At 44.6% G+C, this 576716-nt stretch overlaps 3 protein-coding genes and 1 long non-coding RNA gene across 6 annotated transcripts; 2 read left to right on the top strand and 2 right to left on the bottom strand.

Moving 5' to 3' along the window:
• Positions 1-169480: 169480 nt before the first annotated feature.
• On the bottom strand, positions 169481-199268 carry cops8 (COP9 signalosome subunit 8). Its single transcript, XM_080198359.1, has 7 exons — positions 199159-199268; positions 193520-193590; positions 186454-186502; positions 183513-183645; positions 178141-178248; positions 170447-170509; positions 169481-169753 (listed from the first exon to the last, which is right to left on the bottom strand). The coding sequence occupies exons 1-7, from the start codon at positions 199234-199236 to the stop codon at positions 169674-169676; spliced, it is 582 nt and encodes a 193-aa protein (XP_080054485.1). The 5' UTR covers positions 199237-199268; the 3' UTR covers positions 169481-169673.
• A 59194-nt stretch (positions 199269-258462) lies between these two features.
• LOC145349812 (atypical chemokine receptor 3-like) lies at positions 258463-304471 on the bottom strand. Its single transcript, XM_080198358.1, has 3 exons — positions 304272-304471; positions 273915-274144; positions 258463-262392 (listed from the first exon to the last, which is right to left on the bottom strand). The coding sequence occupies exon 3, from the start codon at positions 262364-262366 to the stop codon at positions 261269-261271; it is 1098 nt and encodes a 365-aa protein (XP_080054484.1). The 5' UTR covers positions 262367-262392; positions 273915-274144; positions 304272-304471; the 3' UTR covers positions 258463-261268.
• A 577-nt stretch (positions 304472-305048) lies between these two features.
• On the top strand, positions 305049-512514 carry LOC145349811 (dynein regulatory complex subunit 11-like). Of its 3 annotated transcripts, none has more exons than XM_080198355.1 (19): positions 305049-305346; positions 309113-309440; positions 321887-322003; positions 326842-327030; positions 337252-337323; positions 348614-348819; positions 356685-356769; positions 363005-363124; positions 371815-371890; positions 389739-389845; positions 398596-398682; positions 410913-410971; positions 421785-421867; positions 443302-443409; positions 464716-464915; positions 471700-471786; positions 472512-472689; positions 499829-500067; positions 511994-512514. In XM_080198355.1, the coding sequence occupies exons 1-19, from the start codon at positions 305336-305338 to the stop codon at positions 512138-512140; spliced, it is 2499 nt and encodes an 832-aa protein (XP_080054481.1). In that variant the 5' UTR covers positions 305049-305335; the 3' UTR covers positions 512141-512514. The 3 variants fall into 3 exon arrangements, with proteins under 3 accessions (XP_080054481.1, XP_080054483.1, XP_080054482.1); XM_080198357.1 differs by lacking the exon at positions 511994-512514 and adding an exon at positions 509403-509901; XM_080198356.1 differs by lacking the exon at positions 321887-322003.
• Positions 512515-527215: 14701 nt separating this feature from the next.
• Positions 527216-543926, top strand: LOC145349810 (uncharacterized). Its single transcript, XR_013888145.1, has 6 exons — positions 527216-527302; positions 527406-527530; positions 529386-529486; positions 529736-529774; positions 543520-543637; positions 543767-543926. It is a non-coding gene; the product is annotated as an uncharacterized LOC145349810 (long non-coding RNA).
• Positions 543927-576716: the final 32790 nt, after the last annotated feature.

Genomic DNA, 576716 nt, shown 5'->3' with positions numbered 1-576716 from the left:
GCTGAGGGGGACCTGATTAAGGTATACAAAATTATAATAGACATAGGTAGGGTAGATAGGAAGAAACTTTTTCCCTTAGTAAAGGCGTTAATAACCAGGGGGCACAGGTTTAAGGTAAGGGATAGGAGATTTAGAGAAAATCTTTTTGCCCTGAGGGTGGTGGGGATCTGGAACTCATTGTCTGAAGCCGTGGTCGAGGTAGAAACCCACAACACATTTAAAAATCTCCTTAGCATGCAGGGCTATAGACTAGGAGTTGGGAAATGGGATTAGAATAGTCAGGTGCTTGATACCAGCACAGGCATGATGGGCCAAAAGGCCTCTTTCCGCACTATAAAACAACGTGCGGGATTTTCCAGCTGCGCTTGACCCAAGATCAGAAAATCCCGTCAAAGTCGATGGACCTTTTCATAGTCCGTGTCCCGCCCGCTACAATTCCCATGGTGGGCAGGACAGGAAAATTCCACCCTACGACTCTATGGCATAATATTTGCAGTTCTCCAGTCCTCTGGCACCTCCTGAGTCTGAAATTGGTACAGGAAAGATCATACAGAAATAAACAATTTACTGCAGCTCAGAAGCCTCATTGTTCTGACTTGGAACATTCAAAAAAATGTTTTGACTACAAAAGATGTTGGATGTGTAATCTGATAACAGTGCAACCAAACTGCACAAACAAACCCAAAATCATCATGCTAGTTGTACGTAAGTCAGTCCCGTTGAATAAATGTGTGCATGTGTAGCTGCTCAGAAACACTTAAGGGGCCACAAACTTAAAAAGAAATCACCCCTGCACTCAAAAAAATTGCAGGAAACAGTGTGAAGGTCACGATTGAAATAGATACAGAAAATTCTTTAAATAATCAACAGCTTAGGGCACAGAATTTCAATGTTTCTGGTCGATGACAGAACTGGTGAGAGTTAGAAAGGCATGTGAAAACGGCAGGTGAAGAAAAGAATAGGAAAAGGGTCTGTGATAGGTCGGAAGACGGGAAACTTTAAATTACAAAAGAATTTCATGCTGTAACGCCAAAGGGAGTAGCAATGGACAAGTAAAGAAATAAAACATGTATCTAGAACAGATCTGATTGACAGAATAGTAAATTAGAAAATATGTAAAGGAGAAAAACAGGAGAGTGAAACCAAAACCAGCCAAGAAAAATGGTTTAATTAAAAGATGAGGTGCTTTCCCTCGAGTTTAAATTGAGTTTCATTGGAACAGTTGAGGATAGAGAGGTCAGCATGAGAGAGTGTGAATTTAAATGACCGGCAACCAAAGCTCAGGGTCACATCCGCACCCTGACAGAATGTGTTCTGTAAAACTGTTACCCAATTTGTTTGTCTTCCCAGTGTAAGTAAGACTGCATTGTAGGCACAATGTATTACATAACAAACTGGAAAAAATACACCTAACAAAGAACAAAGAAAATTACAGCACGGGAACAGTCCCTTCAGCCCTCCAAGTCTGCACCGACCATGCTGCCCGACTGAACTAAAACCCCCTACCTTTCCGGGGACAGTATCCCTCTATTCCCATCTTATTCATGTACTTGTCAAGACGCACCAGCAGGAACAGTGAATCACAGTAGGGGTTTTTGGAGGGGAGTAGATAGCAAGGCATGTAGAGTGACTTTCAGCACTCCCACCCATTTCCAGACCCCACATCCCTCAATCAGGATTTGAGTGTTTGACATAGAGAAACCCTCTTGAGGTCCTGAAAGCAAACACAACAGGGTTTGCTTTTTGGGTTCTCCCCTCAGTGACTGTCCTACCCACCATTGGGTGAGATTCTAAATGAATATTTCTCATCAGTACTAACTGTTTGAGAAAAGCATGGGTGTTAGGGAACTTGGGGAAATAAATAGTGATGTTTTGAGGAATGTAAATATTACAGACAAGGAGGTGCTGGAAGTCTTAAAGTGCATCAAGGTAGATAAATCCCCGGGATCTGATGAAGTGTATCCCAGGACACTGTGGGAGGCTAGGGAGGAAATTGCGTGTCCCCTAGCCGAGATATTTGAATCATCGATAGTCACGGGTGAGGTGCCTGAAGATTGGAGAGTGGCAAATGTTGTACCTTTGTTTAAAAAGGGAAAAGCCTGGGAACTACAGGCCAGTGAGCCTCACATCTGTGGTGGGTAAATTGTTGGAAGGTATCCTGAGAGACAGGGTCTACAGGCATTTAGAGACACGAGGACTGACTAGGGACAGTCAGCATGGCTTTGTGAGTGGAAAATCATGCCTCACAAATTTGATTGAGTTTTTTGAAGGGATAACCAAGAAGGTAGATGAGGGCAGTGCAGTTGGTGTTGTCTACATGGACTTTAGCAAGGCCTTTGACAAGGCACTGCATGGTAGGTTGTTGCATAAGGTTAAATCTCACGGGATCCAGGGTGAGGTATCTAAATGGATACAAAATTGGCTTCTTGACAGAGGGTGGTTGTAGAGGATTGTTTTTCAAACTGGAGGCCTGTGACCAGTGGCGTGCCTCAGGGATCAGTGCTGGGCCCACTGTTATTTGTCATTTACATGAATGATTTGGATGAGAATGTAGGAGGCATGGTTAGTTTTCAGATGACACAAAGGTTGGTGGAAGTGAAGAAGGTTATCTCAGATTGTAACAGGATCCTGATCAATTGGGCCAGTGGGCTGATGAATAGCAGATGGAATTTAATTTAGATAAATGTGAGATGCATTTTGGTAGATTGAACCAGGGCAGGACTTACTCAGTTAATGGTTCAGCTAGCATATGTTTCTCATCTCTAATTTGCTTTGAGAAGGTGCTGGTGAGCTGCCTCTTGAACCATTGCAGTCCATTTGGTGTAGGCACATTCTCAGTACTGTTAGGAAGGGAGCACTGGGATTTTGATCCAGTGATAGTGAAAGAATTGTGATGCAGTCCTAAGTCAGGATAGTATCTAGTTTTGCAGTGGTGTTCCCATGCGTCTGCTGCCCTTATCCATTTAGGCAGTAGAGGTTACGGGTTTGTGAGCTGCTGTCAAAGGGACATTGGTCAGATAGAAAACACAGAATGATTACAGCAAACCACACAGCCCATCTTATCTGTGCTATTCTCTGCAAAAGCAACTTGGTGCATTCCATTCCCCTGCCTTTTCCTTACAGTCCATAAATATTTGTCTTCTGACAATTAGCCAATTCCCTTTTTAAAACCTAATTTGAATGTGCCTCTTATCACACTCTCAGGCATTCCAGTGTCGGCATTAAAATATTTTCCTTGTCATCTTTGGTTCTCTTGCCAATCTCCCCTTAAATCTGTGTCCTCTGGTTCTTGATTCTTCCACTAATGGGAACAGTTTCTCCCTATCTACTCTGTCAAGACTTGTCATGGTATTTAACCTAGGGCGGCACGGTAGCACAGTGGTTAGCACTGCTGCTTCACAGCTCCAGGGTCCTGGGTTCGATTCCCGGCTGGGGTCACTGTCTGTGTGGAGTTTGCACATTCTCCTCATGTCTGCATGGGTTTCCTCCAGGTACTTCGGTTTCCTCCCACAGTTCAAAGATGTGCAGGTTAGGTTGATTGACCATGCTGAGAAATTGCCCTTTAGTGTCTAGACTCGTGGAGGTTAGAGGGATTAGTGAGTATAATATGTAGGGATATGGGGGGTAGGGCCTGGGTGGGATTGTGTTCGGTGCAGACTCGATGGGCTGAAGGGCCTCTTTCTGCACTGTAGGGTTCGATGTAGTCACAGAGATTTACAGCATGGAAACAGGGTCTTCAGCCCAACTTGTCCACGTCGCCCTTTTTTTTAAAACTCCTAAACTAATGCCAATTGCCCACATTTGGCCCATATCCCTCTATACCCATCTTACCCATGTAACTGTCAAAATGCTTTTTAAAAAACAAAATTGTACCCACCTCTACTACTACCTCTGGCAGCTCGTTCCAACATCTCTATCAAATCTCCTCTCACCATTCCCTTTTCTAAGGAGAATATCTTCAGCTTCTCCAATCTGTCTACACTAGTGAAGTCACTGAAATGATTCTCACCGATCTTTTCTGCACCCTGATGTGTTCACATACCTATGGCATCACAGTATCACCAGCCTTATCCATTCCTTCAGATTTTTCAGTTGGATATCACACTAGTAAAAACCCAGGTGCCCGTGTACTTTTGAACTTTGTTTCTCCCTCTGTTCTGATGGTGCTGACTCCTGCTCCTGACTATCCAGTGGCTCAGCTTCATTCCAGAGGATTGCATCTGAACTTTGTTGGTGAGGGTTAGCATGCTATCCAGCTGTGAGGGAAGTTGCAGCTGAATCAGGTCTTAAGAGAAATCATCCGGGGGCGAGAAAGATGATGTATCAGAACTTTGAGTAGGTCCTTGCCGGAACTGACCGATCTGGGAATCCCCTGGTGCAGGATCCCAGCAGCATCGTCCATCATCTCTTTGGATTCCAGGAGATGAAGATAATTCCAGTTAGGATGTTGGTATTTAGGAAATGATCCTGTGATTTGGTTTTGAGAGTGTTATTAATTAAAACAATAAAAGATAGTAAACAAAAGTGACTGGTGACCATGATTGTGACATGTTTGAATTTATTCCAAGCCAATTAGTTAGGCAAGGATTTATGAATGTTTGTAAATTAAAGTGAAAGAACAGGCTACTGTGAAATGTTAAAACTTTACCCTTATCTTTTCGGAATGTCATTATGAAAAATATCCAGATTGAGTACAGCGCCTCCACAACTGTACATTCTCAACACTCTCAAATCATATACAGCAGAGACTAGATGCAAGATAAGACTGCGCCGCATAACCACTTAACATGATTTCCAATTTCCTCTTCATGCTCTCTTCGGCTTTCATTTCCAAACTAATGTTTTGGTGACTTTTCACAAGATCAATTTAATGTTCGTCAGGAGCAGTACAAGTTCAGGAACGTTCATTTTCTTTTCATCTTTGTTCGTGAATCCTGAGCTATTTTCTGTTCAATATTCCACAACTGAAGAGAATATGTTTGCAAATAATTCCCAAAGTATCTGCCATCATTGCTTTTGATCAGACTAACAGGAGGGTTACAGTTGTAACATTGTCTCTGATTTTTCCTGCAGTTTCTAGATGAATCACTCCTTCCCCACTCATTGCCTCTCTTTGGAAGTATGCCTGGCATTCAGATACCCAGTACAGTGTAATGCCACAAACACTGAAATTCCACTGCCTTGTCTCAATCTTCCATTGTGATTCTGGCAAAAAGAATTGTAAAACCAAATCCCTCAGAAATGGCAGCATAAGTGGATTTCCTTTGTCTCCCACATGGAGTCACAGAGGTTTACAGCAGGGAAACAGGCCCTTCGGCCCAACTCATCCATGCCACCCTTTTTTTTAAAATCCCCAAATCTAATCCCAATTGCCCGGAGTTGGCCCATATCCCTCTATCGCCATCGTACCCATGTAACTATCTAAATGCTTTTTAAAAGATAAAATTGCACCCACTTCTACTACTACCTGTTCCAGACACTCACCACCCTCTGTGTGAAAAATTTGCCCCTCTGGACACTTTTGTATCTCTCCCCTCTCACCTTAAACCTCTGCCCTCTAGTTTTAGACTCCCCTACGTTTTGGAAAAGATATTGAATATCTAGTTGATCTGTGCCCCTCATTATTTTATAAGGGTTTTTAATGCACGTTCTCTCCTCCAACTCTGGTCTTAACCCTAACTAATGAGTGCACAAACAAAATCTTCCTACACCTGATCTGGGAGTACCTCATAAATTGTAGGGAGAATTTTACCCTGTATTTAGTGAGTGTTGTCCCTGATATTAGCATGCATATTGGAACATTGTAAAAGGACTTGTCCATCTGGCAGAATGATCATACTGAACTTTGTATATAACATAGTTTAGTTTGAACTTCCTCTGTACTGTGCTATCATGTAGTCCAAGATCATAAATGGTAAAACTCTTGGAACAGCTAGTTGGAGGGGAAAAAGTGATTCAGCTGGGATAGAGAAATCAGAATGTTCAAATCACTACACGGCAAACAACAGTGTTACAAAACTGGGCTGCTTACCATCTGTTCCTTATTCTCCTCAAGACAGAAGGTCCAATTTCTGTGTGACTGTCAGAGATAACAAAGTTTATTGTAGCCATTAGAATCAGATTCACAGACAGACTGCTCTGAGACTCAACTCTGCCACCATCTGGTTTTAAACTATATATAGCCAATGAATAACTGACTCATTCACCCATAGGACCCGTTTTTGGCCAATTAAAATTACATTTCCAGCACTGTTGGTAGAAGGTAATGCTTGTATTAAATCCACTGGACTGCTCTTGCAATTTGAATATTTAAATTGTAAATATTTATATTATGAAAGTCTTACCACAGACTTCCTGCTCATAAACAGGACAAATGTGGGATAATTTTGGAAGGTCTCATACAGATAGGAAATATACAGTAAATGGTAGAACCCTTAAGAGTATTGATAGGCAGAGGGATCTGGGTGTACAGGTACACAGGTCACTGAAAGTGGCAATGCAGGTAGAGAAGGTAGTCAAGAAGGCATACGGCATGCTTGCCTTCATCGGCCGGGGCATTGAGTTTAAAAATTGGCAAATCGTGTTGCAGCTTTTTAGAACCTTAGTTAGGCTGCACTTGGAATATAGTGTTCAATTCTGGTCGCCACACTACCAGAAGGATGTGGAGGCTTTGGAGAGGGTACAGAAAAGATTTACCAGGATACTGCCTGGTATGGAGGGCATTAGCTATGAGGAGAGGTTGGAGAAACTTGGTTTGTTCTCAATGGACCGACGAAGGTTGAGGGGAGACCTGATAGAAGTCTACAAGATTATGAGGGGCATGGACAGAGTGGATAGTCAGAAGCTTTTTCCCAGGGTGGAAGAGTCAATTACTAGGGAGCACAGGTTTAAGGTGCGAGGGGCAAGGTTTAAAGGAGATGTACGAGGGAGATTTTTTACTCGGAGAATAGTGGGTGCCTGGAACTCATTGCCGGGGAAGGAAATGGAAGTGGATATGGTAGTGACTTTTAAGGGTGTCTGGACAAATACATGAATAGGTTGGGAATAGAGGGATGTGGTCCCGGAAGGGTGGGAAGTTTTAGTTCAGATGGGCAGTATGGTTGGTGCAGGCTTGGCGAGCTGTGGGCCCTGTTCCTGTGCTGTAATTTTCTTTGTTCTTTGTAAACCTGCCCTCCATATTTTTGCTCACATTTCTATATTAACGTTTTTTAATTCTTTGTTCCTGGAATGTGAGAATCACTGACAAGGTCAACATTTATTGTCCATCCCTAATTGTCTCTTTATTGTAAATGACTAAAAGCTCCTAAATCTTGGTGTAAACTGTCTAAATGCAGTCAGGGCCCTCTGACTATTGGTGGTGCTGGATCTCCTAGTATCGCTTGTCGTAGCCCCTCTCATTCACAACCTCTTGCCATTTAGTGCCTTTCGGATCTCTGTCTGCTTCTTCTGTTTTTGTGCTTTTGCCACATACCCCTGAGGCAGTTTTAGTGACCTTATCCATCTACACGCTTCTTCCACCAGTTCAACAGAGCATAGAAGAAACACAGAATCCCTGCAGTACGGAAAGAGGCCTTTTGGCCCATCAGGTCTGTACTGACTCTCTGAAAGTGATTCTCCCCTCCACCCTATCTGAATTCACCATGGCCAATCCATCTAACCTGCAGGCCTTTGGACTATGGGAGGACCTCCCCCCACCACACCCATGCCGTACTCCCCACCTCGGCATTTCACTCTTTAACTTTGCTTCCACTCCTGGCCTGCTGTTTCCACCTTGCTCTGCAAGTAGCTTCCAGTTCCTCTCACCAACATATTCCCCTCTCAGTTACTAGATCCAGCTCCGTCTGCTACCCGACCTATAGGGAATATTTACTGTGCGTACATTCTTCTCTCATTCTTTTTTCTATGGTCACCTGTCTTCCTCACAGATGCTGCCTTGAAAATACTCAACATTCTTCATTAGCACAGTGGTTAGCATTGCTGCCTCACAGCATCAGGAACCCGGGTTCAGTTTCGGCCTCGGGTGATTGCCTGTGTGGAGTTTGCACATTCTCCTCGTGTCGGCATGGGTTTTCTCCAGGTGCTCTCATTTCCTCCCATAGTCCAAAGATGTGTGGGTTAGGTTGATTGGCCATGCTAAAATTGCCTCTTCCTGTTGGGGGAGTAGCAGGATAAATACCTGGGGTTATGAGAATATGTAGGGCCCTGGGTGGGATTGTTATCAATGTGCCAAATGGCCTCCTTCTATAATTCTACGATCTATGTCTAACCTAGTCCTGCACCAGTTCCCAAACAATCACATAAACAACATCCTCCATTCACTCCATTAAACCACAACATTTTCAATTCCTTACAAAACACAATAATTCTCTGACTTCCTTTCCCCACTGTAACTAGAAGTACATGTATTTATTTAGTTGATATTGTGGTAGAATTGAAGCAATGTCAACTTAAGAACGTAAGAACATAAGAAATAGGAGCAGGAGTAGGCCATCTAGCCCTTCGAGCCTGCCCCGCCATTCAATAAGATCATGGCTGATCTGTTGTGGCTCAGTTCCACTTTCCCGCCCTCTCCCCATAACCCTTAATCCCCTCGCTTATCAAAAACCCATCAACCCGCGTCTTAAATATATTTAGTGAAGCAGCCTCCACCACTTCAACGGGCAGAGAATTCCAGAGATTCACCTCCCTTTGAGTGAAGAAGTTCCTCCTCAACTCCATTCTAAACCGCCCCCCCTTTATCTTGAGGCTGTGCCCCCTAGTCCTACTGTCCTTTCTGAGTGGGAAGAGTCTCTCCACCTCTATCCTATCCATCCCATTCATCATCTTATATGTCTCAATGAGATCTCCCCTCATTCTTCTAAACTCTAACGAGTACAAGCCTAGTTTATTCAGCCTCTCCTCATAGCTCAACCCCCTCAACTCCGGTATCAGCCTAGTAAACCTCCTCTGCACTCCCTCCAAGGCCAAAATATCCTTGCGTAAGTACGGCACCCAAAACTGCACACAGTACTCCAGCTGCGGCCTCACCAATGCCCTATACAGCCGCAGCAAGACCTCCCTACTTTTATATTCAATCCCCCTCGCTATGAAGGCCAGCATCCCATTCGCCTTCCTGACCACCTGCTGCACCTGCAAGCTGGGTTTTTGCGACTTATGCACAAGGACCCCAAGGTCCCTCTGCACCGTAGCATGCTGCAGCTTTTCGCCACGTAAGTAATAGTCCTTCCTACCATTATTCCTACCAAAGTGGACAACCTCACACTTGCCAACATTAAATTCCATTTGCCATTTCCTGGCCCATTCGCCCAGCCTATCTAGATCCTTCTGCAGACTCTCCACACCCTCCGCGTAATTTGCCGTTCCACCAATCTTGGTGTCATCAGCAAATTTCGACACCCTGCACTCGGTTCCCTCCTCCAGATCATCTATATAAATGGTAAATAGCTGAGGCCCCAGCACCAACCCCTGGGGCACTCCACTAGTCACCAACCGCCAATCCGAATAGCACCCATTGACCCCCACTCTCTGCCTCCTATTTGACAACCAATCCTCTATCCACGCTAACACCCTACCCCCAACTCCATGCCCCCTGACCTTCTGCAATAACCTATTGTGAGGTACCTTGTCAAACGCCTTCTGAAAATCAAGAAAGACCACATCCACCGGCTCTCCTCTATCCACCGCCCTAGACACATCCTCATAGAACTCCAGTAAATTTGTCAGACATGACTTCCCCTTAACGAAACCGTGCTGCGTCTGCCCTATCAAGCAATTCCCTTCAAGATGCCTCGCTATTTCCTCCTTGATGACGGATTCTAACATTTTACCTACAACAGACGTTAAACTAACCGGCCTATAATTCCCTGCCTTTTGCCTGGCACCCTTCTTAAACAACGGCGTAACATTAGCCGTTTTCCAATCTTCCGGCACTTCCCCGGAATCCAGCGACATCTGGAAAATAACCACCAAGGCATCCACTATCACCTCCGCCATTTCTCTCAGAACCCTCGGATGCATTCCATCCGGTCCATCCGGAACTTTGAATTCAGGATTTCCAGCAGACTATGACTGTTGACCTTTAATTATTTTAATTCTATGTATAGTCTTCACTGGCCAGGCCAGTATTCATTGCCCATCCCTAATTGAAACAGTGGTGCTAAGCTGTCCCCTTGAACCCCTACAGTCCATGTGGTGTAGGTACACCCATAGTGATGTTAGGGAAGGAGTTCCTAGATTTTGATCCAGCGACAGTGAAGAAATATTATTCAACGCAACATATTCCAGAGTGCTTAAAGATGAAAACCACTGCCGAGTAATGCTTCTTGCAGTAATTTTAAACACCCAGTGCAGCCTTAACCAAGTGTGTTGATGTAATATAGATGGACTTAAAGGATCCCATGGCACTGTTTTGAAGAAAATTAGGAGAGTTTTCCTCGTGGCCTAGTTAATATGTTCCTCGTTGCACATTTTAAAACAAATTTTCTCATTGTTATCATGTGACTGTTTGAGGGACCTTTCTCTACACAAATTGGTAGCTGTGTTTTTGCTACAACTCAAATGTATTTCAGTTGCTGCAAAGTGCCTTGGGACACCCTACAGATGTGAAAGGCACTTTATAAATGCAACTTCTTTGAAAAAAATGTTTTCAGTTGGAAAGGTTGGACACTTTTCATAGAACCGACATAAATGTTCATAGAAAATATATTTTCTGTGATGGGATAGGGTCTTGGGGCACAGTGGTAGTGCCTCTACCCCAGGGCCAGAGTTTCCAAGTTCAAGTCCCATTCTCGGATTTGATAACTGTGGAAAGTGTATTCATAACAAGGTTATCAGCCTGTGAATCTTTCCGATACTCCTGATGGTCAGCAGTAAGAGTTGGAGTGTCTCCTGGTCAGCCTTATTACAGAAGACAAAGGCCAACCACTGCACTACTTTATAAGAATAATCCAATCCAATCAATCCCATGGTTGCTAATCTGTTTTTGGAGTTTTGTTGATTTTTTTTCACTTATGTGCAAAACTCTCTACTCTGCAAATGTTCTTACTTGCATAGTTTGGAATCAAAATATCTTTGTTTTTAGTTAATGTTGATTGAATTTGTTGATGCTTTGATATAATGGAATTATTCAGCTGGAAACTCTCGGGTACTTCTGCTCCTTGGATCAGGTCTCTTGAATTTAATCTTGCTTTTCACATCCTCCAAATGTCTCAACTCCTTCACAGTCAATTAACTTTGAGGTATTACAGATCTGGAGGTCAATACAGGCCAGTGAGGGCAAGAGTGATGAGTGAGCAGGACTTGATATTGTTTTGTATGCACCTATTGGCTTATGTTGTCTAAAGAACCACAAAGTAGACTTGGTAAGTTGAACACTGGGAGCTCTTTATTGTTGGTGTGCACAGTTCCAGAGTCAGATCTAAGACTACACAACTGGGTCCCACACTGGAAGGAGCTCATCACCCAGGGGCCACCTGACCCATCCTCTTAAAGGGACAGTCCACACCCCAATATAAATTATATACACACATATTAGGAAGATTTACAACATAAAAAGAGTCCATTATGTTCACATCAGAACGTGTGTGTTGGAGTTTTTGTATGAATAGACATTTGTAAGAGGTGAAGGATAGAAGCAAGTGGAGCATTGGAATAATTATGTTGAGAGTAATAAAGTTATCTCTCAACGTATCTCAAAGTTAGTGAGGATTGAAGCAGCAGATTGGTAGAAGTCAAGATTTCAATGCTACAGCGAATGCAATACCTGGTGTGTGATTTAAAACTCAGCTCAGGGTCAAACATTCTTTATGTTAATGATTTCCTGGTTCAGCTTGAGACATTAACCTGTCAGTGAGATAGAATCAGTGTCAAGAGTAAGGGGATAACATAAGGGGAAGTGTGGGGGTTTCAATGTTAATGGAATCAGTCTTACTAATGCTTAACTGGATGAAATAGCCAGTCACCCAGAATTGGATGTTACACAAGCATTCTGTCAATACTGAGACAATGGTGGGGTAAAGCATAATGGTATAACCCAACATACCTCACCAGAAATCTCGTTTAGAAGTTCTCTGAATATTTTCACAGTAATGTTAAAGACAACTTTCTAATGTTACATATTGGTGAGTGAAACCAATATTTTTGATGCTGATTACAAGCTAAAGAAAATTATATTGATGCCATCAAACAGATTGATCTACAAACATTGATAACATGGACAAGTTCCAGTGGAATCTTCTTGACTAACATCACACTATTGATTCTGCCCTTAACTCTCAGCATCAGATAAAGCAATCAACAATTCATGAAAGAAGCTGAAAATGTGATTATTTTCAAACGAACATTCTTTAAAGCACAAGGGTTAGTTCAAAATAAAATACTCTCTATATTTCTCAATTAAATTTCCCAGATCAGATGACACATGAATTAGATATAAGGTCATTTTCCAGCAAATGATCAAACTTTCTGGAAATTTCCAACAGCAGTTACAGCACAGAAGTTCAACCTTGGAGAATTCGCCCTCTCACATCCCTCATTGCGAGGACAATACAATTAACAAAGCAGGGGCCATTAGACAATCTGTCTCCACAGCCTTGATCTATAGCACAGAGAGTGCCGTCAAACTCCATATGCCTTCAGATGCACTAATAGCCACCATTCATCTCCAAAGGTGAAAACTGACTTTCAAAGACATAGAAACTTTTTGTCAGCCCGCAACTAACTCATGAATAGGCAGCATAACATGATCTAAACTTTGGAAAATTTTAATATTACATTTCTAGACTCACAACTCAGTCTGTGCACAAAATCACGGAATAGTGCAATGTAGAACAGGCCCTTTGACCTGGTGAATCTGCACCAATGCATGAAAGGCCCTGACTTGCCCACCTAATCCCTCTTGCCAGCCCATAGCCTTAGTGTTATGGTGTGCCAAGTACTCATCTAGGGACTTTTTAAAGGATGTGAGGCATCCTGCCTCCACCACCCTCCCAGACAGTGCATTCCAGACCCTCACCACCCTCAAGGTAAAAATGTATTTCCTCAAATCCCTCCTAAACCTCTCACCCCTCACTTTTAATTTGTGTCCCAATGTAACTGACCCTTCAACTAAGGGGAACAGCTGCTCCCTATCCACTCTATCCATGCTCCTCATAATCTTAAACACCTCAATCAGGTCATCCCTCAGTCTTCTCTGCTCCAGAGGAAATGCCCCAAATCTATCCAACTTCTCTTAATAACTTAAACTCTCCATCCCAGGCAGCATCCTGGTGAATCCCCTCTGCACCCCCTCCAGTGCAATCACATCCTTCCTATAATGTGGTGACCGGAACGGCACACAGTATTCAAGCTGTGACCCTATCAAAGTTCTATACAATTCCATCATGACCTCTCTGCTTTCATAATTTATATCCGAGTTGATAAGGGCGAGTCTGCCATAAGCATTTTTTCACCAGCCTATTAACCTGCCTTTCTGCCTTCAGAGATTTATGAACAAACATGCCAAGGTCCCTTTGTTCTTCAGAACTTCCCAGACCTTTCATAGCATACTTCCTTGTCAAAATACTCCTTCAGAAGTGCTGTTTTATCTCCAGACTGTAAGTCACCACAGCAGAACTTCAGTTTGATGAATAGCCAGCATTACGTCCTCATAGCCTGTTTCCATCACCTCAACAAGTCTCTGTATCTCTGATCTCCTGCTTCAGCTGAACCCACCTGAACTGTGACTCCTCCCTGAAGAAACCCTCACTGGACTCTGACTTTCTGGACTCTGACAATCCATGAACTGATATCCATTTCTACGGTTCTTTTTCTTTTGAGTTATTCATAATTGTAAAAACTCATCTCTATCTTCTTATTGTGTGCTTGTGTGTCTGAGTTGCAACCATTCCTTGGGTCTGAATGTATGAATAAACAATATTCCTGATTTAACTCTAAAGTGAATTTGCTGTGAGTCATTTTAAAAATTGACCTCACAAACTGAGGGTTATTGGAACCACGCCCAGCGTATTTCAAAAATTAAAATACCTTTGTTCATGGACAGACAGTGAGAAAGTTTGAGTTCAGGTTTGCCTCTCTCCCCTGTCCGTAACAAGGTAGAATCATGAAAGCTACAGAATTATTTGGAGCAACATTTTTAATCTATCATACATTTCCTTGGTACTTCTTTATAGAAGTGAGAAAATATATTTAAACCAACAGCTATGTGTCTGGCTTGGATTCTGAAGAGAAGAGATGTGCTCAGACAAACATGAACTCAATTGACAGAGCAAAGGTCAGCTTTCATTGTTAATAGATGGGGTTTTAAAAAAATAACCATCTGGAACAAAGTAACACAAACCACAGCTGCTTTCTATCCTGGCTGTCTGAGGTATGAGAAGAAATTTCAAGTCAGTATTGTCAGACACTCAAGAATAAACACTGGGAAAGTATAAGATAGAAGAGGATTTAATAAAATGGCAAATGATAGCTTTGATACAAAAGTGACACCAACTATCATAGAACCCTTCAGTGCAGAAAGAGGCCCTTCAGCCCATCGAGTCTGCACCAAACACAATCCCACCCAGACCCTACCCCCATATCCCTACATATTAACCCCTCTAACCTACACATCCCAGGACACTAAGGGGCAATTTTAGCACGGCCAATCAACCTAACCTGCACATCTTTGGACTGTGGGAGGAAACCGGAGCACCCGGAGGAAACCCACGCAGACACGAGGGGAATGTGCAAACTCCACACAAACAGTGACCTGAGTCAGGGATCGAACCCAGGCCCCTGGAGCTGTGAAGCAGCAGTGCTAACCACTGTGCTACCGTGCCGCCCAAACAGAGCATTCTAGATAACATAATATTCAGATGATAAATTATCTTGCCTCTTCCAATACTCTCCCCTTCTTCTGTGTGAGTTTGCACATTCTCCTCATGTCTGCATGGGTCTCCTCCAGGTGCTCCGGTTTCCTCCCACAGTCCAAAGGTGTGCAGGTTAGGTTGATTGGCCATGCTAAGAAATTGCCCCTTAGTCTCCAGGGATGTGTAGGTTAGAGTGATTAATGGATAAAATATGTAGGGATTTGGGGGTAGAGCCTGGGTGGGATTGTGGTCAGTGCAGACTCGATGGGCCAAATGGCCTCTTTCTGTACTGTAGGGATTCTATGATTGCTCGAACTCACTGACTCATTGTTGGAGCATGGTTTTATGTATTCCTTGCCCAACAGACCAGTCTTCATTTGTGAGCTGCTTTAGGGTTTGATTTATGGCGCATTTCAATTTCTTCTTTCACAAACATGCAGCAAAGCTTCAGATAAAATCTGCCTGCCCTTCGGTCTTGAAAATGGCATCTTCTTCATGAGTGCAGCCTCATGGGGCAAATCATGCCAAACACCATATTGGTGAGACATTAGTGCTTGTGCAAGTGAGTGGCCACTGGGCGTGTACAGAGCAGACATGTCATGATGTCAATCAATGTGCAATACTGATGAGTGCAAGTTGAAAAGCTTTGACAGCATGTCTTTATTCAGCAATACTCAAGTCCTGTACTATCAAGTGACGAACCAACATTGAACTATCCTTTTAATTTCAAACTGGTGAAATACTGTGTAGAATAAGTACAAGTTTTTTGGTCTCTCCATTGTGTTTGAAATAAGTATTTTTATTCAGACATCTTGGTTTTGAAAATGTGTTTTTTCCTCAAAACTTAAAAATAGCCCTGTTTAGATTACAACATGTGGAACACATTAACGCTGAGTGTGTTCCACAACAGAAGTAAAAATCCTAATTTGAGCCAAAAGGGTCTTTGTGACTTTTCTGGCAATTTTATTATTCTTAAAATTGTATTGCCAGTTTAGGGTCTTTTTTGAGCTGCAAGAAAGAAAATGTGAATTGTTCCAATTTTATATTAAATCCTGATGGAGATTATATCTGATTATAAGCAGAGCTTCCATTTTTCCTCTATTAATAAAACTGTCTCGGAGTAGCTCAGTTTATTTTGTCTCCAAGTGCTTTTTTTCCAGTTATTAATTGTTAACACTTCATAAAGTCTAACTTATTCAATGACTTTCACACTAGTCCCATATATATGTCTGTAAATCTTTCAAACACTTTCTTCTCTTACTCTTAAACACAATAAAAGAAAAAGTTAATTACATTGTTTTCCCCCAGTCTTCAACTTCTCGACTCCACATATTTATATTATGTTTCATAATATTTTCCCATATTAAGCATCCCATAGTCATTCCTTCTCTCCACATTTTTCCTCATGGCTCCAAATAAACTTCCTCACTTGTTTTTGCTCCTTATTGCATCCTCCTGTTGATACTGTGACTCACTGCACCATCTCCTACACTTCCACATATCAAAGTGATGAAACTCTTTACATTTCTACTTTCCATTTCCTCCTACAATCTACAGACTATGAAACCCCAAACTTGGCAGCATCTATACACTAAGTCCTGATGAATTTCTTCCAAACATCTACTCTTGATTATATGTCGCCTTAGCATTTCACCTCAATTTATTTTGAAAAGCAAATAAGTCATAGCAGCTACAAACTGAATACAATGCCAGCATGGTTAATAAGAACATGACTTTCTCAGAAAAATGTGGAAGGTCTTTTGAACTAGTAATATTTCCCACTTCCAGCCCATTCACCTCCACTGCCAACCTCACCCCACCCTTCAAACTTTCCAGTTAGTAATTTGAAGCTTAGGGAGGCGAGCAGATGACAGGTCAGAGCTTCAATGGGATACTACACAGGGCCATCAGTCATCATCAGACATTCTATATAAATGAGATCTGCTGACAACTGAGTAATGTTATTCCAGCTATCTACAAACTAAAATCTTTTTAGTAAAATAATCTTTTTCCATGCAGTATAAAAGATTGTTGATAAACCAGCAGCTTAGCATGACAGCTAATAGCTGCCAGGTTGTATGCATATAACACATTCTGAGCCCTACCATGCAATTGTGTAACTGACTCTGCTGCTCGTTTTGCTTTGCTTCCCTGCCTTCTCTCAGTCAAAGGATGAGGTGGTTTTATTAATACTTTATGAGCCAGCAGAACTTCTACATCAGGATTCTCAGGGGTGATCTTGCTTATTTTTCCTTTACCCCTATTCAGTGCTGGACATTAGGTTACCTTCTCATTGCATCATGTAACCTATAGTCCAGTAAATATTTAATTAAATCTACCCGCTGAGGTGGGATCTTATTCCAGTGAGTAGAGCAAAGAACAAAACAGCCCGGGAAACAGGCCCTTTGGCCCAACGAGCCTGCGCTGCCATTTTAACGTTGAGTCCCCCACTCTACCCATGACCCTTATCTATGTTTATGGCATTCCACATTGAGGAAAGACTAATTTAGGGACAGTTTGTTACACCAATCAGCCTAATAGCACATCTTTGGGGTGTGGGAGGAAACCGGAGCACCCGGAGAAAACCCACGCAAGCACGGGGAGAATGCCCAAATTCCCACAGACACCGGCTCAAATCCATGTGTCTGCACAGCAATCAGCGATAGTCACTGAGCTGTCGTGGTGCCCAGTATCTGGTCCAGTTTAAGCACACACTAACGACATGAAGCACTAGGCTACTCTCGAACATCCAAGAGCAGCCCTCATACGACCCACTGCGTGTATGCCCCTCGTTGGGGTATACACGCGATGGGTGGGTTATATACGCAGAGTGGGTTATGCATTATAGTCTTGCAGTAGGCAGGTTATTTGTGATTCATGAATTTGGATCAGTTTAACAGTGTAGGCGGGGGCCATTTAATAGATTGTGCTCCACAGACGGTTCATTTTGTAAATTCACACACGTGTAACTGAACCATGTTGCAAAAATACTCTTGTTCTGTCTCCATGTTGAACATGCTCATTTCATCCAAAGAGATAGTTAAAGACATTAAAGTTGACTTTAGTTCCTGAACTATAGTTCCCACATACAGGGTTACCAACAACTTATTCCTGAATGTTTCACATGACTACGATTCTCCTGAATTGGGACTAATTGGATTCCCCACTGACTCTCACAGCATCTACCAGCTGGGATTCCCTCTGTGTCACCCTCGGGTGTCACACTCCTCCTCCCAGAGTGTCCTTCAATCACTCTGAGGCATCCTTGACTAACACCAGGGAGACAACACACCATCTGTGATGACAGAAATGTCTATCTACTCTCCTCCCAATTGAATCTCATATGAATATTGCATTTCTATGCCTTTTGCTCCTCCCCTGTGCAACAAGGCCAACTGTGGTGCCAGGAATTTGACTGCTGCTGTTAATTCTCCTGAACTGTATCCAAAACGGTATGTCTGTTTTGCAGGGGAATGGCCACAGGGGATTCCTACACTGCCTGCCTAGCTCTCTTGTTCTGCTTGGTGGTCACCCATTGCCTTCCTGCCTGTGGAGTCTGAGTCTGTACTGTGACCACCTCTCTATACGTGTTATCCACAATATTCGCCACCCCGCCGATTCTCCACAGTGCCCCTACATGCCGCTCCAGTTCCAAAACTTGGGGTTCCAGGAACTGCAGCTGGAGACACTTCCTGCACACATGCTGGTCCTGGGAACTGAAAACGTTCCTGGTTTTCCACATGGAGGAAGAGCAGACTACTATAAAAACAAATTACTGCAGATACTGGAACCTGAAACAAAAACAGAAAACGCTGGAAAATCTCAGCAGGTCTGACAGCATCTGTGGAAAGAGAATAGAGCCAATATTTTGAGTAAGGACATCCTGAACCTTGTGCTCCCAGAAGGGTCTCCCTCATAGGTCCAGTGCTCCCCGAAGGTAAGTGAGGTCCCCGAGCATCATTCCCCCTTTAAACTCCACTCTCAGAAGAGTATCTCTCGCAGTTTGACTAGGCCCGTATTTATCAGAGTTTAGAAGGAGATGAGATCTAATTGAAACATACAAAATCATAAAAGGGTTGAACAGATTAGATGCAGGGAAGATGTTTTCCCTGTCTGGGGAATCTCGAACCATGGTCACAGTCTCAGGATGTGAGGTAGGCCATTCAGGGTTGGGATGAGGAAACATTTCTTTACTCAAAGGGCAGTGAACCTGTATGAAATTCCACGACAGAAGGCTAAGTCACTGATAGATAATATTTTTGATTTTAATGATATCAAGAAGTATGGGGGGAAAGTGGGAATATGGCATTGAGATTGAGGATCAGCCATGATCATATTGAATAGCAGAGGGGTAGGATTGAAGGGCCAAATGGTCTACTGCTCCTGTAGTGGCTTCCTGTACACCCTTTCCCTATCAAAGCCCATTTCCAGGTCAACATGAAGCACATTGGCCTTTCATCCAGGTAGAAATGTTTTATCCTTTAGATCCCAACTCTGTTCTGGAACTAAATAGCCAGCTTAAAGTAAAATCGCTTACAAACTAACATTCTCATGACTTTCCTGGGAATTGGAAACTAACTTTACTGCTGTTAAAAAATATTACAAAATTCACGCCTTTGATCGTGAATTTAAACTGTGATCCTCTTTGAGAGATAATTATTGGCCAACACACCAGGGATAATCCCACTGCTCTTCTTCAAATTAGAGAACCTCTACGATCATCTGAGAGGCAGACAGAGCCTCTGTATTTCACCCAAGCAATCGCACTTCCAACAGTCCAGTACTCCCTCAGTATTGCACTGGATTTCAGCCTGGACTTTTGTGCTTAAGAACATAAGAACTCGGAGCAGGAGTCGGCCATCTGGCCCCTTGAGCCTGCTCCGCCATTCAATAAGATCATGGCTGATCTTCTCGTGGACTCAGCTCCACTTACCCGCCCGCTCACCATAACCCTTAATTCTTTTACTTAATACAAAAAGTTATCTATCCTTGCTTTAGAAACATTCAATGAGGCTGCCTCAACTGGGCAGGGAATTCCACAGATTCACAACCCTTTGTGTGAAGAAGTTCCTCCTCAACTCAGTCCTAAATCTGTTCTGCCTTATTTTGAGGCCATGCCCCCTAGTTCTAGTTTCACCTACCAGTGGAAACAACTTCCCTGCTTCTATCTTACCTATTCCCTTCATGATCTCAAATGTTTCTATAAGATCTCCCCTCATTCTCCTGAATTCCAGTGAGTATAGCCCCAGTCTACTCAGTCTCTCCTCATAAACCAACCCTCTCAACTCCGGAATCAACCTAGTGAATCTCCTCTGCACCCCCTCCAGTGCCAGTATATCCTTTCTCAAGTAAGTTCTGGGATGTCATTTAACCAGAGCTAGCAATTCACCCACTCTTCAAACAAGTTAAAGAAGTGGTTCACAAATTGATACACATTTCACCAGAATGGCAATGTGCTAATTGTCTTCTTCCTCTTGATGTTTCTGACAGAAAACAGGTTCTTGGTGATTATCATTTTTCTAGTGTAAGAATGCAGACTGAGTCTACCTCAACCTAAACAGAGATTGAACCCTGTGCTATTGCCATTGATTTGATACTAGAGTTAGCTAGATGACTGCCATGGTAGGCTTCTGCAGAAAATGCAGATGTATGGGATTGGGGGTGATCTAGGGAATTGGATCAGGAATTGGCTGGCAGATAGGAGACAGAGGGTGGTGGTTGATGGTAAATATTCATCATGGAGTTCAGTTACGAGTGGTGTGCCTCAGGGATCTGTTTTGGGGCCACTGCTGTTTGTAATTTTTATTAATGATCTGGATGAGGGTATAGTTGGGTGGATTAGTAAATTTGCTGATGACACCAAAGTCGGAGGTGTGGTAGATAGTGAGGAAGGGTGTCATAGTTTGCAGGGAGACTTGGACAGGTTGCAGAGCTGGGCCGAGAGGTGGCGGATGGAGTTTAATGCGGAGAAGTGTAAGGTAATTCACTTTGGTAGGAATAACAGATGTGTTGAGTATAGGGCTAACGGGAGGACTTTGAATAGTGTGGATGAACAGAGGGATCTAGGTGTATGTGTACATAGATCCCTGAAAGTTGGGAATCAAGTAGATAAGGTTGTTAAGAAGGCATACGGTGTCTTGGCGTTTATTGGTAGGGGGATTGAATTTAGGAGCCGCAGCGTCATGTTGCAACTGTACACAACTCTGGTGCGGCCGCACTTGGAGTACTGTGTGCAGTTCTGGTCCCCACATTATAGGAAGGATGTGGAGGCTTTGGAGAGGGTGCAGAGGAGGTTTACCAGAATGTTGCCTGGTATGGAGGGGAGGTCCTATGAGGAGAGACTGAGGGACTTGGGGTTGTTTTCGTTAGAAAGAAGGCAGCTAAGAGGGGATCTTATTGAAACATATAAGATGATTAGAGGTTTAGATAGGGTGGACAGTGATAGCCTTTTTCCTCGGATGGAGAAAGCTAGCACGAGGGGGCATGGCTTTAAATTAAGGGGGGGTAGTTATAGGACGGATGTCAGGGGTAGGTTCTTTACCCAGAGGGTGGTGAGGGATTGGAATGCCCTGCCTGCTGCAGTTGTAAATGCGCCTAGTTTGGGGGCGTTTAAGAGATCCGTGGATAGGTTTATGGATGGAAAGGGATTGGTTTAGGTTAGAGGGTCATTGTTTTTTAACTGGTCGGTGCAACATCGTGGGCCGAAGGGCCTGTTCTGCGCTGTAATGTTCTATGTGTAAGTGTGGGGGGTGGGAGTACATTGAATTCCATCTGACATGCTTCTGCCCATTTCACCATCCTGTATATATTATCCAGAAACCTATCCTGATCTCTTGTGATTACTTTGTTAAGGTTTGCATCATCTGCAAACTCTATGATGCTTCTGACACACCCTAGATTCGATTGTTTATAAACTTGAAAAGAGCAATGGACCCAAAAATTGATTCTTGGCGAACATTACGGTGAATCCTCTCCTATTCTGAAAATTGTTCATCCATCTTTCCTTCTTGTCACTGAACTCATTTTATACAATCATACTACCATTTCCTCTTAATTCCATGGCCTTCCATCTTCTTAATAAGCCTCCTGTGACAAATCTCATTGAATGCTGTCCAGAAGTAGTTCTATATAACATCTACTGAACTCCTTTTGCTAACATTCCCTGAGTTGTGCCTGCTACACCGTCTGTTTTAACTGTTATACGGTGGACAAATGACTGCGAGTAGACGTCTTGTTAGTACAACCGATATTTATCTAAGAGACACAATCAATAATCACACACCCAACCAACAATAAGTTATCTTACAGGAAATACTACAGTTCAAGTCCAATGCAAGACCTTGACTTCAGTTTGTGTGACTGGCAGGTACCCAGGCAGATATTGGCCTTTATCTTTGTGCTGGTCTCGGTCGTCCTCTGCGTGGTCTGGTCCTTTGGCCCTGGTCTGACACTCTGGCTCTGGTCTTCCTTCCTTCTGGGTGTGGTGACTCTCCTCGTGCCGGTTATTGCTGGCGATGGCCACCATTGTTGTAGCCGGTTCGTGGGGTTCAGGAGAGAGAGAGATTCCTGGTTGCACAGCACCCTTTATACCCCATTGAATTTTGTGCCCTTTTGGCCATTGCCAATCAATCAATCAGGACTTGATCACCCTGATCGATAAAGTCCAATCAGGTGCTGCCACACCGATCTCTGGGTGTGTCCCCAACAGCCATGTCTGTAGGTGCTGGAGGCATGTAGAATACACACCTTTCACCCAAATGAGGGGTTATGGTGCCCCCATCTCTGGTAAACAACCCAGTTTGACCAGAAAGTCTCTTTTGTCCTGGAGATGATCCATATCCTGTCTATTCACCTGTCTGGATTGCAGCCTGTTTATCTCTGTCTTTTAGGCTGCAGCCTGTCATTTTAGTTCTTGCCCAATTGTCCCAAAGTGCTTTACAGATCGCCATTTTAGATGGCCTGTTTGGCCGCAGTCCCCCCTTTGATCCTGAACGCGAAAAGTGATGGATCGCAAACTCAGGACCAGTATCTGTCAGGAATTCCCCAGCCACTCAACAGTCAAGAAAGGCCCAGTTATTGGCATGTGCAGTAATAATACATCCCTACAACATATTCCAGAAGCTACAGACACAACCTTCTACAAATACAAACAGCCACATGTTCTGAACACTATTATTACAATAAGCTAATTACCCACAAATGCAGACAATCGGATAATTCCAAAAACCACGATTACAATAAACTAATTATAAACCAACAGTCAAATAAACATTAGAATAAAGTGTTCACAGATCTGAGGCACATTTCAATAGTAGGATTTCCAATAGTTCATTAGTACAAATCGAGAAATGGCAGACTTCCTGTAAACATTGCTCTACTGAATTAAACAGGACCTTGGTTCAAGGGCGGACTCCACATTCTGTCTACAGGTGATCCTCTTTCTCCAGTGGCTGAATTGGACTGTGAGGGTGATTAGATATCCCAGGGTGAACAAATCAGTATTACCTCATATTGTGTGAACAAGCGGATGGATTTGGATGTTTGAGCCCCAGTTCCAAAGGTCATCCCACCAGAAGGTGACTTTAATTTCTTTAATTCTCCTTTTTACCTCTTGGGTCTGCTGTATTACTTTGGTGAAGGTCTGTGGGTTGTAGCCAATTTTGCCCGAATCTGGTTCAATTCCTCCAGCAGGAGGTTTAAGCTTGTGTCATATTTCTCATGGTTCTCCCCTAGAGTCCGTCGGAGCTCGTCAGTGACAATCAAATCTACCCTCTCCCTCTTATGGATGTCTATTAGTTGAATGAGACCCACCCTGGCTGCTATGTCTGATTTGATGCAGAATGTAGTGTTAGTAATGTTACGATGGGTTGTGCCCAGACTGATATTGTTTCAGGGAGATGGTGAGACAGTATCTCCCTGATCCTTTGTCGCATCTGGCAACCAGATAACCCAGGGTGTTTCTTACCAATAAATAAGTGTTCCATCTGTTCATCACTAATCCACGATGGAACCTGTCCACTGCGTACCTGCTCCAGGTTTTCCCTTAGCTGTTCCATCATCCACTGTCCATACGCACTGCATAAAGTCCAGTTCTGTTGTCGGTCACCATCCTCTAATTTTTCCCTGATAACTTGATTGATAGTCTCTGAATTTGAAGAACATGTCAAGACAATGTGGCTGCTGGCTGTGTTTCCGGTCACTTCCCCTTCAGCTGCTGATTGTCCTCAGTATCTGTTAACCTGTTGGGTCAGAACTCTCACTTTATTGTCCCGGTCGGCTAAATCAAGGGTGTTGCTGGTTGCTACCCCTGTCCCGTACGCAGTGGCCATGTCATTGACTGACTCCCTCCTGGATCTTTCCTGTCCTTTGTCCATTCCTATCTTCCGTCCTAACAGTCTGCGAGTTAAGTGGAGGTATAATCTCTTAAATTGGGGAGAGCACCGCTCTGGCAGTTGGGTCCCAGCAATGTTCACACATACCAATTCATGGTGGATGTTGTCATACAGGGGTTTCCCTGTGTGTTTTAGTATTCATCCATTCTGTGGTCCGGAGGTGGCTTCAGGACAAATCGAGCAGGATGGGTCTGGGATTGGCTTTGGCCCAGTTCTTATTTCCTACAACGCAAAGTTCCCCTCTCTGAGCATCCCGGGGACACCGCTGTCCGAACTCCAATCCCGTTTCTCTGAGTGTTCCGGGGACACCGCTGTCCGAACTCCAATCCTGTTTCTATGAGTGTTCCGGGGACACCGCTGTCCGAACTCCAATCCTGTTTCTATGAGTGTTCCGGGGACACCGCTGTCCGAACTCCAATCCCGTTTCTCTGAGTGTTCCCGGGGACACCGCTGTCCGAACTCCAATCCCGTTTCTCTGAGTGTTCCGGGGACACCGCTGTCCGAAATCCAATCCCGTTTCCCTGAGTGTTCCGGGGACACCGCTGTCCGAACTCCAATCCCGTTTCCCTGAGTGTTCCGGGGACACCGCTGTCCGAACTCCAATCCTGTTTCTCTGAGTGTTCCGGGGACACCGCTGTCCGAACTCCAATCCCGTTTCCCTGAGTGTTCCGGGGACACCGCTGTCCGAACTCCAATCCTGTTTCTCTGAGTGTTCCGGGGACACCGCTGTCCGAACTCCAATCCTGTTTCTATGAGTGTTCCCGGGACACCGCTGTCCGAAATCCAATCCCGTTTCTCTGAGTGTTCCCGGGACACCGCTGTCCGAGCTCCAATCCCGTTTCTCTGAGTGTTCCGGGGACACCGCTGTCCGAACTCCAATCCCGTTTCTCTGAGTGTTCCGGGGACACCGCTGTCCGAACTCCAATCCTGTTTCCCTGAGTGTTCCGGGGACACCGCTGTCCGAACTCCAATCCTGTTTCTCTGAGTGTTCCGGGGACACCGCTGTCCGAAATCCAATCCTGTTTCTCTGAGTGTTCCGGGGACACCGCTGTCCGAACTCCAATCCCGTTTCCCTGAGTGTTCCGGGGGACACCGCTGTCCGAACTCCAATCCCGTTTCTCTGAGTGTTCCGGGGGACACCGCTGTCCGAACTCCAATCCCGTTTCCCTGAGTGTTCCGGGGACACCGCTGTCCGAACTCCAATCCTGTTTCTCTGAGTGTTCCCGGGGACACCGCTGTCCGAACTCCAATCCTGTTTCTCTGAGTGTTCCCGGGGACACCGCTGTCCGAACTCCAATCCTGTTTCTATGAGTGTTCCGGGGACACCGCTGTCCGAACTCCAATCCTGTTTCTATGAGTGTTCCGGGGACACCGCTGTCCGAAATCCAATCCTGTTTCCCTGAGTGTTCCGGGGACACCGCTGTCCGAAATCCAATCCTGTTTCCCTGAGTGTTCCGGGGACACCGCTGTCCGAAATCCAATCCTGTTTCTCTGAGTGTTCCGGGGACACCGCTGTCCGAACTCCAATCCTGTTTCCCTGAGTGTTCCGGGGACACCGCTGTCCGAACTCCAATCCTGTTTCCCTGAGTGTTCCGGGGACACCGCTGTCCGAACTCCAATCCTGTTTCCCTGAGTGTTCCCGGGGACACCGCTGTCCGAACTCCAATCCTGTTTCTATGAGTGTTCCGGGGACACCGCTGTCCGAGCTCCAATCCTGTTTCTGGGTTGTTTGCCGGACATCCAATTTCAGGGCACCCGTTATTTGAAAATCCCCACCAATCCCCTGCTGCGGTGACACTCAGATAACATTCAGTTAAACGGCCATTTGGTTTTTTGTATACCAGCCTCTGGTTGTTACACTCAAACATTATCCTCTTCTCTGGGTGCACCCATAACACACCCTCCTCACATTCCCCCACGTCAGGTGGGGCAATCCATAAATTCCCGGGATAGCACAGGTTCATCTTGCTATAATGTCCCACGTGTTTACCCCGATGATGAGTCGATGAGGTCGATCGTAGGCTGCATCTCTGTCATCGTCCATCGCTGTCCTGAGGAGGTCAATGTCATTCCTGCTGTTATCACATCTAGTATTTGATGTATATACATATATTTAAACTGTCCATGCCCCCCTCCCTTTGTTTTTGAACACTTATTTGATCGTGGTATTGTCAGGAGGACCCGGGTATTTCAAGTGTCACTTACATGTTGTGGTATCTTTAAATTCTAATTGTGGAGCACAATGGGGCAATTTTTGTTCCGATTGATGAATAGACAAATTGTGGGGTTGTCGAAAAAGAGCTTATTTAACTGGGCAGCAAAATCAAGGTGGCCGGTTTTAGTCTAGCAGCAGTTACCGTTAACTGTAGGGATTTGAACAGCACTGAGTCAGTCTGTAATGACCTGAGAGAGGTGTCTATTCCATAAATGTGTTGGCGTTTGAAGGCGGGACACCTGTAAAATTTAGCAGGAGTGCCTCTAGGAGTCGAAAATGTGTCCCTTCAATATTAGGGGTAAAGAGATGGCCCATCCATCATCAAAACACTGGAAATAAAATTCTCAGTGTCACTTGGAGCGCTAAGGAGCTGAGTTAAGAGCAGCTGCATGTTGCATCAGGCTTTTACACTGCAAGAGTTTTGTTTGTTTCATTTCCTGTTGAAAATGTAGCTCAGTTGTCTTGAAGATTTTAAAATTTAGCACAGCTGCCTCAATGATTCTAAAATTTAGCCTAGTTGCCTCAAAGATCTTAAAATTTAACATAGCTGCTTCAAAGATTTGTGCAATTGACTTAATGCTGTCTTAACTAGAGAAAAATGGTGAAAGAGCTGGTGATAAGTAACCTGGTTAATTGTACTAGCAGTATATAAGTTCTTGTAGACTGGTGTTTCCGTCAGAGGTTCTTGTACCCTGTATTGGTCTGTACTGTCCACTGAATGTCATCATCTGCAGCACCTTCAATTCCTTCATTCAGCATTCCCATTAACCAATTACCCAACAGAGACTCACCTTCTGAATCATTTGTCTCATGAAGCTCCATCATTATCTCCTCACCTGGTTTCCATGCCCGTGTCTGTTCATTGGACTGCACTGTGGGGTCTGCGTTTGAATCAGGGTTCAGGGGTCCTTCATTCTCATGTCCCAGTCTAATTAATCTAGTGTCTGGTCCCTTATCCACGTGGGGGATGCAGCATCGGGTATCACAATAACCCGGTGCTGTTTAGTCAGGGCCTCGCTGTTGGGTTTGGGGCTGTTAAGGTTTATGTTTATAGGGAAATCCATAATGCTGAGAGGGCCAATAGCTGGAGAGTTGTGCCAGTCCTCTAGGATGCACGAGTCTCCTGTTATGTCTGGGTCTATCAGTACCCCCAGGGGCACTTCAGGTGTGGGCAAGGCTCTGGGCTGTAGTGTGGTAGGGGTGAGGGTCTGGTCTGAACCTGAGAGTGGATGAGGTGTCCGGGGTGAGGCCATTCCGGTCGCTGAGTGTCACCCTCCCCTATGTCCAGTCTGAGATGGTGGAAGTGATTATTCTGAGTCCCGTAAGCTTTCAGTTGATTGATGTGGAACCAACCAGTTTCCCACTGGCGATCAGCCCGTTATCCACTGAGGGCCTTGTTTTGTCGGTGATGGTGCGCGGACCTGCATATCTCGGGGACAAGAAGGAACTGGGGTTGTAGAGGGAAAACTTTACCTGCTGGCCAACTGTATATTCTACCGGCTGTACCCTTTCATTGAAATATGCCTCGCGCTGTTTCTTTTTAACTCCTAATCGGACAGTCGTGTCTAACTGGGCTGCTTTAATGTTTTTGGTTATCTGCTGGATGGCTTTCTCGTGGGTGAGCGCCCTGATAGGCTCAGTTAAATCAAACCCGATAAATATTCAGCTCCCCTCATAGGTCAGCCTGTCATTGATGTGGGGGAAGGGAGGTGAATCCAGTAGAACTGGAAATGGTGTTAGGTACCATCCTGAGGGCAGAGGGAAGCACTGTGTCCCATATTGTGTTGTTTTGCTGCACTGTCTTCCTAATGACCCCCTTTAGTGTTCAGTTCATGCGCTCTACAATGCCACTGGATTGTAGATGGTCGGCGATGTGGAATTTCTGCTTGATGCTAAACAAAGCCATAACATTCTGCATCACCCACCCGGTGAAATGTGTCCCTTGGTCGGACTCTCTACTGTGGGGAAGTATAAACACCTGCTGGGCTAATATCATTGCAGTGGCCTTAGCTGTGTTAGATCTTGTGGTGAATGTCTCGACCCATTTGGGGAAAGTATCTATTGTTACCAGGATGTATTTAAATCCGTTCCTACATGGCAGCAGTGGGCTGATATAATAATGGGCAGCATTGCCAACATCACACAGTACGTCACTACATCAAGGAGACACCAGGAGAGAGGATTTCATAATTATCTCCCTTTCCAGAGAGACACAGGAAGAATTGTCAGACGAGTTGGTCAGTGTTGCAGGATTCCCAGTGATGCAGACAGCCATCAAACACACACATGTCTCAAGCCTCATATATTAGGCCTGTTAATATATATTAACAGTGGAATATACCACAACTGCAAGGCCTCCCATTCTCTGAATGTGCAGTTGGTATGTAAACTTACAGTTTGTTACACCAGTGAATATTCACTATCTTGATTAGCTTGTATCTTGCAGCATTCAGCCATTTTCCAGTCACCGTGATGAATCAGAGGTTCCAGCTTGGTGACCACTTTATACTGGGCTTCCCACACAACCCAGCCACATGTAGACGGAAACGTAACAATGGGAGCTGTGTTGTCACCGGGGATATCATAAAACAAACCACCAGTGTGGAAACAATGGTTCTACTGTCTAGACTGCCTGAGAGAACCTTTCAATATTCACAGGTAGATGACTCCAAATTTGTGGTAGTACGCTGCATCTTTACTATCATGAAATCAGGTCCTTCTGACCACGCACGCTCTTTAAATCATGCTCTATTTAGTCTGCATTGCTTCTCCCCGTCCCACCTGCCATAATGCAACAGCTCACACACCCTGCATTAGATTACATCTGCCGCTTGTCTGCCCATTCTGCCAGCTTATCAGTGTCCTGATATAGGCGATTAATATCATCTGCACTGTCAACCATACCTCCGAGTTTGGTAATAATTGGCAAAGATTGAAAATTTAATCTGTGTTCTCAAGATCAAAGTCCTTTACATGTAGCACAAAAAAAATTATCGGAACACTAATCGTAGAGCCATCGAGGTTTCCAGCATGGAAACAGGCCCTTTGGCCCAACTTCTCCATGCCACCCTTTTTTCTTTAAACCCCTAAACTAATCCCAATTGCCCACATTTGGCCCATATCCCTCTGTACCCATAGAACTCTGTAAATGTTTTTTAAAAGACAAAATTGTACCAGCTTCTACTGCCACACCTGGCAGCTTGTTCCAGACACTCACCACTCACTGTGTGAAATACTTACCCCTGTGGCCACTTTTGTATCTCTCCCCTCTCACCTTAAACCTATGCCCTCTAGTTTTAGACTCCCCTACTTTTGGGAAAAGATATTGACAGACTAGCTGATCTGTGCCCCTCATTATTTTATAGACCTCTAAAAGATCATCCCTCAGCCTCCTACGCTCCAGAGAAAAAAGTCCCAGACCATCCAACCTCCCCTTATAACTCAATCCATCAAGTCTGGGTGGCATCCTAGTAAATTTTTTCTGCACTCTTCCTAATTTAATAATATCCTTTCTATAATAAGAAGGTGACCAGAACTGTACACAGTATTCTAATGTCTTGTACAACTTCAAAAAGATGTCCCAAATCCTGAAAAAGTTCTAACCAATGAAACCAAGCATGCTGAATACCTTCTTCACCACTCTGTCCACCCGTGTTTCCACTTTCAAGGAACTACGAACCTGCACCCCTCTTTGTTCTGTAACTGTCCCCAACACCCTACCATTAACTGAGTAAGTCCTGCCGTGGTTCAATCTACCAAAATGCATCACCTCATATTTATCTAAATGAAACTCCATCTGCCATTCGTCAGCCCACTGGCCCAATTGATCAAGATCCCGTTGCAATCTGAGATAGCTTTCTTCACTGTCCACTGTCCAATCTTGATGTCATCAGCAAACTTACTAACCATGCCTCCAATATTCTCATCCAAATCATTAACATAAATGACAAACAACAGTGGACCCAGCACCGAGCCCTGATACACACCACTGGTCACAGGTCTCACAAGGTAGTTTGAAAAACAACCCTTTGGCTTCTGTTAAGAAGCCAATTTTTGTGTTCATTTAGGCACCTCACCCTGTATCCCGTGAGATTTAATCTTCTGCATGGGAACACTACTGCCTCCCACTCTGCAGTCCAAAACAACGCTCTACCATGACTCACTGCTTTCTGTTCCTAATAACCATTTTTTTTTATCCAGTTGGACACTGACTCTCTTTTTCCATGAGCCTCAATTTGGTTATGCGGTACTTTGTCAAACGAACTCTGAAAATCCAATTGGACAATATCCACCACATTCCATTCCTCCAACTTCTCGGTTACTTCTGTTAACCAAAAAATTCCATCCAATTAGTCAAGCACATTCTGCCTTTTACAAATTTCTGCTGGTTATCCTGAATTAATCTCTCCAAAATCCGTTATTCCTTTCCCTGATTATGGATTTCAAAACTTACTCATGACTGATATTAAACAATCTGCTGTTCCTGTCTGTATGTTACCCTTTACATCACACATGGCCAGTACCCAGGCTCTGTGGGTCAAACAAGTAATGGTGTTTATTCATTAAATGTCTACTGCTGTTTTCATCCTTCATGGTGAGACTGCAGACGTGGGCCAGTGAACCATGAGGACCTTCTTCTCCACTGGCCTCGGGCAATGCCTGGGTACAGTCCCCTGCTGGCTTTGCTCTTTCCTGTGTGACCTTGTCCTGCAAGGGAGAATGGAGAATGCTAGGAGTGTGTTACATTGTACTTGGGTGATGTCTGCGTTACTGAATAGCTGCCAGTATGTGGAAGCTACAGGAGATGGATATGGAGTTGGCAGCTTTGGTAAGTGTGGGAGATCGAGCAGCTGAACATTTGACATGGGGTTGGGTGAATGATGGCCTGCACTGCATTGAGCAGCATGAGAAATCGTTGTTGTATGCGGGTACAGGGGGTCATTTGAAGACACAAACCCCCCCTGCCTGCCACAGAATCCGAGGGGGGGTATGGACAATGGAAATTCCCGTTGACCTTGAGAAGGAGTTTCCAGTTACACTCGAGCGAGGCCATGGAATCCCATCCATTCACAGGCCTTGATTAGTCATTTGAAACAACTGATTTTTTTCTGGTAATGTGGACAGATCCTGGGGCCAGAGTCTGGGAAGTCACATCCTTGGCAGCTTACTCACATTCCCTATGGAAGGAATGTCTTGAGGCCCTGACTCTGGGACCTGCTGGACTAAGGTGCTCTCAGGCCTATTGCTCAATTTGCTGTTTCCTTATTTCCTTCAAAGAGCTGTCATAAGTTTATAAAGACATTGAAGGAAGAATGAGATTCAGGCCAGTTTCAGACCCTCTGTCAGTATTATAGTTGAAGCAGGAGGCCTGAAGCTTATCCCATTTGGGTTTCAGGGTCTTGTTTTAATATTACTGGTGAGCCATACATACTTGCACAATCCCCAAAAGTACTGGCTCTCTGGTAGTTCCAGAGAGATGGGTCAAGCATAGGTCAGCAGCAGACTGCATTCTTGCTCCACATTGATGTGATTCTTTTCTAAAAAGACTAACCTCCTGGTGGGGGTCTCCAATAGTTCCTTCGAGGATCATTGCTAAGTTTGCACCTGAATGTGTTCCAATCAGTACTGACCAATGGCAATTGGTGTCTTTCCACAAAATCCTTATTTTAACATACAATACACATGCTTAAAGGGTCAGCTGGGGTTACTCATAATTGTCTAATCTAAACTGTCACTGCATTCTTTCAGGATATAATCTCACAAAACTGGACCTTATAGCCCTCATTTCACATCCAACAAATGGGCACAAGAGACCCGATTTCAGTCCCAATCTGTTTTAATTCAAATCTTCAGAATTGGTTCCAGGTGGTGATGATTATATGGGATTCCAGACCATATCCAATGACTCATTAACCTTGAGCAGATCCAGATATTTTTCCACGCTTTCTCAATTGAGAAGCAACCATTCGTAACCATAATCAAAAATAGATTATTGGCATCTTTAACAAATTGAATACACGTTTTCCATAAAATCCCTACATTGCAGGAGGGCATTCAACCTATCCAGTCTGCACCGACTCACTGAAACAGTATCCCATCCAGCCCCACCCCTCTGTCTTAGTCCCGTAACCCTCCAAACTCTCTCTATATTCATACAGAAAATGTGAGTCTTTGAAATGTCAGTCCTTCAAAAGTCAAAAATATCCATGGAGAGATGAATCTTTCCATGTAACTCCACGTCTCAGTGCTACCTAATCCTATCTTTCTGATTTTTGTCTATACCCTCCAATATTTTCTATTCTTCAATCTGCATTTTACAAGGTCCTGTCACTGTTTGGATCTGGGTGATAAGATTGGGTGCTCAGGTTAGTACAGTAATTCAGTTTTATGTTCAGATTGGAGCTCATGTTGTCTTCATTGGTGAGTTCCAGGATGTATTTTCACAAAGGAAGCCATTTTAAGCTGTGCTTGCCTTCTGAGGGAAAGGTAGAGCACACTCAAACATCAGAGACACAATTCACCCAGCGAGTTCCTGAGCTGCAATCCAGCCCCTCGATGGTGGAGTGGTGTGAAACATACTTTGGGACTGCACAAAGTTCATTTTAGTACATTAGCATGTCATTAGTGAGCACTCTCTCTGAAACTTACCCCCTCACCCAGATGTTCAACAGATGCCAGCGTGATGTCATGCCAGCACCATTTACAAGAAGCCCACATAAGGGTGAACCTGGTGCCTTCACCTCTGAGGGGGTTTTTGGAGATGAGTGTTCAGGCAGCCAGCACCCTCCACACAGCTCAAGGGGCAACTGGAGAGGATTTGGGTGATGCTGATCGGTTGACTTCAGGGCCAAGGGCAGGGGTCTCAGCATTACCATTTTGGGGAGAGGGGTCAGGAGGGGGTCACTTGCAGGCCTTCTCGACCCTTCAGATTATTATTTAAATGGGTATAAATTGAGAGATTTGATTTGATATGATTTATTATTATCACATGTATTAATATATAATGAAAAGTATTGTTTCTTGCACACTATACAAAGCCGTACATAGAGAAGGAGAATGTTGTGTTACAGTGACAGTGAAGCTGTAGAGAAAGATCAACTTAATGCAAGATAAGCCTAATGTCTGATGGCAGCAGGGAAGAAGCTATTTTTCAGTTAGTTGGTATGTGTCCTCGGACTTTTTTACCTTTTTCCAGATGGATGAGAGAATGTCCGGGATCTTATGCCGGCTGCTTTTCCAAGGCAACAGGAAGTGTAGACAGAGTCAATGGATGGGAGGCTGGTTTGCGTGATGGGATTGGGCTACATTCACCACCCTTTGTAGTTTCTTGCAGTCTTGGATAGAACAGTGATACAACCAGAAAAAAAGCTTTCTATGGTTCATCTGTAGAAACTGGTGGGAGTTGTAGCTGACATGCCAAATTCCCTTAGCCTCCTGAGAAAGTTGGTGGACTTTCTTAACTATAGTGTCGTCATGGAGGTGACCAGGACAGGTTGTTGGTGATCTGGACGCCTAAAAACGTGAAGCTCTCCACCATTTCTATTTTGTCTCCATTGATATAGACAGGGGCATGCCATACTCTTCCCGAAGTTGATGACTATCTCTTTTGTTTTGTTGACATTGAGGGAGAGATTATTGTTGTCTTACAAGCTCATCAGATTATCTCTTTCCTGTGCTGTATCTCTGTTTGAGGCCTGACCCATAACAGTGATATCATCAGCAAACCTGAAAATCATGTTGAAGGGAAATTTGGACATAGAGTTATAGGTGTATAAGGAGTATAGGAAAGGGCTGAGGTCACAGCCTTGTGGAGCACTGGTGTTTAGAGTGATTGCAGAGGAGCTGTTGCTGCTTATCGTGTGGGGTGGTTAGGAAGTCTAAGATCCAGTTGCCGAGGCAGGAACTGAGGTCTATGTCATGAAGTTTGGAGATGAGTTTCCTGGGAATATTAGTGTTAAAGGCTGAGCTGTAATCTATGAACAGGAGTCTGACATAGGTGTCTTTCTTATCTAGGTGTTCCAGGGTTGAGTGTAGGCCAGGGAGATGGCATCTGCTGTGGACCTGTTGTGGCAATAGGCTAACTGGAGAGGATCCAGGCAATCTAGCAAGCAGGAATTCGTTCATCCATGACAAACCTTTCGAAGCACTTCATAATGATGTGAGATGGAACCCACATAGACATGGGGAGAATGTGCAGACTCTGCACAGACAGTGCCAGAATTGAACCCAGATCCCTGACACAGAGGCAGCGGTGTTAACCACTGTGTCACCATGGCACCCTCATGCATCAGTCACTGAAAGTAAGTGCGCAGGTACAGCAGGAAATAAAGAAGGCAAATGGTATGTTGGCCTTCATAGCGAGAGGATTTGTATATACGGATAGAGATGTTTTGCTGCAAATGTATAGGGTGTTGATGAGGCCACACCTGGAATATTGTGTGTAGTTTTGGTGTCCTTATGAGGAAGGATGTCCTTGCTACAGAGAGAGTGAAGGTTTACCAAGCAGGTCCCTGGAATGACAGGTCTGTCATACGAAGAGAGAATAAGTCCCTTTCACTCTTCCAAACTTCAGTTAATATAATTGGATTACATTAACTGGAGTTTAGAAGAGCGAGGGGGGGGTCTCATAGAAACTTATAAAATTCTAACAGGGTTGGACAGATTCAGAAAGAATGTTCCCAATGGTGGGTGGGGGGGGGAGTCCAGAACTAGGGTCAAAGTTTAAAGATAAGGGGTAAACCTTTAAAAACTGAGGTGAGGAAGAATTTCTTCACCCAGAGGGTGGGGAATGTGTGGAATTCACTCCCACAGAAAGTAGCTGAGGCCAAAACATTGTCCAATTTCAAGAAGAAATGAGATATAGTTCTTGGAGCTAAAGGGATTGAGGGATATGGGGGATAGAGGGAATCAGGATATTGAATTTGATGATCAGCTATGATGAAAATGAACGGCAGAGCAAGCTCAAAGGGCTGAATGGCCTCTTCCTGCTTCTAATTTGGATGTTTCACCTCGGGGTGTTCCTTGCTCTAAAAGGGTTGTGCTGGCAGCAGGCAGCGCTCCCGTATTATCGCTGAGGGAACGCTCTTTCTTAGTGGGGGGCCGGCAAGAGGATGGGAGGGACATGGCATTGCCATTCTCACACTCTATCGGGCCGTGGTTCCCCAGGTTTGGTGGCACAGACAAGGTGAAATTTATTGACAAGCATTCAGAACAAAATGGGAACCTCTCTACATTAATGCCTATATTTACCCGTGCTCACTAAGTGCTGACAGTTTCTTAATTTTCCTCTTCCTCCTGCTAAGGCTAGGCATCTCCCCGTGATCCAGTGCTGAAGTAGATGTGGCCTGATGACTTCCACACACTTTTGCCTGAGATTTCCTGTAGGGAGCCAAGACCTTTAGGGTCCAGCCTGCTTTTGGGCAGCGTGCATATTTGACTGCTGCCTCCCTTGGTGTCTGGGGCTGGAAGCATGTCGCTCACAGGCTGGGGAATGTCTGATGGGCTGGAGACACCCACGGTCCCCTAGGTGGAAGGTTCCAGGCTGTACTCCTGCCGAACCCCTTCCCTTCGGATTCCCAGCAGCCCATGTGCTCAATCTCCAACTGGAGTGAGATCCAGAACCCTCTCTGTCCTCTGTCCCCCCCCCATCGTCCCCCTCTGTCCTCTCTGCTAACAGTTGTGGATTTCTACCAGTGCCTGCAACATGCAAAGCCCTGCACCATGGTACAGACACATGGTGGCACAGTGAGTTAGCACTGCTGTTTCACAACACCAGGGATCTGGGTTCAATTCTCAGCTTGGGTCACTGTCTGCATGGAATTTGCACGTTCTGCATGACTTTCTTCTGGTTTCCTCCCACAGTCCAAAAATGTGAGAGTTATGTTGATTGGTTAGGCTAAATTGCCCCTTAGTAGCGGGGGGGACTAGCTAAGGTAAATGCATGGGGTTATGGGGATCAGGCCCTGGGTGGGATTGTGTTTGGTGCAGACTCGATGGGCTGAATGGCCTCCTTCTGCACTGTAGGGATTCTATGATTCAATGACATCTCCTGCCATGGAGTTCACGCCCCGCATAATCTCTCTACTGGGAATCCCAATCTCTCAGTATTGGCCTCAGTGTGCTGCAGTGACGGTACCGTCTCCTCAGATAGATGATGGGACTCCTCCAATCAGACTTGCAGTCCCAGGAGAGCTGCTGTCATCCCTTCCCAATACATCCTTTTGCTGATATTTGCAGCCCAGCCTTTGCAGTTCCAGCAGCTGTGGGACGCCATCAGTGTAACACCAGGGGCACATCATTGGCCAGGAGTCCTGGGCTCCGCCGTCCCTCCGAGTCCTGGGCTCCGCCGTCCCTCCGAGTCCTGGGCTCCGAGTCCTGGGCTCCTGGGACGTCCGTGTCTCTGCCTGCTGTGGATCTTCAGCTGTGAGGTGCTCACCAGTGAGTGAGCCAGAAGCCTGTCTGTTTAGTGAACCCAGTGAGTTGTGCTGGGTGTGGGTGATAGCTCTTCAATAGTGGGCTTGGAGAAGTCCCCCCTCAAAGCTGCTGGAATCTGGTTGGTCCAGGAGACGTTGGAATGGTCCAGCTTATCCAGTCTGCAAGAGAAGGGGCGTGACATCAGGGACTATGGAGGGAAAATTGATTATTCACTTGAAGAATGACCACGTATGTGTTGAGGATTCTCATGTTTCTTTACTGTCCTCACTTCAGCAGCTACGCAGGCACGTTCTTCCTCCTCCCCGGCCAGTTCGAGGGCTCACTCCTCAAAACGTGCAAGAGTTCTCAGCTCGGGTATGAGTCCAGCTGGCTGTGGTTGAGTTTGTTCTGTAATGACACAGAGTGAAGGTGGGAGTGTTGATATTTAAGATGGTGAGGAGGTGTGGCTGGCACGGGCTTTGGTGGGAGCTGGAGCTGGTTAGGAGAATGGCAACTATTGGGAGAACAGGGTGATTGTGGGAAAGAGGTGCCTGGTATTGGCAAAGACCAAAGTGGCTGAATGAGAGAAAGAGTTGGGGGTGCAAGAGGTACGTGAGGGGGTCCAGTAGAAGACTGGGGGTGGTTAGTTTACCCTGAGCGAAGATCATTCATCATCTTCCAACACTGCTGCCCCATCTCTTCTGGAGTGCGATTGCACTGATCAAAGCTGCTATTATATCCCAGGTGGGAGTGGTGACCTTGCTGGAAGAGCAGCTCCTGAGTGGGGCCAGAGTGTGTCCCATCTCTGCTCCACTCCAGCCCGCTGTCCGGTGAGGGTCCCCTCTGGAAAGTACAATACTGCCCTATTGGCTGCCATCCTGTGCAGTTGTTGTGGGGCTGCTCAATGATTGCAGCAGTTAAGTTATTGCAGGGTGGGCAAATCAGAGGAGCAGCGTGAAACTCATGGTGAACATAAAAATTATCACTAATGAACCATAAGATGTGCCTGAAAACATGCAGGTGCGATGGACGGGAAACAGTCTGTTTTCTGCACCAAAACCAATATCTGTTAGTTTTGCCCAGTGTCTCCATTCCCCACACATTATAACCATTTGGTTAGCTCTGAATGTTTTGAAATGTGGTTTGAAGAAAGCATTGGTGAACATCAGGCCTGAGAGCCTTACTGAGTCTTTAGTGGTGGGTTCAAAAACTATGTGATGGATTTTGGGAAGTGTCAGTTGAATATAGTTTGTAAATAACATTTTCAGCAATTAGAAATACAGACTGTTTCTGTCTAGAACACTGGCCAGGTCCTCAGGGGAGAACTCAGCTTACAAGATGTCTATTTACTGCAATTGTGTTTGGGTCAGCAGTACACTGAACCCGTTAAAGGCTCACCTTCTACATTCGTACATCCCTGTCCGTGATGCAACTAAAATTACCTCAATGTTTGAAATTTTAAACAGTGCAAATGGTAGAAATTTCTTTAAACTCAGTGACAATCATTACTTATAGTACATAATGCATGAAAACTACAAAAGAGTTAATAACTACAGTAGTGTGCTCTGTAATTTACTATATTATAATTTAGTGATGTTCTTGGATCTGGATTCTCTTTGTCTTGTGGAAAATGGGATAAGAAGCTATATCAGATGACATGTTCCGACAAATTTATTAAAACATGATTAAAAATGTAAGCGAATATCAGTAGTGATCCCTCTCCAATAGTTCTGTACAACCATGACCGCTTATTTTCTATTCAGAATTGGTTACTGCAGAATACAGAGAGCAATTAAATCCACAGAACATCTCTAGCTTGCCAGATCCATGTTATACCAGATGCGCACGAATATCAGATTTCTGGTGTAATTACAGAACTCACTGCAGAAGTTCCTTGGGAACTGCCCTTGGTCAGCGATCTTCAGTTACTTCATCATAAGTTTAGCAGTCTGGATGCTCACAGATCAAATGGCATTCAGTTCCATTTGCAGCTCCTCGAGTAATGAAAGCAGTTCATGCTGCTGTTATAAGACCTGGACAACATTGAGATTTGGCATGATAAATGGCAAATAATATTCACACCACACAAATCTGCGATGAGTCCTCCAGCTCATGCCTGCCCACCAGTAAACAAGCCACATGGCAAGATTGTCCATTTGTCTCTACAGATGCAGCTCCAATGGCTTTCAAGAAGCTCAACATGACTGAGGCAAAACGGATAGCTTGAATTTCTCCTGTCACCAGATTCTGCCCAGATTAAGCATTCCCTGTACTATCTCTTCTATCCTCTGGGCAGACCCTGTCACATGTATTAACATACAGTGGAAATTATTGCTTCTTCCTTCTTAGTGAAGGAAATGAGAGAGTGCAGAATGTAGCGTTACAGTCATAGCTAGGGTGTAGAGAAAGATCAACTTAATGCAAGTCCCACATTAATCCTTGCTCTGCCAACAGCCTTACACTGGAACAACGCTGATCAGGGGTCGGTTTAGCTAAGTTGGCTAGACAGAGGGGATGCAGAGTGAGGTCAACAGTGCAGGTTCAGTTCCTGTACTGATTGAGGTTGTTCTTGAAGGCACTGCCTTCTCAACCTTGCCCCTCGCTTGGAGTGGGGTGATCCTCAGGATAAATCACCACCACTCACAGCCGATGGTCATTTGGGACTATGGCAACATTTTAATTTAAAGAAACAGCGTTGATCTGATGACCACAAGTAGCCTCTTTAGTATGGGTAATTTGTCCAGTATTCCTCAAGCCTGCGAGAATGAGGGAGATGTGAATCCATTTAATACCAGCTTATATAACATACTGCAATGAATTGATTTTGTCTGGTGGAATCAATAATAAATGTAATGCTGTAATTTGCTCATTCCCAGCTGGAGAATATAAATCAGGACTTCAAAGAATAAGATACTGAAAATAATTAGAAATAGAGATGGTTATCTTTCTCCTCGTCGCTTCAGAACCCAGTTCATATACAATGGGAAAAGTGAACATTATTAAATATGTAAAACATGACATTCTCATGACAAGTTCTGTACCAGCTCTATGTCAAATGCTGGTCTACTTCCTTAGTCTAATATGGGCTTAGGCTGAGTGAGCAAAACGTGATCTTTTATGGCTAAATCCCTGATTGGAAAGTGCTCTAAGTATATGTGGGCCTCCTGAATAGAACTTAAAGAGTTCACATGGGTAAGGAAATATTCCAGATCCAAGCCAAAGCAAACTTCACTTTTATTTAATGTTAGGGCTGTGAAATGTGCATATGGGGCGGCTTAAAAAATAGACATCTGTTTCATATGAGTTTACAGCAGTGTCCAAAGCAGTAGGAGAACTATACAACAGTAGGCAGTGAAACCTCAGCATCTCATTATGCCAGAATCTAATCTTCCCTTTCTACTCTGCTCGAAGCAACTGATCGACAAGGCGCGGCATTTCCCCCAAAAAGTGTCATTTTGGACGAGAAAACTGGTATGATTCATACCAGAATTTGCCACATTCATGCAATTTTCCTGCACTTGGTCATTTTTGGGGGAGGGCGAGTTTTCCAATGGTTCTGAGAAGGGAGGGACAAAGACATGCTATCAAGCCTGGCTACAAAGATCAGACATCTGTGTTAAATGGTGCCTTGATCTCAAAGTGAAACTGAAGATCCCTCTCCCACCCACCATAGATATTAAGAACCCTCCCCCACCCTCATTGAAGGCATGTTTCCCTACCCAACCCCTCAACATAGGTCACCACCATTCTGGTCCTCCCAATGGATTCCCCGTCATGTTCCACCTCTTCATGACTGTCCCCAGACCCCACTCTCTTTTCTCAACTGCAAAGGATATGAATCAATTGCGATATAATACAAACTAAGAGGAAATCTCCCAGTTTAAATGTTTGTGCTGCTGAAGTAAACAGCCAAGTTGGAATATGATCGAGGAGAACCTTAATAGATTTGTGATTTAATGCAATTTATACCTAAGAATCAGTCAAGACCTCATACCAGATGCAAGCTTTGACTGTGGAAGATCAATTTCATGTTAGAGAGAAGAATGGACATACCAGGATCTGCTGATGAATTTTTGAGGTCTGCATTTCGAGCGTCTGTTGGAATATTTCCCGATTATTTAAAGTAGGTGTCAGATAAAGAGTGAAGCTCTTAGGATTCTGAGGCCAGATATCATTGGATGGAATTTGAACCTGGCAATGGTAAAGGAACAGAATTCACATCCATTGAGGTATAGTCATTAATACGGAGGTCAGTAATTCTTGGTAGTTTCGTATAATAAGCCATCCAAGTTTCACTGATGATTTCTAATTGACAGGTTACTAAATCACCTATGAATTCTGATGATTTTGATCAATTAAGTGATTTTCATCATTACCGTTCTATACATTTACACTAAGACACAACACTTTGACAAGATTGACTGGGGATCCATCCTATTTCACCAGCTTTACTGGGCACCTGCTTCAGTTGCTCTTCTGCATTGGTCAGTAAATTTTGCTTTTGTCATCTTAAAGTCATTAAGGTATCCCTTGATTCCATGCTGGATTTTGATATCACTGACACTACCATATGTCAAAGCATGAAGGAAAAAATAAGTTAGAATTTAAACTGTATTCCTAAAAGCCAGTTTGGATATTTTTGGACAACGTCCTGTTAACTTTTTGTAGACAGCCACAGTATCCCGCTACGGTTCCCCAGGGTAAGCTATTGCAGCAGATACGGAGACATGGGATTGAGGGTGATTTAGCAGTTTGGATCAGAATTTGGCGAGCTGATAGAAGACAGAGGGTGGTGGTTGATGGGAAATGTTCATCCTGGAGTTCAGTTACTAGTGGTGTACCTCAAGGATCTGTTTTGGGGCCACTGCTGTTTGTCATTTTTATAAATGACCTAGATGAGGGCATAGAAGGATGGGTTAGTAAATTTGCAGATGACATTAAAGTCGGTGGAGTTGTGGACAGTGCGGAAGGATATTGCAGGTTACAGAGGGACACAGATAAGCTGCAGAGCTGGGCTGAGAGGTGGCAGATGGAGTTTAATGTGGAAAAGTGTGAAGTGATTCACTTTGAAAGGAGTAACAAGAATACAGAATATAGGGCTAATGGTAAGATACTTGGTAGTGTGGATGAGCAGAGAGATCTCGGGGTACGTGTGTATAGATCCCTGAAAGTTGGCACCCAGGTTGATAGGGTTGTTAAGAAGGCGTACGGTGTGTTAGCATTTATTGGTGGAGGGATTGAGTTTCGGAGCCATGAGGTCATGTTGCAACTATACAAAACCCTGGTGCGGCCGCACTTGGAATATTGTGTACGGTTCTGGTTGCCTCAGTACAAGAAGGATGTGGAAGCATTGGAAAGGGTGCAGAGGAGGTTTACCAGGATGTTGCCGGGTATGGTGGGAAGGTCTTATGAGGAAAGGCTGAGGGACTTGAGGTTGTCTTCATTAGAGAGAAGAACGTTAAGAGGTGATTTAATAGAGGCATACAAGATGATCAGAGGGTTAGATAGGATGGACAGTAGGTGCCTTTCTCCTCAGATGATGGCGGCTAACATGAGGGGACATAGCTTTAAATTGAGGGGTGATAACTATAGGACAGATGTCAGAAGTAGGTTCTTTACTCAGAGTAGTAAGGGCGTGGAATGTCCTACCTGCAACAGTAGTGGACTCACCAACATTACGGGTGTTTAAATGGTCATTGGATAAACATATGGATGATATTGGAATAGTATAGATTAGATGGACTTTAGATTGGTTTCACAAGTCAGTGCAACATCGAGGGCCGAAGGGCCTGTACTGTGTTCTATTTCATATACTCCCTTGAACCAGTTCACAACCAAGTTCCTGGTTTGTCTTGGAGTATGTAAGAGAAAGTTCAAACCTGTATGAAACATTCCCAGGTGCTGATATTCTCTACCACCAGACTCTTCAGTGGATCAGGCTTGATATTTCTTTCATTTTTCAGCTCAGTAGTTTCTTTTTCAAATCAGCGCTGTCACGCCTATTATGATGCTGAAAACACAGAATAAGTCCATCAAGTTGGTTCCTTGCAAGACCACAATGAGCTTGATCAAACCCATTCAGTCTTTAAGAATAGTTTTGATAAGTACTGCCTTCCTCAGCTGAAAAAAAAGGTAGGTAGTTCATTCAAAAATCTGATGGCAGCAGGGAAGGATCTGCCCTCGAGTCAGTTGGTACTTGATCTCAGACTTTTGTATCCTTTTCCTGATGGAAGGTGGTGGAAGAGAGAGCGTGTTGATGGTGGGGTCCTTGATTATACTGGCTCTGAGGCTCTTCAGCAGGAGTGAAAATCAAAGATTGTGTTCCAGTTGCCACCTTTAACTGACATAATTTTACCGGAAATATACTGTTATTCAAAAGCAGCAGTGGTATAATTATATAAGTGTTTAACTGCATGTGTGAGTGGCCTCTAATTGGTAGAACATAAAATTAGTGGATCTAATAATCATGTTAACCTAAAATAACTGAAAACAGGGCCTGAGCAATATCTAACAATGCTGAGTAGTAGCTGACAATGTTTGGGAACCCCTCATGATTCAGTTGCATTATTCAGCTCGAAGGGAGATACCTGATATCTGCTGAGGGATGAGGTTTGGCCGTGCTTCCTGTTGGTACAGTTAGAACAGAAATGAAAATAGTTCATGGAATTGTTTATACAAATGGATGCAATAAAATCATTCTGGTTGGGTCAGTTGTGTGTAATTTATTTTAATTTGTGTTACAGTCCCCAAGGAGTGACCATAAACCAAATTTACAAAATGACTCACAAATGAAGAATTTACTGACAGGATTTCAATTCAACACTTTTACTTTAAAATGAATCAGAACCAACGTGATGTTAACATAACTTAGCAATTGATGCTTCAGATGAGAAGATAGATTTCATCTTAAATACAACAGATATACAACCAGAAGGCCCACATCACTCTACACTTTCATAACATTCTGTTCTTTGTACGGGCAGGATAGATCATCGGTCCTTCCGGTTTTGATGGTATGATTATCATCACTTCAACAAACCCTCTGTCCTCCAGATCACAACAATCCTGATGGTTTAGCATTTCAGGTTTACTTTTCAACCAACCAACCAACAACGCCCTGATTCGTGGCTTGGCCGTTTTCAGGAAAATGTTTAGCTTTTTACTGTCTCTGAGCTATTCAAACAGCTTTCCAAGTTTTAAACCTTTTCATCCAGCTCACACATTGCACCTGTCTCTTTTCCTGCAAACGTAAATACTCTGTGTACTTGAGTAGTGAATGGGATCATATTCAAATGATGACAGGAAGATGAAAAGCCCCATGCAGAATGAAGAAACTGTAAAAATAGGCTGTACTCTAAAATCCTCCCAATCCTCAGGTTTACTGATAACTTTGCCAACTTTATAAGCCTTTTCTTTTAATCTTATACAATCCTTAACTTCCTTTATCAGCCATGCTTTGGGGATTTTGTGTGCTGAAGGGATGTATAGTGTTGTATGTTATAAGAACATAAGAAATAGGAGCAGACCCCCACCACCCTCTGTGTAAAATACATCCCCCTCGTATATCTGTATTGAACCTTGCCCCCCCAACCCTTACCTTAAACTTGTGACCCCTTGTATTTGTCATTTCCGACCTGGGAAAAAGCTTTCAACTGTTCACCCTATCTATGCCCTTCATAATTTTATAAACTTTATTAGGTCTCCCCTCATCCTCCATCTTTCCAGGAAGAACAACCCCAGTTTACCCAATCTCTCCTCACAGCTAAGACCCTCCAAACCAGGCAACATAACAAAGAACAAAGAACAACACAGCACGGGAAACAGGCCCTTCGGCCCAACGAGCCCGCGCCGCCGTCCCATTGTCTCAGTGACCTATTCATGATTTTAGTCTACGCCTAATGTGCGAGGATCAGGGAGGTCCAATATAGGGACAATTTGTTACCCAATCAATCAGCCTAAAAGCGCATCTTTGGGATGTGGGAGGAAACCGGAGTACCCGGAGGAAACCCACGCAACCACGGGGAGAACGTGCAAACTCCCACAGACACAGGCCCAAATCCATGTGTCCGCACAGTAACAGAGATAGTCTCTGGGCTGTCATGTTGCCCTCGAGATGGTCCAGTTTAAGCACACTAACGACATGAAGCAATAGGCAACTCCCGAAGCAACGTCCAAGAGCAGCCCACTACAACCTGCCGCATGCATGCCCCTTGCTGGACTTAAATGCCTGTGGAGACAAAAAATTCATTATTAAACAGGCAAAGACTGTAACATCCCTGAGGCAAAAACGGAATCCCAAGCCTACAATGTTTAGTAAGGCCTACTATATCCCCCTATATGTAGCCCGCTCATGTGGCTGTCTAAGTGACTCTTAAACAACCCTAGCGTGCCTGCTTCCACCACCTTACTCGGCAGTGCATTCCACACCCCCACTACCCTTTGCGTGAAAAACTGCCCTCTAATATTTGTCTTATACCTAGCCCCCCTCACCCTAAGCCCGTGACCCCTCGTTCTATCCATCTCTAATAGCGGAAAAAGCTTACCACCATTTACTCTATCTATCCCCTTCATAATCTTATAAACCTCTATTAGATCCCCCCTCAGCCGATGTCTCTCAAGGGAAAACAGCCCAAGTTCGTTCAATCTTTCCTCATAAGACAGCCCTTCCATACCAGGCAGCATCCTGGTAAATCTCCTCTGCACTCTCTCCAGGATCTCTACATCCTTCCGGTAGTACGGCGACCAGAACTGGACGCAGTACTCCAAGTGAGGCCTAACCAACGTTCTATACAACTGCAACATCAGACTCCTACTCTTATATTCTATACCCCTTCCTATGAAGGCTAACATACCATACGCTTTCCTCATCACATTCTGCACCTGCACCGACACCTTCAGGGACTTGTGCACTTGCACCCCCAGGTCTCTCTGCGTATCTATACTCCGGATAGTTCTACCTTTTATCGTATAACTCCCCTCCACATTATTCCGGCCAAAGTGCATCACCTTGCATTTCTCCGGATTAAATTCCATTTGCCATCTATCTGCCCAATCTACCAGCCTGTCTAACATCCTGGTAAACCTTTTCTGTACTCTTTCCAAAGCCTCCACGTCCTTCTGGTAATGTGGTGACCAGAACTGGATGCAGTATTCCAGATGTGGCCTAACCAACATTCTATATAGCTGCATCATCATACGCCAACTTTTATACTCTATGCCTCATCCTATAAAGGCATGCATGCCACATGCCTTCTTCACCACCTTTTTCACCTGTGCTGCCACCTTTAAGGATCTGTGGACTTGCACACCCAGGTCCCTCTGTGTGTCTATACTCCTGATGGTTCTGCCATTTATTGTATAGCTCCTCGTGCATTAAATCTCCCAAAATGCATCGCTTTGCATTTATCTGGATTAAATTCCATCTTCCATTTCTCCACCCAATTTTCCAGCCAATCTATATCCTGTTGTAATCTCTGACAATGTTCATCACTATCTGCAGCTCCAGCAATCTTTGTGTCATCCACAAACTTACTGATCACACCAGCTGTGTCTTCTTCCAAATCATTTATATAGATCACAAACAGCAGAGGTCTCAGTACAGAGTCCTGCAGAACACCACTAGTCACAGACCTCCAGCTGGCAAAAGACCCCTCTACTGCTACCCTCTGTCTTCTATGGCCAAGCCAGTTCTGTATCCATCTAGCTAGTTCACCTTTGATCCCGTGAGATTTAACCTTTTGTACCAGCCTGCCACGAGGGACCTTGTCAAATACTTTACTAAAATCCATATAGACGACATCCCCAGCCCTTCCCTCGTCAATCGTTCTTGTCACCTCCTCAAAAAACTCAACCAAATTTGTGAGGCATGACCTCCCTCGTGCAAAACCATGTTGTCTATCATTAATGAGACTATTCAGTTCTAAATGTGTGTAGATCCTGTCCCTAAGAATCTTCAACAATTTTCCTACCATGGACATCAAGCTCACTGGCCTATAATTACCTGGGTTATCCTTGCTACCCTTCTTAAATAATGGGACCACATTTGCTATCCACCAATCCTCTGGGACCTCACCTGTGTTCAATGAAGAAACAAAGATTTCTGTTAGAGGCCCAGCAATTTCATCTCTTGTCTCCCTCAGTAATCTAGGACAGATGCCATCTGGCCCTGGGGATTTGTCTACCTTAATGCTTCCTAAAACACCTAACACTTCCTCCCTTATAATTGTAATTTGTTCTAATGGGTTTACACATCCCTCTGAGACACCACCAATCAACATATCCCTCTCCTTTGTGAATACTGATACAAAGTATTCATTTAGGATCTCACCTACTTCCTTGGGATCTAAGAATAATTCCGCTCCTTCGTCCCTGAGAGGTCCGACTCTTCCTCTGACAACCCTCTTTGTTCCTAATGTATGTGTAAAATGCCTTGGGATTCTCTTTAATCCTGTCTGCCAAGGACATTTCATGACCCCTTTTTGCCCTTCTAAATCCCTGTTTGAGTTCTTTTCTACTCTCTTTGTATTCCTCCATTGCTTCACCTATTTTTAGCTGTCTGGACATTATGTATGCCTCTTTTTTTCTTTTTGATTAGACCCACAATTTCACTGGTTATCCACAGCTCTCGAATCCTATCTTTCCTACCCTTCCTTATTACAGGCACATGCCTGTCCTGCAGTTGTATCAACTGCTCCTTAAAAGACTCCCACGTGCCAGGTGTGGATTTACCCTCAAACAAACTCTCCCAGTCAACAGCCACCAATTCCTGCCTAATCTGGCTGTAGTTAGCCTTTTCCCAGTTCAGCACCTTATCCGTAGGACAACACTCATCCTTTTCCATGACAATTCGGAAGTTTACAGAATTGTGGTCACTATTCACCACATGTCCTCCCACTGAAACTTTGAGCTGACTGGGCTCATTCCCCAGTACTAGGTCCAGTATAGCTCCCTCTCTAGCTGGACTGTCAACATACTGTTCCAAAGAACCTTCCTGTACGCATTTTATAAATTCCTCCCCATCCGGACACCCAGCCCTAAGGGACTTCTATATGAGGGAAATTAAAGCCTCCCACTACAACAACCCTATTTTTTCTGCACCTGTTCAGAATCTCCTTACATATCCGTTCCTCAACTTCCCGTGGGCTGTTGGGAGGCCTGTAGTACACCCCCAGCGTAGTGACTGCGCCCTTCCTGTTTCTGAGCTCCACCCACAGTGACTTGTTACATGATTCTTCTAAATTGTCCACCCTCTGTACCTCCCACACTCTTCGCCACACATTTACTGATCCTTTCCCCTTTCAGAAGTTGGAAATAGATCCCATAACTCTCTTAAATATAGACAACATAAATGGCAGCTGTTTGTGGAAAAAAAATCACAGGTAGTCGACTGGAGTACAGCTTCAAGGAGCCCCAGGTAGTTAGCAGGCAGCAAGTGAAAATAATCCATAATGTTCAACACTGAAAACACGGCTAAAAAGGTAGTTACAACCAACAGAGCAGCTAGTCACAGCAAGAAGCAACACTTTTCCAATTTAACAAAAAGGAACAACAAAGTAGCAGTGATTTCACCATGCGGAGTGTGAGTGCTATTATTTCTCAATCATTAATTTCCAAATAGACCAAAATACCCATTGTCTTTGATCAATTCATAGAATCACACAGTCTATCGCACTGAAACCTGCCCTTCAGCTCAAACTGGGCCATATTAACCAACATACCCACCAAAGCTAACTTATTGCCTGCATTTGGCCTTCTAAACCTTTCCTTTCCATGTATCTGTTCAAATGCCTTTTAAATATTGTCAATGTCCCTGTCTCAACCATTTCCTCCAGCAGCTCATTCTCATACATACCAGCCTCTGTGTAAAACCATTGCTCCATTAATTCTATGCCCTCTAGTTCTCGACTCCCCCACCCTGGGAAAAAGATTGAGTGCATTCCCCTATCCACACCTATCAAGATCTTATACACCTCTTTTAGATCACCCTTCAGAGTTCAGCTTGAAAACAGAAATGCAAGAATTAAAACTTAAAGCTCTCCCAGGAATGTCTTGGAAGGGTTCCTGCCAATATAAGCACCTTACTTTCCCAAATCAAATTTGTCAACACAACCCCTTAAAACAGTAAAGAAAAATATTAGGAGGCAAAATAATAACATTCAGATGTTGGACAAATAATACAGCCCACACTTGTCAATTCATGTTTTTAGATAATCTGTAGGGGCTGAGGAATGTCAGTCCTTTGTTAATGAACAAGTCTCAAAGATTATGTCACTATCACATCGCTACACACCTCCAGACATCAATCTCAAAGCAGAAAAAAGGCAGAGCCTCGGAGCGAGACTCACGGATTTTAACCTTTGTGTGGGGCGATTCAATTGGATGTGAAAATGCTTTAAAAAAACAAAGAAAGCAAGACTCGGATTTGCCAAGAAAACACAGGATTATAAAATTGAGAGGGAAAATAAAACACTGAAAACTAAAATAAACTTGAAGGCTTCAGGATAATAATGTTGACTAAACCAATCATCTGTGTTTCCTCTGCCAGCATTCTCATTTTTCAATTCTCTGCACAGAACGTCAGTGTTCAGAACATCTGTTTAAATTAAGCTTGAGGGATGTTCTAATACGGCACATACCTTTCTGTGAAGGTTATCCTAGCCCCAGGGAGAAGCTGAGCTCCAGACTCCCATGGGAGCCAGAGCGAAGAATAGCTTTGAGTCTTTTAAACTCTCACTACTTTCGGAAAGAATATTAAGTGGCAGATCAACATTTTACAGAAGTTAAATGCGGATCTTGGGAAAATAACTAGGTTACATGTACCGTAAAATTAAATTTTCGTTTAACACGGGATTTTGCAGATTTATACAAACAACAGTCCAAGAGTAAATGTAAAATACTGCGGATGCTGGAAATTGGAATTTGAAACAACCAAAGAATAATTCACTTCCTGGAGTACCGGAGGGCCAAGGACTGGATTTACTTTCTCTGTTTTACTCAGAAAAGCTGTCCTTCTCACATCATGGATCAGCCGCAACACGAGGGGTTGTCTGAGGTTACTCAGGAATGGTCCAACATGCTGTCTTACTGTTCTGGGAACTTAATTTTATGTCCATATTTTCATATACCTTTCTGGGCAGAAATTTAGATGTAAAAAGTCGGGTTAGGGGTATGGGGATTGGGGGGGGGGGGGGGGGGGTGGGGGGTGGGGGGAAGAGGGCATTGGGGACAGGGATGTAAACTGCTAAACATAACCACAGTGAGAGAGAAAGTAGCCTCAATTTTATTCCAGGCATTCCTTGCTTCAGGGAAATTCCTCAATATTTTCAGTGATCTGTCCTGGAACTTTTCTTTTGTGTAACTGCGACTCAGTAGTGGTTTTACAGTGCAGCGCCCAGGAAATACTGCTCTGTAGCAGACTTTGACTTCAACTTCAATGTTAAATGAAAGCCTTATTGGCCCTCTTTAAGTGGACACCAAAGATTCAGTGGCAGCATTTGAAGATTTGCTTGGGTGTACTGCCTGGTGTCTTAACTAATATGTATCTCTTAGCTAATATTACTGACATTATCTGAAGATCATCTTGTTGATGTTATGGGAGCTTGGTATGTACAAGTTGGATACCGCTGGTCAACAGTACATACGTGACAACTTCAAAAGTATTTTCTTAGCTGTATAGCGCTTTGGCATGTGTCAGGGTCATGAAAGGTCATTTATAAATGTCAGTTCTTTGTTGTTTTCATGGCAGCAAAGAGGGTTGCAAAGTCCTTAATTATATCTCTCCCCAACAGGTCCTGAATGATGTTAAGCTTGGACAGGATGATATGTTGAGAATTTAATGCTTTTATGACAACTTTCAGAACAGCTACAATATACTCTTACTGTGTGTAATACCACTGCCATTTGTCCTAATGTAACCAGATGATTAATGATAGGCATCATTGATAATAAGAAACTTTCTGAATGGCTAAACATCCTCAAGGTAAACTCTTCAACCACAAAGTGTTCCTTGAAATTCCAAATCTTGGTTCTTGGAAAGTAGGTGAGGAAGTAGATTAAGTGTTAGCGGGGAAACATTAGGAGAAAGTGATCATTGTCTCCTATGAGTTATGGAATCCCTGCAGTGCAGAAGGAGGCCATTTGGCCCATTGAGCCTGCACCGACAGCAATCTCACCCAAGCCTGATCCCAAAACCCCACATACTTACCCTGCTGATCTCCCTGACACTAAAAGGCAATTTAACACAGCCAATCAACCTAATCTTTGGAGTGTGGAGGAAACCCACACAGACGTGGAGAACATACATGTCACCTGAGGCCAGAACTGAACCTGGGTCCCTGGCGCTGTGCTAACCACTGTGCCACTCCTAAGGTTTAGAATGATGGTAGGAAAAAGACACAAGGGAATCCAGATCAAGGATAATTAACTGGGGGAGAGCAGACTTCAATATGGCAAGAATGGAGCTGGGAGGATTGAGTGGAACCTATGACTAACGGAAAAAAACTATGAAAAATAGACTATGTTCAAAAAAAAATGGTCCATGCTCAGTCATGGATTAAAAACGGAGAAAGAAACTAAGATAAATAAGAAAAAGCGTGCCTGTGACAGGTGTCAGTTAGAAAATACAACTAAGAATCAAGAGGCGTACAGAAGTTTCAGAGGGAGGTGAAAAAACAGGTATGGGAAGAAAAGAGTGATTGCGGAAAATACTGACACCCATTATGGAGAGGAATCGCAAAGTCTTATAAAGCCATTTAAATAGTAGTAGTGTGGTAAAAGGAGTAGTGGGCTGATTAGGAACCAGAAAGAGGATTTATGCATGGATGCAGAGGGGGTAGCTGAAGAATTAAATGAATATTTTGTATCTGTCTTTATCTAGAAGGTAGATGCTATCTAGGTCATGGTGACAGAGGAGGAAACTCTTCCAATACAATAGAAGGATTCAAAACTGATAAGGAGAAAATATTGGTTGAAATTCAAGTTGACAAGGACCAGATGAGATGCATCGAAGGATAATGAGGGATGTGAGAGTGAAATTGCAGGATTACTGGCCATAATCTTTCAACCTTCTCCAGACTCAGGGGAGGTGCTTAAGGACTGGAGAATTACAAACATGATGCTCTTGTTCAAAAGAGCTTTAAAAGGTAAGCCCAGCAATTACAGACTAATGTTAGTCTAACTTCAATGGTGGGGAAGTTTCTGGAAACAGTTATTTGGGAGAGAATTAATGGTCACACAAAAAACAAGTGGGTTGATTAGGAAGTGCCAGCATAGGTTTCTTAAAGGGAAAATTGTGTTTATTCAACTTACTGGAGTTTTTGAAGAGGTAACAGAGAAAGTTGATGAGAGTGATGCAGTTAATGTGCTCTACATAGACTTTCAGGAGGCATTTGATACAAGGCCACACAACAGATTTGTGGGAAAGATTCTAACTCACGGAATAAAAGGAACAGCAGCCAGTGTAGATACAAAATTGGCTGAGGAATAGGGAATAGGAAGTAATGATTAATGGATATTTTTCAGGCTGGAGGAAGATTTGTAATGGTGTTCCCCAGGGATCAGTTTCGAGACCCTTGCTATTGCTGATATAAATTAATTATCCAGATCTTAAGGTGGGACAATTTCAAAGTTTTCCTCCTTAGTGTCATCCACAGTATAGAATTTCAAAAGGACACAGACATATTGGTGGAATGGACAGATAGGTGACAGATAAAGTTCAACACAAGTGTGAGGTAATGCATTTTGATAGGAAGAACATGGAAAGACAATACAAAATAAGGGGTAAAATTCTGAAGGGTTTGCAAGAGCAGAGGGAACTAGTTATATGGGTGGCATGGTGGCGCAGTTGTTAGCACTGCTGCCTCACAAGTTCGATTGTCACTGCGTGGAGTTTGCATATTCTCCCAGTGTCTGAGTGGGTTTTCTCTGGGTGCTCCAGTTTCCTCCCATAGTCCAAAGATGCACAGGATTGGCCGTTCTAAATTGCCCCAGTGTCAGGGTGACTAACAGGGTAAATAAGTGGGGTCATGAGGTTAAGGCCTGGATGGAATTGTTGTTGGTACAGGCTGGATGGGCTGAATGGCCTCCTTCCACATTTTAGCGATTCTATGATTTGGAGTCGGACACTTTAGGAACTTTCAAGCGGTTATTGGGTAGGCACCTGGAGCTCTCCAGAATTATAGGGAGGAGTTAGCTTGATCTTGTGATTGGGCATAGCTCGGCACAACATTGAGGGCCAAAGGGCCTGTAGTGTACTGTAACCTTCCATGTTTCTATGAGTGTCTTCTATTCTGTGTGTAGCTGGATCAGGCATGGTAAATGTTTGCGGTTTTGGGGATAAGGCAGGAAAGGAGGCCTGGAAAATACTATCAGCAACTACATGGACCAAATGGCCTCCTCTGCATTGTAGGGATTCTGTGCATATCAAAATATTCGACTGGTAATTAGATTATTATTTAAATAAAAACAAAGTGCAGGATTATGGGAAAAAGGTGGGGCAAAGCAGTAAGTCACAATGTTCATTGGGAGAGCTGGTGCTGATATAATGGGTCATATCGTCACCTCCTTCTGATCAAACAATTCTGTGACATCAGGACCATCTCCAGTTTCCAATTAATAACTCGTGAGATTTAATTCCTGTGACACTCCATCAATTACCCATAAAGGCTAGTCGGTGGATAAAAAGTATTTCAGTTATTTGCCTCCTATTGGTTCTTTTTAAATTGTTGTCATGGAACTTTGTCATTTCTCACAATCCCATCATCCTACTATAACATCACACTATCATTACAGTATACAGAGCACACACGACTGCCACTGTACATTCAAGGAATTGAAAGTTTTAGAAGGTGGATAAGGTACTAATTAAGCAGACAGCTTTGAGTTGGATGGTATTGCGTCTTCTGAGTTTTGCTCGCGCCACCCTCATCCAGTCAAGTGGGGAGTATTTCATCACCCTCCTGACTTCTGCCTTGTAGATGACTGTCAGGCTTTGGGAATTCAGGAGATGAATTACTCACTGCAGAATTCCCAGCCTCTGATCTGCTCTTGTAAACACAAATATTTATGTCTGGTCCAGCTAAATTACATCAATCTTGTTAGGACCCTTCAATGTCACTCTAGGTCAAAAGCTGCCTCGATGCCTAGAGCAGTCACTCTTGCTTCACGAGTTCAGTTCTTTCATCCATCTCTGGATCAAATCTGTAATGAGTTCAGGGATTGGGTGGCTCTGCTGGAGTACAAACTAAGCCACAGTGCTGATGATCGAGAGTAGATCGATGGTATAGTAACTGGGTGGATTGGAATGCTGTTTTTTGTGGGAAGGACATGGCTGGACAAGTTTCCACATTGTTAGATCATTGTCAGCACTGTAGTTGTTCAAAGGCATGGTGGCTAGTTGTGGAGCACAAGTTTTCAGTACCACTGCCATGATGTTGTCAATGCCCGTGGATTTTGTATTCAGTGACTTTAGCTGTTTCTTGGTATCACGTGGAGTGAATCAACTTGGCTGAAGATTGGCGTCTGTGATGCTGGGAACCACAAGGGGGTACCAGGATAATTCACTCAGCACTCTCAACTGTAGATGATTGCAAATGCTTCAACCTTGTCTTTTGCACTGATGGACTCCTACATCCTTGAAGATGGAGAAGTTGTAGAGTCTATTTAGTCAGCTGTTTAACTGTTTACCACCATTTACAACTAGATGTGGCAGGACTGCAGAGTTCAGGTCTGATCCGTTGGTTGTGGAATTACTTCTCCTTTGGCCTGCACGTATCCCTGCTTTGTGGTTTCATCAAGCTGCTCTTGGCATGTTCTCCTGCATTCCTAATTGAACCAGGTTGATCCCCTAGCTTGATGGCAATGGCAGAGTGGGGGATCCATGAGGTTACAGATTCTGGCTGTGTACAATTCTGCTCCTGCCTGAGGCACACAATGCCTCATGGATGCCCAGGTTTGAGCTGTTGCCTCTGTTCTGATTCTAGTTCATTGAGCACAGTGGTGGTACCACACAACCCAATGGTGGGTATCCTCAGAGTGAAAGAGGGACCCTGTCTCCACAAGGACAATGCATTGCTCACTACCAAATGGACAGATGCCTCAGCAGCAGTTAGGTTAGAGATGACCAGGCCAGGTAGACTTGTCCTTTATGTTGGCTCTCTCACCACCTACTGCAGGCCCATTCAGGCAGATATGTCCTTCAGAATTTGACCAGTCAATAGTGATGTTACCAATCTCGATGGTGGGCATTGAAGTCCCCCACCCAAAGTACACTGTGTGTCCTTGCCAGCCTCAGTGCTTCTTCCAAGTTCAACAGTATTGATTCATCAGCCAAGGGGGGGATGGTGGCAGTAATCAGCAGGTTTCCTTGCCCATGTTTTACCAGTTGCCATGATGGGATTTGAGCCAGTATCTCCCGAGGCTGGACCTTTGGATTGCCAGTTCAGTAACATAACCAGTAGGTCGCTGTCCCTGCAAATGCATCTCTAATTTTAATAACTCCATCTTTGGTGGCTGAACCTTCAATTTCTTCCACACCTGAGCTCTGAGCTACATTCCCAACATATCATATCTCTCGCTTTCCTCCATTCAGACTTTTCCCAAGAGACACCTCTTTGACCATGTTTTTGGTCATTTAATCTAATATTGTCCATTGTGGCTTGTTGTTATATTTTGATTTATTATGCTCCTTGAAGCACTAAGACAGTCTATGGCATTAAAAGGTGAGGATAATGTTGCTGTTACCTTAATCAGTAGGAGTATCTTCAGCCAATTCCAGCTAAGATTGAGCATGAACCCTGTGGTCACTGTCTAGCTTTCGACAGTCACCTCCTGTAACTCCCACTGGGAAAAAAACCATGCCAAGAATCTGGCTGGGTGTAACTTTGTCACTATCTTTTTCCCTTCTAAGGTACAGAGCCTCACCCAAATGAAAAATATCCACCTTAATGAGACATTGGGTGGAATTTTACTGTCCCACCCACCATGGAAATTGTAGCAGGCGGGACAAGGATCACATTAACCTCAGGCTTAGAGTGACCAGAAAATCCCACCCATTGGCTTATGTGATCCTTGAAACAAGAATGTAGAAAACATGTCACAGAAAGACACTCAATAAAGGAAATCAAACCATTTATTTTCTTGACGGAAAAGGAAAAGCAAAAATCCTAGAGAAATTGGTACAATATACCATCTGAGAATTTCTGATACATTCTTTTTAATATCCGTTGGAGACAAGCTTCTTGAAGCAATCCTGAGAATATTTACTGAAGTAAGACGCTTAAGCACTTATTCAACCACAACCATTTCCTGAAAACATGGTTCTAAAAGGATGGAAAAATACACTGTACATTGGACTGATTAATGTAATTTCACACGTGGTTGTGGAAACAGAATGGATCCACTTCCAGTAGGATGGCATCATTCTTCTGTAATTAGAATGTTGAAATGCACATTTACGTATCAATTCTCCTCTATATTAAATTGCTACTAATATACAAAGGATGTCATAGAATCCCCACACACCATAGGACGACCCCTATTCGGCCCGAGTCTGCAGCGACTCTCTCTACAGAGTACCTTACCGAGGTCCTTTCCCCCATCCATTTGTTTATTGTGGCCAATCCATCTAATCTACGCATCTTGAAACACTAAGGGGCAATTTAGCATGGCCAATCCACCGCATCTTTGAAAATTAACAGAAAATGTCTAAAACGTGCAATTTCTGTGAAGTTCAACTATGGTTTATTTTGATGGACTTGGGTTTGAATATATAAACTAACGGGGGCACACAGTGCTTTGGCACAGGGTATTGCGGTAAGATGGAGGCAGATAGCACGGTACAGTAATTACTACAAAAGATCTTCTTTCCAAGCAGTTCCTCAGAATCGCAAGGACTTCCTTCCACTTGAGTTGAACAGGTTCTGAGACAGCTGCTAAGCCTCACGTACAATTTGCAGACTTTGAACACAAGATGGGCAGATGTTGCTGCAAAGTTTGGGCAGGTGAACTGTTTGGGGGTTTGTGTGCTGTCCCTGATGCCTTGATTTCACCTCTCTGTGCTACTGATGAAGTTCAGTGTCCAGCGGGTGGCACAGTGATTAGCACTGCTGCCTCACAGCACTAGAAACCTGGGTTCAATTCCCAGCTTGGGTCACTGTCTGTGTGGAATGTGCACATTCTCCCTATGTCTGTGTGGGTTTCCTCTGGGTGCTCTGGTTTCCTCCCACAGTCCAAAGGTGTGTGGAGCAGGTGGATTGGCCATATTTTGACCCTTAACTGTCAGGCAGACTAACAGGGTTAATATGTGGGTTACAGGGATAGAGCCTTGGTGGGATTGTGGTCAGTGCAGACTTGATGAGCCAAACAGCCTTTTTTCGGCACTGTAGGGATTCTATGATTCTCGAATGAACCTTCTCAATTTGGTTCAGCGCTCCCAGGAAGTGGCATAAATGTACGTTTGATCTGTTCAGAGATGCTTTGAGGACATCACTAAATTATTTCTGTAGCCCTCCTGGAAGTTTCCTGTCCTGGCCAGATTCCAAGAACAATTGTTTTGTGATTCTGGTGTCAGGCTAAGAAATAACCTGTCACACTCTGCACAGCATGGTTTGAGTGATTAATACCCCATGCTGGCTTAGAAAAGGACACTGCTGTTTGACCACTCTTCTTGTCACCAGGTTTAGATGCTCTTGGCAACGCACTGTTGATAATACTTGTCCAGCACTCTAACATACCTGGCGTAGGTTGACTAATCTCCGAGTACAGGAACATGGGGATCAGTGCTGCCTGATGACCTTAATCTTGGGTTTGAGATCTTGGTCCTCAAACACTTTTTTTCACTTGGCTGAAGGCTGCATTGACACATTGGAGCTGATGACAAAATCTGTCACCTAATTTTGCCTTCGTCAAAAGGAGGCTGTAAAGATAAGGAAAATGATCCAGTGTTTTCAGGATGGGGGAGATGTGATGGTATGGGAGCTGGTTGGAAGAGGATACTAGTTTTCTAGGTTTTTAGTGAAAAGCCTTTTTTCTCATATGCATTGGAGGAATTGGCAAAGACCGAGAGCACAAATTCTGAGTGAACACACACACAGTGTTAGACCTGCATACTGAAGCACAATGTCTAAGGTGGAATTTTGCTTTTGGATTGAAGGTGTGGCAGAGATTGAACAGTTTCCTGTCTGTTCTGGAGGATATTGTAGACCTGTGGGTAATTATCTGGGGGTGAGCTGGCAATGCAGGTGAGATGAGTATTGCAGTGAGGAAAATGGAGAAGATCGTTGACGTAAGGACACAATCTCTTTTCAACCCAGTCTACAGAGATGGGTCTATGGTGACTCTGTTGATGAGAATCGTGTCCTTGTGCCATTGTGGAAAATAGTGACACATTTGAGGGTAGCCAAATTTGAGGCAAATACTCCAAAGGTCTCCAAGAAAGGTAAACATGCCAGTTCTGCCATTCATTAAGACAATCATTAGTGATTCACAAATACTGTCCTGTCAATGGTCCATCTGCACCGAGAACTATTTCCCACCAAAATAAATTCACTTGGTTGATGGAAATGCAAACGAGTGTCATCAGTTCAGGGCCAAATTTCCTGGAGATGTGACTGGGAGGTTAAGTTGGAGGCTGTTCTTGATCCTATCAGGGTTTATGAAGAACCACAGGAAGAGTTTCTAATTAGCAAGAAAATTGAGGAGGGGAGGGAGTGGGATGGAAATATTATAACTGAGACCCCCCCAGGGCCAGAATGATTCATGTCTCAGCCATTTGCAAAGGTGATTGGGTAGAACCTCAAAGAATTATGGCTCCCTTATATCCACCAATGCAATGCACATTTCAGTGAAAATACATGGTATGCAATCAAAGTATTTAACACTCCTGCTGTTGATGCTCAGATAGACCTGTACAATAGTAAAGGTGTCACACTGTGATAACCAATAGCTGCCGTTCTGTAAGGATTGTACATCATTCGGAGAATCACATACCAGATTGCACAGGGAGCTCAAAGTACTTACTGATATATTTTCATCCATTCTTTCCTTAGTCAATGAAATTTGTTATTTCCAGACGTAAGAAATTAAACAAAGTAAGAAATTAAAAAGGATGTGGAATTTTTTTAAAAACAGGATTTCTTTCATCCACTGAGTTATTTTTATGGGCTGGATTCTAAGCTTTGAAGGCAGGAATGTGTGTGTGTGAATGCATGGTGTGTGGTGAATAAAACTGGTGAATTTCAGATTAACATGTGGCTATAATTAAACATTCGATCAAAGAATAGCAAGACTATGACATCTTCCTGACTGCAGAGTATTCAGGAAAGAAAGCAATGGGAAGGCGAGGGGGAGGTGGTAAGTAATGGGATTAATTGAGAAAAGCTTTGCAGTTATAAAATCATAGAATCCCCACAGTGCAGAAATAGGCCATTTGGCCCAACAAGTCTGCACCAACCACAAACCCCCCCTGTAAGTCCACATATTTACTCTGCTCATCCCTCTGACACAAAGGGGCAATTTAGCATGGCCAATCACTTAACCCGCACATTTTTAAACTTTGGGAGGAAACCAGAATACCCAGAGGAAACCCACGCAGACATGGGGAGAACATGCAAACTCCACACAGTCACCCAAGGCCAGAATTGAACCTGGGTTCCTGGTGCTGTGAGGCAACAGTGCCAGCCACTGTGCCACCCAACTGTCCTGGAGAAAGACAATGTCACAGAGGGGTCAAGGAGAGAATCTTTGGTTTGATCTCTCACTTTTTGCAACGGCGAGTTGCTTTGGTTGTGTTTGTCCCACTGACCCGAATAGCAGGATCCCATGCCAGTTTCAGCATTTCAAATCTCATTTGTCCATCAGCTGGCACATTGAAGGTTCCAGTGCCATATTTAATTACCAGCTCAGCACACTCATATAACTCCCTCCAGCCCAGCTATCTTCACCAGGCTATACAGGATGTCCACTAGCCAGAGGGAAAAGGCTTTGAGAAGGCGTCAGCGCTGGCTTTCAGCATCAAGGCCCTTCAGGTCTTTATCACGAGCATGTCCTCTACCCCAGGGATGTCTCAAAGAAACATACCAACCTCACACCTTCGACCTACAGATAACTGTCCAGGAGGTCAGTGCAGCTGTCACCTGCCCAGAAGTACCATCGAGCACAGGAAGTGAATGAGTGACCTTATTCACCCCACCAGGATAAGTCCTCTCAGCTTCCTCCACGCTAAGTTTGGCATCATTGTCTCAAACAGCGATTCTCTTCATGGATCTGACACTTCCATTAATGGAGAACAGATTTGATTTGATTTATTATTGTCACATGTATTGGGCTATAGTGAAAAATATTGTTTCTTATGCGCTGTACAAACAAAACATTCCATTCACCGAGTACAAAAGGGTGAGGGAAAGGAGAGAGTGCAGAATGTAGTGTTACAGTCACAGCTAGGGTGTAGAGAAAGATTAATACAAGATAGATCCATTCAAAAGTCTGATGGCAGCAGGGAAGAAGCTGTTCTTGAGTCGGTTGGTACGTGTTTTCAGACTTTTGTATCTTTTTCCCAATGAAAGAAGGTAAGGTCAGTTCCCCCCCCCAAAAAAAACTAAGTGCCTAACAGGACTTTTTCCCACCCACTTTTTGGGCGATCTGAAGAGAATGAATCTCCGGCACTCTGTCCGTCTCGGAGCGGAAACTAATCCCGCCTGAACAGCCAGTATCAGTGCGCTGATCAGACCATTGCGCATTCTCTGATCTGTCAGCAGGGAGATTGGTGCGTGTGCACTGCCCCCCCGTCCCCTCCCCAATCCCCGGCCTCCCGTTTGCTGCCCAACCACCCCCATCGCAATCGCTGGCCTCCCCAACCCCTCCCACCCCCCCCCCCAGAGCTGGGCTAAATACAATCGCCAAATTGCCCACCACGTCACCCCCCTCCTCCTCATGGCCAGCCCAATTTCCACCCCCTACCCCTGTTTCCCATGTGTAGCCCTAATCATCTCTCCCACCCCCCAACCCCACTGTCTCTAATGCACAGTGGGTCCCACCCCACCAACTACCATCCGGTGACTCTGACATCCATCATTATGAAGTGTTTCGAAATGTTAGTCACGACACATATCAATTCCAGCCTCACAGATTGCCTGGATCCACTATTGTTTGCCTATCGCTGCAACAGATCCACAGCAGACACCTTCTCCCTGGCCTCACTCTCAACCCTGGAATAGCGAGATAACAGAATCACCAATGTCAGACTCCTATTTATTGATTACAGCACAGCCTTCAACACCATTATTCCCACAAAACTCATCTCCAAACTGTGGCTCCTCCCTCTGTGACTGGATCCTGAACTTCCTAATCACAGACCACAATCAGTAAGGATAGGCAACAACACCTCCTCCACCATCATCCTCAACACCAGTGCCCCACAAGGCTGTGTTCTCAGCCCCGACTATACTCCTTATACACCTCTGACTGTGCGGCCAAATTCCCCTCCAACTTGATTTTCAAGTTTGCTGATGACACCACCGTAATGGGTCAGATCTCAAACAGTGATGAGACAGAGTACAGGAATGAGATAGAGAATCTGGTGAACTGGTGCGGCAACAATAATCTCTCCCTCAATGTCAACAAAACGAAGGAGATTGTCATCGACTTCAGGAAGCGTAAAGGAGAACATGCCCCTGTCTACATCAATAGGAATGAAGTAGAAAGGGTTGAGAGCTTCAGGTTTTTAGATGTCCAGATCACCAACAACCTGCCTGGTCACCCATACCGACACGATAGTTAAGAAAGCCCCCACCAATGCCTTGGAAGATGAAGAAATTTGGATGTCCACTACGACTCTCACCAATATTCACAGATGCCCCATAGAAAGCATTCTTTCTGGTTGTATCACAGCTTGGTATGGGCTCCTGCTCTGCCCAAGACACAATAAACTACAAAGGGTCATGAACAAAGCCCAGTCCATCAGTCAAACAGGCCTCCCATCCATTGTCTACACCTCCCAGTGCCTCAGAAAAACAGCCAGCATAATTAAGGACCCCATTCACACAGTCAGGATTCAGGATCTTGCTGGTGAATTTTGCGATGTATGGTTTTCATTGAATCTTGAGTACCTGCTCCCCTTCCTGCTGAAGGCAAGGCATTGGCTCAAGATCATTAGATTCAAGGAAGAGACATAAAAATTGGGCAGAAAAAAACAGCAGACCTGAGGCTGCGAGCAGTTTAGCATTCAGCAAAGGAGGATAAAAAGCTTGATTAAAAAGAAGGAAATAGAATACGAGGGTAAGCTTGCAGGGAACAAAAAACTGACTGTAAAATATTCTGTAGGTATGTGAAGAGAACAAGGTTGGTGAAAATTGATATCGGTCCCTTACAGTCAGAATCAGGACAATTTATAATGCGGAACAAAGAAATGGCCTGAACAACTAAATACTTTACATCTGTCTTCACAAAGGAAGACAAATAATGTACTAGAAACATTGGAGAAAACAAGATTCAGTGATAGGGAGGAATTGAAGGAAATTAGTTTTATTAGAGAAACGGTGTTCAGGAAGCTGGTGGGATTGAAGGCTGATAAACCCCCAGGGCCTGATCATCTACATCCCAGAGCAGTTAGGGCAGTAACCCTAGAAAGAGTGAATGTGTTAGTGATCACCTCCCAAAATTCTACAGGCTCTGGGACAGTTCCCAGGGATTGGGAGATAGCTAATATACCCCATTATTTAAAAAACTAGATAGAGAGAAAACAGGGAATTATAGACCAATTAGACATCAGCAATGGGGAAAACTCAAGAATCCGAGATTTAATAGCAGAGCACTTGAAAAACAGTGGCAAGATTGGACAGAGTCAGCATGGATTTGTGAAAGGAAAATCATGCTTGACAAAGAACAAATAACAAAGAACAAAGAAAATTACAGCACAGGAAAAGGCCATTCAGCCCCTCCAAGCCTGCACCGACCATGATGCCCGACTGAACTAAAACCCCCTACCCTTCCGGGGACCATATCCCTCTCTTCCCAAACTATTCATGTATTTGTCAAGACACCCCTTAAAAGTCACTACCGTATCTGCTTCCACTACCTCCCCTGGCAGTGAGTTCCAGACATCCACTCTGTGTAAAAAAAAAAAATCTGCCTCGTACATCCCCTTTAAACCTTGCCCCTCACACCTTAAACCTGTACCCCCAGTAATTGACTCTTCCACCCTGGGAAAAAGCTTCTGACTATCCACTCTGTCCATGCCCCTCATAATCTTGTAGACTTCTATCAGGACTCCCCTCAACTTCTGTCACTCCAGTGAGAACAAACCAAGTTTCTCCAACCTCTCCTCATAGCTAATGCCCTCCATACCAGGCAACATCGTGGTAAATCTTTTCTGTACCCTCTCCAAAGCCTCCACATCCTTCTGGTAGTGTAGAGACCAGAATTGAACACTATATTCCAAGTGCAGCCTAACTAAGGTTCTATAAAGCTGCAACATGACTTGCCAATTTTTAAACTCAGTGCCCCGGCCGATGAAGGCAAGCATGCCGTATGCCTTCTTGATACCTTCTCCACTTTCAGTGACCTGTGTCCCTGTACACCCAGATCCCTCTGCCTATCAATACTCTTAAAGGTTCTGCCATTTACTGTACATTTCCTCTCTGTATTAGACCTTCCAAAGCGCATGACCTCACAATTGTTTGGATTAAACTCCATCTGCCACCTTTCCACCCAAGTTTCCAACCAATCTAAATCCTGCTGTATGGTCCTTATCGCTATCTGCAAATCCACCAACCTTTGTGTTATCCACAAACTTACTAATCAATCCAGTTACACTTTTCTCCAAATCATTTACATATATTACAAACAGCAAAGGTCCCAGCACTGATCCCTGAGGAACGCCACTTGTCACAACCCTCCATTCAGAAACGCGCCCTTCCACTGCTACCATCTGTCTCTGTGACCGAGCCAGTTTTGTGTCCACCTTGCCAGCTCACCTCTGATCCCATGCAACTTCACCTTCTGCACCAGTCTGCCATGAGGGACCTTATCAAAGGCCTTACTGAAGTCCATGTAGACAACATCCACTGCCCTACCCTCATCAATCATCTTCTTCACCTTGAAAAATTCTGTCAAGTTAGTGAGACACGACCTCCCCTTCACAAAACCATGTTGCCTCTCACTAATACGTCCACTTATTTCCAAGTGGGAGTCAATCCTGTCTTGAAGAATCCTCTCCAATAATTTCCCTATCACTGATGTGAGGCTCACCTCACCTGTAATTACCTGGATTATTCTTGCTACCCTTCTTAAACAAAGGAACAACATTGGCTATTCTCTAATCCTCTGGGACCTCCCCTGTAAGAAGTCTCACAACACCAGGTTAAAGTCCAACAGGTTTATTTGATAGCAAAATCCACTAGCTTTCAGAGCGCTGCCCCTTCATCAGATGAGTTGGAGTTCTGCCCCAAACTCAATTTACAAAATAATGATTGGAATGCAAGTCTTTACAGGTAATCAAGCATTAAAGGTACAGACAATGTGAGTGGACAGAGCGTTAAGCACAATTAAAGAGATGTGTATTGTCTCCAGACAGGACCGTAAGTGAGATTTTACAAGTCCAGGCAAGTTGTGGGGGTTACAGATAGAGTGACATGAACCCAAGATCCCAGTTGAGGCCGTCCTCATGTGTGTGGAACTTGGCTATCAGTCTCTGCTCAGCGACTCTGCTGACCTCCCCTGTAGCCAGTGAGGATAGAAAGATTCCTCTCAAGGCCCCAGGAATTTCCTCCCTTGCCTCTCTCAGTATTCTGGGGTATATCCCGTCAGGGCCCTGGGGACTTGTCTACCTTAATGTTTCTCAAGAACCCCAATACCTCCACCTTTTTGATCTCAACATGACCCAAACTATCTACACATCCTTCCCCAGACTCATCATCCAGCAAGTCCTTCTGTTTGATGAATACTGATGCAAAGTACTCATTTAAAACCTCGCCCATTTCCTCTGGCTCCACACATAGATTCCCGCCCTTGTCCTTGAGTAGCCCAACTCTCTCCCGGGCTACCATCTTGCTCTTTGTATATGTATAAAAAGCCTTCAGATTTTCCTTAATCCTGATGGCCGATACTTTTTTTGTGACCCCCTTTTAGCCCTTCCTACTTCTTGCTTAAGTTTCTTTCTATTTTCCTTGTACTCCACACTTTGCTTTGTGTGTTCCCAGCCTCCTACCCTGGACAAATGCTTCCTTTTTCTCTTTGACCAGGCTCACAATATCTCTCGTTATCCAAGGTTCCTAAAACTTGCCACACTTATCCTTCATCCTGACAGGAATGTGCTGGTCCTGAATCCCAATCAATTTACACTTGAAAGCCTCCCACATGCCAGATGTTGGTTTGTCCTCAAACATCTGCCCCCAAACTCCATTCTTCAATTCCTGCCGAATATTGTTCTAATTAGCCTTCCCCCAGTTTAGAACCTTCACTTGAGGACGACACTTATCTTTATCCATCAGTACCTTAAATCTTACTGAATTGTAGTCACTGTTCCCAAACTGCTCCCCTACTGAAACATTGACCACCTGGCCGGGCTCATTCCCCAATACCAGGTCCAGTACGGTCCTTTCCCTAGTTGGACTATCTACATACTGTTTCAAGAAGCCCTCCTGGATGCTCCTTACAAACTCTGCCCCATCCACGCCCCCTGGCACTAAGTGAGTCCCAGTCAATACAGGGGGAAGTTAAAAACTCCCACCACAACCACCCTGTTACTTTTACACCTTGCCAAAAATCTGCCTCTCTATCTCCCACTAGCAGTTAGTGGCCTATCGTAAACCCCCAACATTGTGACTACACCCTTCCTATTCCTGAGCTCTACTCATATATCCTCACTGTATGAACCCTCCGAGGTGTCCTCCCGGAGTACAGCTGTGATGTTCTCCTTAATCAGTAGTGCAACTCCCCCACCCCTTTTATATCCCCCCCTCTATCATAGAGTCATTGAGGTTTACAGCATGGAAAGGCCCTTCGGCCCAACTTGTCCTTGCCGCCCTTTCTTTTTAAAAGCCCCTAAGCAAATCCCAATTGCCTGCATTTGTCCCATGTCCCTCTATACCCATTGAAGCAAATATCTCTGCAAGGGCCACTGCAATTTCTTCCCTAGACTCCCACAAGATCTGAAGATACATTGTATTGGGCCCAGGGGATTTATCCACCTTGATGCGTTTTAAGGCTGCAAATACTTTCTCCCCAATAATATGAATGTTATCCAAGACATCACCCCTTCTTTCCCTTATTTCTTTAGCACCATAATTTTCTCCTCAGTAAACACCGAGGAGAAATACTCATTAAAACTCTCACCAATTTCCAGTGACTCCATATACAGATGGTCTTGCTGATCTTGCTTTCCATGCAAGAAACTACAAATGGCCATTAACAAAACCCAGTCCTTCACACAGATCAGCCTCCCATCCATTGACTCTGTCTACATTTACTGTTGCCTTGGAAAAGCAGCCGACGTAATCAAAGACTCCATGCACCGTAAACATACTCTCTTCTACCTTCTTCCATTGGGAAAAAGTCTGCAGTCACATACTAACCGACTCAAGAACAGCTTCTTCCCTGCTGCCACCAGACTTTTGAATGGACCTACCATATATTAACTTGATCTTTCTGTACAGCCTAGCTATGACACTAATGTTGCATTCTGCACCCTTTCCTTTCTTTCTCTATGTACGGTATGCTCTGTCTGTACAGCACACAAGAAACAATACTTTACACTATACTAATATGTGTGACAATATTAAAACAATTAACTTCAATCTTTAAGGGGATCCATTGTCTCCCTCGCCACCTTGTCACTTTTAACATAGCTATAGAACCTCTTGGGATATTCTTTAACCTTACCTATCAGATCCATCATATCCCCTCCTTTTGCCCTCCTGATTTCCCTCATAAATGTACTGACACTTTTTATAGTCATGAAGAATTGATTGGCTGCCTCAATCCAATGTACGCTTCCTTCTTTTTCCTGACGAGAGCTCCAATATCCCTCACCAGTCAGAGATCCCTAACCTTGCCAGCCTTTCTCTTCACCCTAATAGAATGCAGAAACGATGAATGAGAATTGTCCCAGAGATCAGAAACTTCAGCCGTGAAAATTGGAAAAATTTGGACTATTTTTCTTGGAGAAAAGGCGGCTGAGAAGGGATTTGATAACCAAATGATGAGGTATTTGGTGAGGAATATATAGGGAAAAATTGTTCCTAATAATGAAAGGATCGAGGAGGAGAATGCAAAGTTTTAAGATCATTTGTAAACGAAGGAAGAGCAACCTGAGGAAAGACATTTTCATTCAGGTCTGGAATGCACTGCCTGAGTGTGTGGTGGAGGCATCTTCCATCGATTTAATCCCCATTTGAATGAACTTACCTGAAATGGAACAACGGTGGGGGGGTGGGATCCTGAGTAGAGGGGGTGAAAGCGAGGGGGGCATAGATGGGGACTGCAATGCACGGCATCGTGGGGGTGGGGTGGAGCAGGGTTTGAAATGCGTATACTTTAATGCGAGGAGTATTCGCAATAAAGTGGATGAACTTGCAGCGTGGATCAGTACCTGGGACTTTGATGTTGTGGCCATTTCAGAGACATGGATAGAGCAGGGGCAGGAATGGATGTTGCAGGTCCCGGGGTACAAATGCTTCAGTCGGAGTAGAGAAGGAGGTAGAAGGGGGGGAGGGGTAGCATTATTGGTCAAGGACTGTATCACAGTGTCAGAGAGGAAGTTTGATGAGGACTTGTCTGTTGAGGTAATATGGGCGGAGATTAGAAATAGGAGAGGAGAGGTCACCCTGTTGGGAGTCTTTTATAGACCTCCAAAAAGTTTTAGAGAGGTTGAGGAAAGGATTGCGGAGACGATCCTGGTTAGGAGTGAAAGTAATAGGGTAATTGTTATGGGGGACTTTAACTTTACTAATATTGATTGGAATTGCTATAGCTCTAGCTCGTTAGAGGGGTCAGTTTTTGTACAAAGCATGCAGGAGGGTTTTTTGACTCAGTATGTAGATAGGCCAACTAGAGGTGAAGCTATATTGGATTTGGTGCTGGGAAATGAGCCAGACCAGGTGCTAGACTTGGAAGTTGGTGTGCATTTTGGTGATAGTGACCACAATTCGGTTACGTTCACCTTAGTGATGGAAAGGGATAGGCATGAACCTCGGGCCAGTAGTTTTAGCTGGGGGAAGGGTAATTATGAGGCCATTAGGAGAGAATTAGGAAGCATAGGTTGGACTAGGAGATTACAGGGACTGGGAACGTCCGAAATGTGGAGTTTTTTCAAGGAGCAGCTACTGCGAGTCTGTGATAGGTATGTCCCTGTCAGGCAAGGAGGAATTGGTAGGGCTAGGGAACCGTGGTGCACTAAAAAAGTTGATTCGTTGGTTAAAAAGAAAAAGGAGGCTTATGTTCGGATGAGACTTGAGGGCTCGGGTAGTGCACTAGAAAGCTTTAGATTGGCTAGGAGGGAGTTGAAGAGTGAGTTAAGAAGGGCTAAAAGAGGACATGAGAAGACTTTGGCTGATAGGATTAAGGAGAATCCTAAGGCGTTCTATAGGTATGTCAAGAACAGAAGGTTGGTTAGGGCAAGATTAGGGCCAGTTACAGACAGTAGAGGGAAGTTGTGTGTGGAACCGGAAGAGATTGGAGAGGCATTGAACCGATATTTCTCTTTGGTGTTCACGCAGGGGGACATGAATATAGCTGAGGAGGACACTGGGTTGCAGGGGAGTAGTTCAACAAATTTGTGCAAGAAGGAATAATCACTCGCTGACATAGGGATCGAACCTGCACCATTCTCTAACCATCTGAGATAACGATCTGCAGCAGAAAACCTGCAGTAAAAGTCTGTTTTAATGTAGAGTAGAATAGACAGTGTTACAGTTGATAAGGAGGATGTGCTGGATATTCTTGAGGGCTTGAAAATAGGTAAGTCCCCTGGTCCGGATGGGATTTACCCTAGGATTCTCTGGGAGGCTAGAGAGGTGATTGCAGAGCCTCTGGCTCTGATCTTCAGGTCATCGTTGGTCTCTGGTATAGTACCGGAAGATTGGAGGACAGCGAATGTTGTCCCATTGTTTAAGAAGGGGAACAGAGACTTTGCCGGGAATTATAGACCGGTGAGTCTTACTTCTGTTGTGGGCAAGGTTTAGAAAGAATTATTAGGGATAGGATTTATAGTTATTTGGAGAGTAATGAATTGATTAGAGACAGCCAGCATGGTTTTGTAGCGGGTAGGTCGTGCCTTACTAACCTTATTGAGTTCTTTGAGAAAGTGACCAAAGAGGTGGATAGTGGTAAGGCAGTTGACGTGGTATATATGGATTTTAGTAAGGCGTTTGATAAGGTTCACCATGGTAGGCTTCTGCAGAAAATGCAGATGTATGGGATTGGGGGTAATCTAGGAAATTGGATCAGGAATTGGCTGGCAGATAGGAGACAGAGTGTGGTGGTTGATGGCAAATATTCGTCATGGAGTTCGGTTACGAGTGGTGTGCCTCAGGGATCTGTTTTGGGGCCACTGCTGTTTGTAATTTTTATTAATGATCTGGGTAAGGGTATAGTTGGGTGGACTAGTAAATTTGCTGATGACACCAAAGTCGGAGGTGTGGTAGATTGTGAGGAAGGGTGTCATAGTTTGCAGGGTGACTTAGACAGGTTGCAGAGCTGGGCCGAGAGGTGGCGGATGGAGTTTAATGCGGAGAAGTGTGAGGTAATTCACTTTGGTAGGAATAACAGATGTGTTGAGTATAGGGCTAATGGGAGGACTTTGAATAGTGTGGATGAACAGAGGGATCTAGGTGTATGTGTACATAGATCCCTGAAAGTTGGGAATCAAGTAGATAAGGTTGTTAAGAAGGCATACGGTGTCTTGGCGTTTATTGGTAGGGGGATTGAATTTAGGAGTCGCAGCGTCATGTTGCAACCGTACACAACTCTGGTGCGGCCGCACTTGGAGTACTGTGTGCAGTTCTGGTCCCCACATTACAGGAAGGACGTGGAGGCTTTGGAGAGGGTGCAGAGGAGGTTTACCAGGATGTTGCCTGGTATGGAGGGGAGGTCCTATGAGGAGAGACTGAGGGATTTGGGGTTGTTTTCGCTGGAAAGAAGGCGGCTAAGAGGGGATCTTATTGAAACATATAAGATGATTAGAGGTTTAGATAGGGTGGACAGTGATAGCCTTTTTCCTCGGATGGAGAAAGCTAGCACGAGGGGGCACGGCTTTAAATTAAGGGGGGGTAGTTATAGGACGGATGTCAGGGGTAGGTTCTTTACCCAGAGGGTGGTGAGGGATTGGAATGCCCTGCCTGCTGCAGTTGTAAATGTGCCTAGTTTGGGGGCGTTTAAGAGATCTGTGGATAGGTTTATGGACGAAAAGGGATTGGTTTAGGTTAGTGGGTCATTGTTTTTTAACTGGTCGGCACAACATCGTGGGCCGAAGGGCCTGTTCTGCGCTGTAATGTTCTATGTTCTATGTGCAGGGCTATGGGGAGAAGGCAGGAGAATAGCACAAAGGAAGCTGTTCAAAGGACTGCTGCCGACACAATGGACCGAATGGCCTCTGATCGCACTGCAACAATTCATCAATTCTGTGAACATTCATCTGCGTGTTCTTTCAAGCAAGAATGATCTTTATACTCCACACTCCTGATATAGTAGTAAATAAGTGAACAAGTAAAACATCCCTGTTTATTGCCATTGCTGACCTCAGTTCAACACCAAACCATGTCTGTGCCTTGTGGTCTGCAAGGTCAGTATCACACCATCCAGTCTCACAGGATGAGTCACTAATAGATTGTAGTTTAAGGAATGTTATTTCACGTATATTTGTCATTAATATAGAACCATCGAATCTTCCACAGTGCGGAAGGGAGGCCATTTGACCCGCGCCTGCACCAACTCTCTGACAGAGTGTCTTACCCAGGCTGACCACTCCACCTGATCCCATGGTCAATCCACCTAATCTGCTCATCTTTGGACTGCAGCAGGAAATCGGGCCACCCAGAAGAAACCCATGCAGCCACGGGGAGAGTGTGCAAACGCCATGCAGGCAGTCGCCCAAGGCTGGGATTGAACCTGGGTCCCTGGAACTGTGAGGCAGGAGTGCTAACCATTGGCCAATTTGTACAGGTGTTTGACCACCTCAGTGTGATCTTTCTGAAGGTGGCAGCTACTCACCTGAAAATATTGGGCCATCATTAACCTCTTTAGGCAACCAATGGAGACATACTTTACCAGACGTGAGCAGTTTTGTTATTAACATACAGGAATGATGCTGTATCGGAAACTCGCCCGAGCAGTTGAGGGGGTTATACAGCAGGAGGCCTTTGATGTTAGGTGACAGGCTTCCCCACTGAAGAGGGATTACACCTGTCATTACAGGTGGACGTTAAAAAATATACTTCCAATTTTCCGACCAAACATCCCTCCTTTAACCATCACAAAGAAGTGATTGACTGCTCTACATATGTTGGAAATCATTGGCACACAGCGATTACTACGTATACCTGCTTAACACAAAAGTAAATTTACTGTACAACAGCCTGAGGGCTTGATAAACTTGAATTTATTAAAACTTTAAAAAAAAATCCAGGAGAGATCCATGTTTTCAGCAAAGGAGAAAAAGCTACTGCCAAGAACCCAGAGTGAAAATATTAAGGCACGTTATTTCGTTCTTGTGGGGAACGGTGCATTAAAGTTGATGTGGTTTTATTTAAAGTTTTCTTTTCTGCCAGGAAAAACAAATGATAAATTCAGATATTCCAAACTGTGTCTGTGGGAATGTTCCTTGAACTTTGATGCAATCGTGTTCTTGTATTTCAGAAACACTAGCAGTAGGATATCAAATGGAGTTGGATGCATCTGGAAATCAGCACAAATCAAAAACAGTTTGAAATACGTACATGTGGGACTGGGTGTTGCAAATACTTGAAGCTTTGTCTTTTCAACTCAGGAACCTGAATATAGATGAAGAGATCAGTTGTGTCAAAAAGCCATTAGAGGTAGACCGGACAAGCCAGAGTAAAGTTATGTCTAAACTGGCATATTAATGGTTTTTTGAGAATTCTTCCTTTGGGTGAGGCAGGGCACCGAGCAGAGATCTACTCAGTCATTGCCTGCTTCGAGATCCTCCTGCTCAGAAGTTCAAAGTCTCTTTAATACCCTCGAGGCTGACAGCTTGGTTTTGCTTGCCAGGCTCTGCCAGGCCTCAGAAGATCATTAAAGTGTTTCCAAGACGGCTCCGAAATCCTGCGAACCGCGCTGTGGTACTTCCCTCTCAAACAACCTCCAGACTTGCCTGCTTAGTTTCCCTGTCTGGCAACCTCCTGGAACAGTATCAGAAATAAAACATTTCTCTGAGCTCGCATCATCTTTAACATGACCACAGGGGAGCCAATGCTTAGTTGGAGGACTGCTCACTGCTTTGCAACGTGGACGTGATGACATTCTGCTCAATGATGAGGCTCTCAGCCACATTGATAATGGGACCATTACTCTACCTATGGTTTCCGAGTGTGCCTGCCTTCCCCAATCTAGGCAGATAATAATGGAGGCAAAATACTATTTTTCTAATCTTTCATGAGATGCGAACAGCTGTTGCTGTTTCCTTTTTCCCTTGAAAAAATTCAAATGGATGTAGCTGAACAACTTCTAGTCGGGTCAGAACTGTTACTAGCCCTCGCTGAACTGAGACTGGGGCAGCAGCAAAGGAGACGGCTCAAGACAGCACTATAATTTAGCACTGGTGGTTAAAGCAGCCAGTGAACTGATTGTAATGGGTGTGGTGGAACTGTCACCTTGGTGAAACAGGAGGTGCTGTTGAGACTAAGGCACATTGAGAAAGAGGGGAAACAGTGTTATCTGAATACCCAACATTGACAGAAGTCCATAAACAGGCTATTTATTTGCTCTAAGTATACGCAAAGGCTGAGGAACGCCTTCAGTACATACCGAGAATGTGTAAATGACCTATTGAAAGATCTCTGCCAATCCTGCACTTTAGCTAAATAGTTGAGTATCATTGCTTCCCTTTCTCACCCTGTCTTGAAAATAATATAAATAAGAAAGTTGGCAAAGAAATATGGAAAAACACACAAGAGAACACATACAGACCGCAGGAAAAGTCTGATCATAATATTCCGCAATCTGATGTCAAAATATTCTTGCACGTGGTGATCCAGTAACATGGTGAAAGAGTGGAAATAAACTGGAATATATTTCTTCTTCAGTGAGGTCTACACATGGAATATAAGAGTGAAATACTGTTACAGTTTTTGTCTCTTAATCAAAGCTTGAAGAGGATGCAACAAATGTCCATTGGATTGATTCCTAAGATCAGTCAGTTATCTCAAAAAGAAGCTTTGTGTAAAATAGGATAATATTCTCTGGAGTTTAGAAGAGTGAGAGAAAATCGAATTGAAACGTATAAAACTCTTGGCAGGCTCTTCAGAGTAGATACTCTGAGGTTGTTCCCCTGGTTGGAGTGTCAAGAGCATCGATGGGCACCGGCAGCCTGGGGTCCACATGCAGCCCCCCTGGGTCCACCCAAGGCTACGGGCCAAGTGCTGCTAAATGGGATTAGATGAGAGGTCAAGTGTTTCACACATATCAGTGCAAGCCCGATGGGCTGAAAGGCCTCTTTTGCACTATGTGATTCTATGGGTTCTGAGCGCAGCACACAAGATGGTTTGTTAACTAAAAGCAAAATACTGTGGATGCTGGAATCTGAAACAAAATCAAAAAATGCTGGAAAATCTCAGCAGATCTGACAGCATCTGCGGAGAGAGAATAGAGCCAACGCTTTGAGTCTGAATGACAGTTCGTCAGAGCTAAGAGCAAAGAAAATCAGAAGAGATTGATAGCACGAGGGTGGAGTGAGAGGCTGTCATAGGAGAACGGGAATATAAATGATAATGAAGGCGGCTGAGAAGGTGCTAAAAGCGTCCATTCAACGATCAGAATGTGTGAATGACAGAACAGAGTTACAGACTGGTCAGGGACTGGCCGAGGAATGTGGCAGGGGTGGGGGGTATGGGGAGGGTGCTGGGGGCATGAAGGAGAGCAAGAATGTGGAAAAATAGAAGTGAGAATGAAGGATGATAAAAATGGGATGAAAAGAAATGAAATGAAACAGAAAGGGGGTGAAGGTGATGGAAGAATTCATGCTCTGAAGTTGATGAACTCAAAGTCCAGAAGGATGTAAAGTGCCCAATCCGAAGATGAGGTGCTGTTCCCCCAGTTTGCGTTGGAGTTCACTAGAACATTGCAATAGGCCAAGGACAGACACGCGAGCAGGGTGATGTGGTGAAGTGACAGGAAGGCCTGGGTCCTGCTGGACTGGACAGACTGAAGGTCTTCAGCAAAGCGGTCACCCAGTCTGCATTCGGTCTCTCGGGCGAAGAGTAAACCACATTGGGAACAGCGAATGCAATAGGCCAGATCGAAGGAAGCGCGTGTGAAGCATTGCTTCACCTGAAAGGAGTGTTTAGGCCCTGGGGTAGTGAGCAGGAAAGAGATTTGCTTTGGAAGGTGCTGTGGGCCGGGTGGTGAGGTGTTGGGCGTGTCGGAGGAGTGGACCGAGTGTCTCAGAGAGGGAAACAACAGCTCCTGCAGAATACTGAGAGTGGGAGCGAGGGGGAGATGTGTTGAGTGGTGGCATCATGCTGGAGTTGGCAGAAATGGCGGAAGAAGACCCTTTGAATGCCAGGTTGATGGGGTGAAAAGTGAGGAGAAGGGGGAAACCTATCCTGGTTCTACAAGGGAGGGGAGGGAATGAGAGCAGCGGCCTGGGGGATGGATCAGGCATGGTTAAAAGCCCCATCAACCACAGTGGATGGAAAACCACAGCTGAGGAACAAGGAAGACATATCGGGGGCAGCGCTATTTTGGAAAGTTGCATCAGAACAAATACAGCAGAGGTGAAGGAACGGACAGAATGGGATGGGGTCCTTGCAGGATGTAGGGTGTAAAGATCTGTAGTTAAGGTAGTCATGGGAATCGGTGAGCTTGTAATGGGTACAGAGGACAGTTTATCACCAGAAATAGAGACAGAGAGATCAAGGAGCAGGAGAAAAGTGTCAGAGATGGACCGTGTGGGGATAATACAGGCGTGGAAATTAGAAGCAAAATAGATAAATTTTTCCAGGTCCAAACAAGGGAGACCTTCTTCATCATCATTGACACTCCCTTTATCCTATTACAGACCAACCGCTCCCCCTCCCTCACAGTATAAATCTCTTCCGATTTTCTTTGCTCTTAGCTCTGGAGAAGAGTAATCCAGTCCCGAAATGTTGGCTCTATTCTCTCTCCACAGATGTTGAGATTTTCCAGTATTTTCTGTTTGTGTTATGGTGACTGTTGCCCATGGGCACAGTTGTCACATGCCACTGATTTCTGTGACTATAGAATGTGTGTGTATAACAAGGGCAAGGGAAATGATGTTCATTCTGATTACATAAAACATTGACTGTGAGAGCTGTACACACCCCCTGTATCCCAAAGTGTAAATTTATTTTTCTTTTACCATTTGAAGTTGATATTTCATAATGAATTATTAATTGAAATATGTATTAAACGTATTTAATCTTATTCATGGGGTCACGGTTAGTGAACGAGCCTGATTTTCATCTTGCAGCCCACTGAGATGAAGGAGAGCCACTCATGCGACCCACTCACAAGCCGATTGCCCATCGCTGGTCTACAACAAAGGGGAATAGAATAAAGGAACAGTCATTTGGAAATGAGATGAGGAGACATTTCTTTATTCAGTGTGTTTTGAACTTTTAGAATTTACTACCCCAGAGACCGGTAACTGCTCAGTTGATAAGCTTATTCATGGCTGAGATTGTTAGATTACTGGGTATGGAGATAAGGTGGGCAAGTGAAATAGATACAAAGGATTGGTCATGAGTTTATTGTATGTCACAGCAGGCTCAAGAGGCCACCTGGTCTAATCTCCTATTTCCTATGTTTTTATTAAATGCAGATAACATACCAAATGAGTCTGAAAATTCAGGAGTTAATATAGCCTTCATAATTTTGTGTTACAACATCTTATTTTTCCAAAGCTTTCTGCCTTGATACCTTGCATCTGTTTACCTCTGGGTTAGTAACAACAGCTTGAATTTATCTAGTGCCTTTAATACACTAAAGCACTTGGATACTGTGTGCAGTTCTAGTTGCCTCATTACAGGAAGGATGAGGAAGCCATAGAAACGGTGCAGAGATTTACAAGGATGTTGCCTGGATTGGGGAGCATGTCTTATGAGGATAGGTTGAGAGAGCTCAGCCTTTTCTCCCTGGAGAGACGAAGGATGAGAGGTGGCCTGATAGAGGTGTATAAGATGATGAGAGGTATTGATCAGGTGGATTCTCAGAGGCTTTTTCCAAGGGCTGGAATAGTTGCTACAAGAGGACACAGGTTTGAGGTGCTGGGGAGTAGGTACAGAGGAGATGTCAAGGGTAAGTTTTTCACTCAGAGGGTGGTGGGTGCGTGAAATCGGTTGCCGTCAGTGGTGGTGGAGGATTCAATAGGGTCTTTTAAGAGACTTTTAAATAAGTACATGGAACTTAGTAAGATAAAGGGTTATAGGTAAGCCTAGTAATCTCTAAGGTAGGGACATGTTCGGCACAACTTTGTGGGCCGAAGGGCCTGTTTTGTGCTGTAGTTTTTCTATGTTTCTATATCATTTCTCTGTTGCTGTGCCTGAAGAAAAAGATCCCTTTTTGCTGACGAGAATGTAATCTGGCTCTGCTAAAAGCTAAATAATGTGAGAGAAAGGATTGGCCATTTTTTGAGGAGGAAGAATGAGGGGATGTATCAATACCTCCCTCGACAGTACTTGTGACTGGACAAAATATCTGAGCAAAAGCACAAAGCAAAAGATTTTAAAAAATCAGTCAGTCTGACAATCGTTTGAAAGTGGAAAAAAATCGGAATGTGGAATAGTTTTGCTGCTGCTCAGTAGAAGTTATTAGGGTGAGTTCAAGGCAGAACAACAGCACACATCCAGGAATCCAGATGGCTGACATCATTTACAAAACCAACTAATGTCCAGAAGGAGAAAATAAAGTATATTCAGGACACCTGCAATATTTACAAAAGAGACCTTGTGGTCCTAAGAGACCAAGATAAGCAACCCCACCCCCTAGAGTTTCTAACTGGTATCTTTCGAATTGATTTTAATTTTTGTTGTTTAGAAGTTGTCCGTGTGCCAATGGTTTGAGCTAATTAATTTTTTTTCACCTGTGCTTGCGGTTTGACAGTTTAACCTCAGCACACACTTATCCCTACCTACACTGAACTCCATTTACAGGCACTTTTTGGCAGTTACCCCAAATCAAACCACAAGCTCCATCAGAACAGAATGCTGTAAAACAGGCTGATCACAGATCAGAAAAGGCTGAGGCTGGGAGATGAAACCAAACATGAATCTTGTAAGGTCAGGAGAAAAAAAATGCAGTGTTTTTTTTAATTTTAAATATTGCCCACCCAGATATTAACTATGACAGTTCAAACTGAGGAAGAAATTGTGATCACTGTTTACAAACCCAGATATTATCAAAGAGTTATAGAATCATAACGTTGGCAAGTCTATATTGATTCTTTGCAACTCGGTTAGTCCCACTCACCCACTCTTTTCCACAGCCCTGCTTTTTTTTTTATCCTCAGATGCATAACCAATTCCTTCTTCAAAGCTACAATGACATCTACCTCCAACACACTCAGGCAGTTTATTGCAGATCTGACTACATTGTTATGGCAAAATTAAAGTGATGGACACAAAATGGTTACCTGGCGCTCAAAATACTCTCTGGGAAGGGGCATTAAAAAGGCAGTGACTTTGGACACAGACAGTTACACAGAGTTAAAGCCCGCAGCATCTGAATTGCTGCAGGAAGCTGGTCAGACCTGGGGCACTTCAATACTTGAGATAAAAGCAGACCCAGAACAATGAGGTTGATGATAAGATCAGCCACTGATGGTGATATAAATACATAAGTGTATATAATTGAAAGCAGTCATTGACAGAGGACATAACTGCATTAATGTATCCATTCTATGTACAATGATGTGTTAGCTGTTCATGTCCATATCTGCCTACTCAACTTGTAACAGCTAATGTCCGTACTATCTATTGTCTAAAAGGTATAAAGATGCTCAACTACCACTGTGTAGTTGAGAAGGTCACTGCCAAGTGCTGCAAAGTACCAGTGCTTTCTCCCAAAGCTTTATCCGAAATAAAACTGTTTTGTTAAACCTCCAAGTCTGACTCCAAAGTGGTAAATTTCCCAAAACAACATAAAAATATGTTCTCTCATGTTGCCTTTGACTCTTTTGCCAATCACCTTAAATCAGTTTCCTCTGGTTTTCAATCCCTCTGCAAAACGGAACAGTTTCTCCCCATTTATTCTATCTGGATCCTTTATGATTTTGAACAAAACCTCCTCTCAATATCTTTTTCTAAGAATAAGCCTAGCTTCTCCAATCTAACCTTGTAACAGGGGCTCCTCATACCTGAAATTATTCCCTGACATTTTTTTCTGCAACTTCTCCAAAATCTTCAAATTGATCATAAAATATCTTGCCTACAATTGGACACACTGCACCAATTTGAGATCAAAGTAGTATTTTATAAGGCTTCAGCAACTCTTCCTGGGTTTTGTTCTCTGTAGGTGGGATTTTACAGCCTCACTCATCCCAGAACTGTAAAATCCCACCTGCGGTTAACAAATCTTTCCATGGTCTATCCCTCTCCTGCTCCAGTTCCTGTAGCGGGCAGGGCTGTAAAATTCCTGCTTATGCCTCAATTTATAAAGCCCCAGATGTAGTGTACCTTATTAACCACTTTCTCAACCTATCCTGCCATCTTCAATGATCTCTCACACGTATCCTCCGTTCTCTCTGATATCGTATCCACTTTGGAATTGTATTCTTTGGTTCATGTTGTCTCTCTTCATTCTTAACACCATTATATATCAGTTCACATTTTTCTACATCAAATTTCATTGGCCACCCATTCCACCAGCTTGTCTAAGTCATCCTGAAGTCAATAACTATCCTCTAAGCTCATAATATTTCTAAGTTTACACATTATTCCCTGCATGCCCAAGTCTAGGTCATTAGGATAGATCAAGAAAAGCAGTGGTTTTAAGCACTGATCCCTGTAAATTCCACTGTATATGTTCCTCCAGTCTGAAAAACAAACTTTCACCACTATTCTGTTTCACTTGGCTAACTTTTGTATCTGTGCTGCCACTGTCACTCTCATTCTGTGGGCCCCAACTTGGCTGACAATCCTAGTGGCTCTTTTTCAAATGCCTTTTCGAAATCCCTATGCAACACACCAAGTGCATTGCCCTCTTAACCCGTTCTGTTCCCTCATCAGAAAACTTAATCAAGTACAGAAACACAATTTGCCTTTAAAAAGTCCTCACTGGATTTTAACATTAATCCACATTTGTCCAACTGTTGGTTTATTTTGTCTCAAATTATTATTTCAACAATCTTTCCAGATACTAAGGTTAACCTGATGGGCCAATAACCATTAAACCTTCTTTTGCTTCTTTAATCCTCTGACTTTATCTCTCAGTCTAATAAAGATTGCGTTGTTATGGTCACAGGCTCTGCAGTTTCCACCCTTAACTTTCACAACAGCCCGAGACGTATCCTATCTGATCGTGGCGTTTTACCAATTTTAAGTAGGACCAGCCTTTCTAATTCCCTTCTTTATCAATTTTTTTGCATATCTAGTCTCTTAGTTACCTTCTCCTTCACAATAACTTCTTCCTGGATAACTACAAGAGCAAAGTGTTCATTTAATACTTTAGCCGAGCTCTCTGCCTCTGTGCACAGGTCCCTATTTCTTGTTCTTTATCAGCCTTGTCCCTCCACTTACCGTGGTTTCCACAGGGTTGAAAAAATTCTACTTTGCTGAAACTTTATCAAATGCGTTTCTCGGATCACCCGACATGCCGCGGACCCAGACCAGTGAGTAGTAAATGTGTGGCACTCTGGATGTGTATGTATCCATACATGTGAACATATGGGGGGTGATTTTGAGACTGCACCAGCAATGTGAGATCAATGTGGGCACAAAATTCAGAGAGAATCAGAAAACGTGAAACTTGACAGAAAGAAAGATGGTCATTTCCAATTTTCAGCTCTTCTCTCTGTTGGAGTAACAGGATGAATATCGTGGGAGCCCGGGAGTTAAGTCATGTTATTAGTGAGTATTCATACCAGGACTTCCCCTCTCAATGAATATTCAGTGGACACTGGTGTGACATCACACCAGCTCCATTTACAATGCCTTTACATAAATTTCAACCTTACCTCTGAGGGAGAGTGCAGAGGTGAAAGCTCAGGTAGCCGGCATCCTCTAACATGGTGAATGCTCAGAGCAGCCAGAGAGAACAAGAGTGACCCCGATAAGTTCAGCTTGGGACTGGGGATGATTGTGAACTCGGTGGAGGGATCACTTTCACGTTGGGTCTCTTGCTCCAAAGGGACCTGAAAGCTAAGATGTCCTGTGTCCTCCTTGCTGGGATTATGTCCAAATCACCACCAAGGGAGTTTCCTCCCATGGTGGGAGCTGAGAAGTGGGTGGGAGGAGGTGAACACAGAGCTTCACCTCTGGGGGGGGTCACTGTGAGGTACCTGGGTCGGGTTCCATGAAAGGCCAAGCTCAGTGACAGAATGGGTGACTAAAGAATTGGGTGGTTCTCTGCCTCATGTGTCATGAAGACCCTCTCAGTCTGGGGGCAGGAGGATGACTGCTGAATGAATTGAACCCCACACTCAGGCAAAAGCATTGGACTGGGGAAGCACAATAAGAAATCTCACAGGTTAAAGTCCAACAGGTTTACTTGGCAGAACAAGCTTTCAGAGTCTCGCTCCTTCATCAGGTGAGTGAGGACTTGTGTTCACAAACAGAGTATATAAAGACACAAACTCAGTTTACATGATAATGGTTGGAATGCGAGTCTTTACAGGTAATCAAGACTTAAAGGTACAGACAATGTGAGTGGAGAGTGGGTGTCATCTGCAAACTTACTAACCATGCCTCCTATATTCTCATCCAAATCATTAATATAAATGACAAATAACAGTGGCCCAGCACTGATCTCGCTGGTCACAGGTCCCCAGTTTGAAAAACAACTCTCTACAACCACCCTCTGGCTTCTGTCAGAGGGTGGTTGTATCCAATTAGATACCTCACCCTGGATCCCGTGAGATTTAACCTTATGCAACCATGTGGTTGAGTTGTGACAGAGGGGAGGGTGTGGAGGATAGTGAGGGGGGCACTCATTAAGAGGGGACTGCTTCAATGGACGTCCATGAGGTGTGGAGGCAGGAGAGGCAGGGCACTTTCAGCAAACCTCATCACCCACTTTGGTGTTATCGTCCTTACAGTGAATGGTTCTGTAGGAGCTGGTGGTGTTGGCTATTCTACTCATTGCAACAGAGCAGCAGCAGAGACAGTGAGACGCTGGCCAGGACCAGCCTCTGGCAGAGGACGGGAAGCCTGGACCTGTAACTGCTCTGAGAGAAGCATCACAGATTGTGGAGTCTCATAGAAGGTGTTACCAGCAAGGAGTCTTTCAACTTCACAGACCCTACCTGAGATTTTGGAGTTTCGGTGCTAGAGGAGGCTGCATCTATCCCAAGAGACAGTGGACCACCTTTGCCAGGTTGGGTAAGAGCTGGCACCATGTGAAATGGGTGGACATCCACCTCCAGTGGGCCTAAACATTGCCACCACTCTGAACTTCTATACACATGGTTTATTTCTGGGCAGCACGGATGAGCAGTGTGGAATGTCCCAGTCAGCCACATCCAAATACATCTGGAAAGTTACAGATGCCCTTTATGCGAGGGCACGTGTGTACGTGAACTTGGACCAGGACCAGACCAGCCAGGATACCAGGGTCACGGGCTTTGTGATAAGAGAGGGGGAGGATGTGATCTGCTGCAGTCACGCGGTGTGGCCCCCTGTAGTCTCACTGGCAGCATGCACTACCATTCATGAACTGCAATGGATACTGATCCCTCAAAGTCCAACACATTTACAGCCACATTATTCACAGGTTAGTCCATTTCTCAGGAGTGTCGATAAAAGTTACATCTCAGAGAGCTCTCAGATCCCAGCCATCTTTGAAGGAGAGTCAGAGCTTTTTTCCAGAGTGGAAGATTCAATTACTCGGGGGCACAGGTTTCAGATGTGAGGGGTAAGGTTTAAAGGAGGTGTACGAGGCAAGTTTTTTTTCACACACAGAAGGTGCTGGGTGCCTGGAACTTACTGCCAGGGGAGATAGTGGAAGCAGATATTATCATCACTTTCAGGGGGTGTCTTGATGAATAGGATGGGAATGGAGGGATCTGGTCCAGGAAGGGTAGGGGGTTTTAGTTCAGTCGGGCAGCATGGTCGGTGCAGGCTTGGAGGGGCCGAATGGCCTGTTCCTGTGCTGGAATGCCCTTTGAGGCTGGCAGCTGGAGGGATGGCCCCTCAGGGTAAGGAGATGGCTGATGATGCCAGTGCGGAGAATATAAACACCCACTAAGACTCTCTATAATGAGGTTCATGCTTCAACACGTTGCTAGTTGAGCAGGCAATTGGCCATGTTAAATTAAAGCACACGGGATTGGGGTAGTGTATTGAAACGGATAGAAAACTTGTTAGGACACAGAAACAAAGGGTAGGAATCAACAGGTCTTTGTCCAAATGGGAGGCAGTGACTAGTGGGGTACCACAGGGATCAGTGCTGGGACCCCAGCTATTCACAAAGTGTATTAATAATTTAGATGAGGAAACTAATAGCCCCAAACTTTCAGATGAGACAAAGTTGGGTGGGAGGGTGAGCTGTGAGGAGGATGCAGAGATCCTTCAGTGTGATTTGGACAAGTTGAGTGAGTGGGCAAATGATTGGCAGATGCAATATAACTATGGACAGCACAGTAGCACAGTGGTTAGCACTGCTGCTTCACAGCTCCAGGGACCTGGGTTCGATTCCCGGCTTGGGTCACTGTCTGTGTGGAGGTTGCACATTCTCGTGTCTGTGTGGGTTTCGTCCGGGTACTCTGGTTTTCTCCCACGGTCCAAAGATGTGTGGGTTAGGTTGATTGGCCATGCTAAATTGCCTCTTAGTGTCCCTAGATGCTTAGGTTAGAGGGATTAGCGGATAATAATATGTAGGGATATGGGGGTAGGGCCTGGGTGGATTGTGGTTGGTACAGACTCGATGGGCTGAAGGGCCTCTTTCTGCACTGTAGGGTTCTATGGTTCTGTAACTCCTACAGATTGGAGGATAGATAAAGTCTATAGAATCCTGAAAGATGACCACCAATACATCACTATTTCTCAGGCCAGTTCCTGATGTGCTCTGGGGAAATAGATTATCTGGCCCTGGGGATTTATCAACCTTCAATTTCCCCCAACACCATTTTCGACTGATAATGATCTCCTTTCATTTCTCCCTCTCACTAAACCCTGTGTTCCCCAACATTTCTGGTGTATTATTTGTCCTCCTTTGTGAAACATAACCAAAGTATGTATTTAATTGGTCAGCCATTTCTCTGATCCCCATCATAAATTCCCCTATTTCTGACCGGAAGGGACCTACATCAGTCTTTGCCAGTCTTTTTCTCCTCCTACCTATAGAAAGTTTTACAGTCACTTAAGTTCCCCTGCCAGCTTACTTTCGTACTCTGTTTTCCTCTTCTTAATCAGTCCCTTGATGCTCCTTTGCTGAATTCTGAACAGCTCCTATTCCTCAGGTCTATTGTTTTCCTTGGCCAATTTGTACGCCGCTCCCTTGGACCTAATACTAACTTTCCTCCTTTCCAGTTTTACTTTTGCACCTGCCAGGAATAATAATAGTCTGCTTCCTTTGTTCTGCTTATGTTTTCCCAGTGACGGGGCTTTCCACACGCTTCGCAGTTTGATCATATGTGGGATGTTTTTATGAGCTTGTGGTTATCCACGGCTTTCACATCTTTCTCTGTGTTATTTTGTTGCTGTTTTACCGCATTTCCCTTGATTTAACTAACCATTCAGATAGTCAGTATCTTCATTGGTGTACTTGCTTCTTGCACTGTGTCGATGTTTATAACTTGAATATTCAAATGAGAGCTCTTTTTGTACACAGTGCATGCAGAGTTCCAAATTATCTGATCTACCAGCCCTTCTATTCATTCCCTTGAATTTACACTTGCTGAATACATTCTTCAATCTTGTTAAGAAATTATCAACAGGCTCACTTGGTTCTAGCCTCAAACTTTGAAATTTATATTGGTGAATCTTACGGTTTGGCTTTAGCTGGAAATTTGTGCTGGATTCCACAAAACTGTTACCTGGAATTTTAGTCATTCTCACTGATTTCCCTGCTATTGAACAGATCTAATGCTCCCACTCCCCTCCACAAAAGAACGTAGCTGACTGTTTCTTCTTTGTTAATGATTTTTGGAAGGTTATGTCAATCTGCATTTTAATTTTAAACTTCTCTGCTACTTCTGTGATATCATCAGCTTCCTAATTTTGTCCAGAGCTGGAGTTATGATTGCATTGCTGTGGCCACCTTGTTTTCACACAGTTTATTCAGCTTGTATTTTCTTTCTGGCACTAATTTGGTTGATTTTATTCAATCTAATTCAGTATTTATAATGTTTGGGTTTTAGAATAAAGAACAAAGGAAAGTAACAGCACAGGGAACAGGCCCTTCGACCCTCCAAGTCTGTGCTGATCATGATGCCCTAATTAAAAAAAAGCCTTCTGCCCTTACTCAGTCCGTATCCCTCCCTAATCTGTACTCATCCAAATGCCTCTTAAATGTTGCTAATGTGCCTGTTTCCACCACCTCCTCTGGCAGCGCGTTCCAGGCTCCCAACACTCTGTTTATTCAGCCATCTGCTGCCAATCAAATTATGTCTTGTGATTCCCCAAAACTCAAAGTAATCACACTTTTAAACTCAAATGTTGCTGCTTCATTGAATAAATTTCACAGATCTCTCTGCATGCTTTGTACAGATTGATTCATTGCCCAGACTGTAGTGCAGTAATTAATGATTGATATAGCACTCTGGACATTTATATATACATATGCATGAACATACAGTTACTAAATTGTATTGGATTAATCTTACAAGACAACATTGCCCTTCAGCTATTTATCTGCATTGGGAAAACATCTTATTTGTTGTTCATTTTCTCTCTCTCTCTATTTTGTCTGACCAACTGATCAGTGGTCATGTAGAACTCAGTTCTCTGCTGAGAAATCTTCCTCCTACAGTGTGCCATCAATAAACAGCACAGGGTTAGGTGAAAGATGAGCGTTCAGCTGTACTGCAAATAAATGCTACCCAGTAGGAAACGCTGAATAAGAGTGAGGAGGAGAAAGCTGAGCTGGTTTCTTAACCCAGAGCTCATGCAAATCCAACTGTGATCAAGTAAAGTGCAGCCAATCATAACTAGAACCACAGATGTCTCTTAACAAAATAACCAATTGTGCATTTTGCGATTCAACCAACAGCACAATTTTCTCCACCAGCACCATCAGGCTGACTGTTCTATAATTCCCCGTTTTCTTTCTTCCCCCCTTTTTAAATAGTGGGGTTACGTTAGTATCCTCCAATCCACAGAAACTGTTCCAGAGTTTTCCAGCCCTCGAGATTGAGACTGTGTGTTGTCAATCAGGGAACCATAAGAGATTCTGCAGCGTTCTGTTTTGACCCGCTAAGCTTCTTCACTGGAAAGAACTGGATAGAGATTGCAAACAAGATACTCAAACTCCATCTGGTGGCTGCATTCAGAGATGTATTCCTGACACCAGGAAGGTTAGTTTCAAAACATGATTAGTCAACTTTAATTAGATTTAAATTTTATTTATCACTGGTACAAGCTTACATTCACACTGTGATGAAGTTACTGTGAAAAGCCCCTACTCGCCACACTCAGGTACATTGAGGGAGAATTTAGCATAGCCAATATGTCTAACCAGCACATCTTTCAGACTGTGGAAGGAAAGCGGAGCACCCAGAGGAAACCCACACAGACACGGGAGGAATGTACAGACTCCACACACACACTGACCCAATCTGGGAATCAAACCTGGGTGTCTGGTGCTGTAAGGCAGCAGTGCAAACTACCGTGTCACAATGGTTAAGTGGATTGGCCATGCTAAACTGACCCGTGTTAGATGGATTAGCAGTGTAAATACGTGGGTTACAAGAATAGGTCCTGGATGGGATTGTGCTCGGTGCAGACTCAATGGGCCAAATGGCCTCCTTCTGCGCTGTAGAGATTCTGTGATTCATGCTGGACATTCCAACATGTCACTTATACGTAACTCTCACTGGTCACTGAGAATGACTGTCACCATGCCGTACCTTCCCAAGACAATTAAAAAACACATTTTTTCAGTACACCAGCTGGATTATTATTCAGCCATTTTACTGATCTCCAATATGTTTATTATAAACCAACATGAGTGTTCCAAGAAAATGGTTTTTTTTTTGTCCCAATGATTTTTCTCTCAGATCTCTCTAAACAAAATCCTGGAGACTCCTAGCCAATCCTGAAGGCTCGGTAGAGGCAAAAGTTAAGCCAGCCCAAGAGGATGATAGAATTTCTCAGTCGTGACAATATAATGAAGATACAACGTTCCAAATGATTGGAGGTGTGAGATGGACCTCCCCAATCTCTATCAGTAACTGCACTACTGAAGTTTTACAAGATACAAAAAAGATGCTGCCTTGTGCTTCTGTCACTTCTGGTGGCAATCCAGATAACACCCAAATTGGAAGGACAGTAGCACAGATGTGCCACATGTGTGGCGAGTAATTAATCGTGATCTTAAATAGACCTTTCTGCTGATTTGACATTAATCCTAGTCGTACAGCACGGGAAAGTGTACAGCCCACCGAGTCTGCACCAACAATATCTACCAGTAAAGGTGCATTATCCCATTTCCCTGCGCCAGTCCCAAATCCTTCAATGTTTTGATATTTAAAGTTCCCTCTCAAACACTTTAAATTTGTAAGATTTCCGGCCTCCACGACCTTCCAAGCAAAGCATTCCAGATAAAACCATCCTCTGAGTGAAAAATCTCAAATCCCCTCTGAATTTCCAGTTCCCTCATCATTGAGCCCTCAACCCAAGGGAAACAGCCTTTTCCTATTCACCTTATCCGCTAATAATCTTATACATTTCAATCATGGCCCTCCTCTGCTCTAGAGGAAACAATCCAAGCCAATCTAGACTCTTCTTATAGCTCAAATACTCCATCCCAGGCAACATTCTATTGAACCTTCTCTGTACCCCCTCTAGTACAATCACATCCTTCCTATAGTGAGGTGGCTTATTAGTCTTGGGATCCTCATGCACGTCAAATAAATACCTGTAACTCATCACTCTCAGCACAAGAGCCATTTTTAAAGGGCAAGATAATTTTCTGCAGTTGAGATGTTTTTATATTTAAACTGACTTTGGGGAGGTGCTGCCCTGTGTAACACACTGTATTTGTGGATTGCAAATTCCCACCTCTTTAACTGAAAAGGCTTTCCCTCAATCTCCTGCCCATTACCTTAAATCTATGCCCCTGGCTATTGACCCCCACCTGACTAAGGGGTTACTCCTATTAGCAAAAATATAAAATAGGTTATACTAGAACTAATTAGAGCTAAGATTGAGTGTGGTGTAGATAACTGGTCACTCACAGGGAGGATGAGACTGCAGAGAAAATAGAGGAGATTTATGAAGATGTTGCCAAGGATAGAGAGTTTAAGCTGAGAGGAAAGATTGAATAGACCTAAACTGGATAATATTGCCAAATTAGGAAATTTCTTCCATTTTAGGTATACAGTATTTCAGAGTCAGGGTACAGCATGGAAACAGGCCCTTCCGCCCAACCAGTCTACGCTGACCATACTGCCCTCCCAGCTGGTCCCAATTGCCCGCCTTTAGCCTATCCATATCCCTCTAATCTTTTCCCATCCATGTACTTATCCAAATGCTTTATAAATGTTGTTGTTCTACCTGCGGCAGCTCATTCCATACACAAATCAGCAGCTGCATGAAGTTACCCCTGACGTTCCTTTTAAATCTTTTCCCCCTCACCTTAAACTATGCTCTCCAGTTTTCAATTCTCCGACACTGGGAAAAAGTCAATGGCTGGAATTTTACTGTCCTATCACAACAGGTATCAGAGCAGGCGAGGGGTGGGCTGTGGAGAAGTCTGTGTACCTCGGGTGGGATTCTTCTGGTTTCAGACAAATGAGGCCTTAAATCCTGCCCCGAGTGTGTTCATCCTATCTGTGTCCCCGCTGAGTTTATACATTTCAATAATGTTGCCCCTCATTCTCCTACATTCCAAAGAACAAAACCCTAACCTGGCCAACCGTGTAACTCAGGCTCACTTGTCCTGGCAACATCCTCGTAAATCATAGAACAAAGAACAGCACAGCACGGGATACAGGCCCTTCGGCCCTCCAAGCCTGCGCCACTCATGCTTCCAACTAGACCATTCGTTTGTATCCCTCTATTCCCAGTCTGTTCATGTGACTATCCAGGTAAGTCTTAAACGATCCCAGTGTGTCCGCCTCCACCACCCTGCTTGGCAGCGCATTCCAGGCCCCCACCACCCTCTGTGTAAAATACGTCCCTCTGATATCAGAGTTATCATCTTTGCATTCTTTCCAATTTATTAATGTCTTTCTTCCTAGATCTTTCTCACTTGTGTTCAAATTCCTCCACAGCCTTGACCCTCCCCTATATAACCTCCTCCAGCTCTACAACCTCTCGACAACAGACATTTCAAAGGTTAATAGAAACAAAGAAACTCGAAGCAGGAGGAGGCCATTTGGCCCTTTGAGGCTGCTGCACCATTCATTTTGATCATGGCTAATCATCAAATTCAATATCCTGATTCCCCCTTCCTCCCATATCCCTTAATCCCTTTAGCCCCAAGAGTTAATTAATCCCATTTAGAGTTATTGTTAATCTTTTTAAAATCAGACGATGTTTTGACCTCAGTGACATTCTGTGGGAGTGAATTCCACACATTCCCCACCCTCTGGGTGAAGAGATTTCTCCACACCTCAGTTCTAAAAGCTTTACCCCTTATCCTCAAACTATGACCCTTAGTTCTGGACTCCCGCAACACTGGGGACATTCTTTTTGAATGTTTCTTTCTATTTCTTACACTCATTCAAGTAATCCATCTTCCTATTATTGTCCCAAAGTGGATAACCTCATATTTATCCACATTATACTGCATCTGCCATGCAGATACCCACACACTCAGCCTGTCCAAATCACACTGAAGCATCTCTGTATCCTCCTCACAGCTCACCCTCCTACCCAACTTTGTATCATCTGCAAATTTGGAGATAATACATTCAGCTCCCTCTTCCAAATCATTAATATATAATGTGAACAGTTGGGGTCCCAGCACAGATCCCTGTGGAACCCACTAGTCACTGACTCCAATCAGAAAAAGACCCATTTATGCCAACTCTTTGCTTCGTATCTGTCTCGAGACATTACCTGCAATCAGTGAGCTTTAACTTTACACAGTAAACTGTTATGTGAGACCTGATCAAAATTCTTCTGAAAGTCTAAATAAACCACATCTACTGATTCAGCACAGGGTTACAGCAGATGGAAAATTGTGAAGTGTATTATATAGAGAGGAGCAACAGTAACAGAAGGAGACAGACAGATTGAGAAAATGTGAAGATACTTGAAAAATTAATTTTAATGCGGAGAAGTGGAAAGTAATATATTAGAGGGGGAACAAATGAGAAGGGATAATTAGAAGCCAAATTTAATAATGTTAAAGTGAGTGCGAGAAAGGCAGATCTGGGAATGGAGGTACACGTGTCTTTGAAGATGGCAAGAGGTGTTCAGAAGACTTAAAAATACACTTGGGATCATTTGCTTTTGAACTAGAAGCGTGAAGCCCAAGAACAAGGAAGTTATATTTATCTTTTATAAAAGTTGGTCAGGCCCCAGCTTTATTTTAAATTCATCCCTAAGATGTGAGCATCACCAGTAAGGCCAGCATTTATTCCCCAGCCCTCACTACCTTTGAGAAGGCAATGGTCAGCTGCATTCTCCAACGTCCATTTGGTGTAGGTTCACCTATAGCGCTGTTAGACAGAGTTTCAGATCTTGACCCAGTGACAGTGAAGGAACAGCAATAGTGTGTTAGCAAATCAGAATGGTGAGTGACTTGGAGGAGCACTTCTAGGTAGCGATGTTCCCATGTGTCTGGTGTCCTTTTCCTTCTAGACAGTGGAGGTCAAGGGTTTGGAAGGCTCTGTGGAAGGAATCTTAGTGAGTTCCAGCAATGTATCTTGTAGACGGTATGCGTTGCTACCACTAAGCGCGGACGGGGTGCCAATCAAACAAACTACTTTGTTCTGGATGCTTCTCATATGGTGTTGGAAGCATACTCATCCAGGCAAGAGGAGAGGAATCCATCACATCCCTGTCCTTGTAAAGGTTTTGGGCAGTCAGGAGGTGAGTTACTTGCCATATAATGTGCAAGCTCTACACAGACAGTCACCTGACCTCCTCCTGTAGCCAAAGTATAACTGGTTCAGTTTAGTTTCTGGTTAATGAAAACCCTTCATAAGAACATAAGAAATAGGAGCAGGAGTAGGCCATCTAGCCCTTCGAGCCTGCCCCGCCATTCAATAAGATCATGGCTGATCTGTCATGGCTCAGTTCCACATTCCCGCCCTCTCCCCATAACCCTTAATCCCCTCTCTTATCAAAAACCCATCAACCCGCGTCTTAAAAATATTTAGCGAGGTAGCCTCCACCACTTCAACGGGCAGCGAATTCCAGAGATTCACCACCCTTTGAGTGAAGAAGTTCCTCCTCAACTCCGTTCTAAACTGCCCCCCCTTTATCTTGAGGCTGTGCCCCCTAGTCCTACTGTCCTTTCTGAGCGGGAAGAGTCTCTCCACCTCTACCCTATCCATCCCTTTCATCATCTTATATGTCTCAATGAGATCTCCCCTCATCCTTCTAAACTCTAACGAGTACAAGCCTAGTTTATTCAGCCTCTCCTCATAGCTCAACCCCCTCAACTCCGGTATAGGCCTAGTAAACGTCCTCTGCACTCCCTCCAAGGCCAAAATATCCTTGTGTAAGTACAGCGCCCAAAACTGCACACAGTACTCCAGCTGCGGCCTCACCAATGCCCTATACAGCCGCAGCAAGACCTCCCTACTTTTATATTCAATCCCCCTCGCTATGAAGGCCAGCATCCCATTCGCCTTCCTGACCACCTGCTGCACCTGCAAGCTGGGTTTTTGCAACTCATGCACAAGGACCCCGAGGTCCCTCTGCACCGTCACCTGCTGCAGTTTTTCGCCACGTAAGTAATAGTCCTTCCTACCATTATTCCTACCAAAGTGGACCACCTCACACTTGCCAACATTAAATTCCATTTGCCATTTCCTGGCCCACTCACTCGGGTATCGATGGTGAAGAACTCAGCAATTCTGCTCCCAGTGATTTGATTTGATTTATTATTGTCACATGTATTGGGATATAGTCACTTATTTAAGACTAAAGTATGGAGAAGTTTTTTCTCTGAGGGTTGAGAGTCTCGGGAACTCTCTTCCACAAAAGACAGTGAAAGCAGAGTCCTTGAACATTTTTAAGTCTGAGCGAGATAGACTCCAGCTTAACAAGGAGATGAGAGGTTATCAAGGGTAGGCAGGAATGTGGAGTTAAGGTTGCAATGAGATCATATTGAATGGCAGAGAGAGGCCGAGTGATCCTTGTTCCTAATTCACATGTTTGTATTTGTGGATAGTTATTTTCTGCCTTTCCTTACCCACTACATGACAACTTGTGCCAGACTAAACTAATTAGAAATTCATATAGAGGACACTATCATTAAATCCATGTGGGTTTAATCGGAACGCTATTCCCATAGATTAAAGTTCACTGTAACTCACTGCTCTTCCCACTCCCTTTGTGGTGTTTTTTTTCTTTTAAAGTAATGTGGTGTAAAATACATTTTCCACTGCAATTTACGTGACTGTGATACAGAAGGAAAATTTACTGTGATTTTGCCAACATCCTCCTCCAATAGCTAGAACAGTTCACTCTTCGAATATCCTGTCTAGTCGGAGCCTTTGTATCGGGAGAGCGGAAGTGAAAGGCAGAGACAAAATGGGGAAAAAAGGAACAAAAATGTATAAATGGGCAACGGCCAGTTCAGCGTTTGGAGCAATACTGCGAGAATTGGAATTTTGTACTGGCAACCAAATTATAATTAAAACACCAGCATCTGTTTTTCATCAAGAGGCAGTTTTTCCAACAGAAAAATATCTCTGGTTCAACAAAAACTCCCCCTAACTGATGATATTCCAATCGGATCAGTAAATGGCATCCACCATGTTTAGCTGGAGAAAATAAATCCTGGCATATTTTAGTATCTGAGGAAGTCCCACAAATCACTATCTACAGATATATTGTGAAATAGAATTTATGGTTTTAAACTTTTTTGTTGACATAACATGGCATCTTCTGTGAATTTGCGAATTCTGTGAATTCGGCACTAACATTACAATCCTTCCACTCACCAAATCTCTTGTAAAAATATTGTAATGGACACCTGGGCACTGGAAAATACGGTGGCACAGTGCCTCACAGCATCAGGGACCCAGGATCAATTCCAGTCTTGGGTAACTGTCTGTGTGGAGTTTGCACATTCCCTGTGTCTGCTTGGGTTTCCCCTGGGTGCTCTGGTTTCCTCCCACAGTCCAGAGTTGTACAGTTTAGATGGATTGATCGTGCTAAATTGCCCCTAGTGTCCAAAGACGTGTAGGTCAGGTGGATTAACCATGGCAAATGCATGGGTTTACATGAATAGAGGCTGGATCTGGGTAAGAAACTTTCTCAGATAGTCTGCGCAGATCCGATGGGCTGAATGGCCTCTTGCACTATGGTAACAGAATCGTTAGCTTTAATGAGGATCCTTTGTGCAGTTATTAAATCATTTACAATAGCTGCTTTCCTTGGAGAGATTGATTTTTTTTAAAGATTTTATTCCATTCTTAACATTACCAAGACAATGTGCAGAGTAAACAGAGCAAACCCAAATCCATCCCCTTTCTTGCTCCAAAAACCAATTCCAACTCAAATTGAATCCAATTCATGGTTCCTGCAAGAATGACATACAAGATCTAAGCTGACAAGGAGATGCACGGCACCCAATGATACATTTTTAATGCTATAACACATTTAATTACTGCACGAGTTAATCTTCAATCTTTCTGTCCACAGGGTTGGAGCTCCAGAAAACCTTAAGCAGAAATTTCATGACCATCGCTGACCATCAGACACAAAGCTGCTGAAGACCAGCGGAATGACACTGAGTGAACTAATACTGACCACTCATAGCTTCGAACATTACCGAGGTGGAAAAGTAACATGTCGAAACTACTGCCCTCCAGGAGGACTCTCTTGTGCCTTTTGTAAAAACACAACCAGGCAGTGGAGCAAGTTCTTCCCAAATGGCCCCAGTTGGGATAGCAGAAATGGCAGAATTTTCCAGCTCACTGCAGCAGGTGGATGCAGCAAGTCAGCCAACAGATCATTTACTTCAGTGGGACTGGAAGATTCATACTATATCCTGGACTGGAACACCCCATCCAGTCACAAGCTGTTCAGGGAAGGATTGGGGGCTGATGTGCTCCAGAGGGAACGCCCGTGCTTCCATCATGTAACCTAGGTAACCACATTGTCACATGATCACTTAGTCTACACGTAGTGAGCTAACCACTCTAAAAAGTGAAACGTGCCCTTAATTATAACTAGGGTACTTCTTAAATTCTTTCTTGGGATGTAGACGTCACTGGCATTTATTACCCAAGCCACTCAACTCAAGGATATTTTGACTTGTTAGACCATTTCAGAAAGTAGTGAAGAGGCAAAAACCATTGCTGTGGGTCTGGTGTCATATGTAAGATAGACTGTGTGAGGGTGGCAGGTTCCTCCTCTCAAGGACATGGGTGAACCAGTTGAGTTTTTGTAACAAATCAATGGTAGATTTCATGGTCACCATTATTGAGAGCAACTTTATAGTTCTCATTTTATGAACGCAATTTAAATTCCACGTACTGCTCTGGTGAGATTTGATCCCATGTTCCCAGAGCATTAGCCTGGCCTTCTGGATTACCACAATGTCACATCTGTGCTAAGGGGTTCCAATCCACATCCATTAAAGCGTGGATGATCACGTGAGGTGCAATATCTCGGCAAAGTAAATCACTGCCACGTGAAGTATATATGAATGAATTTGATGGTCCAGAATTAACTTGTGTTCACACTTGTCCATTTCCTGACATGTTTGTCAGCACTCACTTTGAACGTAAGTATTGAGAGGAAAGAAACTTGAACTTGGCAAAATAAAACAAGAATGCTGGAGAGTGCTCAGAATATTGCAATTTTCTTTTAGAAGGGGCTACAGATGTGAGATAAATTACCTTGTGCCAGGCAGTTAAAATTTTCCTCTTGGAAGTAAGAGTGCGTTTAAAGGAATGTTTTTTAAAAATCCAATACAACTATGTGACTGTCAAAGCGATCAAAGGAGTTAGAGAGAATGAGAAAAAGCAGCTCTGAATCAGAAAGTAACCCTTTAACAAGGTGTCTGAAGTTGATAGCATTGAGTAACGGAGAATAGAGGGACTGAGATTCTCACGGCTTCATTAAACTCACCACTGTAGCATTTCCCCAAACTTCTCCAAAATAACCCTATTTTAACACTTCTAAATTTAATGTGATTGCAAAAACAAGATCAAAAAAGTTCATACTATAGATAATTTAAAGAAGAAAGTCTGTGCTTTAAGTATTTTGTAAAAAATATTTTATATAATCAGTTCATACTTCATCCGAATTGATCGAAGATGATGTTACACAAAAGGCTATCTAGATATTATTTGACTTGTCTGAGATTAAAATGGAAGTGTTAATCTTCTATTGAGGATTTGTTAATTAACTTACAGGATGTAGGTGTCTCAGGCCAGGTCTGCATGTATTGGCCATCCCTAACTGCCCTTGTGAAGATAACGCTAAGCTGCCTGCCTTCTTGAAAACAACCCCCCCCCACACCCACACACACCCCCCCCCCCCACACCCACACACACACACACCCCCCCCCACACACACAGACACCCCCCCCCCCACACCCACACACACAGACACCCCCCCCCCACACCCACACACACAGACACCCCCCCCCCACACCCACACACACAGACACCCCCCCCCCCACACCCACACACACAGACACCCCCCCCCCACACCCACACACACAGACACCCCCCCCCCACACCCACACACACAGACACCCCCCCCCCACACCCACACACACAGACACCCCCCCCCCCACACCCACACACACAGACACCCCCCCCCCACACCCACACACCCCCCCCACACACGCACACACACCCCCCACACACGCACACACACCCCCCACACACGCACACACACCCCCCACACACGCACACACACCCCCCACACACGCACACACACCCCCCACACACGCACACACACCCCCCACACACGCACACACACCCCCCACACACGCACACACACCCCCCACACACGCACACACACCCCCCACACACGCACACACACCCCCCACACACGCACACACACCCCCCACACACGCACACACACCCCCCACACACGCACACACCCCCCCCCACACACGCACACACCCCCCCCCCACACACGCACACACACCCCCCACACACACGCACACACACCCCCCACACACACACACACACACCCCCCACACACACACACACACACCCCCCACACACACACACACACACCCCCCACACACACACACACCCACCCCCCACACACACACACACCCACCCCCCACACACACACACACCCACCCCCCACACACACACACACACCCCCCACACACACACACACACCCCCACACACACACACACACACACACACACACACACACACACCCCCACACACACACACACACCCCCCACACACACACACACACACACCCCCACACACACACACACACACCCCCCACACACACACACACACACCCCCACACACACACACACACACCCCCCACACACACACACACACACCCCCCACACACACACACACACACCCCCCACACACACACACACACACACCCCCCACACACACACACACACACACCCCCCACACACACACACACACACACACACCCCCCACACACACACACACACACACACACCCCCCACACACACACACACACACCCCCCACACACACACACACACCCCCCACACACACACACACACCCCCCACACACACACACACACACACACCCCCACACACACACCCCCCACACACACACACACACACACACACCCCCCACACACACACACACACACCCCCCACACACACACACACACACCCCCACACCCCCCACACACACCCCCACACCCCCCACACACACCCCCACACCCCCCACACACACACACCCCCACACCCCCCACACACACACACACACACCCCCCCCACACACACACACACACCCCCCCCACACACACACACACACCCCCCCCACACACACACACACACCCCCCCCACACACACACACACACCCCCCCCACACACACACACACACACCCCCCCCACACACACACACACACCCCCCCCACACACACACACACACACCCCCCCCACACACACACACACACACACCCCCCACACACACACACACACACCCCCCCCACACACACACACACACCCCCCCCCACACACACACACACACCCCCCCCCACACACACACACACACCCCCCCCCACACACACACACACACCCCCCCCCACACACACACACACACACCCCCCCACACACACACACACACACACCCCCCCACACACACACACACACCCCCCCCCACACACACACACACACCCCCCCCCACACACACACACACACCCCCCCCCACACACACACACACACACCCCCCACACACACCCCCCACACACACACACACCCCCCCAGAGACAGGAACCAGCCCCCATCCTCCTTGTGTGTGCAGTGAGCACACTCCCTTCCTGTACTGTGGTCAGCAGCCCCATTTTCCAGCAGAACAGTAAACATTTAGTCTGTCGACTCGTAATCCAGGTGGTTTGAACTCAACTATGTTGATTAACAAAGTCATCAAGTTAAAGAGAGACTTCACCACATGTGGCGTTCCTCAGAGACTCACGACACACAATCCTCTCCAATTCATCTCCACTGAATTTTGGAACTTTGGAACATAGGATTTGAACATATCAGCAGTAACCCCCAATACCCACAAATGGTTTGGTGGAATTGGCAATAAATTCAGCTAAGCATCTTGTAGAGAAGTGTACCTGGGATGGCACAGATTACTATGATGCACTCCGCAGCCTGTGAAATCTACCTTGACAGAGTTTGCCCTCGTCAGCACAGCGACCATTCTTCAGGCACAACAACATCACGAGCACTACTGTCCAGGCTAATGTGCAGCTCAAACCCAAACCCAAAGTGAATGATGCCTTCATGGAACACTGGTCAAGAGGGAAATGCACTATGACCCCAATGCTCACTGGCTTGGCTCTGTAACACCTGGTCAAACGGTCAGGATCCAGACCACACTCAGCCATGACAAGTTGGGGGTGGTACGACGCCATGCTCTACAGCCAAACAGTTATGTGGTAGGCTGGCATTGGACGATGCCACCATCATCTACAGCAGGTATCGGGAACAGCACCAGTAAATGCCACACTATCCCAGTCATTCAGCCTATAACACAGGCCCCCCACCCCAGTGCAAATGGAGGCTTCTCCAGAGGCCTACACAACAAACCCTGCAGTCAGTAGACACATCGATGGAGCACCAGATTGTTCATACAGAGAACGCCAGCCTGAAAGCATCTCCGGCACAGCCAGACACTCGGGTACAGGACAAAAACAAAGGTTCCAGAAGTAGGTATGTCTAGGAATGGCCTCCGTCTTCCTTCTTTGCACAATAAAATGGCAAGGTGGGAGGGAAGGAGTAAGGGGCTATTTGCAGCAGCTTTATCCATGTTTCACCATATATAAAAAACTGTTATATTCAATCTGTATGTTATAAAATGATTTACACACAGTTCCTTTCCTCACACACACTTACATCTCTGTATCACCAGTTGCCTCAACTTAAATGGGAAAGATGTAAAACTGTGTGGTCACATGGTTACTTAAGAGGTCAGGAACACAGGAGGTTTGCCCAAAGTAAAGGCCTTTACCCAAGGCTGAGTCTCAGCAAGTAAAAACCCCTCAGACTGGCAAATTAACTATTTTTTATTACACGTCTTGGTCACCAGCTTTTGGAAACCAGCACTTCACTAACAAACCATATCCACCAGTACCATATTTTTATAAAGGTTTTGAAGGTCTGTACTCATTTAAAAACAGGCAAGGTACATTCACTGTCCAAAAATCACAGAATGTTACAGCAGAAAAGGAAATTATTTGCACATTGTGCCCTTTTTGTGAGAGCTATCAAATTAGTCCCAAGCCCTGCTTACTCATTTCCCAAAACCTTGCACATTTACTTCTCTCAAATATTTATCCAATAATTCATACCTTGCTGCAACTTATTGTTATTAAAGTAGGCTCCTGTTCAGCCAAAAGTAAATGTGTTTTACAATCAATTGGAATAAAACACAAAACAATGAATAGAAAAGCAATAAAATAATCAGGTTACAATTTACTGGCAGCATTTCAGCCAATGAGACCACTATCAATTGACAAATCATTGAGATTGTTACTGCTTGAACCACTGCCCTCTGTTTGATGTAGAACACCTTACAATCACCCTCTATTTTCCACTCCACCCTGCACACAGGGTACTAAAGATCTTAACACAGATGGAGAATGAAGGGCTACTGGCAAGTTCACACTCCCCCAGTTCTCCATCTCCTCACCCTGAACTGTTCTTGTAGTTATGCCTTCTCTCCCACTCTGGCATCCCTAATTCTGGCCCATTCAACCCTGGAACCTGATCTACTCCTGGCCCAACTCGAGCACCATGTTCACTGACCTTGAACGAGTATCCCTGAGTGAGTCCTCCTGCATCCTGAGTGTTCTCCCTCCCTGATCCAGCCTTGACCCAATCATGATGGTGTCATTAGCACCAACCTGACTAACTGCTCCACCAATCACAGCTTCCCTCTCCCCTGCTGCTCCACCAATCACAGCTTCCCTCTCTCCTGCTGCTCCACCAATCACAGATTCCCTCTCCCCTGCTGCTCCACCAATCACAGCTTCCCTCTCCCCTGCTGCTCCACCAATCACAGCTTCCCTCTCCCCTGATGATTGACCAATCACAGCTTCCCTCTCCCCTGCTGCTCCACCAATCACAGATTCCCTCTCTCCTGATGATCGACCAATCACAGATTCCCTCTCCTCTGCTGCTCCACCAATCACAGCTTCCCTTTCCCCTGATGATTGACCAATCACAGATTCCCTCTCCCCTGCTGCTCCACCAATCACAGATTCCCTCTCTCCTGATGATCGACCAATCACAGATTCCCTCTCCTCTGCTGCTCCACCAATCACAGCTTCCCTCTCCCCTGCTGCTCCACCAATCACAGCTTCCCTCTCCCCTGCTGCTCCACCAATCACAGATTCCCTCTCTCCTGATGATCGACCAATCACAGCTTCCCTCTCTGAAGGAACAGCAGGAAAAGGGGGAGTTTGATTGGAGGATCTGGTGCAGTGAGCACAGGAGAGACAGAAGCTGTGATTGGAGGACAAGGTCCTCTATCTCTCCTGTGATTGGAGGAGAAGCTGCTCTGTCTCTCCTATACAACATTTAATTTATTGTCACCCTGTCGCTGACTTTTTTTGTGAGTTTTCTGAGATTTTTGAGGATAAATTTAGCTGACACCCCTGGTATTTTGAATCTTATCTGGTAACATTTTGTAAATCTCTCCTGTACCTACTTCAAGAATTTGGCATCCTCTCAAAGGCAAATAGATCAACATAAAACTCCTGTTAATGTTCATTGAGTGAATCAGAAATAGGAACAAAGAAAATTACAGCATTGGAACACCCCTTCAGCCCTCCAAACCTGCACCAGCCACGCTGCCTGACTGAACTAAATCGCCCTATCCTCCCGAGATCCAGATCCCTCTATTCCCATCCCTATTCATGGATTTGTCAAGACACCCCTGAAAAGTCACTATTGTATCTGCTTCCACCATTTCCCTCGACAGTGAGTTCCAGGCATCCAGCACTCTGTGTTCAAAAAACTTGCCTCTTACATTTCCTTTAAACCTTGCCCCTTAAACCTGTGCCCCCTCATAATTGACTCTTCCACCCTGGGAAAAAGCTTCTGACTATCCACTCTGTCCATGCCTCTCATAATCTTGGAGACTTCTGTCAGGTCGCCCTTCAACCTCCGTCGCTCCAGTGAGAACAAACCAAGTTTCCCGTGTGACACTAGCAAACATTCCGGCCAGAATAATTATGCTCCTCCAGTTTAGATGCAACCAGTCCTTGTACAGGTCCCACCTGCCCCGGAAGAGACCCCAGTGATCCAGATATCTGAAACCCTCCCTCCTACACCAGTTGTTTAGCCACGTGTTGAGCTGTAGTATCTTCCTATTCCTAGCCTCACTGACACGTGGCACAGGGAGTAATCCTGAGATTACAACCCGAGAGATCCTACTTTTCAACTTTCTACCTAAACTGCTGCTGCAGGACCTCATCACTCTTCCTACCTATGTCATTAGTACCAATATGTACCACAACCACTGGCTGTTCACCCTCTCCCTTCAGAATGCTTTCTGCCCGTTCAGAGATATTCTGGATCCTGGCACCAGGGAGGCAACATACCACCCTGGAGTCTCTTTCACGTCCACAGAAGAACCCATCTGTACCCCTAACTATAGAGTCCCCTATAACTATTGCTCTGTCCCTCCCTGCTTAACAACAGAACCAGCCGTGGTGCCACTGCTCTGGCTGCTGCTGCTGTTAACCACTGATTTCCAAAAGATATACTTGTTAGAGAGGGGGAATGACCACAGAGGATTCCTGCACTGACTATCTGTCCCTTCTAGTGGTCACCCATCTATCTGCCTGCACCTTGTGAGTGACCATGTCTCTAAACCTACAATGCTTTCCACCACCTTCATTCTTCTAAGTGCATCCAGCTGTTACTCCGATCTATCCATGTGGTCAGTAAGGTGCTGAAACTGGGTGCACTTTCTGCAGATGTAGTTATCCGAGTTGGTGGAAATGTCACAGATCTCCCACATCTCACAAGTGCAGCGATTAACCCCACTGACTGACATTTCTGGCACCAATTAAATTACTTTTTAAAAATTATAAAACTCTGACCTTCACTTTTACCTTCTCACAGGTGCCTTTTTTATTTCAAAAATATACTTTATTCATAAAAAAAAGTGAAATAAATTATTGCAAAACGACAGATCCAAAAATTACAAACTTCCTCCTGTTGATCACTGGAGGGATTCTTCCACTTCTCACTTCTTAACAGATGTTGCTGGGCTGATTTCTCCCAGAATGCAGTAAAGTCTACCGGATACCGGTGATGAAGAGAAGCTTTCATTAATCTTTGGGAGATCGCAGTGCACATTGAGAGAGGGAGAAATGTGAGCATCAAATCACCAAAAGTGGAGCCTAACAAGGGAACCACGCAATATACCCTAAATCAGGTTTAATTAAATAAGGTTCCTCTGATAGAGATAGCCTTTATGGTGGATGGCACTTCTCCCAAAATGAAAGTTGACACAGGAGCCACGAGCAGAGTCATAGAGGAGCATTCATCTCGCTAGCTTCAGAAAGATCTTCAACCATTGAGTGGGTAAGTCAGGAGCCACATTGTTTACTTACACAGGGGAGAGATTGAAGACAGTAAGAATATATCCTTCAGAAAACAAACAGTGCACCTACCTGTTCTAATAATTGAGAATATCAAGATTAGGTGAAACAAATAAAATTTAATTGGTTTGAATATTAAACCTACAGGATAGAGGTTTTCAGGAATTACTGTGCAAATACTTTGACATTTTCCAAAAGGAACTGGGATGAATAAAGTGGGCTAAAACCAAATTGTATTCGTATCCAGAGGCAACGCCAAAATTCTTTCAAACTTGCTCACTGTCTTATGCATCGCATCATTGGGTTGAAGTAGAGATTGGAGGATTGAAAGGTCTGGGTGTCAGAATGCTCGTAGTTCTGTGAATGGGCTGCATCCATAATCCCTATCCTCAAACAGGATCACACGGTAAAAATCTGTGAGTGTTATAAACTGTAAATCGAGGAGCTCAAATCGACAGAAACCCTGTTCTTAAAATTGAGGATATCTACACCAAAGTAACAGGGTGTTTGAAGTACACCAAGTTAGATATCAGTCGTGCCTACCAGCAGCTGGAGTTGGTTGAGGATTCTCAGTGGTTAGTTACGGTCAACACCCTCCCTGGACCTAAAATACCGCCCCTACTACCTTCTGTGGGATTCCTGACAGCAGTTTACATCCCACCCCATGAGGAAGTGAACACCATACTGGATGAAATATACACCACCACAAACAGCCTTGAAATGAAAAATCCTGAAGCCTTGTTCATCATGACCAGGGACTCAGGCCAAGCTCAAGCGTGTTCTATCAGGATACCACCAACACGTCTCCTGTTCCACCAGAGGCCCAAACATCCCAGCCCACTGCTACACAAATATCAAACATGCCGACCGCTCTATCACCCACACTTTGGTAAATCAGACCACAGGCTGTGCTCCTGCTCCCGACTGACAGGCAAAAACTGAAATGGGAAAATCCATCAAAGAAAGTCGTGCAATGTTGGTGTGAGGAATCAGATGATCTCAGAAATGTTTAGAGTTAGTGGACTGGTCAGTATTTAAACACTCTGTGACCAGCCTGAAAGAGTACACAATTACAGTAACTGACTTCATCAGTAAGCGTGTAGAAGACTGTGTCAAAGAAGCAAATCTGTGTGTTTCCCAACCGGAATCCATGGATGTACAGGGATACCCACTGCCTGCTGAAGTCCAGGCTTGAGGCCTTCAAGTCAGGTGACCCTAACCTGTAAAAGAAATGATGTGGAGATGCTGGTGTTGGACAGGGGTAAACACAGTAAATCTCACAAGACCAAGTTAAAGTCCAACAGGTTTATTTGGTAGCAAAAGCCACTAGCCAGCTCCAATGCAACCCTCCCTGATGAGCACAACACGTTCTATGCACATTTTATGCAAGAGATCAACGAGAGCACATACTTCATCCCAGAAGCCTCGGACAAACCTGTATCTGAGGTCACTGTTGCTGACCCCAGGGCAGCCTTCTCAAAAATTTACTCACAGAAAGCAACTGGCCCAGATGGGGTACCCGGGTGTGCACTCAGATCCTGTGTGGATCAGCGGGCGGGGGTACTCACAGACATCTTCAACCCCCTCTTTACAACAGTCTGAGGTCCCTATCTGCTTCAAGAAGATGACCATCATCCCGGTATCTAAGAAAAAGCAGGCAGCGTGGCCTTAGTGACTATCAGCCGGTAGCTCTGATATCCATCGTTATGAAATGCTTCGAAAGGTTAGTCACAGCACAATCAACTTCTGCTTCCCAGATTGCCTGGATCCACTCCAGTTTACCTATCGCTGTAACAGGCCCACAGCAGATGCCTGGTCTCCCTGGGAGGGGCAGTGGAATTCCAGTTATGTCAATTCAGCAAATCGTATTAAAAACTGGGAATGAAAGAGAGCCAGTATTATCAAAAGATAAGAGAGTGCAAGGATGGTGAGATCAGAGCAACTAAACCTTATCAAGAGCCAAGGACAAAGATAACATGTCAGGAGGGTGTGTTAGAATAGGGGGGGGGGTTGGTTCTTTAGTGCTATCCCCAGGGGTGATGATTTTATTACAGGAATTACACAATGCAGACCCAGGACAAAGGATGAAAACATTTGCCCAAAGATCTGTTTGGTGGCCAGTCATCAATAAAGAAATTGAAAGAATGGCATCGCCATCACTGGTGAATGTACATCCTTGGGAGTGACTGAATGGCCATGGTCAAGGCTACACACAGACTGCAGATCTGTTCCTTTTGCAGGTCTCAAATGTTCTTCATCTTGATGTGTTTTCTCAATGGTTCAATGTTTAATTAATGAAGTTTACAGTGGCTGCAACCACCACAAGTTGAGGCAGATTTTTGCCATCCATAGCATTCCAAAAGTCTTAGTGTCGGACGAAGGCACAGTGGAGTTTCAGAAATATAAATAAATGTATATAAAAATTACTTGGAAGAAATCGTAACTCGTCCGTTTAGCAAGTCTGCGGCTGATGCTGGGATTCCTGGAGTTGTGGGTAGTGATGAAGATTGTTAAAGAATAAGGATATTAATACGCTGGAAAATTGGGCAAAGAAATGGCAGATGGAATTTAATCCGGACAAATACGAGGTGATGCATCAGGAGGATAGACACAGAGATCTGGGAGTACAGGTCCACAGCTCCTTAAAAGTGGCAGCAAAGGTGAAAAAGGTGGTGAAGAACGCTTACCTTCATTGGCCGGGCATCGAGTATAAAAGTTGGTAAATTATGTTAGTTCTATAAAATGTTGGTTAGACCACATTTGGAATAATGTGTCCAACTCTGGTCCCAACACTACCAGAAGGATATGGAGGCTTTGGAGGGAGTAAAGATAAGGTTTACCAGGATGTTGCCTGCTATGGAGGGTATTAGCTATGAGGAGAGATTGAATAAACTGGGATTGTTCTTCCTGGGAAGACAGAGGCTGAGGGACGAACTGATAGAAGTTTATCAAATTATGAAAGGTGTAGATTAGATGAACAGTGGAAGCTTTCTCCCCAGGACCAAAATGACAACGACAAGAGAGCACAAGTTGAAGGTAAAGGGGAAAGGTTTGGGGGGGGGGGGTCGGGCCTGGAATGTCCTGCCGAGTGAGGTGGTTGAGGCAGACACATTACTGACATTTAAAACTTATCTGGATAGACACAAGAATCAGGTAGCGAATAGAGGGATACAGGTGATTGGTCTAGACAGGACAACGTGTTCAGCTCAGGCTTGGTGGGGCAAAGGGCCCCGATCCTGTGCTGAAGGCTCCTTGTCCTTTGGTTGAAATTTAAGTAAAATGGCAATCAATAAGTTCGGTCAGTACCTCATCACCCAGTTTCCAGTAGGTTAGCAGAACAAACTGTACAAACGTTCAAAACATTGATGAAAGCACAGTGATTAGCACTGCTACCTCACAGCCCCAGGGATCGGGGTTCAAATCCAGCCTTGGGTCACTGTCTGTATGGAGTCTGCACATTCTTTCCGTGTCTGTGTGAATTTCCTTCAGATGCCCTGGTTTTTCCCACAGTCTGAAAGATGTGTTGATTGGCCATGCTAAATTCTCCCTCAGTTTAAAGTTTATTCATTAGTGTCACAAATAAACTTACATTAACACTGCAATGAAGTTACAGGGACATCCCCCCAGTTACCACACTATGGCACCTGTTCGGGTACTCCAAGGGAGAATTTAGCAGAGCCAATGCACCTAGCCATCACATCTTTTGGACCGTGGGAGGAAACCGCAGTATCTGAGGAAACCCATGCAGATACAGGGAGAACGTGCAGACTCTGCACAGGCAATAGCCCAAGCCGGGAATCGAACCTGGGTCCCCGGTCCTGTGAGGCAACGGTGCTAACCACTGTGCCACCATGCCACTGTCAGTGTGCCTGAACAGGCGCCGGAGTGTGGCAACTGGGGGATTTTCACAGTAACTTCATTGCAGCGTTAACGTAAGCCTACTTTATAGAATCATAGAAACCCTACAGTGCAGAAAGAGGCCATTGGGCCCATCGAGTCTGCACTGACCACAATCTCATCCAAGGCCCTACCCCTACATATTTACTCGCTAATCCCTCTAACCTACACATCTCAGGACACTAAGGGGCAACTTTAACATGACCAAATCGACCTAACCCTCTCACTTTGGAGCATGGGAGGAAACCGGAGCACCCGGAGGAAACCCACGCAGACACGAGGAGAACGTGCAAACTCCACACAGACAGTGACCCCAGCCGGAATCGAACCCAGGTCCCTGGAGCTGTGAAGCAGCAGTGCTAACCCACTGTGCTACCGTGTCGCCGTTGTGACACGAATAAATATAAATATAAGGTCATACAACACCACGCCAAATGCAACCAGAGGGGTCATGCCAATTGAATTACTAATGGAAGGCACTTACGGACCTATTTGGATTTGGTATTTCCAGACTCGGCAGGGGTTGGAGGCTAGACAAGTCTCCCAGAAAGAAAATGACGACTTGAGAAAAACAGACAGAGTTTTCCAAGTTGATGATTTAGTTCTGACCAGGTACTTTGCAGCAGGACCTAGGTGACTAGGAAAATTGTGGAAAGAATGGGATTGGTACAAGGTCATGGTGTTAAACAAAATGTGGATTATTTGAGGAAGAGAGCTGAGCCTGATAGAGAATCAGCAGGTGTCCCCTGGAGTAGATGTGTGTTCACCAGACGCTGATACAGGGATCTCTGCTATCAATGAGGAACCGGAGCAACCAATGATTTCTGTAGCCGAGGAGGCAGTAGCTACTGAGGAGGATCACGACCCCCTGGATTGCTGAGTTTAACTTTTGCAACTGCTTGCCCAGAATCATCACTCACTGAAGATCATTGTACTGAATTGAGATGTTCTTCCAGGGCCCAGAAACCTCCTAACCAACTGAACTTGTGGTGAGATTTACCTGGGGTGTTCCTAAGGTCTTGTTGTACCTTATCTGCCTATGCTTAATGATGTTCCTTCTGTTTTATTCATAGGTGAACTCAGGAATTGGAGGAAAGGAGTGTGATAGTGTTGCCCTTTAAGGGGGCAATCCCCAAGGTCCACGTGATTGGGCCAAATCTTATGGAGAGGCTGCATGGGAAGCCCAGACCATCTGGAGGAAGGGTGAACATCCTGGGTCAGGGAGGGACCTCAGCTGGAGCCAGGAGAGGAGAAGAGAGTAGATTGTGTACTAGTTCTGTCAGACCCTCGATTGCACATACATAAATATTACTGGTAACAAACCTTTATAACTTGAAGCCATGAAGCTTATATATAACAACAGCCATGTGGTGACCCAGACTACAATAGAGCAGGTTATTGGCATTCTCACAATACACATCAAAGTGCCTTGACCCCTCAGGCAGAGTCTACAATATTCCACTGGAAAACAATTCTGAATACTAGTGTTAAGCTGCACAATATTGAATTCCAGGGGGGCTGACAGTTGGAAGGGGCAGAATTGAGCCTGCCCAGAATTGCCATGTCTCAGGAGGAAGAAGCCCAGACAATACAATATAAAACTGTTTTTAAAGGGGTGCAGGAGCAGAGGTACTTGGGTGTACATTCTTAGATCATTGAAGGTGACAGGACAGCTGGAGTGCAGTTAATAAAACATAAAGTATCTGGGCTTTGTTAAGAGGGGTATAGAGTACAAGAACAAGAAGGTTATGCTGAACTTATACGAGACACTAGTTAGATCTCAGCTGGAGTATTGTGTACAGTTCTGGGTGCCACACTATAGCATTTGAGAGAGTGCAGAAAACATTCACAAGAATGGTCCCAGGGGTGAGAAAATTCAGTTATGAGGATAGATTGGAGAAGTTGGGACTGTTCTCCTTGGAGAGAAGGCAGCTAAGAGGAGATTTGATAGAGGTGTTCAAAATCATGAGAGGGCGGGACAGAGTAGATAGAAAGAAACTGTTCCCACTTGCAAAGAAATCAAGAATGACAGGGCACATATTTAAAGTGATTTGAGAAAGAAGTAACAAGTGGTAGGGCCTGGAATGCATTGCCTGGAGTTTAATGGAGGTTCAGTCAAATCATTCAAGAGAACATTAGATAATTATTTGAATAGAAACAACATGCAAGATTACAGGGAAATGGCAGGAGAGTGGCATTGTCATAAGACAGACATGATGGGCTGAATGGCCTCTTTTTGCACCCTAACAATTCTGTAACGAGGATGATGAGGAGGCATCTGGCCATTCTCAGGGGTCTAACACAGAGGAGGAAGAAGAGGGTGGTAATAGCAGTACAGCTGAGAGGCAAGCCCATGCAGCCATGGAGGGGTGGGATTGCCAGAAACATACGATGCAAAATAGATTCACCGAGACAAACGTCACACTTCACAATTCCTGGAGAGCAGCTTTCACACAATCAGTGTTAAATAACATGGAAGCCACAATTCTTCAGAGGGAATGTCAATTTTGATTTGATTTGATTTAATTTTGTCACATGTATTAACGAAATATTGTTTCCTGCGTGCTATACAGACAAAACATACCATTCATAGAGAAGGAAACGAGAGGGTGCAGAATGTAGTGTTACAGTCATAGTTAGGACAAAGAGAAAGATCAACTTAATGCGAGGCAGGTCCATTCAAAAGTCTGACAGCAGCAGGGAAGAAACTGTTCTTGAATCGGTTGGTATGTGACCTCAGACTTTTGGATCTTTTTCCTAAAGGAAGAAGGTGGAAGAAAGAATCTCTGGGATCCATAATTATACCGGCTGCTTTCCCAAGGCAGCAGGTAGTGTAGACAGAGTCAATGGATGGGAGGCTGGTTTGTGTGATGGATTGGGCTACATTCACAACCTTTTGTAGTTCCTTGTGGTCTTGGGCAGAGCAGGAGCCCAGACCAAGCTGTGATACAACCAGAAAGAATGCTTTCTATGGTGCATCTGTAAAAGTCGGTAAGAGTCATAGCTGACATGCCAAATTTCCTTAGTCTTCTGAGAAAGTAGGGGCGTTGGTGGGGTTTCTTAACTATAATGTCAGCACAAGGAGACAAGGATAGGTTGTTAGTGATCTGGACACCTAAAAACTTGAAACTCTTGATCCTTTCTACTTTGTCCCCATTGATGTAGACAGGGACATGTTCTCCTTTACACTTCCTGAGGTCGATGACAATCTTTTTTGTTTTGTTAACATTGAGGGAGAGATTATTGTTGCCGCAGTAGTTCACCAGATTCTCTATCTCATTCCTGTACTTCGTCTCATCATTGTTTGAGATCCGACCCACTACAGGGGTGTCGTCAGCGAATGTGAAAATTGAATTGGAGGGGAATTTGGCCGCACAGTCAGAGGTGTATAAGGAGTATAGTAGGGGACTGAGAACGCAGCCTTGTGGGGCACCGGTGTTGAGGATGATCGTGGAGGAGGTGTTGTTGCCTATCCTTACTGATTGTGGGCTGTGGGTTAGGAAGTTTAGGGTCTAGTCCCAGAGGGAGGAGCCGAGGCCCAGGCACAGAGTTTGGAGATGAGTTTTGTGGAAAATAGTGTTGAAGGCTGAACTGTAGTCAATAAATAGGAGTCTGACATTAGGTGGTTTCTACACGCACTCTCAGCAAAGTGGGCACGGTTTGAGTGTGCACAGGGTAATGTTTTTGGTGTCCCATTGACACTCATCGGAGATCCTGGATCAGATCCCGGAGAGAGGAAAGCAATATCAAGAAGTTTCATAAATATGGATGAATCTATCACCACTATAACCATTCCATAACATATTACTACGATGAAGTTGAGAAATCTTTTACAATTTGGACCTTCACCGATGACTGCCAATGGGACACCAAAAACACGACCCCGTGCGCACTCAAACCCCGTGCGCACTCAAACCCCGTGCGCACTCAAACCATGTCTACTTTGCTGAGAGTGCGTGTACAAAACATGATATCACAGCCAATCCCTGCTGATATGATTGTACGTGCTAATGCACATTGTTCAGGGTGAGGCAGACAATTGTTCTAAAGAAGTTCTTTGAGTGACCTTCCATATTATCCATGCACCTCCGTCAGTCAGTTTGAAGAGTGTATATGCCACACACTAATGCTCCCATAAATCTGAGCTCCAGCTCAAACCACTGCCTCTGCCACCTGGAATACAAATGCTTCAGGTAAGGCACACACACTCCAGTGTTCCCTGGAGCATAGATGGCATCTTAATGGGCAGAACTTCCATTTAGTTGGCTGTGTAACATTGATATGTGGATGACTGCCTTGTACCCAACACTAATGAAGTACACTCTCTCAGTCACCTCTACCTCATCACTAAGTCTGATGCTTCAATCTCTTAAAGTCAATCACGAATGGACAAAACTGATGCAAAGAGCATCGCATTTCACAGCTGTTTGTTCACCCCTACCTCATGTGAAGGATTGGAGAAGGAAGAAATCTTCCAATATCGGATGTATATATTCACATCCTTGCTCCTGATGACGTGATTCAGGTTAGACCTCAGTACGCCACATTCAGTATCACTGGTAAGAATGCCATTCATTCTGTTAACGGTCTCACCTGGTTACAAAGAAAACGGAGACTTAAAGAGTGTATTGGTGCATATTCACAATAATTCAGCCTCTTGTTCACAAATTAGCATCCCTGTTACTATACATTACAAACAGTTACATTTTCAAAGTACTGTTTTGGCTGTGGACTATTGCGTGACATCTTGGGGTTGTAAAAGATGCTGTGTAAATGGAACTTCAGTCTTTCACAGTAAAATGGTGAAATTGACAAATGGCTTCAGGTCAGATCCACAGATGGAAAAATGTGACTGCTTCTCAACTAATGCAACAAGTAAACCACAAGTATGACTCATCTTCATTTGGCAATCATTAAGGATGCCAAAAATGGGAGTCATAGTGGCTGTGTGGGCTGGTGATGACAGAATGATAAGGTCTAGTATGATCTGGGAGTAATAAATATCCAAAACTAGGAGAATGGCTGGTAACCTGGAACAAGGAAAAATAATCCATCCAAAAAAACAGGACAGCAGGAGAAAGAGAAAAGCTAAAAACTATAAAAGATGCGACCAGGGGCCGAATTCTCCAGCCTCACATACCCCACTACTGCTGCCAGCGAGAATGGAGATTCAGTGTTCAGCCAAATCTCTATTCACAACAACAGATAATCCCAGCTGCGGGTGAGATCAGAGAATTCAGGCCTCCTCCTCCAAAGGAGAATAACCTTAATAGTAAATGTTCAGAATAAATACTGTCTCTAATTATTCACCAGGGAAATAACGAGGAACATGACCCATCCAAAGGCATCCCAAGTAAAATAAATAATTTTGTTATAAATTAATAAGCATGAGACAGGCTGTGGGGCTTCCAACAGATAAATCCAAAGGGACACAATGATGATATATAACCTAAAGAGACAGATGCAATTCCAGGGAGATCTGGAAGCTTCATTGACACCGAGTTGATGCTGGAAAACTAGGAACAGGTTAACGGGGTGACCACATTCAAAAAGTGACAAAACAGACATGGACTATGGGTTCACTGGTATTATTCCCATTCCATATGAAATAATAGATCAGGGTATCTCTGGAACAATAGCCGAGTTAACAGCAATTATCATATCTTCAGAAAAGGAATGTGGCTGCCCGATCAAACATCTAACTTTTTGGGCCAAGTAACAATCCGAGTGAATTGTGGGCAGCTCAATAACACGGTGCACTTCAACTTTCAAAATACTTTACTTTTCCATGTGGAACCTCATCTATTAACCTTAAAGTTACCTGGATTCAAAGTAAATCCAGGAAATGGATAAGAAACTGGGTGAAGAGTAAGATTATAGAATCATAGTGCAATGCAGAAGGAGGCCATTCTGCCCATTGACCCTGCACAACAACAATCCCACGTGTTTACCTTGCTAGTCCCACTGACACTACAAGGTAATTTTAGCTTGGGCAATCAACCTAACTCGTACATCTTTGGAATGTGGGAGGAAACTGGGAGCACCCGGAGGAAACCGATGCAGAAATCACAGCAGAACATGCAAACTCTACAAAGACCATCTCCCAAGGCCGGAATTGAACCAGATCCCTGGGGCTGTGAGGCAACAGCGCTAACCACTGTGCTACCATATTGTATGCAAAAGAAATTGAGGGGTTTTAATAGACATGATCCTAAACGTGGTCCTAGGAAGTTTGATGAGGACTTGTCTGTTGAGGTAGTATGGGCGGAGATTAGAAATAGGAGAGGAGAGGTCACCCTGCTGGGAGTCTTTTATAGACCTCCAAAAAGTTCTAGAGAGGTTGAGGAAAGGATTGCGGAGACGATCCTGGTTAGGAGTGAAAGTAATAGGGTAATTGTCATGGGGGACTTTAACTTTACTAATATTGATTGGAATAGCTATAGCTCTAGCTCGTTAGAGGGGTCAGTTTTTGTTCAAAGTGTGCAGGAAGTTTTTTTGAGTCAGTATGTAGATAGGCCAACTAGAGGTGAGGCTATATTGGATTTGGTGCTGGGTAATGAGCCAGACCAGGTGCTAGACTTGGAAGTTGGTGTGCATTTCGGTGATAGTGACCACAATTCGGTTACGTTCACCTTAGTGATGGAAAGGGATAGACATGAACCTCGGGTCAGTAGTTTTAGCTGGGGGAAGGGTAATTATGAGGCTATTAGGAGAGAATTAGGAAGCATAGGTTGGACTAGGAGATTACAGGGACTGGGAACGTCCGAAATGTGGAATTTTTTCAAGGAGCAGCTACTGCGGGTCTGTGATAGGTATGTCCCTGTCAGGCAAGGAGGATTTGGTAGGGCTAGGGAACCGTGGTGTACTAAAAAAGTTGATTCGTTGGTTAGGAAGAAAAAGGAGGCTTATGTTCGGATGAGGCTTGAGGGCTCAGGTAGTGCATTAGAAAGCTTTAGATTGGCTAGGAGGGAGTTGAAGAGGGAGTTAAGAAGGGCTAAAAGAGGACATGAGATGACTTTGGCTGATAGGATTAAGGAGAATCCTAAGGCGTTCCATAGGTATGTCAAGAACAGAAGGTTGGTTAGGGCAAGGTTAGGGCCAGTTACAGACAGTAGAGGGAAGTTGTGTGTGGAACCGGAAGAGATTGGAGAGGCATTGAACCAATATTTCTCTTCGGTGTTCACGCAGGGGGACATGAATGTAGCTGAGGAGGACACTGGGGTGCAGGGGTGTAAAATAGAAAGTATTGCAGTTGATACCAGGGATGTGCTGGATATTCTAGAGGGCTTGAAAATAGATAAGTCCCCTGGTCCGGACGGGATTTACCCTAGGATTCTCTGGGAGGCTAGAGAGGTGATTGCAGAGCCTCTGGCTCTGATCTTCAGGTCATCGTTGGTCTCTGGTATAGTACCAGAAGATTGGAGGACAGCGAATGTTGTCCCATTGTTTAAGAAGGGGAACAGAGACTTCCCTGGGAATTATAGACCGGTGAGTCTTACTTCTGTTGTGGGCAAGGTTTTAGAAAGAATTATTAGGGATAGGATTTATAGTTATTTGGAGAGTAATGAATTGATTAGAGACAGTCAGCACGGTTTTGTAGCAGGTAGGTCGTGCCTTACTAACCTTATTGAGTTTTTTGAGAATGTGACCAAAGAGGTGGATGGGGGTAAGGCAGTTGACGTGGTATATATGGATTTTAGTAAGGCGTTTGATAAGGTTCACCATGGTAGGCTTCTGCAGAAAATGCAGATGTATGGGATTGGGGGTAATCTAGGAAATTGGATCAGGAATTGGCTAGCTGATAGGAGACAGAGGGTGGTGGTTGATGGTAAATATTCGTCATGGAGTTCGGTTACGAGCGGTGTGCCTCAGGGATCTGTTTTGGGGCCACTGCTGTTTGTAATTTTTATTAATGATCTGGATGAGGGTATAGTTGGGTGGATTAGTAAGTTTGCTGATGACACCAAAGTCGGAGGTGTGGTAGATTGTGAGGAAGGGTGTCATAGTTTGCAGGGTGACTTAGACAGGTTGCAGAGCTGGGCCGCGAGGTGGCGGATGGAGTTTAATGCGGAGAAGTGTGAGGTAATTCATTTCGGTAGGAGTAACAGATGTGTTGAGTATAGGGCTAACGGGAGGACTTTGAATAGTGTGGAGGAGCAGAGGGATCTAGGTGTATGTGTACATAGATCCCTGAAAGTTGGCAATCAAGTAGATAAGGTTGTTAAGAAGGCATACGGTGTCTTGGCGTTTATTGGTAGGGGGATTGAATTTAGGAGTCGCAGCGTCATGTTGCAACTGTACACAACTCTGGTGCGGCCGCACTTGGAGTACTGTGTGCAGTTCTGGTCCCCACATTACAGGAAGGACGTGGAGGCTTTGGAGAGGGTGCAGAGGAGGTTTACCAGGATGTTGCCTGGTATGGAGGGGAGGTCCTATGAGGAGAGACTGAGGGATTTGGGGTTATTTTCACTGGAAAGAAGGAGGCTAAGAGGGGATCTTATTGAAACATATAAGATGATTAGAGGTTTAGATAGGGTGGATAGTGATAGCCTTTTTCCTCGGATGGAGAAAGCTAGCACGCGGGGGCATGGCTTTAAATTAAGGGGGGGTAGTTATAGGATGGATGTCAGGGGTAGGTTCTTTACCCAGAGGGTGGTGAGGGATTGGAATGCCCTGCCTGCTGCAGTTGTAAATGCGCCTAGTTTGGGGGCGTTTAAGAGATCTGTGGATAGGTTTATGGACGAAAAGGGATTGGTTTAGGTTAGTGGGTCAGTGTTTTTTTTTAAAAAACTGGTCGGCGCAACATTGTGGGCCGAAGGGCCTGTTCTGCGCTGTAATGTTCTATGTTCTATGTTCTAAACATATTCAATCAGTATACAGCAGCTATAAAAAGGGTTACATCACAAGATTCTTCTTGCTGAAGGTCACAAGACAATTATGGATGAAGAAGATTATTTTGACCCATTTTCATTCATCCATCGGGAATCCTGACCATCACTCAGAATCCTATCCGGTAGTTTGAGTGTTTTAGGACTTTTGATTCCACACACTGATCACTATATTGTGAAGAAAATCTTCCTGATACCAGTTCTAAAATTTATCTTTTAACCGTTAAATTTAACTCAAAGCAAGAAATAATCAAATTTTTTACTGCTGTAGTCTGATGTCACCTCAAACACAGTGGCTAGGATTTTACACCCTCTCCTGTCCAGTGGAACATTACATCACACCAAGCCGAACGCAGATTTAGATAGCTCACTCCATCTGCCAGGGGGAATGGTGTGGCAGCAGGTCTGTAAAATCCCAGCCAACGTCTAATTGCCAAGAAACAAGAAACACATTCAAGAGATGGAAACTGCAGCGAAGATCCAGGAGTCTTTGGTATTGGCAACCCGATATAGGAAAGAGTAAAGCAATCTGGGCTCCTCAGTCTGGAACAGAAGCAACTACTACACAGATATATGTATTAAAGATACAGAAATAAAGTTAACTAAAAATAAATCGCTTTAAATTTGACTACTGGAATAAAAGTTATGGAATTGAATTGAAACTGGTTAAAAGGTAACTTTTGGACCTGATATCAGGACTTTCTTCACAGCACGTGGAATTCATCTCAAGATTGAATCCTGCCAGATGTGGGAAATTAGGGAGCAATCTCGTCTCCCTGACAACCTTGTCTGCAGGAACTGTGTCCAGTTGCAGTTCCTCACAGACCACATTGTTCAGCTAGAGTGGCAAGTAGATGCACTGCGGAGCATACAGGAGGCAGAGAGTGCGATAGGCGCTAGTCACAGGGAGGTTGTCACACCACAGATTCAGACAGGTAGATGGGTGACCGCCAGGAGAGGCGGGCAGGCAGTGCAGGAATCTCCTGTGCCTGTTCCCCTTTCAAACAGGTATATTATTTTGGATACTGTTGAGGGGGATAGCCTGTCAGGGGGAGATACCAGCAGCAGCCTGGCATGTGGCACCACACCTGGTTCTGCTCTGGGACAGGGTTGGGCAAAGAGCAAGCGAGCAGCAGTAACAGCGGACTCGCTAGTCAGAGGCATAGACAGGCATTTCTGTGGCTGCAATCGAGTGTCCAGGATGATGTGTTGCCTCCCTGGTACCAGGGTCAAGGATGTCTCTGAGCGATTGCAGGACATTCTTAAGCGGAGGGTGAGCCAAAAGAATAATAAGGGAGAGAGTAGGGCCTCTTAAAAATCAACAAGGTCATCAATGTGCAGATCCACAACAGATGGGTGAGATCCTAAATGAATATTTCTCATCAGTATTTACTGTTGAGAAAGCATAGGTGTTATTGAATTTGGGGAAATAAATAGCAATGTCTTGAGGAGTGTACATATTACAGAGAAAGAGGTGTGTAAGTCTTAAAGCACATCAAGGTAGATAAATCCCCAGCACCTGATGAAGTGTATCCCAGGACATTGTGGGAGGCTAGGGAGGAAATTGCGGGTCCCCTAGCCGAGATATTTGAATCATCGATAGTCACGGGTGAGGTGCCTGAAGATTGGAGAGTGGCAAATGTTGTACCTTTGTTTAAAAAGGGCTGCAGGGAAAAGCCTGGGAACTACAGGCCAGTGAGCCTCACATCTGTGGTGGGTAAATTGTTGGAAGGTATTTTAAGAGATAGGATCTACAGGCATTTAGAGATGCAAGGACTGATTAGGGACAGTCAGCATGGCATTGTGAGTGGAAAATCATGCCTCACAAATTTTATTGAGTTTTTCTTTGAAGGGGTGACCAAGAAGGTAGATGAGGGCAGTGCATTTGATGTTGTCTACATGGACTTTAGCAAGACCTTTGACAAGGTACCGCGTGGTAGGTTGTTGCATAAAGTTAAATCTCATGGGATCAAAGTGGAGTCACAGGTGGACAGAGTAATGAAGACGGCATTCGGCAAGCTTGGTTTCATCGGTCAGAACACTGAATGCAGAGTTGGGATACCTTGGTAAAGTTGTACAAGACATTGGTAAGGCCACACTTGGAATATTGTGTGCAGTTCTGGTCATCCTGTAATAGAAAGAATATTATTAAACTAGAAAGAGAGCAGAAGAGATTCACTAGGATGCTACCAGGACTTGATGGTTTGAGTTATAAGGAGAGGCTGGATAGACTGGGACTTTTTTCTCTGAAGCGTAGGAGGCTGAGAGGTGATCTTACAGAGATCTATAAAATAATGAGGGGTGTAGATCAGCTAGATAGTCAATATTTTTTCCCCAAAGGTAGGGGAGTCTAAAACCAGAAGGAATAGGTTTGAGGTGAGAGGGGAAAGATACAAAAGTGTCCAGAGGGGCAATTTTTTCCACACAGAGGGTGGTGAGTGAGCTACGACAACGGATGAATGAACATCGCTCGACAGTCACCAGGCAAGACTGTTCCCTTCCTGTTGGCGAACACTTCAGTGGTCACGGGCATTCAGCCTCTGACCTTCGGGTAAGCATTCTCCAAGGCGGCCTTCACGACACACGACAGCGCAGAGTCGCTGAGCAGAGACTGATAGCCAAGTTCCGCACACATGAGGACGGTCTCAACAGGGATCTTGGGTTCATGTCGCACTATCTGTAACCCCCATGACTTGCCTGGGTTTGCAAAACCTCACTTACTGTACTGTCTGGAGACAATACACATCTCTTTAAACTGTGATCAGTGCTCCTTCCACTCACATTATCAGCCACTTCAGGTCTTGAACAGCAGGTTAGGTGTAAGGATTCGCATTCTAATCAGTAATCTCTAAACTGTCTGTGCTTTATATGCTCTGTCTGAGGCCAGAACTCTCCATTCACCTGACGAAGGGGGTAACCCCGAAAGCCAGTGAGTATATTATCAAATAAATAGGTTGGACTAAAACCTGGTGTTGTCAGACTTTTTACTGTATTCTGGAAAAGCTACCAGAGGTAGTAGTAGAGGCGGGTACAACTTTAACCTTTAAAAAGCATTTAGATAGTTATATGGGTAAAATGGACATAGAGGGATATGAGCCAAATATGGGCAATTGGGATTAGCTCAGGGATTAAAAATAAGGGCAGCATGGACAAGTTGGGCTGAGGGGCCTGTTTCCCTGCTGTAAACCACTCTGACTCTAATAGAGCGGAAATTCCAGGCTGATTTAAGTAAGTGAAGCAAACCTTTATCATCTCACCAGCTGACTGCAAATAGAGGTGTTTTAATTTTTGAAATTGGTTGTGGCGTACGAATCCAAACCCTCAATTTGTGGAATCAAATTTTCAAATGACTTACAGCAAACTCTCTTCAGAGTTAAACTCACATATTCAAACCTCGGGGTGGTTACAGTTCGTATATACACACAAACACACATTAAAGAAGACAGGAAAGAGGATTTTACAACCTCAATAACTTGAAAGAAACTGAAATGTAAATCAGTTCACATGATTGCCAGACTCCAGAAGATCAGAGTTCTGTGAGGTTTCCTTCATGGAGAAGTTCCACTTCAGGAGGTTTAGCTAGCTGAAGCAGGAGTTGTAAAATTCCTTTCATGTTGATGATGCAGTGAGGTGAGTTTGGTATACAGGGACTCAACCTGCTCAGCAGGCGGTGACAAGAGTCTTAGAGAAACAGGCTTTGAGGAGCCCTAGACTTGATGTCGGTTGTTGGTCGGCCGAAAGTTCTACTGAATGCTTACAGGCTGGAAGTTAAACAACAGATTGTGTTGAGAGTCTAGAAATGTAATGTTAAGACTTTCCAAAGACCAGATGCTTAAGTGATGTGAAATTTCCAGCATCAGTTGACATTAATGTATCAGTTGCAGGCTAACAAGCAATTTCTATGCTTCTGGTCAAAATCCATTGCTCACCTTGGGACAGAGATAGTGGTTATCAGCACCTCTCCCTTTGTTACAGGACCAGGCTGGGGAGACTGATCATTTGCTGGTCTATAGTTTCCTTGATTGTCATGTGTCCTCACAATGAGAGATGAAAGATTGCAGAAGAATGAAGGTTGAAATTTTGTCCTGTAGCTGACTAGAGATTCTGGAAAGTTCCAGCAGCAATCACATGACCTGTAGCAGCCATATTTTTTGTTCAGCAAAGTCTACTTTTAAAATAAGCAAGAAGTGGGTTTTATGGCAGGAGACGGATAGATAATAGAAAGAGAATGCAGGAAAAGGAAATATTAGAGAAGAAATTAATAAGAATGTGAACAAGGAAGAGTGAAGGAGGGAGAAAAGGGGAGGGAAGAAGAGAAAGAGAGAGGGCAAGAGAAAGAGGATTGAAGGGCGAGGAGGAGAGGAGGGAGGGTGAAATAGAAAAGAAAGGAACAAAATGACAATCAAAATGGAAGAAAGGAAAGCAAGTGATCAAGAAGAAAGGGCAGAAAGCTGTTTATAGTTTGAGGGTCAGAAAAATGCCCGCATTGTTTAATACTCTTGTATATGCCATTAATTTGTGCATATGCAAATCTCAACATCTTTATGGAAATTTGATACATATGTTTGCAATTGCGAGTTTAAAAAAATCATCTATACTTAGGCTTATTTAAGAGAAAACACATGTTTGTGAATATTTGGCTCAGATGCATTGCCAGCATTGAGACAGGCAGGAACAAAGTGGCAGTATTCTGGAAAAGCAATAAAATTATTTAAAATTGTTACTTATTTGTTAGCAAACTTTCTGAGACCCCTAAAAAAAATCTTTGAAATATGGTACAAAATGATCAGATACTAAAGAGTGCACATTATCCTTTCAAACATAGAACCAGAGACTGACTCGAGTTCAGACTGAAAACCAATTCTTGTGTTCATTACTCAAAAAGCCCCACAAAAAATTTGGGGCAATTTCTACCCAAGGTCTAATGAGCAGAGTGAACATATTACAGAATAAGAAACCATCTAGAAAGGATCCTTTAATCCAAGTCAACCAGTATGATCAGTGGTGTGAATAACTTTTACAAAATTCATCAATTCAAAACTATAAATCCGTTTTGTTCATTTAGATTAAATGTAAAAGTCAAAGGAAAATCTGGTTTGTTTCTCTTGGAAAATGGAAGCTACAATTCAGAAAGATGCTTATGTCGCAAAGCAAATTCTGTACTTGAACTTTTATCTGAACCATGTTACTGATAGTATCAGTCAATGGAACATACTTTCCCGCACACCAAAGGCATTCTATAAGGAGTAAGGTGGTAACTAGGGGAAGGGTAGGTTCATTCAAGGGCAGAGGAGGGGATTTAACCTTGGAGAAATTGGGTGAGCTCCTTAACAAATGCTTTGTATCGGTATTCACAAAAGGAGAAGAACATGGTGGATGGGGAGTCCAGGGGGAGTTATGTTGATAGTCTGGGGCATGTCAATATAAGGGGAGATGTTGGGTGTTTTGAAAAGCATTAAGATAGACAAGTTCCCGGGATCTGATGGGACCGATCCAGAAAGAATCACTGCTGAATCTTGTAATCAGTAAAGAATAGGTAGAATAAATAAAGGGTTATTTTATATAGCAGTGATCCCAAGATCATAAAATTCAACTTGGCAATTGAGTGATATGAGCAGGGCAAAAACAGTGGTAAAATGATTGGAAAAAAGCAAATTATGAGGAAGTGAAGTGGAACTAAAGATGATAAATTGGAAGAAAATCTTAAAAACAAAAACAAACAAAGGACAGAATTCCTTGTTTTGAGACTAAATGTTGTGTTGAGTATTTCTGGCAGTAACGATCCCACTGACCAGACTAGCAGGATCCCATTCCAGATTTCACATTGTCTCATTCTTCACACGCAGGTGAGCTTCCCTCCAACATTCCTGATGGGCCAGCAGCTGATTCATCCACCCAGCATCAACTGACAGGTTCAAAGGATCTGGTGTCGTACTTGATCACTTGTCCTGCACACTCATCTCACTCTCTCCAGCTGACTTGTCTTCACCAGACTGCAGGGTGTCTAGAATCGAAGAGAAAAGGCTGACACCCTCAAGAAGATGGCATCACTGACTTTCAGAACCAGAGCCCTCAAGTCCAGGCTTACTGGCATGTCCTCTATCCCAGGGATGGCTTAAAGGAGTATACCAGCCTCACCTCTCCAGCCTGGGAGGCCAACTCCCAGTGCAAGAAGCTGATGAGTGATCTCATCCACACTCCCTGGGCAAGTCCCTCTCAACTCCCTCCACTGTCAAACTCTCAGCATGGCATCATGGACTCAAACAGCTGTCCCCTTCCTCGATCTTACACATATCAACATTCACTCACTCTCTCTCAGCAAGAGCTTCACAACACCACCATCCCATTGGTCTTGTTGTTTGAACTCTAATCTTTGTCCCTTCTTGGTAAGGCACACCACACACACGGGATATGCTCCATCCCCTCTCCTCACATCTTTGTCCCCATACAATAGGCGCGAGTGAACCCAGACCAGAGGGAGGGGCGACAGAGATCATCGGACTCGCCAAGCTTGAGAAGGCTGCTGCAGAGCTTGCCAGCGAGGGTCAGGATCGCTCCTGTGGTGACACAGAGCTTGGCATCCCACAACAACCAATTACAGATCTCAGCTCCATCACTCCCGCAATTAAAAATGAGTGGAATGTGCACTGACTTGGCTTCAGCTCAAAGAACAAAGAAAATTACAGCACACGAACAGGTCCTTTAGCCCCCCAAGTCTGCACCAACCATGCTACCCGACTGAATTAAAACCCACTACCCTTCTGGATATCCCTCTATTCCCATCCTATTCACATATTTGTAAAGACGCCCTTTAAGTCACTATCATATCTGCTTCCACAACCTCCCCCTGGCTAGTCCTAGGCAGAACTTGCCTCGTACATCTCCTTTAAACTTTGCCCCTCGCACCTTAAACTTCTGCCCCGCTAGTAATTGACTCTTCCACCCTGGGAAAAAGATTTTGACTATCCACTCTGTCCACGTACCTCACAATCTTGTAGATTTCTATCAGGTCTCCCCTCAACCTCTATCGTTCCAGTGAGAACCAACCAAGTTTCTCCAATCTCTCCTTATAGCTAATGCCCTCCATCCTGGTAAATCTTTTCTGTACCCTCTCCAAAACCTCTGTGGCGACCAGAATTGAACACTATATTCCAAGTGCAGCCTAACTAAACTTATAAAGCTGCAACATGGCTTGCCAATTTTTAAACTCAATGCCCAGCCAATGAAGGCAAGCATGCCGTATGCCTTCTTGATACCTTCTCCACCTGCGTTGCCACTTTCAGTGACCTGTGTACCTGTACACCCAGATCCCTCTGCCTATCAATATTCTGAAGGGTTCTTTCCTATTTATATCAGACCTTCCAAAATGCATTTCCTCATCTGCCATCTGTCTGCTCAAGTCTCCAACCCATCTATATCCTGCTGTAAGCTCTGATGGTTCTCATCGTTATCTGCGAAACCACCAAACTTTGTACCATCCACACCTTTACTAATCAAACCAGTTACATTTCCCTCCAAATCATTTATGTAAATAAACAGTAAAAAGGTCCCAGCGCTGATCCCCGAGGAACACCGCTAGTCCCAGCGCTGATCCCCGAGGAACACCGCTAGTCCCAGCGCTGATCCCCGAGGAACACCGCTAGTCCCAGCGCTGATCCCCGAGGAACACCGCTAGTCCCAGCGCTGATCCCCGAGGAACACCGCTAGTCCCAGCGCTGATCCCCGAGGAACACCGCTAGTCCCAGCGCTCCATTCAGAAACGCACCCTACTGCTGCTTCCACGACCGAGCCAGTTCTGTATCCACCCTGCCAGCTCACCTCTGATCCCATGCGACTTCACCTTCTGCACCAGTCTGCCATGAGGGACCTTGTCAAAGGCCTTACTGAAGTCCATGTAGACAACATCCACTGCCCTACCCTCATCAATCATCTTCATCACTTCCTCGAAAAACTCAATCAAGTTTGAGAGACATGACCTTCCCTTCATGAAACCATGTTGCCTCTCACTAATACATCCACTTATTTCAAAGTGGCAGCAAGTTGTGTCTTGAAGAATCTGCTCCAATAATTTCCCTATACTGACGCTAGGCTCACCAGCCTGTAAATGCCTTCTTAAACAGAGGAACAAAATTGGCTATTCTCCAATCTTCTGGGACCTCCCCTGTAGCCTGTGAGGATACAAAGAATATACAATGGGTTTCAGGATGCCCTCAACGTAGCTGGAGAGGTTCTCACACAGGGTCCCATTGCCCGATGCGATGGGACAGCCGGGTGTGTTTGCCTTGTGTATCTTCGGGAGGCAGTAGAGATCTCCAACGTGGGGGGTACATGGGATGAGAGCACGGAGGGTGCTCTGAAAGTCTGGATCAAAGATCTTGATCGTTTTGTTAAGTTGATGGGTGTGTTTTTTGGTTGGATCTGCAGGTAACTGTCTGTAGTGTTCCTCGTTGTTTAGTTGTCGATACACTTCTTTACAGTAATCCATTCTGTTCAGTATGACGATGGCCCCTCCTTTGTCTGCTGGTTTGATGACAATGTTGCGGTTGGTCTTGAGAGCGTGGATGGTGTTGTGTTGTGCTTGGGTGATCAGAGATCGCATCAGACACCTCCAGACACTGAAAGGCACCCACAGAAGCGCTCCTTGACACGTGATCTTCCGCTCCCTACTTCTTAGTAGATGTTGCTGGGCCAACTTCTCCCAGGATGCTCCAGTGAAGTCGCTGAGCTGCTTTTCCACTAAAACTGTCCTTCTGTCTTCTCCAGGTACAGGCAGACTGTGAGCAGCTAGCCAATCCAGCAGCTCTCCAAGCACGCCTGAGAACGAAGGGATCAGGAAGAATTGTCACAGCAACGGCACCATAGAAAATCCCAACACAAGGAAACCAGACATTCCTGCAATCTCTATGAAGCTCTGAGCCTTGTTATCCTCTCCATAGTAAAGCTCACATCCTGTAAAGGGCATTTGTCACTTCTTGAATGTACTGACCTGTTGCTGAGGGTCATAGGGAGCAACTGGAAACCTGTGCAGCCAGAACGACCCAGAAGTAGAAAAATTGAGTGTTTCCACCACCTTTAGGACCACTGGCAGGCGTAGCCTCCAAACCTCCATAGTGTCAGGGCTTCTTGGAACATCTGGTGGACCAGATCTCTGGCTATTTGCAGCATTGCCCCACGTATCACTCATTCATTTGTAGAAAGGAGACCCATGGATGATAGACCCTGGGTGTTACCAGCTGTCTCTGCAGTCTGGGTCTCTGCTTCTCAGCCTCCTCTTGATGCTCACACTCCCCCTCGGCCTTGGTCCACATGCAGTGCCTCCTGCTGGAGCTGTGTGCACGGATACCTTTCCCACCTCCAGCTCCTGTCTGAAATCAGTGTTCATAGAAAAGCATTCTCACTTTTGGCAATTCTCTGAAAAGAGATATTGAAGACCAGGATGGGTAAAGGGTGCTGGAGACAAAGATATGAATCTATGTCTATGGAAGAAGTTGGGCAGCTAAGCTTTAGCACTTTAGATCCCATTATTCCTCATATATATATACACACACACAGAGTGTTCATTCCACAGGTGTTACATCTGGAGCCCGGGGCAGGGGTTAAACCATGTGAATGACATTATTGAACCAATGTGGCTCTGAACTCCACTCATTGGCTTGGAATAACTAAGAGACTTTGTTTGCTTCTGGGTGGAATCCGATTGGTCCCTGATGAATGGCATTAAGTGTTAACCCTTCATTCCCCTTCACTGATGGGATGGTAGGATTGATGCAGCTGTGTTTCCTTCACTCCCCAGGGTTGCATTACTCTCTTCCACTGTGTAGCCTTTCCAAATTTGACATCAACCTATTTCAAAGTGCTAAGTTAGAAATCTGGCTTTCCCTTGCTTCCTGGGGAGCAGCCTCTGAGTCCTGTGTAATTGACCTGGACCCTGTCCATTGTAGCAGCGCCAACAGTGAGTATGTGTTGCAGGAAGGAGCCCCAGGGGCCAGTTTCACAGTCCTCCCACACTTCACCATAGCCCTCCCAGACAGAATTAATCTTACTGGCTACTGGGCTAATGGTAAGATACTTGGTAGTGTGGATGAGCAGAGAGATCTCAGTGTCTATGTGTATAGATCCCTGAAAGTTGGCACCCAGGTTGATAGGGTTGTTAAGAAGGTGTACAGTGTGTTAGCTTTTATTGGTAGAGAGATTGAGTTTCAGAGCCATGAGGTCATGTTGCAGCTGTACAAAACCCTGGTGCGGCCGCACTTGGAATATTGTGTACGGTTCTGGTTGCCTCAGTACAAGAAGGATGTGGAAGCATTGGAAAGGGTGCAGAGGAGGTTTACCAGGATGTTGCCGGGTATGGTGGGAAGGTCTTATGAGGAAAGGCTGAGGGACTTGAGGTTGTCTTCATTAGAGAGAAGAAGGTTAAGAGAGGACTTAATAGAGGCATACAAGATGATCAGAGGATTAGATAGGGTGGACAGTGAGAGCCTTTTTCCTCGGATGGAGATGGCTAATGTGAGGGGACATAGCTTTAAATTGAGGAGTGATAACTATAGGACAGATGTCAGAGGTAGGTTCTTTACTCAGAGAGTAGTAAGGGCGTGGAATGTCCTACCTGCAACAGTAGTGGACTTGCCAACATTACGGGCATTTAAATGGTCATTGGATAAACATATGGATGATATTGGAATGGTGTAGGTTAGATGGACTTTACAGGCTAGCACAACATTGAGGGCTGAAGGGCCTGCACTGTAATGTTCTACGTACTTCTGATTTTGGAAGATGATATTTTACCCGAGTGTTGAGGTAGTGTTGTTGCACCTTTATTACAGGCTGGAGTTTGATCCTCCCTCCCTCATGGTATCATTCTCCAGCCTGTTGTTATGGTCCTGGATATTGATGCCCATGTCTCAATGGGCCCGTACACACCTCATTTTGAAGTTTTGTGCATTGTCACTTCCATGGGCTCTTCCCCCATCGTGAGACCTTCATATACACAACCCTCCTGGTATCTGTAGGCTGCAGAGACTCCTGTGATCATCACCATGGCCTCTGCAACCTAAGACAGAGCACGTCACATCCAAGGAGGTGGTTTGGCTCTAGGACGCTAGCTGTAGTGATGTCCTAGGGATGAGATTTGCCTCTAATGTCCCACCTTCCTTCCTGCCAGGTATGAGTCCAACCAGTGGAGAATCTCCCTGATTTTCATTGACTTTGCCTTTACTGGAACTCAATGAGGGCAATCACCCTCAGTCTCCCTCTGGAATGTAGCCCCTTTGTCTATGTTTGGATGAATGGGAGCTGGGTGGACCTGATAGGAAACAAATTGAGCGACAATGAGCAGGATGTTGCTAAGGAAATGCCGTTAATATTTAACAGGAAGCACTGTCAATAAGACCCTTCATCATGTTTATAGGGCCCTCTACTATAGTCAGTTGTTTAATTGTTGTCTAACATTCATGTGGCATCTGCACAGCTACGATCTGACCCTTTGGCTCCTAAATCATTCAGTTCTACCTATCTGTGTTGGAGCTGAAACAGGTTGGTGCCTCCTGTTAGAAACATCATGCCTGGTTAGCTTGTGAAATGTTCTTTCTCACACCTCCCTGCACTATGACAGGCCCCTTGATGCTAATGGTAGATTGAGGGATCTACTGGACCATGAGGCTACAGATTATGGCTCCCAGTTTAGTGTGGTGATAATCCAATGGTACTTGGTACCAAGACAGTGTGGTGGTCATTCATAGTGGCAAGGACAGGTGTGCTTGCGACAGGTAGATTGATGAGGATGAAGTGAAGTAAATTTTTCCTTGTGTTTGTCTGATCATCGCTTCTCAGTTTGCAATTATGTCCTTTTGGACTCATTCAACTTGTAATAATGCAGTTACTAATCCACTCTTGATGAAGAACATTGTCCTCCACAAAGAATACATCTTCCACTCTTGCTGCCTCCAGTTCTTCTTCCACGTGGTATTCAACTGATTCTTCAGCTGAAGATGGATGGTGAGTTCTAATTTTAGACTTTAATGTAGCTGTTTGATCTGAATGAGTGACTTGCTGGAGCATTTCCGAGGGCTGTTGTTAATCACACTGCTGTTTTTTATTCAATCGTGGGACGTGGGTGTCACCGGCTGGGCCGGTATTTATTGGGACGTGGGTGTCGCCGGATGGGCCGGTATTTATTGGGACGTGGGTGTCACCGGATGGGCCGGTATTTATTGGGACGTTGGTGTTACCGGATGGACCGGTATTTATTGGGACGTGGGTGTCACCGGATGGGCCGGTATTTATTGGGACGTGGGTGTCACCGGATGGGCCGGTATTTATTGGGACGTGGGTGTCACCGGATGGGCCGGTATTTATTGGGACGTTGGTGTTACCGGATGGACCGGTATTTATTGGGACGTGGGTGTCACCGGATGGGCCGGTATTTATTGGGACGTGGGTGTCGCCGGATGGGCCGGTATTTATTGGGACGTTGGTGTTACCGGATGGACCGGTATTTATTGGGACGTGGGTGTCGCCGGATGGGCCGGTATTTATTGGGACGTGGGTGTCGCCGGATGGGCCGGTATTTATTGGGACGTTGGTGTTACCGGATGGACCGGTATTTATTGGGACGTGGGTGTCGCCGGATGGGCCGGTATTTATTGGGACGTGGGTGTCACCGGATGGGCCGGTATTTATTGGGACGTGGGTGTCGCCGGATGGGCCGGTATTTATTGGGACGTGGGTGTCGCCGGATGGGCCGGTATTTATTGGGACGTGGGTGTCACCGGATGGGCCGGTATTTATTGGGACGTGGGTGTCGCCGGATGGGCCGGTATTTATTGGGACGTGGGTGTCACCGGATGGACCGGTATTTATTGCCCATCCCTGGTTGCTCCAGGACAGTTAAGAGTCAATCACGTTGCTGTGACTCTGACACGTGTCGGCCAAAACAGGTAAAGACAGCAGATTTCCTTCCCTAAAGGGCATTAGTGAACAAGATGGGTTTTTCTGACAATTGACGATGGTTTCATGGTGATGGGTAGATTCTTAATTCCAGATTTTTTTTTTATTGAATTCAAATTCCATCATCTGCTGTGGTGGGATTTGAACCCAGGTCCCCCAGAATATCAATTGAGTTATTGGATTAATAATTTAGTGATAATGCCTGGAGTGAGGTGTAGGTCAGACTGGCAAAGGGCTAGAAAGTCCTTTCCCTAAGGACATCAGTTAAGCAGGAATGTTTTAGTGTAGGAATTCCAAAGGTGGGTCATATTGGACTCCAAATATCTCCACAGTTGATGCCAGACCTCCTGAATTTCTATCTTTAATGCTTATATAATGATCAGATATATATTAAAGTGGGTGGTTGCTGTGGCCTCCTTTAGGAAATAATGCTTCCACTTACATTATAGGCAGAATTACAACTGAATGAACCCACACGAGGCCTGTATCGGGCTGGGATCCTGTCTGCAACTGGAATGGTACTTTAATTCAGACACTGAATTAAATTGCCCTTCTGGATGTTCCAGCCTATCACAGAAGGTGAACAGGAAGACAGACTAAGGGCGATCTAAACAAAAAAATTCTAAATCTAGAATGGAGGGAAAAACGGCAGAGCTTCAGATCTGTTTTTTCAGCAAGGCTACCAGTGAAATCTCATCTACTCTGAGTAGACTAAAATCCTCAAGTGGATAGGGCCTAAATGCCCAAAAGCCAGTTGCTAGCAGCAGAGTGTGCCATTGCGTGTGTGCAGGTCTCTGTCCTGAGAGCAACAGAGACCTCTCACTGCCTCTGCCTCTGTAGCAGGTTGGCCTCCATGGCCTAAACCTGACATCCCCTCCCTGGTACCGCGAGGGCCCCGTCTCCAATCGCAACTCCCACCACCTGGAAAGATTACCCCTGCACACTCCCCAGCCGGACAGATCATCCCTTCCCCACCCTCCACCCAGACTGATCACTCATCACCCACCCCCCACCCCCCACCGAGCCAGACTGATCACCACCTTCCCTCACCACCCCCTCTCCCCGATTACAGTGGACCACCTTCCCCCAACTGATCACTGTGCAGATTGGGGGTGAACTGTTGCGCAATCAACCCTGCCCCCAGTCTGGCCCCACATGCTTAGCACTGCCCAGTAGGCAGTGCCAAGATGCCAGGTTGGTGGTGCCAGGCTGGCACTTACAAAAGATCACTGCCCAAGGGGCAGCCGCTTGTCCTGGACCTCAGTGACCTTCCAGATCATCAAGTTCAGTCCCCTTTGATGGAGGACCATATGTGACACTCGCTGGAGAGAACCTCCCCTTGTGAAGCTACACAGACAACTGAGCCTGGATGATGCCACCCTAGGCTTGCTAATTCCATTGATATTTAAATTGAATTTAAATAACTTATCCAGCCTCGCACTGGAAATACCACAGGGCTGGGAAGAAAGTGAGAGGCAAGAAATCGAGTCCGAGCCTGATTTCTCAGCTCTCTCTCGATCTTACCAGCTTGTCCTGCCCAGTGGCTGGCAGGGGACAATGGTCAGATCACCCCCACTGAAGTTGCCAAAGGAAGTATTTTTAATTAAGGGACTCCAGGAGGGGTCAGGATGGCGACACAGAATATTGCTTTCTCTGGCCACAGAAATGGAAAGGAGATCTGGAACTTTCACCCACCTGATTCACAAGGAAAGAGTCCCTGTTCCCGATGTCTGCAGCTTTCAGCAACAACATGTTCTGAAAATGCTGAAGTGGCTTTGCTGCTTATAGATCCTGTGTTCGAAAGATTGTCTCCTTCAAGAAGGGCAATCTTACCAATCACCTCTTTCCTGTGGAGTGCCATGTGACTGAGGGAAAGACGGTTGTCGCTGCTGCTGGAAATGCTACTGGAGAATTATAAAAGCAGCATTTTATTCAAATAGGAGAGATTACAGAACTGTGTCCGGGGATATGATTCATAGGAAGTTATTAATAGTTATATGATAAGGGAGGCAAAGCAAATGTTGTTTATTGCAAGAGGAATTAATATAGAAGTAAGAATGTTTTGCTCCAGTTGTGAGGGGTATTGGTGAGATCACATCTGGAATCCTGTGTACGATTTTTCCTTCCTTAATTTAAGAAAGGACTTAATTGCTTCAGGAAAAAGTTCACTTGATTCCTGGGATGAAGGGGTTGTCTTGTGAACTGGGCCTGTAACCATTGGCGTTTAGAAGAATGTGAGGTGATCTTATCTTAAACAAATAAGATCCTGAGGGGACTTGATAGGGTGGATGCTAAAATGATGTTTCTCCTTGTGGGAGAGACTCAAACTAGGGAGCATTGTTAGAAAATTAGGGGTGGCTCAGTCAAGGCAGAGATTTGGAAATGTTTGCTTTTCTCAGAGGGTTGTTAGTCCGTGTGTGGCTGGCAGAGGCTTTTTAAGACTGAATAAGATAAATTCTGGAGTGATAAAGGAGACAAAGGGTTTAGGGAGTTTACAGCAAAGCAGAAGCCACAATCAGATGGTGGTACAGCCTCAAAGGGACAAAAGGCCTATTTCTGCTCCTACTTTGTTCATACGTGTGCTGCTAATACGGTACAACCGGTGTTGCTAATTTGTGTTCCTCATCAGATTATAACGACACAAACGTCTCTGTCTGGTGGGCAGGCTGACAGGAGAGAAATGAGTTTGAACGAATTCCAAGACAGGATAACTGACTCTTTCAGATACATTGTGTGCAGTAGGAGTAAACTCTCAGAGGAAGGATTCTGAGATCTTGTCTAGTTATAATTGCAAATATTCAACTTGAAGATTTCCTGGTCTCAGTTCCACTAAAGTTTTCCGAGCTGTCTGTTCATTCGCTTGAGCCTGACAAGTTGCAACTTATAAAATCAGAGTATTGGCTGTTAAAGCTGGAATGTTGGGTTAAATACTGAAATAAGTGCCTCGTGTACATTCCAATTATTTTTGAGATTCACTGTTTGTCTGGAATCCTGCTGGGTTAAACCCAGAAATGAGCAGAATTAGAAAACAAATATCATAGGTGCTGGAAATAGAACATTACAGCACAGTACAGGCCCTTCAGCCCTCAATGTTGTACTGAGCTATGTCCAATCCCAAGATCAAGCTATCCCGCTCCCTATCATTCTGGTGCGCTCCACGTGCCCATCCAATAAATCTGAAATAAAACAGAAAATGCTGGAAAAGCTCAGATCTGGCAGTATCTGTGAGTGAGAGTCAGTGGGTGGTATTTTATGGTCTCGCTCATCCCAAAACCATAAAATCCCACCCGAGGTCAATGGATCTCTCCACAGTCCGCCCCTCGCCTGCTACCATTCCCATGGCAGCGGGACAGTAAAATTCCATCTAATGGGTGTGATTTTTCCAGCCTGCTGCATTGTTCAGTTGGTGCAGCGGGTCTGGAAGATAGTGTATGAAGCTTTCACACTGTGTGTGAATTGGTCTTGTGTTGAAAGCTATCTTTCCAGCTGTGTTTTGCTGGCGCGATCAGCCTCGTGCCCAAAAAGAACATGAAGCCATTTAAATATTAATGAACATGTCTGCTCGGCCATTTCCGGCCTCCCAGATATTTCTCCCCTCACCAGCAAGGTGCCCATTCAACAGGGACCCAACATGATGGTCACACTGGAGGAAAATTGGAGGCCATTGAAGCTCCTGGGGATTGGGGGGCATGGCTGGGCAGTGCTCATCAGGCAATGCCAGTCTGAGTGTGTCAGGGGCTGTGCCAAAGGGGGTGGGGGCTGAGTGGTGGTGGAGTAATGATGGAGATGCAGTGGGGGAGCTCTGCAGGAAGGGGCAGGGCTGCGGGAGAGAGATCTGCGGGAGGGGTGGAGGCAAGTTGGGAGCTTTGCCAGTGGGGGAGGTAAGGGGAAGATCTTCGGGTGGGGGGGGGGGCAAGCTCTGTTAGCGGGGAGGCTAGTGGAATGATCTGCAAAGGGGGGTGATTGGCAATGACGAGTGATCAGCAAGGGAGGGGAGGGGGTGATCTGTGGAGCTTCCCTTCCCCTCAGAGCTCCCCCTTTCCTCCCCCCCCCCCCCCCCCCACCATCAGAGTTCACCACTTCCCTTTTCCCTTCTCCCCCCGCCCCCCAAACCCCACCCTGGCGCTGCCCCACCCCAGTTATGGTGCTGTAAGAAGTCTCATATCACCAGGTTAAAGTCCAACAAGTTTATTTGGCAGCACAAGCTTTCAGAGCACTGCCCCTTCATCAGGTAAGACGAAAGCTTGTGGTTTGTGCTACCAAATAAACCCGTGGGACTGTAACCTGGTGTTGCGAGAGTTCTTACTGTGTTTACCCCAGTCCAACACCGGCATCTCCACATTACGGTTATGGTACCCAGTGACCTTGCCAAGAAGCCTGATGAGCATTGCCCAGCAATGCCCCCAATCACCAGAGGGCTTCAATGGCCTCTGATTTCCATTCTCTCCCCCCCCCCCCCCCCACCCCCCACAAGACTATCACATCTGGTCTCAGTTGGTGGAGACCAGCTGGGATTCTCACTGATGTGAAGATTGACTTGGGGGGGAGGTAAGTACAAGTGATCCTGGACAATACTGTCTCTGACTCTTTAGTGACGTGTAAAATATGTCATTATTTAAATTGTCTTTGCACCATTTCTGGGCACAAGCCAATCCTGCTGGCAAAACAGTGCCAGTAAGATGATGTCAGACTAGGAATCAGGTCTGAACCCTCTCGCACCTCTTTCATCTCTCAATCTTACCAGCTCGCCCCACCAATCAATCAGTGCAGCGAGACGGTAAGATTGTGCCCTTAGAATATTTTTGGGAAGATTGCCCCCCCAGTGGGAGGTGGAATTCTTGCACTTGAGCCTATTAGCCGGATTCTCTGACCTCACCAGCAGCTGGGATTCTCCAATCTCGCCGCAGTGAATGAAGATGTGGCTGAGTGCCAAACTGGCTAGATGGATATGGAACTGGTTTGATTATAGAAGATTGAAAAACACCCTTCCACCGTTACTCTGAGTGGAGATCTGTATCCAGTCATGGGACCTCTGTAGTTTGTTTATATAAATGATCTGGAGGAAAATACGGGTGGTCTGATTAGTAAATTTGCAAATGACATGAAGATTGGAGTTGCTGATGGTGCTGGCGATTGTCAGAGGATACAACAGGATATTTGGGGTCTTGGGCACTGTTGTGAAGTTGAGTTTATGAAGTGTGGTCTCTCTAAAAGCTGGTTTTGTGTTCAGTGCTTGAATGTTTAAAGTACAAGGTACACAGATTGCAACAATTGTAACTAGGACAAAGCATCAGGATTGCCTTGGTAACAGGCTTTGCAGATGTTTGTATTTTGATAGCCGATCTGTTCAAAGAAGACACTCATTTAATAGCCTATGACTTTAAAGAAGACACTAAGCAATCAGGACCCCATCAAATTGGAATCTGCTGTTGTTGACACCATCACGCCAATCCTGAGGTAAGAAAATGGATAGCTAGATAGATCATCAGAGATATAAATATAGGAACTCAAATGCCTGTCTTCAGTTCGGGTCAATTGAGTGAATCTGAAAAGCTGTCACCATTCAAACGTGTAGGGAGGGCAAGAGGGGCTCTGTCAGCTTAAAATATCTCTGAAGAGAATTCTCTATCTATCTACTATATCGGTAAAAACGTTTACCAATAGAGACACCAACAAAAACCCTCAGTTTCTCCAAAGCCATAAAACCTGTTTGTATGTGTCTTTAGAGATTAACTAAGTTCATGTTCTTATTTTTTGGTAATGAATAGTCCTTGTATTTCTTTGAACAGTGTTCCTGTCGAACCTTACTTTAATTGAGATGTTTCTTGTTTTAAGTTTCTGTTTGATTAAATAAATAACGTGTTAATTCATCATTTAAATTGAGTATCAGGTCTTCATATTAATAAATTTCTAAACCTTAACGCAGAACAGTTAACACCTTCCCAAATACTTCTAACAAATTACAAAGTGAGGTAAAGGAGATCTGCATCGTAACAGGCACAGAAATGACAGATGGAGTTTAATCCAAACAAATGCAAGGTAAAGCATTTTGGAGGATCAAATTATATTATAAATGGCAAAACCCTCAGGAATATTAACATACAGAGGGATCTGGGTGTGCATAGAATCCCTACAGTGAAGGAAGAGGCCATTAAGCCCATCAAATCTGTACTGACAACAATCCTATCCAGGGCCTATCCCATAACCCCACAGATTTACCCTGCCATTCCTCTAATTTACACACCCCATGAGACTAAGGGACAAATTAGCACGGCCAATGCACCTAACCTGCACATCTTTGGACTGTGGGAAGAAATTAGAGCACCCGGAGGAAATCTGTGCAGACATGGGGAGAAGCTGCAAAATCCAAGCTGGGAATTGAACCCAGACCCTGGTGCTGTGAGGTAACAGTCACTGTGCTGCCCAGGTCCACAGTTCCCTAAAAGTGGCAACACGTGACCAAGGTGATTAAGAAGGTACATAAACATACTTGTCACCTTCAGCTGGGACATTGAGTCCAGGAGTTGGGAAATCATGTTGCAGCTTTATAAAACCTTGGTTAGGCCGTATTTGGTGTATTGCGTGCAGTTCTGAACACCATCCTACCAGAAGGGAGATATGTGGAGGAAATTTTTCACAGTGAGTGCTGGGTGCCTAGAACAGGCTGCCAGAGGAGGGGGTAGAGACAGACACATTTAAGAGGCATCTGGATGGGGACATGAATAGGGAGGGAATAGAGGGATACGGACTGAGTAAGAGCAGGAGGTTTTTTTAGTTAGGCCATCATGATCAGTACAGGCTTGGAGGGCCGAAGGGCCTGTCCCTGTAATTACCTTTTTTCTTTGTTCTACGTCCATTCTCACTGGTAGCAGCAGCAGGATGTGAGTGGCTGAGAATTCTGGTCTGAGTCCTGTGGCGAGGATAGGGTGGAGAATGTTCTCCATTGTGGAGGTCAGGGTGAAACCGTGCCAGATCTTCCCCAGCATCATTAAATATGCGTCTGTGGGTTTTACACCATCATCCGTGCTTAGCAGTTAACTGTCAGTCATCATTAACAGCTGCATTCTCCATGCCAATATCTCAACCAATCAGAATCCATTTGTCAAGCAATCAGCATTCTGTTCTCACAGTGTAATGTTGTTATTACCCCTGACATTTACTCAAGATTGTCTAGATAATTACAAGATGAAAAGTTTTGCCAAATGTCTCTTTCAGTAACACGTAACTTGATAATGAGAAAGTTTAAACAGTTCTTGATCTCAGAATTGACTCAAGACTCCCCCTTGTTTGATGCTGATATGATCCAACTGCCTGTCAGTTGGCACAATGTTCGTTCAAATTCAGTAACAGCCAATATTCAGATTTAAAACATTCACAGATTCTTTCTTCACTAATTCCCGTGTTTCAAAAAACAAAGCGCCAGTTAGTTAGAGGGAAATGGTCCCCGGAAGGGTAGGAGGTTTTAGACCAGTCGGGAAGCGTGGTTGGTGCAGCCTTGGAGGGCCACAGGGCCTGTTCCTCTGCTGTAATTTTCTTTGCTCTTTGTAGTTGATGGCTTTTGGACTAGATTGCTAAGGATAATTAAATCAAAAAAAGGGAGCTTAGAGTCAGGCCTGCAGGTTAGAGGGGACAGAAGTCCCACGTGGTGGGAATGGGAAATCCCATTCCATTGGGAGGGCTACCCAGGGGGTTTGGGAATGCCCTGGGGTTAATTAGCTGGTGAGTAGTGTCCAGAGTGTGGAAGGTGTCCCAGGTGGGACTGGATCTGTGTGTGAAATAATTAAACTAAGTTAGAAGTAGTTTTATTCCTTCTAATTCTTTCAGAATATCTACTGGTGTAAAACTGGCAGAACAATCTGGAATTCTGTTGGATGGTTCCCAGCACAAGCCAGTTCTCCAGTTGAAGATGTTATGCTTCCCATTAGTTTGAAAGGCATCACCATATGTAGGCAAAGTTACTGAGCAAATCTATTACAGAAACTACAGAATCAGTCAGAATAAAGAAAGCATTGAAGAAGCAGTTTAATATCAGTAATAAACAACAAAAGACATGTCAAAGATTTGGTCAGTAATGTATGCTTTCCTAATGATTTAACTTTTAGAATTGGAACTACTCAGTTCTTTTTCAAATAAAGCAGTTCTTGATAAAAGTACACAGTCTGAGAGGAGGAATCTTTTGTGATAAGAATTTCCATTTGGAACACCAAATACCCATGGGTCAATGCTGATCGTCAGTGACATTTTAAAAGAATGAGAACTCCAAAAACAGTCAATGTAAAGATGCTAATGAAAAGTTAAAAACATTCGTTCAAGGCTAAACCTCTTTCTTCACAAAAGCTGCAAGACCCTGAAGGCCAAACCTTTCCCAGAGAAAGGAATCACAGACTAGATTGACCACCTTCCCCAAAACATGACTTATCCATTAGAGTAGGAAAGGATAGTTCCTTGGTGGGTCTTGGCAGAGATGCTTTCCTCCTGAAGTAGAATGTACTGACATTCCCACTAATGAGACAGGAATTAATTTATCTTTAAGATGATGACCTTTCATCACCTTGAGCGAAAGATCAAACCATCTGAATGATTAGTCTGATCCATCACCACAAGTTGGGATGGTATTTGCCTTTAAAAGAAGGGATCTTCCATTTTATCGGAGCAGAACCCAAATAATTCCAGAGCCACTAATTCTTGAAACTCTGATTAAAAATGTAACTGCACTAGCAAGACTGCATTGACCTTATTTGAAAAAGTTTCAAGCAAAGAAACACTTGCTTAAATAACATTGTCTGCATCACACTGGGTTGAGTTTGACAAAATCCAGCATTTCTTAAAGACTGTACACCATCCCAGAAATGAGAAGTTGTAGTGGTGTGAGGAATTTACTGTTGATGGTACTTTGGAGACAAGTGAACACCACTTTAATGTAATGTAATGGGGCCCCTACTCCAGGAGTTACAACTTGACACTTTGCATCCAAACCACACGCTACTTTGTGCCTAAACTCTTCGGTGCTTTAACCCAGATTTTCGATACGATGAAGAGGCTCCTCTTCATCATGGTGAAAATAGTGGAAATCTCCAAAATTCCTAAGACCTGCCCCCAGACACAGTATTTCCTATTTTTGTGCGGGCAGGACTCAGGTTCACGGATGTGTCTCTCAGGCAGCCGACCATCAGCTGCCTCCACTGAAGTGAGATCTTAAACTGGTTCCACCTTCATAAACTGTTCAGACTGATTTCAACATGCATGGAACTCTTAACCTCGAGACATTGCAAGATGTTACATCAAAGCCAGCAAAAACAAAGAATGATGAAGAAAAATGATGGTAAGAAGAATGAAAAGAGAAACCAAAAAACAAAGATTGAAGCCTTCCCATAAGCCAAGTATCACAACACTAAAATTCAGCCAAGGGGACATAAAATTGCAGGAACAAAAAGGCAATCTGGAGCCAACAAACTCCGAACTCCATGTGTCCCATTTTTATAGCAGGAAATGAAGTTGTGCACAGTAAATTCTTCGGCAGGGATCTGTTTTCTCGTTGCTTAATTCTGGAGATCAAAACGTTCCCTAAGGGTGGCAATGTTGATAACTGCAGTTAATTAGTGCCTGCAGTTTATTTTTCAAAGACATCAATGCATACTTAAAGATTCCTGTCGAAGATTGATACAGTCCAATTCCATCTAACATTTTATTTTGCAATGGAAGATTCTATTTGGGATGACAGTTTGGATAGTCTCAACCCCATATATACAAATATCATCCAAATATTATTGCATTATGCAAGTAGAGAGAATATGAGGACATAATATTTGTCCTGCTCATCTATTGGCATTTAGTTTTTTTTGAGTTGTTTAATTCCACCCAGTTTTTCCTGTTAGACTAGATGGTTAATAATCTACTTTCTCCCTTAATTTAAGCCATTATCAAATGGGCAATAACTAGATCTATCTATATACCCTCCAAAATAACTCTGCACATATGCAGTGGCCCCAATCTGCATACCCAGCTAAAATGCACCAGTTTAAGTGAAATAGTTCACCTTACAACCAGAACTACCATAAAGAAAATAAAAATTATGGAAGTAATGGGGTTAGGATTAGTAAATTTGAAGATGACGTAAAGATTGTCCAGGTGATTAACAGTGAGGCTGAGTGTCTTGGACCACAAGAACATACAAATGGGATGGTCACGTAGGCAGATAAATCGCAGATGGAATTTAATCCTGAAAAGTGTGAGGTGATACACTTTGAAAGGACTAATTTGACAAAGTAGTATTCAATGAATGGCATGATGCAAGGGAGTTGTGTGGAACAAAGGAACCTTTTTATTTATCTGAAGGGCATGTTAGTCGGGTGGTGAACAAGGAATGTGAGACACTTGCTTAGATTGCAAAAGCAGGGAAGTCATGTTGGAGTTGTATAGAACTTCAGTGAGGCCACAGCTAGTGTATTGTGAGCAATTTTGGCCACCACGTTATAGGGAGGATGTGGCTTCACTTGGAGGGGGTGCAGAGGAAATTGGCCAGGATGCTTCCTGTGATGAAACATGTGAGTTACGAAGAGAGTTTGGAGAGAGGGCCGAAGGGCCTGTTTCCTGTGCTGTTCTTAGTTTGGTAGGTTTGGGATGGTGGAGCAGAGAAGACTAAGGAGTAACCTGATTTGAGGGGTACAAGGTTATGAGGGGTATGGACAGAATAGGTGACAAGCCGCTGTTCTCCTTAGCTGAAGGGTCTGTTTAGTGGGCACGTAGACTCGAGGTAAGGGGGGAATGTGAGGAAAACATTTTTACTCAGAGGGTGACGACAGTCCGGAAAGTGCTGCCTGGGAGGGTGGTGGAGGTGGGATGCCTCACATCCTTTAAAAAGTATCTGAAAGAGAATTTAGTCTTGAACGTTATGATGTGCCATGGGCCGCGAGCTGGTTAATGAGATTAGGTGGGAGGTCAGTGCAGACTCTGTGGGCCAAAGGGCCTCTTCACTGTATGAATCTATGATTAAGAAGAGGGGGAGTAACAAAAGGGTGAAATTCAGAAGTTTTGGGACTATAATGCATCATTCCACTGAACATCAAATTTCCTATACAGCATATTAACGTAATGTTTTGTACGATGGGTTAGCACTTGATGGCACTAGAAATTCTTCACAGTTGTAATTACAACAGTATTAAACATGGATTAAATTAAGTTTTTATATAAAATATATTTAAAGGACAGATAATGTATAATAATTTCCACAAACTCAAGATATTCCAAAATGTTTCACAATCAATGAAATAGTTTGAGCTGTAGTCATATTCAGTGATGTACTGCGTTTTAAAACTCACCCTGGATAAATTGAAGACTGGAGTTGTCTGTCTTGAAAAAGAAAAATTTACTAGAACGGCTGGAAAAATACGAGGAGTCTAAGTTGAGCAGAAAGAAAGGGGCCATGAATTATTTCCCGAGGTAAGATTCTGAACGGCTGATATGAAAGGATTGATCTGAAACTTGGAGGCGAATGGAACTGAGCAGTAATGGCTGGTTTTCTCATCATAAGTTCCTTTTTAAAAACCCAAGGAGCATAAACAGCCAATAAAACACCTAATAGACTTGAATAGCAGCTAAATAAAACAGGTCACAAAAAGTGAGATTACCATCCTTTAAACATCTTAACATGAACTATAAGCAGATGCTGAAAAGGATAAGGAAATCTTTGAATATATTTTTAACCACGGGGCTCTGCTGTTCTGCAGACTTATCTGTCACTTTGATCTTTGGAAAATTCAATCACGTTTTTACGCTGCTGCGTCGATACGATGTGGAGATACCAGCGATGGACTGGGGTGGCACAGTAAGAAATCTCACAATCCCAGGTTAAAGTTCAACAGGTTTATTTGGAATTACGAGCTTTCAGAGCGCTGCTCCTTCATCGTTCTGTGGATTTATCTGTCACTTTGATTTTTGGAAAGTTCAGTTATTATTACGCTGCTCTGTCGATACAAAGCTCTCTTTCTCTCGTGGGTTAATGGGTGCTGGAGAGGAGGAAATCATCACAGTCACCTACCCACAGGAAGCTTTTGGTTCGAATAATAAAACGTATTTTATCAATCGTTTGTAACGAGATGGGATTCACTGTAAAGTTTAACGCAGAGGGCGTCACTCTTGCTGGTGGAGAAGTTGAGAAATAGTGAGCTGAATTCTCAATAACCAGAAACAGTTTGGATTACTGAGTGGAGTACCGCACATAAGGAAACTATTAAAGCTTTGAAGGGTTAGACATTGCATGACAAAGCAAGATCTTTTTGCTGCGTGCCATTAGATACATCTTGTCATTCACTTGTTGATCACGTCTCTCTTTTCTAGCTTGCAAACTCGAGCTGTTTCACAACGTTATTGTAGATCACTTTTTAAAAATGAATTGAACCACATTATTTACCCCTCTGGTTCACCCTGCAATCAAACCCACTTTCCATCACTGTCTGCCACCATTTGGGTGACCTACATTTAGTCTTTATATTTGAGCAAATTGTACAACATAGGAATGTAAAAAACTGGAGAATCTCATTGCTTTCATTGGATCATAGAATCCTCACAATGCAGAAGGAGACCCATTTGGTCCATTTGAGCCTGCACTGACAATAATCCCACCCAGATCCTATCCCCGTAACTCCAGATATTTACCCTGCTCATTTTCCCTGTCACTGAGGGGCAATTTAACATGGCCAATTAACCTAACCGCACAACTTTGGAGTGTGGGAGGAAACCAGAGCACCCAGAGGAAACCCTTACAACACCCCTGCAGATATGGGGAGAATGTGTCGACTCCACACAGACAGTTACCCAAGGCTGGAATTGAATCCAAGTTCCTGGCGCTATGAGGTAGTAGTGCTAACCACTGTGCTACCATGCCATCCTAACAGACTTGTCTTAAAAAAAACAGAAAATACTATACATCCCTCTCCCTCTCCCCCTCCCTCCCCCTCCCTCCCATTTACTAAGCCACTGCCTTAAAAAAAACATAAACTGACTATTCACACCATGCTCCTGCTTCAGTGGAGTTAGAGAATTTGGCAGCCAGCCAAATCTCCATTCACTGCAGCAGGAATGGAAAATCCTGTGAACAATGGTAAGATTTGGGCTGTTTATATTTCTAAGTGTGTATCTGTGATGATATCAATCATATTGGTATGCTTCAATCTGTATGCATTCCAAGTCCAAGACATTCATCCTTACGAAGGGCATGGTGTTGTAATGGGGTGGATCTGAATTTGCCGTCTCATTTGGGAAGGTAGACGGGCAACTCTGGAGGCCAGGAAGTCCCAGTGGGAGAGCTGGATGCTGCTGTGGCAGCTCAGGGAACATGTAGGCATGCTGTAAATGTGGTGCACTTGGATTTTCAGGAGGCATTTGATACACTGCTGCACAATTAGATTTGAGAAAAGTTACAGCTCATGGGACAGTACCAACATGGATACATAATTGGCCAAATAATAGAAAGCAAAATATCATGTTCAATGGATATTTTTTGGGCTGGAGGAAGGTTTAGTGGGATCCTAATGACTCCCAGGGTCAATATTAAAACCTTTCCTGATATATATTAATGATTTATGTTACAAACCATGGTGATGTCAACTGTAGGGGTATCCAAAATCCAGAAGGTGGTGTATGTGTTTTTTTTTGTTATGTGAGGAACAATTTACAAATCAGGGAGGAAACAGTCCAGTTATCGTGTGATCAATTAATAAGGAATATTTATTAACTTAAAAGAAAAACAATAACTACACGATGCTTAAGGATACTGATAGCTGCACATAATTTTTCATTAAAATATTTCTTTGTCCCCAAACTACCTACATTATCTGAACTTTGAGACATCCCTTTTCACAAACAACATCAATTATTAAAAAACTGTGAGCTACTTTTGTCTCTGATAAACTTCATGATTTGACATTTTCTTAATTTATAATATCTGAAACTTGGGGAAAATTAAAAAATGTTCAAATGATACTAAATTAAAAATATTATAAACTGAAGATGATCTTCAAAAGGGCATAGGTAACTTAGTGGAGTGGACAGGTGGCAACGATGCCCAATGCAGAGAAAAAGTTTCTGTAGGTAAACATGGAGACTCGATATAAAATAAGCAGTAAAATTCTTAGAGGTGCAAGAAAGAAAAAGTTTATCGATTAGTCACAAGTAGGCTTATATTAACACTGCAATGAAGTTTCTGTGAAAATCCCGTTCTTGTCTGGGTACACTGAGCAGGAATTTAGCATTTCCAATGCACCTAATGAGCACATCTTTTGGACTGTGGGAGGAAACTGGAGCACCCAGAGGAAACCTACGCAGACACGAGGCAAATGTGCGGACTGCACAGTCAGTGACCCAAGCTGGGAATCGAAGCCAGGTCCCTGTGAGCACTGAGAGCAGTTTAAAAAGTATATAATATTCTGGGCTTTATTAATAGTGACGTGGAGCACAAGAGCAAGGAGGTAATGCTGAATTTATACCAGTTCGACTTCAGCTGGAGTATTGTGTATAGTTCTGGGCATCATACTATAGGAAGGATGTGAACATGTTGGAGAGACTAGGGAAGAGATTTACAAGAATGATTCCAGGGATGAGAAACTTCAGTTCTGAGGAAAGATTGGAGTGGTTGGGACTGTTCTCCTTGGAGCAAAGAGGCCAAGAGAAGATTTGATAGAGATATTCAAAATCATGAGGGGGCTGGACAGTGTGGGTAGGGAGAAACTCTTCCCACGTATACATGGGATTTAATGGGATTGAGAGTTATAGATAGGCCTGGTAAGTATGGATATGATTGGCACAACTTGTGGGCCGAAGGGCCTGTTTGTGCTGCAGTGTTCTATGTTCTATAAAAGGGTCAAGAATGAGAACACAAATTTAAAGTGATTTGCAAAAGAAATAAATGTGATGTGAGGGGAAAGAAACCTTTCACACAACAATCGATTCGGGTCTGGAATGCATTGTCTGAAAGTACGTGAGAGGTTCAAGAGGGACAAGTTGAATAGAAACAGTGTGCAGGGGTACAGGGAAAAGGCAGGGAGATGGCACTAAGTCATGATGCACATTTGGAGAGGCCAAATAGTTTCTAATGAAACTGATTGGATTGCTCATCAGAGAACCAACATGGGTGCAATTAGAGTCCTCTTTCTGTAACACAATAATTCTATGAGCACAGAAAAGAAACAGGTTAGCTCCAATAAATGTAGATCTCGAAGATTTGTTTAACTCAGATCACAGATGATCTTCCAGCATGTTTTAAATTTCATTCCCAGTTAAAGAAGTTATTGTAATCTGGAAACGTATGTGAATCAGATGGTGGGTTTATAAGCCATCACTTATTTTCACTTAGTCATATTAAATTTGTTTTTCTTCATCACTTTTGTCAAGGATCTTGAATGTTTTACAGTATTATATATGATGGGTAAATGTAATTTGTTCTTAATCATAAGCTGTTCTATTAATAGATTGGTGACACGCCTTGCGGTATATTTTCATAAGACCTCACTATTGGCAACAGGTTAGTCACAGCAACTATAAAACAGAAGAGTTAGTTCATTTGCAGTACACCTCATACTGGGGCAGTGTCACTTCCTGATGTGAGTAGAAAGAACCATGTCTGGAACTCACCATTAAGCTCAGCGCTAAAATCAATGCCACAGGTTATCATTTTTTTTACTGATGGAGTCTCCCCTTTCTCCGCATTTTAGCTTCCACTTCTGAAGGCATTGACTCATGCTGGGGTGTGGTTCCTGTGCCTCACTTAAGCAACCAGCCTTGTGGAAGCCTAAACAGTTAGTGTTGGCAGGCAATCTGACCATGGGATACATAAAAGCTGAACTTATTCCTCTTATTAGCCAACATCAAGATACTAATGTGTTCCAGTGTGACTCACTGAACAAAATCAGGACAGAAAGGCTGTCTAATTCCTCCTTTCCCCTCTCCCATAAAACAGGAACGTGTAGGTCAACTGTGCAGTCCTTGTTCTTACCCCAGCTGAGATTATCTAATTCAACAGGTCAAACCTGGAACTTTGATCCTCTGATTTGATGCAGTAATATATTGGCCAGCTGAGTTGGAAAGTCTAAATTAGTCTTTTCAAGCTGCGATTTTTCCCCCCCCCCTCTTTCAAAGAAACGGGGAGTATTTCTCCTCACCCTCCCTTATTCTTAAATGGGGCAGTAAATGACAGACACGGGCAAGAGCAGAAAAATGAACTATTGAGAATAGAAGCCCGAGTCTTACCAGGCTCTGATGCTCCATGTTAACTACTTAAAGCTAGTTTGAACCTGCTTTGTCAACATATTGGCTGGAGTGAATATTTGGACTGACTTTGGTTGTTTGCATTCTAAGTAAACATAACTAGCCACAATCTGGTAATGTTTTCACAAAATTCAAATAGAGTGAAGTTATTAGGAGAACTAATTTGAGTAGATTTTTACCTGCCTGGGGAAGTGTGTTAAATCACACAAGAAAACATTGAACTACACAGATACATGTGTGTGCTCGAGCTTGGGCACAGCTGGTAATTAATCACCAATTTCACACTGCCTGTGAAATCTTTAATTTATCACTTGCAGAACCCGATGGGTACTCATTACAGTTTTGTTCATTTCCTCATAAAAGGGAGCTTTCTTCATACACCAGAAAGAACCGAGTCAATCGAAAAACCAAAAAGTGCAGATCTTTCCTCGTAAGAAGCCTCGGGAGCAGTAGCAGTTTCTCCGTGACGGAGCTTGTATCTGAGTAGAGTTTCCTACTTATTGGTTAGCATTTAAAGTGTGACTTTCAGCATTTCAGGAGTTCCCTGGAGGGGTGGTATTCCATCATGGGTGGCACTGCTGCCTCACACCAAGGACCCGGGTTTGATTACAGCCTTGGATGCCTATCTGTGTGGAGTTTGCACATTCTCCCCATTTCTGCGTGGGTTTCCTCCGGGTGCTCTGGTTTCCTCCCACAATTCAAACACATGCAGGTTAAGTGGATTGACCAAGCTGAATTAGTGGCCCAAGATGTGTAAATTAGGTGGATTAGTTATGATAAATGTGGGGGCTGGGGGATAAGGCAAAGGAAAGGGCTTGAGTCAGAGGATGCTAGGTGAGTGTTGGCAGCATCTCGGGTAAAGAGCTTTGAGTGGAAGGCATGGGGCCAGCAGGGAGGCCAAGGAGAGAGGGGATGCTGAAGATGACAGATGACAATAGAAAAGCTCATCAAAGATCCATCTTTCTTGAGGACCATTCCAAACATTCCCCCCTCCCCATACAGGCATTTATTACAGCACAGGAATAGGCCTTCGGTCTTCCAAAGCAGGCAGTGTCACTGTGGCATCCTCTTTCCACCACCCACCGAGCAATGTAGCCGATTGTGCTAACAGTCCAGCCTCGGCAGGACAGGTTTCACTGCTGGTTGGCAACAAACTCAGACCCCTGAGCACACAGGAATACAGAACCCGACTATACTTCTCCAAAAGGTCCGTGCCTTCATGGCACTAACTCTTGATCACAGAAGATCATTGATCCATTTGCAACACTGAAGCCAGGTGCAGCACACAACATCATGCCCACTGAACTGGGTGGCATCAATCCAAGCCTTCTTAGTTGTTGGGGGTGGTCTCTTCCTGCCCCTGGGCATCATGATGTTGTGCCTGGCACTGACCACCTGCACTAGCACAGGCAGGTACTCAAAGAATCTATGAAATGGGGGGCACTTAGCCCACCCGACTTGCCCCCCCGCCCCCCCCCCCCCACCTCCTTCCAGTGCTTATGGCACTGCAGGACAGCAGTAAAGTTCTTGGTCTTAAGGCACACAGAGCCCACAGCCACCCCCACAACTCGTGGCAGCCTTCATGACTGAAAAATATTCAGAATAATCCATGCGGCTTACCCGAACTTCAGTGAGGAGCAGCATGTACTTCCAACAGTTCCTGAAACTAGACAATAGCCACAGTAAGATTGTGATGGTAATCTGTGACTTGTGAAAATGATTGTGTCGGAGGATATCAGTCAGATGTTTCACTCTGATCCGTGTGCATTAGATACTGAATCACTTTGAGGAGCTGCAGGAGGGTACGGAGATAGGGAGGGATGAAGAAATTGAGGGATTTAAACAGAAATAATCAAAATTTAAATCTGGAACATTGGGTGACTAGGAGTGTGAATATAGGAGTGTGACATGGAGTATAATGTGAATAAGTGTGAAGTTTGTAAAAAGAACAAAGGCAGAATATTTAATAAAAGGTGAAAAATTGGGAAGTGTTGATGTCCAAAGAGACTTGGATATCTTTGGTCTTGAGTCATTAAAAGCAAGCAATTGGGAAGGCAAATGGCATTTTGACCTTCATCTCAAGAGCTTTTGAGTATAGGAATAAAGACATTTTGCAGCTCTTACACAGTCTTGATGAGACTGTTGTGGACAGTATTGGTCTCCTTATCTAAGGCAGGATATACTAAAGTGCAATGAATGGTGGCACAGTGCCAGGGACCCTGGTTTAATTCCAGCCTTGGGTGACTGACTGTGTGGAGTTTGCACAAGTCTGCTTGGGTTTCCTCTGGGTGCTCCATTTTCCTCCCACAGTCCAAAGATATGTATCTTAGGTGGATTGGCCATGCTAAGTTGCCCCTGAGTGTCCCAAGATGTGGGATACGGGGATTAGCAGGGTAATTCCAAGACTTCCCAACTTCTAAAATATTTACATTCATTACATCATGTCTTGCAGCATTCCATATTATCACTTAACACAAACTTGCTTCTGAAATTCCAGATGGAGTCTAACATGAGAAATGGATCTACTCCAGGAAAAGGATTTGAGGTTGTTGTAGTGTACAATGTTTCTGAAAAGTTGGTGTCTTGTGGTTATGTACAAGTTTATGAAGAAAGAAACGGTGACCCACTGAAACAGTGACCATTATTACCTTAATGCTGTTTGTGGGATGAACTGAGACAGCATTTCCCACATTAAAACTGCATTCCAAATATGGCTTTAAAACACTTTGGAAAGTCCGATCCTGGGGCCGTGAAGAGGAAAGGCTCTTAATTATAGGACATCAACATTTATAGACTAAATGTTTTACATTTGTAAACTACACGCAATCTGATATCATTGGACATCGGGTGGGATTTTATGACCTCATTCAGGAGGATCCAGAAATTCCTGCCCAAAGTCAACAGAGAAGTCCGTTGCCAGACCCGCGTCTGGTGTATTCAAAAAAAACTAGGAACATGGCAGAACAGAACAGACAACTCCAATAACCCTGCAACTTCTAAAATCAAAGATATATCCAACCATCAAAATGGCTTAAATATAGAGGAAATATGAAGAATATAAGGGAAATAACATTTCGAAGTGTAATAACTTAACAAAGAGTTAAACACTTTATAAGATTGAACATTCTAGTACATTAAAGACAAATCCACAACACAGGTTATTGTTTTTTGAGTATTTTTTTAAATTTGTTGTACACGTATGCACTGATAATCTTTCACACCTCACTTGCAGACTTATCTTTTTTCTTTTAAATGGTTGCATGCCATTAACACAAGTGGGGGAAGGGGGGAGGTGATGGTGGGATGGTAGGGTGACAGTGTCCAGAAATTAGGATACTCTCTGAAAGTACTAAGAGGTGAAACTGTGGAGAATTGCTGAGGATTTAACATTTAATTACTTCAAATTTAACCCAAAGAAGCGGGAAATTAATTTTTAACTAGTCTATACTGGGATAAGGAGTGAGCATGAGCCTCCTCCCAACATTCTTTATTTAACCTTATTAACATATTCCTTCCTTCTGTCCTTCAATCTGTCCATTCTATTCACCTCATAGTAAGTTCCCCATTCTAACCATTCTCCAAGTAACCTGAATCCCTTATTGGAATTATTAATAATTATTTTATATTTACAAATTAAGAATGTATAAATATTTGAAGGGATCAATAGCCTCTGCAAACATCATGCTGACTCTCTTATTTCCCCAATATAATAAGTGGTTAATAATTACTATAATGTGAATTTTACAGAGGAAATAGAAGGAACTCGAGACATATACAATCACAATGTTCTGTAATAGAGTACAGTCTGTATCACCATTAGGTTACATTTTACCTCAGCGAAAAGTTACTTAACGTGGAAACAAATACAGGCTTGGATATACAAAGTCATACAAACAAGAGGCAGGAGTAGGCACAGTGACAGTGGTTAGCACTCCGGCCTCATGGTACCAGGGATCTGGGTTCAATCCTGGCCTTGGGTGACGGACTGTGTGGAAATTGTATGTTCTCTCTTTCACTTCAGTCAGGAAAAAGATACAAAAATCTGAGGACATGTACTTACTGATCCAAAAACAGCTTCTTCCCTGCTGTCATCAGACTTTTGAATGGATCTACCTTGCGTTAAGTTGATCTTTCTCTACAGTGTAGTTATGATTGTAACACTATATTCTGCACACTCTCCTTTATGTACGGTATGTTATGTCAGTTTAGCGTATAAGAAAGAATACTTTTCACCGTATACTAATACATGTGACAATAATCAGTCAAATCAAATCAAGTTCTACCATTGTCTGTGTGGGTTTCCTCCAGGTGCTCTGGTTTCTTCCCACACTCAAAAGATGTGCAGGACAGGTGGATTAGCCATGCTAAATTACTCCTTAGTGTCCCAGGATGTATGGGTTGGGGGATTAATGGGGTAAATGTACGGGATTATGGCAATAGGGTTGTGGGGCCTGAGTAAGATGTTCCATCAGGGTGTCAATGCAGACTCAATGGGCTGAATGGCCTCCTGCAGTGTAGGGATTCTATGATCTGGCCCCTCGAGGCCACTCTGTCATCCAGTAAGATCCTGGCTGATCTTATCACAATCTCAAATCTACATCCACCTATCCAACCTACCACCTCCTTGCTTACCAAGAATCTATCTACCTCTGCCTTAAAGCTATTCAAAAACTCTGCTTTCATCACCTTTTCCAGAAGAGAGTTCCAAAGATCCAAAGAATAAAGAACAACACAGCCCAGGATCAGGCCCCTTGGCCCTCCAAACCTGCGCCGATCCAAACTAACTGCTTAATCCCTCTATTGTCCGCTTGTTCATTTGCTTATCAAGATAAATATTAAATGTGGCTAATGTACCAGCTTCAATCACCTCACTTGGCAGGGCATTCCAGGCCCCCACCTCCCTCTGTGTAAAAAAACAAACTTCCCCCGCACATCTCCACTGAAACCCCACCCCCCACCCCCCACCCCCCCACCCCATCTTGACAATTTCAGGGAGACGCAAGTTCATTTCTTTCCTGGAAAAATAAAGCTTCTAAATGTTCACCCCATCTATCCCTCTCACAATTTGATAAACTTCCATCAGGTTCCCCCCCACTCCGTCTTTCCAGGGAGAACAATCCCAGCCATGACCCACTCAGGAAAAGAATTGCCTAATCTCCATTTTAAATCAGCACCTCTTATTTGGAAACAGTGATCCCGAGTTGTAGATTTTCCCACAAGAGGGAACATGCTCTCCACGTTCACCCTGTCCAGGCTCCTCAGGATCTTAAAGGATCAAGTTGTCTCTTACACTTAGCAGGTAAATATGTAGGGATCTGGGATAGGGTCTGGGTGGGATTGTGGTCAGTGCAGACTCGATGGGCCGAATGGCCTCGTTCTGCACTGTAGGGATTCTATGATTCTAACACTGCAATGAAGTTACTATGAAAATCTCCTAGTTGCTGCACTCTGGCACCTGTTCGGGTACACGGAGGGAAAATTTAACACGGCCAATGCACCTAACCAGCATGTTTTTCAGACTGTGGGAGGAAATCGGAGCACCCAGAGAAAGCCCATGCAGAGGTGGGTGAGATAAATGGATTTTGTAGCAGCTTGGGTAATAGATGGGTAGGGGAGTGCTTGGGAGGGCGGCAGCTCGGTTGGATGGCAGCTAGGTAGGTGATAGGAGTCAAGGAGGAAGTTGAGGGTTAGAGGTTAGCTGTGCACCCAGGAGTTAGGCTAAGACTTCTCTCTCTAACATTTTGTGGTAACTGTCATTTTGTAAGTCCAAATTATTTGACACAAACCAGCCTCCCATCCATTGACTCTGTCTACACTGCCCACTGTCTTGGCAAAGCAGCCAGCACAATTAAGGATCCCACACACCCCAGAATTCTCTCTTCCAACTTATTCTGTCGGGAAAAAGATACAAAAGTCTGAGGTCATGTACCAACCGACTCAAGAACAGCTTCCTCCCTGCTGCTCTCAGGCATTTGAATAGAACAAAGAACAACACAGCCCAGGAAACAGGCCCTTCGGCCCAACGAGCCCGCGCCGCCATTTTAACATTGAGAGTCCCATCTCCACCCATGACCCTTGTCTATTCTTATGGCACTCCACATTGGAAACCAGATTGAGGGCAGACTAATTTAGGGACAATTTGTTACACCAATCAGCCTAAGAGCACATCTTTGGGGTGTGGGAGGAAACCGGAGCACCCGGAGAAAACCCACGCAAGCACGGGGAGAATGCGCAAACTCCCACAGACACCGGCCCAAATCCATGTATCTGCACAGCAAACAGTGATAGTCACTGAGCTGTCGTGTTGCCCAGCATCTGGTCCAGTTTAAGCGTACACTAACGACGTGAAGCACTAGGCTACTCTCGAATCATCCAACAGCAGCCCTCGTACGGCCCACCGTGTGTATGCCCCTTGTTGGACAACAAGGCGGACCGGAGCACCTGTGGATTAAAAGAGAAAAACATCAATAACATGGACATCTTATGCAAACATTCAAGGGAAACCCCAGAAGCTCAAAAGTAAAACAAGTGAGCCAGAAAATATGTTGGAAGGTCCAGAGGAATCAATAGATTCCCAGGGACATCCCAAGGCTCTTGATCCTTATTTAAAATAGTCTCCTATATCCATCCATCTCCATCCCGCCCATGTGCCTAAGTATCCCTTAAACAACTCGAGTGTGCCTGCCTCCACCACCTTACTTGGCAGTGCATTCCCTACTCCCACAACCCTCTGTGAAAAACCTCCCTCTAACATCCGAATTATACCTCGCGCCCCCCTCACGCTTAGCCCGTGGCCCCTCGTAATTGTTTCCAATCTAGGAAATAGCCTACCCCTGTTTACTCTATCTATACCCTTCATAATCTTATACACCTCTATTAGATCCCCCCCTCAGTTGCCGTCTTTCAAGGGAAAACAGCCCCAATTTGCCCAATCTCTCCTCATACCCCAGTCCTTCCATACCAGGCAGCATCCTGGTAAACCTCCTCTGCACTCTCTCCAGAGTCTCCACGTCTTTCCGGTAATAAGGTGACCAGAACTGGACGCAGTACTCCAAATGCGGTCTACCCGGAAGTTGATCTTGCTCTACACCCTCACTATGACTGTAACACTACATTCTGCACTTTCCTTTTCTATGAATGGTATGCCTTGTCTGTATAGCATGCAAGAAACAATACTTTTCACTATATGTTAATACATGTGACAATAATAAATCAAATCAAATTTGAAGCCTCCCTCTAACTCAGTCTTTCATGGCGGGCCCCAGGGAGCAGGAGAATTGTCTATCAGAGGTTTAAACTTCCTGGCCAATTCCTTATGGAGTTGGTGCAGTAGAGCTTTTCTAGGGTCCTAAAGAGCCAGTTTGAGTGTGTGTCTAATCTCCAGTAATCCGGTGACAGGAAGATCTGGGCCAATTAGAGACTCTTAAGGTGCTTGGTAGGATAGATGTTGAGAAAATGGTCCTCCTGTCTGGGTTATCTGGAATGTAGGGTCACAATCTCAGAAGAAGGGGTCAGGTATTTAGAACATTTTTCCACGCAAATGATTGAGAATTTTTGGAACTCTCTCGTTGATATTACTGCTGGTAGAATTCACAGAAACAAAAAAACAGTAAAATGGAGAAATGAGAAAAACAGTCTGAACACATAAGAACATGGAGTAGGCCATCTAGCCCTTCGAGCCTGCCCCGCCATTCAATAAGATCATGGTTGATCTGTCGTGGCTCAGTTCCACTTTCCCGCCCTCTCCCCATAACCCTTAATCCCCTCTCTTATCAAGAACCCATCAACTCGCGTCTTAAAAATATTTAGCGAGGCAGCCTCCACCACTTCAACGGGCAGAGAATTCCAGAGATTCACCACCCTTTGAGTGAAGAAGTTCCTCCTCAACTCCGTTCTAAACCGCCCCCCCTTTATCTTGAGGCTGTGCCCCCTAGTCCTACTGTCCTTTGAGTGGGAAGAGTCTCTCCACCTCTATCCTATCCATCCCATTCATCATCTTGTACGTCTCAATGAGATCTCCCCTCATTCTTCTAAACTCTAACGAGTACAAGCCTAGTTTATTCAGCCTCTCCTCATAGCTCAACCCCCTCAACTCCGGTATCAGCCTAGTAAACCTCCTCTGCACTCCCTCCAAGGCCAAAATATCCTTGCGTAAGTGCAGTGACCAAAACTGCACACAGTACTCCAGCTGCAGCCTCACCAGTGCCCTATACAGCTGCAGCAAGACCTCCCTACTTTTATATTCAATCCCCCTCGCTATGAAGGCCAGCATCCCATTCGCCTTCCTGTCCACCTGCTGCACCTGCAAGCTGGGTTTTTGCGACTCATGCACAAGGACCCCGAGGTCCCTCTGCACCGTCGCCTGCTGCAGTTTTTCGCCACGTAAGTAATAATCCTTCCTACCATTATTCCTACCAAAGTGGACCACCTCACACTTGCCAACATTAAATTCCATTTGCCAGTTCCTGGCCCATTCGCCCAGCCTATCTAGATCCTTCTGCAGACTCTCCCACATTTTCTCCTTTTGTACGAGGCCCTTAAATGGACATTTAAAACCCTCAATTAGCCTTTGGTGGGACGGCCACCCTCGAGCCTTCCTGCTGGAGATATGATTAGAAGGAGCCAGGATTGGTGGGAGACCAGCAGGGTCTCCACTCCACATCTTCCTGCCCCATCTCTCAGCATTAAATTCCACCAACTGAATAAACTCAGACTCTCTCAGGGTTGCAACAATGTGCACTACTCCACGACAGGCCAGCTGTGTCCCGTGAACCAAAACCCATATCAAGAAGGTCTTTGTAATAAGTACCATTACTTGACAGTATCACACCTATTACTTGCTCTGCTTGCTGTTAAACAGACTGTAAGGGCAGAATCTTACACAAAAAAATTAAGTGTCAAAAATTTTGAATACAGGCATGTTTCAGACCTTTTTTTTGGGGTAAGTTTGACAATGAAATCTTACTATAATAGTAGGATGGAATATTATTTAAAAGGCAAAAAGCTGCAGCATACTACGGTGCAGAGGGACCTGGGGGTCCTTGTGCATGAATCGCAAAAACTCAGTCTGCAGGTGCAGCAGGTGATCAAGAAGGCGAATGGGATGCTGGCCTTTATAGCAAGGGGGATAGAATATAAAAGCAGGGACATCTTGCTGCAACTGTACAGGGTACTGGTGAGGCCGCAGCTAGAGTACTGTGTGCAGTTTTGGTCACTGCACTTGCGGAAGGATATATTGGCCTTGGAGGGAGTGCAGAGGAGGTTCACTAGGCTGATACCGGAGATGAGGGGGTTGGACTATGAATAGAGACTGAATAGACTGGGTCTGTACTCGTTGGAGTTTAGAAGGCTGAGGGGGGATCTTATAGAGACTTACAAGATAATGAAGGGGATGGATAGGGTAGAGGTAGAGAGATTCTTCCCGCTTAGAAAGATAGCAGGACTAGAGGGCACAGCCTCAAAATAAGGAGGGGGTGCAGTTTAGAACAGAGTTGAGGAGGAACTTCTTCACTCGAAGGGTGGTGAATCTCTGGAATTCTCTGCCCGTTGAAGTGTGGAGGCTGCCTCATTGAATATATTTAAGTCATGGGTAGATAGATTTCTGACAGACAAGGGAATTAAGGGTTATGGGGAGAAAGCGGGAAAGTGGAACTGATCCACTTCAGATCAGCCATGATCTTATTGAATGGTGGGGCAGGCTCGAAGGGCTAGATGGCCTACTCCTGCTCCTATTTCTTATGTTCTTATGTTCTTATACTCTCACTACTTTTTACAGCAGAGATTCACACCAGCTGGAGAGGGCTGCCCCTAAGCTCACTAGGGAAACAGGCTTCAGAATACTTAGCCGTCATTGCGCAGGGTGTCCCTATTCTTCCTCCCAGCCCCCATCCACAGCGGACATCGTACCCTTTGCCATTCTCCCTCCCTCACCAGTACTGGTCACCAGTATCGCAGCATCAGAACCCTCCCGATGAGTCCCCTGCACCACCCCTCCCCACTCCTCCCCCAGTCATAGTCCCACACCACTCAAGCCACAGCTCCTAGCACACCAGTGGTGACCAACCAGGCAGTGCCACTGTGCCAGATGGGCACTGAATGGCCATGCCTCCATCCATCTGGGGACTTCCGTATCCTCCGACCTCACGGGGTGGCGATCATGGCAGCTCCCTGTTGGTGGGGACCATGACTGATTCTCGCCAGTGTGAGGTCCAACTGGTGAGGTGGTAAGTGAGGCCATAAACAGCCATGCCGAATGCGCTAATGTCACGTTAATCATGACATTAATCTGAAAATCAGTGCCAGTTACATTGTGTGTGGTGTGAAACTGGGCGTTAACTCGATTTGTGGTTTCAGATGCAATCTTACCAGCTGACTAAGCCAGTTGATCAGTGCGCCAAGCCAGTAAGATCCTACCCTAAGTCTTGCTGTCTGGAAATCCTACCCCAACTCATTTCCTGGTATGTAAATGAGTGCTTTTCTGGTTCTTTGCCCCACTCATTTGATTATTTATTGAAACAATAGAGTTTTCTTTTTAGATCTCAGGAACTGGTTTTAATAGGATTAAGCTGCAGCCAGAGATGTGGCTAAATAGGACAGATATCTTTGAAATCTAAAGATTGAGAACACAGCCCTCTTCCCCTCAACTAACTCCTCCTTACTCTGATTGATATCTGTGAACGTAATTTAGGAGTAGAAAAGTTTGCAATTTAAAATATTTGCTGGTTACAAAGATTCAGTATGAAATGCATTGAACCAGTTTGTGTTGCTGACAAGTTAATTTGTGTTTGCGAATATCGGGCTGCCTTTAAGATAAGAAACAGATTAGTGGCAAAATTGCCAACAGCTGGCTCACAGCTGACCTTCTGGAATCCAAATGAAAACAGCACAGGTATAAAAACAACTAAATAACTCCCAGAAAGAGCATGTACTCACAACACAACAATCTCACTTCTACAGTCCACAGATTGGAAGGAGAGTGAAATAACTCCTCAAGGACCTGTCCTTTCACCAGATTCCCTTTATTTACAAACTCAATATCACATAAAACAGCTTCAAGTACAAATTCAGAATCCAACGTGTTACGAGCCCTGACACACCTCAATATATACGTAGGGGAGACTCCCTGATTGGGCAGATAATCATTAGCGCTATTATTGGCCAATCAAATAAACCAAATCAATTTAACAAAGGGACAAGTTAAAATGGGCAGTTCCTAAAAGGAGGGAAAGCACCTGAGACAAAGGGGAAAGGAAACTTAAAACATCAGATCAAAATGTGATTAAAGGGGTCAATAACGCACCTTCCAGGAAGGCATTACTGGCATCGCGTGCTCCCTCTCCAGGGTTGTCCAGCTGTAAATATAGCTGCGGTAGTGGGGCAGACAGTCGGGTCTTGGTTGCCCACTGCCTGGACCTGTTTATGGCAAGTTCTTGAGGTTCTCCTTCTTTCCCACCTCTCCGCATTGGGTATCCATAGATCAGGAGCGTGGGACGAAAGTGCCAACAAAACATCAACAAAAGATTTCTGAAGTAACTAAAAAGGGAGTGTAGTCGAAAACATTCAACATAGACAAGGCTCATGGACTCCACACGGTTACCTAAAGGGCAGGTCGCTTGGGAGTCCGTGAAAGAGTTTAACCTTTCATTGCACGGAACTGCTGTATTCACCACCCTTCACCCCAACTGCAAAGGCAGTTATTACCTCAACCAGGGAGTTCATACTCCAAAAGGCCAACCTTTATAGGCCAGGGAAGGAAACTAACAGTAACATAAGGTGGTTAAGAAGGAATATGGGATATTTGCTATTATCAGTCAAAGTATAGGATATACGAGCTAGGAAGTTACGATGGAGCTGTATAAAATGCTTGTATGGCTACAGCTGGAGTACTGTGTGCAGTTCTGGTCACCACACTATAGAAAGGATGTGATTTAGACTAGAAAGGGTGCAGAGGAGATTCACCAGGATGTTACCTGGGCTGGAATATTTTAGTAATGAATAGAGGCTGGATAGGCTAAGGTTTCCCTAGAGCAGAGAAGGCTGACAGGGGACCTGATTGACACTCATGTCCCACAGATGAATAAAAAGGAAAGCCAATTTTGTATCCATTTGGCTCCCTCACCCTGGATCACATGAGATTTAACCTTACACAACAACCTACCAAGTGGTACCTTGTCAAAGACCTTCCTAAAGTCCCTGTAAACAACATTGGCTGCACTGCCCTTGGTCACCCCTTCAAAAAACCCAATCAAATTCATTAGACTTGATTTTCCACTCAAAGCTCTGCTGACTGTCCCTAATCTCTTGACTCTATTTCTACACAGCGCACCCATTTGCTGCTCCAACCGAACAATGTGGTCTGTGAGGAGCTACAGATGGACACACTTCTTGCAGACAAAGTTGTTAGGGAGATTAGATTACTCCCTAATTTCCCACATCTGGCAGGAAGAGCATACCATCTCCCTAACTGCCATACTGCCCTTAAACAGTTACTTGGAGTTTTTGATGTAGCAACTGAGAGTGTTAATGAGGCTGGTGTGGTTAAATACACTTTTTAAAAGGAGTGATTACTTTTTGTTAACACACATTTTGTGGTATTTTAAAATTATATCCAAGGAATTAAAGGGACAGTGAGTGTGTGAATGCAAGAAGAATGAGGAGACACAGAGCCTTAGATGGGGTGCCAAAGAAATGTATAAAATGATACCAGGGAGGAAGACTTCAGTTATGTGGACAGTGGCTCAATGATTATCACTGCGGCCTCACAGCGCCAGGGACCCAGGTTCAAGTCTGACCTTGGGTCACTGTCTGTGTGGAGTTTGCACTCTCTCCCCATGTCTGCGTGGGTTTTAACCAGTGGCCCTGGTTTCCTCCCACATTCCAAAGATGTGCATTGGGTTGATTGGCCTTAATAAATCGCCCCTTGGTGTCACGATTCTATTAGAGTTTTTAACCTTTAAAGCAGAGGAGGTCAATAGGTGATTTGATAGGTGTGTTAAATATCATGAATGATTTTGATGAGCATTAATAAATTAAATAGTTTCCAGAGGCAGAAGAGTTGGTAAGCTGAGGACTCAGATTCAGTTATTTGACAAAAGAGCTGGAGGAAACATGAGGAAATTTTTTTACTCCATGAGTTATCCGGTCCCCTCGCTTTCCCTGGGTTGACCTTCAGGAAAGCCTGCTCTGACATCTGCAATGGTGACCCCCAGGTACAGTTCATCCAGGGTGGAGGGCGTGTCTTTGCTAACCTCTCGCAGAAAATGGGTGTAGAATGCACTGAGCTCATCAGGGAGGGGTGCGTTAGAGCTGGCGATTTTATATACCTTCATCTTATAGCCTGTCATGTCTTGCAGACCTGGAAACTTGGAAGCCACAAACAGCTGTAGATGTTGGGTAAATTGAGTTTAAGAAATTTATATAAAGTAAGGATATCATAGGATGTGAAACAGAGATAATAGATGATTATTTGAGTGAAAGTTGAGATGTAGAGTAAGCAGGATCCAAGTGAATAGCCAGGGTTGAATGATCTATTGTTTCTTTGTGTTAGCTTCTCTTGTCCTATTTCAGATTGAAAGTGGCCAATCAGGTCCCACAAACCTAATGCAAGAAGCCAAGATAATTGGATTTGTACCGTTTGTGAGAATTAGCATCAAGTTCTTGCCCAATATTTCATTTTCCACTCTCATTCCTGCCAAAAAAAAACACCTAAGGGGGGAAAATATGGATGTGATTTAAGATTATTTGTTGAAAGCTGTTCCAGCTATATTGTGTATGTACTCCAGAACTTCCTAGATTGGTTCTCTCCTCAGCCTTCTTTCTTTGTGGTTCTGCCAGTCAGGAAAACCTGGGAAGCACTATCCGGAATAATACTTGGCATGAATCCAGGAACCACGTCCACCACACCAGCAGATTACAGATTAGCTTTTAAGAGACCATTTATAATTTATTTCACCGGAGGTAGATTAAAAAGAAAAAACTCTCAAAGACAATAGTTCTCCCAAATGGTTCAAGCCTCAATTATACTTCAACAAAACATTTTTGCACAACAGGATTTGAATTTAAATATTTTTGTGGTTATATCTAGCACTCCCAGGGGGCAAAAAAAACTCCATTATGGAGCCATTTCATAAATGATAGGGAACTGTACAGTGTTCTGAATTGCATCAATTTGCTAAACTAGCATTTTTACTTTAACCATTTCTATCCCAGACTACAAAATATAGATTTCCCCTCTCATCGAATTAGACAATTGGAAAAGTGAAGTTGAAGCTGAAAATCAGCCATGATTGAATGGCAGAGTAGGCATGAGGGGTCATATTGCCCTTATTTCTTATATTCTGAACTAAACTTTGGACCACCTAATTTCCCTCCCTGGCCATCATTTTGTCTGATATTGGTAACAACTGTCTCTCTCTCTCTTCAGGTCCCTCTCATCTTGAAGTCAAGCGGGAGTTTGCACATTCTCCCCATGATTGCATGGGCTTTCTCCAGGTGCTCCGGTTTCCTCCCACATCCCAAAAAACGTGCTCTTAGGCTGATTGGTGTAACAAATTGTCCCTAAATTAGTCTTCCCTCAATCTTCCCCAATAGGTGTAGACAGAGGTCATGGGTAGAGGAGGGCACTAATAATGTTAAAATGGTGGCGCGGGCTCGTTGGGCCTGTTTCCCGTGCTGTGTTGTTCTTTGTTCTTTAAATCTGGCATCATCATTTCTCTCCTCAAAAACCCATGACCCCATTGTCCTTACAAGTTAACATCCCATCTCCAACCTCTCTCTCTCTTCCCTGAAGTCCTTGAACATGGAGGGGGTCACTTCACAAATGAATTTCCTTCTTCCCAGAAAGCCCACATTTGAACCCCCCCCCCGCCCCCCCCAACTTACTCCTGCCCTCCACAGGACGAAGACGTCTCTTATCAAAATTGTAAAAGACGAATTAAGACAAACATAAACTTTCCCTCCATGTTCTTCTCAATCTAATTGCAGCCTTCGATATGGTTCACCACACAGATCTCCAATGCCTCTCCACTGTTGACCAAGTTGGCTGGGACTGCTCTCTGCTGGTCCCATTCTGGTTCTGTACAATCATAGCCAGACAATCCCTTACAATGGCTTCACTTCTTCCTCCCACATCGGGTCCCTCCTATTTCTCATCCACTTGTTGTCCCTCAGCAACACCATCCAAAGGAATGTCAGTTTGACATGTATACTAACAATACCCAGCTCTATCTCACCGCCACCTGCCTTGACTTGTCCCCCATTGACTGAAATTATCCAACATCCAATACTGGATGAGCAGAAATTTCGTCCAATTAAATATCCTGAAACTTAACCCACCCAATCCCAACTCCAAGTTCTTTAGCCATCAACTCCATCCTTGTGATGTTAACACAAGGATGTTGTGTTAACACACGTCACATTTGATCCCAATGTGAGTTTCTGATAGTATTTTCAGGTCATCACAAAAAAAAACTGTTTTCACTTCCATAATTTGACTTCATTGGTTCATCTGCTGAAACTCTCATTCATTTGTCATCTCTAACCTATTCCAACATACTCCTGGCTGGTATCTCACATGATACCCTCAAATTTTGAGGTACAAAACTCTTAACTCATCATAAGTACTGTTTCCCCTATCATCCCTGTGCATAAAGATGAAATTCTCATCTTGTTTTCAAATCTTTCCATGGCCTTACCCCGTCTTCTCTCTGTAATCTCCTCCAATCCCATAGTGTGCTAATATATCTGTTTGCCACTAATTCTGGCCACAAATGCTCCCCAGTGTTAATTGCTTCAAATCTGGTGGCCATACCTTCAGTTGCCTTGGTTCCAAGCTCCAGAGTATCCTCTGTCTAACACCCACACTTCTTTCTATCTCTATCCTTTAAGAGGGATGAGGGAATGGAGGGATGGGTCGGCAAGTTGGCTGATGACACAAAGGTTGGAGGTGTTGTGGATAGTCCAGAGGGATGTCAGAAGTTGCAGCAAGACATTGATAAGATGCAAGACTGGCCGGAGAAGTGGCAGATGGACTTCAACCAAATAAGTGTGTGGTGATTCATTTTGGCAGGTCAAATAGGATGACAGAATATAATATTAACTCTTGGCAGTGTGGAAGATCAGAAGGATCTTGGGGTCCGAGTTCATAGAATGCTCAAAGCAGCCTCGCAGGTGGAGGATGTGGTTAAGAAGGCGTATGGTGTACTGGCCTTCATCAATTGAGCAATTGAGTTTAGGAGTCGGGAGATAATGTTGCAGCTGTATAGGACCCTGGTCAGATCCCACTTGGATACTGTGCTCAGTTCTGGTTGCCTCATTACAGGAAGGATGTGGAAGCCATAGAAAGGGTTCAGAGAAGACTTACAAGGATGTTGTCTGGATTGGCATGCCTTATGAGGATAGGTTGAGAGGGTTCAGTCTTTTCTCCTTGGAGAGTCGAAGGATGAGGGGTGACCTGGTAGAGGTGTATAAGATGTTGATCGAGTGGATTCTCAAGGCTTTTTCCCAGGGTCGAAATGGCTGCCACAAAAGGACACGGGTTTAGGGTGTTGGGGAGTAGGTACAGAGGAGATGTCAGGGGTAAGTTTTTCACTGAGGGCGGTGGGTGCATTGTGATGGAGGTGGATTCGATAGGGTCTTTAAGAGACTTTTAGATAAGTACATAGAACTTTGTAAGATAGAGGGTTATAGGTAAGCCTAGTAGGTAGGGACATGTTTGGCACAAATTGTGGACTGAAGGGCCTGTTTGTGCTGTAGATTTTCTATGTTTCCAAGATACACACCCCTTAAAATTTACCACTTTGATCCAGTTTTTGATCATTTGATTGAATATCTCCTTTTGTGGCTCAATCATAGAACTGTTACAACACAGAAGGAAGTGATTCAGCCTATAGCACCTATTTTGGTTCTCCGAAGGAGCAAGTTACCTTGTGTCACTCCCCATAGCCTGTATGTTCTTCCTTTACAAATCGTGATCCAATTCCCTCTAAAGTACCTTGACTGAAGTTTCCTCCAACACAGTTTCAGGCAGCACATTCCAGATCCCAACCACTCGCTGCAAGGTTTTTCCTCGTGTCTCCATTGCTTCATTTACTAATTACCTTAACTCTCTGATCTCGCATTCTCGATTCATCTTCCAATGGAAACAGTTTTTCACTATGGGTGAGATTTAATGAGAAACCTGCTGTGTGTTTTGGGATGGTGGGAAGTGGTTTGCTATTGGCCTCCAGCAGCATTTCCTGGCTCTCCCGTTGTCAGTGGGGTTTTCTGTTAAATGCACCCCTCACCGCTGGGAAAGACTGCAGTAGGTGTGAGCTGTCAGTGGATCCCACTGATGTGAATAGAAAGTTCTGGACCTCTCATGATTTAAAATATATCAATCAAATCTCCTCTCAGTCTGTTCTTCTCCAGTCCAACTTGGAACCATTAGAACAATGCAGCATGGAAAAAGGCCTTTCAGCCCAACTGGCCCATGCTGACCATGGTACATTCCCAGCTAGTCCCAATTGCCCACTTTTGGCCCATATGTGAGTCATAGAGCAATACAACTTCTCCAATCCATCTGCATAACTGATATTCCTCATCCCTCAAACCATCTGTGTAAATCTTTTCTGCACTCTCTCTAATGTCTTCATATATTACCTGAAGTGTGGCACCCAGAACTGGATGCAATATCCAGCTGAGGCCAACCTAGTGTTTTACACAAGTTGAACAAGCTCCTTCAGCAAACAAAGAAAAGTCCAGCACAGGAACAGGCCCTTCTCCCCTCCAAATCTGCACCAATCATGATGTCTGCCTAAACTAAAACCGTACGCACTTAGAGTCCGAATCCTTCCATTCCCATCCTATTCATGGATTTGTCCAGTTGCCCCTTAAATGCTGCTACTGTACTGCTCCCACCCCCTCCCCGGGCAGCGCGTTCCAAATATTCACCACCCATGTTTAAAAAAAAACTTGCATTGCGCATCTCCTCTAAACTTTTCCCCACACACCTTGCTTTTATGCTCTAATCCCATTAATAAAGCCCTTGGATATTGTAAACTTTAACCATGTTCTTAACCTGTCCTGCCACTTCAATGACTTATTTGCATTTTGCCATAACACTTTTTTTAAACAATGCTTTATGAAGTATATTGAGATGTTTATTACAGTAAAGTTGCTAAATAAGGACAAGTTATTGTTGCTTTATGTTCTTAACTGAATGACATATTTTCATTGTCAGTGCTGATTGACCTTCAACTCAAGTCAAAATATCAGCCGGAATTCTCTTCTTTCACTTGGTCTTGGATAAATGGGAGACCAGGATATCGTTGGCCGCTCCTCCCGAGACCTTTCAGAGCTTATCAAGCTGGTCGATTCCACTGGATGCTGACACTGAAGGTATCTCTCCAAAGACATTATACCTACATATTCACAATCTCACTGTGTGACTACTTACTAACCTTAAAGTGCTCAGGAAGCACTCAAACTGAAGTATTTAGTTGTGCCAGTAAAACAACTTTTACAGATGCACCATCAGAAGCATTCTTTCTGGTTCTATCTTAGCTTGGTATGGCTCCTGCTCTGCCCAAGACCACAAGAAACCACAAAACGTCATGAACGTAACCTAATTCCTAACACAACTCCCAACCGTTGATTCTGTCTACACTTCCTGCTGCCCCGGCAAAGCAGCCAGCATAATTAAGGACCCTACGCACCCCTGACATTCTCTCTTCTGCCTTCTTCCATCAGGAAAAAGATACAAAAGTCTGAGGTCACATACCAACTGCCTCAAGAAAGCTTCTTTCCTGCTGTCATCAGACTTTTGAATGAACCTACCTCAATTTAAGGTGATCTTTCTCTACACCCTAGCTATGACAGTGCAGAATGTAGTGTTACAGTCTCCTTTCCTTCTCTACGAACAGTATGCTTTGTCTGTATAGCGCACAAGAAACAATACTTTTCACTGCATACTAATAGATGTGACAATAAATCAAATCAACTACTCATTCACCCATAATCAATTCCAGGTTCCTGCCTGGATCAGCTGCACTATGTACTGTATGCCAGTCAGATCATTCCAGAGCTTTTTCAATCATTGAATTTTAATTACCCCTAGATGCCACAGTGGGATTTAAAGTCATGTCTCCAGGACATTCACTCAAGTCTCTGGATTATGAAATACTGATGCTCGGGGTTTGATCCCTGGCTAGGGTGGATTCAGTGCTACCTTATGGTGGAGATTACAGGGATCAGAGCTGCCTTTGGGCAGAGAACTCAGGATGGTCAGAAGTAGGCATGTTTGCTGATAATTGCACAATGTTCAGTTCCATTAACAATTTCTCTGAAGCAGCACATATCTGTGTTCAATAGGATCTTAAACAAGGGCTGCCTAATTACAGCAAGTGGAGATTTGTTAAGGGTGACCCATGTCTAATTATCCTGTCTGAGTTTTTTGAGGATATAACACAGACTGTTGATTTAAGTAATGCTGTTGATGTGGTATTCATGGATTTTCAAAAGATATCTGACAAAGTGCCACGTAACAGGTTTGTTGGCAATGTTAGATCCCATGGAATGAAAGGGACAGCAGCAGCATGGAGACAGAACTGACAACATGACGAAGAGACATTGGGGGTGAGTAACATTTTCACCCTGGAGGAAGATATGTATACTTGTGCATGTTGCAATTATTAGAAGATTTTTATATTTTGGGGCTGCAGGGTAAATGAAGGGTGTCACGTGAGCTGATCTGCAGTAAACTGGATAGTTTGATTGTTAGAGATCAAAGAAATGCTTGGATTGTTTTACTGAGAACGTGCTCAGTATTTAATTTTGAAAACACTGGCCAGTAGTTTCTGGGTGGGATTTTCAACTTCTACTTTTGCTGGGTGGATTTGATGGTGAGAACAGAAAATAGGATTGGAGTAAACTGATTCCAGCAATTACATGGATGTGAAACAAATTTAGGCCTTTTAGTAACATTCAAGACTATGGCTCAAGCGTCATCCACAAATTTACTAATCCTACCCCTCACATGATCATCGATGTCATTTATATAACAGATGAATAAGAAATCCAACACTAATCCCTGTGGTACGTCACTGGACACTGGTTTCCATTCACTAAAGCAGCCTTCTGTCATCACCCTGTCTCAACCAATGTTGAATCCACTTTATCAAGTTACCCTGTGCATTTGCCTTCTTTACAAGTCTCCCATGTGGGACCTTGTCAAAGGCTTTAATGAAATCCATATAAACTACAACAACTACACTATCCTCATCTACACACCTGGTCACCTCCTCAAAAATTCAATCCAATTTGTTACGCATGACCTCTCTGTGACAAAGCCCTGCTGACGATCCCTGATCAAGCTTTGCCTCTCCAAGTGGAGACGGATGATCTCTTACAGGATTTCCTCCAATAGTTTCTCTATCACTGATGTGAGACTCACTGGTCTGTAGTTCTGTGGTTTATCTTCTACAACCCTTCTTAAATAGCAGAACCACATTAGCTGTTCTCCAACCCTCTGACATCTCCCTCCTGGCCATTTAAAAAATTTGGGTCAGAGCCCCTGCAACCTCCTCCCTTACCTCCCCCAGCAGACCAGGGCACAGTTCATCCAGCCATAAAGATTTGTCCATAGAATCACAATTATTAGGAGGTTATTCAGCCCATCTAAGTTACACTAACCACAATCCCCCACCCAGGTCCTATTCCCGTAACCCCATGTAATTACCCTGCTAATCCCCTGACACTAAGGGAACAATTTTACTATTTTAAGTGCTGAAACTGGTCACAATTCAGGGTGAGGCCACACCTTGAGCATTTTGTGCAGTTTTGGTCTCCTAGTCTGAGGAAGGGCATTCTTGCTATTGTGGGAGTCCAGTGAAGGTTCATCAAACTGATCTCCTAGTGTCAGGGGGATTACCCTGCTAATTCCCCTGACACTGAGGGGACAATTTTACCATTTTGATTCTAAGTGTTGAATCTGGGCGCGATTCAGATCTGACTTGGAAACTTGTTCTCAGGAGCCCCAATAGGCACTCCTGCTGAAAGAAAAATTGAGAGTCTGAATTGTGCTGTGGGCGGGTTTATCATGTCTGAAACGCTGCTGTTCCAATCAGAACCTTCACTGTGCATGCGCAGTGGGAAAAAAAACTTGAAAAAATGCTCCCCTGTCACATTGCTCCCAAACTGCAAAAATCAGATAAAGTGGCCTGGGAGTAATGGCCCCTACAGACGTCACCCCACCCCAACAACGTAACTGTCCCCCTTACCCACCCCCTCACTACCTAGATTGCAACCCCCTGATCGCCCACAGAGTGGCAGCAGACCCCCCCCCCCCCCATTCCTCTGCCCCCTACATTCTGCGCCCCACTAGAGATCCATCTAACCTCACACATCTCCCCCGAATGATCTGGCCCACCTCCCTCCCCCGGCACCACCGATCTGAGTCAGAGAGCTGTTGGAAGCTCTGAATTTACCTCTACAGAAGCCAGAGCCCCGAAACACAGCTTGTCTGCTTCGTGCCAAATCTGGATGGGCGAACGTGATGGTAAAGGGGGAATGCTGGTAATTGATATCACGCCTGTTTGGGGTACGGTTTGGATCGTGGCCGTTTTCAGCCCTTGGTAAAGGTTGAGTGTAAAGCGATTAACAGGATCTGTTCCCGTGCCCACGCAGGTGCCCACTTTACCAAGTTTCCATGCCTGTTTTTAGGCATGACGCAGTGGTGAAATTGGGCCCTAAGGATCAATTAGCATGGCCAACGTAACCCACATATCTTTGAACTGTGGGAGGAAATTGGAGCACTTGGAGGAAACCCAGACAGACATAGGGAGAATGTGCAAACTCCACACAGTCACCCGAGGCTGAAATTGAACCCAGGTCCCTACCACTGTGTCTCCCATCTTTAAGCCTGTCCTTCCTCATATCAATTTGCTCGAGAACCTCACAGACACTTACCCTGAATTCCATGCCTTCATCCTCATTCTCTTGGGTGAAAATGGATGAGAAGTATTTGTTCAACACTCTACCGATGTCTTCTGGCTCTATCCATAGATGGGGCCCTACTCTTTCCCTGGTTAGCCTCTTCTCATTGATATACTGATAGGGTATCTTGGGAGTGTCCCTGCTTTTACCAGCCAGAACTTTCTCATATCCCTTCTTTGCTTTTCTAATTGCTTTCTTACCCCACTACACCTCACTGATGTCTCCACTGATATGCTCCCCTTGTACTTTTTCAAAGCTTTTCTTTTCCTTCTCATCGTATCCTGAATACCTCCGGTTATCCATGGTCCTCTGGGCTTCTTATTCCTTTCTATCACCCTGGAGGGAACGTTCAGAGTTTATACCCTCCCTATTTTGGTTTTGAATGCCCCATTGCTCTTTTGTAGATTTCCCCATTAGTAGCTCTTCCCCCATCTACCTTGGCCTGCCTTAGTTGACTAAACTCTCTGCCAGTCCAAAACTCTTTCACAACTTGTCTATTTCTTTGTCCATAAAGGCTTTTTATCTATTTAATACTTCACAAATTCCACAGTAGAAAATGAACAATACCAACTGAATTACAATGTTTAAAACAAGAATGCATAGCATACACAATAATCCACGCCAAAAAGCTTTTATACAAACTGACTTTGTCCATAACAAGCTTATTACTCCCTTGAAACTTAATACTGCCTCTGACTTGATTGTTTTATTGTACAATGCTGTCTCCTTATTCTAAGTTTGTGTCCCCTTCCCCTGCTGAATTAGTTTAAGCTCTTCCCAACAGCACTAGCAAAATGTCCCGCAAGGATATTAGTGCCATTCCGTTTCAGATGTAACTTGTCCTCCTTGTACAGATTCCAACTTATCCAGAAATGGTACCAGTGATCCAGGAATCTAAAACCCTCCCTGATGCACCAACTCTTAAGACACACATTCACCTGCAGTTTTCTCCTATTTCTGTGCTCATTGGCATGTGGCACTGGGACTAATGATGTGGAGATGCTGGCATTGGACTGGGGCAAGCACTATAATAAGTCTCACAACACCAGGTTAAAGCCCAACAGGTTTATCTGGCAGCAAAAGCTACTAGCTTGTGGCTTTTGCTACCAAATAAACCTGTTGGACTTTAACCTGGTGTTGAGACTTCTTACACCACTGGGAGTAATCCAGCGATTACAACCCAAGAGGTCCTGATCAACCCAACTGCCTAACTCCTTGAATTCTTGATGCAAGATCTAATGTCATTGGTATTAACACATACCATACCAATGTCTCTGCCTTAACTACCTCCCCCTTCAGGATACCCTACAGTTTTTCAGTGACATCCTGGCCCCCAACACATCTTGGAGTCACATTGATGGCCACAGTAGTGCATGTCTGGTCGCCTGATTACAGAATCCCCTATTACTATCACCTGGCCCCTCTTCGTTTCCTCCTGTACAGATAGGCTACTTATGGTGCCAGAAGCTTGGCTCTTGGCTCTAGGAACTGGCCCCCTAATCAGCCTCCAAAATGCAATACCAAGGGACTATTGAACTATCTGCCTGAATCTCTTGGATTGCCTGGTGGTCACCCAACGTTCTTCAACTGCAGTGTGACCATCTCTCTAAAATGCTATTCACAATGCTCTCAGACTCATGGATGCTCTACAGTATCCCCAGCCATTGCTCCAGCTTTGAAACCCCAGCTTCCAGGAGTTGCAACTGGATACAATTCTTGAACACATACTGGTCCCAGGCACTGGGAATATGCCCAGCTTCCCATATAGAGCAAGAGGAGCAAACCACGGTAAGTCTCCTGCAATGGCTAAACAGTAAGTTTAAACTTCAGTAGACTTTTTTAAAAAAAAGAAATCAATCAAATAATTCCCTCGCCTTGCTTAAATCTGTTTTTCCTTAAACCAGTAGTCTTTACTTTCTGCAATTTCCAAACTTTCACTTCCAAAGTCAGAAAGGTAGAAAAGACTCACCTCCCAGTCACTTGCCTGTGATATCACAGATGTGTTCATTCCTCCTGCCTTGGCTACAACTATCCCCACTGACCCTGTGTGCACCGTAAAGAAAAACAAGACATAGCAATACCCTCCCTCCTACCTACCCGAACTTCCACTTACCTTAACTCCCAAGCACTGAGCAAACTAGCACTTCTTGTTACCTTTCTCTTGATTTAGAAGCGCAGAAAATAGGTACAGGAGTATACTATCCGGCCCCTCAAGCCGGCACCATTATTAAATATAAATTACAGTTGATCATGCACTCCTGCTTGCTCTCCAAACCCTTGATCGCTTTAGCCACAATTTGACAGATATATTCAAAGTCATGAAGAGTCTAGATTTACTGGAGGGGGAAAAATTATTCCCACTTGTATAAGGAACAAGAACGAGAGAACAGATTTAAAGTAATTAATTAAAGAAACAAAAGCGACATGAGAGAAACATTTTTACACAATAAGTACTCTGGAATGGACTGCCTAAGAAAGTGGAGGAGGTAGAAAGGGAATTGGACTGTATCTGAAAAGGAAGAACATGTCGGGTCACAGGGAGAAGGCAGGGAAATAGTATGAGGAGTTGCTCATGTGGAGAGCTGGTGCAGACAAGTTGGGCCAAAAAGCTTACTTCTGCACTGTAACAATTCTGTAATTCACTTGAGCACACATTGCTAATATAGAATTGTTACAGCAGTTAACTAGCCACGTTTGTACCAGCTCTCTGTAGGAGCAATTTATCTGGTGCTGCTTCTCCAGCCTCGCTCTGTAGTCCTGCATATTCTTCCTTCTCAGAAAACAATCCAATTCCCTTGTGAATGCCTTGGTTGATCCTGCTGCCACCTCATGCTCAAGCAATGCATTCCAGATCCGATCTACTAATTATGTGAAAAAATTTTTCCTCATCTCACCAGTGCTTCTTTTGCCAATATAGCTGCAAAATATTGCAGATGCTGAAATCTGAAACGAAAACAGAAAATGCTGGAAAAACCCAGCAGATCTGACAGAATCTGTGGGGAGAGAAAAGAGCCAACGATTTGAGTCTAGGTGACTCTGTCAGTGCTCAAATGAAGGTCTGACAAAGTCATCTAGACCCAACATTAGCTCTATTCTCTCTCAGCAGGTCTCACAACATCTGTAAAGATCTTCTATCATTTTCTGTTTTTGTAACTGAAACTTATGACTGCTTGTTTTTGAGCCTTCCACCAATGGGAACAGTTTCTCCCTATCCACCTTGATTTTGAATATCTCTATCAGATCTGCCCTCAACCTTCTCTCTAACGAGAACTGGCCCAACTTTTCCAATCCACCTGCTCAAGTGAAATTTTTCATACCTGGGACCATTCTCATGAATATGTTTTGCACACACTCTAATATCTTCACAAAAACAAAAATCAAACATCAAGTATAAATCAGAATCCAACTTTCACTGTTTTCAAACTTTGGGCCGACTAATAAGTAATCAGGGAGTTGTGTTACCCCTGAACCAATATAAATAACTAGGGGAAAAAAGGCTTACTAATTATTCTTCTAGTTTGCTTAAACCACAAAACAAGCTTACAGAAGACCTTATGCACAGCTGCATTATGTAGACTTGTTTGCTTATGAATAAACAGTCCAAATCACTGAATAAACTCGAAGCAAAGCAGGAAGTTTCAGAATCCATAATGTGGGTGGAATTGAACTGGCATTTCTGAAGGTCAGTCAGTGAGATTGAAGAAAAGTACTTTGTGGAAAATACTAGATAACCCCTGGAGAGGGCTTTTAATTTAGTGACATTGATATTTACAAGAACATTTAAGAACAAATTTAACAGTCTCCTTGCAGTCAAAGTTAGTATACACAGAAATTCTGCTGATCCGTCATTCTCAAGACAAGCAGCTGACATGGCTGGATTTTGTCTCTCTCTCTCGCTTGATGGTTGGAGTTTGTCAATTCTCAAGGAAGGCCACGTAGTCAGTTAGTCTGGCCAACTGTTGTTCATTAGGAATTTGTGGTACTGGGGGAGGTTCTGTTAAAATTACAAAAAAGAAGCAAATTTATCACTTTGCACATTATACATGGTAATATTAGCATCAATGTGGGGATTCAGATGAATATAATGGACAGTTTTCTTTAGGTGCACAGCTTAAATAGCCTAAATTGAGGGAATAGCAGATGCTCAGGATACGGAAAAAGACAAATCAAGCTCAAAGCAAGTTTCTTTTATTTCCAAATACGACATCATTTCTTTTATTTCCAAATACGACATCATTTCTTTTTCTTTATCCAGGGAAATAAAATCTCCTTGCAGTGATTAATTAAATTGCAATTCAACAGATGTTTTACATGTAATCACATGGATGCAGAAAGAAAATCCATCAATATATTTAAAACTGTCTAATGGAAGGCTGCTTTCAAAAGCCACACTGAAGTCACTAAGTAAACTGGAGAAGGTGGCTTTCTCATTGAATTACTTTACTGCCAACCCATGAAATGTGACACCAGGAAGCAAGGCACAAAAAAAAGCAACTTGGAGATGCAATCAGATGCAGATGTAACTTAAAAGGTTTCTTAAGCTAAACCAGACTATTTCTGTCGGCTTGCTTTAGGGGAAATGATTTACACGCAAAATATAAAAAAACTTTCCATTTGCTGGAAGCTGAGTGTTTTTACATTGCAAACATCCTTCTGTTTAAAAACGTAGAGCAACAGCACCACCTACCAGTCTTTTTGGGTACAACCATTCGTGTAGATGGATCTGCTTGCCACCCTTGTTCTAATACAGCTGCAATTAGAAGGGAAACTGGATTGAGCATTGGGCAGACAGAAAAATACTATGAAAAAATCAAACAACATCAAAAAAGATGTAAACAAGACCAAAATTGTGTTTTTACAAGCGACAATGTAGTGTTTAAGACATTTCAATTATGTAATTTTAATTCCAGTTGTTTTCACATTTACACAAAATGGTTACAGCACAGGAGCAGGCCATTTGTCTTGTTCAGAGAATGGCGACTCTCTAAAAGGGCAAACCAGCTAGTCCACTTCCCTGCCCTTTTCCTGTAAAGCAATAATTTATCTCCAGGTCAATTCCCTTTTAAAAACCACTAGTGAACCAGCCTTCACCATCCACTCAGACTCCTCAACATTGTGGAAACCGTGCAGACGCTACGACAACGGATGAATGGACATTGCTCGACAATCACCAGGCAAGACTGTTCCCTTCCTGTTGGCAAACACTTCAGCGGTCACGGGCATTCAGCCTCTGATCTTCGGGTAAGCGTTCTCCAAGGCAGCCTTCACAACACATGACAGCACAGAGTCACTGAGCAGAGACTGATAGCCAAGTTCGGCACACATGAGGACGGTCTCAACAGGGATCTTGGGTTCACGTCACACTATCTGTAACCCCAACAACTTGCCTGGGCTTGCAACATCTCACTTACTGTACTGTCTGGAAACAATACACATCTCTTTAACCTGTGCCTGATGCTATCTCCACTCACATTGTCTGCATCTTTAAGACTTGAATAGCTGATTAGCTGTGAAGACTCACATTCTAATCAGTATTCTGTAAACTGTGTGTGCCTTTTATATGCTCCATTTGAGACCAGAACTCTCCACTCACCTGACAAAGGGGCAAACCCTGAACGCTTGTGGGTTTACTATCAAATAAACTGGTTGGACTTTAACCTGGTGTTGTGAGACTTCTTACCGACTTACAAAACCCAGTACCCCACGCATATTTTAACTACTTTTTCATTCTTCAATAACTTGTGCATCTATACCTGCCAGTCTCTCTGTTCCAGTATCCCTTTTTAAAAATTTACTGTTTATATTGTCACCCTCATTCATTCTATCACAATTTCATATTTCTCTGCATTATAGTTTATCTGCCACATGTCCATCCATTCCTCTCTCCAAATCCCCTCAAAGTTGATCATTATCTGCCAGACAGTTCACAATGTTCCCAAGTTTCATCTCACAATTATTGTTTAATCATACGGTATCTAGCATAAAGCTATTGGATCAATGTAACACAGTTAACAGACTAAATACCAAAGATTCTTAAATATTTTCACTAATGATTGAAATACAATATGTTTCTGTGAAATGTAATATCCAAGCTCTGATTAACACCATGACAGCATTTTGTACAAGTCAATTACATGTGGTAAGTGATAACATTGTCACTAGATCTGGGCACCTACTTGCTTAATTGAGATTTGACAACCATACATTTTAGATCCTGTAAGTGTGTCTGAGTCAGGGCAGGAGGGATTCCCACCCATGTAAAGTTGCACCACCCGCCCCACCCCACCCCACCAAAAGTCAGGACACACGTGGGGAGAGGTCGAGGGGCTAAATTCTGGCCTTGATCATACATCTGAAGAAGGTCCAAAGTCTCATCAACCACACTAGTTGTTATCCCTCTCCTGCTGACTAGATACTTACATGTTTCTATTTGTTCACTAGGAACTAGGCATTACACATCATCATCTCCCAAATATTGGTAAATACTGGTCTGGAACTGTTTTTATCCATAATGTCTGATAAAAATCAAATCTTAGGCCTCATCTGTATAACGTGCTGATTATGCTTTCATAAGCAAAAGACCACTTCCAAACAACCTTCCTGACCAGCAGTGTTCTTCAGTTAGTCTCAGGGAGGAGGATTAGGTGAAGCAAGGGGAAAAAGACTGCTTGGTCATGATTTCTCTCAAGTCGTGTTCCTCCTGGCTGTACAGGTGCTTTCTTTTTGTTGCTGACTCTGGGGGAAGAGGAGAAGTTGAGACAGTGGGGCAGGGGAAGCCAAGAGGCCTTAAGCAGGAAGAGTGAGCTGGCCATCTGACTGAGGTGTTAAAACTTATAAAAGCAAACACAATAAAATCTGTAAAGATCCAATTAGATATTTTGCTAATAAAGGGCAAGCTAAGTTGCTGAGGGCATGATTTCAAACTTTTAAGGACTTCTGAAGGATTGCAGCAAGAAATATTTCCAAGCCTGGACACGATACTGTGTAATTATTGCATGAACAATTAACATGTGTTAGAAATTATAACAACAGCCAATTTTTTAAACAAAGGTTGGTTCATTCTTTCTCACATCTTACCCAGATTAAAGAACCAAATTCACAGGTATTGAATATTTGTACATTGAGCAATCTGGTAATTTGCAGGCGCTCCTGTCTCCCTGCCTGGATAATGACACACTGTTTGCAACAATATTTGCTCTAACGTCACATTTGGCATGAGGTACTGTGCTCCTATAAAAGCCTCAAACTCTATAAACCCAGAGACCATTTGTCTAACACAGCTGGCTTTTACTGCCTGACAATCTACCTCTCAGTATCCAACAGCACAACTAATTTGCATGGTTGAAACCCTACAACTCCTTGAGCAGTTACATTTCACACACTGTAATTGCAAACCTGTAATTTACAAAACGATCTTGGTGGATTGAAAGCTGAGCAACAGCTCGAGTTTCATTTACTTTAATTAAGTCGCAAAAAGGTGCAGATGCAGAGTGAGCACAATAATACCGAGTGCTTAAATTAGGAAATTTGATGCAGTGAAGGATTTCTGGTTTATTACAAAAAGGGAGTGATCCAAGAGAAGGAGCCAGTGACAGTGAGACCAGAGAGCTGAAACCTGGAGACATCAAATAGGGAGATTGTTGATGAGTTTTAAAAGACTTTCCCCCTCTAAAGTGGGGTAGAAATGTAAACTGGTACTGGGGAGATTATACCTTTGTACATAACTAGTTAAACTCCGTATATAATTACAGATTAATTGTTGAATGATATTCTAGTGTTGAAACCCAATTAGCTAAATACAAACAAAAAGAAAATAGTAGGCTGGGTGATTTGTTGCAGCTGTAGAATGTGGGAGCTGGTGGATACTTGTGTGATCCATGGAAATACATTTGAAGTGTCTGCAACTTGAACTGCAGTTCAGAGTTTGTGAGCTGGAGTCTGAGCTTCAAAAATTATGATGTGTCGGGAGTAAGAAATTTACCTGTTTCCAGTCACCAGACACACCCCTTATGCTAGGTAGTTCAGATCTGGCTCATGGTCAGTACAAAAGGGTGTAACTGGAAGAGAGTAGGTAAGGGGCTTGAATGGGAGTAATGGAGGAGCCTCAATCCTTGCAATTGTCCTACAGGATCGAAGCAGTTTGTTTGGACAAAAGCAAGATCTGCAAAGAGGATGAACATACTGTTTGTGGGAGTGATGCAGGGGACCATTCAGGTGAGGAGGGCAAAAAAAAAATCAAATTGCAATAGAGGACTGTATAGTTGGGAGGATAGACATCGTTCTCAGCCGAGAGCGCGAGTCCTGAAGGTTGTGTTCCCTGAGCCACAAAGCAAATTGGCATAGGTTAAATAAGTTGAATGCATGACTCAAAATCTGGTGTGGGTTTTGATTCATGGGAAACTGGCACCAGTACTTGGAAACCAGAGAGCTGTATTACCTTCAACTGAATTACAGTGGGACTACTGTACCGGCAAATCACCTAATTAGAACTGTCGAGATGGCATTAGGCTAAATAGTGGGGGTGAAGAGGAGGTTGAAGTTACACGGTTAACATAAGGAATATTTGGAATGTTAAAGGGAACAGATAAAGTCATAGTGCAACTGTCTGAGTAATGATGACCAGAGTGTCTTAGGAAGGGTCAGACACATAAACGTAAGAGTGCACAAATAATTAATGTCCGAGTGATGATAAATTGTTAAATTTTAAAGCATGCAGCATTCAGAACAAGATGGATTAATTGGTGGCATAAATAAAAATAAAAGAGTATATGATAGTCATTGTTAGAGATATGGTTGCAAAAATATCATGACTGGGGTTTGAATATTCAAAGGTATTGGAAGGGCTGTTTTATGAAGAAAGGTTGAGTAGGTTGGGCTGATGCACATTGACATATAGAGGAATTAAGCGATTTTATTTAAATATAGAAGATTTTGAGGGGGCTTGACAGGACATATATACATAAAGGATGTTTCCTCTTGCAATGGAATCTAGAATTGAACGTAAGGGGGAAATTTTCCCGTCCCACTGCCATAGGAATCATAGCCGGCGGAGGGCGAACCACATAAAGATCTGTTGACCTTGAGTAGGATTTTCCTCTTTTGGAGTGAGCGCAGCTGGAAAACCCCGCCCAAGGAGGTCTCCTATTTAAGGCGAAAATGAGGAGCAATTTCTTGGAGAGCTGTTAGTCTTTGGAATTCTCTTCCGCAGACAGTGGTGGAGGCTGGGTCACTGAATATATTCAAGGCTGAGTTAGTGATATTTTTGATTGACAAGTGAGTCAGAGTTATGGGGGAAAGACAGGAAAATGATATTATGGAGTGTTACAGTGGGTACACTAAGCATCTTTCTATTTGAATATGAATACTGAGTCTTTAAGCATGAGCACGCATGAGTAATGTTATCGGTATTTCCGGCTTATGTGGGTTTTTATTGTATCCATGTGGGACTTGCGTGCATAGCTGTCAACATGTCCATGCTATACTGTTTATATAATATTTTAGGAATTAAAGAAGATTAAGTGTGGAAGTTAAATTGTTAAAATTAAAGTTCCATAAATCTCTGTCAAGCAAAGAAAAATGCTTATCAGCATACAGGCTTTCAATGGAGTCAGTCCTCGTGTATTTAGCATAAACAGCTGATCTTCACCTGCATAAGTCCCGTAAATATTCTGTTTTCGACCGTCACCAGAGAGTAAGAAAAATCAGAGTTTTCCATAACACAACACCAAAGGCAAGATATAGGGACATGCCAAGCAAATGAAGGATTAGAAGGAGACAGTTTTTCATCAAATAAGAAAGGATGAAAAGCTAGGGTATGATTGGTGAATATGTATGCAAATGAAGGATTAGAAAAATTGTGTGTTTCTCATTTGTTGTCATTAACTATAATTGCCAAGTTGTTTGTACGTAACTTCAGAAACACTCTGCAGTTGGGTGCAGGTTTGTTTCTCCTTGTGCAGAACTAATTAAAGCCTGTAAGATTGAGTACTTAGTGTCTAGCACTGTTTATGCTGAAGTCAACTATAGTACCTAATGTTGCTGGTACCCTAGAATTCCCACATAAGCATGAAAACTTGTTTGTCTACATTTGTCAAGTTACCACATCTTTTTGGGAATGAAGGGAAAAACAAAAGAAAACAAAGAAAAAAATTTGAGTTTCAGCATGGTGACACAAAGTTTTGCACAACGAGAAGCTAGTTTGCTTTGTTGAGGGCTCCCAACAGTGAGTTCATGAGTTCACCAACAAAAGACAAGTTAATAGCACCATGACTATATTTGGGACAACCGGTGAGTTTATGGAAAAGAACAGGGACTGGACTGAATATGTGGAAAGACTGGAACATTTTTCTTTGATGATTGGAATTGCAGATGAGGCTAAAAAACACTCAATTCTCCTGTGAGAGGTAGACTTGCAAGTTAGGGATTTAACAATACCAACAAACGGAGGGGCATTTCATTTGTGTATTTAGTTGCACTCATTCAGAATCACCACTATTCTAAGCCCTCAGTGATTGTCCCATGGCCTAAGTTCTATAGTTATTTTCATAAAGGTGGGACAGTCAGTAGCTAACTTTGTTGCTGATCTAAGACAACTCTCTGAAGCATTGGCAGACATACTCCAGGACAGATTAGTCTGTGGCATTAATGAGGACAGTATACACTGACTTTCAAGGAAGCTCTAGAAATTTCTCTGATAATGGAAATGGTTACCAACAAAGGGGGAGATACTATGCAAATCATTGCTAATTTATGGACACTGTCTGTCACCTTGCAACAAAAGAGGGCATTCGACTAAAAGGTGCAGGGGTGCTAAGAACAAGTCAAAGGCTGGGTAGGGAGATTCAAATTTAAAAAAGCCTCAGATAGCCTTGCACCACCTGGAAAGTACAGAACAGGAAGAGGAGTGTTCGTACAACCTGTTCAACGTGAATGAGATGCACACGGAGTCTATCTTCGCTTCAGTGGAGGTCGATGAAAAGGATATTAAGATGGAGAGACACTGGCGTCTCTACATCTGGAATCAGGGAGCAGATCTATACATTGAGCAGGTGCCCATCCTTACTCTGGCAGAGGTCAAACTAAGGAGGTATACTAGAGAGACTTTACTATTGCTTAGGTCTTTAGAGGTGGATATTGCATATAACAGCCAAGGAACAAGAGCAGGCCGCCTTTTGCACTGGAGGAATTCTATGATACGGGGTAAAAGGGATAGGGCCTAGTTTACTAGGGTGTGAGTGGCTCAGTAAAATCCCGTTAAACTGGGGTGAGATAAAGCACACACAAGTGACAGGAGGATGTCATCAGAAATATCCTGAGGTTTTCAAAGATGGCACCACAGTAAAGTCGTTAGTAGATCTTCAGGCTACTCCTTGCTTTTTCAAGCCTACGACAGTGCTCTCCACCATCAAAGGCAAAGTGGAGGAATTGGAGCAGAGGTTTTGAATCATTGAGCCCATTTGGTTCTCATGTTGGGCTGCTCTAATCCTACTAAGTGTGATGGTACTGTGCATATAGAGCTTAGGGAATAAAAACAAACAGCCACATTGCTATGTCTTTATTATAGACCCGCAGATCAGTCAACGGGAAATTGAGGAGCGAATATGTGTACAATTCTCATGTGTGTAAAACAAGAATAATCGGGTTGAAATCAGTGATTTCAACTTTCCCAACATTAATTGGGATACACAGTGTTAAGAGCTTGGATGGAGTAGATTTCATGAAACGTGAACTTTTAAGGTCAACATGAGAAGGTCCAACAAAAGAAGGAGCTGGGCTGGATCTGATTCTGGGGAATGAAGTGAGGCAAGTGGTTGAGGTGATGGTGGAAGAGCATTTTAGTGATAGCGATCACAACATGGTACAATTTAAACTAGTTATTGACAAAGAAATAGGCATGTTTGGGGGAGAGCAGATTTTAGTAAAACAAGGCAGAATCAGTCGTGTGTCCATGATATACTGGTTAATTTATATTTTTGTAAATAAAGATTAAACATAAAAATATGTTCATCTATGTCAAGTTACTGCAGAAAAGAACGCCATAATCAGATTAACCATGATCTTTGTGAATGCCAGAGCAGACTCAATCGGCCAAATGGTCTGCTTCTGGCCCTATTTCTTATTAATTTAAAAGGATCTAATGATATTGATAATGGCATAGAACATTTGATAAATTATTTTTAAAAGTGTAGTCTGAAACCTCTGGAATACATTGAATTTTTACATTTATAAATACATCGAATGGACCAAATATTCAGGATCAGAACCTATACGTACAAAGCACTTCTTGGGAAACTAAAGTTTAGAATGAACAGCAATGGCAAACTTGGTTTTGGGCACAAATATATTTGGTTATTTGTCTCAAGTTATCAAAAAAATTGCTACCTTTAACAGCATCTTCGACTGGAAGTCCCACAAAGGCTGCGAGATCATCGGCACTTATTGAAGTGTACGCTTGAGAAACAAGACCAAAGGCACGTCGTCTTGTAGCATCTTAAAAATAAAATTAATAAAACAGCTATGAGACTTGGGTAGTCAGATGCAAAGCTACAATGCTTACCTTCCACCAAAAGTGCAGCACGGTAGTACAGTGGTTAGTACTGCTGCTTCACAGCGCCAGAGACCCAGGTTCGATTCCTGACTTGGGTCACTGTCTGTGTGGAATTTGCACATTCTTCCCATGTTTGTGTGGGTTTCCTCCGGGTACTCCGGTTTCCTCCCACATGAAAGACACGCTGGTTAGCTGCAGTGACCCAACAGGTGCCAGACAGTGGTGACTAGGGGAATTTCACAATAACTTCATTGCAGTGTTAATGTAAGCATTACTTGTGAGTAATAAATAAACTTAACTTTTTACTTAAGTCAGGTTTTTAAATCTTAAAAATGTGGTACACCAAATTAATGATACGCAAATGTCATAACACAACTCAATCCACTCAGTCACATAGTTTACAAAGGGAACATTCTGTACTTTTTCCACAGCTGATGTGCAGGGGGAACAAACCTGTCTGACAGCATATCACTTAACAATACTTGCATGATGAGTATACTTAATGTCACTCAAGAATGCGTGCAAATATCCAACACAAATGGTTTTCAGATGTCAAACTAAAACTCTGATATCTTTGTTATTTACTCTCTATAAATAATTATAATGAGGCTCTTAAGATAGTACATATTGACTGCAAATATTGATGCTGAATACAAGTCTTCAAAAATATAGATTTGCTAAATATGGCTAACTGGTAGAAATTTTATGGAATTGAGCTTTTTTCATGGACACAGTCTTTAACACTGGAATAGACTGGAATAAAATGAAATGCCAGCATCATAAATAAAATAATTCTTTCAAAAGGGCTGCACTTTTAAAGGAGGAATGATTTTTAACTTAAAGAACAAGGAAAAATATTTAAGGTCAAATCTGCTTTTGTTTGGAGGCACCACAGCAGCTGAGAGGGCTGAAGGGTTAACGTCAAAATACTGAAAACTAGTGCAAATCAAATTATATAATTTAATGTCAAATTGGGTTGAGGCATGGAAAGGTGAAGGAAATAAGTGTGGCATTAAAAAGTATGTTTTTTTGTTGTTTCCAGAAATGCTCAAGCTAAAAATTTTTTATTTTTATTCATTCATGGGACATGGATGTCACTGACTGTTCTGATGAGTGGGGGTTATAAGTAGTAAATGTGTATTTTAATAGGATATTCTTTCTTATGCAGCAATTCCTATAGCTACTCATTTTTGACTGAATCCAATGGTGTGTGCTTAAGTCTTGTTTGAAATCACATCTACCTGATGGCATTGTAAACTGTATAAAAGGGATCAGCCTTGTTGCTTCGTGTGCTTTTTGCTAACTGACTTCCAGCACTGAGTGGAGTTAAGTAGTATAGGTTAGCCAGCCTACATACGTAGGACAAATAAAGAACTTTGATTTTGAGAACGGTTGGTGTTTGCCTTTGTATCAAGGATGGAAGAGTCTCGCGAAAAACGAATTTAAGATGTGGAGCCTCCTCCTCCAGTGAGTTGTTTCAATTGTCACCAACATTCACGTCTGGATGTGGAAGGACTGCAGAGCTTAGATCTGGTCCTTTGGTTGTGGGATCACTTCGCTCTGTCTATCACTTCCTGTTTTTGCCATCTGACGTGCAAGTAGTCCTGTTTTGTAGCTTCACCAGGTTGACCCCTCATTTTTAGGTATGCCTGGTGCTGCTCCTGTCATGCCCTCCTAAACTCTCCGTTGACTAGGGTTGATCCCCTGACTGGATGGTAATGGTTGAGTGGGTGATATGCCGGTCCCATGAGTTGCAGACTGTGCTGGAGTACAATTCCGCTGCTGTTGATGGCCCAGAGCGCCTCATGAATGCCCAGTGTTGAGTTGCTAGATTGGTTCAAAGTCTGTCCCATTTAGCACGCTGATCATGCCACACAACAAGATCGACGATATTCTCAATGTGAAGGCAGGACTTAGTCCCCACAATGATTATGCGGTGGTCACTTTTACTATACTGTCTCTCCTGCTTTTTATCTCTCTCTGTTTTCGAATAAAGGAGTTACATTTGCTATCTTTCTAATCTAATGGAACCTTCCCCGAATCTAAAGGAATTTTGGAAAATTAAGATCAATGCATCAACTATCTCATTAGCCATTTCTTTCAAGATCTTAGCAGAAAGTCCATCTGGAGTAGGGCACTTGTCAGTCTACAGACTCAGCCATTTGCTAAATATAATTTCTCTGGTGATTATAATTTTCCCAAACTCCTCCCTATAGTACCCTATGTTAATATCTGTGGGTTTTAACATAAAAAACATGAGTTGCACATGTAGATTCAAACAAACACACAACAGATTTATTGACAAGCTGCTCTCTGCTCTGCATAAAACTGAAAGAAAACCAGCCATCCAAGCTCACACCTTAATGACAGATCACCATCAAAATATGGGGTCAACTCATAAAGCCACTGCATCCTTTTTCTTAAAGCAGACAACGTTCTTTCTCTTCTATTGATAGGATGCAAGGCTGGGCGGAGAAGTGGCAGATAGACTTCAACCCACTTAAGTCTGTGCTGATTCATTTTGGCAGGTCAAACAGGATGGCAGAATATAATATTAATGGTAGGACTCTTGGCAGTGTGGAAGATCAGAAGGATCTTGGGGACCAGGTTCATAGGACGCTCAAAGCAGTTTCGCAGGTGGAAGCTGTGGTTAAGGCGGCGTATGGTGTACTGGCCTTCATCAATCGAGAAATTGAGTTTAGGGATCGGGAGATAATGCTGCAGCTGTATAAGACCCTGGTCAGACCCCACTTGGATACTGTGTTCAGTTCTGGTCACCTCACTACAGGAAGGATGTGGAAGCCATAGAAAGGATGCAGAGAAGATTTACAAGGATGTTGCCTGGATTGGGTGGCATGCCTTACGAGGATAGGTTGAGAGAGCTCGGTCTTTTCTCCTTGGAGAGACAAAGGATGAAGGGTGACCTGATAGAGGTGTATAAGATGATGAGAGGTACTGATTGAGTGGATTCTCAGAGGCTTTTTACCAGAGCTGAAATGGTTACCACAAGAGGACACAGGTTTAGGGTGCTGGGGAGTAGGTACAGAGGAGATGTCAGGGGTAAGTTTTTCACTCAGAGGGTGGTGGGTGAGTGGAATTGGCTGCCAGCAGTGGCGGTGGAGGCAAATTCAATAGGGTCTTTTAAGAGACTTTTGGATAAATACATGAAACTTAGTAAGATAGAGGGATATACGTAAGCCTAGTAGGTAGGGATATGTTCAGCACAACTTGTGGGCCAAACGACCTGTTTGTGCTGCAGTTTTTCTATGTTTCTATTTCTAGATTTACATCAATGTCAAGGATATTACTTGTGTCCTCTAAAACGACGACTAATGCAATATATATGCTCAATTCATCCGCCTTAACGTTGCTTTCCATTATCAATTCCCCAGAAAGGTGGAGTGGAAAAGACAGAACAGACAAAGCAACCAAAACTGAAGGAAAATATGCTTTCCGGTTGTGGTACAGAATGAATAAAAATTTTGTTTAATTAAAGAACAAAGAAAATTCCAGCACAGGAACAGGCCCTTGCCCGACTGAAATAAAACCCCCTGGCCTTCTGGAGACCATATCCCTCTATTCCCATCCTACTCATGTATTTGTCAAGACACCCCTTAAAAGTCACTTTTGTACCTGTTTCCGCTAACTCCCCCGGCTACGAGTTCCAGGCACCCACCACCCTCTGTGTAAAAAATCTGTCTCGTACATCTCCTTTAAATCTTGCCCCTCGCACCTTAAACCTGTGCCCCCTAGTAATTCACTCTTCTACCCTGGGAAAAAGCTTCTGACTATCCACTCTGTCCATGCCTCTCAATCTTGCAGACTTCTATCAGGTCTCCCCCTCAACCTCCATCGTTCCAGTGAGAATAAATCAAGTTTTTCCAACCTCTCCTCACAGCTAATGCCCTCCATACCAGGCAACATCTTGGTAAATCTTTTCTGTACCCTCTCCAAAGCCTCCACATCCTTCTGATAGTGTGGCAACCAGAATTGAGCACTATATTCCAAGTGTGGCCTAACTAAGGTTCTATAAAGCTGCAACATGACTTGCCAATTTTTAAACTCAATGTCCGGTCGATGAAGGCAAGCATGCCGTATGCCTTCTTGATTACCTTCTCCACCTGCATTGCCACTTTCAGTGACCTGTGTAGCTGTACACCCAGATCGCTCTGCCTATCAATACTCTTAAAGGTTCTGCCATTTACTGTATATTTCCCATCTGTACCAGACCTTCCAAAATGCATTACCTCACATTTGTCCGGATTAAATTCTATCTGCCATCTCTCTACCCAGGTTTCCAACTGATCTATATCCCTCTGACAGTCCTCGTCACTATTCGCAAATCAACCAATCTTCATCTGCAAACTTACTAATCAAACCAGTTACATTTTCCTCCAAATCATGTAATGGCAACAATATCATAGTTCCTAGTACTAATCCAAGCTCTAGGGTCATCTGCCTTAACTGTTACACTTCTCACATTGAAACAAATACACTTCAGTCCACCAGTCTCTCTGATTAGCAACCTCACCCTGTCTGCTGTTTCTGGTCTTTCCCTTGAGTGTCAGATATGAAATGGTAGATTGATGGGCCAAAGGGACATTTCTTCGAATCACAGAAATATACAGCGCAGAAGGCATCGTGTATGCCTTAATTTAATAACTATAACACTCCATTTGATGATTCAAAGAGAAGCTCTCGAATGTGCTGAACTCTCACAGCCCACCAACCCCACTTCCTGCAGTGAAGGATCCACTCTACATCACAACTAATTCAATCTAAGCATCATGGATCCACTCCATAGCACAATGAATTCACATGGGATCTACTTCACTGCACAAAAAGGAATAATTTTGAGCGGCTTCAGAGCCAGTCTACAACCGGAACAGAAGGCATTAGTGCCAGATCCACTCTGCAACACAAAATGAAACAATTCTATAAAGTGCCCATTCTATTCCACTGAGTAATGAGAAGCAGCTCTGAATAGCTCTGGGTCTATTCTACAAAGGCTTCAAAAGCTCTTCAAAGCCTGGCTGGGAATTCCATAAATCCAGATTTGGAATTAGAAAAGCTATTGAAGCACTTTACTTGACTATTTGTGTTGTCTATCTTCCCTCATTGGAATGCATATTGTCTGCTTCCTCAAACTTCACAAAACAGTTCCCCTGAAAATATTTCAATTCTGAAACACTGATGAGGATCATACCTCTCAGTTCTTCCATGATAGGCTGGATGGTATCAGACCATTGATGAGAGCTAATCACTGTGTAAATTCCAGGAAAGTCCCTTTGCCAGATACGCTGTCCCACAGACCAAACTGCTCCCAGCTCAGGATTCGCCTGTAACATAGAAGAGAAGAGAACATCAGAGATAACAAACCAATGAGGATTCAGTTGGCTATAAGTGTGGGAAAATACAAGTTCACCTTGTCAGATTGTGGAGGCTTTGAGAGATCAAAATTTGCAGGAAATCACTCCACAAGCTCATATCAAATCCATTTTATGAAATGGCAGCTACTGCTGCTCACCAACATTTGAGCTGGATTTAACTGACCACTTTATAAACTTGGCATTCCTGCCATCAATTCAGAATAGATACATGGAACGTATGGAACTTCTAAGCTAACAGTCCACTTGAAGTGATGGGCCACAAATGGAGGATGTTCTGAATTATTAATCATAAGAAAACCAAACTCTTCTAAGAATTCCATAGCTGTTGAAAAAAACTGACTCTTACAATCAGACTTCAGATTCTACTCATACACCTACAGTTATGTCCCTGACAACTATACCACATATCAGGAAATTTCCTGACACAGGAGAAACTCCCTCAACGGCAGGATAGCGAGGGGGATTGAATATAAAAGTAGGGAGGTCTTGCTGCAGCTGTATAGGGCATTGGTGAGGCCGCAGCTGGAGTACTGTGTGCAGTTTTGGGCGCCGTACTTACGCAAGGATATTTTGGCCCTGGAGGGAGTGCAAAGGAGGTTTACTAGGCTGATACCGGAGTTGAGGGGATTGAGCTATGAGGAGAGGCTGAATAAACTAGGCTTGTACTCGTTAGAGTTTAGAAGAATGAGGGGAGATCTCATTGAGACGTATAAGATGATGAATGGGATGGATAGGATAGAGGTGGAGAGACTCTTCCCGCTCAAAAAAGACAGTAGGACTAGGGGGCACAGCCTCAAGATAAAGGGGAGGCGGTTTAGAACGGAGTTGAGGAGGAACTTCTTCACTCAAAGGGTGGTGAATCTCTGGAATTCTCTGCCCGTTGAAGTGGTGGAGGCTGCCTCGCTAAATATTTTTAAGAAGCAGGTTGATGGGTTCTTGATAAGAGAGGGGATTAAGGGTTATGGGGAGAGGGCGGGAAAGTGGAACTGAGCCACGACAGATCAGCCATGATCTTATTGAATGGCGGGGCAGGCTCGAAGGGCTAGATGGCCTACTCCTGCTCCTATTTCTTATGTTCTTATGTTCTTATGTTCTTATGATATTTAGTTTGGAGGTGGTGGAAGTGAACAGAGCTGGGCCCATCAATCCCCAGGCACAGATTGGAGGCAGCCATGAGTGCTACAAGTGGCCACACAGTATGTTTAAAAGCCCTGACTTGGTTTTCTGGGACTTTGTCCCAGTTGGCTACTTGCGGGGTGAGGTCCTCTCGCCCTTATCCCTCCATCTATTCCCCACTGCGAACTCAAGTTTCCCAACCAACTTTCAATGGCCTCTCATGCGTTCCATGCCATCTTAATACTGAATATCAATTGACTGCAGTCAAAAGGATTTAAAAATTATTGGAATGATTGATTGTTTTATATGTTGTTTTGCTGGTAGATTTTGTTTGCATTACTCATGATTGATTATGAAATTTGAGTAAATGAAAATGTTTGATGTCAAGCTGGGAGCAAATTTAAAAATCCTCACTCTGAAATGGAAAATATGATAAACAGGATGTGGGCCATATTGTATCTTTTTTATAATATTTCAAGGAAAACAAATGGACTTTCAGTTTAAAAATCACAAAACCTTTACGCGAGATTGGGCATTTATGAATAGATAGGTAGTGTTCAATTTTGAACTATCAAACTGAGAGATTCTAAGTCAACAGCAAAAGTTTAATAGGTTGCAATTAAACTGGTGTTAGGAACTTGAAATGAAATTGAAAGTAAATAATTGAATAGAAAGAAAATGATAAGAGAACTCGAGATGCAGATTAGGCTAGTAGCAGAGTGAAACAGATGCTTTGTTGAGCAAAGTGGAGACTAGCAGTTGAACGATCTAGATTATAACCACACACAGTTGCAAGTAGAGCTTTCAGGAAAAAAGCAAGCTGTCTTGCAGAAAAGAAAATAGAAGAAGTCTGTGAAACCCCATAAGTTCTACACTAAACTAGAAGACAGGGTTCCCAAAAAAATCCACAGATCCTGTGTTGTAATTAGTTGTTGTGTTTTGCTCATAAGTGTTAAAACCAATGGGATGTTGTTTTGTGGGAGGTTGTATTTCAGAGCTTAGGAAGTAGATAGATTTCGTTGGGGGGCAGGGGCGCCAGGGGGTGGAGTTGGTGGTGGACAATTTAAACATACAGTCTGGGTAACCTATTTTTTGTAGTTAATTGTAAATGTTGTTCCATTCTGTTACTTTTCTTGTTATTTGAATAATTCACAACAAGATTGAACCCTTTCCTCACTGGGTTTCATCCCTTTTTTCACACTTTCCTAAGTCATAACAATAGTTAAGAATCAGTGTTCCAAGATTTCCCTTCTGGGATTTCAGATGCCACCACATTGAACATCAATGGGGTTTTTGACATTGGAACAAAAAGCTAGAGTCAATTATGGTGTCCACGTTGTAAAAACCCAATTGATTTGCTCGCGTTTTTTTTGGGGAGAAAATCTGCTGTCCTTACCTTATCTGGCCGATTTGTGATCCAGGCCTACAACTGCGCTCAGTGTGATGGTCCATCACCATTTCCTCAAAGCAATTAGATGTGAGCAATAAATGCCCTTACTGGAGACACCCACATCCCATGAGTGAAAAAAAGAATCTGCTATGGTGCTCTCTAACATCTGCAACACCCAATTCAGTCAATGGTATCTCATTCTGAAGCAAACAGCAGCATAGAAAGCAATGTTCTTAAAGTCATATACTTACAGTTTTGATGGCTTGAGGTATTCTCTTCCAGAGATACCGGGCAGTATTCCTGCAATAATAAATGGAAACACCATTTCTTTGGATTTAACAATTTTATTCATTATGGAACAAAGAAAATCCCAGCACAGAAACAGGCCTTTCGGTCCTCCAAGCCTGCACCAAACATACTGCGTGACTGAACTAAAACTCCCTAACCTTCCAAGGACCATATCCCTCCATTCCTATCCTATTCACACATTTGTCAAAATCACTATCGTATCTGCTTCCACTACAGCCCCCCCACCCCCAGCAGTGAGTTCCAGGCACCCATCACCCTCCGTGCAGAAAAAAAACTTGCCTTGTACATCTCCTTTAAACATTGCCCCTCTCATATTAAACCTATGCCCTCTTATAATTGACTCTTTCAACCTGGGAAAAAGCTTCTGACTTTCCACTCTGTTCATGCCCTCAAAATGTAGACTTCTATCAGGTCATCCCTTATCCTCCATCATTCCAGTGAGAACAAACTAAGTTTCTCCAACCTCTCTTCCTATCAACCTCTGCCTACCATTCCAGGTAATATCCTGGTAATTTTTTACTGTACACTTTCCAAAGCCTCCACATCCTTCTGGTAGTGTGGTAACCAGAATTGAACACTATATTCCAAGTGCAGTCTAACTAAGGTTCTATAAAGCTGCAACATGACTTGCCAATTTTAAACTCAATGCCCTGGCTGATCAACGCAAGCATGCCATATGCCTCCTTGACCACCTTCTCCACCTGCGTTGCCACTTTCAGTGACCTGTGTACCTGCACACCCAGATTCCTCTGCTTATCAATAGCATTAGGATTGTCAAAATATCAAATAAACACAAATTCCAACAGTAATCATTATATAACTGAATCAGGGCACCCAAAGTCATATCCATTTTCATTTTGACTCAAAAGCCAATTGAGATTGAGAGGTAGAGTGAGACAAGTAGAGGGAAAAATGGAATAAAGACCACTATGTTGCCTAAATCACATGCAGTTCTGTACTGTGGGCTCATGCCCACTAAGAAGTGGGTTTGCTGGGGCTCAAAGCCATTTTAGGTAGATTATTTAAGGCAAACCAGTAAAATTTCATCCTGACATACAAGTAATTAGATTGAATCCAACTCCCAGTGGTGAAAAGTGAATGAGTAACACTTGGACCTGTCAGCATTCATCTTTAGAGAACTTCCAAGAGCAAAACATAAAATAAATTACTTCAAATTCACTGAAAACAATATAGTCTAAAAGTGATGGGGCACATCAGTTACATGAATAGATTGGCAAAGCTCAGATTGTTCTGCTTGGGGAAGGCTGAGAAGAGTATAGGGAGGAACTGTGTCAATGGCCAGAATTGAGAACCAGAGGATATGAATTAAAGCAAATGGCAAAAGAACCAAAAAGCAACATGAGAAGAACTTTTCAAATATCAAATGGTTAGGATCTGGAACATGCTGCCTGAGAGTATGGTAGAGACAGATTAAATCATGGCTTTCAAAAGAGAATAGGGTTAGGTTATCTGAAAGGAAACAAATTACAGGGTTACATATAAAAGTCAGGGGAGTGGGACTAGCTAATTGCTCTTGCAGAGGGCCAGCATGGTCACACATGGCTGAATGGCCTTGTTCCGTGCTTAAGCATTCTAAGATTCTACAGCAGCATTTAAATACATCGTGCCAGTTCCAGATGTATGAACTGCCTGGAGTACAACTTAAGTCAATGCCACAGGATTGGTTAACTAACAGAAAGCGAAGAGTGGGGATGAATAGGTGTTTTTCTGATTGGTGATCAGTGACTAGTGGTGTGCCTCAGGGACCGTAATTATTTACAATTTACGTAGGTGAGTTGGGGACCAAGTGCAGTGTATCAAAATTCATAGATGATACTAAGATGAGTGGTAGAGCAAAGTGTACAGAGGACACTGCAAAGAGATATAGATAGTTTAATTGAGTGGGCAAGGGTCTGATCGATGGAGTGCAATGTTGGTAAATGTGAAGTCATCCATTTTGGTAGGAATAACAGCAAAATGGACCAATATTTAAATAGTAGAAAATTGCAGCATGCTGCTGTGCGGAGGGACCTGGGTGTCCTTGTGCAGGAATCACAAAAAGTTGGTTTGCAGGTACAGCAGGTAATTAAGAAAGCAAACGGAATTTTGTCCTTCGTTGCTAGAGGGATGGAGTTTAAAAACAGGGAGGTTATGTTGCAGCTATATAAAGTGCTGGTGAGGTCAAGCCTGCACACTATGTACAGTTCTAGTTCTTGACTTGAGAAAGGCTATGGTGGCACTAGAAGGGGTGCAGACAAGATTCACTAGGATGATTGCGGATTTGAGAGGGTTGGCTTATGAGGAAAGACTAAGTAGGCTTGGAAAATACTCATTGGGATTTAGAAGAATGAGGGAGGATCTCATAGAAACATGAAATTATAAAAGAATAGATAAAATAGAAGCAGGGAGATTGTTTCCACTGTAGGGTGAAACCAGAATTAGGGGGCATAGCTTCAAAATAAGGGGGATCAGATTGAGCTCTGAGTTGTTATTCACCCAAAGGGTTGTGAATCTGTGGAATTCCCTGCACAGTGAAGCAGTTGAGGCTACCTCACTGAATGTTTTTAAAACAAGGATAATAGATTTTTGAACAGTAAAGGAACTAAGGTTATGGTGAAAAGATGGGTAAGTGGAGCTGAGTCCATAAAAAGATCACCCAGCAGGTTCGAGGGGCCAAATGCCTACTCCTGCTCCCAATTCTTATTTAATTTGCTTCAGCTAAATCCTACTGTGCAAAGAGCCCTCTCTCTTGTTTTATTATTTAAATTGCTTGATTGCAAGCAAGGTATCATTGATGTAGATGGTGACACTAACAGGGCATGGATGCTTCGCCATTGACTATTTACTCAGAGACAAATTTAAAATAAATTGCACAAGAAACTGAAAAAGGAACAATATTAAAGGATACGGAAAAGGATTAGAGCACAGAGCCCCAGTAAAAACATCATGGGTTGATTAGCTGTCTATTCTGCAGTAAAACAGCTTGTAACTCATAGAATCCCTACAGTGTGGAAGGAGGCCATTCAGCCCATCGAGCCTGTGAGATATTAAGGGGTTAATACCTCATGCAACTATAAGCTTTTGTAAAAACTGGCTAAAACAGCAGCTCAGAGCACAAAGGGCATAAACAGATAACTACAGCTTGCAGGATGTAGCTAACAGCACCTTCTTCCATGATAAGCCAAACTGATATATTCAGCTTGCCACATTTTAACCCCACCTACCTCGTTCTACATAGTTTCTGTGTTACCTCTACTATAATCACTGAAATATGAAATGTGTTTTTTTGGCAATTATCATGGCCATGACAGGATAGGGTGTAACTACACTCTCAGATGCAACCTGTTCATGTCTTACCAAATAAGGTGCAGTTGACAATAGGGTATCGAAATGATCTTCTGTTGTTTCCCGATTATGAAAGCCTGTTTTGAATTGTATATAAGGGGGCTGTCCCTTCCCTTTGCGTGCCTTTTGCTAACCAACCTCCAGCACTGAGGGTTGAGTAACGAAGGTCAGCCATTTACATGTAAAGGAATAAAGGGTTGTGTTAACCTAGACACTGAGGATGTTTTGCTTTTGTATCAGGGACAGGAGAGTCTCACGAAAACGAACATAACACCTGCACCAACAAAAACCCCACACAAGCCCTATCCCCGTAACCCCACCTTTTTACCCTTCTAATTCCCCTGAAACTAAGGGGCAGTTGAGCATGGCCAATCAACCTAACCCACACATTTTAACATCTTAATATGGTGAAATATTTGAAGGTGTTTACAAGGAATTATAAAGCAAAACATGACACCAAGACACATAAAGAGGTATTGGGCAGAATTCTCCCAAACAGGCTGCAACAGGTGGGCACAGTGGCAGGAATCAAAAAGTTGTGAACCCGATGGTATAAAATCCAGTTTAAATTCTCCCAATAGCATGTTAACAACCGTTCCCACTGATGGGTGTTGAAAATACAATTCACATTCATTTGCATCGCATGAATACTCGTTAAATCAGCCTCCAGTGATATCCCATCAGGGCTTTCAATCTTATGTCAAGCCAGCAGAAATTTAAGTCAGAGTCAAACCTGATTACTAATGAGGGGCAAGCACAAAGTGGTCCCCAGTTTGCCAGAGACTTCAGGGTGAATGTAACAACTTTCTGCCATTGCACTGTGCTTCTCCTGATGCACTGCTTACTGAGCAGACTAGTTCCTGCCTCAACTTCAATGCCGAACTTCAAGGACAGCACCATGCTGCCAGGCACCTGAACCTTCCTGTGTCACTGTCTTGAATCAGTACTATGCCAGGGAGGGAAGAGGTGGGGCAATGTGGAAGTAGGTCTGTGCAAGGAGCTTGAGGTTTTGCGATGACAGGCAGAGGGACAAGGAGGTCGATAAGTGAATGATGATGATGAACAATGGAAGGCAGAGGGAAGACCAAGTGGGGGGTTGAGGAGAAAGAGAAGCTGGAGACCAAAAAGCTCACAAACAAGGCAAAGGATACCACATCATTTACTGCAAGAGGACAGATGAAGACTCCAGAGGCAGTGGATAGAGGCATGAGAGGAGCATGGGCTTCTTGCTGGTGATGGGCTCGGGTGTGGGGAGCACTGCTTAATCGAGGACTAGACTTCCTCATTAGGCTGTTAGCCTTTTCCCTCTGGCTTGCTGACATCCTGCATGGTCTGGTGAAGACAGGTTAGCTGGAGAGTGGTATGAGTGAGCTGAACTGGTATTTAAATATGGCATCAGGACATTCAAACCCATCAACTGAGAATGGATTGACAAATCAGCCTGCCAAGAGAGTTGGAGGGGAACTCGCTAGTGCATAATTAACAAGCTTCCAAGCTTGCGGCAAATGCCACTCATGACCGCAAGGTGATTCAATGGTACTTGTGATCTCAAGGAGGCGCAGGTTTACGGTGAACTCTCATCTGAGCACACTAACGTCCCACTTTCCCCAAGCCACCCTCTGGGAGTTGATGCCCCAAAGCCCGAGCTACCTCATGGAAATGCCCTCTGTATCCTTGCGCACTGCACAGAGGGGTTTCCTGTATGGGTGGCTACTGTACACACTTCACTTCCTTGCCCTCGCCTGGACATGCCTTGGATGTCTTGTTGACCTCCAGTAGTGAAGCTCCCCATGGAGGTCGCTCTATGGAGGAGAGCTCCCTCTTGATATCTGGGACGGGGGAGGGAGGTTACACGCAGCAGTCCCATACAACCTTATGTTGCTTTGGTTCACAGACTCTCAAGATATCTGCCCATTTTGCAGCCTTGTGGAGTCTGTGGGCTTCTATTTAGGTTGTTTTAGGCTGCACTCCCTTTTCAGTTATTTTTTAAAACTTATTGGTAGCTTTGTTTGCATTACAGCAGGGAAGCAGGAGGACTTCCACATGAACTCGTTCCTGGGCCTGACCAAACTTACCACTAACAGATCAGGCAGTGGGTGACCAAAGAGCTTGCCTGACCCAACTGTCTGCCCCTCTAGCGCGGTTATATTCACAGGCGGGTGTTCTTGGTGAGGGAACACATGGTATCTACTGGCACCATCTCGGTCTTCCATATCAGATGGGCTCCGCAGAGACTTGGGTGCCTTATCAAAACGCACTTGGAATATAGTGTTCAATTCTGATTGCCACACTACCAGAAGGATGTGGAGGCTTTAGAGAGGGTACAGAAAAGATTTACGAAGATGTTGCCTGATATGGAGGGCATTAGCTATGAGGAGAGGTTGGAGTAACTATGTTTGTTCTCACTGGAACGATGGAGGTTGAGGGGAGACCTGATAAAAGTCTACAAGATTATGAGAGGCATGGACAGAATGGATAGAAGCCTTTTCCCAGGCTGGAAGAGTCAATTACTAGGGGGCATAGGTTTAAGGGGCGAGGTTTAAAGGAGATGTACGAGGCCGACGTTTTACACAGAGGGTAGCGGGTGCCTGGAACTTGTTGCCAGGGGAGGTAGTGGAAGTGGATATGGTAGTGGCTTTTAAGTCTTGACAAGTACATGAATAGGATGGGAAAAGAGGGATATGGCCCCCAGAAGGGTAGGGGGTTTTAGTTAAGTCGGGCAGCCTGGTTGGTGAAGGCTTGGAGGGGCCAAAGGGCCTGTCCCTGTGCTGTAATTTTTTTTGTTCTTTGTTTGTCCAAATGGCCGACTCCTGCTTCTCGTTTCTATGTTTGGCTAACTACATATACGTGTAAATCACATGTTTGACTCGCTTCATATCCGACACCAATGACTGTTGCGGTCGTCAACAATTGATAAGGTTACAAGCTTCTGCAGAAAAACTGAGTCATAGAAATATTGAAACACTTAAGGTTCTACTTACATCAAAATAAGGAGCTGATTGAGGTCAGACATACATGCAACAAATCTGAAAATTCCAATCTGACTTTTGGCACAATTATGAATGATGCATTAGCAACTACAAAAAAAATGAATGTTTGCAGACTTTGGGACAGTATCTACTTCCATTTATAGGGTATCTTTAATACGGTAAAATGGAGGCATGAAGAAAAAATGGACATCAATTCAGAGATACAGGAGGGATGGTTAAAATAATGGGTGTTAATGGCAGTCTTAAATAGTGTCATCACCTTCTCAAGGGCAATCAGGTATGGGCAACAACATACCATGAAAGTTAAACAATTTGTACGATTGACAAGATTTATTTTAAGTATCAGCATGAATATGGTCTGGATAAAATATTCCAATTGGGTCAATAAATGTTTACCAATATACTTCAAATATTGCACTTCAAATTATTGCCACCAATATGGCTCAAAAATTAGGCACACAAAACCTAAAATTATAGAGCTCAAATTTGTAAGACAAAGTTTGCACTATTATACAAGTAGATACAAGGCAAAGTATTTTCACTAGCCATCATGATGTTTTACTGAAATGTTAATGAAACTAAACTTCTCATTTCTTTTGTCCTGACGGACATTATATACGTATTGAAATAATACAGATTTTCGTGTGGCATTAGCCCTTCACTCATTACTCACATGTCATTGTGTAAGAGATATAAAGCAAGCAGTTGACCATAAACTTGCGGTGTTGCTATTCCACCAGGAGCCTGCAAATTCAACATAAAATGTGTCAGCACCACTCAAAATAAAACAAAATCAAATTTAGTAAGGAGTCACAAATGTTAACATGAATCTCATCAAAGAGTCATCAGCTCCAAGGTGCTACCGTTTCTACTGTGCAAATTCCTCAAGCTTCTCAAATTCCTCCAAGTTGGTTTCCCCAAGAATGTAATTAACTAGTAATTTACTAACTATTCAAGCAAAAAGATTTTACTTATTCTATACAGTATTTGCACTTGCCTTATCTGATGCCTAATGCTCATTTTAAGCTAGACACTGTTTTTAAATAGATTTTATCATCTGCTATCAGGACAATTGTCCCTTCATTTGTTCCACTAATATTCTGAGCCAGTTCCAGCAGTTCTGCAAGCTGCACAGTACCAATTTTCAAGTCTGCGTTCTGGTCCATGAGGAAGAATAAAATAACTCCCCCATTAAACCACTCCAAGTCTGATCATAACTGGGTTTTTTGAGCATTTAGTAATGTTTGTGATGTTTTCTCAATGTCTGTGCTTAACCATTTATGTACTGAATGCAAATAAACTAGTCTGGAAGGCTCGATTGAGTTCTTCAATTAAATAATGACAAGGGTTGAAGAAGTTGACGTTGTGTACAAAGCTTTCAGGAGATGTTTGCTAAAATGTCTCATTATAAATTTGTAAGTAAAATTGAGGCCCATAGCAGTTGGGGATATGAAATTGGCTTGAAGACAGGGAGGGGAAGAAAGAGAGGGAGTGTTGAAATGGTTACCAGAATAGTGAAAAATATACAATGTTGTCCACATGATTCAATATTGGAACAATTCTTACGTCCTGGAACTTGGAAATAAAGTAAGCAGGGAGAATAGTGACAGGCATCAAACAGGAAGATAGGCACAAGCTGTTGAAATGGGCAGACCATTCCAGATTAAATTTAGTGCAGGGAATTATGAAGTAAGTTTGCAGATGACTCAAAGTTTGATGAAATTGCAGATAGTGACGAGGACCGTCAGAGGATACAACAGGATACAGATTGATTGGAGGCCTGGGTGGAGAGATGGCAGATGGAGCTTAATCCAGACAAATGTAAGGTAATGCATTTTGGAAGGTTGAGCAGATGGGAAATATACAGTAAATGGCAAAACCTTGATAGGCAGAAGGATCTGGGTGTGCAGGTACACAAGTCACTGAAAGTGGCAACACAGGTGGAGATGATTGTCAAGAAGGCATACGGCATGCGTGCCTTCATCAACCGGGGCACTGAGTTTCAAAATTGAGAAGTCACATTGCAGCTTTACAGAACCTTAGGCCGGATTTGGAATATAGTGTTCAATTCTGGTCACCACAGTACCAGAATGATGTGGAGACTTTGGAGAGGGTACAGAAAAGATTTACCAGGATGTTGCCTGGAATGGAGGACATTACCTCGAGGAGAGGTTGGAGAAACGTGGTTTGCTCTCACTGGAATGACAGAGGTTGAGGGGCGATCTGATCGAAGTCTACAAGATTATGAGACATGGACAGAGTGGATAGTCAGAAGCTTTTCCTCAGGGTGGAAGTGGCAATTACCAGGGGACACAGGTTTAAGGTGCGAGGGGCAAGGTTTAAAGGAGATGTACAAGACAAGTTTTTTTTTAAACGAGGGTGGTGGTTGCCTGGAACTCACTGCCGGCGGAAGTAGTGGAAACAAATATGATAGTGACTTTTAAGGGCGTCCTGACAAATACATGAATAGGATGGGGATAGAGGGATATGGCTCCTGGAAGGGTAAGGGGTTTTAGTTCAGTCGAGCAGCATGGTCGGTGCAGGCTTGCAGGGCTGAAGAGCCTGTTCCTGTGCTGTAATTTTCGTTGTTCTTTGAACTGCCCAAAGTGGAGTGTGAATTTGATTATCAGCCATGGCCAAAATGAATGGCGCAGCAAGCTCGAAAGGCCAAATGGCCTACTCCTGCTTCTAGTTTCTTTGTAATCTCACAAAAACTATGAAAAAGATACAAATGAATCTTAAACGTGAAGTATAAGAAGGTCATTATTTTTGGACAGTCAGTGGGTCTGCAATTTATCTGGTCAGGACACGTTAACAAAATGTGATGTTTCTCATTATTAGATAAATAATAATGGCATCAGGTACATAGAAAATATGCCCACCCTACTAATCAAAAATGGAAGTGTTTGAAGAATGTACGAGACTATCAGAAGTGATCAGAACAGGCCATGTGAAATCAGTAAAAATGATCAGATTCTGCTGTGCCCACTGGCATGCTGGTAAGCTTTCCACTGGCATGTGTCATTAACAAGATTACTGTCCCATACCTTAGTTCTGTGGCAAAGAAAGAAATATGTTGACTCAACATTTTGTAGACCTAGCAACCAAGTGTAATTTTTTTACAATAATACATAGGCCAAAGACCAAAATCATGGACCAATAAACAGGGACCAGACACCAGCAAACACCAGCAAAAGTTTCTGACTGGTGATGGAGAACTCCCATCGGCAAGTTAAATGAAAATACAAAATTCATGATCATGAATATTGCAGCTGAATAATTTAGTGAATAGCTGCGGTCCCAGCATTGATTCCCATGAGTCACTGCCTGGCATTTGGAAAAAGATTCCTTTATTCATATACTCTGTTTCCAGTCTGCCTAACATTTGTATCCATCTCAATGCATTACCTCTAATTCCATGTGCTTTAATTGTATATGCTAATCTATTTGGAACATTGGAAGGTTTTTGGCAATCCTCAAAGAATTCCAATAGATTTCTCAAGCATCTTTTCTTTTCTGGAAATCCATCCTGACTCTGTCCAATCCTGCTGTTTTCCAAATGCTCTGCTATTAAATCTTTGATAATGGACTCGAGCATTTTCCACAATACTGACATCAGACTGACTGGTCTATAATTTCCTGTTTTCTCTCTAACTCCCTTTTTAAATAGTGGGGTTACATTAGCTACCCTGGTAGGAAATGTACCAGAGTCTACAGAATCTTGGAATGTGACCAATGGGTCCACTATTTGTTGGGCCACTTCCTTAAGAACTCGGGGATGTAGATCATCAGGTCCTGGGGATAATGCGATGTTCAAACCCGTCAATTTCACCAACACCATTTCCCTATTAATACTGATTGCCTTCACTGGTAGGGAAATTGGAAAAGATTCTTAGAGACTGGATTTACTTACATTCAGAAAAATATGGACTTATTAGCAATAGGCAGAATGGTTTTGTGCAGGGGGAGGTTGTGTCTCACTAAATTGACTGACTTTTTTGAGGAAGTGACAAAGATGATTGATGAAGTCAGTCCGGTGAATATTGTCTTCAGCAAGGCCTTCGTCAAGGTCTCTTATCGTAGGCTGATACAGAAGATGAAGTTACATGGGATTCACAGTGAGCTGGTAAAATAGATATAGAACTGGATTGGTCAGAGAAGACAGATTAGCAATGGAAGGATGTTTTTCTGACTGGAGATCTGTGGCCAGTGGTTTTCCACAGGGGTCAGTGCTGGAACTTAAGTAATTTGTAATACATGTATATGACTTGGAGTTCAGATGGTCTGATTAGTAAATCTGTGGACAACACAAAGATGGGAGGCTGGTTTGCGTGATGGATTGGGCTACACTCATGACCTTTTGTAGTTCCTTGCGGTTTTGGGCAGAGCAGGAACCATACCAAGTTGTGATACAACCAGACAGTGGGGGATTCAGTGATGATAACACCATTGAATGTCAAGGATTGTCTCTTAATGGTGATGGTCATTGTCTGGCATTTGTGTGGTGCAAATATTACTTGCCACTTGTCAGCCCAAATCTGGATATCATCCAGATCTTGTTGCATTTGAACATGGACTGCTTCAATACGTGAGGAGTCGCAAATAGTTGTGTAGCCTTTGCCACAATCGATGGGTGGGTAGCCTGGGACAGTATTGTCTCTTGGCATCTCTCATAGCTCTCCATAGATCGTATCTGGATTTTCTGTATAGGTCAGCATAACCCAGCTTGAATGCCTCAGACCTGGGCTTCAATAGGCAGTGGGTATGCATGGTTTCCCTGGCATCTTCTTGAAAGCTTCAGGCTTCCCCTTTATCTGCCCTACTAGATATATCTTCATAATGCTTTAATAAATTTGTCAAACATGATTTCTCTTTCATAAAGCTATGACTTTGATCACACTATGTTTTTCTAAGAGCAGCAAGGTTTTAAGAATTTAAGCACTTTCTCTATAACTGATGTCAGGCCATCGAAGTTATGGGTCATTGTTTTCTCCCTCACTCTCTTGAGCAGCAATGTTACATTTGCCAACTTCCAATATGCTGAGACCATTCTAGAATCTAAGTAATTTTAACAACCTTAAATTATAGAATAGTTACAGTAAGCATCTAATCAGTTTAATCTTATTTTTCCTCACTCTCTTAGCTTGTTTCAAATGAACTCAAAATAAACATTACCTAAATGTTTTCGTTGGAAAGAAGGCGGCTAAGAGGGGATCTTATTGAAACATATAAGATGATTAGAGGTTTAGATAGGGTGGATAGTGATAGCCTTTTTCCTCGGATGGAGAAAGCTAGCACGAGGGGGCATGGCTTTAAATTAAGGGGGGGTAGCTACAGGACGGATTGCAGGGGTAGGTTCTTTACCCAGCGGGTGGTGAGGGATTGGAATGCCCTGCCTGCTGCAGTTGTAAATGCGTCTAGTTTGGGGGCATTTAAGAGATCTCTGGATAGGTTTATGGACGAAAAGGGATTGGTATAGGCTAGTGGGTCATTGTTTTTGTAACTGGTCGGCGCAACATCGTGGGCCGAAGGGCCTGTTCTGCGCTGTAATGTTCTATGTTCTATGTTCTAAATAAAGCTTTTGAAAATAATTCTCTAATGTTTATTCAGATATTAAACAATTAAAAACCATTAGCTGACAAGGAAAATTACTTCAGGAATTCATCTGCAATTGTCTAGGAAATTAATAATGTTTGACACAGTCAAACTGATTAATAATTACACCCCAATTTCTGTGTTAAATCTGTTTACAAGATCATTTCCCCTCCCCATATCTCTGCTCTCTCTCTCATATCTCTCAACACCCATCCTGTCTCTCGGCAGTGAAATTGCCTCTGTTTCCTACGTGTATCAGACTTGTATGTCTGAGGTAACTCTCTGGGAGTCTTATTTCCATAGTCTCTGCAGATGTCTTGCAATGTGTTTGCACAAGTTCCCCCACTTCTCTATCATGCTTCATTTTTCCTCAACCCCCCAGCCCCAGCCTGTCAGTGACAGATAAATACAACAGGATTTTGTATATATCTATTGATGAAATATCTGTGTACAATATGTAAGTGGGTGTGTAATGTAGTAAGAAGTCTCACAACACCAGGTTAGATTCCTACCAGTTTATCTGACAGTGAGATTCCTACCAAATAAACCTACTGGGTGTAAACCTGGTGCTGTCAGGCTTCTGTGTTTACCCCAGTCCCACACCGGCATCTCCACAGCCTGAGTGAGATATGGGCCGGGCACCGGGGGTCCGGGCTGTCCCACTCGGTCTGTATTCGGGCCGTGTCCCCCCCCCCCTCCACGCTCCCTCTGCCCTACCTCCAGCTCCTGGATCTCACACTGCTCCAGCAGTTTGCCGAATCCCAGCGAGTTTTCCGCCATCACCACAGAGGGCATCTTCCCAACCTCCCGGCCCTCTCCCACTTCCGCTTCCGGGCTAGGGGGCGGAGGTCAGCAGCGGGGCCCGCGCAGGCGCTGTAACTCGGTATGGAACAATCTCAGGCGGGACACTTTATTTATAATTCATTTCAATAACTTCAACAGCCGGAATTATTATTTTATTTTTAGCCGTTTTCAGGCAATTAAACATACTGAAGGGATCCCAGTGCATCTTCCAAATACTACACAGTGCAGGTAGTGTAAGCAGAGGAGTAAATGTTTAATTAATGGATGTGATGTCAGTCAGAGGTGATGTTTATCTCCATGTGGAAGAGGACATCACAAAAAAACCCAGAACTCATCCTTCTCACTGTGGAAAATGGTGCTGAAATGCATGAGATCAGCAGTATTGCTGCACCTCCTAAAGCCATAGAGGTTTACAGCAGTGGAAACAGACCCTTTGGCCCAACTTGTCCAGGCCTCCTATTTTCTTTAACTGCTAAGCTGGCCCCAGTTGCCCATATTTGGCCCATATCCCTCAATACCCATCGTACCCATGTAACTGTCCAGGTGCTTTGTAAACGTCAAAATTGTACCCGCCTGTACTGCTACCTCTGGCACCACGTTCCAGACACACACCACCATCCATGTGGAAAAATTGCCCGTCTGGACCATTTTGTATCTCTCTCACCTTAAACTTATGCCCTCTAATTTTTAGACTCCCTTATCTTTGGGAAAAGATGTTGACTATCTGGCTGATCTGTGCCCTTTATTATTTTATGTATCTTGATAAGATTATCCCTAAGACTTCTACACTCCACAGAAAAAGTCCCAGGCTATCCAGCCTTGTCATTCAACCCCTCAAGTCCCAGTAGCATCCTTTTCTGCACTCTTTCTAGTTTAATAATATCCATTCTATAATCGGCTGACCAGAACTGTACACAGTATTCCATATGTGGTCTTACCAATGTCTTGTACAACTTCAACATGACATCCTAATTCCTGTATTCAATGTTCTGACCAATGAAACCAAGCATGCCGAATACCTCTTCACCACTCTGTCCACCTGTGACTCTAGATCTTTTTGTACCACTAGATCTTTTTGTTCTGTAACTCTCCTCAAAACCCTACCATTAAATGAATAAATGCTGCCTTAATGCTACAAAGTGCATCACCTCACATTTGTCTAAGTTGGGCTCCATCTGCCACTCATCGGCCCACTGGCCCAATCAATAAAGAACCTGTTGCAAATCTAGATAACTTTCTTCATTGTCCACTATGTCACCAATTTTGGTGTCATCTGCAAACTTACTAACGATACCTCCTAAACTCTCATCCAAATCATTAATATAAATGACAAATAACAGTGCACCCATCCCTGAGACATACCGCTGGTCACAGGCCTCCAGTTTGAAAAACAACCCTCTAAAACCATCCTATGTCTTTTGTCATCAAGCCAATTTTGTATCCATTTAGATACCTGGATCCAGTGAGATTTAACCTTATGCAACAATCTATCATGCATCAAAGGCCTTGCTAAAGTCTATATAGACAACATCGACTGCACTGCCCTCATCTACCTTCTTGGTTACCCCTTCTGATAGTTTGTGGAATTTATAGTGATTTAGTCCACAAACAGCTGCTGTAAGAGAAAGATCTAACATAACAAGCAGCCATTAGTATCTGCATGTTAAAAGAACAATCAGACAAAGAAGCTGAGATTTTAGGTGGGCCAGTGGGCTGACGAGTGACAGATGGAGTTTAGTTTGGACGGATGCAAGGTGATGCACTTTGGTAGATTAAACTAGGGCAGGACTTACTCAGTTAATGGCAGGGCACTGGGGAGAGTTACAGAACAAAGAGATCTAGGGGTGGACAAGTTGGGCCGAAGGGCCTGTTTCCATGTTGTAATCCTCTGACTCTAAACAGAAGTGTCTAAAGTAGAAGGAGTGCCCTACTCCAACTGAGTGACCAGCACTCTCCGAACAGAACAATTCATCCTGCATAATGGTAAAAGATGAACCAGTGTGAGAAATGGAACACTTTGCTAAATGCTGCAGATAAAAATCAAAGCAGCTTTTCCCTGCCATCAGCATCATGGCAGCTGGTATGTCCTCCATGGGTAGAGTGAATGAATTGGTGCTCAGCCAAACCAGTAAAGCTACAGAGCTTCCAACAACGCTCTATTGCAAGTGTTTACACTGTCACAGAAAAGAGTGAGATCTCTACCATATCTCCTTCAGTGCCTTTGCTGTTGCTTATCCCTCGTTCAGCACAGATTGCTGCCAACCATGTCAAGATAATGCAGTCTGAAGCTGGGCCATAAATTCATGTGTCTTGGTTTGAAATCATGCACAGCACATCACGTCAGTGAATATCAATTGTCCCGGCAATTGTTTCGTTACCTTCACTCTTGTCAGTCAGCCATTCTCAACAAGGCCTAAAGATTCAAAGGCATTCTACAAGACCACTTCTATCTCCCTCAATTAAATCTGACAGCTTTTCATCAGCCATGCTCTAACCACTGGCGACTGGGTCACAAGAGGACACTCACAGGACTAGCCCTAAGGAACTGCAGAGGGTGAATAATATAACTGAATGTGTTGTTGGTTGAAGATGTTAATGAAAATGTTTTTATTGGTGGTCTTTACTGTCAGATGGTGTCTAAGGATACACTGCGAAGGGCTGTTTCAGATGGATGTTTTGGTGGGGAATGGTAAAACTACCCAAAGAAGAGGAACCTGCACAAGTGATCTTGCACATTCCACCAAAAACAAAAATGTACCCCCCACCATCAACAAAGTAAGGAGAAAGTCATCAACTTCAGGAAGCGTAGTGAAGAACATGCCTTGTCTACATCATTGGGATGAAGTAGAAATGGTCAAGAGCTTCAAGATTTTAAGTGTCCATTATCACCAACAACCTGTCTCTGTCCCCCCATGCCAACATTATAGTTAAGAAAATGCCTGTACTTCTTCAGGAGACTAAGGAAATTTGGCATGTCCCATATGACTCTCACCAACCTTTACAGATACACCAGAGAAAGCATTCTTTCTAGTTATATCACAGCTGGATGTGGGTTCTGATCTGCTCAAGTCTGCAAGAAACTACAAAGGGCCATGAATAAAGCCCTGTCCATCACACAAACCAACCTCCCATCCATTGACTCTGTCTATACTTCCCACTGTCTCAACAAAGCAGCAGCATAATTAAGGACCCCACACACCCCAGACGTACTCTCTTCCACCTTTTCCCATCAAGAAAAAGATACAAAAGTCTAAGGTCATATGCCAACTGACTCAAAAACAGCTTCTTCCCTGTTGCAATTAGACTTTTGAATGAACCTACCTTGCACCAATTTGATCTTTCTCTACGCCCTAGCTATGACTGTAACAGTACATTCTGCACCCTCTCCTTTCCTTCTCTACGAACAGTACGACTTGGCTGTATAGCAAGCAAGAAACAATACTTTTCACCATATGCTAATACATGTGACAATAATAAATCAAATCAAAATCATCCTCTTTTTCCTCCTCCTCCTGAGGTGGTTCCCTGACTCCTGGTAGCAGGACTGAGTCCAAATGATGGCGATGTTATAGAACATGTAAATCAACACAAACTTGGATACCCATTCTGTTGTGTATAGAGTATCAGGGCAGCAGAAATATTTGCATAGCAATGCTGAGGTTCATGATGTTCCCAGGTTCCATGGTTCTTTTTATATGAATCATGCATCCTTTTCTGATTAGTAGAGAGAAATCATGCGCGATAAGCTAGGTTCACAGCAGGGTAATGCTTGTCCCTCAGCGAGACTTAGTATCCTCATGCAGAAAGTAATTGTGCAATAAAGAAGGCAAATAGTATGGTTGCCTTCATGGCAAGAAGACTAGAGTTTAAGAGTAGGGATGTTTTGCTGCTATTGTATAGGGTATTGCTGAGGCCACAACTGGAATATTGCATGCAATTTTGGTGTCCTTATCTGAGGAAGGATGTCCTTGCTATAGAGGGAGCACATCAAAGATTCACCAGACTGATGGCAGGTCTTTCATTTCAGGAGAGACTAAGCCAGTTAGGATTATACCCATTGGAGTTTCAAAAAATGAGAGGGGATCTCATAATTATAACAGGATTAGGCAGAGTAAATTCAGAAAGAGTGCTCCCAATGGTTGGGGAGTCCAAAACTAGGGATCATAGTTTGAGGATGAGGGCTGAGGTGAGGAGAAATTCTTTTCATCCAGACAGTGGTGAATCTGTGGAATTCACTTCCACGGAAAGTAGTTGAGGGCAAAACATTGTGTGACTTTAGAAAGGAATTAGATATGGCTCTTGGGGCTAAAGGAATCAAGGGATATGCTTTATTATTGTCATATATACAGTGAAAAATATTGTTTCTTGCACACAATATAAACAAAGCATACCATTCATAGAGATAGAAGGGAGAGGGTGCAGAATGAAGTATTAGTCTTAACTAGGGTGTAGAGAAAAATCAACTTAAGATGAGGTATGTACATTCAAAAGTCTGGCTGCAGGAAAGAAGCTGTTCTTGAATCGATGGTACATGACCTCAGACTTCTGTATCTTTTCCCCAATGGAAGATGGTGGAAGAGAGTATGTATGGGCTGTGTGATTATGCTGGCTGCTTTTCTGATGCAGTATCAAGTGTAGATGGAATCAGTGGATGGGAGGTTGGTTTGCATGATGGACTGGGCTTTGTTCACGACCCTTTGTAGTTTCTTGCAGTCTTGGACAGAGAATGAGTCATACCAAGCTGTGATTTTTTTATTCTTCATTCGTGGGACACAGGTGTCGCTGGCTGGCCAGTGTTTATTGCCCATCCCTAGTTGTCCTTGAGAAGGTGGTAGTGAGCCACCTATAAAAGGTGAGGGGGGAAAGGTTTGTGTGGAACCAGAAGAAATGGCGGAGGTGCTTAACGAGTACTTCGCCTCAGCATTCACGGTGGAAGCCGATCTGGGAGATTTTGTTATGGATTTGCAGCAGATGGAAAGGATTGAGTACGTGAATATTAAGGAGGAGGATGTGTTGGAACTTTTGAATTCTATCAAGGTAGATAAGTCGCCGGGACCAGATGGGATGTACCCCAGGATACTGTGGGAGGCGAGGGAAGAGATTGCAGAGCCCCTGGCGATGATCTTTGCGTCGTCAATGGAGACGGGAGAGGTTCCAGAGGATTGGAGGATTGCGGATGTAGTTCCTATTTTTAAGAAAGGGAACAGAGATAGCCCGGGAAATTACCGACCGGTGAGTCTGACCTCAGTGGTTGGTAAGCTGATGGAGAGGCTTCTGAGGGACAAGATTTACGAACATTTGGAGAGGTTTGACATGATCAGGAATAGTCAGCATGGATTTGTCAAGGGCAGGTCGTGCCTTACAAGCCTAGTTGAGTTCTTCGATAATGTGACTGAACACATTGACGAAGGAAGTGCCGTGGACGTAGTGTACATGGACTTCAGCAAGGCGTTTGATAAGGTCCCCCATGCAAGACTTCTTGAGAAGGTGAGAGGGCATGGGATCCAAGGGCCTTTGGCCTTGTGGATCCAGAACTGGCTTGCCTGCAGAAGGCAGAGAGTGGTTGTGGATGGGGCTTTTTCTGAATGGAGGTCAGTCACCAGCGGAGTGCCTCAAGGATCTGTTCTGGGACCCTTGTTGTTTGTCATTTTCATAAATGACCTGGATGAGGAAGTGGAGGGATGGGTAAGTAAGTTCGCTGATGACATGAAGGTCGGTGGTGTTGTGGATGATCTGGAAGGATGGCAAAAGTTGCAGCAGGACATAGATAGGATGCAGGACTGGGCGGAGAAGTGGCAGATGGACTTCAACGCAGATAAATGTGTAGTCGTCCATTTTGGCAGAACCAACGGGATGAACGAGTACACTATCAAGGGCAGAAGTCTGAGTAGTGTTGAGGAGCAGAGGGATCTTGGGGTCCGGGTCCACAGGACTCTTAAATCGGCCTCGCAGGTGGAGGAGGTGGTCAAGAAGGCGTATGGTGTACTGGCCTTCATTAATCGAGGGATTGAGTTTAGGAGTCGGGAGGTAATGCTGGAACTTTATAAGACCCTTGTCAGGCCTCATTTGGAGTATTGTGCGCAGTTCTGGTCGCCTCACTATAGGAAAGATGTAGAAGCTATTGAGAGGGTGCAGAGGGGATTTACAAGGATGCTGCCTGGACTGGGAGGCATGCCTTATGAAGTTAGGTTGAGGGAGCTGGGACTCTTTTCCCTGGAGAGACGAAGGTTGAGAGGCGACCTGATAGAAGTTTACAAAATGTTAAGAGGAATAGATAGGGTGGACTCTCAGAGGCTATTTCCCCGGTTTGAAATGGTCGCTACGAGAGGACACAGATGTAAGGTGCGGGGAGGGAGGTTCAGAAGTGATGTTAGGGGTAAGTTTTTCACTCAGAGGGTGGTGAGTGAATGGAATCGGCTGCCGTCAGTGGTGGTGGAGGCGAACTCGCTGGGGTCTTTTAAAAGACTTCTGGATGAGTATATGGGGTTTAATGAGATTGAGGGTTATAGATAGGTCTGTAGGTAGGTAGGTGATGTGATCGGCGCAACTTGTGGGCCGAAGAGCCTGTTTGTGCTGTAGTGTTCTATGTTCTATGTTCTATGTTCTTGAATTGCTGCTGTCCGTGTGCTGTGAGTTGACCTATAATGCTGATAGGGAGGGAGTTTCAGGATTTTGACCCATCGACTGTGAAGGAATAATGATATATTTCCAAATCAAGATGGTGAGTGGCATGAAGGGGCACTTGTAGGTGGTGGTGTTCCCATGTATCTGCTGCCCTTGTCCTGCTAGATGGAAGTAGTCGTGGGTTTGGAAGGTTCTGCCTAAGGACCTTTATTGAATTGCTGCAGTGCATCTTGTTGATAGTGAGCACTGCTGCTACTGAGCGTCGGTGCTAGAGGGAGTGGATATTTGTAGATGTGGTGCCAATCAAACGGGTTGTTTGTCTTGGATGGTGTTGAGCTTCTTGAGTGTTGTTGGAGTGATGTTAGAGAGACAAAGGATGAGAGGTGACCTGATAGAGGTGTATAAGATGATGAGAGATATTGATCGAGTGGATTCTCAGAGGCTTTTTCCCAGGGCTGAAATAGTTGCCACAAGAGGACACAGGTCTAAGGTGCTGGGGAGTAGGTACAGAGGAGATGTCAGGGGTAAGTTTTTCACTCAGAGGGTGGTGGGTGAGTGGAATCGGCTGCCGGCAGTGGTGGTGGAGGCGGATTCGATAGGGTCTTTTAAGACACTTTTCGATAAGTACATGGAACTTAGTAAGAGAGAGTTATAGATGAGCCTAGTAGGTAGGGACATGTTCGATACAACTTGTGCTGTAATTTTTCTATGTTCTTTGTTCTATATCTTGCTGTATCCTCTGACAATCCTCTTCACTATCCGCACTCCACCAATGTTTATGTCATCTGCAAACTTACTAATCAGACCAGCTACATTTTCCTCCAAATCATTTATATGTACTTTGACTAGCAAAGATCCCACATACAGAGTTCACTCTGCATGTACTTCATCAATTTCATTCAGGATCTTATAAGTTTCAATAAGATCACTTCTCATTTTTCTAAACTGCAACAGGTCTAAGCCCAACTTGTTCAACCTTTCTTCATAAGACAAGCTCTTGATCCCAGAAAGAAGATGAATGAATGTTCTCTGTACTGCTTCTAATGTAATTGTGTCCGTTTTCAAATCAAAACAGTTCTCCAGGTATGGCCTTACTAATGTCCTGCACAGCAAACCTACCTAACATGATATAAATAAAAAACTAGAAGAGTTAAAAGGAACAAAGTTGTGGTAGGGAACAGAATAGTTTGGAGGATAGATATGGTTCTCTTCTGCTGAGAGTGTGAGTTTCGAAGGCTGCGTTCCCTGCTTGGTGCCAGCATTAAGGGCATCCCAGTGAGGTTGGAGAGAAACTCGGAGTAAAAGGGGAGGATCCAGTTGTTGTGGTCCATGTGGAAACCAAAAACAGGACAAAGAAAGAGGAAGGAGTAGAGGAGGAATTTCTTCAGTCAGAGAATCATTAATCTTTGGAATTCTTTTCCCCAGCGAACAGTGGAGGTTGAGTCATTGAATACATTCAGGGCGGATATAAATAGAATTTTCATCTAGAAGAGAATCAGAACTTATGGTGAGTGAGTAAGAAAGTGGAGTTGGGCCAATAATCAGATCAGCCATGATGTTATTAACAGATGGAGCTGTGTTGCTGGCCCATTATTTGGAATGCCAGGCACGTACAGCTGTAGTGGGTCAGAAAGTTACATTGTGTAAGTTCAGGGCTTGTCATGCTGCAGTAATCATTGTCAGTTCATTTATACTGATGAGAACCTTTAGTTGCAACTCCTGAGATTGAGATCCTTTCTGAATTGCAGGTACATAGCGGTTCTCTGAGCTGATCACAGTCTCTGGAAGAGGAAAACAACAAAAAGCCCTGTTATTCAAACACTAACCAGATCTGGAAGGCCGTCTTAGCTCCCATTTCAGTTGAAAGGACTATTTGATGCTGTTGCGTTTATTAGTGATTACATGTGTAACTTGAGGTAAATTTCAGAGTTCCTGTGGTGGTGTAACCCCTTTAATGTTGGTCCTTCTCCAGCCACATAACCAGGCTGGAAACAATGACGAGCAACTACATGAACTTGGACCATTTACATTCTGGGGGCTAGATGGCTTCGGTTGGAGTGAGGGTGTTGTTGAGAAGAGACCTATATCATTAACCTTAGTTTTACATAATTCTTCTCAGTCAATAAATCTTTTAGTTTGTTACTTACCACATTGAGTTGCTTATTTGTGTTTTTTATATATTTTTCCTTGTTGGAAAGCTGTTAGATGTTAAGTATGATGTGCCTGTGAATGCGTTATGTATCTGACCAGATGATAAGGTTCGAAATTCCTTTCTCTCTTGCATGTATGCTTTCCTCTGGATTTGAGTCAGAGGATCTTTCTCGTTTATTTGAGGTTTAATATCAATTTCAGTATATGTTATAAAAGGGAAACTTCAGTGATGATAATGCCACCAGAGGGAGCCCTCTGACCAGCTTCAATAATCCATTTCCCACTGTCTTACAAGAAAATATTGGTCAGGAATTTTCTTAGGATTTGCTGCTCTTCTTCCGTGAATGTTTTTGCCAGAGATGCTGCACTTTTAGAGAATTTATGGCAGTACATTAGGATCAAGGCCAACTGAACAAACATCTTGTTTTTCTTTAAAATAGGAGTTAACCCGTAAAGTGTGTGCCAGTACATTTTGAAATGCTACTGACTGAGTTACCTCACATGATCAGACATAACTGTGGATAAGGAAGATCCTTCCCAGGATACTAAAATGAATGCCAACTTTGTTATAGAATCATAGAGGTTTACAGCTTGGAAACTGGCCCTTCGGCCCAACTTGTCCATGCCGCCCTTTTTTATTTAAACTCTTAAGCTAGCCCCAATTGCCCGCATTTGGCCCATATTCCTCTATACCCATCATATCCATGTAACTGTTTAACAGTTCTCTAAAAGACAAAATTCTATCCATCTCTACTACTACCTCTGGCAGCTTGTTCCAGACACTCACCACCCTCTGTGTGAAAACATTGCCCCTCTGGACACTTTTGTATCTCTCCCCTCTCACCTTAAACCTATGCCCTCTAGTTTTAGACTCCCCTACCTTTGGGGAAAAGATATTGACTGACTAGCTGATCTGTGCCCCTCATTATTTTATAGACCTCTATAAGATCACCCCTCAGCCTCCTACGCTCCAGAGAAAAAAGTCCCAGTCTATCCAGCCTCTCCTTATAACTCAAACTATCAAGTCTGGGTAGCATCCTAGTAAATCTTTTCTGCACTCTTTCCAGTTTAATAATATCCTTTCTATAATAGGGTGATCAGAACTGTACACAGTATTCCAAGTGTGGCCATACCAATGTCTTGTACAACTTCAACAAGACGTCCCAACTCCTGTATTATTGAATTGTTGAATTAGTCTCCCTCCCTAGTTTCCTGGTTACCTAATAATACAGAAGCTGACCAAGTTTCCTGGCTTCTTTAGTTGATGCAACTCAATTCCAGGATAAGAAGGAGAGAAAACAATGAGCTCTCCAGAGGAAATGTCTGAGTGCAGAGGAATTACTGAGTGGGGGGGAGCCATGGACCTCTGGGTGTTGAAGTCATTTGAATTTAAATCATTTAGAAGGTCAAATTCTCTTCCACAATCTCACCTCAGAATCAGGTGGGATAGCAGTGAGAATGAGGCAATATCTGAGTAATGTAGTTTAATTCTACCTCACTGCCCACCCCCCCTTACCCTCCTGCCACTGAGATCACTGCCCAGTACATGGAAATGACCGCAGTTTGCTGTTGAATTCTATCTTGACCCTTATCCTGCGTTGACTTGCAAAATGTGGCAGTAAGCCAGCTCCAGAATATTGTGGAGTAGGCAGGGGACTGGAGTTAGGGTTTCACTGTAATAACAAATAAAGATGGGTTGTAAGATATCGTGGTCAATAATTATCTTCTAAGGTGTCAAGCTGTAGCAAAGCAGGAACTTTATGTTAAAATTTCCTTTATCATTGCAGTCAAGGTGAAAACACTTTGTACACAAGGTGCTAATCGCTCCATCTGTGTTACATTTGCTGAGACCAATCAGCAAGTCATTTGGGACTCAAAGGTTGAGTTTTTCATTCCAAGGATGGAGAGGGAAAAGGTCAGTCAGGATTATTACTAATCCCTACACACTGGTCATTATTGGAGGTAGTTAGTGTTTCCGTCTGCTCTGTTCTCCTGATCAAATATGCTCTATCAAACAATACTCGCTTTTATTCTTTAAGTAGTACAGAACTTAAATATTGCTGAAAAAAAAAAGACATGTTGAAGTTTTGGTCTTGCATTCATCAGAATATCAATATTTGGAAAAAAATATCAATTTATACTGGATGAAAAGAGTGCGAACTGATTAGCAAAGGGACCCTGATTTTGTTTTAATTCATGGCACTGGCTGGCCAGCATTTATTGCCCATCCCTCGGTACATCCCTCGTTCAGAAGGCAGTTAAGACTCAACCACATTGCTGCGGCTCTGGAGTCACATGTAGGTCAAATCAGGTAAGGATCTCCTTCCCTAAAGGGTGAACCAGATGAGTTTTTCCAACAATTGACAATAGTTTCATGGTTATCAGTAGATTCTTAATTCCAGATTTTTTTTAACTGAATTCAAATTCCACCATCTGCTGTGGTAGGATTTGAACACGGGTCCCCAGCTGAGTTTCTGGATTAATAATACCACTGAGCCTCCATTCCTCCAGTGTTTGAGCTGTTGCCAAGGAGAATGCACTAGTTGATGGTATCTGACGTTTGACTACCAGGAATTGCTTGAAATTTGACTACCAGGCAGTTTGACCTTTATTATTCAAGTCAAGGCATTGCTCTGAGGAATGAATCAGCTCATGGCTCTCATGTATTTTGCGCAATGTTATTATTTTTGTCTGTAAAGAACAGGGCCTGTGTATTAATATATATGTAGCTTCCTGTATGTGCAAATGCATCACACAGCAAACCCAGCTGACAACCTTAGGTTGGTTGTCAGCATAATTTTTAGCACACTAAGGATTATTTAGTAAATGTTGTCCAATCATGGAATCACATCTATTGTCAGACACTGTTTTGAATTTTGCAAGCATGGGTTGTTTGGCTTCAATGTGCCAGTTTTTGGGATGTATGGCCTAGCATCACACTGCCACTGAAATTCAGAAAATTCTCTCAAAAGTGCTGAATTGGTGGGAAAACTGTTCTGGATCATGACTGTTTTCTCACTGCAGATTCAGAATGGTCACTTCTAGAACTAACAGCAGCCTAGTCAAGGATTTCAGCGGCAATGAGCTGAGACAGGTTGGGATTGACTGACAAATCTAGAAGAATGTGGTAATAGGCACATGGTACAAATATGTAATCAGAAGCTCATTTCAGGATTAAATAAAACACCGTGGTTATAAACAATCTGGTTCTGCCTCAAATAGTTGCCATGGAGATATACGGTGAATGGCTAAATAACAGTTTGTTGTGAGGACTAAAGGCTTCATCTTCCCTGTATTAAGGAACATTTCTTCTCATCAAGTACCAGAGTCAGAGGAGCAAGTTAGAAAGAGTGAGGGGATCAAGAGAGACGGGGGAGAGATAGAGCCAAGTAATTGTACACTGTACATGTGAAAACCGGTGACCTATTTTCAGAAGATGCAGCAAAGTGGGAGCATGTAGATTTGAAATGGACAGCCACTGTTGTAAAATGACTTTAAGGAATAGCAGCGTACTATCAGTAGAGGGGAAGTGTGCAATCTGATTCCGTTTCACTTTTGCAGAACATAGCACAGTTCTGATGTCTTCAAGCTTATTTATCGACATATATATATGTTCTTATGCACCTTTCAAACCCTTTCAGATGAAAGAAAGGCCATTGCAGGTGATTCAAATACTACCACTGGACAGCAAAGAACACGCAAACACTCCAAAAGAGGGTGAGACCATAAATACTGCTTCAGGAGAAAAGGTTACGGAAATGTTCAAGAATTATTAATAAAACTAAAATTATTTCCATGATAAACTGGATGAATTAGATTTTTAATCTATCTAACAGATTTGCTATGCAAAGTTGTCCACTCGTCAGATATAAAAGAAATCGAGGACTAAGAAATCGAGGACTAAGAAATCGAGGACTAAGAATTCGAGGACAAAGAAATCGAGGACTAAGAATTCGAGGACTAAGAAGCCTACTTGATTGATACCCTATCCACCACCTTAAACAGCATCACACAAGGTGGCAGCAGAATGTGTCCCATACATATCGCAGTGAACCAAGCTTCTTTCAACAGCGCCTTTCAAATTCATCACCTCCATTAGCTTGAAGGACAAGGACAGGAGATGCATGGAAACACCAAGGCCTGAAAACTCCTCATCCTATCTTGAAAAACATAAGTTCTTCACTGACACAGATTTAAGGTGCTGGGAAGCAAGTACAAAGGTGATGTTAGGGGTAAGTTTTTCACTCAGAGGGTGGTGAGTGAGTGGAATCGGCTGCTGTCGGTGGTGGTAGAGGCGAACTCGCTGGGGTCTTTTAAAAGACTTCTGGATGAGTATATGGGATTTAGTGGGATTGGGGGTTATAGATAGGTCTATGGATTGGTAGGTATTGATGTGATCGGCGCAACTTGTGGGCCGAAGGGCCTGTTTGTGCTGTAGTGTTCTATGTTCTATGTCTCTGGGTCAAATTCCTGGAACTTCCTTCTTAATAACATTGTGGGTGTACTTTCACCACAGAGGCTGCAGAGGTTCAAGAACAGGTCCTTCTCAAGGACAGTCAGAAAAGGGAATCAAACATTGCCAGAGACACCCACATCCTGTGAAAGAATAACAAAGGTGAAACTATAAACTACTCTCACCAACAAGGTCAGTGCCAGATGTTGAGCTTAATGTCAAATTTAACATCATCTGGCTTCACTTACAAAAAGTTATTGTGACAAAACAAAATTATCTTTATAACTTCATTTATTAATTACGTTGGTTAAAAATATTTATCTTAATAATTTCCATGCTTCTGTGTTTAACACTTCAATAACATTGAAGTGTTATTAAAGAAACGTTATTCAATAACATTCAATAACATTGAAGTGTTATTAAAGAAATACTATTTCATTACTTTGTTGCTGTCTTCCTCTTTGATTTGGCAAAGACCGCATCTGGGGTTCTCCAAAGGAGTTAACATATTTGCTCAGGAATTTAATTGTAAATCTTATTTTCCATGCTGCTTCACTGTAATGTGTTGTTTCCTTTCAAAATAACTTGTTTATGGTCTATATAACCCTGAACTTGACAAGCTGACAATCCCACTGGGAAGGAGGAAGTCAGTGAGCCAGAGTAACAAATAGCAACTTTCAGAATATTTCTTTCTTTGTTTTTACAGCTTCACAAACATTGCCAGTTCATCCAGGTTATCCTGTCATGTGCAGCATACAGGTGGACTCACAATCATCCTACAGCTTCTGTAAGAAGTGTATTATTTTCACCCTGGAATAGGAATCTAACTTGTCATTTGTTCATTACTTAAATTCAAATGAGAAATTAGGTATAATCACCAAGGAGAGGGGCCATGTTTTTGAGGATGAGTGTGTGATACAGGCTGATAGGATAGAGGAGGTAGAAGCTCTGAGGGAAGATGTATTAGTAATTAGTAATTTTGAAAAACCTGAGGGTTGATAAGTCCCCTGGGCCAGATGGGATACATCTTAGGATTCTTTGGGCGGCAAGGAAGGAGATTGCAGAGCCTTTGGCTTTGATCTTTGGGTCCTCACTGTCCATGAGGATTGTGCCAGAGGACTGGAGAGTTGCAAATGTTGTTCCTCTGTTCAAGAAAGGAAATAGGATTGACCCTGGTAATTATAGGCCAGTTAGTCTTACTTTGGTTAATGGTTAACCAAAGTCAGTTAGTTAATGCAAATGTTAATGGTCAGTTAGTTAATGCAAAAGGTCTAAGACCATTTATGACCATTTGGAAAGATGCAGCTTAATCCAGGATAGTCAGCACAGATTTGTGAAGGGTAAGTCTTGTCTCACAAATTTGATTGAATTCTTTGAGGAGGTAATTAAGTATGTGGATGAAGATTCCACCCCCCCACTGCTATTCTAGTTTAAACCCTCCCAGGTAACTCTAGTGAATCTACCTGCCAAGATATTAGTGCCCCTCCAGTTTAGGTGTAATCTGTCTTTCTTGTACAGACCCCATTTATCCCAGAGGAGATCCCAATGATTCACATATCTGAATCCCTCCCTCCTACACCAAACTCTCTAGCCAGGTGTTTGTTGCACTATCTTTCTATTCCTTGCCTCACTGGCATGTGGCACAGGAAGTCCTCAGATTACAAATGTAACTTTACTTACTCCCTGAACCCCCCTGGAAGGACTTTATCACTCTTCCTGCCCATGTTGTTAGTACCAACGTGTACCACAACCTCTGGCTGTTCACCCTGCCTTTTCAGAATGCCCCATGCCTGTTCAGAGACATCCTTGGCCCTGGCACTAAGGAGGCAGCATACCATCCTGGGGTCTCTTTCCCAGTCATAGAAACGCCTGTCTGCGCCCCTGACTATAGAGTCCTCTATAACTATCGTTGTTCTGTGCTTTGATCTTTCCTGCTGAACAATTGAGCTGGTTGTGGTGCTGTTGCCTGGGCTGCTGCTGTTTTCTCCTGATAGGCCATTCCCCCCCAACAATATCCAAAACTGTATACCTGTTAGAGAGAGGGATAGTCACAGGGGATTCCTGCACTGACTGTCTGCCCCTTTCTAGCAGTCACCCATCTATCTGCCTGCACCATGGGTGTGACCATGTCTCTAAAACTCCTGTCTATGATGCTTTCCACCACCTTCATGCTCCGAAGTGTGTCCAGCTGCTGCTCCAACCTATCCATGCAGAGTGTGAGGAGCTGCAATTGACGGCACTTCCTGTAGCTGTAGCTGTCCAGAATGCTTGAAGCCTCACAGATCTCCCACATCTCACAGGCGAAGCACTTTACCCCACCGACTGACATTTATACCACAAATGAATTTATTTACAAATAAAACACTTAAAATTTAGGTTATAAATACCTATACAGTCCTGGTGCTCGATTTCTACTATAAATATTAGTAGCTAAATACACAGTATCCTATACTATTTAGTTAATTTTTTAACAACTGATTATTTATCCCTCTTGACCTGAAATCAAATTGAAATCAGTAACATAAGTATGAGCACTTTGAGTTATTGCACAGTTAACGACAAAACTAAATGTAATTGCACCCAACAACTAACATGTCTCCGATGATCCTCCAGCATGGACGACCGTACCCTGACCTTAGCTTGGGGGGGCTCTGAAAGTTGTTGTACGTGGGGGGGGAGGGCCCTCGGCACTCGTCACTGTGATCCCCAAATCCAGGGGCGTGTTGTTTGCCCATCACTGCATTTACAATCCAGGCAGTAAAACAATCAGTGCCAGTTCCCGGTGCCATGCGGGGCCACTGAGTCACTGAAACTACCATGGCATTGCCAGAACCAAACAGACACCAAATGCCCCCCCCACGCCCGTCCCAAGGCCCTACAGTGGTGGCTCATACTCCCTGAACCCCTCCCCCCCCCCCCCCCCCCTGCACCCAGAAGTGGGCCCAGGTGCTAACACACATGCAGAGCTCAGATAGGGGTCACTAGGGCACCATCAGAGTGTGCCTCATACCCTCCTGTGTGCAATAGTAACTCACTAACATGGACTATCCAGGTCCATCAACCTGATGTTACCCTGGCTCAGGAGGGCACTAGGATTGCTAGTGGTTTGGAGGTCGCTTTGCACCTTTTGCACCACATGGCCCCCTGCTGGTGAACCTGGCAGTGATGAGGGCCTCCCTCACTGCCTTGGCATACCAGACCCTTGCCACTGCCTGTCCTCCATCGCTTGCTTGATTAGTGGCCTCATCATCATCGTCGTCCTCCTCCACATTTTCCGCCTCCCTAGTGACATCTGGTAGATTGCCCTCCACCTCCTCCTCCTCCTTCAAAACGTTTCCCGTCTGCTTTGCCAAGTTGTGGAGCAGACAGCAGACCACCGCTCTGCGAGATACTTACAGGTGGCTATAATGGAAGGCCCCAGCAGAGCGGTCCAGGCACTGGAAGAGCATCATGAGAAGCCCAATACACTGCTCAATGATTGACGGGTGGGAGTGTGGCCCTCGTTGTTACGGCCTCTGCCTCAGTCATCGGCCTCCACATTGGCATCATCTGAGTGGGCATGCCATGTTCTCCATGAGCCATCCCTGAAGCCTGGTCTGCTCCTCAAAGATTTAGGTGACGCTGGGGCTCCTCAGTATGAAGTTTCCATGCACTTTGCCAGGGTGTTGGGCACACACGTGCATGCTCTACATGCGATGGTAATGCACATTCAGCGAATGGAATCTCTTTCTGTTCACAAGCTGCCCTGAGTTCTGGTCAGGGGGCCTCAGTGTGATGTACATTGCAGTCAATAACCCCCTGCAGATTGGGCATTCCCGTAATGGCAGCAAATCCTGGAGTCTGAGCTTCCTGCTGGGCCCAGGCCAGCCACAGCTGCCTCACAGGCCCCGAGGGGGGCAGTACTGCCACGATGCTGCTGTTTCCCTTCCCACCCCCTCCACCTCCATTCCCATTAACTCACCCTCATCACTGCTGGCAGCACTAGGACCTGAGGTTGGACCCCATGGAGTGGCACCTTACCCACCCCCCCCCACCCCCCCTCCCCCCCCCCTCCCCACCCCCACCCCCCCCCCACCCCCCCTCCCCCACCTCCCCCCTCCACCCCCACCCCCCCTATCCCACCTCCCCCCCCACCCCCCTCCCCCCCACCTCCCCCCCTCCACCCCCACCCCCCCTATCCCCACTTCCCCCCCCACCCCCCTCCCCCCCACCTCCCCCCCTCCACCCCCCTCCCACCCCCACCCCCCTCCCCCCCCCCACCCCCCTCCCCCCCCCCCACCCACTGCACACATGGAGGACCCCCAACCCAAAATGCAACATGGCTGCTTCCATGAGCTGCCCCTGACACTCGGAGCCTTGTGGATGGAGCGATCTGTCCCCTCGGATTTCTATGGAGCAGCAGTTTTACTCACCAGTTGCAGCTGCCACAAATGAGGTCATTCGGGGAATTGATGTGCGATGATTGTTAATGACATTCAGATACATGCAAAGACATGCTAATTTTGGGTGAGTTTCACATCACACCTGTTTCCTTTTTGGTACAATGGGAATGGGTGTGAAAATGGGCACCATTCCCATTCGTCCACTCACTCCTGACTTTACAACCTCACCTCACTGATAAACCGACACGATGAGGTCATAAGATCGCCCCCAATGTTACAAATCTGTATTTAAATATTGTGGATCAAGATATATTCTCAATGATTTGTGTTTCTTTATATTATGTGATCGAGTTGCATCAATCAGAATATTCTTGCATTCTTCTAGCAATTCCATCTTTCTCCACTCTGTCATATTTTGTCTCATAAATAGCTGCTGTGCTTACGCCACAGATCAATTGTCAGACTTGTGTTCTCTTGCAAGGGTAATGTTAGAGTCCCCTCGAAAATGCCAATTTTGTTGAAACATTCTGGATTTTTTGGTGTTAGGTTATGAATTGCTGTAGTTTCTGAGGTTGATCTGTCTTGTGACACCTGACTGATTGCCACTAGTATGAAGTCATAATAAACCAATAGACCAGTGATTTCTTGGTCTTTAATCTCCACATTGTAGAACATCTGTAATATCCCAGAGGATCACTTGAATTTGGATTCTGTACATGAAATAAATGAACTATTTTACTCGGAATGTTTCACAATAGCAAGTTTTGCCATGGCCTTCCATGGGTCCGTCTTTTAGAATCTGCCCAAGTGCTGCACTTGCCCCTGTGTCAATATTGGCAAATAACAAGTAGTCACCAACTTTCCAAGGCAGACCATTTGAAGGTTTGCGGATACTTTGGATGGCATGATCACACCTAAGCTGTCCACAACATTGAAACAATGAAACATATTCACCACTCTTCATTTCATTGTGCATGTCACTGTGGTGCAAATGTTGCTATGTCCCTTCTTGTAGATCATTGATATAGATTGTAAATCCAGTGAATATGAATGTTAAAGTCACCCATTATTATTATTGTGCCCTTTTCACAAGCCCTCCTCATTTCCTGATTTATACGATACCCTACTGCTAAAGCACTGTTCAGGGGCCCGTAAATCATTCCCAGCAATTTGTTTCTTTCCTTGCTTCTCCTGTCCACCTAGACTGACTCAACATTATGGTCTCCAGTGCCAGTATCATTTGGGAATGGGCCAGAATCTGGCAGATGGTGTTTAATGTGGATAAATACAAGATTATCTGGGTGTCAGTGACGGATTAACTACCATCCGGACCCCTAGGCTGAGCTTTAGTAAGGCCCCTGACCTTGCCCCCGCCCCATCCTTTGTTGAATAGAATAAAGTGATGTTTGTTATAACATATTTGTTATATTAATTCAACCATGGGATATAGTTATGAAAATTTATTCACCCTTAAAAGAGTTAAACCAATTTTTTTTTGCTCTCAGGCCCCCCTCCCTTCTGGGTCCACAGGCTTAAGCCTACTCAGCCTAAAGGTTAATCTGCCACTGCTGGGTGTACAGGTACTCCTGGCCAGCCTTTGATGTCCCAGCCTCCTTAGAAACTCAAAGTGACCCAAAACTTGACTGCACTAAATTACACAAGAATCATTTCACTGTTCGACATTGGCTGCTAGTTAAGCAATGCTTTGATTTTAAAATTCTCATCCCCATGTTCTTTGTTAGGCATGATTTTTCAAAAATACCAGGATTTAGTTTCCCTCAGGGTTCTCTGGTCTTCGCAGTAGTTTTGGCAAGGTGTGTCCAGCAATTCTGTGGAAAAGGCTGTTTCACATCACCTCTCAAAGATTTCCTCTAACCCCCAGTGAAGTGATGTTATTGATCAGGAAAATGCTTTCGAAATTATCGGAGCCAAACACTGGTATCATTAATTCTAAAATTTCATCTTCAGGATCTTGCTCCATTGGGCCAGTGGGCCAACGAATGGCAGATGGAGTTTAATTTAGGCAAATGCGAGGTGATGCATTTTGGTCGATCGAACCAGGGCAGGACTTACTCGGTTAATGGTAGGGCATTGGGGAGAGTTACAGAACAAAGAGATCTCCAACCAGTGGGTGGATGAAAGGAACTCAATGTTGGAACTGTGAGAGAACAGGTCACTTTGCCCGTAATTGTAGAACATCAGTGTCCCAGGAAGAGGTGAAACAGAAGTGACCATGCCCCAACAACCAGGAGGAAATGGTGAGTAGCCACTGTTGAGGGGGACAAAGATTCAGCAGGATCTGCGGATACAAGGGAACTGACGAGGACAAGGGAATTGAAGTTCAATGTGCTGTGAGTTAAAGGTGATGCAGAGCAGTTTTGGGCAATGTTCAAAGGGAAGAGAAGATAGTAAAGATGGAGGTGGACATGGGGACCGTGGTGTTGTTGATTCCAAAGTCCGTATATAAAGAGAAATTAAATCGTCGTCCCTTAAAATCCACAAATTTTGCACTGAGAACATATATGGATCAGGTAGTACTTTTGAAGGGTTATGTATCCACCATGTTGCAGCTGAGAGACCAGTGTACACGTCGTACATTGTAAAAGGGAATGCCCTGTGTTGTTTGAAAGAGCTTGGATGAAGAAATTGAGACTAAATTGGGAAGTAGTAAACAGATTCACAGAAGCTCCTTCAGGCCTGGGTGAGATATTGGGCAGATACCAGGAGGTGTTTAATGGAACTCTGGGGGAGATGGAAGGAGTGAAGGTGCATTTACAATTGCAACCGGGAGCTTGGGGGTATGAAACCCAGCCAGTGCCATATGCAATTAGACCCTAAGTGAAAGCCAAATTGGAAAGATTGATAGAATTGGGGGTTTTGGAACCTGTGGCCATGAGTGAGTATGCCCAGTCTTCTGCTCATATAGACTGATGGACCTGTGAGACCATGTGGAGACCTTAAGGTCACAGTGAACCCAAACATATGCATGGAACAGTATCCGTTATTCCACATTGACAATCTCTTTAGTGGCATGGCTGGGGGAAAATAATTCACGATAGTATGTCTTTCCCAAGAGTATCTGCAAGTGGGAGTGGCTGAGGATTCACAGCCATTATTGAAGATTGTCACCCAAAAAGGATTGTTTCGCTACAAGTGATGACCCTTTGGAATCACATTGGCTCTGGCCATTTTCCAATGGACAGTGGACCAAATTCTAAGTAGTCTGCTGGAGTGTGCAGCAGACTGACCAACGAGGAACATTTGCATAATCTGGAATAGACGCTGAAGATGCTGCAAGAACATGGTTTGCAAATTAAAAGAGACAAATGCAAAATTTTCAACTTTATCAAATTACCCTGTATCCCAAGTGCATTTACCTTCTTTACAAGTCTCCCATATGGAACCCTGTCAAAGGCTTTGCTGGAATCCATATAAAGTACATCAACTGCATCATCCTCATCTATACCGCTGGTCACCTCCTCAAAAAATTCAATCCAATTTGTTAGGCAAGACCTCTCTCTGATGAAGCCATGCTGACTATCCCTGATCAAGCTTTCCCTCTCCAAGTGGAGCTGGATGCTCTCCTTCAAAATCTTCTCCAATAGTTCTTTACCACTGACATGAGACTCACTGGCCTGTGATTCCCTGGTTTATCTCTACAATCCTTCTTAGATAGCAGAACCACATTAGCTGTTCTCCAGTCCTCTGGCACCTGCCCCATGGCCAGAGAGGAATTAAAAATTTGGGTCAGAGCCCCTACAGTCTCCTGCCTGGCCTCCCATAGCAGCCTGGGATGCAGTTCATCCAGACTAGGAGATTTGCCCACTTTTAAGCCTGACAACACCTCTAATCCCTTATCATTCCCGATGTCAAATTGATCAAAAACCTCATACTACCTCTCCCTGGATTCCATAACTTCATCCTCATTCTCTTGGATGAGGAGGACACTCTTCCAATGCCCTCTGGCTCCACCCACAGATTACCCACTTTGGTCCTTAATGGGCCCTACCTTTTCCTTGGTTATTCTCTTCCCATTGATATACTCATAGAATATTTTGGGATTTTCCCAATTTTACCAGCCAGAGCTTCCTCATACCCTCTCTTTGCTTTGCTAATTGTTGTCTTAAGCTCCATCCTGCACTTTCTGTACTGCACTAATGCTTCTGCTGATCTGCTCCCCTTGTACTTGCTAAGAGATTGTCTTTTCCTTCTCATATTGTGAATATCCCTGGACATTCATGGTTCTCTGGGTGTTACTCCTTCCTATCACTCTTGAGGGAACATGCTGGGCTTGTACCCTTTCTATTTCATTTTTGAATGCCTTCATACTGTTCTTCTGTAGATTTCCCTGTTGTAGCTGATACCAGTCTACCTGGCAAGATCTTGCCTTATTTTACTAAACTCTGGTCTCTCCCAATCCAAAACTGTTTTTTGCAACTTGTCAATTTCCTTGTCCATACCAAACTTAAATTGTACCATGTTGTAATCGCTATTGATGGGCCGAATGGCTTCTTCTGCACTGTAGGGATTCTACAATTCTATCAGTAAAATGCTCCCCCACCAACACCTCAACCACCTATCCGGCTACACTCTCCAGAAGTAGCACAGCTCCTTCCCTTGTTCGACTCTCCACATATTGACCTAAAGTTCTCCTGTACACATTTCAAGAAATCTACTCCATTCAAGCCCTTAACACTATGTATATCACAGTATAGTTGAAATCACCTAATATAATTACTCTGTTGTTATTGTTTTTACATATCTCTGCAAATTGTGCGCATATTTGCTCCTCAATATCCCACTGACTATCTCGGGTCTATAATAAACATCTAACAATGTGGCTTGACCATCTTTTATTCCTAAACTCTACTCACAAAGCTTCATTAAATGTCCCCTCCAAGATATCATCTCTTCTTACTGCAGTAACTGACTCTTTAACTAATAATGCAACACCTCCTCACCTTTTACCCTCTCCTCTGTCTTGCCTGAACATTTTATCTCCTGGAATGTTGAGTTGCCAATCCTGCCCCTCTCCATGTCCGTCATGTCTCTGTGATGGTTAATATAACACACTTCCACGTATCAATCATCACTCATCCGTTTTATCTGCAAAACTGGCATTAGAGTTTGTCCAGCCTTACTTTACTCTCAAAAATTAATACTGTTCTCCCTCTGACTTGAATTTTTTATTGTACGATGCTGTGATTCTGCTCACTGTCTGTGTCCCCTCCCCCTACCAAATTAGTTTAAACTGCTGCCAACAGCACTAGCAAAACCTCCTGCAAGGTTGTTAGTCCCACTCTGGTTCAGATGTACACCGCCCTGCTTATGCAGGTCCCTCCTTCCCCAGAAATAATCCCAGTGATCCAGGAATCTAAAACCCTCCCTCTGCAACAACTTTTAAGCCACACATTCATCTGCCCTATTCTCCTATTTCTGTGCTTGCCAGCACATGGCACTGGGAATAATCCAGAGATTGCAATCCAAAAGGTCCTGTGTGTTTACTCTACAGCCTAGCTCCCTGAATTCTTGATGCAAGATCTCATTCCTCTTTCCAGCTCATTGATACCAACATGTCGCAGGGTCTCTGCCTTACCAGCCTCCCTCTTCAGAATGACTTGCAGCTGTTCAGCAACATTCTGGCCCCCAGCACCAGGGAGGCAACACACCATCCTGAAGTCATGTTAATGGCCACAATAATTGCCAGTGCCTATCTGTTCCCCGACTACACAATCCCTTTTTACTATTGCCCTGCCTATTTTCCCCCCTACCTGCTCTTGTGGTGCCAGAATCTTGGCTCTGCGCTCCCTAAAGAATGTGGAGATGCCGGTGTTGGACTGGGTTAGCACAGTAAGAAGTCTCACTACACCAGGTTAAAGTCCAACAGGTTTATTTGGAAACACAAGCCACTAGCTTTTGGAGCTCTGCATCAGGTGAGTGGGAGTTCTGTTCACAAACAGGACATATAAAAACACAATCTCAATTTACAGAATAATGGTTGGAATGGGAGTCTTTACAGGTAATCAAGTCTTAAAGGTACAGACAGTGTGAGCGGAGAGAGGGTTAAGCACAGGTTACAGAGATGTGCATTGTCTCCAGACAGGACAGTTAGTGAGATTTTGCAAGTCCAGGCAAGTTGTGGGGGTTACAGATAGTGTGACATGAACCCAAGATCCGGGTTGAGGCCGTCCTCATGTGTGTGGAACTTGGCTATCAGTCTCTGCTCAGCGACTCTGCGCTGTCGTGTGTTGTGAAGGCCACCATGGAGAACACTTACCTGAAGATCAGAGGCCGAATGCCCGTGACCACTGAAGTGTTCCCCAACAGGAAGGGAACAGTCTTGCCTGGTGATTGTCAAGCGATGTTTATTCATCCATTGTCATTGTGTCTGCATGGTCTCCCCAATGTACCAGGCCTCGGGACATCCTTTCCTGCAGCGTATCAGGTAGACAATGTTGGCCGAGTTGCAAGAGTATTTACCGTGTACCTGGTGGATGGTATTCTCACGTGTGATGATGGTATCCGCGTCGATGATCCGGCATGTCTTGCAGAGGTTGCTGTGGCAGGGTTGTGTGGTGTTGTGGTCACTGTTCTCCTGAAGGCTGGGTAGTTTGCTGTGGACAATGGTCTGTTTGAGGTTGTGCGGTTGTTTGAAGGCAAGAAGTGGGGGTGTGGGGATGGCCCTGGCGAGATGTTCGTCTTCATCAATGACATGTTGAAGGGTCCGGAGAAGATGTTGTAGTTTCTCCGCTCCGGGAAAGTACTGGACGATGAAGGGTACTCTGTCCACCGTGTCCCGTGTTTGTCTTCTGAGAAGGTCAGTGCAGTTTTTTGCTGTGGTGCATCGGAACTGTCGATTGATGAGTCAAGCACCATATTTTGTTCTATGAGGGCATCTGGAGGTGTCTGTTGTGATCCTCCTCATCTGAGCAGATCCTGTGTATACGGAGGGCTTGTCCGTAGGGGATGGCTTCTTTAACGTGTTTAGGGTGGAAGCTGGAGAATTGGAGCATCGTGAGGTTATCTGTGAGCTTGCGGTACAGTGAGGTGCCAAGGTGACCGTCCTTAATGGAGATGCGTATCCAAGAATGTAACTGATTCTGGGGAATAGTCCATGGTGAGTCTGGTGGTGGGGTGGAATTTGTTGATATCATCATATTGTTGTTTCAGTGATTGTTCACCATGAGGCCAAAGGAAGAAAATGTCATCGATGTATCTAGTGTATGGCATCGGTTGAAGGACCTGTGTGGTGAAGAAGTCTTGTTCGAACCTGTACATGAAGGTGTTGGCATATTGAGGTGTGAATTTGGTCCCCATGGCTGTTCCGTGTGTCTGGATGAAGAGCTGATTGTTGAAGGTGAAGACATTGTGATCTTCTTGCCTTCAAACAACTGCACAACCTCAAACAGACCATTGTCCGATGCAAACTATCCAGCCTTCAGGAGAACAGTGACCACAACACCATACAACCCTGCCACAGCATCCTCTGCAAGACATGCCGGATCATCAACATGGATGCCATCATCACGTGTGAGAATACCATCCACCAAGTACACGGTAAATACTCTTGCAACTCAGCCAATGTTGTCTACCTGATACGCTGCAGGAAAGGATGTCCCGAAGCATGGTACATTGGGGAGACCATGCAGACGCTACATCAACGGATGAATGAACATCGCTCAGCAATCATCAGGCAAAAGTGTTCTCTTCCTGTTGGGGAACACTTCAGTGGTCACGGGCATTCGGCCTCTGATCTTCGGGTAAATGTTCCCCAAGGCGGCCTTCACAACACACAACAGCACAGTCGCTGAGCAGAGACTGATAGCCAAGTTCCGCGCACATGAGGACGGTCTCAACAGGGATCTTGGGTTCATGTCACACTATCTGTAACCCCCGTGACTTGCCTGGACTTGTAAAATCTCACTAACTGCCCTGTCTGGACACAATACACATCTCTTTAACCTGTGCTTAACCCTCTCTCCACTCACATTGCCTATACCTTTAAGGCTTGATTATCTGTAAAGACTCACATTCCAACCATTATTCTGTAAATTGAGTTTGTGTCTTTATATGCCCTGTTTGTGAACAGAACTCCCACTCACCTGATGAAGGGGCAGCGCTCCAAAAGCTAGTGGCTTGTGCTACCAAATAAATCTGTTGGATTTTAGCCTGGCGTAGTGAGACTCCTTACTGTGCTCTGTAGAGGAACTAGCTCCCTCATCAGCCTCCAAAATGAAATATTAATTTGCGAGTGAGACCCCCAGGGGACTCCTGAGCTACTGCCTCTTACCTGGTGGTCACCCATTTTCCTTGCTTCCTCAGCTGTGTTGTGACCACATCTCTACACGTCCTATCCATAGTCCACCATGGAGCAAGAAAGGCAAACCACAGCTTTGAGCTCTCCTGCCATGATTAAACCCTTTCAATTTAAAAACTCCAGAAGACTGTTTAAAAATAAAAAATCAAATAATTCCCTACACTCGCTTAAACATCCTGACTTTGAACTATGTTGCCATTCCTTTACTGTCACAGGGTTAAAATATTGGAACTGCCTCCCTAACAGCACTGTTGGTGTACCTACACTTTGAGAACTGCAACAGTTCAAAAAGGCAGCTCGCCACCATCCCATCAAGGGCAATTAGCAATGGGCAGTAAATGCTGGCAACAACACCCACGTCCCATAAATGGATTATAAAACTTCCCTATTTTTGAGTGAAAAATAAGAGCATTAAAAAAAATCAGATTGAGACAGACTTCTGATTACAATTAAATCGACTACAAAGATCTCCTTGTTCTTGTTTATTCCAGCCAGATTTTATACGGCTTTGAATTGTTTTTAAATCTGAGCATGCATTCACAAAAAGAACAAAAGTATTTCCAGAAAATGAGATGACCATCAAACCAGATAAAAGTTGTATTTGTTGACATTACAGCCACAGAAATGTTTGAAATGTTTCTTAATCATTAGACTAAACATGGTGTAAATTGAATATACTGACTGCAAAACCTTCTGAATGAATTTGTTTTGTTAACACTTTGGCAGTCGGTTTTACAATTTCCAGCTCGTTCACTCGTGTTGCCAAAATTAAAACATAATTGAAGATCAAAGTGAGAAAAATGAAATCCCTGAGAAGCACTGACAGACGAGAGGTTAGAAATGCATGAATTCACCCTTCAAACATGTTTCAGCAAAGACATCTTCTGTGTACTTTTATTTTGGTATCCCTGCTATTGCATCCCTTACTGGGATGTAAATGTGATGTATTTGTATTTCTAAAAAGCATTCGATAAGATTCCCCATGATGCAGAGTAATGGGTTAATGGGTATGTTAATGAGATACGAATGATATGAATGGTGTAAGAGTGACTTAATTAATCAGATGACCGAAAGGCTCCAAGCGAGCTAGGTCAGAATTATTTGTGTCCTGTATACCTTGTGTTTATTCTGAGGTCTTTGTGAACAGTTCTTAACAAATTGTTTGAAGTTAAACAATACCAATAGTTTGTCATAGGGAGGCAAAGCAGCATCAAGATTCAGTAAAACTCAAAAACCTGGTAATAATGAAAACTCAGCAATAAGATAAAAACCCCAGGCATTCCTGCACAAGACAAGAGGCTGATGTTGTTGGGGATGATATATTAACATGGATAGAGGTTTGACAAACAAACAGGAAACCAAGAATTGGAATAAATGTAAGTTATAACAATATAATGCCATAAGGATCAGTGCTGTAGCCTCAACCTTTCACAATTTGTACCGAGGAGCTGACTATTATACCCAGATTTTCTGACGGTACAAAAATAGGCAGGAAAGTGAGTTGAGAAGACCGCAGAGTTGGCAAAGGAATAGAGATAGGTAAGTGAGTGGGTAAAAATTTGGTAAATGGAATATCATATGGGAAAATGTGAGGTTGATGACTTTGGCAGGAAGAATAACAAGCCACAATATTATTTAAATGGAGAGAGACTGCAGAATTCTGCATTTCAAAGGGATCCAATGTGATTTTTAAATCACATGGGGTTCAGGGTAGGCTCGGTAGCTGGATACAGAATGGGCTTGGTTATAGAAAACAGAGAGTAGCAGTGGAAGGGTGTTTTTCAGAATTCTGTAGCTAGTGGTATTATAGAATCATAAAGGTTTACAGTATGGAAACAGGCCCTTCGGCCCAACTTGTCCATGCCACCCCTTTTTTTTAAATTCCTAAGCTAATCCCAATTGCCCCCATTTAGCCCATATCTCTCTATACCCATCTTACCCATGTAACTGTCTAAATGCTTTTTAAAGACAAAATTGTACCCACCTCAACTACTACCTCTGGCAACTTGTTCCAGACAGTCACCACCCTCTGTGTGAAAAAAATTGCTCCTTTGGACACTTTTGTATCTCTTCCCTCTCACCTTAAACCTATGACCTATGACCTCTAGTTTAAGACTTTCCCTTTGGGGAAAAAAAACACCCCTCAGCCTCCTACGCTCCAGAGAAAAAAGTCCCAGTCTATCCAGCCTGTCCTCGTAACTCAAACCATCAAATCCGGGTAGCATCCCGGTAAATCTTTTCTTCATTCTTTCTAGTTTAATAATACCCTTTCTATAATAGAGTGACCAGAGGGGCACACAGTATTCCAAGTGTGGCCTTACCAATGTCTTGTACAACTTCAACAAGACGTCCCAACTCCTGTATTCAATTCCCTATGTTCCGCAGGAGTGAATACTGTTGCCTCTGTTGTTTGTAATATGTATAAATGACCTGGAGGAAAATGTGGGGATCTGATTAACAAGTTTGTGGGTGACACAAAGATTGGTGGAGTTGCTGATAGTGCCGGGAATTGTCAGAGAATACAACAGCATTTACAGATTGAATGGAAACTTGGGCACAGAAAGGGCAGATGGAATTTAATGCAGACAAGGTAATGCATTTTAGAGGTGTGGATTAAATTGTAAATGGCAGAACTCTTAGGAACATTAATATACAGAGGGATCTGGGCGTTCAGGTCCACAGTTCCCTAAAAGTGACAACACAGCTGGGTAAAGGTGATTAAGAAGGCATGCTTGCTGGGGCATTGACTACAAGAGTTGAGAAATCATGTTGCAGCTATTTTAAACCTTGGTTAGACCGCATTCAGACTATTGCACACAGTTCTGGTCACCTCACTACCAGAAGGATATGGAAGCTTTGGAGAGAGTGCAAAGAAGGTTCACCAGGATTCTGCCTGGTCTCGAGGGTGTTGGAGAGACTGAACAGACTAGGATTGTTTTCACTGGAATGACAGAGGCTGGGGGGAGACCTGATAGAGGTCTGCAAAATGATGAGAGGCTCAGACAGGCTGGATAGTCAGAGGCTTTTTCTCAGGGTGGAAGTGTTAATTACAAGGCAGCACAGGTTTAATTTGAGAGAGAAAAGTTTAAGGCGGATTTGCAGGGGAGGTTTTTCATGCAGAGAGTGAATGGTGCCTGGAACGCAGTGCCAGAGGAGAGGTTGGAAGCAGACACATTAGCAACATTTAAGAGACATTTGGATGGATACATGAATAGGGAATCGAGGGATAGAGCCCGAGTAAGGGCAGGAGATCTTTTTTAGTTTAGTTAGGACATTGTGATCGATGTTGGGCCAAAGGGCCTGATCCTGTGCTGTACTTTTCTTTGTTCTTGTTCTTTGAACATAAAAGATTAGCAGGTAGGTCCTGTACTCATTGGAGTTTAGAAGAATGAGAATTGATCTTATCAAAACTCAAAAGATTCTGAGGGAGCTTGGGAGGATGGATACTGGGAGGATGTTCTCCCTTGTGGAACTAAAGGACACTAGAAACCATTTCAAAGGGCTACAGACAGAAAGTCTGACAGTACTGACCATGCTGCCTGATTGAACTAAAACACTCTTCTAGAGACCATATCCCTCTAAAGATCACAAAATCCTCAGCTCATTAAAAAGCCTCTTTTCTATATCTCGATATAAATATTTCAGCTTCTGTACAAGAGGATCCTGGTTTCCATCTTGCAGCATTTTCTCTACAAAACCTCAGGGGCAAGCTTTCCTTACTGTAAGGCATGTATACACCTCGAGTGGGTCAGTGGCAGGCATGGGTCTCCTCCGGGTGCTCCGGTTTCCTCTCACACACCAAAGATGTGCAGGGTTAGGTGGATTGGCCACACTAAATTGCCACTAATTGGTGTCCCAAGACGTTTAGGGGCATTCGTTGGGTAATTACTCGGGATTACAGGGAACTGATCTGCACTGGGAATTCTCCTTAGTGTGAGGAGGATTATGTGCGGTTACAAGGATAGGGCCTGGGTGGGATTGTTGTCTGCGCAGACTCAGAGAGCTGAATAGCTCCTTTCTGTACTGTAGGCATTCTATGATTCTGTGAGTGACCCAGGTCTGTAAGGGCCCTTCAATTCAATCAGAAGCTGGAAACTAGCAAACAAAACTCAAGTGGGTAGGTTTAAAAGGGAAGGATCCCTCAGTCATTTGAACAATCTGGAGAAAACAGTTAGGACATTGGGATGCTCCATGGAAAATCATTAGGGTCTGGATGGAGTAGATAGGGAGAGACTGTCACACAGAAACATACATAGAAAATCAGAGCAAGAGTTGGCATTCAGCCCTTTACACCTGCTCTGCCATTCATTATGGTCATGGCTGATCAATAAATTCAATATCCTGCTCTTGCCGTCCATATCCATTAATCCCATTAGCCCCAGGGGCTATATCTAATCCCTGAAATACGTTTTGGCCTTAACTACTTCCTGAAATGTGAATTCCGCTGGTCCAGCATTCTTTGGGTGAGAAATTTCTTCTCACCTCCTGAATTACCCGCCTGCCTCTCCTGGTGGTCACCATCTACCTTTCTGGTCTGACCACTCCTTGAAGCTAGTGTCCATCATTTTCTCTGCCTCCTGTATGCTTTGCAGTATATCCAGCTGCCGATCCAACTGAACCACTCAGTGTGTGAGGAGCTGCAGCTGGTCACACTTCCTGCAAACATGGTGGTCAGGGACACCAGAATGCATCCTGATCTCCCACATCATGTAAAACCTTGCCAAGGCCAGTCCTCCAGAACAGCACTGCTTTATTGAAATAAAGATAAGGGCAGCATCTGTGGCTTGCAATTACTCAAACCTGTTCTCCAGACCAACAGTACCACCTCCCAGGCTCTGAGCATGAGTGTCAAACTCCTGCCACTCATCTCTCACTGGACAAGCTCCCGCTCACTCAATGGGAAAACTTGTATTCCATGAAACCCACAGATCTATTAATGACTCCCTGTGGCACTATAACAGATTTGAATCCACCACCCCTGATTCAGAGAGAAGACAAGTAGGAACTGCCAAAACACCACCCCCACTAACTTTTTCTCCTTGCACATTTACCATAAACATGGGATTTATCTAGATTGGCAGTCCATCTTCTAACAGCTAACCATTGCTAACAGGGCAGTAAGTTAGTGCGTCAGTGCTTAAAATAATGCAAAGGTTCTGTGTGGTGATTGTCCTTTTAAGAGCATCTCGGCAGAGTGAGGGTCACATGACCCGTATGACAAATAGGGACTCTGAGTAGAGAACGACACTTGGAGTTTAATCCGGACAAATGTGAGGTCATGCATTTTGGAAGGTCTAATAGAGATGGGAAATGTACAGTAAATGGCAGAACCCTTAAGAGTATTGATAGGCAGAGGGATCTGGGTGTACAGGTACACAGGTCACTGAAAGTGGCAATGCAGGTGGAGAAGGTAGTCAAGAAGGCATATGGCAAGCTTGCCTTCATCGGCCGGGGCACTGAGTTTAAAAACTGGCAAGTCATGTTGCAGCTTTATAGAACCTTAGTGAGGCCGCACTTGGAATACAGTGTTCAATTCCGGTCGCCACACTACCAGAAGGATGTGGAGGCTTTGGAGAGGGTACAGAAAAGATTTACCAGGATGTTTCCTGGTATGGAGGGTATTAGCTATGAGGAGAGGCTGGAGAAACTTGGTTTGTTCTCACTGGAATGATGGAGGTTGAGGGGAGACCTGATAGAAATCTACAAGACTATGAGAGGCATGGACAGAGTGGATAGTCAGAAGCTTTTTCCCAGGGTGGAAGAGTCAATTACTGGGGGGGGGGGGGCGGGGGGGGGCACAGGTTTAAGGTGCGAGGGGCAAGGTTTAAAGGAGATGTACGAGGCAGATTTTTTACACAGAGGGGGGTGGGTGACTGGAACTCACTGCCGGGGGAGGGAGTGGAAGCGGGTACGATAGTGACTTCTTAGGGGCATCTGGACAAATCCATGAATAGGATGGGAATAGAGGGATATGGTCCCCGGAAGGGTAGGGGGTTTTAGTTCAGTCGGGGGCAGCACGGGTCAGTGCAGGCTTGGAGGGGCCGAAGGGCCTGTTCCTGTGCTGGAATTTTCTTTATTTTTTGTTCATTGGATTACCCTGCGGATTGGAACCTTCTTCGGCAAGGAGACAATTTAGGAGTTAGCTACAGTCATGAGGTTGATGTACAATTCTTATTAATAAATATTTTTTGTATTCATTAAGAAGTCTGTGAGTGTATCTTTACATAATGTAAATGGGGAACAGCAGACAGGAATAACTGACATATCAGTGATAACTGTAACATTGGTTGCTCCAATAGCTGGAATAGCTTTTCAGAAACAGCTTAGAGATTCCTTTGTGAAAAATTAAAACTAGAACAGTCAATCTATCACAGAGACCTTAAAATAGGATGATTCAAACAATTTGGGCAGAGGAAATGAGTACGGTAACAGTCTCTCTGTCATACAGAACTTGAATATTGCTGAAAAGAGTGAAATGTTTTCATGCGTCACTCATCAGGATAAACGGAATAATGTCAAGTTACAAACAGAGCAGACGATGGTGTGGCAATGCCACTAGACTAATCGTCCAGTGGCCTTCGCAAATTCTCTGGGGGAAATAGGGTTCAAATCCTGAAGTTGGTGGAGTTCAAATTCTATTCATAACTCGGAATGGGGGGGGGTGTCCAATCAGGACACCTCCATCACCCCTGGCCTGTAAAAAGCTTGTTGTTGTTCAACAATTAGCCCTTAAATAGCTATTTAAGAATCTCAGTTGATTCATTGAGCTGATATCTATCCAATTCTTGGTAAAATAGCAGGGGAAGTGTGTAGGCAATGGATACAATATCATACCAGCCTGCTCCTGGAAAATCTGGCAAGTAGTTCCTTTTCTTGATAGCCAATTGTTTATACCATGTGGCCACATCCTTCCAAGTTTGGTCTGCTGGATATTTTGACATGTGCTGCATTCGGCTGGCTGTTGGTATCGAGACGAAACCTATACACAGAATGTAAGGTTCCTGTCTACAGTAACGCACAGTGCATTGTAGGTACTCTAATGCTTAGCTGTTGGCTGAGTTTGGTACAAACGTTATTTTCATGATAAAACAGTGTTATATTTTTATTAGAAATGCAGGAACAGCTTATTACACAAATATGTGAGGTGACAGCCAAAATAAGCGAATGTTAGCCTCGACACAGTAAGGAGGTAAGAAAGGTGCTGACATGCCAACAGTTTATTTCCGTCTAGTCTGATTGCTTGTTTTAATCTTATAAAAAATTATACAAGAGATGACTGAGCAATTTTGAGTTCTGAAAAATTATATGAAGCTATTTAATGTCACAATATCTGTGGAGATATGCAGATGTTTCTCTGCAGGAGTGTTGTGAAGACATGTATCTAATCAGGGCCAATATAAAGAGGTATATTCACGAATGGAATTTAAAATATTCATAGCATCACAAAATTCAGTGAATATTTTAAGCTGGATTCATCTGTGCAAATTCCTCCAGTCTCTTTCCCTCGAGGTAATCTATACTGTGGTACTGTTTTCTTTTTGCTACAATTGCTGCTTGTTAAGTCTGAGGTCAATGTAAATAAACATAGTTAACCTGGAGTTCACATAAAGCAGGAATTCACATTACTTCTCATGCTGATTGATTACAGACCTGACTCACAGGGACAGATTGTTTCCAAACCACATGTTTCAATTGAAAAACCTCATAAACCCTGCACAGTGGCTCCCTGGATTCTATAATCACCTGTGTAGTGTAAGTTACCAGGTCGTCTCCTCATTGTACAGACTGTTTAAACACTTCAGCAAAATTGGGAATTTTGAAAGTTGGGTTGCCAACCTCTCAGGAGTCTCTAGGAATTAAAAAAATAATTCTTGGACACAGCAATGAGCAATCTGGGTGAAAAACCATAGCGGCATTTTTGAAAAAAAACACAATTCTTTTTCCACTTCTTTAAGTACTTCAATTTACGAGGATAGAAAAATAGACAAAGACCTGTTTGCTTGACTGTCAAGAATCATTCAAACATGTGACAATATTTATGAAGAGCTGGTGAGGGAGGAAGATTACATTTTAGCAGTCATACAGGAAGCACGGGGATTCTGCCGAATTTAACCGCAACTTCTCATTTTAATCCTGCATTTCTGTTTCACACCCAGCAGCCAGACTGACAAGTTATCTGATTATTTGATGGGAAGACCTAAAGGGTTACAGCTAGATTCTGGAGAAGAGGAGGGAGAGAGAGAGGGAGGGGGAAGAGGATATCAGATCAAGAGTGAAGGAAGTTTTGCAGTGGGAGGCAAACTGACTTGCTTGGGGGCTCAGAAGAACATTCTTTCTCAATTTTCCCATGAGTATTGCCATGAACTATGTTGCCAGTATCAATTATCCTTTAGTCATTGGTTATACGTTGCAGTGTCAATCACATCATTGCCTTGGTTAATAAAGCTCCAATGTCAATCACACCCTTTTCTTGGGCTCTCCAATGCTAATCTTATTTTCTTTTTATTTGTCCTTGGTATGTGAGTGTCACTGGCAAGGTCAGTTATTGTCCATCTCTAAGTGCCTTGAGACAGTGGTAGTGAACTGTCTTCTTTGAACCATCTCAGTCCATGCAGAGTAGGTACACTCACAGTGCTGTTAAGGAGGCTAGACAACTCCAGTTCAATCATTCCTTCATCTTGTTCCAGGTCCATAATCTAAGTGTCAATCAGTCCTTGTATTCGTTTCTACAGAGCAAGTGTTAATCACTTCTTAGTTTTGGTTTTGAATAGTTCAAGTGCCCATCTTATCAAGCTCCGTCTTGAAAGTTTTTACTACATCTTTTCCATCTTGTCCACAGAATCCACTTCCTTCACTGTTGGTCTTATTCTGACCAAACTGCTAACCTTAATGGAGGCAGAGAGGGAAATGAGAGTTGGAGAATGGCAGAGAGAAAAAAATCAAAACTAGATGTTACAAAGATAGAAAAATGTTGTGGGACTTTCACAGCTCCTCATAACTGACTAGTCAATACTCAGAATTCAAGTTCAAGATCTTTATTTGAGCTACACTAAAGGAATCATCTTCCCAGAAAGTGGTTTGCAGGTTCCCAAACAATAGATTATGGTGATAATTATACCTTCCGGCTCAGTTACAAATGATTTACATAAACCAATCAAAAACTAACATTTAAATTTACTATTATCTGTAACCTATTATAATCAGTATTTCCATTTATGACATTCAACATACATGATTCCATTTAACCAGTTACAGCATCGATACACTTGCCTAATTACAATATCTGAGTACTAATAAGACACGTCTACATAATATGCTGTCTGATTGTTAATGAGGCAAGTATCTGAAGATATTGACAGTCTGTAACTGTTATCTGGGACAGTGGTTTGAGACTCTCTTGTGATTACCATCTTTGTCTATTATTCTACTTTAGGCGCAGTCACAGCTGCTTCACAAAAATTCCTGAATCATGTATCCGATTTTTAACCATTTCAAAAAAGGATTACACTAAAGGTTCTGTATCTAAATGCAGATAACATCCATAACAAAGTAAACAAATTAACAGTGCATATTGAAGTAGATAAATATGATTTGATTGCCATTGTGAAGATACTGATGCAGGATGATAAGGATTAAATCCTGAATATTAAAGGGTATATGACATTCAAAAAGAATAGGAAGTGAGGTAAAAGAGGTGGGGAGCTTTGTTAAGTCAGGGTGGCATTGGTGCAACAGTTAGCGGTGACCTTGCTCCAAGAGATTAGGATGTGGAATTAGCTTGGGTGAAGATGAAGAATAGTAGGGGAAAGAAGTCATTAGTGAGAGTTGTCTACGGCACCCCACCCTCCAGTACCCGTGAAAGTCCTAGATGCGGACTTCTCTGTCCCATCTCTCCAGCAATGTGGGAGTTCAGCCCTAATCCCATAAGGGAAGGCTTCACATTGTTACAATAAGGTTCTTTTTGGGGTCAAAGTGAGTCACTAAATTACAGCATAAGTATTGCTGTTTAACTCTTGAAAGCCTCCAGCTGTGGTGTCCCCAAGACCACCATTAATATTTCTGTAGCAGGGAATGCAAGTGGGGCAACAAAGAAGCTAAATTAGGAATAAACTTCCTGTAATAATTCACTAACCTCAGGAAGGATTTCAATTCTGTGGGTTCCTTGGAGTTGGCACCTCCTTAATGATCCTCACTTTGTCTTCAACTGGATGAAGGCTTTCGCCATCCACCCAATAGCCCAAATAGATCACTGCAATTGCTCGGAAGACACATTTTTCCTTTTTGTATGTTTGTAAGTCCTTGCATTCTGCAACCAAGAAATTGTCCCGGTGAACCATTACCTGAGGTAACCCTTGTAGTATGTTCTCCATGACCCATTGATAAATGGCACATGCAGAAGAGACCCCAAAGGGCAGGTGAGTGTATTCGTATAGGCCTTTGTACATATTAATTTTTATGTATTTTTATGGGAGAGCTCCCAGAGGACTGCAGAATAGCCAAAGTTGTTCCTTTGTTTCTGAAGGGCAACAGGAATAATCCAGGAAATTACAGGCAAGTGAGCCTTACATCAGTGGTAGGGAAATTATTGGAGAGGACTTTTAGGGATTGACTCCCATTTGGAAAAATATGGACTTATTAGCAATAAGCAGCACTTCTTTATCTGGAGGAGGTTGTTTCTCACAAACTTGATTGAGTTTTTTGAGAAAGTGACAAAGCTAATTGATGAGGACAGGGCAGTGGATACTGTCCGTAAGGCCCCTGACAAGGTCCCTAATGGCAGGCAACTACAGAAAGTGAAATCACACGGGATTGGCAATGAGCTGGTAAGGCTTTAGCAACAGTAAAAGACACCACTGCAGACATCATGGTGCCAATAACAAAAACAAACCAGGCCTGCTTAAAATTTGCAGAGAACATGATTAAAACAAATTTCTTAAAGGCACAGTAGCACACACTCTACCTTTTCCAATAGGGTGTTTGGAACTGGACTTGTTGTAAAATACTTAGTTGCAGCATTGGGATTAATGTAAATCTTCCATTTCACTCCCTTTGTTCCCCCAAGCCCTTTTTGGAAGGCCTCAGGGTACTCATTAATGACTTCATATAGCCTTCCTGTGCCTAGCGAAAGAATTTCCAGCCAGTTCAATCTGATGCACTGAAGCCAATTTCTCCCCATAATGTTAGGTTCTTGTCCCTGTGTAATACTGAGTGAAGTTGAGCTGACTGCTGACTATAAGTCACTGGGGTTACTGTGATGTCCTTTATCTCCCCAGTTTCGCTGGCTAACCTGGTCTTTGTGCTTCCTAAGTTCTAGAGTTGGATACCAGGGGGCAATTGTAAGTCTGCTCCCCGATAACGGAGACTGCAGCCCCCATATCCAATTTCATTTTTAATGGTGGCCTTTCACTAATGACTCCCCCATTATGGGGTAAACCTTTGTTGTGTAGATCCAATTTAATTGCATTGCCCCCAGTTGTGGGCCTTTCTATAAGATATGGCCAGGCACTGATCTTGGCCTTTTCTGAAAATAGCATCCGTTTTAACTGTCCCCATCTCTTAGCCTCGACCATGGTCTTCTACATCATTTGCAATAGATTGCCGTCTGATATCCATGACCTTCTGAAATAAGCTTTTACGCTTGTGTTATTGTACTCATGTTTCTCACCTGAGAATTACTTGTCTTGATAATAAAGGTGGCCCAGAGGGAAGAAACAAAATCATTTTACTCCTCGTCACCAATGTAATAATCTTATCGGGGTGTGTTTTCTGTCATCATTGTCCTTTTATTTACAGTGATATCTGAGCGCTACAGACTGCAGATCAGCCTGAGGCCGACCAGAGTGGAGTCAGCTGGTTTAAACCACCCCACTACTCCTTTCCTATTGGTGCCTCATAGCACCTGGGTTCAATTCTGGTATTGGGTCACTGTCTGTGGAGCTTACATGTTCTCCCTATGTCTGTGTGTGTAAACTAATAATGTGTAGATTAGTTGGATTGACCTGTTAGTGTCCAAAGATTTATAGGTTAGGTGGATTAGCCACGGTAAATGTGCTGGGTTATGAGGTATGGTGGGGAAAAGGGCTCAGGTAAGACACTCTGTCACACAGTCAGTGCAGACTTGATGCCTGATGGGGGAGCTCATATTCAATAAAGTTCATGGGCAGATCTATTGATGATGTTCCAGATTGCATCAGATTGGAAAGTAGCAAATATAATCCTTCTAAAGGGAGGGAGGCAAAAAACAGGAATGAAAGGTGGTTAGCTTGACACCTATTGTAGGGAAGTTGTTTTAATTAATCATTAAAGATGTTTTGGCTGGGCACTTAGAGAAACTCAAGGGATTTGGAAGAGTCAGCATGGCTTTATGAAAGGGAAATCATGTTTAATGAATTTACTAGCATTCTTTGCTCTGTTCAGACTGTTTACTCTTACTCACTGTCAAAGGGGATGAATTTGCTGACCCCACACAGAATAGTGCAGGGGAACCATAGCGGTTACAGAATAAGGAGGTCAGCAAGTCAAATGTTAACTGTTGAGTGACAATCATGGTGAATTATGGGCAGAATTGGTTTAGCTATCAGATTGGAGGAATGTTAATTGACCAGTGGCTGAATGACCTCAGCTGCAAACACAGAATTCCTACAGCCCAGAAGGAGGCCATTCGTCCCATCAAGTCTGAACCGGCTCTCTAAAGAACATATCAGCCAGGTCCTCCCCTCTGTTCTATTCTCGTAACTCTGCACATTTACCATAGCTAATCCAACTAAGCTACACAACTTTGGACACTAAGGAGCAATTTACCATGGTCAATCCACCTAACATGCATATCTTTGGATGTGGGAGGAAACCAGAGCACCCGGAGGAAATCCACACAGATACAGGGAGAATGTGAAAACTCTATACAGTCACCCAAAGCTGGAATTGAACCCAGTCCCTGTGTTATGGGCAGCAGTGCTAATCACCTTGCAAATGTGCCAAGTTCATTCATGAACTCATTGGTAGCCACACACAACATCCCTGCCCTGGTTTTTAAAAAGCTATTGTGAATGTTGCTGCTGTGAGGGTGGATTTTTGAGCACTGGGGGGATAATTGCTGCAGGTAGGGCTGATAATGAAATGTTAATGTATTATAATGGGGTTCTGACTTCACACCTTACATCATTGGCAGGGTGCAAAGGGGATTGCAAGGGGATCAACATCAAATATATTTGATGTTGCACTCCCATCGCCATTCAACCTCATAATGCATGGAAGAGGAAAATTCCAGTCATAGTTCCCATTTAGGATGATGTTAAGATAAAGTTGGGGAGAGAAGCCAGGGAGAAAAAAGAACATGAGAAAGAGTGAGACTCAGAGTGGAGCCAGGAGTATAAGAGAGCAAAAAAGAGTGAGACTGATAGCGGAATGCTATCTCGGAGTTTGGGGGCTCCTTAGGTGACATCAGGATTAAAATGTGACATGGGCAAGTGGAAGCAGCAGATTGGATGAGTACAGTCAGGTAAGTATTCACTACTTTTATCACTTATAGTTTGTAAGGGCTATAGTTTATGGTTTATAATTTGTAAGGGCTATCGTTTATGGTTTATAGTTTGTAAGAGCTATAGTTTATGGTTTATAGTTTGTAAGGGCTATATTTTATGGTTTATAGTTTGTAAGGGTTATATTATGTAGTAATAAGGATCAAAAAAGAGGTATACAAATTATCCAGAAAAAACTGCAGACCGGAGGGTTGGGAGCAGTTTAGATTTCAGCAAAAGAGGACAAAAAGAGATTGATTGAGAAGGGGAAATAAATTTCAAGAGAAAGCTTGTCAGGAACATAAAAACTGATTGTAAAAGTTTCTTTCAGAAGGTGAAGAGAAAATGATTGGTGAAGACAAATGTAAATCCCTTACAGTCAGAACAGGGAATTTATAATGAGAAACAAAGAAATGGCCAGCATCTAAATACATACTTTGATTTTGTCTTCAAAATTAGAGTATAAAAATAACGTACCAGAAATTTTGGGGAACACAAAAATTAGTGAGAGGGAGGAACTGAAGGAAATCAATGTTGCTCGGGAAATAGTGCTGGGGAAATTGATGGGATTGAACGGCAATAAATCTCCAGCTAATAATCTACATCTCAGAGTACTGAACAAAATGGTACTAGAAATAGTAGATGCTTGTCAAAAGCTTGCTGAAAGCCCAAATAAACCACATCCACTGGCTCCCCCTCATCAACTTTGCCAGTTACGTCCCTGAAGAATTCCAATAGATTTGTCAAGCATGATTCTGCTTTCTTAGATCCACGTTGACTCTGTCCGATCCTGCCCGTCTCCCAAATTCTCGGTGAATAAAGCTTTTATAATGGAATTGAGAATTTTCCCCATTACCAATGTCAAGCTGACTGGTCTATCGTTCCCTGTTTCTCTCCACCTCCCTTTTTAAATAGTGGCATTACCTTACTAACCTCCAATTGTAGGAACTACTCCAAAGCCTATAGAATATTCACCACCACTCCAAAGCCTATTCACCACCCTTTGAGTGAAGGTGAATCTCTGGAATTCTCTGCCCGTTGAAGTGGTGGAGGCTGCCTCGCTAAATATTTTTAAGACGCGGGTTGATGGGTTTTTGATGAGAGAGGGGATTAAGGGTTATGGGGAGAGGGCGGGAATGTGGAACTGAGCCACGACAGATCAGCCATGATCTTATTGAATGGCGGGGCAGGCTCGAAGGGCTAGATGGCCCACTCCTGCTCCTATTTCTTATGTTCTTATGTTCAATAGTGGTCATCTTCTAAGATTCTATAGGCTTTGGAGTAGTTCCTACAATTGGAGGTTAGTAAGGTAATGCCACTATTTAAAAAGGGAGGTGGAGAGAAACAGGGAACGATAGACCAGTCAGCTTGACATCGGTAATGGGGAAAATTCTCAATTCCATTATAAAAGCTTTATTCACCGAGAATTTGGGAGACGGGCAGGATCGGACAGAGTCAACGTGGATCTAAGAAAGCAGAATCATGCTTGACAAATCTATTGGAATTCTTCAGGGATGTAACTGGCAAAGTTGATGAGGGGGAGCCAGTGGATGTGGTTTATTTGGGCTTTCAGCAAGCTTTTGACAAGTTCCCACATAAGAAATTAGCATGTAAAATTATAGCACATGAGTGTGGGGTAGTGTATTGCGATGGATAGAAAACTGGTTGGCAGACAGGAAACAAAGAGTAGGAATAATTGGGTCTTCTTCAAGAGGCAGGCAGTGACTAGTGGGGTACCACAGGGATCAGCACTAGGACATACATTAATGATTTAGATGAGGGAACTAAATGTAATATCTCCAAATTTTAGATGACACAAAGTTGGGTGGGAGGGTAATCTGTGAGGAGGATGCAGAAATGTTTCAATGTGATTTAAGCAAGTTGAGTGAGGGGCAGATGCAGTATAATGTGGATAAATGTGAGGTTATCTATATTGGTAGTCAACACAGGAAGGCAGATTGTTATCTGAATGGTGATGGTTTACCAGGCTGATTCGTGCAATGACAGGACTGATGTATGAGGAGAGATTGAGTCAGTTTAGATTAGAATGCAGGGCAATCTCATAGAAAACTATCTTATAGAAACCTATAAAATGCTAATAGGACTAGGTAGGATGCAGGAAGAATGTTCATGATGTGAGGATGTCCAAAACCAGGGATCTCAGGATATGAGGTAAAATGTTTAGGACTAAGATGAGGAGACATTTTTTCATCCACAGACTGATGAGTCTGTGGAATTTACTACCACAAGTAGCAGCTGAGGCCAAAACATTATATGTTTTCAAGAAGTGGTTAGATATAGCTCTTGGGGTGAATGGGATCAAAGGATGTGGCGACATGGTGGCATAGTGGTTAGCACAGCTGCCTCACAGTGCCAGGGACCTGGGTTCGATTCTCGGCTTGGGTTACTGTCTGTGTGGAAGTTGCATGTTCACCCCGTGTCTGCGTGGGTTTTCCTCTGGATGCTCTGGTTTCCTCCCACAGTTTGAAAAATGTGCAGGTTAGGTGCATTGACCTGAACTGGCGACTTGGGAAATTTCACAGTAACTTCATTGCAGTATTAATGTAAGCCTTACTTGAGACTAATAAATAAACTTTAAGATATTTGGGGGGGGGGGGGGGGGGTGTTGGTGGTGGTGGTGGTGGAAGCAGGAACAGGTTATTAAGTTGGATGATCAGCCATGATCTTAATGAATGATGGAATATAATTGAAAGGTCCAGGGACCTACTTCTAATCCTATTTTCTATGTTTCTATTAAAGGTTCCAGCAATTTTTAAAAGTTGCTGCAATCCTGTATTTCCAGTCTGGGTAATTATATTCCTGGCCATGTTCCCTGTACACATGTCCCATACACTGGGAGAAGGGAATAACCTCTTCAAGTCTGTGGAGACCATTTCTGTCCTCCACCAGCACGTACCGATCATGTTGAGGGTGGGTCCACTTGGCTTGGCTCTTATTGCAATTTTCAGTCAATGATGTTTTTAGCCAAATATTTATTTTCCATCACGAAGATGTGCTTTTTGCCAAATAATAAATTTTAATCCACAACTGAAAGCATTAATTAAACATTTAAAGACAGACTTTATAAACACAGATTAAAGCAACTTGAACTCAAATGGCTGCCTAATTTCCATTGCTATTCAGTCAACATTTCAACCCCTTTGAGATGGAGGTGACATATTTGTAAAAACCCATCAAAGATGATGAGCAGAGTTCTCCCAACCCACCCACAGTGACAGGCAGGCAGAATCGAGTAGGAGCTCAAAAGCTGAAAAGTGGCCAGCATAAAAATCCTGTTGCAACTCTCCCAATGGAGGTTTCAGGGCAAGTGACATCAATGTTATTTGTTTTCATTTGTATCTCATGAATCTTGTTAAAAAAGCTGGCCACCAGAATCCATCACATCTTTCAATCTTGTGCCATGTCAGTAGGAAGTCATGTTGGTGTCACATCTGATTGATTAAGGTTGGCGTGTGTAAGATGTCCCTCAGGTCACCAGAGACTTTGAGGTGAGTGCAATATGCAAAGTCTATCTGCCACAGTGGTGCTCCTGATGCACTGTACCATCACTCTGCCCATGCTCCTGGTTCCTGCCCTCCATGGACAGCACTGTGCTGCTGAACACATGGACCCTGCTGTGTCTCCGAGTTGGATCAATACAGTGCCTAGAGTTGGGGAGTAGAGGGATCTCCTTCTCCTCCGGGTCCACACACCTGTGTCTATGTGGACAGCACGTGCTGCGGGCTCAGCCTCCTCACCCAAGGTCAAAGCTCAACCAGAGGATGGATTGTGAGGTGAGAGCAGTGGGTGGAAGTGGTTGATGAAGACAAGGAAGGGGCAATCTGGGAGAAGGGCAATGTAAAGAATGGTGCAGGAAGAGGGCGAGGAGTCACAGGGGCAGGGGAGGGGACACGATGGAGAATGGAAGGCAGAGGGAAAACCGAGGGGAGAAAGCTGGAGACAGATGAGTTTGAATGTCACACAAACATTCCCACTGCCAGTGGCCCTAAAGGTGGCAGCAACACTCAATTTCTCTGCCTCAGGGTCTTTCCAGAGATCAGCTGGGGACCTGTGTAGCATTTCACAGTCAGCAACCCATCAGTGCATTCAGTAGGTGACCAATACCCTTTACAGGATGGTCCATCATTGTGTGAACTTTGCTATGGATGAGGATAACCAGGCTCTGAGAGATTCATAAATCCCAATTTCTGGGTTCCCTATGGTGCAGGCAGCAAAGACTGCACCTTTTTAAAATTCATTTGTGGGACATGGATATCATTGGCTGGCCCACATTTATTGCCCATCCCGAGTTGTCCTTGACCTGAGTAGCTCGCTGGGCCATTTCAGAGGGCAGTCGAGACTCAATCACATTGCTGTGGGTCACAAGTAGACCAGACCGGGTAAGGACGGCAGATTTCCTTCCCTGAAGTACATTAGTGAACCAGAAGGGTTTTTCCAACAATCGACAATGATTTCATGGTCATTACTAGATTCTTAATTCCAGATATTTTTTATTGAATTCAACTTTCACCACCTGCCATGGTGGGATTCGAACCCAGGTCCCTAAAACATTAGCTGAATTTCTGGATTAATAGTCTCACAATAAATCCAATAGGGTATCACCTCCTTCACCCATGTGGCTATACGGGCCCCCTGCAGCAGCCCTCGTGGTTCATTAACTGCAGAGGTTTCCATTCTGTCAACACACAGTTACACATCTTACACATTTGTACACTATGCTCAGGGAGTTGCCATCATACACGCTCAGTCACTTTCAGATGCCTGGGATCTTCGAGAGGTTAGAATGTTTGCAGGGATGGTTGCTGGGAATATGAGCTACAACTCAAACTCTGGCTCTTGACTCCAGTGTGTCTCCCTTAGACTCCAGCTGAGAAAAATTACAATGTCTCTGCTTGGAGTTAATCATTATTGCTGATTTCTCTTGTATGAAGTGCTTAGGAATGTTTTACTACCATATAAATTGTTATTTAACTGTTTGCTATCAACATAATCCTCTTGCGGGAGACACACCCTCAACAATTTAACTAACATTCTAATCCAACTTTTACTGCCTGTGTATACGGGCTGCCGGGGGTTCTGGTTCAGCTTGATTTGTTTAGCTTAGAATTATGAACAGATTCAGATGGATAGCCATAAGTCTTTAGTCAGCCTTTCTTTGTCAAGAGCCTTTGGGAGAATTTTAAGCTAAGAGAGTGAGTGGATTTGCAAGTGGGTTCATATTAAAAGGACAGATATTGTGAGAAGTAGTGTAATTTTTAAGGCTGCAAGAGCTAACAGTACAATCAGCAGTGATGGACGAGTTCAGCAGCATACAGAAAGGGGGAGGCACATGACAGACAGTTAACTAGGTTACACGAAACAGATAACCGCAGTGATGAGATTAAGCGCAAAATGGGAGTTGAGAGAGTGTTAATTGAAGGAATGACACAATACAAGCCATTTACAGTGTTTAAAGTTAACAAGGTTAACAGCCAAATAAGGGGGAATAACACAATACAAGCCATCACAATGTTTGAAAAACAGTATAAAATGTGCTGCAAATCTATGTAAGGTGTGCCTATTTTGACTAGACACCCGGTCTTGCAAGAACGACAAATAAAATCTTGCTCCTTCAGAACTTGACTTGACTAAATTGTTTAACTGTCAGCTGTGTTTCTCACAATTGGGGGCTCGTCCGGGATCCTAACATCCCTGGTAGGGAGGTTGCCGGTGACAACTGGGAAGACGCGTCCCGTTCCAAATTGAATGGTCCCAGGTGTTCATCGGTGGGCCTCTCTGCCACTGACTGTTGAGAATCCTAGGAAAGTTGTTCTGAACGAGTAAGTGGGAAACGATAGGCACCGTCGTGTGGTCGGGCAACGCTGTGCACGGACCAAGGTAAGAAAAGTGACTTTTAAGTATTGCCTTGGCGACCGGGTCGTGGTAGGTAAACCATGGGAAGTGGGGGTAGTAGGACAAAGTCCCCCGGGAAAGGTGCTGGGAATCCGCGGAGAAAGGGTGGGGCCCCAGGGAACATCCCTCCAGAAAGTCCTTTGGGACGGATGTTGGAAGAAGGGTGGGGCCCCAGGGAACATCCCTCCAGAAAGTCCGTTGGGAAGGATGTTGGAAGGTTTGGGCACTAGTACTAGGGATAAAAACAAGACGACAATGATGAAATATTGTGTTTTGTTTGGGTGAAGGAACCAATCAGGAGTCCGTCCGTCTTCTGGCCAAAGTACGGTTCGGTTGAGGATTGGGTTTGTCAGATTCTTAATAAATATGTGAGACAGAAGCAGCCGGCGTCCCAGGAAGGAATTGATCATGCAAGTTGCTGGATAATGTTAATTTAGGGGCTGCGGGGGAGGTTATGTGATGAGGGAGCAGAGGAAAGTCGAATAAGGGAGGTGCCCCTAGAGGCACTGGAGTTTGTGGATGGGTCACGAAGTATATAGATGGATCAGCATGAATGGGATGGACCTACAATTGGTCTGAGCAGAAAGAGGTAGAGAGAAGTATGTCAGTGGAACTGGGAACCCTGACATGGGCTTTTACTGAGGTGCGGGGAGAACGCTAATAGTGGTTATGTATTTGGAATTGTGCATGACTATATGACTGTTTGAGAGAGAAAGGGATTTGTCACGACATGAGGCACCCGAATCAAACATGGTCAAATTTATTAGAGGCCAGTGAGCTCCCATCAGTAAAGGGTTAAAAAGAGACAAGCAGGCTGACTCTGTATGGTACAGAGAGAGAGAGAGAGAGAGGGTGTAACTGTGTAATTGAGACCCTTATGTGATGTAATAGATATAGCCAATCAAAGTGAATTGCTTTAAGTTTTTAAGTTTACTAAATTATGTAGGGATCGGACAGAAATTTGAATTCTGCCAAGTGGGAAAGGTGGCATTATATTGCATCTTAAAGTTGTGAGGAGAGATAACCATTTAGGCACACAGTAGATTTGATTTTGTACTTGCCTGTGTTGGTTACAAAGGCAGAGCTGTAGAAATAATTAAACATGTAGATTGCACATTAGAATGCTTTCAGTATTTCTTCGTGCATCTGTGCTCCAAGTGATGTTTTGTTTTATTGTACCAGAATTGTAAGAAGGTGCAAGGGTCTTGATTTAGTGAGGATATTTAATGGTGATAAAAATAAATCTTATTTTGGATTTTCTGAATCAGGCTTTAGTTAATTAAACTGCTGTACTTTGACTCACAATTAGTCTCAGAGGTATCTTTACCTACAAGGATTGGTGCTGAAACCTGGGATCTGTTTACGGGTCCGGTTGAATGGCCACAACTGGAGCTCCGGAACAGATTACCAAATTTAAGGGAGTGAATCAAAGTACAGTAGGTGCTCATCTGTGATGAAAAAGTGTGAGTGTGTGTGAGAGGTCTGAGCTGAGCACGTACAGACAAGGAGGCATCTGTCTTTACACCTAGCCCTAGACCAGTTGTTAAGAGGGGTAGCCCCCTACGCAAAGCTCAGGAGTTTGAAGTGGGTGTAAAGGCTAGAGAAGGATGCCTGGGATGTGATGTTCAGACGTGAGTAAGAAAGAAAGCCGGCTTAATAGTGTGAGCTTAAAGGTGTAAGCTCACGAGTGTAAGCGGTGGTACGGAGGGGACTGATCACCCCTGATAGGTATCACCGGACTGTGATAAGAGCGACCTAGGGGTGGGATCCATTTCACCCACTAGGTCAACAATGGAAAAAAAAAGGACAGAACTAAGAAAATTGGAATTCTCTTAGTTTGAATTAATTGAACAGGTTTAAACCAGATTAATTGAACACATCTCAGTCTTGGGTAAAAAAAAAAATATTGGGCTGACGACAAGGAGAAAATTAAAACGTCAGAATCACAGATTAGAGAGTTAGAAAAGAGAAACCAAACAAAGAAAATAGCAGTATTGTTAATACATCAGTTAGCTGGACTAATTGAACAAGTAGTCACTTCCACTAAGAAGTGGAGTGGGGATAAAAAGATTAAGGAATTAGAATTCAGAGTAAGGGAACTGGAGAAACAAAACCAAGTGTTAGAAGACTACTGCAGAGGGACATCACCTCCCTACCCCGGCAGTATGACCAAATAGACCCGATAGTCTGGGCAGGGGAAGGAAACCGAGGGGGATTAGACGCTCCTCCTCTGCAAATAAATTTAAAAAAAAAGGAGAGACGGTGTGTGTTAAGCAATACCCTATACCTTTGCAAGGAAAAAAAAAGGATTACAGCCAGTAATTGAAGGATTGGTTAGAGATGGACTGTTAGAACCCTGCATGTCCCCTTATAATACCCCTATATTGCCTGTAAAGAAGCCTGAGGGAACGTACCGCCTGGTACAGGACCTAAGGGCCCTGAACCAGATAGTGACGATGCGACACCCCATTGTCCCTAATCCTTATATTTTATTAAGCAAGATTCCTCCTGATCACGGATGGTTCAGTGTAGTGGACCTAAAAGATGCATTTTGGACATGCCCACTGGTGGAAGAAAGTCGAGACTTATTTGCTTTTGAGTGGGAAAATCCTATCACAGGACGGAAACAGCAGTTCAGGTGGACAGTGCTCCCACAGGGGTTCACAGAGTCACCAAATCTTTTCGGTCAAGTCTTACAGCAGGTGTTAGAAAGATTTAAAAAGCCTGATGAAATCACGTTACTACAATATGTAGATGACCTACTAGTAACAGGAGGAGGAAAGGAAAAGGTAATAGAAGCCACAAATAGCTTATTGAATTATCTGGGACAACAGGGATTCAGGGTGTCAAAGAAAAAGCTGCAGTACGTAGAGAAGGAAGTTAAATACCTTGGACACCTAATCAGTGAGGGAAGGAGAAGAATAGATCCAGAAAGAATACAAGGAATCCTAGATCTAAATATACTATGGACTAAAAAGGAACTTAGGAGGTTCTTGGGATTAGTAGGATACTGTAGATTGTGGATCAAAGGGTACGCACAGAAAACTAAACAACTATATTTGAAGCTGTTAGAAGAAGAACCTAATGTTTTAAAGTGGACAGAGGATCTAAGCTGATAATAGAAACAAAACTCCCTTGGACTAAGTGCTTACCAAAAGCACTTTTTGCGTATTTGTACAGCTCCTCGAAAGGATTTGGGTTTATCCCCCTATGAAATGCTATTTGGACTACCTTATATGGGGGCAGTCGGGGAGTTACCGGTTCCTGAAATGAATGATCAATTTGTAAAGAAATATATACTGGGCCTGTCCTCCTCGATATCTTCCCTTAGGAAACAAGGATTATTGTCGCAGACTCCAGCCCTCGACTTCACGGTACATACAATTCAACCAGGAGATCGGGTCCTGGTAAAGTCATGGAAAGAAACTAAGCTGCAACCGGAATGGGAGGAACCATATGAAGCACTCCTAACAACTGAGACAGTAATCAGGACTGCTGAAAAGGGGTGGACACATCATACTATAATCAAGGGACTGGTAAAACCTCCAGATAATTCCAACACGTGGATGGTCAAACTGACTGAAGAACCTTTGAAGCTGAAATTTAAAAGACTCTAAATAATCAATTTTTAGTTGCGGCGTGAGCGCGGGAAAGGAACTGTTTTGAATTAAGTTCTCTCCTAAAAGGTAACGAGAAAGGGATAGAATGGAAGGGGTAACCTGGATAATGCTTTCCTTCCTCTTGTTCAAGAGAGTACTTACAAGTATGGGATATAATTCAGATAAGTTAGAAGAGGACAAGGGAAACACTATGAGCTCAGTTACGGTTCTGGATCTCACTACAACACAGGTAGTAGAGACAGACCTGTGTTCTTTGGTAATATGTGGGGATCTGGTGAGCCAGCAAAAATATTCGGTAGAATCCTTACAATTTTATGCCGACGGAAAGTATCCTTGGGGTAAACTCCCTTCCATAATATCCCTTCATCAGAAACATATGCAGCCAAGATCAGAATGCCTAGATAAGGAATACAATCTTATAGGGACCAAATGGACTGAAAAAAAAATAAGCAGTCCAGTCTTAGATCCTAAGAACCTCTCCCGGTACTCCATAGCTGGTGGGCCCTTCTTTACAGGTAACTGGACCAGGGACCAACAATTGCACCAGGCAGTATTTGGAATTAGGGTAAAGGAGGGAGGAAAATATAGCAAATTGAAATGTTGTTTCCGAATCTACGTAGATAAAAATTTGAAAACACCCGACTAGAATGATAAGGTTCCCCAAAACGACCCAAGGGCAGTAAGAGTGGTCGAAGTAAACAACCTAAAACAAATCCTTGAAATAGAGACTGGGTATGAGGAGACTAATGCCTGGGTAGAATGGGTCAAATACACTGTAAAAAGCTTAAATAAAAGCAATTGCTATGCCTGTGCGTCTGGGAAGCCAGTGGCCCAAATAGTACCCTTCCCTCTGGGATGGAAACGCGACAGAAGAGGTATGGAGTGCATGTTAGCCCTGTATCAAGAAAAGGAAGCATGGGGCAACCCGAACTGCACATCCCTATCCCTGATGTTCCCTCCTGTGGAAGCAAAGAACTTAAAAACTCCCCCTCAGTTTCTCACTGCCGTTGTGAATCACACTTCATGTGTGAACCGACAAAGGGCAGAGTTAACTCATAATATGGGGGAGTTAGAATCATGCTCAGAGGTCAGGAGCATTACAGAGAACGGAATGGGAGGGAACTACTCATCATTGAAAATCCCCAGAGCAGATATATGGTGGTATTGTGGAGGAAGGGTACTGAGGCCAACTCTACCCCCTCAGTGGAAAGGTACATGTGCAATTGTCCAATTGGCTATACCATTTACCCTGGCATTTGAAAAATCAAAAGGATCAGGAAAAACAAGAGATCAGTGATAGGAATTTCTTTTGATGAAAAGATATATCTAGATCCCATAGGAGTGCCTCGGGGAGTTCCAGATGAATTTAAAGCTCGAAATCAGATTACAGCTGGGTTTGAATCCTTGTTTTGGTGGGTAACAATAAATAAGAACGTAGATTGGATAAATTATATAAGATTGGGACGAGCAAATGAATAGTATGTTAGCCAAACTGGAACAACCTACTCGCGCATTTCTGGACTAAACCTGGAAAAAGGGATGCTAGTGAAAAATTACAGACAGTAAAAAGAAAAGGGGGGATTGTGAGAAGTAGTGTAATTTTTAAGGCTGCAAGAGCTAACAGTACAATCAGCAGTGATGGACGAGTTCAGCAGCATACAGAAAGGGGGAGGCACATGACAGACAGTTAACTAGGTTACACGAAACAGATAACCGCAGTGATGAGATTAAGCGCAAAATGGGAGTTGAGAGAGTGTTAATTGAAGGAATGACACAATACAAGCCATTTACAGTGTTTAAAGTTAACAAGGTTAACAGCCAAATAAGGGGGAATAACACAATACAAGCCATCACAATGTTTGAAAAACAGTATAAAATGTGCTGCAAATCTATGTAAGGTGTGCCTATTTTGACTAGACACCCGGTCTTGCAAGAACGACAAATAAAATCTTGCTCCTTCAGAACTTGACTTGACTAAATTGTTTAACTGTGAGCTGTGTTTCTCACAATATCAATAGCACATTGCAAAGCCAGCAGAAATCCTCCAACTTCTGCTTCTAACTGCAACACATTTGCCTTTATGCAAGAAATTTAATTGGAAGAGGTGGATTATCAATTACAATGTCATTTGAAATACTATTTTTAATTTTAACTGTGGAAGCAGTTTGGTGATTGTCTCTCTATGGGTAACACAGCAGAAAAATGTCCCCTGGCTTAGGGACCAATTGGGTTGAAGAGTGGGTAATCGCTCCAGGTGGTGGAGTCCTCTCCGAGACAGAATACACGGTAACAAGTCTCTGAACAAACTCAATTTACAAAATAATGGCTGGAATGTGAGCCTTTACAGGTAATCAAGTCTTAAAGGTACAGACAATGTAAGTGGAGAGAGGGTTAAGCGCAGATGTGTATTGTCTCCAGACAGGACAGTTAGTGAGGTTTTGCAAACCCAGGCAAGTCACGGGGGTTACAGATAGTGCGACATGAACCCAAGATCCCTGTTGAGACCGTCCTCATGTGTGTGGAACTTGGCTATCAGTCTCTGCTCAGCGACTCTGCACTGTCGTGTGTCGTGAAGGCCGCCTTGGAGAACGCTTACCCGAAGGTCAGAGGCTGAATGCCCGTGACCACTGAAGTGTTCACCAACAGGAAGGGAACAGTCTTGCCTGGTGATTGTCGAGCGATGTTCATTCATCCGTTGTCGTAGCGTCTGCATGGTCTCCCCAATGTACCATGCCTCGGGACATGGAACTCACTGGAATTTAGACAAATGAGAGGAAATTTCATAGAAATATATAAAATCGTGATGAGATGGGACAGGCTAGATGCGGAAAAAATGTTCCCGATGTTGGGAAAGTACCGAACTACGGGTCACAATTTAAGAGTGAGGGGTAAGTCTTTCAGAATTGAATTGAGGAAGAACTTCATCAGTCAGAGTTGTGAACCTGTGGAATTCTCTACCACAGAAAGCTGTTGGGGCCAGTTCAATAAATATGTTTGAGAGGAGTGGCCCCTGTGGCTGAAGGAATGAAGGGGTATGGAGAGAAAGTGGGGGTGGTTTACTGAAAATGCATGATCATATTGAATGGTGGTACAGACTCGAAGGGCCAAATGGTCCACTCCTGCACCTATTCTCTATGTTTCTATGATGGGGGGAAGGCGGGATCAGGCTATTGAGTTGGATGATTAGACGTGATCATAATGAATGGCATGTTTCCACGTTTCAATAAGATCATCTCTCAGTTTTCATATGGGTTATTTATATTACTGTGGTGATGGTTCATTGATAAATCCTTGAGACTTGTGTGTTCAAACATAAACACATTTAGTGGTCGGATTGAACTGTTTACAGCTCCGAGTATAATCATGCTAACTGCTCACAGACTGTTGCTTTGAGACTGTTTTCCCAGTGTCTGTTACCGTGTGACTATATATATATCACACCTGTATCATGAATGGTGTTACTGTCCAGTCACATGTTTAACCTTGCTCTGCACAGCACTTTTACATTTTAATTCTATGATACTATGATAAAATATGATGATATGTGCCCACATAAATTAAGAGACAGGATCTACAGGCATTTAGAGACGCAAGGACTGAATAGAGAGAGTCCACATGGCTTTGTGAGTGGAAAATCATGTCTCACAAATTTAATTGAGTTTTTTGAAGGGGTAACCAAGAAGGCAGATGAGGGCAGTGCAGTTGGTGTTATCTACATGGACTTTAGCAAGGCCTTTAACAAGGTGCCACATTGTGGGTTTTTGCATGAAATTAAATCTTACGAGATCCAGGGCGAGATCGCTAATTGGATACAATGAATACATTGACTTGGCCAAAATTAGGCTTTTCATGCTGACAGCCAATCAGCTGGAAGGTCCAATGCGTGTAGGAATTATACAATCAATGGTAGAACCCTTAGGAGTATTGACAGGCAGAGGGATCCGGGCGTACACGTTCACTGATCATTGAAAGCAACAACATCAGTGGATAAGGTAGTCAAGAAAGCATACGGCATGCTTGCCTTCATTGGTCGGGGCATTGAGGGTAAAAATTGGTGAGTCATGCTGCAGCTGTACAGAACCTTAGTTAGGCCTCATTTAGAATATTGTGTACAATTCTGGTCCCCACACTACCAGAAGGATATGGATGCTTTGGAGAGGCACAGAAGAGATTTACCAGGATGTTGCCTGGTCTGGAGGATATTAGCTATGAGGAGAGGTTGGTTTGTTCTCACTGGAACGAGGGAGATTAAGGGATAACCTGCTAGAGATCTACAAGATTGAGTGTCACGGACAGAGTGGATAGTCAGACGCTCTTTACTAGGGTAGGAAAGTCAAGCACTAGGGGACATAGGTTTAAGGTGCTTGGGGACAATTTTCGAGGATAAAAGCAAATTACTGTGGATGCTGGAATCTGAAACCAAAAGAGAAAATGCTGGAAAATCTCAGCAGGTCTGGCAGTATCTGTAAGTCATGATGTGGATATGCCAGCGTTGGACTGGGGTAAACACAGTAAAAAGTCTGACAACACCAGGTTTCAGTCCAACCGATTTATGTTAAATCGGTTGGACTGAAACTTGGTGTTGTCAGACTTTTTACAGTATTTGTAAGGAGAGAAAAGAGCTGATGTTTTGGGTCCAGACGACCTTTAGAAAGTGGGAGGTATTTATACTGCAGAGGGAGGGGGGAGGGAATGAAAGATGAGTCATAGCCACAGAAACCAGGGAAAAAGACTGCTAATAGCTACCCACAGAGAGAATAAAGGGTGTGAATGGCCAAATGGCAGAGAAGCTGTAAGCTGTGACAGATGGAGATGTTGGGTTGGGGGCGGAATGGGACAGAGGTAAAATATAGAAAAGGGGAAGGGAGGGGATAAAAGATAAGGGAAGGGTGATGAAGTGGGGGAAAGAGTTGGGGAGGGGCAAGAAAAATGAAGAAAGACAATAAAGAAATAAAGAGTAGAGAACTGTAAAAAAAAATAGAATGAAAACAAAGGGGGCCGAGGTGGGGTAGAACAAATCCTCTGAAGTTGTTGAATTCGATGTTAAGTCTGGAAGGCTGTAAAGTGCCGAACCGGAAGATGAGATGCTGCTCCTCCAGTTTGTGTTGAGCTTCACTGGAACATTGCAGCAAACCAAGGACAGACATGTGGGCATGGGAGCAGGATCGTGTGTTAAAATGGCAAGAAACCGGAAGGTCAGGGTCCTGATTGTGCACAGACTGAAGGTGCTCAGTAAAGCAATCACCCAGTCTGCGCTTGGTCCCTCCGATGTAGAGGAGACCACATTGGGAGCAGTAATGCAATAGACCAAATTGAAAGAGGTGCAAGTGAAACGCTACTTAACCTGGAATGAATGTTTTGGACCTTGGATGGTGAGCATGGACGAGGTAAAGGGACAGGTGTTATACCTTCTACCATTGCATGGGAAGGTGCCATGAGTGATGGGAGAGGTGTTGGGTATAGTGGTGGAGTGGATGAGGTTATCCCGGAGGGAATGGTTTCTACAGAATGCTGACAGAGGGAGTGGAGTTTAGAGGAGATGTGCAAGGCAAGTGTTTTTTTTTACACAGAGCGTGGTAAATATCTGGAACGGGCTGCCTGAGGAGATGATGGGAGCAGATACAATAGTGGCATTTAGGGGGCAACTGGATGAAGACATGAATAGGATGGGAATGGAAGGATACGAACTCCATAAGTGCATATGGTTTTAGTTTAGGCAGGCGTCATGATCGGTGCAGGCTGGGAGGGCCTAAGGACCTGTTCCTGTGCTGTACTTTTCTTTGTCCTTTGTTTCTTTATTTAAGCTAGGCATTTGAGAACATGTATACATGGATAGAGCGATAGAAGAGCTGTGTTTCTGTGTTCTGCTCATAGGCCAAAGTGAGACTGAGACTGGATCACATGACACACTTTCTTTTCAGTGATCCGCTATCTCTAAAAGGCATTTTACAACACTCTATACCACTAGCCACCCATTTCTCTAACTCTGCTGTTACTCCTTTGTCCTCAACTGGTGGGCAAGTTTTCAGCTGGCTGTTTTCTTTGTATCTATGAACTAAAATGTCCACTCTTTTTTGTCTCTTTAATATCTGTAACAACATAACATCTGTTAGCCTTGTGTTTTTCCACGAAATGCTTGAAATGTTTTTTGTGTTAGTGTGCTTCATGAATCAGTCAAATACAAATCAACATTGAAACAGATCAGCTGCAGCAAGAAAGCCTTTTTAAAATGGGCTGTAACAGAAGGACTCCTTTCCTAAGGCAATTGTAGGAACGTTTCATAAATCTGCAATATTCATGTGTAAGATTGTAGGCTCCTGTTCCCCTGTTCGAGATAGCAATCTCATGTCTGCATACGTTGGTAATTATCATAATTTGTATTGCAGGGAAATGAAAGAAAGCAAGAAAATGAGGCAAAAACAGGCTGATCCTAGCTTCCATGCACTAAAATTGTGCTGTTAATAATAGGGTCATTTCCTGAATGATTCCCAAGTTTAATACCAATCTGCTAGATTACCTGATTTTAACCTGGACATTGCAATGGCCTCTGTCCCTCTCAGGTAGGAAGGGGAAACTCAGTTTTCTGTTTGCTAATGATTATTATTGGAAATTTACAAATATACATTTGTAGACATTGGATGAAGTTCAGAGTAGCTTCACCCTATCAACACACACAGCTCAGACTCACAACAAAGAATAGACCCTGAGACTACAGGAGGGTAACTGCTGCTTGTAGAAAGAACAATGTCTCAGCAGAGATGATAGCCTAGAAATTTGTTGATGCCACACCTATTCCCAGACATTAATCAGGAGGCAGTTTTGTGAGTGGCAAGCTCATGTACACTCTCCGTTTCTTTTGGTAGCAAAAAGAAGCATCACAGAACAAATGACAAAGTTGATTTGCTAACGAGCTGCCTGGAGATGAAACCCGACTCCCAATATCAGATGTGCTTTGGGCCCAGCCTTGCTTGTGGAATTCATTCTCGCAGACTGATGAAAAAAGACAGGTGTCTTCATTAGAAGAAGAAGAAAGTGAAGTAAAGCAGAAGAGGTGGAAAGTTGGGGCTGCACAGTGGCACAGTGGTTAGCACTGCTGCCTCACAGCGCGCCAGCGACCCAGGTTTGATTCCGACCTCAGGTGAATGTGTGGAGTTTGCACATTCTCCCTGTGTGGGTTTCCTCCTTACTCTGGTTTCCTCCCACAGTCCAAAGATGTGTGTGTTAGGTGGATTGGCAAGGATAGATTGCCCCTTAGTGTGCCAAGATATGTAGATTAGATGGATTAGCCATGGGAAATGTGTGGGGTTACAGGAATAGGATGGGGAAGAGAGCCAAGATAAGACACTCTGTCAGAGAGTTGGTGCAGACACAAATGGGTAAATGGCCTCTTCTGCACTGTAGGGATTCTATGATTAATACAGGGCTGCATCATCACGGATGCTGGAATATCACTGCCTCCATATTCATGTCCATATCCACAATGGAAAATAGAAGGAAATTGAAAATTGATTTTAAAAAGTAGAAAATCATGGAGGAATGGATAAGAATCAAAATAGGAGGAATATCCTCTCTGGGATTGTTACTGCCACTTGCCTCTCTCTAATCACCTGATTACAATTTATTTTCCTGGAACAAGCTTATTAAATATTGTTACGGACAGGAGGATTATTAATGCAAACAGCCCTGATCTTGGGTTCATGTCACACTATCTGTAACCCCCACAACTTGCCTGGGCTTGCAAAATCTCACTAACTGTCCTGTCTGGAGACAATACACATCTCTTTAACCTGTGCTTAACCCTCTCTCCATTCACATTGTCTGTGTTTCTTACTGTGTTTACCCCAGTCCAACGCCGGCATCTCCATACCATGAGGATCACACAGTCAGCTAGAGGGGTGTGGCCTAAACATGCCAGGACTCTGAGATCGGGGCACTGTTTTTAAAGGGTATCCTGACCTCAAAGTTATATGCAAGGCCTCCCCCACAGAGATCAGTGTTCTCATTTGTAGTTATGGGGGCTCTCCCCACTCACCTTGTAGTCATCAGGGCCATCTCCCTTCCTCCCCAGTTTTTGCAGACAGCGGAGCTCTCACCACCTTCACACATGATTCAACACCCAGAATGGGATTTGTGAATACAGTTTGCAGTCAATGGCTTTTATTGGTAAGTATGCTTGAGTGTTTTGGAACTTAACAATTCAGGATATAGAACTTACATGTTGTACATATCATTTATTGAAAGACCACGGTAATACTGTGCAAGATTGGTACAGTTTATATATTTTAACATCAATGCAGCCAGGCATACTGATGCATTTTCAGTATAACTACATCTTTACATTGAGTGATGTTGTATTACAGTAAAGTCAGTTTAACGCAAAGATATTATTTTAAAAAGATTAATTAGTAATTGCCAACTTGCTACACGGATATCATAGAACCATAGAAAATTACAGCTCAGAAACAGGCCTTTTGGCCCTTCTTGTCTGTGCTGAACCATTTTTTGCCTCGTCCCACTGACCTGCACTTGGACCATATCCCTCCACACCCCTCTCATCCATGTACCTGTCCAAGATTTTCTTAAATGTTAAAAGTGACCCCGTATTTACCACTTTATCCGGCAGCTCGTTCCACACTCCCACCACTCTCTGTGTGAAGAATTCCCCCCTAATATTCCCTTTAAACTTTTCTACTTTCACCCTTAACCCATGCCCTCTGGTTTTTTTTCTCCTCTAGCCTCAGTGGAAAAAGCCTGCTTGCATTCACTCTATCTATACCCATCAAAATCTTATACACCTCTATCAAATCTCCCCTCATTCTTCTACACGCCAGGGAATAAAGTCCTAACCTATTCAATCTCTCTCTGTAACTCAGCTTCTCAAGTCCTGGCAACATCCTTGTGAGCCTTCTCTGCACTCTTTCATAAGAACATAAGAACATAAGAAATAGGAGCAGGAGTAGGCCATCCAGCCCTTCGAGCCTGCCCCGCCATTCAATAAGATCATGGCTGATCTGTCGTGGCTCAGTTCCACTTTCCTGCCCTCTCACCATAACCCTTAATCCCCTCTCCTATCAAAAACCCATCAACCCGCGTCTTAAAAATATTTAGCGAGGCAGCCTCCACCACTTCAACGGGCAGAGAATTCCAGAGATTCACCACCCTCTGAGTGAAGAAGTTCCTCCTCAACTCCGTTCTAAACCGCCCCCCTTTTATCTTGAGGCTGTGCCCCCTAGTCCTACTGTCTTTTTTGAGCAGGAAGAGTCTTTCCACCTCTATCCTATCCATCCCATTCATCATCTTATACGTCTCAATGAGATCTCCCCTCATTCTTCTAAACTCTAATGAGTACAAGCCCAGTTTATTCAGCCTCTCCTCACAGCTCAACCCCCTCAACTCCGGTATCAGCCTAGTAAACCTCCTCTGCACTCCCTCCAAGGCCAAAATATCTTTGCGCAGGTGCGGCGCCCAAAACTGCACACAGTACTCCAGCTGCAGCCTCACCAATGCCCTATATAGCCGCAGCAAGACCTCCCTACTTTTATATTCAATCCCCCTCGCTATGAAGGCCAGCATCCCATTCGCCTTCCTGACCACCTGCTGCGCCTGCAAGCTGGGTTTTTGCGACTCATGCACAAGGACCCCGAGGTCCCTCTGCACCGTCGCGTGCTGCAGTTTTTCGCCCCGTAAGTAATAGTCCTTCCTACCATTCTTCCTACCAAAGTGGACCACCTCACACTTGCCAACATTAAATTCCATTTGCCATTTCCTGGCCCATTCGCTCAGCCTATCTAGATCCTTCTGCAGACTCTCCACACCCTCCGCACAATTTGCCGTTCCCCCAATCTTGGTGTCATCAGCAAATTTCGACACTCTACACTCGGTTCCCTCCTCCAGATCATCTATATAAATGGTAAAAAGCTGAGGCCCCAGCGCCGACCCCTGGGGCACTCCACTAGTCACCATCCGCCAATCCGAATAGCACCCGTTGAACCCCACTCTCTGCCTCCTATTTGACAACCAATCCTCTATCCACGCTAACACCCTACCCCCAACTCCATGACACTCGACCTTCTGCAATAACCTCTTGTGAGGTACTTTGTCAAACGCCTTCTGAAAATCCAGAAAGACCACATCCACCGGCTCTCCTCTATCCACCGCCCTAGACACATCCTCATAGAACTCCAGTAAATTTGTCAGACACGACTTCCCTTTAATGAAACCGTGCTGCGTCTGCTCTATCAAGCAATTCCCTTCAAGATGACTCGCAATTTTCAACCTTATTCACATCCTTCCTGAAACTAGGTGACCAAAACTGTACACAATACTCTAAATTCATCCTCACCAATGCCTTATATAACCTTACCATAACACTCCAACTTTTATACTCGATACTCCGATTTATAAAGGCCAATGTACCAAAAACACTCTTTACGACCCTATCTACCTGTGACGTCATTTTTAGGGAATTCTGTGCCTGTATTCCCAGATCCCTCTGTTCAACTGCACTCTTCAGAGTCCTACCATTTAGCCTCTACGTTCTACTTTGGTTTGTCCTTCCAAAGTGCAATACCTCACACTTGTCTGCGTTAAATTCCATTTGTCATTTTTCAGCCCATTTTTCTAGTTGGTCCAAATCCCTCTGCAAGCTTTGAAAACCTTCCTCACTGTCCACTACACCTCCAATCTTTGTATCATCAGCAAATTTGCTGATCCAATTTACCACATTATCATCCAGATCATTGATATAGATGACAAACAACAATGGACCCAGCACTGATCCCTGCGGCACTCCACTAGTCACAGGCCTCCACTCAGAGAAGCAATCCTCCACAACCACTTAACAATACTGAATATTCTGGCTGCCAACAGCAGAGCTGTCTTTAACAAAAGACGGTCAAAACCTAATATCCTTCCTTGTAATCCATATTCTGTTTCAACCCATTTGAAACATTCTGGGCGCCAACCTGTTCATGCTCAGCAATCTATTATAACACCATAAGGCATCGAAGAAGAATTAGGTCACTCGGCCTATCGAGTCTATTTTGCTGTTCAATCATGGCTGATTTTTTTTTCTCATCCCCATTCTCCTGCTGTTTCCCCATAACCCTGATCTCCTTATCAGTCAGGAACCTATCTATCTCTGTCATAAAGACGCTCAATGACCTGGCCTCCACAGCCTTCTGAGGCAAAGTGTTCCACAAATTCACCATTCTCTGGCTGAAGAAATTCCTCCTCGTCTCTGTTTTAAAGGATCGTCCCTTTAGCCTGAGGTTGTCCCCTCTGGTTCTAGTTTTTCCTACTAGTGGAAACACCCTCTCCACATCCACCCTATCCAGGCCTCACAGTATCCTGTAAGTTTCAATAAGGTCTCCTATCATCCTTCCAAACTCCAACAAGCACAGACCCAGACTCCTCAACCATTCCTTTAGGTATGATTGATCAACCTTCTGAAGCCTTCATCTAGATTCCAGTCTCCAGGTTAATCTGGTTTAATCAATGTTCATAGCTAAACTACCTGAAGTTTTTAATCAGGTGCAAAACTGAAAAACAATCCTAGATATGGACCGTTCTACATACAAAAGGTATAACAGACTTTTAAAAAATGTATATTTTTGACAAACCAACTGCACAGCAAAATATGATACCTTTAATGATAACTAGTGGAATAGAAGCTAAAGTCACCAATTGAAAACCGAATCCAACCTCTTCACAATAACAAGTGGGAATTTCGTTCTTGTACGGACGCTTCAAAAAAAAAAATCACCGAGTGACTCAAGTGCAAAACAAACTCAGATCTATGAACTTTTGATCTCAGCGCAATCATAGATTTCGTTACAACAAACAGAAACCAGGTTCTTCCCAGTGGAGACTGAAACAAAATTAGAAGTCAGGATTCTATGTATAGAATTACAGAATGATTACAACACAGGATATTCATGTGGTATCAATTAAATTGTAAAAACAATAGGCTTGCATTTACACAGAGCTTTTCACAATCTCAAGACATTCTAAGGTTATTTGCAGTCAGTGAAGTACTTTTGAAATATAGTCATTATTGCAATGTACATGAAATGGAGGGCAGTGAGGGATGTGCCGTAAACATTGGCCGAGCCAGCAATACTCACGTCCTGGAGATGAATAAAAAAAGTTTGAAATGCAGCAGCCAATTTGTGCACAACGAGGCCTCAGAAATAACAATGAGCAAATAATCTGCTTTAGTGGTGTTAGTCAAAAGATAAACTTTGGCCAAGATACCAGGGAAAACTGAGTTCTTATCTAAATAGCATAATGGGCCAGTTGCATCCATCTGAGACATCACCTGAACCTTGGTTTAATATTTCGTCTGAACACTGGCATCCCAACAGGGCAGCACTCCCTCACACAGAAGCACCACACAGATTTTGTGTAAGTGTATCTCAAATGCAATGAAGTAACATGTGCCATCAGCCAGCTCTGATAGCTAGGGGGCTACTTTATTACACCTTGAAGATGACCTTATCATATAATCATTGGTCATAGAGTCCTGAAAGCACAGAAGGTGGCCATTCAGCCTATTGAGTCCTTGCCAGCTCTTCTGCAGAACAATCCACACAGTCCCAATCCCCATACAATCCCCAGAGCTTTGCAAGTTTATTTCTCTCATGTGCTGACCCAACATCCTTTTGAAATCTTTGGTTAAGTGCAACGTTATGGGTTGATCCAATGTAAATTTGTAAAAACAGAATAGCTAGCCAGCGAGATGTAATTAACACAATTATATTCAGCATTCACAGCACAGCTGACCCCATGCTTGTCTGAAAATAGATTCATGTAGCCCTTCAGTAACTGGTCAAGGACACATTTGTGCATTGGTAGACTAACTGCTTGAATGCTTGAACATGTCAACCCTTTCAATTGGAAACAAAATTTGTGTTCTTACCCTATAGAATCTATCAAGTATTTCAACACTTGGTTATGATAGCAATTAAACAATTGAATCGAACACTGCTTTGTTACTGCTGTGAACTAGAAGGCAATGTTTCTGATCAAAAAGAGTGATAATTATATTAGGAGACTGTCTCCAACAAGGAGTACTCTGTTTCTGCTGTATCCTTAAGCCTCGAGATACCAGATTTGACAGAGTATTTGACAATGAAAGCTTTCATGAGGTCATATCTGTAGTTTTTATTGATGAAGCTGTAGAGTATGGGATTGGCACAGCAATGTACCAAGGATAGGCACTGAGTAATATGAAAAGAAGCATATATGAAATTTTCCAGCTGACAACTGAAAGATAAAAGATTTAGAAACCACAAAACATCAAGAAATAGAATTGAGTGGTAGGGGAGCCAACAGATAAGGAAAATGATCACATAGGCAAATATTATCTTTCGGCTATTTCTTTTTTCTAGGTCACTTGTGATTGGGATGGCTGTTGCAAGGAGAAAATAGAAAACTGCAATAATTGCAAATGGGATAACAAAACCTATGATGATGCAGATTATTTGGATTCCAGCCATCCATTCCCTGAAGTTTTCCTCAGGATAAGCCAAATGGCAAATGGGTTCAGCCTGATAACTGAGAGTCACTTCCAAGAAAAATAAATCTGGTAGTGATATAAGAAAGGAAAAAATCCAAACCAACATGCAGATAACCTTCCGGATCAACTTTTTCTTTTGGTCAATGGAATTTCGGAACCACACCATTGATATATATCTGTCCACACTCATGCACGTTAGGAAAAAGATGCTACCAAAAAGATTGACACTGAAGATGAAATGAGTAAATTTGCACATGAACTCTCCAAACGGCCACGTGCCATGTTGAATGAGAGACGTCACCCAGAAAGGGAGAGTGATCACGACAGACAAGTCTGCAATAGCCAGGTTCAGGATGTAGAAGTGGGTTTCATGTCTTGATTGCTTTGCCTTCACGTTCACGTACACCACCACACTGTTAGCCACCAAGCCAATGACAAAAATTAGAATATAAAAGAAAGATATGGTGTGCAGGATTGCCTTCCTAGAGAAGTTCTGCAGACAATGAAAAATCTCCCAGGTCAAACATTCAGACTCATTTACACAGGTGATCCAGGTTTGATTCATTGTGGTAATGTTCTGCTCATCCCAATAATCCCAAAAGGTGATTAAATCTGCAGCTGTCATGATGATCAGATTTCAGAGAGAACGTGCTGTAAAAACAAAGAAAATTCTAAAGATTTCATATTTTTGATTCATTGAATTTTTTTTATCTGCTTAGCAAAATTACCAGTATTCCTCACAGATAACTTCATACCCTCTTCAGTAGGGAAAGCTAACATTGGGGGTGAAGTGTTCCAGTAGATGATAATGACATCAGCCAAAAATATTTTTAACAAGTGTGACAAAATAAAGCAACAACTTAACCAGTATTATTTCACCAGAAATATCAGTAACTATATCAGTACTGAACTAATTTAAATAAAGTTTAACCAGTTTGTAATACGTGATTTCAAATCTGAAGGATAAAGATAACATTAGAGTCACCACGTTCCAGGCAACAGGCATGGAAAGCAGATGCTTTCATCAAGCTCCAACTCTGACAGAACTAAAAATGCTTTACAGGATGATTTTGGGCAATTTCTTAAGGCTGATACTTTTCTGTTAAAAATAAATTCTTTAAATTTCTGCACTTTTTAAAAGATTCAGTCTCAGGACATCGGTGTTACTGGTGAGTTCAGCACTTATCTCCCATCACTGTTAAAAGTGTAAACTCGGTGGCTTGCGAGGCTACTTTGGAGGTCAGTTAATGTTAATGTTTGTATGGAACAGTAATCACATATAGGCCAGACCAACCAACAACAGCAAGTTTCCTTCCTTAAAGGAAATTAGTGAACCAGTTGGGTTTTTATGACCATCCAAAAGCTTCATGATCACTTTGTTATCAATTTAATATTTCCAATTTTTGAAACTGAATTCAAATTCTCAAACTACCATGGTGTAATTTGAACTCACAGACCTGAATCTGTGAAATGATGCAAAGCCGCTTCATTTGAAAATGGTGCGTGAGGCCAAAACATAGGCCCTGCCCCCGAAAATGGTTCCCAACATATGCACAAGGGAGGAATGGGGCCAGGGTCTGCTTGTCCTTGTTTTGTGGAGGCAATTGCCAATACAAGTAAGCAGTTTCTCCACTTATGTCTGATTTTGGTGAAGTAGGACCATGAGACATGACGTGTGGAGTTTAAACCCGGCAGAAGCTGATCTGAACTTTGCCAATCTGTTTGGATTGCAGGAATAATCTTTTGGAAAGGTGCAGAGATCCCTTTGGAATTTGCTCAGATGTTGTACTAACTGCCACAAGGAGGTAAATATTCATTCTCGTGTAAGTCCAAAGATGTGTGGGTTGGGTCGATAGGCCATGCTAAAAATTGCCCCTTAGTATCCTGAGATCCGTAGGTTAGAGGGATTAGTGGATAAATATGTAGGTATATAGGGTAGAGGCCTGGGTGGGATTGTGGTGGGTGCAGACTCGATGGACCAAATGGCCTCTTTCTGCACTGTAGGGTTTCTATGATTCTAACCTAAGGGAGCAGGAGAGTGGAGTCACTGCATTTGGCAGGATTTTTTTTTGCCCCTACAAACTCAGATATCAAATTGGCAGAAAGAATATAATGCCTGAGAAAAGTACACTGTGCTTTATGCTGAGGAAAATACAAGATAGACATGGCATTTTTGCATGCAGGCACTATAGAGACAAGTCACTGTGACCAGCTGGAGACCAGAGGGAGGGCATTAGATTAGAAGATGGAGGAAGAACCACATGCACCAAAAAAAGGAAGAGAGAAAGGATCACCAGGTATTACCCTTTGGGAAGAGTGTACTGAACTCAGAGGTCATAGCTCAATATGACAGGGGACCAGTGCCAAATCTACCTCAGATTTCACTGTGAACTATTCAAAGACAGTGTTAACTGGTCCAGCAACATCTCAAACCATATTCTAATCACCGCCATGCCCTGCTAATTGCAGATCTAAACTCTACAGTCTTGCTACATTCACTTGTGCATGGAGGTGGACAACTAAACAACTCACTGGAGGAAGAGGTTCCACAAATATTCCCATCCTCAATGATGGGTGAGCCCAGCACATCAGTGCAAAAGTTATAGCTAAACCATTTGCATCAATCTTCAGCCAGAAGTGCTGAATGGATGATGCAACTCAACCTCCTCTGGAGGTCCCCAGCATCACAGATACCAGTCTTCAGCCAATTCAATTCACTCCTTCTGGTGTTAAGATATGGCTGAAGGCACTGGATACTGCAAAGACAGTGGGCACTAACAATATTACAGCAATAGTTCTGAAAACTTGTCTTCCAGAATTGCCTCGTCCCCTAGCCAAGCTGTTCCAGTTATACTACAACACTGGCATCTTCCCAGTAATACAGAAAATTGTCCAGGTATGTCCTATAAACAAAAAGCAGGATAAATTCAACCCAGGGATTATCACCCTATAAGTCTACTCATGACTATTAGTAAAATGATGGAAGGGATCAGCAGCAGTGCTATCAAGTGGCTTAGCAATAACCTGTTCATTGACACTTAGTTTGGGTTTTGCCACGATCACTCAGCTCCTGACCTCATTACAGTCTTGGTTCAAACATGGACAATAGAACGGAAGTGAAGGGAGAATGACTGCCCCTAAGATCACGGCAGCATTTGATTTGAGTATGGCATTGAGGAATCCTAGCAAAACTGGAATCAATGAAAATTGGGGAAACCTCTCTGCTGGTTGGAGTCATACGTGGCACAAAAGATGACTGTGGTGATTGGAGGTTAATCATCTCGTTTCAAACATCAGCACAGTTAGCATGAATTTGTTAAGGAAGGTTATGCCTCACAAATTTAATTGAATTCTTTGAAGAAGTGACAAGAACAAAGAGAACAAAGAAAATTACAGCACAGGAACAGTTCCTTCGGCCCTCCAAGCCTGCACCAATCATGCTGCCCGACGTAACTAAAACTCCCTACCCTTTTGGGAACCATATCCCTCTATTCCCATCCTATTCATGTATTTGTCAAGACACTCCTTAAAAGACATTACTGTATCCGCTTCCACTACCTCCCCCGGCAATGAATTCCAGGCACCCACCACAAAGGAATTGACAAAGGATATTGCAGTGGATATTGTGTGCCTGACAAGATATTTAACAAGGTCCCACATGGAAGATTGGCCAAAAAAATTAAAAGCCCATGGGATACAAGGTAATGTGGAAAACTGGATCAAAAGTTGGATGAGCAACAGGAAAGGGTAATAGTCGACAGATACCCTTGTGAACGGAAAGTTGTTTCAAATGGTGTTCCACAGGGCTTGGTGTTGGGATCCTTGCTGTTTGTGTTATATATTAACGATTTGGATCTGAATGTGGGGGGCACGATTGGAAAATTGAAATGCTCTCCTTCATTGGCAGAGGTATAGAATATTAAAGTAAGGTATGATGTTGGAATTAAATAGAACACTGGTGAGGCCACAACTGGAGTATTGTGCACAATTCTGGTCACCATTATACAGGAAGGAAATAATTGCTCTGGAGAGAGTGGCAAAGAAGAGGCTTAGAGGAATGTTGCCAGGGCTAAGAAAGTGTAGCTGTGAGAAGAGACTGAATAGATTAGGATTATATTCCTTAGAACAAAAACTGAGAGGTGATTTGATAGAGATGTACAAGATTATGAGAAGAGATAGAGTGGATGGGATAAAGTTGTTTCCCTAGGTGAAGAATTCTAGAACTAGGCAAGATATTCAAGATAAGTGGCAGTAGGGGACGTAAGGAAGAACTTTTGCACAAAGTGTGATGGACGCAAGAGTGTCTACCATCTACAAGATGCAGTGCAGGTACTCTCCAAAGCTCCTCATGCAGCACCTTCTAAATCATTTAGCAGAAGAAGCTCAGAAGGTACATGAGAATACCATTATCTGCAAGTTCCCCATCAAGCCAAACACCATCCTGACTTGGAAATATATTGCCATTCCTTCACTGTCACTGGGTTAAATTCCCGCAACTCCCTCCTGGGAATCCATACGGACTGCAGAGGTTCAAGAGGCAGCTCACCACTGGATTCTTTAAGGGCATTTTAGCCAGCAATGCTCACATCCCATTAACAACTATTAAAAAAAGAGTATAAAAAGTGCAAGAAACTACTTAGGAAGGAAATTAGGAGGGCTAAAAGAAGACATGAGGTTGCTTTGGCAGTCAAGGTGAAGGATAATCCTAAGAGCTTCTACAAGTATATTAAGAGCAAAAGGATAGTAAGGGATAAAATTGGTCCTTGAAGATCAGAGTGGTCGGCTTTGTACGGAACCAAAAGAAATGGGGGAGATATTAAATGGGTTTTTTGCATCCGTATTTACTAAGGAAACTGGCACGGAGTCTACAGAAATAAGACAAACAAGTAGGGAGGTTATGGAACCTATACAGATTAAAGGGGAGGAGGTGCTTGCTGTATTGAGACAAATCAGAGTAGATAAATCCCCAGGATGGGACAGGTATTCCCTCGGACCTTGGAGGAGACGAGTGTTGAAATTACAGGGGCCCTGGCAGATATATTTAAAATGTCGGTATCCACAGGTGAGGTGCCGGATGATTGGAGGATAGCTCATGTCGTTCTGTTGTTTAAAAAAGACTCAAAAAGTAATCCGACAAATTATAGGCTGGTAAATTTGACGTCAGTGGTAGGTAAATTATTGGAAGGAGTACTAAGGGATAGGATCTACAAATACTTGGATAGACAGGGACTTATTAGGGAGAGTCAACATGGCTTTGTGCATGGTAGAATTTTTCGAGGTTACCAGGAAAGTGGATGAAGGGAAGGCAGTGGATGTTGTCTACACAGACTTCAGTAAGGCCTTTGACAAGGTCCCACATTGGAGGTTAGTTAGGAAGGTTCAGTCGCTAGGTATACATGGAGAGGTAGTAAATTGGATTAGACATTGGTTCAGTGGAAGAAGCCAGAGAGTGGTAGTGGAGGATTGCTTCTCTGGTGTGCCACAGGGATCAGTGCTGGGTCCATTGTTGTTTGTCATCTATATCAATGATCTGGATGTTAATGTGGTAAACTGGATCAGCAAATTTGCTGATGGTAGAAAGATTGGAGGTGTAGTGGACAGTGAGGAAGGTTTTCAAAGCTTGCAGAGGGATTTGGACCAACTAGAAAAATGGGCTGAAAAATGGCAGATGGAGTTTAATGCAGACAAGTGTGAGGTATTGCACTTTGGAAGGACAAACCAAGGTAGAACATACAAGGTAAATGATAGGACACTGAAGAGTGCAGTGGGCCAGAGGGATCTGGGAATGCAGATACATAATTCCTGAAAAGTGGCATCACAGGTAGATTGGGTCGTAAGGAGTGCTTTTGGAACAATGGTCTTTATAAATCAAAGTATTGAGTATAAGAGTTGGAATGTTATGGTGAGGTTGTATAAGACATTGGTGAGGCTGAATTTAGAGTATTGTGTGCAGTTTTGGTCACCTAATTACAGGAAGGGTATTAATAAGGTTGAAAGAGTGCAGAGAAGGTTTACAAGGATGTTGCCAGGACTTGAGAAGCTGAGTTACAGAGAGAGATTGAATAGGTTAGGACTTTATTCCCTGGAGCGTAGAAGAATGAGGGGAGATTTGATAGAGGTGTATAAGATTTTGATGGGTATAGATAGAGTGTATGCAAGCAGGCTTTTTCCACTGAGGCTAAGAGAGAAAAAAGCTAGAGGACAAGGGTTATGGGTGAAGAGGGAAAAGTTTAAAGGGAATATTAGTGGGGTGGTGGGGGTGGTTCTTCACACAGAGAGTGGTGGGAGTCTGGAATGAGCTGCCGGATAAAGTGGTAACTGCGGGCTCACTTTTAACATTTAAGAAAATCTTGGACGGGTACATGGATGAGAGGGGTGTGAAGGGATATGGTCCAAGTGCAGGTTAGTGGGACGAGGCAAAAAATGGTTGGGCACAGACAAGAAGGCCAAAAGGCCTGTTTCTGTGCTGTAATGTTCTATGGTTCTAAAAACAGTAAGAAGTCTCCAACACCAGATTAAAGTGCACATGTTTATTTAGTAGCATGAGCTTTTGGAGCACTGCTCCTTCATCAGGACCCCAACTATTCGCATTATATATTAATGATTCAGAAGAGAGAACTAAATGTATTATAGAAACATAGAAGAACTATAGCACATACAAGCCCTTCGGCCCACAAGTTGCGCCGAACATGTCCCGTCTACTAGGCTCACCCATAACCCTCTATCTTACTAAGTTCCATGTACTTATCCAAAAGTCTCTTAAAAGACCCTATCGAATCTGCCTCCACAACCACTGCCGGCAGCCGATTCCACTCACCCACCACCCTCTGAGTGAAAAACTTAGCCCTGACATCTCCTCTATACCTATTCCCCAGCGCCCTAAACCTGTGTCCTCTTGTGGCAACCATTTCAGCCCTGGGCAAAAGCCTCTGAGAATCCACTCGATCAATACCTCTCATCATCTTATACACCTCCATCAGGTCACCCCTCATCCTTTGTCTCTCCGAGAAAAGACTGAGCTCTCTCAACCTATCCTCGTAAGGCATGCCTCCCAAATTGCAACCAAATTATCTCCAAATTGCAGATAATACAAAGTTGGGTGGGAGGGTGAGCTGTAAGGCGGATGCAGAGATGCTTCAGCATAATTTGGACAGGCTGAGTATGTGGGCATCTGCATGGCAGATGCAGTTTAATATGGGACAAATGTGAGGTTATCTACTTTGGTAGCAATAATAGGAGGATAGATTACTTGAATGGTTGTAAATTGAGAGAGGTGGATACTCAACGAGACCTTGGAGTCCTCATGCATCAGTTGCTGAAAGTAAGCAGGTACAGCAGGCAGTAAAGAAGGCAAATGGTATGTTGGTCTTCATAATGACAGGATTTGAGTAGAGGAATAGGGATGTTTTGCTATAATTGTAGGGTATTGGTGAGGCCACATCTGGAGTACTCTATGCAATTTTGGTGTCCTTATCTGAGGAAGGATGTCCTTGCTATAGAGGGAGTACAGTGCAGGCTGATTCCTGGGATGGCAGGTCTGTCGTATGAGGAGAGATTAAGTTGGTTAGAATTATATTCACTGGGGTTTAGAAGACTGAGAGGGGATCTCCTAGAAACTTGTAAATTCTAACAGGGTTAAACAGGTGGCAAAAGGGAGAGTAGATGTACTGATGACTGTGACGGTGGTGGGGGTGCTGCAGCCTGTGCAATATGCACTTTCAGACAGTCATTGCAGGTTTGATGGCCAAATAGTCTCCTTCTGAACTGAATGGTTTTATGGTTCTAGACTCTGAATGGTGAGGTGAGCAGATCTCTCAAGGTGAGAGACTGTTTTTTATATATAGAAAAGTGTTCAGAATCATTTTTCTAATCTAGGATTTTATCAATAGCAATAAAAAAGACAAGTAAATGTTGAAACGAAAGACTGAAAAGAGGAGTGGGCGGAGGCATTTGATATGGCACCTAATATATCTGAGAATTCCAATCTGAACAGATGTTGCAATATGAGGGTACATTTTTACTTGCTTGAACGTGTCTGGTGCACATACTGAAAATTTGGGTAGTGGCCAGAATTTGCAAGGACCTTTCATTACTCGAAATGTATAGAAAGCTGTGGATTGGGTGTGGTCCTAAATTCTTCACATGGTGTCAGTTTGCAAAGTTTTATATTAAGGCTATTGAACAAATTGGTAAAACGTTTCACAGGAGTTGAGCTGTAAATAACATTCTTCTCACCAGCATTCTTGGAATATCCAAGTATTCTGGGGAAGAGTTAGAGTTGAATTTTACCCAAATGGCACTGAAAGATATCTTCTTGCTGATGGCCAATTAACTAACTGATTGCAAGGCTGCCAACCCTATTAAGGTTAACTATTAACTCCTGGGTGGATAGCCAATCAGGTGCTAGTAGTTCAGTAACAGCATTGTTAGCAATGGCTGCCCATCTACGGCAGTGCATCCTCCAAGACAAGGCAGTTAGGACTGGGTATGCTGAACCAGGTTGGCGGGTCTGGGCGATCAAGGTGAAGGGGAGAGGGGGTCATTGATGGCAACGAGTGCTGTTGCTTTAGGGATGGCCACTAATGTGGGTCATGAAATGCCCAAAAAGGATAACCCCTCCTTGGAGCCAAGGAAGCTCCTCAAACTGCAGCAGTATTCCCCCAATCCAAACCTCATCATTGACAATATCGCAGCCAAAGTGGGAGAAAGCCTTTAATTGGGAGCTTAATTGGTTCAATTATGTTCCCAGATGCCTATCAAAATGGTATTATGGTGTGAAGATATTGGACCTGCCAGCCATTCTGCCAATACATTCCACATTGTAACAGACTGAGATAATGGGCCCTATTTTACCATTTTAATTCAAAGTGTTGGGCAGACTTGAGTGTTTTAGATCCGACTTTTAGTTCCGTTCTCAGGCACCCCCGTATGCACTCTGCCTGAAAAAATAGCAGCAATTCTGAATCACGCTGCTGTGGGCGGGGCTTATCACACCCCAATCACTGCAGCTCCGACTGGTACCTCCAACTGCGCATGTGCAGAAAAAGAGAACCACCCCCTTGTGACATCACTCCACAACCGGATAATTCACCATCCTAACAGCCTTCCCATCTCTTAGCCCAACCCCAAATGGCTTGTAAAATTCAACATATAGTTTCTTTCAACAAAGACAAGGGCCTAAATCCTCAGCTGTCCAGAGTAGAAAAATCTTAACACCTATGCTACATGTCAGGGCCTCGTGGAAGTTCTGGCACACACAGAAATCCCGGGACATTGAAACTTACAACGTGCTGATTTGTACAGCTTGGGGCAAAAAAATCTGACACTAAACTCAGGGTGAAAGGCTTGGGTCAGGTACACAGAACCTGTCAGAACCTCCATCTATCACAAATATTAGCCAGTGTAACTGAACTGATCACCACAGCTAACTCCCCCAATCCAACCACATTCTCTCACCATCGCCCCCCACCCTGACCCCACCCAATTCCCCACTCCTCCGGCTGGATTTTATGTTTTTTCTGCAGGATGAGGGAGGTGGAATGGAAACTGAGCCACCAGCTTGTTCTTGCTGTTACAATTCATCCAACTGAGCATCAGATGGTCATTTAGAAGCTGTCTGATGAGAACAAAGATCGAGGTGGAAAGGGGAGCTCCACACCTATCAGGACTGCAGATAGGGATCAGTCACAGCTTCCAGTTTAGAGTCCCCTCCTCTCTGAATCTCTCTTTAAAGTTTTAGTGAAGGGTCAGAAAGCTGAAAAACACAGAGACATTCTGATCTTCACCACAGAATTTCCTGCTATATTTGGCCATGATTCAGGCAGCAGGCCTTTCGGTTCTTGACAAGTTCAATAGCTCGCAAGTGATTTCAAAATGACGGGCAGGCTGCCAACCTGGCATTATGCAGTGAAGGGAGCAGCCTAACAATTTGCTGGCATAAACTCCAATTCATTCACCCACCCACCAATTAAAATTTACAGTTTATTTATTAAGTCACAAGTAAGGTTGACATTAACACTGCAATGAAGTTACTGTGAAATTCCCCTAGTCGCCACAATCTGGCACCTGTTCAGTCAATGCACCTAACCAGCACGTCTTTCAGAATGTGGAGGAAACCAGGGCACCCGGATTTGAGGTTTTAAGTTTCCTTTCCATTTTGTTTTGGGTGGTTCCCTTCCTTTGGGAGCTGCTCCTTTTAATTTGTCCCCTCATTCACTTGATTTATTTTACTTGGCTGGCCAAAAAGATTGGTAGCTTAGCGTCATAAAAGGAACACTTCCTTCCACTCACTGGACCGACCCTGCACTAATCCGTATCTAATTCAACCAGCATCAGAAATACTGTTCTGACAGGATACAGAAAACTTTGGAAGATTGGAGCCAAAGCGCAGCAGGACGCATAAATACAACATTTTCATTTAAAAAATCTAAAAGAAAATTCAGGAGAATGTGGAACTCCCCAACCACATGGGGAAATTGAATAGCGCAGATGCATTTGGAAGGAAATTAGATAAATGCCAGAGGGAGAAAGGAACAGAAGAGTGTGCTGGTAGGGTTAAATTAAGAGGGACAATAGAAAGCTCATGTGGAACTTAAAACACCAGCTTGGACCTCCAGGGCCAAACTACTTGTTTCCACATTGTATTGTAACAGACTGAGATAATGGATCCTATTTTACCATTTTGATTCAAAGTGCTGGGCAGACTTGAAACTGGGAGTGTTTTAGATCCGACCTCTAGTTCCGTTCTCAGGCACCCCCATATGCACTTTGCCTGAAAAAATAGCAGCAATTCTGAATCACGCTGCTGTGGGAGAGGCTTATAACAACCCCGCAGCTCCGACTGCTACCTCCAACTGCACATGTGCAGAAAAAGAGAAATGCTGCCTTGTCCCATCACTCCACAGCCGGATAGTGCCTCCTCCCTGGCTCCACTGACGTTGCTCCATCACCACAACATAACTATCCCTCTTATCTTCACACACCCCTGCCACCCAGACCAATCGTGGGTCCCTCCTCCCTTCCCCCCACGATCACACGCAGAGTGGCAGCAGACCCCCCTTTCCCCCTCCTGCTGCCCGCCCTGCTACCCCCACCCCCAATCTGAGTCAGAGCCATCTGACCCACCTCCCTTGGTAAAGGGTGAACCAGCACGGAAGTGGGCACAGATAGTGCTACTCCCCCCTCATGCCCGACTTTACCAAGTTTTCACACCTGAAAACAGGTGCAACTTGATGGGAAAATTGGGCCAATGCCTCCAGCGGCCGAACCCACAGTCCATCCAGCTGAGTTCAGCAGCAGGAATGCTTCAAGTGGCCTTGGGTTAGTGAGGGATAAAATTGATGCCAGTTCCTGAACAAAATTCAATGATTCCTGCTGGAAAACAAGAAATCTCCCGGGGAAGTTAGGGTGCTTGCACACCCACCCACGGGTAAACAAGAGGTCAGGCACTTTCCCAAGATTCACAACCCAACTTTATTCTGAAAGCAAACGGGAAAGTTATAAAAAAGGATGCAACGCCTTTTAATTCTGAGTGAAGAAAATTTATGAGAAAACATCGGAATTTTCGAGACAAGTACCTTTTCGATTTGGCATTTTTGTAACGAAAGTCTGATAGACTTTGACAAGTTAATTCGTTGCAATGCTCGATTTTCAATTGATTATTTAAATATAATATGAAGACCTCCAGCAATATTTTTCTCAGTGTACACAGTCTAATCTGAAACCAGTGCATTGGCTGAAAGTAGCGCCAGTGTTTAGTGGCTGAATGTGCCGCAGGTGAATCACTCACTGAGCCTCCACTGCTAACATCTGCAAATGAAACACTGACTCACCGAGGAACGGAGAAATAGTACTTTCCACAAGACACCAATTTACCTGCAGTTTCAACATAACCATTTCTGAGGCGGATTGAACAGAAACATGCTTCAAACAGTGCTGGAATCAATAGGGAATTTAATCTCACCCAGAACTGCTCCAGTCCTTAATCACAGTCCTCACATTCTGTCTGCTCAAGTCAGGAGTTCCACAACTTTATACCGTAAACAATACATTGGATCCTCGTTTATGAGCGTTTGCAATGATTTTAAATGTAGAAAATATTACGATTATTATTGAGAAAAAAGCATGTAAAGAGCGTAATTTCTATCAAACAGGGAAAAGTAAAAACCGTGTACCTACAATTCGCCTGTCTTATGGAGCTTTGTTACTGAGAATTCCTCGAGCTGTGTTACACAGTTCTGTGTGCGAGAAAAGCGCCTCCAGATGGTGCTCCGGGGTTAGTTAATGGGCAGTTCCTTCTTTTGCAGCAATTTACGAATCATGATGTTACAGGCATTCAGGAGTTATCTGTGTGTCTGGAGTTATCAATACAACAATCCTTGGAAATGTACTGATCTACTCACTTCTGTTGTATATTTTGGCCTTGGAGGGAGTGCAGAGGAGGTTTACTAGGCTGATACCGGAGTTGAGGGGGTTGAGCTATGAGGAGAGGCTGAATAAACTGGGCTTGTACTCATTAGGGTTTAGAAGAATGAGGGGAGATCTCATTGAGACGTATAAGATGATGAATGGGATGGATAGGATAGAGGTGGAGAGACTCTTCCCGCTCAAAAAGGACAGTAGGACTAGGGGGCACAGCCTCAAGATAAAGGGGGAGCGGTTTAGAACGGAGTTGAAGAGGAACTTCTTCACTCAAAGGGTGGTGAATCTCTGGAATTCTCTGCCCGTTGAAGTGGTGGAGGCTGCCTCGCTAAATATTTTTAAGACGCGGGTTGATGGGTTTTTGATAAGAGAGGGGATTAAGGGTTATGGGGAGAGGGCGGGAAAGTGGAACTGAGCCACGACAGATCAGCCATGATCTTATTGAATGGCAGGGCAGGCTCGAAGGGCTAGATGGCCTACTCCTGCTCCTATTTCTTATGTTCTTATGTTATGTTTTTCAGGAAAAAAAATGAAGTCAGAAAACAGCCCAAGCCAAAAAACAAATTAATTTTACTTCTTTGTAAAAAGTAATAATAAATATAAACTGTTTTTGTAAAACTTCAGGTTAAAATAATGTCTTTTACTTGTCACTTATTACCTAGAAAAAGACCATAAGACGTAGGAGCAGGATTAGGTCAGTCGGCCCATCAAGTCTGCTCCGTAGTTCAATCATGGATGTAGTGATGACAAACAAGTTCACACATGTTTAGTATCTCTGAGTGGTTAGCTGGATATGGCTCTCCATAAGGGGCAGCAATCTCTCAATGAAGGAAGCCACGTTCACACAGAATAAAATAATACCTTCAATCATGGAATGGATGGATTCCTCCATCTTCTATACATGGGTGCAGATAGTCTCTGGATGTTCTGCCAGATTTTCCTGTACCTCACACTGTAGCGTCTGTCACCTCGTTGATCACCCTAGATAACATTACTAGCACCACCACGCCCCCCCCTCCCCCCTAGCATCCAAGTGTGAATAATCTTTATGTCACTGCCTCCATCAGCAACTTAGGCATGGCTGTACTATGATTGTTAGATCGTGACACCATTACTAACCGTGCTTGACCACCCAAGCATGTGTTGGTACCTGCACTGGCAGGGAATAATGGGGCAATGCACCTTCTGAGATTTCCTTTTTTCAGACCGGTGAGTCTCACACCAGTGGCAGGGAAACTATTGGAGAAAGTACTGAAGAAGAGAATTAATCTCCACTTGGAAAGGCATGGGTTAATTAGGGACAGTCAGACCGGCTTTGTCAGAGGGAGGTCATGGCAAACAAATCTGACACAACTTTCCAAAAATGTGATCAAGTATTTGGATGACAGAAGTTGATATAGTTTATATGGGGTGGCATGGTGGCTAGTACTGCTGCCCCTCAGCTCCAGGGATTTGGGTTCAATTCCAGCCTTGGGTCATTACCTGTGTGGAGTTTGCACAATTCATAGAAACCCCACAGTGCAGAAAGAGGCCAATTGGCCCATCGAGTCTGCACTGACCACAATCCCATCCAGGCCCTACCCCCATATTCCTATATATTTACCTGCTAATCCATCTAACCTACGAATCTCAGGACACTAAGGGGCAATTTTTAGCATAAATAATCAACCTAACCCGCACATCTTTGGACTGTGGGAGGAAACCGGAGCACCCAGAGGAAACCCACACAGACATGAGGAGAATGTGCAAACTTCACACAGTGACCCAACCGGGAATTGAATCCAGATTCCTGGATCTGTGAAGCAGCAGTGCCAACCACTGTGCTACCGTGCCGCCCAAACATTGGCAATCTCTCCATGTCTGCGTAGGTTTCCTCCCAATGCTCGTTTCCTCCCACAGTCCAAAGATGTGTGCATTAGGTTGATTGGCCATGATAAATTGTCCCTCAGTGTCAGGGGAATTAGTGGAGTGAATGCATGAAGTTACGGTGATGGAACTTCGTTGGGATTGTTGTCAGTACAGGCTCGATGGGCTGAATGGCTTCATTCTGCACTGTTGGGACTCAATGATTCTATATGGATTTTAACAAAGCTTTTGGCAAGGTCCCGCATGGGAGACTGACTAAGAAGATTGAAGCACAAGGAATTCAGGGAAACTTGGCAAGATGAATCTAAAACTGGCTTAGTAATAGGACACAAAGAATGGTGGCAGAAGGCTGATTGAGTGACTGAAGGGCAGTGTCCAGTGGTGTACCCCACATTTCAGTGCTGGGTCCCTTATTCTTTGTTATATACATAAAGATATAGATGACATTGTGGGGGCAATAATAAGCAAATTTACAGATGACACCAAGATTGGTGGGGTGGTTAATAGTGAAGAAAAATGTTGTAAGTTACAAGAAGATATAGATGGGTTTGTCAGATGGGCAGAGCAGTGGCAGATGGTATTTAACCCTGATAAGTGCGAAATTATGTACTTTGGAAGAAATAACAAGACAAGAGAGTATTTAATGAATGGAAGGACAGTCTGAACCTCAGAGAACAGAGGGATCTTGGAGTAATTATTTGCAGATCCCCGAAGACAGCAAAACAGATGAATAGGTTAGTTAAAAAGGCATATGGGTCACTTGCTTTTATCAGACATGACAAGGAGTAATGTTGGAGCTATACAGAATGTTGGTTAGGCTTCAATCTACAGTTCTTGTTACCTTATTATAGCAAGGATGTGATTGCACCAGAGAGGGTACAGAGGTGGTTCATCAGGGTCTTGCCTGGGATGGAGCATTTAAGATATAAGAGAGACAGGATTGTTTCTTTGAGAGCAGAGAAGGCTGGGGGTAAGGGGGAGGGGTGGCATGATTAAGGTGTATAAGATTACGAGGGTTATGATCAGGGTGAAAAGGAAACAGCTGTTCCTCTTGGTTGAGAGGTCAGTCACAAGGGGAAGATAGTGTTAGGGTAAGGGGCAGGAGATTCAGAGAGGGTTTGAGAAAACAATTATTCACTCAGAGGTGATGGGAACCTGAAATGTGCAGGCTGGGAAGATAATGGAGGCTGGAAATCTTACAACCTTTAAAAAATATTTGGATGAGAAGTTGAAGCATCAGAATATTCAAGGATAAGGGACATGTCCTGGAAAATGGGATTAGTGTGACTTTACTGGCCAATATTGTCAGTGCAAACTCAAGAGGATGAAGGGCCTTTTTCTGCACTGTAAGACTCTATGAACAAAGAACAAAGAATCTTACAGCACAGGAACTAATCCTTCCATCCCCCAAGTCTGCACAAATCATGCTGCCCATCTAAATGAAAACCCCCTACCTTTCCGGAATTATATCACTCTATTCCCATCCCATTCACAGAATCATAGAATCATACAGTGCAGAAGGAGGCCATTCGGCCCATCGAGTCAGCACTGACCACAATCCCACCCAGACACTATTCCTGTAACCTCCCCACCACCCCTGCCCATATTTACCGTGCTAATTCCCTGACACTAGGGTCAATTTAGCATGGCCAATCAACCTATCCGGCATATCTTTGGACTGTAGGAGGAACTGGAGCACCTGAAGGAAACCCATGCAGACTTGGGGAGAATGTGCGAACTCCACACAGACAGTGACCCAAGCTGGTAGTCGAATCCAGGTCCCTGGAGCTGTGAGGCAGCAGTGCTAACCACTGTAATACCACGCTGCCCTTGGGAAGTTGGGACCCCAACTGTTTGCATTATATATTTCATAACTCAAATGGCCAACTGGGGTCAACTTGTCCGTTAGGACAAAGGACCCTGAACCATTACTTTCAATACTTAATGGTCGATATATTTAACAAGCAGCATGGTGGCACAGTGATTAGCACTGCTGCCTCACAGCTTCAGGGATCAGGGTTCGATTCTCAGCTTGGGATCACTGTCTGTGTGGAGTTTGCACGCTCTCCCTGTGTTGGTGTGGGTTTCCTCCAGGTGCTCCGGTTTCCTCCTACAGTCCGCAGATGTGTGGGTTAGATTGATTGGCCATGTTAAATTGCCCATTAGTGTCCTGGGATGCGTGAGTTAGAGGGATTGGTGGGGTAAAAGTGTGGGGTTGTGGGGATAGGGCATTGGGTAGGATTGTTGTTGATGCAAACTCAATGGGCCAAATGGCCTCCTTCTGCACTGTAGGATTTTTTAGGATTCTAAGTTGAGGAACCGAAACAAGAGATGAACACCTTTGGTTAAAGATAGTACCTGGGAGTCATGTGACAGAAACCTCTGGTTTTTGGGAGCAGTAATATTGCCGTGCTATACTGCAAATTCAATCTTCTACTTTACCATCTAACAAGGAGCTTCACAGACAAGGAACTCTGGCCCAAGTTGAATACTTGGCTCCATCTACACTACCTCTACTGGAGATTCTGTAACATTACCCACAAGACTGATTTATCTCTGCATGTTTATCATTTGAGGATGTAACTTGTAGAACTAACTGAGGAGAACAAGTGGATGTGGTTTATTTAGACTTTCAGAAGGCTTTCTACAAGGTCTCACGTAACAGACTGTGTAAAGTTAAAGCATATGGTATTGCAGGTAATGTCTTGAGATGGATAGAAAGCTGGTTAGCAGATACGAAGCAAAGAGTTGGCATAATTGGGTCTTTTTCTGATTGGCAGTCAGTGACTAGTGGAGTTCTGCAGGGATCTGTGTAGGGATCTGAGTGATTTGGAAGAGGGAACTGAATGTGTTATCTTCAAAATTGCAGATGATACAAAGTTGATTGAAGAGCGAGCTGTGAGGAGGATAGAGAGATTTTTCAGCATGATTTGGACAGGCTGAGTTTGTGGGCATCTGCATGGCAGTTGCAGTATAATGTGGATAAATGTGAGGTTATCCACTTTGGTAGAAATAATTGGAAGACAGATTACTTGAATGGGTGCAAATTGAGAGAGGTGGATACTCAGCGAGACCTTGGAGTCCTCGGGCATCAGTCCCTGAAAGTAAGCACGCAGGTACAGCAGGCAATAAAGAAGGCAAATGGTATGTTGGTCTTCATAGCAAGAGGATTTGCGTATAGGGATAGGGAAGGGGGGGATCAGGATATTTAATTTAATGAGCAGCCATGATCTAGATGAATGGTGGAGCAGGCCTGAAGGGCCAGTGGCCTACTCTTGTTTCTAGTTTCTATGTTTTATCATGTGACGAGGACACCAGAGGGAGTGCAGCAAGGGTGGCACAGTGGGACAGTGGTTAGCACTGCTGCCTCACAGCGCCAGGGACCGGGTTCAACTCTGGTCTTGGGTTACTGTCTGTGTGGAGTTTGTATGTCCTCTCTGTGTCTGCATGGGTTTTCTCTGAGTGCTCCGGTTTCCTCCAACAGTCCAAAGATTAGCGTGTTAGGTTGATTGACCATGCCAAATGGACCCTAGTGTCAGGGAGGATTAGCAGAGTAAATATGTGGAGTTATGGGAATAGGTTTTGGGTGAGGTTGTGGTCGGTGCAGACTCAGTGGGCCAAATGGCCTCTTTCTGCACTGTAGGGATCCTATGGATTCTATGGACCACCGGACAAATGCATTATTTGGTACTGGTTTTCAGCTCACACATTGTGTAATTGGATCTTGATTCTGAACTCTAGAATCCATGTGAATCAACGGGCACAATCTTATGAGAAAATTTCTAAATGTTGAACAAGTGAGAGAATTGCACCATGTTTTTCAGCTAGCCGCGAGTCGCAATTTTATGACACCTAGTACAAAAAAAGAGCCCAGATGCGATTCTCATCAGTAAGTGGGAAGCTGGGGCTATGGGGAGGGATGCAGAGCCCAAGCTTGCCGGTGAAGCCAGTGCTGAGCCATCATTGTGCAGTTCCACCTTTTTCACCAATCACCAGCCCCCTTGCTGAGCACCCTTTCCCTGCCCATCACTACCCACGCAGAATTCCCCCTTCCCGGCAGATCACCAATTTCCATGCAGAGTTTCCCCCCAGATCACTACCTCACCTCTGACACCTATGTAAGACTCTTATTTATTGAGTACAGCCCAGTCTTCAACACCATTACTCCTACGAAACTCATCTCCAATCTCAGTGGCCTAAGGCTTGACTCCATCCTCTGCGACTTATTACTGTTCTCAGTCCCCTACTGTACTCCTTATACACCTATGACTGTTTGGCCAAATTCCCCTCCAACTCAATTTTCAAGTTTGCTGATGTCACCACTGTAGTGGGTCGGATCTCAAACAATGACTACAGAGTACAGGAATCAGATAGAGAATGTGGTGAACTAATCTGACCACAATAATCTCTCCCTCAATGTCAACAAAATGACTCCCTCAATGTCAAACAAATTGACTTCAGCTTGGGCAGCACAGTAGCACAGTGGTTAGCACTGCTGCTTCACAGCTCCAGGAATCTGGGTTCGATTCCCAGCTTGGGTCACTGTTTGTGTGGAGCTTGCACATTCTCCTCGTGTCTGTGTGGGTTTCCTTCGGGTGCTCCGGTTTTCTCCCACAGTCCAAAGATGTGCGGGTTAGGTTGATTGATCATGCTAAAATTGTCCTTTTGTCCTGGGATGCATATATTAGAGAGATTAGTGGGTAAATACATAGGGATATGGAGGTAGGGCCTGGTTGGGATTGTGGTCGTTGCAGACTCGATGGGCTGAATGGCCTCTTTCTGTACTGTAGGGATTCTAAGTCATTCTGAGCTTCTAGTGGAGAACATACTGCTGTCTACATCAATAGGGACGAAGTAAAAATGGTTGAGAGCTTCAAGCTTTTAGGTATCCAGATCATCAACAACCTGTCCTGGTCCCCCCATGCAAAAACAATAGATAAGAAAGCTCCATCAATGTCTCTACTTTCTCAGAAGACCAAGGAAATTTGGCATGTCAGCTACGACTCTCACCAACTTTTACAGATGGTTGTATCACAGCTTGGTATGGGCTCCTGCTCTGCCCAAGACTGCAAGAAGCTACAAAGGGTTGTGAATGAAGCCCAGTCCATCACATAAACCAGCCTCCCATCCACTGACACTGTTAACGCTTCCTGCTGCCTCAGAGAAGCATAATTAAGGATCTCACACACGCCGGACATACTCTCTTCCACCTTCTTCTGTCAGGAAAAAGATACAAAAATCTGAGGTCACGTACCAACCAACTTGAATGTATTATGGTTATGGGGAGAAAGGTGGATTATGCTATTGAGTTGGACGATCAGCCATGATCGTAATGAATGGTGGAGTGGGCTCAATGGAGCTATGTTTGGACACCTAAAAGCTTGAAGCTCGTGATCATTTCTACTTTGTCCCCATTGGTGTAGACAGGGGCATGTCATCCGCTATGCGTCCTGAAGTTGATGGATTATCTCCTTCAATTTGTTGACATTGAGGGAGAGATTATTGTCGTCACACTAGTTCACCAGATTCTCTATCTCATTCCTGTACGCCATCTCATGAAATCTGACCCACTACGGTGATGTCATCAGCAAACTTGAAAATTGAGTTGGAGTGGAACTTGGCCACACAGCCACAGACGTATAATCATGCCCAATATTTTCTTTCTCTGTGAGCTTTGCACTGTAAATCTTTATTTTCTCTATCCCTCTTTTACTATATGAATGTAAAGGAGGAAACATTGTTGTTCTGATCCTACATTTTGAGTATGCAAATCAACTAACCTTTTTAGTTCATCCCATCTCAAGTTTGCTTTGAGGTGATTATTAGAAATTGGGTCACACCAATTGAGGTGGGAAGCATGCCACTGTTCATAAAAGTGGAATCAAATCAAAACACTTTCTTGTTTATGGACAGGTGGTGAGAGCAGAAATTAGAGCTGTGTTAATCCTGCCCATAACATATCCTTAAATGTGTTTAACAATGGAGCAACCATAACCTTCTGAAACAGTGAATTCCAAAGGTTCACAACCCTTTGAGTAAACTGATTTCTCCTCATCTAATCCCTATCCTAAGACTGTGTCTTCATCTTCACTGACTCAAAATCTTGGAATTTCCTTCCTAACAGCACTGTAGTTGTACCTACAGCACATGGACTACAATAGATCACAAAGCTTTTCAAGGACCAATAGGAATGGTAACAAATGTTGGCCATTTCAGTGATGCCCATGTCCCATGAAAAAACAAAATAAATTGTATTGGATAATACTTGGTTTCATTGTTCAGAATATTGAATACAGGAGTTGGGACGTCTTGTTGAAGTTGTACAAGACATTGCTAAGGTCACAATTGGAATACTGTGTACAGTTCTGATCACCCAATTATAGAAAGGATATTATTAAACTAGAAAGAGTGCAGAAAAGATTTACTAATGCTATCAGGAGTTGATGGTTTGAGTTATGAGGAGGGGCTGAATAGACTGGGACTCTTTTCTCTGGAGTGTAGGAGGCTTGGGGGTGATCTTATAAAGGTTGATAAAATATGAGGGGCATGGCTAACATAGATAGTTATTATCTTTTCAAAAAAGAAGGGGAGTCTAAAATTAAACTGCATAGGTTTAAGGTAAAATATACAAAAGGGTCCAAAGGGGCATGAAATTCAAACTTGTTCCCTCCCGCCCTCTGTCACTGTTCATTTAAAACTATAAAGGAGCTGGCAAAATGATTTGTAATGTTGTCGTATGTCATTTGACTGCCCTCTGCTGGTTAATAACATTAACAAATTGGATACATATTACAGCGTGCATTTCCAGTGTAAAGCTTCATCCATTGGCAATGCATATTGAGCGATTAGTCCATATCAAGTATGTCCACTTTCCTGAAAAATGCCTTCAGTGGATGAGGTTCAGGGCCTGGAGCTTGTATTCTGAAAATTTGTCTTGAAACTACATCAGATAAAGAGCACTGACAACCATCTTGAGAAGCTTGGCTTATATCAGACAGTTCTCCCTCGGATCAGAAATACTGTCAGGGTAGGTGAAGGGAACCAATCAGTGATGTTATGGTTCAGGTTAGAAACTCCAAAGAAAACCAGGTGCAAACCTGATTTTTCGCTGCTCACCCAATCTTACCACCTCGCCTTGTCAAACGATAGACGGGAAAAGGTCACAAGATCATGCCCAATATTTTCTTTCTCTGTGAGCTCTGCACTGTATCCCAAAGTAAACGCAAACAATCCCATTTAAGCCACTTAAGTAGCAATAAGTGGACTTTTCCAATCAAGCCAGAAACAATGCCCTCACTGAAGCTGTGAGCTGAGAAATCTCTGAAGCTGTAAGAGCTGCAGAAATCACGTTTTAAAAAAAACCTCTCTTAAAGATACACTAACATCACAGTGAGTAGAAGTGAATTGTTTGCTCCAAGTGGTCAACCTAAAATACTTATTCTCAATAAATTTCACCTTTGTATTTGGCTGAACTTTCCAAAAATAGCAGGAATTTTATATGAATTAAAGAGTTGCTAAGAAAAAGGTCTTGCTGCCAGCACTTAACTGTAAGAGACCTTATGCCATGAAAAAGTTTCCATTGCATATTTTAACCTTCCGTATTTGAATAACAAAAATGATGAATAAGGGGAAGCACGACGTGAACTCTGTGGAAAAGTGATAGAACAATGCAACATTTGATACTTCTTTTGATATCAGGCACTGTATTAGCGCTTTTGCACAAAGTCAGTATGAAGAGAAAACCACACTACTGCGCAAACTGGAAATCTGAAAGAAAATCAGAAAATGCTGAAAAAAAATCCAGCAGATCTGGCAGCATCTGTAGGGAGAGACACAGAGTTAATGTTTAACATGGTTAGGATCTGTATCATAGAATCACAGAATCCTACTGTGCGGAAAGAGGCCATTCAGCCCATCAATTCTGCACCTACCACAATCTCAACCAGGCCCCATCCCCTTAACCCCATGAATTTGCCCTAGCTGGTCCCCCTTGACATTAAGGGGCAATTCAGCACGGCCAATCCACCTAACTTGCGCATCTCTGGACTGTGGGAGAAAACTGGAGCACCCAGAGGAAACCCACGCAGACTTGGGGAGAGTGTGCAAATTCCACACAGACAGTGATCAAAGCTGGGAATCGAATCGGGTCCCTGGCACTGTGAGGCAGCAGCGCTAACCACTGTGCCGCCCTACTATAGTGGGTAATTTTGATTGGGTGACTGGATAGCTTTAAAAAAACTAAAGTAATTCTGAAAATGCAAACTTCACAAAGGTAAAATGACTCCATTTTAAAAGCGGAACAGAATTTATCTAAACTAGTTTATTGAAAGATAGAAAAATCAAACATGATGTACAAAAACAATGAAACAATAACTTTGGCTGAAGGGAAATCTCAGATTTGCCAGGCAGCACAACAGTACCACAGGGCTTTCTCAAAAGATCCAATCTTTCATGCCAAAATACAAAACAATTATACTCTTTTGTTATCTATAGTTCATCTGTGCACTCAGATCAGCTGGCGGGGGTACTCACAGACATCTTTAACCCCTCTTTACAACAATCTGAGCTCCCTATCTGCTTCAAGAAGATGACCATCATCCCCGTACCAAAGAAAAGCCAAGCAGCACTATCGTCTGGTAGCTCCGACATCTAATATTATGAAGTGCTTTGAAAGCTAGTCATGGCACGAATCAATTCCAGCCTCCTGGACTGCTTGGATCCACTACAGTTCACTTACTGCCACAACAGGTCCTCAGCAGACGGCATCTCCCTGGCCCTGCACTCAACCATAGAACACCTAGATAACAAAGACACTGATGTCAGACTCGTATTTATTGACGAGAGCTCAATCTTCAACACCATTTTTCCTATGAAACTCATTTCCAAACTCTATGGCCTGGGCCTTGGCTCCCCACCCTGCCACTGGATCCTGAACTTCCTAACCCACAGACCACAATCAGTAAGGACAGGCAACAACACCTCCTCTACAATCATCCTCAGCACTGGTGCCCCACAATGCTGTGTTCTCAGCCCCCTACTATACTCCTTATATTCCTTTAACTGTGTGGCCAAATTCTCCTCCAGTTTGATTTTCAAATTTGTTGACGACACCACCATCATGGGTCGAATCTCGAACAATGACGAGACAGAGTACAGGAATACGATAGAGAATCTGGTGAACTAGTACAGCAACAATGATCTCTCCCTCAATGTCAACAAAATGAAGGAGATTGTCATCGATTTCACTAAGCTTGGTGGAGAATATGCCCCTATCTACATCAACGGGGATGAAGTGGAAATGGTCAGAAGCTTCAAGTTTATAAGTGTCCAGATCACCAACAACCTGTCCTGGTCCCCCCATGCTGATGCTTGGTTTCAGTTTATCCTCTGCACCAGTATCAGCTCCTTCAAGAAATCTGTTGTTGTTAGTTTGAATCTATGTGTGCAAACCACATCTTTTTTAACATAGTTCAGACATTACAAAAAGAAAATTGGTGATGAGGCAGGGTTTTGCTTCATCAAAAACATTGAGAAAAGTTCCTAAGTAAAAAAAATTATGGTTCCTCAAACTTTGGGAAAAAGCAACAACAGGATTAAAGATTGAAGTGCCAGTGCTGGAAGAGGAGTACGAGAAAGCTCCATGTGTGGTTTTAAAAGTGGGAGTTTTCCAATCAAAGGAGAATGAGACTTCAGGCAGTATCTGTTACATTTGAAAAGAAAAAAATGCTCTGCTGTGCAACTGGTGTGCTATTGAAAAAAAAATACATTAAGTAAACGGACTCTGAGGAGAAGGGGGAGTAATAGGAAGACAATGAAAAATAAATTATACTGAACAGTCTCAAGTTGCTAGTGCCTGAAAGAGAAATGGCAGGTCAATTAGGAACCATGGGGCCTTTCAATGAAGAAAATGAATCATGAAGTTCCTGTGCAGATCATTTTCAGTGCTTTGTACAAACCAATAAAATTGAAAATGAGTTGCTTGTACCAGCTTTTCTCAACATAATAGGAAGTAAAATCTTTAATTTGCTCCAGAGCTTGGTTCATCCAGCAAAGCCAGGATCCAAACTTACAATGACTTGACAAAGACACTTGAAGAGCATTACTCTGATCATCATGCTTCAGGTTCCACTGATGAGATCAAGTGGAAGGTGAAAGCATTGCTCAGTTTGTGACATCCTTAAAAAGGCTGGCACAACATTGTGAATTTGGACTCATTGGAAGATGCTCTATGAGATTATCTGGTTTGTGGTCTCCAAAATTAAGCTATCCAAAGAAGATTGTTCACTGAACATGCTTTGATTTTAAAGACAGCAGTAGAATGATTATTATCAAAAAATCAGACAATTTTTACGTAACAATGAAAGCAACCTTTTGCCAGTAACTGCTGGTCCCCCTCCATGACTCTTTAACAATCTTGTGCCACTAATATCATGAAATACAATTTTTACAATGCTTCAGAATTAATTATTCTTTATTTCAAACCTTGCTTGCTGATTAGCATGGGATTCTGAATGAGAAGATTCGTGTTTTAAACATTTCTATTTTTTTAGTTCATCTTGTTCTGTCAAAATGCTTTAAATTACTGAGATTTCTCTTAAATTTGCAGACAACATTTGGCAATTACATTGTACAGTAAATTAAGTGGAATGTTATAAGGAATAGGAAAAAATTGAAATTATGAATGTGAATAAAAGCCTGTGCATCTGCGGCAAAATTGTAAATAATAAAATGGCAAAAGGTTTCAGACTATGAGTTTGGCAGGTCATATACCTTCACTTTGTTCCATACCAAATGGGTAAATGGAAAGACCCAATTCAATCTTTAGGTAATGTATTTGAATGAGAATTTGACTTACTGTCAGTGAAACTGTTTTGGAACATTCTAAAATGTCTGCCGGAAAACCATGTTTGCCATGAAGGCAGTGACAACTGACACACACTCCAACACTATTTAAAGAAAACAGATGTTCAAAGCACTCCACAGATTGAGCTGTGTTTAGTATGCAGATAGGCAGAACTTCCATCAACCACAAATTTCAATGCATAAATACTTTGGACTCTTCAATTTTCTTCAACCTACAGTAAAATCCAATGGATCTGACATGCAGGCTGATAATAAAAATTCTGGCACTGCTGAGATTATTCATGTAGCAATGTACTAAGCCCTTTCCCATTCTTTGTCCATTGCTTGAAACGAGTTCAAGTCAAACTGAAATCCAAATGCTGCAGCAATGGTACCTGAAGGGAATTGACATGTATTGTTACTTCAAGAGTACTGAAAACATTTCATAATTCTATTCCTTGCATATTTTAAAAAAGGGATTTTGCAATAAATAATGTATTACACTATCACTAATAACACTAATCCATTGGGAGATATGTGTGGAGCAGGCCAAAACAAATTTGTTGGTGATTTTTTTTTCCATTGTTTTAATTTTGTTAATTCAAGGCAAGGCCAAAATTAATTACCCATATCTTTTTTTTTATTCTTTCATGGGATTTGTGCATCACTGGCAATACCGATATCTGTCGCTCATTGCACATCCCTAATCACCCTTAAACTGAATGACCCAGAAATATAGAACATACAGTATAGAAGAGGCTCTCCAATGCTTCAAGTCTGCACTGACATCTGTGGGAAACCCCTCTAATGCTATTTACCAGCCTTGTTAGGCCATGGACTTGGGTCTGGAGTCACATGCAGGCTTGACCGGGTGAGGTTGGCAGATTTCTTTCCACATATGACTCAGCAGGGGTGTGGGAACCAACAGGAAATATTAGAGAGGAGTACCAGGATGCACAAATTACAGGGAGGGTCAGAAAACACTCATATAGAGAACAGAAAGTTAATAGGTGAAGTTGGAGTAAAGGAAAAAGTAATGGGGCGGGATATTACAGCCTCGCTAATCTCGAAACCATAAAATCCCACCCAAGGTCAACAGACCTTCCCATTGTCCACCAGTCGCCCACTCAGATTCCCGTAGCAGGCAGGGCAGTAAAATTCCGACCATAATGTCTAAATCATACTGTGCATGAATGTGAATGCATGGACTGTACACATGCTGCTGTAGAAAATTTCCCTGAATCCAGTCTAGGAGCTTTTACAGCTCTCCACCCTTTACATTATTACTGTCCTAATTTACATTTGGGTAATTAAAGTCCCCATTAAAACTACTCTAAAATGTTTGTATCTTTCTCTAATTTTCCTGCAGATTTATTCTTCTACATCCTCCTCACTATTTGGCAGTAATATAGATGCAGACTACGTTGTGGAATTATGTTTTAGCGGTAATTGGGATCTTGCACAAGGAAGGGCAAGACTGGGTGCTAAATGTTCCTGGGTACACAGGGTTCAGAAAACATAAAAAGGAAGGAGGAGGGGTGGCAGTATTGGATAAGGAGAGCACTGCAGTGCTGGAGAAAGAAGATGTCCTGGAGGGTTCAAGGACAGAATCAATTTGGCAAGAGCAAGGGAAAAGAAAGGGTGCCAATACATTGCCCCGTAAAATCAGTAGACTGCCAAATAGTGAGGAGGATGTGGAAGAATAAATCTGCAGGAAAATTAGAGAAAGACACAAACATTATAGAGTAGTTTTAATGGGGGACTTTAATTACCCAAATCTAAAAAAGAACAGTGATAATGTAAAGGATGGACAGGAGTAAAAGTTCCTAGATTGTGTTCAGGGAAATTTTCTACAGCAGCATGTGTACAGTCTAACAAGAAAGAATGCACTGTTGGACCTGGTTCTTGGAAATGAAATGGATGAGCAGATAAAGTTTGTTTCTTTAGTGTATCTTTGTATCTGTATTTTTTTTACTCTTTGGGGAATAGTAGGGGAAGTGGAAAAAGGATTGCTAAGCTGATTATCAGCCTGTTCAACCTCTTTGATTATCCCTACTGTGGCTAGCAACTTCTGGCATTGGACTCAAACCCTGAACCTCTGGTCCAGCAGTAGGGGTACTACCACTGCACCATAAGGCCTCCCTGTAGGACAAATGTTAGTGGGGGAACACTTCGGTGACAGTGATCATTATACAGTAAGGTTTATGATGATAATCAAAAAGGGCAATGGGCAATCCAGAGTAAAACTAATTAACTGGATGAAAGGGTTAAAAATCACACAAGTTTAAAAATCACATAAGCTGCAACTGAACCTCAGTCATATAGGGAAAGCTGTGTACAAATGACAGGTTTTGATTAAAGTAAGCCCAGATAACGCTCAAGGTCTATCTAATCGAATGATGTGCAGTTACACTTCATATCTGCCCAATAGAACAAGAAACAATGGAAAGGGAGATTGAGATAACATTAATCAGAGATATAGCTGTCATTTCTTGATGATATAACATGCACAAGTTTTAACTGGATATTATACTCTTATGTACGCATGATGTAACCATAACTATGATTGGATAGATATAACTCCTGTCCTGTTATGATATGTGCTAATTACTTGTATTTGATGCTGAGTCTTTAACTGCCGGTGTATTTCTGAATTTTTCTCTCTGAATGCTTGAATGGACATTCAAGCTATAGTAAAATTCATCCTGGGACCACTCTATTTTTGTTTGGCTACTTGAGGGGAAGGATAGTTTTAAAATACAAAAAGAAAACCATTGTAATGGTCCCTAACACTGGGGAATAGCTGACTTCAATGGGGCAAGAATTGAGCTGGGCCAGTTGGACTGGAATGAAAGTTGGTGGATTAAAGCGTAGCTGAATAATGGGCTACCTTCAAAACAGAAATGGTCTGAACACTGTCAATTCCCTTAAAAGGGAAAGGTCAGGTCAACAAATTTAGAAATCCCTGGATGAAAAAAGAGATGGAAATTAATATAGGGAAGGAAAAGTGTGCTTCAGATAGGCGTTTGGTAGAAAATACAGTTGAGAACCAAGAGGAATACAGAAGGTATGGAGGGAAGGTGAAAAAGCACATTAGAGAAGCAATGAGGGATTATGATAAAAGACTAGCAGTCAACATAAAGGGGAATATCAAAGTCAAGGGAGGTTGAGATATATAAATAGTAAAACGGCAGTAAAAGGAGGAAGAGTGCTAATTCCAGACCAAAAAGGAAAGTTACACATGGTGGGGGGTCATGGCTGAGATATTAAATTAATATTTGACCAAGAAGGTAAATCCAAGCCTGTTTCTTATTATTTCAGGAACGGTCATGTACATTTATGCAGATAAGTTAGAAGTTAACTGATATTGAAAGTTCAAGACATATGCAACCATGATGCAAAGGTGGGTCAGGACACAAAGGAGGGTGAGCTGTGAGGAGGATGCAAAGATGCTTCAGTGTGATTTGGACAAGTTGAGTGAATGGATAAATTCATGGCAGATGCAGCATAGTATAGATAAATGTGAAGTTATCGATTTTGGAAGCAAATACAGGAAGGCAGATTATTACTTTAATGGCTATAGATTGAGAGAGGGGGATGTGCAATGAGACCTGAGTATCTTTGTACACCAGTCACTGAAAGTAAGCATGCAAGTGACGCAGACAATGAGGAAGGCAAATGGTATATTGTCTTCACAGCGAGAGGTTTTGAACACCGGAGCAGGGATACCTTGCTGCAATTATACAAGGCCATACCTGAGACCATACCTGGATTATTGTGTGCAGTTTTAGGCTCCTTATCTGAGGAAGGATGTTCTTGCTATGGAGAGATTACAGTGAAGGTTTACCAGATTGATTCTTGGGATGGTGGGAGTGACATATGATGGAGATTGAGTCAGTTAGGATTATATTCACTGGAGTTTAGAAGAATGGGAGGGGTCTCTTAAAAAGCTATAAAATTCTAACACGTCTAGATAGGACAGGTGGAAGGATGTTTCTGATGGCAGACAAGTCCAGAACCATGGTTCACAAACTCAGGATATGGCATAGACCATTAAGGGTTCAGGTAAGGAGAAAGCTCTTCATTAAGACAGTAGTGAAGCTGTGACATTGTATGGTTTCAAGAAGGAGTTAGATTTAGATCTTGGTGCTAAAGGGATCAAAGGGCATGGGGGGAGGACAGATAGAGGTTACTGAGTTGCATATCAGCCATGATAATAAACGACGGAGTTGCATCAAAGGCAATTATAGGCTGAATGGCCTACTTCTCCTATTTTATGTTTTAATGTCACACTTTAATCTGCTTTAAGAGGCTTACAAAAAGGCGTAGGTTCTTGAAGTCAGTTCATTTTGGTTCTGCTGATGATAGCTGAAAAAAGCATTTTAATAAACTTTTCAAACCCCACCATTTCAGTCAAATGAAATTATAGGTAGATTTCTATACATATTGGCCCATAACTCCTGGCCTAAATGCTGGCTTAAGCCGATTGTGCCCCACTAGTGCGTTGGACAATGCAGTATGTGCGCTGAAAGAGCGCTAAATTTGAACCTCCAATTGAGGTTCAGAAAGCTGCTGGAATGGAAGCGTTTGACTTGGAATTATACCAAAACTCCCATCACTTGCGCAGATGATAGGTGAGTTTTGCTTTATTTATTAGCACTTATTTTTTGCTTTCCTGCAGCGAGTAAAGACAGCAGACATTCTTTGGGGTGGGTTAATTTTTTTTGTAAATGTTTTAAAAAAAATTAACATATATTTAATACACAGAAGAAAAATTGTCATGACAACTAATTCCAGTAAAAAATGTATGTTCATATGTAACAAAGTGGATGTTAGTGTCTGGAATCCCTGATGCAACATTGATCCTTATGCAACTTGTCTAGTTCAAATGCTCCATGAAAGTGTATTCCTTAAAATGACATATGTAAGTCTTGGTAAGCTGATGTGAACTATCTCTCTGATAGGTGTTATTTAAATTTAAATCAAGTTTAATTAATTTATCTAGCCTCGCACCGGAGATGGGTGCAAGGCTGATCACGCTGGATATCCAGAGCTGGTAAGATCGCAAAAGGCAAGAAAGTGGGTGCAAACCTAATTTCTTGGCTCTCATACAATCTTACCGCTCGCCTCGCCCATCAGCCGGCAGGGCTCGAATGTAAGGTCACCCCACTTTCTCTCCACTTACAAATCACCTTGCCCATAAACACAGTACTTAAGAGCTCTTATCCTTTCCTCAAAAATCATTAATTCCAAATTTATTAGCCTTAGGTATATTAAATCAAAACAGATTTTAATTCTTTATATGTTACACACAAAACAAATATTACTTTTATGAATGTTATTCCAAATTCAAATGGCGACATTATAGATTGAGAATATCAATTTATCTCCCTTCAACAATGAAAGCAAAGTTTTATTTTCTTGAAATGTAAAACGCATATAAACTCTCTTTCCAATACTCTTCATTTGTCAAAAATTAAAATTTATTTATCCCCTTAAAATTTAGGGGACTTCCAATTTATAGGAATTTGCTACTCAATGCACTCAAGTTATTCAATCAATTAAATATCAGAAACAGTAATACCGACAACTAAGGGTAACCAATAACTTTAATTTAAAAGGTAACAGGAATAATCTGAATGAGTTAAATTCTTTCACAAAGCCAAAACATTTAAGTCTCAATTATCACTATATTGTGATAAACAACCTTGAAGTCTTGAAGCTGCCAGACTTGTTTATTATCCATAATTCACCTTCCACTTATTTAAACACAAAACATAAAAAATATATTCAGGTTCATAACTCATAGCCTCCCACAGTGCAGGAGGAGACCATTTGGCCCATCGTGTTTGCACTGACCACAATCCCACCCAGGCCCCATCACCATAATGCCATGCACTCACCCTGGCTAGTCCCCCTGACACTAAGGGGCAATTTAGCATGGCCAATGCACATAACCCACACATCTTGGGACTGTGGGAGGAAACCGAAGCACCCAGAGGAAACCCATTCAGACACAGGAAGAACGTGTAAACTCAACACTGACAGTGACCCAAGACAGGAATCGAACCTGTGTCCCTGGTGCTGTGAGGCAGTTGGGAGGGTTGGAATCAATTGAGTTATTTGGTGTAGAAATCTCTGTCAACTTAAAAACAAAATTCATGACTTCCAGTGTATATACATTCTCAAACACCAAATTAGATGTGTAATGAATCCAGCAGAAAATAGTGAAATTAGAAAGCAAAAGAGGTGGAACAACAGTTTCAAATCATCACCACACCTTCGAAAAACTAAGAACAAAGGAGAGCAAGCACATGGTTTCTTGTCAAGCTTTAAATCCTTTCCTTTCATAATTTGAACTCAGGATTATGCCAAAAGCAAACTGGTTATTTTCAAATTCCAATTTATATACTTTCATTTTAAATTTTCAATTTACTTTCTAAAAATTGTGTTCAAAGTAACTTCACACACACACACACACACACACACACACACACACACACACACACACACACACACACACACACACGCTATATATGTATATCCTATATCACGTATACTCAAGATCAAGGAATTATAAATTACACTTTTAATCTGATTCATAGCTCCCATTTGATTTGAAACTCTGTATTGAAACCACTATTGTAACATCACAAGTTAGCGAGGGGAAACATTAAACCATTAAAGCAAGTAATAAAGCAAAAAAATTCCACATAAATTTTTTAATAATACACACATTCACTCATGGAAGCTTCCTAACACCCAAACTCTCCAGAGCATTTTGCTTTCATTCAATCTTAACGGTTTAAACTGGAATGAAACTAAAATATTTAAAGCAAATAAAGGAAATTGATTTCAACAGTAGTCTTCATGCTTCCTTCTTCAAAAACTGGAATCAAAACTCAAAGAAAAGATAAATTACAAGAAATTTTAAACTTAAGTTTAATGCTCTCTCACAGTCACCTTTAAAGTTAAACCAAAATGTAAAACGTCACATTTTATTCCCCCACAATCATCACAATTGCCAGAAAAAGGCAATTGCTTCACCAACTTCTCTTCCCAATTTAGTTCAACCTGGAACCACAGACAGTGAACAAGCGACTGTAGAACCAACGGAACCAGGCCACACAGAATTAACTAAGACTCAAACAGGAGAAAAAAAAATTACACAAACACTACAATACAAACAACAAATCAAGTTATCAGCTCAGCTTTACAACTTTTCTCAACACAGCCATGTGTTTTAAATGTGCTTTCAGAATGAAACAATTCAAAACTCTTCCCCAGGCTCTTAATTAGTTTTTACCAGGAGTGTGTTGTTTGTTTCATAACAGAGCTGAGTCTCCCACCATGTTTACTGCACAGAGGTGAACATATAGGAAGTTTTGGCATCTTGCTAAATAGTTTATAATATTTCATGGGTAAGGTGAGAGGAGAAAGTTCCTTTCTTTCTCTATTCTGTAACAGCACACTGCTCATTACTGCCTTCCCTTTTTGCTTTGATGGAAAGGGGCTCTTGGGGTACTTTGCGATGTAAGTGAGGTTTGACCTGCTGCTCCTTGCCCCATTGGGCCCGGGTTAATGGGCATAGAATTTTCTATTAACGCAAGATTGTTCAGTGCTGGAGGACAGTTTGGTCTGCATTTGGAACTACATACAGAGGTGGGGTTCTTTAAAGTATTCAATCTTTTCCAATCATCTGGTAATTACTTACTTTTCTTGCGACTAGTAGTGACAGGATGCATTGGAACAGGGGCAAGTTCTAAGGACGCTGAGGAATTAGATAGGGAATTGGGGATTCCCACTCATTGCTATGTATGGCATATCACCAGGCATGGTCTTCCAGATCCTCCCCAATTCACTCCACAATCACTATTTTCCTCAGACTCGACTGTACCAAATTCAGACATCATCCCTTTCTGTATTTAAAGCTGCAATTTTAATTTATTAATCCCCTCCTGGAAATTTGAATGATGTGCTCCAAAGCTCTTTACTAACTTACTGCAAAAAGTTAATTGCAGCCTGCAAACTTGTGCACATTTCATTCGGTTTGGTCATAGTCCTTTTGGCTGCATCTCGATTGCTGTTAGCACAATGGGTTTCTTGACATGCTTTCTCACATTGGGCAGAATTTTACCATTGCATTGCGCCCATTCAGGGTGTGAAAAAGTCATAAAGTGGGTTGTGAAGCGATTAGCATGATTTGCGCCTGTTTTCGCCAGTTTCCATTTTACGAAGAGAAAAATGTCGGCACGATCGGGAGCTCTCCCAAAACGGGCGAGACACTGAGTCTATATGAGTTGAATTGAGAAATAAGGAGGGGGAAATCACTTTGATAGGGTTGTACTACAGGTGCCCAAATTGTTGGTGGGAAATTGAGGAGCAAATATGCAAGGAGATTAAAGATAGCTCCAAGAAAAACAGAGTGGTAATAGTAGGGGATTTTAACTTTCCAAACATTGACTGGGAAAACCATAGTATTAGAGGCTTGGATGGAGACAAATTTGTTGAGGGTATTCAGGAGGAATTTGTCATTCAGTATGTGGGTGGCCCGACTAGAGAGGGGGCAAAACTTGACCTCCTCTTGGGAAATAAGGATGGGCAAGTGACAGAAGTGTTAGTGAGGGATCACTTTGGGACCATTGGGCATAATTCCATTAGTTTTAAGATAGCTATGGAGAATTATAAGTCTGGCCCAAAAGTTAAAATTCTAAACTGGAGAAAGATCAATTTTGATGGTCTCAGGCAGGAACCATCAACTGTTAATTGGGGGAGTCTGTGGGAAGGCAAAGGGACATCTGGTAAGTGGGGGGGCTTTCAAAAGTGTGTTAAAGTTCAGGGTAAGGACATTCCTCTTAGAGTGAAGGGCAAAACTGGTAGAAATAGGGAACCGTGGATGATTCAGGATATTGAGGTCAAGAAGAAGGAGGCACATGACATGCATAGCTGGGATAAAATGGATCCCTTGAAGAGTATAGAGGGTGTAGGAGTAAAGTTAAGAGAGAAACCAGGAGGGCAAAAAGGGGACACAAGGTTGTTTTGGCAGGTAAGGCAAAGGAAAATTCAAAGAGCTTCTATAAATACATGAAGGGCAAAAGAGTAAGTAGGGAGAGAGTAGGATCTCTTAAGGATCAACAAGGTCATCTATGTGCAGATCCACAAGTGATGGGTGAGATCCTAAATAAATATTTTTCATCAGTATTCACTGTTGAGGGAAGCATGCATGTTGGCAAACTTGGAGAAATAAAAAGTGATGTTTTGAGGAGTGTACATGTAATAGAGAAGGAGGTGCTGGAAGTCTTAAAGTGCATCAAGGTAAATAAATCCCTGAGACCTGATGAAATGTATCCCAGGAAACTGTGGGAGGCTAGGGAGAAAATTGCGGGTCGCTGAGCGGAGATATTTGAATCATCGATAGTCACAGGTGAGGTGTCTGAAGATTGGAGAGTGGCAAATGTTGTGCCTTTGTTTAATGGCTGCAGGGAAAAGCCTGGAAACTATAGGCCAGTGAGCCTCACATCATGAGTGGGAAAGGTGTTAGAAGGTATCTTGAGAGACAGGATCTACAGGCATTTCAAGATGCAAGGGCTGATTAGGGACAGTCGGCATGGAAAATCGTGTCTCACAAATTTGAGAGAGTTTTTTGAAGGAGTAACCAAGAAGGTAGATGAGGGCAGTGCAGTTGATGTTGTCTACACGGACTTTAGCAAGTCCTTTGACAAGATATCACATGGTAGGTTGTTGCATAAGGTTAAATCTCACGGGATCCAGGGTGAGGAAGCCAAATGGATACAAAATTGGCTTGATGACACAATAAGAAGTCTGACAACACCACTTGATGACACAAGACAGAGGGTGGTTGTAGAGGTTGATTTTCAAATCGGAGGCCCCAATTAGTGATGTGCCTCAGGGATTGGTGCTGGGTCCACATTTATTTGTCATTTAAATTAATGATTTGGATGAGCACTTAGTAGGAATGGTTAGTAAGTTTGCAGATGACACCAAGACTGGTGGCATAGTGGACAGTGAAGAAGTTATCTTCTTTGGTAAGGGGAAGTTGTGTTTGACGAATTTATTGGCTTTCTATGAGGATGTGACTGGTGTGGTAGACAGGGGGGAACCGGTGGATGTGATGTTTTTAGATTTCCAAAAGGCTTTTGATAAGATGCCTCACAAAAGGTTGCTGCAGAAGGTTAGGGTGCACGGAGTTGGGGGTAAGGTGTTAGCGTGGATAGAGGATTGGCTGTCTAATAGGAAGCAGAGAGTTGGAATCAATGGGTGCTATTCTGGTTGGCAGTTGTTGACTTGTGGAGTGCTGCAGGGATTGGTGCTGGGGCCTCAACTGTTTACCATTTATATTGATGATCTGGAGGAGGGGGCTGAGTGTAGGGTGACGAAATTTGCTGATGACATGAAGTGGAAAAGCAAATTGCGTGGAGGGTGCAGAAAGTCTGCAGAAGGATCTGGATAGGCTGAGCGAGTGGGCGAGGACCTGGCAGATGGAGTATAATGTTAGCAAGTGTGAGGTTATGCACTTTGGTAGAAATAATAGTAGGCGGGATTATTATTTAAAAGGCGAAAAGCTGCAGCATGCTACGGTGCAGAGGGACCTGGGGGTCCTTGTCCACAATTCGCAAAAACCCAGTCTGCAGGTGCAGCAGGTGATCAAGAAGGCGAATGGGATGCTGGCCTTTATAGCGAGGGGGATAGAATATAAAAGTCGGGAGGTCTTGCTGCAACTGTACAGGGTACTGGTGAGGCCGCAGCTGGAGTACTGTGTGCAGTTTTGGTCGCCGCACTTGCGAAAGGATATATTGGCCTTGGAGGGAGTGCAGAGAAGGTTCACTAGGCTGATACCGGAGATGAGGGGGTTAGCCTATGAAGAGAGACTGAATAGACTGGGTCTGTATTCATTGGCGTTTAGAAGGCTGAAGGGGGATCTTATAGAGACGTATAAGACAATGAAGGGGATGGATAGGGTAGAGGTAGAGAGATTCTTCCCGCTTAGAAAGGATAGCAGGACTAGAGGGCACAGCCTCAAGATAAGGGGGGGACAGTTTAGATCGGAGTTGAGGAGGAACTTCTTCACTCAAAGGGTGGTGAATCTCTGGAATTCTCTGCCCGTTGAAGTGGTGGGGGCTGCCTCGTTGAATATATTTAAGTCATGGGTAGATAGGTTTCTGATAGACAGGGGGATTAAGGGTTATGGGGAGAAAGCGGGAAAGTGGAACTGATCCACTTCAGATCAGCCATGATCTTATTGAATGGCGGGGCAGGCTCGAAGGGCTGGATGGCCTACTCCTGCTCCTATTTCTTATGTTCTTATCTAGGATTGCAAGGTGCCTTGATTAATTGGGCCAGTGGGCTGATGAATGGCAGGTGGAGTTTAATTTAGATGAAGCAGTAGAGCGGAAACAAAAGAGTTAGATAAATTAATTGCACATGGGTCAGTGTAAGAATTAATGGGTGGTATTTTATGTCTTTTTGTCTAAGAGCTAGGCGGACGTGTGACTGGAAGAGTTCCAGATCTGTTTTTTGGGTACGTTTTCAGGCCCCGCCCTCCCATCTGACCAGCCTGTCTATATCCTCCAAGGTTAACCTCCTCACTATTTATCACCTTCTTGAACCCCTCCCAATTTTTGTATCTTCTGTGAACTTACTGATCAACCCTCTCACATTCAAGTCTAAATCATTTAAATAAACCACTACAGCAAGGGCCCCAAGACTGATCCCTGCGGGACCCCACTGGAATCAGTCTTCAGGTCAGAAAAATACTCCTCGACCATCACCTCTGCATTCTGCCACTCTGTTAATTATGGATCCAATGTGCCAAATGTTCTTGGCTCCCATGGGCTTATGTCAGTCTCCCAAGTGGGACCTAATCAAGGTCACCTCTCCAAAAAATTTAATCAAGTTGGTCAGACAAAATCCCTAAAGTGCAGAAGGAGGCCTTTCAGGATTTCAAATCTATACTAAATCTCTGAGAGAATCTTACCCAGGTCCTCTCCCCTACCTTAACCCCAGAACCACTTACATGGCAAATCCATCTAACCTGCACATTTTGGAAGAAACCAGAGTGCTCAGAGGAAACCCACACAGATACAGGGAGAATATGCAAACTCAGTCACCCAAGGCTGGAATTTAGCCCGGGTCCCTGATGGTGTGAGGCAGCAGTGCTAACCACTCTGTCACCGTGCCGCCCTCTCAACATGACCTCCTCTTATCAAAACCAAGCTGACTCTTGGTTCAATTCCTGCCTCTCCAAAGCAGATTAATTCTGTCTCTTAGAATTGCTTCCAACAGACAGGAATTGAAATTTACTGCCAGCTATTTCCTCCCTCGCCTCACTGAACTGCCTGGGATGTATTTCATCTGGCCCTGGGGTTTTATCTACATTTAAGCCTGCCTGATCACTCAGAAACAAGTCTTTGTCTATGGTGATTTCTTCAAATGTATCACAGTCCTTCTCCCTGATTTCTATACTCTCATCATCCCTCTCATTGGCATAAAGTATTCATTAAGATCCCTACCTCCGTCTTCTGGCTCCACATACAAATTAGCACTGTCATCCTTAATGGACCCCACTCTTTCCCCAGTTATCCTTTTATCCTTAGCTACTTAGGTAAAGCTACTTAGGATTTTATTTTTTTCTGTGTCCATTCATGTCCCCTTTTTGCTCTCCTAATTTATTTTTAAGTTGCCTCTTGCATTTCTCTTGAAATTTTGCTGTTTTGAGTCTTCAATATTTGCTATAACATTCCCTATTTCTCTTTATCCAATGTTGTGTATCCCTTAATATCCAGGGTTCACTGAATTTGTTGATCCCACCTTTTTCTCTTTCTTGGAACATGTTGGCCCTGTACCTTTCCTATTTCCTTCTTGAATGCATCCTACTGTTCTGTCACAGATTTACCTGAAAGTGTTTGTTCCCAGTCCACTCTGGCCAAATCACACCTAATTTTATTAAAACCGGCCTTCTCCCAATTTAGAACTTGGAATTCATGCCCATCCATGATTTTATCCAAAGCAATCTTGAATCTAACAAAGTTACGATCCCTGTCTGCAAAATACTCCGCCATTGATAATTCAATCACTTTGTTACCTAAAATTATGCCCAGGACCTCTCTGCCCCTGCATGCCCCCCACACCCCCCAACCCTTGTAGGACCTTCTACATACTGGCTTAAAAAGTTCTCCTGGACACATTTTAAGAATTCCACTCCCTCTAAACTTTTCAGACTATGACTACCTTAGTAAATATTGGGGAAGTTGAAATCCCTCACTATCACTACCCTATTACATTTACACTTCTTTGAAATTTGTCTACAGATCTGCTCTTCCCAGCCATCTTAAGGGCAACTGGGGATTGGCAGTAAAATGCTGGTCTAACCAGCAGCGTCCACATCCCATAAAAGGGTGGGGACTGGACTGACGTCCCTAATGGGATGGAGCCGCCCAAGATGGCTTGTTATTTTGACAACCTCTGGGAAGTTTAAGCTGACATTCTGCCATGGCCATTCTAGAGTTCCTGACCTGGAATTCAGGTTGATGTTGGGTTTGACCTACTGGAAACAAAGTTCAATCCCAATTTGTATTATCATCACAAACATTCTCCCTGAACTCTGGATCAGCAAACTTGGCCATTTGATATATTTGATCCCCTCATTAATCTCATTGTTACAACAATCTCAATTTGTGTTTCTATAATGTCTTTAACATGGTAAAACATCCCAGCTGTTTCTACGGAGCTTCATCAAACACATTTTTATAAAGCTGTCTCAGAGCTCCAGAGACCTGGGTTCGATTCCCAGCTTGGGTCACTGTGTAGGGTTTGCATATTCTCCTGTGGGTTCCCTCCAAGTGCTCTGGTTTCCTTCCGCAGTCCAAACATGTGTGGGATTAGGTCAGTTGAGCTATCTTGGATCTGGTGCTATGTAATGAGGCGGGTAGAATTAGGGACCTTGCGGTGAAGGATCCTCTTGGAGAGAGTGATCATTGTATGGTGGAGTTTCTGGTGCAGATGGAGGAGGAGAAAGTGGGTTCCCGGACACGCGTCCTTTGTTTGAATAGAGGGGAGTATGGTAGGATGAGAGAAGAATTGGCGAATGTGGACTGGGGGAGTGCGTTGGAAGGTAGGTCTGCTGAGGAGCAGTGGAGGATCTTTAAGGAGATCTTTCTTGGTGCTCAGCAGAAATTTATTCCGATGGTTAAAAAGGACAGTAGGAAGAGAGGTAATAAGCCATGGATAACGAAGGAGGTGAAGGAAAGTGTTAAATTAAAAGCGGAGGAATTTAGAGTAGCTAAGAGCAGTGGGCGAGAAGAGGATTGGGAAAGGTTTAAATGTCAACAAAGATTGACAAAGAAGTTGATAAAGGAGGGTAGGAGAAGCTATGAGGCTGGGCTAGCACTTAATATAAAAAAGGATAGCAAGAGTTTTTATAAATATATAAAAAGGAAGAGGCTGGCTAGGGTGAACGTTGGTCCTTTAGAGGATGAGAAAGGGGACCTAGTGGTAGGGGATGGGGATATGGCGAAGGTCTTGAATAACTTTTTTGTTTCTGTCTTCACGGAGGAGGACGTGAATAATTTGCCGGGTGTTAGCGATGGAAAGGTGGTAGGAATGGAGGGTCTTAATGACATTACTGTTACTAGAGAGGTGGTGCTCGACAGACTGGAGGGGCTGATTGTGGACAAGCCCCCAGGACCGGATGGAATGCATCCGAGGGTTCTGAAAGAAATGGCGGAGGTTATAGTGGATGCCTTGGTGGTTATTTTCCAGACGTCGCTGGATTCCGGGGAAGTGCCGGAAGATTGGAAAACGGCTAATGTTACGCCGTTGTTTAAGAAGGGTGCCAGGCAAAAGGCGGGGAATTATAGGCCGGTTAGTTTAACGTCTGTGGTAGGTAAAATGTTAGAATCCGTCATTAAGGAGGAAATTGCGAGGCATCTTGAAGGGAATTGCTTGATAGGGCGGACGCAACACGGTTTCATTAAAGGGAAGTCGTGTCTGACAAATTTACTGGAGTTCTATGAGGATGTGTCTAGGGCAGTGGATAGAGGAGAGCCGGTGGATGTGGTCTTTCTGGATTTTCAGAAGGCGTTTGACAAGGTACCTCACAAGAGGTTATTGCAGAAGGTCAGGGGACATGGAGTTGGGGGTAGGGTGTTAGCGTGGATAGAGGATTGGTTGTCAAATAGGAGGCAGAGAGTGGGGGTCAATGGGTGCTATTCGGATTGGCGGTTGGTGACTAGTGGGGTGCCCCAGGGGTCGGTGCTGGGGCCTCAGCTATTTACCATTTATATAGATGATCTGGAGGAGGGAACCGAGTGCAGGGTGTCGAAATTTGCTGATGACACCAAGATTGGGGGAAAGGCAAATTGTGCGGAGGGTGTGGAGAGTCTGCAGAAGGATCTAGATAGGCTGGGCGAATGGGCCAGGAAATGGCAAATGGAATTTAATGTTGGCAATGGTGAGGTGGTCCACTTTGGTAGGAAGAATGATAGGAAGGACTATTACTTACGTGGCGAAAAACTGCAGCAGGCGACGGTGCAGAGGGACCTCGGGGTCCTTGTGCATGAGTCGCAAAAACCCAGCTTGCAGGTGCAGCAGGTGGTCAGGAAGGCGAATGGGATGCTGGCCTTCATAGCGAGGGGGATTGAATATAAAAGTAGGGAGGTCTTGCTGCAGCTGTATAGGGCACTGGTGAGGCCGCAGCTGGAGTACTGTGTGCAGTTTTGGGCGCCGCACCTGCGCAAAGATATTTTGGCCCTGGAGGGAGTGCAGAGGAGGTTTACTAGGCTGATACCAGAGTTGAGGGGATTGAGCTATGAGGAGAGGCTGAATAAACTAGGCTTGTACTCGTTAGAGTTTAGAAGAATGAGGGGAGATCTCATTGAGACGTATAAGATGATGAATGGGATGGATAGGATAGAGGTGGAGAGACTCTTCCTGCTCAAAAAAGACAGTAGGACTAGGGGGCACAGCCTCAAGATAAAGGGGAGGCGGTTTAGAACGGAGTTGAGGAGGAACTTCTTCACTCAAAGGGTGGTGAATCTCTGGAATTCTCTGCCCGTTGAAGTGGTGGAGGCTGCCTCGCTAAATATTTTTAAGAAGCGGGTTGATGGGTTCTTGATAAGAGAGGGGATTAAGGGTTATGGGGAGAGGGCGGGAAAGTGGAACTGAGCCACAACAGATCAGCCATGATCTTATTGAATGGTGGGGCAGGCTCGAAGGGCTAGATGGCCTACTCCTGCTCCTATTTCTTATGTTCTTATAAATTGCCCCTTAGTGTCTCGGGATGGTAGGTGAGAGGGATTAACAGGGTAAATGTGCGGTGTTGTTGGGAGTAGGGGACTGGGGTGGGACTGTTGTCGGTGCAGGCCCGATGGACCGAATGGCCTCCTTCTGCACGATGTGGATGTGCCGGCATTGGACTGGGGTAAACACAGTAAAAAGTCTGACAACACCAGGTTTTAGTCCAACTGATTTATTTGATAGTAAACCCACGAGCTTTCAGGGTGCTGCCCCTTCATCAGGTGAGTGCAGGATTTGGTTTCCAAACAGGGCACATATAGACACAAACGTAATTACAAGATAATGGTTGGAATGTGAATCTTAGCAGGTAATCAAGTCTTTACAGGTACAGACTATGCCAGTGGAGACAGAATTAAGTACAATTTAAAGACGTGTGAATTGTCTCCAATCAAGACAGTGAGTAAGGTTTTGCAAGCCCCAGTCAAGTCATGGGGTTTACAGATTGTGTGACATGAAGCCAAGATCCTGGTTGAGACCGTCCTCATGTGTGTGGAACTTGGCTATCACACACGAGGATGGTCTCAACAGGGATCTTGGGTTCATGTCACATTATCTGTAACCCCCATGACTTGCCTGGGTTTGCAAAACCTCACTCACTGTGCTGTCTGGAGACAATACACATCTCTTTAACCTGTGATCAGTGCTCCTTCCACACACAATGTCGGCCACTTTAGGACTTGAACAGCAGGTTAGGTGTAAAGATTTGCATTCTAATCAGTAATCTGTAAACTGTCTGTGCTTTATATGCTCTGTCCGAGGCCAGAACTCTCCATTCACCTGACGAAGAGGGAGTCCCCTCGAAAGCTTGTGGGTTTACTATCAAATAAATTGGTTGGACTAAAACCTGGTGTTGTCAGACTTTTTACTGTGTTTACCCCAGTCCAACGCCGGCACATCACATCATTCACAATCAACATCCTGGTCATTTCCATTGATCAGAAACTGAACTGGATGAACCATATAAATGCTGTGGTTATAATAAAGAAGTCAGGGGCTGGTAATTCTGTGCTAGGTAAATCATATCCTTACTCCCCAAAGACTGTCCACAAGGCAATCATTGAAAATGTGATGGCATACTCTCCACTTACTTGAAAGAGCCGGCAGGAGTGATCTCTTCCTGTCGGGAACACTTTAGCATCAAGGGCATTCAGCCTCTGATCTTCGGGTAAGCATTCTCCAAGGCTGCCTTCAAGACACATGACAACTCAGAATCTCCAAGCAGAAACTGATAGCCAAGTTTCGCACACGGAAGGACTGCCTCAACCAGGATCTTGGCTTCATGTCACACAATCTGTAAACCCCATGACTTGACTGGGGCTTGCAAAACCTTACCCACTGTCTTGATTGGAGACAATTCACACGTCTTTAAATTGTACTTAATTCTGTCTCCACTGGCATAGTCTGTACCTGTAAAGACTTGATTACCTGCTAAGATTCACATTCCAACCATTATCTTGTAATTACATTTGTGTCTATACGTGTTCTGTTTGGAAACCAAATCCTGCACTCACCTGATGAAGGGGCAGCGCCCTGAAAGCTCGTGGGTTTACTATCAAATAAATCAGTTGGACTAAAACCTGGTGTTGTCAGACTTTTTACTCCTTCTGCACTGCAGGGGTTCGAATGATGCCTGTGCAAACGACCCAAATCTTAGTCAAAGAGGTTGATTAATTTCGCGGGAACTCCAGGATTTGCTGTAAACACGCACGGTAATGCGGACGGTATAAAACCATCACCGAACCCACCTTCTGCAGCCTGCCGCTCCCCGTTACCAAGGCAACCACAGCCGGCACTCAGTAACGCGCATGCGCGTCCCCTGGGGGAAAAGCCGGCAGGAGGCTACGCGCATGCGCCAGCGTTCTGGTTGCCCGGGAGCCGAGTGAGTCTTGTTGTGAAGCTTTGGAAAGCCGAGTTACTGCACACACTCCGCACAAAACACCACAGGGTCACCACGCGAGTAGGTGAAGAAAATTAACAAGGAATTGTTTGTCGAAAGTCCAGCTGCAAAGCCAGCCAGCTCTTGTGCAAGTGATAGAACCTGCTGCTGGCTGGAGGATGGTGCCAAGGCCAAGGGCAAGGTTGTAAAGTCAAGGCTTTCAGCCAGTTCCAGGCGAGCCCAGGCAACTAGCATAAAAAACACACTGCAGCAATCATGTCAAACAGGTAAGTAAAAAGTCACAAGTTAGTATTAATATATTTGTCACAGTCATACATGAATGCATTTGCATGTTTGATTGTATTGCATATTGTGCAGAAACATAAGAGCAAGAGTAGGTCATTCAGCCCGTCGAGGCACTCTGCCATTCAATATGACAGTGGCTGATGCTCCATCTCAACACCATACTCTCAAACTCTACCCATATCTATTGATATCTTTAGAGTCTAGAAATCTATCTATTTGCTTCTTAAATATATTTAGTGAGTTGCCCCACCCCCCCCACCCCACAGTCTTCTGTGATAGAGAATTCCACAACTTCATCACATTTAGGACTGAGATACGGAGAAGCTTCTTCACTCAAAGTGTCCTGAAGCTGAGACCCCTTGTTCTAGGCCCCCTCTTGCCAGAGATTGGTGGAGAGTCTATCCAGTCCTTCCAGCTCTATCAGAATTCTTAATGTTCCAATGAAATCCCCTCTCGTTCTTCTAAACTCTGTGTGAATACAGGCCTAGTCAACCCAATCTCCTCATATGACAATCCATCCATTCACCAGAATCAATCTGGTGAACCTTCACTGCACTTCTTCTATGTCAAGTTAACTCTGTGAAGATCTATGTGCAATCAATACAAATTTTTATATTGATTTTCTTTCTTGTTGAAGAGGTTAACTTCAGCTCCTGTTGAAATTCAAAGTCATCTCCAGTAACAAGTTTAGCAATCAGAGAGAAAGGGTGGAGCTAAAACACTCCTTACAATCTTAGCTAGGCCACACTTGGAATATAGTGTTGAATTCTAGTTGCCACATTACCAGAAGAATGTGGCGGCTTTGAGAGGATACAGAAAAGATTCACCACAATTTTGCCTTATATGGAGGGCATTAGCTATGAGAACAGGTTGGAAAAACTTGGTTTGTTCTCACTGAAGGGTGACCTGATAGAAGTCTACAAGATTATGGGGGGCATAGAGTGGATAGTCAGAAGCTTTTTCCCAGGGTGGAAGAATCAATTACTAGTGGGCATAGGTTTAAGTTGTGAGGGGCAAGGTTTAAAGGAGATGTGCGAGGCAGATTTTTTACACAGAGGGTGGTGGGTGACTGGAACTCGTTGCTAGGGGAAGTAGTGGAAGCAGATACGATACTGACTTTAAAGGGCCGAATTGACAAATACATGAACAGGATAGGCATAGAGGGGTATGGTCTCCGGAAGGATAGGGGGATTTAGTTCAGCTGGGCAGCGTGGTCGGTGAAGGCTTGGAGGGCCGAAGGTCCTGTTCCTGTGCTGTAATTTTCTTTGGCCTTTGTTCGCTCTGTGTTCTTAAGTGTAGCAAAGGTGTGATAGGTGGCTTTTTGGGGGGCTGTGAGGGAGCTGGGGAAAAGATCTCTTTTTGAGTTCTGCTCAACATTGAAAAAGGCTATAACATGGAGTAAGCTAAACAGACCCAGAGAATGGTGATTAAAAAATAGACTTGGAAATACTGAACTGAAATTACTTCAGAATAAGGTATGCTCCAGAAGAAATCAAGAAAGAGAGAAACAAGAGTTTTCCGTTAAAGAATCATTCTATTTTACTCAAACTCTTCTCCTTCAAAGCTTAGATTATTTTCTTTAGAGCAGAGAAGGATGAAGGGGGACATGATTGAGATGTGTATGATTGTAAGGGATATGGAAAGGGTGAGTAGGGAGTAGTTATTCCACTTGTTTGAGGGGTCAGTCATGAGAGGCATAGTTTATGGTAAGGGGCAGGTGATTCAGAGGCGATTTAAGAGAAAACATTTTTACTCGGAGGGTGCTGGGAATTTGGAAGCATTGCCTGGGAAGATAGTGGAGGCTGTAAACCTTACAACCTTTAAAAAATACTTGGATGAGCACTTGAAACATCATAATATTCAAAGATATGTGACAAGGGCAGGATTTACTCAGTTAATGGTAGGACATTGGGGAGAGTTAGAACAAAGAGATCTAGGAATTCATATTCATAGCTTCTTGAAAGTGGAGTCACAGATGGATGGAGTGGTGAAGAAGGCACTCAGCATGCTTGGTTTTACAGGTCAGAACATTGAATCCAGGAGTTGGGACATCTTGAAGTTGTATAAGACATTGGTAAGGTCACACTTGGAATATTGTGGGCCAATGAATGGCAGGTGGAGTTTAATTTAGATAGATGTGAGGTGAGACATTTTGGTGGATCGAATTGGGGCAGAACCTTCTCAGTTAAAGGTAGGGTGTTGGGGAGAGTAAGGCCACACTTGAAATATTGTGTACAGTTTTGGTCACCCTATCATAAAAAGGATATTATTAAACTAGAAAGAGTGCAGAAAAGATTTACCCAGAGGCTACCAAAACTTGATAGTTTGAGTTATGAGGAGTGGCCCGATAGACTGGACATGTTTCTCTGGAGCGTAGAAGGCTGAGGGGTGATCTTTATAGAGATCTATAAAATCATGACGGGCACAGATCAGTTAGGTAGTCAATATCTTTTCCCAAAGGTTGGGGAGGCTAAAACTAGAGGACATAGGTTTAAGGTGAGAGGGGAGAGATACAAAAGTGTCCAGAGAGGCAGTTTTTTCACACAAGAGGGTGGTGTGTGTCTGGAACAAGCTACCTGAGGTAGTAGAGGCGGGTATAATTTTGCCTTTTAAAAAGCATTTAGACAATTACATGGGTAAAATGGGTATAGAAGGATGTGGGCCAAATGAGGGCAATTGGGATTAGTTTAGGGGTTTAAAAAAATGGCAACATGGACAAGTTGGGCTGAAGGGCCTGTTTCCATACTGTAAACCTCTATGACTCTAAGTGCAGCAGAAGTAGATTAGCATGCCATTTGTAGATATTGTCGGTGCAGACTTGATGGGCTATAGGGCTTTTTTTGCACTGTGTGATTCCACGACTCTGTGCACCCTTTCTGGGCATGAAGCAGAACATGGATGGGAACATGGTATGTGGCACCAAAATGTGTGCGAACCTGATTCTGGCCTCACATACAATGTCGCTGGCTAGTTGCACTGATCAATGGGTGTCACAAGCTTGTAAGATCTCAGCCTATGACTCTATATTAATTTCTATTAATGCTCACTTACAGTCATAGAGATATCCAGCACGGAAACAGGCCCTTTGGCCCAACTCATCCATGCTGACCAGGTTTCCTAAACTGAACTAATCCCATTTGTCTGCGTTTGGGCCGTGTGCCCCTAAAGCTTTCCCATCTGTGTACCTGTCCAAATGTCTTTTTAAATGTAATTTTATATCTGCCTCTACCACCACCTTTGGCAGTACATTCCATATCCACATCATCTTCTGTGTGAAAAAGTTGCTTCTTAGGTCCCTTTTAAATCTTTCCCTTTCACCTTAAACCTGTGCCCTCCAATTTTGGAAATCCCTACCCTGGGGAAAAGACCATGGCTATGCACCTTATCAAATGTACCTCCTGATTTTATAAACTTTTATAAGTCACCATTCATCCTCCCACGCTCCAGTGGTTGAAAAGGTTCTGACATGACCACTTGACTTTATGCAGGGCCAGTTGGCCTGTTTCCATGAAGTAAATGCAATGTGATATCTGCTTAACAACACCAGGCAGTGGAGGAAACGTCCTTGTTTAATTTATTATGATGTGCAATACAGTTTTTTGTTTAAGTACATAAAATATCTGGGCATAATTCTGTCACTTGATTGGTGGGTATTCGGGTTTTTTCTTTCAATATAAATGGTCCCTAACTAGATCATAACACCATTTAAGTATTCATATTATTATCCAGCACTTTTTTTCATTGCAGTATTTACAATAAGATGTGGGCTGAGACCCATGAGGACCTGCATTATCTTCTGAATCAGGAGACCACTGCCCAGAGTGCCAAACCACAGACAGACCGCATGATAATTTTTCAGATGCTGACAACTTTTTACATCAAGTATGTGCAAATTTTCCGTAATATGGAATGTCTCTATGACCAGATTGTGCATCCTCAGAAACGAAGGGTTATTCACCATGTGCTAGATGGAATTATGGGCAGAATCCTGGAGTTAAAAAATGAAATGGTGAAACTGGAGTTTTCAGAGTTTCACTATTGTGATGATGTCCTGCAGGATCTCAAGCTAACCCCAGTAAGTATGGTTCCATCATGGTTTTAAAGACTATGGAAAGATACAAGACCTAATGGTTTAAGAGAGAAGGGGGACTCAACTGGATAGCCCCTGAAATGGGGCACAATACAGAACCACGCATGACATTTTCATACTGCATGCTCATTGTACTGCCTGCTCATTATCATAATTGTTACATACAGTCAGTACTAACCTTGCTGTTCTTTGGCACCACACATTGGCAGGGGTCCAATCTGGTTACTTGCCAGCACTACTTAAAGCTAATTACTTAAATCTAGCTTGCACCTCTGAAAAGAAAGGTGTATTGTGGCTGCTGGTGGTACTGACACACTGTGGAAAAGTGCTTGGTGCGGGAGGTACAAAAGAGAGTTGCCAACCGGTCAGATGTGCAGTGTATGTTGCTGATACTACACCACGTCTGGACTGTGAAGGTGTACAAGGCCCCAGATTGAGTTAAGTTTAAATAGCTCAATGGAGTCAGTCAGGAGGCCCAAGGTGATGGGGAGCAGGGTTGGTGGTGGGTCTCAGTGGGGATGGTTTTTCTGTCACAGAACCCTCCATGGGCCACATAGTGTCTGATCAGGAGCTTCAATTGGGTGGCCTACCTAGCTATACAGCCCCTACACATAGTGGCAGGAAGTAGCCCGTACAATTTTTGTTTTACGTGATTTACGGGACGTGGGTGATACTGACTAGGTCAGCATTTATTGCTCATCTTTTCTTGCCCTCTAAAATGTAGTGGTGAGCTGCCTTCTTGAATCACTGTAATCCCTGTGATGTAGATAAACCCATATTGCTGTTAGGGATGAAACTGCATCATTTTGACAATGATATACTTCCAAGTCAGGATAGTGAGTGCCTTGGAGGGGAACTTGCAGGTGTTTGTGTTCCCAAGAATCTGCTGGCCTTGTCCTTCTGGATGATATTTGGAAGATGCTGTCAAAGGAGCTTTGGTAAGTTCCTGCAATGCATCTGGTAGTGATACACACTGCTGCCAGTGTTCATTGCTGCTGATGGGAGTGAATATTTGTGGAAGGACTGCCAATCAAGCAGGCTACTTTGTTCTAGATGGTGTTGAGTTTCTTGAGTGTGCTATAAAGCAGAGGTTGATTTCCCCCTGCCCCTCAAGAGTTAACACCAAAACCTTCAAAGAGCAATACCTCGCCCCATAATCTGTAAAAAGTGATACAATCTGCCCTTTAGTGGTTAAATCAAAATAACTCCCTGACCCCCTCTCTCAAATCAACAAGTAACAATTTATTAACTAACAGTGAACAAGTTAATTAAACTATTAACAAATAAATAAAAGTGATCCTAATGGAATGCTGTTCAGAGAAATACAATTCCCACTCGTTAACAAAATAAAATTTAATCATTCTCTCAATTATGATCAAGTTTGGCAACATCCGGAATATTTTGGACCTTCTTTGTTGATTCTTCTGACTTTGGTAGCTTCGCTATCGAGGTGGTGCTTTCTCTTAAGACATCAATGAGACTATGAGAGCTAGCAGTTCTGTCTCTCTCTGGAGCTATTACTCTGGCAGAGGGCAGTCACTCTCTGCTTTCATCTCACTGCTATCCTTCCTTTTATACTTGTGATGTTGTATCAATATCCCCCACAATATAATTGGTCCTAGGCTGTCAGCACCATCAAATTTAAATTTAATAGTTACTTGGTATTTAAGTGCCTGATTCAAATTTGACTGGCTGAATTCAAAAAATTCAGAAGCCTGAAAGCCTGTTGCCTTGGTAACATTGCTGTTTGGTCTTTTGACACACATGTCTGAAGGAAATGGCAGAGGTGATAGTAGATGCCTTAGTGATTATTTACCAAACTTTGCTGGATTCTGGGGAAGTGCTGGAAGATTGGAAAACAGCTAATGTTACGCCGCTGTTTAAAAAAGGTAGCAGGCAAAAGGCAGGGAATTATAGGCCGGTTAGTTTAATGTCTGTAGTTGGAAAAATGCTTGAATCTGTCATCAAAGAAGAAATAGCGAGGCACCTAGAAAAGAATGGTTTGATAGAGCAGACGCAGCGTGGATTCGTTAAGGGGAAGTCGTGTTTGACAAATTTATTGGATTTCTATGAGGATGTGACTAGTACGGTAGACAAGAGGGGAACCGGTGGATGCGGTGTTTCTCGATTTTCAAAAGGCGTTTGATAAGGTGCTGCACTAAAGGTTGCTTCAGAAGGTTAGGGTGCATGGAGTTGGGGGTAAGATGTTAGCGTGGATAGAGGATTGGTTGTCTAATAGGAGTCAGAGTTTGTAACAATTTTCCTACAATAGGATTGGTGTGATTTTTGTCAACACCAAATTCAAATGTTATAGCTTCCTGGTAGCTGAGTGTCTGCTATAAGTTGATTAAAATTAAATCTAACATTTAATTTTAAAATAAAAAAAAAGGTTGCCTTATCAAGAGAGCAGCTTGACTTTTTGACACACATGCTTCAGCTTGGATTCTGTGTGTATTTTGCATTTTAAGCCTCCAATCACTGAAGCAAACACACCAGCTTTTAAAGGGAACACACGATATTTTTCCCTTCCAGCGTTTTTACAATTTTTTTACATCTTTATCAACATCACATTCCAACTTCACAAACTCAACTTTTCAACAGGAGCAACTCTAATAGCAAATAATATTCAGAATGGTACACACTCGATGTAAAGTGTCTGATGCCTAAACTATCCATTACCTCCTCAAATAATTTGGCAGTAAAATCGGACCCTTGGTCAGACTGAATCTCCCAGAGTAATCCATAATAGGTAAAGAAAGCAAGCAACTCCTCCACAACCTTTTTTGTCTTAACATTCTGTAATGGAATTGCCTCCACTTGAGCGCTGGGTCAAGATCCTCCAGCTTAGTCCCCGATGTCGGTGGTGTGTAACAGCTGGCCGCCTGTCTCTTCCACTGCGAACGCCGGAGGTCTGGTTCCTCCTCTACTTCAGATGGTAGGGGAACCATGGTCCTGGACTCAGCTGCTCTGGTTACCCAGGTGAGTCTGTTTGCATAATTTCTGTCCCAAACACACTCCCCCGTTTCAAAGTGCCTCTCTCAGCGAGTGTTATTATGGCCCCTACATTATCCTTCCTGGTGTCTTTCCACCTTTCCTCCCAGGTTTGGCAACAACAGGTTCAGTCTGGTGCGGGGCCGTCTGCCCGTCTGTAACTCTGCTGGTGCGGTTCCCATGGTGGCATGTGGAGTGGTCCTATAGTCAAATAATTATCTTGAGTTTTGTGTCTAATGAGGCCGCTGGCTGTTTTTTCAACCCAAGCCTTTAATGCCTGGACTGCTCTCTCTACTAGCCCATTTGACGCCAGGTGATAAAGTGCTATCTTGATGTGCCGGATTCCATTTGATTTCATAAATTTTGTGAACTCTTGGTTGGTGAACACTGAACCATTATTGGAAACTAATATCTCTGGGATCCTGTGCATTGTAAGCGAGGTGAGCAGTTTCTCGACGGTTGCCAAGTTTAGTTTATCTACGTCTAATCACTTGGAATAAGCATCTCTTATCACCAGAAACATAGACCCCATAAACAAGCCTGCAACATTAACATGGAATTGTGACCATGGTCTGCCTGGCCATTCCCACAGGTGCATTGGGGCTGCTGGTGTTGCCTTCTGCCTCTTTTGGCACTTCTGGCACTACCAGTTTTGCTACCACCTGGCTACTAGACTTGGCCACCAGATGTAACTCCTGGCCAGCATCTTCATTTTTGATAATCCAGGGTGCCCATGGTATTCGGCTAGTATGTCCTGGCAACCCTGCCTTGGGATGATGACCCGTGCTCCCCGTCTAAAAGAGGAATTTTCTGAAGGTGTTCCCCTTGGAGTGCCCCATATTTGTTGAACCTCGCTCAAAAAATGCATAAACTGCAAAAGACAGCATATATTTAAAAATGAAATTATTTGCTAATGCATGTATTAGAACATGGTAATTGAGGGTTGACTGTGCTGTCTGAAATAATATTTCCTGGTAAAGTTATTATATTCTTAACATTTCAATATCATGTCTAGTCTCGTCAATCAGATTGGAATCCTATCAACAGAAATAGGAGCTTATTAGTTTATTGCCCATGTAGGTTCCTTCCCCCTTTACCTAGGAAACCTAACCCACATCATTACCAGTAACCAAAGCCATTATTAACATTTGTGATTTTTAATTGGTGAAAGGAGTCACACTTTTGTTGGAACCTGGGCCTCCTTTATCAGCTTGAGAGACTGCTCCAGCCTCGCTACCCATGAATGAATTTACTCCCTTAAATAGAAGGCCTATGATTCAACTTGTTTTCGTGTATCCAAAAACGAATAAGAGAAGCTGCCTTACTATGCTCCATTGTATTAAAAGAATTTGGCCTGTCTACTACTGTGTTTCCCATCATGCTGCATTCAGAACAGAGTTGGAGAAATTTCTTCATTACCACAGATAGCAGTTGAAGCCAAAATGTTGTATGTTTCATTAAAGAATTAAATTAGGTTATGGTGAAGAGGATCAGAGGATACAGGGGGAAGGCTGGATCATGCTATTGAGTTGAATGATCAGCACGAATGTGGAGCAGGCTCAGTGAGGCAAATGGCCTACTCCTGTTCCGATTTTCTATGTATCTTAGCCTCTGGAGTTAATACTATTTGTAATTTAGTTACCAATTTGGTTTTATGCATACTTTTCAAGCTTGCTATGGTTATATTGTTTACTTCCAGATAAGATTGTGCCTGAAACACTGGATCATATTTTTTTGGAATGGTATGAGGAGACATGTGAAACCTCAATGAAAATAACCAGTCTAGTCGTCATATAACAATTATTGAAGACTTTATTAAATAAATTTATTAAAGAAAAGACATGCATATGAATCATACACATATGAAGTTTATGTAGAGATTACCCTTTTTCCGAAATATATCTAAGATCCCTGAATTTCTGAAGACTTCCCCTTCCCAAGCTTTATCCAAATTAGATAAATCTATTAGTCAAACCCAGTACATAGTTATCATGCAATATAAGGCTGGGGATCAAGTCTGGGAAACATCTTTTTCTGGTCCAGTGAAAACATTTAAACTGCCTTTACAAAGGATTCTGCACTGATTTGGCTTCAAGACTTAGATGTAGGCCTACCCTACTGGCTTTGAATTATGGATCAGCCTGTTAGAAGTAAACTAGGTAGCATACCCACATCAGAAGTAAACTAGCCTTGTGGCTGTTACATATAAAGCTGCTTCTGAGGGTGCTGGCAATTATACATTTTTTCCTCTTTGATTCTTCATTCTGTGTATTTGGCTGTTTGCATCTCTCACATTTTTTTGACTCCAGAAGTTAGCATATGTATACTTCCACAGATCTCTGGTATCTAGGTAAACTATTTCCAACTATTAGGGTGATTTATACTCGGGTATCTCGAGGTACCTGTTAATCTTGTTGCAGGGAAAGATACATCTTTTAAGTGCTGACTGCTGCTGTCACTAGATTTTTATCTGTTGCTTGGCAGATTACATCCTAGCTTTGTTAAATTCTGGTTATTGTTTTACTAAGCTGTTCCATGACAGATTTCATGGTCATCATTAGACTCTTAATTCCAGATTTTTAGTGAATTCTGATTTCAGAATCACTGTGGTAGCGGAATGCAAACCCAGGGGCCCTGAGCATTACTCAGGCTCTCTGGATTACTACTCGAATGGCACTACTGCTATGTCACTGCCTCTCCAAGTTTCTATCAGATTGCCCCTCAATCTTTTAAACTTCCGCAAATATAATCCTAACCGACTCAATCTCAATCACACATCAGTCCTGTCATCCCAGGAAACAGATCTGCAGGGGGGCCAGAAAATCTTATAGTTTCTGTTATCTGCTTCGCTCCCTTCTTGAATAAAAGGGTTATATTTTCTAATTTCCAACTGATGAAACCTTTGAAAATATAACAAATTTTGGAAAATGAACATGACTACATCTACTATTTCATCAGCCATCTCTTTTAAGACTGAAGTCCGTAAGGACATGTAGACTTATCAACCAGCAACTTCATCAGTTTGCTCAGCTCTGCTTCCCCAGTGATTGTAATGTTACCAAGGTCCTAATGTTTCAACCTTATCTTTTGTACTGATATGCTGAGCTCCTCCATCACTAAGGACGCAATAAATGGTCCTCTACGCTTTTAGAGAGCGTCCAATTCTTAGTTGGGGGAGACTGCAAGTAACCTTGGGAAGACAATCCTGAGTAGCTCTTGGTCAAGAATACTAGAGGGCTTTGATGGCTCCTTTGTAGCATAATGACAGGACTGGCTGACAGGTAACTGCAACACTATTGGCAAGGGACAAAGTTGGGAGGATGAGTGTTGAGTACAGGAGGAGAGGATATTCAGTGCGTGCTCTATGGACCATGATTATTGTCCTAGGACATTGTTTAATCAATCCTATTAATCTTTTGGAGGACAAATTATAAGTCTCTTGTGACGTTTCGAATATCATTATCCAGACCCATGATTGCAACAGTCTAAAGTTTCACAGTAGCACTGAGAAATTGTGTCTTGTTTTCTAATGGAAGCAGAGATCATGAATATTTTTCATCAGTATGTACTGTTGAGAAAGGTATGGATGTTGGGGAACTTGGGGAAATAAATGGTGATGTCTTGAGGACCGTATGTATTACAGAGAAGGAGGTGTTGGAAGTCTTAAAGTGCATCAAGGTAAATAAATCCCTAGGACCTAACGAAATGTATCCCAGGATGTTGTGAGAGGCTAGGGATAAAATTGTGGGTCCCCTAGCAGACAGATTTGAATCATTGACAGTCACATGTGAGGTCCCTGAAGATTGGAGGGTAGCATAAGTTGTGCCTTTGTTTAAGAAGGGCTGCAGGGACAAGCCTGGGAACTATAGATCAGTGAGCCTAATATCTGTAATGGGTAAGTTGTTAGAAGGCGTTCTGAGAGACAGGATCCATTGGCACTTAGAAAGGCAAGGACTGATTAGGGACAGTCCACATGGCTTTGTGAATGGAAAATCATGTCTCATGAATTTAATTGAATTTTTTTGAGGGTAGATGAGGGCAGTGCAGTCAATATTGACTATGTGGACTTTAGCAAGGCCTTTGACATGGCACCACATGGTAGGTTATTGCATAAGGTTAAATCTTACAGGATGCAAAGTGAGACAGCCAATTGGATACAAAATTGGCTTGACAAGGATTGTTTTTCAAACTGGAGAATAATGACCAGTAGTGTATCCTCAGGGATTGGTGTTGGGTCCACTGTTATCTGTGGTTTATATTAATGATTTGGATGAGAATTGAGGAGGCATGGTTAGTAAGTTTGTAAATGACACCAAGATTTTGTGGCATAATGGATAGTGAAGAAGATTATCTAGGATTGCAACAGGATCTTGATCAATTGGGCCAGTGGGCCGATGAATGGCAGATGGAATTTCATTTTGATAAGTGTGAGGTGATGCATTTTGATAGATCGAATTGGGGCAGGACCTACTGAGTTAAAGATAGGGCACTGGGGAGAGTTATAGAAAACGAGGTTTAGGAGTACAGATTCATAGCCCCTTGAAAGTGGAGTCACAGATGGACAGGATGGTGAAGGAGGCATTTGCCATGCTTGGTTTCATTGGTCAGAACATTAAAAACAGGAATTAGGACATCTTGTTCTACAGTTCTGGTCACCCTATTATAGAAAGGAAAACTGGAAACAGTGCAGGAAAGATTTACTAGGAGGCTGCCAGAACTTGATGGTTTGAGTTATAAAGAGAGGCTGGATAGAGTGGGACTTTTCTCCCTGAAGCATAAGACACTTGTGGGTGATCTTATAGGGAATCTACAAAATAATGTGGGACATCGATCAGGTAGATAGTCAACATCTTTAGAGGACATAGATTTAAGGTGAGAGGGGAGAGATACAAAAGGGTCCAGAGGAGCAATTTTTCACTCAGATGGCAGTGAGTGTCTGGAGTGAGCTGCCAGAGGCAGTAGGAGAGGCGGGTACAATTTTGTCTTATGAAAAGCATTTACACAGTTACATGGGTAGGATGAGTAGAGAAGGGTGTGGGCCAAATGCAGGCAATTGGGAACCGTGACCTATACAAGAAATGATGTGGGTATGCTGGTGTTGGACTGGCGTAAACACAGTAAAAAGTCTGACAACACCAGGTTCTCCTGAAGACTGGGTAGTTTGCTGCGAACAATGGTCTGTTTAAGGTTGTGTGGTTGCCTGAAGGCAAGAAGTGGGGGTGTGGGGATAGCCCTGGCGAGATGTTCGTCTTCATCAATGATATGTTGAAGACTCCGGAGAAGATGACCACAATTCCACACAACCCTGCCACAGCAACCTCTGCAAGACATGCCGGATCATCGACATGGATACCATCATCACACGTGAGAATACCATCCACCAGGCACATGGTAAATACTCTTGCAACTCGGCCAACGTTGTCTACCTGATACGTTGCAAGAAAGGATGTCCCGAAGCATGGTACATTGGGGAGACCGTGCAGACGCTACGACAACGGATGAATGAACATCGCTCGACAATCACCAGGCAAGACTGTTCCCTTCCTGTTGGCGAACACTTCAGTGGTCACGGGCACTCAGCCTCTGACCTTCGGGTAAGCATTCTCCAAGGCGGCCTTCATGACACACGACAGCGCAGAGTTGCTGAACAGAGACTGATAGCCAAGTTCCGCACACGTGAGGACGGTCTCAACAGGGATCTTGGGTTCATGTCGCACTATCTGTAACCCCCGTGACTTGCCTGGGTTTGCAAAACCTCACTTACTGTACTGTCTGGAGACAATACACATCTCTGTAACCTGTGATCAGTGCTCCTTCCACTCATATTGTCAGCCACTTCAGGTCTTGAACAGCAGGTCAGGTGTAAGGATTCGCATTCTAATCAGTAATCTCTAAACTGTCTGTGCTTTATATACTCTGTCTGAGGCCAGAACTCTCCATTCACCTGACGAAGAGGGAAACCTCGAAAGCTTGTGAGTCTATTATCAAATAAATCGGTTGGACTAAAACCTGGTGTTGTCAGACTTTTTACTGTACAAGAAAGTCAGATACGACCTAAGGAGATTCATCAAAGATGCCAAAAGGTTGTACTGGACAAATTTAGAGACCCAGGTTAGTGACACGGGCTCTCACTGACTATGGCAATGTCTGCAAGACATGACAGTCTAGAAGATGACTGTAGCTTCAATGCATTCCTCCCTGATGAGCTCAACGCATTCTATGCCCGTTTCAAACAGGAGGTCAGCAAGAGCATGCCCTCCACCCTGGAAGCCTCGGATGAACCTGTATCTGGGGTCACCGCTGCAGATGTCAGAGCAGCTTTCTTGAAGATCAACCCGCGGAAAGTGACTGGCGTGAATGGGGTACCTGGACGAGCACTCAGATGCTGCGTGGATCAGCTGGCAAGGGTATTTGCAGACCTCCTCTACCTCTCTTTACAACAATCTGAGGTTTCTATCTGCTTTAAGAAGACGACCATCATCCAGGTATGAAAGAAAAGCCAAGCAGCATGCCTTAATAACTATCGTCTGGTGGCTCTGACATCCATCATTGTGAAGTGCTTCGAAAGGCTTGTCATGGCACGAATCAATTTCAGCTTCCTGGACTGCCTGGATCCACTCCAGTTTGCCGACCGCTGTTAACAGGTCCACAGCAGATGCCATCTCCATGGTCCTGCACTCAACCATGGAATACCTAGGTAACAAAGACACCTATGTCAAACTCCTATTTATTGACTACAGCTCAGCCTTCAGCACCATTATTCCTATGAAACTCATCTTTAAACTCTGTGGCCTGGGCCTTGGCTCCTCCCTCTGCGACTGGATTCTGAACTTCTAAACCCACAGACCACAATCAGTAAGGATAGGCAATAACACCTGTGCCACACAAGGCTGTGTTCTCAGCCCACTGCTAAACTCCTTACACACCGATGACTGTGTGGCCAAATTCCCCTCCAACTCGATTTCCAAGTTAGTTGATGACCCCACCATAGTGGGTCAGATCTCAAACAATGATGAGACAGAGTACAGGAATGAGAGAGAATCTGGTGAACTGGTGTGGTTCTCCCTCAATGTCAATAAAACGAAGGAGATTGTCATCAACTTCAGGAAATGTAGTGGAGAACATGCTCCTATCTACATCAACGGGGACGAAGTAGAAATAGAAGTAGAGCTTCATGTTTTTGGGTGTCCAGTTCCCCCGCCAGTGCTGACACTATAGTTAAGAAAGCCCACCAACGCCTCTACTTTCTCAGAAGACAAGAAATTTGGCTTGTCAGCTATGACTCTCACCAACAGATGCACCACAGAAAGCAATCTTTTTGATTTGTATCACAGCTTGATATGGCTCCTGCTCTATCCAAGACCGCAAGAAACTACAAAAGGTCGTGAATGTAGCCCAATCCATCTCTTAAACCAGCCTTTCATCCATTAACTCTGTCTACGCTCACTGCCTCGGCAAAGCAGCCAGTATAATTCAGGACTCCACACAGCCCAGACGGTCTCTCTCCCATCTACTTCTGTCAGGGAAAAAAGATGCAAAAGCCTGAGGTCATGTACCAACTGACTTAAGAGCAGCTTCTTCCCAGCAGCCATTGGACTTTTGAAAGGCTCTCGTTTACATTAAGTTGATCTTTCGCTCCCCCCCCGCCCCCAGCTATGACTGTAACATTACATTCTGCACTCTCTCGTTTCCTTCTCAATGAATGGTATACTTTGTCTGTATAGTGCAAGAAACAATATTTCTCACTAAGCTAATACATGTGACAATGATAAATCAAATCAATTGGGACTAGCTGAATGGTAAAAACTGGGCGGCATGGACAAGTTGGGCCAAAGGGCGTGTTTCCATGCTGTAAACCTATATGACCTCTATCAGACACTCCGTCCTGATTGGTTCCATAAATGTGCCGATGGGGTTGAGCACAAATTTTATGTGGTCTCCAAGCTCTCAATGAATTCGGTGTTGACCTCCTCTGTTGCATTAACATTGGAAAGCGTAACAGAAGACCCTCATTCAGTGTTACATGTAGAATTATTAAAGTGAGCAAGCTGAACAAAGTTGACATGTTACCTGTGTTGGCTGAATGGGTATGGGTTAATCACCCACCCATCATGGTCCCCATGCCCATTTTCAGGTACAAATTTAAACTCTGATATGTTACCTCAGTATTCAAAACAGTGGAATAAACCACAAAACCATTATGTCCATTTGCAATTGATTTCAGTTATTGGGCAGTATTTTACAAAAAAATAGCAAAATGTCAGGTTGTGACTGAAAGCTGGTGTATTTCTCCCCAGAGCAGGTCCTGCTGCAGCAACTCTCGAAGGAACGTGACGTGTGAATTCTAAATAAAACTGTTGAATCTATTAGTCCCACAAAATTCAAATGGGAAAAAAAACAACGTGCAAGAAATAAAAGTGGAAATAACTTCTTGTGCTTCATATACTGATTGCCAAGTTTTCTGACAGAGGAGTTACTCTCATCGACAGCTAAAGCTGGATATCACCATAATATGCATCATGCCTATTTATGCCATCTTTATCTGCCCTCATTTCTTTCCCTTTCTCTTGCCCTTGCACTTCTTTAAGAAATGAAGCATTCCCAATTTGACATATCCTTGTTCCCAGCTTCCCTCCATTTTCAACTGCACATAATTCAGTTCTCTTTACTGTTGAATTCCTGTTCAGTCATAAGTGTAGCTTCTTCCCTGGAGTTCTCATTGCTACTACAACTCTCTCTTGACATTGTTGCTTTGTGTCCCCCGTCTGTGAGCAGCTTGAGGCTGCACCCTCTGGAAGCATGTGAGGGGGAGGTGGTAAAGGAGAGGGATAGGTTAGAGGGGTTAAGTGTTTGCAATGCTGGATCCCAGCTCCTGGGGCTGGGCTCAGATTTACAGGTGTGCACTTCCAATTCCCCATCCAGGTGATAGTTGTTCAGGCTTGCACTTTCTCAGATTCTAACCCTTAAACACTGGGCGCCAGCTGCTGCTGAACAGCAGAACCACAACTTCCATTAGATATCACAGGCTGGGTCTCCCCCATTTCCAAACTGATGATTCTCATTGTACAAATGCTCAGCCACATGCAGCATGGGTAATGTTGTTCCAAACAGGTGAATGTCTCCACAGTGCCTGTGCTGAACTAAGAGCTGCAGTGGATCAGATATGTCCTTGTCCTCTACTTTGCTTTATTGAGAATAGTAATTACTTTTTCAACATAGGGCAGGTTTGTAATGTATGTCTGCACCTGATTTGTTGTGAGAGAAATCAATCAGGGAGCCTGCATTTTGCTCCCCCGCTCCACACCGATCTCCTCCCAGACTTTGGGGGCTCCATGCTAGGGCATGATGTGTTTCATTGTGAATCCACCCTGGTTCTGATGATATATGTTCTTGGTGCTTATTGCAAGAATTCTTTAACATTCTAAAATTAAATTTCACAGGAAGACCTAGAGATTCCTATTCCCAGATACTTTGTCAAGGATAAATTGAAAGTTTTGAAGGCCAGAGAAAACATCCTGGCGCGGATATTATCCCAAAATGGGACTCAAGTGGAAGAGGTTAGTTTTGATTGTCTTTATGTTCTTATTTCTTTACCTAAGCATGTGATTGAAACCTGACTTTAAAAAGTTAAAGGTATTTGTATAGCCACAGATTAATGAAGAAAATGGACACTGTACTTTGAAAAAGCAGAATGTAAAAGGCCAATTTACTTTGCCACAACATGGAGTTCAGGGAAGTCATCATTTGTGCTTTCTGTAAAGGCATAGGGACTGACTTGTGTCTGCATGTCTCGGAAATCACACGAAGTGCAAATAACTTCCGAGGCACAAATGATTGCGCCCTCCATTTCAATTAAGGAGGCTTAGAGTAACAGTAAATAATAGACTGGTAGGCCTCATGGACATGGAAATGCAAATAATGATGTTCAGAAGCTATTCATTACTGGAATGTTGATGGGAATATCAAAAATTCCCTATTGTATTACAATACTTAACCAATTAACCCATTGGCCTTGAGAACGAGAATGCTAATACTGTGGTAACATTACAGAAACTAGCTTACAGCAAGAAACACTTTATTAGCTGCAATTTTAAGAAGGCTACAGTTAGCAAGTCTAGGAGGAAAAGTAAACCACAGAGGAGTGAGATCCCAGCCCCGAAAAGGAAGAACGTTACCCAGAAATTCTTCATAGGCAGAGAAGTATATATGTTGATTATATTCTCACTACATGAGCTTTTGAGTGGAAAAGTCATACACCTGCTTCACTTGCATGGAGTAAGCTACTGGGTTTATTGGCAGAAATGTTCAATCTCCATTTTCTTCAGTGGACAAAGAGTGACACTTCAGGCTTTCAACAATTCCAGTTACTATTTTGAGACCTAATAATAATAAAAGAACAAAGAAAATTACAGCACAGGAACAGGCCCTTCAGCTGTCCAAGCCTGCACCGACCATGCTGCCCAATTGAGCTAAGACCTTCTATCTATCTGGGGACCGTATCCCTCTATTCCCATCCTATTCGTGTATTTGTCAAAATGCCCCTTAAAAGCCATAAGAGCTACTGTATCTGGTTCCACTACCTCCCCAGCAGGTGACTTTTTGATTTCTTTAAGAAATCAAGATGCATGCTACTAAGTTTTCTTTGTGTCTGTGTGTGTCTTGTGTTGAATGCAATTGCAGTTACATTTGAGTACTGTGAAAATAAACATTTATTCTTTTAATTTAAACCTGTGAAAGAGTGTGTCGTATCAATTTTAAAAATCTCAACACTGAAGGTGTTAAAAAATTTCTTAGCCTCATCTTGTTGCAATTGGTTAACAGGTAGAAAAAGAGGTTGGTCCTGCAACCATCTCCTGTTAGTAACATGCCTTATCAGGTGGTGGTTTGTGCTGTGTTGATAATTCTATATTAAACATAATCTGTTACACCTCAGGGAGCCCCACTCTGGCATGACGATCTTATTTACTACAGAGGAAGATGGTAGCTGAGAAATTGAAGGATTTGCTGATTACTGTTTTCTCTGGGCCGGGTGAACCTATTTTCAGTAAAAATCTCATCAAAAGTACGACACCCTGGAAACATCATTCATATTGCAGATGTATTTGTTTAGTTTGCCTTTCTCAGAAACACTTCTCTCTGAAAAGTGCTAGGTTACAGAAAGGCTACTTTTAAGAAAACTGATCTCTACTGGCATGTGTTTGTTGCCAAAACAGCTAAAAAGATTATCAAAGTTTTTTTGCTAGCTGTGAAAGAACCCACTCTAATATTTGCATTTCCTGGTCACTTTATCTTTGTGCATCCAATGTGGAAGAACATTTTCAGTACAAATCCACGAATGTGACGAGAAAATAGTAGAATATCTCAGCAGGTCTAGCAGCATCTGTGGAGACAGTCAATGTTTTGAGTCCCTATGATTCTTTTTCTGAGCTGATTTTTGCCTTGTCTGGTACTTCACAATAAGCTCCAAACACTCTCTGCTTTGTGCTTCCACGGTCCAAGAACCTACAGGTGAGGGAGATTAAATTGTCCCTTAGTGTCCCAAGATGTGCAGGTTCATGGATTAGCCATAGTAAATGTGTGGGATTAAAGCGATAAGGTGGGGGAGAGGGCCTCGGTAAGATACTGTTGTTGTTCGTCCATCGTTGTCGATGAGAACCATGACACCATTAGTCATTTTGAGGCTGGTTGCGGTGTGTCCGAAGATGACTGATCAGGGCCAATTTGGGCACGGAATGTCCTGGCACATATTGGACAGACTTGTGTAGACACTGTAGTTGTTGCTCTGGTGACTCGACTTGCGCAGCTCGTGCTTAAGTTGTGCTTCAGCAATGCACCTTGCTTCGTGAGCTTGACAGCCTTTGTGGATGACGCAGCGCCAGGTAGGGCAGTTTTGTGCCAGCGTTTCCCAGGTGGTTGTGTCAATGTCAAGTGACTTCAGGGAGGCCTTGAGTGTGTCTTTGTAACGTTTCTCCTGCCCTCCATGCGAGCGTCTTCCAGCAGAGAGTTCCCCAAAAAGGAGCTGCCTGGGTATGTGCTCGTCTGACATACAGATGACATGATCTGCCCACCGCGTCTGCATTCTCATAAGCAGTGTGTGGACTGATGGTAGACTTGCTCTGGAGAGAACTTCAGTGTCTGGTACTTTGTTTTGCCATCTGATGTGTAATATTCTGCGATGACAAGTCACGTGGAAATGATTGAGCTGTCTTGCATGCCTTTGATACACAGTCCACATTTCACAGGCATACAGGAGGGTAGTGAGTACCACGGCACTGTGGACCTTCAGTTTACAGTGGAGCGCAGTCTACCGAAAACGGAACTTGCCTTTGATATTCTGCGGTTCTGTATCAATAGTCACTGCTTGGGAGAGGATGCTACCAAGATAAGTGAACTGGTCCACTGCCTGTAGTTTCTGCCCTTTGATTGTGATTATGGGTTCCGTGTACGGTGTATGAGGAGCAGGCTGGTGCATGACTTTGGTGTTTTTAATGTTGATGATGAGTCCAAAGTTGTCACATGCCGTGGAAAATTTGTCCGTACTGACTTGCATCTCTGGCTCTGAGCCAGTAGAGTGCAGCCATCGGCAAAGAGGAAATCTCTCAGAATAGTCTGTTTCACTTTGGTAATAGCTTGAAGTCTCCTGAGGTCGAAGAGCTTCCCATCCACTTTGTACTTGAGGCTGATTCCAGCAATACTGTCCTGGAAGGCATCGTTCAGCGTGGCAGTAAACATCATGCTGAACAGTGTGGGTGCAAGCACACAGCCCTGTTTGATGCCATTGGTGACTGGGAATGCCTCAGAGGATTCTCCGCCATCCAGTACTCTGGCCATCATGCCATCTAATGGTATCCAGCTGATCGTGACTTTCCCATGCCAAGTTTTGTGGCATTATCAGCCTTGCGCCGGAAAACAGGAAAGAAGTATAAAATTATTGATGCTTGAAGAAGCAATTCAAATCATTCAGATTTCTGAGCGTGCTCGACAGGGATGGCTACGACCCAAGTTTATGCTGGAAAGCTCAATGGCCTCTTTCCCCACCAGTGAAGCCATCATGCTTGTCCCTGCTGTGGGGACCTCTCCCAGCAGGGGCAGAAACATTAGCAAGCCTGGACGATACTAACACTAACTAACACACACAGACACACTTGAGCACAGCAGGCCAGTTCACTCATCTAAATCACTAACGTACATTATGAATTGCTGGGGTCCTCGCACTGATTTCTGCGGTAACCCACTGGTCACTGGCTGCCACTTGGAGAACAGTCTGTTTATTCATACTGTTTGTTTTGACTTTTCCATATTAATGCACTATCCCAAATCCCATGTGCTTTAATTTTACGTGCTTATCTGTAATGTGGGACTTTGTTGAAATCCTGAACGTCCAAATAAATGACATTCACCGCCGCTCCCTCCCCCTCCATCAAATTTCCTTGTTACATTCTCCATTCTCATGGAATTGCAGTAAATTTGTCAAACGTGATCTTCCTTTTGTAAATCCATGCTGACTCTGTCTTGTCCTGCCACTGTTTTCCACTGCCATGTTATGGCACAATGGTTAGCTCTGCTGCCTCACAGCACTGGGGACCTGGCTTTGATTCCCAGCTTGAATCACTATCTGTGTGGAGTTTGCACATCCCCCTCCATGCCTGCGTGGATTTCCTCCGGGTGCTTTGGTTTCTCCCAGAGTCCAAAGACATGCTGGTTAGATATATAGCGGCCATGCTAAATTTTTCCTCAGTGTACCCGAACAGGTGCCGGAGTGTGGCAACTAGGGGATTTTCACAGTAACTTCATTGCAGTGTTAATATAAGCCTACTTGTGACAAATAAATAAATTTATTAATTCTTATATAATGGACTCTCAGTCTATTTGTAGAAAAGATGTGTAATTCCACCACCCTTGTGTTTTCTATTTCACTCTATTTCAAAAGATTTGGCTTCAGCTTTTAGATGATGACCATTGATGCTAGATTCCCCAATTAGCAGAAGGAGATTCCCTCCATCCATCCTATTTGTTGCCATTAAGATCTTGAAAATCCCAATCAAATCACCCCTTATCTTTCTAAATTCCGGGGAATACGATCTTAGTTTGTATAACCTCTCCTCATAACTTAACACTTGAGTCTAGATATCAGTGTAACGGATGCAAATGTTCATTGTATATTAAACATTGTTTTTGATCCTTCTACAGGATCTTCTGAAAAGATTTCCATATTATTCTTAACTTGAGGGTATCTGCTGAGCTTAAGTCAAAATTTAATCTGTTGGTATTATTTATGTTTTATGATCTGACAGTAAATTTTTGATTTTGTAATATTTGATAACATGAAATTATTCATTGTTTTACCAAGTTGAGTACTTTCTCTCAAAAGAAAATATTCCTTTTTATATTTTAGGAAAGAAGTATAAAATTGACGCTTGAAGAAGCAATTCAAATCATTCAGATTTCTGAGCGCGCTCGACAGGGACGGCTGCGAGCCAAGTTTATGCTGGAAATCCGAAAGGAAGAAGAAGAGGAGAGATTAGCTAAACATCGAGTAGCAAGTACATGGACACCCGAAATGGCAGCTATCTGCATCCAAAAGGTTTTTAATCTCATACAGTTTTACTTATGAAAATAGGAAGGAACTTAAATGTGGAATTAGGAGGGTTAACCAGGGCCATGAAATGCCTTTAGCAAATAGCGTCAAAGAGAATCTCAAGGCTTTTTATGCATAGTTTAAGAGCAAGAGGGTAGCAAGAGAAAGAGTCAGCCCACTCGAGGACAATGGAGGGAAGTTATGTATAGAACTATAGGAAGTGGGTGAAAGTACTTTGTATCGGTATTCACCAAAGAGAAGGACATGACGGCTGTTGAGATCAGGGAAAGGTGTGTGAACATTCTTGATAATGCCAATATTTCAAAGGAGAAAGGTTGAGTATCCTAAATTACATTAAGGTAGACAAGTCCTCGGAGCCTGATGGGATTTATCCTAGGTTACTGGGAGGCATGGGAGAAATAGCTGGGACCTTAACAGATATCTTCACATTCTTTTTGACCATTGGCAAGGTTTGAGATGACTGGGGAATGACAATGTTGTTCTCTTGGTTCAGAAAGGAAGCAAGAATAATCCAGCAAATTATATGCTGGTGCGCCTGACATCAGTGGTGGAGAAGCTTTTGGAAAAGATACTGGGGACAGAGTGTATGCACATTTGGAAGAAAATAAACTAGTTAGTGACGGCCAGCATGGTTTTGTACGGGGAAGGCCATGCCTCAGCAACTTGATTGAGTTTTTTGAAGAGGTGACAAAAGAAAATTGATGAGAGAAGGTCTGGGAGTGTTGTTTATATGGACTTTGACAAGTTCCCACGTGGCAGACTGGTACAAAAACTGAAATCACACAGGGTCGGCTGGCTAGATGGACACAGAGCTAGCTTGGTTATAAAAGATAGAGAGTAGAGGTGGAAGGATTTTCAGAATGAAGATCTATAGCTAGTGGTTTTCTGCAGGAATCAGTGCTTGGACCTCTGTTGTTTCTAGTATATATAAATGATCTCGAGGAAAATGTGGGGGGGTCTGATCATTAAGTTTATGGATGACAGGAAGATTGGCAGAGTTGCTGATAGTGCCAAGGATTGTCAGAGGGTACAACAGGATATGGAGAGATTGGAAATTTGGGAACAGATGGAGTTTAACCTGGACAAATGAGAGGTGATGCATTTTGGAGGATCAGATTTAGGTTTGAATTGTCCTGTAAATGGCAGAGCCCTCAGGAACATTAATATACGGAGAGATCTGAGCGTGCAGGTCCACAGTTCCCTAAAAGTGGCAACACAGGTGGCCAAGGTGATTAAGAAGGCATATGGCATGCTTGCCTTTATCAGCCAGGGCATTGAGTACAGCAGTTGGGAAATCATGTTGCAGCTATACAAAACCTTGGTTAGGCTACATTTGGAGCATTGCAAGCAGTTCTGGTCATCACGTTATCAGAAAGACGTGGAAGCTTTGGAGAGAGTACAAAGCAGGTCCACCAGGATGTTGCCGAGTCTCGAGGGTATTGACTGAGGAGAGGTTGAAGTAACTCGGTTTGTTTTCACTGGAAAGATGGAGGTTAAGGGGAGACCTGATAGAGGTGTACAAAATAATGAGAGGCATAGATGGTGTGGATAGTCAGACTTTTTCCAAGGGTGGCAGTGTCAACTACAAGGGGCACAGGTTCAAGATGAGAGGGGGAATGTTTAAAGGAGATGTGCAGGAGAATTTTTTCATGCAGAGATCGGTGAGTGCTTGGAACACACTGCCAGAGAAGGTTGTGGACGCAAGCACATTATCAACATTTGTGAGGCATCCGGATGGGTACATGAATATGTGGAGGAACAAACTAGAGAGCAGGCCATCTTAGACTGAGTACTGTGCAATGAGAAAAGAACCATTGCCAATCTAGCTGTGCGAGACCCTTTGAGGATGAGACACCATAAAATGATAGAATTTTTTAACAAGATAGAATCGTAGTCACAGAGTCCTGGAGGTCTTACAGTATTGAAACAGGCCCTCTGGCTCAACTTGTCCATGTTGCCCTTTTTTTTTTAAAACCCCTAAGCTAGTTCCAATTGCTCACACGTGGCCCCTGTTCCTCTATAGCCATGTTATCCATGTAACTGTCTAAATGCTTTTAAAAAGACAAAATTGTACATGCCTCTACAACCATCTCCTGGCAGCTTGTTCTGCTCACTCACCATCCTCTGACAAAATTGCTCCTCTGGATCCTTTTGTATTTCTTCCCTCTCACCTTAAACCTATGCCCTTTAGTTTAAGATTCCCCTACCTTTGGGAAAAGATATTGACTATATAGCTGATCTATGCCCCTCGTTATATAAGATCACCCCTAAACCTTCTACCCTCCAGAGTAGAAAAATCTGGTCTATCCAGCCTTTCCTTATAACTCAAACCGTCAAGTTCCAGTAGCATCCTAGTAAATCTTTCCTGACTCTTTCTAGTTTAGTAATATCCTTTCTATAATAGGGTGACCAGAACTGTACACAGTATTCCAAGTGTGGCCTTACCAGTGTCTTGTACAACTTCAACAAGACGTCCCAACTCCTGTATTCAATATTCTGACCGATGAAACCAAGCATACTAAATGCCACCTTCACCACTCTGTCCACCTGTGACTTCACTTTCAAGGAGCTACGAACCTGTACTCCTACATTTCTCTGTTCTGTAACTCTCCCCAACGCCCTATCTTTAATTGAGTAAGTCCTGCTCTGGTTCAGTCTACCAAAATTCATCACCTCACATTTATCCAAATTAAACTCCATCTGCCATTTGTCGGTCCACTGGCCCAAATGATCAAGATCCTGTTGCAATCTGAGATAACCTCCTTCACTGTCCATTATGCCACCAATCTTTGTGTCATCTGCAAATCATATTCTATATTCTCATCCAAATCATTGATATAAATTACAAATAGCAGTGGATCCAGCACTGATCCCTGAGGCACACTGCTGGTCACAGGCCTCCAGTTGGAAAAACAATCCTCTACAACCACTCTTTGCCTTCTGTCATCAAGCCAATTTTGTATGTAATCAAGATCGAGGGTGAAGTACTTGATTTGGAGACTAGGGTGCTGAATCTTAATAAAGAAAAGTATGAAGATATAAGGCGTAAGTTGGTCTTGATAGACTGGGGAGAGTTACTTAAAGTGATGACAGTGGATATGCAATGGCAAACATTCAAGGAACACATGGAGAAACTGTAATAACTGTTTACTCCTGTCTGGAACAAAAACTAAATGGGTAAGAGGGCCAATCCATGGCTTACAAAGGAAATTAGAGATAATATTGATCGAAGGAAGAAGTGTACAGATTGGCCAAGAAAAATAATAGTTGTAAGGATTGGGAACAGATTAGAACTCGGCAAAGGGGGAATCAAGAGATTGATTAAGAAGGGGAAAATACAGTGTGAAAGTAAGCTTGCAGAGAACATAAAGACTGACATGAGGAGTTTCGAGAGGTAAATAAAGAGAGTTGGTGAAGACAAATGTATAGGTCCCCTACAGACAGAAATGGGGGAAGTGTATATTAGGGGACAAAGAAATGGTTGAACAACTGAATAGAACATAGAACACTACAGCACAAACAGGCCCTTCGGCCCACGAGTTGCGCCGATCACATCAACACCTACCAACCTACAGACCTATCTATAACCCTCAATCTCATTAAACCCCATATACTCATCCAGAAGTCTTTTAAAAGACCCCAGCGAGTTCGCCTCCACCACCACTGACGGCAGCCGATTCCATTCACTCACCACCCTCTGAGTGAAAAACTTACCCCTAACATCACTTCTGAACCTCCCTCCCCGCACCTTAAACCTGTGTCCTCTCGTAGCAACCATTTCAACCTGGGGAAATAGCCTCTGAGAGTCCACCCTATCTATTCCTCTCAACATTTTGTAAACTTCTATCAGGTCACCTCTCAACCTTCGTCTCTCCAGGGAAAAGAGTCCCAGCTCCCTCAACCTAACTTCATAAGGCATGCCTCCCAGTCCAGGCAACATCCTTGTAAATCTCCTCTGTACCCTCTCAATAGCTTCTACATCTTTCCTATAGTGAGGCGACCAGAACTGCGCACAATACTCTAAATGAGGCCTGACAAGGGTCTTATAAAGTTGCAGCATTACCTCCCGACTCCTAAACTCAATCCCTCGATTAATGAAGGCCAGTACACCATACGCCTTCTTGACCACCTCCTCCACCTGCGAGGCCGATTTAAGAGTCCTGTGGACCCGGACCCCAAGATCCTTCTGCTCTTCAACACTACTCAGACTTCTGCCCTTGATAGTGTACTCGTTCATCCCGTTGGTTCTGCCAAAATGGACGACTACACATTTATCTGCGTTGAAGTCCATCTGCCACTTCTCCGCCCAGTCCTGCATCCTATCTATGTCCTGCTGCAACTTTTGCCATCCTTCCAGACCATCCACAACACGACCAACCTTCGTGTCATCAGCGAACTTGCTTACCCATCCCTCCACTTCCTCATCCAGGTCATTTATGAAAATGACAAACAACAAGGGTCCCAGAACAGATCCTTGAGGCACTCCGCTGGTGACTGACCTCCATTCAGAAAAAGCCCCATCCACAACCACTCTCTGCCTTCTGCAGGCAAGCCAGTTCTGGATCCACAAGGCCAAAGGCCCTTGGATCCCATGGCCTCTCACCTTCTCAAGAAGTCTTGCATGGGGGACCTTATCAAATGCCTTGCTGAAGTCCATGTACACTACGTCCACGGCACTTCCTTCGTCAATGTGTTCAGTCACATTATCGAAGAACTCAACTAGGCTTGTAAGGCACGACCTGCCCTTGACAAATCCATGCTGACTATTCCTGATCATCTCAAACCTCTCCAAATGTTCGTAAATCTTGTCCCTCAGAAGCCTCTCCATCAGCTTACCAACCACTGAGGTTAGACTCACCGGTCGGTAATTTCCCGGGCTATCTCTGTTCCCTTTCTTGAAAATAGGAACTACATCCGCAATCCTCCGGAACCTCTCCTGTCTCCATTGACGACACAAAGATCATCGCCAGGGGCTCTGCAACCTCTTCCCTCGCCTCCCACAGTATCCTGGGGTACATCCCATCTGGTCCCGGCGACTTATCTACCTTGATGGAATTCAAAAGTTCCAACACATCCTCCTCCTTAATATTCACGTACTCAATCCTTTCCATCTGCTGGAAATCCATAACAAAATCTCCCAGATCGGCTTCCACTGTGAATACTGAGGCGAAGTACTCGTTAAGCACCTCTGCCATTTCTTCTGGTTCCACACAAACCTTTCCCCCCTCACCTTTTATCGGTCCTATCCCTTCTCTTCTTATCCTTTTACCTTTCACATATTTATAGAAGGCCTTGGGATTCTCCTTAATCTTACCCGCCAAGGTCTTCTCATGACCCCTTCTGGCTCTCCTAATTTCCCTTTTAAGTTCCTTCCTACAGTCCTTATACTCCTCAAGATCTTTAACCTCTCCTAATTCCCTGAACCTCTTGTACACCTTCCTTTTCCTCCTGACTAGGTTCAACACAGCCTTTGTGCACCACGGTTCCCACGACCTACCAAAACCCCCTTGTCTCATCGGAACGTTGTCATTCAGAGCTCCAGACACACATTCCTTGAATATCTGCCACCTTCCTTCAGTACTTTTCCCTAAGAACGCCTCCTTCCAGTTTATTTGTCCAAGTAACTTCCTGACTTCTTCGTATCTCCCCTTACCCCAGACAAACACCTTCCTAGCCTGCCTGATCCTATCTCGTTCCAACGCAATTGTGAAGGAGATAGAATTATGGTCACCATTTCCAAGATGCTCTCCTACCGAAAGATCCATCACCTGCCCTGGTTCATTCGCCAGTACCAGGTCAAGTACAGCCTCTCCCCTCGTAGGCTTATCCACATACTGTGTCAGGAAACCTTCCTGAACACACCTAACAAACTCCTCCCCATCCAAACCCCTTACCCTAGGGATATTCCAGTCGATGTTTGGGAAATTGAAGTCTCCCATCACGACAACTCTGTTGTTAAAACATCTCTCCAGAATCTGTTTTCCTATTTGCACTTCAACTTCCCTGTCACTATTGGGCGGCCTATAGAATACACCCAGCAAAGTTTTCGACCCTTTGCTGTTTGTAACTTCCACCCACAGAGATTCTGTAGACAGTCCCTCCACGACATCCTCTTTCTCTGCAGCCATGACACTGTCCGTGATCAACAGTGCCACTCCACCACCCCTTCTGCCACCCTCCCTGTCCTTCCTGAAGCACCTGAAGCCTGGCACCTGAAGTACCCAGTCCTGTCCCTGAGACATCCAAGTCTCCGTAATGGCCACCACATCACAATCCCAAACAGCTATCCACGCCCTAAGCTCATCTACCTTATTCACTACACTCGCATTAAAATATATACACTTCAGCCCCTCAGTCTGGGCATTTTCCATCTCCACCGCCTGTCCAACCTCCCTCCCATACTGCCTGCGGTCCTCCCCTACCTGGGAGCGAACCTCCTCCGTCCCAGTTTCCCCATCACAGTTCCCTCCCCCCATCCTTTCTAGTTTAAAGTCCCCCCGGTAGCCTTAGCCAGAATACGTACCTTGGTTCCTCTTCACAAAAGAGGACACAGGTTTAGGGTGCTGGGGAGTAGGTACAGAGGAGGTGTCGGGTAAATTTTTCACTCGGAGGGTAGTGGGTGTGTGGAATCAGCTGCTAGCGGTGGTGGTGGAGGCGGATTCGATAGGGTCTTTTTTAAGAGACTTTTGGATAAGTACATGGAACTTTGTAAGATAGAGGGTTATAGGTATGCCTAGTAGGTAGGGACATGTTCGGCGCAACTTGTGGGCCGAAGGGCCTGTTTGTGCTGTAGTTTTTCTATGTTTCTATGACACAAATCAGAAACCAGAAATGTTGGAGAATGCAAGATTTAGTGAGAGGAAAGAACATAGAACATTACAGCGCAGAACAGGCCCTTCGGCCCACGATGTTGCGCCGACCAGTTTTTAAAAAAAGAACACTGACCCACTAATCTAAACCAATCCCTTTTCGTCCATAAACCTATCCACAGAACTGAGGGAGATCAATGGTTGTAGATAAATGGTGTTGGGAAAATTGGGATTGAAGGTGGATTAATCCCCAGAGCCTGATAATCTACATCCCAGAGTACTTAAAGAAGTGGCTCTAGAAATAGTGAATGCATTGGTGATCATCTTTCAGGATTCTGTGGACACTGGAATAGTCCCTGCAGCTTGTGGGATAGCAAATGTCACTCCAATATTCAAAAAGGAAGGTAGAGAGAAACAGGAATTGTAGACCAGTCAGTCTAGCATCGGTAGTGGGGAAAATCCTTGAATCCATTATTGCAAGCATTTAGAAAGCAGTGGCAGGATCAGACAGAGTCAGCAGGGATTTATGAAGGGGAAATCATGCTTGACAAATCTGTTAGGATATTTTGAAGATGTAACTAGTGGAGTTGACTAGGGGGAGTCAGTCGATGCTTTCAGAAAGCAATTGACAAAGTCCTGCACGCGAGATTAGCGAGCACGATTAAAGCACATGGGATTGGAGGAAGTGTATTGAGATGCATAGAAAGCTAGTTGGCAGAGAGGAAACAAAGTCAGAACTAATGGGTCCATTTCAAATTGGCAGGCAGTAACTGGTAGGATGCTATGGGGATTGGTGCTGGGACTCCAGCTATTCACAATATATTCATGATTTGGACGAGGAATCAAAATGTAACATCTCAAAGTTTGCAGATGATACCACGTTGGACGGGAGGGCGAACTGTGACGAGGATGCTGAACTAGAGGGCACAGCCTCAAAATAAGGGGGGTGGGCGCAGTTTAGAACAGAGTTGAGGAGGAAATTCTTCTGTGAGGGTGGTGAATCTCTGGAATTCTTTGCCCATTTGAAGTGGTGGAGGCTACCTAGTTGAATATGTTTAAGTCACGGGTGGATAGATTTCTGATTGATAGGGGAATTAAGGGTTATGGGGAGGAGGAGGGTGAGTGGAACTGATCCACTTCAGATCAGCCATGATCTTATTGAATGGTGGGGCATGCTCCAAGGGCTAGGTGACCTACTCCTGCTCCTATTTCTTATGTTCTTATGTAGAAGGTTTTCTCTTAGGGTAATGGTCGGCTTGAAAGATCGAGGGCCAGTTATTGTGTTGTACTTTTCTTTGTCCTTTATGATGAGAACATCACTATGGGGAGGCAATAGCAGAGTGGTAATGCCACTAGACAATTAACCCAGAAACTCAGCTAATGTTCTGGCAACCTGGGTTCAAATCCCGCCATGACAGACGGTGGAATTTGAATTCAGTAACAAAAAATGTCTGGAATTAAGAATCTGTTGATGACCATGAAACGATTGTTGAAAAACCCATCTGGTTCACTAATGCCCTTTAGGGAAGTAAATCTCCCATCCTTACCTGGTCTGGCCGACATGTGACTTCAGAGCCATAGCAATGTGTTTGACTCTCAACTGCCCTCTGAACAAGGGCAACTCGGGATAGGCAATAAATGCTAGCTGGACAGCGACGCCCAGGTCCCAGAAATAAAAGAAAACTAAAACTGTTAAGGACGGGAAAAGGCAGTTTGTCTGATTGAAGTTCCAAGCACTAGTTCCTTTACTCTTCTATCATAGCATGCAACTGTCATTTGGACTTGTGCTGGATGAAAGCTGCTGGGAAATCTGTTAGAACTTAGGTAGCCAGATGGTGAATGATAGTCTAAAGATCTGTGGGTTAGGTTGATTGGCCATGCTAAATTAACCCTCGTGTCAGGGGGATTAGCAGGGCAAATATTTGGTGTTACGGGAATAGGTCCTGGGTGGGATTGTGGTCGGTGCAGACTCGCTGGATCAAATGGCTTCTTTCTGTACTGTAGAGATTCTATAGCGCTTGAGCCTAATCTTTATACATTTACATGTTTTTAGTTATAGAGACACGTATTGAGCAACTTCATTCGAGCCACCACAGATTCAGCTGCTTTTATTCATAGTAATGCTAGTAAATCCCAGTTTAATCCCACTACTTGATAACTACTACACACCCAGTTAACAATTAACAAATATACGTATGCCTTTCCTCTTGAATGCACCCAAGCTGCATGTTGATGAAGTGGACCTCCTTGTGGTTTACAAGTACATTGGGTTGATCTGTTGATTGCATAGATTGTCACATATGCAGTCAATAGCACCTTGAATCTGTGGAAATCCACCAGATAGACAAATTTGAGGCCCCATTTGCTCTGACTGGTATCACTATTGGTGACACTGGCAAAATGCCAGCACCTTCAACGTTGCTTTCCCTGCCCAGTGAAAATTCCACCCCAGGTATTGCAACGTGTACAGAGCATTCTTACCCAAGCAACAGTGTTAAAGACGCAGTAACCAGTAGGGAATGGCTGAGATTTCCTGGTCTTGTCGTGGCAGGACCTACTGCAAGCAATGGAGCAGGCCATTCAAAAGTCCATTGATTTTCAGCAGAATCAGAAGATCCTGGTAACAGGCGGAAGCAGGAAATCCCAGCCCCCTCGTTCCACTAGTTAGTGAACAAGTAACTTGATGAGACAAAATCAAAATTAGAAGAACAGAGGACAGGTTAAAAATACCTTAAGTGATGGTTCTGCTCTCAACTGCTTCTTTTTGAAAGAGAACAAGACACCTTTTAAATTAGGAAGTAGAAGAATGAACATCACTGTGAACATGCTATTAATTTCAGGAATTACGGTGAACGAGGGAAAAAACTGTTCATCTCCTCAGCAAGAACCAAATTGGGTGTGCTGCCTTGGATCTGAGACAATGTAAACAATGCTTATGTTACGCTAATATTGTTGAAATTAATGTCATTCCCATCTAATGCAAATTGCAGATCTTTGTATATTTTTGTAATTTCTAATATTTGGGTTTATTATCCTGGAAAACTGGGACTGGATCCCTTAAGTTTGAGCAATAAATTAAATCAATATGGGTTAAGTAAAATACTTCAGTTTGTATGTCACTACCTTATGTTAAACAAATCTATAGCACGGATCATAGTTTGATAGAAGTTTTGTTTCTCAGCAAGAATTTTCAGTTAGCAGAATGTCACTAATGTAGAACAATAAAATGTAAGTTTACTTTGCATATCTTTAGAATATGCATTTATCTTTTTTACAGGAATTTAAATAGTTAAAAGGTATGATCAGATTTGTATTTTTATAATGTAAGAAAATCACGTTAAAAATCTTACCTTTTCTGTACAGAAGCTAATCACAGGAGCTGCATTTGGTTTTGCAGATATGGCGTGGATATTCTCAGAGGAAAATTACCAAGAAGGAAAGGGCTGAAGAAATGATATTTCTTGAAATGGTGAGTCCAAATGATGCAATTAGAAGATAGCCATTGTCAAGCTAGATGAACTGTTAGTCAGCTGATTAACTGTGCAGTAATTGGGTTGAAGAGGAAGATTAAGGCCTGTAATTTCTGGTACAGTAGCCGTTAAATTGCCACCTCTCATAATTGCTTACCCTGAAATCCAGCCATTCCTATCTGGTCTGACCTTCCAATTCAGGCTGGACGATGTCTCTGCAGTGCAATGAATTCTTGAGGCCATCAGTCAAGAGCAACTAAGTCAAAGGAAAGTTAGCCACAACCCCTTTTACAACGCTAGCTGCTATAAAGCCGGTAAGTTTGAAGTCCAGCCATTTTGACAAGCCAGGGAGAAGGAAAGTGTATAAAATAAGTGGGTAGGATTTGAGGCAGGGGGTTGGGCGATTTGGATTGGATCTAGGATAGGGGTGGAGTTGGGTGGGTGAGGATGATTGAAGGTCTAGTGCAGTAGTTACCGAGAAGCTAGAAATGGTTTTAATTCTGTCTTTTTCTGGGTAACTATTACTTTAATTTGGAACTATCCTAAATCTGCAATTTAAATTGTATTTTTGGATAGATCTCAGTATAGGGCAATTGCCAAAAGGAAGTTTGAACTTCCCAGGCAATTGCAATCTTTAGCTTGGAAAATTTGAAGAGGTTCCCCAGTGTGCCCGCCAGATGCACTGACACGGGGCTTGGAAGTTATATCCCTTAGGTTCCCACCCCACACACACTACCTCTACTATTTCTCACTTCTAACTAATGCTTTTAACTAGATTGAAGCCAATATTAGCAATGTATTGTTGTATGGATGTAATTTTAATGGCACAATTTAATTGCACCATGTGTTCACAGTGAAGGAAGAATTATAGAATCATGGAATCATACAGTGCAGAAGGAGGCCATTTGGCTCATTGAGTCTCCACTAACCACAATTCGTCCAGGCCTATTCCCATCACCCCACACGTTTACTCGAGCTAGCCCCCCGACGCTAAGGGACAATTTAGCATGGCCAATCCACTTAACCTGCACATCTTTGAGCTGTGGAAGGAAACCGGATCACCCGGCGGAAACCCATGCAGAATGTGCTAACTCCACACGGACAGTGACCCGAGACAATGAAATTAATATTGAATGTAATTCTGATTTTATAATTAATTAATATAGAATAAAAATCAAGAGCAACAACTGTCTGTATTACAAAGACTATCATTTGGGCAGCATGGTGGCACAGTGGTTAGCAATGCTGCCTTAGCGCTAGGGGCTCAGGTTCAATTCCGGCCTTGGGTGACTGTCTGTGTAGAGTTTGCACGTTCTCCCCATGTCTGTGTGGGTTTCCTCCAGATACTCCGGTTTCCTCCCACAGTCCAAAGATGTGCAGATTAGGTTGATTGATCATGTTAAATTGCCCCTTGGTGTCATGGAAATACGTGGGGTCCTGGGGATAAGGGCTGGGTGGAATTGTGGTCAGGGCAGGCTCAATGGGTCAAATGGCCTCCTTCTGCATTGTAGGGATTCTACAATAATCGCATTCAAAATTTAAGAACAATCATTGCAATAACCATTACACAATGACTGACACTAGTAAAATAATCATATTTAAAAACTAAGAGCAACAACTGTCTTACAAAAACCATCACACAACAATTACAAGTCATTTGAGGGTCAAGGTTTCCTGGTAGCATTGTAAATAACAAGCATTGCATTGTACTCAGCTCCACAATTAAATTGCTGAAGCCTCAGGTCTTGCTTGCATGCCTGTCCAACTGACCAGTATTTTTACAAAGGGGCTAGGTAGAGATCTAGCAACTTGGTGCTCAGATGATATGAGAGCCAGATGTCTTTTTTGCCCCATAATAGACCACTTAATCAGTTTTAATCAGTTCTTAATCAGTTCTAGTTTGCTGAATGATCTCTCCATGGTTGCCATTGTAACTGGCATGATAAAAAAACTATTATAATGACAAGTTTAGGAAGACTGATGTTAAGAACTCTGCTGATGTTACCTACGTGAGTGTCTCAAAACTCCAGTGAATAACTTGAAATACTAGTTCTTTGTGGTCTATATTTGTTTGGAATAATTTGAGGAACAGGTGAGTTAGGATATTGCAAAAAGAAAATTGGCAGTAAGTGGGAACTTTGTTTCATTGAGAACATCCAGAAAAAATCCTAAGTAAAATAAAAAAGATCATGGGACCTCACACTTTGAATATGAAAAGGTCGTGGAAAATCAACAACAGGATTAAAGATTAAACTGCCAGTGAAGAAAGGTCAAATACGAAGAGAAAAAGGGGAAGCTCTTAGTGTGATTTTGAAAGGGGGAATTTTTTTGATCAGAGAAGGGTAAGATTCCAGACAATATCTGGCTCATTTGAAAAGAAGGAATGCTTGCTGTATGACTGGGACTTTTGGGGGAAAAAGACATAAAGTCAGTGATTTCCAAGGTAAAAAGGGGAGTACAGGAAAGACAGTTACAAAAATATACTGTGCAGTCTTGAGTCACTAAGGCTTGTAAGAGAAATGGTGTGTCAGTTAAGATCCATGGGCCCTTTCAATGAAGAAAATGAATCATGGAGTTACTGTGCAGAGGTCTCCAGTACTTTGTCTAAGGGAATAAAATTGTAAGCGAGTTGCTCGAAGCAGCTTTTCTCAGTACAATAGGAAGTAAAACCTTCAATTTGCTCTGGAACTTCATTCATCCAGCAAAGCTAGAAGCCAAAACCTATGATGAGTTGACAAAGATCTTTGAAGAGCATTACTCTCCAAAGCCATTGATCATTGCAAAATGGTTAAGATTCCACTGATGGAATCAAGTGGAAAGTGAAAGCATTGCTCAGTTTGTGGTAACCTTAAATCTGGATTTGTTTGTTTAATGAGTTATTAGAAGGTATTCTTCAAAATTGTCTAGTTTTTGGTTTCAAAATGAGGCTATCCAAAGAAGATTGCTTACTGTACATGATTTGACTTAAAACAGGAGTAGAAACTACAGTGTTGATGGAACAGGCTGCTAAAGATGTTTCGCGGTTTAGTGCAGGAATGATGACCCACAAGTTAGGGACTGCCCATAAATTAAAACAACAACAAACATGTCACAGATGTGCCAAAATGGGACATTCAGCAAGTGAATGCTGGAGCTATGATAATAAATGCGGGAATTGTGGCAAAATGGGTCACATTGCAAAAGTTTTTGTAGCAAGACCAACTTTACCTGAGAAGAATATTCAGACAATGAATTTGGGTACCTTCAAGAAAAAAACAAGTTGCATTCTACAAAAACAATTTAAAACATGGAAGAAAAGAATTACAACTGTGGCATGCTGCCACAGTGATTAGCACTGCTGCCTCACAGCTCCAGGGACCCAGGCTGAATTCCAGCCTTGGGTGATTGTCTGTGTGGATTTCCTCTGGGTGCTTCAGTTTCCTCCCACAGTCCAAAGATATGCAGGGTGGGTGGATTAATTGTCCCTTGGTGTCAGGATGATTAGCAGGGCAACACATAGGGTTATGGGAATAGGAGTTGGGCGCAATTGTTGTCGGTGCATGCACAATGGGCCAAATGGCCTCCTTCTGCACTGTGGAATTCTATGATTTTATGAAGAAGAGAATGTCCAGAAATATGATGAAGAGCTCCAATTGAACATCCCATCCATACAGGGTGAATCACATTGATGTTTAGGAAGTTAAGTGGACAACCTATTAGGATGTAGGTTGATCCTGGTGTTGCTGTACCTCTAATTCCTGCGATTACATATTAGCAAAAGCTGAAGCATCTTCCTTTAAAACCAGTTTGTGATTTTTAAAGACCCACACTGTGCTGTTAAAAGGTTACATCGTGGTCAACCAAGTGTTGAGTGGGCAAACAGAATTATCTCTCCCAATGGTCCATGGTAATTTTTCGGCACTCTTTGGCAGATCATAGTTGGAGAAGATAAAGTGCTGTCAACAGATTGTCTATGCCAATACAGATGACAGCATGGTGGCACAATGATTAGCACTGCTGCATCATAGCATCAGGCACTGGGTTCCTGCCTTGGATGACTGTCTGTATGGCATTTGCACGTTTTTCCCTGTGTCTATGTGGATACCTCTGGGTGCTCCAGTTTCCTCCCACAGTCCAAAGGTGTGCAGATTAGATGGATTGGCCATTGGGGTGGGAGCTGGAACAGCAGGCCAGCAAATGTAGGGACTGGGGAAAAAAGTGAGACTGTGATAAACATAATGCAGAGTAAGGACAGACAGAGGGAAGTCGTGGGGCTCGGTGGGACCTGAGGTCTGGAGGGCATTTGCTTCAATGCAGGAAGTACAACAGGTAAAACAAATGAACTGACAGCCTGAATTACTGCATGGAATTATGATATTGCAATTACAGGGGTATGGTTAAAGGAGGAACTTAACATTCTGGGATCTTGTTGTTTTAGATGGGGCAGAAGGGCAAACAAAACGGATGGGGGAGCAGATCACAGCTGTGTTGAGGGAGGAAATATTGGAGAGATTTGCAGTGAGGCATTATGGTGGAGCTCAGGAATAAAAAGGGTGAAATTACAATGTTTGGAATATACTGTGGACCTTCCAACAGCCCGCAGGAGATACAGGAGTAGATGTATAGGCAGATACTGAAAAGCTGTGAAAAAACCAGGGTAGTTCTGGTAGGTGACTTTCACTTACCCCATATTGACTGAGAGTCCCTTAGAGCCAGTGGATCAGATAGAGAGCAATTTGTTAGATGTGCCCAGGAGGGCTTTTTGATTCAGTGTGTTGACAATCCAACCAGGGAAGAGGCCATACAAGACTTGGTATTGAGGAATGAGCGGGGCCAAATGATCGATATTACAGTGGGGGAGCATTTTGCTGCTCTCCATTCACCTGAAGAAGAGCTTAACCTCAGGCTTGTGAGTTTACTATCAAATAAATCGGTTGGACTTAAACCTGGTGTTGTCAGACTTCTTACTGTGTTTACCCCAGTCCAACGCCGGCATTTCCACAACACGCCTTAACAGATCACATGGGATTCAGGATGAGCTGGCTAGATATGTTTTTCTCAGAATGGCGATGTAACTAGTGGTGTTCTGTAGGGATCAGTGCTGGGACTTCGGTTGTTTGTAGTTTATGTAAATTATTTTGAGGAAAATGTGGATTATCTGATTAATAAATTTGCAGATGACACAAAGATAGCTGGAGTTGCTGATTAGTGCCGAGGATTGTCAGGAGATACAACAAAATGCCAATGGATTGGAGACTTGGGCACAGAAATGGCAGGTGGATTTTAACCTGGACAAATGAGAGGTGATGCATTTTGGAGGATGAAACTTGGATGTGAACTATGCTGTAAATGGCATAACACTTAAGAATATTAACACATAGAGGGATCTGGGCGTGCAGGTCCACAGTTCCCTAAAAGTGGCAATGCAGGTGGCCGAGATGATTAGGAAGGTATATGGCATGCTTGCCTTAATTTCAGGGCATTGAGCATAAGAGTTGGCAAATCATGTTGCAGCTATATAAAACCTTGGTTAGATTGCATTTGGATTTTTGAGTGCAGTTCTGGTCATCACATTATCAGAAGGATGTGAAAGCTTTGGAGAGAGCGCAAAGAAGGTTCACCAAGATGTTATCTCAATCGAGGGTGTTGACTAGAGGGAGAGGTTGAATAAACCAGGATTGTTTTCATTGGAAGGTGGAGGCTGAGTGGAGACCTGACAGAGTTCTCCAAAATTGAGAGGCATGGACAGGCTGGATAGCCAGACGCTTTTTCCCAGGGTGGAAGTGTCAGTTACAAGGGAGCACAGGTTCTGAGTGAGAGGGAGAAAGTTTAAGGAAGATGTGCGAGGGAAATTTTTCACACAGAACGGTGGGTGCCTGGAATTGCTGCCAGATGTAGCGGTGGAAGCAGGCACATTAGCAACATTTAAGAGGCATCTGGATGGGTACATGTTTTGACCTCAACTACATTCTGTGAGAGTGAATTCCACACATTCGCCACCCTCTGGGTGAAGAAATTTCTGCTCATCTCAGCTCAAAGGGTTACTCCTTATTCTGAAACTATGACTCCAAGTTCTGGACTCTCCCGCCATTGGGAACATTCTTGCTGAATCTACCCTGTCTAACCCTGTTTGAACTTTATAAGTTTCTATGAGATCCCTTCTCACTCTTCTAAACTCCAGTGAATATAACCCTAACCAACTTAGTGTCCCCTCATATGACAAACCTACCTTTCCAGGAAACAGCCTGGGAAACCTTTGCTGCACTCCCTCTGCAAGGACGTTCTTCCTTGGATAAGGACGCCAAAACTGCACATAATACTCTGTGTGACCTCACCAACTCCTTATACAATTGCAGCAAAACATCCCTATCCCTATATTGAAATCTTCTCGTTATGAAGACCAACATACCATTTGCTGCCTTTTACTGCCTGCTGTACCTACCTGCTTACTTTCAGGGACTGATGCATAAGGACTCCAAGGTCAAGTTGAGTATCCACCCCTCTCAATTTACACCTGATGTATCATAGATACCCTGCAGTGCAGAAAGAGGCTATGTGGCCCATCGAGTCTGCGCCGACTACAATCCCACCCAGACCTTACCCCCATATCCCTTTTCCTACATATTTACCCACTAATCCCTCTAACTTACACATCTCAGGACACTAAGGGGCAATTTTAGCATGGCCAATCAACCAAACCCACACATCTTTTGACTGTGGGAGGATACCGGAGCACCCTGAAGAAACCCATGCAGACATGAGGAGAATATGCAAATTCCACACAGACAGTGACCCAAGCTGGGAATTGAACCCAGGTCCATTCAAATAATAATGTCTTCCTATTATTGCTACCATATTTAACCACACTATACTACATCTGACATCATGACTGTTAAGGGTCTTGACAAATACATGAATAGAATGGGAATGGAGGGATGTGGTCCCCACAAGGGAAGAGTGTTATAGTTCAGTCAGGCTCAGCATGGTCAGTGCAGGCTTGGAGAGCCAAAGGGCCTGCCCTTGTGCTGTAATTTTCTTTGCTCTTTGCCATGCAGATGCCCACTCACTCAGCCTGGCCAAATCATGCTGAAGCTTCTCTGCATCCTCTTCACAGCTCACCCTCCCACCCAAACTTTGTATCACCTGTAAATTTGGGGATAATACATTCAGTTCCCATTTCCAAATTATTAATATAAAATGTGAACAATTAGAGTCCTTGCACAGATTCCTGGCAGTCACTGCCTAGTGGGGTTCTGCAATCAGAAGATGATCCATGTATGTCAACTCTTTGCCCCCTATCTGTAACCAGGTTTCTATCTGTCTCAAGATATTACCTACAATTCCATGCGATTTAATTTTACATAGTTGTCAGTTGTGTGAGACCTTGTTGAAAGCCTTCTGAAAGTCTAAATAAACTACATCTACTGGTTCTCCTCGGTCAATTCTATTAGTTACATCCTCAGAATTCCAATAGATTCATCAAGCATGATTTTTGTAAATCCATGCCGACTATTATTATTATTATTATTATTATTATCTGATTATTCCACTGCTTTCCAAATGCTGAGTTATGAAATCCTTGATAATGGATTCTAGCAACTTCCCCAGTACCAACGTGAGGCTCACTGGTCTATAGTTTCCTGTTTTCTCTCTACCTCCCTTTTTGAATAGCGGGCAATAGCTATCCTCCAACATGTATGAACTATCCCAGAGTCCAAAAAATTTTGGAAAATAACCACCAATGGATCTACTATTTTCAGGGCCACTTTGTTAACTACTCTGGGATGAAGATTATCAGGACCTGGAGATCTATTCACCTTCAATCCCATCAATTTTCCTAAAATCATTTCTCTTCTAATGCTGACTTCCTGCAGCTCCTCATTAAAACACGATGAACTAGTTTGGTACCATGCTGACCAACTGTTGTCATTTCCAAATTATTTCTCTGAATCATCTCCAGAAGTGCTGACTTCTTTAATGCCTGGTGTTGTGAATACTACTCCGAAAGATGTATTTGAATCTGAGTTGCCTGATGATTGTGTCTTTGCTATTATACCACATGAGAATGATGCAAAAGTCATTCCAGCAGAAGTGTCTACTAATTCTAAATTTTACTCCTAGGGTGAAGGACAACCAAATTCCAGAAAGTGTTTACAGCCCAAAAGTAATCAAGATTGATTACCGACAACAGGAGCTCGATAACCACACAAGTCAGAAATTCCATAACCTGTATTTCATCTGACAGGGCTTGTGCCTTTCAACAAATTTTGCCATCTTTTGATTCAAGTTCCAGCTTTTCTAGAATGTTAATCACCCAATGAAGCTTTTATTGCAGAGCTTAAACTGAATCCAACTTTGCTTCCCATCTCGCATCGCTCAGTGCTTTCAATGTAATTTGACAAAATATTATCCCAAGATTTGAGTACAGAACCCTATCAGCCGCCGCTCCTTGAGCTGCTGTGGACCCTTTATTCGCAGGCCCCTCGGCGCCTGGGCCTTCCGCCGCAGGCCCCTCGGCGCCTGGGCCTTCCGCCGCAGGCCCCTCGGCGCCTGGGCCTTCCGCCGCAGGCCCCTCGGCGCCTGGGCCTTCCGCCGCAGGCCCCTCGGCGCCTGGGCCTTCCGCCGCAGGCCCCTCGGCGCCTGGGCCTTCCGCCGCAGGCCCCTCGGCGCCTGGGCCTTCCGCCGCAGGCCCCTCGGCGCCTGGGCCTTCCGCCGCAGGCCCCTCGGCGCCTGGGCCTTCCGCCGCAGGCCCCTCGGCGCCTGGGCCTTCCGCCGCAGTGTCTTTTGCCTCAGGCTCTTCAGCCCTGGACCTTTAGCCATTTTGTCCTGAGCTCCTGTTGTCTTCGGTCTGCTCTGGACCCTTTAGTTCCTGTGGCTTTGTCCTGAGAGTCTTCAGTCACTGTGTCTTAAACCCCAAACCATTCAGTAACTGCCTTCTGCCCAAGCATTTCAGTCAATATGCCATTGGCACAGACCATTCAGCCCCAAGTCATTCAGTCACTGTGCCTTCAACCCTTGGATCCTTAAACGTGTGTGTATTTGAGCCCAGTGCAAGACACTGTGCCTTCAGCCACTTTGTCTCAAGCCTTGGACATTTGTCCCCTGTGTCTTCAGCCAAGGATCTTTTAAGCTTTTGTGCATTCTGCCCCACCCCTGTATAGTCCCTGTGCCTTTATCCCCAGACCATCCAGTCAACATGCCTTCAGTGCAGAAGCTCCAGCCCATTGCCTTCAGCCAACTTGCACTCATCCTCAGCTGCTTTGACCACTGTGCTTCCATTCTCAGACCCTTCAGCCCTGTGCATTCAGTCCCTCTGTCTTAACCCCTGACCTTTCAGCCTCTGCGTCCATAGAATCCGTACAGTGCATAAGGACCCTGTTGAGTCTGCACTAACCCTCCAAAGGTGCAAATACTGAGGCCCATGCTGCACCTTATTTCTGGGACCCCACACATTGATCATGGCCAATCCACCTAATATGCACACCTTTGAACTGTGGGACGAAATCCACCCAAACATGGGGAGAATGTGCAAACTCCACACAGACAGTCACCAAGGCCAGAATTGAATCTGGGTCCCTGGTGCTGTAAGGCATCAGTGCTAACCACTGTGCAATCATGCCGCCAACTAACATTCCATTCGTCACAGCCTGTCATTTGGAAAAAGACCTGTTTATTCCTATTAATTGTTTCTTATGTGCAAATTTAGTTTTCTATCCACCTCAATATATTACCCCCAGTCCTATGTGCTTTACTGGTGCCGCTGTGCTGCCCCACTCCACGGAGTCTCTTTCATCCTGGACCCTTTAACCAATATGCGTTCATCCCCCTCTTCCGAGTCATTGATAAAAATCCCAAATAGCGGAGGACCCAGCACTGATCTCTATGGTACACCGCTGGTAACTGGCCTCCAGTCTGAAAATTTTCCATCCATCACTACCTTCTGTCTTCTATGAGATAGCCAGTTACTTATCCAATCAGTTATTCCTTCTATCCCATACCACCTCATTTTCTTCATGAGCCTACCATGGGAACCACATCAAATGCCTTACTAAAATCCATGTATACGACATCAACAGCTCTACCTTCATCTACAGACTTAGTTACCACATCCTTCCACATCATCTGTGCTGATATCTCTCCTCCTGGACAGGATGGATAAGGAGACACGTTAGTTGAAGGGACCCAAGTTTAGGATGAGGGGTAGCAGGTTTGGGGCAGATGTGAGGAAAAGCTGCTTTACCCAGAGGTTGGTGACAGTCTGTAATGTGCTGCTTGGGAGGGTGGTAGAGGTAGGATGCCTCACATCCTTGGAAAAGTACCTGGATGAACAGCTGGCACACCATAACATTGATGACTATGGGCTATATGCTAGTAAATGGGATTAGGTAGGTCATATGTTTCTCACATGTTGGTACAGACTTGATGAGCCAAATGGCCTCTTCTGCAGTATGTAACACTGATTATGTGAAACGATGGCTAGATTGCTTTTGAGTGCAGTTGATGTCATATAATTTGATTTGATTTATTGTTGTCACATGTATTGAGATACGATGAAAAGTATTGTTTCTTGAGTGTTATATAGATGAAACATACCATTCATAGAGTACATTGGGGAGAAGGAAAGGAGAGAGTGTAGAATATAGTGTTACAGCCGCAGCTAGGGTGTAGAAACATTATTAGAAAGTTTAAAGGTGTTAGAGTTAAGTTTTAATAGCATAGAATGAGAGTTAAAAGATGGAATTAGAGGGTATGCTGGGGACAGCTGGCAAGAAGTTGTCATGCTCCATTTTTTTTAATGAATTCTGTTGGGGCCCAAATGATGGCAACTGCTGTCAATTTTCCCCAGTAGGGACTATGCCTTATTAAACAAAGTAAACTGCTTTGCAGGGAGTAATCTAAATTGTGGATATTGCTCTTTAAGTTTTTTAAAAAATTGTCACACGACTTAATTTTGTAAATTGTTTAACCAAGTCTGTTGCTACATTGTTTGTATTTACCACATATAGTGATGCAATTACAATTATAAATCTGTGTGACAACGAAATGGCTAAGTTACGCGTTATGCAGAATTAGAATTTTCTTAAATGTGTCTGAAACTTTTTTATGCCAATCTTTTTCAGCTATATCTATTGACTTTTGTATTTTTGGCAGCGTGTCTCACTAAAGAGATTTTAAGTATAAAATGATGGTTCTCATGAATCTGCCCCGACAGTTGCTTGAGTTGAGCGACGTGGGTACCTTGTGTTTGGTTGTCTGCCGTACGCGGTAATTAGAATACTGTAATTATACAACAGACGTTTGTTTTTTCAGGTGCAACCACCCAATTTCAAAAAGCCTAGCCCTGCTCAGTTGCAAGCTCAGAAAATAGCTCTGCAACGGAATGTGGTGCAGGAAGCACATGAGGTGGAATACCAGGAAGCCTTACTTACTATAAAAGAGCAAGTGCGAGCAGTGGAAGGACTGGATATTCAAGAAACCCTGCAGGAACAGATCCGACAATGGTTTATAGAATGTCGGTAAGGGAAACAGATCAATGAGTTTCCAATATCTGTCTTTGTTCCTTCTCGTTTTAAAACATTGCTGGAACTATTACGTTAAAATTCTCAGTACTTAATCAGAATATTTTTGGCTGTTACTTTTGGAATTCCAAAAGTAACATGAATATGATACCAAATCTGAAGCATGACGTGCACATTATTTGGTTTCATGTGTATACAGATGTCACCTAACTCACCTCATCACCATATCTTTCACTTTTGTTAAATTATCAGAATACTTCTTGGTATTTAATGGACAAAATATCCTCCAAATATCATAGAATTATAGAACCCCTACAGTGCAGGAGGCCATTCAGCCCATTGAGCCTACACGGACAACATTCCACCCAGGCCCTATCCCCATAATTCCATACATTTGCCTTGCTCATCCCCTAAAGGGAAATTTAGCACGGCCAAACCACTTGACCCACACATCTTTGGACTGTGGGAGAAAACTGGAGCACCCAGATGAAACTCTCTCAGACACGGGGAGAACATGCAAACTCCACACAGTTACCCAAGCCGGAATTGAAAGCAGGGTTCATGGCGCTGTGAGGCAGCAATGCTAACTATTGTGCCACCCATTGAAACCATAGTTTGGAGTGGGGACCAAAAACAATGATCCTTAGCAACAGGCTTCAATCTCTTCCGAGCAACAGTCTGAGACTAAACCAACTTGCTTGCAGCCTTGGTGTCGTATCTAACACGGAGAATTTCAAACGCATATTCACAACAAGACCACCTATTTCTATCTCACAAATATCATAAAATCCCTACAAGGCAGAAGGAGGCCATTTGGCCCATTGATTCTGCACCAGCTCTCTAAATGAACATACCATCCAGACACTTTTCCCGCAGCCCTATGTATTTACCCCACTAATTCCCCGAATGTCCATATCTTCGGACACTAAGACACAATTTACTATGGCCAATCCACCTAGCCTGCACATCTTTGGATTGTGGGGAGAAACTGGAGCACCTGGAGGAAATCTACACAGACACAGACAGAACGTGCAAACTCCACACAGACAGTTACCCAAGGCCAGAATTGTGAATCTGCACTAACCAGTGTGCCACTATGCTGCCCGACATCACCCTGGTTTCAGCTGAAACCCTCATTTGTCCCTTTGTTATTGCACACCTGGCAGGTCTCCTGCATTCTACCTTCTCAAAACTTGAGATTATCCTAAACCCTCTTTAACAACTTGTATCAAACTCCTGTTCAAATATCACTATTTTTGACAGTGATAGGATGCAGTCTGCTGGACCAGCCAGTGCATCCAGCATTTTGATCTGCATACTGAATAACACCCTCCAAATGCCACCCATTGAGGCCCTCACCTATTACCAGAATTTACCTGGTATTGAGCTATGAGGAGAGGCTGAATAAACTAGGCTTGTACTCGTTAGAGTTTAGAAGAATGAGGGGAGATCTCATTGAGACGTATAAGATGATGAATGGGATGGATAGGATAGAGGTGGAGAGACTCTTCCCGCTCAAAAAAGACAGTAGGACTAGGGGGCACAGCCTCAAGATAAAGGGGAGGCGGTTTAGAACGGAGTTGAGGAGGAACTTCTTCACTCAAAGGGTGGTGAGTCTCTGGAATTCTCTGCCCGTTGAAGTGGTGGAGGCTGCCTCGCTAAATATTTTTAAGAAGCGGGTTGATGGGTTCTTGATAAGAGAGGGGATTAAGGGTTATGGGGAGAGGGCGGGAAAGTGGAACTGAGCCACAACAGATCAGCCATGATCTTATTGAATGGTGGGGCAGGCTCGAAGGGCTAGATGGCCTACTCCTGCTCCTATTTCTTATGTTCTTATGTTCTTATGTTCTTCTGGTGAGCTGAAACACCAACTATTTTCCACTTTTGGCCTATCTGCTGCAATGATTGTTATTGTCCACTTGTATGAAATGACACAATAGCTGTGATTTTTCCAGTGTAATGTGTGGTGGTCAGCCAAAAGTCCATTGACTTTCAGTAGACTGTAAGATCCCAGTGGAAGGAGGTGCTGGAAGATCCCAGTCAACTCTGCGCTAGCTTATGATGTATGTGCTGTATATGAGCTGGTGGCTGCAAGTCAGAGATGGAGTGACATTCCTCTTAATCCGTGTGTTTTCTTTCTTCCTTCTGTGGCTGAGCAAGCAGCCATTTTTGGGTAAAATTAGAGGGGAAGGTGGGTTTGAAGGCAGGTACAATCGTAGAATCTACAATGCTGAAGGAAACCATTTGGCCCACCAAGCCTGCACTGACAACAATCCCACCCAGGTCCTATTCCTGTAACTCCACTTATTTACCCTCCTAGTTCCCCGAACACTAAAGGGCAATTTATCATGGCCAATCAACCCAACCCATCTTTGGAGTGTGGGAGGAAACCAGAGCATCTGGAGGAAACCCACGCAGACATGGGGAGAACATGCAGACATCACACAGTCAGTCACTCAAGGTTGGAATTGAACCCGGGTCCCTGGCGCTGTGAGGCAGCAGTGCTACCATTGTGCCACCATGTCACCCACTGTGTGATGAAAAACAACCAGTCTATGGTGACACCATCTGTAGCTTGCCTATCATGCCAGCTGAAGTTAGTTGGGAAGAAGCATAGGCAGGAACACATGGCCATCCTGGATATTCTCAGTGATGACAGATACAAGGTATCGCAGATGATCTCTGTGAATCTATAACGGCTCAGGAGATGTATGCATAGTTGTCCTCCTCAGGCTTTGCAGTGCTCCCGTGTGCCAAAAATTAATTTGCACAATATTTGATGATTTAGCTGCCAAAACTGAATAGTTGGAAGTAAATGAGAGCTGGGTGTAAAGCTGGCAGAGTTAGTAAAAAGATGAGGGTAATGTGAAGTATTTAGATATTATTGCTGCAATTCTATCGCCCTGCCCGCCACAGGAATCAGAGCGGTTGAGGGGTGGACAATGGGAAGGTCTGTTGACCTTGGGTGGGATTTTCCAGTCTCAGGTCGAATGAGGCTGTAAAATTCCTCCCAGAATGGGGGTGATGGGGATGTGATGTATTGAGAAGCACAGACCTTGACTGCTCATGAGGACCTCTTGTAGTACTGCTATTGGGTTCCAGGCACTAGAAATGGACCTTTGACAACCTATTTCCAATTCCTTCTGAGGGTTATCTATTAAGGCCTAATGCAGAACACTAGGGCAGAATTCTCCATTGTTTTTGTCTAAGTGGTGGTGGCAGTCCAACAATACTGTTTCTACTGGCCAGAATGGTGTGAACTTATCCTTCATCCCATACTTGGAGCTTAATTAATTTTGTATGAAAAGGTATCTCTCCAAGTCACCTGGCTGATTTGCTACCCATCGTCAGCTTGTGGGTGCAAAGATTTGATCATCGCATTTATGTGCAACTGCAAAGCACCTGTATCATCTGTCCTGTCCACCTGCCTTCACAAAGCTATGCAGGATGCCTGGAATGCAAAAGCATAAGGCTAGCTGTCTCAAGAGCAGTTTGCACCCCCATTCAACCACCATGCCCTTGTGGCCTTGATTCAAAAAGTCTGGGGACAAAGACGTGTCTTCTACCCAAGCGACGGATCCAGCAAGCACACCAACTTCACCTCGCCAGTCTGGGAGACTGACGCCCAGGAGACTAGGATGAGTGGAAACTGCATCAGAAGCATTTCACAATACAGGAAGCAGATGAATAATCCCATCCAATCCACCAGTACAAGTCTTCTCTCAGCTCCTTCCAATATTAAACTCTCATCATGGCATCATGTAGTCAAAGGGTGACTGTCTTCACAGAGCTCACACAATCGTGAGCGAAGGACATATATCAACACTCATTCTCTCATGGACATTTTCACATCACCATTATCTTATCTTTCATGTTACTCACATTATGTACTCTGGTCTTGCCGGGGAGGGCTCACCAAACATACTGGTCATGCATTTCACCCAATTTCTTCTTCAAACTTCTGAACAAATGCACTTGTTTCATTTTTAGATAGGGAAAGATGGCACACAAACAAAACAACAACACAACAAACTAAAGAGAGCCTTGACCAGAGGAGGGATGGCTGAAATCATTGCCGTCACTGAATTTGAGAAGGCTGCGATGAACCTTGCTGGAGAGCTCCCAGCAACCTAGCATAAATCTCAGTTCCATCACTTGCATTCAGCCCTGTACTCCATGGCCCCACACCTTGATGGGCGCTGTTAGTATGAAGATGATCTGGGGGTGTGAAATATCTTGTTCTGCATCCAGGTGCCCCATCTCTTGCAGGAATCATGTTAGCATGAGGGAGGATGAGTGTCAGCTGGATACAGCCCCCTGTGTTTTTATCCACTCCAACAACACAGGACACTGAGGGTTCTTCTACCCCTAAGCAATCCTCATCAGGCTGGATGCTGCAGGCCTCTGACCAGTAGAGGACATCCACCCATTCATTACAGGCATCAGGACATTCCAGACAGGTAGCTGTCTTCACCTTTGCTGTGGATATTGGGGTTGTACCAAAGCTTTAGCAGTAAGGTTAGGAAAGTTGAGAAACATTGATGGTTCACGGAGATGCTATCACTCTGAATAAATTGCACTTATTGAAACTCACTGGACAGGGATGTTAATGCACTGATGAACTGCAAGCATTTTGATTTTGTAGTGTGAAATACTTTTATCTGGAAGTTCAGATAGAACTCTGAAGAGTGCAGTTGAACAGAGGGATATGGGAATACAGGTACAGAATTCCCAAAATGTGGCATCACAGGTGGATAGGATCATAAAGAGTGCTTTTGGTACATTGGCCTTTATAAATCGGAGTATCGAGTATAAAAGTTGGAGTGTTATGGTAAGGTTATATAAGGCATTGGTGAGGCTGAATTTAGAGTATTGTGTACAGTTTTGGTCACCTAGTTTCAGGAAGGATGTGAATAAGGTTGAAAGAGTGCAGAGAAGGCTCACAAGGATGTTCCCAGGACTTGAGAAACTGAGTTACAGAGAGAGATTGAATAGGTTAGGACTTTATTCCCTGGAGTGTAGAAGAATGAGGGGAGATTTGATAGAGGTGTATAAGATTTTGATGGGTATAGATAGAGTGAATGCAAGCAGGCTTTTTCCACTGAGGCTAGAGGAGAAAAAAACCAGAAGGCATGGGTTAAGGATGAAAGGAGAAAAGTTTAAAGGGAATATTAGGGGGGAATTATTCACACAGAGTGGTGGGAGTGTGGAATGAGCTGCTGGATAAAGTGGTGAATGCGGGGTCACTTTTAACATTTAAGAAAAATTTGGACGGGTTCATAGATGAGAGGGGTGTGGAGGGATATGGTTCAAGTGCAGGTCAGTGGGACTAGGCAAAAAATGGTTCAGCACAGACAAGAAGGGCTAAAGGGCCTGTTTCTGAGCTGTAATTTTCTATGGTTCAGCCATGCTCTCACTCAGTGTTGGTATTCTATTATAAGATGAGTTACATGCAATGGCAGCCAAAATGCAACTAGTCTCTGGACTCTTGAGTGTTCACAGTAAAAAGTCTGACAACACTAGGTTTAAGTCCAACCGATTTATTGGACTTAAACGTGGTGTTGTCAGACTTTTTACTGTGTTTACCCCAGTCCAACGCTGGCATATCCACCTCTTGCGTGTTGCCAGAGAGATGTGTTGAAATTATAATTGGAAGTGTATGATGGGAAAGGTATGAATCCTTATTCTTCAATGGACAACCTTGGCTGAGGACAGCTCATCAGCAACGATACCCCAGTAAGTATCCTCAGTTTCAGTGTCTGAACCAAGACATGAACAAAGAACAATGAAGATTATAGCGTGGGAACAGGCCTTACAGCCCTCCAAGTCTTCACTGACCATGCTGCCTGACTGAACTAATATCCCTACTCTTCCGGGGACCATGTCCCTCTATTCCCATCCTGTTCATGTATTTGTCAAAATGCCCCTTAAAAGTCACTGTTGTTTCCGCTTTCACTACCTCCTCGGCAGCAAGTTCCACGCACCCATTACTCTGTAAAAAAAATGAACTTTAGGATGAGAGCCTGAGGCTGGTCTACATCAGGCAGAACAGTGGTTAGCACTGCTGTCTCACAGCGCCAGGGACCTGGGTTCGATTCCTGGCTTGGGTCATTGTCTGTGTGGAGTTAGCACATCTTCGCCATGTCTGCGCGGATTTCCTCCAGATGCTCCGGTTTCCTCCCAGTCCAAAGATGTGTTAGTTGGGTGGATTGGCTATGCTAAAATTGCTCCTTAGTGTCAGGGGGACTAGCTAGTGTATATGCATGAGGTTTTGGGGATAGGGCTGGTGCAGACTTGATGGGCTGAATGGCCTCCTTCTGCACTGTAGGATTCTATGATCTCATTCAAGACAGGGTTTGCATCATGAGATGGCATTGCAAGTGTCAAGTCCTAACTGCAAGGAATGCTGCTCGTAGCAGAAAAACTTACTCTTCTAACATGATGGTTTTGAGCAGTTTGATTAAAAATGGAATGGAAGCCACAGACGGAGAGAACATGAGGCAATAAAGTGGGTGAAGACTCCGATAACATGAAGACGAAAGTGGTTTTCCGCAAATAGTAAGCTGTGTGCGGTTACTGGTCAGCTGTATTCCACCAGCAACTGAAGTCAAGGACCACCAGCAATGGTTGGTTGGGTGCCATGGTGGCCATTTACAACGTAGCCATTCTGGAGTACCTAACTGTAAAGGAGATCCATATTTTTCCTGCAGTGCAGATGGAGGCCATTTGGCCTATTGAGCTTGCACTGACAACAAGCCAACCCAAATCCTATCCCATAACCCATTATTCGCCCAACACTAAGGGGCAGTTTAACATGACCAATCATGTTTGGAGTGTGGTACACCTAGTGGAAAACCACGCAGATACGGGAGAACTTGTAAACTCTGCACAGACAGAGCAGACTGTGAGGCAGCAGTGTTAACCACTGTGCCATCCTAAATGCTTCAAAAGACTTGAAGATGCATTACCGCTCACCACTTGCAGCTTACCGTTTGAGGAGATGAAGAATTGGATTCTTTAATCAAAGCTACAATTGCTGGTGGTAGTGTTACTCCTCAGATTTGCATATCCCTGACTGACAAAAAGGAGCTACAGAAGACCGCTTGAGGATAGTTGTTCCCCACTTTAGTGTTTATTATCTCAGAACTTCATCTGCAATTAATCAACTGTAGAATGTTTGGAGGATGTGGGTGGAAAGATATTGGATTTCTGAAAATGTGATTGCAGAGAGAAACATTTTTTTCTCTCAATAGTCTTCAGGGTGAAGGGTTTTTTTAAAAAATAAATTCAATAATCTCACTTCCCTGTGCACTGGTCTGGGAAAACCAAAACTGGAACCATATCTTCTGTGGTGGAACTTTATCCAGTGACCTGGAGACATTTCTTTCTTATGCTTTTAATAGAATCCTGTTGCAATGTTTTAAATGCAGGATAAGCTCATTGCTTGTATAGCTTTATTTTTGGAGTGGATTTAAATCTAAATGGTTGCTCTGACTGGTATATGACATTTTCAATAACATGCATATTTAAAAAAACAAGGCAATTTTTATCCTTTATTTCTACAGTTAAATGGATGTTAAACAGTTACTGACCCTATGGTCACTTATGCTGAACATTTACAAAGCTCAGGTTTGACAACAATTAGGATATTGTGTCCAGTCCTGGAAGGTTGTGAGAGTTCTTGAAATGGTGCAAGGGAGATTTACCAGAATTATTTCAGGGATGAGGGAATTTATTTTCAGGTTAGATTGGAGAAGCTATGGCAGTTCTCCTTGGAGCAGAGGAAGTTGATGGAAGATTTGAGAGGTATATCAGTAAATGGTTTTTTTAATTAAGTGTTGACATTTTACTCTTTGATCCAGAAACACAACCGGAAAGTTTCCTGATTATCCTGATGTAGAAAAAGGCGGCTCTGCAGCTATTTTTGCTTCAAAGACTCCACAAGAGGTAACTTTCAAAATTGACTGTGTAAGACACTTGTTATGGCACATAGAACATAGAACATTACAGCGCAGAACAGGCCCTTCGGCCCACGATGTTGCACCGACCAGTTAAAAAACAATGACCCTCTAACCTAAACCTATCCCTTTTCATCCATAAACCTATCCACGGATCTCTTAAATGCCCCCAAACTAGGCGCATTTACAACTGCAGCAGGCAGGGCATTCCAATCCCTCACCACCCTCTGGGTAAAGAACCTACCCCTGACATCTGTCCTATAACTACCTCCGCTTAATTTAAAGCCATGCCCCCTCGTGCTAGCTTTCTCCATCCGAGGAAAAAGGCTATCACTATCCACCCTATCTAAACCTCTAATCACCTTATATGTTTCAATAAGATCCCCTCTTAGCCGCCTCCTTTCTAGCGAAAACAACCCCAAATCCCTCAGTCTCTCCTCATAGGACCTCCCCTCCATACCAGGCAACATCCTGGTAAACCTCCTCTGCACCCTCTCCAAAGCCTCCACATCCTTCCTATAATGTGGGGACCAGAACTGCACACAATACTCCAAGTGCGGCCGCACCAGAGTTGTGTACAGTTGCAACATGACGCTGCGACTCCTAAATTCAATCCCCCTACCAATAAACGCCAAGACACCGTATGCCTTCTTAACAACCTTATCTACTTGATTCCCAACTTTCAGGGATCTATGTACACATACACCTAGATCCCTCTGTTCATCCACACTATTCAGAGTCCTCCCGTTAGCCCTATACTCGACACATCTGTTATTCCTACCAAAGTGAATTACCTCACACTTCTCCGCATTAAACTCCATCCACCACCTCTCGGCCCAGCTCTGCAACCTGTCTAAGTCTCCCTGCAAACTATGACGCCCTTCCTCACAATCTACCACACCTCCGACTTTGGTGTCATCAGCAAATTTACTAATCCACCCAACTATACCCTCATCCAGATCATTAATAAAAATTACAAACAGCAGTGGCCCCAAAACAGATCCCTGAGGCACACCACTCGTAACTGAACTCCATGACGAATATTTACCATCAACCACCACCCTCTGTCTCCTATCTGCTAGCCAATTCCTGATCCAATTACCTAGATTACCCCCAATCCCATACATCTGCATTTTCTGCTTTGTGCATGAGAAGTCATGTCGGACCAATCTTAGAGTTTTTCAAAGAGGTAACTATGAGGATGATGAGGGTAGAGCAGTAGATGTCTATATGGACTTTAGCAAGGCCTTTGACAAAGTCCTGCATGGCAGGCTAACATGGCAGGTTAATAAGTCACTATTATTCCAGGCAGAGCTAGCTAATTGGTTTCAAAATTGGTTTGATGGTAGTAAGCAGAGGGTGATGGTCGATGGTTGTTTCTCGAATTGGAATCCTGTGACTAGTGGTGTGCATGATCCCTTCCGCACACTGGATGAAGGAACACAGTTTCCGAAAGTTTGTGGAATTACTATCAAATAAACTAGTTGGAGTTAAACCTGGCGTTGAGACTTCTTAGTGGTGTGCCTCAGGGGATAGTATTGGGACCATTATTATTCATTATTTATACAAATGATTTGGATGTGAATGTACAAGGCATGGTTAGTAAGTTTTCAAAGGATACTAAATTAGGAGGTACCGTTGATAGCGAAGAAGGTTATCAAAAATTACAGAGAGATCTTGATCAGATAGGGATGTGGGCTGAGGATTGGCACTTACAGGTAAGTGTTGAACTGTTGCATTTTGGAAAGTCAAACAGGGTAGGACTTATACAATGAATGGTCGGGCCCTAGGGAGTGTTGAGGAGAGGTACCTAGGAGTTAGTTGAAAACGGCATCATGATTAACAGAGTAGTAAAGAAAGTGTTTAGCACACTAGCCTGCATCAGTCAGGGCATTGGTGAGGAGGCTGTCCAGCAGAGGAGGACGAGGACGAGGACGAGCAACACCACCCAAGTGCAGGATGGCTGGCCACAGCAAGGATCAGGCATTCGAGGGTGGCCCTGATCACCCCGCGCTTTTGTCACTAGGGCCTGTGTTGCTGCACGTGGGTTTCATTGCCATCCCTTGGATCCCTGCAATCTCTTGAAACATTGTAACACCAGTGATGGGCCGGGGTACTCTGTGAGCAAGTTTATGTGGCAGGCAGGAGGGTGATGACAACTTGCTATGCATCATTGTAATGATGCCCTGGTGCAAACTAGTCAGATTCCTACTTGAACTTTGGGCCCAGGTGCCAGCATGTATGCAATGTCTGGGTGGTGGGTAAGGGAGGACTAAACCCCCATGCAGAGCCCTGGGGCGCATGGGGTAGGGTGGGGATGGAATCTCTCGTGGGTTCTGGGAATGCCATGGCAGATTGCTGCCAATACATGCCACCTGTTGTAGCCAGTGAATTATTTTAGCACCTTTGTTGTCTCAATAGCAGTGCATTAAGGAGCCCTGCCCGCTGACATCAACTTGCAAGGTCCTTCCGGTGACTGTCAGGGTAAGCACATTCCTACTAGAAACTAAACAGAAACAAGGTAGTTACAGGTGTGGGGTAAAATAAAATGTAATGTTGCCAATATAGTGCTTTCAAAATAAGTGATAATGTAAAACCTTTTGACTGTGAGTCTTTAAAGTGCCTAAATATTCTATCTATCTAGTGATGCCCTTCACCTGTGCCATCTTAGTGCCACTACAACTTCTTAAGGCTTAGGCTGCTTACCACTACATCTCAGTCTCTCTCCATGATGTACATCAGAGGTGGAGGTGGCCTGTGATGCCATTGGCGATTGTCCTCTGGAGGGCTGGACTCTGAGGGCCCTGACTGGTTTCCAGGTATCAACGACATATCCCTGACATCGGGTCCCTCAGAGCCCCAGTGTCAGGAAGGGGCCATCAGAATGTGTAGGCACAGCCTCAGTCTCCTGGGTGGAAGGCCCTGGCGTGGGTGAGAGTCTTTCCTGTGGACCCCTGGATAACTCCATGCAACGGTGTTGCTTCTGCAGTGAGCTCGAGAAGCTCCAGTGTCACCTGGCCTGCTAGTCCTGGAGGACCATCTGCATTCTTGCCATTGTGTTTGAGCCCTCTGCAATGCTCTTCTGAGTTGGGGACCACCTGTCAATGGCAGCAGCAAGTGCCCACTGAGACTGGGCCACGCTCTGCAGCCCCTCAGCCATGACCCTCTGTGACTGGTCACATTCTCAAAAATGCTGCCAAAGCCCACTATGTCTTGGTGCTGTCCCACTGGGTCTTCTGCAAGCTCTGCTGCCTCTCAGTCATGACCTTCTGTGAGTAGATCACGCCCTCAAGGGCTGCAGCCATAGCCTGCTGTGTCTCAGCACTGTCCCACGTGCCCCTCAGCCATGGGCCACAGAATCTCGAGAAGCCTGTTGAGGCCATTGGCTGTGGCCTGCTGTGACTGGGTCACGGCCCTCTGGGACTCCGCCGTGGCCTGCTGTGACTTGGCCATCGCTTGGAACCTGCCAGTCATGGTGAGGATCTCTGCCCCAGCCTTGCAGTGTCGGCCTAGGACGAATCTAAGACGGGCAATAACTGGTCCGCCTGAAAGCTTTGGGACTCCTCCCATAAGACACAGGAGCAGAATTAGGCCACTCGGTCCATTGAGTCTGCTCCGCCATTCAATCATGGCTGATATTTTTCCCATCCCCATTCTCCTGCCATTTCCCCATAACCCCTGATCCCCTTATTAATCAAGAACCTATAAATCTGCCTTAAAGCCACTCAATGACCTGGCCTCCACAGAACCACCACTCTCTGGCTGAAGAAACTTCTCCTCATCTCTGTTTTAAAGAATTGTCCCTTTAGCCTGAGGTTGTGCCCTCTGGTTCTAGTTTTTCCTACTAGTGGAAACATCGTCTCCACGTCGACTCTATCCAGGCCTCGCAGTAACCTGTAAATTTCGATAAGATCCCCCCCCCCAATTTTTCTAAACTTCAACGAGTACAGACCCAGAGTCCTCAACCGTTCCTCATACGACAAGCTCTTCATTCCGAGGATCACTTTTGTGAACTTCTTCTGAACCCTTTCCTAGACCAGCACTTCCTTAGATACAGGGTCCAGATTTGCTCACAGTGCTCCAAATGGGGTCTGACGAGAGCCTTATATAGCCTCGGAAGTACATTCCTGCTCTTGTATTCCAGCCCTTTCGACATGAATGCTAACATTGCATTTGACTTCTTAACTCCCGACTGAACCTGCACATTAACCTTATGAAAATCTTGAACAAGAACTCCCAAGTCCCTTTGTGCTTCTGATTTTCTAAGCATTTCCCCACTTAGAAAATAGTCTGTGCCTCCATTCTTCCTTCCAAAGTGCATAACCTCACACTTTTCCACGTTGTATTTCACCTGCCACTCCTTTGCCCACTCTCCTAACCTGTCCATGTCCTGCACTCTCTCTGCTCCTCAATATACCTGTCTCTGCATATCTTTGTATCATCTGCAAAATTAGCAACAGTGCCTTCAGTTCCTTCCTCCAAATCATTAGTGTATATTGTGAAAAGTTGTGGTCCAAGAACCGACCCCTGAGGCACACAACTAGTCACTGGCTGCCATCCTGAAAAAGCCAGCTTTATCCCCATTCTCTGCCTTCTTTCAGACAGAGTCTTGGATGATGTGAAGAGGGAGAGGTAAAAGGACAGGTGTTAGAACTCATGCAATTGCATGGGAAGGGGATGAGGCGCTAGGGATGATTGAAGAGTGCGTCAAGGTGTGATGGAGGGAAAAGTCGCTTCTGAATGACGGGAAGGCAGATGTGTTTGGTGGTGACACTGTGCTGGAGGTGACAGAAATGACAGAGGATAATCCTTTAAAGGCGGAGGCTTGTGAGGTAGCACGTGAAGACAAAAGGGATTCAATTTTAGGAGGGATATGGGTCTGGCATTGTTAAATTAGCAACCACAGTTGGGGGCCCATCCTTGATGGACAAGAAAGATTCACCAGATACACTACAGTGGAGGTTGGCATCATTAGAACAGATACAATGGCACCTTCTTCTGAGTAAGCAAGCCCAGACCCTCTTTCATTCCTCCAGCTTTCCTGGAATTAAAAAGACAGTCCCAAAACATAACAATGTTATAACCTTTATATATGTAGCAACATATTTTGGGATATATCTGAGCTGGCAAGATATTGTGATTGAATGGAGGATTTTGCTTAACATTACACATTGACGTACAGAGAGATCTGGGCATTTTGGTCCACAGATCCCTGCAAGTGGCAACACGGGTGGATAAGGTGGTTAAGAAGGCATACAGCAAACTTGCCTTCATTGGCTGGGGCACCAAGCATTAAAGTTGGCAAGTTATGTTACTTATAATACTTTAGTTAGGCTGCATTTGGAATATTGTGTGCAGTTCTTGATTTGATTTATTATTGTCACACGTATTAATGTACAGTGAAAAGTATTGTTTTTTGCGTGCTATACAGACAAAAACATACCATTCATAGAGAAGGAAATGAGAGAGTGCAGAACGTAATGTTAGTCATAGCTAGGGTGTAGAGAAAGATCAACTTAATGCAAAGTAAGTCCATCCAAAGTCTGACAACAGCCAGAAAGAAGCTGTTCTTGAGTTGTTTGGTACCTGACTTCAGTACTGGTCACCACATTACCAGAAAGAGGTGGATGCTTTAGAAAAAAGTGCAAAGAAAGTTTACCAGGATGTTGCCTGGTCTGGTGGGTTTTTAGATATGAAGAGAATTTGAACAAACTTGGATTGATTTTATTGGAAAGATGGAAACTGAGGGGCAACCTGATGGAAGCCGACAATATTATGAGAGGCATAGACAGGGTGGATAGTCAGAGGCTTTTTCCCCAGGGTGGAAGGATTGACTACAAGAGGGCACAGAGGTGAGAGGTGGTAAGTTTTTTGCACACACAGGGTGGTGGGTGCCTGGAACACCCAGCCAGTGAAGATGGTGGAAGCAGGCAATTAGCAACGTTACTTTGATAAGTGCACGAACACAAAGTGAACAGAAGAATAGGAACTGTGTTTTGGCACGCACTTGGTGAACCAAAGGGCCTGTTCCTGTGCTGTATTGTTCTTTGTATCTGTTAATATTGCCTTGATGCTTCCAATTTGTTGCATTGTATCTAATGGAGGACAGAATGCTCATCTTTAAGTTTTTCCTTTACTTCTGCATTATCTTGAACTTTTAAAGGATCAAGGCTTTCCTTCAAAAGGATTTGCCAGTGCACTAATGACTTATTTACAATTCTCAGGTACTTCAAGAACTTGCTGAACAACAAGAAAAGAAAAAGGCAAAAAAAGAGAAAAAGGGCAAAGATGAGAAAAAGAAACAGAAGAAGAAAAAGAAGAAGAAGGGGAAAGCAAATAAAGAAGTATGGTTGCAAATGTTGGGTTTTGTTTTAAACTTCTATTATTTTAATTTGTTCATTAGACATGGTGGCCAGCCCAGTATTAATTACCCATCCCTAATTTCTGTTGCGAGGGTGGTGCAGAGTGCCTTCTTGAATACATGATGTGGAGATGCTGGCGTTGGACTGGGGTAAACACAGTAAGAAGTCTGACAACACCAGGTTTAAGTCCAACCGATATATTTGATAGTAAACTCGCAAGCTTTTGGGATTTGCCCCTACGTCAGGCGAGTGGAGAGTTCTGGCCTCAGACAGAGCATATAACAGCGCAGAGAGTTTACAGATTACTGATTAGAATTCGAGTCTTTAACCTGCTGTTCAAGTCTTAGAACATAGAACACTACAGCACAAACAGGCCCTTCGGCCCATAAGTTGCGCCGATCACATCAATACCTACCAATCCATAGACCTATCTATAACCCCCAATCCCATTAAATCCCATATACTCATCCAGAAGTCTTTTAAAAGACCCCAGCGAGTTCGCCTCCACCATCACTGACGGCAGCCGATTCCATTCACTCACCACCTTCTGAGTGAAAAACTTACCCCTAACATCACCTCTGTACTTGCTTCCCTGCACCTTAAATCTGTGTCCCCTCATAGCGACCATTTCAACCCGGGGAAATAGCCTCTGAGAATCCACCCTATCTATTCCTCTCAACATTTTATAAACCTCTATCAGGTCGCCTCTCAACCTTTGTCTCTCCAGGGAGAAGAGTCCCAGCTCCCTCAACCTATTTTCATAAGGCATGCCTCCCAATCCAGGCAACATCCTTGTAAATCTCCTCTGTACCCTTTCAATAGTGGCCAACAATGTGAGTGGAAGGAGCATTAAGCCCCAGGTTAAAGAGATGTGTATTGTCTCCAGACGGTACAGTAAGTGAGGTTTAGCAAACCCAGGCAAGTCACGGGGGTTCCAGATAGTGCGACATGAACCCAAGACCCTGGTTGAGACCGTCCTCATTTGTGCGGAACTTGGCTATCAGTCTCTGCTCAGCAACTCTGCGCTGTTGTGTGTCGTGAAGGCTGCCTCGGAGAACGCTTACCCGAAGGTCAGAGGCCGAATGCCCGTGACCACTGAAGTGTTCGCCAACAGGAAGGGAACAGTCTTGCCTGGCGATTGTCGAGCGATGTTCATTCATCCATTGTTGTAGCGTCTGCATGGTCTCCCCAATGTACCATGCTTCGGGACACTGCTGCAGGAAAGGTTAGATTTTTTTTTCCTGCTGGAGATGGTCATTGCCTGACACTTGTGTGGCACAAACTTTGGTTCTGTCTTCACAGACAAAGACACAAATATCTTTCCAGAAATGCTAGGAAAGCAATGATCTCGTGAAAAGGCGAAATCAAAGGAAATTTGTATGAGTTTAATTTGGAAATTAATGAAACTAAAAGCTGATAAATCCCTAAACCCTGATAATCTGCATCCCAGAGTACTAAAGGAGGTGACTGTCAAAATAGTGAATGCTTGTGAATAGTTGCCTTCTTCCAAAACTCTGTAGATTCGGGAACAGTCCCTGCAGTTTGGACAGTTGCAAATATAAATGTGCTATTTAAAATAAAAAGGAGGGAACAAACATGCAATTACAGAGTGGTTAGCCCAACATCAGTTGCAGGGAAAGTGCTTTTCTAAAGGATGTGACAATGAGACACTTAAAGTATTGATGGGATTAGACAAAGTCAGCGTAGATTTATGAAAAGAAAATCATGTTTGACAAGCCTAATGGAGATTTTGAGGACGTAACCAGTGGTATAGACAAGGATGAACCAGTTGATGTGGTGTATTTTGATTTTCAGAAAGCTTTTGATAAAGTTCTATAAAAGAGGTTATTGTGCAAAATTAAAGCACATGAAATTGGGATCCATATACTGGCAGTGATTGAGAATTTGCAGACAGGAAATTATTGGAGAGGATTCTTTGAGACAAGATTTATTCCCTTTAATATATTTATAAATATTTTATGTTTCTCCCTAATTCTGTTTGCAAGTCCTTTTATCATGCCTCCTTTTTGCTCTGCTAATTGCTTTCCAAAGTCCCTTCTTGCACTTCCCACTTCCTATATTCCACTATGGCCGCAGCTGAATTGCTTCCTTTGTGCTTGCTAAAAGCTTTTCTCTTCATCTTTTTCCAGTCCTGAATTGCCTGAGACATGATGTGGATATGCCGGCGTTGGACTGGGGTGAACACAGTAAAAAGTCTGAGACATCTAGGGTTCCCTGAACTCACTGTCTCTCCATTTCTCCCTCAGACCCATATTCTCCCAGCTTCTTTTTAAATGCCCCCTACTGCTCCACTGTACAATTACACGCAAGGAGCTGAGACCAGTCAACTTTGGCTAGATCCTGTTTTAATAAAATCTAACATGTCCTAATCTAAAGCCATCTTTCTCCTTGTCCATAACAGATTTGAACCGTAGTTCTCAAAGGGGGATCAGCCTCCACTTCATAACACGAGCAATAAAGTAAGGACAGTCCAGGCTTTCACACGTCAGTTGAATTCGGGACCGACATACCTGAAAGGATGAAGGATAAGTGTGGTAAATATCAGGAACCTTGGATAATGAGGAATATTATGTGCCCTGTCAAAAAGGAAAAGGAAACATTCATCAGATCTAAAAGGCTCAAGACAGATAAAGCCCTTGAAGAATATAACGAACGGAGGAAGGAGTTAGGATGGCTAAAAGAGGTCATGCAAAGTCCTTGCCAAACAGGATTAAGGAAAATTCTAAGGCATTTTATACGTAAGGCATTATATATAAAGAGCAGGAGAGCAGCAAAGAAAGGGTTGGTCCACTGCTTGAGTGGAAGGAATCTAGTGATAGACAGCATAGTTATGTGAAGGGGAGGTTGTGCCTCACTAACTTGATCAAGTTTTTGAGAAAGTGACGAAGATGATAGATCAGGGATAGATGATGGATGAGTGGATATTGTATACATGGACTTCAGTAAAGCCTTTGATAAGGTACTTCACGATAGATTGATTTGAAAGGTGAAGTCACACAGAATCAGAGGAGAGCTGACAAAATGGAGAACTGGCTTGGCCATTGAAGACAGAGGGTAGCAATCGAGGGGTGCTTTTCTGAATGAAAGGTTGTGATTAATGGTGTTCCACAGGAATCAGTTCTGGGACCTTTGTTGTTTGTAGTACGTGTAAATGATTTGGAGGAAAATGCAGGCCTGATTAGTAATTTCGCGGACGACACAAAAATTGGTAGAGTTGCGATAGTGAAGAGGATTGTCCGAGGCTACATCAAGATGTAGATCAGTTTGAGACTTGGACAGAGAAATAGCAAATAAAGTTTAATCTGAACAAGTGTGATTATAATGCATTTGGAAGGTCCAATGCATGTAGGAATTATATAGTAAATGTTAGAACCCTTTGGCAAGCAGAGAGGCCTGGGCGTACATGTCCACCAACCACAAAGTGACAATGCAGGTGGATAAGGTAGTTAAGAAGGCAGGCAGCGTGCTTGCCTTCATCGGTCAGGGCATTGAGTATAATAATTAGCATGTCATGCTGCAGCTGTACAGAACCTCAGTTAGGCCTCATTTAGAATATTGTGTACAATTCTAGTTGCCACACAACTAGAAGGATCTGGATGCTTTGGAGAGGGTACAGAAGCATTTTACCAGGATGTTGCCTGGTCTGGAAATAATAGCTCAGAGGAGAGGATGAATAAATATTGGAACGACAGAGCTTGAGGGGCAACCTGATAGAAGTCTACAAGATTGAGTGGCATGGACAGAGGGCATAGTCAGATGCTCTTGGCTGGGGTAGAAATGTCAAGTACTAGGGGACACAGATTTAAGTTGCATGGGGAAAAGTTTAGAGGAGATGTGTGAGGCACGTTTATTTACACACAGGATGGTGAATATCTAGAATGCAGTGCCTGGGAAGGTGGTGGGAGCAGCTACGATAGCGGCATTTAAGGTGCAACTGGACGAATACATGAATAGGATGGGAATGGAAGGATACGGACTCTAAGTGCATACGGTTTTAGATTAGGCAGACATCATGATCGGCACAGGCTAGAAGAGTCTGTTCCTGTGCTGGACTTTTCTTTGTTCTTTTCCTTACTCTCTTGACACTGAATATAGCTGAACTTCCTGTGTCTTGCTGTCTTTGCTGTAAGCTGACATGTCTCTATTTCAATAATGTTCTGTGTTTCTTCTGGCTTCAGCTAATTAAGCACAGCCCTAGTAGCAGTTACTCACCAACCAATCAGCTTACCACTTTCATCTGTCATCATGCTTTAATTTTTCAAATTCAGCAGTTTGAAGAGAAGCCTCATGCCCCATGCTCTCTTTTATCCTCTCCTACTTTCTAGGTGCCCGGATTAACCAGCAGCCAGATCAGCAGCAGTGGGGCGGCACGGTAGCACAGTGGGTTAGCACTGCTGCTTCACAGTGCCAAGGACCCGGGTTCGATTCCCGGCTTGGGTCACTGTCTGTGTGGAGTTGGCATGTTCTCCCTGTGTCTGCATGGGTTTCCTTCGGGTGCTACGGTTTCCTCCCACGTCCTGAAAGACGAGCTGGTTGGGTGAATTGATCTGAACACGTGCTGGACTGTGGCGACTAGGGGAATTTCACAGTAACTTCATTGCAGTGTTAATGTAAGCCTTACTTGTGACAAATAAATAAACTTTTAACTTTGACTTTAACCTGGCCTGGCCCTCCATGCTGATGCTGTAGTTAAGAAACATAGAAGGTTCTGGCAGGATGGTGACACTGTGCTGCCTCACAGTACCAGGGACCTGGCTTGGGTCACTGTCTGTATGGAGTTTGCGCATTCTCCGCATGTCTGCTTGGGTTTCCTCTGGTGCTGCAGTTTTGTCCCACAGTCCAAAGATGTGCAGGTTAGGTGGATTGGCCATGCTCAATTGTCCCTTAGTGTCAGGGGGACCAATAGAGTAAAGGCATGAGGTTATGGGACAGGGCTTGGGTGGGATTGTGGTTGGTGCAGATTCGATGGGCCAAATGACCACCTTCTGCACTGTAGGATTCTACGATAAGAGCAGGAGGAGGCCATTTGGCCCTTATTCATTATGATCATGGCTAATCATTCAACTCAATAGACTAATTCTGCTTTTTCCCCATACCCTTTTGATCCTATTCACTCCAAGTGCTGTATCTAGCTGCCCCTTGAATACTGTTTTGGAATCAACTGCTTCCTGTTGTAATGAATTCCACAGGCTCACCACTCTTTGGGTGAAGAAACATCTCCTCCCCTCCCTCCTCAATGATCTACCCTGAATCTTCAGACTGTGATCCCTAGTTCTGGACTCCCCCACCATAGGGAACATCCTCACTGCATCTATCCTGTCTAGCCTTTTAGAATTTGAAAAGCTTCTATAAGATCTCCCCTCATTTGTTTAAACTCCAGTGAAAACAATCCTAACCAAGTCAATCTCTCCTCATGCCTTAGTCTCAACATCCCTGGAATCAGCCTGGTAAACCTTCGCTGTACTCCCTTGAGAGGAAGAACATCCTTCCACAGCAGGAGACCAAAACTGCACAGGGATTCTAGGTGTGACCTCACCAAGGCCATGTATAATTGCAACAACACATCCCTGTTCCTTACCTAAAATCTCTTGCAATGGAGGCCAACATACCATTTGCCTTCTTTACCGCCTGCTGCACCTGCATGCTTACCTTCAGTGGCTTGTGCACAAGGACACCCAGGTCCCTCTGCACACTCCCCGCTCCCAATCTATAGCCATTCAGGTAGTAATCTGCCTTCTTGCTTTTGCTTCCAAAGTGGATAATGTTTATCCAAATTATACTGCATCTGCTATTGATTAGCCCACTCACCCAACTTGTTCAGATTATTCTGAAGAAGCTCTGCACCCTCATTGCAGTTCGCCATCCCACCCAACTTGGTATCATCTGCAAACTGAGATGTTTGCAGATGATACCGTTTTGTTCCCAATCCAAATCATTAGTATATATTGTGAATAGCTGGGGTCCCAGCACCAATCCCTGTGATGCCCTGTTATTTACTGCCTGCCAATTTGAAAAGACCCATTAATTCCTACTCTTTGTTCCCTCTCTGCCAACTAGTTTTCTATCCATTTCATTGAACTTCCCCAAATCCCATGTGCTTTAATCTTGTACGATAATCTCTTATGCGGGACTTTGTCAAACACTTCCTGAAAGTCCAAATATACCACATCGACTGGCTCCGCCTTGTCAACTCTACTAGTTACATCTTCAAAGAATTCCAACAGATTTGTCAGGCATGGATGGAGAAAACAATTAATGAAGTATGTAGTGCTCTGGATTTTAATAATAGGGGCATAGAGTACAAGAGCAAAGATGTTATGCTGAACTTATATAGGAGACTAGTTAGACTTCAGCTGAAATATTGGGGGTGATTTTACATTTTTTTCCTAAGTGCTAGGCAGATTTGAAAGCGGGAGAGATTTAGATCCATCTTTTGGGCATGTTTTCAGTCCCCCCGCCATCCATGCTCTGCCTGTAAAAATAGCAAGTCTGTTGCTGGCTGCAGAAGCCTGTGGGGGGATGGGGGGAGGTGCTTAATGCTCCCGAAAGTCTATAGAGTGAGGTAGTGTGCATGTGCAGGCCTCTCTGATGCTGCACATGGACATTAGTTTGAGCAGGGGTCTGATTGAAAAGAGGGAGCTGTAGGGCCCCTGTTAGTACAGGCTGACTGAAGGAACTCTTTCCCCACCCCCCCACAGCCTGTGATATAACTCCCACTGACTCCTCCCTACTGCTCGCCAGCCACCCAGACCGATCGTGGACTTGCCACCCTTCCCCCACTAATCACTGCAGAGTGGCAGTGATCCCTTCTCCCTCCCTGCCTCTACCAATCAGTGCAGAGTGGCAGCAGGTCCCCTCTCCTCATTCAACTCTTCGCCACATTAGCCCACCCCATCCCTGGTACTGCCTGCTGGGCATTGACCAGCTGCCTGGGTGACACTGCCAGTCTGCCCAAGGGGCACCTCCTCCTTGCCCTCTGCATACCCAGGGGCATCAATGGCCTCCAGTTCCACTGGCAAGGCCAAGCCTACTGCTCCCCGTTCATGGAGAGCATATCTATTCCTCACTGGCACAAATTTTTCCCCATGAGGTCATAAGTTGCGGGGGTGGTGGGATGGATGAACAATTGAGCACTGGGCTCACTAAGCAGATGTAAAATAACATTTTCATAAATTTTAATATATTAGCCTGCCTCCCACCCATTTCTGGTGAGAGGCTGTCTGTGCCAAAAATTCGGCGCTCGTAAAATGGCACCGGTCAGGAAAACTGGTACCACTCACGCTTAGCACTTAATGCCTGACTGTTACACCATGCCATGCCTGAAAACAGGCACAACACAATGTTATAATTGGCCCCATTGTGTACAGTTCTGGTTGCTGCATTATAGCATGGATGCAAAAACATAGGAGAGAGTGCAGAAGAGGTTTAGAAGAATGGTTCCTGGAATGAAAGACTTCAGCTATGAGGATAGATCGGAGAGATTGGGACTGTTCTCCTTGCGGAGAAGAAGGCCGAGAGGGGGTTTGGAAGTGATCTTCAAAATGGTCAGATCCCATTTGGAATATTGTGAGCAGTTTTGGCCCCTGTATCTAAGGAAGGATGTGTTGGTCTTGGAAAGGATCCAGAAGATCAACATGGTTTCATGGTTATCATTAGACTTTTAATTCCAGATTTTTATTGAATTCAAATTTCACCATCTGCCATGGCATTATTTGAACCTGGGTCATCAGAACATGCTCACTTGATTACTAGTCTAGTGACAATACCACTGTGCCACTGCCTCCACGTGCAAAATGTTGCCGCTCAGTGATTTATTTCACAAGTGTAGGTGTCAGAGTCTACGACAGTGGAGATGGTTTGACAGATTCCAAGAGGCTGGTACCCTCTTCCTCTGCTTCAGCTGACAGACAAGATCCTCCTTGGAAAGCACTAGGTTCTGCTAGCACTGACTTAGCTGCTGGTCTACTTAACTCCACTACTGAGTCCAGACGACTGGTGGTGCGGATTGCAGCTTCCCGGTGGTGGGGATTGCAGCTTCCCGTCTTCTGATGTGATCTATGTGCTTCCACACTTTGAGGCCTTGTAAGTCGATGACATAACATACAGTGCCAGTCCTTGCAATTTTCTTCCTGGATAACCAAGCTGCCCCTGACCCCCAATGTTTTGGATAAAAGCTAAGTCATTCATTACAAATTACTCTCTCTCTTAGCTGGGTCGTTGCACTGTTTCTGTGAGGCTTGCTTAGCCTTCATCCTCTCCACCAAATTTCATAAAATGAGGTCAAAACAGGTTCTAAGGTCCAGCAATGATTCAGCCAATGTAACTCTTGTGGTAGCATGATGGGTCGTATTAAATGAAAGCTGAAAATTGGCTAACCAGAGGAGCAGTGGTCCGTTGGACTACTTCCACATTGATGCTTTAAAAGATTGTACTGCCTCTTCTCATTGAAAGAGCCTTTTAGCTCTCTCAAGTTAATACTACATGGCTAAAATTAGTAATTATACTGCTTTCCCAGCATCTGAGCTGTATTCCCTCTAGACATACTGACTACTTGTAGAAAAAGAATTGAACTTTAAAACGGTCCCTTAAACAGAAAATGTATCAATAGTACAGCACCATCACACTCTTGCAAAGTTTCTGTTTTTATGTAGGAGGAAGAAGATGGTTGGAAAATGGTTCAAAGTAATTTCCTCTCAACAATGGCAGAAGGTCAAAATACCTATGAAGGTGAGAACAAAAAATGTACATGATGATGATGTTTGATGGTATCTATTGTTGTATTATCTCTGGGGCAATGATATAACAGGGATTTCTGAAAAAATAAAATCAAACATGGAGCAGTATTAAAATTAATAGTTTAAACGTGGATCTTATTGCAAACAGAGTTGTTTCTAACTTCACGGTTGGGCATCCGAAGCCTCTTGCTTGTATTTCCTGCACTGTGTGGAAACTGCTGGACATTTCTGTGCCTTGGGTGATCATGTATGCAAGAATGTCACCAACTACAGCTTAAATTCAGAGCCTCCACAATTTGAGGGGCATCTGGAGACACGGCTGAGTATCAGGTTGGATGAGTGTTTCCTTTATAACATATTTTGGGAGATGGCCACTGGACTGGCAGAGAGAGGTTTGCAATAGTAGGATGAGGACTATCCATAAGAGTAAGACGAAGCAGGTAGTACAAATGTCTTAGGAATGTGTGTCACTCTCAAACAGGTATTCAGTATTAGAAAGTGCTGTGAGTGATGATACAATGGCACTGTGGGGCATGAGACTGTGCAAAAAGGAACAGCAAACATAGAAATGTTAACAGCGATCCCATAGTTCGCGGGACAGACGAGCAGTTTTGTTCCTGCATAGTTTGTTGCCTTCCTGGTAAAAGGACAACATGGAAAGAATGCAGGGGTGAAGGGAGTGTTCAAAAAGTTATGATTCCCATAGGAAAAACAACTATTGTATTATAAATGTCAGATTTTCAGTAGCTCAGGAAATAGATGAATGTAGGACATTTAGGGCAATACTAGGACACTTTTTCTTGCAGAAAAGAAAGCTGAAAAGAGATTTGAGAGAGAAGTATTCAAACTTATGAGGAGCCTAGACATAACGGTTGAGTCTAAACCATTTCCTCTTGTGAAAGGATTGAGAACAAGAGGGCACAGATTTAAAGCAATTGATTAAAAGTAGCAAAAACTACAAGGGAAAATAGTTTTATGCAGTGAGTTGTTAAAGTCTGGAATGCACTGCCCAAGATTATGATAGAGGCAGGTTCGATTTAAGCATCCAAAAGGGAATTAGACAGTTATCTAAAGAGGAAATCTGTGCAGCATTACAGGGAGAAGGCAGAAAAACGGTACTTAGTGAATTGCTTAGTGCAGACATGATGGGCGAAATGATCTCCTACTATGCTGTAATATTTATGCATCTCTATGGTTTCTTGTTTCCTTGCATCATAGTGATACAGTGGTTGGCACTGCTGCCTCACAGTGCCAGGGACCCGGATTCAATTCCAGCCTTGGGTGAATGTACAGAGTTTGCATGTTCTCCCTGTGTCTGCATGGGTTTCCTTCAGACACTCCAGTTTCCTCCCACAGTCCAAAGGTGTCAGGTTACATGGATTAGCTGTACTAAATTGCCCTTTAAGAGTCCAAAAATGTATAGGTTAGGGGGAATGTGAGGTTATGGGGATAGGGTAGGATGGGTGAGCCTGGATAAGATGTTCTTATGGAGAACCAGTGCAGACTCGATAGACTGGCCTCATTCTGCACTGTAAGGATTCTATGATTCTATTTTATGATTCTGTGCCCATTGCCAGTTCAGGATGGGCAACAATTGGCCAAGCCAGTGATACCTAGGTACTCTAAAGAAATAAGATAAAGTACCAAGCAGAAGGGGAGGATGAGCAGCCAAAAGTCGTGATACACACTGGTATTAACAACATAGCAGGAAGAGTGATAAGGTCCTGCAAGGGGAGTCTGGGGAGTTAGGTAGTTAATTAAATAAGAGGACCTCTAGGTTGTAATCTCAGGATTACTTCCACTGCCATGTGCCAGTGAGGCTAAGAATAGGAACAGCATGCAACGAAACACATTTCTAAAGAGCTGGTGTAGGAGGAAGGGGTTCAGATATCTTGATCATTGGCACCTCATCCTGGACAGGTGGGATCTTCCAGGTAACCTGATTAATTTAAAGGCTGAATCTTTTCATTGCACATTTCATTTCACAAAGGCAAAAAAATTTATTCAGTTCAATGAAGTTCTTCAATGAAACTAGTTTTATTAAAATATTGAAATGTTATAATCAAAGACATTACAAATTAGCAACAACATATGATTAAGACAAGGCAAATCTCATTTTGGCCAAAATGGGAGATCAGTGGTTCCACCTACACGGCTAATGAGCTAGCAGGCTTTCCCAAAAGATCTCAGATTTCATGAAAAAGTTTTCATTACCAGATTATACAGCCCAGCACTTAATTAAAATCAATTTCATTCATTCACTGTCAGTCTAAACAATGACATGTCCTTCAATCAATTATAGGTCGACACCTTCAGATATTGATCAGTCATTCATTCATCTGTTCATTTTACAGAAGTTCTCTCCCAAAAATGGCTTGTTATGATTCAGCATTTCTGTAACCAGTTTAAACTGGCTCCAATACCAAATGAAGACAACTTTAACTTTTGGTATTATTACCTGGCTTGGATAGTTTACTTTGTTGCATAATTTGTGCCTCACTTGTGCTTTCATGAATACATCTTTGATTTTACTGGCATATTAAGAACATAAGAAATAGGAGCAGGAGTAGGCCATCTAGCCCTTCGAGCCTGCCCCGCCATTCAGTAAGATCATGGCTGATCTGACGTGGCTCAGTTCCACTTTCCCGCCTTCTCCCCATAACCCTCAATCCCCTCGCCTATCAAAAACCTATCTACCCGCGTCTTAAATATATTTAGCGAGGCAGCCTCCACCACTTCAATGGGCAGAGAATTCCAGAGATTCACCATCTTTTGAGTGAAGAAGTTCCTCCTCAACTCCGTTCTAAACTGCCCCCCCCCCCCCCTTATCTTGAGGCTGTGCCCTCTAGTCCTACTGTCCTTTCTGAGCGGGAAGAGCCTCTCCACCTCTATCCTATCCATCCCATTCATCATCTTACATGTCTCAATGAGATCTCCCCTTGTTCTTCTAAACTCTAACGAGTACAAGCCTAGTTTATTCAGCCTCTCCTCATAGCTCAACCCCCTCAACTCCGGTATCAGCCTAGTAAACCTCCTCTGCACTCCCTCCAAGGCCAAAATATCCTTGCGTAAGTGCGGCGACCAAAACTGCACACAGTACTCCAGCTGCGGCCTCACCAGTGCCCTATACAGCTGCAGCAAGACCTCCCTACTTTTATATTCAATCCCCCTCGCTATGAAGGCCAGCATCCCATTCGCCTTCCTGACCACCTGCTGCACCTGCAGGCTGGGTTTTTGTGACTCATGCACAAGGACCCCGAGGTCCCTCTGCACCGTCGCCTGCTGCAGTTTTTCGCCATGTAAGTAGTAGTCCTTCCTAGTCATTCCTACCCTCCACGGTGCAGAGGGACCTCGGGGTCCTTGTGCATGAGTCGCAAAAACCCAGCCTGCAGGTGCAGCAGGTGGTCAGGAAGGCAAATGGGATGCTGGCCTTCATAGCGAGGGGGATTGAATATAAAAGTAGGGAGGTCTTGCTGCAGCTGTATAGGGCATTGGTGAGGCCGCAGCTGGAGTACTGTGTGCAGTTTTGGGCGCCGCACCTGCGCAAGGATATTTTGGCCTTGGAGGGAGTGCAGAGGAGGTTTACTAGGCTGATACCGGAGTTGAGGGGGTTGAGCTATGAGGAGAGGCTGAATAAACTAGGCTTGTACTCGTTAGAGTTTAGAAGAATGAGGGGAGATCTCATTGAGACGTATAAGATGATGAATGGGATGGATAGGATAGAGGTGGAGAGACTCTTCCCGCTCAAAAAAGACAGTAGGACTAGAGGGCACAGCCTCAAGATGAAGGGGGGGCGGTTTAGAACGGAGTTGAGGAGGAACTTCTTCACTCAAAGGGTGGTGAATCTCTGGAATTCTCTGCCCGTTGAAGTGGTGGAGGCTGCCTCGCTAAATATTTTTAAGAAGCGGGTTGATGGGTTTTTGATAAGAGAGGGGATTAAGGGTTATGGGGAGAGGGCAGGAAAGTTGAACTGAGCCACGACAGATCAGCCATGATCTTATTGAATGGCGGGGCAGGCTCGAAGGGCCAGATGGCCTACTCCTGCTCCTATTTCTTATGTTCTTATTCCTACGAAAGTGGACAACTTCACACTTGCCAACATTAAATTCCATTTGCCAGTTCCTGGCCCATTCGCCCAGCCTATCTAGATCCCTCTGCAGACTTTCCACACCCTCCGCACAATTTGCCGTTCCACCAATCTTGGTGTCATCAGCAAATTTCGACACCATACACTCGGTTCCCTCCTCCAGATCATCTATACGTATGGTAGATAGCTGAGGCCCCAGCACCGATCCCTGGGGCACTCCACTAGTCACCAATCGCCAATCCGAATAGCACCCATTGACCCCCACTCTCTGCCTCCTATTTGACAGCCAATCCCCTATCCACGCTAACACCCTACCCCCAACCCCATGCCCCCTAACCTTCTGTAACAACCTCTTGTGCGGCACCTTATCAAACGCCTTCTGAAAATCAAGAAACACCACATCCACCGGTTCTCCTCTATCCACCGCACTAGACACATCCTCATAGAATTCCAATAAATTTGTCAGACACGACTTCCTCTTAACAAAACCGTGCTGCGTCTGCTCTATCAAACAATTCTCCTCAAGATGTCTTGCTATTTTCACCTTGATTACGGATTCAAGCATTTTACCTACAACAGACGTTAAACTAACTGGCCTATAATTCCCTGCCTTTTGCCTGCTACCCTTCTTAAGCAACAGCGTAACATTAACCGTTTTCCAATCTTCCAGCACTTCCCCGGAATCCAGCGAGGTTTGGAAAATAATCATCAAGGTATCCACTATCACCTCCGCCATGCCTTTCAGAATCCTTGGATGCATTCCATCCGGTCCTGGGGACTTGTCCACAGTCAGTCCCTCCAGTCTGTCTGTAAAATGAATATTACAAATTCATTTTTTAGAGACATTATTAAGATGTTGCTTAAATATTTTGTATTATTCTCAAACCATGTATCTAAAGTGCTGCTAATTATTCTCTTATTAGGTATTTAGAATTAAACAGAATCCTCAACTACAGAGGGGTTACACCTAAACTGGAGGGGCACCAATATCCTGGCAGATAGATTTGCGACAGTCACTCCGGTGGGTTTAAACTAGTATGGCAACTAATCGCGCCGATGGATGTATAACTGATGTACAAATAGATGTAAATAGGTACGATATAATTGGGATTACGGAGACATAGCTACAAGGTGACCGTGGATGGGAACTGAATGTCCCAGGGTATTCAGTATTTAGAAAGGACAGGCATAAAGGAAAAGGTGGTGGGATGGCATTGCTGGTTAAAGAGAAAACTAGCACAATAGTGAGAGAGGATATTAGCTCAGACAACACAGAGTCTGTACGTGTAGAGAAATACCAAGGGGCAAAAAACATTAGTAGGTGTCATTATATAGACCACCAAACTGCAGTAGCGATGTTGGGAATGGCATTAAACATGAAATTAGAGATGCATGTGATAAGAGAATGTTGATGATCGTGGGAGGTAGACCAGAAAGGAGGTAACTATAGGCTGGTTAACAACTTCTGTAATAGGGAAAATACTTGAATCTATCATCAAGTAAGAAATGGTGAGACACCTGGATATAATTTGTCCCATTGGTAAGACGCAGCATGGATTCATGAAGGGCAGGTCAGGTTTGACTAATTTGGTGGAATTTTTTGAAACAATGTACAGTTTTGGCCTCCTTATTTGAGAAAGGATATACTGGCACGGGGGAGGGGGGTACAGAGAAGATTCACTAGGTTGATTCCAGAGTTGAGAGGGTTGGCTTATGAGGAGAGACTGAGTAGACTGGGGCTATACTTACTGAATGTTTTTAAGGCAAAGATAGATAACTTTATGAACAGCAAAGGAATTAAGGCTTATGTTGAATGGGTGGATAAATGGAACTGAGTCCACGAAAAGATCAGCCATGATCTTATTGAATGGTGGAACAGGCTCGAGGGGCCAGATGGCCAACTCCTGCTCCTTGTTCTTCTGTTTTTATGATCTATTCCAAAAAGAATCAAATCGAACAGAAAAATTACAGCACAAGTACAGGCCCTTCGGCCCTCCATGCCTGCACCGACCATGCTGACTGTCTGAACTAAAGCCCCTCTATTGCCATCCCATTGATGTATTTGTCCAGACGCCCCCTGAAAGTCACTATTGCATCTGCTCCCACTACCTTCCCTGGCAGTGAGTTCCAGGCACCCGTCATTTATATGTGTAAGAAACTCACCTCGCACATCTCTTCTAAACTTACCCCTCGCACCTTAAAGCCATGCCCCCTAGTGATTGACTTGGGAAAAAGCTTCTGACTATCCACTCTGTTCATGCCCCTCATAATCTTGTAGAATTCGATCAGGTTGCCCCTCAGTCCCCAACGTTCCAGTGAGAACAAACCAAGGGGGTGATTCTTCCATTACGACCCGCAAATTTTCTGGTGGGTCTGGTTGAGAGAATCATGTGTTGGCCATTTTGCAGGTTTCGTGCTTGCGATCCTGATGCATGCACATCTCCCAGAGCGAGGGAACAGTTGCAATCGGGGCTGCGCTGGAAACTGGCGGAAAAAGAGATGTGATTTAAAACTTGTAAAATGTATTTTAAATCTATTTTACATGTGATTATTGGGCCCGGCATTGAGTGAAGGGACTGAAGGAGGGAATCGGGGACCCCCAGGGGGTTGGGAAGCGGGGGGTGGTGCCCCCTGGAAATGGGCACCTTGGCAATGCCCCAGGGCCAAATTGCCCATGCCCAGGGGGCACCTTGGCACTGCCCATTGGACATCAGAGGCCAGGGCCTAGGATGTGATTGGTGGGGTTTGGGTGTCCTGCTGCCACTCTGCATGGTGATTGGTCTAGGCTGAAGGGAGGCCTGTGATCGGGTTGGGCTGGGGCTTTGGTGGTCTGCCGGGCAGGGTGGGGGGGAAGATTTCTGCTTCTATTGGGGGGTGGGGGGGCTGGGGAGATCGCCACTGCTGGGTGCAGGGGGCTGGACATTGGGGCGCTCCAGGATTGGGGGGTTGGTCAGGACTGGACTGGAAATTGTTGTGGGGGCTGTGATTGAACTGTGTGGGGAACACTGGAGAGGCTCTTGGGCTGGCCAGCGATTGAGCTGGCCCAAGACCCCCTGCAGCAAATGGGGAGACTGACAGACTGAGGCCACTGCGCACGCTCAGAGTTCCAAAGCTGTCAGACTCTGGTGCAAATAAGCCCCGCCACCCTGGGTTTTTAATGAGATTCCCGATGTGTGACCTCTGGATTGCACAGAGTTGGGAGATTCAGGTCTGAAGTTCCACTGAATAAACAGTCGTGATCTAGAACAGTTTTCTCGCCAATTCAGCACTTTTGGGAGAATCACCCCCAAGTGTGTCCAACCTCTCAAAGAACAAAGTAAAATACAGTACAGGAACAGGCCCTTTGTCCCTCCCAGCCTACACCGATCTTGATGCCTGCCTAAACGAAAACCGTATGCACTCACGGAGTCTGTATCCTTCCATTCCGGTTCTAGTCATGTATTTGTTTATTTGCCCCTAAAATGCTGCTATCATACCTCCTCCCACCACCTCCCCAAGCCACGCGTTCCAGACATTTACCACCCTTAGTGTAAAAGAGCTGCTTCACACACCTCTAAACTTCTCCCCGTGCACTTAAACCTATGCACTCTAATACTTGACTTTTCTACCCTAGAAAAGAACATCTGACTATGCCCTCTGCCCAACAGGTTTGAGATTCTTGCCCCAAATGTGGACGGGAATGGGAACTGCACGGAGGACGAGCAAATTGACAATGGCACCGTAGTACAGGGAGCCGTTCAAGTGGAGGGAGAAAAAAGAAATGTAGTGGTAATTGGGGATAGTGTAGTCAGGGGCATTCACAGTGTTCTCTATGACCAAGATCAAGAATCCCGAAGGTTGTGTTGTCTGCCTGTTGCTTGGGTCCAGGATGTCTAATCTGGGCTGCAGAGGAACTTGGAGCGGGAGGGTAAGAATCCAGTTGTTGTGGTCCATGTAGGTGACAATGACGTAGGGAGAACAGGAACAGAGGTTCTGCTAAGGGAGTATGAAAAGCTAGAAGCTAAATTAAAAAGCAGAACCAAAAAGGTAATAATCTCTGGATTACTATCTGACCCATGAGCGAATTGGCACAGGGTCAATAAGATTAAGGGTGTAAATGTGTGGCTGAAAGATTGGTGTGGGAGGAATGGGTTTGAATTCATGGGACATTGGCACCAGTATTGGGGAAGATGGGACCTGTTCCGATGGGATGGTCTTCATCTGAATCGTGCTGGCACCAGAGTCCTGGCGAATCATATAACTAGGGCTGCAGATAGGGCTTTAAACTAAATAGTTGGGGAGGAGGGTTCAGGGGTATGGGGAATTACAAAATCAAAGGTAAAGAAGAGGGTACGAGTGCAGGTTAATGATGAGGACTTTCAACGAGTTAAACGAGCCAGGGCTCAGGAGAGGTCAGTAACGTTTCCAGACCATGTGATAGGACAGAGCGTATAGCAGGTGACAGGAATCTAACCTCAGCCAGAGTAAAAAAGGTGACAAGCACAAGAAGGGAGATGGTCTGGAGAAGGATAACCAGCCTGTGACAGGTAGGGATAGAGTGTGCAAACAAAAGAATGCACTAACAAATCGGGTCCAGATAAGAAAAACTAACATAAAGACATTTTACCTGAATGCACGAAGCATTCAAAACAAAGAGAATGAGCTGATGGCACAAATCAGCACAAATGGGTATGATCTAGTGGCCATTACAGAAACATAGTTGCAGGGTGACCAGGACTGGGAACTGAATATCTAGGGGTATCAGACATTTCGGAAGGATAGACAGGAGGAAAAAGGAGGTGGGGTAGCTCTGTTAGTAAAGGATAACATCAGGGTGGTGGTGAGAGACGATATAGGGTCTAAGGAGCAAAATGTGGAATCAGTGTGGGTGGAGATAAGGAATAGTAAGGGGAAATAGTCACTGGTGGGCGTGGCCTGTAGGCCCCCAGATAATAACTTCGAGGTGGGGGGGACTATAAACAAGCAAATAACAGATGCGTGTAAAAACAGAACAGCAATAATCATGGGGGATTTTAACCTGCATATTGATTGGTTGACTCAAGTCAGACATGGTGGACTTGAGGAAGAGTTCTTAGAATACTGTCGGGATAGTTTCCTTGAACAGTATGTTACAGAACCTACAAGAACTTATATTGAGTTATCTTGGATCTGATCCTGTGTAATGAGACATGTAAAATTAATGATCTTCTTGTGAGGGATCCTCTTGGAATGAGTGATCACAATATGGTTGAATTTCTAATACAGATGGAGGGTGAGAAAGTAGGGTCCCAAACCAGTGTCCTCTGCTTGAACAGAAGGGAATACAATAGGATGAGGGTGGAATTGGCTAATGTAGACTGGAAGCACAGACTGGTGGGTAGGACAGCTGAGGAACAGTGGAGGATTTTTAAGGAGATTTTTCTCAGTGCTCAGCAAAAATATATTCCAGTGAAAAAGAAGGAATGTAAGAAAAGGGATAACCAGCTGTGGATAACTAAGGAAATAAAGGAGAGTATCAAATAAAAAACCAATGCGTACACAGTGGCTGAAATTAGTGGGGAACTAGAAGATTGGGAAAGCTTTAAAAAACAATAAGAACATAAGAACATAAGAAATAGGAGCAGGAGTAGGCCATCTAGCCCTTCGAGCCTGCCCCGCCATTCAATAAGATCATGGCTGATCTGTCGTGGCTCAGTTCCACATTCCCGCCCTCTCCCCATAACCCTTAATCCCCTCGCTTATCAAAAACCCATCAACCCGCGTCTTAAAAATATTTAGCGAGGCAGCCTCCACCACTTCAACGGGCAGAGAATTCCAGATATTCACCACCCTTTGAGTGAAGAAGTTTCTCCTCAACTCTGTTCTAAACCGCCCCCCCCCTTTATCTTGAGGCTGTGCCCCCTAGTCCTACTGTCCTTTCTGAGTGGGAAGAGTCTCTCCACCTCTATCCTATCCATCCCATTCATCATTTTATATGTCTCAATGAGATCTCCCCTCATTCTAAACTCTAACGAGTACAAGCCTAAAGAACTACTAAGAAAGCGATAAAGGAAGGAAAGATGGATTATGAAACTAAACTAGCACAAAATATAAAAACTGATAGTAAAATTTTTACAAATATATAAAATGGAAAAGAGTGACTAAAGTAAATGTTAGACCCTTAGAAGACGAGAAGGGGAATTTAATAATGGGAAATGAGGAAATGGCCGAGGCCTTAAACAAGTTTTTTGTGTCGCTCTTCACAGTGGAGGACACAAATATCTTACCGAACATTAACGGTTGTGGGACTGTAGGGGGTGAGGACCTTAAAACGATTACTATTACTAAAGAGGTAATGCTTGATAGCCTAATGGGGGGGGGGCTAAAGGTAGACAAGTCCCCGGGTCCGGATGGAATGCTTCCCAGGATACTAAAAGAACCGGCAGAAGTAATAGCAGATGCATTAGTTGTAATTTATCAAAATTCACTGGACTCTGGGGAGGTGCCAACTGATTGGAAAACAGCTAATATAACACCACTGTTTAAAAAAGTAGGTAGACAAAAGGCGGGTAACTACAGGCTGGTTAGCTTAACGTCCGTAGTTGGGAAAATGCCAGAATCTATCATTAAGGAAGAAATAGCAGGACACCTGGAAAAGAATGGTTCAATCAAGCAGTTGCAGCATGGATTCATGAAGGCAAAGCCATGTTTGACGAATTTACTGGATTTTTATGAAGAGTGCAGTTGACAGAGGGGAACTGGTGGATGTGGTGTTTTTAGATTTCTAGAAAACGTTCGATAAGGTGCCTCACAAAAGGTTGCTGTATAAGATTAAGGTACAGGGAGTTGGCAGTAAAGTGTTAGCGTGGATTGAGGATTGGCTATCTAACAGGAAGCAGAGAATTGGAATAAATGGGTGCTTTTTCGGTTGGCAGTTGGTGACTAGTGGCGTGCCGTAGGGATTGGTGCTGGGGCCTCAACTGTTTACCTTTTACATAGATGATCTGTAGGAGGGGGTGGAGTGTTGGGTAACAAAGTTTGCGGATGACACAAAGATGAGTGGGAAAGCAAATTGCGTGGAGGACGCGGAAAGTCTGCAGAGAGATTTGGATAGGCTGAGTGAGTGGGCGAGGATCTGGCAGATGGAGTATAATATTGGCAAGTGTGAGGTTATCCACTTTGGAAGGAATAATAGTAAAATGGACTATTATTTAAATGGTGATAAAATTACAACATGCTACTGTGCAGAGGGACCTGGGGGTCCTTGTGCACGAATCGCAAAAACCCAGTCTGCAGGTGCAGCAGGTGATCAAGAAGGCGAATGGAATGTTGGCTTTTATCGCGAGAGAGTTGGAGTATAAAAGCAGGGAGGTCTTGCTGCAAATGTACAAGGTACTGGTGAGGCTACACCTAGAGTATGTGAGCAATTTTGGTCCCCTTATCTGCGAAAGGATATATTAGCTTTGAAGGGAGTGCAGAGAAGGTTCACCAGGTTGATTCCGGAGATGAGGGGGTTAGCTTATGAGGAGAGATCGAGTAGATTGGGCCTGTACTTGTTGGAGTTTGGAAGGCTGAGGTGAGATCTTATAGAGACATATAAGATATTGAAGGGGCTAGATAGGGTAGAAGCAGAGAGATTATTTCCACTTAAAAAGGAAACAAGAACTAGAGAGCACAGCCTCAAAATAAGGGGGAGTCAATTTAGAACAGAGTTCAGGAGGAACTTCTTCTCCCAGAGGGTAGTGAATCTTTGGAATTCTCTGCCCATTGAAGCAGTGGAGGCTACCTCATTAAATGTGTTTAAATCACAGGTAGATAGATTTTTGACCAATAAGGGAATTAAGGGTTATGGGGAGCAGGTGGGTGAGTGGAACTGAACCACTTCAAATCAGCCATGATCTTATTGAATGGTGGGGCAGGCTGGAGGGGCTAGATGGCCTACTCCTGCTCCTATTTCTTATGTTCTTATGTTCATGCCACTCATAATCTTGTAGACCTCTATCAGGTCACCTCTCGACCTCTGTCGTTCCAGTGAGAACAAACTGAGATTATCCAACCTCTCCTCATAGCTACTACCCTCCAGACCAGGCAACATCCTGGTAAACCTTTTCTGTGCCCTCTCCAAAGCATCCACATCCTTCTGGAAGTGTGGCAACCAGAATTACACATGATATTCCAAATGAGGCCTAACTAAGGTTCTGAACAGCTGCAGCATGACATGTCAATTTTAAAACTCAATGCCCCGACCGATGAAGGTAAGCGTGCCGTCCACTTTATTTTCTACCTTATCCACCTGCATTGCCACTTTCAGCGATCGATGGACATGTACGCCCAGATCTCTGTCTTTCAATGTTCCTAAGGGTTCTACCATTTCCGGTATAAGTCCAGCATGAATTGGACCTTCCAAAATGCATTATATCACACTTGTCTGGATTAAACTCCATCTGCCATTTCTCCGCTCAAGTCTCAACCTGTCTATGTCTTGCTGTATTCTCTGACAATCCTCTTCACTATCCTCAACTCCTCCAATTTTTGTGTCGTCTGCGAAATTACTAATCAGACCAGCTACATTTTCGTCCAAATCGTTTATATATACTATGAACAACAAAGGTCCGAGAACTGATCCCTGTGGAACACTGCTAGTCACAGCCTTCCTTTCAGAAAAGCACCCCCCTACTGTTACCCTCTGTCTTTGATGGCCAAGCTAGTTCTGTACAGAAGAAGAATATCACAGCTGTACTGTGGGAGGACTCCCTTGGAGGCCTCATACAGCAAGGCAATATGGGTAGAGCTCAGGAATAGGAAGGGTGTAGTCACAATGTTAGGGATTTACTATTAGCCTCCCACCAGCCAGCGAGAGGAACAGATATGCAGGCAGATTTTGGCAAGGTCTAAAAGTAACAGGGTTGTTGTGGTGGGAGATTTTAACTTCCCCCTATATTGACTGGGACTCACTTAGTGCTCGGGGCGTGGATGGGACAGAGTTTGTAAGGAGCATCCAGGAGGGCTTCTTGAAACAGTATGTAGATAGTTCAACGAGGGAAAGGACCGTACTGGACCTGGTATTGGGGAATGAGCTAGGCCAGGTGATCAACGTTTCTGTATAGGAGCTGTTTGGGAACAGTGACCACAATTCAGTAAGTTTTAAGGTGCTAATAGATAAAGATAAGGAGTCCTCAGGTGAAGATGCTAAATTGGGGGAAGGCTAATTACAATAATATTAGACAGGAACTGAAGAATATAGATTGGGGGCAGATGTTTGGGGGCAAATCAACATCTGGCATGTGGGAGGCTTTCAAGTGTGAATTATTAAGAATTCAGGACTGGGACGTTCCTTGAAGGATGAAGGATAAGTTTCAGGAAACTTGAATAACAAGAGATACTGTGAGCCTAGCTAAAAAGGAAAAGGAAGCATTTGTCATGGCTAAGAGCCTGGGGACACACAAAGCAAGTGTGGAATACAAGGACAGTAGAAAGAAACTTAAGCAAGGAGTCAGGAGAGCTAAAAGAGGTCACAAAAAGACATTGGCCAGCAGGATTAAGGAAAATCCCAAGAAGGTAGCCAGGGAGAGCATATAATGAGCAAGAGAGTAGCCAGGGAGAGGCTTGGCCCACTCAAGGACAGGGGAGGGAATTTATATGTGGAGCCAGAGGAAATTAGCAATGTATTAAATGAGTACTTTGCATCAGCATTCGCCAAAGAGAAGAACTTGGTGGATGATGAGTCTGTGGAAGGGTTTGCGTCATGTTGAGATCAAAAAGGAGTATTCTGGGGAGAAACCCCATAATCCTCAGAGGCAAGGAGGAAACTGCAGGGGTCTTGAGAGAAATCTTTGTATCCTCATTGGCTACATGGGGAGCTCCCAGAAGATGGAAGAATAGCGAATGTTGTTCCTTTGAGCAGGGTAGCAAGGAAAATCCAGGTAATTACAGGATGGTGAACCTTATGCCAGAGGTCAGGAAATCATTGGAGAGGATTCCTTGAGACAGAATTTACTCCCAATTGGAAATAAGTAAATGTATTAGGGAGACACAACGTGGTTTTGTGAAGGGGAGATCGTGTCTCACTAACTTGAACGAGTTTTTCAAGGAAGTGATGAAGATGATTGATGAGGATAGGGCAGTGGATGTTGTCCACATGGACTTTAGTGAGGCTTTTGACAAGGTACATCATGGTAGACTGGTACAGAAGGTGTAGTCGCGTGGAATCAGAGGTGAGCTGACAAAATGGATACAGAACTGGCTTAGTCATAGAAGACTGAGGGTAGCAGTGGAAGGGTACATTTGTTAATGGAGGACTATGACTAGTGGCATTTCTCAGTGGTTGTGCAGGGACCCTTACTGTTTGTAATGTATATAAATGATTTGGAGGAAAATGTAACTGGTTTGATTAGTAAGTTTGCAGACGACACAAAGGTTGGTGGAATTGCGGATAGCAATATGGGCCATTGGAGGATATAGCAGGATATAGATCAATTAGGGACTTGGGCAGAGAGATGTCTGATGGAATTTAATCCGGACAAATGTGAGGTAATGCGTTTTGGAAGGCCTAATACAGATGGGAAATATACAGTAAATGGCAGAACCCTTAAGAGTATATTCATGGGCAGAGGGATCTGGGTGTACAGGTACACAAGTCACTGAGTGGCAAAGCAGGTGGAGAAGGTAATCAAGAAGGCATACGGCATGCTTGCTTTCATCAGCTGGGCATTGAGTTTAAAAATTGGCAAGTCATGTTGCAGCTTTATAGAACCTTAGTTAGGCCATTCTTGGAATATAGTGTTCAATTCGGGTCGTCACACTATTAGAAGAATGTGGAGGTTTCTGAGAGAGTACAGAAAAGATTTACCAGGGTGTTGCTTGGCATGGAGGGCATTAGCTATGCCTCGGTATTCACCAAAGAGAGGGAATTGATGGAAGAGGAGCCTGGAGTTGAGTGTGTAGATATTCTTGGTCATGTCAATATCAAAAAGAAGGCGGTATTGGGCATCTTAAAAAGCTTTTAATGTAGATAAGTCCCCAGGGCCTGATGGGATCTACTCCAGAATACTGATGGAGGCAAGGCGGAAATTGCTGGGGCCTTGACAGAAATCTTTGTATCCTCATTGCTACAGGTGAAGTTCCAGAGGACTGGAGGATAGCCAATGTCCTTCCATTGTTTAAGAAGAGCAGCAGGGATAATCCAGGAAATTATAGGCCGGTGAGCCTTACGTCAGTGGTAGGGAAATTATTGGAAATGATTCTTGGGGAAAGGATTTACTCACAATTGGAAGCAAATGAATTTATTAGTGATGGACAGCATGGTTTTGTGAAGGGGAGGTCTTGCCTCACTAACTTAGTTGAGTTTTTTGAGGAAGTGACAAAGATGATAGACAACAAAAAGGCAGTGGATGTTGTATACATGGACTTCAGTAAAGACATTGACAAGGTAGACTAGTATGAGAGTGTTGTCACATTGGAGAGCCGGCAAGATGGATACCAACACAGGGAATAAACCTGAGAATGTTTTGAATACTCTCTCAAAGAGCTGCAGATGTTCAGGCCAACATTTTCCCAAAACTAGTTCTAAGTGTTGAATTCGCAGGAAAACCAGAATAAATCACGCTCGTTTTATCAGTGGGAGTTCACACTAGAATCTCCCACACTCTATGCAATGCAGAGGCACTAGCGTGATTATCATTAGATTTCACGGGGTGGGCCTCTTCCCTCCCGGGAGGCTGACAGTCCCAAACTGTTTGCTGGCCAACTCGATTGTTGGCCAGCCTGGGACCCCCAAGGGGTTGGGGATATTGGAGGGTCCCGCTGCGGATGGAGGGGCCACTCTGCCATTGCGACCGATGGGGGCTGGAGGGAGGCCCAGCAAACGGGGCAGGCTGGTCAGCCGGGGGTGGATTTCCTCCAGGTGCTCTGGTTGCCTCCCATGGTCCAAAAGATGTGCAGGTTAGATGAATTAGCCATGCCAAATTCTCCCTCAGTGTACCCAGAATGTGGCAACTAGGGCATTTTCACAATAACATCCTTGCAATGTGAAAGTAAGCCTACTTGTGACTAATAAATAAACTGTAACTATTATGTGGTTAGCATAGGAAGATGGAGTTAAGGTCAAAGATCAGTTATAATTTTGGGGGGGATTTGAAGAAAAACATCTTTACCGAGAGGGTAGTATCAGTCTGGAACGCGCTGCCAGGGTGGGTGACAGAGGCGGGATGCCTCACAGCCTTTAAAAAATAACTGAATGAGTTCCTGGCATGCCATAACTTTCAAAGCTATGGGCCAAGTGCTGGCAAGTGGGATCAGGTGGGCAGGTCAGGGCCTTTCGTGCGTTGGTGCAGACTCAATGGGCCAAAGAGCCTCTTCACGGTAGGATTCTGTGATAATGGATTAGTAGAGCAGATCTGAAGGGCCAGATGGCTCACTCCTGTTCCTTTTTCTTATATTTTTAAGTGTTTCTGTTTTCATGTTTGCTCTTATTTGGAATGTGTTTGATGCATCCCACGCTTCCAATAAATGTTTTGGCAGACACACATTAACTGGCATACGTGCACATCCTTTTGCATATGTGTTCATTAATGCGTTCAAGTAAAGCAGCTTGAATCACAAGACTTCAGTTGTGCATTTTGTAGCAAGGTGGTTTGCACAGTACTATTTTACCAGTAGTAAGGCCCATTGGAAGAAAAAAATATTCTCTCCTCAGGTTTTACATATACATGATGTGGAGGTGCCTCAACTGGGATCTTGGGTTCACGTCACACTATCTGTAATCCTCACGACTTGCCTGGGCTTGCAAAATCTGTCCTGGCTGGAGACAATACATATCTCTTTAACCTGTGCTTAACCCTCTCTCTACTTGCACTGCTTGTACCTTTAAGACTTGATTATCCGTAAAGACTCGCATTCCAACCATTATCTTGTAAATTGAGTTTGTGTCTTTATGTGCCCTGTTTATGAACACAAATCCCATTCACCTGACAAAGGAGCCGTGCTCCGAAAGCTTGTGGCTTGTGCTACCAAATAAACCTGTTGGACTTTAACCTGGTGTTGTGAGACTTCTTACTTTACATATACAATACCACTTCATAATTCAGTCTTGAGAATACTCTATATCCTTCAACCTTCCACGACTTCAAATACAGTTTTTTCGAAAGAAATTACTTTTCCAAGCACACTTTTCAGTTAATGGGCAATGTTAATTGTCAGGGTGTGTCATTTGGATCATTCTAAGAAAAACATATTGCAAAAGTGTAATGTTTTGCTTCAAGGATTTCCATTTCTAACAACAACTAGTATCCTGTCTTTTATTCAGAGAAATATGGAGAGGATTGTTATGATATTGTGAATTTCCCAGAAGGAACCTTTATCACATTGCAAATGGATGACACACATCCTTACTAAGGGGTTAATTCAGCTTCTATCCTGTTATTATTGGTCAAATATCTGAAGAAAAAGAAGAGACTTTCAACATCTCCCATCAAATTCTAAGTGCATTTTATTGCGTTTTTTTTAACACTTATATTCACCTTTTATATTCTTTTATACTGAGTTTTTACATTTTAGAAAGCAAGCATTGGCTTGGTGAATGTATTCTCCATATGACCTGTAATGATGTTGAAACTTGTCTTCAGACCACAATGAAAGACAAATCTAGCTCACCATGCAACATGCAATGACTGATATTTGGGGGCACTTTTTCTCTCACCACTTGATTACCCTTGAGAATTACTAGTGGTGCCATTTAAGATTTTGACTTTGCTTCGTGAATAGAACCTCAATTTATTTTCTTCTTTCTGATCTGTAGTGATTTGGCAGAATCAAAATGAACAGATGAACTTTTCCCAGAAGCATGTTGATGAACTCATTAAAGAAGAAAAACGCAAAGAGGTGGAGGAAGAAATCAGAGTGCAGGTAGAAAAATGTAGTCCCAGAAACATAAACCAGTCTTAGATTGTGGTAACAGAAATCTAGGTCACAAACACAAAAAAACTCTATTACAGATGGGATTGGACGAGCATGGAGCCTTCTATGATCAAACCATTTCTGTAGGTGCACACTGTAGGGATGTGATTCTACACCATGATGCACTAAGGATTCAAGAGATATGTCCATGGTGACACTACATATTAGTCATCACTCTGTTGTTATAAAGTAGAGGTTGATTTCCCCCTTCTGAGAAGTAACACTGAAACATCTGAAGAGGAATACCTCGCCGTATGATTTGTAAAATGAATGTGAAGTGGTGCAGCCTGCTCTTTAGCAACTTCTAGTGGTTAAATAAAATTAAATCCCTGACACTTTCTAATCAACACATAACAATTTATTTATCCAACTAACCAAACAAATTAACATTCACAAACTGAATAAATCTCTTTGAACTATTAACTGTTCTTGAGTAAAACAAGATTCTAATGATATGCTGTTCAAATAAATATAATTCCTATTTAAGAACAAAATAAAATTTAGTCACTCTCTAAATCCACTATAATTTGCCTACCACTGCAACAGGTTCACAGCAGACACCATTTCCTTGATCCTGCACTGATAACAAGGACACCTATGTCAGATTTCTGTTTATTGATTACAGCTCAGTCTTCAACACTATTATTCCCGTGAAACTCATCTCCGAACTCCGTGGCCTAGGCCTCGGCACTTCCCTCTGGGACTGGATCCTGAACTTCCTAACTCACAGATCACAATCAGTAAGGACAGGCAACAATACCTCCTCAACACTGGTGCCCCACAAGGCTGTGTTCTCAGCCCCCTACTATACTCCTTATGTTCCTATGACGGTGCGGCCAAATTCCCCTCCAATTCAATTTTCAGGCTGACTCCATCACCCTCCCAGACAGTGCATTCCAGACTGTCACCACCCTCTGAGTAAAAAATGTTTTTCCTCAAATCCCTCCTAAAACCTCCCACCCCTCACTTTTAACTTGTGCCTCCTCGTAACTGAACCTTCAACTAAGGGGAACAGCTGCTCCCTATCCACTCTGCCCATGTCTCTCATAATCTTGAACACCTCGATCAGCCCCTCAGTCTTCTCTACTCCAGAGAAAACAACCCAAGCCTATCCACCCTCTCCTCATAACCTAAATGTTCCATCCCAGGCAGCATCCTGGTGAATCTCCTCTGCACTAACAATAATCTCACCCAGGCTCTATTTCTGCATCCCCACACATTTACCCGGCTAATTTCTCTGTCAGAGAGTTGTTGCAGACTTGATGGGCCGAATGGCTGTTCTGTATTGTAGGAAATTTCTGTGGTGGACAGTGGGAATTAGGTCAGCAAGTGTAGAGACTGGGGATGAGTATGGTATCGAGGCCAGACTGGCTCAGAGGAAGAGCAGGCTGGGGGATGTCAAACTAAGTGGGCCCAAAGGTCTGGCGCACATCTGCTTCAGTGTACGGAACATAACAAGGAACGAAGAACAAAGAAAATTACAGCACAGGAACAGGCCTTTCGCCCCTCCATCCTGCACCGACCATGCTGCCTGACTGAACTAAACCCCCCCACCCCCCTACCCTTACGGGGACCATATCCCTCCAATCCCATCCTATCCATGTATTTGTTAAGACACTCCTGAAAACTCACTATCGTGACCGTTTCCACTATCTCCCCCGGCAGCGCATTCCAGGCACCCATCACCTGTGTGTAAAAAAAAAAAATTTGCCTTGTACATCTCCTTTAAATCTTGCTCCTCGCACCTTAAACCTGTGCCCCCTAGTAATTGACTCTTCCAACCTGGGAAAAAGCTTCTGACTGTCCACTCTGTCCATGCCTGTCATAATCCTGTAGACTTTTATCAGGTCGCCCCTCAGCCTCCGACGTTCCAGTGAGAACAAACCAAGTTTCTCCAACCTCTCCTCATAGCTAATGCCCTCCATACCAGGCAACATCCTGGCAAATCTTTTCTGCCCCCTCTCCAAAGCCTCCACATCCTTCTGGTAGTGTGGAGACCAGAATTGAGCACCATATTCCAAGTGTGGCCTAAGTAAGGTTCTATAAAGCTGCAACGTGACTTGCCAATTTTTAAACTCAGTGCCCCTGGCAGATGAAAGTAAGCGTTCCGTAAGCCTTCTTGACTACCTTCTCCACCTGCATTGCCACCTACGGTAACCTGTGTACCTGTACACCCCAGATCCCTTTGTCTATCAATACTCGTAAGGATTCTGCCATTTCCTATCTTCATTAGATCTTCCAAAATGCATTGCCTCACATTTGTCCGGATTAAATTCCATCTGCCATCTCTCCGCCCAAGCCTCCAACTGATCTATATCCTGCTGTATCCTCTGATGGTCCTCATTGCTATCTGCAAATCCACCGACCTTTGTGTAGTCCGCAAACTTATTATTCAAGCCAGTTACATTTTCCTCCAAACCATTGATATATATTACAAACAGTAAAGGTCCCAGCTCTGATCCCTGAGGAACGCCACTTGTCGCAGCCCTCCATTCAGAAACACATCCTTCCACTGCTACCCTCTGTCTTCTATGACTGAGGCTATTACGTCTCATCCTTGCCAGTCACCACTGATCCCATGCAACTTCACCTTCTGCGCCAGTCTGCCATGAAGGACCTCGTCAAAGGCCTTACTGAAGTCTATGTAGACAACATCCACTGCCCTACCCTCATCAAGCATCTTCGTAACTTCCTTGAAAAACTCAATTAAGTTAGTTTGACATGACCTCCCCTTCACAAAACTATGTTGCTTCTCGCTAATACATTCACTTATTTCCAAGTAGCAGTAAATCCTGTCTTGAAGAATCCTCTCCAATAATTTTCCTACCATTGATGTAAGGCTCACTGACCTGTAATTACCTTGATTATTCTTGCTACCCTCCTTAAACAAAGAAACAACATTGGCTGTCTCCAATCCTATGGGACCTCACCTGTAATGATGTGGAGATGCCGGCATTGGACTGGGGTAAACAGTAAGAAGTCTCACAACACCAGGTTAAAGTCCAGCAGGTTCATTTGGTAGCAAAAACCACTAGCTTTCAGAGCGCTGCTCTTTCGTCAGGTAAGAGGGAATTCTGTTCACAAACCGGGCATAGAAAGACACAAACTCAATTTACAAAATAGTGGTTGGAATGTGAATCTTTATAACTAATCAAGTCTTAAAGGTACAGACAATGTGAATGGAGAGAGCGTTAAGCACAAGTTAAAGAGATAAGAACATAAGAACATAAGAAATAGGAGCAGGAGTAGGCCATCTAGCCCTTCGAGCCTGACCCGCCATTCAATAAGATCATGGCTGATCTGTTGTGGCTCAGTTCCACATTCCCGCTCTCTCCCCATAACCCTTGATTCCCTCTCTTATCAAAAACCCATCAACCCGTGTCTTAAAAATATTTAGCGAGGTAGCCTCCACCACTTCAACGGGCAGAGAATTCCAGAGATTCACCACCCTTTGAGTGAAGAAGTTCTTCCTCAACTCCGTTCTAAACCGCCCCCCCTTTATCTTGAAGCTGTGCCCCCGAGTCCTACTGTCCTTTCTGAGCGGGAAGAGTCTCTCCACCTCTATCCTATCCATCCCATTCATCATCTTATACGTCTCAATGAGATCTCCCCTCATTCTTCTAAACTCTAACGAGTACAAGCCTAGTTTATTCAGCCTCTCCTCATAGCTCAACCCCCTCAACTCCGGCATCAGCCTAGTAAACCTCCTCTGCACTCCCTCCAAGGCCAAAATATCCTTGCGTAAGTACGGCGCCCAAAACTGCACACAGTACTCCAGCTGCGACCTCACCAATGCCCTATACAGCCGCAGCAAGACCTCCCTACTTTTATATTCAATCCCCCTCGCTATGAAGGCCAGCATCCCATTCGCCTTCCTGACCACCTGCTGCACCTGCAGGCTGGGTTTTTGCGACTCATGCACAAGGACCCTGAGGTCCCTCTGCACCGTCGCCTGCTGCAGTTTTTCGACACACAAGTAATAATCCTTCCTACCATTATTCCTACCAAAGTGGACCACCTCGCACTTGCCAACATTAAATTCCATTTGCCATTTCCTGGCCCATTCGCCCAGCCTATCTAGATCCTTCTGTAGACTCTCCACACCCTCCGCACAATTTGCCATTCCACCAATCTTGGTGTCATCAGCAAATTTCGACACCATACACTCGGTTCCCTCCTCCAGATCATCTATATAAATGGTAAATAGCTGAGGCCCCAGCACCGACCCCTGGGGCACTCCACTAGTCACCAGCCACCAATCCGAATAGCACCCATTGACCCCCACTCTCTGCCTCCTATTTGACAACCAATCCTCTATCCACGCTAACACCCTACCCCCAACTCCATGTCCCCTGACCTTCTGCAATAACCTCTTGTGAGGTACCTTGTCAAACGCCTTCTGAAAATCAAGAAAGACCACATCCACCGGCTCTCCTTTATCCACCGCCCTAGACACATCCTCATAGAACTCCAGTAAATTTGTCAGACACGACTTCCCTTTAATGAAACCGTGCTGCGTCTGCTCTATCAAGCAATTCCCTTCAAGATGCCTCGCTATTTCCTCCTTGATGACGGATTCTAACATTTTACCTACCACAGACGTTAAGCTAACCGGCCTATAATTCCCTGCCTTTTGCCTGGCACCCTTCTTAAACAACGGCGTAACATTAGCCGTTTTCCAATCTTCCGGCACTTCCCCGGAATCCAGCGACGTCTGGAAAATAACCACCAAGGCATCCACTATCACCTCCGCCATTTCTTTCAGAACCCTCGGATGCATTCCATCCGGTCCTGGGGACTTGTCCACAATCAGCCTCTCCAGTCTGTTGAGCACTGCCTCTCTAGTAACAGTAATGTCATTGAGACCCTCCAGTCCTACCACCTTTCCATCTCTAACACCTGGCAAATTATTCACGTCCTCCTCCGTGAAGACCGAAACAAAAAAGTTATTCAAGACCTTAGCCATATCCCCATCCCCTACCACTAGGTCCCCTTTCTCATCCTCTAAGGGTCCAACGTTCACCCTAGCCAGCCTCTTCCTTTTTATATATTTATAAAAACTCTTGCTATCCTTTTTTATATTAAGCGCTAGCCCAGCTTCATAGTTTCTCCTACCCTTCTTTATCAACTTCTTTGTCAATCTTTGTTGACATTTAAACCTCTCCCAATCCTCTTCTCGCCCACTACTCTTGGCTACTCTGAATGCCTCCGCTTTTAACACTTTCCTTCACCTCCTTCGTTATCCACGGCTTATTACCTCTCCTCCTACGGTCCTTTTTGACCATCGGAGTAAATTTCTGCTGAGCACCAAGAAAGATCTCCTTAAAGATCCTCCACTGCTCCTCAGCAGACCTACCTTCCAACGCGCTACCCCAGTCCACATTTGCCAATTCTTCTCTCATCCTACCGTACTCCCCTCTGTTCAAACAAAGGACGCGTGTCCGGGAACCCACTTTCTCCTCCTCCATCTGCACCAGAAACTCCACCATACAATGATCACTCTCCCCAAGAGGATCCTTCACCGCAAGGTCCCTAATTCTACCCGCCTCATTACATAACACCAGATCCAAGATAGCTCGCTCCCTCATCGGCTCCAACACACACTGTTCAAGGAAACTATCCCGGCAGCGTTCCGAGAATTCCTCCTCGAGCCCACCGCGTCCAACATGGGTCAACCAATCAATATGTAGATTGAAATCCCCCATAATTACGGCCGTCCCATTCCTGCACGCCGCACTTTGCGTGTTAACAGCCCGCCCCACCTCCAGATCATTATTCGGGGGCCTATAGACGACACCCACCAGCGTCTTCCTCCCTTTGCTGTTCCTAATCTCCACCCACAACGGTTCCACTTTCTGCTCTTTGGCTCCAATATCATCCCTTGCTACCACCCTGATGCTATCCTTAATCAGCAGAGCTACGCACCCCCCTTTTTCCTCCCGCCTATCCTTCCTAAACACTTGATACCCCTGGACATTCAGCTCCCAGTCCCTGTCACCTTGCAGCCATGTCTCTGTAATGGCCACCAGATCATATCCATTTGTGCTGATCTGCGCCACCAGCTCATCCACTTTATTCCGAATGCTTCGTGCATTCAGATAAAGTGCCTTCATCCCAGCCTTCACCTGGACCCTATTTGCCGGAACGCCACCAACCATACTCACGCCCCCTACTCCCCTTATTATTGGGACATCCTCGGCCTCTACCCTTACCTGTACCCTCTCCTTAACTTTAGACCTTGTAATGTCACCTACCCCCACCCCCCCCTCCAATTAGTTTAAAGCCCTGTCTACAGTCCTCTTTACACGATTCGCCAGGACTCTGGTCCCAGCACGGTTCAGACCAACCCCATCCTGCCCGAACAGGTCCCACCTACCCCAATACTGATGCCAATGCCCCATAAATTCAAACCCATTCCTCCCACACCAATCCCTGAGCCACCCATTCACTTCCTTAATCCTATCAACCCTATGCCCGTCTGCACTCGGTTCAGGCAGTAGCCCAGAGATAAACACCTTGTCGGTTCTACTTTTTAATTCCATTCCCAGCTTTTCATACTCCCTCCCCAGATCCTCAGTTCGCATTTTGCCTATGTCGTTGGCACCCACATGTACTACAACGACCGGATTCTCACCCTCCCACTCCAGGTTCCTTTACAGCCCAGATGCGACATCCTGGACCCGAGCACCAGGCAGACAACACACCCTTCTGTGCACTTTGTCATTACGACAAAGGACAGTGTCAATACCCTTCACCCCACTATCCCCAATCACTACTACGTTCCTTTTCACCTTCTCTTTGCCTATGTCCTGCTGCATCACCGTACCGTGTGCAGTTTGCTCACCGACCTCATCTCCCTCGTCCTCGTCCACACTGGAAGCAAGAACCTCAAACCTGTTATGCAGATTGAGAGGCTGAGGCCTCCGCTCCCCACCCCCCTTCCTCTGTTCCCCACCCCCCTCTTGTTCCTGACCCTTAGAGTTAGCCAGTCCAGGGGGGATGGATGTCACTTGCACCCCATTGACAATGGCACCCTCTCTCCCCCTGATGAGCCTCAGTGTCTGTAGCTCAGAGGCCAGCTCATCTACCTTGAGCTGGAGCTCCTCCAGCAACCTGCACTTACTGCAGACATGGTCACTGGGAAGGACCCTGGGGTCCACCAGTTCCCACATCATACCGAAACAACACATCACATGCCCCTCCATTATTCACTGTAGTAGTAGTGAAAATTTCCACACGAACTTACCTGGCCCTTTTTCTCTCCAGCCCTTTTGGTCTTAAGCCCTAATAGCTCACTCTGCTTCCCCCTCACTCCGCTGCCCGCTCCGATGCTGCCCGCTGTCTATACCAGGCCTCCTTTTAAACCTGGCGCTGTTTTAAAGCTTGCTGCCCCACAACTCCCTTCTAACCACTCCCTCAGAATTCTTAAAGCGGTAAATACAAAAAGCCCGCAAAAATGCTTTTAAATGATTTAAACAGTTCTACAAGGTAAGTTCTTACTACAAAGTGCTTTAAACTTATTTAAACAGGTTTTTTAACAGGTAATTTCTTATCTGTCTCTCTGCTCCTTCACTCGTCTGCTCCAGCAAACAATGGAAGGCTTCACCGTGTGAGATGTGTATTGCCTCCAGATAGAACAGTTAGTGAGATTTTGCAAACCCAGGCAAGTCGTGGGAGTTACAGATAGTGTGACATGAAGCCAAGATCCCGGTTGAGGCCGTCCTCATGTGATCGGAACTTGGCTATCAGTCTCTGCCCAGCGATTCTGTGTTATCGTGTGTCGTGAAGGCCGCCTTGGAAAATGCTTACCTGAAGATCAGGTGCCGAATGCCCTGACCGCTGAAGTGTCCCAACAGGAAGAGAAGACTCTTGCCTGATGATTGTTGAGCGGTGTTCATTCATCCGTTGTCTTAACGCCTGCATGGAACCAATGAATGGGTCAACTCTTTCTCTGGCTACCACCTTGCTCCAAATACATGTGTAAAATGCCTTGGGATTCTTCTTAATCCTGTCCGCCAAGGACGTTTCGTGACCCCTTTTTGCCCTCCTAATTCCCTGCTTCATCTGTTTTCAGTTGCCTAGACTCGCAATTTCTGTGGTCATCCACGGTTCCTCAATCCTGCCTTCCCTGTCCTTCCTTTCCTTCCTTTCCTTCCTTTTCGTAGGCATATCCTACACTCTGATCAACTGTTCCTTTAAAAGATTCCCACATGCCAAACGTGGATTTACCCTCACACAGCCTCTCGCAAACAACAGCCTCCAAATCCTCCCTAATCTGGCTGTAGTTAGCCTTCCCCAATTTAGCACCTTAACCCTAGGACAACACTCAACCTTTTCCATCAGTATCCAAAAGTTTACGTAATTGTGGGGACTGTTCGCCACATTCGCCCACTGCAACTTTGACATGGCCAGGCTCATTCCTTAGTACCAAGTCCAGTAGAGCCCCCTCTCTAGTCAGACTACCCACGTATTGTTCCAAAAAACTATCCTGTTTGTGTGATTTCAAAAAGAAATGAGATATCTCTGAGGGTTAAAGGGATCAATGGCTATGCGGGGAAGAGGGGACCAGGATATTGATTCTGATGATCAGTCATGATCAAAATGAATGGTGGAGCAGGCTCAAAGGGCCAGATGGCCTACTCCTGCTTCTGTTTTCTATATTTCTGTTAAATTTCTGATTATTCTTATTTGTATTTTAGGTAGATGAGCTAATGAGACAGGAACTGAAGAACTTAAAACTAACAGTGGACAGGGATAAAAGTACGAAAAAGAAAGGTGGAAAGAAGGTAAGTTCCACAGTACAATTAACAAAATGCACCCACAATGAACAAAATATCAGAGTGAAGAAAACTTATTAGCATAAGGCCAGACCATAAAATCCCTAATGAAAGATTGTTGCTGAGGGCAGACTGGTGGATGTTGTCTACTTGGACTTTAGCAAGGATTTTGACAAAGGCCCCTCATGGCAGGCTGATACAGAAGATGAAGTCACATGGGATCTGTGGTGAACTGATAAGATGAATACTGAATTGAGTTGGTCATAGAAAACAGAGAGTAGCGGTGGAAAGATGTTTCTCTGACTGGAGATCTGTGCTTTATATGCTCTGTCTGAGGCCAGAACTCTCCATTCACCTGACGAAGGGACTAACCCCGAAAGCTTGTGCGTTTACTATCAAATAAATCGGTTGGATTAAAACCTGGTGTTGTCAGACTTTTTACTGTGGAGATCTATGGCCAGTGGTTATGGAGGGATCAGTTCTTGGACCCCTGTTGTTTATAATATATAAATGATTTGGAGGAAATTGTAGGTGATCTGATTAGTATGTTTGCGGATGAAACAAAGACTGGGGGAGCTATGGGTTAGAGAGGAGGCAGAGGATACAGCAGGGTATTAGATAGACTGGAGACTTGGGAAGAGAAATGGCAGATGGAATTTAATCTGGACAAATGCAAGGTGATGCATTTTGGAAGGTCCAGTGCAGAAAGGGAGTGTACGGTAAATAACAGAACCCCTAGAAGCATTAACATTCACAGGGATCTAGGCTTTCAGGTCCACAGTTCCCTGAAACTGCCAACACGTGGATAAGGTGGACAAGAAGGTGTATGGCCTCGGTCGGGACGTAGAGTTTAAAAGTGTTGCAGCTGTATAGAACTTTTGTTAGGCCACGTTTGGAATATTGCATACAGTTCTGGTCACCAGTCTACCAGAAGGACGTGGAGACTTTGGAGCGGGTATCAGAATGTTGTCTGGTTTGGAGGGTATTAGCTATGAGGACAGATTGGACAAACTTGGGTTGTCTTCACTTGAACGTCGGAGTCTGAGGTGTGACTTGATAGAAATTTACAAAATTATGAGAGGCATGGATAGAATAGATAGTCAGAGGCCTTTTTGCATGATAGAAATGTCAATTACTAGGGGACTTAGGTTTAAGGGAGAAGGAGGAAAGTTTAAAGGAGATATGAGAGGCAAGTTTTTTTACACAGAGTAGTAACTGCCTTTCAATGCAGAGGAGGTGGTAGAAGCAGGTACAATACAACATTTAAGAGGAATCTTGACATGAATAGGGAATAGAAAAATATGGACTGCGTATAGACTAAAGGTCTGTTTAAAAAGGAGTCATGGGTCAGCATAGGCTTGGTGGGGCAAAAGGTGTGTTCCTGTGTTTGCTGCTCTTTGCCCTTTCAATCAAGACAAGTGGGCAACTTATTACTAACCTCCACAGGAGAGTACAGGTCAAACATGTACCCTATAGGAGGAAATGTAGGAAAATTAGGTTAAAATTTTAAATTATTGTTACAAGTTAACACTGCAATGAAGTTACTATGAAAATCCTCTAGTTGCCACACTCTGGCGCCTGTTTGGATACACTGAGGGAGAATTTAGCATGGCCAATGCAACTAACCAGCACATCTTTCAGACTGTGGGAGGAAGTTCCAGGAACCCTGGATGTCTAAGACAATGCAGGACTGGATGAGGAAGAAGAGAAATGCTTTTAGGAAGTCCAAAGGGAGCAATTCAGGCATGGCCCTCGAGGAAGTGCAAGAGGAAACTTCAGAAAGTAATTAGAAGAGCAAAATGAGGGAATGAAAAAGGGCTTGTCGACAGGATTAGGGAAAATGCCAAGATATTTTATAAACGCATCAAGGGGAAGAGGTTATGGGTGGCGTGCTGGCACAGTGGTTTGCACTGCTGCCTCACAGCTCCAGTGACCCGGGTTCGATTCCCGGCTTGGGTCACTGTCTGTGTGGAATTTGCACGTTCTCTCCTGGTGCTCCGGTTTCCTCCCACAGTCTGAAAGACGTGCTGGTTAGGTGCATTGGCCCGAACAGGCGCTTGACTGTGGCGACTAGGGGAATTTCACAGTAACTTCATCGCAGTGTTGATGTAAGCCTTACTTGTGACTAATAAATAAACTTTACTTTTTCCAGAGGAAGAGTAAGACCCATTAGAGACAGGGGGAGGGGGGAATCTATATGTGAAGCCACTAGTTATTGGAAGGGTGTTAAATGACTGCTTCTCCTCAGCCTTCACTCTGTAAAAGGGGAATAAAGGTATGGAATTCAGGAAAAGGGACAGAGAAACTAGCACAGTTTGACATAGGAAGTGGGGAGGTATCAGAGGTTTTGACAGGCTTAAAAATGGATAAATCCCCTGGGCAGATGAATTGCATCCCAGGCTACTGTGAGAGATGAGGCAGGAAATTGCAGAGCCTCTGACATAAATTTTTAATTACTCTCTGGCCATGAGGGAAGTAACCACAGTAAAAAGTCTGACAACACCAGGTTTTAGTCCAACCGATTTATTTGATAATAGACTCACAAGCTTTCGGGTTAGTCCCTTCGTCAGGTGAATGGAGAGTTCTGGCCTCAGACAGAGCATATAAAGCACAGACAGTTTAGAGATTACTGATTAGGATGCGAATCCTTACACCTAACCTGCTGTTCAAGACCTGAAGTGGCTGACAATGTGAGTGGAAGGAGACATCTCTGTAACCTGTGATCAGTGCTCCTTCCACTCACATTGTCAGCCACTTCAGGTCTTGAACAGCAGGTTAGGTGTAAGGATTCGCATCCTAATCAGTAATCTCTAAACTGTCTGTGCTTTATATGCTCTGTCTGAGGCCAGAACTCTCCATTCACCTGACGAAGGGACTAACCCGAAAGCTTGTGAGTCTATTATCAAATAAATCGGTTGGACTAAAACCTGGTGTTGTCAGACTTTTTACTGTGTTTACGCCAGTCCAACGCCGGCATACCCACATCATGAGGGAAGTGCCAGAGGACTGGAAGATGGTGAATGTGGTTCCATTTTTCAAGAATGGTGGAAGAAATGAACCAGGAAATAACAGACCAGAGAGTGGTAGGGAAATTCTAAAGGAGAGAATTAATATCCGCTTGGAAAGGCATGGTTTAATTAGGAATAGTCAGCACGGCATTGTGAGAGGGAGGTCGTGCCGAACAAATTTGTTGGAATTTTTCAGAAATATGTGGATGAGGGAAGTTCAGTTGATGTAGTTTTATATGAATTTTAGCAAAGCTTTTGACAAGGTCCCACATGGGAGATTGGGAAGGTTAAAGCGCACGGAATTCAGGGAAACTTTGTGAGATAAATCAGAAACTGGCTTAGTAATAGGACACAAAGTGTAATGGCTGTTCAAATGATTCCAGCTGTGTGCCACAGGGCACATTAGTACTGCTACTAGTGCTAACTTTATTGTTTGTTATATGCATAAATGATTTGGAAAAAAAATTTGGGGGAGTGTTCAGCAATTTGCAGATGACACCAAGATTGGTAGGGTGATTCCTATTGAACAAGATAGTTATAGGTTACAGGAAGATATTGGTGGATTGGTCAGATGGGCAGAGCAGTGGCCGATGGTATTTAACCCTGAAAAGTGCAAGGGGAAGCACTTGGGAAGAAAAAACAAGATGAGGCATATTCAATAAATGGCAAGACACTGGGAAGTTCAGCGAAACAAAGGGATCTAGGGGTAATTGTTCACAGATCTCTGAAGCCAGCAGAGTTTATGAATAAGATAGTTGAGAAAGTATATGGGACATTTGCTTTCATCAGTCTTGGGTAGAATTTGAGAGCTGATGTCTCTGATGGTTCCCTCCAGGTGCTCTGGTAGGTAACGTTGTATGGTCATGCTTAGTTGCCCCTTAGTGTCCCAAAATGTGTAAGTTAGTGGAGTAAATGCGTGGCGTTAAGGGGATAAGGTGATGGCAGAGGGGTGAGAGGGCAAGGTGGGCCTGGGTAAGATGCTCTGTTGTAGAGGCGGTGCAGATTAGATGGGTCAAATGGCCTGCTGCTGCACTGTAGGGATTCTATGAAAGAAGCATTGAGAGAAAGAGAGTGAGTGAGTTGGAAAAGCAGCTTAAAAAAACAGTGCGAGAGAGAGAGAGAGAGAGTCAGGACAGCAACTTTAGAACAGTGAGAGACAGAAAGCGGGGAATAAAACAGTGAGACAGAGGGCACAACTGCTTCAGAAACAGAGATAGAGAATGGGGTCAGCAGCTTTGGAAACAGTGAGAGGGCAAGAAAGAGTGGGGATGGCAACTTCAGAAACAGTGAGATAGAGGGAGAGAGCAGGGACAGCAGTTTTAGAGACAATGAGATAGAGAGCAGGGAGAGCAACTTCAGAAACAGAGAGAGGGAGAGGGCAGGAGAGCAGGGATAGCAGCTTTAGAAACAGTAAGAGAGAGAATAGGGAGAGCAACTAAAGTGACAGAAACCAGAAATAGTGGGAGAGAGAAAGAAAGAGAGCGGGAACAGAAACTTCAGAAACAGAGAGAGAGAGGAGACAGCAACTTTAGGAATAGTGGGAGAGAGAGAGAAAGAGAGAGAGCGGGGACAGCAACTCCAGAAACAGAGAGCGAAAGAGAGAGTGGGAACAGCAATTTCAGAAACAGAAAGAGAGAGGAGACAGCAACTTTAGAAATAGAGAGAGAGCGGGGACAGAAACTTCTGAAACAGAGAAAAAGTGAGTGGGGACAGCAATTTCAGAAACAGTGAGATAGAGAGAGAGAGAGCAGGAACAGCAGCTTCAGAAACAGAGAGAAAAAGATTGGAGACAGCAACTTCAGAAACAGAGAAAGAAAGAATGGGGACAGCAACTTCAAAGCAGGGACAGTAACTTCAGAAACAGAGAGAGAACAGGAAAAGCAACTTCAGATACAGAGAAAGGTGAAGGATGCGGTGAAGGATCCTCTTGGAGAGAGTGATCATTGTATGGTGGAGTTTCTGTTGCAGATGGAGGAGGAGAAAGTGGGTTCCCGGACACGCGTCCTTTGTTTGAATAGAGGGGAGTATGGTAGGATGAGAGAAGAATTGGCGAATGTGGACTGGGGGAGCACGTTGGAAGGTAGGTCTGCTGAGGAGCAGTGGAGGATCTTTAAGGAGATCTTTCTTGGTGCTCAGCAGAAATTTATTCCGATGGTCAAAAAGGACCGTAGGAGGAGAGGTAATAAGCCGTGGATAACGAAGGAGGTGAAGGAAAGTATTAAATTAAAAGCGGAGGAATTTAGAGTAGCTAAGAGCAGTGGGCGAGAAGAGGATTGGGAAAGGTTTAAATGTCAACAAAGATTGACAAAGAAGTTGATAAAGGAGGGTAGGAGAAGCTATGAAGCTGGGCTAGCACTTAATATAAAAAAGGATAGCAAGAGTTTTTATAAATATATAAAAAGGAAGAGGCTGGCTAGGGTGAACGTTGGACCCTTAGAGGATGAGAAAGGGGACCTAGTGGTAGGGGATGGGGATATGGCTAAGGTCTTGAATAACTTTTTTGTTTCGGTCTTCACGGAGGAGGACGTGAATAATTTGCCGGGTGTTAGCGATGGAAAGGTGGTAGGACTGGAGGGTCTTAATGACATTACTGTTACTAGAGAGGTGGTGCTCGACAGACTGGAGGGGCTGATTGTGGACAAGTCCCCAGGACCGGATGGAATGCATCCGAGGGTTCTGAAAGAAATGGCGGAGGTGATAGTGGATGCCTTGGTGGTTATTTTCCAGACGTCGCTGGATTCCGGGGAAGTGCCGGAAGATTGGAAAACGGCTAATGTTACGCCGTTGTTTAAGAAGGGTGCCAGGCAAAAGGCAGGGAATTATAGGCCGGTTAGTTTAACGTCTGTGGTAGGTAAAATGTTAGAATCCGTCATTAAGGAGGAAATTGCGAGGCATCTTGAAGGGAATTGCTTGATAGGGCAGACGCAACACGGTTTCATTAAAGGGAAGTCGTGTCTGACAAATTTACTGGAGTTCTATGAGGATGTGTCTAGGGCAGTGGATAGAGGAGAGCCGGTGGATGTGGTCTTTCTGGATTTTCAGAAGGCGTTTGACAAGGTACCTCACAAGAGGTTATTGCAGAAGGTCAGGGGACATGGAGTTGGGGGTAGGGTGTTAGCATGGATAGAGGATTGGTTGTCAAATAGGAGGCAGAGAGTGGGGGTCAATGGGTGCTATTCGGATTGGCAGTTGGTGACTAGTGGGGTGCCCCAGGGGTCGGTGCTGGGGCCTCAGCTATTTACCATTTATATAGATGATCTGGAGGAGGGAACCGAGTGTAGGGTGTCGAAATTTGCTGATGACACCAAGATTGGGGGAAAGGCAAATTGTGCGGAGGGTGTGGAGAGTCTGCAGAAGGATCTAGATAGGCTGGGCGAATGGGCCAGGAAATGGCAAATGGAATTTAATGTTGGCAAGTGTGAGGTGGTCCACTTTGGTAGGAAGAATGGTAGGAACGACTATTACTTACGTGGCGAAAAACTGCAGCAGGCGACGGTGCAGAGGGACCTCGGGGTCCTTGTGCATGAGTCGCAAAAACCCAGCTTACAGGTGCAGCAGGTGGTCAGGAAGGCGAATGGGATGCTGGCCTTCATAGCGAGGGGGATTGAATATAAAAGTAGGGAGGTCTTGCTGCAGCTGTATAGGGCATTGGTGAGGCCGCAGCTGGAGTACTGTGTGCAGTTTTGGGCGCCGCACCTGTGCAAAGATATTTTGGCCTTGGAGGGAGTGCAGAGGAGGTTTACTAGGCTGATACCGGAGTTGCGGGGGTTGAGCTATGAGGAGAGGCTGAATAAACTGGGCTTGTACTCGTTAGAGTTTAGAAGAATGAGGGGAGATCTCATTGAGACGTATAAGATGATGAATGGGATGGATAGGATAGAGGTGGAGAGACTCTTCCCGCTCAAAAAAGACAGTAGGACTAGGGGGCACAGCCTCAAGATAAAGGGGAGGCGGTTTAGAACGGAGTTGAGGAGGAACTTCTTCACTCAAAGGGTGGTGAATCTCTGGAATTCTCTGCCCATTGAAGTGGTGGAGGCTGCCTCGCTAAATATTTTTAAGAAGCAGGTTGATGGGTTCTTGATAAGAGAGGGGATTAAGGGTTATGGGGAGAGGGCGGGAAAGTGGAACTGAGCAGCGACAGATCAGCCATGATCTTATTGAATGGCGGGGCAGGCTCGAAGGGCTAGATGGCCTACTCCTGCTCCTATTTCTTATGTTCTTATGAAAGCAGTGACAGCTGTTTCAGAATCAGTGAGAGAGTAAGAGCGGGGACAGTAGTTTCAGAAATACTGAGAGAGAGGGTAGGGACAGTAGTTTCAGTAACAGAGAGATAGATAGTGGGGACAAGAATTTCATGGCACTGCCCAGCCATACCCCCAAACACCGGGGGCTTCAATGGCCTCTGATTTCCCCCCCAGGAGACCGGCTGTGATTGTTGCCAGTGTGAAGACTGACCAGCGAAGGGTAAGCACTAAACGTGTCATTAATATGCAAATTGACTTTGTGCCCTTTTTGGGTGCGAAGTTGATCCCCTGGCAAAGCAATGCCAATTATATTACGTGTGGCGAGAAACTGGAACTGATTTTTCATTCCACACACAATATTACTGGCTTGTCACACAACTGGCACAGCGAGGGGTAATATTGCATCCTTAGAATATGTTTGGTATGGTTGGCCAAAAGCATCATTTTAGGTGAGAAAACTGATGTGATTCTCACCAGCGTCAGTTTGCAATTTTCCTACAGTTATTCCCTCAGAGAATGGCAAATTTTGCACAAATTCTGAGAAGAGTGGGGTTGAAGCTTGCCAGCAAGCCCACCTTCACAGAGAATGGACTCTCAACTTTAAAGAGTGCCCCAATTTCAAATTTAAATTGAATATCCCTCTCCCTCCCTCCGAGGACATTGAGGACTCCCTCGTCTCATTGATTTGATATTTCCTCACTCATCTACCCCAATAACTATGGCCAGCATGGGACATTGGAGTCCTCCCAATGGGTCCCCCTTAATGACCCCTCTCATGACCCACCTTACAACACCCCCTTCGTGAAACCTCGCCCCCTCATGTCTTGCCACTTTCTGACCCCAGCCCTTCATGATCCCTTTCATGCCCCATTCCCTTCTTCATCCCCCTATGACCCCCACTTCATGCCCCCTCTTCATGCCTCCCCCACTCAGGCCCACCACCTTGGCACTCTCCCAGCACCCAGGCAGTACTTTCTGGCACCCTGGCACTTCCCTGGTGCCAGGGTGTCAGATGGACACCACCTGTGTGCCAGCTTGGCACAGCCTGTTTGCCTAGCCATGTCACCCAACCATCCAGGGGCTTGAATTTGCCTCCGAACAAATTCACAATTTGTGGCCATCAAAATTGGTTTCAGTTTTTAGAGACATTAATGGTTCTTGCCAGGTTCCCGCTGCACCCGAGGGTTGGAAAATCCAAGGAGCAGGGCGAATCCAGCATCAAATAGGCTAGGCAGGCATGATTTTCCAAAAAAGAAAGATGTGCCCAACTTTAGGGTCCATTCATTCCTCAGAATAGACGGAGACAGCGCTGATCGATTAAATTTCTTTTACTGGGTATAATTTAAAATTATCACATTATAGAAAGCGAAAAAACTTGGGGGAGAGAGAGAGACTGGCAAAAGCCAGTATTGTACTGGTCTTGAAAACAGACGTGACCCAAACTGAAAGCATAGGGCTGAATACAAAATTATAAGTTTTCATTATCTCATATTGAAATTGTTTGGTACAGTCTGTCTCAAACTTTCACAAACAATTTGCAGCTGAGGCCATGAAAAGCTTTGTTTTGGATTATGAGAAATGCCTGTTTCTGCTTGCATTGTAATTTAAAGAATGCAGTCAGTTTTTCTAGTTAATCCCAGCATGCCTGCTGAGTTTAAAATGTGGCTAAGTTAGCTTTAAAAGCTGAGCATTTAAATGTAATTGCATAAGCAGAAATATCCAAAAATGAAGTCTTTGCATAAATGAATCAAACCATACATGATCCACAACACCAACAGTCTGGAATACGAGCGTTTTCCCCGGCTGTTTTTAGGTGAGCTTGAATGCACTTACCGCACTCTGTGCACTACAGAGTCTGTCAGAAGATTTACGCCAATGGGAGGGGAGGGTGAGCCTAATCAGACTGCAGAGAGAGACCAGTTGATAAATGTCTCCCCCAGTGGCTGGTCCCCAATCCATGACCTCACCACCAACCCCCACCTGCCATGCAGAGTTCCCCCATTCCATCCCCTCCTGCAAATCCCCTCCTCCAGTCTGACTCTGCCCCTCAGGTGTGCCACTCACCCAGCACTGTCCGGTGCCAGGCAGGCAGTGTCAGGTTGGTACTGCCCACAGGGCATTCCGCCACCCCCCAACCAGCCAGGGGGCCTCAATGGCCTCTGGTCCCACCAGCGAGGCCATCACACCTGATATCATACATGATCCCCACTGAATCTTCACCGGCAGAGGAAGAAACTTCAGTGAGACTGGACAGTTGAGTCCTGGACTCGTTCGTTGATACAAGCACTTTTGCATATTGCAATCAACATCGCACTGTTCTCCAGCATGAGGCTGACTACGTCCAGAAGAATGAACCGGGAAGATCATGAATGGTCAGACACTGATCGCAAATCTCATTGTTTCCTTCCTGCTGACACTTAGCAGCCAGTTGCACTACTCAAGCAGTGCGGTGGACTGGGAAAATCACACCCGGTGTATTTAAATAGTTATTAAAAATGCTAACCTGATTCCTGCCCTTACTGGGCACAGTGGCTGGGAGGATCACAACGGGATTTTGCACTGACACTGAACAAGCTAAACTCCTTACCAGTGATTCTCCTGCCCTGCTCTGTTCTTAAGTGATCTGCATTCAACATGACATGAACAGAAAATCGCAGTCCATGAGAGAGAGGTATGACATTCAGCTTTATAAACAGGTGAGGGAGCTGGGACAGCAGCTTTATAACCAGCAGGTGAGGGAGCTGGGACAGCCGCAGGTGAGGGAGCTGGGACAGCTGCTTTATAGCCAGTAGGTGAGGGAGCTGGGACAGCAGCTTTATAACCAGTAGGTGAGGGAGCTGGGACAGCAGCTTTATAACCAGTAGGTGAGGGAGCTGGGACAGCTGCTTTATAGCCAGTAGGTGAGGGAGCTGGGACAGCAACTTTATAACCAGTAGGTGAGGGAGCTGGGACAGCTGCTTTATAACCAGGTGAGAGAACTGGGACAGCCGCAGGTGAGGGAGCTGGGACAGCTGCTTTATAGCCAGTAGGTGAGGGAGCTGGGACAGCAGCTTTATAACCAGGTGAGAGAACTGGGACAGCTGCAGGTGAGGGAGCTGGGACAGCAGCTTTATAACCAGTAGGTGAGGGAGCTGGGACAGTTGCTTTATAACCAGCAGGTGAGGGAGCTGGGACAGCAGCTTTATAACCAGTAGGTGAGGGAGCTGGGACAGCTGCTTTATAGCCAGTAGGTGAGGGAGCTGGGACAGTCGCTTTATAACCAGCAGGTGAGGGAGCTGGGACAGCTGCTTTATAGCCAGTAGGTGAGGGAGCTGGGACAGTCGCTTTATAACCAGCAGGTGAGGGATCTGGGACAGCAGCTTTATAACCAGGTGAGAGAACTGGGACAGCCGCAGGTGAGGGAGCTGGGACAGCTGCTTTATAGCCAGTAGGTGAGGGAGCTGGGACAGCAGCTTTATAGCCAGTAGGTGAGGGAGCTGGGACAGCTGCTTTATAACCAGTAGGTGAGGGAGCTGGGACAGCTGCTTTATAACCAGTAGGTGAGGGAGCTGGGACAGCTGCTTTATAACCAGTAGGTGAGGGAGCTCACAGCTGCTTTATAGCCAGTAGGTGAGGGAGCTGGGACAGCTGCTTTATAGCCAGTAGGTGAGGGAGCTGGGACAGCTGCTTTATAACCAGTAGGTGAGGGAGCTGGGACAGCTGCTTTATAGCCAGTAGGTGAGGGAGCTGGGACAGCAGCTTTATAACCAGCAGGTGAGGGAGCTGGGACAGTTGCTTTATAACCAGCAGGTGAGGGAGTTGGGACAGCAGCTTTATAACCAGCAGGTGAGGGAGCTGGGACAGTTGCTTTATAACCAGCAGGTGAGGGAGCTGGGACAGCAGCTTTATAACCAGCAGGTGAGGGAGCTGGGACAGCTGCTTTATAGCCAGTAGGTGAGGGAGCTGGGACAGCTGCTTTATAGCCAGTAGGTGAGGGAGCTGGGACAGCAGCTTTATAACCAGGTGAGAGAACTGGGACAGCCGCAGGTGAGGGAGCTGGGACAGCAGCTTTATAACCAGGTGAGAGAACTGGGACAGCCGCAGGTGAGGGAGCTGGGACAGCAGCTTTATAACCAGTAGGTGAGGGAGCTGGGACAGTCGCTTTATAACCAGCAGGTGAGGGAGCTGGGACAGTTGCTTTATAACCAGCAGGTGAGGGAGCTGGGACAGCTGCTTTATAGCCAGTAGGTGAGGGAGCTGGGACAGCTGCTTTATAGCCAGTAGGTGAGGGAGCTGGGACAGTTGCTTTATAACCAGCAGGTGAGGGAGCTGGGATAGCAGCTTCATAACCAGCAGGTGAGGGAGCTGGGACAGCTGCTTTATAGCCAGTAGGTGAGGGAGCTGGGACAGTTGCTTTATAACCAGTAGGTGAGGGAGCTGGGACAGTCGCTTTATAACCAGTAGGTGAGGGAGCTGGGACAGTCGCTTTATAACCAGGTGAGAGAACTGGGACAGCCGCAGGTGAGGGAGCTGGGACAGCAGCTTTATAACCAGTAGGTGAGGGAGCTGGGACAGTCGCTTTATAACCAGCAGGTGAGGGAGCTGGGACAGCAGCTTTATAACCAGTAGGTGAGGGAGCTGGGACAGTCGCTTTATAACCAGCAGGTGAGGGAGCTGGGACAGCTGCTTTATAACCAGTAGGTGAGGGAGCTGGGCCAGCTGCTTTATAACCAGCAGGTGAGGGAGCTGGGACAGCCGCAGGTGAGGGAGTTGGGACAGTTGTTTAATGACAGATTTGTTCAACATTTTTGTGACATTGACTTTTTAATGTGGAATTTATTGTTTCAGTTATTCATGACTGTTAATAAATCCCATAATTTTCCATTTTAAAGGGGACACCAATTAGCAAGACTCTATTTAAACGTATAATTGCATGTTAATAATGTCAGTGGAGGGATGTAAGCAATTTGAATTCCATTAACTTATTGTGTTTTTGGATTTCCTGCAGAAAAAAAGTAAGAAAGGAAAGAAGAAGAAGAAGAAAGTAAAAGACCTTACTGCTAACAGGTAGTGGTCAAACTGTAAACAGTCATTGTGTGTCACAAAGTAATGCTGTGTAATTTACTTATGAACAAGGAGCAGGGTTAGGCCGATGGGCCTGCTACACCATTTAGTAAAATCACAGCTGGTCTGATAGTGGGATGTTAACCCCATCCCAATAGTAACTTCAATAGTATTCTGCCTACCCCTTGGTTACTATTACCTCCTTGCTTACCAAGAATCTATCCACCTCTGTTTTAAACATGTTCAAAGACTGTTTCCACCACCTTTTCATGAAAAAGTTCCAAAGACTAAGCCTCTGAGAGAAAATATTTTACCTCATGTACCCTTTATTACAGTGACCCATAATTTTAGATTCTTGGTCAAGAGGAAATATTTTGTCCACATTCACCTGCTTAAGACCCCTGAAAACCTTATGTACATGAGGTGATGCCGTTTGGAAGAAGTAATGCAGGAGAGAAGTACATAGCAAATGGCAGTACTCTTAAAAGCATCAACATACGAAGAGCTTGAGGCATACAGGTCCACAGTTTGCTGAAAGTGGCAGCACAAGTGGATAAGGTGGTCAAGAAGGCATATGGTGTTCATCAGACAGGGCAGAAAATATAAAAATTGGAAGTCATGTTACAACTGTATAGAACTTTAGTTCAGCCATGTTTGGATGCACTCAGGATTATCTGGGATGATAAGCACTTAATAGATAAGAGGTCTAGTGAGGTGGTCACACCCAAGGTGCAGGCAGAGATTAATTAGGTGACCACCAGGGAAGGCTAAGGGAGCAGGCAGAGAGTGCAGGAGTTCCCTGTGGCTATTCCCCTCGTAAACAAGTATACCATTTTGGATACTGTTTGGGGCGAATGACTGCTCAGATGAAAACAGCAGTAGCCAGATCTGTGGTATGACATACGTCTGGCTCTGGGGCACAGTGGGAAAGGATAAAGATAAACAGAACCATTGTGATAGGAGATGCGATTGTTAGGGGGACAGACAGAAGAGTCTGTGGTCCCAAATAGGAGTCCAGGATGCAGAACCTTCTAAGAGGAAGGGTGAGCAGCCATAAGTTGTTGTGCAGGTTGTCTCAAATGACGTAAATAGAAATAGGGGGAAGGTCCTGAGGAGTGATTATAGAGAGCTAGGAAAGAGGTGAAGAAGCAGGACCTCGAGAGTGGTAATCTCTGGACTTTTTCCAGTGCCATGTGCTAGTGAGAGAGAGAACGGAACAGTTTAGCAGGTGAATGTGTAGTGAAAGAATTGTTGCGGGGCGTGGAGGTGCAGGGATTCAGATGCTTAGATCATTGGGACTTTTCTGGGGCAGAAGTGACCTGTTTAAGAGGGATGGGCTGCATCTGAACTGGAGGTACTGGGAGGCAATATCCTCGAGGGCAGGTTTGCTATTGCTAAAAGGGAAGGTTTGCACTAGACTGGCGGGGGGGCGGGGTGGTAAGATACTCAGCAGCAGGGAAACAATGAGGGATTGAAAGGAGATGCAGACCGGGTAGAGGCGGCTGAGGGACTTCGGTGGTGCATTCTGGGAGAAGTCGGCCTAGTAACATCTACAAAAAAATGCGGAGTGCAAGATTTGGTGTCAAAGGGTAGTTCCAGGGTTCAGAATATCTCTGAACGGGCAGAAAGCATTCTGAAGGGAGAGGGTGAACAGCCAGTGGTTGTGGTTCATATTGGTACCAATGACATGGGTAGGAAGAGTGATGAGGTCCTGCAGCAGCAGTTTAGGTAGAAAGTTGAAAAGTAGGATCTCTCGGGTTGTAATCTCAGGATTACTCCCTGTGCCACGTGTCAGTGAGGCTAGGAATAGGAAGATACTACAGCTCAACACGTGGCTAAACAACTGGTGTAGGAGGGAGGGTTTCAGATATCTGGACCACTGGGGTCTCTTCCGGGGCAGGTGGGACCTGTACAAGAAGGACTGGTTGCATCTAAACTGGGAGGGCATGAATAGAACCATAGAACTACAGAACATTACAGCACAGAAACAGGCCTTTTGGCCCTTCTTGGCCAAATCATTTTTCTGAGTAGACCTGCACCTGGACCATATCCCTCCTCACCCCTTTCATCCATGTACCTGTCCAAGATTTTCTTAAATGTTAAATGTGAGGCTGCAATCACCACTTCATCTGGCAGCTCATTCCACACTCCCACCACTCTCTGCATGAAGAAGCCCCCCCTAATATTCCCTTTAAACTTTTCCCCCTTCACCCATAACCCATGTCCTCTGGTGTTTTTTTTCTCCCCTAGCCTCAGTGGAAAAAGCCTGCTTGGATTCACTCTATCTATCGATCAAATCTCCCCTCATTCTTCCACACTCCAGGGAATAAAGTCCTAACCTATTCAACCTTTCTCTGTAACTCAGTTTCTTAAGTCCCGGCAACATCCTTGTAAACCTTCTCTGCACTCTTTCAACCCTATTAATATCCTTCCTGTAATTAGATGACCAAAACTGCACACAATACTCTAAATTCGGCCTCACCAATATCTTATACAACCTCACCATAACATTCCAACTCTTATACTCAATACTTTGATTTATAAAGACCAATGTACCAAAAGCACTCTTTACGACCCAATCTACCTGTGACGCCACTTTTAGGGAATTATGTATCTGTATTCCCAGATCCCTTTGGTCCACTGCACTCTTCAGTGTCCTACCATTTACCTTGTATGTTCTACCTTGGTTTGTCCTTCCAAAGTGCAATACCTCACACGTGTCTGCATTAAACTCCATCTGGTTTCAGTCCAACCAATTTATTTGATAGTGGTTGGACTGAAACCTGGTGTTGTCAGACTTTTTACTGTGTTTACCCCAGTCCAACGCCGACATATCCACATCATTTAAACTCTATCGGCCATTTTTCCGCCCATTTTTCTAGTTGGTCCAAATCCCCCTGTAAGCTTTGAAAACCTTCCTCATTGTCCACTACACCTCCAATCTTTGTATCATCAGCAAATTTGCTGATCTAATTTACCACATTATCATCCAGATCATTGATATAGATGACAAACATCAATGGACCCAGCACTGATCCCTGCAGCACACCAGAGAAGCAATCCTCCACTACCACTCTCTGGCTTCTTCCATTGAGCCAATGTCTAATCTAATTTACTACCTCTCCATATATACCTAGTGACTGAAACTTCCTAACTAACCTCCCACGCGGGACTTTGCATGCTATACAGACAAAGCATACCATACATTGAGAAGGAAAGGAGCGGGTGCAGAATGCAGTGTTACAGTCATAGAGAAAGATTAAGGTAAGACGAGGTAGGTCCACTCAAAAGTCTGATGGCAGCAGGGACTAGTTTGGTATTCAGACTTTTGTATCTATTTCCCAATGGAAGAAGGTGGAAGAGAGAATGTCCGGGGAATGTGGGAGCCTTGATTATGCTGGCTGTTTTTCCAAGGCAGCAAGAAGTATAGGCAGACAATGTCAATGGTTGGAAGGCAGGGTTGCATGATGAAATGACATTCGTTCACAATGCTTTTGTAGTTTTTTTTATGGTCTTGGACAGAGCAGTAGCCATACCAAGCTTTGAAACAACCAGAAAGGAAGGTCTGGCACCTTCTTATCAATCAATCCTTGACCAAGCTGTACATTCTTTTGCTCCTCATTCACTCAACTAGGCTTTCTTTTACCACTTTAATAAACTTCCCCCGTCTCTTTCCTCTCTCTCTCTCTCTTTCCCCCCCCACCCGTCTCTTTTCTCTCTCTCTCCCCTTCTGTCTCTCTCTCTGTCTGTCTCTCTCTCTCTCTTTCTCTCCCTCTCTTCCCCCGTCTCTTTCCCTCCTCTCTCTCTCTTCCCCCGTCTCTTTCCTCTCTCTCTTAGAGAATAGAATAGAAAAACTACAGCATAAACAGGCCCTTCAGCCCACAAGTTGCACCGATCATATCTCTACCTACCAGGCTTACCTATAACCCTCAATCCTATTAAGTCCCATGTACTCATCCAGAAGTCTCTTAAAAGACTCTATTCAATTTGCCTCTACCACCACCGACGGCAGCCGATTCCACTAACCCACCATCCTCTGAGTGAAAAATTTACCCCGACATCTCTTCTCTCCCTTCCCCCCCCTCCCCTTCTCTCCCTTCCCCCCCCTTCTCTCCCTTTCCCCTGGGATTTATCTACCTTGATGCACTTTAAGACTTCCAGCACCACTTCCTTTGTAATTTGTAAACTTCTCAAGGCATCACTATTTATTTCCTCAAGTTCCCTAACATCCATGCCTTTCTCAACAGTGAATACTGATGAGAAACATTCATCTAGGGTTTCACCCATCTCTAGTAGATCCATACAAAGATGATCTTGTTGACCCTTATGAGGTCCTACTCTCACCCTAGTTATTCTTTTGCCCTTATGTGTTTGTAGAAACTCTTCAGATTCTTCTTGCCTTATCTGCCAAAGCAATCTTGTGTCCCCCTTTTTGCCCTCCTGATTTCTCTCAACTCTGCTCCAGCACCCTCTACACTCTTCAAGGGATCCATTTGATCCCAGCTGCCTATGTATGCCATGTGCCTCCTTCTTCTTGACTAGGGCCGCAATATCCTGAATCATCCAGGGTTTCCTACTTTGCCAACCTTGCCCTTCACTCTAAGAGGAATGTGCTTACCCTGAACCCTGGTTAGCACATTTTTGAAAGCCTCCCAATTACCAGGCATCCCTTTGCCTGTCAACAGATTCCCCTAATCAGGGATTGTGAGCATGGATTTGTTAAGAGAATATCATATACGATAAATTTAATCAATATTTTTGAGGTAACTAGGAGCGTTGATGATGATAATGCATAGGATGGACTTTAGCAAGGCTTTTTTGATAAGGTCCCTCATGACAGACTGGTGAAGGAAGTAAGGGCCCATGGGATCCAAGGCAAAATGACACATTGGCTCCAAAATTGGCTAAGAGGTAGGAATGTAGAGGGATATCTGTGTCTGGAAGTCTGTTTCCAATAGGCGTCCGCAAGGCCTGATGCGAGGGCCCTTATGATTTGTGGTGTACGTAAATGATTTGGTCTTGAGTATAACGGGTGTGATGAAGAAGTTCACGGATGACATGGAAATTGGTAAAGTGGTAAATAGTCTGCAGGAGGATATCAAGGGACCGGTCAGGAGGATAGAGCAGTGACAAATGGAATTCAATCCCAAAAAAGTGTCCTGTAATGAAATCAGGAAGGGCTTAAATGGGATATGAATGGTAGGGCCCTGAGAAGTGCTAAAGACCAGAAGGACCTTAGAGTATATATCCACAGATCCCTGAAGGTGCAGCTCAGAAGGTGTATGAGATACTTGCCTTTATTAACAAAAACATGGAATACAACAGCTGGGAAGACATCCTGGAACTAAACAAAATGCTAGTTAGGCTACTGCTGTGTGCACTTCTGGACATCTTTGAGGAGTCAGTTAGCTCAGTTGGCTGGACAGTTGGTTCGTGATACGCATCAATGCCAACAGTGTGGGATCAATTTCCATACTTGCTGAGGTTATTCATGCTGGCCCCATCTTCTCAGTCTTGCCTCTTGCCTATGGTGTGGTGATCCTCAGGTTAAATCATCATCAGCAAGGCTAAAGGGGATAAGATTTGAGGGTTATGGACAGGGTGAGTAGGGAGCAGCTGTTCTTGATTGATTGGGTCAATCACGAGGAGCATAATTTCAGAAGTTCAGAGGAGATTTGAGGAAAAATGTTTTCACTCAGAAGGTGATGGGAATCTGGAATGCATTGGGAATCTAGTGGAGCCTGAAACCTTACAACCTTTAAAAAATATTTGGAAATATCACAACATTCAAGGATATGAGAAGGTGGCGGACAGGGAGACACGGTAGCACAGTGATTAGCACTGCTGCCTCACAGCGCCAGAATTCGATTCCTGGCTTGGGTCATATCTGTGTGGAGTTTGCACATTCTCCCTGTGTCTGCCTGGGTTTCCTTTTGGGTGTTCTGGTTTCCTCCCACCGTCAAACTTGTTGGTTAGGTGCATTGGCCGTGCTAAATTCCTCCTCAGTATTTTCACACAGGTCCAGAGTGTGGTGACTCAGAGATTTTTACAGTAATTTCACTGCAGTGTTAATATTGCTGGTGTTGACCCGATGGACCGAAGGCTGATAAGTATCCTGACGATTCAGTATTGCATTTCTTACCAGATTGAATAAGGTTGTTGAACCTCTTTCTGCATTGGATTCAGTTTCCTGGACCACACTCTCTTTGCTAATCGTGGCACCTCTTCCGTCCAGAACTGCTAGGTCTGGGAGAGTAGACTTCTCCTATTGTCTTTGAGGAAAACAGCCTCTTTCTCTCACTCTCACTGTTTCCTGGAAGACCTCAAGTCAGCAACAGCAAAATTGGGGAAAGGGTTCCATTGACCCATAGAAAAGTTACAACACAAAGAGGCCATTTGGCCCATTTTGTCTGTGCCAGCCCATAACACACAGAAGACAGGAGCAGGAGTAGACCATTCGGCCCTTCGAGCTAGCACCACAATTCAATCTGATAATGCACTTTCAGTATCCCACTCCAGCTTTCTGTTCAAGCCCCTTGATCTCTTTAGCCACAAGGGCTGCTTCCAGTTTCCCCTTGAACATATCTATCAAACTGGCCCCTACAGCTTTCTGTGGTAGAGAATTCCACAGGTTCACAACTGTAAGTGAAGAAGTTCTTCCTCATTTCAGTCCTGAATGGCTTACCCCTTATTCTTAAAGACTGTGACCCGTAGTTCTGGACTTGCCCAACACTGGGAACATTCTTCCTGCATCCAGCCCCTCCAGTCCCATCAGGGTTTTATGTTTCTATGAGATCCCCTCTCATTCTTCTCAAATCCAGTGAGTATAAGCCCAATCAATCTAGCCTCTCTTCATATATCAGTCCTCCTATTCCAGGATCAAAAGTGAACCTTTGCTGGACTACCTCAGTTGAAAAAAAATCCTTCCTCAGACTAGGAGACCAGAAGTGCACATAATACCCAAGGTGTGGCCTCACCAAGGCCCTGTATAACTCAGCAAAGCATACTTACTCCTAAACTCAAATCCTCTTGCTATGAAGGCCAGCATTCCATAAGGTTTTCTTACTGCATCCTGCACCGACATGCCAAACTTCAGCAATTATTCCACCATGACACTCAGGTCATGTTGCATTTGCCCTTTTCCTAAACTGCCACTATTCAGGTAATCTTCTTTCCTGTTTTTATCACCAAAGTGGATAACCTCACATATTTCCACATGATATTGCAATTACCAAGTATTTAACACCCAGGTGCCCTTTCTAACTCCACCCCCCTGCACCTTGCCCATAGCTGTGTAGCTTACAGCATTTAAAGTGCAGGCCCATGCTCTTTTTAAGAGTTTAGTGGTCTCTGCCTTCAGCGCCAGCTCAGGCAGCAAATTCCAGATACCCACCACCCTTTGCATATAGAATCCCAACAGTGCGTAGGGAGACCATTTGGACCATCGGTCTGCACCGACAACAATCTTACTAGTATCCTTTCCCCCATAACCCCCAATATTTACCCTGCTAATCCCCCTGATACTGTGGTCAATTTAGCATGGCCAATTAACCCAACTTGTATATTTTTGGACTGTGGGAGGAAACCGGAGCACCCAGAGGAAACCCACGTAGACAAGGGGAGGACGTTCAAACTGCACACAGATAGTGACCCAAGCTGAGAATCAAGCCAGCTCCCTGGAGCTGTGAGGCAGCAGTGCTAACCACTGTGCTACTGTGTCGAAGTTTACCCTCATGTCCCCTCTACACCACTGCCACTTTGTTTGAATTTATGTCCCCTGGTTCTAGAATTCTCCATCAAGGGAAACAATTTCATCCTGACCATTCTATCCCTTCCCCCATAATAACCCCAACCTATCTAATCTCTCCTTTCTATTCCTGGCAAGATTCTTGTAAAACTTCCTGTATACCCTCTCTAGAGCAAATACATTCTTCCCATATAATATGATGACCAGAACTGCACACAATATTCCAGTTGAGACCTCACCAGTGTTTTATACAACTCCAACGTTACGGGGTGAATTTTCCTGTTCCACCCATCACGGAGTTGTCACGGGCGAGGGGCAGACCATGCAAATATCTGTTGACCTCGAGTGGGAATTTCTGGATTGAGGGAGTATGGCCAGAAAATCCTGCACTATGGCCAGAAAATCCTGCACTATATCTGCTTTCTTTCTTATTCTATACCTCTGCCAATGAAAGAGAACATTCTATAAGCCCTCTTTACAACCTTGTCTACTTGAATTGCTGCCTTTAGGGACCTTTGAGCACCAACATGCTTCACTTCATCTTCTCTTTTTAGTATGTTTGCATTTATTGTGTATTCTCTATAATATTTGACCTCCCTAAATGCATTACCTCACACTTCTCTATGTTAAAATCCATCTGCCAATTTACTACCCGCTCCACAGCCCATCTATATTGTTTTGTAGATTAGAGCTATCCTCTATGCTATCCATTACTCGACCAATCTGTGGCGTCTGCAAATTTTCTAATTGGACTCCCCCATGTTTATATCCAAATCATTAATATATAACAGAGACAGCAGGATCCTAACACCGAAACCTGTGGAGCACCATTTGAAACAACTTTTCATTTGTAAGGGCATCCATTGCCCTGTTACTGTCAACTTTTGACTCAGTTTGCCACCTTATCCTGTGATACCCTACGCTGTACTCTATCCTACCCCTATCCACGGGTTTTACTTTTTTGACCAATCTGCCATGTGGGACCTTGTCAAATGCCTTGCTAAAATCCATATACACAACATCCACTGCACTACCTTCATCTACCCTTCTTGAAAGTTTGTGAGGCAAGACCTTCCTTTACAAATCAATGCCGACCATCCATGACAAGTCCGTGCCTGTCAACGTGATAGTTTTCTTTTGCTTTACTTGCTAATCTTTTTTTTCATGCCCTTCCTTTGATTTCTTTATTTCCTTTGTTACTTCACCCCTACACTTACATTCATCTCGGCTATCTGCAGCACTTGGTTCTTTGTGCATGGTGTACACTTCTTCTGTTTGATCTTCCCCTGTATTCTTCTAGACAACAAAGGGGTCAGATTTGGCAGTACCACCCTTATTTTTGGAGGGACATATCTACTTTGTACATTTAGGATCTCACTTCTTATTACTTCCCTCTGCCAGTGTATCCTCTAGCAGTGCTGCCAAGTCCCTTCTCTTTCCTAAAACATTTGCGTCCAGCATAGACTCAATGGGCCAAATGGCCATCTTCCTTGATGCTTGATTTCATTTCTGCCTCCCTGGGCATTAACTGGCCACCCCACCTGCCTTCTAGCCAATCAACACTCCATGAAGATTAGGGGCTGTGACTTATTCCCTCTGGAGTTTGAACTGGGACTCAGAAACAATTCCAATGTTCATTTGCAGCCCCTGGGTATCCTGCCTTGTGATTCAATTGTTGGTTACCAATGAGCGGAGTTTGTCATTATTTTATTAATAGGCATACGTGTGCATTACTCATTGTTGATGTGGTGCAAATGCTTTGTGGCCGAAGGCTCATCTCTGTCCCGTTCATGTTCAAAGTTCATTTTTAACCGAGCCAGCCATGTAGCTTTAAGAACTGTTAAACAGAGCCAGGAAAGAATTTAATGTTATTTCTCACTTCAGTTTGAACAAACAACCTACAAAGAATATTGTACTGGAATTATTATTTAGCATAACAGCAGGTTTTTAATATCAAGCTCAATCAAAACAACAGCATTAAATGTTGAGCAACCTATCATGTTAACGTAAATGAGCATTTACAAAATGCTGCTCCGAAGTCAAAACCTGGCAACTTTCTATAATACCTGGGAGGGTGATTGATGGTAGATTGTCTCACATCATTTAAAAAGTACCTGGTGGAGCACTTGACATAACATAACATTCAAGGCCATGGGTCAAGTGCTGGTGAATGGGATTAGGTAGGTGGATTAGGTGCTTCTGGTGTATTGTTGCAGACTCAATGGGCCAAATGGCCTCTTTCACACCGTATGATTTTGTGATTCTTCCATTCTGTGAATCAGACATTGAGCAAACAAAGAATGGTTGATGTTTGAAGCTGAAATCAAGGCTTTGTATTTTAAGGTCATTAGGGATGCCAGACAAATGAAATATTCCCAAACCTTTCCCCAGTGTTCAACACAAAACACGCTTACAATGATTTGAAATAATTACAAGCTGTCTCAGTATCATATTTTGAATTTATTGGATGAGTTTATTTTGATGGGGATTTGTCTGTTGAAGAACTCTGTGTAATTGTGTTCACATCTAATTATTTACTGTACACATAAAATATCATGAAATTAAGCATCCAACAAATAAATAAAATAATTGCTTGGAGTTAAAAAGAGTTAAGGAAGAAACATTCAAACCATGTACAGGCTTTAAAACTGTCTCAGAGCTTCAGTGGAATCTGAACTTGCTGGTTAGATTTGTATATTTAATATTTATATTTGACATCTGAATTCTCATAGCTCTGACATTGTCCTTGCATTCTTGTCCAGGAAATAAGCATTACTAATATGTAGCTAAAAGCTGATATAACATGAGGAATGCTAAATGGCCACATTAGCCAAACTTTTCAATCAAAATATTATCTTAAGAAGTAAATGAATTGCCTGGGTCATAGAATAACACTGCAAGGAAGGAAGCCATTTGGCCCATCATATTAACAGTTAGAGGTAAACCTTCCACCTTAGATAAAATAGTTATCACAGAAATTAAATCCAGTAAGTGTGAATCAATGGATACACATATCTGAACCATGGTATGAATAAATATCAACTAAAAATTAATCTTTATTTTACACAGGACAATTGATTCCCTCTATGAAGAATTGATTCGTGAAGGCCTACTCATAAGACCAAGAAATGTACGGCTCTCTGATTTTATAGGTATGAAGAAAATCTTTTTACTTTGCAAATGATACATATGAGTTGAACAGATTTGATTTTTGATTTGATTTATTATTGTCATGTATTGGTATACAGTGGAAATATTGTTTCTTGCATGCTATACAGACAAAGCATACTGTTCATAGAGAAGAAATGGAAAGAGTGCAGAATGTAATGTTACAGTCATAGCTAGGGTGTAGAGAAAGATCAACTTGGTGAAATAGGTACATTCAAAAGCCTGATGGCAGCAGGGAAGAAGCTGTTCTTGAGTCAGTTGGTACATGTCCTCAGACTTGTATCTTTTTCCTGATGGAAGATGATGTTGATCTGTTAGATTAGATTCTGGACAGCTTCTGAGAAAATGACAACATTTTTAAGGGGACATGGTTTTTGTACATTTATTTAATATTCATAACTTTAAATAATGGGTTACAGCCTACTCCAATATAGCACTAAATATTTTAGAGGGCTGCAGCCTTATAACACATTCCAAATTTTCTGACACAAGGGGCGGAATCTGGTGAAGCTCCTGAGAATGGGAAATGAGATGGCTGTCAAGAGAGATTGGAGTATGTCTGTATGAGGGAGGAAACTTGGGTTATTGCAGCCCAAAGCAAGGTCAGAAGAAGTGAGTTTGGCTGAGAGAGGGAAAATCAATATCTACCAAAAGCAGCACATAGAGATGAGGTCAAGGATAATTGAGTGCTGGTCAATGGCGAGGCCAGTGAGTTGATGGTAACCAAGGATAGGTCAAGGGTGATAGAGCGAGGGAGTGAGGATGATGGGTCAAGGATAACTGAGGAAAGATGCTTGATGGTGGCTTGCAGCTCCCAGGCATTCAGGTATAACAGGTGAGGAGAGGGTGGCCACTGTTTAAGTTTAAAAATCCCCCTCTCAAGACAAGCAGAATGATATTGCAAGCCTGTAGGGCGGGAATGCCTCTCTGGGTGCAATTTAACTAGGATACTGGACCTTCGACTATTGAGATAAAGGGCAGTGAGCAACTTCCTACCTACCTCGCTGCAGAATTGACCAGGTATCTAGATTGTGCAGAGCTAACTGGCTGGCTGCCACATGATTTTAAATACAAGGGGGATTATGTCTCACTCACTGCCAGACCCACAGTCAGGACATTGCTACTGCAACAAGTTTCTACCTGTGACCTTGGATCATACAGTTCGCAGTGATATAACCAGGTTGTAATAACTCCCATGATCTGCATGAGGAATCGCTAATTGATCTCCCAGTTCAGTTCATTGAATACGAGCTCCATAGGGATTGGTAATTAGCCAACCAGGTGGAGATCGTATAACAACCCCTATATAGAACAAGACTGAGAGGGTTCATTAATCTTTTAGTTCTAGTTGGGACCTGTTATGTTCACCACAGCCTCGTGATTATTGTTTATTTTCATTTAGTGCAACAAAAACACAGTTCTTTCACAGGAGCTGTTATGTTGGTGACAAGGTAAAAGGAAGGTTTTGGTAACTCTGCTCATCAGATCCTAGTAAGCCTGTATCATTCAGTTTTGCAATGCCATTTTTTGGGAAGTTGGACCCATGCAACGCGAATATTAAGAATTGGCCTCAATATGCTGAGCAAATGAAAGCGGAGATACTCAGCAAAAGGTCGTGTGGGTTCAACTTTCAGTTTTATAAAAAGTCTGACGAAAGCAGAAACTTAAATCCAAGACCTTCAATGAGTTAGCAGAAATAGCGGCAAATCATTCCGATCCTAAACCTTCCGTGTCATTGCGATGGTACAGATTCAATACAACCACTAAATTTGCAGGGGAACCAGTGGCAGAATTCCTGACTAAGAAAACTGATGGAACATTACAAGTATGGCTCAGTATTACCAGAAATGTTGAATGACCATTTAGTTTGAATTATAAATGATCGAGCAACCCAAAGAAGGCTTTGACAGAACCAAACTTAGATGAAAGAAAAGCAATAGAACTGGCCTTAACTTGTGAGGATTCAGAGTAAAGGGCCCAAGAACTGCAAGGATCTTTATATAGTAATCCATAGCCTCGGGGGAGTCCCCCACCGCACATCCAGGTCTTCAGCTGGATATGCTCATGAAACCCAGCCTTGAGTAAAGAAAAACACGTATGCAAAGAAACTAAGAAATTCCAACAGTGGCCGAGAGAGAGTTCCACACTTGAGAGAGCGGCCAGCTCAACAGTCCTATACATGCAGCAAGGTAACCAAAACAAACAGAGCATGCAACCCCCGTATCAAAGGGCGAACTACCCCAAAACAGAATATACTAGATAAGTCAGGCTGAAGAGGAAGAGTCAGCATTTTAAATTGCACCACTACACCAAAAGTGGCCCCAATATAGTTACAGGTCCAAGTGAATGGAAACCCACTGGATATTGAGGTGGACAGAAGGCAGCAGTATCTAGTGTAGGAGAGTATGAATTTCAAAGGTTATGGTTAGGTATCTCTATGCTCGAGTTGAAGGACACTAAAGTAAGATTGGCAATTTATACAGGAGGGCCACTACGACTAATAGGAACCACACTAACACAATCACACATAGGGAACAAACAGTTCAACTCCCGTTGATAGTAGTACAGGGGCCAGGCTCCAGCCTTTTGGGAAGGGACTGGTTACAAAAAATCCAAATGGATTGGAGGAAAATCTTCAAAATGGGCCCAGGAAACTTATATGAGGTAACAGGAAAGTACTTGGAGGTTTTCAAGACGAGAAAAGTAGAAGAGGTCAATTATGTGGACCCAGCTGCTTAACTGAGATTCTTTTAAGGCAAGACCAGTTCCACATGCACTACAAGTGAAAGTAGAGATTAAAAGAGCTGGGGATAATTCCACTTGTACAATTTTCCGAGTGGGCCGCACTAATAGTCCCAGCATTAAAGATGGGCAACACAGTCTGTCTTTGTGGTGATTATGAGATGACATTGAATAAACATCTCGTTTGGACAAATATCCAACGCTACAAATAGATGATCTCTAAATAATCACTGTACGAGCCCTCTGTGTGTGCTGATATAGACAGGAAATTGCAAAATGCTCACTTTGAAATGCACTAAAGCCAGACCAAGCAATAGAATGGCATTCACACCAGCTGATATTTTATAGTGCAATGGTAAAGAGCACTTTATGCTTGTTGACTCGTATATTCTAGTGACTTGAATTCAACTACCTTCTGAACATAACCAGCAGTTGGGTGATTATCAAGCTCAAGAAACATTATGCCGCACATGACATCCCACAGACTGTCATGACAGACGATGCAGAGTTGTGGAATTTTGCATGCACTTGGAACATTGGGCACGTTGCAAGCAGTCCCCTCTGGAGGATGGTTGTTGCAAAGTTAAATAGAGTAATTGTAGATTGGTGTTTGTAAAGTGGTTGTGGAGGGCCAGTCAACTCACCTCCTGACTCCCCATCTACAAAGCACAAGTCTGGAGTATGATGGAATACTCCCTACTTGCCTGGATGGGTGCAGCTCCAACAACACTCAAGAAGTTTGACACCATTCAGGACAAAGCAGCCCACTTGACTGGCACCACATTGACTTCCTCCACCACGAACGCTCAGTAGCAGCAGTGTGTACAATCTACAAGATGCATTGTAACAATTCACCAAAGATCCTCAGACAGCATCTTCCAAACCCATGACCACTTCTACCTTGAAGAACAAGGGCAGCAGCTACATGGGACCACCACCACCTGCAGGTTTCCCTCCAAGTCACTCATCATCCTGACTTCTAAATATATTGTCATTCCTTCGCACTCGCTGAATCAGAATCCTGGAATTGCCTCCTAATGGCAGTGTGGGTCAACCCACAAAACATGCTCTGCAGCGATTCGAGAAGGCAGCTTACCACCTTCTCAAGGGCCACTAGGAATGGACAATAAATGCTGGCCAGCCAGTGACGCTCATGTTCCATGAATGAATTTTTTTTTAAAAGACTGAAAAATTCTAAGAGATGAAAGCATTGAGTGGCCCCTTTTAAAAGGTGGTGCATTTTCTGTAATTCGAAAGTTTTTTACAAAAAATTGCAGGTGCGTATGGAGTTTCAATGAAACATTTGTATCAAAGGCCAAAGCAGCAGGGTTGCCTTCGTGACAGGCTTTCAGGCTTTTTTGTATTTAGCCAATCAGTTTAAATCAAGCACTTAGCTACCAACAATCTTTTAGATTTAAATTTGGTAGCATTGGGCAACTTGGGACCAATAGTATTGTGGGGGGTGTTGACACGTCATCACAAGTTTAAAAGAAGAAGGCGTCATGACAATAAGCAGAAAGAGCAATTGCCATTTGCCAGAGTAACGTTTTCATCTGTGTCTTAGAATAAGCTCCATCTCGATAGCGAAAGAACCAAAGGCAGAAGTTCCAGACAGAAGAATCAATAGAGAAAACCCAAAACATTGGGGAAGATGCCAAGCCTGGTTGTACTTTAGAGAGTGACAAACATTCCTTTTTTTGGTAATAAGTGGGAATTCTAGTTACCTCAACAGCCTTCCCTTAGAATAATATTTTATTCAGATTGTTAGTAGTTTAGTTAACTCGTTGACTGTTAGTTCGATAAATAAATTGTTACCTGTTAGCTTTAGATGAACTGTCTGGAAGTTATTTTTATTTAACCAGTAAGTTGTTGAAGAGCAGATCATGCCACTTCACACTCTCTAACAGATTATGAAGTGAGGTATTCCTTTTAGTGGTTAAGTGTTCTTGGGGGGGGGGGGGAATCCACCTCTGCTTCATTACAGTAGCGAATATGTGGAATTCACTACCACGGAACATAGTTGAAGCCAAAACATTGTCTGATTTCAAGAAATTAGATAATGTTCTTGGGGCTAAAGGCATCAGGGATGTATGGAGGGGAAGGGAGATCAGGATATTGAATTTGATGATCAGCCATGATCAAAATGAATAGCAGAGAAAGCTTGAAGGGCCGAATGGTCTAGTCCTGCTTCTAGTTTCTATGTTTCCAAGAGACCGAGGCACTCCTTGACTAGTTACTAGGTAGTCAACCACCAAGAGCTAAAGTTCCAATACCAGAGAGAGACCCAGGAATGCACTGCTTCACTCTGGAGTCCAACAGCTTCCAGCTAGCCGAATTGAAAGTGAATCCTTGGATTCCTCCATGAAGAAACCACCTGACTATGACCTGTCAATCAGTCTTCCTCCAACAATTCAAAAGGGCCGTAAATCTTGTAAATCTCTGGGACATTGCATGAGGTCCATATTAAAAATAAAGACAAATACCTTCTAGTATTAATAAAAGAAAATACAGCTTAGTGCCTGCTCATAACTGCAGAGAACATGCTTAAAATATATTTCCTAATGGCACAGTAGCACCACAGGAGGGTTTGGCTGTCATCTTTGGAGTACAAAAATTCCATCAATATATTTACAGGTAGCGTTTAACATAACTGCTGATCACAAACCTTTATTAGGACTGTTTAGTGAAGATCAAAGAAAATTAGCACAGGACCAGGTCCTTTGGCCCTCCAAGCCTGCACCGATCAAGCTGTCCAACTGAACTAAAACCCCCTACCCTTCCTGCGACCATGTCCCTCTATTTTCATCCTAGTCATGTATTTGTCAAGATACCCCTTGAAGTCACTATCATATCTACTTCCACTACCTCCCGGGGCATGGAGTTCCAGGCACCCCCCACCCTCTGTGTAAAAAAAAACTTGCCTTGTACATCTCCGTTAAACCTTGCCCCTTAAACCTGTGCCCCTTAGTAATTGACTCTTCCACCCTGGGAGAAAGCTTCTGACTGGCCACTCTGTCTATGCCCCTCATAATCTATCAGGTCTCCCCTCAAACTGTGTCTTTCCGGTCAGAATTCTCCAACTGTAGAACCATAGAAAATTTACAGCTCAGAAACAGGCCTTTTGGCCCTTCTTGTCTGTGCCCAACCATTTTTTGCCTAGTCCCACTGACCTGCACTTGGACTATATCTCTCCACACCCCTTTCATCCATGTACCTGTCCAAGTTTTTCTCTCATCCATGTACCTATCCAACCTCTCATAGCTAATGCCCACCATATGAGACAACATCCTGGTAAATCTTTTCTGTACCCTTTCCAAAGCCTCCACATCCTTCTGGTAGTGTGGTGACCAGAATTGAACACTATATTCCAAGTGCAGCCTAACTAAGGTTCTATAAAGCTGCAACATGACTTGCCAACTCTTGAACTCAGTGCCCAGGCCGATGAAGGCCAGCATGCCATATGCCTTCTTGACTATCTTCTCCACTTGCAATGCCACTCTGTGACCTGTATACCTGTACACCCAGATCCCTTTGCCTATCAATACACTTGAGGGTTTTGCCATTTACTGTATATTTCCCATTTGTATTAGATCTTCCAAAATGCATAACCTCGCATTTGTCTGGATTAAACTCCACCTGCCATCTCTCCAACCGATCTATATCCTGCTGTATCCTCTGATGGTCCTCTTCATTATTCGCAATTCCATCAACTTTTGTGTTGTCTGCAAACTTACTAATCAAACGAGTCGCCTTTTCCTCCAAATGTGAATGCAGCCCAAGGTATGTGGTAAACTCTACCTAAGGCTAAATACCGGCATGAGACCGATGATCAACAAGTACCATGAGGGAAAGTTGAAAATAACTTTGAAGAGAGAGTTCATGTCTTCTGATTAAGGCTTAGCCCGTGGAAGGTGTGAGGCCAGTAGCGGCCTCTGGCTTGTTGTGAATATAAGAGAATCCCTCTGATAGCATCTTCAAGGACACAAAATTGATCTTTATTGTGCTACCTATTAATACATCTTCCAACACTGACCAGGGACAGATAGAGACCATGAGCCTTCGCTATTGCTGGAAAGTACACTGCCTCCAGCAGTGCCACAAGAAATTATCTTAGCCTTAAATTTTCTCAGTACATTACTTATGTTTGCCCAGCAGATCAAACATTAGACTCAAGTGCCAATACTGTTCAAAGTAAAACATGTAATTCTTCAGGGCTGGCATTACAATAGAATGTTTGAACAGTTCCTTTTAAACCAGGAAGGATGAACTGAGCTGTGAAAAGTGTCTCTTTCTGTGGGGAGTGAGAGTAACCATCCCCATGCCTGGCCAGAAGTTGTTACTTGAGGAATTACACAGTGCCCACTCAGAAATCTCCAAGATGGAAATGTTGGCTTGCAGCTATGTTTGGTGCCTTTGGATAGATGCAAACATAGAGAGCATAATTAAGATGTGCAACAGAAGTTGCCATCTGTAGACCAGTTGCACTTTTGGAAATGGCAGCTGACCATGGTTGAGACTTCACCTGGATTTTATATGCCCATTTGTGGGTACAATATTCATATTTATTGTGGCTGCACATTCAAAATAGCTAGACATTTATGAAATGAAGTCCACAACTTATTTTGCAACAATGGAAAAGGTAAGGCAAAGTTTGGCCATCCATGGGCTGCTGGTTTCAGACAATGGAACAGCATTTACCAGCGAACAGTTGCAATATTTCATGTTTCAAATATATCAAGCATATATGTATCATACCTTACCACCCTTCATTGAACAGACTCATTGGGAGGGCTGTACAAACCCTGGGTGGACCTGGTGTTTCCCAATTTTGGGGGGGAGGGTGGAGGCAAAGCAAAGTGTTGAAAAGTAGATTCACGATTCAACTAAGATTGAGAGGACGTTTATTTGGATGAATGTCAAATAATCTGTCAATTTTGGAGTGGTGTACGAGGCCACCCACATCTCATTGCATATCCCCCTTGCCGAATTCATGGCCATACATATAATATTCTACCTTCCCAATCTTGCTACCAAAGTGGATAACCTCATATTTATCCAAATTATACTGCACCTGTCAATCATTTGCCCACTCACTCAACTTGTTCCAATCACCCTGAAGGATCTCTGCATTCTCCTCGCAGCTCACCTTCCCACCCAACTTTGTTATCTGCAAATCTGGAGATACTACATTTTGTCCCCTCATCTAAATCATTAATATATTTGTAGTGAATAGCTGGGGATCCTAGCAGTGATCCCTGAGATACCCCACTAGTCATTGGTTGCCATTTGAAAAAAGACCCATTGATTCCTACCTTTTATTTCCTGTGTGCCAACCAATTTTCTATCCATCTCAATATTTGACTTAATTTATTGTTGTCACATGTAATAGCATACAGTGGAAAAATATTGTTTCTTGCATACTATACAGACAAAGCATACCATTCATAGAGAAGAAAATGAGACAGTACAGAATATAGTGTTACAGTCGTAGCTAGGGTGTAGAGAAAGATCAACTTAATGCGAGGTAAGTCCATTCAAAAGTCTGACAGCAGCAGGGAAGACGCTGCTCTTGAGTCAGTTGGTACGTGAGCTCAGCATTTTGTATTGTTTCCCCAAAGGAAGAAGGTGGAAGAGAGAATGTCCGGGGTGCGTGGGGTCCATAATTATGCTGGCTGCTTTTCTGAGGCAAATGGGAGGTGTAGACAGAGTCATGGATGGGAGGCTGGTTTGCTACATTCATTGGATGGATTGGGCTACATTCATGACCCTTTGTAGTTCCTTGCGGTCTTGATCCGAGCAGGAGCCATACCAAGCTGTGACACAACCAGAAAGAATGTTTTTGGTGGTGCATCTGTAAAAGTTGGTGAGAGTTGTAGCTGACATGTCAAATTTCCTTAGTCTCCTGAGAAAGTAGAGGCGTTGGTGGACTTTTGTACCTATAGTGTCGGCATGGGAGAACCCGGACAGGTTGTTGGTGATCTGGACACCTAAAAACATGAAGCTCTTGACCCTTCTACTTCGTTCCCATTGACGTAGACAGGGACACATTCTCCTCTATGCTTCCTGAAGTCGATGACAATCTCCTTTGTTTTATTGACATTGAGGGAGAGATTATTGTCGCAGTACCAGTTTACCAGATTCTCTATCTCATTCCTGTACTCTGTCTCGTCATTGTTGAGATCTGACCCACTAAGGTGGTGTTGTCAGCAAACTTGAAAATTGAATTGAGGGGAATTTGGCCACACAGTCGTAGGTGTATAAGGAATATATTAGGGGACTGAGAACACAGCCTTGTTGGGCTGTGAGAGTGACCATGGAGGAGGTGTTATTGCCTTTCCTAAGTGACTGTGGCCTGTGTGTTAAGAAGTTCCAGATCCAATCCTAATACTCTACCCCAATTCCATGAACTTTAATTTTACATGCTAATCTCTTATGTGGGACTTTGTTGAAAGCCTTTTGAAAGTCCAAAGAAACTACATACATTGGCTCCCCCTCATCAACTCCAGTTACATCTTCAAGCAAGATTTCCCTTCCATAAATCCATGTTTAATCCTGTCACTGTTTTCTAAGTATTTTGCTATAAAGTCTTTGATGATGGATTCTAGAATTTTCCCCAGTACTAACATCAAGTTTATTGGTCTATAATTCCCTGTTTTCTCCATTTTTTTCCTAGTTTTTAAAAAGTGGGATTACATTAACTATCCTCCAATCTTTAGGAAATGCTCCAAGCCAATGGAATCTTGGAGGATGACTACCAATGCATCCACTATTTCTTGGGCCAGTTCCTCAGGTACTCTGGGATGTGGATTGTCAGGCCCTGGCCATTTATTGGCCTTCAATTCCAACAATTTCCCCAATTCCTCCCTCTCACTCAACCCTGTGGTCCCCAACATTTCTGGTATCTTATTTGTGTCCTCCTTTTTGAAGACGGAACCAAAGTATGTATTCTGTTGGTCACCCACTTACTTGTTCCTCATTATAAATTCCTCTGCTTCTGTAAGGGACCTACACTTGTCTTCACCAGTCGTTTTCTCCTTGCATACCTATAGAAACTTCTGCAGTCAGCTTTTATGTTTCCCGCAATCCTACTCTCATACTCTATTTTCCCCTTCTTAATCAATCCTTTGATCATTCTTTGCCCTGATTTGTAAGTAAGTGAGAGACAGTGCTGGACATGTCTGCTCTTGTCCCAAGATCTGGTACATCAATTATGTCACATTCTTAATGAAAACCTGATGCCATGTTGGCTTGGAGGCTTCCCAGTTAATGCATTTAAATATGATGGCTGTGCTCAATTTCTTTGCCTCTGGGTTTTTCCAGAGATCAACAGGGGATCTGACCAGCATCTTTCAGTCCACAGAAACACATAAAAGAGGTTTCAGATGCCCTTTATAAGAAGCCCCACCAGTATGTCAGGTTTGCTGTGGATGGAGATAGCCATGCTCAAAGGTTCACTGGCTTACCAATCATCTCAGACTTCCCAAGAGTGCAGGGTGCAATAAACCCATGTAGCTATACAGTCTCCATAGCAACAGCTCCTAATCTTTATCAACCATGCTGTCAATATACAACTGTGCATGACCACCACTTGAGCACGGTACCCTGGGAGCTGCCATAACTCCTACATCCTGAATACCCCAGGTGACTGAGAATTTTGAGGAAACCAGTACGACTATAGGAATGGCTGTTTGGGGATAAGGGTACTCAATGTAACACTGGCTGATGACTCTGATACATTGACCTCAGAGTCATTCCGAGAAGAGATATCATGCCGTTCACAACTCCAGGTTCTCCTTTATAGAGCAAACCATGGGCCTTCTGAAGGTGCAATTCGATGCTTGGGTCACTCAGGTGCCTCACTACAATATACTCCAAATAGGATTTCCTGCATTGTTGTGTTCTACAAAGATGTAATCCTTTGTCACTAGATGAACTAGAGGAGGATGCAGAGGCCAGGAGGCTGCTAATGCCATGGAGGAAGATAAGATATGCTCATAATATTTAAACAGCTGATAGGTTCCAGGAAAGTAAGGGAGGGAATAGAGCCATATCTCTCCTAGCTCTTAATACCAACCCCTTTCATTTCAACCATGCACAGCAGGAACATGTCCTGCATTCACATTTGCATGTTCTGGTCTCATGAATTGCAAGGCCATGATCTAAGCTTTAGCCATGGTGTACTGTGAATGCATTCATTCTGGGAACTGAGAATCTTATCACAGAACAAGAACAATGCCAGAAAACACTTGGCTTTCACTGCCATCTAATGATGAGAACGTTGCTCTGATAGAGATGAGGACATGCCCAAGGATCTTCTCCTCCTGTGCACGTCTTGTATTCATGCCTTACCACTCAAGAAACCTAAATACCATGAGAGTACCAGTGCTGATGAGCTACCCTCACTCAATTGTGTAAGAAGGATTAGAACACTTACACTTCAAATAAAGATCCAAACGTTGAGATCACACGAGGGTTCGGAGTCTAGTTCAACTGAGGTTGACATCGTATGAATGTTAATCTCCCAGTGGGATACTATCATTGAGTGGGAGGCGAGCTAAACCTTGACATAACAGTATTCAAATATACAAATTCACAATGCTTTCAGGTGACTGAAATATTTACATACAAAACAAACCTATTCACAAAAATGCAATTTCTTTACAGTGATGCCACACCCGTGACCCAAAAGTGACTTCAAAATTTCTTAACTTTCCTAACCCAACTGCTACACCTTGCTGTAGCCCCAAGAGCAATCTCTCGCAGAGATTGAGGCTGCTTGCTACGTACTGACACCTGTGATTACCTTGGCGATGTCATCTGGTGATCCAATGCTGGTGGGATCTGGCCAGATGAAGATCTCTAGCTCAGACCAAAGTGCAGCTGGAGCAGATGAAGTCACAGGTAGAGGAAGCTCTGATAAGTTGCACATCCCTGGAGTGTCCTGAGAGGAGGCCCCGGGGTGTCTGTTTATGGAATCACTTAGCTCTGTGGACAGTATTTTTGTCAGACCTCCACTCTTCCCTGAATCCTTTTGGGAATGCTTGTGAGCATAGCGCTGAGTTGTGTGAGCTCGCCTCTGGGTTCCCCTCAAAGTTCAGGTCTCCAGCTGCACCTACTTTAAAGACAGTTGTAAATCACACTGTTTTACATTCATGCCAACATTACATTTAAATTTGACCTGGGGCTTGGGGTAATTCTGGTATGTGGCCACAATAAAGAGATGCAAATTCATGCTACTGGAATTTATGACATTTGATGTTGGGAAAATCAGCCTGGCATTGATGGAAAAAAGGTACAATTGCTTCCTGGTTTTAGGTTGCCTGGGGATACATGCTGAGAATCTTCTTGAGATATTTTGCAGTCTCACCTATCCCAATCAGGCGCAGATAATTCCAGCCATTTGTTCAGGAATTGAGCTTGTGGCAGGACCAAAGTCGATGGCCTGATTTTTCCTTCTTGAATGATCATACTCTGTTGCTACATTTGCTGCTATTGAGGAATGCACTAAATCACAACTTCCAGTGATCTCATGTACACTAAAATTCAAGTTCTAGGACACCTGAATAGGCTATGGTGGAGTTTACACTGATGGTGCCATCATCCCTATTCTGAAAGTGACAAAACTTTGATGGCTTGCAATCCCACCTTTTCATGAAGAAGGCCATTCATCTTAATTTAGACATAGAAATATAGAAGATAGGAGCAGGAAGAGACCATATGGCCCTTTGAGCCTGCTCCGCCATTTATTACAATCATGAATGATCATCCAACTCAATAGCTTAATCCTGCTTTCTTTCCATAACCTTTGATCCCATTCACCCCAAGTGCTATACCCAGCTGTTTTGGCATTAACTACTTCATGTGGTATTCCACAGGCTCACCACTCTTTGGGTGAAGAAATGTCTCCTCGCCTCCATCCAAAATGGCCTACCTGATTCCTCAGACTCTGGCTCCAGGTTAGAACATAAGAACATAAGAAATAGGAGCAGGAGTAGGCCATCTAGCCCTTCGAGCCTGCCCCCCCATTCAATAAAATCATGGCCGATCTGTCGTGGCTCAGTTCCACATTCCCGCCCTCTCCCCATAACCCTTAATCCCCTCTCTTATCAAAAACCTATCAACCCGCGTCTTAAAAATGTTTAGCGAGGTAGCCTCCACCACGTCAACGGGCAGAGAATTCCAGAGATTCACCACCCTTTGAGTGAAGAAGTTCCTTCTCAGCTCCGTTCTAAACCGCCCCCTCTTTATCTTGAGGCTGTGCCCCCTAGTCCTACTATCCTTTCTGAGCAGGAAGAGCCTCTCCACCTCTATCCTATCCATCCCATAGATCATCTTATACGTCTCAATGAGATCTCCCCTCATTCTTCTAAAGTCTAACGAGTACAAGCCTAGTTTATTCAGCCTCTCCTCATAGCTCAACCCCCTCAACTCCGGCATCAGTCTAGTAAACCTCCTCTGCACTCCCTCCAACGCCAAAATATCCTTGCGTAAGTACGGCGCCCAAAACTGCACATAGTACTCCAGCTGCGGCCTCACCAATGCCCTATATAGCCGCAGTAAGACCTCCCTACTTTTATATTCAATCCCCCTCGCTATGAAGGCCAGCATCCCATTCGCCTTCCTGACCACCTGCTGCACCTGCAGGCTGGGTTTTTGCGACTCATGCACAAGGACCCCGAGGCCCCTCTGCACTGTCGCCTGCTGCAGTTTTTCGCCACTTAAGTAATAATCCTTCCTACCATTATTCCTACCAAAGTGGACCACCTCGCACTTGCCAACATTAAATTCCATTTGCCATTTCCTGGCCCATTCGCCCAGCCTATCTAGATCCTTCTGCAGACTCTCCACACCCTCCGCGCAATTTGCCGTTCCACCAATCTTGGTGTCATCAGCAAATTTCGACACCATACGCTCAGTTCCCTCCTCCAGATCATCTATATAAATGGTAAATAGCTGACTAATAGCTAATAAATAGGTTCTGGACTTCCCCACCATTAGGAAGATCCTTCCTGCATCTATCCTGTCTAGTCCTGTTAGAATTTTATAAGTCTTTATTGGATCCCTCCTCATTCATCTGAACTCCAGCAAAAGCAACCTAACCTAGTCAATCTCTCCTCACACAACAGTCCCACCATCCCTGGAATCAGCCTGATAAACCTTCACTGCACTCCCTCAAGAGCAAGAACATCCGTCCTCAGAAAAGGAGACCAAAACTACACACAATACTTGAGGTGTGGCCTCACCAAAGGCCCTGTACAATTGTAACACCAGATCCCTGCTCCTGTACTCAAAACCTCTTGCAGTGAAGGTCAACATGCCATTTGCCTTCTTTACTGCCTGCTGCTTATTTCAGTGACTGGTGCACAAGGATACCCAGGACCTACTGCATACTCCCTTCTCCCAGGTTACAGCCATTCAGATAGTAATCTGTCTTCTTTTTATTTCCAAAGTAAATAATCTCACATTTACCCAAATTATACTGCATTTACCATTGGTTTGCTCACTCACCCAATCTGTCCAGATCATTCTGAAGGGTCTCTGCGTTCAGTCACAGTTCACCCTCCCAGCCAACTTGGTATCATCTTCAAATTTTTGAGGTGTTGCATTTTGTTCCCTCATCCGAATCATTAATATATGTTATGAATAGCTGAGGTCCCAGCACCGATCCCTGTGGCACCCCACTAGTTGCTGCTTACCAATATAAAAAGCACCAATTAATTCCTAGTCTTTGTTTCCTCTCTGTCAACCAATTTTCTATCCATCTCAATACACTTGCCCTAACCTCATGCACTTTAATCTTGCACGATAATTTCTTATGCGGGGCTTTGTCAAATACTTCCGGAAAGTGCAAATATACCACATCAACTGACTCCCCCTTGTCAACTCTACTAGTAGCATCTTCAAAGAATTCCAACAGATTTGTCAAGCATGATTTTCCCCTTCATAAATCCATGCTGACTCTGATCCTGTCACTGCTTTCTAAATGCTCTGCTATAAAGTCCTTGATAATGGATTTGAGAATTTTCCCCACTACCGATGTTAAGCTCACTGGTCTATAATTCCATTTTCTCTCCACCTCCCTTTTTGAATATTGTAGTGAAATTAGCTATCCTCCAATCTACAGGGGCTGTTCCCGAATCTATAGAATCCTGGAAGCTGATCACCAATGCATTCACTATTTCTAGAGCCACTTCTTTATGTAATCTGGGATGTAGATTATCAGGCTCTGGAGATTTATCTGCCTTCAGTGTCATCAATTTTCCCAGCACATTTCTCTACTAATACTGATCTCCCTCAGTTCTTCTCACTCAGTATATCTTGCATTTTCCAACATTTCTTGTGGGTTGAACTGTGTCTGTTTCAATGCTAGGAGTGTGACAGGGAAAACGGATGAGCTTAGGGCCTTGATGTGTGTGAGGCAGTTAGATGTGGTGGCTGTAACAGAGACATGGTTAAGGGAAGGGCAGGACTGGCAGCTGAATGTTCCTGGGTACAAGTGTTTTAGGTGTGACAGAAGAGGGTTGAAGAGAGGTGGAGGGGTGGCACTGTTGGTAAAGGAAAACATCACAGTAGTGCAGAGGGAGGACAATATGGAAGAGATAGGGATTGAGTCGCTGTGGGTGGAGTTGAGGAATAAAAAGGGAGAGATTACATTGCTTGGGGTGTACTATAGGCCACCCAACAGCCCGAGGTCAGTGGAGGAAGGTATTTGCAGGGGCATTTTGGATAGGTGCAGGAAGAATAGGGTGGTTGTAGTGGGTGACTTTAATCTTCCTGGAGTGAATTGGAGGGGGCCTAGAGCTGGGGGTATGGAGGGAGAGGAGTTTGTGAAATGTGTTTTGGAAGGGTGTCTAGAGCAGTATGTAACTAGTCCGACTAGGGGAGAGGCTATACTGGATTTAGTGTTGGGTAATGAGCCGGGGCAGGTGGGAGAGGTAGAGGTAGGCGAACATGTGGCTAATAGTGACCACAAGTCCGTCTACTTTAGGATAAAAATGGAAAGGGACGAGTGCCGGCCGAACGGGAGTGTGCTGAACTGGGGAAAGGCGAGCTATAGCAGGATTAGGAGGGAGCTGCAGGACACTGATTGGGAAGGACTGTTAGCTGGCAAGTCCACGGTTGGCAAGTGGGAGGCTTTTAAAGGCAAAATGAAATGGTTGCAGGGGAGGTATGTTCCGGTTAAGAGGAAGGATGGGAAAGGTAGGATTAGAGAGCCGTGGATTACAGGGGGTATCGAAGACTCGGTCAGGAAGAAGAGGGAGGCGTATGTTAGGTCGAAACGACTGGGTACGGAGAGTGCGCTGGAGGAATATAGAGAGAGTAGGAGGGAGCTAAAAAGGGGAATTAGAAGGGAGAAGAGAGGGCATGAAATGGCTTTGGCTGGTAGGATTAAGGAGAATCCAAAGGCATTTTATTCCTATATTAGGAGCAAGAGAGTAGTTAGAGGGAAAATTGGTCCTCTTAGGGACAAAAGCGGGGAGTTATGTATTGAGTCGGAGGGAATGGGGGAGCTCCTGAATGAATACTTTGTGTCGGTATTCACGAAGGAGAGGGGTTCGGAATCGTGCGGTCTGTTAGAGGGAGCTGAGGATCAGCTGCAGGAAATATCTATTACGAGGGAGGAAGTGCTAGGGCTTTTAGGTAGCGTAAGGACGGATAAAGCTCGGGGGCCTGATGGTATTTATCCCAGGCTGCTTAGGGAGGTGAAAGATGAAATTGCTGGGCCTCTGGCGCAAATCTTTGTCTCTTCTTTGGACACAGGTGAGGCCCCAGAAGACTGGAGGGTGGCAAATGTGGTACTGCTGTTCAAAAAAGGTAGTAGGGATAACCCTGGGAATTATAGGCCGGTGAGTTTGACATCGGTGGTAGGGAAATTAATGGAAAAAGTACTTAGGGGTAGGATGTATGAGCATTTGGAGCGTTGCGGTCTGATTGGGGATACGCAACATGGCTTTGTTAGAGGGAGGTCTTGCCTTACGAATCTGGTGGAATTCTTTGAGGAGGTGACAAAAACGGTTGACGATGGGCAAGCCGTTGATGTCATCTATATGGATTTCAGTAAGGCGTTTGACAAAGTCCCTCATGGTAGGCTGGTAGAAAAGGTTAAGGCGCATGGGATACGGGGTCAGGTAGCTAGGTGGATTGAGAACTGGCTGGGCAATAGGAGACAGAGGGTAGTTGTGGAGGGGACTTTGTCCAGCTGGAGGCCAGTGACCAGTGGTGTGCCGCAGGGCTCGGTACTGGGACCTCTCCTCTTTGTAGTCTACATAAATGACTTGGAAGAGAGCGTAGGTGGTGTGATCAGCAAGTTTGCTGATGACACCAAGATGGCAGGGTTGGCGGGTACTGAAGTGGATTGTCAGGTGATACAACAGGATATAGATAGGTTGGTGCATTGGGCAGATAGGTGGCAGATGGAATTTAATCCTGACAAATGCGAGGTGATGCATTTTGGAAGGAATAATGTAGCGAGGAGCTATGTGATAAAAGGTAGGCCGATTAGGAGTATAGAAACACAGAGGAACCTGGGAGTGCAGGTTCACAAATCCATGAAGGTTGTGACACAAGTGGAGAATGTTGTCAGGAAGGCTTATGGAATGCTAACCTTTATAGGAAGAGGTATAGAGTTTAAAAGCTGCCGTCTAATGCTTCAGTTGCATAGAACGTTGGTTAGACCGCATTTGGAGTACTGCGTCCAGTTCTGGTCACCTTACTACCGGAAGGACGTGGAGGCTCTGGAAAGGGTGCAGAGGAGGTTTACCAGGATGTTGCCTGGCATGGAGGGGTTGGGTTACGAGGAAAGGTTGGAGAAACTGGGACTGTTCTCTTTGGAAAGACGGAGATTGAGGGGTGACATGATAGAGGTATATAAGATACTGAAGGGAATAGACAGGGTCAATAGTGAGAGACTGCTCCCTAGATTGGTTACGAATACAAGAGGACATGATTTAAGGGTGAGGGGGGAGAGGTATAATTTGGATATGAGAGGAAGGTTCTTTACGCAGAGAGTAGTGGGGGTATGGAACGCGCTACCGAGTGGGGTGGTGGAGGCGGGAACGTTGGACTCGTTTAAGGTTCAGTTAGATAGGCACATGAGTGAAACGAGGATGGAGGGTTATGGTAGGGGTTATTGAATAAGGGTTAGAACCTCGGGAGACACCGGAAAGGCAGGCTTGTGATTAACGTTTTTGTCTTTTCACTCCGCAGGTGGAGGTCCACCTCGTTGTCAAACGAGGGGCATGCACACGGTGGGTCGTGCGTGGGCTGCTCCTGGAGGTTCCGGGAGTGGCCTAGTACTTCGTGTCGGTGTGTGTGCTTGATCCTGGACCGGTAGACGGGCGCCGCAATAGCTCAGTGACTAGCACTGCTAGCTGTGCAGATACATGGATTTGGGCCTGTGTCTGTGGGAGTTTGTGCATTCTCCCTGTGGTTGCGTGGGTTTCCTCCGGGCGCTCCGGTTTCCTCCCACACCCCAAAGATGTGCTCTTAGGCTGATTGGTTTTACCAGATTGACACTATTCTCCCCTGAATCTGGCTAAGTCAGGGGTTCTATTTGTAGATACGCAGGGTAGAATAGGTGTAGGGTGATGCGGAGGCGCGGGCTTGTTGGGCCGAAGGGCCTGTTTCCCGTGCTGGGTTGTTCTTTGTTCTTTGTATTTCTAGCATTTGATTTGTGTCCTCTTCTGTGAAGACAAAACCAAGGTATGTATACAATTACTTCGCCATTTCTTTGTCTCCTAATATACATTTCCCCCGTTTCTGTCTATAGGGGACCTACATTTGTCTTCACCAACCTCTTTCTCTTCACAGATCTATAGAAATGCTTAATGTCAATTTTTATGTTCCCTGCAAGCTTACTTTCATGCTGTATTTTCCCCTACTACTTCCTATACTGGATCCCTGTCCTGTAATGCAGAGAGCTGGCACTCACTGTTGCTGCCAATACCTCTCTCACAGGAGGGTAAATTAGTCACAATGATGATTGCAGAGGGAAAGGGAAACAAACAATTCCTGCACCTGAATCGCTTCTTGGCCTTTTTGGCTAAGATCGAGTGTAGTAGCGACATGCTGTGTTTAGTTGAAGTCATTAAGTAACATTTTAGCTTCATTTGAAGCAAGTTTTAAAAGCAGCCTTTTGGCTAAGATGCAAATGAGATCAAGTTTTGGAGGAGGAGCTAGGCCTCCTCCAATCAGCTTGGATCATGTAGATCAAGCCCAAGACAGGAGGTGAGAGCCCTGTCTTGTCAGCTTGGATCGGGAATGTCTCAACTTGTTAAGACTTTGAATTGGATTTGATTGAATTGGAATAAAAACAAACAAAAAATATTTTTTAAAAAAAAGAGATGGCAAATGGAATGTTGGCCTTTATAGCGAGGGGGGTTGAATATAAAAGTAGGGAGGTCTTGCTGCAACTGTACAGGGCACTGGTGAGGCTGCAGCTGGAGTACTGTGTGCAGTTTTGGTCGCCGCACTTACGCAAGGATATATTGGCCTTGGAGGGAGTGCAGAGGAGGTTCACTAGGCTGATACCGGAGATGAGGGGGTTGGACTATGAAGAGAGGCTGAATAGACTGGGTCTGTACTCGTTGGAGTCTAGAAGGCTGAAGGGGGATCTTATAGAGACGTATAAAATAATGAAGGGGATGGATAGGGTAGAGGTAGAGAGATTCTTCCTGCTCAGAAAGGATAGCAGGACTAGAGGACACAGCCTCAAGAAAACAGGGGGGGGGTGGCAGTGGCAGTTTAAATCAGAGTTGAGGAGGAACTTCTTCACTCAAAGGGTGGTGAATCTCTGGAATTCTCTGCCCGTTGAAGTGGTGGAGGCTGCCTCGCTAAATATATTTAAGTCACGGGTAGATAGGTTTCTGACAGACAAGGGAAGTAAGGGTTATGGGGAGAAAGCGGGAAAATGGAACTGATCCACTTCAGATCAGCCATGATCTTATTGAATGGCGGGGCAGGCTTGAAGGGCTAGATGGCCTACTCCTGCTCCTATTTCTTATGTTCTTATGTTTGATTCAAAATGGTTGTACAGAATCGAAGGAGGGACTGTTGATTCTATGTATGGTTTGCTTCATTTATGCAAATACTTCATTTTTTAGATATTTCCATCAATGCAATTACATTTCAATGCTAAGCTTAAAAAATTAACTAACACTTGACTATATTTTAAAACTCAGAAGGCCTCTTAGGTTAGCTACTGCATTTTTGAAAAGTACGATGCAAGCAAAACAGCTTTTCATAAGCCAACCTAAGTTTTCCACGAACGACATCTTCAAGGCCTGTGCCTCCGAGTGAGAAACAGCATGTGCAAAACCATTTCAGTAACAAAGATACCAAATGATATATATTGCAGTTTTAGCTCTGTGTTTGCAGTTCGGTTAGAAGTCTCACAACACCAGGTTAAAGTCCAACAAGTTTATTTGATAGCACAAGCCACGAGCTTTCAGAGCGCTGCTCTTCATCAAGTGAGTGGGAATTCTATTCACAAATAGGGCTTATAAAAACACAAATTCAATTTACAAAATAATGGTTGAAATGCAAGTCTTTACAGGTATTCAAGTCTTAAAGGTACAGACAGCGTGAGTGGAGAGAGGGTTAAGCTCAGGTTAAAGATAAGTGCATTGTCTCCAGCCAGGACAGTTAGTGAGATGTTGCAAGCCCAGGCAAGTCTTGGGGGTTACAGATAGTGTGACATGAACCCAAGATCCCGGTTGAGGCCGTCCTCACGTGTGCGGAACTTGGCTCTCGGTTTCTGCTCAGTGATTCTGCGCGGTCGTGTGTCATGAAGGCTGCCTTGGAAAACGTTTACCTGAAGATCAGAGGCCGAATGCCCATGACTGCTGAAGTGTTCCCCGAAAGAAAAGAAAAATAAACTTAGCTGTGAGAAACATCAGGAAGAACTGAGGCTGTTCTGTGAAACTGACAAGAAATTATCTGTCTGATTTGTGTGACTGTGGAGGAACACAGAGAGTACCGCTTCCTGCAGATTAAAGAAGGTGTTCAAATGTACAAGACGGAGGGGACAAATTGCATTGCTTGATTGTTTTATGACAATTAGTCCAGCTTTTTTCTTTCTTTTTGTATTTGCAATGATTTAATTTTAAGCTCTGTTCAATAAAATAAATTCATTAAAACTTTGTACTAGTGCCATCTTCATTTATTCAAAGGAATGATTGGACCCTACAGCACTCTGATTCTATTAATATCTTCATTAGGGCTCCCCCTGAAAAATGTGGAGCTGTCTCCCTGGCTGCTATGTCCCAGATGGACTTGGCGCAAGTCTTGGGGAGGCTTTAAATGGATGTCCCCCCTCCACCCCCCCCCCCCCCCCCCGCCTCCTCCACACACACACACACACACCCACACACACACCCTGTCCATCCCGAGATGAGTAAATCAGGGGCAGGCCACCAGAAGCGTGGCGTGAAATTTGTGAAAACGTTTTTTAAAGTGCCTGAAGATTTGGTGATTTTTCTCACGATGGCCAGTGGGTTTCTCTCCAGTTTTCTTGCTGAAGTTGATGCTTTGGAAAAATATTGGAAAGTTCTGCCTAGAGTTTTTATTAAATCAGTATGAACTAAACTTTAACCTAGATACAGATACACTGCTATGTTCACTGAATCTCTCAAATAAGAACTTAGAGTCATTCAATTTCCTGCCCTTTTCTGCACAGGTGAATACAACTACCTGGGAACCACACTGCGGCAAACTGATATCGAACCAATGCCTTCCCTCTTAGATGTGAGACAGCTGATTGCACTATATGGGATTCTGCCTTTGGGTAAGAGATTGTAAATGACAACTAAGGCTTTCAGAAAATATGTTCTATTCAATCAATATTTGTAAACTTCAAAAAGAGAAAAAGACTTGCATTTAATACAGCACCTTTTATGATCACTGTTCATCTCAAAGTGCTTTACAGCCAATGAAGTAATTTTTGAACTGTCATCACTATTGTAATGTATAGCCACCAGTTTGCAGACAGTAGGGACGATTCTCTCAGCCCACTGAGCTGCTCGAGTAGCGAAGGAGGCCAGGAGACATTAGCAGTAGCCATTAAGCGGGCTTCCCGCTGGGCATCATGGCCTCCACGTATCTCCCAGCGTAAGTTTTTTAACGCAAATGGATTCTTGCTGAAAATTGGCATGGTGGCTATTCACATGCTTTACCCTGCCTTTGCGTGAGGTCACGCAAGTGTCGTTTTACAACTGTGTGTAAAAATCAGGACCTAGTTGGCAGCACTGAAAAGGAGCAAGGAGGTAAGTGGTATGGAGCTGTAGCCCCCGAGAGGTGGGGGATGGTGAAGTTCAGTGAGTGCTGAAAGTGTTTTCCCAGGCTCAGGGATGTTCCATTGTTCTGGCTGTGGGGTGGGGTGGGAGACTTTACTGAGTGCTGGTTGGGCTGCTGTTTCCAGGCACAGGGTTATTCTATAGGTCAGGCTGTGGCGTGGGTTAAGAGACTTTGCGTACTGGTGGGTCTGCTGTTTTCAAGCACAGTTCCAATGTTCTGGCTGTGGAGTGGGATGGAAGACTTTACTGAGCACTGGGGTTATAAGGGGGGATGGATGAGGGGAATTGGAGGGGGGACAGTGGGTGGTGGTGTCAAGTGCTGTCAGAGGCTCATCAAGTCAGGCAGCTGGCACTGCAAGCAGAGGAGCTCACGTTAACACAGACACTGCATTGAGTCTGCAGTGATTGGGAACCCATCTTGTTATGATCAGCTGGCTGCCCCTGCTCTGTGTGTCTGACCTACAACACAAGCCTGGAAAGGAATGCAGTAGTAGTACCCACGGCAATGGCTCAAAGGTGTGCAATGGCCATGCCTGCGCATTAACCTGTATACTCTCCCTGCCTGCTGTAGCCACAGCGCCAATGGTGAGCAACCTATTCAGGTGACACATGGCACCGTGGATTGCTCTGTGTTGCCAGCATTGACAAGTGGGGAGACTGGTCTCAGTTAGGGAATGGGGAGTCCCGAGATAATAAAAAAGAAATACAAGTATCTATATGTCTCTCTTTCATAGAAACAGAGAAGATAGGAGCAGGAGGAGGCTATTTGGCCCTTTGAGCCTGCTCTGTCATTCATTATGATCATCACTCATCATTCAATTCAATGGCCAAATGCTGCTTTCTTCCCATAACTTTTGATCCCATTCATCCCAAGTGCTATATCCAGCCGCCTCTTGAATACATTCAATGTTTTGGCATCACCTACTTCCTGTGGTAATGAATTCCACAGGCTCACCACACTTTGGGTGAAGAAATGTCTCCTCACCTCCATCCTTTATGGTTTACCCTGAATCCTCAGACTGTGACCCCTGGTTCTGGACTCTGGAGGGAGGGCACCCACTCCTAATGGAAGTGAAGGTGATGGTGGCCGTGACTTCTACACCACTGGATCGTTCTAGGCACCCAGCGAGGACATCCGGTATCTCACATACGTGTGTGTGTGTCAGTTTACGAATGCCTTGCACACCCGGGCAGGCCAGCACATTCAATTTGATGTTGGCCAGGTGCAGCAGGAAGCCCAGACTACAGGTTTCACCGCCAAGGGGCTGTGGATGGGACACACATTGCCTTGCAGTCCCCCTGAGGTGAGGGAAGGACTTCCACTCACTGAATGTCCAGATAGTCTGTGGTCACAGACTAATAATTATGCAGGTGTGTGCACGGCACCCAGGGAACATCCATGATAGCTACATCCTGAGGTGTTCAGACATCCCTGGGCTATTTGAAGACTGGTTCAGGCTGCCAGGATGGATCATGAGGTACAAGGGCTACCCGCTGAGGTCACGGCTGCTGACACTAGTACAGAGGCCCGAAACCGAGGCCGAGACTGAGACCGGCTACAATGAGGCCCATGCTGTCACCCAGTCTGGAGTAATGCACAGACCTGCTTAACATGCGGCTCCAATGCTTGGACCACTCTGGGGGGTGCCCTCCAATTTGGCTTTGTGCGGGCCTGCCGCTTCATCATTGTGTATGCGTACTCCACAATATTGTGCAAAAGCAGGGAGACCATATGGATGAAGGGGAGGAGAAGGAGAATCGCAGGATGTGAAGGAAGTGGCCTATGAGCAGCCGGATGGTGAGGGCAGGGTGGGAATGGATACACTCATTAGCAGCAAGAATCACCAAGTTGCTGCCACCACTTCCCCCAGCAGCGAGTTCCACGCATCCACCACCCTCTGTTTGGAGTCACAGAGGTTTACAGCATGGAAACAAGCCCTTTGGCCCAACTTGTCCATGCCACCCTTTTTTTTAGAAACTTCTAAGCTAATCCCTATTGCCCACATTTGGCCCATATCCCTCTAAACCCATCGTATGCATGTAACCACCTAAATGCTTTTTAAAAGACAAAATTGTACCCACCTCTACTGCTACCTCTGACAGCTTGTTCCAGATACTCACCACCCTCTGTGTGAAACAATTGTCCCTCTGGACACTTTTGTATTTTGCATCACCTCGCATTTGTCTAAATTAAACTCAATCTGTCATTCATCAGCCCACTGGCCCAATTGATCAAGGTCCTGTTGCAATTGGAAACAACTTTCTTCACTGTCCCCATGCCATCAATCTTCGTGTCATCTGCAAACTTACTAATCATGCTTCCGATGTTCTCATCCAAATCATTAATATAAATGACAAATAACAGTGGACCCAGCACTGAACCCTGAGGCATAGTGCTAGTCACAGGCCTCCAGTTTGAAAAACAACTCTCTACAACCAATTCTTTTCTGTCAAGAAGCCAATTTTGTATCCGTTTAGCTACCTCACCCTGAATCCTGTGAAATTGAAACCTATGCAACAATCTACCATGCGGTACCTTGTCAAAGACCTTGCTAAAGTCCATCTAGATAACATCAACTGCACTGCCCTCATCTGCCTTCTTGGCTACCTTTTAAAAAACTCAATCAAATTTGTGAGACATGATTTTCCACTTACAATGCCATGCGGACTGTCTCTAATCAGTCCTTGCATCTCTAAATGCCTGTAGATCCTGTCTCTCAAAATATCTTCCAACAGTTTACCCACCACAGATGTGAGGCTCACTGGCCTGTAGCTCCCAGGCTTTTCCCTGCAGCCCTTTTTAAACAAACGCACAACATTTGCCACACTCCACTATTCAGGCACCTCACCCATGGCTATCGATGATTCAGATATCTTGTAAAAGGACTTGCCTCGTATATCTCCTTTAAACCTTGCCCCTCGCATCTTAAACCTGTGCCCCCTAGTAATTGACTCTTCCACCCAGGGAAAAAGCTTCTGACTATCCACTCTGTCCATGACCCTCATAATCTTGTAGACTTCTATCAGGTCGTCATTCAACCTCCGCCACTCCAGTGAGAACAAACCAAGTTTCTCCAACTTCTCCTCATAGCTAATGCCCTCCATACCAGGTAACATCCTGTACCCTCTCCAAAGGCTCCACATCCTTCTGGTGGCGTGGCGACCAGAATTGAATACTATATTATAAGTGCAGCCTATCTAAGATTCTAAAAAGCTGCAACATGATTTGCCAATGAAGGCAAGCATGCCATATGCCTTCTTGACTGCCTTCTCCATCTGCATTGCCACTTTCAGTGACCTGTGTACCTGTACACCCAGATCCCTCTGCCTAATGATACTCTAAGGGATTCTGCCATTTACTGTATTAGACCTTCCAAAATGCATGACCTCACATTTAGAACGTAGAACATAGAACACTACAGCACAAACAGGCCCTTTGGCCCACAAGTTGCGCCGATCACACCTATACCTACCAAGCCATAGAACTATCTGTAACTTCCAATGCCATTAGATCCCATATACTCATCCTGAAGTCTTTTAAAAGACCCCAGCGAGTTCGCCTCTACCACCACCGACGGCAGCCGATTCCACTCACTCACCACCCTCTGGGTGAAAAACTTTCCCCTAACATCTCCTCTGTACTTGCTTCCCAGCACCTTAAACCTGTGTCCTCTCGTAGTGACCATTTCAGCCCGGGGAAATAGCCTCCGAGAATCCACCCTATCTATTCCTCTCAACATTTTATAAACCTCTATCAGGTCGCCTCTCAACCTTCGTCACTCCAGGGAGAAGAGTCCCAGCTCCCTCAGCCTATCTTCAAAAGGCATGCCTCCCAATCCAGGCAACATCCTTGTAAATCTCCTCTGCACCCTCTCAATAGCTCCCACATCCTTCCTGTAGTGACGCAACCAGAACTGAGCACAGTACTCCAAGTGAGGTCTGACAAGGGTCTTATAAAGTTGCAGCATTACCTCCCGATGCCTAAACTCAATCCCTCGATTAATGAAGGCCAGTACACCATACGCCTTCTTGACCACATCCCCCACCTGCGAGGCTGATTTAAGAGTCCTATGGACCCGGACCCCAAGATCCTTCTGCTCTTCAACCCAGCTAAGACTCCTACCCTTGATATTGTACTCCTGCATCCCGTTGGTTCTGCCAAAATGGACCACTACACAGTTATCTGCGTTGAAGTCCATCTGCCACTTCTCCACCCAGTCTTGCATCCTATCTATGTCTCGCTGCAACTTCTGACATCCAGGTCAAGCATGTGCCTGCTCAAGAGAATTAAAATTCCATGTCCGATGCCCTGTTTCTGTCAATTCACATATGATGGATGACCTTCTGGACAATTTTATCCAAAGTACCATCACATCCCAGAAGAAAACACAAGTTCAGGAAAGTTGGTTGGTGATGTGTGACAAATCGGGAGCCAAGCAGCATGGATTTTGCAGGAAGGTTGAAAGGAAGGTCGTGCAGGCATTGGATCGCTCCAATAGGTTCTGGCACCCATACTTGTGAGGACAAGGAAAAAGACTGCGGTGCAGATCGCAGGGCACTGTAGTTCAGCTGCATGCCAGTTGGAAGTTTGGGGGGCAGAGGGGAAGGTGAGAATATGTATGAGTAGCAGAGTAGAAATTTGGCAGTTTATTGAGTCATGAATTAAGGGCATCCTCTGCAGCTAAGAATGAGAATTCCAAACTGTGCTGCTGCTGACCTGATGCCAGACTGATGTTACCTCTGGAATGCATCTGGAACTGAACTTGGAAGGAGAAAGATAAACCAAGCTGTCATATTCTATGTTGGAACAGATGATACAGATAGGAACTGGGAAAAGTTCCTGCTTATAGAGTATCGGGGTTGGACTTTCAATTAAAAAACAGGACTTCAAGCTCTTAATTATTGCCTGAGGCATATGAAAATTGGCATAAGGGCAAACAAATCAGTAGATATAACACGTGGCATTACTAATGTTGAAAGGACGAGTTCCTTTGCATTGGACACTGGGACTACTTCTAGGAGAGATGGGGAATGTGTCCATGGATACAATTTCCACCTGAACCAGGATGGAATCCATGTCCTAGCAGAAAGTATAAACAGGGCACTGGCAAAAGTTTTAAACTAGTTGGCGGGGTATCTGCAAGAAATATATACATAAGCCTAAATGGAAACAAAGCAGGGCAGGAGAACAAAGGAAAGGATAAAGTAAAGAAGGATGTTATGGCATGGAAATAATTGGTGTTATAGAACCAGAACCTGAAGGTATGTTTAAACATAAAGTGAGAAGAAATCATATTAAAATTTAAATATTTGCAAAGAAAAGCACACATTGTCCAAATTAAAAAAAGGGAGCTGGAGGTGTCATTTGTTGGGAAAAACCAGACAAAGTAGGAATTACTGAGACATAGGGTGTAATATTACGAAAAAAATTCAAAGTGTGGAATGTGTGAAAAAGCGGGAGTTTTTGGGCGAGTTTAAAAATGCAACCTCATGATATTGTCACTTTTTTGGACAGAAGTGCGATTCTCACCTTTTTGAGGGGGTGGCAGGGGGGTGAGCGAGGTGGAACCTTAATTCACTGGGGTGAAGCTGGCTTCAGAGTGCTTGTTGCCCCATTGCGCAGGCGTCCTTATCTCTCTGGAAGACGTCCTTCCTCCTCTGCCACCACTAGCCCCATCCCCACACAAAGGTCAGACTATCCCTCATCATCAATGGTAACGTCACCCACTTCCTCTTTCCCAATATGACAATATGGGTTGCCAGTATCAGGAGCCCGCCCCTCTGAGTTACCCATCATCACCCCTCCCGAGGCCCACCTTGAACCCAAGTTCCCCAGCTGATCACCCACCCCTCCACGCCGTGCTATCCCTGCAGAGCTCTGCCCCCCTGCAGAAATCCCCACTTGTCTCCCCCATTGCAGAGCTCACCCCCCCCGCATTGCAGAGCTCGCACCCACCCCCCCCCATTGCAGAGCTCGCACCCCCCCATTGCAGAGCTCGCACCCCCCCCATTGCAGAGCTCGCACCCCCCCCATTGCAGAGCTCGCACCCCCCCCCATTGCAGAGCTCGCACCCCCCCCATTGCAGAGCTCGCACCCCCCCCCATTGCAGAGCTCGCACCCCCCCCCCATTGCAGAGCTCGCACCCCCCCCATTGCAGAGCTCGCACCCCCCCCATTGCAGAGCTCGCACCCCCCCATTGCAGAGCTCGCACCCCCCCCCATTGCAGAGCTCGCACCCCCCCCCCCATTGCAGAGCTCGCACCCCCCCCATTGCAGAGCTCGCACCCCCCCATTGCAGAGCTCGCACCCCCCCCATTGCAGAGCTCGCACCCCCCCCATTGCAGAGCTCGCACCCCCCCCATTGCAGAGCTCGCACCCCCCCCATTGCAGAGCTCGCACCCCCCCCATTGCAGAGCTCGCACCCCCCCCATTGCAGAGCTCGCACCCCCCCCCATTGCAGAGCTCGCACCCCCCCTATTGCAGAGCTCCCACCTCCTGCAGAATTCCCTCCTTGTCTCACCCACTCCAAAGATCCCCTCTCTCTGCAGAGCACCCCACACACACACACACACACACACACACACACACACACACACACACACACACACACACACACACACACACACATACCCCCTCCGCCCCCCAATTGAGAGAATGAGCAAATTCTAAACAGCCGGAATTGAACCTGGGTCCCTGATACTGTGAGGCAGCAGTGCTAACCATTGTGCCACCGTACAGCCCTTAAAAGAAGGCTACGAAGGGAATAGGACATTAAGGGAAAGACAGAATACTACCATAGGAAATCAAAAAGAGATGGCAGAAATGTTTAATAATTATTTTGCTTATGTATTTACCAGGAAAGTAAAACAGCTAAACATCTGGCTTGGCTTGGCCTTAGAAGACAGAGGGTAGCAGTGGAGGGGTCTTTTTCTAATTGGAGGTCTGTGACTAGTGGTGTTCTGCAGGGCTCTGTACTGGGACCTCTGCTGTTTGTGATATATATATGAATGATTTGGAAGAAGATGTAGCTGGTGTGATCAGTAAGTTTGTGGACGACACAAAGATTACTGGACTTGCAGATAGTGATGAACATTGTCAAAGAATACAGTAACATATAGATAGGCCGGAAAATTGGGCGGAGAAATGGCAGATGGAATTTAATCCAGATAAATGTGAAGTGATGCATTTTGGTAGATCTAACACAGGGGGGAGCTATACAATAAATGGCAGAACCATCAGGAGTATAGACACACAGAGGGACCTGGGTGTTCAAGTCCACAGATCCTTAAAGGTGGCAGCACAGATGGAGAGAGTGGTAAATAAGGCATGTGGCATGCTTGCCTTTATAGGATGGGGCATAGAATATAAAAGTTGGCGTATGATGATGCAGCTATATAGAATGTTGGTTAGGCCACATTTGGAATACTGCGTCCAGTTCTGGTCGCCACACTACCAGAAGGACGTGGAGGCCTTGGAGAGAGTACAGAAAAGGTTTACCAGGATGTTGCCTGGTATGGAGGGTATTAGCTACGTGGTGAGATTGGGTAAACTGGGGTTGTCCTCCTTGGAAAGACGGAAAATGAGGGGAGACCTAATAGAGGTGTATAAAATTATGAAGGGCATAGATAGGGTGAACAGTGGGAAGCTTTTTCCCAGGTTGGAGATGATGATCACGAGGGGTCACAGGTTCAAGGGGAGGGGGAGGGGGGCGAGGTTTAACTCGGATATCAGAGGGACGTATCTTACACCGAGGGTGGTGGGGGCCTGGAATGCACTGTCAAGCAGGGTGGTGGAGGCGGACACGCTGAGATTGTTTAAGATTTACCTGGACAGAGATATGAACAGACTGGGAATAGAGGGATACAAACAAATGGTCTAGTTGGACCAGTGAGCGGCGCAGGTTTGGAGGGCCAAAGGGCCTATTTCCTGTGCTGTATTATTCTTCGTTCTTTGTTCTTTGGTGTTGCCAAGACAATGGGCTTTTTTTTTGAATTTTGCCCAATCAGTTTAAATTACGCACCTAGCTAACAGCAGCCTATTAGATTTAAATTTGATATTTTGGTAACCTGAGAATCAATTGCATTGTTGGTTTGTTATCAGGGGTACAAGAGACAGCTCTCAGACCCAGAGAGACAGACAGTCAGCAACTGTCTCTGCCACCTCATTTATGTCTTTAAAAAAAGCCTCATTTCAATAATAAGGATAGCAAAGAAGACAGAAGATTCTGGAAGATAAAACCTCATTGTATTTTGAGAGTGACTAAAACCCTTCTATTTATTTTTATAGTAAGTAGAAATTGTATTTATCTAAACTGCATTCTGTTAGAATAATGTTGTATTCAGTTTGCTAATAGTTCAGTTAATCTGTTCCCTGTTAGTTAGATAAATAGTGTTATTTGTTGATTTTAAAGAGAGAATCTCAGGTTGTTATTTTTGATTTAAACACAAAAAGTTGCTGAAGAGCAGATCGTACTGTTTCTCACACACTTTTAACAAATTATAAAGCGAGATAGTCCACTGAATGGTTAGATGTTAGCTCACAGAGAGGGGATCGACCTCCCCTTTATAACACTGGCTGCGTTCCTAAAGTCTGCAGCCATAACCCACTGTGTCTCAGCACTGTCTTTCTGCGTCTCCTGCAAGCTCTTGTGCCTCTCAGCCAATGGCTGCAGAATCTTGAGAAGCCTGTTGAGGCCCTCAGCTGTGGCCTGCTGTCACTGGGCCATGGCATTCTGGGACTGCGCCGTGGCCTGCTGTGATTTGGTCATTGTTTGGAACCTGCCATGGTGAGGATCTCCTGCCCCTGGCATTTGGCCATGGACCCTTGCAGTGTTGGCCTGGGAACCAAGCAAGACAAGCAGTAGCTGATCCGCCTGAAAGCCTTGGGGCTCCTCCCAACAGTCTCGCAGTTGGTCCAGTGTTGCTGTCAGCCCCTCCTGCATTCCATGGCTCTGTTGCTGCATCTACAGCAGCTGAAAGAAAAGTGATTGTGGAGGCCCAGCATGTAGCTGGGGCCAGCTGAGTCCTCAGTTCCAGCAGGCCCCTATGTGCCTGAGGATGTTTTCTCTTGCATCCAATGGACGTCAGCAGATGTGTCGTGTGCACTGGAGAGTGACCCAGATGCCTTGCCACTAACTTGACCCAACGATGTGAGAGTCTCTGGGATGGTGAGTTGCAAGGTGGAAGCTGACACAAAACCAATGCCAACCTCGGAAATCCCTTCATCCCCTTCCTCCGACCTGTTGGGGCAGAATGGCCAGGGGTACCAGTGGAAGCCGCAATGCCAGATGGCCCAAGCACATCGCAGTCCCTTCCTGCAACACAGGACACAAGGTTAAATGAAAGGGAGGGAGAGGAATCTAGGCTGCATCCAATTTACTTGAGATATCTCCAACAAATGATTTGATTTGATTTATTATTGTATTGGCATACAATGAAAAGTGTTGTTTCTTGCACAGTTTGCAGACAAAGCATACCATTCATAGAGAAGGAAAGGAGAGAGTGCAGAATGTCTTGTTATAGGCATAACTAGGGTGTAGATAAAGATCAACTTAATGCAAGGTAGGTCCATTCAAAAGTCTGATGGCAGCAGGGAAGAACCTGTTCTTGAGTCGGTTTGTACGTGTCCTCAAATTTTTGTAGCTTTTTCCTGATGGAAGAAGGTGGAAGAGAGAATGTCCGGGGTGCATAGGGTCCTTAATTATGCGGCTGCTTTTCCAAGGCAGTGGGAAGTGTGGACAGAGCCGGAGGGAGAGAGACTGGTTTGAATGATGGACAGGGCTTCGTTTGCAAGCTTTTGTAGTTTCTTGCGGTTTTGCATAGAGCAGCACCCATACCAAGCTGAAATACAACCAGAAATAATGCCTTCTATAGTGTATTTGTAAAATTTGATGAGAGTCATAGTGGACATACCAACTTTCCTTAGTCTTCTGAGAAAGTAGAGGCGTTGGTAGGTTTTCCTAATTATAGTGTTGGCATGGATAATTTGGTTAGGGATAGTCAACACAGTTTTATGAAGGGTAGGTGATGCCTCACAAATCTTTGAGAAGGTGACCAAAGAAGTGGATGAGAGTAAAGTAGTTGATGTGGTGTATATGGATTTCAGTAAAATGTTTGATAAGGTTCCCCAGGGTAAGCTATTGCAGCATATATAGAGGCATGGGATTGAGGGTGATTTAGCAGTTTGGATCAGAATTTGGCGAGCTGATAGAAGACAGAGGATGGTGGTTGATGGGAAATGTTCATCCTGGAGTTCAGTTACTAGTGGTGTACCTCAAGGATCTGTTTTGGGGCCACTGCTGTTTGTCATTTTTATAAATGACCTAGATGAGGGCATAGAAGGATGGGTTAGTAAATTTGCAGATGACATTAAAATCGGTGGAGTTGTGGACAGTGTGGAAGGATGTTGCAGGTTACAGAGGGACATAGATAAGCTGCAGAGCTGGGCTGAGAGGTGGCAGATGGATTTTAATGCGGAAAAGTGTGAAGTGATTCACTTTGAAAGGAGTAACAAGAATACAGAATATAGGGCTAATGGTAAGATACTTGGTAGTGTGGATGAGCAGAGAGATCTTGGTGTCCATGTGTATAGATCCCTGAAAGTTGGCACTCAGGTTGATAGGGTTGTTAAGAAGGTGTACAGTGTGTTAGCTTTTATTGGTAGAGAGATTGAGTTTCAGAGCCATGAGGTCATGTTGCAGCTGTACAAAACCCTGGTGCGGCCGCACTTGGAATATTGTGTACGGTTCTGGTTGCCTCAGTACAAGAAGGATGTGGAAGCATTGGAAAGGGTGCAGAGGAGGTTTACCAGGATGTTGCCGGGTATGGTGGGAAGGTCTTATGAGGAAAGGCTGAGGGACTTGAGGTTGTCTTCATTAGAGAGAAGAAGGTTAAGAGAGGACTTAAGAGGCATACAAGATGATCAGAGGATTAGATAGGGTGGACAGTGAGAGCCTTTTTCCTCGGATGGAGATGGCTAATGTGAGGGGACATAGCTTTAAATTGAGGGGTGATAACTATAGGACAGATGTCAGAAGTAGGTTCTTTACTCAGAGAGTAGTAAGGGCGTGGAATGTCCTACCTGCAACAGTAGTGGACTCGCCAACATTACGGGCATTTAAATGGTCATTGGATAAACATATGGATGATATTGGAATAGTATAGACTAGATGGACTTTTGGTTTCACAAGTCAGCGCAACATCGAGGGCCGAAGGGCCTGTACTGCTCTGTAATGTTCTATGTTCTATGGGGGCACCAGGACAAGTTGTTGTTACCTGGACACCTAAAAACTTGAAAAACTCGACCAGTCATGTTGCAACTGTACACAACTCTGGTGCGGCCGCACTCGGAGTATTGTGTGCAGTTCTGGTCCCCACATTATAGGAAGGATGTGGAGGCTTTGGAGAGGGTGCAGAGGAGGTTTACCAGGATGTTGCCTGTTATGGAGGGGAGGTCCTATGAGGAGAGACTGAGGGATTTGGGGTTGTTTTCGCTAGAAAGAAGGTGGCTAAGAGGGGATCTTATTGAAACATATAAGATGATTAGAGGTTTAGATAGGGTGGACAGTGATAGCCTTTTTCCTCGGATGGAGAAAGCTAGCATGAGGGGGCATGGCTTTAAATTAAGGGGGGGTAGTTATAGGACAGATGTCAGGGGTAGGTTCTTTACCCAGAGGGTGGTGAGGGATTGGAATGCCCTGCCTGCTGCAGTTGTAAATGCGCCTAGTTTGGGGGCGTTTAAGAGATCCGTGGATAGGTTTATGGATGGAAAGGGATTGGTTTAGGTTAGAGGGTCATTGTTTTTTAACTGGTCGGCGCAACATCGTGGGCCGAAGGGCGTGTTCTGCGCTGTAATGTTCTATGTTCTATGTTCTATTTCTACTAAGTGGAGGATTGGCAGGTGCTCACTTTTATGCTCCAACATGACCTGCTGTTGCTGATTGTCCTCATGTCCTCCTCTTGCTCAAGCTCCTCAAAGGAGGTGAAGACCTGGATCTCAGGCACACCACCCCCTATCTTTGCCTTCTCCTGGCGATTATGGGTGTTCTCCTGTGGGGACAAAAGGGGCCATGTAAAATTTGATGGTATGTGTCCCGCAGAGTTTCAGGGGGTGAACCCAGAGGGCAAGGGTTGTGGGTGGGAGAAGGGAAATGCATGGCGGTCAGCAGCTGAAGGCATGCAAGGGAGTGGGAGTGGGGTCTGGGGATCATTTAGAGGAAAGATGCTAGATGAAGTTAAAACACTCTCTGTTGCTGCCTGGGTGAGGTCATTATTCTTGTGGCACTGGCTCCTGTTCTCCTGGCCAGTGCCCTGGCACTAACGCATGCTGCCACCAGGCTACACCCCCATTTCTTCCTCTGGGACGGTATCCTGCTAGGGGGAAGAGGGTGTCCCTCCTTATCTCCACTGCCTCCAGAGGCTAAATCTGCCTCTGAAAACCGGGGAGCTGTCTGCCTAGAAATCATTTCTTCCTGCCTGTCTGTTCATCCTTATGGTTTATGTGGAGCTTGTTAGGGCAGATCAGCTGCAGGCAGGTTGGGCGAGTCAGATGCCCATTAGAGCATTCCAATGAGTTGAAAGCAATTTGCCTTGTTACCATAAAGGGGAAGTCAAATCAGACTTAAGAACGTGCTGTTGGGTTGGGTGGGGCGGGGGGTGATGATTTGTGCCTCTGTGATGATTAGGGCAGGGGAGAAACAGGTCATGTCAGTCAGCCATTGGGGCTGGGGGGGTGGGGTGGCAGCGGCAACAATGGCGATGAGGAGGCCATGTGTCAGTGGGGGGAGTGGGGTGGGTTTAAGTGGGGTCTCCAATGTCCACGGGGGGAGGGGAAGCTGTATCTGTTCCCCCATCAATCCCAGCAGAGTTTTGTTCCACTCATCCTGGCAGAGTTCCCCCCCTTCTCTCTCATTCTGGCAGAGTCCCTCCTTTACCCCCAATCTGGCAGAGTTCCCCCCTTCTCCCTCATCCTGGCAAAGTTCTCCCCTTCCCTCCCACTCCTGCATAGCTCCCATTCCCTCTCCCCTGTAATAACCACTCCACAGATTCCATCCCCTTGGCACTGTCCTGACACAGTTATGGTGCCTGGTGGTTACTGCCAGGGTATCAGGTGGGCACCACAAGTGCTCATAATTTACATTAGACTTTGGATTCAATAACATATTTGCTAAATTTGATTCCCAGTGCAGATTGCGTCCCTGACTCACTAATTATAGTTAAATGATTTAATGTATATAAGGGTGTAAAGGCTGCTTCGTCGGCAAAATGGGACGGGTAACATTGCAAGAAGCAAAAAACTGGGCACGAATTTTTCACCGTTCGTCCGCTCTTACCAGTTCGTCACACCGATTGACCTGTGGATCAAACCAGTGAGCTCATCCCCAGTGTCTTTTAGAAGTATACTGATAGCATGTTTCTTATAGGAAGCAATGTTTTGTTGCAAGAACATGCAGCTCCATGCTGAGACTGTAGGATTATAACTCATTTAGCTAATGGTGTGTTTTTCAAAACAGAGTTTATATATTTGTTTTTGCTTGGTTTTTATTTGGCCCTTTGGTTTAATTGTAGGGTTTTTATTAGGTTATTTGACAAGGACCAAGTATATGCAAATGGTAGGAACTAAGCTTGCAGGAAGATGACCAATTTCTCTTTTTTTAAAAAAAACAAGCAGTTTGCAACCTGGTTCTGAAAGAAGCAAGATGTGTCTCTGGCTCTTTCTCTAGAATTGCTCTGAGATCTCTAGAAGTGGCAACTGAAATAGAAACACATAAGCAGGTGTTTTAATCAACTGATTTTGAAGAGGGGTTTTAATTCGTAAGATGAATATTGCTTGAATTGCAACATTCGGGAATAGGTTAGCAGTTAAGAATTGTACTTTGTCATGTTTAATTTTTGTTAACTGTTAAATATTAAGCTAATTCACTTGTTATAGTTAAATTGCATTGTTAATAAAGTTTATTTTGATAAAAGCTCCCCCAGTATGTCAGTAGAATCAAACTTGGAGTGAAACATCATATTCTCACATTAATGCCAAAATAGCAAATTGTTGGGTCTAGTCAGACTTCATAATTTTACTGTGTGTTTCTGACCTTGTACCCTAACATTGCTACCCTTGGACTGTGCACAACTGCTGCATCATGGGCCAATTAGAGATACCCAACATGTTCACAGGTCAGCCTTGACCAAGTGATTGCCTAGTAGGCAACAATGGCTACCTGCTAAGGTCATAGCTGATGACACCTGTGCGGAGGCCCCAGATTGAGGGGGTATCCATTATAGTGAGGTCCACTCCGCTACCAGGAGCATCATCGAGTGGTGCATAGTCCTCCTTAAGATGTAGTTCTGATTTGACCACTCTGACAGGGCACGACAATATAGTCCCAAGAGGGGTAGCATGGATAATGGTTGCTTGCTGTATGCTCTATAACCTTGCACAACAGCAAGTCAACATGGTGGATGAGGAGGAGGAGGAACAGGCAACCTTGTCAGGCAACCAGGAGAAAGAGGAGGAGGAGGAGGAGGAGGAGGACAAAGAGAATGCCGAAGAATCCCAATGAGCATCTGGCAGCCAGGGTCTGACAGGGACATAGGACCAGAGAGGCTTTCATTGCCTCCAGATTCGAAGTATAGGAGCTTTGTTGTTCAGCAGATCAATCCCACCACTCCTGATCCTCATACCCTCCCTTGCCTCGTCCCTTGCTCCCCACTTTCCGTAATACTGGTCTCCTTCCCACAATCCTTGGCAGCCACTTCTATTCCATCTCCCCCTCCCCATTACTACAACATTCCTCCCACTTTCCTTCCTCAAGAGTCAGCATGGCTTGGGTTGGCAGTGTCCGCGGGTGTCAACGCAAAGCTGGAGAGTGATGACGACTCACTGTGAGGAAAGCTGTGGCGCTGCTCAGCATCTGATTACAGCTGACCTACCTCTCATTCTTCTTTGTTGGAGCAATGGATTCACTCAATTCCAGTAAGGGATGGGGGATGGGGAGACTCAAGGATGAGATTTTCAGGGCCATGGACTGATGATGCTGACAAAGCGGATGTCTAATACTGTTGCTCTTAAAAACCCCCAAATACGAATGAGCGTGGAGGAAGATGAGAGGCCCAAGAAGTCAACATAGCAGCACCCTTACCCTCCCAATCCTCCACCTCCTAAGGGACAGATGTAACACTGATCGGCCAGTTGGCATGGAGGTGACGTGTTTATTACTGACAATGTATAATTGGTGTCCCCCTTTCCCCTAACTTCACCCATGCCTAATTAGTGGCCCCCATCTTCCCCTTCTTTCATTCCTTCTTGCTGCCAAAGAGAAATGGCAGTGTTAGGAAGGGGGGAATTGAGAAAGACTGTTGATGGCCTGAGTCTCCATGGTTGAAAACCTTGGGCTGGATTCCAACACTCACCCCTCCCTCAGGCTTCTTGTTGGCCCCCTGGTCACTCCTTGGGACAGATGTGTAGCAGGAATGAGCTCCAACATCCAGCACTGACAGTCCTGAAGGCCCACCATTGTCTGCACCCATGGTTCTGATGCATTCAGCTATGGTCTTCAGCAATTGGGAAAAGCTGTGGATGCCCCCAACCATAGGCCTGTGTGACTGGGCCAAGCTCACATGAACATCAGCAACCTCCATCAATGCCAGCGACATGCCGTGTGTGACTGGGTCTAGGTGCCTCGGGTCTCAGTCGTGGACTCCATTGAGTGTGCCACACCTTGAAAGTTGTTCATCATGGTATGGATATCTTGAACTAAGCTTTCCATTGTGGACGCCGCCCTTGGAGTGTTGGCCTTAGTACCACTCAATGCTGGTCCTACCTCCTGTGAGATGAGGCTCCTGGCCTCCTTTAGTTTTTCATATGCTGGAAGGCCTCAGATACCCAATCTTGAAAAGGCTTTCTCTGCTTTTGCATATTGACCATTGCTGGGCTGAATGTTTCCAGAGGCACAATATCTGTCTTGGGGCCAGCAGTTTTCTGGGAGCTATCAGGCCTCTGACCAGCTGCTCTCTTGGATGTTCCAGTCTCCACCCGTTGTGCAATAGCAGCAGTATGGTCTTCACCAGAGAGTGCCCCAAAAGCATGTTCACTAGCGTTTCCCATCAAGGTGAGTGTCTCAGCATTGGTGCTTGGTGATTATGAACTCAGTGATGAGATTTCAGTGTTCTTGGTGGAGCTGTGACCCAGGGTGTTCAGAGGAGTTGGGCAGCGAGACGCAACACTGGATGGCCTGGCCTCATCTGATGGCAATCCTGCAAGAGAAAGGATATGAGGTCAGCTGGTGGAAGTGACAAGAGTGAAGGGGATAATAGACTCATTTTATATAGGAAGAGGGTGGCCTGACTGGGGTGGGGTTCAATAGCAGGTAGTATGTATAGGCATGGCCAATCAGGATGGAAGATGGACAGTGGGTGTGGGAGGGGGCTATTCTGATAGGGATTATATGTGACAATGTTAGAAGGTAGTTGATACGATAGAGGAGGTTTAAGGTAAGATGAGGGGTTTGGAACATGCTGGAGCAGGGAAATGGTCACTCACCCTTTGCAGATCAAAAGAGATTGTTCGTTGTCTAGTGGCATTACATGCCCACCCCCTTGATGATGCTCCTGGTTCTTACTGAGTCAGCCAATGCTTCCTGTGCCAACTCTTGGGCATAGCCCTCTTCTCCTCAACAGCTTCCGGTATTCTTCCTGCATCCAAGCCCAAGTGGGTGAGATGTTAATTTGCACGCATCTGCATGCAGTTCAATATCATTAGCTAGTTCGGCATGTAATCGTTCCCCCTCATCGGTGAGACATCACACCAGCAAGGGAAACATCTAAATACTGCTCTATAAAAGTCTGTTTCAGCTGCAGCAGTGTTCAGCTGAAGAGCCTGTCCTGCGCAGTGACGCACTGAGCCCTGCTGGGTCCAGTTGGGATACATCCCTGTGGGAGGTGAATCATTGACGTTAGTCACAGCTGTGGGGTGCAATAACTTTTATTGGTGAAACTAACAGTGCAATGACCTGAATAAAAGAGATGGATGTGATCATTAACAGTGCCTTTTCCCTAAACCTAAGTCATGGAACCGTTCACCTACAACTTCTTAATCTTACCTGGCCTGGTGCGACGTCAACATGCCCCCAGAATGTATAACAGAAGTGGAGGTGGTCAGCTACGTTCTGAACCCCGTGGCCTGTGATGCCTTTGGTGGGTGTCCCCTGGAGGGCCCAAGACAACTTTCTGGCATAATGGACGTATCTGTGTCACCCTGTTCATCTCGTGGGCCTTGAGATGCACTGGTGTCAGGATGGGGGCATTCAGATGGCCTCGTGATTTGCCAATCCTCAGCTCATTACCCTAACTGATCAAGATACCCCTGTAATTTTGATGACCTTCTGGCTATCAACGATACCTCCTAGTTTAGCATCATCCGCACACTTACTAACCATGCCTTGTAAATTCACATCCAAATCATTTATATGGAAAACGAATAACAGTCCCAACCTCAACCCCTGAGGTACACCACTGGTCACAGGCCTCCAATCCAAGAAACAACCGTCACCCTTTGCTTCCTACCACCAAGCCAATTTTGAATCTAATTGGGTTGCTGTCCCTGAATCCCATGCAACCTAACCTCCCAGACAAGCGTGCCAAGCAGGACCTTGTCAAAGGCCTCGCTAATGTCCATGTTGATAACATTTACTGCTTTACCTTCTTCCATCATCTTGGACACCTCTTTGAAAAACTCTAAAAGATTTGTCAGACGTGACTTCCCATGCACAAAGCTATGCTGATATCCCATGACTATCCAAATGTTGGTAGATCCTGTCCCTCAGAATCCCCTCCAGTAGCTTACCCACTAGTGATGTCAAGCTCACAGACCTGAAATTAATTCCCTGCCTTGTCTTTGCTACATTTCTTAAGCCACCCTCCAATCTTCCAGAACTTCTTCAGTGGAAAGAGATGAAACAAATATCTCTGCAAGGGCCTATGCAATTTCTTCCCTAGCCTCCCACAAGATCTCAGGATCAGGCCAGGCAATTTATCCAACTTAATGTGCGTTAAGGTGTAAATACCTCCTCCACATCACCCAAGACATCACCGCTTGTTTCCCTTATTTCTTTTAAGCACCCATGATTTTCTCCTCAGTGAACACCAAGGAGAAATATGCTGATCTTTCAGGGAAACCTCTTTCTCCCTAGCCACCTTTTCCTCTTACTGTAGCTGTGGAACCTCTTGGGATTTTCTTTAACCTTACCTGCCAGATCCATCTCATAGCCTCTTTTTGCTCTCTTGATTCCCCTCATAAGTGTACTCTTACACCTTTTATAGTCAGAGGAATTCACTTGTTCCTGCAGTGTATGCTCCGTTCTTTTTTCTGACCAGACCCTCAATATTCCTCGTCAGCCAAGGATCTCTAAACTTGCCAGCCTTTCCTTTCACCCTAACAGGAACATACTGCCCCTAGACTCTTCATATCACACTTTTAAAAACCTCCCGTTTGCCAGTCGTTCATTACCCTTCAAACAGTCTCACCTAATCGACCTCTGCTAGATCTTATCTAATGCCCCTAATGTACCAGTTTAGGACCTTCATCTGCAGACCCATCCTATCTTTTTCCATAACTGTTTTAAAACTGATAGTGTTATGGCCACTAGACCTAAGGTGCTTCCTGACTAACACTTCAGTCACTTGCCCTGTCTTGTTTCCTAAGAGAAGGCCCAGTGTTGCATCTTCCCAAGTAGGATCCTGTGTATATTGATTCAAGAAACTTTCTTGGATATATTTAACAAATTCCACCCTCTCAGGCCCATTGCACTCTGGGTGGGCCAGTCAATACTGGGGAAATGAAAATCTCCCACTAATACGATCCTATTATTCTTACAGCTATCTTCAATCTCTCTACACATCTGCTTCTCTAGTTTTCGCCGCCTATTTGGGGGGCTATCCGAATCTAATAGAAATCTATCAATCTCAGTCTGGAAAAGTTGAATTTCCAAGACATTGCAACTATTGCAAAGTTGAGTTTGTGACTTTTGAATTTGATGTTGATGAAGACGTTAAAAAAATGTACAAATGCTAGAGGAAAGAAAACATTGTGTGATCCCTTTAAAAGCTGGTTTTGTTTCAGTGCTTGGAGGTTTAAAATGCAAGTAAAGCAGTAGTCTTGACAAAGACGACCAGTTGTTTGAATTTTGCCCAATCAATTTAAAACAAGCACAAAGCTGCCAAGAACCTGTAAGATTTGAATTTGATGATGTTGAAAAAAATCAGACCAATCCTATTTTAGGAAAACTGATAAGTCATCACAGGTATAAAAGAATGCAAAAGGGAAAACAAGGGCTAGCAACTGCTGCCTGTCAGGTCTCGAGAGAGAAAGAGCAGCTCTCCGTCCTGCCAGCTTTATAAATCTCTTAAGAGAATGCACCATCTAACCAGTGAAAGGTACCAAATCAAAAGAGAACTTACTGATAGAGAAAGCAACTGAGAAACCGCAGAACGATCTGAAAGATACAAAAACTGTGTCTTTGAGAGTGACTAAATTCTATTTGTTTGTTTTAAGTTAATGAATAGATATTGTACTTTTTTGAACAACATTTCAGTAATATCTTATTGTATTTGTTATGTTACTTGTTTAGTTAAAATTCCCTGTTAATTAAATAAATAAATTCATCATATGAGCGTCAGATATTTCTGTTAGTTAACCACTAAATATTATTCAAGGACAGTTCACCTTCCCGTACACTTCGAACAAATTACGAGGCAAGGTATTCCTCTTTGGGGGATTTGGCATTACATCTCAAAGGGGAACCACCTCTGTGTCACAACGCAAGCTTTTAAGGAAGTAAGTTCCAGATTTCAGCCCTGCGTGCGTCTGATTTCTGATTTCACTCTTGAATGTCTGAGTTTTAATTTTAAGATGTTGCCCTCTTGTTCCAGGTTTTCCCACTAGAGGAAGTAGATTCTCCACATCTACTCCATATAATCACTTTATCTTTTCCAACATGTTAATTGGGTCACCCTTCCACCTTTCAGTTCTTCAGACCTTCAAGTTTAAGTGTCATGCTTGGGTAAAGAATGCTGTACAATAAAATTTGGCACGTCAGAACAGAACATAAGAAATAGGAGCAGGAGTAGGCCAACTAGCCCTTCGAGCCTGCCCCGCCATTCAATAAGATCATGGCTGATGTCAGCTATGACTCTCACCAACTTTTACAGATGCACCATAGAAAGCATTCTTTCTAGTTGTATCACAGCTTGGTATGGGCTCCTGCTCTGCCCAAGACCACAAGGAACTACAAAAGATCATGAATGTAGCCCAATCCATCACACAAACCAGCCTCCCATCCATTGATCCTGTCTACACTTCTCACTGTCTCGGCAAAGCAGCCAGCATAATTAAGGACCCCGCACACCCCGGACATTCTCATTTCCACCTTCTTTCTTCAGGAAAAAGATACAGAAGTCTGGGGTCTCATGCCAACTGATTCAAGAACAGTGTCTTCCCTGCTGCTGTCAGACTTTTGAATGGACTTGCCTTGCATTAAGTTGATCTTTCTCTACACCCTAGCTATGACTGTAACACTATGATCTGCACTCTCTTGTTTCCTTCTCTATGAACAGTATGTTTTGTCTACATAGACTGCAGGAAACAATACTTTTCACCATATGTTAATACATGTGACAATAATAAATCAAATCAAATCAAAAATGGTGTAGATATAATTTTAGCTATCAGGATTCATGATTGAATCAAAGGTCAAGTAAATTTCTGTGGCATTCAGTATCCCTGAGTGAGTCTTTGTATTCCTTTTGCAGGTTCTCAGACTGTCCATGAGAATGCCCCATTGGTGAAGTCTTTGTTGTTGGCAGGACCCTCTGGAGTTGGAAAAGAGATGCTGATACATGCTCTCTGTACGGAAACAGGAGCCAACCTTTTTAATTTGTCGCCGCACAACACTGCAGGAAAATATCCAGGCAGAATTGGACTCCAAATGATGATCCATTTGGTATTTAAGGTAGACTATCAGATGTATAAATAGGATGAATGGATTGTGTTGACCGTGTAAAGAATACATTGATAAGGATCTTATGACTTCTCCCGCCTGGTGAAATATTACAGTCCCATAAACAACAACTTAAATAGCCCAGGAAGTTTTGTGTTGTGTGTGCATGTATGCGTGTTACCGTTTCCCTTGTCTCTTAGTTCCCTGCAAGTCCAAAAATCTGTCCATACTAGCCTTTAAAACTGAAGAACCAGCAACACTGTAGACAGAGAATTGCAATGATTTGCAACCCTTTGAGGAATGCAATTTTTCTTCATCTCAGCACTCATTGATTAACTTTTTATCTTGAGACTGTGGCCCTTTATTTTAAGCTCCACAACAAGCAGAAACAACCTCTCATTCTCACTACACCACACACACACTCAACCACTGAACTGCTACTGATCCTGCTCGGAGTTTTGTTGGTTTCAATGAGTTTGGCTTTTGTTCTTCTAAACTTTAGCACAGGCTTGTCCAAACTTTGCACTTGGAAGGCAGCATTTGTATTTTTTCCTCAATCAAGGGGCCAGATGAGCATATTTCAGGAAGATAACATTTGGCACAATAACTATAGAGTTTAAAAAAATTAAAAAATCTCAGAAAAGTAAAGCAGTGACAGAGCATTAATTTGATGAGTTAACGAGAGTCATTAATAAAAAATGACCTGGGTCAAATGTGTGCGTATCCAGATCACTCGATCTCAACATGCTCACTCATTCACACTCACCTGCCCTGAACATCAGATCCACCCACCCCCCACCCCCTCCACTGACCCACACTGCTTCTGCCTTGCCCTGACCCTGCCCCTCTCACGTACACGACCCTGGCCCCCCCATTCCACCCCAGGACCCTCCCACACACGTATCCCCCGACTCCCTCTCCCACACACCTATCCTCTGCACACACCCCAGCCTCTCACCGCTCCCCACAAGAACTCAGTGTCCCCACACCCCACACACGCACACCCATCCCACGCAACCCACCCATCCCACACACAACCCACCCATCCCACACACAACCCACCCCTCCACACGCAACCCACCCCTCCACACGCAACCCACCCCTCCACACGCAACCCACCCCTCCACACGCAACCCACCCCTCCACACACAACCCACCCCTCCACACGCAACCCACCCCTCCACACGCAACCCACCCCTCCACACACAACCCACCCCTCCACACACAACCCACCCCTCCACACACAACCCACCCCTCCACACACAACCCACCCCTCCACACACAACCCACCCCTCCACACACACACCCTCCCCCACACACACTCTCTCACCGTCCCCCCCACACACACACACCCATCCCACACAACCCACCCCTCCACACACACCCTCCCCCACACACACACACTCTCTCACTGTCACACACACACACACACACACACACACACACACACACACACACACACACACACACACACACACACTCTCTCTCACATGTAAACTCACTCTCTTACTGCCCGCCCCACACTCAGTCTCTGACTGCCCCCCCCAAAACACACATACACACTCTCGCTCAATCTCTCTCACAAACACTCACTCTCTCACTTCCTGTCCCACACACACACACTGCCACATGTACTCACACACACAGTCCCTCTCAGTGCCCCACACACACACACACACACACACACACACACACACACACTCACTCAACCTTGCATTGCCTCACACACTCATTCTTTTACTGCCTCTCGCATTCTATCACTCTCACACTGCCTCACATACTTGTTTGTATTCTCACTGTCTCACACACTCACTCTCTCACGTCCTCACACACTCACTCATTCTCTTAATGCCTCACACCCTATACCTTTTGGTATTCTTAATTTTCAGATTCTAATCCAATTCCCTCTGAAATGCCTCAGTTGCAACTATCCGCTTAACACCCTCAGGCTGCCCATTCCATATCATAACCACTCAGCATTGCTTCATTGTGAATTGTGATAAATCTATATCCTCTTCTTCTCAAGCCAGTGGGAAGATTGTTTTCCCGATCTATATTCCCCAAAGCTGTCATAATTTTGAATATCCCTCTTAAATCTTTTCTCAACCTTCCCTTTTCTAAGGAGGACAGTTCCAATCTATTTATGTAACTGAACATAAGAAATAGGAGCAGGAGTAGGCCATCTAGCCCTTCGAGCCTGCCCCGCCATTCAATAAGATCATGGCTGATCTGTCGTGGCTCAGTTCCACTTTCCCGCCCTCTCCCCATAACCCTTAATCCCCTCTCTTATCAAGAACCCATCAACCCGCTTCTTAAAAATATTTAGCGAGGCAGCCTCCACCACTTCAACGGGCAGAGAATTCCAGAGATTCACCACCCTTTGAGTGAAGAAGTTCCTTCTCAACTCCGTTCTAAACCGCCTCCCCTTTATCTTGAGGCTGTGCCCCCTAGTCCTACTGTCTTTTTTGAGCAGGAAGAGTCTCTCCACCTCTATCCTATCCATCCGAAGCATTCTCATGAAATCTTGCTGCACTCACTCTAATTCCTTCACAAGACTTGATGCGATGGTCGAGCTGAGGCTGAAACAGGAATTTTGTAAACAATTTTAATCTGCTTCTTTGAAAAAATATATCCTTGTATTCGGAACAGTTCAGGAGGTTAACTGAACTCATTCCTAGGATGATGGGCTCATTATAAGATGAAAGGTTGAGCCTATGCCTATTCAAGTCTAGAAGAAAGAGAAGTGATCTTATTGATCTCTGCACAATCCTGAGGAGCTTTGATAGGGTAGATACCAAGAAGATATTTCCACTGGTGAGAGACTAAAACCAGGGTAAGTTTAAGAATAAGAAGCACATCAGGAGCCCAGAATCTGCACCAGTCAGATACAAGACCACAGCTCAGAAATCAGTAGTGAGGATTTCTTGACCCTCACGTGGAAGAACTTTTACAGCTGTCGCCCACACCCTCTACCATCACAGAGACACACACTTGGTTTTAGAGAGGCCTTGGGGTCACAGGCTCATAAGCAACTCACTCTCCCTGATCCACAGCAGGTAGAGGGAGGGACATGCTCTTATGGCGACACTTGCAGGCCTAATAAAGGACAGGAATTTGCAGAGGCCCGGTTAGATGATGCCTCTTGGCTTGGTCACACATCTGTTGCAGGAGGCTTTTCATAGGAAAGGATGTCAGCTACATTCTTTGGATTGAAAAGCTGATTGGAGGTGACACCATGCCTTCTCTCTGAGTAGCATGCCAGTACTCTAAGGCAACTAGGTCAAATCTGAGAGGGTGACAGAAACAGTGGAGACCTTGGTGTGAAACCTCTGTCCTTTTCCCACCCACCATCGGACTTGGCCGAATAAAAGGAACATTCCACCCAGTTATTGCAGGCCAGAGGCCTACCGGAATAAATAGTGGCATTCCCATGTGCCTGTTTTCCTTCTTGACGGTAACATTCATGGATTCGGGAGATGCTGCCAAAGGAAGTTTAGTGGCTATTCCTGTGACATTGACTGAGGGATATATAATGGCAAGGACACTGGGAAGAAATCACCTGCTTTTCATAATGTCATGATATCTTTTGCATTCTCCTGAAACTGCAGTTGCAAAATTCATTCAATATTACACTGGACTGACAGCCTAAATTTTGAGCTCAAATCATTTGATTGTAATCTGAACACACAACATTTGATTTGATTTGATTTATTATTGTCACATGTATTAGTATACTGTGAAAAGTATTGTTTCTTGCGCACTAAACAGACAAAACACACTGTACATAGAGAGGGAAAGGAGAGAGTGCAGAATGTAGTGTTACAGTCATAGCTAGGGTGTAGAGAAAGATCAGCTTAATGCGAGGTAGGTCCATTGAAAAGTCTGATGGCAGCAGAGAAGAAGCTGTTTTTGAGTCGGTTGGTACGTGACCTCAGTTGTTTATATCTTTTTTAATGAAAAATGGTGGAAGAGAGAATGGGGTCCAGGATGTGTGGGGTCCTTGATTATACTGGCTGCTTTTCAGGGGCAGCAGGAGGTGTAGACAGTGTCAATGGGTGGGAAGCTGGTTTAAGTGATTGACTGGATTTTATTCACCACCCTTTGTAGTTTATTGTGGTTCTAGACAGTGCAGGAGCCATACATCTATGATACAATTGGAAAAATGCTTTCAATTATGCATCTGTAGAAGTTGGTGAGAGTTGTAGCGAACATGGCAAATTTCCTTAATCTCCTGAGAAATTAGAGGCGTTGGTGGGCTTTCTTCACTATTGCATCTGCATGAAGGGAGCAGGACAGGTTGTTAATGATCTCAACACCTAAAAAATTGAAGCTCTCGACCATTTCTACTTTGCCCCCGTTGATGTAGACAAGGGCATGACCTCCACTAGTCTTCCTGAAGCTAATGACTATCTCCTAGTTTTGTTGATAGTGAGGGAGAGAGTCTCAATCTCTTTCCTGTACTCTGTCTCGTGATTGTTTGAGATCTGACACACTACAGTGGTGTCATCAACAAACTTGAAAATCGAATTGGAAGGGAATTTGGCCATATAGCCATATAGTCAAAGGAGTGTGGTAAGGGACTGAGGACACAGCCTTGTGGAGCCCCAGTGTTGAGGATGATGGTGGAGGAAGTGTTGTTGCCGATCCTTACTGACTGCGCTCTGTGGGGTTAGGAAGTCTGGAATCCAGTTTCAGAGGGAGGAGCCGTGTCCCAGACCATGAAGTTTAGAAATGGGTCTCATAAGAATAATGGTGTTAAAGGCTGAGCTGTAATCTATGAATAGGAGTCTGACATAGTTGTCTTTGTTATCTGAGTGTTCCAGGGTTGAGTGTAAGGCCAGGGAAACCAGGCATGTGCTGTTGACCTATTGTAGCAATAGGGGAATTGTAGTGGATCCAGGTTGTCTGGGAGACGGGAATTGATTTGTGCCATGACTAACCTTTCAAAGCACTTCATAATCATGGATGTCAGAGCCAGCGGATGATAGTCGTTAAGGCACGCTACCTGGCTATTCATTGGTACTGAGATGATGGTCGTTTTCTTGAAGTAGTAGGGATCTCAGCTTGTTGGAAAGAGAGGTTGAAGATGTCCACGAATACCCTGCCAGCTGGTCCGTGCAAGATCTCAGAGCTCGTCCAGCTACCTCATCTGGGCCAATTGCTTCCCATGGGTTGACTTTTGAGAAGGCTGCTCTGATGCCGGCAATGGTAACCTCAGATACATGTTCATCCAAGGCTTCTGGGATGGAAGGCATGCTCTTGCTGACCACTTGATCAAAATGGGCATAGAATGCTTTAGGCTTATTGGGAAGGAGTACATTAGAGCCAGCACTTTTGCCTGCCTTCATCTTGTAGCCTGTTGTGTCTTGCAGACCTTTCTATAATCGGTGGGAGTCCGTGTGACTAGTCTGGGGTTCTAGCATGGTACAAGAACAAGGCCTCAAGTGTTTTGGCTCAAGGCTATTTGTAGTGGTGTATATTTTGTCCAGTGCGGTCTTCATGTCTGCTCGTGGTAGGATGTAAACTGCTGTCAGAATAACAGAGGTGAACCTCCGTGGAAGCTCATGGGGGTGGATTTTAGCATCAGGTATTCTAGATCCGGAGAGCAGAAACTCACCAGTGTAGCAATGTCTAGGCACCATGAGGTGTTGATTAGAAGGCAGACACCACCTGCCCTAGTCTTGCCTGAGGCCACTATGAGGTCCATTCAGTGGATTGAGAAGTCCTCTGGTTGTAGGGCACAGCTCGGTGAGGCAAAATTGAGCCATGTCTCTGTGAAACGGGGCACACAGCAGTCTCTCAGTTCTCTTTGGAAGGTGAGTCCGGCTTTAAGTTCATCTAGCCTGTTTTCCAGAGATTGGACGTTTGCTAGGAATAAGCTAGGGAGTGGTCCATGGGACTGCGTTGTTTAACTCTCACCTGTAGACCTGCATGTTTCCTATGCTTCCTGGGGTGACTGCTTCTTTTCAGGCCTGGGAGACAGTGAGAGTAATATACAGTATTCAGGGTATGGGTGAATCCATTGAAGTTCTTCACTCTGGTCTGTGTGGCTTCAGGTAAGAGTTATCATTCTGATCTGATGAAGGACCGTTACAGACTTGAAACATCACTCTGTTTCTCTCCACAGATGCTTCCTGAGATGCTGAGTCTTTCCAGCAGTTTCTGTTTTTATTTTGGATTTTAAGGATGGCAGTATTTTGTATTAAACATTTTGTCTCTGTCTTCACAGTAGAAGTCACAAGTTTCATACCAGAAATAGGTACGAACCTAGAGTCTAAAAAGACTAAGGAAATAAAGAGCGGCAAAAAAAGTATTGGGAAACTTGGACTAAAGTCCGACAAACCCTGGGCAATGATGTGTTGAACCCTAGGTTCAGAGATAGTGGAGTATTGGCTGTGATTTTCTAACGCTCTTTGAATTTGGAATGGTCCCATAAGATTGGAAGTTAGCAAATGTTACACTGCTTTTCAAGAAAGGGTGGGGGGTGGGGGGCGTGGTGGCAAGAGTAAATAAACAACTATGGCTGAAATATTATCACCCCACCCACAATGGGAGTTGGAGCTGGTAAGGGGAGGATAATGGAAAGGTTCGTTGAGCTTGGGCAGGATTTTACAGTTTCGAGGCGAGCAAGGCCTTAAAATCCTGCCCCATATTTATCTTCTGTTTAGTGCATTGTGTTGTCAAATATTTCCCACTGCTTAATTTTTCAAGTTGAATAAGATGTTTTCAAGTCTCCAATGTTTTTGCAACATGTATGTTTTAATCCAAAGCTTGCTGGTGGTGTGATTTTACTCAGGTTGCTCGCCTGTTACAGCCTTCTGTTGTGTGGATTGATAATGCGGAAAAAACGTTCTATAAGAAGGTACCAAAAATGGAAAAGGAGGTATGTGCAGTTTTCACAATAAGTAATATTGAGGCCATTAACTGGCCCAAGTTGTGAATCATAGAATCCCAATGGTGCAGAAGGAGGTCACTTGGCCCATTGGGTCTGCACCAACTTTTCAAAAGAGCATCTTGCCAAGGACCATCCAATCGCCTTAACCCCATGCATTTACCATTGCTAATCCACTTAACCTGCACATCTTTGGACTGTGAGAGGAAACCAGAGCACTCAGAGAAAACCCACACAGACACAGGGAGAATGTGCACACTTGACACAGTCACCCAAGGCAGGAATCGAACTTGGGTCTCTGGCATTGTGCCACCCAACGGGAAGTTGCTGTTTAAATAATAAAAGTTATGAACTAATTGATGCAGTATTACAGCCTATATGTTTGGGCTTCTTGCAAGTGCATTTCTCCTGAAGTATGATGGCTTCACTAAATTGAAGGTTTTTGGATCAATAGCACAGTATCCAGCACTTTTTCCAATTGTTCCATTGTAGCAGTATAAACAACCATTTTGTGAGACAAATAATCCATTTACATTTCTTTCATTATGGATCTTAGACCTTAGTAAAATATCAATCCACACTTGGCAACGTTTTTAAACAAGACAGAACAAATTTTAACACTTTGCATAAAAGATTGTGAAAAATTCAGTTGTTTAGTGTCAGCCTTCTTTTCTGTGCTTGTAGCATCAAATTTCTCCCTATGTCATCTTGTGTAGCTGGAACCAAAGCGGTTAAAGAAATCTTTCCCAAAAATACTCAAATCCATTAAGGCAGGAGATCGTGTTCTCATTGTGGGCACCACACAACGACCTTTTGATGCAGAATTGAAGTCCTTCTGTCGAGGTTTCCAGAAAATTGTGCTAATTCCTAGACCTGACTATACCTCTCGTTTTGGTGAGTACAGATCCTTTTATAGAGACGTTCCTGGATCTATGCACTGGTTCACTAAATTACTTAGATGCCATGAAAAAATTGAAAATATGGTAGACCAGAAATCATGTTTATGTAAAAAAAAGTCTTTCTCCTCTGTTTACATAAAGAGAAGGAAATTCAGTGAGGTGAACTGGCCAGCTCAATTTCCTGACACTTGCTGTACCGGGGTTATCGGTGCACGTCTACAATTTCAGGAAAGTATTTTCTTGAATCTGAAACATGAAAGAACCTAATGCTGCGCAGGTTATCTCTCTCTACACACTGACATTGAGCACTTAGTTCTCTCATTCTAAATCAATTTTTGTAAATCATAAATAAAAGCAGAAAGTGCTGGAAATACTCAGCAGATCTGACAGCATCTGTGGAAAGACAAACCAGAAAAGCTCCAAGTTGAATATGAGTTTTCTACAGAATTGAAGCAAGCTGAAAATCCCCACCAACCAAGGTCCAAAAAGGCCTTCTAGATAAAGTAAGTAATGTTTCACTTGTACTTTTTTCAATTTGGTATATTGCCTTCGCTTCACAAAGTGCAGTCTGTTTTGCACTGGAGAGGCTAACCGCAAATTGGATTACTGCTGTCTGGAACACTCCCATTCAATCTACATGCATGACTCCAAACTTCCATTTGCTTGCTGCAATTATTTTGCCAAGGTTAGGCTTCTGTCACCAGCACCCTTTATTTACTCTGATTATGGTACACAAAGCAAAGCCCCAAGATCTACAGTATTGGCCATGCTAAATTCTCGCTCAGTGTACCTGAACAGGTGCCAGAGCATGGCTACTAGGGGATTTTCACAGTAACTTCATTGCCTGTAAGCCTACTTATGACGAATAATGTTTTTTTTCCTTGGTTTTAAACTCCTGCTGCTCCTTTCCTATTGTGCCAGCTTCTGCACACTAAATAGGGAAATTCATTTTCCATGACATTCATGGGGAGATTCCCCCACATCCCCCATTTCCATCATAATATCACTTTCAGTCTGTTTCTCTCCCAGTACCCCTGCTGCGGGAAGGCCCTTTCCATTGCTCAGCTTGAGGTTAGTTGAAGATGGGACCCGATCTAGTGGTGTGAACTGAATTGGAGAACTTCGTTTTTGGAGGGGCCATTGTAAAGCCACAGACGTAGGTTCTTCCTGAGGCTCTGCTTCGCTTGGGGCTTCTTTCGCTTCAATCTTGGAACCTGTGTTCTCATCACCTGGAGGGGCAGGCATAGTGTCAAAGAAGAAAGAAGAACAAAGAACAATACAGCACAGGAACAGGCCCTCAGCCTCCAAGCCTGCACCGATCATGTGTTCCTCTCTAGGCCATCCGTTTGTATCCCTATATTCCCGGTCTGTTCATGTGGCTATCTAGATAGGTCTTAAATGATCCTAATGTGTCTGCCTCGACTACCTTGCTTGGTAGTGCATTCCAGGCCCCCACCACCCTCTGCGTAAAATACGTCCCCCACATATCTGTATTGAACCTTGCCTGCGCCCCCCCTTACCTTGAACTTGTGACCCCTTGTATTTGTCATTTCTGACCTGGGCAAAAGCTTCCAATTGTTTACCCTGTCTATGCCCTTCCTAATTTTATAAACTTCTGTAAGGTCACCCCTCAACCTCCCTTTTTCCAAGGAGAACAACCCCAGTTTACCCAGTCTCTCCTCACAGTTAAGACCCTCCAAACCAGGCAACATCCTGGTAAACCTTTTCTGTACTCTTTCCAAAGCCTCCACATCCTTCTGGTAATGTGGTGACCAGAACTGGATGCAGTATTCCAGATGTGGCCTAACCAACATTCTATATAGCTGCATCATCATATGCCAACTTTTATACTCTATGCCTCATCCTATAAAGGCATGCATGCCACGTGCCTTCTTCACCACCTTTTTCACCTGTGCTGCCACCTTTAAGGATCTGTGGACTTGCACACCCAGGTCCCTCTGTGTGTCTATACTCCTGATGGTTCTGCCATTTATTGTATAGCTCCTCGTGCATTAAATCTCCCAAAATGCATCGCTTTGCATTTATCTGGATTAAATTCCATCTTCCATTTCTCCACCCAATTTTCCAGCCAATCTATATCCTGTTGTAATCTCTGACAATGTTCATCACTATCTGCAGCTCCAGCAATCTTTGTGTCATCCGCAAACTTACTGATCACACCAGCTGTGTCTTCTTCCAAATCATTTATATAGATCACAAACAGCAGAGGTCTCAGTACAGAGTCCTGCAGAACACCACTAGTCACAGACCTCCAGCTGGAAAAAGACCCCTCTACTGCTACCCTCTGTCTTCTATGGCCAAGCCAGTTCTGTATCCATCTAGCTAGTTCACCTTTGATCCCGTGAGATTTAACCTTTTGTACCAGCCTGCCACGAGGGACCTTGTCAAATACTTTACTAAAATCCATATAGACGACATCCCCAGCCCTTCCCTCGTCAATCGTTCTTGTCACCTCCTCAAAAAACTCAACCAAATTTGTGAGGCATGACCTCCCTCGTGCAAAACCATGTTGTCTATCGTTAATGAGACTATTCAGTTCTAAATGTGTATAGATCCTGTCCCTAAGAATCTTCAACAATTTTCCTACCATGGACATCAAGCTCACTGGCCTATAATTACCTGGGTTATCCTTGCTACCCTTCTTAAATAATGGGACCACATTTGCTATCCACCAATCCTCTGGGACCTCACCTGTGTTCAATGAAGAAACAAAGATTTCTGTTAGAGGCCCAGCAATTTCATCTCTTGTCTCCCTCAGTAATCTAGGACAGATGCCATCTGGCCCTGGGGATTTGTCTACCTTAATGCTTCCTAAAACACCTAACACTTCCCCCCTTGTAATTGTAATTTGTTCTACTGGGTTTACACATCCCTCTGAGACACTACCAATCAACATATCCCTCTCCTTTGTGAATACTGATACAAAGTATTCATTTAGGATCTCACCTACTTCCTTGGGATCTAAGCATAATTCCCCTCCTTTGTTCTTGAGAGGTCCGACTCTTTCTCTGACAACCCTCTTTGTTCCTAATGTATGTGTAAAATGCCTTGGGATTCTCTTTAATCCTGTCTGCCAAGGACATTTCATGACCCCTTTTTGCCCTTCTAAATCCCTGTTTGAGTTCTTTTCTACTCTCTTTGTATTCCTCCATTGCTTCACCTATTTTTAGCTGTCTGGACATTATGTATGCCTCTTTTTTTCTTTTTGATTAGACCCACAATTTCACTGGTTATCCACAGCTCTCGAATCCTATCTTTCCTATCCTTCCTTATTACAGGCACATGCCTGTCCTGCACTTGTATCAACTGCTCCTTAAAAGACTCCCACGTGCCAGGTGTGGATTTACCCTCAAACAAACTCTCCCAATCAACAGCCACCAATTCCTGCCTAATCTGGCTGTAGTTAGCCTTTTCCCAGTTCAGCACCTTATCCGTAGGACAACACTCATCCTTTTCCATGACAATTCGGAAGTTTACAGAATTGTGGTCACTATTCACCACATGTCCTCCCACTGAAACTTTGAGCTGACTGGGCTCATTCCCCAGTACTAGGTCCAGTATAGCTCCCTCTCTAGCTGGACTGTCAACATACTGTTCCAAAGAACCTTCCTGTACGCATTTTATAAATTCCTCCCCATCCGGACACCCAGCCCTAAGGGACTTCTATATGAGGGAAATTAAAGCCTCCCACTACAACAACCCTATTTTTTCTGCACCTGTTCAGAATCTCCTTACATATCCGTTCCTCAACTTCCCGTGGGCTGTTGGGAGGCCTGTAGTACACCCCCAGCGTAGTGACTGCGCCCTTCCTGTTTCTGAGCTCCACCCACAGTGACTTGTTACATGATTCTTCTAAATTGTCCACCCTCTGTACCGCTGTAATATGCTCCCTAATCAGTATTGCTACTCCCCCACCTCTTCCAGCCCCTCCTCTGTCTCGCCTAAAACACTTACACCCCGGAATATTCAGCTGCCAGTCCTGTCCTTCTATTAACCAAGTCTCTGTCACTGCAACCACATCCAAGTTCCAGGCATGCATTAAGACTCTCAGTTCATCTGTTTTGCCTGTTATGCTCTTTACATTGAAGCAGATGCACTCTAGACCTCCAGGCCCACTAAGTTCATCCTCCTCCAGATTGCTCTTCCTCTTAGGTAGCCTTATCTTGGCCCCATGCTTGTCCCCAGTCTCTACACTTGCTGACCTATTGTTCCGATCCCCACCCCCCGCCACATTAGTTTAAACTCACCCAAACCACACTAGCAAAACTCCCAACCAGGATATTGGTGCCCCTCCAGTTCAGGTGTATCCCGTCCTTCTTGTACAGGTCCCTGGAAGATTTCCCAGTTATCCACGAATCTGAAACCCTCCCTCCTGCACCAGTTCTTTAGCCATGTGTTCAGCTGCACAATCTTCTTGTTCTTAGCTTCACTGGCACATGGCACAGGGAGTAATCCAGAGATTGCTACCCTAGAGGTCCTGCTTTTTAGCCTTCTACCTAACTCCCTAAATTGCAGCTCCCTGCTCTTTCTGTCTATGTCATTTGTACCAATGTGGACATTTGTCTGATTACCCTCCCTTTTTAGGATGCTGTCTACCTGCTCAGATGCATCCAGGACCCTGGCACCAGGGAGGCAGACTACCACCCTGGAGTCTCATTCCCGCCCACAGAACCGCTTGTCTGTGCATCTAACGATTGAGTCCCCCACTACTATTGCTCTCCTATTTTCCCCCTTTTTCTTCTAAACCGCAGAGCCCGACTCTGTGCCAAAGACCTGGTCACCGTGGCTTACCCCTGGAAGGTCATCTCTCCCGCTCCCCCCAGAGAATCCAAAATGATATATTTATTTTGGAGGGGAACAACCACAGGGGATCCCTGCACTGACTGCTTCCTCCCCTCCCCTGTCCTGATTGTCACCCAGCTAGCTTCATTTTGAGGCGTTACCATTCCTGATAACTATCACCCCCTCTGCCTCCCGAATGATCCGAAGTTCATCCAGTTCCAGCTCCAATTCCCTAAGGCGGTCTGTAAGGAGCTGGAGCTGGGTGCACCTCCCACAGGTGAAGTCAGCAGGTCCACTAATGGTGACTCTTACCTGCCACATTCTGCAAGAGGAGCATTGAACTGCCCAAACTGCCATCCTCTCCACCCAAACTCTCAACTGTCACCACGCTGTGTTCCCGCTCTTTAAACTTGTCAGCTTCAAGCTGTGGCCTGATGCTGGCAGTGGCCATCTCCCTGGCTGGTAATGAGGCCTGCATTCACACAGGCTCCCTACACCTGTGGTAATTATTTACAACTTTGCCCTGCATTTTTACTTTATAAGAGATGGGCTCCGTTTTCTCTGTTAAGATCCCAGGGACCCAGCTGAGATTATTCACCTGAACCGGGTCACTGATTTTGAACGTTCTTTCCATCCTTACAGAATCATGACTTTTCTTCTGGTACTGTTGTTGGGACTCAACTCTTCCTGCCAGGTTTCGGATGAATATGTTTTGTCACATCCAAAGCCTCCAGCCCATAAACATTCTGTTGGGGAATTCCTGTCATTGTGTGAGGGGTAATCCTATGGTCGAATAGAAATTATGCCCGTTTGGTCTCCATGGACACTGTAGGTTGTTTCTTCATGTTGAGCTTAAAAGTCTGCACTGCCCATTCAGCTAACCCATTTGATGATGGGTGAGCCATTAGAAACGTGACATTCTGGAACTTGGTGCTAGCAAATGCAGTACTGTTCTAAGAAACCACAGCGGTGTCCACCTCCATTTTTAATGCAGGGCTCCACTATTATGGGAATAATTTTGTTGTGGAGATGCAGTTTAATTGCATCACCCCTGTCTCTAATAATGGACACACCTTCAAGGTACCAGACCATACTGGCCTCAGCCACCTAAACAACATGCATTTTGTCTGTCCCTATAACTTTACCTTGGTTGTGGATGTGGACATTTTCAGTCTTTGTAATAGTCCATTGTTCGGCACCAAAACCTTCTGGAACATGTTCCACAGTAATATTAAGACCATCACTGTCTTTCTTTGACTGTCTGGAGATGCTACTTAGGTTCCAACATTGCAATAGATCCTCTGATTCACTACTAACACAAATGCTCTCAGTTGTGGAGTGAACGTTACATGAGTTGTTGTTAGGAGTACTGTGTACAGTTTTGGTCTCCTTACTTATAAGTTATAAGGAGAGGCTGAATAGACTAGGACTTTTTTCTCTGCAGCGTAGGAGGCTGAGGGGTGATCTTATAGAGGGCTATAAAATAATGAGGGGCAAAGATCAGCTAGATAGTCAATATCTTTTCCCAAAGGTAGGGGAGTCTAAAACTAAAGGGCATAGGTTCAAGGTGAGAGGGGAGAGATACAAAAGTGTCCAGAGGGGCAATGTTTTCTCACAGAGGGTGGTGAGTGTCTGGAACAAGCTGCCAGAGATAGTAGTAGAGGCGGGTACAATTTTGTTTTTTAAAAAGCATTTAGATAGTTACATGGATACGATAGATATACGGGGATATGGGCCAAATGCAGGCAATTGGGATTAGCTTAGGGGTTTCAAAAAAAAGGGCGGCATGGCCAACTGGGCCAAAGGGCCAGTTTCCATGCTGTAAACCTCTATGACTCTATGACATGAGAAATGATATACTGGCACTGGAGAGACTGAGTAGACTGGGCTCTACACTTTGGAATTCAGAAGAATGAGGGGAGATCTTATAGAAACATATAAGATTATGAAGGGAATACGTAAGATAGAAGCAGGAATGTTTTTCCACTGGTGGGTGAAACTAGAACTAGGGGACGTGGCCTCAAAATAAGGGGAAGCAGATTTAGGACTGAGTTGAGGAGGGATTTCTTCACACAAAGCGTTATGAATGTGTGGAATTCCCTGCCCAGTGAAGCAGTTGAGGCTACCTCATTGAATGTTTTTAAGGCAAGGATAGATACAATTTTGAACAGTAAAGGAATTAAGGATTATAGTGAGCGGGCAGCTAAGTGGAGCTGAGTCCATGAAAAGATCAGCCATGATCTTATTGAATGGCGGAGCAGGCTCGAAGGGTCAGATGGCCTACTCCTCCTCCTGGCTCTATTCTTATGAGTTCCTCCTCCTAATCAGAGGAAACTGCTGTCTGAGACTCAAGTAGTTCCTGAGCTCCTTTCTGTCCCTGGGGAGATCTATTTATGACCCCCTGTATTATCTGTGGCCGTCATATCACTTGCCATTTCAATTTGCCACTGATTTCATTTTGGACTGCTGCAGTGTTCCAGTGAAGCTCAACACAAACTTCAGGCCTCAGCTTCCAATTAGGCACTTTTCAGCCTGCTGGACTCAACATTGAATTCAACAGTTTCAGATAATGAGCTTTGATAGAGTTATTTCAATGGCCTTTTTTAGATCCAGGTTGTGTTCTACTAATTTTTTTTGAGCTATCATGTTGTTAATTCCACATACTGATCTGTCTCACAACTTGTCTTTAAGAGGTGACCTGAATTCACAATCCTCTTCCAATTTTTATAACCTGGTCAAAAATTCAGTGAAATATTCCCCAGGGGTTCTCTCTGCTGTGTTAAAGTGGTATTGTTGAAGTATAATAGAGGGCTTTGCTTTGTCATAGCCATTTATCAAGTCTATTAACTTATTAAAGGTTTTCGAGTCAGAGGCATCTGAATAGGTCAGAATTTTTAATCCTGCTGAATGCCAGGACCTCTCATGCCATCAGCAGGATTACTTTCTGTTGTTTATTTCCCTTAATATTATTAGCTTGGAAGATGTAATGCATGTACTGTGCATATTAGGCCCAGTCTTCTATGCTTGCATCACAGGTTTCAAGTTTATCAAAAAGAGACATTTTTTCTTACCGGAGAAAAATTACTTGTCTTGATGATGAAGATAATAAAAGGGAAAAAAAAACTCATCTTACTCCTCATGGCCAATGTAATAATCTCACCAAGTCCAGTCTTCTGTCACTAACACCCTTTATTGACACAATGAATAAAGCACCTCGGCTGCAGCTATGGCACACGAGCCAAAGCCCGAGACTCTCAGTCCTCAATCTGGGTAGAGGTAAGTTTTAAGAACATAAGAAATAGGAGCAGGAGTAGGCCATCTAGCCCCTCGAGCCTGCCCCGCCATTCAATAAGATCATGGCTGATCTGAAGTGGATCAGTTCCACTTTCCCACTCTCTCCCCTTAACCCTTAATTCCCTTGTCTGTCAAAAACCTATCTACCCGTGACTTAAATGTATTTAGCAAGGTAGCCTCCACCACTTCAACAGGCAGAGAATTCCAGAGATTCACCACCCTTTGAGTGAAGAAGTTCCTCCTCAACTCCGATCTAAACTGTCCCCACCTGCCCCTCTTATCTTGAGGCTGTGCCCTCTAGTCCTGCTGTCCTTTCTAAGCGGGAAGAATCTCTCTACCTCTACCCTATCCATCCCTTTCATTATCTTATACGTCTCTATAAGATCCCCCCTCATCCTTCTAAACTCCAACGAGTACAGACCCAGTCTATTTAGTCTCTCTTCATAGTCCAACCCTCTCATCTCTGGTATCAGCCTAGTGAACCTCCTCTGCACTCCCTCCCAAGGCCAAAATATCCTTGTGCAAGTGCGGCGACCAAAACTGCACACAGTACTCCAGCTGTGGCCTCACCAGTGCCCTGTACAGTTGCAGCAAGACCTCCCTGCTTTTATATTCTATCCGCCTCGTTATAAAGACCAGCATACCATTTGCCTTCTTGATCACCTGCTGCACCTGCAGACTGGGTTTTAGCGACTCATGCAAAAGGACCCCCAGGTCCCTCTGCACTGTAGCATGCTGCAGCTTTTCGCCCTTTAAATAGTAATCCCCCCCTACTATTATTCCTGCCAAAGTGGATAACCTCACACTTCCTAACATTGTACTCCATCTGCCAGGTCCTCGCCCACTCGCTCAGCCTATCCAGATCCCTCTGCAGACTTTCCACACCCTCCGCACAATTTGCTTTTCCACTCATCTTCGTGTCATCAGCAAATTTCATCATCCTACACTCAGGCCCCTCCTCCAGATCATCTATATAAATGGTAAATAGCTGAGGCCCCAGCACTGATCCCTGCGGCACTCCACTAGTCACTAACCGCCAATCAGAATAGCACCCATTGATACCAACTCTCTGCCTCCTATTAGACAACCAATCTTCTATCCACTCTATCCTTACCCCAACTCCATGCACCCTAACCTTCTGAAGCAACCTTTTGTGAGGCACCTTATCAAACGCCTTTTGAAAATCGAGAAACACCACATCCACCGGTTCCCCTCTGTCTATCGCACTAGTCACATCCTCATAGAATTCCAATAAATTCGTCAAGCACGACTTGCCCTTAACAAATCCGTGCTGCGTCTGCTCTATCAAACCATTCTTTTCCAGGTGCCTCAGTATTTCTTCTTTGATGACGGATTCAAGCATTTTTCCAACTACAGACATTAAACTAGCCGGCCTATAATTCCCTGCCTTTTGTCTGCTACTTTTTTAAACAGCGGTGTGACATTAGCCGTTTTCCAATCTTCCGGCACTTCCCCGGAATCCAACGAATTTTGGTAAATAATCACCAAGGCATCTACTATCACCTCTGCCATTTCCTTCAGAACCCTGGGATGCATTCCATCCAGTCCTGGGGACTTTTCCACCATCAGTCCTGTTAGTCTATCAAGCACTACCTCTCTAGTGACAGTAATCGCATTCAGGCCTTCAACTCCTACCATCCTTCTATCTTTAACATCTGGCAAACTATTCGCGTCCTCCTCCATGAAGACCGAGGCAAAAAACTTATTTAAAGCCTCAGCCGTTTCCTTATCTCCCACCACTAAATCCGCCCTCTCATCCTCTAACGGTCCAACATTCACTCTAGCCAGCATCCTCTTTATATATTTGTAAAAACTCTTACTGTCCTTTTTTATATTTAGTGCTAGTTTAGCTTCATAGTCTATCCTTCCTTTATCAACTTCTTAGCCATTCTTTGTTGATTTTTAAACCTTTCCCAATCTTCTAATTGCCCACTACTTTTAGCCACTCTGAACGCATCTGCTTTTAATTTAATGCTCTCCTTTATTTCCTTCGATAACCACAGCTGATTATCCCTTCTCCTACGTTCCTTCTTTACTATCGAAATATATTTCTGCTGAGCACCGAAAAAGATCTCCTTAAAGATCCTCCATTGTTCCTCAGCAGTCCTACCGACCAATCTGCGCCCCCAATCTACATTCGCCAATTCCTCTCTCATCCTATCGTACTCCCCTCTGTTCAAACAGAGGACACAGGTTCGGGACCCTACTTTCTCATCCTCCATCTGCATCAAAAACTCAGCCATACTATGATCGCTCGTCCCAAGAGGATCCCTCACAATAAGATCCCTAATTCTTCCTGCCTCATTACACAACACCAGATCTAAGATAGCTCGCTCCCTCGTTGGTTCCGTCACACACTGTTCAAGGAAACTATCCTGACAGCATTCCAAGAACTCTTCCTCAAGCCCACCACGTCCAACTTGGGTCAACCAATCAATATGCAGATTGAAATCTCCCATAATTATCGCTGCTCCATTTCTGCACGCATCATTTATTTGCTTGTTTATAGCCCGCCCCACCTCTAAGTTATTATTTGGGGGCCTATAGACCACCAGCGTCTTCCTCCCCTTACTGTTCCTTATCTCCACCCACAACGATTCCACGTTCTGCTCTTTGGAGCCTATATCTTCCCTTACTACCGCCCTGATATTATCCTTAATCAGCAAAGCTACCCCAACCCCTTTTTCCTCCTGCCTATCCTTCCTAAACACTTGATACCCCTGGACATTCAGTTCCCAGTCCCTGTCCCACTGCAACCACTTTTCCGTAAAGGCCACCAGATTATATCCATTTGTGCTGATTTGCGCCACCAGCTCATTCACTTTGTTCTGAATGCTTCGTGCATTCAGGTAAAGTGTCTTTATCCCAGCCTTTATCTGGACCTTATTTGAAGGAACGCTACCAACCTTTCTCATGCCCCCTACTCCCTTTGTTATTGGGACATCCTCAACATTTTCCCGTGCCCTTACCCTCTCTTCTACTTTAGATATTGTAATTTCTCCCACCCCTGCACCCTCCCCTCCCCTCATTAGTTTAAAGCCCTATCTACAGTCCTAGTTATACGATTCGCCAGGTCTGTGGTCCCAGCACAGTTCAGACGAAGATCATCCCATCTGAACAGGTCCCATCTGTCCCAATACTGGTGCCAATGCCCCATAAATTCAAACCCATTCCTCCCACACCAACCCCTGAGCCACCCATTCATCTCTTTAATCCTATTTACCCTGTGTCCATCTGCACGTGGTTCAGGTAGTGATCCAGAGATAACCACCTTGTCGGTTCTACTTTTTAATTTCATTCCCAGCTTTTCATACTCCCTCCCCAGATCCTCACTTCGCATTTTGCCTACGTCGTTGGCACCCACATGTACCACAACAACCGGATCCTCACCCTCCCACTCCAGGTTCCTCTGCAGCCCAGATGAGACATCCCATGATCCCACTGACCCTTTTCTATTGGTTGAGCCTCCATTCGTTCAGTAGGGGTATTCATATTTCATGAGCTCCATGAGGGCAGATCTATTCTGATCCCTGTATTGTCCATGGCCATCATATCACTTACTATTTTAATCTGCCACTCTGCTTTCACTTTGGCCTGCTGCAGTGTTCCAAAGAAACTCACCATAAACTTCAGGACCTCAGCTTCCAATGAGACAGTTTTCAGCTTTCTGGACTCAACACTGAGTTCAACAATTTCGGATGATGAACTTTGTGCCCCATTTTGACTTTTTTTGCAATATGCCGTTCTTAATTGTGTTTTTTATTCTTTTCTGTTTCAGACAGAGCTGTTCATTATTCTGCCATGCATATGTATTCTGAACAAATGCTTTTGGTCTAATTATCCAAGGAGTGGTAATTATTGTCAGATTGCCATTCCACTCTTACTTATTTTACATAAAGATGGAGCACCACGTTTCTGGCCCAGTGTTCAAAAATGTGGGAAAACCTCCTTCGTAGGGCAGGATTGTTGGGGAAGCTAAGCCACCCTTTTATGACACTGGACACCATGTTTCAGTAAGTCTTGATTCACTAACAGACTGAAAAGCTTTCAAACATTTTACTAGCTTTTCATTGTGTTAGTGAATAAGTGTGAACGAGGTAAACAGATAAATGAGGAAGGTGGCAGAGTAGGAAGAATGACAGGATGGGTAGGGCAGCAGTGTGAGTAGGATGCAGCTGAGTAGGGTGCTGAGTTCAAACTGAATGGGGGTGTCAGAGGGTCGATGGAGGGTGGGGGAGTCGTGAAACAAAAGGGAGGGTGTGTCAGAGAGTCATTGGAGGGCCAGGCAGGAAATTGGAGGGTCATAGTGGAATCTGAAGGTCGAGTAATTCAGAGGCCCAGTAGGGAGTGGAGAATCAGAGGGCAAAGCAGAGTTGGACGGTCAGGGTGGGTTATGGCAGGTGTCAAAGGATTTTGGGTTGGGGGTTACTGAGGGTCAGGGGTCAGAGAGTCAAAGTGGCAGGAAGGCATGGTGTGGGGGTGGGGTGGGGGGGTGGGCGGCAGTGCAGTTATTGAGATGATAAGAAATAGGAACAGAAAAAGGCCATTTGACCCATCTAGTCTGCTCCACCGTTCATTGGTCATGACTGATTTGATATGATAATCCTCAACCTTCTTTTCTTGTCTTATCCCCATAACATTAAAAATCTATCTTATCCTTTGACATATTTAATGACCTAGTGTTTATAGCCCTCTACAGTAAAGAATTCCATAGATTCACTACACTCAGAGAGAAGAAATTCTTCCTCATCTCTGTCTTAAATGATGTGGAAATGCCAGTGTCGGATGGGGGTGGCAAGATGAGAGGTCACACGACACCAGGCTGTAATCCACTAGGTTTATTTGAAACCACAAGCTTTCAGAGTGCTGATTCTTTCGTCAGGTCGAGACACTTCACTTGGATTATAACCTGGTGTTCTGTGACCACTTGTTTGGCCTAAGTGGACCACCCCTTACTCCTGTGATTATGCCTGCTGGTCCTAGACTCTCCCACAAAAGGAACAATCTCTCAATATTTACCCTGTCAAACCCTTAAGAAATATGTATGTTTCAATAAGGTTGCCTCTCATTCTTGCCAACTCCAATGAGTACAGGGCCAACCCACTCAACCTCTATTTCTGGCATCAACCATGTGAGTCTTCTCTGGACTGCATCCAATGCCAGTGTATATTTCCTTAGACAAGATAAAAACTGTTCAGTATTCCAGGTGTGGTCCACTTATTGTCCCATATTTTCACAAGATTTCCCTACATTTATACTCCATTCCCTTTGAAAGAAAAGCCAACATTCTTTTGATTTGATTTGATTTGTTATTGTCACATGTATTAGTATACAGTGAAAAGTATTGTTTCTTGTGCGCTATACAGACAAAGCATACCGTTCATAGAGAAGGAAAGGAGAGAGTGCAGAATGTAGTGTTACAGTCATAGCTAGGGTGTAGAGAAAGATCAGCGTGGTGCAAGATAGATCCATTCATCTGGCAGCAGGGAAGAAGCTGTGTGTTGGTTGGTAGGTGACCTCAGAATTTTGTATCTTTTTACTGAAAGAAGAAGGTGGAAGTATGTGTGTCCAGGGTGCGTGGATCCTTATTTATGCTAGTTGCTTTTATGAGGCAGTGGGAAGTGGAGACAGAGGGTGGTATATTACCATTTTTTTGGCTAAGGGCCGGGCAGACTTGAAACTGGTAGAGTTTTGGATCCGTTTTTTGGGTGTGTTTTTAGGCCCCCGCATATAAACACTCTGGCTGCAAAATTTTGGGTGAGTCTAATGCTTGCTGCAGAAGCCTGTGGGTGGGGCTTAACGAGCACAAAAGCCTGCTGCTCCAAGCAGAGCCTCCAACTGTGCATGTGCAGAAAAAAATAAACTCTCAAAGCTCTGCTGACAGATCTTCCCCGGGCCGGATAATGCCTCCCATCTGGTTCCATGGGCATTGGACCCTTCCCACAACATTACAGATCACCCCCCTTATTACCCACACCCCCCCCAGCGATCACAGGCAGAGTGGCAGTGCCACCCTCCCCACCAATTGCAGGCAGAGTGGCAGCGCCTCCCCCCCTGGAACACAGCCCTCCCCATCTTCCACCCCCACAGGCCCCCCCAGCAACACAGCACAAACAGGCCCTTCGGCCCACAAGTTGTGCCGAACATATCCCTAACTTATCTATAACCCTCTATCTTCCTAAGTCCCAAGTACTTATCCAAAAGTCTCTTAAAAGACCCTATCAAATCTACCTCCACCACCACTGCCGGCCGCCCATTCCACTCACCCACCACCCTCTGAGTGAAAAACTTACCCCTGACATCTCCTCTGTACCTACTCCCAAGCACCCTAAAGCTGTGTCCTCTTGTGGCAGCCATTTCAGTCCTGTGAAAAAGCCTCCGAGAATCCACTCGATCAATACCTCTCAACTCTTATACTACTCTATCAGGTCACCTGTCATCCTTCGTCTCTCTAAGGAGAAAAGACCGAGCTCTCTCAACCTATCCACATAAGGCATGTCACCTAATCCTGGCAACATCCTTGTAAATCTCATCTGCACCCTTTCTATGGCTTCCATATCCTTCCTATAATGAGGCGACCAGAACTGAGCACAGTATCCAAGTAGGGTCTGACCAGGGTCTTATACAGCTGTAACATTATCTCCCGACTCCTAAACTCAATTCCTCGATTGATGAAGGCCAGTACACCATAAGCCTTCTTAACCACATCCTCTACCTGCGAAACCCATTTGAGCATCCAATGTACCTGGACTCCAAGATCCTTCTGATCTTCCACACTGCTAAGAGTGTTACCCTTAATATTATATTCTGCCATCCTATTTGACCTGCCAAGATGAACCCCCGCACACTTGTCTGGTTGAAGTCCTTCTGCTACTTCTCCGCCCAGTCTTGCATTCTATCAATGTCTCGCTGCAACTCCAAACTATCCACAACACCTCCAACCTTCGTGTCATCAGCAAACTTACCAACCCATCCATCCACTTCCTCATCCAGGTCATTTATAAAAATCACAAAAAGCAAGGATCCCAGAACAGATCCCTGGGGCATTCCACTGGTGACCGACCTCCATGCAGAAAAAGACCCATCTTCAACCACTCTCTGCCTTCTGCGGGCAGGCCAGTTCTGGATCCACAAAGCAATGTCCTCTTGGATCCCATGCCCCCTCACTTTCTCAATAAGCCTTGCATGGGGGACCTTATTGAACGCCTTGCTGAAGTCCATATAAACCACATCTACCGCTCTTTCTTCGTCAATGTGTTTAGTCGCATCTTCAAAGATCTCAACCAGGCTCGTAAGGAATAGAACCTATCAAATGTGATGGTGGGAAAGTTTGTATAGAACCGGTATAGAAGCAGAGGTACTCAATGAATACTTTACTTCAGTATTCACAGTGGAAAAGGATCTTGGTGGTTGTAGTGCAGGCTTGCAGCGGACTGAAAAGCTTGAGTATGTTGACATTAAGAAAGAGGACATGTTGGAGCTTTTGAAAAGCATCAAGTTAGATACATCGCCAGGACCGGATGGGATATACCACAATCTGCCTTAGACATAGCTGTGCTGACTATTTTTGATCATACTATTATCTCTCCAAATATTCATAAATCCTGTCTCTCAGGATCTTCTCCATCAACTTACCAACCACTGAGGTTAGACTCACCGGTCGATAATTTCCTGGGCTATCTCTTCTCCCTTTCTTGAATAGAGGAACCACATCCGCAATCCTCCGGAACCTCTCCTGTCTCCATTGATGATGCAAAGATCATCACCAGTGGCTCTGCAATCTCTTCCCTCACCTCCCACAGTAGCCTGGGGTATATCCCATCCGGTTCTGGCGATGTAGCTAACTTGATGCTTTTCAAAAGCTCCAACATATCCTCTTTCTTAATGTCAACATACTCGAGCTTTTCAGTCCACTGCAAGCCTGCACTACAACCACCAAGATCCTTTTCCACTGTGAATACTGAAGTAAAGTATTCATTGAGTACCTCTGCCATTTCTACCGGTTCTATACAAACTTTCCCGCCATCACATTTGATAGGTTCTATTCTTTCACATCTCATCCTTTTGCTCTTCACGTACTTGTAGAATGCCTTAGGGTTTTCCTTAATCTTACCTGCCAAGGCCTTCTCATGACCCCTTCTGGCTCTCCGATTTTTTTCTTAAGTTCCTTCCTACAAGCCATATACTCCTGTAGATCCCTAACATTATCTGTGGGTAACTATTAGGAAGGGGAAACCTCAGGTGATGGAGAGCATGCCAGTGGATGCCCCCCTTCAAAATAAGTACTCCTGCCTGAGTATCACTGGGGGGGACAGCTCATCTGGAGGAGGAAGCAGTGGCCAGGTCTCTGGAGCTGAGCCAGTACTTCAAAAAACTAAGAAAGAGAGCAGCAAGGCAGTACTAATAGGGGACTCCATAGTGAGGGGATCAGACAGGCGTTTTTGCGGACGCAGACGGGAGTCGTGGATAGTGGTCTATCTCCCTGGAGCTGGGATCCGGGATGTCTTTGGACGCGTCCCAGACATCCTGAAAGGGGAGGGTGAGGAACCGCAGGTTGTGGTTCATATAGGTACTGCTGACATAGGCAGGAAGAGGGAAGCAGTCATGAAAAGGGATTATAGGGAACTGGGTAGAACATAGAACATAGAACATTACAGCGCAGAACAGGCCCTTCGGCCCACGATGTTGCGCCGACCAGCTTTTAAAAAAAAACACTAACCCACTAAACCAATCCCATTTCGTCCATAAACCTATCCACAGATCTCTTAAACGCCCCCAAACTAGGCGCATTTACAACTGCAGCTGGCAGGGCATTCCAGTCCCTCACCACCCTCTGGGTAAAGAACCTACCCCTGACATCAGTCCTATAACTACCCCCCCTTAATTTAAAGTCGTGCCCCCTCGTGCTAGCTTTCTCCATCCTAGGAAAAAGGCTATCACTATCTACCCTGTCTAAACCTCTAATCATCTTATACGTTTCAATAAGGTCCCCTCTTAGCCGCCTTCTTTCCAGCGAAAACAACCCCAAATCTCTCAGTCTCTCCTCATAGGATCTCCCCACCATACCAGGCAACATCCTGGTAAACCTCCTCTGCACCCTCTCCAAAGCCTCTACATCCTTCCTGTAATGTGGGTAGGCAGCTGAGAAAGAGGAATGCGAAGGTAGTAATCTCAGGATTGCTGCCTGCGCCGCAGGAGAATGAGGGCAGGAATGGAATGAGGTGGAGGGTGAATGCGTGGCTGAAGGACTGGAGCATGGGGCAGGGATTCCGGTTCCTGGATCACTGGGACCTCTTTCGGGGCAGGTGTGACCTGTACAGTAAAGACGGGTGGCACTTGAATCCCAGGGGGACCAATATCTTGGCGGGAAGACTGGCTAGGGCTACTGGGGGGACTTTAAACTAGAAAGGTTGGGGGGAGGGAACAGAGATGAGGAGACTGAGAGCGAGGAGGTTAGCTCCCGGGTAGGGAAGGACTGTGGACAGTATGAGAGGGAGGTTAGATGGGTCGTGGAGAAGAGAAATGTCCAGACTGAGGGGCTGAGGTGTGTCTGTTTTAATGCCAGGAGTGTAGTAAATAAGGTAGATGAGCTTAGGGTGTGGATTGCTGCTTGGGAATGTGATGTGGTGGCCATTACAGAGACTTGGATATCTCAGGGACAGGACTGGGTACTTCAGGTGCCAGGATTCAGGTGCTTCAGGAAGGACAGGGTTGGGGGCAAAAGAGGTGGTGGAGTGGCACTGTTGATCAGGGACAGTGTCATGGCTGCAGAGAAGGAGGATGCCGTGGAGGGACTGTCTACAGAGTCTCTGTGGGTGGAAGTTAGGAACAGCAAAGGGTCGATAACTTTGCTGGGTGTTTTCTATAGGCCGCCCAATAGTGACAGGAAAGTTGAGGTGTAGATAAGGAAACAGATTCTAGAGAGATGTAGTAATAACAGAGTTGTCGTGATGGGAGACTTTAATTTCCCAAACATCGATTGGAATATCCCAAGGGTAAGGGGTTTGGATGGGGAGGAGTTTGTTAGGTGTGTTCAGGAGGGTTTCCTGACACAGCACGTGGATAAGCCTACGAGAGCAGAGGCTGTACTTGACCTGGTGCTGGCTAATGAACCAGGACAGGTGTCGAATCTCTCAGTAGGAGAGCATCTCGGGGATGGTGATCATAGTTCTATCTCCTTCACGATAGCGTTGGAAAGAGACAGGATCAGGCAGGCTAGGAAGGTGTTTGTCTGGAGTAAGAGGAAATATGAAGACATCAGGGAGATAATTGGACAAATAAACTGGAAGGAGGTGTTCTTGGGGAAAAGTACAGAAGAAAGGTAGCGAATATTCAAGGAATGTTTGACTGGAGCTCTGCACGATAACGTTCCGATGAGACAGGGAGGTTTTGGTAGGGCACGGGAACCGTGGTGCACGAAGGTTGTGATGAACCTTGTCAGGAAGAAGGGAAAGGTGTATAAAAGGTTCAGAGAGCTAGGAGATGTTAAGGATCTAGAGGAGTATAAGGCTTGTAGAAAGGAGCTTAAAAAGGAAATTAGGAGAGCCAGAAGGGGTCATGAGAAGGCCTTGGCAGGTAAGATTAAGGAGAATCCCAAGGCCTTCTACAAATATGTGAAAAGTAAAAGGACGAGAAGAGAAGGGATAGGACCTATAAAAGGTGAAGGGGGAAAAGTCTGTGTGGAACCGGAAGAAATGGCAGAGGTGCTTAATGAGTACTTTGCCTCGGTATTCACGGTGGAAAGTGATCTGGGAGGTTGTACTACAGGTTTGCAGCAGTCTGAAAAGATTGAGTATGTAGATATTAAGGAAGAGGATGTGTTAGAACTTTTAAACTCTATCAAGATAGACAAGTCGCTGGGACTGGATGGGATGTACCCCAGGTTACTGTGGGAGGTGAGGGAAGTGATTGCAGAGCCCCTGGCGATGATCTTTGCTTCGTCGATGGAGACGAGAGAAGTTCTGGAGGATTGGAGGATTGCGGATGTGGTTCCTATTTTCAAGAAAGGGAACAGGGATAGCCCGGGAAATTACTGACCGGTGAGTCTGACCTCAGTGGTTGGTAAGTTGATGGAGAGGCTTCTGAGGAACAAGATTTATGAGCATTTGGAGAAGTTTAGAATGATCAGAAATAGTCAACATGGTTTTGTCAAGGGCAGATCGTGCCTTACGAGCCTAGTTGAGTTCTTTGAGAATGTGACTGAGCACATTGTCGAAGGAAGAGCGGTAGACGTGGTTTACATGGACTTCAGCAAGGCGTTTGATAAGGTCCCCCATGCAAGACTTCTTGAGAAGGTGAGACGGCATGGGATCCAGGGGGCTGTTGCCTTGTGGATCCAGAACTGGCTTGCCTGCAGAAGGCAGAGAGTGGTTGTGGATGGGTCTTTTTCTGCATGGAGATCGGTCACCAGTGGAGTGCCCCAGGGATCTGTTCTAGGACCCTTGCTGTTTGTCACTTTCATAAATGACCTGGATGAGGAAGTGGAGGGATGGGTTAGTAAGTTCGCAGACGATACAAAGGTTGGTGGTGTTGTGGATGGTCTGGAGGGATGTCAGAAGTTGCAGCGTGACATAGGTAGGATGCAAGACTGGGCGGACAAGTGGCAGATGGACTTCAACGCGGATAAATGTGTAGTGGTCCATTTTGGCAGGACCAATGGGATGAAGGAGTACAATATCAAGGGTAGGAGTCTTAGCAGTGTTGAAGAGCAGAAGGACCTTGGGGTCCGGGTCCATTGGACTCTTAAATAGGCCTCGCAGGTGGAGGATGTGGTCAAGAAGGCGTATGGTGTACTGGCCTTCATTAATCGAGGGATTGAGTTTAGGAGTCGGGAGGTAATGCTGCAACTTCATAGGACCCTTGTCAGACCCCACTTGGAGTACTGTGTGCAGTTCTGGTCGCCTCACTACAGGAAGGATGTGGAAGCTATTGAAAGGGTGCAGAGGAGATTTACAAGGATGTTGCCTGGATTGGGAGGCATGCCTTATGAAGATAGGTTGAGGGAGCTGGGACTCTTCTCCCTGGAGAGATGAAAGTTGAGAGGCGACCTGATAGAGGATTATAAGATGTTGAGAGGAATAGATAAGGTGGATTCTCAGAGGCTATTTCCCCGGGCTGAAATGGTCGCTACGAGAGGACACAGATTTAAGGTGCAGGGAAGCAAGTACAGAGGAGATGTTAGGGGTAAGTTTTTCACTCAGAGGGTGGTGAGTGGAATCGGCTGCTGTCGGTGGTGGTGGAGGTGAACTCGCTGGGGTCTTTTAAAAGACTTCTGGATGAGTATATGGGATCTAATGGGATTGGGGGTTATAGATAGGTCTATGGCTTAGTAGGTATAGAAGTGATTGGTGCAACTAGTGGGCCGAAGGGCCTGTTTGTGCTGTAGTGCTCTATGTTCTATTACCTACCTCCCTGAATCTTTTGTACACTTTTCTTCTTGACTAAATTCATTACAAGTTTCGTGCACCACGGTTCCTGTAACCTACCAAAACTTCCCTGTCTCATCGGAACGTTGTCGTGCAGAACTCCAGACAAACATTCCTTGAAAATCTGCCACATTACTTCTGTACATTTCCCCAAGAAAACCTCATTCCAATTTATGCCTCTAATTTCCTGCCTGATGGCTTCATAATTCCTCTTACTCCAGATAAACATTTTTGTAACTTGCCTGATCCTATCTCTCTCCAATGCTGGTGTAAAGGAGATAGAGTTATGATCACTATACCCAATATGCTCTCCTACTGAGAGATCTAACGCCTGTCCAGGTTCATTACCCAATACCAAATCAAGTACAGCCTCTCCTCTCGTAGACTTATCCACATACTGTGTCAGGAAACCCTCCTAAACACACCTAACAAACTCCTCCCCATCTAAACCCCTTACCCTAGGGAGATTCCAATTGATATTTGGGAAATTAAAGTCTCCCATCACACCAACTATGTTATTATCACATCAACACAGCCACACTGCCCCCCCAATCCTCCACCCCTACAGGCTCCCCAACAACACAGACCCCCATTCTCTCCTCAGTAACACACAGCCACAACTCATGCAATATTGACCAAATACACTGCTGCTTGAAAAGTCCTGAGGCTGCAGCACTGCTATTTCAAAGGGCTTCTAGTGCATCCCCAACTGGATGAGTGCTGCATGTAGTAGGACACAGCAACATCCCTAGGACTCGAGGTCAGTGCTGCCTGGGTCCATGCTACAAATTGGACATTGGACACCATAATCAGCAAGCCCACCATCCCCCTACTCACTTGCAGATCCCTCCCGACCCAAAACGCAACATCATCGCCACAAAACAATGCCCTGTGAGCAGCATGGAGCTGTCCGACAGAAGGCACTTACCTCCTCACTAATTCTCACTGATGGAGCGCCAGAATCCGACTTTTATGGAGCATGTCTGTTCCAGACCGATCTGGCTGGGGTGGACTCAGTGGTAAAGGCAGGCATGCTGATAGATTGGGTCATGCAGCTCACTAATGTGATTGATGTGCATGCAAAAATATTTAAATTGACATGGCATCCATTTTGGGCTTAGTAAAGTGGGAACTGGCGTGAAAACAGATTCAGATCACACTAATCACCTCATGCCCAACTTTATCAATTTTTAGCATCTGAAAACGGGTGCAACATGTTGGTAAATTACCATCCTGAGTCAGTGGATGAGAGGCTGGTCTGCGTGATGGATTGGACTACATTCACATCCCTTTGTAGTTTTTTATGTTCTTGGGCAGAGCAGGAGCCATATCAAACTGTGATAAAACCAGAAAGAATGCTTTCTATGGCACATCTGTAAAAGGTGCTGAGAGTTGTAGCTGACATGCCAAATTTCCTTAGTCTTCTGAGAAAGTAGAGGCATTGGTGGGTTTTCTTAACTATAGTGTCAGCTTGGGGGACCAGGACAGGTTGTTGGTGATCTGGACACCCAAAAACCTGAAGCTGTCAATCATTTCTACTTCGTCCCCATTGATGTAGTCAGGGCACGTCTTCCACTTTGTTTCTGAAGTTGATGATTATCTCCTCCATTTTGTTAACATTGAGGGAGAGATTATTGTTGCTGCACCAGTTCACAAGATTCTCTATCTCATTCCTGTACTCTGTCTCGTCATTGTTTGAGATCCGACCCACTACGGTGGTGTCGTCAGCAAAGTTGAAAATTGAATTAGAGGGGAATTTGGCCAAACAGTCATAAGGAGTATGATGGGGGCTGAGAACACAGCCTTGCGGGGCTCCGGTGTTGTGGATGATCATGGAGGAAGTTCCCCCGATTAGCAGCAGATAGAAGGGGCTTATAAACCTGCTGCTCAACCTGGACTGGTGTTGTAGGTCCCGAGGTGGAGACTGTCTAGCAGTAGGCCACGAGTGCGGCTCTTCTCTTTGGTACACAATAAAAGGTCTTTGACAATGAGAAACTGGCGTCTGGCTGAATTACTACATTGGTGACAAGGAGAATTTTTTTTTCTCCAATTCTCCCTTCGGACAACCTCCGTAAATCAAAAATCTTCTCCAGTACGAAGAAACCATTCTGTCTCTTTTCAGGAAACTTGAACGCTATGATACCAGTGAGAAGGACTGGGCCCAATATATAGAGTGCAAGCATTACTTCTTCCATGCTAACAACATTAAAGGAGACAAAAATCAGAAGTTAATATTGTTGATGGCATGTAAAACCCAACTTTCAGAATGATTAAAATTCTGACCTGTCAAGCTGCCCCAACTCAAAAACTTTTAATGAGCTAACAGACCTGGTGACAAACCACTATGACCCAAAGCCATCTGTTATATTCCATAGATACAACTTCAGTATGACTGAAAGAATACCTGGGGAATCTGTCATTGAGTTTTTGGCTAAGTTATGGAAATTGGCAGAACATTGCGAATTTGCACCATCTCTTATTGAAGTGTTGTGAGACAGATTGAATATGGCATAAATGATCTAACTGCCCAGATGAAGCTATTGGCAGAACCAGATTTGGATTTTAAAAAAGCCATTGAAATAGCCTATTATGTAAGAATGCAGGGAAAGGGGCTCAGAACTACAGGGGGCATCAAACAGCAACATCATCCAACTAGGGGGAGGGATCTCGTATGATCAATCCTCATTGGGGAATGCTATGGGAACTCTAATACTGCCACCAGACAATCAAGGAAATGCAATGATGATGAGAAGGATGTTAGAGAGCATACTCCAGAAATGTGTAGTTGCAAGACAACAGATTATTGCAAGCACTTTCAAAGACAGAGCCAAGACAAAGTTTCAGGAACAGGCAAAATGTGTGCTGCCTGTTCTTATGTTGTTGTGAAAACATGAGGCCAGTACTGACAGTACCATGCAGTTATCCCCCCTTCAAGAGACCAGGACATTACAACTGTGTTACAATTTGAGGTTGTCCCCCTTTTTGAGACGTAACGCTGAATCCCCTAAAAAGGAGTACCTCACCTCGTAAAAGTGTGTGGGAAGGTATGAACTGTTCTTTGTTAGCGTTTAGTGGTTAAAATAGAAATACCTGATTCTCACTTTAAAGTAAGCACTTAACAATTTATTTATTGAACTAACAGGCAACTTTAACTAAACAAGTAACATACCGAATAAAATAAGATTCTAATGGAATATTTTTCAAATAAATATAATGCTCATTCATCAAGGGACCAGGGGTGGGAATTGACTGTCTCAGGATATTCAATATTTAGGAAAGACAGGAATAAAGGAAAAGGTGGTGGAGTGGCGCTGCTGGTCAAAGAGGAAATTAACGCATAGCGAGAAAGAGTATTAGCTCAGACAACACAGAGTCTGTATAGGTAGAGAAATACCAAGGGGCAAAAAACATTAGTGTGTGTCATTATATAGACCACCAAACTGCAGTGGTGATGTTGGGAATGGCATTAAACATGAAATTAGAGATTCAGGTGATAAGGGAATGTCGGTGATCATGGGTGATTTTAATCTGCACATAGATTGGGCAAATCAAATTAGCCACAATGCCGTAGAGGAGGAATTCCTGGAGTGTATACGGGATGGGTTTCTTGACCAATATGTGGAGGAACCAACCAGAGAGAAGGCCATGTTAGACTGTGTACTGTGTAATGAGAAGGGAATCATTGCCAATCTAGCTGTACGAGACTTCTTGATGAGCGACCATAACACGATAGAATCATATATCAAGATGGAGAGTGAAGTAGTTGATTCGGAGACTAGGGTGCTGAATCTTAATAAAGGAAACTATGAAGATATAAGCATGAGTTGGCCTTGATAGATTGGGGAGAGTTACTTAAAGTGATGACAGTGGATAGGCAATGGGAAACATTCAAAGAACACATGGAGGAACTATTTATTCCTGTCTGGCACAAAAACAAAATGGATGAGAGGGCCAATCCATGGCTTACAAAGGAAATTAGAGAGAGTATCTGATCTAAGGTAGCAGTATTCAGATTAGCCAAGAAAAATAATAAGTCTGAGCATCTGGGGCAGTTTAGAATTCAGCAAAGACAGACCAAGGGATTGATTAAGAAGGGGAAAATACAGTATGAAAGTAAGCTTGCAGGGAACATAAAGACTGACACTAAGACATTATGCGAAGAGGAAGAGGTTGGTGAAGACAAATGTAGGTTCCCTACAGACAGAAACAGGGGAATGTATAATAGGGACAAAGAAATGGCCGAGCAACTGAATACATACTTTGGTTCTGTCTTCACAAAAGAAGACACAAATCAGATGCCAGAAATGTTGGAGAATGCAAGATTTAGTGAGAGGGAAGAATTGAGGGAGATCAATATTAGTAGAGAAATAGCGCTAGGAAAATTGATGGGATTGAAGGTGGATAAATCCCCAGGCGTGATAATCTACATCCCAGAGTACTTAAGGAAGTGGCTGTAGAAATAGTGGATGCATTGGTGATCATCTTTCAGGATTCTATAGACTCTGGAACAGCCCCTGTAGATTGGAGGATAGCGAATGTGACTCCAATATTCAAAAAGGGAGGTGGAGAGAAAACGGAATTATAGACCAGTAATCTTAACAGCGGTAGTGGGGAAAATTCTTGAATCCATTATCAAGGACTTTATAGCAGAGCATTTAGAAAGCAGTGGCAGGATCAGACAGAGTCAGCATGGATTTATGAAGGGGAAATCATGCTTGACAAATCTGTTGGAATTCTTTGAAGATGTGACTAGTAGAGTTGACAAGGAAGAACCAATCAATGGACTTTCAGAAAGTTTGAAAAAGTCCCGCACAAGAGATTATCGCGCAAGATTAAAGCGCATGGGATTGGAGGAATTGTATTGAGATGGATAGAAAATTGGTTGGCAGAGAGGAAACAAAGAATAGGAATTAATGAGTGCTTTCCAAATTGGCAGGGATTGGTGCTGGGACCCCAACTATTCACAACATATATTAATGATTTGGATGAGGGAACAAAATGTAACATCTCAAAGTTTGTAGATGATACCAAGTCGGATGGGAGGGTGAACTGTGATGAGGATGCAGAGATCCTTCAGAATGATCTGGACAGGTTGGGGGAGTGGGCTAACCAATAGCAGATGCAGTATAATTTGGATAAATGTGAGGTTATTCACTTTGGAAGCAAAAACAGGAAGGCAGATTACTACCTGAATGGCTGTAAATTGGGAGAGGGCAGTGTGCAGCGGGACCTGGGTGTCCTCGTGCACCAGTCACTGAAAGTAAGCATGCAGGTGCAGCAGGCGGTAAAGCAGGCAAATGGTATGTTGGCCTTAATTGCGAGAGGTTTCGAGTACAGGAGCAGGGATGTGTTGCTGCAACCGTACAGAGCCTTGGTGAGGCCACATCTAGAGTATTGTGTGTAGTTTTGGTTTCCTTTTCAGAGGAAAGATATTCTTGCACTCGAGGGAGTATAGCGAAGGTTTACCAGGCTGATGTTGGGACTAATGTATGAAGAAAGATTGACCAGGTTAGGATTGTTTTCGCTGGAGTTCAGACAAAATGAGGGGAGATCTCATTAGAGACTTAGAAAATTCTAACCGGTCTAGACAGGAGAGATGCAGGGAGGATGTCGCCGATGGTGCTGGAGTCCAGAACCAGGGGCCATAGTCTGAGGATTCAGGGTAGATCACTTAGGATGGAGGTGAGGGAACAATTCTTCACCCAAAGAGTAGTGAGCCTGTGGAATTCATTACCAAAGGAAGTAGTTGATGCCAAAACATTGAATGTATTCAAGAGGCAGCTGGATATAGCACTTGGGATGAATGGGATCGAAGGTTATGGGGAAAAAGCAGGATTAGGCTCTTGAGTTAGATGATCAGCCATGATTGTAATGAATCATGGCTCGAGGGGTCAAATGGCCTCCTCCTGTTCCTATCTTTTATGTTTCTATGAATCTGTGAATTCACTACCACAGAAAGTAGTTGAGGCCAAAACATTGTATGATTTCAGGGAGAATTAGTTCTTGGGGCTGAAGGGATCAAGGGATGTGGGGAGAGGGTGGGATCAGGATTTTGATGATCAGCCGTGATGAATTATGGAACAGGTTTCAAGAGCCATATGGTTTATTCCTGCTTCTATTTTCTATATTTCTATGTCTGCTCACCACGTGTATGCCATGTCGTAATTCTCACAGTCCTGACTACATCATTTCATGGAGGGATTATCAGATATCAAAGCTAAATAGAAGTAAATTTTATTGTATTGTGTTTCCTGAACGTCGGAATTCCTGAGGGGGACTGGGGTGAAAACAATGGCATCAACCTGAAGTGCAATTTGGGTCTCGTGGGATTTTCCTCTCTTGTCACCAATTTCACCCAAATAAAATGGGAACAAAAAATCCCCCACTGTTTTTGCAAACTTTTTGCATCTTCTGTTTTAATAAATGCAAGCTAACACATTTTGTAAAGTAGCAGATGATGTAATGTCATGAAAAAAATGTTAAGCATTCCACTACAAATATCAGCCAACACAAAATTCCAACCTATCACTAATGCTTTGCAATGTTTACAGCCAGGATGACTAATTAGACTTCTCTTGTTCCTTGTGACAGTGTTATGGCAGAACATAATTCAACAAAATGGTGGGATCCTGACTAGTTCTTTGGACCTGAGTTCCCTAGCTAAGGTGACTGATGGGTATACCCAGGGACACTTTAGCCAAGCTGCGAAATATGTTCTCACGGAGCACCGCATAAAGCAGTTGCACACAAAACCTCTCACCGCAGTTGAGTTTATTGCTCCTCTGACCAAGCAAGATCCTGTGTATAAAGAGGAAGAGGAATCACTCAAGGTAAGGAGCAACTTTAGGAAAGAGTCACTGTTGATGTTCAATTGGTAACTAAAGCAATCTAAAGGCTGTGTTTGTGATGTCAAAGAGAAACACATTTTTGTAAAAATGGCAAACTTTTGTTCATTGTCCTAGGACGCAGATGACTTTTCACCCATCAAACTATCCCAAAGGGAGAGATTTTGAGCAGCGGCTTGGTAATTTCTCACACGGACAAAATGAGAGTGCAAGTCAGCCATAGCTAACCTGTACAATTCCTGGTGGTCTGTTCAAGTGCTGATAGTTCTACCACTGCTCTCGTTCCAAAGTTACCTTAACAAAGGTCCTTCAAGAGTGTTACTCTCCAAAGCCATTAATCTTCACAGAACAGTGGGCTAGTGGTTAGCACTGCTGCCTCACAGTGCCAGGGACCTGGGTTCAATTCCAGCCTTGGGTGACACTCTGTATGAAGTTTGCACATTCTCTCCGTGTCTGTGTGGATGTCCTCTGGGTGCTCCTATTTCCTCCCACCGTCCAAACATGTGCAGATTAGGTGGATTGACCATGCTAAATTGCCCCTTTGTGTCCAAAGATGTGTAGGTTTGGTGACTGTGGTAAATTCCCTCTTAATGTCAGGGACAGTAGCAGGGTGTATGCGACTACAGAAGTAGGGCTCTGTTTGTGACAAACTTAATAAAGCTGGCATAACTGTGATGATATGGAGATCGATCCCCTAAACAAATAATGCCGAAGGTGAACTGTCCTTCAGTAATGTTTAGCAGTTAACTAACAGAAATACCTGATACTGAATTTAAGATAAATCCTTAACATTTATTCATTTAACAAAACTCTGGTGCGGCCACACTTGGCGCATTGTGTACAGTTCTGGTCGCCGCATTATAGGAAAGATGTGGAAGCATTGGAAAGGGTGCAGAGGAGGTTTACCAGGATGTTGCCTGGTATGGTGGGAAGGTCTTATGAGGAAAAGGTGAGGGATTTGAGGTTGTTTTCGTTAGAGAGTAGAAGGTTAAGAGGTGACTTAATTGAGGCAAACAAGATGATCAGAGGATTAGATAGGGTGAATGGCATTCACCTGAAGAAGAGGGAATCCCCTCAAAAGCTAGTGAGTTTACTATCAAATAAATCGGTTGGACTAAAACCTGGTGTTGTCAGACTTTTTACTGTGTTTACACCAGTCCAACACCGGCATACCCACATCACACCAAATCCAAGCAGGTTCATAGGTATTGTCCTATTAATAATTCAACTGGCATAACCCCAGTGGTAGCATTCGTGTAGTGTTAGATAGTAACAAGAAACATGCCAAATGTACAGTCAGCAGCCTCTGAGTTTGCTTCTTCGTAGAAGCTTTAAATGTTTGTACAGCTTGCACTGCCAAGCCATTCAACGCTGGATGGTAAGGGGTTGACTGAATGTGGCATATCTCATTTGACCTGACAAATTGGCGGCACTTCTCAGCTGTAAATGTTTGCTATTATCAGAAACCAAGACCTCAGGGATGGCAAAAATCTGCCACAATCTGCTGATGGTGGCTGTAGCCATTAGGGATTTCATTAGCTAGATAATTAGCCACTTTAAATGTGTATCAACCATGAAGGAATTGACTCTTCTACCCTGGGGAGAAAGCCTCTAATTATCCACTCTTTCCATGCCCCTCATAATCTTGCGGATTTCTATCAGGTCGACTCGCAACCTCCATCGTTCCAGTGAGGACAAACCAAGTTTCTCCAACCTCTCATCATAACTAATGCCCTCCATACCAGGCAACATCCTGGTAAATCTTTTCTGTCCCCTCTCCAAAGCCTCCACATCCTTCTGGTAGTGTGGCAACCAGAATTGAACACTGTATTCCAAGTGCGGCCTAACTAAGGTTCTATAAAGCTGCAACATGACTTGCCAATTTTTAAACTCAGCATGCCGTATGCCTTGACTAACTTCTCCAACTGTCTTGTCACTTTCATGACCTGTGTTCCTGTACACCCAGATCCCTCTGCCTATCAATACTCTTAAGGGTTCTGCCATTTTCTGTATATATGTATTAAATCCAAAATGCATATAATCACATTTGTCCAGATTAAACTCCATCTGCCATCTCTTTGCCCATGTCTCCAACCGATCTATATCCTGCTGTATCTTCCAATGGTCCTCATTGCTATCTGAAATTCCACCAACCTTTGTGTCATCCACAAATTTACGAATCAAACCGGTTATGTTTTCCTCCAAATCATTTATATATATTACAAACAGTGAAGGTCCCAGCACTGATCCCTGAGGAACGCCACTTGTCACAGCCTCCATTGAATATAAAAGTAGGGAGGTCTTGCTGCAACTGTACAGGGCACTGGTGAGGCCGCAGCTGGAGTACTGTGTGCAGTTTTGGTCGCCGCACTTACGCAAGGATATTTTGGCCTTGGAGGGAGTGCAGAGGAGGTTTACTAGGCTGATACCGGAGTTGAGGGGGTTGAACTATGAGGAGAGGCTGAATAAACTAGGTTTGTACTTGTTAGAGTTTAGAAGAATGAGGGGAGATCTCATTGAGACGTATAAGATGATGAATGGGATGGATAGGATAGAGGTGGAGAGGCTCTTCCCGCTCAGAAAGGACAGTAGGACTAGAGGGCACAGCCGCAAGATAAAGGGGGGGCAGTTTAGAACGGAGTTGAGGAGGAACTTCTTCACTCAAAGGGTGGTGAATCTCTGGAATTCTCTGCCCGTTGAAGTGGTGGAGGCTGCCTCGCTAAATATATTTAAGACGCGGGTTGATAGGTTTTTGATAGGCAAGAGGATTAAGGGTTATGGGGAGAGGGCGGGAAAGTGGAACTGATCCACTTCAGATCAGCCATGATCTTATTGAATGACGGGGCAGGCTTGAAGGGCTAGATGGCCTACTCCTCCTATTTCTTATGTTCTTATGTTCTTATTCAGAAACGCATCCTTGCATTGCTACTCTCTGTCTTCTATGACCGAGCCAGTTCTGTATCCATCTTGCCAGCTCACCCCTAAACCCATGCAACTTTACCTTCTGTACCAATCTGCCATGAGGGAACTTGTTAAAGACCTTCGTGACCTCCATGTAGACAAGATCCACTGTCCAACTCTCATCAGCCATCTTTGTCTCGTCCTTGAAAAACCTGATTAAGTTAGTGAGACACGATCTCCCCTTCACAAAACCATGTTGCCTCTTGCTAATACGTCCATTTATTTCCAAGATTATTTCTTGAAGAATCCTTTTCAATTTCATTACCACTCATGTAAGGCTCATTGGCTTGTGATTACCTGGATTATCCTTAAACAAAAATAAGGCTATTCTCTCGTCCTCTGTAGCCAGTAGGATACAAAGTTTTCTCTCAAGGCCCCAACAATTGCCTCTCTTGCCTCTTTCAGTATTCTGGGGATATCCCATCAGGCCCTGAGGACTTGTCTACTTTAATGTTTCTCAAGAACCCCAATACCACCTCCTTGATCTCAACATGACCCAAACTACCTGCTCACCCTTCCCCAGACTCATCATCCACCAAACCCTTCTCTTTGGTGAATACTGATGCAAAGAAGTCATTTAAGACCTCGCCCATGTCTTCTGGCTCCAAGAATAGATCCCCTACACTGACCTTGAGTAGGCCAACTCTCTCCCTGGCTATCTTTTTGCTCTTTATATATGTATCAAAAGCCTTGGGATTTTCCTTAATCCTGCTGGCCAAGGACTTTTTGTGACCTCTTTTAGCTCTCCTGATTCCTTGCTTAAGTTTCTTCCTACTTTCCTTGTATTCCACATTTTGCTTCATGTGTTCCCAGCCCCTTTGCCTTGACAAATGCTTCCTTTTTCTTTAACTAGGCTCACAATATCTCCTGTTATCCAAGGTTCCCAAAACTTGCCATAGTTATCCTTCATTCTTCCAGAAACGTGCCAGTTCTAAATTCTTATCAACTTGTACTTCAAAGTCTCCCACATGCCAGATGTTGGTTTGTTCTCAAACATCTGCCCCCAATCTACATTCTTCAGTTCCTGATTAATATTGTTGTAATTAGCCTTCCCCAGTTTAGAACCTTCATCTGAGGACGACACTTATCTTTATCAATCAGTACCTTAAAGCTTACTGAATTGTGGTCACTGTTCCTGAATTGCTCCCCTACTGAAACGTCGACCACCTGGCCGGGCTCATTTCTCAATACCAGATCCAGTACGGTCCCTTCCCTAGTTGGATTATCTACATACTGTTTCAAGAAGCCCTCCTGGATACTCCTTACAAACTCTGTCCCATCCACGCCCTTAGCATGAAATGAATCCGAGTGAATATAGAGGAAGTTAAAATCACCTACCACAACAACCCTGTCACTTTTACACCTTTGCAAAATCTGCCTGCGTATCTGTTCTTCTATCTCCCACTGGCTGTGGAAGGCCTGTTGGGTTGGTCAGATAAAATAAAGAGAGAGTCTCAGCTAGTTGTTTTCTTGATTTAACCACTAAAAATTGCTGTGGGCAGATTGTACTATTTCTCACCTATTCTTTAAAATATTATGAAAAGGAGGTACTTATCTTTGAGTGGTTGAGTGTTATTTCTTAGAGAGAAGATTACTGTCCTTTTTGTAACAGATTTTTGGGGGTGCTTATCCTCGATTTTGAACAGTCCAAGATCCTCAACCGGATTTGAACAGTCATGGATATTTAAGCTAATTTTAAGTGAGAGGTGGAAAATCTGTTAACCGACAACAAGCCCATTAAATCAAAAATAGGGAAATTGCTCTTAACATTGCTGAAGAGGTTCTGGGAGTTGAAGATGCTTCCCAAATTTGCTAAAAAGCTTTAGAAAGGCAGAAATAGGCGACGCTTGCAGAATTAGCAAGCAGACTAAAATTAGGTGTAACCAAAGATAATAGGAAAGCTGAAATTGTAACAGAGATAGCCAAGCATTTAGGTGTATCAGAGAACCAGAAAGTGAAGTGGAGTTAGAAAAAGTTAAATTGCAAATGAGACAGTTGGAATTATAAAGTGAACCCAAAAGGCTGGAGTTAGAAGGAAGAGAAAGAGAGAGGAAGTACTAGCAGACGAAAGGGAAAAAGAGAGAGACAGAAGAGAGAGGAGGACCCTAGCAGAAGAAAGAGAAAGGGAAAGATTGTTTTGAGTTGGAAAAGATGAAGTTGGAATTTGAAGTAAAAAGACATCAAATGACAGAAGGAAAAGTACGAGATGTAAGTGATGGTGAGCAAGCCCAGCGTAGCCAATCACCTGGTAGGGATATATATAAATATGTCCAAACATTACCAAAATTCAATGAGAAGGATGCAGAAGCCTCTTTCATCTCTTTTGAGAAATTGGCCACACAGATGAAATGGTCAGAGGAGGTGTGGGTAATGTTAATTCAGACTAATTTGGTGGGCAGGGTTACTGAGGTGTTTGCAGCGCTGTCAAAGGAGGTGTCAGGAAAATATGAAGAAGTTAAGGCTGTTTTGACTGCCTAAGAATTGGTACCAGAAGCATATAGACAACGGTTCAGAAAAGTAAAGAAGGAACCACATCAGACACATATTGAGTTTGAAAGAATTAAGCAGAACAACTTTGATAGATGGGTGAGAGCATTAAAGATAGAAAAGACATATGGGGCTATTAGAGATATTGTTCTGCTGGAGAAGTTTAAAAACTCACTCCCAGAAGTGATTAGAACTCATATTGAAGAACAGAAAGTTGAAAAAATGAGAAGAGCTTCAAAGATGGCACATGAATATACATTAGTGCATAGTGGCCTAGTACTTCATGTCGTTGTGTGTGCTTAATCCTGGACCAGCAGATGGGCACCACAACAGCTCAGTGACTGTCACTGCTAGCTGTGCAGATACATGGATTTGGGCCGGTGTCTGTGGGAGTTTGCGCATTCTCCCTGTGGTTGCGTGGGTTTCCTCCGGGTGCTCCGGTTTCCTCCCACACCCCAAAGATGTGCTCTTAGGCTGATTGGAGTACCAAATTGACCCTACGCTATTCTCCCCTGAATCTGGCTACATTAGGGGTACCGTTCACATACACACAGGGCAGGGTAGGTGTAGGAAAATGCTTTGTTGAAAAGGCGGCGCGGGCTCATTGGGCCGAAGGGCCTGTTTCCCGTGCTGGGTTGTTCTTTGTTCTTTGTAAAATGAAATCTAGCTTCCGACAACAATTTCAGTCTGTGAGGGATAGAAATTGGGAAAGATGGAGATTCTTCAATGAAAAACAAAAAGTAGATTACACTGGGAACTATTTACCACCTGTGAAAAAAGACACCCAAGAGAGTGGAAAAGAGATGAAAGACCTCAGGTGTTTCCACTGTAAAAATGTGGGACACAAAAAGTCACAGTGCTGGTAGTTTAAGAAACTGGGGAAAGAGATGTAGTAAAAGATGCTCAAGCAGTGAGATTAGTTAAACAGTAAAGGAAATCTCGAAAGAAGTCGAGAAGCTGAAGGACAGTGCACAGCCTAAGCATGAGCTGGCTAGTAAGATAGCACCCATTCTTATCAAAGGCTTCATCTGTGCGGGTAAAGTTTACTCAGCTGGAGCAGGAGGAGTAGGTAAAGAAGTTAAAATATTAAGAGATACTAGTCTGTCTGTAATAATAAGAGATGAGAATATTTGCGCACCTTCTGAAATATTACCCTAGAGGATGGTAACCTGTAGAATAAATGGTGAGAGGCGTAGTATTCCCCTGTGTAAAATAAGGCTGGAAAGTCCTATCAAGGCTGGGGAAGTGATAGTGGGACTGATGGAAAACTTAGCTATTCCAGGATTACACTTTATCCTTGGAAATAATATTGCTGGAGCACAGGTGGAAGTATTGCCCATTGTAGTGGAAAAGCCAGAAGAAAACCAGGAAACTGAGGAGTTAAAAGAAAAATAGTTTGGAATTTTTCCAGACTGTGTGGTGACATGATCCCACAGCCATAACTTAAAATAAGAAGAGACAACAAAAAAGGAAGGTGAAGGAGTTGAAGTTCAGTTAGCTGACACTCTGTTTGACGAGATGGTTAATGAAGTAGAGGATCGGGTAGAGGTGTTTAGTTCTGAAAGATTAAGGGAGTTACAACAGAAAGATGAGACAATAAAAGATTTAAGTCATCAAACTACTCGGAAAAGGAATCAGAGTGTATTCCAGAATGCTGTTACCTTAAAGCTAAAACCTTAAGGTGGAAATAGAGACCTTGACAGGTTATGGCCAAGAGAAATGGGCAGAAATTCACCACGTTGTGTGGCCAGTAGAATACAAACAGGAGGTATTGGGAGTAGCAAATGAATTACCTACAGGAGGTCATCTAGGGGTGAGGAAGATTCAGGCTAAGATACAAAAGCATTTTTATTGGCCTGGATTACATAAAGATGTGGTTGAATTTTGCCGTACTTGCATACATGTCAGGTGGTAGGAAAGCCAAAGGCAGTGACAAAACAGTACCATGATAGGGTAAAAGAACCAGAGAAACAGACATTAGTTACTGCCACTCAGAGTGAGGAATCAAATCCAGATAATGTGGATTTTGATGTACCTAAAACTAAATTAAATAACGAGGAAGTCCTTAAAAACTGGAATAGGGAAGTGAGTTATCTGTCCCAAGATCAGAGCACTGAATTGAAAAACCTATTACAGGGATATGAGGACCTTCGTAAGCAAAGAATAAACAGGACTAATGCCACAGTGCATGAGGTTGACACAAAGGATGCTGTTCTGATAAAACAGCACCCCTATTGGCTTAATCCTGTCAAAGCAGTGCAGGTTCAGAAGGAAGTGGAAGCGATGCTACAGGACAACATAGAGTTGAGTCAAAGCAAGTGGAGTTCGCCGATTGTGTTTGTCCCCAAACCTGATGGTACTCGACAATTCTGTGTGGATTATTGGAAAGACAACGCAGTGTCAAAATCGGTTTCCTATCCAATCCTAAGGTTGGAGGTCTGTATGGAGAAAGTCGTGATGTGGATGTGCCGGCGTTGGACTGGGGTAAACACAGTAAAAAGTCTGACAACACCAGGTTTTAGTCCAACCGATTTATTTGATAGTAAACCCACAAGCTTTCGAGGTTTCCCTCTTCGTCAGGTGAATGGAGAGTTCTGGCCTCGGACAGAGCATATAAAGCACAGACAGTTTACAGATTACTGATTAGAATGCAAATCTTTACACCTAACCTGCTGTTCAAGTCCTAAAGTGGCTGACAATGTGTGTGGAAGGAGCACTGATCACAGGTTAAAGAGATGTGTATTGTCTCCAGACAGCACAGTGAGTGAGGTTTTGCAAACCCAGGCAAGTCAAGGGGGTTACAGACAGTGCGACATGAACCCAAGATCCCTGTTGAGACCGTCCTCATGTGTGTGGAACTTGGCTATCAGTCTCTGTTCAGCGAGTCTGCGCTGTCGTGTGTCGTGAAGGCCACCTTGGAGAACGCTTACCCGATGGTCAGAGGCTGAGTGCCCGTGACCACTGAAGTGTTCGCCAACAGGAAGGGAACAGTCTTGCCTGGTGATTGTCGAGTGATGTTCATTCATCCGTAAGGATGTCCCGAATTAGGTACATTGGGGAGACCATGCAGACGCTACGACAACGGATGAATGAACATCGCTCGACAATCACCAGGCAAGACTGTTCCCTTCCTGTTGGCGAACACTTCAGTGGTCACGGGCACTCAGCCTCTGACCTTCGGGTAAGCGTTCTCCAAGGCGGCCTTCACGACAACGACAGCGCAGAGTTGCTGAGCAGAGACTGATAGCCAAGTTCCACACACATGAGGACGGTCTCAACAGGGATCTTGGGTTCATGTCGCACTATCTGTAACCCCCTTGACTTGCCTGGGTTTGCAAAACCTCACTCACTGTGCTGTCTGGAGACAATACACATCTCTTTAAACTGTGATCAGTGCTCCTTCCACACACATTGTCAGCCACTTTAGGACTTGAACAGCAGGTTGGGTGTAAAGATTTGCATTCTAATCAGTAATCTCTAAACTGTCTGTGCTTTATATGCTCTGTTCGAGGCCAGAACTCTCCATTCACCTGACGAAGAGGGAAACCTCGAAAGCTTGTGCGTTTACTATCAAATAAATCGGTTGGACTAAAACCTGGAGAAAGTCGGCCAAGCCACATACCTCCCAAAGATGAACTTATTTTGGGGTGAGTATCAAGTATCTTTCCATTGAAAAGCGGCCATGAGTAGGCTCAGGCTTCAGAAGAGACTGACCTCAAGCGTTTTGCGCTGTGCAAGAAGGAGGTTTTGCTGTATCCTAATGAAATGAATGTGTTTGCTAGTGCTAATTCCTGTCAACGGATAAGACAATTAGTTAAAGATGGTCTGATTATCTGTAAGCCTGTGACTGTACACTTGCATGCTCGACACAGGAAGAACTAGCATAGCATTGGAAGCGAAAGAGTACAGCTAATGTCCACATGCAGAAGAAACTGGCATGGATGAGGAGAATGAGAATCCTGAGACGTCTGCTTTGCAGATGCAGGGAGTCCAAGGAGATCAATCGCCACACATATCACAACTTGTATCTGAAGGTGTCTTCAAGAATACATATGTCTGGATGCAACACTTCCACAAACTGAAGGCAAACAAAGCTCACAAGAAGGTATTGGCTGACCAACTTGAAACTCATAGGGGCAAGGAGGCTCATAAGCGTCGTGAAGAATGTCTGCACACCAAAAAGGAAGAGACCATTGAGACTCTGTTCAAGAAAGAAGAGTCAAACAGAACTAAAACTAACTCTCTTGTACAGACTTGCAAAGTGTTTAAAATTTTTAAATGGTTCATTTTCTTTCTTAAGGTGTTGTGAAGTTAGTGTTTGTGAAAATGATAAATACTGGTAAAATGCTAAGAATTGTAAAATTGTTTGTTTAAACCAAATCAAAGTATTATATAAATAATTTTTTGTTTGTTTTTATTCCAATTCAATCAAATCAAGTCTAATTCAGAGTCTCAACAAGTTGAGACATTCCCGATCCAAGCTGACAAGACAGGGCTCTCACCTCCTGTCTTGGGCTTGATCTACGTGTTCCAAGCTGATTGGAGTAGGTGCAGCTCCTCCAAGGCTTGATCTCATTTGTATCTTAGCCAGAAGGCTGAGATGCTGCTTTTAAAAATTGCTTCAAATGAAGCCGAAATGTGACCTAATGACTTCAACCAAACACAGCATGTTGATACTACACCTGATCTTAGCCAAGCTGCAGATGCAAGAATGGGGTACAGACTGAAGCAATGTATCAACAGAAAAATGACAATTTTGCTTAAGGAATTTGAATTACAACATGTTTCTGAATGTAAACCAATCAATTTAAAACAAGCATTTGAATGGCATCAGCCTATCAAATTTGAATTTGGTGCTTTGATAACCTGTAAGCCAATCCTTTTGTGGGTTTTTTTTGTATGTCATAGGGAGTATAAAACTACTCCCAACTGCAGAAAGCTGCCAGAAGCCACAGGAGACTACCTGCCAGCAGCCTGTTCACAGTTCTCTCAGAGAGAGAGAGAGACAGACAGACAGACAGCAACTTTCTGCCAGTGTAACAGCAACATTTTATGTCTTGAGAGAGAGCCTCATTTCATCACAGACTAACAGAAGCAAGGAAGCAAAGAAGAAAGAAGATTTCTGAAGACGCCAAACCATAGAACCATAGAAAATTACAGCTCAGAAACAGGCCTTTTGGCCCTTCTTGTCTGTGCCGAACCATTTTTTTGCCTAGTCCCACTGACCTGCACTTGATTGCATTTGGGAGATTGATTTTTTTTTTAATTTGTTAGTAAGTAGGAATTGTAATTATCTAAACAACATTCCATTAGAATAGTATTTTATTCTGTTTGTTAATAGTTTAGTTAACCTGTTTATTGTTAGTTAGATAAAATAAAGTGTTACTTCTTTTAAAGGGAGATCTGAGCTAGTTATTTTTTAATTTAACCATTAAAAATTGCCGTAGGCAAATTGTATCATTTCTCACCTACTCTTTAAAAGATTATGAAAAGGAGCTACTTTGAGTACAAAGAACAGTACAGCACAGGAAACAGGCCCTTCAGCCCTCCAAGCCTGCGCCGCTCATGTGTCCAACTAGACCATTCATTTGTATCTCTCCATTCCCAGTCTGTTCATGTGACTATCCAGATAAGTCTTAAACGATTCCATCGTGTCCGCCTCTACCACCGTGCTTGGCATAAGAACATAAGAAATAGGAGCAGGAGTAGGCCATCTAGCCCTTCGAGCCTGCTCCGCCATTCAATAAGATCATGGCTGATCTGAGCATTCCAGGCTCCCACCACCCTCTGTAAAATATGTCCCTCTGACATCTGTGTTGAACCTCGCCCCCCTCACCTTGAACCTGTGACCCCTCGTGATGATCATCTCCGACCTGGAAAAAAGCTCCCCACTGTTCACCCTATCTATGCTCTTCATAATTTTATATACCTCTATTAGGTCGCCCCTCATCCTCCATCTTTCCAGGGAGAACAACCCCAGTTTACCCAATCTCTCCTCATAGCTAAGACCCTCCATACCAGGCAACATCCTGGTAAACCTTTTCCGTACTCTCTCCAAAGTCTCCACATCCTTCTGGTAGTGTGGCGACCAGAACTGGATGCAGTATTCCAAATGTGACCTAACTAACGTTCCATATAGCTGCATCATCATATGTCAACTTTTATACTCTCTGCCCCATCCTATAAAGGCAAGCATGCCATATCCCTTCTTCCCCATCATCTCCACCTGTGCTGCCACCTTTAAGGATCTGTGGACTTGCACACCCAGATCCCTCTGTGTGTCTATACTCCTAACGGATCTGCCATTTATTGTATAGCTCCCCCCTACATTAGTTCTACCAAAATGCATCACTTTGCATTTATCTGGATTAAATTCCATCTAGGTGAATGTTAGTTCACAGAGAGAAGATTACCCTCCCCTTCATAACAAATATCATGCATAAATGTTTCTTTTCTTACTCAGGATTGGTATGCCAAAACACCACTTGGCAAAAAGAGAATGAAAGCTTCAAAGGAACAAGGAAACAAAGAGGGAAGAGAGAAGAGAAAAAAGGGAAGTAAAGAAAGGAATGGAGTGGAAGTAAAGAAAAAAGGAAAAAATAAAAAATAAATACTTTCTGAAGTCAGCTATATAATTTATATTGCATTCAGTTAGTTGTAAGCAGCCAGTAGTAAGGATCGAGTAAGGTTTATTATTATTAATTAAGGTATTATCATTACATCATTTGAAAAATATGCAGTAATTGTTAATGTGCTGAGTGTTTACTTTTGATTCAACAGAATTAAATCATTTGTTACATAGAATTTTGTGATGCCATCTCCTGTCACCATCTTGCATTAGGCAATAACAACAAAAATTTTGTGATTTTCTGATGGGCAAGAACCATAGTGTGCGATACACGAAATGGCATCAGTACTAACGAGTAAGTGACACAATCAACCTTTTAGTGTATATTTCTTAAATTAAAACATTGATGCAACATACACATACTGCCTTGCAAAATCTTTATATATTATGCATAATCTAGGAATTTCCTGAAAGAACATGGTGGAAGGAATCACAATGACCTGTTGAATCAAGCATCTGGCAAAATTTGGGATTCTTGCCACACGCCAAACCCATTGGCAGTCTAACCGGTGTGCCAACCGTGGTCAGGTTCCTGCCCAATTTACTGCTTTTCAGTGTTGTTATTGGGCTGGAAGCATGATTCAGTGCCTTCCTGCCATGATTTGGTTCAAGTCCTTAAAAAGGTACCAGGTCTTGCAACAAATGGCACAGGTGTTGCATTGTCTCCTTTTGGAGCCATCAGCAGCAGCACACAGTGTCTGACGTTTGTTCAAACAACACTTGTGTGCAGAACTTTCGGGATCACTGCTCTCTGCATCTGCACCCCATTCTGGGCGAATTGCAGCCAGGTCCTGCCACCAGCACCTGTCTCCCTCTATACCTGCTAGTGGTAAGGCCTGGGCTTCCTCTGCCCGCTATTCATCCTCCAGCTCCTCCTCAACATCAGCAGCAACCAAAAGAGTTTGGGAAATGCTGTTTGCCCAAGCCCAGCAACATATACTGCCCATCCTACTCTCACAGGCCATTCAGCAACACAGCCATCCCCAGACCTTTGGACCAATCAACACCCCAGAACCTGGGTCTGACCACCATCCCGGACCTTGGGTCCGACGGCCACCCTGTGCCTTGGGAAAAATGGCCAGCCCAGCCCTTGGGTCTGACCGCAAACCCAGGCCTTGGGTCCGATCGCCACCCTGAACCTCGGGTCCCACCGCCACGCAGACCTCAGGTCCAAACGCCACCCCAGACCTTAGGTGTGACCGCCATGTCAGAACTTGGGTCAGACTGCCATCCCGAAAGGTATCCACCACCCTGGACCTTGGGTCTGAATGCCAAGCTGGATCTTGGTGTGAATGCCACCCCAGATCTTGGGTCTGACCGCCACCCCTGTCCTTGCATCTCATCGCCACACTGGACCTTGGACTGACAACCACCCCAGTCCTTGGGTCCGAATGCTACCCCTGACCTCGGGTCTAACTGCCAAACCGAACATCATGTCTGACCCCCATCCCGAATCTTGGGTTCGACTGCCACACAGGTCCTTCATCGCATCACCACACAGGGCATTGGGTCTGACTGCCATTCTGCACCTCAGGTCCAACCACCACCCCAGACCTCAGGTTCGACTGTTAGCCTGAAGCTTCTGTCCGATCAGCACCCTTGACCTTGAGTTCGACCGCCACCCTGGTCCTTGCGCCTGTCCACAACTCTGGACCTTGAGTCCGACCACCAACCTGGACCTTGGGTGTGAATGCTACCCCGGACCTAGTGTCCGACCTCCACACTGGATCTCAGGTCCAACTGTTGCCCAGGACCTGGGGACCAACTGCCACCCCGGACTTCAGGTCCAACAGCCACCCTGGACCTCAGGAGCGATGGCCACCCCAAATCTTGGGCACAACAGCTGCCCTGGACCTCGGGTACGATAGCCACCCCAGCCCTTCAGTCTGACAGCCACCCCGAACCTCAGATCCAAAGGCCATATCAGACTTCAGATCTGACCGCTACACCAGACCTCAGGTCTGACCACCACTGTGGACCTGGGGTCTGACCGCCTTCCCTGATCTGTGGTCCGACAGCCATCCTAGACCTCGGGTGTGGCCGCCACCCCAAATCTCAGATCCGACTGCTACTCCAGAACGTGGGTCTGCCTGCCATTCTTGAAGCTCAGGCCCAACCACCACCCTGGACTTCGGGTGTGTCTGCCACCCCGGACCTCCGGTCTGACTGCCACTTCAGAACTTGGGTCCAACTGCCATCCTGGAATGTGGGTCTGACCACCACCCCAGACCTCAGGTCCGACCGCCACCCTGGACATCAGATCCGATACCCACCCCAGACCTCGGGTCTGACTGCCACCCTGGACCTTGGGTCCAACCGGCATTCCAGACATTGGGTTCAACCCCCACCCCGGATCTTGGGTTTGACTGCCACCCTAGTCCTTCATCTCTTTGCCATACAGGTCACTGGGTCTGACTGCCATCCTGCACCTCAGGTCTGACCACCAAACCAATCCTCAGATGTGACCGGCACCCCAGTCCTTGCATCTGACTGCCGCTCCGGACTTTGGGTCTGACTGCCAGTCTGGAATTTGCACCTGTCCGTCACTCGACCTTGAGTCCAACCATCATCCTAGGCCTTGCACCTGACCGCCACAACAGAACTTCGGTGTGAAAGCCATCCCAGACCTAGCGTCCAACCACTCCACCGGAGCTCGGGTCCAACCATCACCCAGGACCTGGGCTCTGAGAGCTGGCTGGACCTTGGGTCCGCTCACCACCACGGGCCTCGTATGTGATGGCCACCCCGGATCTCGCTCCGACCGCCATCTGGTATTTTGGATCGGACCTCCACCCTGGATCTTGACGCTGACTGTCACCCCGGTCCTTGCATCTTATCACCACACTGGACTTCAGGTCCAACCGCCATCCCCGACCTCAGATCTAACTGCCATCCCCGACCTCGGGTCCCACCCCCACTCCAGACATAGAAACATAGAAAAACTACAGCACAATACAGGCCCTTCTGCCCACAAAGTTGTGCTGAACAAGTCCCTACCTTAGAAATTACTAGGCTTACCTATAACCCTCTATCTTACTAAGCTCCATGTACTTATCTAAAAGTCTCTTAAAAGACCCTATCGAATCCACCTCCATCACCAGCTCATTTCCCGCAGCCACCAATCTGAGTGAAAAACTTACCCCTGACATCTCCTCTGTACCTATTCCCCAGCACCTTAACCCTGTGTCCTCTTGTAGCGACCATTTCAGCCCTGGGAAAAGCCTCTGACTATCCACTCGATCAATCTTATACACCTCTATCAGGTCACCCCTCATCCTTCGTCTCTCCAAGGAGAAAAGGCCAAGCTCCCTCAACCTATCCTCATAAGGCATGCTCCCCAATCCAGGCAACATCCTTGTAAATCTCCTCTGCACCCTTTCTATGGCTTCCACATCCTTCCTGTAGTGAGGCAACCAGAACTGAGCATAGTATCCAAATGGGGTCTGACCAGGGTCCTATACAGCTGCAACATTATCTCTCGAGTCCTAAACCCAATTCCTCGATTGATGGAGGCCAATACACCATACGCCTTCTTAACCACATCCTCTACCTGCGCAGCTGTTTTGAGCGTCCTATGAACTCGGACCCCAAGATCCTTCTGATCTTCCACACTGCCAGGAGTCCGACCATTAGTATTATACTCTGCCATCCTATTTGACCTGCCAAAATGAACCACTTCACACTTATCTGGGTTGAACTTCATCTGCCACTTCTCTGCCCAGTCTTGCATCCTATCAATGTCTGGCTGAATCTTCTGACATCCCTCCAAACTATCCACAATATCTCCAACCTTTGTGTCATCAGCAAGTTTACCAACCCATCCCTCCACTTCCTCATCCAGGTCATTTATAAAAATCACAAAGAGTAAGGATCCCAGAACAGATCCCTGGGGCACTCCACTGATGACCGACCTCCATGTAGAATATGACCCATCTATAACCACTCCCTGCCTTCTGCGGGCAAGCCAGTTCTGGATCCACAAAGCAATGTCCCCTTGGATTGCATGCTCCCTCACTTTCTCAATAAGCCTTGCATGGGGGACCTTATCAAATGCCTTGCTAAAGTCCGTATATACTACATCTACCATCTTGGGTTCCTCCATCTCATTGCCACACAGAACCTTGGATCTGACCACCACACCGGACCTCGGGTCCGACCGCCACCCTGAAGCTTCTGTCCGATCACCACTCTTGACCTCGGGTCCGACCTCCACCCTGGATCTGGGTTCCACTTCTCCAGCTTCCACTCTAAACATGTTGAAGAAGCCATCCCCTACAGGTAAGCCCTCTGTATACACAGGAACTGCCCAGTTGAGGAGGATCACAACAGTCACCTCCAGATGCTGAAAGATGCCCTCGTATGAAGAGGATATGACGCTCGACTCATCGATCAATAGTGCTGACGCACCACAGCAAAAAAACTGCACCGGCCTCCTCAGGAGACAGACGCAGGACACGATGACAGAGTACCCTTCGTCGTCTTGTACTTCCCCGGAGCCGAGAAGTTACGACATCTTTTCCTGAGTCTTTAACATGTCATTGATGAAGACGAATATCTGCCAAGGCCATCCCCACACCCACACGTTTTGCCTTCACGCAACCTCAAACAGACCATTGTCCGCATCAAACTACCCAGCCTTCAGGAGAACAGTGACCACAATACCACACAACCCTGCCACAGCAAGACGTCATGATGTGGGTATGCCGGCGTTGGACTGGCGTAAACACAGTGAAAAGTCTGACAACACCAGGTTTTAGTCCAACCTATTTATTTGATAATAGACTCACAAGCTTTCGGGGTTAGCCCCTTCGTCAGATGAATGGAGAGTTCTGGCCTCAGACAGAGCATATAAAGCACAGACAGTTTAGAGATTACTGATTAGAATGCGAATCCTTACACCTAACCTGCTGTTCAAGACCTGAAGTGGCTGATAATGTGAGTGGAAGGAGCACTGATCACAGTTTAAAGAGATGTGTATTGTCTCCGGACAGTACAGTAAGTGAGGTTTTGCAAACCCAGGCAAGTCACGGGGGTTACAGATAGTGCGACATGAACCCAAGACCGTCCTCATGTGTGCAGAACTTGGCTATCAGTCTCTGTTCAGCGACTCTGCGCTGTCGTGTGTCGTGAAAGCCGCCTTGGAGAATGCTTACCCGAAGGTCAGAGGCTGAATGCCCGTGACCACTGAAGTGTTCGCCAACAGGAAGGGAACAGTCTTGCCTGGTGACTGTCGAGCGATGCTCATTCATCCGTTGTCGTAGCGTCTGCATGGTCTCCCCAATGTACCATGCTTCGGGACATCCTTTCTTGCAACGTATCAGGTAGACAATGTTGGCCGAGTTGCAAGAGTATTTACCATGTACCTGGTGGATGGTATTCTCACATGTGATGATGGTATCCATGTCGATGATCCGGCATGTCTTGCAGAGGTTGCTGTGGCAGGGTTGTGTGGTATTGTGGTCACTGTTCTCCTGAAGGCTGGGTAGTTTGCTGCGCACAGTAAAAAGTCTGACAACACCAGGTTTTAGTCCAACCTATTTATTTGATAATATACTCACTAGCTTTCGGGGTTACCCCCTTCGTCAGGTGAAGGGGGTAACCCCGAAAGCTAGTGAGTCTATTATCAAATAAATAGGTTGGACTAAAACCTGGTGTTGTCAGACTTTTTACTGTGTTTACGCCAGTCCAACGCCGGCATACCCACAGTTTGCTGCGAACAATGGTCTGTTTGAGGTTGTGTGGTTGTCTGAAAGCAAGAAGTGGGGGTGTGGGGATAGCCCTGGCGCGATGTTCGTCTTCATCAATGATATGTTGAAGACTCCGGAGAAGATGTCGTAGCTTCTCCGCTCCGGGGAAGTACTGGACGACGAAGGCTACTCTGTCCACTGTGTCCCGTGTTTGCCTCCTGAGGAGATCGGTGCGGTTTTTCGCTGTGGCACATCGGAACTGCCGATCTATGAGTCGAGCGCCATATCCTGTTCTTATGAGGGCATCTTTCAGGGTCTGGAGGTGTCTGTCACGATCCTCCTCATCTGAGCAAATCCTGTGTATACGGAGGGCTTGTCCATAGGGAATGGCTTCTTTAACATGTTTCGGGTGGAAACTGGAGAAGTGGAGCATTGTGAGATTGTCTGTGGGCTTGCGGTACAGTGAGGTGCTGAGGTGACCGTCCTTAGTGGAGATGCGTGTGTCCAAGAATGCAACTGATTCTGGGGAATAGTCCATGGTGAGTCTGATGGTGGGGTGGAATTTGTTGATATCATCATATAGTTGTTTCAGTGATTGTTCACCATGAGGCCAAAGGAAGAAAATGTCATCGATGTATCTAGTGTATAGCATCGGTTGAAGATTCTGTGCAGTGAAGAAGTCTTGTTCGAACCTGTGCATGAAGATGTTGGCATATTGAGGTGCAAATTTGGTCCCCATGGCTGTTCCATATGTCTGGATGAAAAACTGCTTGTTGAAGGTGAAGACATTGTGGTCCAGGATAAAGCGGATGAGTTGTAAAATTGCATCTGGAAACTGGCAGTTGTCAGCATTGAGTACTGAGGCAGTCGCAGCAATGCCATCGTTGTGGGGGATGTTAGTGTAGAGCGCTGAGACATCCATTGTGACGAGGAGTGTCCCTGGTTCAACTGCTCCGTGTGTGCTGAGTTTCAGTAGGAAGTCCGTAGTGTTGCGACAAAAGCTGGGGGTTCTTTGTACAATGGGTTTCAGGATGCCCTCGACGTAGCCGGAGAGGTTCTCACACAGAGTTCCATTGCCCGATACGATGGGACGGCCAGGTGTGTTTGCCTTGTGTATCTTTGGGAGGCAGTAGAGATCTCCAATGCGGGGAGTACGTGGAATGAGAGCACGGAGGGTGCTCTGAAGGTCCGGATCAAAGGTCTTGATCAGATTGTTGAGTTGACGAGCGTGTTCTTTGGTCGGATCTGTGGGTAATTGTCTGTAGTGTTCCTCATTGTTTAGTTGTCGGTACACTTCTTTACAGTAATCCGTTCTGTTCAGTATGACGATGGCCCCTCCTTTGTCTGCTGGTTTAATGACAATGTTGCAGTTTGTCTTGAGAGCGTGGATGGCGTTGCGTTGTGCTTGGGTGATGTTCGGGGCTGTCTTGTGAGTGCGGCTGATGAATCTGGTGTTAACGCACCTCCTGATGGTTTGGGCATACAAGTCCAGTCGAGGGCAGCGGCCTTCCGGAGGAGTCCAATTGGATTCCTTCCTCTTAGGCTGTTGCACTGCGGATCTCTCTGTCGGCTGTTCTGGTTCATCGACTGTCTCATTGTGTTCGTTGCTGGCCTCTTGGGGTTTGTGGAAAAACTCCCGCAGCCTCATTCGCCTGATGAATTCCTCTGTGTCCGCTGCGAGACTGATGGGATCCATTTTGGTGGTGGGGCAGAAATTGAGCCCTCGACTGAGAACTTCGATTTCATCTGGTTGAAGTGTGTAGTCCGACAAGTTGACAATAGACCTCCCTGCGGTAGTGCTGTTTTCTACTGTGGTGCCGGGGGAGGCTTGGTTGTTGCTGGCGGCGATGCCGAGTTTCTCAAGTTTCCTATTCTTGGTGTGCATGTAGGTGGTGTAGTTTCTTTGTCTCATCTGCTTGGCAGAGTTTTGCAGTGGGTCTGCATCCTGAGCACAAGTTGAGAAAATGTATTCCATTTTAGTTTCCAGGGTGCGGCGTTTGCTGTAAAGCTGGTGTATGAGGTGGTTGAGAAGTGTGAGAGAGGTGCGACGGCAAAGTCTCTCAGCGTAGTCTGTGTTATAGGTTGCCCTGAGTGGGTTCGTGATCTGTAGTCCTTTTGGTATCTTGTCTGCTTTCTTGCATCTCTGTAAAAACTTGATGTCTGTGTTGATATGCGCAATCTTCTTGGAGATCCTCTCCACTTGGATCCGGCAGTTTGTGGTGTCGATAGTAGTCATGATGTGGGTATGCCGGCGTTGGACTGGCGTAAACACAGTGAAAAGTCTGACAACACCAGGTTTTAGTCCAACCTATTTATTTGATGATATACTCACAAGCTTTCGGGGTTAGTCCCTTCGTCAAGTGAATGGAGAGTTCTGGACTCAGACAGAGCATATAAAGCACAGACAGTTTAGAGATTACTGATTAGAATGCGAATCCTTACACCTAACCTGCTGTTCAAGACCTGAAGTGGCTGATAATGTGAGTGGAAGGAGCACTGATCACAGTTTAAAGAGATGTGTATTGTCTCCAGACAGTACAGTAAGTGAGGTTTTGCAAATCCAGGCAAGTCAACCTCACTTACTGTACTGTCTGGAGACAATACACATCTCTTTAAACTGTGATCAGTGCTCCTTCCACTCACATTGTCAGCCACTTCAGGTCTTGAACAGCAGGTTAGGTGTAAGGATTCGCATTCTAATCAGTAATCTCTAAACTGTCTGTGCTTTATATGCTCTGTCTGAGGCCAGAACTCTCCATTCACCTGACGAAGGAGCTAACCCCGAAAGCTTGTGAGTATATTATCAAATAAATAGGTTGGACTAAAACCTGGTGTTGTCAGACTTTTCACAGCAAGACGTGCCAGATCGTCAACATGGATGCCATCACCTCACGTGGGAACACCATCTACCAGGTACAAGGTACATACTCTTGCAACTCAGCCAACATTGTCTACCTGATACGCTGCAGGAAAGGATGTCCCGAGGCCTGGTACATTAGGGAGATCATGCAGATGCTACAACAATGGATGAATGAACACCGCTCGATGATCACCAGACAACTGTTCTCTTCCTATTGGCAAACACTTCAGTGGTCATGGGCATTCGGCCTCTGATCTTCAGGTAAATGTTCTCCAAGGTGGCCTTCATGACACACGACAGCTCAGAGTCACTGAGCAGAGACTGATGGCAAGTTCTGCACACGTGAGGATGGCCTCAACCAGGATCTTGGGTTCATGTCACACTATTTGTAACACCCATGACTTGCCTGTCTCAACATCTCACTTACTGTCCTGTCTGGAATACACATCTCTTTAACCTGTGCTTAACGCTCTCTCCACTCACATTGTCTGCATCTTTAAGACTTGATTAGCTGTAAAGCCTCGCATTCTAATCAGTATTCTGTAAATTGAGTTTGTGTCTTTATGTGCCCTGTTTGTGAACAGAAGTCCCCACTCACCTGATGAAGGAGCCGTGCTCCGAAAGCTTGTGACTTGTGCTACCAAATAAACCTGTTGGACTTTAACCTGGTGTTGTGAGACTTCTTACTGTGTTTATCCCAGTCCAACGCCGGCATCTCCACAGCATTCTTATTCTGATCAGCTGACTGCCCGCTGACTTAGCCTTGTTTGCCCCACCATCTACCCCAGATCCCCACATCCTGAGCCCTATGACCATCAGACTACCCAACCTACTTACCCCAGACCCTCACCCACATTCCTTCTGTCTTTCTTCAGGACAAGAAATCGACAATAGAAAGGAGTGGGTCAAGATTGGAGGTCTGCCTCCCACCATTCTGAGGAGAAGGTCACTGGCTTATCCAGAGAGGAGCAGGACCAGTCCCCCAGCAAGCCTCCGAGTTGCTGTTGTCAGATGCACCCACAGAGCGAGACATTGCTTTAATAAGGAGCCTGATAACCTCTCATTAATCTTTCTTTTCTCTATTCCAGATACCAGCCACAAGAACGAGGAGCCCCCACAAGGGAGAGCAGATGGAGAACCAGCACTAATCCCACCTCTGAGAATGATGCCCCAGAGTCCTTGGAGGATGCACTGTCATGTTGTCCACCTTTACCCGTGCAGAGGCAGATAAGGTCACTTTGAAGGGTGCACATTTTGGATTAGCCTTGGGTTAGCATGGCACTGATACCGATCCACAGCTGGCGGGGAGGGTGATAAGTGGCGTCTCGGGCACTCTGATGTTAGAGATCAGTCCCCCTCCGCTCAGTCCTATGCAGACTGCCAGCCTGGCCTCAGAGAACTGATGAAGGTGCAGAGTCAGGCAGGGGAACATTAGGCAGAGATGCCAGAGGCCATGCACAGACAGGACAGGACGGTTGACGAAGGACAAGCCGTTGATGTCGTCTATATGGATTTCAGTAAGGCGTTTGACAAGGTCCCTCATGGTAGGCTGATAGAAAAGGTGAAGGCTCATGGGATACAAGGCCAGGTATGTAGATGGGTGGAGAACTGGCTTGGGAGGAGGAGACAGCGAGTAGTAGTGGAAGGCTCCTTTTCCAATTGGAGGTCTGTCACCAGTGGTGTGCCGCAGGGCTCGGTACTAGGACCTCTTCTATTTGTGGTATATATTAATGACTTGGAAGAGGGGGTAGGTGGTGTGATCAGCAAATTTGCTGATGACACTAAGATGGTTGGATTGGCGGGTACTGAGGAGCAGTGCCTGGCAATGCAACAGGACATAGACAGGCTGGTAGATTGGGCAGATAGATGGCAAATGGAATTTAATCCGGAGAAATGCGAGGTGATGCACTTTGGCCGGAATAATGTGGAGGGGAGTTATACGATAAAAGGTAGAACTATCCGGAGTATAGATACGCAGAGAGACCTGGGGGTGCAAGTGCACAAGTCCCTGAAGGTGTCGGTGCAGGTGCAGAATGTGATGAGGAAAGCGTATGGTATGTTAGCCTTCATAGGAAGAGGTATAGAATATAAGAGTAGGAGTCTGATGTTGCAGTTGTATAGAACGTTGGTTAGGCCTCACTTGGAGTACTGCGTCCAGTTCTGGTCGCCGTACTACCGGAAGGATGTAGAGATCCTGGAGAGAGTGCAGAGGAGATTTACCAGGATGCTGCCTGGTATGGAAGGGCTGTCTTACGAGGAAAGATTGAATGAACTTGGGCTGTTTTCCCTTGAGAGACGTCGGCTGAGGGGGGATCTAATAGAGGTTTATAAGATTATGAAAGGGATAGATAGAGTAAATGGTGGTAAGCTTTTTCCGCTATTAGAAATGGATAGAACGAGGGGTCACGGGCTTAGGGTGAGGGGGGCTAGGTATAAGACAAATATTAGAGGGCAGTTTTTCACGCAAAGGGTAGTGGGGGTGTGGAATGCACTGCCGAGTAAGGTGGTGGAAGCAGGCACGCTAGGGTTGTTTAAGAGTCACTTAGACAGCCACATGAGCGGGCTACATATAGGGGGATATAGTAGGCCTTACTAAACATTGTAGGCTTGGGAATACGTTTTGCCTCAGGGATGTTACAGTCTTTGCCTGTTTAATAATGAATTTTTTTGTCTCCACAGGCATTTAAGTCCAGCAAGGGGCATGCATGCGGCAGGTTGTAGTGGGCTGCTCTTGGACGTTGCTTCGGGAGTTGCCTATTGCTTCATGTCGTTAGTGTGCTTAAACTGGACCATCTCGAGGGCAACAAGTCAGCTCAGAGACTATCTCTGTTGCTGTGCGGACACATGGATTTGGGCCTGTGTCTGTGGGAGTTTGCACGTTCTCCCCGTGGTTGCGTGGGTTTCCTCCGGGTGCTCCGGTTTCCTCCCACATCCCCAAAGATGTGCTTTTAGGCTGATTGATTGGGTACTAAATTGTCCCTATATTGGACCTCCCTGATCCTCGCACATTAGGCGTAGACTAAAATCATGAATAGGTCACTGAGACAGTGGGACGGCGGCGCGGGCTCGTTGGGCCGAAGGGCCTGTTTCCCGTGCTGTGTTGTTCTTTGTTCTTTGTTAGGACCAGAGGCTGGAGGAGCCGGTCCACATTCTGTTTGCTGGCGTGGCTCTGGCAAAGCCACATTTGGCTCTCTCCATAGGAAGGGTGTTGAGCACTCTGGAGAGCCAAGTCCAACAGAACATATGGTGGCTGCTGGATACACGCTGGGAGCTGCACTCTGTAGCTCTATCCAGCCCCAGTGCAGCAGGGGCTAGGTGTGAGGGACGCAAAGTATCTCGATGTCCTTCCAGGGTGGAGGAGTGCAAGCCACACACCCTTGGAAAGATCCACCCGCCTCTACCAGTCACCCCTCACATCCAGCCAGAATATAAACAGGGATTGTCCATTTATTTTGTTAAAAGAGATGATAATGAAACAGTTGCATGAACATTGGACAGTGCGGGGACTGAGCTGCATCATCATCTCACAAAACAACATTTTGCCTTCATTAATGAAGTTTTCTTTGCAGATTTGATTTTTATTACCATGTCAGTGTTCTTTAATTTATTGATTCCATTGATCATCTGTTCTATTCAAAAGAGAATAAGGATATGCTGGACCATTTGAATTTGAATAGTTAAGTATCCATTGCAGTTTGAGAAGTCTAGATCAAGAATCTGCGGGCGTTAAGGTCACAGGGAAAAGCAATCTTTTCCCAATGTTAGACTCAACCGGGAGGGAAGCACTATAAATGGCATCATAATCTGTCAAGCCACACACAGAACATTCCTGCGTTAATAACAGCTCTCTTTGGAAATACCTGATCTTTAGTAACAGGTTACAGCATCAACACAGATTTGCAAACCACTCCCAAACATTTCTGTGCTGCCTAAAAATATCCAAAGAGAAATGCTTAGTTGGGTGTTCTCTCTGAAGTGGTGAAAGATCAGGAGCACGACAAACAGGATCTGACTGCATAGTGGCTATTGGACCATGTTAGATAGGCTGGAGCAATATTAAGTTACCTTAAACACAAGCTCTGTACCAAAGAGCATTTTCTCATTTATTCATAACAGCTCTTACACCATATCCTTGGTGAAGCTACACACTGATATTATTCATCCTGACCGGAAGAAACTCATGTTGTATTAAGTTTAATTCATATTCTGTTCATCTGTGAGATCAGTCCAATTATAATGATCGACACTTGTGATAAGCTCAGCATTTCCTGTGGCAATATTTCTGATTCTTTCTCTTCCCAGTGCACAATCATTGTTGTGCAGGCACATTTCAGATTTGTCTGGATAATCTTCTCCCATCTCATGTTAAGCTTCAGTAAGTTTCACTTGTCTATTTCCCAAGAAGCTGCGCACCTCTACTTTCTGAGAAGAGTAAGGAAATTTGGCATGTCAGCTACGACTCTCACCAACTTTTACAGATGCCCCATAGAAAGCATTCTTTCTGGTTGTATCACGGCTTGGTCTGGGCTCCTGCTCTGCCCAAGACTGCAAGGAACTACAAAAGATTGTGAATGTCGCCCAATCCATCACGCAAACCAGCCTCCCATCCATTGACTCTATCTACACTTCCTGCTGCCTCGGCATAATTAAGCCAGCATAATTAAGAATCTCACACACCCCAGATATTTTCTCTTCCATCTTCTCCCTTTGGGAAAAAGATACAAAAGCCCTGGGGTCACATACCAACTAACTGAAGAATAGTTTCTTCCCTGTGGCTGTTAGACTTTTGAATGGACTTACCTTGCATTAAGTTGATCTTTTTCTACACCCTAGTTATGACTGTAACACTACATTCTGCACTCTCTCATTTCCTTCTCTATGAATGGTATGCTTTGTCTGTATAGGGCACAAGAAACAATACTTTTCACTGTTATGCTAATTCATGTGACAATAATAAATCAAATCATTTTCCTCATTTTTTATTGTTGGCCATCTCTCTGACTTCTTGTAAAGATACAACGCATCTGAACCAAGGGTTTGATCCTGTTTATGTTTATCTTACCTAAATATCTTTCTTGGTTGCAAATTCAAATATTGACCTGGAGGTCAAATTAGAGTGAACTGAATTCCAAGAATGTAAAACATTTGAAGGGATTCATTGAGTCCAACTTTTTTGTAGAGCAATATTACAAAGAAACTCCCCCCACTCTGTCCCTCTCCCTGCAATTGTTCTGCTTCAAGTATTTATCCAATTCTCTTTGAAAACTCCTGTTGAATTTGTTTCCAAAGCCCCATCAAGCTCTTGGTGGGGCCATGCACACCAAATCCTATTTTACATTCCATAGGAAAGATTTTCTCTGATCTCTTTAAACGCATGTCCTCTGCTTAGAAATCCTTCAGCCACTGGGAGACTATTTCTCTTTATTTGCTCTGTCCAAATTCTTGAAAATCTTAAACAACTGGAGCAAACTTCACTTTGCTTTCAGTATGAAACACCGCAGTCTTGACAACAATATGAATAATCAGCAGTCTTTAGAAGTTGCATGGTAAATGACATTATTAGTAAAATATGATATTTTACATTTGCTGTAAATGTGAACAGTAAAAACGACCAAACACAACAATAAAAAAAATTAGTTTTGAACGTCTGCAATGATGTGGTTTGGATGTGTGCCCAGGAAACTGAGTAACACAATCATTTAAAGAATTCTTCATTACAGTCGTATGGCCTATTTGGTAGTTGGACAGAAACAGATATTTGATAATGATACTAGAACCAACTTCTTAATGTAACATTCCTTGCATCGACCCATCCTTCAAATATTGTCACATGTATTAACATAACAGTGAAAAGTATTGTTTCTTGTGCCGTATATATTTCCACCAAAAGGAGAAATTGGGTGAGATTTTCCCAACAGCAGGATCTTTCAGTCCTGCCAGAAGCCAGTCTCCAGTGCTGGAAAACACCCTGCGGAGGCATTGGCAAATCCCAGTCATCATTGGTCAGTTTGAGCTTAAAATGATAGTCGCCAGAGTGAGGCGACTAAGGGATTTTCACAGTAACTTCATTGCAGTGTTAATGTAAGCCTATTTGTGACACTGATAAATAAACTTTAGTTTATGCTGGTAGATCTCTAATCTTCAAGAATATCTCCTGAGTTCAATCATTAAACTATTGCAGTTCTGATTTTGCATGTCAATGTACTGCCTTAATTGTACCTTACAGTGTCACACAGAGTGTGGCAATGTTACGTTACATTTGGGAATCACATCAACTATATCAAACAGGCTAGTGAAGGATGACATTTGGAGGAATTTCTATAAATGATGTGTAGCAGCAAATGATACTAATTGAAAACATTCAATTCTGTGAACTACGGCACCCACAGGGTAAGTAAAGGAAGACAAGTTGGTGCAGTTACTGTGGTCAGATGACATCACGGTTCAGTAATGTACTATTCCTTTCATGGGCTGAAGTGTATCAACATTGAAAACAACCCAAAATCAGACAAAGAGAAGAAGGAGCGTTCTCGCAAAGAGGCAGAATGAAGATTATTCTCCTCACCCTTGCTGCTGTCCAAATTCTCGACTGTTTGGGTGAGTACCGTTTAAAATGATTAGTTTTTTTTATGATGACCAGTTCCTGTTGGTTGGTGTTAACGTGGATTGATCTGAAGATTGCTCTGCTTTTTTGCTTTAGAACAAACACGTGAGAGCTGTGATTTTCCTGTGGTTTGCGAGGCACTCAAAGCTTCACTGGAAAAGTGGAATAAAAACTCAACAACTGTCAACAGATTCATGGTGACCAAACACAAAGTAGATGCCGTGAGTGTCACAAAACCCATTTCCCTTGTTTGATTCTGCTGGAAGTAAAGATAGATTGAAAGTAATTACAGATAGAAAACTGAAGACAGAAGGAGGAGCAAAAATAAAAATGATGAGGTTTAAGAGCGGAGGCTGAGAGAAATGATGGATAAGAGAAGGTTCATTCACTGATTCTTTGAGTACAATGTGCCCAATAATTTGGTCATATTTCCACTCCCTAACTACATGGGAACATCAGATATCTGCTAACACTGTATCATTACTGTATCACTGTATCATTCAGAAAGGATAGTAGGACTAGGGGGCACAGGCTCAAGATAAAGGGGGGGGCGGTTTAGAACGGAGTTGAGGAAGAACTTCTTCACTCAAAGGGTGGTGAATCTCTGGAATTCTCTGCCCGTTGAAGTGGTGGAGGCTGCCTCGCTAAATATTTTTAAGACGCGGGTTGATGGGTTTTTGATAAGAGAGGGGATTAAGGGTTATGGGGAGAGGGCGGGAATGTGGAACTGAGCCACGACAGATCAGCCATGATCTTATTGAATGGCGGGGCAGACTCGAAGGGCTAGATGGCCCACTCCTGCTCCTATTTCTTATGTTCTTATGTTCTTATTATTTAGACATCGCTGGTCTTGCCCGTGACTGGGATTCTCCGACCTCACCCGGGGCCGGGATTCTCCAACCTCACTCACGGCTGGGATTCTCCGACCTCACTCACGGCTGGGATTCTCCGACCTCACTCACGGCCGGGATTCTCCGACCTCACTCACGGCCGGGATTCTCCGACCTCACTCACGGCCGGGATTCTCCGACCTCACTCACGGCCGGGATTCTCCGACCTCACTCACGGCCGGGATTCTCCGACTTCACTCACGGCCGGGATTCTCCGACCTCACTCACGGCCGGGATTCTCCGACCTCACTCACGGCCGGGATTCTCCGACCTCACTCACGGCCGGGATTCTCCGACCTCACTCACGGCCGGGATTCTCCGACCTCACTCACGGCCGGGATTCTCCGACCTCACTCACGGCCGGGATTCTCCGACCTCACTCACGGCCGGGATTCTCCGACCTCACTCACGGCCGGGATTCTCCGACCTCACTCACGGCCGGGATTCTCCGACCTCACTCACGGCCGGGATTCTCCGACCTCACTCACGGCCGGGATTCTCCGACCTCACTCACGGCCGGGATTCTCCGACCTCACTCACGGCCGGGATTCTCCGACCTCGCCCGGAGCTGGGATTCTCCGACCTTGCCCGGAGCTGGGATTCTCCGACCTTGCCCGGAGCTGGGATTCTCCGACCTCGCCCATGGCTAGGATTCTCCGACCTCGCCCATGGCTGGGATTCTCCGACCTCGCCCATGGCTGGGATTCTCCGACCTCACTCACGGCTGGGATTCTCCGACCTCGCCCGGAGCTGGGATTCTCCGACCTCACCCAGAGCTGGGATTTTCCGAACTCCTCGAGGACTGGGATTCTCCGACCTCGCCCATGGCTGGGATTCTCCGACCTCACTCACGGCTGGGATTCTCCGACCTCGCCCGGAGCTGGGATTCTCCGACCTCACCCAGAGCTGGGATTTTCCGAACTCCTCGAGGACTGGGATTCTCCGACCTCGCCCATGGCTGGGATTCTCCGACCTCGCCCATGGCTGGGATTCTCCGACCTCACTCACGGCTGGGATTCTCCAGTCCTGCTGAAGTGAATGGCGGAATGTGGCTGAGTACCAAATTCTCCGTTCTTGTTGGCAGCAGCAGCAGGGCACGTGAGACCGGAGAATCCCATCCACTCAAACTTTCTTTAATGTGTCTCCTTCAAAAATCTAACTTCTTGTTGTTCGATTACTCCGAAAGGAGATCGATCACTCCAGGTAAACCTAACATTTAACGCCCAGGCTGGAAAAGATGCTGGGAATGATCCGGGAGGATGTCAGCTGAAACTTCTGCCAAACACTGTAAGTAATAACATTTGACATTTCTTTCTCCCTTGTAGAATGTTGACAGGAAGCTGTAGTACAGTGTTGTCCAGTAGATAGTCACTGACCAGTTATAGGTTTTGCTAGGACAGTTACAGTTACCTGCATTAGTCCAAAAAAACCAACTTTCACCTGAGAACTTGTAAACTTTTTTTGTATTAGTCTGCAAGGAAGCAAAATATGCACAATGATTCAAAACACTGCTTTTTATCTTTCAATTTTTTTCAGTAAATGCACAAATAGATTAAGAGACACATCTATGCGAATGTGAATATGAGTGCATGCCCAAGGAACTTGTCTTATTATTTATTAATAATCAGAAATGGAATTTGACATATTTGGATTTGCAATGACCCACATCTGGCTATTTGTTGAATGTATTGGACCATACTGCTTTCGAGTGGGGGGGTGAATGATGCACAGAATGAGGTCCCTGTTTGATTCATATCGCATGTCCCACAGAGCAGAAACCATAAAAGCACCAACTATCCTTCCAGTCTTTTTAAAATGTCGCTCCTTAAACAATTGCAAAGTTTTATTTTATTGAAGGAGATCATTTGTGCCATCCTCTCCTGTTTGAAATTATTCTTTAGAAAGTACAGGGTACAATGTGACCAGATCCTTGTTGTACACTGAATGTTCCTGCCTCTGTGAGTGATGTTGAGAATGAGTCATTCTCTTCCCCAGTAATGCTACACTGCCACACGCAGTAATCATCCAAATCGAAACCATCCACACCCTGTGTTAAATCCCAATCAAGCATCATCACTGATATTCTTGATTTCCACAGTAATCCGTCTCCCTGTGCACTGATTCTAAAAGCCTCACATTTCCTAAGATTTCTGAAGAGGGAAGTTGTGAGAAGGGGTTTTTAGATAAAGATGAAATAAGATGCTAGAGTTGTGGAAAAGAAGTTCAAATTACAGTACAGAATGGCTAAAAGCTCTGCTTCTGATAGTGAAGAGGATACAGCAGCGTGGATATAAGTCAGTGGAGAGTGTGAAGTGAGGCTGCCGCACTTTGTAGCGGCAAAGTGAAGAAAGACAAAGGAAAGATTTGCCAATGAGAAAAAGGATATTCAGATGGAAATGCAGGAGGATGCAGAGAATATCCAAGACAAAACCGCAATGGTACAGGATGGAGGCAGTGGAAGATTGGGTCAGTCGGTATTTCGGTTAAACATTGAAGGAGTTCAATCTGGAAGTGAGGAAATGTGAATAAAGTTTCAGCAATGATAGAGATCAGGCTGATTGGGATTTTTCAGATTGAAACAAGTGATTAGAGTGAAAATTCCCAAAGTTCTTCATAATTGAGAAATCAGGTAGTTGTGGCTTTGGCACAAATTTATGTGGTTGGGATAAAGATTCCAAGGAGTGACAGTCAGTGAGGTGTACACAGTCACTGGTGTGACAGTCAGTGAGGTGTACACAGTCACTGGCGTGACAGTCAGTGAGGTGTACACAGTCACTGGCGTGACAGTCAGTGAGGTGTACGCAGTCACTGGCGTGACAGTGAGGTGTACGCAGTCACTGGTGTGACAGTCAGTGAGGTGTACGCAGTCACTGGTGTGACAGTCAGTAAGGTGTACGCAGTCACTGGTGTGACAGTCAGTGAGGTGTACGCAGTCACTGGAGTGACAGTCAGTGAGGTGTACGCAGTCACTGGTGTGATAGTCAGTGAGGTGTACGCAGTCACTGGTGTGACAGTCAGTGAGGTGTACGCAGTCACTGGTGTGACAGTCAGTGAGGTGTACACAGTCACTGGTGTGACAGTCAGTGAGGTGTACACAGTCACTGGGGTGACAGTCAGTGAGGTGTACACAGTCACTGGTGTGACAGTCAGTGAGGTGTACACAGTCACTGGTGTGACAGTCAGTGAGGTGTACGCAGTCACTGGTGTGACAGTCAGTGAGGTGTACGCAGTCACTGGGGTGACAGTCAGTGAGGTGTACACAGTCACTGGTGTGACAGTCAGTGAGGTGTACACAGTCACTGGTGTGACAGTCAGTGAGGTGTACACAGTCACTGGTGTGACAGTCAGTGAGGTGTACACAGTCACTGGTGTGACAGTCAGTGAGGTGTACGCAGTCACTGGTGTGACAGTCAGTGAGGTGTACGCAGTCACTGGTGTGACAGTCAGTGAGGTGTACACAGTCACTGTAGTGACAGTCATAGAACATCACAGCGCAGTACAGGCCCTTCGGCCCTCGATGTTGCGCTGACCAATGGAACCAATCTAATGACCCTCTAACCTAAACCATTCCAATGTTATCCATATGCCTATCCACTGACCATTTGAATGCCCTTAGCGTTGGCGAGTCCACAACTGCTGCAGGCAGGGCATTCCATGCCCTTACTACCCTCTGAGTAAAGAACCTACCTCTGACATCTGTCCTATAATTACCACCTCTTAATTTAAAGCTATGTCCCCTCGTGTTAGCCATCGCCATCCGAGGTAAAAGGCTCTCACTGTCCACCCTATCCAATCCTTTGATCATCTTGTATGCCTCAATCAGGTCTCCTCGTAACCTTCTCTCCAATGAAAATAACCTCAAGTCCCTCAGCCGTTCCTCATAAGACCTTCCCACCATACCAGGCAACATCCTGGTAAACCTCCTCTGCACCCTTTCCAATGCCTCCACATCTTTCTTATAATGCGGCGACCAGAACTGTACGCAATACTCCAAGTGCAGCCGCACCAGAGTTTTGTACAGTTGTAACATGACCTCACGGCTCCGAAATTCAATCCCTCTCCCAATAAAAGCTAACACACCATACGCCTTCTTAACAACCTTATCAACCTGGGTGCCAACTTTCAGGGAGCTATGCACACGTACCCCGAGATCTCTCTGCTCGTCAACACTACTAAGAGTCCTTCCATTAGCCTGATATTCTGTACCCCTGTTATTCTTACCAAAGTGAATCACCTCACACTTTTCCGTATTAAACTCCATGTGCCACCTCTCGGCCCAGCTCTGCAGCTTATCTATGTCCCTCTGCAAACTGTAACATCCATCCTCACTGTCAACAACTCCTCTGACTTTGGTGTCATTGGCAAATTAACGAATCCATCCTTCTACACCCTCATCTAGGGCATTTATCAAAATGACAAAACAGATCCCTGAGGTACACCACTTGTAACTGAACTCCAGGTTGAATATTTCCCATCAACCACCACCCTCTGTCTTCTATCAGCGAGCCAATTCCTGATCCAAACTGCTAACTCACCCTCAATCCCATGCATCTGCATTTTCTGCAATAGCCTATCATGGGGAACCTTATCAAACGCTTTGCTAAAATCCATATACAGCACGTCAACTGCCTTACCCTTATCCACCTCTTTGGTCACCTTTTCAAAAAACTCGATAAGGTTTGTGAGGCACGACCTACCCTTCACAAAACCGTGTTGACTATCCCTAATCAATTTATTTCCCTCTAGATGATTATAAATCCTATCCCTTATAATTCTTTCCAAAATTTTGCCCACAACAGAAGTAAGGCTCACCGGTCTATAATTCCCAGGATGGTCTCTACTCCCCTTCTTGAACAAGGGGACAACATTTGCTATCCTCCAGTCTTCCAGCACTATACCTGTAGCCAATGACGACATGAAGATCCAAGCCAAAGGCTCTGCAGCCTCCTCCCTCACCTCCCAGAGCATCCGAGGGTAAATCCCATCCGGCCCAGGGGACTTATCTATTTTCACACTCTCAAGAATTGCCAACACCTCCACCTTATAAACCTCAATCCCGTCTAGTCAGTGAGGTGTACGCAGTCACTGGTGTGACAGTCAGTGGGGTGTACACAGTCACTGGTATGACAGTCAGTGAGGTGTACACAGTCACTGGTGTGACAGTCAGTGAGGTGTACGCAGTCACTGGCGTGACAGTCAGTGAGGTGTACACAGTCACTGGTGTGACAGTCAGTGAGGTGTACACAGTCACTGGTATGACAGTCAGTGAGGTGTACACAGTCACTGGTGTGACAGTCAGTGAGGTGTACATAGTCGCTGGTGTGACAGTCAGTGAGGTGTACAGTCACTGGTGTGACAGTCAGTGAGGTGTACACAGTCACTGGTGTGACAGTCAGTGAGGTGTACACAGTCACTGGTGTGACAGTCAGTGAGGCGTACACAGTCACTGGTGTGACAGTCAGTGAGGTGTACACAGTCACTGGCGTGACAGTCACTGAGGGGTATACAGTCGCAGGTGTGACATTCAGGGAGGTGTACACAGAACATAGAACGCTACAGCACAAACAGGCCCTTCGGCCCACTAGTTGCGCTGATCACTTCTATAACTACTAAGCCATAGGCCTATCTATAACCCCCAATCCCATTGGATCCCATATACTCATCCTGAAGTCTTTTAAAAGACCCCAGCGAGTTCGCCTCTACCACCGCCGATGGCAGCCGATTCCACTCACTCACCACCCTCTGAGTGAAAAACTTACCCCTGACATCTCCTCTGTACCTACTCCCAGCACCTTAAACCTGTGTCCTCTCGTAGCGACCATTTCAGCCCGGGGAAATAGCCTCTGAGAATCCACCCTGTCTATTCCTCTCAACATTTTATAAACCTCTATCAGGTCGCCTCTCAACCTTTGTCTCTCCAGGGAGAAGAGTCCCAGCTCCCTCAACCTATCTTCATAAGACATGCCTCCCAATCCAGGCAACATCCTTGTAAATCTCCTCTGCACTCTCTCAATAGCTTCCACATCCTTCCTGTAGTGAGGCGACCAGAACTGCGCACAGTACTCCAAGTGGGGTCTGACAAGGGTCTTATAAAGTTGCAGCATTACCTCCCGACTCCTAAACTCAATCCCTCGATTAATGAAGGCCAGTACACCATACGCCTTCTTGACCACATCCTCCACCTGTGAGGAGGATTTAAGAGTCCTATGGACACGGACCCCAAGGTCCTTCTGCTCCTCTACACTGCTAAGACTCCTACCCCTGATATTGTACTCCTTCATCCCATTGGTCCTGCCAAAATGGACCACTACACATTTATCCACGTTGAAGTCCATCTGCCACTTCTCCACCCAGTCTTGTATCCTATCTGTGTCACGCTGCAACTTCTGACATCCCTCCAGACTATCCACAACCCCACCAACCTTCGTATCGTTGGCAAACTTACTAACCCATCCCTCCACTTCCTCATCCAGGTCATTTATGAAAATGACAAACAGCAAGGGTCCTAGAACAGATCCCTGGGGCACTCCACTGGTGACTGACCTCCATGCAGAAAAAGACCCATCCACAACCACTCTCTGCCTTCTGTGGGCAAGCCAGTTCTGGATCCACAAGGCCAAAGCCCCTTGGATCCCATGCCCTCTCACCTTCTTAAGAAGTCTTGCATGAGGGACCTTATCAAATGCCTTGCTGGTGTCACATATAAACCACATCCACCGCTCTTCCTTCGTCAATGTGTTTAGTCACATTTTCAAAGAACTCAACTAGGCTCGTAAGGCACGAACTGCCCTTGACAAAGCCATGCTGACTTGTCCATGCTAACCTATTTTTAACCACTAAGGTAGTCCCAATTGCTGTGCTTAGCCCACACCTCTCTATACCCCATATCTTGGAAATTCCAAGCGGTTATTGGATAGGCACATGGAGGGGATAGCTTGATTTTGGGATTGGACATAGCTCGGCACAACATTGAGGGCGGAAGGGCCTGTTCTGCGCTGTAATGTTCTATGTTCTATGTACTGTGCTGTAGTGTTCTATGTTTCTATACCCATCTTACCCATGTGACTATCCAAATGCTTTTTAAAAGACAAAATTATACCCACATCTACTACCACCCCAAGCAGCCTGTTCCAGACACTCAACATCCTCTGCGTGGGAAAAATTGCCCCTCCGGACCCTTTTGTATCTCTCCCCTCTCACTTTAAACCTATGCCCCCTAGTTTTAGACTCCCCTACCTTGAGGAAAAGATATTGACGATCCAGCTGATCTGTGCCCCTCATTATTTTATAGACCTCTATAAGATCACCCCTAAGTCTCCTACACTCCAGAGAATAAAAGTCCTGGTGTATCCAGCTTCCCCTTATATTTAAAACCATCAAATCCTGGTAGCATCCCGGTAAATCTTTCCTGCACTTTTTCTAGTTTAATAATATCCTTTCTATAATGGGGTGACCAGAACTGTACACAGTATTCAAAGTGTGGGCCTTACCAATGTCTTGTACAACTTCAACAAGACGTCCCAACTCCTGTATTCAATGTTCTGATCGATGAAACCAAGCATGCTGAATGCCTTCTTCACCACTCTGTCCACCTGTGACTCCACTTTCAAGGCGCTATGAACCTGTATCCTTGGATCTCTTTTTTCTGTGTAACTTTCCCCAACACCCCACCATTAACTGAGTAAGTCCTGCCCCAATTTCATCTACCAAAATGCATCACCTCACATTTATCTAAATTAAGTTCCATCTGTCATTCATCGGCCCACTGGCCTAATTGATCAAGATCCTGTTGCAATCCTAGATAATATTCTTCACTATCCACAGTGCCATCAATCTTGTCGTCATCTGCAGACTTACTAACCATGCCCCCTATATTCTCATCCAAATCATTGATATAAATGACAAATAACAGTGGACCCAGCTCTGATCCCTGAGGCACACCACTGGTCACAGGCCTCCAGACTGAAAAACAACCCTCTACAACCATCCTTTGGCTTCTGTCACCAAGCTGATTTTATATCCATTTAGATACCTCACCCTGGATCCTGTGAGACTGAACCTTATGCAACAAGCTAACATGTGATATTTTGTCAGAGGCCTTACTAAAGTCCATGGAGAGAATGCTGACTGCGCTGCCCTCATCTAACTTCTTGGCTACCCCTTCAAAAAACTCAATTAAAATTCATGAGACTGTTGTGATTTGAAATCTCAGAAACTTTCCACCAGTTTGCTTACTCCAAGGTTTTACCCCGGTGCCCTTATTTGCAAGGTGGACAAAGGACAAACACAAGTAAAGGTTCAACAAGTTTATTAATAATAACACTACTAACCCTTAAACTACTCACATAAAACAAGAGGATACCCCAGATTCAAACATACCATCCGCAAAGATGGTTTGGTTAAAACGGTAGGCTCGATTCTCTGAGTCCCTCTGGTCTGGCGTCACAAAGGTGAGTCTCGATGGCAGCTTCTTCCTTCCTTCTCTGGTCAGTCTTCCGAATGGTCAAGGGTCACCTCCCTCATCGAGTCTTCACCCCTGGTGTCTGAAAATGTGTCCCTTTATCCCCTGCCTGCTGCCTTTGGGGAGAGGGCGGGAATGTGGAACTGAGCCACGACAGATCAGCCATGATCTTATTGAATGGTGGGGCAGGCTCGAAGGGCCAGATGGCCTACTCCTGCTCCTGTTTCTTATGTTCTTATGTTCTTTCCAGAAACTTCTCTGGCTTCTGGCCAATGAGGTCCCAGGAGGGGGGTTCCAATAGCCAGTGGGTTTCTTGATGTCTGCCTGACAGGACACCAGGGTCCGCCCCAGGTGTCCATCTCCATGTTGCTCCTTACATGTAACCTGTTATCAGATTAAACCAACTGCAGGAACTCTCAGTGACAGAAAGTCTGGCCCGATCTGGGCTTCTAACAATAGGCCGGTGCATTTCAATGGGGTGCAATGATCCCCTGCTCAGTATCAGTAGGGTGCAACGACTTTTGATGGGAGATTGATGAGTCAGGCCCAGACAGGTTTGTGTATTGTACAACTGGCTGGCCTGAGGTTTGACTGTGTTTGATTTTTAATATGCCTAATTCTTTAATTTAGGCTATCCAATTTTATCAGCCTTAAAACTAGGCCCTGTTTCTATGACAAGACATGGGGGGGTCGGGGGGGAAATTCTCCACCCCGCCATGTTAGTTTTCTAGTGCAGCATGCTGGGAGAATCTCACATCTGGGCTTGCGTCCCCGTCACTTGCGTATTTCCCAGTTCCGGATTTCCGACACTGTCAGATCCGTGATGGAAATAAATGGGAACACCAGGTAAGCACTTTACATCTATTGCTAATGTCATATTAATGTGATTAGAACCATAGAAAATTACAGCTCAGAAACAGGCCTTTTGGCCCTTCTTGTCTGTGCTGAACCATTTTTTGCCTAGTCCCACTGACCTGCAGTTGAACCATATCCCTCCACACCCCTCTCATCTATGAACCCATCCAAGTTTTTCTTAAATGTTAAAAGTGACCCCGCATTTACCACTTTCTCCGGCAGCTCGTTCCACACTCCCACCACTCTCTGTGTGAAGAATTCCCCCCTAATATTCCCTTTAAACTTTTCTCCTTTCACCCTTAACCCATGCCTTCTGGTTTTTTTCTCCTCTAGCCTCAGTGGAAAAAGCCTGCTTGCATTCACTCTATCTATACCCATCAAAATCTTATACCCCTCTATCAAATCTCCCCTCATTTTTCTACACTCCAGGGAATAAAGTCCTAACCTATTCAATCTCTCTCTGTAACTCAGTTTCTCAAGTCCTGGGAACATCCTTGTGAGCCTTCTCTGCACTCTTTCAACCTTATTCACATCCTTCCTGAAACTAGGTGACCAAAACTGTACACAATACTCTAAATTCAGCCGCACCAATGCCTTATATAACCTTACCGTAACACTCCAACTTTTATACTCGATACTCTGATCATAAAGTGGGCTGAATTCTCCTCGTCCACTGGCCTCTCCCACCCTGCCAGAATATTTCACTCTAGTGGGGTTTAGAGTAGATCCCCACTTTTGGGGAGCTATTGGAATGAGCCTGCTGGAGTGAAGGGAGCAAAAGTGTGTGGGGTGGTGGGGTTGTGTCTCCAGGGAATGTACCTCCTTTGTATCTGCCCAGGGGGCACCTTGACACTGCCCATTGGGCATGGGGCAGTGCCAAAGAGGTAGGGGTTCTAGGGGGTGGAGTTCTGATGGGGAAGGGTTTGGGGGTAATCAGTGCAGGTGGGGGACCCGCTCCAACTCTGCAAGGGGATTGATGGGGACGAGAGGGAGACCAGTGATTGGTGGTGGGGTGGGGTCTTTGCATCATTGTAGTTTGTGATAATCCCCCCCACACACCCCCGGCTACACACACTCACCATAATCCCCCCAACAGACCCTCAGTTACACACACTCCCCATCGCCCCCACACAGCTCCCCAACAACTCACACTCACCAGCACCCTCTAGTCCCCCTGAATGGAAACAAAATGTGCCCCCATTCCCCCTCACACACCCACACACATGCACATACACACACGTGTGCCTATACACAAACACACGTGCACATACATGCACACACACACACACATGCACCCACATACAACTACACACACACGTGCACAAACACATACATGCACGCACAAACACACACACATATACACACACACACATACATACACACACACACGCACACACGCACGTGCACACACATATACACACATGTGCACACACATGCACACATACACACACGTAAACTCAGAACCCATGAAGTCATGGCCACAGACAGTGCTACTTGACAAGTCCTGAGGCTCCACAGGGAATTTCTAGTCAATCCGCCACTATTGACAGAGCTTGCTGCTACAAGCACTACGACCCAGAGTCAGTGCTCTGAGCTGTGTTCATGCTGAGAGTCTGATGAGTTTTTTTTGATATTTTGTCACTATTGTATCTGCTTCCATGACCTCCCCTAGCAGCGAGTTCCAGGCACCCACCACCCTCTGTAAAATAATTCCCTCATATAGCTCCTTTAAATCTTCCCCCTCGCATCTTAAATCTATGTCTCTTCATACTTGACTCTTCCACCCTGGGAATAAGGTTCTGACTATCCACTCTGTCCATGCCCCTCATAATCTTGTAGATTTCTATCAGGTCTCCCCTCAACCTCCATCGTTCCAGTGAGAACAAACCAAGTTTCTCCAACCTCTCATCATAACTAATGCCCTCCATACCAGGCAACATCCTGGTAAATCTTTTCTGCCCCCTCTCCAAAGCCTCCACATCCTTCTGGTAGTGTGGCGACCAGAATTGAACACAATATTCCAAGTACAGCCTCACTAAGGTTCTATAAAGGGGCCATTAAGTGAATTGTATTCCACCACTTGTCCTAATTGAAGGACTTCTTTAAGAATAAAATGGTTTATTATAAACTTCTCTCATTCCTGCCACTGTGTTTGAACAGAGTTAAATGTTCACATTTATTGTATAAACATCAAATAATATTTCCAGAATTAAACAATGAAATCAAAGCTGTACCAAAGGAGATACAGACCCTCCCAACACAAACCTCCTTTTACACATGGGATCAAGTCACTTTTTCAGACAGTTTTCAGCTCATTCACCAACCTTTCCCAAAAAAAGGGAACTTTTCAAAAATACTGAAAATGATTAAATCTCATCCGAAACGATTGGAATGCTTACTGAGTGAACTTTGCTGATTAAATTACAGAAAACTGACGTGTGACCGGAGACATCAGAGCAAAGGGAGGAGATAAACAGGAAGAAAGTTAATTTTAAAGCGTCTCATTAGAAGTAACTTACTACCTAATTGTTAATATTCAAAGTATTGTTATGCCGTTGCTCCAAGATACTCTCACCGCTTATCAATGTCTGGAATGTGATCTACACCTAATGAGCTGAATCATGTGACATATTCTATACCTGAGTCAATGTCAACACAACTAATAAATGGAACATTATTGTTTCTTTATTATATCACGGAGGTGTTTTCAGTTCAGGTGAAAAGCAACTCCCCGCAGTCTATTCCCAGCCAGGAGATTTCACAAGAAGAATGGTGTTCCCATAATGCACAGTAGATCAATAAAATAAATTGGAGTGTCTTCCTCATGTGCCATCATTAAAATCTGGTGAGCTGCCACAAATTCCAGCTCACGGTCAGCTCATGGACATCTTCACGGGGCTGTTGGAGAGCACAAAAAGCAGATGTGAGCACCCCCCAGCCCCACCCATCTCTTCTGAGACTCTAACCTGCACTGGTGTGAAGGAACAGGTGATGTCTGATCAGTAAGGATAGGCAGCAACACCTCCTCCACAATAAAGCTCAACATCGGTGCCCCACAAGGCTGTGTTCTCAGCTCCCTATTATACTCCTTGTGCACCTATTGCAGCCAAATTCACCTCTAATTCGCTTTTCAAGTTTGCTGACAACACCACCATAGTGGGTCGTATCTCAAACAGTGATGGGACAGAGTACAGGAATGAGATAGAGAATCTGGTGAACCAGTGAGGCAAAAATAATCTCTCCCTCAATGTCAACAAAACAAAGGAGATTGTTATCGACTTCAGGAAGCGTAAAGAAGAACATGCCCTTCTCTATACAGTAGAAATGCTTGAGACCTTTAAGTTTTAGGTGTCCAGATCACCAACAACTTTTCCTGGTCCCTCCACACTGACACCATAGTTAAGAAAGCCCACCAATGCCTTTACTTTCTCAGAAGAGTAAGGAAATTTGGCATGTTAGTTACAACTCTCACCAACTTTTACAGATGCCCCATAGAAAGCATTCTTTCTAGTTGTATCACAGCTTGGTCTGGGCTCCTGCTTTGCCCAAGACCGCAAGAAACTACAAAAGGTTGTGAACGTAGCCCAATCTATCACACAAACCAGCCTCCCATCCATCGACTCTGTCTGCATTTCCCACTGTCTCGGGAAAGCAGCCAGCATAATTAAGGATCCCACGCACCCCGGGCACTCTCTCTTCCACCTCCTTCTGTGGGGAAAAAGATACAGAATTCTGAGCTCACGTACCGACTCCAGAACAGCTTCTTCCCTGCTGCTGTCAGACTTTTGAAAGGACCTACCTCGCATTAAGTTGACCTGTCTCTACACCCTAGCTATGACTGTAACACTACATTCTGCACTTTCTCCTTTTCTTCTCTATGAACGGTATGCTTTGTCTGTATAGCGCACAAGAAACAGTACTTCTCACTGCATGTTAATAAATGTGACAATAATAAATCAAATCAAATCAAATCAAAAAATGCCAGTCTTGTTCTGCACGTCTCTCCTGCTTTCTCTCTGAGGTGTGACACAGGATAGGGATGGAGCTGGTGGGTGTGTGGGGAAGCTTCATAAATGTCTTGTGATGGTTGAAAATCACAATAAGAAACCCTGTGTTTTCACTGATTGGGATGGAGCTGAGAAACTTTCGCTTGGGGTTAACAGCCAGCATCTTTACAGGAGACAATGTGCAGCAAAGCACGTGAGCGATTACCACAATTACAGAGTCAATATGCAGGTTCCTGCATGGCCATCTAGGGTCAGTGAGTGGGAGGAGAGGCCATTGGGGGATATGGAGAGCCTCGCTGAAGTCTACAGAAATGTGTGAATTTATAATATTTTTACAAAGTACTTCAAAATTACCAACCGACTCAAGAACACCTTCTTCCCTGCTGCTGTCACTCTTTTGAATGGATCTACCTTATAATAAGTTGATCTTTCTCTACACCCTAGCTATGACTGTATCACGACGTTCTCCACTCTGTCCTTTCCCTCTCTATGAATGGTATGCTTTGTCCATGTAGCACGCAAAAAACAATACTTTTTACTGTATACTAATACATGTGACAATAATAAATCAAATCAAAATTACTTTAACATTGTTCATATTTATGATGTATTATATGCTGATGTGCAATATGCGAGCTTTAATAATTGGAATGTCCCTCTCCTGCTCCATTACAGTTTTGTTTGGGTACCTATGGTTACATTAATTTTGAAACATGCAAATAGAGACACATTGGAAAATAGTTAACAAAATAAATTTCCCTTTGCAAGGTTTGACTGGCTGAATGGCTTTGTTCTGTGCTGTAGCCATTAAAACTGCTTCCGACACATTTACATCTTTCCATTAATAAGGTGACCAATTCTTTGCACAATACTCCAAATGTGGTCTCACCAATGCCCTGCATATCTGAAACGTGATGTGGAGTTGCTGGCGTTGGGACTGGAATAGGCACAGTAAGGAGTCTCACAACACCAGGGTAAAATCCAACAGGTCATAGAAATCACAGAAAGCCTACAGTACAGAAAGAGGCCATTCAGCCCATCGAGCCTGTACCAACAAGAATCCCCAGAGCCCAGACCCTAGTCCTGTAACCTCACATATGTTACCCGCTAATCCCCCTGACATTAAGGGACAACTTAGCATAGCCAATCCACCTAACTTGTACTTCTTGGACAATGGAAGGAAACCGGAGCAGCTGGAGGAAACCCATGCAGATATGGGGAGAATGTGCAGATCCCACACAGACAACGGGTGCAGGCAAGATTTGAACCTAGGTTCCTGGCACTGTGATACATCACTGTGCCATTGTGCTGCCCTGTTTGTTTTGTGCTCAGTAGAAGCATGAGGCTCTTTTGTGGCCATAACATACAAGAGTACGGAGCAAGTGCTGGGCAATGTGACTAGAACAGATATGGACTTGATGGCCAGTACAGCCATGATGGGCTGAAGGGTCTCTTTCTGTGTTGTAAAACACTATGACTCTATGATTAATATTTAGTTAAACGTGAAGCTCAATAGTGTTACTTTGCAGCTACCAATGAAGTTTGAAATTCTCATTATTTAAGGATGAACCATCATTTGAGGAATCTGAAACCTCTGGGCTGTTACTCTCCAACTGTCATACTGAACAAAGATGAATATTTGACTTCAAGTTGTGAATATAGATAGCAATGGAAATGATTGAGATCATAGATGCGATGATAATTAGTTGGTAAGATGCACACATACTGCAATATCCAATGACATCTCTGTGAACAGTAAGTTCCACTGAGTTCATTCATTTGAAAATTCACCATTTGAATATATTGTATTTCATTATAAAAAAATTACAAAATTCTCAGAATAATTTAGAGTCTGGATTATATTGATTAGAAAAGTTAACAACCGATAAGAGTTATTAGGGAATGAAGAGAATGAAGTCCATGTAGTGATTGTGGTTAGATTACATCATTGTTCTATAATGTCTGCTATTGCTCTGTGATTTATATAAACATTGAAGAGGAGCAGAGAGCAGACAGAGACAGGAACACAATCCAGTGTCCACCACCTTCTCCATACGGGCAAAATGAAAACCATTCTCTTCATCTTTGCTGCAGCCCAGATCATCTACACTTCTGGTGAGTATTGAAATGTGCTGAGGAATGGCTTTGTTACACTGTTTGTTGTTCTGATCATTGGGGTTTTAACCCAAATAGATAAGAATCAAAAATATATTCATCCTTAAAACCCTTTGCTTCCCGATTCAGGAATTCCATGTGAAAATTCTAACGATCCAGAGATTCCAAGAGCAAAACGTGCCTCAATTGGAAAGGTGAATGAAGAATTTGCAACAAGCAACCTCTTCACCATTGTGAAATGTGAAGTGATAAGTGTAAGTTGCACCAAATCCAGTTTACTGCTTTTCTCTCTTTTCTTGTAACAAGCATCCTGAATTGCTTCTATTCTGTATGCAAGGGTTTTACTGTGAGAATCCATATCCACTGCTGACAGGTAAAAAAAAACTTGGAATATTTTAGATGAATGTTGTTTATATTGGAGCAATTTACATATTTTATTAAAAATTGTTCACTTTCTGTCCAACTGATTTACTTCCTCTTGTTACTATTCCTCACTGATTGTTTCAACCTGAAAGATTAGTTTTGAAATTCTCTTTGTAAACCTTTTAATGGGATCTTCCTCTGCAAACTCCTGCTGAGTCGAGGCGGATTTACAATGAAAGATAGCCTACCAGAGCCCAGGCCCCCAAATAACAGGGCAATACCCCTGACAAATAAGTGAGTTTTATCCTCTATAATGGAACTCCATTATTTGATTTCTGTAGAAAACTGTGTCTAATGTCAGAGAAACCATAACCTGTATCACAAAGAGAGGGAAACAATATCAGTAACACACTTCAATCAGGTAAAGGTCTCGGTTCTGAGACCCATAAAGCTGGACACCTCAGGGTGACCCAAGGTCACCTGGAGCTCTGAGAGTGTAGAGACCCACACAGAGAGTGAAGGAGAGAGTTCCCATTGCCTCAAACTGCTGGGAGTGCAGAGAAATCTCACTGGTGCTGCCACCCCGCCCCACCCCCCAGTGAACCTGGGCTCTAAAATGTGCTCATTTATAGAATCATAGAGATTTACAGCATGGAAACCGGCCCTTCAGCCCAACTTGTCCACGCCACCCTTTTTTGCAAATCCCTAAGCTAATCCCAATTGCCCACATTTGGCCCATATCCTTCTATACCCATTGTACCCATGGAACTGTCTAAACACTTATTAAAAGATAAAATTGTACCCATCTCTATTACTGCCTCTGGCAGCTTGTTCCAGACACTCAGCACCTTGTGTGTGAAAAAATTGCCCCTCTGGACACTTTTGTATCTCTTCCCTCTCACCTTAAACCTATGTCCTCTAGTTTTCGACTCCCCTACCTTTGGGAAAGGATTGGCTATCTAACTGATCCGTGTCCCTCATTATTTTATAAACCTCTATAAGATCACCCCTCAGCCTCCTACACTCCAGAGAAAAAAGTCCCAGTCTATCCAACCGCTCCTTATAATCAAACCATCAAGTCCCGGTAGCATCCTGGTAAATCTTACTCTTTCTAGTTCAATTAATATCCTTTTATAATAAGGTGACCAGAATTGCACACAGTATTCCAAGTGTGGCCTTACCAATGTCTTGTACAATTTCAACAAGACGTCTCAACTCCTGTATCCGGTGTTCTGACCGATGAAACCAAGCATGCCGAATGCCTTTTTCGCCGCTCTGTATTAACTGACATAATCTATATTAACTATGTATTAATTATGTATTAACTGACATAAATACATTAACAAACAAAGCAGGATCAGGGAAAAGAAACAAACTGCAAAGGGGACACCCCAAACAAATCACTGCAGCTTTTGTTGCTGTTTACAGCTTTCGAAATATCCAGGTAACTTTTCACTGTTCAACAGGGATTGGAATTCTTCAACTTACACCAGGTTTACATTTTCTCCAGGCTTACACCAAGGTCCCAATTTCACTTCTGGACTATTTTCATGCTGCCGATTATATATTATATATTTTACACCATAAAATAAACTGATTATTTATTTTGGGACATGCATTGTTTGCGCTATCGATACCGGCAGTAACGTGTGGTAACTACTAACCCTGACATTCTTTTCAAAGAATCCTGTAAGTGTCCAATTGTCTATGGAACACCCTGACCTTGTCACTGTGGTAGTAGTGCATGTTGCAATGTCGAACCAGGGTATTCCAGTTTCCATCTCCTGCCCACCTTGGTTCAGCTGACCTCAGGATGACAGAAATGCCCCAATTGCTTTTCAAGTGGAATCAGCAATCCTGAGCCCCTGTTTGTGTCCCTCGGAATGTTTGGGTTGATTTGTGAAAGTCTCCTCTTGGGCAGAGAAGTGGAGGATTGTTTGTACCCAGGGAATGGTGATGATATGTCAACAGAAGAGGAAATAGAGCAAAGTTCCATTTCAGAGCAAAATCCTGAGGAGAGAGAAAGCGATTCAATATCCTCACATTAATCTGTAACCGGTACGTGGACATTGCCATTGTTATTTCAGCATTTATTCCTAATGGTTGAAGTTATAAATTACACCATGAGCTGGTTTCAGAGAATTATTTGATGCAATTTTTAATCTTTCTTTCTTCATTAAATAGTTTGTAAAATTCCACTGGGTGTCTGCTCTTGACTTGCGATTCTGCTTCTTTTTGCTCCTCAGAGAGAGGGGGAAAGAGTAGCGAGTATTGAATGCAAGGTTTTTAATTACTTGTGCACAAGGAGAATTCTCGGTGATCAACATGGGATGGCCGGAGCAATTCTGAGATTATAGAGAAACAGCTCAGCAGTTATCGTCAATTACAGCAAATCAGGAACAAGAGATTTTTCACTTCTTTCACTGACATGCATATCCACCAATCATAACGTAACCTTTTGCCCTTTCTTATCCAATAGAAAATCAATCCTTCATTGGCATAATATGACCCCTTATCTTGCTCTGTAGTAATCGCCATGGTAACTTGTTGTTTGTTTTCACCCTGTTGTCCTAGCCTGGAATGCAGCCTTTATGGAACATGGTTTCAGATATACTTGCTTATCCTGCGTATGTCAGTGTTGGCCTTACTGAAGGCCTGACTGAAGGCCGTGTTTGCTAATAATCATTTTCCATTACTTGACAGTGTTTTTGACAATTACGGAACTTTAATTTTCATAATTGTTGTCACTTTAGTTCCACACTTGCCCCGTTTTTGTCCTTTAAGGACAATCTTTTGGGCCCTCCATGAGCTCAATGCACATTAGTTTTCTAATTCTTCTTCAGCTGATTCGTAGGTCAGACGGAGACGGGGAATTGGGCTGAGTATAGGATCACGAGGGTGGCAAATAGAACAGATGTAACAAGAGACAAGTTGGGGAACTACTTACAGGATAATGAGCAAGGCCAGTCCCGCCACAAGGTATTTGAGAAGAATTTTGAGAAAGCCTCCAATCCGCCAACAATGTTAGGGAGCCAACCCCACCAGTCAAAGGGCATTCCCTGAGCAACTGAGTGCAGGAGGCACACCAGTTCCTGAATAGTATTCTCATCGCTCTCAATCCTATAACCCTCATTGACAGAGATGCACGCATGTCTCATTGACAGGCGCACAAACTCCCTCTTGCGCTGCTTGCAAGAGATCAAGGGCCATGCGGCTCTGAAGCACCACCTTAGAAAAGGACTGAATCTCCCACTGCAGGTTCTGAATGGCATCCACAGTGCTGGTTTCAATTATTTCCATAGTAGCGGAAATATTAGTAATGGCCTTTTCTGAGACTCCAAGACCTGGGGAGGAGGGCTCAGACAAACTGGTGGAAGCCGGTGATACGGGTAGCTCGTGGATTCGGAACTAACTGTTCCTGACGCTTCATGATTCCTCGGTGGGTGTGAAGGGAGTGGATGGATAGGTGCTTGACTCCAAAGGCCTTGGGGATCATGTGACCTATGGTGCAGGTGCTGGCCCAATCAACAGGGAGAGGGTCTTGTCGGCTCCGTTCCCACAAAGCCAGGACGAGCCATTGTGAACAAGGGTCGGGTAGCAGAATGTGGAGCTTTGGCAAAAGGTGAGCCAATACTGGGTATGGGGAGATTTCTCCTGGGCATACCAATGGATCTGACAAGTCTGGCTGAGACGTAGAGCCCTCAGGGCTCCTTGGTCTACACACATGGACTGATCCCCATGGTTACAAGGCCCTGATCCCTTAGGATAGATAGCGTCAGAAGGCCAGAATGTAACGAGACCATTGAGAGTGAGATTGTGTGACCGCTGACAGTCACACTCACCCTTGTTGTAGTGGAGTCCAGCCTCAGCTGTGGGGCCTGAGTGATGCATAAGGGGTTGTTAGTGGTACAATCCCAAAAGGATGTCATGGGGCCAGACAGATTGTGGAAGCGAAACCGGGCTTCCCGGTAGTTATAATCAGCAAGGTAAGTACAGGGGCTCAATGGAAGGTCACTCTCCCCATTGTTCCCACGGGCATAATTCCTCCAAACATACAGCCGGTGTCTCAATGGCCACAGGGTTAGGCTGTTTCCTCCAGGTAGGTGCCCATTGGATGAGGACCACCATGGCTTTCACAGACCACTCAAGGTTTGAAGGAGGAGCACAAAAATGCATTTCTGATGAGGCGGGGATGGCAGGGAGGTGAGTACAGAGCCAACATTGGGTCTGGTCACCCTGTGAAGCCACAGCCTTCATTCTTCAAATCGTGAATTGCTAATCCGTGCCCCTGCAAAGGGCAGTACCACCAATGACAACAAAAAATTCACATTTCAAATAGTATCGAGTTCTTGTTTAAGTTTCTTTTTCTGAGGATGTCCGCTACATGTGGGTCACATGTATCCACAAAGGTTTCCTTTCCACCTCCATGCCTGTGTGAGTTGTCAACAGGATGTGGTAAGGTCCCTCCCAGCGAACCTCCAGGCAATGCTTTCTCCGGAAGGTGTTAATGAAAACCTGGTAGACTTAGTAGGTATGGCAGCCCTCAGTGGTATTTGCTTCTGAGTTTCGAAGACCTGGGAATGCAAACCTTTAAGAGAGTTGGTTAGAGCGATGCAAAACTGCATCACTCCTTTGTCCATGGAGTGGATATTCATTTGTTTAATAGTGAGGGGTGGGGAGATAGGTAAGCACATGGGACATCCCATTACAATCTCGTAAAGTCTCAAAGAGATGGTACAATTGGGATGGGAGCGCATGACTATGAGGGCCGGGGTAGGGCTTCATGACATTGTCACTGGATAATGTCTCGGAAATCCCGGATCGAGGAACATATTCACATAACAGCAACTTAGCCACAGTAACAACGTCATTCTTTCTAGTTGGGCATGCTTCTACTCATTGTGAAAATAAACATACAATATCAAGTACATAGCTATACCCCATCCATTTGGGCAATTTATAAAGTCCATTTGTAGCTGTACAAAAGGGCCCCAGGGTTGTGGGCTTGCTGCAACCACTGGCGATGTCTTTCCAGGGTTATTGCTGTGGCAGACCAGGCACCGAGCAGCAATTTTTCCTGCCAAGTTGGGAAATCCTGGTGCGAAGCACGACTGCTGCACTGGCCTGATCATCCGCCCCTTTTCTTGCATGGGTAAACTCATGTAAGATGTGGGCAAGCCAGGGCAGGTGTGCTATAGTAGGATCCCACCCTGTGAGATTGGGTGAGTACGGCCTGGGAGAAGCCATTTTACTCGTGGACAGAAAAGGTTAAAGTGCTTATTGTAGTTTCGTAGCACTAATCCAGGTACAGAGGTTACAGCAGCTTCTGAATCAAGGAGGGATTGTGAGATCCTCTGTATGATTTGCCCAGTTAAAAGGCTTAATTTCAAGGCATTTCTGCCTTGTGCTGTGCTTTAAGCTAACAAACTAATTTGGGCACATCAGCCTGGAATTCTGGGTCCAGCCGAGGAATTTAGCTGCATTCTTTGTAAGTACAATGTAAGGTAAACAAGCTTGCTCATAGACACCGAAGCAAGTTGTGCCTGCACGCAACTTTCAACAATATAAGTATTAAGTTATTGCAGACACAGATTGACGTTCAGTTTGTTTGATCCAGACTATGTTTTGAGTTGTTCAATCCAGTGCCAGCCTTTGGCTGCTCTCTCTCCCTCTCTCCCCTTAAGTAATCCCCATTTTCTGGGGAAGAAAAGAGTCCCAGAAGACATTGTCCGGGGCCAAGGGGAGGGCGAGGTCCTGGAGGGGACAGGCTGATTTCAGCACAGTTAGGAATCCATGCATATACCTACATCTGTATTTGATAGAATCTGTGTAGCAGTAACACTGAACTTTTGACACAAACTAATAAGCATTAGGCAACTGAAGTTAGTTCCAATTAACACCATACAGCCGTTGGTGTGGATCCTGAATGATCTCAAGAAGGTTGGCTAATCGGGTTAACCCTTACAAAGCTGAGAGCAATGTAAAATGAGCAGCAAATCAAAATTACTCATTTGAGGCAAATGGCGAAAGTCAAATTGCTGCCAATCTTTCGATATCGAGCATCGAAAGGAACAAGAACGACTGTCCAAAATATTTGTGCTTATCATGTTATCACATTCGTACGGAGCTCCTCATGTTATTTGATTGTACTTATTATTGATGTACGCCAGATATGCAGATATGCAAAGCATTTTCTCTTCATTTTGGTGTCTTCCATTTAATTGATTATGTTCTATGTTTATACTTTTAGAACTAATGTATTACTGATGATACAGTTTTGTATTTATGTTTGATGTTTAAGAGTGCTGACCATTACGATTGTCAGTTTGTTTGATCCAGACTATGTTTTGAGTTGTTCAATCCAGTGCCAGCCTTTGGCTGCTCTCTCTCCCTCTCTCCCCTTAAGTAATCCCCATTTTCTGGGGAAGAAAAGAGTCCCAGAAGACATTGTCATGGGGATCTGAATAGCCAATTTACTGGCCATCCCCCAAATGAGTGCAGATTTTTTCTCACTGTAATCATTAAAGCATGGTCTTCCCTCTAACAATAGTCATAACATGTGTTCACATATGAAAAAGATAAAATTACATACATCAAATATAAGAATTAAAGTAATCAGCAAAGTAAATTACCAGCTGTATTAAATTACAATTTTCATAAACTCGGTAGAATTATTGTTGCGAAAATAAAGACAGAGTTTGCTGGCAGCGAGTGAATGGAAATGCCATTCCAAACAGTACTGGGCATTGAGAACAACACAGCAAAACTGAAGCTTCACAAGGTCAAGAAAATCAAAACAAGCAAAAAAATCCTATCACAGGAATAATATTGCATAACAAATTATACAAGTAAATTCCACAATATTTTAAGCAGCAGTCACATATTGACATTCATGGCTAACTAAATGTCGGTGCGTGGTATAGGGAGTTGTTGGGTGTGTAGGTGATGGGGGAGATGGGGGTGGTACAGCTGAAGGTCTCTGGATACGGTTCCAGGAGACCGCAGGTGAAACAGGTACTTTTGTCACTGCCTCGCCGGCTGATTGCCTTATCCCCAGCCCCGCGTCCACTACCCCAACTGGCTGCATACAATACATTATCTGTAACTTTACTTCTCCATTTTAGCTTCTGGTATTGGAGCATTCACAGGGCTGGAGGGCTCTAACAAGTTTGGATAGGTCCTGTCTTCCCTCCCACTCAACACAAGACATTGCAAACATTTTCTTCAGATCAGGATACTCGGTACAAGAATATTTACAAGCGCTGATATTCTAGCGTCTTGAGATACACCCAAACAATTCATGAACACTCTACATAATACATCCTGATCAGGTTCCATGGCGTAATGGTCAGCACTCTGGACTCTGAATCCAATCAGCCTCCCACTGGGAATGGCACCAGACGGGCTTTATTGTTGCTACCCACAAGCAGGGACATGGAGTGCTGGACACCAAGGGTCCAGGATAGCATCTCCAGCCCCTCTGATAAGCAAGGCATCCTCCTCCCTACCACTCTCTTCATTGGTCACCCACACACATACACACACACACACACACACACACACACACGTCCTGATGTGAGGCTGATCCAGCCCGAACCCCCTCAGTCTCCCACCCCCCTCAGACACACAGTCAAATCCCCACTACCCCACACAGGCTCCCTCCCACTTCAGAACTCCCACTCAGCCCTCTTTCTCCACAGATGAGTGAGGGTTAGGGGGAGAGTGGGCTATGATGGGGGGGGCTGTGCAAGGGGGGTCATGCTGAGCCATGAACGGGGGTGATGACGAAAGGACATGTTGGCTGTCAGACAGTGGGGTCCATGGAGACTGCCCCAGTGCCCCAATGCTGGCAACCTGTGTCAGGAGGGGGTGGAGAAACATGCCACTGATGACGGGGGCGTGTGGACGAGAAGGGAGCGGGAGGGGAGATGTCTGTGGGGTTAGGGAGGGGGGTCTTCCAGTTCACTGTGAGACAGGGACATTGTGAAATGGTGCCTGTGTGCTCTGCAGCTGGGCTCAATACCATGTTTGACCACCTCCCCCCCACCCCCCCAAACCCCCCTGCACCCCACCCCTCCATCCTCCACCCGACACAAAACCACTCTCCAGAAAAGTGGTTGATGTGGGTCGATTGTGGTGCCGAGCGCCTGTCAGACACCTGTGGCCTTTTCTCACTGTTGTGACACTTTTTGAAGGGGAAATTATGAACAAAATCTCAGTTTGTGTTTCTACTAATTGAATAGTAACTTTAACATAAATAAAATGTTCCAAGATATTTCCCAAAAAACATAATGATTATGCAGGATATCTGAATATTTTTGTCTGACACAATATTATTATTCGTAAATGTTATCCCTGACACCTTCATTAAATGTAACTGTATCCTTTTGTTAGCGGCGCGACATCGGAGAACGTATATTCGAGGTCAACTTAACGTTTGCGGTCCAGGAAACTGTGTGCAACAAAAGCTCTGGAGCAGATCTGACAAATTGTTCACGGATCCCCATCCCAGAAGCTGTGAGTATTCCAATGTTGGTCACTTGCTTTCTCTGTTAGAATTGATCCTAACACTGGGAGATTTCCTGTGATAGTAACACGGTGCAATGACCTACCATGAAACATTTAAATACATCTTTTGTTTCCAACATTTCCACATCTACATGCTGAGAGTATTTTTTGATTCATTTATGGGACATTGTGCATCATTGGCTAGACCAGCATTTATTGCCCATCCCTAACTGCCCCTGAGAAGGTGCTCACGAGCCACTTTCTTGAATCACTGCAGTCCATGTAGTGGAGGTTCACCCACTGTGCAGTTAGGGAGAGAGATCCAGGATTTTGCCCCATTGACAGTGGATATATTTGCAAGTCAGGATGGTGAGTGTCTTGGAGTGGAACTTGCAGGTGGTGGTTATAGAGCCATAGAGTTGTATCGCACAGAAAAGGCCTTTCGGCCCATTGAGTCTGCACCAACACAACTACCACTAAATGTGCTCCCGTCCCATTTCCCTGCACTTTTCCAATATCCCTGGATGTTCTGATGTTTCACGTGCTCATCCAAATACCTTATTAAAGGTTGTATGTTTTCCAGCCTCCACTACCTCCCCAGGCAGCACATTCCAGACTCCCACCACCCTCTGAATAAAAAGGTTTTTCTCAAATTCCCCCTGAATCTCCCGCTCCTTCTCAAAAATATTTTTTGATTTGAATTGGTTTGATTTGATTTATTGTCACATGTATTAGTATACAGTGAAAAATATTGTTTTGTCCACTACACAGACAAAATACCATTCATAGAGAAGGAAAGCAGAGAGTACAGAATGTAGTAACACCGGTGCCCCACAAGGCTGTGTTCCCAGTCCCCTACTATACTCCTTATACACCTATGACCGTGTGGCCAAATTCCCCTCCAATTCAACCTTCAAGTTTGCTGATGACACCACCGTAGTGGGTCAGATTTCAAACTATGACGAGACAGAGTACAGGAATAAAAGAAAGAATCTGGTGAACTGGTGCGGCAACAATAATCTCTCCCTCCATATCAACACAATGAAGGAATTGTCATCGACTGCAGGAAGCGTAAAGGAGAACATGCCCCTGTCTATATCAGCAGGGACAAAGTAGAAAGGGTTGAGAACTTCAAGTTTTTAGATGTCCAGATCACCAACAACCTGTCCTGGTCCCTCCATGCTGACACTATAGTTAAGAAAGCCCCACCAATGCCTCTACTTTTTCAAAAGACTAAGGAACATGTGAGCTACAACTCTCACCAACTTTTACAGATGTGCCATAGAAAGCGTTCTTTCTGGTTGTATCACAGCTTGGTCTGGGCTCCTGCTCTGCCCAAGACCACAAGGAACTACAAAAGGTCGTGAATGTAGCCCAATCCATCACACAAACCAGCCTCCCATCCACTGACTCTACACTTCCTGCTGCCTCAGCAAAGCAGCCAGCATAATTAAGGACATCACGCACCCCAGACATTCTCTCTTCCACCTTCTTCCTTTGGGAAAAAGATACAAAAGTCTGAGGTCACGTACCGACCGACTCGAGAACAGCTTCTTCTCTGCTGCTGTCAGACTTTTGAATAGACTTACCTCATATTAAGTTGATCTTTCTCTACACCCTCGCTATGACTGTCCTTGCTATAGAGGGAGTGCAGGGAAGGTTTACCAGGCCGATTCCTGGGATGTTTGGTCTGTCATATGAGAAAAGCTTAAGTGGATTATATTCACTGGAGTTTAGAAGAGTGAGAGGGGATCTCATAGAAACTGATAAAATTCTATCAGGGTGAGACAGGGTAGATTCAGAAAGATTGTTCCCGATGGTGGGGGAGTCCAGAACTAGGGCTCATAGTTTGAGGAGAAGGGATAAACCTTTTAGAACTGAGGTGAGGAGGAATTTCTTCACCCAGAGGGAGGTGAATGTGTGGAATTCACTCCCACAGAAAGTAGCTGAGGCCAAAACATTGTCTGATTTCAAGAAGAAATGAGATATAGTTCTTGAGGCTAAAGGGATCGAGGGATATGGGGGGAAGGGAGGATCAGGATATTGAATTTGATGATCAGCCATGATCAAAATGAATGGCGGAGCAGGTTTGAAGAGCTGAATGGCCTTGTTGTGCTTCTAGTTTCTGTTTCTATACCTATTTCTGCTTCTCTTGTCCCTCTAGATGGTAGTGGTTGTGGATTTGGAAGGTGCTGCCTAAGGAAGCTAGGTGAACTTCTGCAGTATACCTTGTAAATGAAACAAATGGCTGTCACTGTACATTGGTGTGAACAGGGTAGCAATCAAGCAAACTGCTCTGTCCTGGATGGTGTCAAGCTTCTTGAGTATTGTTGGAGATGTTCTGATCCAACTAAGTGGAGGATATTCCATTGTGCTCCTGACTTGTATCTTGTAGATGGGAGACAAGCTTTGGAGAGTTAGGAGGTGAGTTATTCGATGCAGGATTCCTAGCCTTTGACCTACTCTCATAGCCACAGTATTTATATAGCCAGTCCAGTTCAGCTTCTGGTGAATGGTAATCCCCAGGATGTTGACAGTGGGGGAGTCAGCGATAGTAATGCCACTGAATGTCATGGGCCAATTATTAGATTCTCTCTTTTTGGAGATGATCATTGCTTGGCGCTTCTGTGGCGTGAATGTCAGCTGCCACTTGTCAGCCCAAGATATTGGATATTGTCTGGGTCTTGTTGCATTTGGACACGAACTGCTTCAGTTTCTGAGGAGTGGTGAATGGTGCTGAAAATTGTGCCGTCATCAACCAACATCCCCACTTCTGATCTTATGATGGAGGGAAGGTCATTGATGAAGCAGCTGAAGGTTGTTGGATCTAGGACACTACCCTGAGGAACTCCTGCAGAGATGTCTTGGAGCTGAGATGATTGATTTCCAACCACCACAACCATCTTCCACATGGCTGCATTCTCAGCCCCCTACTATACTCCTTATCCACCTCTGACTGTGCGGCCAAATTCCCCTCCAACTCCATTTTCACGTTTGCTGACGACACCACCGTGGGTTGGATCTCAAACAACAGCGAGACAGAGCACAGGAATGAGTAGAGAATCTGGTGAACTACTGTGGCAACAATAATCTCTCTCTCAATGTCAGCAAAATGAAGGAGCTTGTCATAGACTTCAGGAATGGAAATTGACAAATTGTCATCTACTTCCGAGATTGTCACCTACTTCAGGAAGCGTAAAGGAGAACGTGTCGCTGTCTACGTCAGTGGGGATGAAGTAGAAAGGGTCTCGAGCTCAAAGTTTTTAGGTGTCCAGTTCATCAACAACCTGTCCTGGTCTCCTCGTGCTGACACTATAGTTAAGAAAGCCCATCAACACCTCTACTTTCCCAGAAGTCTGAGGAAATTTGGCGTGTCAGCTATGACTCTCACCAACTTTTACAGATGCACCATAGAAAGCATTCTTTCTGGTTGTATCACAGCTTGGTATGGGCTCCTGTTCTGCCCAAGACCACAAGGAACTACAAAAGGTCGTGAATGTAGCCCAATCCATCACATAAACCAGCCTCCCATCCATTGACTCTATCTACACTTCCCACTGCCTCAGCAAAGTAGCCAACATAATTAAGGACCCCACGCACCCCGGACATTCTCTCTTCCACCTTCTTCCTTCAGGAAAAGATATAAAAGTCTGAGGTCACATACCAACCGACCCAAGAACAGCTTCTTCCCTGCTGCTGTCAAACTTTTGAATGAACTTACCTTGCAATAAGTTGATCTTTCTTTCCCCCTAGGTATCACTGTAACACTACATTCTGCACCCTCTCGTTTCCTTCTCTATGAACGATATGCCTTGCCTGTATAGCGCGCAAGAAACAGTACTTTTCACTGTATCCCAATACATGTGACAATAGGTATGTAAGGAGCAAAAGAATAGTGAGGGATAAAATTGGTCCTCTTGAAGATCAGCGTGGTAGACTGTGTATGGAACCAAAAGAGATGGGGGAGATACTAAATGGGTTTTTTGCATCCGTATTTGCTGAGGAAACGAGCATGGAGTCTACGGAAGTAGGGCAAACAGATAGGGAGGTAATGGAAACTTTTAAAGATCACAGGGGAGGAGGTGCTGGCTGACTTGAGGCAAATCAGAGTGGATAAATCCCCAGGACCGGACAGGGTATTCCCATGGACCTTGAGGGAGGCTAGTAGTGAACTTGCAGGGGCCCTGACAGACATATTTAAAATGTCAATATTCACGGGGGAGGTGCCAGATGATTGGAGGGTGGCTCATGTAGTCCCGTTGTTTCAAAAAGGTTTCAAAAGAAATCCGGGAAATTATAGGCCAGTAAGCTTGACGTCGGCGGTTGGCAAGTTATTGGAAGGTGTGATAAGGGATAGGATCGACAAATATTTGGATAGACAGGACATATTAGGGAGAGTCAACATGGCTTTGTGCATGGTAGGTCATGTTTGACCAATCTATTAGAGTTTTTCGAGGAGGTTACCAGGAAAGTGGATGAAGGGAAGGGGGTGGATGTTGTCTACGTGGATTTCAGCAAGGCCTTTGACAAGGTCCCTCATTGGAGGTTAGTTAGGAAGGTTCAGTCACTAGATATACATGGGGAGGTAGTAAATTGGATTAGACACTGGCTCAACGGATGAAGCTAGAGAGTGGTTGTGGAGGATTGCTTCTCTGAGTGGAGGCCTGTGACTAGTGGAGTGCCGTAGGGATCGGTGTTGGGTCCATTGATGTTTGTCATCGATATCAATGATCTGGATGATAATGTGGGTAAATTGGATTAACAAATTTGCTGATGATACAAAGATTGGAGGTGTAGTGGACAGTGAGGAAGGTTTTCAAAGCTTGCAGAGGGATTTGGACCAACTAGAAAAATGGGCTGAACAATGGCAAATGGAATTTAACGCAGACAAATGTGAGGTATTACACTTTGGAAGGACAAACCAAAGTAGAACGTACAGGGTAAATGATAGAACACTAAGAATGCACTTGAATAGAGGGATCTGGGAATACAGGTACAGAATTCCCTAAAAGTGACGTCACAGGTGGATAGGGCCGTAAAGAGTGCTTTTGGTACATTGGCCTTTATAAATCAGAGTATCGAGTATAAAAGTTGGAGTGTTATGGTAAGGTTATATAAGGCATTGGTGAGGCTGAATTTAGAGTATTGTGTACAGTTTTGGTCACCTAGTTTCAGGAAGGATGTAAATAAGGTTGAAAGAGTGCAGAGAAGGCTCACAAGGATGTTCCCAGGACTTGAGAAACTGAGTTACAGAGAGAGATTGAATAGGTTAGGACTTTATTCCCTGGAGTGTAGAAGAATGAGGGGAGATTTGATAGAGGTGTATAAGATTTTGATGGGTATAGATAGAGTGAATGCAAGCAGGCTTTTTCCACTGAGGCTAGAGGAGAAAAAGACCAGAGGGCATGGGTTAAGGGTGAAAGGAGAAAAGTTTAAAGGGAATATTAGGGGGGAATTCTTCATGCAGAGAGTGGTGAGAGTGTGGAACGAGCTGCCGGATGCAGTGGTAAATGTGGGATCACTTTTAACATTTAAGAAAAACTTGGACGGGTTCATAGATGAGAGGGGTGTGGAGGGATATGGTTCAAGTGCAGGTCAGTGGGACTAGGCAAAAAATGGTTCAGCACAGATAAGAAGGGCCAAAGGGCCTGTTCCTGAGCTGTAATTTTCTATGGTTTTCTACAAATCCAGTATCAATGCTGAAACCATTTGACATTCAAGTCCCACTTTTTAACAAATTGAAATTTCATAATCTGCTGTGGTGGGATTTGAACCCAGGTATTTAGGGTCTTTCTAGACCCTGAGTCTCTGGATTATTAGTGCAGTGACAACACAGTGATACCACAACCACCCTGCTAGAGACAAGGCTCAGTAAATGCTTTTGGAAAGGAATTGGATAAGCTTCGAAATGAAAACTATTTCCAGGGTTATGGGGATAAGATGGGAGTGTGAGTAACTGAGTTCTAGCACTGACACAAGGGCGAGTGATCTTGAGCACGTCCTCGCCATTGTGTGAATGCCGATGGGAGATTCGGGTCTGGTAAGATCGAGCTCTTGGGTTTTCCCCACCCTCACTGGCAGCATCATCAGGTTCAATCCCTTGTTTATTTAAATGAACTGAAATATCATTAGCTATCTCCTCGCCATATATTCACCTCATCACCGCGACAACGTGATGTCATATCAGCACGATTTGCATAGGTTCACCCAGACGTGAAGCTGTTGTGGGAGTCTCCCTGGGCACTTGAAGTTAAGGATAGGCTCTGGGGGAGAAGAACATGATCAGGCACTGGCATTCTTCCACTGCCAACTTTTGCCAGGGGGCTGTGCCAGGACAGACTCTAATGGGAGCCCCGTGGGGAAGGGATGATCCATTTCTTTGCAGTGGTGATCGGGAGCGGGTGTAGGAGCTGAGGATGCTGGCAATGGTCGTGTGGGTGAAACATAGAAAACAGGAGCCAGGAGAAGGCCATTTGGCCCTTCGAGCCTGTTCCACCATTCATTATGATCATGGCTGATCATCCAACTCAGTGGCCTGATCCCACCTTCTCCCCATATCCTTTGATCCCCTTCACCTCAAGAATTATATCTAAATCCTTCTTGGAAACGCTCAATGTTTTGGCCTCAACTGCTTTTTGTGGCAGCAAATTCCACAGGTTCACCACTCTCTGGATGAAGAAATGTCTCCTGATCTCTATCCTAAATCATCTACCCTGTATCCTGGGACTGAGACCTGGTTTTCAGTCTCCCACACTGAACAGTTAGGGAGTTCTCTCTCGCTGTAAAACTATCACAATATCACATTAATGTGCAATGAAAATTTATCCTGATGATTAACCAATTTCCTATGTTAATAAAACACTTTGATGTTACAATATTCTGGCACTCAGGTGTGTAACCATGTGTTGTTTAATATTCTACGTTTGAAGCTCACTATTAGAAAATTCACTGTGTTTTTGGAGATTATAACTGAGTTACACTCTCACTCTCTCCATCTGTAGAAAACTGCTACTTGCACCAGTTCCGTTTTTGTGGGTTTGTCCGAAATTATAAACATTGCAGTAAACTGTATCAACACAAGCTTCACAACATCAGCACAACCCATAAACACAACCACAGCAACTGCCCCGCCCATAAACGCAACCGCCCCTCCAACAAACACAACCACCCCTCCAACAAACACAACCGCCCCTCCAACAAACACAACCGCCCCTCCAACAAACACAACCGCCCCTCCAACAAACGCAACCGCCCCTCCAAAAAACACAACCGCCCCTCCAACAAACACAACCGCCCCTCCAACAAACACAACCGCCCCTCCAACAAACACAACCACCCCTCCAACAAACACAACCACCCCTCCAACAAACGCAACCGCCCCTCCAACAAACACAACCGCCCCTCCAACAAACACAACCACCCCTCCAACAAACACAGCCGCCCCTCCAACAAACACAACCACCCCTCCAACAAACACAGCCGCCCCTCCAACAAACACAACCGCCCCTCCAACAAACACAACCGCCCCTCCAACAAACACAACCACCCCTCCAACAAACACAGCCGCCCCTCCAACAAACACAACCGCCCCTCCAACAAATGCAACCTCCCCTCCAACAAACACAACCACCCCTCCAACAAACACAGCCGCCCCTCCAACAAACACAACCGCCCCTCCAACAAACACAACCGCCCCTCCAACAAACACAACCGCCCCTCCAACAAACACAACCGCCCCTCCAACAAATGCAACCTCCCCTCCAACAAACGCAACCGCCCCTCCAACAAACACAACCGCCCCTCCAACAAACGCAACCTCCCCTCCAACAAACACAACCGCCCCTCCAACAAACACAACCACCCCTCCAACAAACGCAACCGCCACTCCAACAAACACAACCGCCCCTCCAACAAACACAACCGCCCCTCCAACAAACACAACCGCCCCTCCAACAAACACAACCACCCCTCCAACAAATGCAATTGCCCCTTCAAGAAACGCAACCACCCCTCCAACAAACGCAAGTACCCCTCCAACAAACACAACCGCCCCTCCAACAAACGCAACCGCCACTCCAACAAACACAACCGCCCCTCCAACAAACACAACCGCCCCTCCAACAAACACAACCGCCCCTCCAACAAACACAACCACCCCTCCAACAAATGCAATTGCCCCTTCAAGAAACGCAACCACCCCTCCAACAAACGCAAGTACCCCTCCAACAAACACAACCGCCCCTCCAACAAACGCAACTGCCCCTCCAACAAACGCAACCGCCCCTCCAACAAACACAACCGCCCCTCCAACGAACACAACCGCCCCTCCAACAAACGCAACCACCCCTCCAACGAACACAACCGCCCCTCCAACGAACACAACCGCCCCTCCAACAAACGCAACCACCCCTCCAACAAACGCAAGTACCCCTCCAACAAACACAACCGCCCCTCCAACAAACGCAACTGCCCCTCCAACAAACGCAACCGCCCCTCCAACAAACACAACCACCCCTCCAACAAACACAACCGCCCCTCCAACAAACACAACCACCCTTCCAACAAATGCAACTGCCCCTTCAAGAAACGCAACCACCCCTCCAACAAACGCAAGTACCCCTCCAACAAACACAACCGCCCCTCCAACAAACGCAACTCCCCCTCCAACAAACGCAACTGCCCCTCCAACAAACACAACTCCCCCTCCAACAAACGCAACTGCCCCTCCAACAAACACAACCGCCCCTCCAACAAAAGCAACCGCCCCTCCAACAAACGCAACCGCCCCTCCAACAAACGCAACTGGCCTTCCAACAAACAGAACAACCCCTCCAACAAACACAACCACCCCTCCAACAAAGGCAACCTCCACAACTGCCCCTCGAACAAACACAACTGCCGCAACTGCCCCTCCAACAAACGCAACTGCCGCAACTGCCCCTGCAACAAATGCAACCTCCACAACTGCCTCTCCAACAAACACAGCCACCCCTCCAACAAGCGCAACCGCCCCGCCAACAAACGCAACCACCCATCCAACGAATGCAACCACACCTCCGACAAACGCAACCTACGCAACTGCTCCTCCAACAAACACAACCACCCCTCGAACAAGAGCAACCGCCCCTTCAAGAAACGCAACTGCCCCTCCAACAAACACAACTGTCCCTCCAACTAACGCAACCGCTCCGCCAGCATACACAACCTCCCCTCCAACAAACACAACCTCCCCCCCAACAAACGCAACTGGCCTTCCAACAAACACAACCACCCCTCCAACAAACGCAACCTCCACAACTGCCCCTCGAACAAATGCAACCGTCGCAACCGCCCCTGCAACAAATGCAACCTTCACAACTGCCCCTCCAACAAACGCAATGGCCGCAACTGCCCCTCCAACAAACGCAACCACCCCTCCAACGAAGGCAACCACCCCTCCAACAAACGCAACCTCCCCTCCAACAAACACAACCGCCCCTCCAACAAACGCAACTGCCCCTCCAACAAACACAACCACCCCTCCAACAAACGCAACCTCCCCTCCAACAAACACAACCACCCCTCCAACAAACGCAACTGCCCCTCCAACAAACACAACCACCCCTCCAACAAACGCAACCTCCCCTCCAACAAACGCAACCGCCCCTCCAACAAACGCAACCGCCCCTCCAACAAACGCAACCTCCCCTCCAACAAACACAACCGCCCCTCCAACAAACACAACCGCCCCTCCAACAAAAGCAACCACCCCTCCAACAAAGGCAACCTCCACAACTGCCCCTCGAACAAACATATATGCCCCCCCAACAAACGCAACCGTCGCAACCGCCCCTGCAACAAATGCAACCTTCACAACTGCCCCTCCAACAAATGCAACCTCCACAACTGCCCCTCGAACAAACACAGCCACCCTTCCGACAAGAGCAACCGCCCCTCCAACAAATGCAACCACCCCTCCAACAGATGCAACCTCCGCAACAGCCCCTCCAACAAATGCAACGGCCGCAACTGCCCCTCCAACAAACAAAACCACCCTTCCAACAAATGCAACTGCCCCTTCAAGAAACGCAACCACCCCTCCAATAAACGCAAATACCCCTCCAACAAACATAACCACCCCTCCAACAAGCGCAACCGCCCCTCCAACAAACAGAACCGCCCCTCCAACAAACGCAACTGCCCCTCCAACAAACGCAAGCACCACTGCAACAAATGCAACCTCCACAACTGCCCCTCCAACAAGCACACCCACCCCTCCAACAAGCACAACCACCCCTCCAATGAATGCAACCGCCCCTCCAACAAAGGCAACCATCCCTCCAACAAGAGCAACTGCCCCTTCAAGAAACGCAACTGCCCTTCCAACAAATGCAACTGCCCTTCCAACAAATGCAACCGCCCCTTCAAATAACGCAACCACCCCTCCAACAAATGCAAGTACCCCTCCAACAAACACAACTGCCCCTCCAACAAACACAACTGCCCCTCCAACAAACGCAGCCGCCGCAACTGCCCCTGCAACAAATGTAGCCTCCACAACTGCCCCTCCAACAAACAGAACCACCCCTCCAACAAGCGCAACCGCCCCTCCAACAAAAGCAACCACCCCTCCAACGAATGTAACCACCCCTCCAACAAACGCAACCTCCACAACCGCCCCTCCAACAAACGCAACTGTTGCAACCGCCCCTCCAACAAACGCAACTGCCCCTCCAACAAACGCAACCGCCCCTCCAACAAATGCAACCGCCCCTCCAACAAATGCAACCGCCCCTCCAACAAACGCAACCGCCCCTCCAACAAACGCAACCACCCCTCCAACAAAGGCAACCTCCACAACTGCCCCTCGAACAAACACATATGCCCCTCCAACAAACGCAGCCGTCGCAACTGCCCCTCCAACAAACGCAACCTCCACAACTGCCCCTCCAACAAACACAGCCACCCTTCCAACAAGAGCAACCACCCCTTCAACAAATGCAATCACCCCTCCAACAAACACAAGCATCCCTCCAAGAACCGCAACCGCCGCAACTGTCCCTCCAACAAACGCAACCTCCCCTCCAACAGATGCAACCTCCGCAACCGCCCCTCCATCAAACACAACCTCCCCTCCACCAAAAGCAACTGCCCCTCCATCAAACGCAATCTCCCCTCCATCAAACACAACCGCCCCTCCAACAAACGCAACCGCCCCTCCAACAAACGCAACCACCCCTCCAACAAACGCAACCGCCCCTCCAACAAACGCAACCGCCCCTCCAACAAACGCAACCGCCCCTCCAACAAACGCAACCACCCTTCCAACAAACGCAACCACCCCTCCAACAAACGCAAGTACCCCTCCAACAAACATAACCACCCCTCCAACAAACGCAACCACCCCTCCAACAAACGCAAGTACCCCTCCAACAAACATAACCACCCCTCCAACAAACGCAACCGCCCCTCCAACAAACACAACCTCTCCTCCAACAAACGAAACCGCCCCTCCAACAAACGCAACCGCCCATCCAACAAACACAACCTCTCCTCCAACAAACGAAACCACCCCTCCAACAAACAGAACCACCCCTCCAACAAACGCAACCGCCCCTCCAACAAACACAACCTCTCCTCCAACGAACGAAACTGCCCCTCCAACAAGCGCAAGCGCCCCTCCAACAAGCGCAACCGCCCCTCCAACAAACAGAACTGCCCCTCCAACAAACACAACTGCCCCTCCAACAAACGCAAGCGCCACTGCAACAAATGCAACCTCCACAACTGCCCCTCCCACAAACACAGCCACCCCTCCAACAAGCACAACCACCCCTCCAACAAACGCAGCCACCCCTCCAATGAATGCAACCACCCCTCCAACGAACGCAACCTACGCAACTGTTCCTCCAACAAACACAACCACCCCTCCAACAAGAGCAACTGCCCCTTCAAGAAACGCAACTGCCCCTCCAACAAACACAACCACCCTTCCAACAAATGCAACTGCCCCTTCAAGAAACGCAACCACCCCTCCAACAAACGCAAGTACCCCTCCAACAAACACAACCGCCCCTCCAACTAACGCAACCTCCACAACTGCCCCTCCAACAAGCACAACCACCCTTCCAACAAATGCAACCGCCACTCCAACAAACGCAACTGCCCCTCCAACTAACGCAACCGCCCCTCCAACTAACGCAACCGCCCCTCCAACTAACGCAACCTCCACAACTGCCCCTCGAACAAACACAACTGCCCCTCCAACAAACGCAACCGTCGCAACTGCCCCTCGAACAAACGCAACCCCACCTTCAACAAACCCAACTGCCCCTCCAACAAACACAACCGCCCATCCAACAAATGCAACCACCCCTCCAACAAACGCAACCTCCACAACTGCCCTTCGAACAAACACAACAGCCCCTCCAACAAACGCAACCGACCCTGCAACAAATGCACCCTCCACAACTGCCCCTCCAATAAACACAACCGCCCCTCCAACAAATGCAAGCATCCCTCCAACAAATGCAACCACCCCTCCAACAAACGCAAGCATCCCTCCAAGAAACGCAACCGCCGCAACTGCCCCTCCATCAAAAGCAACCTCCCCTCCAACAGATGCAACTGCCCCTTCAACAAACGCAACTGCCCTTCCAACCATCGCAACTGCCCCTCCTTCAAACGCAACCTCCCCTCCAATAAATGCAACATCCGCAACCGCCACTACATCAAAAGGAACCACCCCTCCAACAAATGCAACCATCCCTCCAACAAACGCAACCACCACAACCGCCCCTCCAACAAGTCCAACCGCCCCTCCAACAAACAGAACTGCCCCTCCAACAAACGCCACCACCCCTCCAACAAGAGCAACCGCCCCTTCAAGAAACGCAACTGCCCCTCCAACAAACACAACCTCCCCTCCAACGAACGCAACCGCCACAACCGCCCCTCCAACAAACGCAACCGCTGCAACTGCCCCTGCAACAAACACAGCCACCCCTCCAACAGGCGCAACCGCCCCTCCAACAAACTCAACCACCCCTCCAATGAATGCAACCCCCCCTCCAACAAACGCAACCGCCCCTCCAACAAACACAACTGCCCCTCCAACAAACACAACTGCCCTTCCAACCATCGCAACTGCCCCTCCTTCAAACGCAACCTCCCCTCCAACAAATGCAACCTCCGCAACCGCCACTCCATCAAAAGGAACCACCCCTCCAACAAACACAACCGCCCCTCCAACAAACGCAACCGCCCCTCCAACAAACACAACCGCCCCTCCAACAAACACAACCGCCCCTCCAACAAACACAACCACCCCTCCAACAAACACAACCACCCCTCCAATAAACACAACCACCCCTCCAACAAAGGCAACCTCCACAACTGCCCCTCGAACAAACACAACCGCCCCTCCAACAAACGCAACCACCGCTCCAACAAGCGCAAACGCCCCTTCAACAAACGGAACCACCCCTCCAACAAAGGCAACCACCCCTCCAAAGAATGCAACCGCACCTCCAACAAACGCAACCTACGCAACTGCCTCTCCAACAAACACAACCACTCCTCCAACAAGAGCAACCGCCCCTTCAAGAAACGCAACTGCATCTCCAACAAACACAGCCACCCCTCCAACAAACGCAACCACCCCTCCAACAAGTGCAACCGCCCGTCCAACAAACGCAACCGCCCCTCCATCAAACACAACCGCCCCTCCAACAAACACAACCATCCCTCCAACAAACGCAATCTCCACAACTGCCCCTCGAACAAACACAACTGCCCCTCCAACAAACGCAACCGTCGCAACTGCCCCTCCAACAAACGCAACCGTCGCAACCGCCCCTCCAACAAACACAACTGCCCCTCCAACAAACGCAACCGTCGCAACTGCCCCTCCAACAAACGCAACCGTCGCAACTGCCCCTCCAACAAACGCAACCGTCGCAACCGCCCCTCCAACAAACGCAACCGGCCTTCCAACAAACACAACCGCCCCTCCAACAAACACAACCGCCCCTCCAACAAACGCAACTGCCCCTCCATCAAACACAACCACCCCTCCAACAAAAGCAACCACCCCACCAACAAATGCAACTGCCGCAACCACCCCTCCAACAAACGCGACCACCCCTCCAACAAACACAACTGACCCTCCAACAAATGCAACGGCCGCAACTGCCCCTCCATCAAACGCAACCAGCCCTCCAAAGAATGCAACCGCAACTCCAACAAATGCAACCTACGCAACTGCTCCTCCAACAAACACAACCACCCCTCCAACAAGAGCAACCGCCCCTTCAAGAAATGCAACTGCCCCTCCAACAAATGCAACCGCCCCTCCAACAAACGCAACTGCCCCTCCAACAAGAGTAACCGCCCCTCCAACAAACGCAACTGCCCCTCCATCAAACACAACCGCCCCTCCATCAAACACAACCGCCCCTCCAACAAACACAACCGCCCCTCCAACAAACACAACCATCCCTCCAACAAACGCAATCTCCACAACTGCCCCTCGAACAAACACAACTGCCCCTCCAACAAATGCAACCTCCACAACTGCCCCTCGAACAAACACAACTGCCCCTCCAACAAATGCAACCTCCCCTCCAACAAACGCAACCGCCCCTCCAACAAACGCAACCGCCCCTCCAACAAACGCAACCGCCCCTCCAACAAACACAACTGCCCCTCCATCAAACGCAACCTCCCCTCCAATAAATGCAACCTCCGCAACCGCCACTCAATCAAAAGGAACCACCCCTCCAACAAATGCAACTGCCGCAACCACCCCTCCAACAAACGCGACCACCCCTCCAACAAACGCAACTGCCCCTCCAACAAACGCAACCACCCCTCCAACAAACGCAACCACCCCTCCAACAGAAGCAACTGCCCCTCCAACAGACGCAACCACCCCTCCAACACAAGCAACCGCCCTTCCAACAAACGCAACCGCCCCTCCAACAAACACAACTGCCCCTCCAACAAACACAACTGCCCTTCCAACCATCGCAACTGCCCCTCCTTCAAACGCAACCTCCCCTCCAACAAATGCAACCTCCGCAACCGCCACTCCATCAAAAGGAACCACCCCTCCAACAAACGCAACTGCCCCTCCAACAAACGCGACCACCCCTCCAACAAACGCAACCACCCCTCCAACGAACACAACCGCCACAATCGCCCCTCCAACAAACGCAACCGCTGCAACTGCCCCTGCAACAAACACAGCCACCCCTCCAACAAACGCAGCCGGCCCTCCAACAAACGCAACCTCCACAACTGCCCCTCAAACAAACACAACTACCCCTCCAATAAGCGCAACCTCTGCAACTGCCCCTCTAACAAACGCAACCGCCCCTCCAACAAACGCAATCGCCCCTCCAACAAACACAACTGCTCCTCCAACAAACACAACCACCCCTCCAACAAGAGCAACCGCCCCTTCAAGAAATGCAACCGCCCCTCCAACAAACACAACCACCCCTCCAACAAACACAACCACCCCTCCAACAAACACAACCACCCCTCCAACAAACACAACTGCCCCTCCATCAAACACAACCACCCCTCCAACAAACACAACCACCCCTCCAACAAACACAACCACCCCTCCAACAAACACAACCACCCCTCCAACAAACACAACTGCCCCTCCATCAAACACAACCACCCCTCCAACAAACGCAACCACCCCTCCAACTAACGCAACCACCCCTCGAACAGAAGCAACCACCCCTCCAACAGACGCAACCGCCCCTCCAACAAACACAACTGCCCTTCCAACCACCGCAACTGCCCCTCCTTCAAACGCAACCTCCCCTCCAACAAATGCAACCTCCGCAACCGCCACTCCATCAAAAGGAACCACCCCTCCAACAAAAGCAACCACCCCACCAACAAATGCAACTGCCGCAACCACCCCTCCAACAAACGCGACCACCCCTCCAACAAACGCAACTGCCCCTCCAACAAACGCAACTGCCCCTCCAACAAACGCAACCGCTCCTCCAACAAACGCAACCGCCCCTCCAACAAACGCAACTGCCCCTCCAACAAACGCAACTGCCCCTCCAACAAACGCGACCACCCCTCCAACAAACGCAACTGCCCCTCCAACAAACGCAACCACCCCTCCAACAAACGCGACCACCCCTCCAACAAACGCAACTGCCCCTCCAACAAACGCAACCACCCCTCCAACAAACGCGACCACCCCTCCAACGAACACAACCGCCACAACCGCCCCTCCAACAAACGCAACCGCTGCAACTGCCCCTGCAACAAACACAGCCACCCCTCCAACAGGCGCAACCGCCCCTCCAACAAACTCAACCACCCCTCCAATGAATGCAACCCCCCCTCCAACAAACGCAGCCGGCCCTCCAACAAACGCAACCTCCACAACTGCCCCTCGAACAAACACAACCGCCCCTCCAACAAACACAACCGGCCCTCCAACAAACGCAACCTCCACAACTGCCCCTCAAACAAACACAACTACCCCTCCAATAAACGCAACCGCTGCAACTGCCCCTGCAACAAACACAGCCACCCCTCCAACAAGCGCAAACGCTCCTCCAACAAACACAACCACCCCTCCAACAAACACAACCGCCCCTCCAACAAACGCAACTGGCCTTCCAACAAACACAACCACCCCTCCAATAAACGCAACCACCCCTCCAACAAAGGCAACCTCCACAACTGCCCCTCGAACAAACACAACCGCCCCTGCAACAAACGCAACCACCGCTCCAACAAGCGCAAACGCCCCTTCAACAAACGGAACCACCCCTCCAACAAAGGCAACCACCCCTCCAAAGAATGCAACCGCACCTCCAACAAACGCAACCTACGCAACTGCCTCTCCAACAAACACAACCACTCCTCCACCAAGAGCAACCGCCCCTTCAAGAAACGCAACTGCATCTCCAACAAACACAGCCACCCCTCCAACAAACGCAACCACCCCTCCAACAAACGCAACCGCCCCTCCAACAAACGCAACCGCCCCTCCATCAAACACAACCGCCCCTCCAACAAACACAACCATCCCTCCAACAAACGCAATCTCCACAACTGCCCCTCGAACAAACACAACTGCCCCTCCAACAAACGCAACCGTCGCAACTGCCCCTCCAACAAACGCAACCGTCGCAACTGCCCCTCCAACAAACACAACCACCCCTCCAACAAGAGCAACCGCCCCTTCAAGAAATGCAACTGCCCCTCCAACAAATGCAACCGCCCCTCCAACAAACGCAACTGCCCCTCCAACAAGAGTAACCGCCCCTCCAACAAACGCAACTGCCCCTCCATCAAACACAACCGCCCCTCCATCAAACACAACCGCCCCTCCAACAAACACAACCGCCCCTCCAACAAACACAACCATCCCTCCAACAAACGCAATCTCCACAACTGCCCCTCGAACAAACACAACTGCCCCTCCAACAAATGCAACCTCCACAACTGCCCCTCGAACAAACACAACTGCCCCTCCAACAAATGCAACCTCCCCTCCAACAAACGCAACCACCCCTCCAACAAACGCAACCGCTCCTCCAACAAATACAACTGCCCCTCCAACAAACACAACTGCCCTTCCAACCATCGCAACTGCCCCTCCATCAAACGCAACCTCCCCTCCAATAAATGCAACCTCCGCAACCGCCACTCAATCAAAAGGAACCACCCCTCCAACAAATGCAACTGCTGCAACCACCCCTCCAACAAACGCAACCACCCCTCCAACAAACGCAACTGCCCCTCCAACAAACGCAACCACCCCTCCAACAAACGCAACCACCCCTCCAACAAAAGCAACCACCCCTCCAACAAACGCGACCACCCCTCCAACAAACGCGACCACCCCTCCAACAAACACAACCGCCACAACCGCCCCTCCAATAAACGCAACCGCTGCAACTGCCCCTGCAACAAACACAGCCACCCCTCCAACAGGCGCAACCTCCCCTCCAACAAACTCAACCACCCCTCCAATGAATGCAACCCCCCCTCCAACAAACGCAGCCGGCCCTCCAACAAACGCAACCTCCACAACTGCCCCTCGAACAAACACAACCGCCCCTCCAACAAACACAACCGGCCCTCCAACAAACGCAACCTCCACAACTGCCCCTCAAACAAACACAACTACCCCTCCAATAAACGCAACCGCTGCAACTGCCCCTGCAACAAACACAGCCACCCCTCCAACAAGCGCAAACGCCCCTCCAACAAACGCAACCGCCCCTCCAACAAACACAACTGCCCTTCCAACCACCGCAACTGCCCCTCCTTCAAACGCAACCTCCCCTCCAACAAATGCAACCTCCGCAACCGCCACTCCATCAAAAGGAACCACCCCTCCAACAAAAGCAACCACCCCACCAACAAATGCAACTGCCGCAACCACCCCTCCAACAAACGCGACCACCCCTCCAACAAACGCAACTGCCCCTCCAACAAACGCGACCACCCCTCCAACGAACACAACCGCCACAACCGCCCCTCCAACAAACGCAACCGCTGCAACTGCCCCTGCAACAAACACAACTACCCCTCAAATAAACGCAACCGCTGCAACTGCCCCTGCAACAAACACAGCCACCCCTCCAACAAGCGCAAACGCCCCTCCAACAAACTCAAACGCCCCTCCCACAAACGCAACCACCCCTCCAACGAATGCAACCGCACCTCCAACAAACGCAACCTACGCAACTGCCCCTCCAACAAACACAACCACCCCTCCAACAAACGCAACCACTCCTCCAACAAACACAACCACCCCTCCAACAAACGCAACCACTCCCCCAACGAATGCAACCGCTCCTCCAACAAATGCAACCGCCCCTCCAACAAACGCAACCACTCCCCCAACGAATGCAACCGCTCCTCCAACAAATGCAACCGCCCCTCCAACAAACGCAACCGCCCCTCCAACAAACGCAACTGCCCCTCCAACAAACACAACTGCCCTTCCAACCATCGCAACTGCCCCTCCTTCAAACGCAACCTCCCCTCCAACAAATGCAACCTCCGCAACCGCCACTCCATCAAAAGGAACCACCCCTCCAACAAAAGCAACCACCCCTCCAACAAACGCGACCACCCCTCCAACAAATGCAACCACCCCTCCAACAGAAGCAACTGCCCCTCCAACAAACACAACCACCCCTCCAACAGAAGCAACTGCCCCTCCAACAAACGCGACCACCCCTCCAACAAACGCAACCGCCCCTCCAACAAACGCAACCACCCCTCCAACAAACGCGACCACCCCTCCAACAAGTGCAACCGCCCCTCCAACAAACGCAACCACCCCTCCAACAAGTGCAACCGCCCCTCCAACAAACGCAACCGCCACAACCACCCCTCCAACAAACGCAACCGCCCCTCCAACAAACACAACCAAAGCAGTCACTCCTCCAACAAACACAACCTCCCCTCCAACGAATGCAACCGCCCCTCCAACAAACGCAACCACCCCTCCAACAAGAGCAACCGCCCCTTCAAGAAATGCAACTGCCCCTCCAACAAATGCAACCGCCCCTCCAACAAACACAACCATCCCTCCAACAAATGCAATCTCCACAACTGCCCCTCGAACAAACACAACTGCCCCTCCAACAAATGCAACCTCCCCTCCAACAAACGCGACCACCCCTCCAACACAAGCAACCGCCCTTCCAACAAACGCAACCGCCCTTCCAACAAACGCAACCGCCCCTCCAACAAACACAACCGCCCCTCCAACAAACACAACTGCCCTTCCAACCATCGCAACTGCCTCTCCATCAAACGCAACCTCCCCTCCAATAAATGCAACCTCCGCAACCGCCACTCCAACAAAAGCAACCACCCCTCCAACAAACGCAACTGCCCCTCCAACAAACGCGACCACCTCTCCAACAAACGCAACCGGCCCTCCAACAAACGCAACCTCCACAACTGCCCCTCGAACAAACACAACTGCCCCTTCAAGAAACGCAACCGCTGCAACCGCCCCTCCAACAAACGCAACCGCCCCTCCAACAAACGCAACCGCCCCTCCAACAAACGCAACTGCCCCTCCAACAAACGCGACCACCTCTCCAACAAACGCAACCGGCCCTCCAACAAACGCAACCTCCACAACTGCCCCTCGAACAAACACAACTGCCCCTTCAAGAAACGCAACCGCTGCAACCGCCCCTCCAACAAACGCAACCACCCCTCCAACAAAAGCAACCACCCCACCAACAAATGCAACCGCCACAACCACCCCTCCAACAAACGCAACCGCCCCTCCAACAAATGCGACCACCCCTCCAACAAACACAACCGCCACAACCACCCCTCCAACAAACGCAACCGCCCCTCCAACAAATGCGACCACCCCTCCAACAGAAGCAACTGCCCCTCCAACAAACGCAACTGCCCCTCCAACAAACGCGACCACCCCTCCAACAAACGCAACTGCCCCTCCAACAAACGCAACCACCCCTCCAACAAACGCGACCACCCCTCCAACAAACGCAACTGCCCCTCCAACAAACGCAACCACCCCTCCAACAAACGCGACCACCCCTCCAACGAACACAACCGCCACAACCGCCCCTCCAACAAACGCAACCGCTGCAACTGCCCCTGCAACAAACACAGCCACCCCTCCAACAGGCGCAACCGCCCCTCCAACAAACTCAACCACCCCTCCAATGAATGCAACCCCCCCTCCAACAAACGCAGCTGGCCCTCCAACAAACGCAACCTCCACAACTGCCCCTCGAACAAACACAACCGCCCCTCCAACAAACACAACCGGCCCTCCAACAAACGCAACCTCCACAACTGCCCCTCAAACAAACACAACTACCCCTCCAATAAACGCAACCGCTGCAACTGCCCCTGCAACAAACACAGCCACCCCTCCAACAAGCGCAAACGCTCCTCCAACAAACACAACCACCCCTCCAACAAACACAACCGCCCCTCCAACAAACGCAACTGGCCTTCCAACAAACACAACCACCCCTCCAATAAACGCAACCACCCCTCCAACAAAGGCAACCTCCACAACTGCCCCTCGAACAAACACAACCGCCCCTGCAACAAACGCAACCACCGCTCCAACAAGCGCAAACGCCCCTTCAACAAACGGAACCACCCCTCCAACAAAGGCAACCACCCCTCCAAAGAATGCAACCGCACCTCCAACAAACGCAACCTACGCAACTGCCTCTCCAACAAACACAACCACTCCTCCACCAAGAGCAACCGCCCCTTCAAGAAACGCAACTGCATCTCCAACAAACACAGCCACCCCTCCAACAAACGCAACCACCCCTCCAACAAACGCAACCGCCCCTCCAACAAACGCAACCGCCCCTCCATCAAACACAACCGCCCCTCCAACAAACACAACCATCCCTCCAACAAACGCAATCTCCACAACTGCCCCTCGAACAAACACAACTGCCCCTCCAACAAACGCAACCGTCGCAACTGCCCCTCCAACAAACGCAACCGTCGCAACTGCCCCTCCAACAAATGCAACCGCCCCTCCAACAAATGCAACCGCCCCTCCAACAAACGCAACCGGCCTTCCAACAAACACAACCGCCCCTCCAACAAACACAACCACCCCTCCAACAAGAGTAACCGCCCCTCCAACAAACGCAACTGCCCCTCCATCAAACACAACCACCCCTCCAACAAAAGCAACCACCCCACCAACAAATGCAACTGCCGCAACCACCCCTCCAACAAACGCGACCACCCCTCCAACAAACACAACTGACCCTCCAACAAATGCAACGGCCGCAACTGCCCCTCCATCAAACGCAACCAGCCCTCCAAAGAATGCAACCGCAACTCCAACAAACGCAACCTACGCAACTGCTCCTCCAACAAACACAACCACCCCTCCAACAAGAGCAACCGCCCCTTCAAGAAATGCAACTGCCCCTCCAACAAATGCAACCGCCCCTCCAACAAACGCAACTGCCCCTCCAACAAGAGTAACCGCCCCTCCAACAAACGCAACTGCCCCTCCATCAAACACAACCGCCCCTCCATCAAACACAACCGCCCCTCCAACAAACACAACCGCCCCTCCAACAAACACAACCATCCCTCCAACAAACGCAATCTCCACAACTGCCCCTCGAACAAACACAACTGCCCCTCCAACAAATGCAACCTCCACAACTGCCCCTCGAACAAACACAACTGCCCCTCCAACAAATGCAACCTCCCCTCCAACAAACGCAACCACCCCTCCAACAAACGCAACCGCTCCTCCAACAAATACAACTGCCCCTCCAACAAACACAACTGCCCTTCCAACCATCGCAACTGCCCCTCCATCAAACGCAACCTCCCCTCCAATAAATGCAACCTCCGCAACCGCCACTCAATCAAAAGGAACCACCCCTCCAACAAATGCAACTGCTGCAACCACCCCTCCAACAAACGCAACCACCCCTCCAACAAACGCAACTGCCCCTCCAACAAACGCAACCACCCCTCCAACAAACGCAACCACCCCTCCAACAGAAGCAACTGCCCCTCCAACAGACGCAACCACCCCTCCAACACAAGCAACCGCCCTTCCAACAAACGCAACCGCCCCTCCAACAAACACAACTGCCCCTCCAACAAACACAACTGCCCTTCCAACCATCGCAACTGCCCCTCCTTCAAACGCAACCTCCCCTCCAACAAATGCAACCTCCGCAACCGCCACTCCATCAAAAGGAACCACCCCTCCAACAAACGCAACTGCCCCTCCAACAAACGCGACCACCCCTCCAACAAACGCAACCACCCCTCCAACGAACACAACCGCCACAATCGCCCCTCCAACAAACGCAACCGCTGCAACTGCCCCTGCAACAAACACAGCCACCCCTCCAACAAACGCAGCCGGCCCTCCAACAAACGCAACCTCCACAACTGCCCCTCAAACAAACACAACTACCCCTCCAATAAGCGCAACCTCTGCAACTGCCCCTCCAACAAACGCAACCGCCCCTCCAACAAACGCAATCGCCCCTCCAACAAACACAACTGCTCCTCCAACAAACACAACCACCCCTCCAACAAGAGCAACCGCCCCTTCAAGAAATGCAACCGCCCCTCCAACAAACACAACCACCCCTCCAACAAACGCAACCACCCCTCCAACAAACGCAACCACCCCTCCAACAGAAGCAACCACCCCTCCAACAGACGCAACCACCCCTCCAACACAAGCAACCGCCCCTCCAACAAACGCAACCGCCCCTCCAACAAACACAACTGCCCTTCCAACCACCGCAACTGCCCCCCCTTCAAACGCAACCTCCCCTCCAACAAATGCAACCTCCGCAACCGCCACTCCATCAAAAGGAACCACCCCTCCAACAAAAGCAACCACCCCTCCAACAAACGCGACCACCCCTCCAACAAACGCGACCACCCCTCCAACAAACACAACCGCCACAACCGCCCCTCCAATAAACGCAACCGCTGCAACTGCCCCTGCAACAAACACAGCCACCCCTCCAACAGGCGCAACCTCCCCTCCAACAAACTCAACCACCCCTCCAATGAATGCAACCCCCCCTCCAACAAACGCAGCCGGCCCTCCAACAAACGCAACCTCCACAACTGCCCCTCGAACAAACACAACCGCCCCTCCAACAAACACAACCGGCCCTCCAACAAACGCAACCTCCACAACTGCCCCTCAAACAAACACAACTACCCCTCCAATAAACGCAACCGCTGCAACTGCCCCTGCAACAAACACAGCCACCCCTCCAACAAGCGCAAACGCCCCTCCAACAAACGCAACCGCCCCTCCAACAAACACAACTGCCCTTCCAACCACCGCAACTGCCCCTCCTTCAAACGCAACCTCCCCTCCAACAAATGCAACCTCCGCAACCGCCACTCCATCAAAAGGAACCACCCCTCCAACAAAAGCAACCACCCCACCAACAAATGCAACTGCCGCAACCACCCCTCCAACAAACGCGACCACCCCTCCAACAAACGCAACTGCCCCTCCAACAAACGCGACCACCCCTCCAACGAACACAACCGCCACAACCGCCCCTCCAACAAACGCAACCGCTGCAACTGCCCCTGCAACAAACACAACTACCCCTCAAATAAACGCAACCGCTGCAACTGCCCCTGCAACAAACACAGCCACCCCTCCAACAAGCGCAAACGCCCC

The sequence above is a fragment of the Carcharhinus amblyrhynchos genome, chromosome 11 (genome assembly GCF_965287045.1).
Source record: "Carcharhinus amblyrhynchos chromosome 11, sCarAmb.v2.hapA, whole genome shotgun sequence".
Lineage (NCBI taxonomy): Eukaryota > Metazoa > Chordata > Chondrichthyes > Carcharhiniformes > Carcharhinidae > Carcharhinus > Carcharhinus amblyrhynchos.
The sequence above is the reverse complement of the archived record's forward strand: the minus strand, read 5'-3'. Positions and strand labels throughout refer to the sequence as shown.

Excerpts from the sequence above, each read along its gene's own strand:
- cops8 (XM_080198359.1), bottom strand. The coding sequence starts at position 199,236 with ATGCCCTCTGTGGTGATGGCGGAAAACTCGCTGGGATTCGGCAAACTG. Across the intron at positions 186,503-193,519 it reads TATCTCTTACACAATGACAT|GAATACTGCCCGGTATCTCT; the intron begins GTGAGTAATGAG and ends TTATTATTGCAG. Across the intron at positions 178,249-183,512 it reads TATCATGGAAGAACTGAGAG|ATGCTACAAGACGACGTGCC; the intron begins GTATGATCCTCA and ends TTTATTTTTAAG.
- LOC145349811 (XM_080198355.1), top strand. Across the intron at positions 348,820-356,684 it reads CAATGGTTTATAGAATGTCG|AAACACAACCGGAAAGTTTC; the intron begins GTAAGGGAAACA and ends TCTTTGATCCAG. Across the intron at positions 398,683-410,912 it reads AAAAGAAAGGTGGAAAGAAG|AAAAAAAGTAAGAAAGGAAA; the intron begins GTAAGTTCCACA and ends GATTTCCTGCAG.
- LOC145349812 (XM_080198358.1), bottom strand. The coding sequence starts at position 262,366 with ATGACAGCTGCAGATTTAATCACCTTTTGGGATTATTGGGATGAGCAG.